The sequence below is a fragment of the Trachurus trachurus genome (assembly GCF_905171665.1).
Source record: "Trachurus trachurus genome assembly, chromosome: 20".
NCBI lineage: Eukaryota > Metazoa > Chordata > Actinopteri > Carangiformes > Carangidae > Trachurus > Trachurus trachurus.
In genome coordinates, this window is record NC_139911.1 from 18220157 (window position 1) to 18728981 (window position 508825).

A 508825-nucleotide genomic window follows, 5' to 3' on the forward strand; every position below is an offset into this window, starting at 1 on the left:
CATCAGCAAAGCCTTGCCAGAGGAGAGGACGAAGCCTGCTCTGCTGGCTCAGATAGCCTCTGAATAAGCATGAGAGGGTTTCACACTGCTGAAAAGTTGAAGAACAATTGCAAAAAGACAGACCGATTATCTCCTAAATGTCATGTTTCCCTGAATGAGTCACAGCGGTGACTCTTTCTCTCCATGATGGCTACTGATAACAGCATGCAAAATCTCAGCCTCGGAGCACATTTGCATTCTAATAAGCCACCAATTGGCTATTCTGCTTTTTCTTTTTTCTTCAAACTTTTTCAGACAGAAAACAAATTGCATCTCAGCCGAGACAGAGAGGTGATAATCTGAGCATTCAGAACAAGTCGTTCGTTCTGAGGAGCTGACATTTTATTTCATACTTCACTGGTGGCTTACAGCTGTATAGAAACCTCTGCACTCTGCAAGGCTCAACGTGAACTGTATCCCACATGGCCAGGAATGAACTATATGGTGTTACTTAACGGCGACTTGCCAAAAAGAGTAATAGAAAGAAAATAGAGACATCATTACAATGCATGGTTAAGTCGCCGCATGATTTTAGCATACTGCAGTAGACAGCTGTGTTCAGTAAAGTGATGTGCCCTCAGCAGGAAGTCCCACAGGTGGAGATAACAACTGCTGGGAACCATCAGGTGTAACAGGTTGAGGAAGCTAAAAGGTTGCAGAGAGCGCTGGTGATGCCTTTAGATGTTTTGAGGTGGGTTAGAAAGATCATCAGCGTCCTGCAAAGTAAACACCCTGATGTGTTCGCTTAATTATGAATTATATACAAGCATGGTATGCTAATACTGAAAGTCCTCTAAATGGCTGAGGAAAGGTCAAAATCTGAGTCACAAAACTCATTAACAAACAAGAATTTTTCCCTCCGCAAATTAATGTGACATATGCACACTTTGTTTTTACATTGTTTTATATATACATATTGTTTTTATTCCGTGCCAGCTGAAAGGTCAGAAAGATCAATGAGAACTATATGTACAGCAGTGAACTGTGTGAGCAGTGTGACCAACTGTGGTGAAAATTAAACCCAGCAGACTTCTCTGCAGGTACAAAATGTGCAGAAAAATATATGTCAACCTTTAAGATGTGCATTTTAGTCCAGTAAATTGACACCGTGATGTACATATAACCTTTACTTGATGGTGGAGCCTTTAAAAATAAGTTTTTGCCAGTGTTAGCATTTAGATCTGTTTCCTAAAAATTTCTTTTCAAGAGTTTCAGACAAAGTTGCTTTTACAAGACCATCTTAATGCATCCACTGAGCAGCATTGTGTCTTCAGGGCAGACTGAACACTACAGTTACTCTGTATCTGAAAGTGGCAAGACAATCCAACTAGGCCAGGGCTAGCTGGTTAGAATGCTAACTATAGTACACAAAAAGAAGTTGTAGAACATGATGGCCACTTTCCACTGCTTAAATAGAGATACTTTTCTTTCTATCATAGATATGTAGCACTGGTAAAACTTATAAATGTCTCAGTCCTGAGGGATCAAGTCACACACATGACTCAGTGTAAACATAGGTGTTTCTTCGAAGATTAAATTGCACCTTTTCTCAAGACTGTGAGGGTGTGTTATTACTCATAGCTCCATCACAGAATATTCGGGTGGCACAATAAAGTTTAGCAAAGGTCCAAAATGTTTCCTTTCTTCTGTCTACTATTGTTTTTCCTGCCTGCCTTTCATCTAAATGGATACTGACAGTTGAAAACTTAGGGCAGTGGGGATGCTGGGAAATGAATATTGCACACATATGAACAGGCAAATGTTTGCTAAAATAAGGCAAAGTAACAAGCTCCTGCACACTAGCAACTCTAACTAATTTAAATAAAAACCTGACATGCCTGACAAAAGATTAATGGGAGTGAAAGATAGCTTTTTTCATAAATTTACAATGGAAGTCAACAATATGAAGCTGCATTTCTTCAAGCCATTTAAATAAGAAACTGACCATAGTAGAAAAAATACTGTTGTGTGAACAAATATATAGGCTTAGAATGACCCATGCTGATGTAAACCACAGCCTCAGCCAATGAAACCCCAATATTGGACTTTTGAGAGTAACAGCACCTCAACTATAATCTCTTTGCCACATCCACTGTTTCTCCTAACTCCAGCCAAGCAGTTGAAATGAACTCAAGTGCTGCAAGAGGGTTTGTTTTTGTCCCTCTGATGGGGGCAGCAGATAATTAAAAAACACTCACCGGGAATTAGAAACATGTTTTGTCATCCAGGCATGATAACTTGTTGTTATTATTAATATACTAAATGTAACATTTTCCAGTAATTGACAACTAATTGCAGGAGTGATTGAGTGCACCCTCCAACAGTTTCACAACACCCCCTGGGTTTGGACCAGAGCTTTCTAGATCCATACACGGTGATGCTCCAATACATTTTGGAAATACATTTTGGAAATGCATTTTGGAACAATAACAAAACCTGTGTAAGCAAGTTCAGACAGACAATGTGAGTGGTGCTACATCACCTCCTAAAGATGTCTTCCCAGCACCTTTCTAACTAGCCGCCTTGTGCTTACCTGTTCTCTGTGCTGCAGCTGTTTTACTGCTGCTGAATTGTTGCCCTGTATGCATTTTCCTCTGCTCTCCCACCACCACCACCAACCCCCAGCACCCATCTGCAGACTGTGTTCTCCCCGGGCCTTGTGAGTAATTTGCATGGATCGCTCCCTGTGCTCTCGTTTGTTGCCCAGCGTGTTTTATGAGGAGTGATGAGTTGCGGAGTGTTGATGCCAAAATTAACCTCAATCAGTCAGTCAGCTATCAACATTGTGTTCTAAAAAGGTGATGATTACATGGTCTCTTTTGTTGTCATTTAATGTCTCCTCTGGACAACAATTTATACACTGGGGCTAACAACACAGGTAACACTTTACAATAACCATTGTTTATAAATGGTAAATAGACCATTTATAAATGGTTAATAGACCATTTATAAATGGTAAACAGATCGTTTACTAATGTATAATCATCATTTATAAACAGCATGTAGACCAATTATAAATGGTAAATAGATTAGTTATTAATGTTTAACCATAATTTATAATTGGCAAATAGGTAGTTTATTTATGTAAGTTAATAGTTAATTTACCATTAACAAGCAATTAAATTATGATTAATAATGTTTATTAATTATTAATGGACTATTTATTAAATGTTTATATAAGGTTTAAATGTTGGTTGTAAAACATCTATAAAGATTAAAATGTGTATCAGTGGCACTTTGTAAATGGGTAATATTTGGTTTATAAACCATCTAGAAACATTACTTAGATGGTTATTGTAAAGTTGCAACATATGTTTGTAATACTTTGTAAACGATTAACAATTGGTTTATAAACCACCTATAAACATTACTTAGATGGTTATTGTAAAGTGGCGACTTATGTTCATAATTATTTAAATGATTAATACGTTGTTTGTACTGGAAATCATCAAGTGACATTTATTTGACTTCTTTTAATGGTGATCTATAACAGAGTGATTATTTTTTGCAAAAGAATAGGGTCTGATCATCGTATTGAACACATTTATGAACAGAGTCAATAACATGCAACACTGTACCACAGGCGAAAATGGTGGGATTACAACACAACAATGACAACGTAATTTTAAATTTGATGATTACATTTGAATTGATGATACAATATTCAGGCACACTGCACTTTAAAATTAAAGGGACAACGAGGAGTTTTGGAAAAGCGAAGCGTTTTCACACTACATTTATGAGCCTCCGCGCGCACCGTGAAATTCTTTGACCGGCGCAAGACAGACTCATGTTTTCATTCATCAAGAATTAAAGTCAGAGGTTCGAAGACGATCAGATACCGTCGTAGTTCCGACCATAAACGGCGATTCGGCTGCGTTATTCTCATGACTCGCCGCAAAACCGAAAGTAAAGAAACGCTGGTCGCCTCGACCAGCATTTCCACCACCACTAATAATAACAAAATAACCATAGAGACAAAACCATATATTTATCGAAAATGGGCCCATTAACAAGTGTGGGTAGCGTAGATTCATCCACATTAACGTGAGACTTTTTTATAACCAAATAGAAACTCCTCATTGTTCCTTTAAAGGGATAGTTCACCCAAAATTCAAATTTCACTAATTATCTACTCCCCCTCATGTGGACTAAGGGCTGGGAGAAGTTTCAGAGTCCTCTGTGCCTTCTCTGAGTAACAGCGGGGCTCCATGCAACACTGCATGTCCATATGACGGTTGAGAACGGAGATCATTTTTCTTCGTCCAAAAAGACACATCAAAAAACATCCAAATACCTCCATAGTGCTCGTCTGTAATGTCCCTCTTGTTCTTCTTCCCTTCCGTGCAAATCTCGTGCGATTTGCACAGACCCAGGCAGAGCACTGAACTGAGATACTGGGAGCTTCCGCTACAAACAAGCTTAAAATATAGACTTATTTAATTTTTTTCAGAACAATTTCTCATGTTGGGGCTTCAATACAAGAGGGACATTACAGACGAGCAGTATGGAGGTATTTGGATGTTTTTTGGTATGTCTTTTTGGAAGAAGAAAAGTTAGCCCTGTTCGCTACTGTCATATGGACATGCAGTGCTGCATGGAGCCCCGCTGTAACTCCGAGAAGGCACAGAGGACTCTGAAACTTCTCCCAGCCCTTAGTCCACATGAGGGGGAGTAGATAAAGAGTGAAATTTGAATTTTGGGTGAACTATCCCTTTAATTTTAAAGTGCAGTGTGCCTGAATATTGTATCATCATTCAAATGTAATCATCAAATTTAAAATTACGTTGTCATTGTTGTGTTGTAATCCCACCATTTTCGCCTGTGCTACAGTGTTGCATGTTATTGACTCTGTTCATAAATGTGTTCAATACGATGATCAGACCCTATTCTTTTGCAAAAAATAATCACTCTGTTATAGATCACCATTAAAAGAAGTCAAATAAATGTTACTTGATGATTTCCAGTACAAACAACGTATTAATCATTTAAATAATTATGAACATAAGTCGCCACTTTACAATAACCATCTAAGTAATGTTTATAGGTGGTTTATAAACCAATTGTTAATCGTTTACAAAGTATTACAAACATATGTTGCAACTTTACAATAACCATCTAAGTAATGTTTCTAGATGGTTTATAAACCAAATATTACCCATTTACAAAGTGCCACTGATACACATTTTAATCTTTATAGATGTTTAACAACCAACATTTAAACCTTATATAAACATTTAATAAATAGTCCATTAATAATTAATAAACATTATTAATCATAATTTAATTGCTTGTTAATGGTAAATTAACTATTAACTTACATAAATAAACTACCTATTTGCCAATTATAAATTATGGTTAAACATTAATAACTAATCTATTTACCATTTATAATTGGTCTACATGCTGTTTATGAATGATGATTATACATTAGTAAACAATCTGTTTACCATTTATAAATGGTCTATTAACCATTTATAAATGGTCTATTTACCATTTATAAACAATGGTTATTGTAAAGTGTTACCACAACACATTCTCCTAACTCTGATTAACAGCCAAAAGGCTCCAGCTGCTGACAGGACACGTGGGACTTCCCGCACTGCTGCATTATAACAGCTCTTACTTTTAAATGATTCGTCTATGTGAGGAATGATCGAGTAAAAGTGAGATTTTGAGAATTTCTCTACAATCTATTTTTCTGTTAATTTAACAAATGCAATGCTTTTTAGCATAGGCATGACAGAGTAATTACTGCACAATGGCAGAGTAATTACTGCACAAAATGATTATTGATAAGTCATTTCTCAGGCTCACAGGATGAGGTGAGTGTGTAAATCTACTGATGAACTTCCTGATGATTTTTTTTCTGTTCAAGTGTATATGCAAACTGGTGGGCTCCTATACACACTATTCATTGTGGGATCTTGCAAAAAAGAAAAAAAATGCTTTCCATACATCATATTAGTTGAACAATGGTTTGTAATTGCAATAGCAAATTATTGTGTGATCACTCGAGCTGTCTCCTGAGCCGCTGTGAGGCAATTAATTATAAATTCATGTTTGTTATAGTGATTCCAGACAAAAATAGGACGAGCGTGTTCATAAATATTTAATTAAGCAACCAGGAAATTGTGGTGACAGTAATTACTGATGGACAGCAAAGTACTGTATCAGTGTCTATGAGCCAGCTACTAAAACCTTTTCTGTGCACCATCTGGTAGTAACAGTGCAGAGAGTGAGGGCAGTTTGAAAAAAAAAAAAAAGATACGAGGGGTGAATAGAAAAAAAAAATATGTGGAAGGAAAAAGGTTGTGTTTTACTACTTTACTGTAGTCATAATTAACTTTTACTGTTGCACATTAAAATGTCATATACATCACTCATTAATTATTAACCCAAAATTCTGTATATCCTATATTTATGTTTCAGTTGAAGTAAGGGGGTGAAAGTGGATGATGATGATTGAAATCATGTAATTAAAATACAACTTTGGAATAAGATATTTCATTAATTAAAGTCTGAAATGTTGCCATCTCCTTAAATTACGATATTTGTACTAGTTTTTATTAGTGGTTAATAGTAGTGCCAGCAAAATGTCTTAGAAGATGAGAATAAAACAAATCAAAGCCAGTGCTTATTCCACATACCAGTGACTCCTCTCCCTTGTCAAAACTTCACACTTACATTACCCACAATGCAACTTGCAGCCTTTAGTTGCTTCAGAGCTTCAAGTGTATAGCAGCTTCTAGTAGAAGTAATAAGTGGCCTATAGATCACTTCTTTCTAATCCCACACCCTCCAGATTTTTTTCATTTTCAAACTTGAGTCAACCAGCACATGTTGACTCAAGTGACATCACTTGAGGCAGTTTGATCTGATTTTATACAGCCCCCTTTATGCAACAAAAAAGGCCCTATACATGCCCCGTAAAAATGACAAGGAATATCAGTTGGATTCCCCTTTAACAACCTGTTCATGAAGCACAGTCCAGACTCCTGTTGTCAAAGTTCTGTGTTTTCACACCCAACACCAGAAGCTACAGCAGCCAGCAAGAAAGAAAAAAAAATGCAGGACAGCATAACAACAAGGATCAGCTCCTGTAAACCTGCAGAGAATAAAAACTCATTTTTTCATATGAAGCCTAGACTCAAGTACCCACCTGCCAATATTTTGTTGTACGACTGGTAGGAGGAGGGCGAGTAACCTGCTGTCCTTAAGTCTCTGAATCTTACAGAGCACGTTGCCCTGCAGCTGACACTGCAAGAACACTTTTATTTTTATTTTTTTTCACAGTTTACAGCGGGGTTCATTACCTATCAGAGCACCACACAATGCAACTTGGCACAATCTGCAGATCCATGTGGCGAATAGGGAGCTTCTCTAAAAAAAAAAAAAGTTATCTTTAACATGCAAAAACTGTGTAGTGTAAAATACAGCCACACAACATTTGGTTAAACTCTGAAATGCAGCTTATGCACTGTGGAATGGATTATTTTTAGAGTGCCTTCCTCTGCTACAAACTGGATTATGTAAGATTGGATATGCTTTTTTCACCTGTTTGTCACATTATTTAGATTAGCATTACTCACAAATATAAATATATATATTTATATGTAGACTTTCACACAGGTTGAACTGATTTTCACTCATAATGGTGCATGCAAAGGGTGTGTCATCGTCACTCCGGGTGTTAAAAAAAAAAATCTGCCCAATGCTTGAATACATTATTTCAATGACTAAAGTCTGCACAAACAGTGTACATAATACACAATTGTGCCATGTCTTTGTCTAAGAATAGACCTGAATTCAAAAAATGAGGCCATACTGAACCATCCTGTACTCTTCCCTCTTAAAAAATACTTAAATTACTATGGGCTGGTGTATGGTTCATTGTTCATTGGTTCAAGTTTCACAAATGTATGGCCATAGGTGAAAACTAACACTACATGGCCAACGTATGCGGGCATGCAGAAATAAAACCTTTTGATTTTAGAACATAACATTCATAAGCCAAGGCCAGTTATTGTAGCTGTAGTATAATAGTCTGCAAAGCCGTACTACATAACATTTGAGTCCTTGCTGCAGGGATTTGCTCCCATTCAGCCACATGTACATTAGTGAGGGTGGTCACTGATTTTGGGTGATAAGTCCTTAGGGCAAAGCTGTCTTCCCAACAAAAGTGAGAGCATTAGTCGTTTTAGCGAATATCCCAAAATAGCATTTACATTCAAGGGATAAAGCCCTCTAGTGGCCTGATAAATTATGGCTCTTTCTTTGGGAGCAAAAGGGGAAATGAGTGAGAGATTTTTTAGATAAAGTTACAAAGGGATGGGAACGATGTGGATTTCAGTGGTTTCTTTTAAAGATGACCATGTGACTTATTACCCAACTTTAGCCAAGTGGGTGTTATTGTAACTGAAGCTTTGAATGTCCACTGAGTTTAAAAAAGCAGAAATTGTAACCCAAGATCTTTCCAATTCAAGTAATTTTTGTTATTAAACCAAATGAAATTACCAGAGCAGAATAAGATAGGAAAAAAATAAAATAAATGTAATGTGTTTGGGGAGGCACAGACAAAAATGTCATACGTTGATGTGCCAGATCTGTACATTTCTGTGGAGTGATGACACTGTATTGTCATTTCATTTAGAAAGGATTTACTGAGCTTGACTCAGAATCTGCTTTCCACATCGTTGGACTGGATTGAGGTCAGGGTTCTGGTCAAGGCACCAAAGTGACGAAATAACCATTATAAACTGAAGATTTTCCAGAACTGGGAAGAAGAACCACAGCCCGAACCAAGATTTCTTGTTACCCTCCTTCAAATCCCATTTGTAAACACCTAATTTGCAAAGGCAAATATGTTGTTGTAGAAAACCGGATTATGTGTCCTATTTACGTAATGAGGATATGTTAATTTACTTATCTGGCAAGCACATATTCCCTCTTATTCTACTATATTTTAAGACCGAGGTCATTTTAATCCTATCTTGTTCAATCCACCAACCAACAGAGGAATGTGTCTCTTGATTACTAAAATCTGTCAGTAAATGACTAACAACCAAATGAGTAACTGAATTGGCCGACCTCTTCACTGCCAAAGAGACATATTCTTACTGTCCAATATCTAAAGTCTCTTCTGTTCTGCAAAGTGTCCCTTTGCTGCAACTGTCAGACTTGAGTAAAAGCAACTCTCAGGCTTTTTAGTTTGTCGAGACAAATAGCCACTTTTCTGCCTTTTCATCCCCGCCTTTTAATTCTTTGCCTTCCTCTAGCAATTTGTCATATATAATGATCACAGGGTCACTGCTGTAACTTGGTACACATTCCAGGTATCTGCTCATTCAGCTGTAGCCCTATCTGTCAGTTCCAGAGGATAAGAGTGCACACCAAATGTGTTTAAATGTAAAAAGATAATGTACCGTCTGTATGGATAATCTGATAACATTCTGGTCTGTGAACAGAATGATATTTTCATCCGACAAAGCTTCTCTCTCTCTCTCTGGTTGCTTTCCTCTTGCGAGGTTCTCTGAAGCATGCACAAAACAGAGGATAAATAAATAATAAAAAAGCAGAAAAATCAATGAGCCACATCTAGACAGACACAAGCTATTTTCACCCAGATTGTTATTCTCTGTTGGTATTTACAAAACTTCCAAAGACCACAGTAGGTCTAGACTATGAGCCCAATTATGGTTAGCCTGTTAAACCCTTTGCCATTGATTTCTTTTCAGGCTCTATGTGCCAGGCCTGATGTGGGTGTGCTGAGCTGGAATCAGTTCCCCCGAAAGACTCTGAAATGGAAAGGCTTGTTTCAGCCTCTCTGCACCAAATTAGATTGCGTCCTTGTGTCAAGGGGAGTTGTTTGTTTTTGTCGAGTTTCTCTTTGGCGAAAGGTCAAATGAGCAGGCCTAAGAGTGTCCCGTGCAGCCTTTTGTCACACATTATTTATGGGTATTCCACAACAGATGAGCACAGCTAAGGTTCGCACTATACAGTTTATGTAAGGATACAAGGCTGCTACCCTCTCTGCCAAATGGCATTTTGGGATGGGGTCAAAGCAGGAGGAAATCCACTAGACTGGAAGACTATGAGGAACAAATACACAAGGAGATGAAGTTTGTGTGATCTTAAGTACACAACTAAAGCAAAAATACAATATTGGCAAAAGACTGTTTGGCACAACAGATGCTGACTGGATGTTTTTTGTTTTTTTTCCCCTTTCCGCAGCTGCAAGGGTGGTGGAATAAATCAGTGTCAAAAGCAGAGCTAATGTGAAACACGTGATGGTCAGTGACAGTATGAGTGATGACTGCATTATTGAGCTATAAACTGCAGTCCCAATTTGACAATAGTAATGGTATGCTTCCTGGACAGATTTTTGTCAGGCGTGAAAGGAAGCTATATGTCAAACTGTGCTCCATCCAGAGGACGTGATGCTGAAACAGACAAAAAAAAAGATGAAGAAAAGAAGAAGAAACCACTTTTTTTCATTTCCCAGTTTGATATCTATCAATAGTGAATAATAACAAAGACATTCATACTAAAATAAGATGGAAAGGAAGACATTTTATTGAAATAGGCGTTGGTGTTGTGTAAATTCCACACATTAACTTTGGCATATTCAGTTAGAATACATGGTTACAATTTCAAATTAAAGTAGGCTAATGTGTTATTGAAAGTACTGTAAATAGTCCCTATACCTAAACAAATTGCAGTCTTTGGAGGAAGTTTGTTAATGAAAACTTTTTGTATATAAATAGAAATTACATTACATTAACAGAATTAATTCACCATGAAGCTGCAAATGCAAACACACCCATTCATAAAACTATATTTAACGAATTTGTGACAGTACATAAATTTGTTGGGAAATATAAAACTGCCTGGTTTTCATTTCATTTTAATCAACATAATGAAGAAAAGTTAATCAAATGATACATAAACTTGCAAAACATTTTCTCTTAGAGTTACATTCAATGGAAATGTCTGTTTGTTTTCCTACATTATAAAAACATGATTATGCAAGTTTTAGCCACTGCAAGCACTTTATTAAAAAGGTTGACACTTGATGGGATGGATTCACTTTTACCTATTTTATAACTTAATTCAAAATAAATATGACCTCAGGCAGGATGCTAGATCTCAGTCTCCGGTGTATTGTGCTTTTTCTGGCCCATATTAACCTCCCTAATACTTTGGGGAAATGAGAAGACAGGGAGGTTTTCAACTGAAACATGAAATTAACCAGATGATGATTTTCCAACAACTTGTGTTCACATGATCACTGCACATACAGTAATGATCTTGAAGATATTCTGTTCACATAGTCATAGTCAGTAATATGTGCAAGAGCCAAATCCAGCTTTCCCATTACAAATCCGACAGAAGCAAATGTTCAACAGGGTGAGAGCAGTGTTAAGTCTTTAAAAAATATTATTACTTTCCTGCTGTGGTTTCTAATGAAGAATCAGTTTTATTATTCCTGCAGTTATTGAACTGAAAAGAAACCACCTGGGTTACCCAGCAGGATGTCAAATCTCCTCTGAACCATTGTGTGTCATGTGGCAAACTTGGACATGGAAAGGTGTCATTGTGACAATGTGTTTTCATGCAGATAAATTCAAAGATTGAGACTTTTTTCTGAACCATTTTATTCAATTTTAATATTTCATTAGGGTAATTTATCCTCATAATAATGACCATGACTGATTATGAGTGGAATAAAATGCAGTAAAAATGAATAAAATGTTCCACTGCAGCTGCTCATTTGCAGCAGCTATGAGTCAAAGGTCTGTGAAAAATGAGTGGTAAATCGCGAAACGGAAATCACCATTTCCTCCATCTGCCTCTTACACTGAATTAAAAAGGCCGGGTGGTGGTCTTTCATCCTGGAGAAGCAGGTCGAGAGGAGCCCACAAGATGACTCCCTGGGTTTCTTTGCCTTTGAACCGTAGCCACAGCAAGCATCCTGCGGTATCTTTGGAACAGCCAGGGGAGTCGATAACAGAAGCAGCCAGGGATCACGAGGGTGTTGAGAGATTGAGAAATAAACCATATTGGGTTGCATGTTAGGATGGCGATAAATGACATAAATCCTGCGTGCCAGTCAACATGCGATAACAGGTTATGGTGGGAAATAAAAAAAAATGAATAAAAGAAGAAAAAAAAAAGGAAGTGGGAAAGGCCCCGAGAATAAAGATAATTATTTTTGATAAGGTGGAAATGGGAAAAGGGTAAGTTGATAAGCGCAGGCAGGGTGACTGAACACTGTTGACACTGCATAGCCAAAGACGTTCGTGCCAGCCTGCAGAGAAAAGGTTGAACCTCAGAGGGAATCCAGCTCTTTATAACCAGCTGTAAGTAGCCTAGTATTCGTATTGTGTGGCTCTTGGATAATTCTGCATCATTTTGAAAAGAATCATTCATTTCCCCATTAATATTTTATGAGTGATCATTTGGCAAAGCAGTTCGCGTTGACTATTGAAGAGAAAGAAGATTAAATCTGAAGCACTGAAAAAAACAACTACAAAAGGTCATTCTCAAAGTGGCCTGCATGGTACAAATAATACTGCTGTGACCCTGTAATCTTTATTTATATCCAAAACAGTTGAGGGCTGGATAGAAAAAAGAGAGGTACAGCCTGTAGAGGTCCAAAGAAAGTAGAGTACAAGCTGAGCCAGGAGAAGTGTGTTTTCTAAAAGAGGGTTGAGGGTCTCAATGCAGAAGCAGCTAAAATGTTCATTTTTACCCAAAGAGTAGTTCAACATTTTGGAAATGCTATTGACTTACACTAGCAAACTGCACCCATGCCACATTTACTTTACAAAGCACATAGAGCAATTGATAAGCTGTAGCCTAGTTTTATGACACTACTTATTATGATACTCATAGGCTAGGCAAGGCAAGGCAATTTTATTTGTATAGCCCATTTTTACAAACAGTTTGTCTCAAAGGGCTTCACATAGTATCATATCAACATCCTCTACCCTTAGACCCTCACATCGACTGAGGGAACAACTACTACAACTTATCAATTCAACATTTGTGCACAAAATATAGCCAACAAACTAGTATGCTAATTAATAAGATAAATCTTAATAGCTAAGTTGTTTGATATTGAGAGAGACTAGCTGTTTCACCCAGTGCTCAGTTATAGCTTCCAGGTTATAGTTCCATACTAAAAACATTCACTTCCACTCCCCGCAAATTTCCAACCTTAATGGAAATTTGTAAATGTTGCTATTGCTACATAAAGTAGCTAGCTTTAGCATCAACAGCCTGGAAGAAACAATGCAAGTTTAGCATCAAACCTAATACAAAGAGCCATTTCCACCTTCAATACATGTCTATGTGGTGTATTTTCTTCCATCACCCAAACCCACTTGCGACATGGCACCATATTGTCAGCAATCAAATAACTTTTCTGAGACAATCTAAAATATTTAAATCATGACAAGATAAAACTAAATCCTCTTGTTTGCAATATGATATTAGGTCAATCCTAATTCCATTAATGAATGACGAACATCTTTACACAAAGATACACTTTTAACAAATTAAAAAAAGTTAAATAACAACCACACTTAGGCCTACTTTTAAACTAAGACAGCAAGGCTAAGTTATATCACAAAAATTATATGCAGCTATAAACTTCAATGGGAACCTGATGTTTGTGACTACACATTTTAAATAAATGATAGCCCGCCTTCACTCTCTGCACATACACAATCATTTATTCCTGTATTTTTCTCCCTCCCTGTACCTATCTAACACTTTCTGCACTGTGAGATAAAGTGAAAATTATTGAAAAACAAGCTCTCAGGCACTCTTTTTCATCCAGACATACACCAAATGCTGAGAGCAGACTTCCTTACCACAGCAGTTTTGAACGCCCACATTTTTTAAGCACCCAAAAAACAAAAAGAAAAAGAAAATTCCTCAGTGACCAGACAACAGAAAGACAATGCTAACAGAGTGGTTAAAAACAATGCTTCAAATGTACGATTTAAAACAAAGTCATGTTCCTGTTGTCTGCAAAAGCTAGGGGAAAAAATTCATGGGTCTTGGATGTCATCCTTGCAATGAGTCAGTGGCGAAAAAGAAATGATCACACTCATTAGACGACAGTTGAAAAAGGTCTTAATGTTTCTTAAACATGATTAAATAACTCATTTTCATTCAGTGTCTGTAGTGAAAGAAAGAGTGAGTGGCTCCGATTTCCCTCACTTCCTCATGTCAACCTGCCGTACCTCACCAACCCGAGACCCAGCGTGATGCGTTAAAGTCAACCGGTGGGCTTCATCAATCATGACGCAGCTGTAATCAGAACGGCAGAATTATGAAAAATGGAGCCTGTCATAACAACGTGCCGCGGTGTGCAGGATGTTGCTGAGCGTCAGTCTGAGAGACCACTTCCACTTTATCAGAGTCGTTCCTCTCCTCAGATTTTAAGGGACCCAATACAAGATTAAATTACTGGTTAAAATGCAAATTTGTCAGTGCAGTGCAAACCCCAGTCTTGAATGAACTCCATGTGAGTGACAGAATTAGATCTGGAAAAGGATGGAGTGTAGTAAACAACTTTACCTCAAGCCTGGCCTTGTTGAGACCACAACAATAAATCACTGATGTCCTTTTTTTGCCTCTGTTTTCCCTCACAGCATCTGTAAACTGCTTCTAGTCAGTCTGCTGAGCTAAGCTTATTTGTGTGTTAAATCCCGGCCCTCCCAATGAAATTAGCATGGAATAATCTCATAAATGTAATGACTTTTTTTCCAAACCTACTGTACAGAAGACATTCAGGAATGGGCGATTAAGCTTAAAGAAAAACATTGCCTTGATTAATTAATTTAACGTGGTGCTGTCTCCCTGCATGAGACTCGGGTTTATGAGTGCAGTTCAAGATTCGAGTGGATGTTTTTGCAAAGAAAAAAGAAAAATAAAAGCCATGCATGTCACATACACATTTTTGCTGGACAGTTATTTCTAATCAATACAAATATTTTCAAAAGTGTGATCTCACGTCCTGTTTCCTTTCATAGGAATTGAGTTGGCACTCTCCAGTTACAGGCAAACTGATGCTTGTAAACAAGAAGTAACATGGATGCACAAAAAACGTGCATACTGGAAGTAGATTCGATTTTTTTTTTGGCTGCAGGAGTGAAAACAAATCTTCCATCTGTATCTGTAACTAAAGCTTCAGTCTTTTGGCATGATTTGACTTCAGGCCGTTGGCTTTGGCCAGAATGTGTCTGAGTAGCAGCAGACGCTCTGACATGACTGGTTTGTTGCATTTCTCCTGATATAGCTAAGCATTTCCAGTCTTGTGATCACATGTCAGAGAACCTGACGTGGTCATTTGTTGGCCAAATGAACCAATCTGACCTCTTTAACCCAAACTTCAGCTCTAAATCCCCTCTTTATCACCAGCACATAATAGCTTTTTACACTGATTAACATCAGATGTCTGCTTCCTCTGTCACTTTATTGATACCACGCTCTAACACCAAACAGAAGTGTGATAAATGTGTGTCCAACAAAATGTAGACTGACATAAAACTTAGTTAAAAATGTCTGTTTTTTTCTGTCTCAAATCACTCTGATTGAAGATTTCAGGTCAACTCTTTTCATGGGAAGTGATTTGATACAGTGTGATGTTTACACGCGCCGACACTTTTAATCAATAGAGAAGTGACAAAAACGTCATGTGTGGAGAAACGTGTACACGTCCCCACACATTTACGTCAACACAGACTGCAAGTACAGAAAGAACACAGCCAGAGTGTGATCAGGTTGAAATGTTTACATGGAGATGATGAAAAGGTTCAGACACTGTTTACGTGGAGTTTTCTTTTTTTTTTTTGGCTTTTCAAATAATCCAAATATTCCACATAAACACATTATGTCTTTTAAGGCATGGGAAATCTAAATTGATAGGTTGGTCTGGGCAGGACAGTGTGACAGGCTACAGACATATGAAAAGGCATTGACAGTGAAGACTTCAGATGAACCATTCAAACATGCATCATATGGGTCACAAAATTCGAAAACCATACACATTTAGAGGCCAAACCCTTCATTAGTTTCATCTTATTGAAATCTACAGTCTATCCTTCTATTCATACTGTATTATATCTACAAAAAACATTGAGACACCCACACAGGGGTTTGTATTTGCACTGATTAGATGTGCTCAGGCTGAAAATAGGCTTGTATATGAGTTTTGTACATACTTAAGTGTATTTTTGTGTTTAAGCCTTCACAAGGATGTTTCTTTGTATGTGCACATCAGAGGGATCTGTGCTAATGCCACCGTGGGTAATTTCAGTATCCAAAGGTGCAGTCACATTAACACTGGTCTGTGCAAACATTTGCTCTGTCTCCCATTAATTTCATCTCAGTTACCAAAGATGAAATCAAGAATAGTCTCCCTGCCATTTTGCTTACACAGTTCTGTTTGCTTTGCTCAATATCCACTTTTTTTTTTTTTTTTTACTCATGTCAAATCCACAGCATCACATCCTCTCGTGAGGCAAATGCTGCATTCACAGAGCGTCGGGCAGAACAGGAAAAATCATTTTCCGACTTGGGAGAATTCCCACATGATTCCAAGGTGATTAGCAGCAGTCACAGAAGATAAAGGCTAAATTATCTTCTTCATAGCTACTTCTGCTGTGTAGCGGTTCATTGCCATGTGAAACCAGATATGAAGAAACAGTGTACTGTAGCGCCTATGAAATTAACTGACTTCATTGTGTTAGTGTTAATAAACTATTCCATAATGATGTAACTGCCGGTGGTGGCGCATTTGCAGACATCATTCGAGCACTTTGTTGACATGTCAGTGGTTTGACACACTAATGTGACTCATCACCATTATAAATTGATGCAAATTAATCGTTTCCACTGGTACTTACTTGTTTTCAGGATATTACCATGCGCCTAGTAAATTCTATGTCTGACACTGACAAAAGCTTTTACCTCTCCCAAACCACCTCAGCTGTTATTACAAGACTAGCTGACTCACTTGACTACTGCATTTCCCCTCTGGACTTACCATAGCTGTTTACACTCACATGAAGACCCTTCAGTAACCTTCTACAAACCTGCTCCATATAGGCCTACTCAGTCTCACCTGAAACCAGCTCTTGTGCAGTACTCTGGTGCTACATGCTGAACTGTAACCTGTATAGCATGTAGAGATTTGTTCATGTAGCACAGTCATGGCAGATTCACATGTGTTAGCCTGTAGATATCACTCCATATTCTAAAGGCTTGGACACTTAAGCTGGGGACACACTACACAATTTTCACAGTCGTTGCCGATTTAGAAAAGACTTGGAGCACACTAACCGACTGGCTTCAGCAGATTTTTATGACAACTGGGGATCACACACTTAACGACCTTGCCAGATGAGGGAGCACAGACTACACGATTTGACAAACCAACTGAAGCCAACTGAATGCACCAAACTCTCGCAAAAAACTCTTGCGGGAGTGACAGTGTGTAGTGATTTCCACAGATGCGGTTAGTTAAGTTAACTTTTTTAGTGGAAGTGATTCCCCCGCAACCATGTCAACACATTTTAAATAGTCGATGAACGACAGACTGCTCAATGCTGCTGCTGTTGTTTGCAATCTGACGGGTCGGTAACCTTTATCCAGAATTGGCTCAAAAAAATCAAACATGTTTGAATTGCTGTCACTGAAGTCGGGCGGTGTCTGTTCTCCTAACTGTGCGTTTACACCAAAAGCTTCCAAAGCATCAAAACGCTGGAAGTCAATTCATTTTCAATGAGAGCCCGGCGACACTGAGCGGGATAGAATAGAGAGGTCCTTTAGCTGCCTTTTTTTTCTTTTTTTTGTCCTACGGCTCACCAATGACCAGCGCCATCGAGCTTTGACGTCAGTCACGTGACGAGCGACCAAAGCGGCTGAAAAAATCTGCCGTTTTGGAGGCTTTCTTGTCTGAAGCGCACCCTCGAGCGGTTTTGACGATTTGGAAGCTTTTGGCGTGAACTACTCGCCGATTTGAATCAGCACCCCATCACAGATTTTCTGCGCCAACTCGCCATGCCGACTGTCCCCAATTAGTGCCAAATGGTGCAGACTAGATCGTGTAGTGTGTCCCCAGCTTTAGGAGAGCATGCTGCTGCAGTTTGTTTTAAATAGCACAACTTTTAGTTCCAGTTTGAGTTCATAACTCGTTTGCTTCTCCAGGTTATTTTTCATTTCTGCTGCTGTCATGATACTGTAAATATTGAAGCTGATGTCAAACCACACACAGAAGATCAGCAAGTCAGGTAAAAACAACTGATTAATTAATTCACCAGCTTTATGTTGCTTCAAGCTTATATTTATTTAACATTCTGGGTGGATATTGATGCATATTATTCCACTTCCACTCAATACTGGCGTATGTTAATGCGCCCTGTGCTCCTGTACTGTACTGTAGTATGAAAGTGGTGCAATGCACTCAATATACTCAGAGCTCCTTGGGTAAAAAAAAAGAAAAGAAAGAAAAATCTATTGAATATTGCTCCAGTATTAGAGCCTGTCTTCTCTTTGCAAATGCGATTTCATTAAGTCTACTTATAAGCTAATTATAAAAAAAGGGGGTGAGGAATATGTCAATCAACCACACCCACACAGACCTCAGTATAGCTCTAATTAGGCCAGAAGTGGAAACACCTTTGAGTGGATCACTGACATCATTCACACCTGGGAGCTGGCCCAGACCGACCACAGCTTCCTTCTGCTTAAGCAGTTGGAGATCAGTGCATTTTATACCACATTTCCCCCTAACAACTTCCCACCACTTAAAAATAAAAGCAACAACCTGTCGTTTCTTTAAGATCTTTTCTCTAGAGAAATTTTAGGCATCTGTAGACCAGAGTGGCAGTTAAAAAAAAAAAAAAAACTCATGCTGATCCAATCTCAGGTGCAATTTTCATAGATCTGCTGTGTCCATTTTTCTTTTCTTAATAGAAAGGCAAGAGAGCGCAAAAGAGAGTACACTATGTTTCGGTGAAATATAGTGTTTTCATGCCTGAAGTCTTATCCTGAGCTCTTTACTCTCATGTCCCCAGCAGCTTTTTTCTTTTTAAAGCCGGTAGGTGATAAGTGTTGAACAATGATTTACCCCAGCAGTACCATTTAGCCAAACATGAATGTTTTGCTGTTGGTCGTCTGTATCTTTCCTCATGTGATGAAAGGAGAACCTCGTTTTATATTATCAGTGTTTCCACATCCATCTGCATTTTGAACACACGGTTGGATATTTTAATGTGCAAACATCTCTATTGTGGGGTGTGAATAAGCTAAGGTGTGTGTGAAGAGGTTGCCCCAAATTCCCATTAATGTTCACCAGTGTTTTCTGGACTCCCATTGATCTGGATTGCTGTTAGATAACAGACGGTCATTTGAAGTTTTTCGCAGAGATGAAAGCAAGAGAGAGGGGCTAAAGATTTTGAAAAGAAAAAAAAAATCACCGTTTTTATTTAGGTCTGAATCCAAAAGTTAGTCAGCGGCGCTTCAAAGGATTCTCTATCCCCTTTTTTCATAGCTATTTCTCACAGTAAAACATGCTTTGCCGAAATCAGTGGAGATTAGAGTGGCTTTCACAGAGTCAACTTCAAAGTGAGCATGGAGAGTAGGGGTAAACTTATAATAATGGCGATACATTTATGAAATGGTATTAGTTTACATGTTGTACAGCAGAAAGTATATTTATGACTGATTAAATCCTGTACTCTGGTTTTTGTATCAACACCCTCCAACCTATTTTGTGTCCTGTGGCTCTTAAGAGTTAGAACTTCACACCATAGAGGCATCATGACTCCTGCTGAGAACAGCGTGTCGGTTTCAAGAGTTTCAAGACCAGGATCGAGTGAGTTCAAGAGCAGCTGGTATCAAGTCAACAGGAAAACAGAGGAAATCAAAATGTAATTAAGGAGAATCATATTGTTCAAGGTTACAGTCTGTCAGCAGCTGTCTGTTTGTTGTCTTTTTATTTTATCTTATTTATTTATTTTTGCCTCACCATTTTCCAATTCACTCCACAGTTTTATAATTAGGCTACTTCACTTTTCAAAAGTCAAAACTTTAGCTTGAAATCAACCACTGCCAAATATGCTACAAACAAAGAGACAAGTTTTAGAAGATGACGTGTTGTGAAGGAATACTTTCCTGGTGAGGGATTTTTTTATTTTTTTTTACTCCCCCGTGGGTGTCAACTGATTGACAGTAAGCAGAGTGGAACAAAATGTGTTCACTGTACGAAAAACACTCGACTTAAGGGCACAATTAAAAGACAATAAAAAAGAAACAGCGACAAAACCAAATAAAGACTTTTATGGCGATTATGATGGATTATTTAACTCGAGCAGCTTTCAAGTCTGCAGTAATCAGACTGTGGGGACAAAAAAGTGAGTGAGTGACCCTGATATCTTTCATGGCGCTCACAGTTTGCAAACAACCCAAATGTTCAGTTTAATCTTTTCTGTTCCTTATCACACACCTGTGGTGATGTAACAAATCAATGTGGAGGATTTGACTGATCCAATACAGAGTTTTGGGGACAAGGACCGTTTAACAGCTTAAATTCAATTCAAAACAGACCTGAACATTGTTTCATATCTTTCTTGATAAAAGAAACAAAAAGAAAGCAAAGTTGAAAATGGTTTGAGATTTGACTCCAGCGATGGTTGGCAACACACACACACACACACATGGTGACATTTTGTTAATCACTGGTGCCTCATGTTCAATACTTTACTGATCCCTGCCATGACTTTTAGCTTCTATTGATGAATCTCTCTTTATTTGTTTGACACTGAAGTCAATGTGAAACATGGGTGAGAACTTCCAAAGGGTTCCCAGAAGGAGTGTTTGTAAGTTTTGTGTATTTTTTTTTGCCAGGAGCTGGTGGTAGTGATTGTCTCTTGACAAGAGTTTCATTCTGTGTTTACGAGACAAGAGGTGATAATGTGTCCTCTGAGCAGCAAGTGTCCTCAGGGCAGATTGGAGGCTATACTATGAGTCGCTATCAGAAAGTGACAAGACATGCTGAGGCTGCTGGTTAGTATGCTAACTTCAGTAGAAGAGCGTGATGGAAACAAGAGCTGACGTTGGTGTTGCTCTCCATTACTGCAGACAGCTCTTTGTGGGTGAAGGAGTCCAGTACGGTGCTGATCTCACAGCATTTCTTCTAGTAGGTAAACAGCTGTTGATGCTATCACTAGCTGTGTAGTGTTAGCAACACTTAAATAGTGTTCAAACTGTTTGGCACATATACTAATTAACTTTCCTGCTGAGAGTTACACCCAAAGATTGACACCAGTCCTGTGTCTCCATAGAGCAATTATAAGACACTAAAAGCAGAGGAGAAAAGCCAGCAGATGTTTTTAGCTTTCTGCACTATCACCGATTAAAGGTCCTTTAAGTAGTTTGTCTATAGCCTATGTATATGACAGACATGTTGTGTGAAAGTTTGATGCTGAACTCACAGCACTTCCTCTTTACCAGAAAGATAACAGCTGTTAAAGGGATAGTTCACCCAAAATTCAAATTTCACTAATATTTTCACTCACAGCCACCTGGGTTTTTGGTTTTTTTCTGTCCTCAGCTTGTCTACGTTTTGTTATTTTTAGTTTGGTCTGAAGGTGTCTGGTCCTGTGTTTGATTTTATTTACTTTATTCTTGGGTTTAGTTTTGGTCAGGCAGTTTAGTTTAGGGAGAGTGTCGAGTGTGGCGGCTGTTGCAGGCTGTGATTCTCTTTTGTTAGGTTGGTTAGGAACTGTTACAGCCTTTTCGGTTAACTCATTTTCTTCTTAGATAAACTTCCTTTTATTTTCTTCTTTAAAAAAAAATTACAGTCCATTTATGCTTTGTGCATTTAAATATAACAAAGTTCACTTCATTATTTGAACCATAGGCCAAAGCAGGATTTGGGTTTATCGAAGTAACTTAAGGGTTAACGCTGGGTTTTCCGTAATACATACTACTATTTCTTACCGGGATAACATCTCGAAGAGAGAAGTTTTCATCAGCGTGACTGACAAATCTGTCACCTTGAACCGTACTGTATGTGTCATCATATACACACCACAACATTACGTGAGCAACAGGCCAATTTAGAGGAATACACAAATGCGATTACTGTCAGAGCCATCGCATAATGATGGAGCAGTGATTTTATATAATATTAACTTTATGAACTGAGGCATTTACACAGTCAGTAACCTCATTCTCTGCAGCACTTTCTGCTTTGCTGCAGCGACTGTGTAGCTTTTTGCCTTGATTTGATTTCAGCTCTTCATATTTCTGTAGAATTATTGTTTGTGAAATATGCTGCTTTGCTGCTGCTGTCAGACGTGTCCATGTTTGCGATTGGTCAGATGCTGCAAACCCCACCCAGTTTATGTGCACGCGCTCATACCTAAACTGGGAAACCCTGGGTTAACTTATACTGAGTTGATAACCACTGTCCTCTGACCATTTAGCCTGATTGTGATTGTTAACACTAGCACCGCCGTTGCACACTATATACCTATAACCGCCATGAGTCGTTCATTGGACGAACTGTAATAAAGCGTTAATTAGTGCTGTATAGGTGTTACATTTGTCGTAGTCTTTAAAGCAGAAGTGAGTGATATATTTGTGTTAATATAAGTCTTAAATAGTTATATCTTCCGACAGCTGGTACGGTATTTTTTGAAAACGGGTCCCAGAGTGGGAAAATTTGAAAACGCCGCCCCAGCGTTTTCGTCTGGACGGCCAATACGGCTTTTTTCTGAAACGATGATGTCATGCCCCCCGCCGCTCTACCTGTAACCTGAGACACACACACACCACTGCAGCCGCAGCTGCATCTCGGCCGACTACCGTCAGGTCGCTCAGACGCTGCAGCTGAATCGCGCCTGTTTAATCATCACTGATCATCATATTTACTCTGACACGACTCCCTGTCAACATTTAATCCCATGTTTGAGTTTGAATACAGCGGGGAACTTCTTCTATTGAATTACAGCGGGGACTTTCCGTCTTCTTCTCTGTCTTAAGTGTTTATGTGTGGCAGGCAGCGCTACAGCGCCACACACGCTCCACACACACGCCTGCAGTATGTAGGTACTACAGCGTTTTGGGTCGTTTTCAGGTGATGCGTGTGGACGCAGATATTTCTGAAAACGATGCCGTGTTTACGGAGATTTTTTTCAAAACGATTAAGAAAAAGATCGGATTCGGTGAAGCCGCGTATTCGTCTGGACGGGGCTTAACAGCTACTCTGGGCCATGAAGTAGGCTACACCCCGCAGGGGGGGGGGGGGGGGGCTTCAGAGAAAATAAAGTGAGCAGAGCTTGAGTTGAACTTGTTTTAGCGTTTTATTTTTACACTTTCCCAACACACCTGAAAATCATAATTTGACTGTTAACTGTACATGTAAGTATGTTGAATTTAAAAGTAGTTGTTCCATGAATATATAATGAAGTCTGTGTTGGGACCTGTTTACTGGAATTGACATGTTAGCATACACAGTCTCTCAGACAGACCCTGCCTATAGGAACACATCTTGATCTTTGTACGACATGCATGACATCAGTGAGGTCGCAAACTATGTCCATGATTTTTTTTTTTTCAGTCCAAGTCAGTGCATTTCAGCCCCTGGTGTCATTAGCATATCTCAGATGCTGATGCTTCTTATTTACCACTAATACCTTATGTCATCTTGTGTTTAATCTGTTGTTCCCCTGCATTTACATACTGTCACACCGAATCTCTGTCAGCCTGCCCTATCTGCTCGCAGTGTCGATTAACTGATTAACATCAATTGGGCGCTTTCAGTGGATGGGAGGCAGCTGGGCTTTGACTTGATCAAAGAGAGAAAGATGTTTTGCCTCATCAGCTGTGATGAGGAGAAGCTGTAGGTGCAAAAAAAAAAAAAAAATCCTGCTCCAGCCATCTCCTGGTCTAAGAGGAGGCTGGGAGAGCGGCCAGGGAAAGTGGCAGCATCACGGGGCACCAGCTGGACACACACACACACACACACACACACACACACACACACACACACACACACACACACACACACACACACACACACACACACACACACACACACACACACACACACACACACAAGTAACGGGTGTGATTTCACCTGGACATTTAGCACAGGCATTTAATCAGCCAAGGCTGGCTCATTCTGGCATCCTACTCATTAGGAACCTGTACTTCCACCATTCTGGCAGTGGGGGTCCGAGAAGCTGCAGGGATGCAAACATGTGGCTTGATAAGTCCAATTTATTCTCAACATGTATTGAAATGGTGTGATAGGTCATCTTTGGAGATGTTATCTAGACTTACCTTAACTCTCACTATTACCATTGACCCAATTTGTCCCAAATCTGACAAGTTGCCCCAAATTGGTCTTCAGTTTAAATATAGTCTCTGGTTTGAAATCCCCCCCCCCAAAAAAGTAGCCCACACACATAGAGGCGGTGTGGGCAGCAGCTCAGTGCTATACCCATTCTGTCCAAGAGCTTTCCAGTGAGTAAAACAGTGATCAAACCTCCGTCATGAACCACCAGCACAGCCGGGAGCCTGAATGTGTTGAAGTGACCCATAAATGAATAAATAAATAAAAAAGCTTTTTATTTTTAGCAACCTTGCGTTCAGGCGTGAAACAAGAGCGTGTGCATTCAGTGTTGTCTCATACTCTGGCCAGCCATTAGAAATTATGGATACAGGGACAAATTTTTCCAAATTGGGCACTTCATCCAGACCCACTTCACCACCCACCCATCCACCCTTAGCTCTAAAGCCAACATGGTCAATTTCAAATAAGCTCTTGGTCATTAGCCTTGTAGTGACACAGATGGAGTCTCTAACAACCATTTCCAGCAGTAGAGGCTGATATCACAGGAACAGCCTGATCATTTTCTTGCTGACTTTAGGCCTTACACTTGGCTAATTGCAAGCATTAGTAATAGCAGCTTGTTTCAAAATGGAAGCTTTATAAGGGCAGTGCATCATTGCTTTTTCTTTTAATCAAAGCAGTGTACCATTACTTAAAGGTTACAATTTATTTGTTAGTAGGCTATGCAGCATGACGTGGCCAAATTCAGCTTCACCTTTCACCGTCTTCTCCTTTCATTTAATCTCTCTCTCTCTCTCTCTCTCTCTCTCTCTCTCTCTCTCTCTCTCTCTCTCTCTCTCTCTCTCTCTCTCTCTCTCTCTCTCTCTCTCTCTCTCTCTCTCTCTCTCTCTCTCTCTCTCTCTCCCTCCCTCTCTCTTTCCACTCTTTTTTTTAGCTGCTGTTTGTTGGTGACTTGGCATTTTGACCTGCCGAGTCAGCTCAATGCACAAGCATCTCCAACGCACCATTTTATCAAATATTTATAAGTAAAGACATATAAATGGTCTTGTCAGTGATGGGTGTAAATTGATTTACTTGATTCAATCTGAGGGTCAACCACAGACCTTTGCATGACTGTTGCATGGACCTGTGCCCTAGGGCTGGTCTGGGGTCGTCTCTTTCCTTTGACCCCTCATGATGGGTCAGGCTGCCTTCACTGTAAAACTATGAATATTGTCATCCAGAAAGAGAGAGGGTGTAGAGGCCCTGTCAGAATGTCACCCCTGTGTATATTTACACAGTGAAATTGCCTGCTCAAGCAGAAGCTCAGATCGATATGAATCCAAAGTGAAGTCAAAATATTCAAATCCCTAATGCTTTTTCAGATGAATCCAAAATAATAATAGGTAATGGGAAAATCTGAAGTGTGACAAAGCTAATCAACCTTATCAAAAAGCCCATCTCCTCCAGTCACTCAGTTAATTTAGAATTAAAAAGTTAGAGTTGAATGGATGTTAAACATTTAGATATCATGTTGGCGATATAGGAAGAAAAGAAAACGATTTATTCATTACAGATACTCCGTCACGGACTTGTACAAAACTCTGTGACAAATTCTAGACTGAGTGTGGACACAATATTTTTCATTTCCCACAAAAGAGACAGCCCCAGAACAGAAAAGGACATGTGTACTTGTGGGTCTGTGAACACCTCTTTGGCCGTTGAACAAAATTCAGAACAAAGCAGAAATCTAATCTACAGCTCTTGGGCTCCTGCAAACCTCCACACAGACAGCCAAACGGCACCAGGGATGAGTCTGAAAATTCATTCCGTCCTTTTTCGGCGGTGCGACTGTGATTCCTTTTGTGTGCCTGCATACATTAGGCTACAACATCCATCTCCACTGGCACTACTTGTGTGGCACAGGGGAACACCAGCTGTGTCCCCCCATCTGCTGTAGAGATAGGCCCCAGCGTTTAGACCCCCCCACAACAGAAAAAAAAAAAACTAGGAGGCAAAACAACAGCAGGCTAAGAGGCAGGGATTACAGCTTGTGCGTGTCTGGTTTGTCTTTCTGAAGGTTGTGTGCAGGTCTTTTTGGTTTGTCTACATGTGTACATGCGTGTGTTTGTGCCCATGTCTATTTCTTTCTTTCACTTCATTATGAGTTTGGATGCAGTTGCCGGGGGCATCTTTTATAGTGCGCTGGCTCACACTCCATCTGTAGCCGTTGGTAACGTGCAGCTGCAATACACTTTGATCGCAGACGTTTTAATGAACAGCATACAAGCAGCCCGGAGGCCGCTGCACCGTGCACATGTTTGTTCTGCACGTCACAACTCTGAAACGTTATCTACACCCGTTTTGATATCACTTCGCAACAAATTAAGCCAAAACTCACAACGCCATGACCCACGGTACGCACGGCAAAGAGAAATGATAATAACTTTTGACAAATGAGGAGCCCGTGATGGCGAGGAGACTAAATGTTACTGCACAGATTCTGAGGAATAACTATCGTGCGTGAGCTGTCAGAGCGCAGCCTTTCAACTCAGAACTGAAGACAGCAACAACACACATACACAAAAAGCTCTAGGTTTCACCACCGGCCATGAGAGATGTGCAAGGTGTTACTAAATAATGAATAATTCAAGTGAAATCATTTAAACTCGCTTCTCCCGTTTTTTATGGACGTATACTGTATTTACTTGGCACATAACAGTTCTGCCTTTGTTGTGGAAACGCAGCCATATTCCGTCTGATTGCATTTAAATCAACAGGGCATGTAAAATTTAAATTTCTTCAAAGAGACTCTGGGAAATATTTTTCAAAGGCTTTGAACTTTGACAGCTGACACGGAAGAATAACAGAAGGAAATGCATAACATTTATGACTATGTATGAGATGCATAAACTAGCAAGAACACGAATTACAATACTGTGAGATTGAGTTTAAAGGAAGCAGATAGGCTCGGTGCAGCTGCTGTCATCGTCACACCGTCGTCATCAGGGGGCAGAGCGTTCATAAATATTATTGGCCATGAAATAATCCCATACATCCCCTCTCATCAGGACAAATTTCCATTGAGGCAAACTGATTTCTGTATAATCATTTAAAGAATAAATTGTAGACGACATATCTGATGTTTGTCAAACTACAATCCTGTGTGTTGATTGGCAGCCTTATCTCCGGTGTGTATGTGTGAGCTGATTAAACAGACCATGTATTTTACATGTCCTGCCTCCTATATCTGCGCAGCGCAGCAGAGCGAGCTCCCAGGCATTTCCATGCAGGCCTTGAATATCAAAAGTCAAACATGCACGTGCATCTATTTGATACATTATGAAGGGCAAACCAGGTGGGATGGTTGAGAGCTCACTTGAACTCAATTTCATAGAAGGAAAAAAAAGAACAAAGGGGGTAAAAAAAAAAAGAAAGAAAAGTAGGGGTCTACATGTGGCCCGAGCGTGTTAGTATTCAGGGAGCTTTGTCCAGCTTGGCTTTAGATGATGGAAGAGTGTAGATGAATATCAAACCTGACTAATCTCTTCCCCTCTAAAAGCACCAAGCTCCCATTATCAGTCTCTGGGAGATTAGACTAAACCAAATACAACACTGTAGATATGTTTGTGTGTATCACAGCACTCTGCTGTTTTTTTTTAATTATTCCAGTGTGTTAATTAATCAGTGCAAACACTTCAAAACTTTTGTTAGCGCTTCTTGAAAGCCTCCCCTAGCTTTTTGTTTACTCAATGTAGACTCAACGGATAGAATGGGGTCACTTGACATTTCAACATAGCATCAAAGTCCAAGTCTGATCCAGAGCCCACCGCTGAAAGCCAGAGGCTAAACCCTCAGAAGTGAGTTTTACAGCAGCAGGTTACATCTTCAAAGATGTATTTATGATGTCAGGGATGTGCAGTCACCCCTAAACAATATATGTTAAGACACAAATCCTATTTTTCTTTTCAGTGTGCCAAGTATTCCAATGGCAAGTTTCCCGCCGTCTGTCACAATGGACTCATTGCACTGCAGGATTTCACCAGCAGGATTTTTTTTCCGCTGATTTGTGTGAATACAGATTTCTTCAGTGACATACTGAAACAACAGCGTCCTGACAGGAACAGCTCCAACTAAGCGTCAAGTTTGTACACGAGCAGCTATAGCAACAAATAGGATTCAGCAACCGCAGCTCCGACAAGGCGTTGACAGCATGCCAGTGGTTCACAGGATGGCGTTTTTCGACAAATACTAATGTTTGTCATTGCTTTAACCGACGAGGTGTTAAAATCTTACTATGCAGCGGTTGCAGTCAGACGTGATGAGCAGCTCCTGCTAACAGCCGTGTAAACACGCCCGCTCCTGGAGCTGGGTTGTTTTCAGTGGTGTTTCTGCTTCATGGAACTCACGGTCGATGCAGACTGGTACATGCAGAGACTGTGTGACAGGCTTTCTGGGCAGCACAGTGCTGATTTCTCTGTCGATATGAATCGTGCTGAAGTAGTTACAGTTTTAATGGACTACAGAATCGCACCAGGCGTCTGCATAATTAGTGGCAATGTTTTTTTTTTTATCTTCTTCTTTTCATCAGCTCCCAGAATAGCCCAGTGGAGAAGGCTAATGAAAAGAAAAATATCACTGTCCTTATTTTGCTTGTTAATTCAACAAGGTAACATCCTCTCACATGAAAAATGTGATTTTTCATCGTTATTCATATTTTTCTCCCCCTCCTGAATTATGAAATATAGATGATACAGATATTTTCCTTTCATAATTAATTGAAAGGTTAAAAACACCTTTTCAAAGTATTTCTGACTTGTAAGCAAAAGTCTAAAATGGCCCTTTAAATAATAAACTATGTTTTGCTTTAAAATCAGGATCAATTCTGTGTATATGCCAATTTTTCACTTTGCAGATGCTGCATTCCCAACCTTCCAGGATCCAGCTTCCTAGCATAGACTAATTGAAATTAGCAGAATCCATTAATTAGCATGTAATTCCATGTTTACACAGTCCTTCCACTGTGGCCCTCTAAGCGTCAGACATCAGAGCATATACAAGCCCTTGCCATGACCAATTAAAGTGACTGTGGCTTTTGGAAAAAAAAAAAAAACAACTCCAGCATGGTAAGCACATATATGGGGTTAATTGGGCTGACCCCATGTTTTCCCTTCCTTCCTCAAGAATCACTGATGCTATGTGTGAGTCAGTCACCAGGGCGATGCTATAGGGGGAAATACTTGATTTTGGCTAAAGCCCTTAATCAGCGCCACTGACGGATGTATAATAGCAAATGTTTTCATTGTTGCCACTGAGCAGACAGCTCATTAATTCTCAGATTGGCTGTAAGTGCTACGACTCATGTAGTTAGGAAATCATCTATATGGAAGATGTATAGGTTGTTAACAGTGAAGTAAACACGTTGCGTATGTGCATAAGGCTTACTTTGCAGAAAATCTGTTAAATGCGCATGAGGGATTAAAATGCAGATTACGTGCTGTGTCCGCAAGAAGGCCCCCCACACACATACACACACACTTCAAAAACAAGTAACAGTGGGAGTGCAGAAGATATATACTGTATATTTTTGACCTTTCAACTTTAAGAGAGGGTTTGTTACTGTTTCAATTTTCTCATTTATTATGTATGAGAAACCCTAACCTTTGATATTTTTTGTATTTTCACAACTGCCTTTTTTAAACGTTTCGGCACCAGCTGTCCCACTTAGTGAAAATTTCTCATTTAATATCACTTACCCAAATAATGCAATGGCTATTCATAACAAGTTGGGTATATCTACTGCAGTTGTTATGTCTTTTTATTTTGGTAGGTAAAGGGAAGAGAGACAGGAAATACAAGAGAGAGTGGGGCCCAAACATTCAGTAAGAGGTCCGGGAGTCGTACCTGGTATAGCTGCTAAGTATTCACTAGGCACCCTGACTATTCAGCCATTAAAATGTCCCTCAGCCAAATCCCCGCCTAGGAAACATGCTGTCAGTCATAACAGTTGTATGTAACATGCAGCATCCTGTCATGGTTGAGGAATCTTTGCTTCAAATGATTTCATCTCAGTGCATCAACCTTTTAAAACAGTTTACATGACTGAAGTGTGTTCAGGGAACGCTGATGCTGTGTTTTAAAGTGAGTCACATCCACATCAATTACAGTATATTTTTTAATAGTCACGACACTGACAATGTATCCTTCTGAGTGATGAAGTTTTGGCTTTGAAGTCCCAGTTTAACCTTTTTAGATGAAGCACCACTGAGTAAATTAAGTCAAGTTTCACTTTCTTTCTCTCGTATTTACTTACTTTTCTCAGCTAGGTTTGGCTGCATTTGTGCTAGACGCAGCAATCTCAGCCCATAAACCTTTATAATCAAGGATCTTTTATTAACATTGCCATGAGCAATAACAGAAGATATTTGACTATATATTTTTATGAGCCGAGTGTGCAGTCACTAACACATTCTTTTTTCTGATTGCATTTTAATCATTTAAGCAGTTACGGTAGGAGCACCTTTTGTGCACTGTATAGAAACATTCTGTGTTTTATTTTATTTTATTTTTTCTCTTTTTCATTTCTATGTTGGATGTAGAGACAAACAAGAACAAGCATGTGTACATAAGATTCTCCTCTTCTGCTCTGTATGTGCTTCAGGCAGCACGAATGGGAAATGAGACAGGCAGAGCTTCAGACAAAATATTACATTCAATGTTGGAAGTTTGGCTGTTTTTTTAATAAGTGTTTTTTGTGTTTAAGTAAACACTTCCACATGAGTCAAATAAAAACAAGATTGGAGTTGATTGACCTATGATTACGATCGGTAATCACCAGTTAATTAGAAGCCATTATAATCTTATCAGTCTACATTTGGGATGTAAATTGAAGAGGAGGACATTTTTGGTCTCGGGCTCATTCTCATTCAAATAGTTATATCAATAAAAATACCCATGCAGACTGAGGCATATTGTGCCCACCTGTCAATTGCACCTTTCAGAAACCTGCTGGACCATCATGCAGCTGTGGAATGGGAGGGCATATTAAAAAGGTCATATTATTTGAAATTCAAGGCACTTTGAATGAAATAAGAACCCATTTATTCTCACTCTGCCAGGTTCATGACAGTAAAAAAAAAAAAAAAAGAGAGAGAGAGAGAGAGACTGAATGAGAGAAAAAAACGTTAATAATCATCTATAATTTTGTAGGAAGAAGAATCAATTATAGCATAATATTATAGCATGAAATATATTCCGACGCACCACTATGAATAACAAAATGAGGAGCGCGGCGCGAGTGGTTGGGTGCCCACAGTTGAGTGGTGTTTTAACACTAAGTGGTTACCCAGCACTGTAGATGTGTCATCACGGAGAACAAACATCATTAAACTTATTATTACAATTATTCATCGCAGTAGCTTTTGCAGAAGCCCCTGATGGCACATTAACAACAGTCTACTGAGAGACACATCACTCTTCAGTGGCCCTAAAGAGGGGGATGAAAAGCATTCTCATTGACTCGCCCTCCTCCCCCAAAGCCCATTAATGGTAATCATTATTTTCCCTTTGTTCATTATGATCCACACTCCTCCATTAACAAGGATTCTAATATCCTCCTCCATTGTGACGAGACGAAAGTTCTGTGTATCCTTAAAGTGCCTCCTTCACCATGTTACCTCGACACTCGCAGCAGGAGGCAGCCACGATAAGTGACAAATGAACACTCACTTTGGATATCACCCCATATCTCTGTTGTCATTATCTCTTTTTATACCGTCTCAAAAACCACTTTCCCTCTCGCTTCAGATCCTAGTCAATCACGTCGCTCGAAAATGCCGGCGGGGCACACAGTTGCGCAACTATAACACAGCAAGCTACTTATTTTTTCCGCCTCTCTGTGGCTCGCTTTCTCCTCTAATGAAGGTGGGTTATTAAAATGAAGGGTTTTCACGGTGGGTGATAAATGTCACTCAGATTGTGTTCAACTTGTTGGTGTTCTTTTTTCCCATCTTTTTCATTTTAAAATTATATTATTTAACTAATTTTTCAAGATGCAGATTTGAAAAGATACAATCATTGATTTTTTTTTCTTTTTAAATATATATTTTCAAGGGCTATCTCGCCCTCGAAACGGAGATTTTTCAGGGGCACACTACGGACCGAGGGCTATGGCAAGTTTCCCAGAATGCATCTTGCGGCAACCGGCAGCTGTTTTATTTCTCACTGTAGCGCTGTTATTACGTCATTTTGTTAAGTTTTAATGCGAGAAAGTAGCTGTTTAGATCCTCAATGTGCAGTCGGTTTATCCAAATGACGGCTGTTTAGACGTTTGCTCCGATGTTTTTCGGAGAAGTGAAGCTCCACGTTGGAGCCTCCACCTGTAGAGCAGATCAACGGCTCATCACGGAGACACCACCCCGTCCGGAGAGCTTGTCAGCCGGCCAACCTCCCGACCTCATCCCGGTAGAAAAGACGACCGCTAATTAACTTACCCGCAGGTTTTTAAAGGTTTACCGCAGCGTAGTTACATTCTTTTTAGGAGATAAATGCTGGTCTCATTGATGAAATGTAACAATTGTCGCATTAATTTGTTTGAATTAAAAGTGAAGCTTCATGTGTTTTGGACACAGGAGCAGCACTGCCTGGGGAATCTGTAGCCTATACAGAAATCACCACATTTACATCAATAAATAAATGTTTTACAATGAACCGATCAGTCTTCATTAAATTTTATTTTATTAAGTTAACGTGGTTTTGAATAGAGGATAGTGGCAAAAGCTTGTCACGTCTGCTTATGTGAAAGCCAGCAGAGACTACTGATGACGTATGTGATTGTTGAAGTGTCCCAATTCGTAGGGGTTGACTTTCAATCCTACTCCTTGTAGCTCCGTTTCAAGGGCAAGGGTTAAGGGCTAGGGGTAGGGATGAAAAATAGAATTGGAATTGGGCCTAAAACCAACACCTCATTGCTTATATTCTTTCCTTAACATATCTCTTTGGACTGGATGACATTGTTCATGAATTATCTGCAATGCAAACTTCCTCCATAACCTGAACCTATATTCAGAAAATGTATACTGTCAAATTAAAGTGAGATATGTTATCCATCCATTATTGTTCAGCTTTAAAGGATTCAAAGCTGGAGTTTTGACATTGCTGCATGGTGTTAGCATTTGAGATGGTTTACTTGCTAAAGTTGCTACAGTAGCTCAGCATCAAACTGCCTGAGTTCACTCACCACCAGATGTTCTAGTGATGGAAAGTTGTCTTTTTCCTTGATTCTACTTCTCGTATTGCAGAGGTGGGTAGTAACGCGCTACATTTACTCTGTTACATTTACTTGAGTAACTTTTTGGATAAATTGTATTTCTAAGAGTAGTTTCAATGCAGCATACTTGTTACTTTTACTTGAGTACATTTCTTCAGAAGAAGCGGTACTTTTACTCCGTTACATTGAGCTTCATTCCGGTCACTACTCGCTACTTTTTCTTATTGATCCAATGTGCGATCTGTTTGTTTATGTTTTAATCATAGAGGTTTTAATGGAGATACTTCCGAGCCTCTGTCACATGACTGCGTTTCACCAATCAGATGTAGCCACTCGCGACGTTTGCCTTCTTTTAACCAATCAGACAGAGCCAGGCAGTCACATCACTGCACACAAAATCTCCGCGGTAAACAGGGTGGCCACTCCGCCTCAAATTTGAGAAACTGCGGCTAGTAAATGATTAGGATGACGTCAGCCCTGGTATGTCGTGGATAATAGTGGATATGTCCGTGAAGGTTCTCAGTAATCCAGGTCGTCTTATTCTTCTTCCTCCCCAGGAAGTTTAAACCCCATACACACCTGGAGACATGTGACTCCTAGTCACATGACCACCCCTCCAGGTTCGGGGGTGTGGTCATGTGACTTTGGTTTCACTAGAAACCAATCATAGGACCCCCCACACACACACACACACACACACACACACACACACACACAGTCACAGATAGACACACATCAGACACCACACCCACACAAAGAGCTTATGGACAGTTCATAGACCTTTCATAGATAGGCCTATGTAAATTATTGTGGCTGAATTTTGTCTTCATTTATGTTACTTTGTAAAAAATGTCATTTATGCTTTTGTCTTAGTTGTTAAATGTTGTTCTTTGGCAATATCTGGATTTTTTCCATTGCTATTATATTTCTGTGTATTTGATTAGGCCTACATTTACGCGCTGATCATTAAACGAACAAATCAGAGGTTACTCAGCAGTTACTCAGTACTTGAGTAGCTTTTTCACCAAGTACTTTCTACTCTTACTCAAGTAAATGTTTGAATGGCTACTTTTTACTTTTACTTGAGAAACATTATTCATAAGTAACTATACTCTTACTTGAGTACAATTTTTGGCTACTCTACCCACCTCTGTCGTATTGTAACAGTGTTGGCTCTTGTTGAGACCATTGATGCTAACACTAGCATGTAGCAACGGTGAAACTCAGATAGCTACTTTAAGCCAGCTCAAGGGAAAATAAACCAAATTTTACGTAATTTTAAAATGTGTGTCCAAAGTTTATTTAAAGGGGACATATTATGGAAATATCACCCTTTGAAGGCTCTTTAACACTGTATTTTGGTGTTTGGTTTGCCTGTTGAGCTGTTCCTATGGTTGTTTTTTAATTTGCATGTACACTACCACCCCTACCTGTGAGTAGCCTACTGTACCTGTCTGGGCAGAGGGGGCGGGGCAGGTGAGCAGTGGTTAATTTGCATTTAAAGGGACAGGCACTGAAACCTGCCATTCTGAACAGGGCTGTTTTGAGCAGATTAAAAGAGTGATGGAATGTTCGATCGTTGGGGTATTTTGACCGAAGCATGTCACAGACACGTCTTTAAGACAGAATTCGTGGAAAGGGGGCATAATATGTCTCCTTTAAAGGAAAGGAAAGTCATGAGCATGCTCAGGTATAACAAGATGATCCAGACCACCACATGACCAGTGTTGTTTAGTAGCTAATGCAAAAGAGGCTTTTGATTTGTTTAACATGTCCCATTTATAGCATTCATTGTGTAATTGGACTTGTTGGTAGTTGTCTTTAGCAGGGTCACACACCCTCGATTACTCCCGTGATGTTGCTTGTTGTCTCTGAGCTCTCTCACCTGATGCCAAGTGTTTGCCAGTCAAAAACAGCATTGGAGGCAAAAAAACAAACTAAGTGGCGAGGATAGAAGATGCCAATCTCCCCTTTAGCGCATCACTGCCTTCTAGTTGACCATGAAACCCAATCTGGACGCTGATGAAGCGCCTGTCAATGCCACGGGCCCGACAAAGACGTGTCTTAGCCTCTTTATAAATCACACACACACAAACACACACACCCTTCTCGCTGCTATGGAGTGAACCTGGTGCTTTTACCTCTGGGTGAACCTCTGGCAAAAAGCAATTTGTCAATGGCTCATCTGCATTCAAACCATATCAGGTGTGAAGACTGACAACTCCATCAGCTTATTCTCCAGCAGTCTGCAGAGTCCACCGCGGATACACGGGGTCGATTGGAAGCTAAGTCTCCTTGTTTTCATGCAACAGCACGGCTATTGGGGGGTGGGACAGCAGTTTAACCAGGGAGGCTTACAGCACATTGTTGTCTCACAGGCTGTGTGTGTGTGTTGCACATTCACTGCTGTGAGTATTCATTATTGCACAGCTCTGTAATTGACCCACTGCACCTACTGCTAATGCTCAACGTGACACCTTCCCACCCGGTTTCTCACTGGCAGCATCAGCCGCCATCCTCCATTATTTATTATTTCCTCTGAGTGTGTACTTGACACAAGTGCACGTTCAAAGCAGCAGCATTTAGATCACGTTGTGTCTCTGATAGCACAAACACATGTGAACCTTTTTTTATTTCTGTTGGCAGTGTGATGAGAGTATTTTATAATGAATTCACACTAAGTGCCCAGTTACCATTCAACTCACCATTTGTTACTGATAGTGTTAAATTACAAACAGTGCCAGTCCAAAGCTACTGATCACAATGAAATGAGAATACAAAAAGGAACAAAATCTCAAAATAAAAATTTTGTATTTTCTCATGTCTGAACACTTCCTCATGTTGTTCGAGTCCTTGAACATTTTTTGCTGTTTGATTTTCTGTTAAAGCAACTTTATTAACACAAATTCGCACTGAACAACATGGGTAAGCACCACCACACTACAGCTTATTTGTGGTTAGAGAAGCTACTGGGCCTCAAATGACCATTCTCAGCAAGTGGCAATATCTGAGCCTGAAAAATGAAGCCAACAAGGAAAACTGCACTTCATGGAGTGGTCCCTCGAGTCCAGCTTGAGCATGTTAAAATGCCCAACAATACAGCACGAATAAACATGTTTACAGCCTGCTACAAAAACAGTTTTGGTCTCTACTGCTATTCTTTTCTTTTCTTTTTTTAATGAAACCCGCCTGTTTAGATTGGCTTACATTTCTGCATAATTGAGGGGGTGGCAGATTTGAGTGACAGTATGCCATAAACCAGCAAGCACCGAAGTTTCAGCTCCACATGCACCAATCCTCTTTACCCATGTTTGGATTAGCTGCAAGTCCCAGGAGTCAGGTACTGGTAAGATGGAAACAGCAAAGCAGTTTTAGCTTCAGGACTGCTTTTCGGAAACTTATGGGTTATGTCACAGAAGCTATGTCCATCTTTATATACAGACTATAACTTGTATAAATTTGCATTTTGGGTGCCAGAAGGCAAGACAAACAAATATGTTAAAAAGCCTTCAAAAAGTGATATTTCCATAATAATATTATGTCCCCTTTAGAAAAACTATACATGTTGTTTGGTCAAAGATGTTGCACAGTGTGGGTGTCATAAAGAACAAGTAAAAGTATGGCTTGCATGAGTGAACACTCGTCCTTTTTGCATTTCCGTCAGGTAAAAGTCCCTGTAAACCTTTCTACTACTTTTCTGGTACCACCCAGGCCGAGGTTCCAAAACAGGTAAAGAGGTAATAAAAGGTGATGTGAAAACACTATAGACCACTGATTGGTTGAGAAAGAAGAACTGTGTCATCATTGCACAGCCTGCATGAATATCCTGCATAGCTAAACGCTGTTTTAATTCCTGCTGTATGCCTGTTAATGTGTCACTTTATTACGTTTTCATATTTTTTAATGCAAGAAAGTAACCGTTTAGATCCCCAACACGCGGTCAGTTTATCCAAATTGCTCCGATGTTTTTGGCGATGTGAAGAGCAGCCTATGGGACAAGCGGGTCATCTCAGAGGGGAGCAGTCGCTGTCTGGAGATGATTGGCTGGTCAGCTTCCGTTGATCTGATGACCTTTCGTGCAGCTCTTTGGAGATAATTCCTTTTGGAAGATAAATATTGGTCTCATAGGTGAAATCTAACAATTAGTTTGTCTAAATGTAAAAGCCTGGAAACGATTGTTGTAAATGTCCCACATTTACAAAAGAATGAACTCCATACTTAGCAGGCTGCGTTCAAAAGCACTGCCAGTCATTCACCCTGCTTCACTGCAATCACTGTGTGGGATTTTGATGAATGAAATGCCCTTTTATTAATAACAACATGTAGCCTACTGTAATGACTGCTTTGGTCACTGTGATCAAGGGACCCTGTGAAAATCACAGGACCTAGATTTACAAATATGTCTGTCTAATGAAAATCTAAAAGATCAAGTAACGCTAACTTCTCAACGGTGAAATGAGCCTCTCCTTACAGTGGCATTCTGTGCCAGAGAGGTAAAACCCACAGCAAATGTCAGAGCAGACGCTTTGCAGGTTGCCAAGCTGTTGCAGGCACTTCATTATGTTTGGGGGATAACATCTCATTCTGCATTAGAACCTGAGGTCAGAGCAGGAAACAAGCAAGGCCCTAAACAAAACAAAACGCACCAAAAAAATCCCATTACAGAAAGGTGTATAAATCAATTCTGCGTGCACACAACAGGCCCATTACGTAACAGAGCTCTGTGCAGTGGCGATATGTGCTGAAATGGATAGTGACTGTCATAAACAAAAACCTCCAGAGGAAACATGACATCCATCACAGGCCCCGGTATGCAGTCTGAGATGCAAAACTCTCAACGTCTCCACATCCCCGTTGCAGGAAAAGACTAAAAAAAGAAAAGCTTCCCCAAAGAGGAACTTGTAAAGACCGTTGCCGGTGCTGCGACGAGAGGAAAACAGGGGACCCATTAGGGGCTTAGGAAAAAGAGAATCACGTCTGTTTCTGAAGAGGGACAAGACTCCCAGGAACTGTGACACAAACACTATTCGGGAAATCACTGTCGCAGCGGGGCTTTGCTCAAACGGTGTGAGAGAAATCAGTTGTGACTGGAGGACGGCGGCTGAATGAAAACACAATAACTGACACGGAGGCTGCAAATATCTGAGATGACCGTGATCTTAATGAGGAGGGATGCAGTGTGTGAGCAAACACACTCGAATGCTGCTGAGTGACGCCCACTGTCTCTCCACTGTGACGCTTGTCAAGTACAACTAATGTTTCACCGTAGCCAGTGTGTTTGTTAAAGAACTGACATTGTCACATTGTCTCCTCTGTTTTCAGCTGTAATCACCATGAAAGTCAGACTGTATACATACTGTAGATCTGAAAACACATATCCATTTTTCATATATATCTGTTTTATTGTATTCCATTCCTTTATCTTGAGTATGTTCTATTATCACGAATCACGATTATATTACTGATATATTATATTATCTATATAGATGCACAAAGTATTTGGCCCCATGAAAGATTATACATGAAATACATTGCAGTTTGTGGTTTAACATGTATCATTATCAAATTACTGTAAGATGTGCGCATTCTGTATACCAGTGGTTCCCAACCTTTTTTGGCATTTGACATCACAAATTTCTGGTGACGCCTGTCAATCAAAATATTTTTATATGTTGCATTTTATTTGAACTCGATTTATGTTTGAGAAAGTGAATATTGTTGTTCAAGATTGTGTGTGGTAAATCATTATTTTAAAAAGTATCATAATTAGTTTTTTTTTAAATTGTCCGAATTTTTTCTTATCAATTACTAGACATTTCAGGCGACCCCATTTGAATTCCAGGCGACCCCATGTGGGGTCCCGACCCCAAGGTTGAAAAACACTGCTGTATACTGTATGAATATACTGTCGGCCTACATGACCATCCACCTCAAGTATATAAAGCAACCTATTACATTACCTATCTATTAGCACCTTTACACATTTGTATCCTTATGTAACTTATTGACACTGAATGTTTTTCTTCATTGTTGCTTTAGACATACGCTTCTATTTACTCATTATAATTCTTTTTTACCCGTCTTCAGTGAGTCTTCTCATCCTTGTTGGTAGTTGTACATGTATTTCTGTTGATCTTCCCGAAAATGAAGTTAAAGCACTGACATAACCTAAAATTAGAGACTGCCTGTCTGATTCTGGAAACATCAGTTTCACACAAGGGATAACATTTTCACATACACCTTTTTGGGGATTACATAATGATAGACATGGTTTCACACGTGTTAAATAAACATTCTCCCACACATAGTTCGATGTAAGTTATTTAATGCAAGTTGATGTGATAATATTTTGAAATGGCTCCAAGCTTATATGAACTGCTGAACACATTAAAGACTAACTCCAGTGATATTGCTATGGTAACCTCCGTGCACTGTTTTTTAACTGGATTATGTATGTTTGAACCAATGTGATGGGCATCTGCCACTCAATTTTAAAACAAGCCCTTCTCTCAACCGTGATGTATGCACATGGAATACACATGGGAAGAACTTGTCACGTTTGTTATGACAGGGAATATATATATATATATATATATATATATATATATATATATATATATATATATATATATATATATATATATATATATATATATATATATATATATATATATATATATATATATAGCATGTCATAGTGTCATATTGCTGCCATTTAGAGACAGCTCTGTTTTTTAACTTATGAGGCGATACTAGGACCAGTCAGTCAAAGAAGTCACATTAGCAGCATATTATGGAATGTGAAGCCCTGCAGTGTGGCTGGAGAGACTAACAACATAACATATTGACAGTACACAGTGTTGTGAAGCATGCATGGTTATGCTGACATCACTGCCACATACTATATTACCAAGTTCTATAAATGTTGCAGCGTGTCACACCACTGCAGTGGAGGTGTGATACGGCTCGTGTGCTCACATTGAGGTAAACACAAATTAAAGGTTCTATGTTTAGCATTTTGTGTGTCATGAAACAAAGAGGATGCTGCCGCTTTTCCTGCCCAGCCTTGTTTCTCCTGCTGCTTCTGTGAGTCTTTCCCTCTGAAGAGCACAGAGACAAATAAGAGCTGAGCAGCCAGCCTGTTTTGACAGAATAAGCTAAAGTAAAAGTGAAGTTGTGCAGTTAAGAGGGGTGGGACTGCAGTAAAGTTCGGCAATGTTGAAGTAAAAATGATCTGTGAAGAAATCTCCTTGTTTAAACCACAGAGCAACATGGAACCTGACAATTATTCAATATATTTCATATTTCCCGTTACTGCAAGACAGCTTAATGAAGGTTTTACACAATTGACTTCCCAATTCAGCAAATTTGAAGGCCAATCACATCACAGCGCTGCAACAAGGCCTGTCCCAATCCGGCCCTCCTTTTCCTATTCTAGGAGGACAAACCACACTTATCCTTGGTGCCATCCCGTATCCCAAGATTCTTTGCTCAGTTGTTATTTGCCATGTAGCATCCTAGCTATCCGAACATTGAGGCGGCTTAGCCATGTCGCCACGTTCTGCAGCCGGCTTGGAGGCGTGGCCGCCCGCTGAGCAGGGTGAGGAGATGAGGAGCTATTGGAAGTGTAAAAAAAGCAAAAAGCAACCACTTTCAAATGTTCAGTGTTAGGATGTTGACTGCATTTGGACCCAATCAGGAAATGCTCAGAAGGCTAGACCGTCACCAATGTGACGAGGCCATCGGAGGTCCCTTGAAACCATTACCTCCTTAGACCGTGTAGGCTGGGCCCTCAAAAAGATCCAGCCCCTGAATTGGGACACAGCTGCTGTTTGCTTGCTTTAAGGGTTAATTTGGCAGTCTAAAAAAATGTTCCAAGTGCATCATCAAACTTCATTCATTTAATTGCAAAGAGCTGTCTGCAGTGGTGGAGAGCAACACCAATGTTAACTCTTCTTTCTATTACATCTTTTCCCCTACTTAAAGGACTGACTGATGACTGGACGATCTGAATTTCCCTCCTAGGGATTAATAAAGTATTTTCTATTCTATTCTCTAAAGTTAGCATGCTAACCAGCTAGCCCTAGCCCACCCTGTCATTTTCCGATAGCAACCCACAGTAGCCTCCAATTGGCCATAAAAACATAGGCTACAGGTGGCTTAGATAGCATATCAGAAATAGCCTCTTTATGTTTTTATCAAATCCAACCATATATCTGGTGTTTTTTGTTTTTTTTTTACTGCAAAAGGTGTTTGGTCCTGTTACTGTTGATGCAAAATGAATTTTCTGCAGATTTTCCTAAAATGAGTAACAATAAACCTGTCAGTTCAATAAAAATACTGTATGTCGTTTCACATTTCCATTAGGCAAATAATGAAAATGGAGAAAAATGTATATTACTGTACATCTACCATCCAAAATATAACATTGTCAAAGTTGTAACCTAAGAAATAAAACTTTGTGTATTTGCAACTCACTATTACATTGTGAAAGAGAAGTTGAAGAGCCATGACTATCTTACTGTGTCCACAGACACCACTGGAGTCTAACCCAGCACGCCGCTGCTCTTCATTTAAAGCTCTAAATGTCATGTGTGGTGAAGGAAGGATGCGTGCATTGCAATCTTGCACTTAGCAAGCGATCTGTCTGCGAACGCCCAGTCTCACCCTGTCTCCCCTTCTTTTTTTTCCCTTTCACCTTTTCTGCCGTACACTTCTCTCATCCTTTTTTCCTCCATCTCGCCTTCGCTCCCCTCTTCCCGTTCCCATCTCCTCTCACGTTTCCTTCGCCTATCATTTTCTGTGTCTCACCTTTTCTGTTCCTGTGTCAACCCCCTCCCTACCTCCCCACTCGTGTGCGCGCGCACACACACACACACACACACACACACACACACACACACACACACACACACACACAGAATCAAGCGTCTGAGTCTCATCTCATTTGCTCCCCTCTCAGGCTTCCTGACACACAGCATCCACAGAGAAGCTGAGGAGAGAGCAGGGGCGAGCAGAAACTGATGAAACTCACACCTTGACGTGAGCACACCTCTCCTTTCTTGGCAGTCAGCTAACATCTGGGCTCATGAATCACTGAATTATTACAGTGTGTGGGAATGTATGTGACTCCCTTTGACTATGTATCTTTGAGCATTGATGCATGCGTTTCTCTCTGCCTCTGTCTCAGTCTCTTATTAATCATTCTGAAATACTGTAGCTATAATGTGGTGGGGTATTTTTGAGAGCTTAGAGCATGCAGAATATATAGTATACATTACAGGTCCCATCCTTGTGTTGCAACAGCATTCACAGCTGAATAAGTTAAGCAACAAACCTTGCACTGATGAATAAGAATGAGGCAAGTGAAGATAAATAAGGTATGGTTTGTGGTACTTGTTCATTCTTAAAGCTGCGTTAATTGATTTTTTTTTTTTTTTTAAGTTTTTTTGTTTTGCTTCTTGAATGCAGAAAAACTTCAGAAAGTTAGAAACAAAGAAAAACTCAACTAAAGCTTCACTGAATGTATTGTAATTGAATGAACATGCATGTCTCTAAAAAAAACAAAAACAACAACAGACAAATACATGAACTCAATATGGGTGTCCTCCAAAAAAAAAAAAAAAGCACACGCACACACCGTAAAGCTCCAAATCTGCCGCAACCTTTACACTCGCACCCTGTCCTATATTCAGTTATGAAAGAGGTCTGACCTTCCACTGCTCATTCCTATCACGTTCTACCTGGCAGATCCTCTCAAGCTCTGTCAGATTGGATGGGAAGCGAGTGTGAACTGCCATCTTCAGGACTCTCCACAGATGTTTTTATGGGGTTTAAGTCTGGGCTTTGGCGGGGGCCAGTCAAGGACGGTCGGGGACTTGATCCAAAGCCACTCCGGCGTTTTTCTTGGCTTTGTGCTTCAGGTTATTGTGCTGAAAATAAAGGTGAACCGTCACCTCAGCCTCAGGTCATATGCACTCTGAAGAGCTTTCCTTCAGGGGCCTTTCTCTGTATTTGCCCCCTATTCATCCACCCTTCAGTTCTGACCAGTTTCCTCATCTGTGCTGCTGAGAAGCCTCCTTCCATTTGCACAATGCAGCCACAACCATTCACTGGAGGCTATGGTGGATCTGGCTAATACCCGTGGACTCCTGCTGGTATACCAAATCTCTTCTATTTCACAATTTTTGAGGCCACTGTGCTCCTGGGGACACTCGGAGCTTTAGAAATGATTTTATACACTTTCCCACATCCATGGCTGGCCGAAATTTTATTCCAGAGGTCATCAGAGAGCTCCTCTGACTTTGTGGCTTGGTTTTTGTCCTGTGTGAACACTGCACGACCTTTCTAAACTATGTCACGTTCGCCGCAAGTGCAATCACATCCCAAGGATAATTAAAGCAAACAGAATGTGCATGAGCACAGAAATCAAACATATGAGATCTGCAAAAGAATGTGTTATCAACTCAGGTTATCAACTATAGATCATATAAAGTGTTGAAAAAGTGAGAGGCTGTGAATATTTTATGATGCCACTGTAACTCTGGGTTTAATACAAACAACAACCCTGTTCCTGTGACATATTTTATCCTTGAAAAACAGCTCTAAGCTAAATTTTATATTCAGGATTTTCAAAAAGCATTGTGCCATTGTTTCTTTACCTCCAGGAAAAGAGCCGAACTCGTCCTCCGCCACTGACAGACGGCTGCTCCGTCGCCATTCATTACAAATCAAGGCATTTACTTGAGTAAGGTGACTGATCCCTTTTTACACAGACGCGCACGTAGGTATTGATTTTTCTGAATGTCCCGTAGCTGAATCAATGTACCAACAGTCTGTAATCTACGCCTATGTGGCTATAAACTCATAATATACCATCACCCGAGGCAGTTTTCATTAACAACGCCTGAAAGCCAAAGAAATCTTACCCCATTCAAATGACTTTTGAAGCATGACTGTTGTCCTTGAATACTAATGGGCGTTTTTTTTTTTTTTTTCCTGAACGTACAAACGGAAGAGGGGGTGAAATCAGTAAGTTGCTCACTCCTCAGAGGATCTCCTCGGGGCACAATATGTCTTAGTCCTGTCAGCCCGTGACCTTTGTGTATCCCTTCCTGATTTCTGAGTTTGTAGAGCTGCGCTGTGTGTCACACGCCGCCGAAAAAGGGCAATAGTCTCCATGCTAAGGAGACACCATGACAGCGCGGATCACACGGGGATCGGCAGTGTATTTTTATTGCATATGAAGGGCTGGAAGGCATGATTTAGAATGAACATGCCCTTGTATGTTTCATGAAATTCTGTCATGCTGGAGATTTTTTATTTTTTTTTTATTTTTTCTCACATGCTCTGCTCAACTAACCCTGCTGTTTGACGAACAGTTGGGGCAAAGCTTTGCAAAGATGCGTGTTAACCTCTGCCATTTACGAAACTGTATGTCAGACTCCATAACTGGGTGGCTGTGCCTGTGACTGGTTTATTAAGGTGCATTAATCTCTCTCTCCCTGGCACATTCACAGTGGAGGTCAAATATCATGATCCTGACCTTGGTCAACTGGCCTCATCAATCACAATCTGATGAGACAGAAATAACGTCACACAGAGAGCTCTCTGGCCGATCTACATATCAATCACCGTGTGTACAAGGCTGGAGTGACCCCCCCTGATAACTGATGTCATTGATCACGCTCGGCGTAACACACGCTGGGATTTAGCTCCAATGTAACTGCAAACAGCTGCTGTAATTGTGCAGAAGAACGCAGGTTGTCGACGTCTTGGAGAGCTGCTTGAGGATGGTGTCGAGGAATTTTTTTTTTTTTTGCAAGTAGGTGTGAAGAAAATGTCACATGAATATGAAGACAACAGGATGAATTCAGCCGGAGCCCGGAAAACAATGATCACGGCCCCAGACTTGTCAGGACCCGGAGAAGTTGTGCTTGCTTTTTTTCCAGCAGGCTTTCTCTATGAAATCAATAGTTTCATGGCCATTGGAGTGTAACTTCCCTCCTCTCCCTGCTCTTTCTTCTTGGTGGGATTGAGATCGCTATTGTATGAAATGGTGCACTCTCTTGTGACTATGCCTGACATTCATGGTGTTTTTTTTTTCTTCTTCTTCCTCCGTCTCCTTTTCTTTCTTTTTCTTTTTTTTTCTCAGAATGCTGTTTTGTTCTTTTCCCATCTGGCTTCATTTCATCATTCATTTAGCCAGGACTGGCTCATATCCACTGAAGCAAAGGCATGTCACACATTTGCAGACCTGCGCCCAGAGGATGATATGATAGAAATGATCAGTTGCAGCATTTCCACACATCTGACAGTCCTTCATTCTGTCCCTGTCATGTCCTCAGGCACATAAAGCAAACATAAAGTAGAGTACTTCCACACAGGAGCACATATCCCTGTGTTGTGTGCATATCTGCATGTGCAAATTACAAACACTGACACATGCGTGCATGCCTTGAGGATATCTACATTCACACGCGGCGCTGGAGCACATTCGGTATCAGGATATGTGCTTGTGGTTCGCACTCTCGTATCCACCAACAAAAGCACATGCACATAGGTGGCAAGCCTTTAAATGTAAGTTATTTCCTCCAGTGTGTGATATCAGCTAATGCCCTGCAGCCAGGAGACAAGTGGGGGTCTAAAAAACTAATATTTGTATGGATAGTTATCTTTATAAGGTCTTCTGGCTTTATGAAGTTGTAAACCTTGGACTTCATTGAGCGAGGACAGTATGGGAGTTAAGATAAGGGGAAAGGGCTCAGCTGGAGTTATAGTGTTTTACTATTTATCCAAAGCACAAATGGCAAGAAGAAAAGGCTGAGATTGTATCCATCTCTACTGTGGACTCTTCAGAAGAGGACGTTATAATATTTAAGCTGCTGTGCATCAATTTGCTGCTTTATAGTTCATGTCTGTAATGTTTTATTAAGATTGAAGCTGAGCATATTCTTAAACCCACAATTTGAAAAGAGATTATATTCTATTCATGAAATGTGGTTCAGAAAGTTTCCTCTATCAAGAAATCTGCTTTGACATGTCATATCTGTCTGGCATCATCGAATCAGTAAATAATATATTTGTCACGGTCTGCTTCCCAGCTCCGGTCGCCGGTTCTCGCTCGATTCCTCTCACGCCACGCTCTGCCCCTCGTTTCCACCCAGATGTGCTTTTCTACATCTGTCCACCAGATGTCCCTGCACTGTTTTCTCCCCATCTACAATTCCACTCACTTGTTACGCAAACACCTGAGCCTCTCCTCCCTTTGCACACCTGATCCCACTTCCACCAACAGCCAAACTTTTATTTGTGCTGCGTTCAATACAGAGTGTGTTCCGAAAAATGTGCAAGTTTCTTTTATTTGATGCGATATCCTTTTATGTCGTATTGTTTTTTTTTTGTTTTTTAATTGAGCATCAGTGATACAGTGTTTCCTTTGAGAAATGCTCACAAGTATGTTTTATTGGTATGTTAAAATGATGGAAACAATCCTTTAAAATATATTTTTTACAGTGTAATATTTTACTTGATCTTCTATGCATAAACTAAATCAACTGAGAAACATCTTCACACTTCATTTTTTGTCTTTACAACACAAACAGGTTATTGCAGCTGTTTCTTTGAAGTTGAGCGGGACAGAAAATGTCCACAGTGTGAGTTGTGTCTTTACTAATCTGTTACAGCTGTATAACATCTATAATCACAGCCAATAGCAAAACGACTTGTTAAAATTAATTGACATTTTTGCAGCAGTATTGTCTCTGCCATTAATGCCATGAGATTCAGAGCAAAAGATCCAACCTGTTCATGCGTTCAAATAATCAGCTCTGACTTGGCTCGTAGTTCCTGATTTTCCAGACGTGCCACGAATGCACCATTAAAACCCTTTGCCCTTGTCACCAGCTCAGTGCCATTTCATCTGCTTGTGTTCCTTGGTATTTCGCTGAGAACCAGCACTTGTTACCTGTTGCCTGAACCTGCCTGCTTACCTGTCAGCACACAGCCTGCCTGTATACACATCCACCTGTAAGCCTTGTTTCTATTAATAGCGATACCTCACAGCGTCACCTTCCTTTTGAGTCTGTGTCTGGGTCCTCTGTGACAATATTTATGTTTGGTCTGGTTGGTAACATTTTCAATGTGAGTGCTCATCTCCAAGGTGAAACAAGTTCACAGCACAGATGCTGAAATCTCTCATGTTGTACTTTGAATGTGAATACATTTTCACAAGTAAACAAACATTTGCATGATGAGATGTTGTTTTCCTGCTTAAGTAAGGTCTGAAAGTCATAGACTGCACACAAAAAGTAATTATTTGAAATGTAAAACAGATGATGATATAAGAAAAAGGCCTGATGGTAGTTTGAGTACTGAGTTGTTGTTTTTTTCTCTCTCTTTCTTTGCAATTAACTCGATTTTGCATAGCCTTAAACCTTTCTGGGTGCGTCTGAGTATGAAAAAATTGATTTTGAACGGTTGCACAAAGTTGTACCAAATGAACCCCAGATTGCCTTCAACTTAAAAACAAAGAAGACAAAAAAAAACATCAAGGTAACTTCAGTCCTTGTGAACATGTGTGTAAATTTCCAGCTACACTAAATTACCAAGTCTGTGGAGCAGTCTGTCTTTTCCAGTGGCGTTTTATCCAAGGTTAATGAGGACAATATTCTTCTACATCTGATTTCTTTCTCCCCCTCTGCTGCAACAGACTGTAAGAAAGAAGGGGCTTCTGAAGGTGCAGAACGATAATGGGATAATTTATTTCATCTGCAGGGAGGATGATGAGGATGATGATGATGATAACGAGCGTTGCTTTCATCAAGAAGTCCTACAGCTGCTCTCTGTGACCCCCCCTCCTCCTCCTTACATTCATCTCTCAATCTGACTGAATAAATGTGCCAGTTGTGTCACATCTGTGTGTCTGTTAAGTCATTACCAATGTCATGCAATATAACCAAACCGCAGTGAGGTGGGAACTTTGACACAGAGGCCATGATGTATGTTAATATGTGTGCATGGATTATAGATGTATGTTACATAAATGATAGTTGGAATGATAGTTTGAAATTAATTAGAAATCAAGAAAACATATATGCATGTAGAACTGTTATATGTGTTGCTTTAATAAACATATAAAAATATATTATAAACATAGGATAATAACAGAAAAATAATAATTATATCTCCATATGTGTAGTATGTCATATATTGCATATCATGTAAGGTACTTTTCTCACACAGTCTTTCCAAAATATACAATCCGTTTTTTGAGTATCACAAAGGCTCAGGAGCAAAATTGGAAATTGCATTTTCGCAATTTGAGTTATTAAGTCTATTAAATATTAAAAGCTTTTAGGAACTTTTTCAGCCTCCACAGGCTCCAAATGAGAAATCCTTCCCTGGAATTAATGAGGTACTATCTTGGAACATAGTACCCAGTTCTCATAATACTTCTAAGGACCGACAATAAACAAATGTGGAAAGCAGACTCAGTGGAGGAGGTTATGGGGGAGGGAGGAGAGACTGAACCCAGTAAAAACAGCATTATTGAAGGAGATAAAAATCCAAGCCAAAAAGGCACCAATGCACTGGAAATGGTTTGATTGAGAAGTAATCACTGGGAAGTGTGTACAATCACATTACTGCTGCAGTGCATCTGCTTTTTACCAAGCATGAGGAAAAACAGAAAACATGGCAATGATTGCCACTTGAGCTGTGTTTTTCTTGATGGCAACACTATCCCAGCAGATTGATCTGGTGCATCCACTGCATCTTAATGTCCTGACTTACTAACTGCACCGCAACTTTATCTGAAATGTATTAAGCTCAATTTACCATGGGAGCTGCTATAAGGTCACTGCTGTTTACTATTATGAAATCTCGCAGATTGTATAAATTTGCAGCTAATAACGCTCGCTGAGGTGCTTTTCTAATAGATGCAGAGTCTGTTTATGTCTTGTTGGCTGTTTGAATAAAGTCCTGTTAACATTTAGAGTGTTCTGTTAATAATTATGCAGATAGAACATTTTATTGTCTGCCTTCTTGTATGACATTTGCAGCAAATGAAAACATGATACAGATGAATAGATTCCGTTTTCTGGAAGTGTAAAAACAGTACGGCTCAGTCAGTTTTCTCTCCTACTCTCCTGCCTGCATACTGGATAACTGTGAATCTTACTAAAGACAAGCTTCCCACCAATATATATGCATGCAGCTGTGGTGGAAATGACAGTCATCTGCGACAGAGATGTCACTGTGCCCCATGCTGCATGGAGTGGGGAGTATGAAGCTGCCTGCATCTGGTATGAAATGTCAGCAACTGGTCGATGCGCCCCCCCGCTGCAGATCTGTCCCTGTTGTCTGTCACCACTTCTTTTCAGGGCTTTAACAAATTTGTTTCATGACCTCTTTCAAAAATAAATAGACGTGTTGTAACCGTAACAAAAGGAAAAGCTTCTGAACAGATGCTTTGTTTTACCAAACTGATTGTTTTTTTCCAGACTGCATGTTTATATCTATATCTGCTTGTACTAACAACAGGAACCGTTGATGAACTTATTTGTTAGGGAACCCATAGCCCAATTATGCCTGAGTCAGCCTGAGTTTGGCCCTTACACTTTCACATCTGGGCAGAGTCTGGCTATTATCCTCCTGACAGCTGGAAGATTTTCTGAGTGTGTGCATCTGATTTCTTCCAGATGTGGAAACAGCATCTTAAAATGATGCTGTTTGTGGTCCAGAATTGGAAATAGGACTGTACTGGGCCAAAAGAAAACACGATTCTGGTTTTTCCATCTATAAACATTTACAATGTGCAATTCCTGTTGAATAAAGTTTTGTTTAAAAACAAAAGAAAACTTTAAAACGATAATTTTGCACTTTCACAGTCTGACATACACAAAACACTGTTTATATCATCACAGTAAAGGCTCTTATATATCGTTACATGACCTGTGGTTGCTTTAGGTTAACAAACCATTTTAACTGGCTCTGAATTAGCATTAACAGTAGCAATTACAACTTTAACTTCCCCGCGAATTGCTAATGCTACTCACACAAACTACTACTGCTAATTACTAATGATCACTAATGCCAATTGCTGGCTCCTCCAGCACACACACATCCCGACTCTGAATGTTACATGCACTCATATGCCATCTGCAACCAAAACAAATGTTAATTATGGGACTTAAATAGTATATATTGGCAACAACATGCGCTTCACAGCTCTTCAACCTATGAATTGGTGTTATATGAAGCAGTCTTCACACTATACACTGTGGAGTTAATTAAAGGGCCACGGATTGCAGGTCTGAACCTGATTTGCACATGTAAAATGCGCCTGATGTCGTCAAACCCTTAGACAGTTTCCTGTATCAGTGGGTTTCACAACTTCCTCATCAAAAAACAAACAAAAAAAACTGTAGGCTACCCATTATAATATACACATCTGCCAAACACTAAAATAACATTTCTAAAAAGACAGATCACAAGACAATTACCTTGGTTTCTGCCACTCTCTATCTCAGCAACAAATTCTTATCAGTTAACGGATTGAATTGGAATTAAAGTGAATTAAAAGTTAAAACTTAGATAAAGTTGTTTTTCTTTGCTTCATGACAAATTATTATAAAGGGCAAAAGAGAATATCATTATGCTGATATGATCTTGTACTGGGTTCATCAGCTGGCAGATTACAAGCTGTATTGTACTGTGTGTTGTAACGTTATCTATTATGTTGTTGTACTGTTTTGACATGGACCAGAGCCATGGAGAGAAATGGATGACTTTCTATGGCTTTGACATGGACAAGCAATCATGACCACGCCCACTTGGTGGAGACAGGAAGTGTGCACCATTTCACACCACCGATGATGCTTGTAATTCATCATCTAGCGTCTTAGGTGGGGACGTAGGAGGAGTTTGGTGACAAAGTCAGTCTGCTGCGGTACGGAGCAGTCTGCCTTACAAGGGCAGCGGCGAGCTGATAATAGCCGTGGCCCATTTGAGCGTCTGCCTCCTTCAAAGTCAGACATTCAACACAACTACATCACAGCAGGTCACCGAGGCCGTCGAATGGCCGTCGCCATTACAGCGGAGCTCCTAAATACTGACTTATTTTCGCAGAGCCGAGAAGTGGCTGAAATGAGTTTGTAATATTATTGAGATATGTCTTTGCTTTAGTAATAACTTGGGTGAAAAGCCCACACTACGACCCACAGCGTAATGATTAGAATAAATGTTCCATCTAAAAAACTGTTCTGTAAATTCTTTGAAATCATCCACCCTCCAGCAAACAAACATTATTTTGTTAGGAGTGCGTTTCTCCCACTCATAAATACTGATTTAAGTATATTTGTCATAATGGAGAATATTATAGGATGGGCTTATGAAGTGATTTGTTCAACATGGCACTGCAGCAAACATAAATCACCACTCATCACTCATTAACACTGACAGATCATTGTTGCAGCGGGTGTACAAACGTGTCCCTCTGTGCCCTGGGATGAAAGATGAGCCTTTGGCTTTGAACTTGAACTGTACTTGCCCCTTTTTTCATGGTCTCCTCAGATCCTCATTTGAGAATACAGAAAAACTGCAAAGTCTTTTATCGGATTTAATTTGATGGATTTGAGGTGTGTTATGAGCAAGTCTGAAGGGTGTGTGTGACCTTGTTCGCGTCGGTCGTACATCAGCTCAATCTCTCACGCCGGGGTGTTATGTGTGTGGTAAAGATTATCGATTTGTGAAATCATTCACGGCGTGCGTTATTGGTATGTTGTGCTGCACATGAGGTACATGGACATATGAGGGACTCGGCTCTCCATCACTGTGCTGATCCATGTGGAGACAGTATAAGCCTGTGTGAGTTTATGTTCAAGCAGTCAAGTTGTTTGGACTTGTCTCTAACAGTAAACATTTAGTCTTGTCATAGCAGGTAAAGCCCTAAAGAATAATTGCATTCATGATAACTGCAATCCATACAGGTTCAGTACACCAGGGCCTTGAATGGTCTGGAGTCATAATATCTGCTTTAAGAGTTCATGTTGGTGTTTTAAGCTGTGTTTTGTCCTTAATCAAATCAGCTCAACAGTAGCTGTCTTTTTAATAACACTTTAATAACAGACTTCAAAACGTGGGTTAAAACACAGAAACAGCTTCTTCTTTTTTTTCCCTGCGCCTGAAAAATTTTAGAAATTGAAATAATGTTGTCTCCAATTGATGTCAAACACAATCTTTGGGGTGAATTGACTCCACACAGGTTGGCTACTGAGTAAGTAATTACAAAAGACAACAATTCAAGTTTTGTTTAACACATAAATGATCTATCTGGTCTTTAAAGCTGCATTGATCTTTTTTTCATCTTTCTTTTTTTTTTTTTTTTTTACCTTTTTTTAATAAGCGGTATTTGGAAAGCACAACAAGCTAGAACACACAATAATACATGAATACAAATTTCCTGGTGAAGAAGCATTGTTAATTAAAAACAACATGACAATGGCAACAATAATCTGATAGTCACTGAAATGCTGGGAAATGGTAAATGGACTTGCACTTATATAGCACTTTTCTAGTCTCTAGGGCCACTCAAAACGCTTTACACTTGCAAATTCCTTCACACCACATTCAAAAAGAAGTGTACAGCCACTGATCTCTATTGCATACAGCATTATACACAAGTGCGAATCACACATTCTCTTTCATACAACCTGATACATTACAAGTTGTGCAGATTCATGACCCTGGATTCATGACCCTGGATTCATATTGCACTTAATTTTAGCTTAGTTGGCTCATGAACTGATATACAAAAGAATTTTGAATTAATTTCATTTGAAAGAAGGAACTCTGTAGAGATTGTTTGAGGGCAAAAGTTGATATTCTCTATATGTGAAGAGTCAGAGGAAATATTTCTGGACAACCTGATCATACTCTTATTATGGGCTTCCTGAAAAGACTGTGCCACAGGTACTCCAATAAGCAGATATCAATGCACTCAGCCAAGCTATGCTGCAGAAGAGCATGACGCTCTGAATCCCTGATGTGAAAAACAAGTAATCAATTTCGCTACTAGCGCCAAAAGATTTCAGTCTCTGAAGAAAATAAATACGCTGTTTTATCTTTTTGCAAAGGAATTCCATGTGAGGGGCCCATGTAAGGTTTTCATCTATCATAACCCCCAAATATTTATAGGATTGGACTTGATTGATTTCTGCATTATGAATCTTCACTGGACATAAAATGAAATTGAATTCAATGTTGGTTGAATTCATAAATATGAATGCATTCTAATAATTATAAGATGTCAATAAGCAGGTGTCTTCTTTTGAACTCCTCATCTGAAAGCAGATCCCTGGTCTGGAGTCCAGTTGATCAAGAAACCTGTACCTCCCCCATCCTTGTATTTTTGCTAAGGTTAGAGCTAATCTTTCAGTCCAGCAACAAACACCAGTGACCTTCCCTGCATGCGTGAAAGGAATGCCAAGGTGCATTAATCATTCCAGCACATAGACAAAATGTCAATTGCGAGATGCAGAGTGATCAGAGGCAGACAGGGGGGTGGTCTCTGGGAAGGTGGCTCTCTCTGAAGAAAATCATCTGACAACGGGAATATTCCTTGATCAGTCCAGCTCCCTATCAGCCTCACCAGGTGATCTCAGCTTCTTTAATCTATCTAATGGATTCGGTGAGGCTTTCTTTTTATCAGATATACTATGTTTTATCCTGACACACTCTTGTTCCCCAAAGAGAAAAAGAGGGAGGAAAAAAAAACATTCTGACATAGCCAGTAGGTAGGTGAATGGCTGGATGGCTGGTTACAGAGATTGTCAGGTCAGAGAAAGGTTACAGGCTGCATCTCCATGAAAACTATAAAGAAGAGAGGATTCCTATGAATAGCTGTCTTGCTGCTCCTTAAAACTTGACCCTTGTTTTCCTGTGACACTTAATAAATCATAAATCATATCTTGTTTCACTGGATGTGGCTACAAGAAGGGATATGTTGCTAAATTATGGAAAGAGAGAACAGAGACCTTCCTTTTCGTTCTTTTCCACCAATTTTTATAACATTACTGTATACTTGTATCAGCTCTCACATTCACACTTTTGTGGAGGGTTTCCTGGAGCTGTAATTTGGACCAACTCTGGAGATCCAGGTACTTTCAGGAAGTTGTAACAAGGCCATCAATCATGGCCAAGCTAGCAAATTTGTTGTTGCATCACAACAAGGACTGCGACACCAAAAACAAATCAATAATCATCATATACCGCAGTAAAAGCAATGAAACATGCACAGAGGTGCAACTGCTCGGGGCCCCAGGCTATTAGACGCAACCCAACGGCTGACAAACTTTACTTTGCTGTAATGTCTCAAAATGTTGCTCTCTACCCCTTAAATAGAAATGGTACACTTATTCACAGCTCGTTCACATCTTAGTCCAGTTGGTGATTGATCAACTCAAGGTGGAGCTGCTCTGTCCTGCCCACATCAGCCACATCTCACAGCTTTGTCACTCAGAGAGGGACAGGAAATAAGGTCTGTCCAAAAGATCCTTAATGAAAAGAGGCAAAGGGTTTTACCAAGTCACCATAAAAGTGCCCACACTCAGTAGTATAGTAGTATTATTATTACATGTTTTGGAACCCTGGCCTTATTGTGGATTATCTACAATGTCTAAGTTAGTTTAGTTATTTAATTAGATTTAAATTAAATTCTCTTTTTTAATTTTCTTTTTAGAATTGAACTGATGTGAACACCTGGAACAAACATTTGGTCCCAAACGGTTGAGGCAGATGGCTGCCCACACTGAGTCTGGTTTCTGCTCAAGGTTTCTGCTTCTTAAAAATAAGTTTTTCTTCATCACTTTTGTCATTGTGTGCTTGCATTTGGTGGCTGTTGGGTCTCTGGTAAATACTATCATGAAGAAATCCCGCTATCCCATGGCATTTTACACCATAGGATAGTGGTATATAAATAAAACGGACTTGACTTGACTTAGTCCCAGATTTTTTCTATAAAAAAAAACGCTAATGAACACTGATTTGAGGAAACCCCATAGCAATTTGTTTGCATGGGGCCTGACTGGACTCTAGAGTCGCCCTTGAATATTATGTACGTTTGTGGCTAAATAATCACATCCAGGCCCTAAGGAACACAGGCGATGAGTGAAGCTTGTACCAAAGCCTCACAGGCCTTAAAAAGTTGTCGCTCCTCGTTAAGCTTCCGTAATGAAAATGCTTCATTTAAAATCTATTGTTACAAAAGTCCAATTTTGTTCCCCTCTGAGCCGTCCAAAGAGTGATCTTCCACCCCAAGAGAAAGACTGCGATTTCTGCCACTACACACTAATTTATTTTGACAGAGTAATATTGAGAAAGAATCGTCCAAACTGGTTACTAATGCATCACAGCTGCAGGATAGGAAGCCTCCTCTCAAGTTGTTCACTGTTGCCATTAAGCTTTGTGTAAATTACCATCTCAGCATGTAATTGTTTAACCAAGATTGATGTCTAAATATACCTGGCAGCGCCACAGAACACTCTTCCAAATGCAGCCTCTCTCACTCATCTTTGTCAGGACTTGTTTTCTTTTTTTTTCTCCACCTAAAAAAAAAAAAAAAAAACCCGAAAAACAAAGCTTTAAACCTAGCATCTGGCTACAGACAGTTTGGCAGTTTTTCTGTGAGGTGGTAAGTGGTGACTTTAATGAAGATGCATCACGCCTGTTTCAGATTTATCTCCTATCGTATGGCCCAGCAGATGCTAATGTAGTGTACAACCTCCACGCGCAGAAGCCTCTCATTTCTACACACCGCTGCATCCTCATCAGGGCTAATACACCGTAGATCCAAGCAGCAGGTCTAGCAGCCTTTCCCAGCCCTCACTGGGAGTTCACTGTATACATAGCATTTCAACCAAGGAAGAGTTTGTATGAGCATTCTGTCTTATTTGGCAGAGATTCAATAGCATATGATCGTTTTTTTGTTTGTTTGTTTGTTTTTCAGGGATTAGAGTGTGTCAATCACCTTTTTTACAACAGTAAAGTCATACTGTAGCAGGGAAGTTCCCTAGGAGCATACTGCACACTACTGTATGTAGATGTTGGGTGCACTGGTGTCTATGAAGACGTCTCAGCAGGGATACAGTAGATGAAGACATTATAGCTGATCTTTTCACCTTCCACTTTGTTTTCATTGAGAAACCGGCATTATCCATTCTTTCCTAGAGCTATCTCTATGTATCTGTTTCCTTTTACCTACATGAGAAATTCTGTTGTCATTTCTGTGAACCCTTATTTGTGCAAACATGAGAAGATCATACAGTGATATGCAGCAATAACAATGAAGCGCACAGGTGTTGGAAGAAAACTGGAGAGGCGTGTTATAAAAACCCGCTGTGTGCTCCGGCGTATGTGACAATGACACATTCTAAACAAGTGCACACGAGCATGGAAGCGAAGAAAACGCCAATCAGTGATAAATAAGTCTTATATGAAGCAGTAAATGACAGTTGAAAGTGATTACAGAGAAAATGGATTGCCAGCAGTCTGAACACTGGGATGCAACATAATGGGTTTTTCTTTTTTTGTTGTTGTTGTTGTTAGCTGTGTTGCATGTTGATCTGTTGAGAGGTTGAGAAAACACATCTCTTCCTGTGCATTTATTCCTGCATTGTTTTTGCACAATACATAAAGTAGCCTATTGTTGTAATGATATCCACTGAAGCTGCAAGCAGTACAGATTAATCAACCATGTCTTCCTATCATTTAGAATTACTTTGAACTTGATCTTATTTTCACACATTATTGAATTAATTAATCAATTAATTATGCCATCATTTTCATTTTCTATCTATCTATCTATCTATCTATCTATCTATCTATCTATCTATCTATCTATCTATCAAAACTCTGCATTAGTTCACCAGGAAAGCAGCGTTATTGCATCAGTACTAATGCTCAGATATAATCAGACATATACCACATTAGCATCTGCATCTGCATCTGCCATCAGCTCCACTATGCTGTTACTCACTGGCAACAAAAACACCTGTAATTTCAGTCATTTACAGTCGTGGAGTCTGGCCAGTGTCCACACTCCTTTCAGTCCTGTGCTCCTTTCATTTATATGTCATACAAATAAGATTGAAATACAAGTAAATGCATGTCAACATGATAATAGGTGAAAATGGGACTTCTCAGCATGATTCAGAAGCTTGTGAATAGGTATACAGCCTGCGCATACAAATACAACTGCAGCCACAAAACACTGAAAAGAAAACATATAGCACCAGCCCCAGCATGGATTGAATAGATGGTAAATTGTGAACAGGACAGCAGAGGGGCCAGTTGTGAAGACCTTTCACTTTCCTTTCACAGTATATTTTAGTAGCAACTGCTGCTTTTAGTTCTTATTGAGTTTTTACCAGCTCCTGAGAAAAATGTCTACAGCTCTTTAGTTACTAATTGTTCAACTCACCACTTGATGCTGTGCAGTGGGTTAATTAGGGCATATTCAATAATAAAAAAACAAGGTTAATAAGAACAAAGCACAGTCGTGGGCTTAAAATCTTAACGATGAGCTGAAAGACACTAGAACATCCTACAGAGCAGAGAAGCCATTGAATTTCATCTTTCAGGGAGGATATTTAACCATTGTTTATAAAAAAAAATATTGATTAGTGCAGCTTTGGGCTGAATGCTTTTCTCCGAGCTACATCTCTTCACGACTTTATACATTCAGCCAGTTTTGTGGTGACGCAAATGCATCAGTTATAGTTGTCTGCTCCACAGTGTTGAAGTGTTTCGCATTTGAATTTCCCCTTTGGTAAACTCCCACAGCCCCACAGTACAACTTGCTTGAGCTGCATCTGAGAGGAGCGAGCAGCATCACTCCTTGTAGGATAACATGCATTAAGCACATGGCCTGTGTTCAGCTCATTTCTGAGTCAGTCAGCGACGCACAGATATTCCAACAAGTCCACAAGAGCCTGATTGTATCCCACGCCTGATTTCAGTGCTAATTCAAGCCTCACACCCAGTGTCATTTGGCAGTAATGCAAAGGTAAAGCAGTCGCCGTCTCAAAGGGATCTTTCACTCCTCACTTCCATATGCTCTGCTTTGAGCCAATTTATATTTAGTGTTCTCTTTAACCTCTGTGTTATCTGGAATTCACAGGCATGAAGGACAGAGGATGAAACGAAATGTTTATTGAGTTGTAAATATTGTAAATGGAATCATGATGTTGCGCCCCCTCCTTGTGAGGCGTTTCCAATTATGGAAGGGTAATAAGACTCCTTTGTCAGGTCAAATCCAGCACGTCTAGCTGTGTGATTGCTCCAGTGCTCGGTTAAAGACTGGTGTAAGGGCTGCGCTCAGGAGATGTGGTGCACGTTCTGGGAGGGACCGGTCCGGCTATCTGCTCTCCTGAGCGTGCAGATGAAGTCATTCCTGTTGAGAAAATATGCTTGTTACAGTCAAAACAGGTCGTTAAGTCTTTATTAGAGGTATCCTTGCAATGCCCTCGTTTGTCTCGCTGGTCATTATAGATTAATTCAGCCCCAGTGCAACAGCTTTCCATCCTGTTAAATATGGTTAATATTTATGGAGATATTGTGTTTTCGCACACACTCCAGCAAGTTTACAACGGCGACAGAATGCAACCGTGAATACCGGAGATCACACAGTGACATGGGTTTAATTATTGATGGAAAAGATATGCATAGGAGCGTGTGATGGTGTGAAGGTGCTCACATGTTGAGTGGCTGCTCGGCAGGTGTGTTTGAGGCAGTGTTTGTGCAACAGAAGCAGATATTTATGAGCTCCTGTTAGAGTTGTGAGGTTACTGGTGCAGATTTGTTAAAACAAAACGGTTGAATTAACGGATACAAGCACAACACTTCATAAACGTGTCACTTTTCATGTCAAGGTAGTTAGTGAATGCAGCTTCTGAACTTTTGATACTGTCAGATTTTCACCTCACTTTAATTAACTTGTCTGACCAAAACTGTGTGTTTTTGGGACACTTGATGATACGTCCTTGATATTTTTTAGCAAATTGAATAGAAAGATAAACAACATTATGCAAGGCATTATAAGAGGAAGAAAACGGAATCATATTTGGAACAATCATTTGCAATCTTTCTGAACTTTCAGTTCAAATTATTTTTGAGCCACCACAACAGAGATGTTAAGAGAAAAACTGCCATAAAAACAGTAACAGCTGTGCAGTGTGTTTTAAATCAACTCTTGTAGTAAAACCAACACTTGTTTTTGGTTACCCCTAAATGTTTATGTCACCCAAATTTAAAAACAGCCTTAAAATATTAACAGTATCATCACAGAAAGGTATTGTGACACCAAAAAAACTGGTTTGAAAACCTGAAAAGATTAAAAGTGTGATTAAATATTTAACTTTAAACAAAATCAAAGTGACAAAAAAACAAGAGTTAAATAAATGGTTAAACCAAGCTAATGGTGTTGTGAGGAAGAAGCCTATTTGGGTTACTTTATCTCATAGCACTATAGCTGACAGTGGCAGTGCATTGAGCTAAATGGTAATAGTAAATGGCCTCGAACTGCAAACACCCTGCGGGTGAAAGTGGGGCGGCTGGTGGGAATCACAACACTGTGTTTCGGTCACGCATGTCTTATCAATAATACAGTACAACGTAATGGGGATGATAACTTCTTTCTCTCACAATGTTGTTAATATTGTATCCTATAGGATTACATTTTTTATTTATATTATGGAAAATGAATGAATCCATGTAAAAAGCAAAACAGTTTGCAGCTGGAATTTACAGCTGGGTGAAATGCTGCGAGGACTCCAATCAGAGATGTTCAGTACACGGAAAGTACCTATACTACCCCTCGACCAGGGCTGTTTTTGGGGTAACTATTTTACCCCAGAACCAAAATTTAGCTCCTGGTTCCTCTGGTTGAAACATGCATAGTTCCTTGAAAGGTTCCTGTTTCCTGTGGAAAGTTCCTGCGGTGGAAACACAGCTTTATTCCAATGGTGACTGTGCTAATAGGAAGCATACAATATTTACCATGAATGTCATCTTAGTTTTAAGCATGATGGTATGCTAACATTTGCTAATTAGCACTAAAGTGCAGTCCAGATGTAGCATTCAAGTCCTGGTTTATATCATAAAGCACACAGTTGATGTTCTGTGCTGAAACTCTGGAGTTCAACTCAGAAGTGCACAGTAGATGACACACCTGCCACAGGTGAGTGATTTGAAGCCTGCTGAAAGAAAGAGAAAACATGTTTATGTGCACAGCAGTATGTAATGGGAACCTAATAACAACACTGACTGGCCAAGGGCCACCTGTCAGTTCTGAAGCTTGAGAGAGACATTGGGTACGAGTGTCAGACAATGGCTGGATTCTTCAGTGTCAACACCATAAGTTGGAGTCTGGAAGTGGCTAGAGAGGGTTGGCGACACTTGGTAATGATATGATACATGACATCTGCATGTAATGATGTTCAGACTGGTGGTTATAGGACAGTATATGTAACAATTTGTTCTGCTCTGATAAAGTGCAACCCCAGAGCAACAGCTTAGATTGAATGCAAATTTTCATTTTGTTTACAATGTAGACATTTAGCTGCATGGTCGACTTAGCAGTGAGTGAGCACACACTGTACGAGTTCACTGTCTTTCTCTGAGACACTTTGACAGGAAACATGGTTGTTTATGCATGTTGTGGCTGTTGTGGCTGAACTTGTGGCTCTCTGCTTTTGAAACAACATCTTGATGTGCTCAGCCACCCTGCCACCAAGTACCACCAACTACTTCTAAAAAAAAAAAAAAAGGAAAAAAATACAAAAATATAACCCTTGCTTTCATCAGGGAAATATTTTAGCGTCAAAGTAAATCAACGCAATGAGGGTAATGTTATTCACTGGGTTGCTGATAATGAAATGTGATTTGAATGAGATTCATAAGATAAGAGTCTGGTTAATACATGGATGTGGCTTCACTGTCCTAGTTGCAACTGATTTGCAGCTGATTTTAAGTCCTGGAGCAGTACTGTCCCAAACAGCTAAAAACACTTTATAGTGCACCGACGGTAAGAGCACAGAAGTCTGGCTGTGTAGAGCCAGCAGTGAGGGGAGGGTCGTGTTTTTCAGATATGACTCATTATCATTATTATTATTATTTTTAAATTAATTTTTGTGTTATTTTCGAAAAATAATTTTAATTAATCTTTTGTTCCAGTCGTCATTGTTATGTGAAAATGCAGCTTTATTTCCTTTTCGCCGGCCCTTGTTTCCCAATCTAAGCATGATTTTTTTTTATGTGTGTTTGTGTGTCTATTAAAACATTCATTTCAGCCAAGTTAATTAGTTAAGCTACTGGACAGGTCGTAGAATTAACGGCACAAAAATCAGTTCAGCAGTAATTGAAAATCAGAAACTGTTACTTTGTTTGTTATTGAAGTTGCCTGTTAAATAGCAACTTCAGTGCGTTTTAAATTAGGCTCTGTGTAGGTGTGAATGCAAATTCTGTTTTGACCAGAATGCTGTGAGATTGGTCAGAGTACTCTGCTGGCATTTTGATTGGCTGTCATCTAGGAGTGAATGCAATCCATATGTGGCCTCAGTTCATAGAATTATATCTAAGGCCAGGAAGTTGAAAGGTCACCAAATTCTTTCCCACTTTATATGGCAGCTTAACGTGACAAGTTAGACAGAATAAAGGCACTTATTAACAGAATAAATATTATTAAACCTGTATATATTCATTCATTTATTCATTCAGAAGCCACCAGCTGCTTTTCCGTTTAAAGCCGTGGGGAAGGGCCAATCCCAGCCAAGTGGAGTACGCCCTCAGCGGTCAATAAGTCTATCACTGGGCTGACACACAACCATTAACACCCGCATTCACACCAGTGGGCCAATATAAACAGTCGCCAATTAACCTAACCTTGGGTTGTGGGAGGAATCCAGAGTGTCTGGAGGGAACCACAGACTGTAAACAGAGATGGACGTAGCCTCCATGACATCATCATCCATAGGTTTCGTTTTGGGAAAAGGGGAGGGGCACGTGTGGAGCTGAGGCTTTGTGCATGTATACGTTCACCCACCTGTCACTCAAAGCTGCATGCCTTGAATGAGACCAAACTTTTAGCCTTAATAGAATTTAAACAGGTGAGTAATTCACCCCTATACAGTTGTTATGGAGGGAGGAAATTAGTCTGTACTCCTAATTCAGTTAAGATTCAGCATTTGATGAAATTAGCTGTTAATGTGATACAGTTTATCCAAGTTTATATTTAAATACTCAAACTCTGGAGCCAGTGTGGTTGTAGCTGTGTCATATTACAGAGTGTTGTTTTTCAGAACAAACATCGCAGCTGTACATGAACTCCTGTGGCCCACAGTTTACTCACTACAGTTATTTCTGCGTGAATGTTTTTGTTCTCTCCCCGACTGTAAATATACTTTTTTCATCTGAAGGAAAAGACCCGGCAGGCATTCACAACACTAAACTCATCCAGAGCAAAAAAGGTCCCAGACAGAATGAGATCATGAGCAGAGGAGACACTGACTTCTATTTTTGTCAGGGAAAATCAGACATTTTAACACTCCCTGCCTCATAGTATATAATATGGTGTGTGTGTGTATGTGTGTGTGTCTGCGTGGGGAGGGAGGGGGTCAGAAGACACTGAGCTGTACTTAGTGAAAGATGTATGAGCATGGCTCGACAGACAAGAGCCTCGGGGAGAGAAATGTAAAGTGGGAGGAAAATCATTAGCTTTGTTTGCATGTTCTCTCTCAATTACGTGTCTCACAAGTCTGGCAGAGCGGGCGAAAAAAGAAAAGATCTGCCGCTTGGATAACAATTTATCACTGGCTTTTGTATCTCAGGCGCATGCGACTTCAAAAAGCATCCTCAGCTATTGCCTCCTGAATTACAGCTCTCTGCTCAGCCCCTCTCTGCCCGGGCCCAATCACAAAGCCACATTTCATGGCGACGGGGGGATGTGGGCACCTCCGCATTGTGACAAAACTATTGCTCATTCCACCTCTCAATATTTATCATGGTACAATTCCCCCCACCACCACCACACCACCACCACACCACCAGCAGCAGCACCGCCTCGCTCTCGAGGGCATGATTTATGACACGCTCGCCCTCAGCCTCATCACAACGACGACACGTTCATCACAGGGACTTTTCACAGGCATCGGTTTTGTTTAATCCACGAGCGAGAGAGCAGAGGAGAGAGGAAGAGGAGGAAGTGGTGGCAGACAGACAGGGAGAGAGAGAGAGAGGTGGAGATGGATGGAAAAGGAGGGAAACTGACTGGAGAGAGTGAGGCGGACGAAACAGGAAAGAGAGAAGGAACCCGGCATCCACTTATCTATACATCAAAGAGGTGACACTGCCTTGCAAATTTGCTAAAGCTCATTTGTAATGTTTTCCGCTTGTCACTGGCCTTAATGCGCACAGCTCATGGGAGTCGCAGCCTGCCACATGATCAATGGGAAGAGAGGGAAGTTACATCTCACCATTAAACGCTTTTGACTTGCAATATGCAAAGCGCGGCCGCTGTGAGTGATGCTTTTTTTTTTTACTTTTTCTTTTTTTTTTGGTGCCGGCTGGGGGGAAGTTGTCAGATAGATTATAAATTGCACTTTTGGTGCACAAGCGAAGGCACGCTCCCCTGCATGTAAAAGGCAAAGGCTTTTGTTGAGCACTCTTTCAAAGTCACCCTCGGCCCATACTGGAGCCTGTGAAGCAGCCTGTGCTGTGGGGGCCGCCGCCGGGACTCAGGCCAGCTATAAATGGGAGAGGAATCAGAGCTTGTTATCTGTCCGCTTTGCTTCACACGCGCTTTAATGATTTCCCAGTGATTATGAAGTTTCTTTTTGGGGTCGACAGGTGCCTCCTTTAAATCATCGCCTAATTGGCCAAAGCTAGTCATTTATGGATTAGGAATAAAGACACAGCTTTGTGCTTCCAGGAGCCGTGAAGTACTTCCTCCATCAAACTTTTTCGCTGTCTTTGTCGCTGTGTTCTCTTTGCCTCCTCCTGGGGACAACCAAATCAAGTCAAACACAGTTAACATGCCATTCATCATCATTATTATACTCTTATTGAATCTTTCAGGGAATTCCCTTGAAAGACAGTCCATACTGGTGCATTATTAAAAACAGCTCAATCCACAAGGTAATTAAAGTCTATCAAAGCGTAATCATCAATTATAGATATGTCATAATCTATTTTTGGGTTTCACTAAACACCTTGAGTGTCTGAAGAAAATATTTCCAGCTAGAGTTGGATTTGACAGCCGGCTGAATATAGCAGCCGCTGGTGAAGAGAAAGGGTCTTAAATTGCAGTGTGTGGGGGTTTGGGGATCATTTTGAAATAATCTGATTATCTCGAAGGGGGCTGTCAAGGCAGGAAAGAAGACCAGCTCTCATTAAAGGTGCATTTAGAAGTGGTGGGATTCCAACATGTGTCCTCCTCCTCTTCCACAAGTTTGTTTATAAGTAGGAAAAAAAATCATCTATTTGGATGAACCCGAGGCGGGAAGCAGGTTCCAGTCATCAGTCTGTGGGAGAAAATTGCAAACTGGCACTCTGCTTCACCATTAGCGGTGCATTAAGAGCACCTGTCAGCTCTGGGGGGCTAATTCACTCATCCAAATTATAACCTGCTACTAAAAAAAAAAAGAAAAAAAAAAGCACAAACCTTTCTGCTGATCTGTGCTTCAGCTCTGACTTGTGCTGCTGGATTAGCAGAGGTAGAAGTCACATAAACATAACCACACAAGTTGACTCCATTACAGATGAAATATACTCATTGTTTGTTATAAAACTTTCGATTTGAATCCACTAATCCGAAAGCGGCAAAGACCCCCCCAGAGGAAATTTTTGCTCAATTTGCCCTGATATTTCCTCCTGTCACAAACATTTCACTGAATATATCCATTCAATTTCCTCGAGCCTGTGAAATCCATTTACTTAGGAGCGACTGCCTCACCCCTTCCCAAGCACCAGAATGGCAATAATGATTTAAATGACCCCACAAATAAATGGAGATCTCTCTGCTGTATATCAATTCTGCTGCTTAAGAGGAAGTGGGGAGGATTTTAAAGCAGACCTGGTTGGTGCGGTGGCGGTTTTTCCAAATGCTTGCGGTAGCCTAGACCAGGCTCCCCCAGGAGAACCCTGTGAAATACTTGGTTAAGCTGTTTATTGATCTTGGAGGAAAGGTATTCCCAGTCTTGTGCTCCTTCCTGTGCAGGCGAGCCTTTTAGAGGAAGACCTCTTTGCACAGATAGTCACTACTGATACACATCACATATCCATCCACCCACACAGTCAACAGCAGATGCAAGGCGGAAAGCACCCACACGTACACACTTCTCACAGGCGATGAAGGACATGCGGACGTTCAATGCAGCCCCATAGAGTCACACACTTTTCACCGTTACAGTGCCGAACATAGAGATGTATCTCTGGCTGTTTCAACGCCTGATAACCTATTTAATGTCCGGAGCATTCAAGCAGTCCTGTGCAGTGACTTTTCAGCTTTACTCAGTGTCAGATCAGCCGTTGTACAGCGGGAAATGTCAGAAAGATAAATGCATAAATCCATTCTGGGACATTTTCTAACAGAATGGTCACACTTTGTAGATGCATGTAAAGCAGTCATTTCTGTGAGATATCTTCATACCAAGATATTATTGTTATGCTGTCTGATTATTAAATTCCTCCTGCGCAGTCGGATCTGGAGGAGTCTCAAGATGGAAAGAGCATGAAACCGCATGTACTAAAAATGCAAACAGATGATGTGCTCTGGACAGATGGTTACTGTATTTATATCAATCTAAATATCGCTATTAGTCTGTTAAGAGTGTAATTAAAACACTGAAATATTATAAAATTAATGCCATTTAAAAATGTGTGTAAATACAGGCGTGTAACTTGGATACATATTGTTTTTGCACCTTTTTTTGTCTTTTATTGCTCCCTCTTTGATTGAAGTTTATACTGACTATACTGACTGCACCATGTTGCCTGCAGGTTTATCGCTCAGTCTGCAAGTGCAAGTTCCACCTCTTTGTAGCCTGACAGGCGAAAACCAGGGTAAATATATCTACGTATCACTCCCTGCGGCTTGCAAAGCCTAATTAATGCGAATGCGTTCTAATACTTAAAAGCGACCCAGAGGAGCATCCACGTTTTTTTTTATCAACATCTCTCTTCCCTCCTCTGGATTTTGGCAGTTTGACAGTCCAAAGTTGGCATTACAGAAAAATATTTGTGATCTAGAAGTTAGGAGGGAATTGGGCCCCAAAATCAAACTCAAGTCAGAGGCCTGCTTCTCAAAAGGGCAAAGAGCTTTCCAGATTTCTCTGGGAAACCGAGTTTGTTTACATCTGGACTGAAAGAGCCGCCTCCAGTGGTGGAAAGCAACTCTCTTGGTTTGCTTGTTCCCTGTTTTCTTCCATTTAAATGGTCAGACTGTCTTGTTACTTTCTGATACCAAGTCACTGAAGAGTACAGGCTGCCCTGAAGAAGTTGCGCTACTCTTCTAAACACAACAATGGCTGAAGCTCTCCTCAAGTTATAGGTAAACAGCTGTTGATGCTAACTTTATAGCAAAAGTTACAAGCTCCTTTTACCAGCCTCCAGTTTTTAAAGACAGTTTGAGGGATAAAAAATGTTTTATTTCTACTTTTTTAAATTTCTATCACAAGAGTTTGATTTGATTAATTTGGGTACATGATTAAAGTATGAGCACATTTATCACAAAAATGAAATTTCATAAACATAGTAGTTTGCCTAACATCCCTACTACAGATTTTCACAACTTTGCTTGTTAACCATGAGATTTAATTTAAGAAACCGACAAGTTTTGCAGAGTTTGATGAATTGCGGGTGTGTTCAGACTAAACTTGCTTGGGCAATGTAACACACAAAGCAGACACGTTATCGCTCATGCGGTCGCCACACAGTGTGCTGCCATCCAGACAGATTGGACAGTTTATGCAGCTCCCAGGAGCAGAAACAGTATTTTCAGCTGCAAGCCTTGGCTGAATAATCATTGGGTTATTACTCCATACAGAGGCTACTGTTGTCTTATCTCGCCATGTAACCATTAATTAATTGATGATAATCAGTAAAGAGAATTAGAGTAGCCTTCCGTGTGACTTAATTAATTACCTAAGCCTGGGCATAAGGGGAAACACCCAGGAAGCACTCAGAGATTTACCAATATAAATGTTTGTCCTCAGCTGGAGAGCTACCATTAAAACTGTGGCAGGGATGAAATTCTCTGTTCGAGGAAGTTGAGAAACCGAAGATGAGAAATAATGAGTTGGTACATGGATGGAAGCAATAACCATCATTTCCCATTAGTGCCTCCTGTAGCCTAATGCATGTAAAGCCACACAGAGAACATGTATGAAAGTCGGAAGTCACACCAGCTGAAGTAAGTGATTGTTGTAATTACGACACAGATGGGACACGTTGGTGCTGATCTACAGATTAGAGAGAAAATGTCTCTTTCCTCCTATGAAGAGCATGATATCAGCTGGTCATCTCACCCTGTCGATTTTATTTACTTAATTGTTTTTTTAAAATATATTTCAGCTGAGTATTACATGGCAATACTTCTGCTTTGGAAAGATCGATACTGTGTCGAACCATCTGCTTCGAGCATAACATCTAAATACAATATTCAAACTGGGCCACTCCGCTCGGGCTCGACTGTGCAGCCTCCTGCCCCTGACAGCAGCAGCAGCTGTCAAGACTGCAAAGAAAAGGAAATACAGTCCGAGTGAAGCGCTGGAGTGGCGGGCCACTACCCGCCCATCACCGCGTCATTTCGATAAATGAGCTCCAACTGTGCTCCAGTGTTTGGCACCATAAAACTTTTAGGTCTTAAATTATGTATTAATTACGGGCAGTGTTAATAGTGTATTTGTCAAGGTCAAAGCTAACCGATTAACAGAAAAAGAATCAGTTTTTTGCAACCCCTGGCCAGATGTTGAAAATGCAGCCTAGAAATATACCTTAATGAAATTGACCTATTAAGACGCACAATGGGTGAAGGCATTTCATGATCTACTGCATAGTTGTAGTGCGATTAGGCTGTGGCACCTCAAAGACTCCTTTAAAGCAGAAGTAAGCGATCCGGTCGTTTTGGCTAACTTCCTGTCAGCGGATGGCGTTGGCAGTCCCCACCCTCGTCCCTACGTCACCACATTCACGCGCATTGTCCTCAGTCTATGCAACCATATGTCTATGCACGCAACTGCCTCCTTAGCGTGCACACACAGAGAGGACCGCCCCTTTATGCCGTTCTCTCTCCTCATTGGATAAAGGTTGTAGGATACAAGGAAAGTTTTCTCCTCGGCTTACAGCAGAGCAGAGTGACTGACAGAACCGTGTTTCGGACCAAACACTCTATAGGTGATAAGTGATTGCTGTAACTATTTAAGACTTATATTAACACAAACATTCTGCTTACTTCTGCTTTAATGTGTGGCCGACAAAATCATTCTTCTGTTCCTGGGCAATGAAGGGCCCACTGGGTGGATCCCTCATGGACCCTCTTATAAAAAGATTCTTTGCACACTGGGAATGAAAGCAAACATCTCCATTCCATTACATTGATAAATGCATCAGATTGCAGCTCAGTTGAACAGCAACAAGCTGTGTGACTGTTTAAAAAACATCAGGGCTGTAAAACCTCAAGTAAGATCCATCAAAGTAAATATTGATTAAAAAAGAGAGGAGAAAAAAAAAACCAAGCTCTACCTATATGCTTTATCTCAAGCTTCTAGTCACATCTGCACAACACATTCAAATTAGTTTTCATTGTCTCCTCCATTGTGGTTCTTACACCACTGAGACTGCAGATTTACACCTATAAGTTCAACCATCTGCCGTGTTTTGTAAAAAACATCAGTTTTCAGTTGAGGCCAGCGGCTTTATGTTTATTGATAAGTTAGTTAGACTTAGTTTCATTTATTTAAATAAGGGGGAAAAAACTGTTTTGAAATTGCAGCCATCAAACCTATAGAAACGGTATTTGTAGTTTTCGACAAGAAAATCTCATCACAGGTGTTTCCAAACCTGTGAGCCACAATCACATGACCTACCTGAGTGAAGGAGGTTGTTATCACATGGCCTATGAATGGAGCCACAGCTGAAATGCTCCCTATGCTGACGAAGGGCTCGATATGTAGCTAAAAGCTTTGGTCCTATTTCCCTGTGGTGAATTTGTGAGGTTGACATCCTGGACTAAGCTGATACAAGCTTCTACCAAACCTTGTTTTTATTTTCAGTATTTACAGCCTGATTTGCCATCTGCTACAAAATGCCCCCATCCCACCCAACCGCCACCATCAGCCCCCAAATCCAGCACCCCATCACCCAAAGCCTCCTATATCTCTCCTTCTATCTGTCTCAGCTCTCTTTCTTTCCTCAGCCTTCTATTAGTGTCATCACGCTCTATTGAGCTGCACTTGTCATACTGATACCAAACTAATCAAGACTAATGAATTCATTTAACTGATGATAATAATGTTATTAAAATGCAAATTGTTAATTTCTTCTAATTGCTCTACATCACATGTAATCAATCACAACTTCTATCGTCACCACAAATCTTTTTTTCCTCCCCCCTTTGCCCTCACCGTTTCTAAAAAGATTTCCATTTCCGCCTTTTTTATAAAGAGTCGGGCTGTGTTGGTTAGTTCTGTCATGGTCTGGTTAGAGACGTGATTGTGTGTCATATCATTTATTCTTAATCTCCTTGTTTGTCTCTGCTCCGGTGATTGTGAATCGGCTGGTGACTGTAGACTTGTAATTGGAAAATGCATGACTGATTTGCTAAGATGGAGAAAACGTGGAGGATAGTATTTTTTTATCAGCATTCAGTGTTCTTTTCTGGCTCCGCACTGCAATGCAACATGGGAGATAAGTGAGAGGTAACATACCAGCTCCATCCTGGTTACCGGAGTTCATGTAGAAATTAATAAACCACTTCGTAGGAATTATCACGGTGGCTTATTGAGCTCAACTTCATTAATCACATTAATCAGTGCTTTTCTCTGAGCTGCTCTGAAGGTACAAAAAAACTTTAGAGTGTGGGGTTTTTACATAGAAATTGTCATCTGTTATGTTCGTGCTGTTGCCAAACAAGTTCATACAATGCCCATTAAGCCTACCAATACCAGGTAAGCCTCTCTGGGTGTCACAGTTTAATATCTTGTGTCTGGTGCATTAGTGGGAATATTTATATAGTATGTATATAAGTAAGTATGGAGGAGCCTATGGTGGAAAAACCTCAGAAGTATCTGAGAAATGTTTTTGATCCTGCAGAAAAAAACAAAAAACCAAACCCAGTGTTCAGAGGAAGGATTAAAGTCTGAGAGAGAAAGTGACTAACAGCGAGGACAAACGTGGATTATCACTGGTGTCGCTTTTTCTCTTTGGAGGATGTGGAAAGAGGAGAAGGGACTGAGAGGGCAGACACACATTCACAGTGTTTGTGTTATTACTCTCACTGCCAGAGGAGGGCGACAAAAGTGCAAGGAGGCAAGTTTATACAACCCAAAATCACAAGTGTTGTCTCACCCTTTACAGCCAAATAGCCAAAATCAATACACTGTGAAAAAGTTCAAATATGTTCAACTTTTACAACAAGTGCTGTACAGTTTTAATTTTAACTTCTAAATGACTTCTAACATTTAAATCAATAAATCCATGTTTACCTTACAGCTAACTTCAGTGAGACATTTGGGCAAGTGTAGTATAACCTGACGCAGTGTAATGGTTTTGTTGGCAGACTGCATTAATAGTGTGTTTAAATCCTGTGTCAGCTAATATGAGCCGTCATAAGCTAGAAAGACTGTGGCAGCTAAAGAAAAGGCGGAATAAAGGTTACATTATCTCCTTCCAAATGTATTATGTTTTAATGCAAATGCACAGTATTATCAACAAAATACAGTAAGATTTCAGATTTAATTGAGTTACATTATATAGTTATGTGTTTAAAAGTTGTATAGTTCGTAAAACTTTAAATATATTATGTGAAATATAGTGGAATAGCAAGTAGCAGTGCACTAAACGTACTCAGCTGCTTGCACATTAAATATAGAAGTCTTACAAAGTTACAAGGCAACTGCAGGATCAAGGGTAATAACATTACAATTTTTGAAGCCTAAAGGAATGCTAAGGACAGAATACACTGGCAAGAATTTGCATCTAATGTGGAAAAATTTGCTCAGCAACTATGAGTTACACGTCCTCATCATTTTCACCATTGTGTGATACATACAAGCGCCTTCAGCTACACGGGCCTCACTCATCTGAATTCAACGGCATCTGAAAATGATTTTCTCCCCTCATCACTGTTCAATCTCTTGTTTGCTTGAGCTCTGTGTGTGTGTGTGTGTGTGTGTGTGTGTGTGTGTGTGTGTGTGTGTGTGTGTGTGTGTGTGTGTGTGTGTGTGTGTGTGTGTGTGTGTGTGTGTGTGTGTGTGTGTGTGTGTGTGTGTGTGTGTGTGTGTGTGTGTGTGTGTGTGTGTGTGTTGTAAATGCACAGTATGTCAGTGCCAGGGCCAAAGAAAAATAGCCACAACCAAAAAATCAATCAACAGACACAATATGGTGTGCATTTAATCCCAAGGGTTTATGACCTTCACCGCGTAGAATATCAATTTATCTCAAAATTATTTCCAACACTCGATCTTCCAGTGTTTTATTACAGCACATTGTCAGTACCTGAAAATTCCTTTGATTCCACCTCAAGTGCAGATCAATCCGGGTCTTATAAGGTTAGACTCAAATTAATCTAAAATCCTATATTGTGAATTGACACTGTTTTATCACAAAGGTGAACAGTGGGAAGAATCAATGCTTTTTTATTTTTTTATTCTTCTTCTATCTTAAAAAAAAAACCCAAATGCATTTGAATCACAGTGTTTTGAAGTGAAGCAGATTCTAACTAGGCCGGTCCCCGACCTCCCGAATCACAGCACAACATCTCTAGATAGGTCTGGAGCTGTGATCACTAACAGCAGCTCGGAGAAACAACCAATCAATCACAGCTGTATAGGAGGGATTAAGCACTGGGATAATCTTTAAGTGTCGGAGCCAGAACAATAGCTGCAATACATTTAGAGATAGCAACAGGAAAATTGCCTGCTGAAAATGTGGATGCGACAACGAGGGCAGGTAAACAAGTTGATGTGAGCAAACTTGCAGAAATAACGGCTCTTGAATGAGAACATCTTTCAATTGGTTTCAGCAAAGCAAAAGAAAATCAACTCTCCTTCCAAAGAGAATTAGCTCTAAGTGTCGTATTTTTATTTTGGAGTAACGCTTATCTGCTAATTACTGACAAAGTGTGTGCTTAAGTTTCTTTTCCAGAGATAATTTATGTGCTAATAGTGTTATCAGTTCTTCTGTGATAGAAGCTGAACTCCACTAAGTTGACGTAGCTCTTTAAGGGAGGAAATTACATCCTGAGAAAACAATACTGTTTGTAAATTTGCCACTGATTAGCCGTTAAACTTTTCTATTTCTATCTTCCACTTGATGCCTTTTGACAGGAACTATTACAGCTAAGTACCCGGAGGATTAAAATGCTTTCTTATTTTAATTCAAATGGGAAACATCGCCCTTGGGTCGGGATCATTTTACTAGCTTTCAATTATTTCCCACCATGTTTCAACATTTTTGAATGAGCACATCTTTTGAATGAGGTCAAATTGTAGAGAGCGAGTTTCTAAAACGTGTTAGAAAATAAAAATAAGAAAGAACCTGTCAGTAAACTCTATAATCCAGAGGTATTTTCACTCTCCTAGGAGACTAATAAGACTCCAGCTACAGTGAGACTGAGACAGAGTGAGGATTTCTCTTCTATTGTTTTGTGTCTTTAACCTGAAGCTGTAGCAGGAGATGATCCTCTGTCTATGTCATGATTCCTGCCACGGTCCTGTCATTGTGAAAGGTTAGTGTTCGGCCTTTGACTCACACAACCATGGATCAAATGAATTGTGCAGTGGCTTTGGAAAGGTTGTGGCCTAGGCGGCGGCTGAGTAGTTGGAGCTTCCCTCTGTGAGGATAAATTTATATGTGTTCATGTTTGTGCGTGCGTGTATGTGTCTGTTTCTGAAGAGTTCAGCACAAAGCTGAATGCAGAGAGAACGAATGACTGTATGTCCTTGTGTGGACATTACAAAGTTTTCACTCAGGCTCTGTAGTTTTAATCACTGAATGATTACAAAATATGAATGTAACTTTGTTTTGTGTTTCAAACATAAAAATGAAAAATATAGTCTATGAAACAAACTGCCAGACTTTTATTCTATGATCAGACAAATCCAAACTATGGTGATTTATATCCTTGTGAATCAGCTGAACAATAAAGTTTGCACTCTGTCGTTCAGCTCTGTCTGTCTTTTTTGTTCCTCCCATCGGGCAAAACTTATATCACCTGGTACCTGACACATATTTTTGTAGCATGAAAACATTAATTTGACAGAGAGAAATGTCACTACTGTATGTGTCATGGTTGTGCGAGATGGGACATTGTGAACAATTCTGCCATTTTTAAACAGTCAAGTCACTGTGGCCTGTTCCATCTCTGTTAGGTAATGTATTACACCTATCATGGTATAGCAACCCAGAAAACTACAGTCAATTAAGAAGACATTTCTTTTTTTGGTATTCCTGTGATACGGTCCATTGTCCAGGTCTATGTCTCATTACACATCATGACAGCTTTGTATGTCGCTATAGCAACAACACCACATTGAGGGCATGTTATCTGCAGTGGGAAAAGAAGTCAAGTAAAATTGAGGTGAGGTGGCACCATGTTGACCATGTTGACCAGGAAAAGTGGTATCGGTTGCTAGTTGAAACTAATCTGTAGTCAAGTACTTTGCTCAAGCTAAGTCTACTTATTGTGTTTTTCAACCTTGGGGTCGGGACTCCACGTGGGGTCGCCTGGAATTCAAATGGGGTCGCCTGAAATGTCTAGTAGGCCTAATTGCTTAAAAATATTTTTTTAACTAATCATTATTCTTTTTAAAATTATGATTAAAAACACCGCACACAATCTTAAACAACTATATTCGATACTTCCACTTTCTCAAATATGAATCGAGTTCAAATAAAATACAGCATGTAAAAATATCTGAGCATCTTGATTAACGGCCGTGATAACGTGATCGCCAGAAAATCGTGATGTCAAAATGGGGTCATGAGCGAAAAAAGGTTGAGAACCACTGATTTATTGTGTTTACTCAGCAGGGATTTGCACACCAAATTATAACAGGCCATTCCACAAAGCCTTATTCTTATATTAGATATTTCAGCTAAGTCGCAGGTGTAGCATTATTTTCAATTATGTTATTTTAATATCAGCTTGAATAACCTGTTGTCATTGAATAAGGATGTAAGTAGGTGTGAGTGGGGGTTGTATGCCATTAAAAATTATATACACTGTGTCTCAAATTATGAAATGCTTTTATGCAATAGTATTATCCTAAATGACTACATACACTGTTTAATGTGGGTTAGCTTAGCATACACAGAATTGAAATTGGACACTCATTGTGCATGTTGAGTTTTAATTTTGCAACCCTAGTTTAGAACTAGGTAGTAATAAAATAAACCGAAAATTAAAAGCCAATACGACTTAATCTGGGCCTTTTATTGTGAAAACCAGGAGGGGGGTGCTATTTAAATTAATGCTAATATTGAAGAGACTGTGCATGCATGTGTGAGCCTAAAGTGTACACATGACATATGTGTGCACACGTGGCATCACACGTCTGTCACACACCAGACTCACATTGGCAGACTGCATTCATGTGTCGATCAATCAACCAGCTGCAGATCATAATGATCACAGAGGGAACAGTAGGACAAAGACAACCGTTAATTTCTCTAACTATAGAAGCTCCCAATTAGTGTCTCCCTGCGTGTCAGTCAAAATAATTATCAATCAATGAACCGCAATTATGGCTAAACACGATTAAATTGTCATTATTCCAGACAATCAAATCTGTCTTGCATAGGACAAACACTGAGGGATGTGTCAGCTCCCTTTTTTAAAAAGATTTTTAAAAGTCACAGGTAAACATGGCTTTATTTTGAAGGGTTGTAAGCCAAAGGGGGTTGGGAACTATGCTATATGCAGCACTGTACCACCATGTAACATCTCTCTTCAGCCCTCTCCACACCAGCTCTGCCTCGAAACCATGCCTTATTACAGAATCCCCACTTGGTCTCCTCTAACAATCTCATTCTCTGCAGGAGCAGCAGTGTGGCTGTAGCTATTTCAATCACTGCTTTACATGAAATGATGAATTCCAACATTACTTACACTCCCATTACTTTACCTTACATTAGACACACATACCATCTGAAACCCTGCAGCTCGCACGCAGTGTCACACCATCATGATAGATGTTTCCTCTAGACTCCATATTGACACCTTGTGCTCTCCGAGTGGGTGGCAATGATTTTGCTTGATAATAAGTCGCCTGACTGCATGAGTCCATTTTTTCCCCCCGGAGGCATATATTCCACAGTCGAGCTGCTGGGAGATGATAAGACCACGGCGAGATAGCGGCTTTCGGTACGGCGTGTTGTAGCATCTATAAGAGGGCATTCGTTACCGTGATTATTGGTTTGACAGCAATGCTGAGAGGTGAGAGGGACAGTCAGGTTTTGTCAGGAGCCAAGTCCTGTTATCACAGGTTCTTTGCTGGCTAAGCTTAATGATGGTGCGTCATCTGTACACACCACCACACGGCAAAGTTGTTCAAATACTATTAAAACTTGAAAAGAAAGAAAAAGAAAGACTCTGACTTTTTTTCCAATACTGTGATGATGAAGCCTGGTAAATATCTAAGGGTGTATTCAGACCTGGCTCGTTTGGAGCAGTTTAACCCCAAAGATCGGTTCATTTGGGCATCACAGCAATCACACTTGGATTCGGGATGAAACAAGCGGGCCAAGATTGACAAAGAGGGTTGTATCGGCTCGCTTCCACTCAAACCCTGGAGCAGTTTGTTTGCAGTGAGAAAAAAACAAACTAGCCAACCACGCTGCTGATGTTCCATTGTTTTTGTTTTTCCTGGGTGAAGATTTCTGACCAATGAGAGGTCATTTGGTTCACGCATGGCACATGTGTTTACAACTTTGGACCGCTTGGGACTGTTACCTTGTGAACACAAACTACTCAAAGGGAAAAATGTGACAATGGTATCGTTTTAGCCTGTGAATCGGAATAAAGCGAACAAGCCACATGCCTGAATGCAACCCTAGATTTAGCCATCGACCAACTGTGTTTGCAAGTGGCAAGTTAGTCCTTGGTGGCAAAACTGCTGCAGCTGCTTTGTTTGAATCCCCGTGGTGTTTGTGTCCCATTTCTTTTCTGGTGTAGGCTATAACCTTGTGAATGTGATGCACCAGATTCATATTACACTAAAAAGTCAAAAAGCAAAGAAGAAGCTGGAAAGATATTTGGACTGTTTTTGTTTTGTTTTTTACAGCAGGTTTAGGTGAATCATTTAGGAAAAAGATTAATTTAATAAAAACAAAACAAATGTATTATATTATAGTGAAATATGACACTGACATTGGCATTGTGAAAGAATATAAAAATTGCAATATTTTGATATTTTCTTTTTCTTTGTAGGCTATAGTTTTAATTTCAATGTAAATACAGATTATAAGAAAACCATTGGGTCAACAGCATTAAAAAAAACCTCTTTGATTTGAGGAGGTTGACCTGTCCCAGCCACTGCTGAGACCACTGCATGAACAACAACAGTAGAAAACTTTGATCTACCTTTTGCATCAGTGGATCAATAGTCATAAATATCTATCAGGTTATCAGTATCTATTCTCTGGGTACCATGAATGTGTGCTATCGTTGCATTCACTCATGATCTTTCTCTAACCTTAACTAAGTGCTGTGAGTGCCCAAACATAACATAAAAATGTAATCATGCAAATAAGTGCATATTGTAGCTATTGCAAGATCTGAATTGCACAACTGGTAGAAAAGGGAAAACATGAAATCACAAAGTTAATAAAAAATTAAATGTTGCTTTTAAAGGATTTCCTGAGGGGTCTCTTGACTTTTATACAAAAACCTTGAAATGCATGAGGACTGACTGAGAAGTTTTCCTTTAAGTAATAAAGCTGAAAAAACAAGTGAGAACAAGAACAACTAGAGAATGCATTTCCTAAAGGAAATACGGGTGAATGCTGAAAGCTGGAAGCTGAATGAGCTGAATAAATTGTTGAAACTATGCTGAATTAAGTTAAGAAACTGCTGAAGAAATCCTGAAGAGATGAAACAATATATGAAGAGTATGAAATGGTTTGAAATTACTTGAATTGTTGAAGATCAGTATGAAGAAATTGAAAGTCTGAAGTCTACTCAATATACTACAGTATTTAAAACTGACAGTTTGAAAACATTTTTGAACCATTACTAATGTAGATTAAACAATATGTAAAGAGTAAAAGTAGAAGATGAAAGCTGGAGGATGTATGAAATGGGTGGTAATTACTTGAATTAGTGAAAAATAGTATGAATGAATTGAAAGGTTAAAGTGCACTCAGATTTATTTAAAATAGTTTGAAAACATTTTTTGAACCATTACTAATATAGATGAAACAATATCTGAAGTGTAAAAGTAGAATATAGAAGTAGTTACAATCCGTTAAAGGGCAGAATAACTAAAAATAACTACAACATATCTGAAGGGTAAAAGTAAAACATGTTAATAAAAAGTTTGAGGAAAATGTAGAAATCCTGCATATTTATAGTTTAACAGTTGAATGGTTGAAATCTGAAATAGGTGAGAAAATATTAAAAAGTTAAACTTATAAGAAGGATGTCGAATTTGTATGAAATGTTTGGAAAATTACTCAAATTTTTTGAAGATTGGTGTGAAAAAATTAACATTTTAATCTACTCAAATGAATAAATATATTAACAGCTTGAAAGCATTTCTTGAACAAATATAAATAAAGATGAAGCAATACCTGAAGAGTAGCCTATAACTTGTAAGCAAGAGGCTGAATGATATGGAATGAAAAAACGCAAACAACAACAAAAAGGGAGAGAGAATGAACAAGAGATGAACAAGTACCAGCATCAAAACAACATATTCTGCCATAAAAACCCTCACATCAAAAAAGTGGTGAAAACAGCAGTTTCTATACATGTTGTTTAGATATATAAGACAGCAGTTTACTGCTTGGAATATTGAGTAACAACTTGTAGTATGGTACAGTGCAGTCAAGGGGAGTTGATGAAAGCAGTGTCTGGCATGAATGAAAGGCTCAATCCTAAACAGGGAAAGCAGACCAGATTGATGGGGATAGAAAATAGTGCTGTGAAAAGGAGGTGAGACAGCCAGCAGCTGGTACAGAGGCTTGGAACTCTGCATTCAAAGAAATTTGAGCAAAACACAAAAAGAGAGTTAAACATGGTCCAGCAGAAAAAGACTAGGATAATAATTGTGCATGAATGGAGAGGAGTGGAGAGTGGAGGAGAGGAGTCAGTGTAACAACACACCAAAATTAAACACACACACAGACACACACACTCACACATAGGCTATACAGTATATTCCTAATTGATTCAGAAAATTCAAAAGAAAAGAGAAAAACAGAGACGCTATGATGCAATGTGTCCTTTATGCACAGGTGCTTCTGATTTCATCCCCGTTACGAACCAGTGCAAACATGGCTGAAGTTTCTCCCCTGAATTGTTTAAGATGAGTGAGGAAAAAAGTGTGAAAATATATATAAATGAAAAATGTGAAACTCCTGAAGTGGTCTAAAAATGGTCTGAATTGTTGGAATTAAGGAGAAAAAGTTCAAATCCTTCAAAGTAAAATGTAAGGGTTAAAGAGGTGGAAAAGTCTAAAGTCAGGACATGAAGCTCAAAATCCTGAAATCTCCATTATGAGAACAAACTGAAATATGTGCAGGACAAATATTAGAGATGTTTAAAAATTCTCCTCAAAGATATGAAATCATTGAAAAGCTGATTATGAGCTGTAAACTGGTGTGACTTGTGTGTGTCTCTGTGTTTGTTGTTGTGTGTCTGTGTGATCTAATTTAGAACACCAGGGGTAGCTACCATGTTGTCATGGTTAGTGAAGAATAGTATGAATGAATTGAAAAGCTTGAGTCTACTCAAATAAGTTTAAAACTGACAGCTTACAACGGTTACACTCCTTTAAAGGGAAGAATAAGTTAGAATAACTACATCATATCTGAAGGCTAAAAGTAGAGCATGTAACAGTAGAAGGGTTGAAATCTGAAATATGTGAGAAAAGATTAAAAAGTATAACTTATAAGAAGGACGTTGAATTTGTATGAAATGTTTGGAAAATTGCTTGAATTTTTGAAGATTGGTGTGAAAAAATTAACATTTCAGTCTACTCAAATGAATAAATATAGTATTAACAGCTTGAAAGCATTTGTTGAACAAATATAAATAAAGATGAAGCAATACCTGAAGAGTATAACTTGTAAGCAGGAGGCTGAATGATATGGAATGGATGCATTTGTTGTTATTTAAAACAGGTAGAATTTTTTTTTTGAACCATTACTAATATAGATGAAACAATATCTGAAGTGTAAAAGTAGAATAATATAGAAGTAGTTACAATCTGTTAAAGGGCAGAATAACTACAACATATCTGAAGGGTAAAAGTTAAACATGTTAATAAAAAGTTTGAGGAAAATGTAGAAATCCTGCTTCTTTATAGTTTAACAGTTGAATGGTTGAAATCTGAAATAGGTGAGAAAAAAATTAAAAAGAAGAACTTATAAGAAGGATGTTGGAAAATTGCTTGAATTTTTGAAGATTGGTGTGGAAAAAATAGGTCTACTCAAATGAATAAATATATTAAGAGCTTGAAAGTATTTGTTGAACAAATATGTATAAAACTGAAGCAATACCTGAAGTGTATAACTTGTAAGCAAGAGACTGAATGATAGGGAATGGATGCAAATCCCAGAATTGTTTAAGTGTAAAAAATAGTGTGAAAATATAAATTTATAAATGAAAAATATGAAACTCCTTACATGGTTGAGAAATGGCCTGAATTGTTGGAATTAATGAGGAAAAAGTCAAAGTCCTTCAAAGTAAAATGTAAGGATTGAAGGTGGAAAAGTCTAAAGTCAGGACATGAAGAAGCTCCAAATCCTGAAATATCCATTTTGAGAACTGGGGTATATATAGAAATGGGGTAGAAACAAGGAAACAAGGAATGAAGTAAAAAGAAAGAGAAAGGGAGTAGAAAGAAAGAAAGAGACTGAATGATGTGGAATGGATGCAAATGCCAGAATTGTTTAAGACACGTGTAAAAAAAGAGTGTGAAGATATACATTCATAAATGAAAAATGTGAAAGTCCTTAAATGGTTGAGAAATGGTCTGAATTGTTGGAATTAATGAGAAAAAGTTCAAGTCCTTCAAAGTAAAGGGTTAAAGAGGAAAGTCAGGACATGAAGAAGCTCCAAATCCTGAAATCTCCATTACAAGAATAAACTGAAATGTATGTAAGAGAAATACATTATTAGAGATGTTTAAAAATTCCCCTCAAAGATATAAACTCATTTAGAGGCTGATTATGAGCTGTAAGCCAGTGTGTCTCTGTGTTTGTGTGTCTCTCTGTCTGCACCACACAGAGCAGAACAGTGAGATTTGAGCTCTGTGCAGCTCCGAACAACAGCCTCTGAAAAGAGAACCGTACCTCTTACCAGAATGTGGTCATGACTATCGGGGCAAGGAGACCTTCCTGAGCGAGCCAATGTGCATTAAATGTTTGTAGGGCAAAAACTTTTCTCACCGTCGCAAGAAATATAAGGAGGTCATTTCTGCTTTTCTCAGAAAATCTGCTCCTACTTTACAATGGGAGTCAATGAGAGGAAGAGAGGGAACTGGCTGCACTTAGAGGCTCCCAGTTTAAATTCTGTTAGTCTCTCTGCGTTTTCGAGCACACTGTCAGACACAGGACAAGTTTGTCTACCAAATTGGGGGAAATTATGTGTCTAGAGTGAAATTTGTGGCCGTGCCGACAGGATAGAGAGCAAAGTGTCAGAGGATTTTTTGAACCTCTGTCACTCTAGCTGATGTCATCACCACTCTAGCTCTGAACATTCCGTGCCATTGACTCCCATGTTAAATTTGAATTTTGTCAAAAAATGATCATGAACAGTTGAAGCGTACTGATCAATAATGGTAGGAGATATGAAAAAGTTGAATCAAACGTGAATACTTGAAAGTTTTGTGAACGTTTTAAAAGTGGAATGAAGTCTGTAGGTGAAAGTATGTTGAAACGAATGAAGTTCAAAGAAGGAGAAGATTTGAACAGTTTGAAGACCGTTTCAATGTATTCCTATGGGAAAAAAAATTTCAATAAAGTTTGAATATTTTGAAAAGTATGAATGATATGAAAAAGTTGAATACATCCCATGATCTCCTGAAGAAGCCGCACGTTTTGATATATGAATTGTTTGAATAGTAGAAAGTATGAAGAAGTAGTTAAGGGCCAAAAAAGGGAAGAAGTAAGAATAATAATAATAATTTTAATAATAAAGATTTGAATAACAATAGTGTGAATGCTTCCAGCATTCACCCTAATTACTGAATAGCTCCCCAGTTGGGGTTGGCATGGCAACAACAAAGCACAGCTCTCTGTGCTCTTTACAGGAATTATCAACACAGCTGGGATCCCTCCTTCAAGTACCAATCTGATACTTGAAGGAAAGAAGGATTGCGGTGTTATGCTTTTCTGAAGTGGGGACGGGCAATAAATAAACACATAAATAAATAAATAAAAATTGATTGATAATCTTTTATTTATACTTCACCTTCAAATCCAGAGTAACAAAGTGCTGTAGAAGGAAATACCAGTGTAAAAACCATAAAATCACAATCAATAAAAGACTAATAACAAGAGGCGGAAAAAACAAAACAATAAAAACACAATCCATAAAAATTAAAAATTACATTAAAGGTAGAAAGACACTAAAGCCATAAAAACTAGACTCTTTAATGCTCACAAAAAAGGTAGATTGTAAAAACTTCTTAGAACTGGCGACTGATTCTACAATTTTAATAACTAAAGAAGACTGTTACAGAGGGTGGGAGCTTGGTCATCTTTAATTTTTAGTTTTGATTTAGGGATTTCCTTGGTCAGTAGACTGGAAAGAGCTCACTACGTTGTGGTGCAATAACTCAGATATATTCTGGTGTGAAGTCTGGCGGCTCCATTTTGGACCAGCTGGAGCCAAGACACAGTTAAAATTAATGAACTAAAATAATGAGGGCAAGAGGAAATAAAAACATGGATAACTTTCTGCAGATCTTGTAAAGATGAAACACTTTTAACATTAGCAATGTTTATTTACTTTATATGTGGGCCAGATACGACACCATGGTCTTTTAGAGGGAGGACCAAATCCTTACAGAGATCTGCAAAGACCTAGAAGACAGCACCTGGACCACCACCAGGATCAGACGGTCTAGGTGTAGCTACAGAGTCACACTTTGTGGGACAAAGCATTGTTCAAGGCCACAATGTCTCCACTTTTCAACCAGGTTTCAGTAATAAGCAGGAAGTCTAGTCTTATTATACACCGCCATTAATGCTGTTTGTATGGGGGTGGGTTGCTGTGATTGTAAATGTGCAAGGTGAAGGTTAAATCCATTCACTGTAATTTTAATTCACTATAATTTAAAGAAAGACTCTGGGTAATAATGCAGTTACACATAAATAAATGCACACAGCCTCATAAATGCATACAATGTTGCTCCTGCTGTTCAAGAATGACCATTAAAAGGAAAGCAAACCAATAATCAACCTGCATTCAGAATCCTGTTTGTGTTATTCGCAGGTGCTAATATGAAAATTAATGCCTTGTTGATTAAATTCCCATGAAGTGTCAACTAACACGGCCAACCACCACCATCAACAGTGCTTAAGTGAATGGAGGTGGAAAAAAGAGCAAAACCTTTCTGTGCTTGCAATATAATTACAGCCACTTGCATATTTCTGTCTGTCATTTAAAAATGAGTGTCTGGGAGCAGGATAATGGGAATAATCCCACTGCCCATTTTCAAATTAAATTTTGGTGTTCATGGTGAGAGGAGCGTGTGTGCTCATCTCTTGGAAGCAAATCCTCCGTTTGAATAACTTCCCTCAAGGCTTGATGGATGTGATACAGATATTAGATTTCCATCACTTCAAACCCGAAGTTTCTGCTACTGGGTGACTAAATAATTGAAGACTTCTTCCATAAAAACGCAATATATCTGCTTGAGAAAAACGTTGCTTCCTCAAATTTATCCGTCAATATTTCAAAAGTGGGGATAAGTCCTTCCCCAGCAGCATAACCGGTCTGTAAGCAGAGGCTGTAAAATGTCTCGTTTTTCCACCAGCAATTATTTTCTGAAAGTATGTCTCCATAGGTTTCCAAATTTATACGTTAGCTATAAATTTTAAAATGCTATATCAAATACATATATAATGTATTTCTTAATTTATTACATTTTCAGATTTCTCATGTTTATGTATTTAATAAATATTTCTAGAACATGTGCTACAACTGGTAGCAGCAGAGTCTGCTAGCTCTGAGTTTTTACTCAACCTTTGCTTTATTTTTTTGTACGTTTTTGTCATATTTGGTCAACTACTGATAGATACTTCTGTGGGGAGAGTTGTTTGTTCAGGAGAGGAGCTCTTTCATTGAAATGGAGCAAGTCTGGAAGATGTCACCCTATTCCAGCTGAGATGAAGAGGTGTTTTTGTGGTTGCCATTCTGGTGCAAACGTGAAGGCTTGAGGTGGAGATGAACTGTAGATCCTTTCTGTCGTCAGTCATCATGGGAAATGTCAACTCTCTGCCCAACAAGAGTGATGAGCTGGAGATAGTGAAGACTCAGCAAGTGGATATTTTTTCTTATAGCAATACTTGTGTACATCCTTCCCAATGGCTACTGCTGAAGTTCAATGTAAAGTTTTGTAAGTTTTGTAAAGTCTTCGCTGGGATACAGACTAAAAATCCTGGGACACATATCAGCAGATTTAAATCATGTTTCCCTGATGGACTCACTGGAGATGGGGTGGAGAGATGTGCACTGAATATGATCCATTCTCAACAACTGGGATCATTCACTTCATAACACCAAAAAATGGCAAAGATGGACGGCTCCTCTCTCTTCACTGCAGGACAGAGAGATATAGAACATCCTTTTGTACCTACAGCCATTAGGTATTTTTATTCTTCTGCAAATGGTAGATGAGCTGCCAGACAAATGAATTCCCCTTTGGGGATTAATAAAGTAATTTGTATTGTATCATAATGCAATTTCTCATGTCACACATTAGTTAAAATATAAAACAATTTAAAAAGAATGTTACATTTATTATGAAATGTGACAAAAAAGAGAGAGTTTTCAATATATTATTTATTCAGCTTTTACAAAGAAGGCAGGTGCAAATTAATAGCATGTGATAAAGCAACTTCACCAAAAGATTGATTTAGTAGTTGCTCTGGTGTTTGTTTTGTTATGATATGTAATGTATTATCTTAACAAATTTCTTTTACATCAACCTTAAATTTGAAATGATAAATCTGCTGTTGAGGATCGTGTCATTTGATGTTTTATGGAACAGTGGTGATTTTGGGGAAGGATTTTCACATTTTGTCCTTGCAGCCAGATGTCTTTAAAGGTCAGACCTAATGGATAGAAATGATCTCATGGAGAGAGAGATGTCGGATGCGGACCTTTCTCTGAGGTCAGGTCGGAACATTTGAAGAGATGTATATAAAATGTCAAATAGTTTGTGTCCATACAAATGAGTTTCGTGAGTATTCTTTTTTTAAACCTTTTTTTTAAGTTTATTTGGGGGGTGAGGGCTTTTACGCCTTTAATTGATAGGATGGTCAGAGAGAGACAGGAAATAGGGGGAATGACACACAGCATACGGTTGCCGGGGGGTTTGAACCAGGGACAGCTGTGGGGAGGACTGTAGCCTAATATGGGGCGTCTGTTCAGCTCAGTGAGCTTTACGACGCCATGTGAGCATTAGTTTATCTCAAAAACTCAACAGCAATGTTGGTCTAAGAAACAAACAACCACATCATTAATTATCGTTTTACTATTCACATTAGGAAGGTGAATGAAGCAAATCTCTGCAGAAATTGCTCCACGTGTGACTGGATGACCCTCGCTCAAGTTGTTTTTCTTTATCCTATTGTCTGCTGAGGAGTAATTAGCAGAGCTGTTCATTAATTACACATGTGAGTCCATAGCCACACTTCTTGGTGCTGCCTGGGCAGGTGACTGTATCTGTCAAATGAATCCAATATTGCCGACTTGCGCAACGTCTGTGATTTGTTCAATCAAGACGTCACAGGCAATTTGTCCCGACCCCCGGCCACCTCCAAGTTCTTCACGGAAAAGAAAATTAGAGTATCCGTCAGCCATACCTAAGGGTCCTGCCTTTGGGAGATGTAGCATCCTCCCCTTCTGTTGACAGACCTGGCGCCTGCCTCACTTGTCACTGTAATTAGTTTTGTTTCGCTACCATTGTTCTCAGCAGCCCCGCTTTATTGCTGCATAGCTGTGGGCAGCCAGCGCTCATTCCACAGTGCTGTATTAAAGTAGGCTGGGTTTACATGGCCGGACATGAAGAAAAAAAAAAACACATTCTCCCCAAGCATTGATTTCCCCTGCTCTCAACAGTCTATAATAAGCATACATACGTCTTGTGTCCGGCTCCTCGCTTATTTGTGTCTGTCTCTGCAAAACAACAATTACAGGCCAGTGCTCCATTGATGAATCACGGCTGGTTTTAATTAATCAGCTGGATAATGCTGCATGTGGGCACAGTGCAAATGAACAAGGTCACGAGGGGGCTCGGCCCATCACGGATGGGAGAGCAAATCTCAGAGATTGATCAACAGCAGGAGAGTTAGTTTGTCAGCCCACACACACACACTTCTCTGTGGAGGTGTTTATCTGGTGTGTACAGGGACGTTTTTGGTTCATGGGACCAAAACCAGGATCAGTATACCGTTCCTAGTTGAGAGAATCATCCACGTCGAAAGAATATCATGATATCATCTGCATACTGACATACCGCCGAGTAATAGTACATTATGGGTTATTGACTCGCCCATTAGCTTTGTAGCATACCTGTGCTTCTTTAGTCCCCACATGGGAAACACTGCGGCTAATTTTCTTGACAAATTCAAACTCAGGTTCATTACAAACCAAACAGACTCACCTCTCAGTAGAATGGCAAAAGGTTTATTGGCATCATTAAGGTGTGTTTTAGACCACAGTTGCGTGTGAAGGCAGCGCAAGGAAGGAAGCAAATGAATATTGGAGAACAAATTGTTGCAAAGGCTGGAAATGTTAGCACTCAAGCAAAGAGTCAAGGGTTTATGATTCTAGCTCAGTAGGGTTCATTATGTCTATGATTGCAATAATTATGTTAGTGTGACAGTTGAGATTCCTGTCACTATGCCTCCAATTGATCATGTGCCCTGGCTACTTGGCCAAGGGGATGTCCCTTTGGGTGACTGGCAAGCGCGCATGACTCTTACCAGGGAGGTGTGGGTTCAATCCCCGCCCGGGCCCTCTTCACCTTGCCACATTCGCAAGAGGAAAAGAAGGGAGATAATGGAAATAAATAAATATTTTAGGTGCTGTGTCTTGTTGGGATAATCTCCAGGCACATGGTTGGCAAATAGCTTGCTAGCTAGATTTAGCAAAAATTGACAACAAATACACTGCACTGGGGGAATTCATGCAACAATAGGTACATTATGCACACTTAAACTACTCCATTTACATGAAATTGATAAACAGTTAATATCATAATATAGAATTACACTTTACAACCAAATATTACACCTTAATCTGCTTCTTTTCACATGTTAAATCATGAACTATGCTGCTGTAAGAGGCTGTGGTCATCTGGAAACCTAGAGATAAGAGCTGACTTTTGTAAAAGGTCCACTCCATCCCAGAGGTGTAAGATGGGGTTGAGGTCAGCATATCTTTTTGGACTTGGCTATGTCCACAGGGGCCTTGTCATGTTGAAATGGTCAGGGGTCAAACAAAACAGATTTCACTTAATTTGAACAAAGGGACCAACCAGTACAGCAGTTAATAAACTGAATATTAGGTATAGAGGTAAATTCTTCATGAATTATACAAAAGGTACATCTTCTTAGTCTGTTTCCAATCACCCCAGCTAGTTTTGATGTTAACTCATTGGCTGCCAGCCATTTTCAGAGCAGAGAGCCCCATACTGCCAGCCATTTTAGAGCATTTTGAACGATCTTATAAGACCCACAGAATATTGTGTTCTATGACTATATAAACACCGAAACTACCAAGAGAAAAGTAGACTCTCTTTGTTCAATAGGAAAAAAAAAGTTTGTTTCTACCTTTTTCCGTTCTTTTGTAAACAGCAGTAGAACATAGGCTGGTTTCGCCAAAAACAGCAGTTTTTGACCAAAACACTGAGAAAACGAGCTTTTTGTGGAAAGAAACATGTCAAGCAGAACAGTGACTTTGACGTTGATATTTTTTGCTTTAGTGACACCTCACACATCTGAACAGTGTTTTCCGTCTATAAAACAACAAAAACAACACTGAGAAAGGACTTTTGATGGCAAAATAATAATTTATTTACAAATATCAGTAAAAATGCATTAACTTTTTTGTACGTTTGTAGCTGTCACATGACCTCTGCCCCATGGTCGACCACTGCTCGATCCACCACCTGTAAATTATAGAAATATATAGAATTACCATAAAAATACATCTCTTATAGATGTAGTCAAGTGTGATGTGGAGTTTTTTTTTTTTTTTTTTAACCTTTCCGATCAAAGCGATCCGCCCTTCTCTAAGCAGTAAAAGTTAGCTCGCTAGCAAGTTAGTTTATTTTATTATTTTTACCATTGATGTATTATATTATTACCTTCATGTCTTTCTGGAGCGTGGGGACGAGTCTCTGCTGCTCCTGGTTGATCCGGATGGAATCGCTCGGGTCACGTCCACCGAGCCGTCAGTTGAGCTGGGCTCTGGTCTGTGGTGACACCAAGGGGGTAGATCGGACTACACGCAGGCGTAGCTCACAGTCGGCCATATGAGGACGGGCAACTTGCTCTGACTCTGGCTGCAGTTACAGTGCAGTAGTTAGGTGATCCAGTCATCTTCACTAAAAAAACGATTAATAACTCTGTGAAAAATAAATCAGTATGTAGCTAAATACTTTAACTATTTGCATAATGTCACTATAATGTTACTTTTACAAAAAAAAATACATTATTAAAATTATCCGTGATTCTAAATATGCTGCATCATAACTGCATAAACGTTCATAAAAATCAAACCGTTTCGAAATCGGACAAAAACTGAGCAAGTTATGGTCATTATAGCAGAACATGCACCATAGGCTTAATGCTCTGAGGGAGAGAGTTGCCCGTCCCAAGATGGCCGCCGTACTGGCTACGCTTTGTCATTGGGAAACAGCTGCGGGTGAGTCATCTAGTTCTTATATATATCTATGGGTGACACCGTCAGCTGCTGCTCTCACCGGCCGCTCGGCCCGGCTTGATCGCCGGTGTCCAGCGTCGGTGTCGGTCGTCGGTGTCTTTTTCAATGATCTCCGTCATTTTCTCACGATCGCGACCCTCTTCCTCTCCGAACTACCGCGACACACACGGTACATAATGTGCCGACGTGCGGAACACATAGGCTCCGTGCATAAGTTTCTTTAGCATATCTCTTGTCATCTCGCTTCTTCTTCTCATACCGTAATACATGCTGATCTCTCATCCAAAGAGGGCACTGCTGCCCCCTACAGGCCGCTACACATCTTTACACTAGTTTACAAGCCTGATATTGATGGACAAGCTCCGCCAGACCTTCCTCCAGCCCTTCCCGTTGAAAAACGCAATTGACGTCTATCGACGTCAATGGCAGTGAACGGTTGTAATTAGATTGACGTCTATAGACGTCAATGGCAGCCAATGAGTTAAGAGCACACCAGAAATAGTCTCTGTAGTGTCTCACCCACCTAAAACTTACATTTTCAAAGTTCAAGTGTTCATTGAATCGTTCTCTCTTTTTTTTTAAACAAAAAAAAACAACACTTTAAAAAAAAAATACTTTCAACACAGAAACAGCTTGTGAGCCACTTCAATCTACAGCTTTTAGTTTGCTCTCAGTCCGGTCGCCTCCTCTCACACAAAGGTATCACATCCTCAGACTACAATAACAGCAGTAATGAACTGACTGGTAAGTGGCAGCTGCGCTCTGACCGCTCCTCTGGCCTAAACTGATTCACAGCAACCCATAATGGCTTTTACTCCCAAGGCCCCTGCGTTACCAATACCACACACATGTTGTGGGTTCATTTATAACCGAGGACAGCCTTTTAGTAATCAGATAGTGGTTCGATAAACGCTGAACTGCTGACTCCCTTGAGGAAGGCTTCTGAAGGGCGATTTACCACCTCAGTGCTGATGTGATGTCTATCCTCTGTTGGCTCTGTGTCTGTATATGGAGGGGCGTGGGGGGGGGTTCTTTGCCTCCTTCTTTATATATGTGTGTGTGTGCGTGCAGTCCTTTGAGAGGGGATAGGCAGTGTGTGACAGCAGAATAAACTGATAGGCCTAGCATCCCCTTTGGCTCCTCTGGATAAAGAAAAAATAAATAAATAAGAAAAACTGCAGGAGACAAGCAACTGATGATGCAGCCGGCTCCTCTGTCCTATGACAACACAATTTACACCTTTGAAAAGACACAGCGACGTACAATAGCATCTTTGACATTTTTATATAAATAAACATTTCCCCCTCTTAACTGCCAAAGGATATAACACAATAGCGATTAAACCTCTACTCGTTTCATGAAAGCTTTTCCATTTGCCGCATCCTAAACACTCGGCATCTGGTCTATAGGCCTTTGGTGGGAATAATCCTCCTGACGCACAGGAAATGCTGTATTTTTCTCCCCCAGATACAGGAGGGCGCTTTTTTTTTTATTAAACTCTTAAGAAAAGTGAGTGGAAGAAAAGAAGTTAGCATTAGCAGTGAAGGAATATCTACCAAAAAAATTAATTCAATTGATGATCACACAGTAACACACAAAAATCCAAGTCTATAGGTGTCACTTTTTTTTTTTTTTTTTTGAAATATCCTGTCTTGTTTGGGAAGCAGGCCGTGCAATACCTTCCCAACTACACAAACATGCTGCACCATTTATTCATAAACATGAACTCATTATACAAACCTCATATAACAACATTATTTCAGCACTGCTCAAGTGAAAAGGAATAATTTAACCTTGGTGTGCAGCACACTACTTGGTGGTAAAAAGGTTCCTCTTCCCTTCTTTTTGATCCCTTGTATAAATACAGGCATGTTTTCAGTTTCTGCAAGGTTTAGCTCTTTTTGAACAATGTGCAGGGCCAGAAGCAGGCAGCGAGAGGAGGCTACATGTTATTATTTCTATTTTTCTTCTTCCCCCTGTTCTGTTCTCTGAAGATTATGGACATATGATGACAGCAGCACAAACATAATGCAGAAAATAGAAAAAGCAGTTTAGCACCAGACACAGGCTTGACAGGGATATTGTATGAAATACTGTCCTCTACCATACAAACAATGCAAGGGACATTTATACCTCCTCCATTAGTGACACAATGCGGAGTCAGTTAGAAATGCAGCAGGCATGACACAATGTAGTATGTAACATTTGTACAATATGTCTTGGTACAATAAATACAAATGTAGCTGTGTGTTATTGGACACTTTGTCAAGGTGGGGATTGCAAAAAACAAGACTTGTGGGCCATTCAAAGGTCATTGTGCTTGAAGGAGTACATCAGCACAACTTCACTTATTTTAGTGTTTCATGCTCTGCTGTCATGTGGAGAGTGGGCTCAGATTATTTTCACCCCACACAGTCTGAAAGGCATTTTTCTCAGGTAAAAGTTCTGCATTCAAGTGTTAAAGATTCACCTGCAAAACAGTGAGAAACGCTGTTTACACATCATCACTCAGCCTTAGACAGTGGCTCTTGAGAGAACTTTACAAGAAGGATACAGTTTTTTGGGAGTTTGACCCATACACTATAGGAGCAGATAGTCAGGATATCACAGCCTCTGTGTCTTGTGTGGAAGATTATTTTATGAAAGTGCTGCATGAAACCGTAAATTGCAGAGGCACCACTTCAATCAAACTAACCACAAACTGTAGCTGTCAAATCATCACGGTGGAGTTGGAGTTGAAAATATGAATAAGTTAAATAGACTGTAAGTACCGTCGTGTCCACAATTGGATGTTTGTTTGTTTGTCAGTTTGATAACAGAAAAAATGTTCAACTGATTTCCAACAGATTTGCTAGAGTGGTGAGTCATGGGCCAGAGAGGAATCAAATTATTTAGTATGAAGTTTGATTTGTTTTCCTCCTGCTGTTTCCTTTGGATGGCAGAAATGACAGGAAACTGTAGCCATGAACACATCGTCCTCACAGATGATATTTATAGGCATTTTGGTGCCAAAAAAATATATCACTGTGCACTTTAAAATAGTTAATGCACATTAAATGTGACTATAAGTGATGCTACAATGTAACTGGTGTGTGACTGGAGGCTTTGTTGGGGGTCCTTCTTCCACTCGGATGCTTCTGTTGTCTGCCGTCACTGTGGTAATCCACTCCACAAGGTGTGACAATAGCTTCAAAACAACTTCTGTTTACTTGACACTTTTGTCACAAGTGGGTGAGAGTGTGGGTCCACACACCTGCCAGCATCCAACCTGCTGGTGGGCGGGGGCTACATGGTTAAACCAGCACCTGACATTCATGCTTCTCTGCTGCCATGTTGGCTTGTTCTCCGGTTCAAGCCACATTCAGGTTACAGCCAGAAGCTGGGATCTTTTTCTTTTTTCTGTTTTTTTTAACCTGTGGTGATGGTTGGTTTGATCTACAGTAAGTGATGGGCTGTGGGAGCGGCAAGGTGCTGCCCGAGGCATCCAAGAGGAGCTACGTAAGCGTGGTGCAATCACTTGTGGCCTTCAGCAAAGCACATGATGATGATGATGAGCCAAAGAAACCCCAGGAGAAGAGAAGGGGCCCGTGGTTTTCCACCAGTGTCAAGAATGGACAGCCGCCACCAAAGAGCCAGCAGCCGATACTCAGTGATGGACGACGACAGGACAGAGTGGCCAAGTATAAAGACAAGTTTGATCCAAGAGTGACAGCAAGGTAAAATTTTATTGTTAAGATTTAACTTATATACACAAGGTTTAAGTTGAAAACAGTATGGATTGTTTCAAATGACAATACTTGTCCAGAATTTTACAAAGCTATTTAGCCTGCTATAGTAAACTCTTCTCTGGAAGGGTTGTCAGGGAAGTACGGTGGAAACATCTCGAGTCTCTTTTTATTTTATTGTGAACACACACACACACACACAATAGCATTCACCTAAGTTAGTTAGCCTGCCTGCTACAGCTACACTACTCATGTTTTTTTGACTAGGTTTTTGACTAGGTTGTAAACCTGTAATGTAAACACAAACACAAAATCCAGAATTAACTAATAATATTATACAAATAATATTCATTTAACATTATTTCTTGTTCACAGTTCTAACAATCATTACTCACCGACAAGGCGTACTGGTCCTGACGATAACTCAAATGAGAAAGAAAAAAGAGACAAGGCAACTGCGCCCTGCGGCAAACCACACATGCTCCTCACACACAGTCTGGAGATTATGAAAAAAACGTAACATGTATCACTCGTAATAATATAGCAACAGTAACAGCTGCTGGAACGTTCTACAATACTTGAAAATATACATTCATAATATAGGTTTTTTCTGCAGTTAAAAGCCCCATATTGTGTCCAAGGCTTTTCTATTGTTTTCTGAGTGATTGGATAAAAATATGGCAAATTTCAGGTAGATACAACAAGTGGTGACATTACAAAGTTACAGAAGTTCTGATGGCTGGGAGTATTTCTCTGTGAGCTGAGTGAATATTAATGATTTCTTTATACAATATGGGACCAACGTCATGTAAATATTTGACTTTTTTCTGGTACCACATCAATGTGATTTTTTTTGTTTGTTTTTTATCATAAAAAAATGGAAATACATTCTGGTTTGATTCTACTTGATGTTGGTGGAGAGACCTGGTTTTGTCAAGTTTATGTAAAGAAAAAAAGAAAGAAAGAACAGAGAAAGAAAGAAATGATGAACTGTTAACACCTGATGTTATTTCAGCTTCTGTGAGCAGCTGCTTTTTAACAGCCATTCGAAAATAGATCATTTGCAACACAATGCGAGGTGATATGACTTATTAAGAGCCTTACTCATGGGAGCCTTCTTAATGTCAGCAGCTTTCTCATTCATGTCAGCCAACCACCAACCACCTTTATGCAGTGCACTTTATTAGCACTAAGAGCAGACATTCTTTTGAGGGGCCTTGTCAGGTGAAAACTCACAATTACACCGAGGATCACGTCTCCCTCCACATCTGATTAGTCACAGCTCATGTGAGGTGTTGCAATATTCATGTGTACATCAGAATCATTGTGTATATGGATTTGCCTGGCCGACTCTGCTGCAGGAGCCCAAACAGCATACAGATAACCTCCAATACATCGTGGCTGGGGCTGCAGACAGAGACAAGAGTGCTTTACAACAGTGTATCATGGGATAGTTATGCCATAATGAGTCATCTTTCCCCTTCTGCCCTGTCAGATACGACATCAAGGCTCTGATCGGTCGTGGCAGCTTCAGCCGCGTCGTGCGCGTGGAGCACAGGGCGACTCGCCAGCCCTTCGCCATAAAAATGATGGAGGTAGAGGCCCCAGAGGGCCGTGAGGTGTGTGCGTCAGAGCTGGCGGTGCTGCGGCGGGTGAGCCATGCTAATGTGATTCAGCTGATCGAGGTGTTTCAGTTTCCGCAGCGGGTTTACATGGTGCTGGAACTGGCGACAGGTGGGGAGCTGTTGGACCGTGTCGTCAGCAGGGGCCACTTCACAGAGCGGGACGCCACCCAGGCCTTACGGATGGCACTGGCCGGAGTGGGATACCTGCACAATCTAGGCATCGCCCACAGGGATTTAAAGCCTGAGAACCTGCTGTACTACCACCCCGGAGCAGACTCCAGGCTGCTGGTGACTGATTTTGGATTGGCCACTTTTGCTGGTACAGGAGTTTCAGACACGGACATGGACAGCAGGGGAGATGGAACCTCTTGGACACTGAGGACCACCTGTGGAACACCTGAGTACATGGCACCTGAGGTGTTGCTGAGAAAACCCTACACCTGTGCGGTGGACATGTGGGCCCTGGGGGTGATCACTTACATCGTGCTGAGCGGATCTATGCCCTTTGAGGACGACAGTCGCACACGGCTCTACAGATCTATAGTGAGAGGAAAGTACAACTTCCATGGAGACGTAAGTTTACTGGGCTTTGCATGCATATTGGAGTTTAACTGTGTATATAGTGAATATTTATGGTAGCAAAGGGAAGCTCTAGACCATGTTATTAGAATCGCTTACACAATATATGCACCGATTCAGCACCTCAGGATTAATATGGAGTGCCAGCATTAGTGGACTCTATACATTCTACTGTATGTACCAAGGCTGACACTAACTAAGTGTGTAGAGATCATGGTGATGTATGGGCACGTACGCATTCAGCCAGTGAAACAACTCAATGGCAATGCAGGGCAAATGTATTTATAAAGCACCCTTCATACACAAAGACAAGACAAAGTGCTTTACAATGAGAATGAGAACAATACATTTACAATTAGAAACCAATAGAAGCAGCAAACAGAGTAAGTGCTAATTAAAAGCGATGCTGAACAGTTATGTTTTGAGCTTGGGCTTTGAAGTAATAGCAGCATAGACTGTAAAGGAGGTTTCACAGTGTTGGGTTTTAAATGTAGGCACCAAGGCTGAGCCAGCCGGCCTGAGAGGTCTGAAGGATTTGTAGTGGGTCAGGAGGTCTGAAGTATCTTGGGGCTACACCATTGAGTGGTTTGTGGACAAGTAATAGAATTTCAAAGTTGATCCTCTTGAGAAACTTGAGAAGCCAGTGTAGTGATCTGAGGACAATGGACGGAGCCAGGGAACCATGGAATTTTCAGGTGCAGGTTTGCTAACTTGGAAAAATTTAAAGGTCCCACATCGTGTAAAGGTAGATTTCCATGTCTTATTTGATTTATGAGCTGTCAGGACTTCTGTAATTATGTGATGCCGAACAGAATTTGGTTTCACCGAGTGTTTACTAGAAATTTACTATAGTTTTACTGAATCACTTTGAAGACACTCAGCCAATCAGAAAGAGAGGCTCAGATTCCCTCATCTGATTGGCTCAGCAACCTTAAGTGAGAGAAGTAGACTACACGTCTTATGGATCCACATGTCATAAAACATACTGTAATACTATATCATTCTATATTATAGGATAATAGAAGAGAAGAAAATTTCACTTACATTTTAATTTGAAATCATATCAGTTTCATACTAATGTTTTTTTTTTCAGTGGCTAGTGCTTGAATCCACACTAAACAAAAATGTAAACTATGGGATCTTTAGATTTATAAAGGCCAGTTTTTACCTACATTAATTTTTCTCATTTTTCTCTTTTTTATAATTTTCTTCGTCTGATCTGGAATCTGTCACAAGCATTCAGGGTCGTCCTTGTGTTTATTGAGTTGACGATCACAAAAAGTCAAAATATGTCTGTGTGTAAAACCCTGAACTCCAGCTCCTGCAGCAGACGTGCGTTATGTTCTCCGATAGAAAGGTGGAAGTTGTCATTCTCTTAATGCCCACAGATGCTGGTGCATAATGCAGACTTGACCTCTGCTTCTTTGACAGTCTCCGCTCGTCACAACTCCCACCGCTGTGCCGTCTGTCATGCAGCCTGAGTGGAAACTTTCTGTCTTACGTGCTGGATGCTAACCAGAAGCTAGGGAGCAACGCCTGAAAAGTTGGCTGTAGCTATCTGGCCTGGCTGACAGTTAACCCAGTGAATGAAACAGTTTTAAGTGGAACTCCTGTCTTCCATTTCCATTTTGACATCCCTCCCACCCACCTCCCACAGTGCAGTCTGAGTCAATTGTGTACCGTGTGCAGTGCATGCTTAGGAATTATCACATCCGCTCACATATGGCTGCTGCGTCTCCTCGCTGCACAGGAGTGATTCACACCTTAATCATTATTAAAACTACCAGGAATAGCTCCATTATTCTCCCCCTGCTGAGTATAAATAGAATTCAACAAGGTAACAAGGTTGATTTTTTTTTTTATTCCTTACTCTAACATTGTAGAGCACATGAAGGGATATGCAAAAAGTTTGTTTTGGTGTGTCGAGTTTCCGCTTGGCTTGGCTCTTTGAGAATGCTCCGAAATGGGAGGAAAGAGGTCCTTGCGTGTTTTTTTCCCCCCCTGTCACACGTCTGAAGTGGATATTTTTAACAGCCTATTCTGTGGAGCTCAGTGGCGAGTTTGGGCTTGTTCTTTCACGCTGATTACACCCAAGGCTGGATTATTCACTGGGCTTTAAGCCTGGCCCATTTCTCAGGGATGCAGTTTGACATTTTAGTCTGGCATACAAGAGGCTCCCTTACATAGGCCCTGGACTATTATCCCTGTGTTTACCGCTGCACTGACCACCAACCCAACAATAGTGCAAAAATCCTTCTAGACTTTATGCAAGGGCTTATTTAACGTTTTTTTTTTTTCACGGTGGCTTTCGACACAGCCCATATGTAGGCCACACGCTGGTGGAGAAAAATCCTCGGGAATAAACACACAGTCTTGCATCCCAGCGAGATACAGTAAAGACATCAATCTGTAAATTCACATGACAATATGAAGACATCATACATGGCTGAGTAGCGGTCCAGAGGCTTGATGGATTGGCCATCAATCACATTTGTGCGATGACAAGACACTTATTCTCTGTCATGTGCAAGTATCCACCCCCTCCAGTAGACTGACAGCCCTGTTATACACGTACACACAAACACACACACACACATAGACACTGTGGTGGTGGTAATAATGCTGTAATGTGTGACAAAGGCTCACAAGTATCCACAAAGTATTCTCGGCCACCACAAGGGTTCTTCATGGCATTCAGGAGGGTGCTTCTCTGCGGGACCAGAACACTTTCAACAGCCCGAGCAATTCCCTCAACATATTAAACTCAACTTGAAGAGTTTCATTTGAAATGAGCTGTCCAGCAATTGGAACAGAGTGACACGGGAGCGCGTACACAATGCCTTTTACACCGAATGGTAATAACGCTGCCACTGCGTCCTCTGTGATTTAAAGCAGCAGATCCACCGATCGTTATTACTGCAAAGGTAAAAAAAAAAAAAATCTCAAGAAGCAGGTTTGGCAGCAGAAACTGAGGAGGGAGGGATGTATTTTTTACTGAAGATGTCACCAGCGGCTCGACTGGATGTCAATAGAATACAGCAGAATATAGATGATGATAGTTACATGGGTGTAATCGGGGCCAAGACAGCCACAAAAATGGTTCTGAAATGGATACTGAAATGGACAATAGGAAAGTAATTCATTATTAATAATGACCATCTATATTCATATTGAATTTTCTCAATATAGCTTCATTATCTAGTGTTGCTGATCCTTGTAAGGTTCTGACTCTCTTCGGTTTTGACTACGCAGTCAGCCAACAGAAAAACACACATCCACGTTGATTTGAAATGGAGAAGTTATTATATCTAACAAGGTGCCATCACCCTGTTCAATATGTCACACAACCAGACTACAGCCTGCACAATTGCTCTCATCAGAGCCTGTGTACAGACCGTATTGATCTGTAACTGACGCTCCAAACGCATCCTGTCTTTTTTTTTTTTTTTTTAGCTGTTATTGTTTTTTTGGGCCCCAATTTGCAGGATTGGTTTTGTTAAATGGGAGGCAAATGTGTCTGCCGCTGGAATCGAACCCACAGTGCCAACCACTGAGCCACAGTATCACCATAACAAACGCAAGCAGTTTGACGTCATAAATGTGGTTTATTCTAGTTCAGCATAACAAGCACCTATGATGAGACTAATAGGTAAACAGAGGTGATAATGGTGAAATATGAATATCATATTATATATACTTTTTCTCAGCTTTCAGATTCTCATTTGGCAGACTTAATAAATTGCTTTTCCTATTCATAAATAAGGCTCTGCATGTCCCTTATATACCTATGAAGAGTTATGTAATTCGTCATTAACAGCAGACTGCAGGATTTTGCCACTGGAAGAAATGGAAATAAGCAAAATGTGATGAAAAAAGGGGGATTAACTTCAGGTGCTATCATTCCTCCAGATGGACGTGTAAAGATGTTTCTCTTGCTCTCATACACGATGCAAATGAATTCACATGGGCTGCAATTACCAACATTCCTCTAAAAGTATCAGTAACCTTTTGTGTTTATTGGAACTCAATGGGGACATGTGTATGTAAATGTGTGTGTGGATGAGGGTGGGCTTGGTGTTTCCAAAGTAAAATGGAGGTGAGACTCACTCAAGAATGCAAACAGCCACCAGCACCTGCCCACGAGCTGGGTCCCTCTGTGGCTCCTGCTTCCTCTGCCCCTCCCCTACTACTACTAACCCTTGCAACACACACACACACACAGGTGCAACAGTCCTTGGCCTGAAGACCTGTAGTGCAGACTCACACTGATGCGTTTACTCACCAGTGGGAGGGAAGAAGGGGAGTCGGTGGGAAAGGGGAAGGGAGGGGGGTTGAGTGGGGAGTCAGGGATGGATGGCAAGGTGGAGGAGGTCGGTGAGGAGCGAAAAAGGAGGGAGGGAGGGAGGGAGGGAGGGAGGGGGGAAGAACGGGTGTAGCCTTGGGGAATTTTCGCACCTTATCACTCAATCCGTTCGCTGCATGTAGGACGGAGCGTGTCCCTCGCACGGAATCAGGACATCTCATCTGATGTGTGTGAGTGTATAAGTGGATTTCAGCATAGGTGTGTGTGTAAGTGTGCGTGTGTGTGTGTGTGAGAGAGCTCCAGTCATGGCAGTCTTTTGTATGTAAAGCACAAATCCTTGCATTAGTTCAGGCCAGACAGCAGCCTGCTTACCTCCTCTGCATTCTGCTGCTGTGTTAGTGAAGCCGCTCTTTCCCTGACCCAACCCCAAAACATCTGCATCTTTCAGCAGCAGCAGCAGCAGCAGCAGCAGCAGCAGGAGGAGTAGGAGTAGGAGCAGCAGCAGAGCACCCTGGGTAACGGTTAGTCCAGTGTGCCCCCTAGTGAGCAGCAGGTGAAACACAAACCCAGCCTCCACATGGCCACAGTGTATTGTACATGACAGTCCAATCTCTCCCGCATCCGGGTATCGATATTGTGATTACTGTGACTTTCACCAGAATCAGCGACAGCCCCGTCCCCATCCAACCCCCACCCTCCCCGTCCTGCCCCCACCCCTCTCATTTAGACTCATTATGATGGGGCATGTTTAAACTTTAAGCTTTCACGCTGCCAGGTGAATCAGATCAGGAGTGAACAGCGAGGCGCGGAGCAGTTCATTACTCAGACGTGGGGTTATCCTCGTGATCGCATTAATCCAACCTTCTAGCGTTTTCCTCATTTGCTGCAATTAGGGCTTTGTCAGGTAAAGATGTAGCGCGCCGCAAACAGAGTCGGCGGAGCTTCTCATTCACTCTAACAAGATGTTGCTCAATAAGCCAAGCCCTGTAGGTTTCTCCACTGCTTATGCCACACCACTTGTCTCCCACTCCCTCCTCTTCCTCCTCCCCTCCGAGCTCCAACTCCTCTCTCTTCACCCTCCCTCCCTTTTTTCCCCTCTTTGGCTTGCTCTCTGCTCAACAGTGATGTATAACACCGGCATCTTCCAAACCCAATAAAGCCTTTGTGTATTTTGACGCGAGGAAGATAAACTTCCTGCTGGTGGCTCGATTCCAGGTTGACAACACAGTTACGTCTCTTCTACTTTAGAAGTTGAAACCATGGAGGGAGGGAACTTTTACCACCTCTCAGAAGATGTTTTTCTGCACCCTTGCCTCACAGGGAAGAAAAAGCTCCTCCATCCTTCCTATGTAGCCCGTGTGTGCCACATGTTCCCATCATTTCAAGATGAAGGACAAAAAAGGAAAACGCTATAGCCACGGCTGCTGCTGCTTCTGCTGTCACCGCCGAGAGTGTATGGAAATAAGAAGCCTCGCAGAATCACCAGCACCACCAGTGGCGGATGAAGAGGAAAGTCAGACTTGTTAGTCGTGGGAGCTCAATCAAACACTCCCTCTCCTTCCCAGGGAAACCGAGTGTCACTCTGCCTGCCTCTCAGGTGTGAAATAACACAATGAGAAGAAAGTTTGAGTGAGAAGCATTTTTTATGGCTCGTTCGGCACTCTCCCACCACCACAACCACCCACCACCCCTCTACTCCTTCCCCGCGCCGAGCCCGCGCGCCGCACACTCCTCTCCAGTCAGTGCACTGTGAGAATAAGAGAGTCCCTGCTTCTTTTGAATTCCTCTCACCGGCAACAGTCTCGCGATTGTCAATTTCATGCTTGATTAATTGTCATTACTCGTCGAGAGACAAAAAAAAAAAGAAAAGGAGGGTAGAGGGGGGTAGAGACCGAAATGCATTTCAGGATTAAAATGGAGAGCGAGACCTCCCTAAAGAGTGAGATGTAGTCGGCGCGAGGTTGAGCGGAGAATGAGAGAATTTTGCACACTCAGATTTTACTGTATTTAGCTTTTTGTTCCCGGCAGCCAGACCTGGCGTGTGGAGTATATACGGAGTATCTGAGCTAATTGTCGAGCGGCTGCCGCAACACCTTTGTGCATCTTAAGACAATAACGCGAGATAGAAGCGATTAAGGAGGCCGACTCTGAATTATGTGCATCATTACCTGGCTTCATTCAAACAATCCCCAGGTAATCACGGCGGAGAGAGTGAAAACATGTTTGCGTTTTGACACTGATGATAACAGTTGTTGGGCTGGGCCGTCCTTTTAACCTGATGTTTGATCCAGCATCAGTATCAGTAATACTTCGCTTGAAAATAAGATGGAAGCACAAAGGTCGCTAATTTCCTGAGGCGGCCTTCTGCGCTGTTGTCTCCGTGACAAAGAAGCCAAAAGCCGCGATGAATAATTTAACGATACTGAATTATGATAAGAATTCAGACATCTTCTCTCTCGCTGCAAAAAGATGGCATGGCAAATTTCAAAGCATCCTTGAATGTCAGCTCGGGTCACGACGACTTAGGGAATAATTTTGCTATTTTGAATTGACAAAGAGCAAAACATCCCAATGAGGCTCATCTGTGGTGCTTTTATTGTGAAGCTAATGCCAGCTAAGAATAAACACGCGCCCAAATCCCACACATACAGCCCGGGCTGTCCTACCTCCCAGGCTTCGCATTCATTCAGCCAAGACTGCTGCTTCCCTTCCCTTTGCCCAGTGACATTTAGCTTTCCTTTGTGTTTAGTTCTGCTTGTTAGGCCTGCAGAGCACAGGGATCATAGTTTTATTGCTGTGTAAGAATGAAATCTTGCATCCCACTTTGAAGAGGCTTCGAGTCTTTGCAGGCGGCTCGTTTTGATAGTACACCTAGCTGGAACTTTTAAAGGAATGTGGGTTTTCACAGTGTGTGTGTGAATGAACTGACATCTTCTGGTGTGAGAGTTTTTACATTCACACTGATGGCATCACTCTGCTCTGCTTCTTCCACTCACACAGCCTTGGCCCTCAGTGTCCAACCTGGCAAAGGACTTCATCCAGCGCCTGCTGGCGTCGGATTCGGCCGCCCGCCTGACCGCCGACCAAGCCATCCGTCACTCCTGGGTGGTCACCATGGCAGCCGGCTCTTCCGTCAAGAACCTCCATCGATCCATTTCCCAGAACCTGCGTCAGAGGGCGTCGTGCAGCTCCTCCCGGTGCGCGAGCAGTACCGCGTGCTCCGGTGACGGCAGCAGCGCGGGCCGTGGGAAGATAATAATGTCATTGGAAAAAAAATAAAAACTGGAGCGGCATCAGGGCAGAGCATCTGGACTGATTCAGCCTCAGAGAGCCATACAACATCCAGCCAGAAGGCTCCAGGAGCATCAGCGCCATCCAGCTGAAGCATCCGATTTGTGGGAAGTATAATGAAGGGATGGGACCAGCTGCCCCAGCTCAGAGTGTGTGGCTTCACAAACCTCACAGCTTCAAACATGGAGCCAAAAAGCCTGGGACAGGTGTTTTGACAAAAAATAAAAAAAAGTTTCCTCTCCTCCCTGGACTTCAGTCAGCCTTCTCTAATAACCCAGACACCCCTCAAGGCGAGGTTCCACCTTCCATTAGTTTCTGGTGGACGAGTTAAGCTGCTAGTGAATATCCTTCAGTTTCGTGATCCAGGCTCGCACTCAGACAGCACTGTCCACCTCCACAAGGTCTTTAGCCTCTGGTTATTCATACAGCTCAGACTAATGGGTTCAGGGTCTCATCTAGATCATTATGAGTCACCACATTACCTGCCTGTGAAGATGTTCATTCCAAAAACTGAGAAATTCATCATTTGAGGAATGGGAGCTAATCTTAGCAAGGATGATATGAAAGTAGAAGAAAAACCCGCTCCGTCTTCTTTCATCTTTTCCCCCCTCTTTCTTTTAAAATAGAGTCTGCACCCCCATCACCAAACAGCAGGAAGATTTAGTTTCTTAGGAAGCAAGTACGTCCCAGTCTTTCCTTTTGTTGTCACTCCTCCCACATGGCAGCACCCACAGTCCTGAGCAACCACTGACTGCACAATCCAGATATTTGGTGACAGGCCTCCATCAAGTTAAAATGAGGTTCTGGGTATAAACAGCTCTTTGCTCTCCCCCAAACATTATGTAAGCTGTAAACAACAGCTTTTTTCAAAATAACCCTTTTTGCTCCGGTGAGAAGTTTTGAATTAAAACTGTAGCCTAGTGTGCAACACAAAGGGAGGAAAGGTATTGGGGGAGGGGCAAGTAGGATGCAAAACATCATTACCAGCGAAGTTCAGTCTGGTTAAGTAACATCACTCGTGATGTGTTGTGGGTTTTTCCCATTTTTTTGTTTTAATCATTTATGATTTATGCTTTTGGCTTCAGATGATGACTCATATTGCAGCTGGATCCACACAGGGATGTGCTGTATGGTATCTGGATTTAGGGTAGATGTGAACAAAAGCACGAGGAGAGAGAGAGAGAGGACAAGAACTGTAACACATCATAGAAAAAAGAACTCATGATGTTGTTTTTTTCCTTCAGCTCTTTAGGAACAGTTTTAATTCACTGATGTTTTGTGCAATCAAGAACGTAATAAGAGAGGAGAGGTATGAATGAGATGAAATGCATTACATTACATTCTTTTATTCCTATTTATGTGTTGTGTAGAATTGGTTATAGTGATTTGTAGCAGGAAAGCCAAAAACAAACACATCAAACAGAGGGAGTCAGACATTAAAGTCAGTTACCTACTGGTGTTGGTGGTAAATAAAGGGAAACCCACTGTGGATGCCAGACTGTGAGCTGTGTGAGAGACAGTCAGTCAACCTGGTGTCTCACCTGGTAGAGTGTGTGCGCCATTTCGGGGCTTCGAATCTGGCATGTGGCCCTCTGTCTGTGCGTCATTCTACCTCTCCAGCTTTCCAAAATAACTTTTAAAAAAGTCGGTCTCTTCTGTGCGAGTGGTCATTTCACAAGTAAATATAGCCAAAATCACAGCTCGGACTTCTTCATTCTTTTATGCGTTTGAGGATTTTGTCAGATGACATCGCAGTTCTAAAAACAGGACTGGACCACAAGAGGTCCAGACCTTGTTTGCAACTGCCACAGGACTTCATGTGACTTTGCATTTGCTATAATCCGTGTTTGCATTGTGTACTTTATTTGTGCATTGTGATATAAACTTTAATAAAGAATATGAATATATCATAGTTACTGTAATTGGTATGTGATGAAAGTTCATGAATGACCTTGGAATTAAAAATATTGTAATACAAGTCCTCTTACTCACTGTTTCAACCACTTCTCATGGGCTCCATCTCGATTGGGAATTACCGGTATGTTGCATTTGTTTCAGCTTTTGCCGTTTAGGTTTGTTTTGTTTTTCCTTATGGAGTGTGCTCATCCATTGATGAAGTGTGGCTGAAAGCTGGTACAATAGTTATTGTTAATTAGCTCTTGAAATCCAGACACTGCAGAGTTGACTTCCTTCCATGTTTAGTGCATTACTAAATAGCAAATGTGGATGATGTCAATGGGAGGAGGCTCATGCATTATTCCTCCAGCAGAGAGCATGGGAGAGTTGTTAATGGCTTTCAATTGCCGCCCGGACTCAGTGACCTGAGATCTACGTCCCTTTGGGAAGAAGACGGGAACTTTTGGTGTATTTTGGACCTAATGTGTCAGGAAGTAGAAAAACACGGTGGGCAACAAGGAAATCTGCTTAAATTGCTGCAGTGCCTGGTTTTTCTTTATGCTTTGGTGAGTTTTCTACATTTGTTTTAAAATGAGCCACAGGCCTTGTGAGGAAAAAGTTTTTTTTGTTTTTTTTTCTCTCCATGAATTGTTTGCACACTGTTACGCAATTGGGTGCGAATCTGCTGTTATCAAATGATGTTTGACTGCAGGGTCGTGGAAGAGCAAAGAAAAAGTGATTTGATCCGCATTTTTATTTGAACCTCCGTCTGCAAACAGAATTCCACTCATAGGCTGGAGAAAAAAAAAATTGAATTGAATTAAATCAAATTGAAGCCATAATGGAAAAGGGGTCTTTTCTGTCTCTCTTCCCCTAACTATTACAATTCCACTCCCCGTGCCATTATCTCTCAAAAGGGAATAACAAACCAGCTGTCGCCTCGGTGTATTGTCCATCTCGTTTCCGCACACTGACTAATTCCATTGTCTTCTGCATTTACAGTGGGTTTGGAGTGGGCAGTGAAAGCTGCTTGATCTCAAGGAAATTCATTGCATATTTACTCCTAGTCTTTAACCGAGTGCTGCAGATAATCCTCTTATTTTAGTCCATGACGCTATGTGATCATTCGGCAGTTTATTTTCCACACAGCCCTGGGAGCCGGCTCCTCTGTGGGATGAAGTGCAATCCCACCAGTTGGATGCAAATAAATCTGCCATTACCTGTGGATCAGCTCTCATATTGTTTATTTGACAACTCTACCAAGCGCTGCAGGACGCTATACGTCTGCTGGTGCTCTAGGGGGGGGAAACTCCCAAGCCTCCTCCTAGGTAAGGTGGATTATGGGTAAGAAACTTGCCCTAGAAACTCATTTAGCTTGTGTGCACTCGGGTCAATATCTTTCCGTCCAGGCTTTAGTCTCATCCAGTGGTCAGCACGGCCAAACAATTGAGAAAAAAGCACAGCATAACAAAGATTGCCTGTGATAGCGGTTGATCTCTGACACCGGTCCTGTGCTATATATGAGGATGGTTATGACAGAAAGTGTCTTTTACTCTTTCTTCAGCGTTTCTCAGCAGAAAACCAAAGACTTATTCTCTTTATCTTTGGCCTTACTTGAGAAGATCATTTTGCCTGAGACATAAGCTGGCAGATCCACTTGTGGCTGCTAGAAGAAAGAGGATAACAGGAGGAGAGAGTGTGATGATGGTGGTGGGGGTGTTGTTGGAGGATGTATACAGGAACCAATGGATCCCGCCCCCACAGGGAAGACACCCCCTTTTGTCCCACTCATGTTTACTTCCACACCGTCGAATCATCCAACGTAAGTGCCTCTTCTTTCTATTGTATCAACCTAACACCTACCAAATCAAATATTGGGGTCTTTTGTGAGCTGCTTGGTGTGGAGGTTATTTCCCTTAAACAGCAATTACAACTCCACTCCACCTTAATGATTTGAGTGCAAAGAATACTCCACATTTTCAGTCGGTAAATTGCTTTCTTTCTTTCTGTTTTCCAGATGAGCCCGCTATTTGCTGCTGTCCTGTTATTGTGCTGCAGATACGACGCCACGGGAACACAAGGTGGGTCAATACTTTTCTCATTGAGGATGCAATAAAAGTAAACTGTCTCATTATTCTTCCTACTCAGAAATTCTCATTTAGATCGTAGCCTCGATCCCAACAGTTGTTTGCTACTCAGATTTTTTGCTCTTGTCATCTCCTAAGGCCCTGCTTTGAATGCAGTGTAGATACAGACATGATGGGACAGCTGGTGGACGCTTGAGTCTCACAGTGTCAGGTCGACAAAACCGAGCCAGGTTGGAATCAAATTAGAATTTAAAGAAACAGTTGGCATTTTAGAAAGTATAGTGTAGTACTTATGTTCTTCACAAGCCCCAGATTTGTCAATTTTAATGCAAATGCATACAGACTTCTACACACTCACTGATCCTTATAATTAAATGAATAGTTTAATTATAGTTATAGTTATAGTTTTGGCTTTCTTACCAAGAGTTTGGAGAGAACATCAATACCAGTTGGATGTCTATTGAATGTATTAAAAACAAGGCATCTTGCAGTTAATTATTTCAGCTTTGCATGAGTTTTGCAAACAAGGAGAAACTATTTGCCTGCCTCTTGTCCATAGATCAGAAATGTTTCCACATCTGCTAACTGTCATTTTCACAAAGGTTGATTTACATCTACAAACTTTGGCATTACTTTTGCTTTAAATGTGTGTGTGGCAAATTCTGCGAACTTGGAAAATGGCTAGCTGTTTCCCTCTGTTTACAGAATCTGTGTCAAACTAAGCTGAGCCAATAAGATACTGGCTGTAGCTGCTTGTTTTGTGTACTACACTGAGAATTGTATCAAGTTCCTTATTCAATTCATGGTATGAGCACAAATCTCACCGATGTACCGATGGAATATGTTAAAATCACCCTAGTTCGTTCAAGGCCATAATATTTTTTTTATTGGCCTTTTCAATTAGCAGTGTGTGTGAAATAAAAGTGTAGAATATTTTATTAGCCATAGCCAATAACACTACATTGATGAAGCTAAAATACAATAATCTAAAACCTACCTCAGGCTATCAACTTTAACGTCACCACCACCAAACTCCCAACTTGTAGTTTGATAGCTCTTATCTCTTCTACAAAGTTAGTGAATGAAGTATTTAACATCCCCTGCAACTCCAGCAAACCTCATAGTCTTAATTGTTGCAATGGCCACTGGGCAACAATGGATTTACTGATATATTTTATTTCACAGAATAAAGCATGAAAATATTGTGTTTTTTCGACCTTATTTCAGTCATCTAACTTTATATTAAAAAACGCCATAAACTTCAGGATGAGGGAACTACAGTACAAGTATTAAAATGCTGACTCATTTCTAGGTTTAAGACTCATTCCTGCAGCAGAGTTTAGTACCTTTAATGGAGTCGTTGCATGCAAATACTGCCAGCCTTTCTTGGTAGCTAAGTAACATTAAGTTAATGAGTTCACCTCAAGTGGTGAAAGTGTTTTCGAGTGTTTCCGCTCCGTGGCTGTGTGGGCTGGTCACTGAACAGTTACAGGTTGAATCCAGAAAACAGCCAGCGAGTGAGTCAGACAGTAGCTGTTGTGCTCTGCCATTAGGCTGAACTCCACCACCTTCTACTTCATCACAAGTTCCAGTTAAAATATGTATATGGCAGGAATTTGCAGGTGATTATGAGAAATGAGTTTGTAACGTTATGCAGCCTGAAAATGGATCGAAAGTGGTTTTACTTGGTTAAAATCGGCGTATGCTGCTGTGAATTCAGTGTTACAGCTGAGAACTGGTGTGTCCAGTGCTGCTGGTTGCCTGGATGCTGTATGATGCAGATGGCATGCTGTCTTCAAATGGAATTTGTGATGCTGCATTTTCTTGAAATAGAAAGTCAAGTGCAACATGCATGTGGTTTTCAAGTGGCAGCTGTGAAAACGCTGTTGCTAAGTGACAGGCAGCTAAAAAGGACAATTATGATTGATGATTGTTGTGTTTTGCATTTCATTCTCATGTGAAAGGAACAAAAAATGAGAGGAAAAGAAAAGCCAATGGTAACTAAAGTAACCATCCAACTGTAAATATAAGGTGTAAAGAAAACTTGTGAAATGTGAAATGGTGCATTCACTTTACCCTTTTTTTGTCCATTTCTGTTCCATCTACAGACCATTCAGATCACGAATGCCAAAGTCAGGGGGTCGGGAACTGTGGAGAGTGTCTGGCAGCGGGGCCACACTGTGCTTGGTGTACTGAGGAGGTGAGTGGCCATGGAAACGCTCTCTGCCTTCTTCTTCTAAAGGGACTATACTGTTAAAGCAACCTTGTGTACTGTTTAGGACCATGAAGAAGGTTTTCAAGTTCCTTTATCAGAGCAGGAATGCAAGGTTATTAAGCATTTGTGATCGTATTCATGTTTAATAATTTTAACCTTTTTGGTACTAATAGAATGAGATCTAAGGCTGGGAAAATAAGTATTTAGCAGCTACTTTGTTCACCGCAGTTGACCTCATTATCAAGGCCACAGACTCCTTGGCAATTAAGCTGATTTTGCTCCTGATTCAGATTTTTAAATTGATTAGTTTTTGTGTCTGTAATTGGCTGGATCCTGGTGCAATGCACTGCGTTACGTATAAAAACCACTGGGGGTCCCTACCATGCACACATATTGCGTTGTCCCAACATAAATACCATTAAAGCCAGTGTTAAAACGGGCCATCATACAGAGGGTGGTGAATGTGTGTGTCATTTTTAATTACTTTTATTTGCATATTGAAAGATGCAGCCGTGTTGCGAGCAAAGAGAACAAATACACACAACCTGCTTTTCATTATCACATTCACACCCCCTCTACATCACTGTCATACACGGCATCAATGCTATTTCTTTATGCAAATGACTGTTTTGCACTACAGCAGCATTGTGCACAGTGTCATTTAGCATTAACTGTCGTAGTAGGTTTCATTTCTAATCTTTTTTTTTTTTAGGGAGATTGTTTATATAAGGGGTGAATTCAGCTTATATAAGAGGGTGAACTCAACCTAAACCTGTGTCAAGAGTTTTCTAGAAGTGGGCCAGCACATGTGGGAACGCTGTGACACAGCCAGGGCACTGCTGAAGAGGGGCTGTCCTTTTGATCGCCTGGAGGACCCCAGAGGGGCCACCGTCCTTCTAAAGAACCAAAAGATCACCTTCCATCCAAAAGAACAAAGACACCACCAACAGCAGCAGCACAGTCAGCTCACCCAACTCCAGCCTCAGACTGTTCATCTGCACCTAAGGCCAGGTAGGAGTCACACCAGCAGTGCCAGTAAGGAAATAAGTGTATGCCAAAAGTCAGATACTATTGTTTACTGAGGTTTAGTTTTTTTCAACAAGAGATCTACCTTCCTATTCATCAAGCTCACAGAGGTTAGGGGAAACTCAAGAACAAATAAACTAGTAATAAGATTCTTGCGAAACAATGGACAACTAATTACAGTAGCCTACATCATATGGAGAACTTTCCAGTACAGCTTTTCAACAGGATATAGAGCCTCAGGATTGCCAATGTCTTGTTACTTCAATTGTAATGTAATTTCCTGCTGATGTCAGTCAGGTGGAGGACACTGTTCTTCCATTTAAAATTATTGCCTAAATTCAGATTTTTGGCTCTGGCACAGGAAGTAAACAGAGGCAGTGTGCGTTCTAGGACATGTGGTGCTACTGGAAGGTTAAACAGTATAAAGGGTACACATAAACAAGGTGTCATTTGCTGTTACTGATAGGCATTTTAGCTTGAATATAATATGGATTACATCACTGTCAAAACATAATGTTACCTTAAAGGGATAGTTCAACATTTTGACAAATTGGCCCATTTCCATAATCCATAGCAGTAGGTTCGTTACCTCTAATTGTCAGTGCGAGCTATTTTTAGAATGGCGGAGCAGAGCCGCGAGCTGCTCAGAACTATGCTGTGGAGGCTCTTGGAATTTCTTGGTTTCCCTCATCAAACTCATCAAATACACAATCCAACAACTCCAAAATGCTCTCGTGGACAAGTTGTGACCTGCACATTCACCACGCTATGAGATAATAACGGAACGTTGTGAGACAGAGTTGTTTTCGAGGTAAATCCATGCAAAACCGCTGATGCGCGTTCTGTCGAGGGCAGTTTGTCAGTAAGCAGTCTCTGCATTTGCCTCGAAAACAACTCTGTCTCGTAACATTCCATTATTATCTCATAGCGTGGTGAATGTGCAGGTCCACCAGAGCGTTTTGGAGTTGTTGGATTGTGTATTTGATGAGTTTGATGAGGGAAACCAAGAAATCCCATTAGCCTCCGTAGCGTAGCTCTGAGCAGCTCAAGGCTCTGCTCCACTGTTCTAAAAAATAGCTTGCACCAACAATTAAAGGTAACAAACCTACTGTTATGACTATAGGGATTGTGGTAATGGGCCAATTTGCCAAAATGTTGAACTATCCCTTTAAGACATGAATGTAGCTTAAGATGCATAGCAGGACATGCCAAAGTCATCAATCTAAAAAAGCAAACAAATATTTGTTTTTTTCCCCCATTTTTATATAGAAAAGTGATATTTCGTTACTTTTATCACAATGGTTAGATACTGTTTCAAAGGCTTCTCCAGGCTTTAGTGTTATGCCTGTGCTGTTTCATATCCCATGTGTAGGTGAACCTCAGAGCTTTGAGGTGAAGTTCAAACGTGTGGAGGACTACCCCATAGATCTGTACTACCTGATGGATCTGTCCTTTACCATGGAGGACGACCTGCCCAGTGTCAAGAAGCTGGGAGCCGACCTCATAGAGGAGATGAAGAATATCACCAGTGATTTCAGAATGGGTCTGTATGGCTCCCCTTTTTCTTGTCCTTCTTACCTGAGTTGTAGGCCACCGAAATAATTCTAAACTTTTCATACCATACTCCCTTTTTTGTGGAATACCCTTGTGTCACATTCACACAGTCATACTCCTGGGAGCTGCCCGGTACACTCATAATCTTACCACTGAGCAGCACCACTGGAGCGATTGGGGATTAAGTGCTTTGCTCAAGGACAACTGCTAGCTGCTGAAAGAAGGGAGAGCATTAGTTATTCACTTTGCACCCCTCAGTCACAAAATCACTTCTCAAAAACTTTACAGTACTTCTTCTTACCTCCACCCTCCCAAATGTATCCTCGCTTCAAAAGGTTTTGGTGCATTCGTGGACAAGACGGTGATGCCGTACATCAGCACCGCAGAGGGAATGCTCAGGAACCCATGTAAGAGGACCCGGCCTTGTGCCCCCCCTTTCACCTACCACCACGTCCTGAGCCTGACCGCCAATGGGAGCCTCTTCACGGAGCTCGTGGGGAGGCAGCGGATCTCTGGTAACCTGGATTTACCAGAGGGGGGGCTGGAAGCCCTCGTCCAAGCCGCCGTATGTGAGGTAATGCAAGAGAACACAGCAGGGAGCAGGACTGCAACACAGAGATTGTTGATTTTGTTTGAGTGGGCGATGTGTGGAGGAAGTGGAGAGAATGTAGACAATAGATGAGAAGGGTATTTTAGAATTCAAAGCTTCCTTTGGGAAACTGCACCAGTCAGTTTTGGGTGTATTTTAAACTCATTATGAGTGAAAATTTTGTCTTTAATAATTTCATAATGACAAATTTTAGATTTAAGCCCTAAAGAGCATGAAGGCAAAGTATTAGGCTACTCATCCGCAAGTCATTTGATTACACACAAAGGCAGAAAGGTAATTCTTTGTAAAAGCCTGTCAGAAACACTTACGTCTGTCACGGTACTGTATTTACTGCAAATTGGCAGCTCATTGAATGTTTGATGTCCTCCACTTACAGAAGGAGATCGGCTGGAGGAATGTGACCCGCTTGCTGGTGTTTTCCACTGATGCTGGCTTCCACTTTGCTGGAGATGGCAAATTGGGGGGCATTGTTCTCCCCAATGATGGAAAGTGTCACCTGCATAAAAATGTGTACACCCGAGGAAATGTACAGGTTTGGCACTGAGCTCAGATAGTCTCATATAGCACCATTTCAAGACTTTATCTTTTTTATGGTGGTAAACTCTTACAGCCCAACAGAACTTTTTTTTTTTCATTATTTTCTAGGGCTGGGTATTGGTTACATTTTGGCAAGACTACTTTGAGGAATACAAAACTAGAAAACAAAAAGTTGTGTCCAAACACAGACACCTTTACAAAAACTTAGACTAAATTTGCTAAAAATATACAAGGTTAGGCACAAGGTCCAATTCACAGTCCTATTTAGCTCAGTGTTTGGCCTTTAAGTTATCTCATATTAAAGAGACCCCAAGGAGTTTGCTTTTGGTTATAAAAGAGTCTCATATTTATGTGGATGAATCTACATTACCCACTTGTTAATGGGTCCATTTTCGATAAATATATTGTTTTGTCTTTATAGTTATTTTACATATTATTATTTAGTGGTCGACTCGCCCAGCATTTCCTATTTTCGGTTTCCCGGACGCTGCCCGGCGGGTCATGGGAATAACACCGCTGGATCACAAGTTGGCATAATTTATGGTCGGAAGTTCGATGGTATCTGATCGTCTTTGAACCTCCGACTTTCGTTCTTGATTAATGAAAACATTCTTGGCAAATGCTTTCGCTTTCGTCCATCTTGCACTGGTCCAAGAATTTCACCGTGCGCGCGGAGGCTCATGGGAAATGTAGTGTGAAAACACTTTGCTTTCCGAAAGTCCTCGTAGTCCCTTTAAAGGAGCTACTAGTGATTTTTCCTATTGCAACATAACCAGTGTTATTATTAACAGCTGTTTGTTTACCAGTGCACGCAAGAGCTTCAGCCATTGTTGTATTTACAATTTCTTGTATTTATGATACGGCATAGAAGAAGAGAAGAGTTAGAACAAAAAGCAAAACAAGGAGAAAAAGCAAAACAAGGAGGTTTCCATTGCTGGAGGCAACTCTTGATAAGTAAGGGAATATTGTCAGTTTCATACGGAACTCACAATATTTCTGGTAAGAAAAGAGCTGTTAATGCTAACTAAAGCAGTAGCAAAAATAGAAATAGCTGCTTTTGCCGATAATATAAGAGAACATCCAGCAGAAAAGAGACCCTGATATTTTTCTTGGTTAATAGAGACCAAACCAGGGTTAAGCAGACTAAATATCAGACCTCCATTTACTCTGTTATGTGAACAGAAATGTGATTTTAATGGGATAATTGCTCCTTGTCTGCGGTTTAAACAAGAGCTGCTTTGATAACACACCGTACTTTAAAAAAATGTTTCTGGTTAATCTCCCCGCGTAGAATAAACCGAAGCTTTGTGATTTCTCATTCTTACATTCGCAAACCGAACCTTTAGCTCAGCAGAACACACACACAGCTGGGTGTGCGTTTGCTCTGTTCGTAGCATTTTCTGACCAGCTGTGGCCCCGAGGAGTGCGCAGTGTTTATCCTATGGACCAGATATTGCAGCACGTGCCAAATTGATTCCCCGTCTGCAATCCTAGCAGTGAAATAGAGGTGCGTACTGCAGCAGACAGAAGTCAAAGACAGTGATTTAAAGGTCAGCATCAACAGCACAGTGCCCTGGGTAAAGAAGATGCTGACAGGCGCACCCTGATGGGAAACAGCTGCAGTGTTTGTGGAGTAATCCAAACCAAAGCTTTCATCTCTTAATCTCACTGTGTTTGTGTTGGGATGGCTATAGGTGGCTCTGTGTGAGGGAGTCACTTATGTGCGTGCCTGTTTATTTGCTCATGTGCGAGTATGTCTTTGTCCCTGTGTGTGTGACATCCATATAGCTCTTTTATTATAGGTTCACTAGAGTTATGTGTCTTGACCTCATTGCAGTTGAGGCAGTTGACAGGTAGAGTGAATATAGATACATTATTAATCTATTTCAGTCTGAATAAATGGCCACCCAAGACTGAGGATGTGAAAATGAATGTGCATGATGCGGGTGTCGCTCCTCCCTGAATGGTACTTATTTATCTATTTGGAGGAAATGGAAAGTATGTCAGGGAGAGTGAATGAAATAAGCAATTGAAAGAGTTGTTAGATGGGAGGGAAAGGGGGAGGACAGCAATAGAGGGAAGAGGGAGAGCGTGCTTAACTAGTGATTACACATATATATTCTGCCCTGTGTTATGCATTGCATTTTGTATCTGCCCTGTCAGGACTATCCTTCGGTGATGCACGTCGCCGAAATATTGAGACAGAAGAACATCCAGATCATCTTCGCCGTCACTGAAAATGTCACACACTTGTACGAGGTACACCAGAGGCAATCTCTGTTTATTTATCATCCCCCCCCACCCCCCCTTTCCATTCCTTAAATGCATTCTTTTTGTTTTTTGTATACTTGTCCAGTGGTGACACAGTTGTGAACCCATTTATTTTCAATGTACTGTATAAAATTGGTTTCCTTTTGAACTCATGTTGTGGGGCTTTTGCAAAGAAATTTACAAAATACACATGCAATGAAATGTTATTTTCCATCTGAGGATACAGCTGACTTGTGCTTTTATAAATACCATGACCAAAATGAACCACTTAATACTTTTATTTTTATAGAAATGCTAATTTATTCACTATAACTGTTTAGCATTGTAGTTTTGGGCAAACATATTACTCGAGCTGAAGTAAATACTGGATTTTTAGTGGCGAATTAATCTGCTTTAGGTATTGACAGCAAAATAAACTGCAGTGCCCAGGAGCACAGTAATGAAGGAAATGTGTCATCGGTGCAACAGATGTATTTTTAATAGCTGATATTTGTTCGGGCCATTTTAACCATTTATTGGATTCATTGACTTGCATTGATAATCCTATGGAGGTGAGTCAAAAAAAACTATTCTAGTTTTGTTTTTTCTCTCCATGTCATATTCACCCACTTTCACATGGACTGCCTTCATCCAGCAGAGGGAGTGATTTCTGACTGTGACCAATTCAAGCAGCTGTGCTTTGATAAAACACCATGTTCAGTGCAGTAAGATAATGGCTGCTGGGGAGAGGAGCTGACAGACTGTCAGTGTGCACACACTGTATTAAACTATATCAAGCATTTTTTCTTTCTTTCTTTGCTCTAGGGCTTAAAAAGCATCCTCCCAAAGTGTGCGGTCGGAACGCTTTCCAACAACTCCCACAACATCCTGCAGATAATTGTCGACGCGTATAATGTAAGCAATCCAGAAACCCCCTTCCTACAAAGGTCATTAGCCTTATGCATGCAGCCTGCTGACACGTTCTCATGTTTAAGAGGTTAACTGCTCTATTGACTGCAGGCGCTGACCTCTGAGGTTGTTATGGAGAACAGCAAGCTGCCTCTGGGCTATCACATCTCCTATACCTCACACTGTAAGGACCACAGGCCGAGGAGGGGCGAGCGAGGGAGGAGGTGCTCCGACATCTCCATAGGTGACGAGGTGCGTAGCCGAGTGGCTGGCTCTCTGTGTGGTAAATTGTTTGAGTGCTGCTGCTAGCATGTGGCCACTGGCAGTTGGAGCAGTGCAAATGCTAATTATGATTACCCAGGCCCGTTGACAGGGGGGGGCAACCGGGTATGCTGTCCCCGGGCCTCAGGACCATAGGGGCCCCAATTTATTTTACTTTACATTCACATATATGGGGGGGGGGGGGGGGGGGGGGGGGGGGGCTATGATGGTGTCTTGTCCCTGGGCCCCAGCAAGTCTGTTGACAGCCCTGTGATTACCTCATTAGTGGGGGCATTGTAATGGTGCTCAAGGAATTCTCACCTCCCCCTCTAGGTGAGCTTCAATGTAAGCATTACAGCACCTCAGTGTGCGACTTCTTCACAAAGCCCATCCCGTGTTATTATCAAGCCCCAAGGCTACAATGAAGAGGTTGAGGTCCTGCTGAGCCCCATATGCGAGTGCTCGTGTCAAAAGGACGTGGTCCCACACAGTCCTTCATGTAGCCATGGCAACGGCACTCTGGAGTGCGGCGCATGCAGGTAGGTGAAGTAGCTTAATGGCACCAATTTTGATAACAAGCCTAATTCCAAGTCACTCAGGGCAGAATCAAGCAACGGATATTTGTTTCTCTGTTACAGATGTAAAGAGGGGAGAGTTGGAACATTTTGCGAATGCGATCGGGCAGAGTCGGGCGCGGTGGTTGACCCGCACCTCTGCCGCCGTGATAATGCGTCGGAAGTGTGCAGCGGACACGGCGACTGCGTTTGCGGCAAGTGTGTGTGTCATAAGAGCAGCAAAAAGCCCAGCCACTATTATTACGGGCAGCTCTGTGAATGCAGTGATTTCAGCTGTGATCACTACCGAGGACTACAGTGTGGAGGTATGGGCGACACAAATGCAAACACCTTTCAATCATACATATACCAACAGGTGATCGTATCTCACTTCTTTTTATCATGTTTTCCCACGTCAGGGCACGGCCAGTGTATGTGCGGGGTGTGTAGCTGTCTCCCAGCATTCAGCGGTCAGGCCTGTGAGTGCCCTCTCAGCTTGGAGTCTTGTCTGTCTCAGGATGGACAGATCTGTGCAGGCAGAGGGGACTGTCACTGTGGCACCTGCATTTGCCATGACAACCGCTTCCAAGGTCCAACTTGTGAGATTTGCCCCTCCTGCCCCGGTCTCTGCACCCTACACAGGTGCAATGACTTTCCCAGTTCAGTTCAATGTGAAAAATGCAAACACTCATGTCATCACCTTCCTCATTAAAGGAGACATATGATGCCCCCTTTCCACAAATTAAAAAGGTGTCTTAAAGACATATCTGTGACATGCTTTGGTCAAAATACCCCAAGGATCAAATATCACAGCTCTCTTATCATTCTCTCAAAACAGCCCTGTTCAGTACAGCTGGTTTCAGTGCCTGTCCCTTTAAATGCAAATGAACCACTGCTTGCCCCGCCCCATCCCAGGTAGGGGTGGTATTATGCAAATTTGAATCCTAGTTACTGGAAGATAACTGAGGGAACAGCTGGATTTCAGCCTAGGGAGCCTGCACATTACAGATTTGTTTGTCAATTCTCACATTTTGGGAGCTGGAAGGCAAGCCGTGATATTTCCATAATATGTCCCCTTTAAATCCAGCTCAGCTTTGTTTAGGCTGCACTAATGATTCTTTTCCGCAGAGCATGCGTCTTGTGCCGGGCCTTCTCACTGGGCCTGACTCCAAAGGAGTGCGAGATGAGCTGTTCCCACCTGAACCTCACTCTGGTAGGTCAGGCTGGTGTCTTAGCAACAGTAGCCCACTCTTCAGGCCTTCACAAGTGCATGGAAGTAGACACGGAGGGTTGCAGAGTGCACTTCCTGCTGAGCACCGGACAAAAAGAAGACACAGTCCACGCTCATGTAGCTCTCAAACGAGGTAGGCAGAGCAGAATATATATTTTCTTTCCTGCACCACTACATCATCTGCAACGAAACAATTCAATATCTTATGACGGGTACAGCAGCTCTAGGGATTTTTTCTTTTATGTAAAAAATTGATCTTCTGTATGTCCTAATAATGAATCACTAAGTGTGGCTTCAGTAGAGAAACTTGTCTTGGTTTAGATCAGTACCCTTTTTGCATACGGTCCCTGCTGCACCCACACAAACTTACAAAGTACTTTATCATGTGCAGTATTTTAATATTACTTTAAGTCGTGCACTGTTTCTTTTCTTTTACAAAAAAGTTGCTGTAGCTTGCACTGAAATATTGTTAAAATCAATCTTAACAGCCTGTTAATGATAAAGAGCCATGTCTCTGTCTCTCAAGATTGCCCATCAGGTCCAAACGTGATCCTGATTACTGCAGTGTTATCAGCCTCTGTTGTGGTACTGGGTGTGGCTTTGTTGCTGCTATGGAAACTACTCACCAGCATCCATGACCGCAGGGAGTTTGCCCGCTTCCAGAAAGAGCTGGAGCAGACACACTGGAGCAGGGTGAGCCCTGCCCAAACACATCCTTCTGTCACTGCCTGTCAGTCAGACACTGTACAGGAAAACGCAGGACATTTTGACAACTAAAACAAAAAGCTTCTGTAGACGTGGGACAGAGAGGGCGGGGGAAAAGAAGCAGATTCTACATGTTTTACGACAAGATTAGAATAGAAAATGAAAAAAAAAACCACCCCTGGTCACTAATGCCTTCAATTTACTAGCAGTAATGTGACACAAAATGAGTATCATACCTATCTAATAACACATTTTCACTCTGTTGCAGATGGACAACCCCATCTACAAGAGTGCCACTACAACAGTCGTCAACCCGAAATATAAAGAACAGTGATAGCAGCCACGGAAAGAAATCTACTTTTCAATCGGGATCCCTGTTGTGCAGCACAATGAAACAACATTCTTCATCTGAACTGTTGTCAGCAGTTGGTCCAGCGTGTTTGGCAGAGGGAGGGGAAGGAAGGGAGGGAGGGAGGGAGGGGGACGTTGAAACGGATGTTGATGTCTGACTTGCTTCCTTTGATCTCAATATGCAACCCCTGGACTGCCAGTCTCCAAGCCTTCCCTGTATGCACTGCACGCACTCAAAAAAATCAAACAGCACCCCCCAACCACCACCACCACCAACATAAACTGCTTCTCATACAAGATTAGTTGTCTGATAATATTCTCGCATTATTAAAATCCACAAGAGCTAATTACATATTCTGTAATGCAAATGCAAAAGGAAAATCTGCCATATATACTGACGGTCGGCTCAGCAGTGTCACTTGGGTCTCAGAAGGTATAAGAGGCAGTGAGGTGAGTGTTCTGCATCGATCTTTACACGGGTCTCCACTGCCCTCTAGATGAGAGGCGAAGAAAGTGACACCCTGCTGGAAATGATGAGGCAGATTACCCATTCATGTACAATCCACCCAAGCCATAAAGATGCTATTTTTGACGTCAACATTAAACCTGGACTTTTGCATATTTTTGTCCTCCCTCAGACACCTGTGAATTCATCAAACTGAGCCCTGCAGGGTGTGATATAGTGGAGTATACTGTGGAAGTTTGAAGAAAAAAAAAAAAGCAGCTATAGATGCCAGCCACTTTGCCAGTGCACCAGGCTGAATCGTGTTAGCGCAGAGAAACAATGGAATGTTCAAAGCTAAATGGATATTAGGGTTTCTCCGCTGCCTACAGATGGCTGCTGATGACCTTGCTGCGAGAGAAGCAAAGTGATATTAATCATAGGAATGCCTCCTCCACCCCCAGAGTCATTGGTTCAGGCATGCATGCAACTTTAACACAGCCAGTGTTGTGGTGGGAGATGGTGGGAGGGGGGCTGGTATAGGTAGTGGTAGTGGTGGAGGAGCATCAGAGGAAAATGACTCCATATGCTTCCACTATGCAGCATTCTCTTTCATCTGTGGTGTGAGCGTAGAAGGAAAAAAAAAAAAAGGGGGGTGTGCAAAAAAAAAAAATCACAGCGTCAGATGAGGCAGCAGCCCTGCCCTGCGACAAGACTCGTGTGAAGGGGCACGATGACCAGCCCTGGAGACAGTTGCATAACAAATACTGCAATCATCTTTGGAAAAACACTGTAGCTGTTCCATCTCTTCACTTGTTGTGAGTGGCTAAAATAAAGCAGTAACATTTTTCCAATGGCTGCCTGAGCAGGTATTTACACACAAGTGTGTTACTTTTGGATGCATAATTTGAATATGATAAATATAATAACTATTATTATTATTATTATTATTATTATTATTATTATTATTATTATTATTATTATTATTGGCGTTTTATTGTTATTGCTACCATTGTTATTATTAATCTTATTATTATTATGGTTCTTGGGTGGGCGGGGGGAACCAGTGAGCTCATCCTCCCCAAGCTCTCCACAGGTGATTGGTGGCATTCACCCTCCAATCACAATCCGCCTGCAAAGTGGCTTGGTGGTCAGTTTGGATCTTTTTTTTTTTTTTTTTGTCGAAGTAACCTTAGCGAACTATTCAAGTTTCTCGTCAGCGACAGGATATCACTTTCTCTACCCCAGCCATTGTTTCCGGCGACCTGTCGCAGAGAGTTCACCCGCTCTTTGAATAATTTGCCCAAAAGATAAAATTGAAAACGTTTTTTTCCCCCTTCCTCTGAGGCGTCCTAAAGGGAGCTAACCAGCGTTAGCATAGCGCTAGCATGACAACCAGAAGAAGAACTGCCATCCTCCTCCTCCTCCTCCCCAGTGGCTTCGCTAGCAGCAGGTAAGTTGCAACTCCAGCTCAGGCGAGTTTTTTCCGGTTTGTTGTCTCTGTGGGAATCGAAAGTGACGGGTTTTAAAGGCGGACAAGTTAGTTCCGAGTTGAAATGAAACTGTTGGCAGTGTGTCTGCCTGCTGGTAAATGGCGCAGGGTCAGGGTAACTGGGCTAAGCTAACGTTAGCAGCCTGTCAGCTAGCCTCCGTGTCGCTGCTCCTCGCCTCAGACAGCTGTGTGTGATCTTTGAGCTCCAGCTCATTACAGCCCCCTTTAAAAAGAAAGGAAAAAAAGCTGCTACAATGTAATCGGTTTGGTATCGATGCGTGCTTGTCGTCCACATTTGCTAAAGATGATTTCTGACTGTCTTTCTCTGCCGTGTCCTGCTCTATTTACCCCCCTCTGCTCTACCATATATGGGTTTACTTTGCACTAATGTGTAGTGTACTCCTAGATGTTGTAGTAACAAAACTTGTTCAGTCTGATTTAACAGTCCAAAGGCAATCGCGCCCAATATGAATCATTCTGTCATGTGAATAAAAAAAAGAGCCAATGTGAACTTGTGATTGCTACCGTGGGTGTGTGTGTTGTAGATAATTGTCAAATCTTGTTCCAGATTTACTCCCTGAAGATCCCTCATATTTCACTTTATGAGTGTAATTAATGTCCAATAGAGAAGAAAATACAGACAGCAACAAGATATGCTGAGATATGGCTAATCTCTGGGGGCGATAAATCACATTAACCATGTATTATGAACAGATGAATGATGTTTGCTTTATATTACCCTGTCTTTCTTGCCACTCTGTGTCTCACAGGCCTCCATTATGGGCTGCAGATGTGCACCCGGTGCTCCCAAATGGATGATGATTATCATGTCAGCCCACCACATCTGGATCATCTACTCATTCCCACAGGAATCTTCTCCTGCTACTACAGGTTATTTGCATTTCTTATTCTACTTCCATACGATGTTAAAATATGAATTATTTATGTATTGAGGTTCTGTAATGGATATCCACCTACTCATCCTACAAATGCCTGAGTGAGCACCCATTCCTTCTTTATTCCAACATTGCGGAATTGATCATTATTGGTATTCAGATCAGTATATGATTTTAAAACTTCTTATTACAATGCCAAACTTTGCAGAGGAATCTTAAGACTGACTGTTCAGACAGATTTATTTGGTTCTCTTATTCTTGATGCCCTGTTCATGAATAGTGTTTACAAACCAAGATTGTTGGTAGAGCCTTAGAGGCAAAGAGTATGATGAGAAACATCATACTCTGACATGATAAGGAGGAAGTTTGTCTTAAGTAAGATTTTATATAGTTTCTATATTGATTCCTGCTAGATACATTTTCCATCCAAAGCAGTGGGAATGAACCTGTCATAGTACATACCTTACAGCTTAATGGGGCCCAGTGTTGATGGTAAGGCCTCCTCATGTATCATACTTAAAGACTACAAGCATCAATGGTAGATGCTCTTTTTTCAGGCTATTGTTGTTTTTTAATCAAACATATGTAAGTAAAATGTCCAGCAGTGCATGGCTCCAATTTTAAGGATGGGCTCACTTAATGTTTAATAAAGTGTCATCTGATTATCTGTGCCCTCAGCTATTCAGAAATTATCCTTTATTTGTTATTTGAATTAACTGTCCATCGCAACAGTTGTAGCCCTGTGATTTAAAAAAAATATCGTTGTAAGTTGTCGAACATCATCAATGGGGAAAGGCAAAATGTGTCTTGTCTAGACAGTTGGTCAATCCTCAATAACATTGTAGTAAATAAGCAATGTGCAGACGGACCCCTCAGGATTTTCTTTTTGCTCATTAACGAAGCGTTTGGGCAACAGCAGAAGAAGACTGTGTGGAGTTCAACATCTGACAGTTAATGATCAAGAAGATGAGGCTACACTGGGATGAAGAGACGATCAATCACAACAAGTGACGGTGGACAAATTAAACAATGCTGTTTGTTACAGTGTATCTTTATTTCTATTGGCAAGGTACAATCCATGGATCTATACTACTATACTACTACTTGTTTATTCTGGGGCGATTATAAACAATTATTCTAACACATAGTGTACCAGTTATTGTTAGTGGTATTGGTATGTTTTTTTTCTCACGAACAAAAAATAATAATAATGTAAAAAAAAAAAAAGGAGCATAATTAATTTTTCGAACTGAATGGCTTTATTCTAGTCAGTTTCAGCATTTCAGATAATATCTTTTATCACATTTTTTAAATCAGTTTCTTTATTGTAGGTCTCAAGGAATAACTAAAGGCTCAAATTTTACTTCCTCATATCACTTATAAAAAAGAAATTCATATATATTCAGTATTTATTTATATATATTTACTATGCAAACATTTTATTGTTATGTGATAAGTTCTATATACTAAAACTGTTTGTCTTGTAAAGAAAAAGAAATAACAGCACAGAGGCTGGAGTGTATCCCATTTTCTCCACTTGTGTTTGTGACTGTTTTATGACTGGAACATGCACATACAGGTACATCAGAAATAGTTAAGTAGCAATTGCAGAAGTAGTGTGTTGATGTTTGTACCACAGGGTGGCGATATTTGCAAAACAATAGGACCTAATTGGGAGAGCGTGTCTCTCTCTCTCTCTCTCTTTTTTGGTTGCACATTAATTTTTTAATAGAGGACAAAAGTTTGATATTTCGTGTGACCTTGCAAGGTCAAAACAATCCCCGACACCCTGCCTGTGAGTAGGCTACTGATCGCGTTTCATCCAGACATATCTGGCTACTAAGTGCTGTAGTGCTGCGGCAGACAGACATCCACTTTTATTTATTTTTTATCCATTTATTTATTTATTACACGGAGAATAAATGTGTTTTCGTACGTCATCATCCGCCTGGCGTATTACAGGATAAGAACATCCCGAGCCTGGGAAGTTTACGTCCCTTCATCAGCATCCAGCATCTCGCCCCCACCATCAGTACACACCACCCCGCCTCCTCCTCCTCCCCCCGTACCCCAAGGGTCTCGCGAGCGCGCACGCGTGCGAAACTGCGTGGGAATGGCTGTTTGTGTGATCGAGGGGGTTGGGCCGCTCGGAGCGAGCTGAGAGCTGCATGAGTTTGTAATGTCCGCCATGTTGGCAATGGCGTATTGAACCGGGGAGGAACAGCGGAGCCTACGAGGAAAAGAGACCGACAGAGAGCGACCGAGACCCGGGCCTGCCCGGCTCTGTTCGCGCTGCTACGGACCCAAGCCTGCCCTCAATCGACCGGCTGACTCCCAGAGACCGTCACAGATTCATCCATGAGAACTCGAGGCAGACCTGCTGTTATTCCTAGCAGACCGTGTAGATTTATGCTGCATCTTTTAATATAAAAAATGAGTAAATTGTCGTTTCGGGCACGGGCGCTGGATGCTAGTAAGCCTCTACCCGTCTTCCGCTGCGAGGATTTGCCTGACCTGCACGAATATGCCTCAATCAACCGGGCAGTGCCGCAGATGCCGACTGGGATGGAAAAAGAGGAGGAATCGGTATGTTTTTTATTGCTGGCCGACTGGTGTTGGATCACTTTGGAAGTGTTTTCGTATCGAGGGGCGCCACTATGTTGCCTGCGCAAGCTTGTGCAAAATGGCCGCCATATCTGCTTTTTAGTGCACACGACGGCTCTCGACGAATACGAAAAATAACGACCCCGTTTCACCACATGTGCCATTATTAGGTCTTTACGCTTCGATATTTTATTCGCGAGCCGTGTTGTGTCCATCCGTTTCACTTGAAATCGCGCCCGAAAGCACAAAGGAGTCACGTGACTTTTATCTGTTCCACCATTTTGTTGACTTTCTCTCTGGTGAAGGCGAGCGGGGATAGGCCTCGGACGTGGTGCACTTCCCGCGAACGACTGCCAGGGGGAGACAATGAGCCCCCTCCGCCGCCGCCTCCTCCTCCTCCCCCCTCTCTTTCAGCCGGGTTTGACAGCGAGGTTGTTGCGTGTTGACAGCTCCGGCTCTGCCATGTGTGCTGCACTTGGCGTCTCCTGTTTGGCGGAGCAGGGGGAAGAATACCGTGCAGATCCAGCCCTGTGTTTAATCAAAGCATTTTTCTGCATGGTTCCACAGGGACGTAGGTTTATAATGTGTTTTTGACATGCATGGTATGGCGACACTAGCGTTGTGTCACAGGCGGCTTCATTCACGTTTTTGTGTAAGATGTCTGGTTTGGATTCCCAATTGCTGTTTCCGTATTATGTGTTTTTATGTATCTATGTAAAGTTATAGGGGATACGAAACTTTATTAACAATGTCTCTGCAGGCAGTACACATTGTGACGGCAGAGTGTGTTTCTTAAAGTGTGTGACTCCAAGAAACAGGCACAGTTTAGTGAATATAGTTTGTAATGTTAAAACTCTAATGTGAGCTGTGAACATATAAATCTTTAACCATTCATTTTGAATGCTGAAATGTAAAGATGTTAAGTTGAAGTACTTATCTGTCAACTTTTTTTTGGACAAGTGTGGCTTCCAAATATCGATCTTAGCTTGTTGGTTGTTTGTATGCAGATCCATTTAATTTATTTAGGCATTAGTTGATGTTGCCGCTCACATTGGAATTGCTTCTAAATATGGAAATGATTTGCTTTGTGCTTGAACCACGGGGTGACAGGTTGGGTAAAGATTATATTGCATTTGAAATCTCACTGTCACTGTGTTCAGTTGACGCTCATTCATACAGTAAAATAGACTGTCTCATTGACAGTTTGTACCTCAGCTGCTTCAATGGCCGCCGATAGCTGATTGTTATTGCTAGTTGTTTATTATGTATTCATGGCCAGTGTAATATCTGGTATTTACTACCTCCGCTGCTGAATTGCTCTCCGTCACTTTATCAGGAGGAGAGCCCCCCCCCTCTCCCCCTTTGTGCCACCGAGTTGCCTCAGCAGACACAAACATAGGGGAAGCACAGACAAGGGCCCGCAACGTCAGCAGAAATCCTAACCCCCACCCCTGCCAGCCTCCCCCCCCCCTACGTACTGTACACATGCACACAACGGCATTACATAACAGAGTGACAGAAGAGATAAAGAGGACAGTTTTACTACAAGGCTGTGCATGGCTTAGCTCCCTGACCCACATCCTGTCCGGCAACAATGGAGCGTCGCTGCGCTGAGAATTATGTTGATTAAAGAAGCGAGTACGCACGCTCTGCATCTGCGAGGCTCTAGTATTGATCGCATTAACATTCATACATAAGGATGCTTTTCCTTTTTTAGTTTTAATTTTTTTTAACCCACCATTTCTTCTGGCGCTGCATAAGGGTTGGCATTAGGAAGAATACATCTGGTGTGGGCAATTATGTGAATGTGTGGCTGGTGGAACCTCTTTTTGGCTGTTTTAAATCATAGAATAAGTGCCTTTGTGCGTATGCCTTATCAGCATTCATGGTGTGAAGCCCAACCGAAAGAAATAACCTCTAAAAGCGTAATTTGTATGCCGCCATCAGTTGCAGAGGAAATGGAAATGTGCTGCTTCAATCATTAATAATCTGTTGTACACAGCATAAAACAATTCACCTGCTTTGCTTCACTGTAGCCAACTTAAAGACTAGTTCCATATCAAAGTTTATGTAGAATAACTACACAGTGAATAGTAGGAACACTTTATCCAACAGGCTAATCAGGGAATCTGCGATAATTGCATTTGCAGAGTTATGACGGTTTATGATGTTTGATGACGATGGATTGGAATGTTGGAAGCGCACAAGAAGATATAAACTCAATTTCTCAGAAGTCTGTGGATACATGTGCAGGAAAAATGAGATCCAGTAGAGATCAGAAAGAGCGAACAGGTAAAGTGAGAGTATTTCTGACAGGCCCAGATTCTTCCAAACGCATACAAACAACTTTTGAGGTGGAAATGGTGTTCAAACGTTATACCAGTTAAAGCACCCTGAATTATACAAGCAGCTCAGTGCCCACAGTGAAGAGAACTTCCCACAGTGAACGCATGAGGTTTGAATTAAAGGAACACACCCTCATTACAGCTTCACAGCTCGTGGACCAACAGCGGTGCTGCGTGTTTATGCTGTTTGGATGATGTCATTTTTAAAAAGTTTTTTGTGTTTATTAGGAGCCCGTTTCAATCTCCTCTGAATTATTGATGTTGCAGTAAAATTAAATCACATCTTCCCTCTGAGTTTGTTGGATGTGAAGGAATGCAGCGCCAGCTCGCGGTGTTTGCTCCGGCTGCTCGTTAGTGTGATTGCGTGCACTGCAGTGATTTGTGGCTTGTTTATTTTTTTTGTTAAGACGCCGTGTGCGTATGCCTCGACGCCGTGTGCGTGTGCAGACCGCCATCCTCCAGACTTCCTCTGGCCGGCATGAGCTGAAAACACCTGCCGAAGGCCGCACGTTGGTCGCCATGGCAACCTTTATTGGAGTCATCTATTTTTTCTCAGGAACATTTAATGGAAGGGACGTGTGTTGCTGTGAAAAATAGATTTTCATTAGCCTCTCCTTTATCTGCATCTGCGGCCACACAGCTGAAGGCAGCACTGCTTCTGTGCAGTCTACACAGTCCCAGAGCGTTTAATGGAGAACGGGCAACTGAATGGGAGGTTCGATATCTGTGATTTGGGCAGAAGTCGTTAAGAACTACTTTAATCAGAGGGCTTTAGCATGTGTGCACACTGTGTATCCATCAAATATCCTTCAACCTTTGGCTCTATTTTTTTTTTTTTTGGTCAGAAAGAACTCCGCACAGATAAATTAAAAAAAGAATCAGGCCTTTCCAAATGAATGTTTTTTAAGTCAATATAAATTCAGATTAAAACAGGTTGTGGCCGTAGGTACTAGAGAAACCCAGTTCACTCGTTCCCATGTGCCATTCACAAAACCCTTTATCCCCCAGTTCCTCCACAGAGGAAATCCCAGGCTGTGAATGGTAGTTGCGAGGATCACAGCTGCGAAAGACGAGGATATCTTAAGGTCAGAGGCAGCTCAGGGAGGCCTGCCGCAATCTGCTACGCCGATATCCTGGCCGAAAGTGAGCAAAGGCATGTCTGGCCCGGGCTTCAGGTTTAATTGGTTCCTTATGCACCGCTCCGTCTGCGGGGGGGGGGGTTCCTTAACTCTCTGCACACAGGGTTCGTCGGCGTGTCAGACAGTGGGTCACAGAGGGGGCTTTGACTCGACTCCGACCGAGTCGGCTAACCGCCGGTTCACCGGGTTTACACGAGGTCACGTCATACCGGAGCAGCGCTTCCTTGATGAAGCAGGAGTCTGTCCTTGTGTTTGTCATCATCACTGTTGTAGCTGCTCAGCACCCAACCGTGACAGGTGGCTGCTGCCGGCTGCCGAGTAATGGTGCATACAGCATTTAAGGATGTTTGGAGGAAGCGGAGAAAGCACTGGTCGGTGTATGGCTCGCTCTGGTTTCCAGACAGAAATGGAAGTTAGGTAAACTGGAAAGAGAGAGAGTGACTGGTTGTTTGAAGACTGTGCAGTGATAATGAGAGGCAGAGTGGTCAATATTTCGGTCTATACATGCCATTAGAACACAATAAGAAAGTCTCTACCATCATAAAGACATTTTATTTAACTGCTTTCCCCCCTGTCTGCTAGTAATCATCGGTCAAAGCTGGAAGTTCACTCAAAATAAAACTCATTTCCCTGTGTTCTCAGCTGTCAAAACTGCTATTAAACAGAGAAGTGAGGGAATTCAAAGTATGCTTGTGTTGCAACATTTTTATATATAATTTGCAAAGTCTCAGAGGATGAAGAAACACAGCCGTTGCAAGTTTCACGCCAACATTTCAGGCTGTTTTCACACCTAAAGTTTATGTGCTCTGGCCAGATTCAGTTGACGAGTTGGTAAACTTGTATCATTTTCCTGCTGGTTAAGTTTGCTTTCCACACAGAAAAAGTCAAGTCAACCAAAAACGCATCATTACAAACCACACGAGAACATTCACTCCGGCCGGAGCAGCCGACTACACACAGACTGTTAGGGGAAGCTCATATCTGAGTTCACCTGCTCGCTGCAGTTGGATCGGGTTCAGAAATCTTTTCACACCAAAGAGTTTTGTCGGAGCCCTATGGAGACCACCTCTGTGAACGGGTCTCGGTGCAATTGTTTTGGGTCCACACCTGAGCGCCATTACTGTTTTCACACCTGCTCCAACGAATCATAACAAGGTGGGAAATAAACCAGGGTTCAGTTGATCAGACATTAAAAAAAAAAAAAAGTGCAGGTCTAACAGCAACCTTCATGCAAGCCGAGCTGGGGGTAGTTAAATGTACGATCGCAGGAAAATGAGCGGCTGATTTTCAGGCGGTCGGGGTATTTGTGGGCAGCAAACCACACTGTGCAAAAATGTTTGACAAGTTTGGCCAGGCAGCCTGCACACACTGCAACAATCGTAGCCAAGTAACAGCACTCTTTTTCTTTCTTTTTTTTGTGATTTGCATGTACGCACTCGCCAAAATCAGTTGTGTCTGGAGCAACGAGCCAATTTAAATTGCTAACGAGTGATGTGTGAATACGTGGCATTTTATTACATGTGTATGTTTACATATCAAATATTTCTTAGAGGCATTAACCGAAGCAGTGTTGCGTTTCATGAGGCCGGTGAATCCTCCTAGATGAATGCCGCCGCTTCGCCCCCAAAGATCCCTGGAAGACGGGTTCATCGCGGCCCAGCTGAGACAATACGCCGCCCTCTTTGTGTGTGTTTGGTTGTAGAGAAAGTACAACACTAGGCTTGTTGATGAGCTTACCAGGGGCAGATGGTTCAGCTCTGGACACATGCTGCGTCCTTTCATGCCAGCTCACAGCACCGATACGGTTCTCCTGTTACTGCACGCAGAGCTCCTCATGGCTTTGGATTATACTTAAGGCCCTGGCCACTTAAAAACTCCCACACGAATGCCTGACGTGTCTAAGAAATTTGAATATTTTTCCGGCGGTGAGAAATTAGTCGTGTACGGATACGGTTTCGGCGATCGGTGCGTTCTGCCAGCCACGGTCGATATGTCATTGAACGCTGACCCGTGTCTCAAAAATCCACCCAAGAAACAGTTGTTGTTGGAATAATGTGTAAAATGAGTAGGAGCGCTGTTAGAGTACTTCTTAGGGAAAGATTGGTCTCAGTCAGTTTGACTGGATTGGCCATCTGTTGCATCAACCACTGAGAATAGGCCTGTAAAGATTGTGCAGCAGCGCAGATTGAGCATACAGGCTCCGGCGTCTTTGCAGACGGCCTTGCTGGGCCTGAGAGCAGCTCTGTGCTTACATTCTCACCAGTCAGCCAATACTGAAGATGTTTATGAAGGCCTATCAGTCATGTGGTACTTAGACAAGCAAGTATGCGTCATAGGAAAAGAGATGAATATAAAAAATATAGCATTTTTGAGGTGACTGCTTCGCATTACATAATGAGAAAACATTCTGTGCCGGCAGAGTTCAAGAGTCAAACTGTCTGGCTCATTTGCCAACGTCTTCGCTGCCGCTGCCAAGTCAGCGAAGGTTTCACCAGCAGATCTATTGCAGGAGAAACTTGCAGGTATTTCATCTTATGATCCCACGTTTCTGAAAACTTTTAAGGACAGGATTTTTCTCTCCAATTAGCTTCCTGGAGCGGAAAGATACTGCAAATGAAAACAATGAGTCACCATTGTGATAGTGGGGTTACCTGTGCATGGGCAGAAAAAAACACAGTCTTTGCCAAGAAAGTGCATGCTTTGAAGTGCAAGCTTCGCCGACTGAAGCTCATCTCTCTGTGCTCGCTGTGGATTGACACGTCACTACACTTGACAGTACTCCGTTTAATACCACCGAATCCTATACCTTCCCTCAACTTGATGACTCATTCCTCTGAGATACAGCACCCACCGAGAACTGCGGTGGTGTATATATAGATATAACATACCATGACAAATAGCATGTTCTTCCAAGGCTACACAAACGATTAGAGATGAGGTTGAAAAACAAGCTCTAAAAAAAAAACAGGAAACACTGGAAGATAATCAGTAAAAGGAATTAAAAAGAATTTAGGATGATCTATGACTGGCAGCCATATCCTGTTTTGAAATGATGTGTTTTTAACTGATGTGTCTTGCATTGATTTTAATTGGCTGGTTTAAATTCTCCCTTATATGGTTGTGGATTATGACTGAGAATGTAAAAAAAAAAAAAAAAAGGTAGTGCGTTTACATTTTGAGTTTGTTTTGTTTTGTATATGTTTCTTATAAAGCTTCTGCAACATTCTATGCAGACAAAATAAGCCTGGATTGTAATCTCTCCTAATATTAGATGCCATTGTCCTGCAATTGTGGCGAGGCTTGTGCGGACTGACCTCAGGATCCTGCTCTACAAACCTCATTCAGTAACCCATAAGCACGGTTAAGTCCTGTACTCTAATGCGGGTTATCTGCGCTATCTGTTTGGTTTGTGACTGGGAGTCGTCTCTGACAGAGGCTGGCTTCCTGTCTATGTGGGAAAATAATGAACAGCTCATTAAACCCATAAAGAAAAGAGCAGTAGTTTTCCACCAGCTCAATTAGTTCTGCTCGTCTTTATTCGTCCGCTATACACACCAGCGTTCCTCGTTGTCGGCGCGTGTCCGTGTAATAAAGTGATAGTTTTTACGTCTGCCGGTGTGTGCTGATATTCACTTTGTTTGCCCGTCTCTTTGGGAGTGGAAAAAAAAAAAGATGAGTAAGAACTAAGTCAAGAAAGGAATTTCTGGAGAAAGTCTGCACAAAATCCCTCAAACTGCACACCGACTGTTCTTTTCTTTTTTAACAGCTGCTTTCTTTTGTTTCTTCTCTCCTCCAGGAGCACCATCTCCAGCGGGCCATCTCGGCGCAGCAGGTGTACGGCGAGAAGCGGGACAACATGGTTATTCCCGTCCCCGAGGCAGAGTGCAACATCACGCACTACGAGTCCCTCTACCCCGGGGAGTTCAAGATGCCAAAGCAGCTTATTCACATACAGCGTGAGTAGCGGGGCGGCTCGCAAAACGGGATTATCCTCTTAGCTGCGTTAGTGGTCGGCGCGCACGTGGGGATGTTGTTGCTGTTTGGATGCGCCGGGCGTGTCTGATAGGTTCAGCAGGGTTTAGGCTGCTGATTGAGAGATTTGTGTGTGTAAGTTTGTGGAGCAGTTCACTCCATTTGTGGGTATCGGCTCATTAAAAGTGGCTGCTAAGTAAGCTAATACTACTTTTAAGAGGAAGTGTCCTTGATATTTTTTAAAACTAGAAATCGCTGAGCTTTGCAGGGTCACATGTGAAAGGGACATTTGTCTGTCTCTCATGAGACATTGTGCAATATTGTGGTTGATGTCCACAGAGGCTCTCTGTGACATCACAGACGTCCCATCCGAAGTAGCTGAGCAGTCCTCACATAAATACAAGCTAGGTCACTGGAGGAGAAAGACAATATAGTTGTACTGGCTGTTTACACTGTGAAAACTGAATCTGCGTCATTGAAATTAAAAAAGAAGTGCCATGTGTGCCTTCTAGTATTATCTTAAAATTTCACACTTCCCTCTTTGCAAATATTTTACACACACCCAAATACACTGTTGCCAGCATCAGGTCAGCTGAGTGGTGAAAGCAGTTACAGTCTGCTAAGTGTGTGGTGTGTGTGTTGTGTGACCACTGCAGTGTTTTCCACAGAATTAGATTGTCTTATTGCTGGTAGCTGTCTAACTGAATTACAACATGATTATATATTTAACCTTATATAAGTTGATGCTGTATATAAGGTGCTATAAGTGTTATAATTAGATAATTGAATATGATACAGCTCACCTCCTGCATCGATTCCTGGCCGGCTGCTGTTCTCCTCCTCTTCTTCTTCTTCCTCTCCTCCATCTTTCTCTTCATTAGCTGCAGCTATCCCTTCCTGACCCTCCTCTTGCTGCTTGAGCTGCCACAGCTGCAGCGGCTCAAGCCGGGAAATATTCAAAACAAATTAATTGGACGGCTAAACGCGCTGGTCGGACCGCTCAGCTTTCCCACAAGTTTGCATTTTGTCAACTTTCAGTTTTGCCGTTTGCACCTCCTCTGGACGGGGGGCAGGGAGAAACCAGTGTAATGCCACAAGTAAATGAGTGTATTGGAAATGATGGGAAATAAGCTCCTCCATCTGAGAAGAATGGCATTCAAGAAACCCACAGGTTGCAATAGAAAAAGTATTACTGCTGCATAGGGATGTATATGGTTAGGATTTTATCGATACTGATACTCCTTATCGGTGCCTATATTTATTGGCACTCTTATCGATACTACAACATGTAATTTATTGTAAAAAATAAAGATTTTAAAGTATTTTTTTTATGTTACCACAAGGGGAGTAACCTGCCTTTTAAATCATTAGCAAGTCAACAGTGAACATGTGCTGTGTGAGGTAGTATGTCAAACAAATTAGCAGGCAGCACACCATCCATACAGCCTTAAAGGCTTCAACAGAACAGAAGCTATGTGTTAGTTAGGACTAGGCTACCTGCAGTGAGAGGGATTAAGTGGCTGTACATCTACTGTCATCATGATAAAATAGGATCTCCTTCTTTGGTTCTTGATGAATGTTTAGCTTTTTTACTCTTAAAGTTTTCTTGCTCTGACTCACAGTTAACGTCAGCTCAGGTGATCTGCAGGTTGTTGTTTCACTTCACTGCTCTGTGTGTACAGCGCTGATGCATACACACAGTAACTGTAACGCTGCATCTACAGGAGCCTAGTAGTCCATGTTCTTCACGCCATAGATGAGCCAACATATGAGACGTGTTACCACAGAATAACAGCACAAGCAGCTCCGTGTTTCCACAGTCTGACTTTTCTCCTCCTCTTTCTTACCGTTGTATCATCCACACTGCTCCTCACAGCAGCAGACATGAAGCTGCTGGAGCCTCCTCTGTCTCCTCACTGTCCTGCTGCTCTACTGGACACTCAACCCTCCGCCTCTGACACAAATGAAAGTACTTTGCTCGATTTCCGGTCCGAGCCTTCAAACACATGGCGACCCGAGACAGGCGAATGGACCGGGCCGGACTCATCTCATGAACCACTCCACCCGTTCACCGTCACTTTAGAATGCCACTTCTAGTTGCTCCACTTCCACTCATTTCCCCCCTCTTTTCCAACTTTCACTTTTCACTTCTTCCTTTCAGCTTTAGCTTCTGCAGCTCAAACAAACTATACACACTCAGGACAGGAGGCAGTGTGTCAGAGGGCAGACTGTGTGTGGCAGTATCATAATTACATCCAAAAAGTACCGATAACAGTATCGTTTCTCCAGAATCTTAGCAATATCCTGGTACCAACCCAATTAGGAACCAGGACCAAAAAATAATGGTCCTCGGTATCCAACCCTAATGCTGCATTAGAACACAATTATTTTGGCGTGTGCTGCAGTTTGCTGATGCACTGTTTGAGATCACTGCAGCAGATCTACTTTTCTATTGTCTAACAGTGTAAATATGGGGCAGTGAGAGGCACTGCCACATACCATCCCAACTACTTGAGGTTTTGGCAGGTTAATGTGTTGATTATAGCATCACTCTGACAGCGTCCGTGCAGTAAACCTAGTTTTTTTTGGTTCCCCCTCATCCAGGGTCACAGTAGCTGATGGATTATAACAGACAGCCACTTTCCTCATTTTAGCAGACTAATATGTTATTGTCTGGAGAATCCCCAGGCCATTTCTGGAGCTTGTGGCCAGACTGACTGGTAGGGCAAAAAAAAAAGAGTCGCAGGCAATATTTATGAGCAAGTGGCTGGTGACGTTCCCAGCCTGGGTGCTGGTGTTTGTCCTCCAGCGCTGCTTTATTGAGTTGGTGAAGGCACAGAACCAAACACAAGCACAGCGCTTTGTCATGATAAAATGGTGTGTTTATTTTTGGGCCAGCATTTGGCAGCAGTTGTCTGAAGTTAAAGACTTGAACATTTTATACCCTGTGGCTAATGTTTATTGACTCTGCTTGAAATGCGCTGCTGCCAAACACAAATGACTCTGCATTATGAAACCATGACACGGCATTATCTCTCCTAATGACATATTTTCACCTTGTCCGACATCTGCCTTAGAATTCACATAAAATAAGTTTGTCTGGCGGAAAGTAAACTTGAAGATGAAAAACATGTTGATGATTTGATACTAAATCGTTGTGTTCTTGCACTTTGCAACCAGATCTAATGGTGTTTACAGAAGAGAGCTTTTGTTTAGGGTCTGTCTCTCTTCTAACCAACTCTTCTCCATCTCACAGCTTTCAGTTTGGATACGGAGCAGCCAGACTACGACCTAGATTCCGAGGATGAAACGTTTGTGAATAAGCTGAGGAAGAAGATGGAAATCACCGCCCTGCAGTTTGAAGAAATGATAGACCGGCTGGAGAAAGGCAGCGGGCAGCAGGTATTTGTCTACCTGTGTGTGTGGGAAATGACTAGTTGTCACGGTATTTGCACAAACACATTACTGTCTGCGCCTTAACACAGGCAGTGAATAAGCCCACAAAGGCAGATCGTGCTTGACTGCACCAAGTAAAGCCGCTCACTCTGTTTTTAGTTATTCAAGAGGGGGTCATTGCCTTAGTCCTTGGGTTCTGAAATAGTTACCAACACGATCTGCATTTCCAAGTGTGCTTCGATCTCTTATACAAGAAGGAAGATGCTCAAATTACAACTGACAACTAAAATGCTTTGTTTTAACAAGACCAGCTTGTTTGCACCTAGTTTCATTCTGTTATGATGTTATTATACGTATGAAAACGTGAATATCTGGACTGACTTGGTCGCTCCTCTGCAGCTCGTGAGTCTGCAGGAAGCCAAACTGCTGCTGAAAGAGGACGACGAGCTGATCAAGGAGGTGTTCGACTACTGGAGCCGCAAGAGGAAAACCTGCAAGGGCGGCTGCCTCATCCCCAACGTCAAGCAGGAGAAGAGGGACGGCTCGAGCACCAGCGACCCCTACGTGGCCTTCCGTCGGCGAACGGAGAAGATGCAGACCAGAAAGGTAGGAGGCCACCGCCCTGAAGAATGAGTCAGACGATGAGACGAACGGAAGAAGTCGTGTCATTGTAGCTGTTTGGGCAAATTATGGTGTCTCTGTCTACTAGTTGGAGACGTGGCCTTTATCCGAAAGGGCAGAGGTGTTTCTTTTTTTAACCAGTGGCTGCGGAGTTACTTGGCAAAGAGCACTACCTCTGATCTCTGATGTACTTGAGGGTGGGAGCAGATAAAAACTCATTTATAGTCGAGTATCACGCAGCAGGGATCTCATATAGCTGTGATGCTGTTCTTCAGACAGCCTTCTGTTATGGATGTAGCTGTAATGTGCGGGTAGACCCTGTTAACCTAAAAGAAGAGGTTTCAGGAGCTAAATATCTGGATTAAGTTTCAGTATAAGTGGAAACAGTTGTTGCCAGTGTTCCTCTTGAGTCACCAACGCTCCGTTTTCAGAACCGAAAGAATGACGAGGCGTCGTACGAGAAGATGCTGAAGCTGCGCAGGGACCTGAGCCGAGCCGTCACCATCCTGGAGATGATCAAGAGGCGGGAGAAGAGCAAGAGGGAACTGTTGCATCTCACGCTGGAGATCGTGGAGAAGAGGTAAGACGAGACCAGCCTGTGGTTGTCTGCACGGCATCATGCACCTTGTTAGAGCAACTAGCTGCTATCAGGGGGATTTTTTTCCCTCTTCTTCAGGATTTAAAACGCAGCCGTACAAGGAAACGCTTCATTTGTCTGATTGGACGACAGATGTTCATGAACAGATTTATTTGGATAATATCCTGTTTTGCAGCTGTGCCCTGGTTCTGTCTCTCCAGGAGTCATTGGTGAACACTTTCTGATGAGGTTTAAAAAAAACAAACCACTACATGTTTACCCCCCTCAAGTTGAGACGGTCACGATGTCAGGCCTTTACCACACATGGTGCATCTTGGACAGCTTATGTGGTTAACCTTGGTGTTTGATAAGGGTTTTGTTTACTTGTCAAGTTGAAAATCCCAAGCAGAGGTCATTAGGACACTTGTCTGCAGGATGGATGGTATCAAACAGTCAACCAAGTATTCTCCTGTAGAGTCAGGCTCCGCTGCTCGTGTTAATTGAGGCCACAGTTATGTGCAATTTTTTGCATGCATTATCAATTTTAACTTCACCCTGTTTATTCAGAAGCGTCAGGAGCAAATTAGCTCATTGACTCCTTTGTGGCTGTAGCAGTTCCCCCCCCCCCCCCCCCCCCCCACTCTGTCAGGCAGTACATTGGACTATATGTTTCTTATTTTGTGTATTAAATTTATTTATTTATTTTTATCTCCCGAGCTCCGCTCTGAATTGAGGGTTTTTTTTTTTTTCCTCCCTCAGCAGAGCCTTTGCGATCCATCTAAACATGACAAGCGAATGGAATGAATTTCCTCTGAAAGTAGCTGTCAGTGTGAGCTTAAATTGGACCCTTCTCCTTGAAGTGCTTTTGATTTATAGTGACATTTCAATTTCCTCTTGTTATCCCGGCCCTGGTTTCTGCCGGCGCATCACCGCCAGTGTTCACTCCCCGATCGGACCACTCCACGCTCACTAGATGGCTTCTCCAGCCCACTACATAAGATTACGCCAGCGTAGAGTGACCCAGGTGTACTGTGTGGGGGAGTGTGTGTGTGTAGTCTCACAGGAGTGTGTTTTGGGCTGTATGGTGTTGGCGTTCGGGGCATTAATGATCTACCATGTTGTTGGTACAGATTGTAGTATTATAGGTTTCTGTATACTTCATCCTTTTCTGTGAATGTTGATAATGTAGGCAAGGCAAAGCATCTTTATTTATATAGCGCATTTCATACCAAGGCAACTCAATGTGCTTTGCATCAAGACAAAACATTTAAAAAGAACAGCATAAAAACATTTAATGTGGACATTTGCCTCTGTTTTCCACTCACTAACTCCTCACCACTCATCTGTGTGCCCGTCAGGAACGTGATGCCAGACTTTGGCAGCGAGGTGATGGCAGAGGCTCTGGCGCAGCGGGCTCTGGTGAAGCCCGTCTACACCATCCCCATCATTCCCCTGTCCAGCAGCAACCAGTACAGACACCAGGACCACTTGGACATGAAGGACTACAAGAAGGTGAGGCCATATGCGTATTCACACACACACACGTACACAACACAATGGCTTCCCCGCTAACAACGTCAGGAGCGGGCGCGGAAAATGATTTCCGGCCCTATTCAGTGCGACGAAGAGCGTGGGCGTCGGAACAGAACATCCACAGGAGAAGAACGGGGGAATGTTATCGACTTTGCGTTTGTCCTTCACCAAGTCAGCTCACACACCGCTGATGAATGAAACGCAGAGCCGCACACTCAACACTCACTCAAATGAGATCTTGGCATTTTCATTGTTGAAAGGTGGACTGTTTTTAAATGGCAACTAGGTATGACTTATTGAAAATCATTGACATGCTGAAAGAATATTACTGCATTTTTTTAATGGAAAAATGAATTTGAAAACATTCTCTCAAGGCAAAACTTTTTTTCCTATAAAATGGAATGGCTATATTAAAGGAAATGATACAGTAATGCCTACACACATTGTTTCAGTGTTCCCTGTAATCAGAGTTGTGTCATCGGAGGGTGCGGGTACTTTATGTGCTGAAACCTTTGATATAAAGCTGAGCTTATAGAAGTAGTTCATTATTTTGAACTCTGCGTCACCTCTTCCCATTATAACTTCATTAGCTCCAGTGTCCAACAGCCCTACTCCTCCTCTGCAGGGAGGTGACTGCCCCCCGCCCCCTGCTCTTCCTCTACCAGCTGGTTGACTTTTCCCTTTTGTTTACAGACACCCAATTTTTGGTTTAACTCTGCCCCGCCCCCCCCCCCCCCTCCCCTCATCACTCTAAACCTCATTTCTTCCGTTGATTTGACACAGCGGTTCTTCACCGTGGAGTCCCTGCCTCTCTGTTTGCTTTGTCCCCCACGTCCAAGCGCTGAATAGGAACTGACTAATCCTAGTGTGGTTGGAGTCTGTTCAGACAGGGAGGGGTCGTCCCACTGGAGAAGTTGGGGGGTGAAGGAGGAGGGGGGGCAGCCATCTGGCCAGGCAGCGGCATCTGGCACGTGCTGCCATCTGCATATCAATGCCTCTTTTTACTCACTGTTGTTTCTGCACACGCTCTCAGTGCACAGAGCACCAACACCAGGCCACAGCCACCAGGGTTTTTCTTTGCACTCTGTCGAAATGCCTTCTCACTCACGCCGCCTCTTTCCCTCCCGTCCTCACAGCCGGAGAAGACGGAGGCCGTACGAACCAAAAGGAAATACGAAAAGAAACCCAAGATCCCTCCTCTGTCAGCAACTCAACATTCGGGGCCCTCGGTGTTCAATCCCAAGGACCTCAACCAGTACGACTTCCCCAGTTCAGACGAAGAACCGTTCTCACAGGTAACACCGTTCTGCTCCAGATGTTAGGGAACGATTCCTCTTCTGTTATGATGCGGATTTAATACAATTGTCACGCATACTAATATTAGAAATTGGGGCTTAGAGCATGAAAGCTAAAAGTGGTACACTAATGGTATCATGTTTCTAAAAGAACATGGTCTCCCGTCCTGAGCTCTTCGTTTACCCAAGTTGTTTGTATTGTGCAGATCCATTCAGGTTCCTCAGAGGCAGAAGAGGAGAATGACCCAGATGGCTGCTACGCGTTCAGGAGGAAGGCCGGCTGTCAGTACTACGCTGTGAGTGCCCTCCTGTGACTCTCCCTGCTTCTATTTATAGTGCTCACAGCAGGTTGACCAGTCTGGCTCCCCCGGCTGCACAGCCCCCCACACACTGCTGGATACAACGATGTCTTTTCTTTTATTTGATCTTAATTTAACATCTAATGCTCTCTCTCTCCCCCTCCCTCTCCTGTTCTCTCTCTCCTCCTCCTCATCGTCCTTCAGTCTCGTCCAGACCAGAGTGGCAACTGGCCCTGGGTAAGCCCGTCAGAGGGCGGGCTCGGCGACACACGCTTCCGCTACTGTCTGACCTCGCTCAACATGCCACGGCGCTGCATAGGTTTGGCGCGGCGCCGCACGGGCAGAGGGGGCAGGTGAGTTTTCTTTTTTCTTTTTTTGGTTTCCTCACCACAGTAATTCACACGCCATGAATTACTTCCAGGTCACATCAATAACATTTGCAATGAAAAGAATAAGTAGTGTGACATGTTCAACATATCCTCCAGGTGCTTTTTTGCTTTAATTATATGAATGTTTTACCAAAATCTGCTAATTCAGTGGAGAAAAGTCTGAAAATGTAGAAATGTGAAATGAAATGTGTGTAGGAATGAAGCCAACACCAATACTGAGCGGGGGAACTCAGCCAAGTGTTGGCTGTGGCTGCCGAGGTTGTTTACCATACCAGCTCTTTGGCAGGTTACCAGCGATCACTTGGCGGGCACATTCTATTATAAATATCAAGCTGGCCAGTAAAATGATGAACACGACGGTCCACATTTTGGGATTCACCTGCCACTGCCTGTAGTCGAATCAGAAAAAACCCGAGCTTTAGACAGAAGCAGCTTTGTCTGATATCTCCTCAGGCAGCACACGGACGATCGAATAATAACACAGCATCAGACGGAGCTCGCCAGCAGCTAGCGCGGCGCTAGGAGGGAGGAGGAGGCTGCTCTGGCTCGGGCAGCATCTTTCACAGACGCACACGAGATTAGCGACGTTCCTTTTCTGTCCACAGCCGACCTTATCGCCCGTCCCCGAGGGAGACGGGAGGCTGGGTTTATCTTATGAATTAAAATGCCTCTTCCAACGTGATGTGTGCGTATGATAGCGACACCGGATCGTGTGAGAAAACCTGGGAGCTTAGCGTGTTTGTTTAGCTACACTAGCAGCGCCTGTAGGGACTGCAATGTGTGGGTCGTGTGATTTGTTGTTCTTTCCAACACTTGGCTCCAGAGTTAAATGTCTCAACAAGGATTTCTTATGAAATTCAATACAGACACACACAAGTGTTATCCTCGAGTCGAGACGGCCACCGTGGTTCCCTGACATTTCAGCCAGCGCCACACAATTTCTAGTCGCATGTCTAAAAATGCCACCGTACAGTTGTGATGTAAGTAACAGCCTGGCCTTTTCCACTGGCAGCAGCCTCAGGCCAAACTAAAAAAAAAAGTTGCCCCACTAATGTTAAGGCTGTGGAATAACAAAAAAAAAACAGCAATGTCATCTCTCCTCTCAGCCTCATGTGGTCGTGTGGTGAACTTATGTCCCATTATATAAGTGTTCTGCTCTGCTCTCATGATAGAACTGCATGTTTTTGCCCTGTTTCCTGCGCTATATTTGGTACCGGCCCATTGGACATTATAATTACATGTATGCAAGAATTAGACACACTTGTGCAACAGTGCAGTCATAACCAAAGGATGTAGATGTTGTAATGCGCTGATAATTGCTCCAGTGTGTTTTGTGATTTCATCAGGCCTCAGACAACATGTGGAATCACTGTGGTTGTTCTTGGTTTGCGTTGCAGGGCCTTGTTGGACAGAGCGCACACGGATCTCGACAACATCTGTCAGAGCCTGGACTCGGACCCGGAGCCCGAACCGCTCGCCTCGCCACTTCCAAGCTCTCCGCTCCGCAACTGTAACGCCAGTACCTCAGAAACCAATACCTCGGACCCGACCAGCTCCTCCCACCTCCCCGCCTCGTCATCGCCCCTGTCGTCGTCGTCATCGCCAACACCTATGGACCTCAGCCGGATTCTTTTGAACATTAAATCTTGCCGCTGGAGGCACTTCAGACCACGGACGCTATCCCATCACCCCTTGGGTGGCGGGGACTTGTCTCGCAGAGGATTTAGGGATTGTAACCGGACAGCGTCAGGACTAACCCGGACCCTGTCCGGAGGATCCAGCGCCCAGAACCGCACCGGCTCGGCCCCCACCCCTGTCCACGGTGAGTCAGTGGTTTCCTCCTCCACGCTGCTCCGTGTTTTCCTTTGCATCCTTGGCACCGTGCATGTAAGAATTTGTTCGGCTAAATATTTTCATTGGTCTGAACTCAGTGGAACGGGTCGTTTTATTGCCTTATTGCATCGTATGTAAAATATTCTTGGCATCACAACGAGCTCATTTAATACAGCTTTGATAAACTGTCGTTCCACAAGGTTAGTGTTTCTGGCTGTAATTTCTGGGAGTAAATTTAGCAAAGCCCAGTGGTCCTTTGTGTGCTCTCTGCTGTAATTAAAGAAGGTGCTGAATTCAGCCTGAGAATGGAAACTGTTTTTCCTCCAGCTCATTTTGAAAGTGTTGTTATCAGGTGTCAACACTCGTCTTCTAGGAACTGGAGACTTTTCGTGAGAACTCTTCAGGCTCCCTGCGCTGCTCTTGAATCTGTTGCTGTCATTAATTTACTGTATGACCAGGTTAGATCAGTTTTAATGGCAACTCAAACTTAACACACATCTTTTTCACTTTTTGCTGTTTTGACATACTGGATTTTATATTGTCTGTTTAATGTTGGTAGTCTGCAACCTGTTGTTGCTCATTGCAACACTCACTTCCCTAGTGTATAAATACTGTGTAGCATTATAGAAATAGAAATGTAGTAAAGATTTATGCGAAAGACGATTGAGAGTCTTTATAGAAGGATGTGTAAGTAGATTTGAAGGTTTTTGGCTCAGTAGTTAATTTAAGTCTAAGATATAAATGTCACATTCCAATTAATACATGAATCAACTGATTTGCATTATTTTCTGTTCAGAGACTGACACATAGAACATAATGGATAAATCATTGCAGCCTGAAGTTGAAGGCAGAGGTCCTGACAGGAAGGGCAGTTTGCACTGACCATTAGAAGCTCCCCTCATCAGACTCCAGCTCTGTATCTCTCATTAGAAAGAGGCCTAAGCACAAAAAGACAAATTGGGAGAATTGCCTTTTTTCGGTGTGCATGGGGAGCGGATGTAATTGAAAATTTTTCCATGCATAAAATTATGTGAGGTGCTGTTGTTTTAATGATTTTGTGCATGTGCAGGTGGGGGCAAAAAGAAAGTTTGGCTTTGAAAGGCGGCTCAGCTGTGTTTAGTCGCGGCTTGCTGCTGCTCTTGTGTAACACTTTTTGATGAGCTGCCTCCAAGGTAGATGGCTCCGCTGCAGCCCGGGGCTCCCGTACCGCCGCTAAATCACATGAACTTTCTGCTTTCAGACCCTCGTTCCGTATTATAATAAATTAATTCCCGCTCCCCTCTGGCGTGGGGGAGTCAATTAGCAATGGTGCTGTATAAATAGATTGATGAGATGTGCCGGGGCGAGTCTGGGCCGGTGGCTGGAGAGCAGAGAGGGCTGGTGAAGGAAGGAGGCATTACATGGGATAGAAGTTTGGGTGTAAACTTCATCATGTGTTGATACTAAAGCAAGTTTACAATGAAACTGCCTCTGGTAACTAACTGCTGTGTCAAGACTGTGATGGTAAACACTGACAATTCAAGACTGGCACCACTTAAAGAGTGGCTACAGAAATGTGGCCAGCTGAAGATATGTGATTTGAAAAGAGTGTGTGTGGAATGGAAAAGTTATTTGTGCAGGCCTGTGATTGATGGCTTTTATTAGGAAAAATGATAAATATTTTCCGCTCTGGGGTTTTTGTCAGTAATTAAAGTGAAATGAGGCTGAAATGGAAAATAATATGTATAGTATACCCACTGCATGGAGGCGTAGCTTTGTTTTGACGCTTTTATTTAATATGAACACATTATCTATACAAGGACTTTGGCTTTTAAACTAAGTTGATGAAGTTATGATGAAAAAACAAACAAAAAACAGTGTAGAATGATGATACAGCAATATGTCTGTGCAGAAGTGCGAGTGCCAGCGCTCTGCACGTGGCAGCTTTTAAAATCCTGCTCAACCGACACAGTTTAACTACAGCTACAACAGTGAGGTTCGATACCCAGCTACAGCCCCTGACATCCCACGGTCCAGATGTGAACATTTTTGCTCCAGGTGTTTGGTTATTTGGCGATGAACTCTGTGAGCACTCAGTTGTGACATGGGCAGAAATCTTGCAACAGTGCATGAACTGAAAAGCTGCGACAGCGAGTAAATGATTGTGGTTAAAATGAACAGTTTAACTTTGAGCTGACTGTTAACTGCTGGCTGGAAGCTTCAGGTTCACAGTAGAGCTGCACACTTCATCAAAACATAATTAATTGAAATCGCAATAGGGACAAGTGCAATATCCAGATTGCAGATGCAGCAAATGTTCTATTAAATACATCAGTGTCGTTGTGTATTGTTGTGCACCATAAGAGCTGCAGTGTAACAAAGATACCCCCTGCCTACAAATCAGTCTCTAGATGTAAATGAACCCAACACAAATTACACCACAAATTTGAATTGAAGTTAAGATTTTTGCATATTGTGTGGCCCCAGTTCATCTGAGGTGAGCTCGGTGCTCCAGAGCCAGAGCACCACCTGTGGCTCTGCTGTGATTCTATTCATCTCACAGTATTTGATTACAAATGACTTATTTATCTTTACAAATGACTTATTTATCTAATTAATGTGTTGAAGTCTTAAATATTGGCAAATTGCTGATTATGTTTGCACGCTTCTTAGACAGAGCCAGAGGGTGAAAGAAAACTCATTTGTGTTGTTTTTGCAAAATGACTGGTGAAACTTGTGTGTCTCTTAAGGCAGTGGTTCTCAAACTTTTTTACATCAAGTACCCCTAAATTGACACATTAGACCACCGACCCCCATTGGATAAAATTTTGAAGCAAACACCAGAAATAAACAAATCTTAGTTTTGAGACTGAAGAACGTTACTTTTCAATTTACGTTCAAATTAGGGCCATGTGTAAAAAAAAATTTAAATTGTAGAGAAAAAAGGGGTACAATATCTCCAAAAATGTTTAAACATTTCTAGAAAAAAGTGGTAAAATATCAAGAAAAAGTTAGGGACCCCCTTGAATCCTCTCAAGGACCCCTGGGGGTCCCTGGACCCCACTTTGAGAACCATTGTCTTAAGGTATATGGTTCAACATTATCGTTTGGCCTGGTCAAATCAGAATATGACACATGCAGAGTACAATACTATCATATCCACAACTGAACATCATGAAAATATCAAGTGTGAGATAAACACAGTGTCCTGTCCCAGCCTCAGTGTGTTGAAGCTCAGGCCACAGGTTCAACACCTACCTTTGTGCTACTCTAAGTGAAAGCTGTACAGTCAGGCCTCAGGAGAATAATCTGCTGTGTGTGTGTGTGTGGCTGTGTGTTTGATAAACATTCAAACTGGACTTTCATTTGCTGTACTTCAAACTGTGCAGCAGCACGCCCACACCTCCTACCAGACCATAGTGCTGTTGTTTCTCTCTGGGACACTGGCTTTGTGAGGACGGACAGTGACTTGTTATTTCCAATGAAAGCCTTCTGGATGATATTGATGGTGAATGCCGTTTGCTTCAGTTGCTTTAGCTTTTAAAGGACTGATGCTCCTCAAGGTTGCACATCATTGCGTAAAGAGGACATGGACACACAACCTTTATTTTGGTGTGAAAGGAAGGATGTGAATGGATATAGTCGGCTCCGGTACAGGACAGATTCTGGTCCGGGCCTTTAGAAACCAACCCCGTCAGAGCAGACTTGCTGAGTCGGTTGTTATGTCTCAAAAATATGGACACGCGTCCAACTTTCCCAGATCCTGCCACTGAACCGGTGCGTCTCGTCCTTCCTGTCCACAGTGTTCACAGCGGAGCAGTACCAGCAACACCAGGAGCAGCTGGCCCTCATGCAGAAGCAGCAGCTGGAGCAGAGCCAACAGCAGCAACAAGCCAACAACCCCGCAACAACCACCACCACCACCAACACACAGGTCAGTACGGACGCACGCGCAGCTACCAAAGCCTTTCGCACAACAAAGCAGACGAGTATGAGACGAGGAGAAAAAGGTCAGAATCAGATCTGTGTCCACTTCACCCACATCTGCTGAACCCACGTGGTCGTTGTCTCTGCCCGTCCCAGTCCCAGTTAGAGGCAAATGAGCCAGAGTTCTCCCAATATGGAAATAATTTTACAGTTGAAGGTCAGTTCAGCCGTCCTCAGGAAACAGGGAGACATCCTCATTCCCACGAGCAGTATTAATGCCACTGGCTCGGTTCCTGTTTGCCAGGAGAAATGCTGAGCTCAGCAGTTAGATTACAACCTAACAGAGCGATCCAGCCTTTGGCGCTGACCCACATGGTTCTCTCTCTGTCTCTCTCTCTGTCTCTGTCAAACAGGCGATCGTGTCCAAGACGTTGGACCAGGCCAGCGCCCAGTTCGCTGCCTCGGCCCTCGTCACCACGGACCAGCTGCTGGCCTTCAAGTCCAAAGAGGAGCTGGTGAGCGGAGTCAACGGGGTCATGGCAAGTGCAGGTGAGCATCCGTTGTGTTACTGACCTATTTTATTCAATTAAACCTCTTCTGGATACTTTTGCCTGTTAAAACATTGAAGAATCCTCCAAACGTATAAATCTAAGAAATAAAATACCAGCTCACAGCTGAGTCTGGGGCCAACATGTTGCTTCTTTTAGGAAACACAAGCCAGAACGGTTGGGAAATGACAGAGGGGAAAGCTTGTTTTATGTTTGAGTGAAGCATTACTCTTAATGAACATCCATCTATTGAGCCAGTCACAGCCAACACACACAGGCCTCAAGACAAACAACCTCACACTCTCATATTCATCACTCCAGGCTGTCAGCTATTAACCTAGTGCACATGTGTTTGGACTGTGTAGGAGGAAGAAGGAGCAAGGAGAGAACCTACAGGCACTGGGAGAACACACAGATAGGGCTTTCACACCGGCAGGGCTCCGTGCTGGTTCCGGTTCCCCAACCCAATTTTGAACCGGCCGGCGCGTTCAGACCCAAAAAACTAACAGGTTTGGAACCTGAACAGTTGGTTCTCAAGGAAACCAGAAAGTAGTTGGTTCTTCCCTGCGAACTGTAACATCATCAGTGGGCGTAGGCTGCGAGGAGGAGCAGGAGGAGGAGGAGGCAGCGACTGACAGCCTGGAGAGAAATAATTTGCCGTGGTCTGCTTTAGGCAGCGATTTGGGCAAATACAGGATTTTGAGAAAAGCTAGAATGCAACACAACAAAGAACAAGTTGTATGAATTTCCCTTCAGGGAGTTATAAAGTACTTCTTATCTTTGAACTCGGGGAAGAGATGGTCAAGGCTGGATTCACTCAATGCCAGACCAAATAATGAGTAAACTTCAAAAACTGAAGGAGGATTACAGAGGCAAAAGCAAAAATGTTGCCACTGTTGTGATAACTTCCTCCTGAGTAACGCAGAGTAACATACGCCCACTTTGGCTGTGCGTCACCAGAAAGCACCGTGGCTCTGAGACTCAGGAACGGAGCTGGAATTGGAACCATGTCCGTCAAAACACACAGAAAGGACCCAGGCACCACCACCACGCTGCCCCAACACGTCTGAAGCGGCTGCAGACCCACAACCAGCAGCCACTTCACTCTGCCCCCTTGTGTATAAACCAGGGTGGAAAAAACACTGAAAACACTTAACAATATAAAAGAGTCCATTAAAGCAGCATCAGCCTCAGCAGTTACCACAGAGTTGCATCAACATCTAAATGTCAACAAAAACTGAACTTTGTGAGTGTGGCAGAGAGAGCGGCTTATTGCAGCACTGTTGTATTAGATTGCATTAGCGTGACTGCGTTCAGACGGTCGCCGCTTTTGTCTGAGAGCTCTCCTCCGCCCCAACAGGTGTTTTCAAAGGCCTGCACCTCTCCAGCACAACTGCAGCCCTTCACCAGACCAACCAGTCGACACACACTACCACCTCCGCGGCCCCCACCTTCCTCCAGCCCTCCTCCAACTCGGTGGTGCCCACGCCCGCCAACGCCGTCCCCACCTCCCTCCCCTCGGCGCCCGGCGCCCACGCGGCAGCAGCGCTGGGGCTCCTGGGATGCAGCGCCGCCAACGCCACCCCCGCCACCACTCAGGTCCTCATCGGGAACAACATCTGTCTGAGCGTGCCGTCGGCCGGCAGCCTGGCCGGACGCCACATCCCCCGGACCCTCGGCAACGTGCCACCCTCTGCCTTAAAGCTGTCCGCCACCACCAACCTGCAGATGCCCAAAGTCTCCGGCGCATCACCCATGGACATGGGCTCAAGGTGAGACTCCACATCCATTAGCTTAGTATTAAAGGGATAGTTCAACATTTTGGCAAATTCACCTATTGTCATAATCCCTATAGCCAAAGGAGTAGGTTCATTACCTTTGATAATCGGTGCATGTTGTTTTGAGATCGGCGGGACAGAGACGCAAGCTGCTCAGTAAACACAATGGAGGTGAATGGTGCAGGTCCCCTGTCCCTCATCACACTCATCAGATACACAATCCAACAACTCCAAAACACTCTGGTGGACAAGTTGTGACTTGCACATTCACCACGCTATGAAATAATTATGTAACGACACATGAAGCAGATACTCAGAATTACTTGCACTTTTGAAATCATTCCGCCCAGCAGCTGTGTCTGGAATGTAGTTCTGGCTATGCATTTGCCTTGAAAATAACTCTGTCTCATAATTATACATGATTATCTCATAGCGTGGTGAATGTGCAGGTCACAACTTTTTGTGACGTTTTGGAGTTGTTGGATCGTGTATTTGATGCGTTTGATGAGGGACAGGGTCCTGTACCATTCACCTCCATTGTGTTCACTGAGCAGCTTGTGTCTCTTCCCCATGGATCTCAAAACAACATACACCGATAATTAAAGGTACTGAACCTGTTCCTATGACTATAGGAATTATGGCAATAGGCGAATTTGCCAAAATGTCGAACTATCCCTTTAAGGCTCCTGTGAGACTCAATATATAACATGTTATAGTTCAGAGTTTCCAGTCGTCATCCTCTAAGATTTCTCAGGTGAAACACGACTAAAGAACAGACATTTGTTTGTTCTTTACACTGATGTGGAATTTACAGACATTTAACCACAGGTGTTAATTAGCTGACGTCTGAACTGAGGCTGCACATACTTGAAGCCTCCACAGGTGTGGGCGTTCAGACAGGAGTTTGATTCCTTATGACGGTGTCTTTGACAACACCTCTGTGATTCAGACATGACAGAAATGCACATTAACTGAGGAAAAACAAGAATATACATCTTCATGCCCAGAAGAAAAGAGTTTCAGTATTTAGTATGCGTTCCTCACTATTGTTGCAGCAGTCTGAGATTATGTTTTATGTAAAAATGTGTTTGCACGGTCAACAGCAAAGCCTTTGCATTAATAATAAAAAATCCCAGCTCCAAGTATTCAGCTGGACCTGGCACAAACACATCCAAATACTGCCAACACAGCGTCTGCCAGAGATAATGCAAAACCGAGAATCCACATAAATCAGCCGGAAAGAAAAAACCGAAATAGCGGTGACGTCGGGAGCTCCTCTGTCAGCCCGAGATCTGGGACAACCAAAGATTTAATTTCAACAAAAAAAAAACAAGCGGGCCACACAAGAGATAAAACGTGAAAGGTAACGCAAAGCCTTAATCTCTCCCATTTCCTGCAGGGATAATCACGACGAAGACAAGCCAGCACTGAACAGTATAGCAGACAACACAGTGGCCATGGAGGTGACGTAGTAGCGGAGCAGCGAGGGGTCCGCTCTTCTAGGTGCTGTGCATCGTAGCATCGGGAATGCAAAAGGGACGGCAGGACTCTGACGCAGACTGACAGGACGACGAGAGGCCGCAGCCGCTCGCTTGCAATTCTCATCTCTCATACTTTTTAACCCTTTTCTTTTTTTGTTGTTTTTGTTTTGTTTCTTTTGTTACCGTTAAAAAAGTAAAAAGATTGACATCTGTAAATTATGAAATATGGCAAAATTAGTATCTGTACAGTAACTACATATTTGTAATATCCCCCTTGTATATATTACTTGAATACAGAACTGTCCATTTGTGATGTTTTGCACTTGGGAGTCAAACTTAAAGGAAAAAAAAAGTAAAGCCAAGTAACTTGTGGCGAGTGTGAGAGATGTGGGAGTTGTATAGAGAAGAGTTTTATCACATCATGTGCATGGTGCGGAGCCTGCTGTTTTTATCTATTTATTGTGCTGTGTTTACAGTTTTTTTTGTTTTTTGGTTTGTTTTGTTTTTTTATTTGTACACTGTACCTTTGTTGGTTCATGTGCTGTAGTAAATGTTAGGTAGCTACGGACTCCTGGGTATTTTTGTATATTGTGAACACAAAGCAGGTCCCCCTCCACACACCCCCGCCCCCCCCATCACATTTATTTTGGGTCCCTGTGCTTCTCTCTGTCGACGGTGTGAAAATCAATGGTGACATACATACAGACCAGGGAGGCCAGGAGGAGGAGGAGGATGAAGAGGAGGAGGTGGTGGTGTGGTGGCGGGTGACTGCGCCTCCCCTGAAGAGAGGGGACTCCTCTCTCTTCCTGGGAGCGTCCATCAGCATTGTCCCAAACACAAGTAACAAAACAGGGATGAAGTCTCTTCCCAGAAGCCCCTGCAGCTTCTGATTAAAGCACTATTTTTTTGTGACATTCTTTTTTTCTTTTTCTTTTTTTTTTAGTTCATGGTTTTGATAAATATCCTGATGCTGCTTTTGTATTTTGTTTTCAAAGGGGTTGTCCTTCATTTTCATGCAAGCGGAGTCCCCCTTTATATTTGTTTTTATCCCACAAACATTTTTGTAAAACAAAAACTGAGTTATTTTTGTATAATTTTTTTTCTTCTTGTGGTAAACTTGATTGTAAGCTTTTCGTTTATTGAAAGACTTCATTCTTTTGTTAATTTGTTACTTGTTCATGCATAGGTGATAATAAGGGAGGTGAATGGGCAGTAATCGCTGTACGTGTTTCATCATTCCAGTTTTTAATAACAAAAAAAAATGCTAACGAGGGGACGGAGGGGTCGTGAGAAAAAACAACCGTTTTTCTCCCCTCGCTTCTCCTTTTTTTTTCTTTGTTCTTTTTTTTTTTCTTTGAAAAAAGAATCTCCAGACGGCTGCAAGGCCAAAAACCACAAGTATTGGGTGCCTTCCTTTGGGGAATTTAATGTTCTCTCTTCTGTGAAGAGTTAGGCACAAAGGCAGCATTACTTAGTAGTGCTTCTCGTCTTTGTCAGAATCTGAATGCCCAGTCCAATGGCAGGATATATCCTTGAGGTTTACTTGTCCCACCTGGAGGCTGAAAAGACTAAAAAAAAATGTGACAGATCTCTCACTAAAATAAGACAATAAAGCCCAGGGCATTAAATGTGAATTGTTTGGACTCTGCTGTCTTCTTATATGCATGTATGTATGTAGGTGTGAGTGTGTGTGCATCTGTCAGTGTGTCCTCAAATCTGAGAGGTTGAGGTCGGTATGATACATATATATATATATATATATATATATATATATATATATATATATATATATATATATATATATATATATATATAATTTAATACGAGAAAGAAAAACATGCAACAAACCTTTCATGTGTTTGATTATAGAGAAACTGAGCCAAAAAAACAACTTCTGTGACTTTGTGATGTCACAACATTCCAGTCTCCGCCTTCAGCCAGGCCCCAAGCTCATATCTGAAAACACTTTTATCTTTTAATGGAAAACAAAACACAGTAAAAGAGCAAACTATGAAACCTTTTTAAATTCTCATGAGCAAACAGCATGAGTCACTCTGGTGTCTGAGTACTGACCATTACAATATAACATTTCAGCTTTAATAAAATGTCACTATTGAAGCTCTGGTCGTTGAGGAGCTGCTGTTAATTGTGTTCCTCTCCTCTGCTAACACGATTCAGCTCAAAATGTTCAACTCGATGCCTAAAAAGTTGAATGTGATGTGTTCATTAGTGAGCTGTAGAGCTGCTGCTACCTTTGGCTAACTGACTTTGTGCTAAGCTGCTGCCTCCAGCTACATATTTAGCAAACACATGAGAATGTTGTTGGGCTCGTCTAATTCTTGGCAAGGAGGCACAGCAGAGTGGGGGGAAAAAAACAACAACAAACTCTTGCCTTCCAGCACCTCTAAAGCTCACTAATAAACATGTTGTGTCTCATTTGTTTAATCCATAACAAAAACCAGAGTAAGAGAAGACAGTTTGTGGTTTTAGTGGGGATGGAGGGGCGACTAATTCTTGGAAGGATGCAGCTACTTCCTGGAATTTTGTCATCATTGTGAGGCAGCCAGGCAAACTCCACAGCCAAGACATAAGTACTTATTATGAACTATAGCATGTTATATTATACTAAATTATACGAATCCCTAGAAAGCAGCGGTTAGAGCTAAGTGAGTTTCCTTCATTATAGCCTGTAATGAGGCCCGAGTGCGGTGCAGGGCAGGTGGACTCACACACTCTGCAGTTTGTTTCTGCATCAGAAAATAAAAACAACTCAGATTCCCTCCCCTGTAGCAACCCGGCTGCGTACGCATCACTTTCTCGTCAGCAGCCAAATCACTCCCTTAGTTTTTTTTTTTTTTCAATTTAGCCGTGCTGGAGCTCCGCCAGCGGTGTTCACACTGCAGATTATTTATGCTGCGGAGGAGAGATCAGTCAGCAGCGAGACAACTGGCCCACCTCACAGTCTGCAGGGTGGGCGTCACCTCTTGCCACACGCTTTCTGATTACTACACTGAGCCAGACCTGGAATAAAAAGTTGTTTTTCTCATCAGCTTCTCCAGTTTTTCAGCTCAGCTTTGTAGCTGAAATAAATCACTGAATGTCTTCTGGGGAGGAGATAGCAGCAACTGTGGCTCATATCTTGGAATTTTTCCCATTAAATTCACTATACATTTATTTTTTCCCCCCCTGAAAATGACTTATGTGTATATGCAAGCGTGGACTATAGCTTCTTTCCCTTAGTGTGGAACAGGAGCTAAGTGTGTGTGAGTCCAATAGGCCTAATTCATCTCCTCAGGCCACAGACCAACAGATTATTATTATTTTTTAACTTATCGTTATGTATAAGTCTTTCAGTTTCTGCTCACAAACACAAACGCATGGTGCATTCAGGTCCAAGTAGGGAGATCGGGAAAAGTGCGTGTCTGGCAGTGGTGATAAACACGGTGCAGCTGTTGGCCACCACTGGATCAGATGTCCTTCCATCAGCGGTGGCGATTGGACCGACAAGAGAGGCGGTTCCTGTTAACACGACTCACACTCCTCTCTGCGGTCTCAGACAACAGGTGCGAGGCCGGAGGCAGCGGTTTAGCCGGCGGTGACTGACAGCCTGGTTCTGTGGAAAGTGACTCCGCTTTTCAAGTAATGAAGAGCAGGAAACAGCGACCACGCTTCAATTACAAGTCAGAACAAGGACTGCAGAGTTTCCAGTTGGTGGTCGAACGAACAGGGGCGTGCTGAGCTGGTGACTTTGCTCCCTCCCCCCACCACCACCACCACCACTACTCTTGTCTGTGCAGACTTTGAACTGTGTGGCTGAAGCGCTCAGAGCCTCTGCAACAAAAAAAAAAAAAAGGAAATGAGTCACACAGGGCTGCGGACAGCGAGGTGTGAAAGCAGCACAAGCACAAGTGTTACCTTTCTACCAGCACTTTAGAGGAACGAGAGGCTGAAGAGCTGCTCGCTGAGGCTCTTCACACCGACCATGATGGTAATATTAATGTAATTAGCGCTGACTTCATGGTCGCTGCATGAGCCTCTGCACAGATGCTGCGAAAGCCAGTGTCTTCTTTCAGATTTCAGGAGAGACAGGCATAGTCCAACTTTTTGGTAAATTTGCCAATTGCTGTAATCCCTATAGGAGTATAATTCTTTAATTATCAACAACTCCAAAACGCTCATGCACATTGGCCATGCTATGAAGTAATCATGTATAATTATGGAACATTACGACACATGAAGCAAATACGCAGAACTACTTGCACTTTTTAAATCACTCCGTGTTTGGAATGTAGTTCCGGCTATGCATTTGCCTCCAAAACAACTCTGTCTCGTAATGTTACATTATTATTTCATAGCGTGGTGAATGTGCAGGTCACAACTTGTCCATGAGAAAAATGTAAAAAATGTTGAACTATCCCTTTAAGACAAATGTAGAGATATTGAAAGGCATGTGAAATTGAAAAAAATCTGATCTCAAAGTAAAGACAAAAAGATCTAAAATTCTTAAAGCGAGGAAATAAGATTTGCAACTCCAAAATGATAAGACCCGAATCTGAAAAAAATATCAGGATATCTATGAAGGTGAAAAATTAATTCGAACAAAATTCCTGTCAAAAAACTTTTTTGTCAAAAGCTTTTTTTTTTCAGTTGAATTCATTGGTATTTTCAAAGGTCAATATCAAAACTTGAACTTTCCGTTTCAAATTTTAGTTTTCAGTTACAAAACTATGGAGCCTTTCCAACTTCAAACTAAATAAGAGGTAGCTTTATTTCAAAGTTTTATTGGTCATATGATGAGGTGTAATGTAGATTAGTCAAAGCAGTGTAATGATGGCTGTACCCAGGCACAACAAACTGAGAAGACAATACAGCAAGACAATATAATTTGATATTATTCCACATTTGATATAATCAATTCTTGCTCAGACCAAGCATGTCTGATATAAGATGTTTCACTTTTAGTCTTCACTTGAGAGAGGGGCCTGGCGCTGTGCAGAAAAACAAGTCTGATAACGGAGTACGTTTAAACAAAAGCAGGATTTAAGAGACTTGTCACAGTGCTTTGCTGTGGAACACACACACATGCTCAGACACACACACACACACACACACACACACTACATGCATCCACAGCCTTTGCCGCAATCTCTATTTCATGCCAGCGGCACAAAGGTCCACAATCAGCGCAGCGTTCAGCCTGCCTCAGAGTCAATAAAGTCTTGTCTGAATTGGTTCTCATATCAAACGGCAGAGGCGGTATGCTAATATTATCCCTCAGACAGACTCCTTGTTCCAGTGTTTGACTCGGGCTTAGTATTTTTTCGCCGTGCCAGAAACGAGCTGCCACTTTGATGACACATTAAAATATTCTGACATGAGAGCAGAGAAATCCAACTCCCCGCTGAGAGCTGCCACTCGCAGTAAAGACAAATGCATTGTTGAAGGTGACTGTGGGGAATGTTAATGAGAGACGTGCTCTTTTAGCTCTCCTCCATTATGCATCTGCAGGACTTCGCTTTGAAGGTCTGATAACAATGGAAAACTTTATTGATCGGGTCAGAGAAGGAGAGAAAAGTGGAGGGAAAGCCTCAAATAGAAGCTCCACACAGTACTGATGTTTCCTTTGTCATGCAGTAACTTTTACATCAGAAAATCGCGAGTGGTGGTGTAAAAGGTGCACTCATGGTCTTTTTAAATCAATGTCCAAGTGCTGATTAGAAAACTGCCTTGTTATGTTTGTCACAGTCAGAGAAACATTAGAGTTTTTGGTCTGGTAGGTTCAATATTTTACATCTCTGTGAAGTGTTGATCCCGAAGAGAATAATTGGGCTTTTAAAAGCCCCCCCGAAAACATCTAAGTGTAGTTTCCATCTCCTCTCTTGAGCTGAAGCAAGAACAGGTTGGAGAGCCAATCAGCAGAGAGCATCAGACTCTCTCCTGATTGGCTGATCCAATAATTGTATGACAGAATTCAGGTAAACACTCAAAAAAAAAACAAATACTGCAAAGTTTGGATGGTGGATCCAAGTGGGCAGTGGCAGCTGCTTTGTTGTGACATCACAAAGTTACAAAAATCCTAATGGCTCATTTTAAAGAGGATTTATGCAGGATTTTTAGTTTTACCATGCTACATTTTTCAGCTTTGGAATAATTGTGATGGTTAAATAAATGACTGATAAATGTAACTTGTTACAGGGAGAATGGAGGCTCTCTGCCTTACACCTAACATCTCTTGGCTTGGCTTCACCGAGACACAAAAGCACATAACCCATAATCTCATGACACATAAGACTACACAAATATACACATCATAACGCGCATATGATATATAACGTTAGTTGAAACGAATGGCTTCGTTGAAAACAAATGCGCATGGCCAGGAGGAGGGTTAGCAAAATAGCGGAAAAGCGACTGGACTTGCATAGTTCCCCTTTAAGGCTCAGTGTCTGCGTGAATACAGACTGTGCGCATTCCTCTGTGGACTGAGGCTTTCATAGCTTCACAGTATTAATACAGAAACAAGACTGCTTTATAATCAAAAAAAGACATGGAAATCTCACTCTATACAATATGACACCTTTAATACTGCAATACAAAAACAAGTGCTCTGAATTAATTTAACATTATAATAAAAGATGATGCAAGCACTTAGCACTTGCACTTAGTTAAGAAACATTTGCTGCTCCAGCTGAATAGAATGACAGAATAAAAAAAAGATGTTGTGTCACAGACTCTCAAATCTACTTAGAGCTATTTAATATTTCATAGAATTTGCTGTACGTCAAGTTTCAGGTAAGATAAAGTCTCACACGTCCATATTCAGGTTCATGTCCTCCCTCCTGTCACTCATAGACCCCTGGCTGTGTGATTTTAGGGGTTCCAGGTGGATTTAGAGAGCTTTGCTGCCAAAGTATTGAAAATTGAGGACCCGACTCTCACCACGCTGCAACTATTGCTACAGCTACAAGCCATTCAATCGGAATATGACATGAAATAACCCAGAATACAATGGTGCACACAGCCATAATGCTGCTACTGCTGCTGCTGCCAAAAAACATCCTCCAACTCACTTTGCCAACTTCACACTCTTCCTCTTCTGAGCCTTTTTTTTTTATTTAGCTGTGTGCGCTTTCATAATCCAGAGCAGAGCACAGGGGTGACATGACATGAGCTGAGTGACATGTCTTTGCTTGCATCCTGTTTGTATTGTAGCTCTGTGATTCAGCTGGCAATCTCACCTGCCCCAGGAGACTTCATGAGACCGGCACAGTGTGTCTGGCAGTGAACCCGCGGTGTTGTCAAATGACACCCCCCTTTAGCTCATTCAACATGTGGCCCTCCACCTGAGTCCTCCCATCCGCTCCTCCATTAACCCGTCCTCTCTCTCCTTCCAGCTTGACCCCCCCTCTCTGCTCCATCCGCCACCTCACTGTGCTTCAGAGTAAACAGGGTAATAGTGATCCTCAGAATAAACATTAAAAAAGCATTTTCATTTCCACCTCATCATTTTCATCCTTTTTTTTTTGCCTTGTTCTAAAAATGTGAAATTGAAGTTGTTACATTTTGAACAATTTTGTTGTTGCTTTTTAACTACCATTTTAAATTTAGCTGACAGACCGGTTTGACTCTCTCATTTTGCCTCTATTACACTACAGTGTAGCTTACAGGAGCCTGTTTATTCTATATGATCAGTGCCACTGGCTGATGACCGGATTGATCAGCTTTAAACTGAGAATGAACGGACTCATGAAAGCAGTCACCTTTATGTTCACCCTTGACTAAGTGCTACCAAATGATCTGCCTCTGCGCTTGGTGTGTAATGATGATGATGATGATGATACTGTCATTAGCCTCAGGCTTTGTCCTTTGAAAATGAGTTCCTGATTGGCTCCTGTTGATGCAGGGACAGACTTTGAAGAGTGGACACATGTTGCTCAGGAAAAAACTAAGCTCAGGACAATGATAGATGTTTATGTGCCAGGGAGCGTCAGAGCCCCGTTGTTTACCACCTGTCTGTTCACCAACCTGCCAACCGCCATCTAACAGGTTAGTAGATAATACAATTGAGGTAGGCTATGTTTTTCAGGTGAGGAGAAATGGGAACCCTTTTTTTTGTATCATCTCCTCATTGAAAGGTAACTAGAGCACATGGTCAAAGGTGAAACTACCTGAATTGAACTGTTGGTGCTGCAGCAGAAAATACACAGGCAAAAATATGATGAAGATGAAATGATCTCCAAAAGGCATAGGCTAATATAATAATAAAATATAATATATAATTTATATAATACAATTATAAAATATAAAGTTTCAGATGACACATTCCCATTACATTAAAAAAAAAAAAAAAGTAATACTCTGATAAATATCAGTTGTATTTATTTAGTTTTTTCCTCTCCTGGTAATAATATGACAAATTGCCATAAACTGAATAATATTCAGTTGTCCCGTAGCCTAATGGTTAAAATCATTTAAATAGGTTGAGATATAAGATATTAACAATGTATAAATACCTTTAATTAAAATATGTACATTTAAAAATTATATTTCATGGTTTTAAAATAAAAAAAAACAATAAATAAAAAAACAAAAAAAAAAGTAATTCCGATTACGGGTGTGAGTTCATGACCTTAGTGTTTACACTTCCGGTAGACCTGTGTGTGAGGAAAGAAGGAGCAGAGACTGGACTGTGTGTGTCGTCTCTGTGCTGTGTTTTATTCCTGACGGACTGAACTGTTGTCGGATGTCATGCTACGGGTGTGTGAGTTAAACTCTCCAGCGCAGTTGAGTGTTTTTTGTGTTTTATTGGAGACGAAGAAAGTTCAGTCAGCCGAGTTAGCTAGTCGGAGCTAGCTAGTGCTAGGCTAACTGCACAGTCGTCGTCACCGTCGGGAGGAGACGTGGAGGACGTTAGCAGCACGGACGAGGATTGCCGGGTCGTCGCGGAGGAGTGTCGCCGACGAGGGAGCTGCAGCGACGGTGGAGTGGTTCGGCATCTGCAGCCTGGTCCCGCTGGTTTCTCCAACACACAGAGGTAGGATACCCGCAGTCCTTCCCATCATGAGCTCCAACCATAGACTGTAAAAAGAAGGCTCCAACTAAAGCGCGCCAACGAAACAAAGTAAGAGTGCACCCAGGTTGAACAATTAAGACTAATCGGTAACATATTTACCCGGGTCTTTCTTTTCTCTCTCCTTTCAAAACAAAAGGTTTGAATGTTTGTTTTCTTTTTTGCATATGTGCCATACATTTCCAAAACCTTGAGTCAACATAATTCACAGGTCAACTGCAGTGAAGTTAGTTTGAAGTTGGATATTTGACAGACATTCGCTCACTCACTCGCTTCTCAATATATTAAAAATCCATATAAAATATTAGATGTGTTCAAATGCAATAAAAACAGGTGTGTCTCATAGAGGAGGCTTAGCTCTACCATCCTGTGTCGATTTTGAGCCAACAGGTCACATGACCTAGGAGTTATTGAGCTCTAATGCTCATATTTACAGTATAAAATACATTAAAAATTCATATAAAAATATTAAATGTGTTTAAATCAAGGGGGCAGTTGTCGGTCTGAGAAGTGAAGCTCACTTCCGCATTCAAAAAGCTGCAATCCCCTCGGCTGTCGCTGGGGGCTGGCTCCAGAAGGGAGCAACTCCAATCGAGCCCCATGTTAAAATAGCCGATTTTACAGCTTAAAAAAACATATTTACAGCCTGGTACATTTTATTTTTTTGGTCTCAATCGATAGTTTCTACCCCCGCACACACTCTGAGGGGGGTGAATTTTTTTTAAACTCTACCGTTTTACTATTATTAGGGTTAAAGTTCTGGCCAATCAGGGCGCAGAACCGTTGAGTGACAGGTCCGGCGACCGCTGCTACGAGGCCAGTGGGCGGGCTCTCGGCCGGCCAACGGCCGCACCGCTCCAAATATGGCAAGTAGAATCCAACATGGCGCGGTTCTAACCCCCGTAGTAGCGGCACAAAACAGACTCCTCCAAACCAATGGGTGACGTCACGGACGCTACGTCCATTCTTTTTACAGTCTATGGTTTAAATACAATAAAAACAGGTGTGTCTCATAGAGGAGGCTTAGCCCTACCATCCTGTGTTGATTCTGAGTCAACAGGTCACATGACCTAGGAGTTACTGTACGTTCACACCAAAAGCTTCCAAAGCGTCTAAGACGCCGGAAGTCAATTCATTTTCAATGAGCGCCCGGCGACACTGAGCTTCCAAAGCGTCAACAGGCGTTGCCGCGCTTCCAAAGCGTCCAAAGCTTCCAGAGCGTCCAAAGCGTCAACAGACTAGAAGTTGAGCCCTGGTCAACTTTATGGTAATTAGCTATGACGCGGCTAAGCGGCAACCGGCGACAACCTGTCAGAATAGAGATGTCCGTCGGCTGCCGTTTTTTTTTCCTTTTTTTGTATTTCGGCTCCCCAATGACCAGCGCGATTGAAGTTTGACGCCAGTCACGTGACGAGCGGCCAAAGCGGCTGATAATATTTGCCGTTTCTGTTTTGGAAGCTCAGACGCCGACCCTCGAGCGTTTTTGACGCTTTGGAAGCTTTTGGTGTGAACGCACAGTTATTGAGCTATAATGCTCATATTTACTGTATAAAATATATAAAATATTCATATAAAATATTAAATGTGTTTAAATACAATAAAAACAGGTGTGTCTCATAGAGGAGGCTTAGCCCTACCATCCTGTGTTGATTTTGAGTCAACAGGTCACATGACCTAGGAGTTATTGAGCTATAATGCTCATATTTACAGTATAAAATACATTAAAAATTCATATAAAATATTAAATGTGTTTAAATACAATAAAAACAGGTGTGTGTCATAGAGGAGGCTTAGCTCTACCATCCTGTGTTGATTTTGAGCCAACAGGTCACATGACCTGGGAGTTATTGAGCTATTAATGCTCATATTTACTGTATAAAATATATAAAATATTCATAAAAAATAGTAAATGTGTTTAAATGCAATAAAAACAGGTGTGTGTCATAGAGGAGGCTTAGCTCTACCACCCTGTGCTGATTTTGAGCCAACAGGTCACATGACCTGAGAGTTATTGAGCTCTAATGCTCATATTTACAGTATAAAATAAATCAAAAATCCATATAAAATAGTAAATGTGTTTAAATGCAATAAAAACGGGTGTGTCTCATAGAGGAGGCTTAGCTCTACCATCCTGTGTTGATTTTGAGCCAACAGGTTACATGACCTGAGAGTTATTGAGCTCTAATGCTCATATTTACTGTATAAAATACATTAAAAATTCATATAAAATATTAAATGTGTTTAAATACAATAAAAACAGGTGTGTCTCATAGAGGAGGCTTAGCCCTACCATCCTGTGTTGATTCTGAGTCAACAGGTCACATGACCTAGGAGTTATTGAGCTATAATGCTCATATTTACTGTATAAAATATATAAAATATTCATATAAAATATTAAATGTGTTTAAATACAATAAAAACAGGTGTGTCTCATAGAGGAGGCTTAGCCCTACCATCCTGTGTTGATTTTGAGTCAACAGGTCACATGACCTAGGAGTTATTGAGCTATAATGCTCATATTTACAGTATAAAATACATTAAAAATTCATATAAAATATTAAATGTGTTTAAATACAATAAAAACAGGTATGTGTCATAGAGGAGGCTTAGCTCTACCATCCTGTGTTGATTTTGAGCCAACAGGTCACATGACCTGGGAGTTATTGAGCTATTAATGCTCATATTTACTGTATAAAATATATAAAATATTCATAAAAAATAGTAAATGTGTTTAAATGCAATAAAAACAGGTGTGTGTCATAGAGGAGGCTTAGCTCTACCACCCTGTGCTGATTTTGAGCCAACAGGTCACATGACCTGAGAGTTATTGAGCTCTAATGCTCATATTTACAGTATAAAATAAATCAAAAATCCATATAAAATAGTAAATGTGTTTAAATGCAATAAAAACGGGTGTGTCTCATAGAGGAGGCTTAGCTCTACCATCCTGTGTTGATTTTGAGCCAACAGGTCCCATGACCTGGGAGTTATTGAACTCTAATGCTCATATTTACAGTATAAAATAAATAAAAAATCCATATAAAATATTACATTCGTTTAAATGCAATAAAAACAGGTGTGTGTCATGGAGGAGACTTAGCTCTGCACCCTGTGTTGATTTTGAGCCAACAGGTCACATGACCTGGGAGTTATTGAGCTCTAATGCTCATATTTAGCCTACTGTATAAAATATATTAAAAATTCATATAAAATAGTAAATGTGTTTAAATGCAATAAAAACGGGTGTGTGTCATAGAGGAGACTTAGATCTTCTGTTCTGTGTTGATTTTGAGCCAACAGGTCACATGACCTGGGAGTTATTGAGCTCTAATGCTCATATTTAGCCTACTGTATAAAATATATAAAAAATTAATGTGACCTGTTGGCTCAAAATCAACACAGAATGGCAGATGTGAGCCTCCTCTATGACACACACCTTTTTTTATTGCATTTAAACACATTTACTATTTTATATTAATATTTTATATATTTTATACAGTAAATATGAGCATTAATAGCTCAATAACTCCCAAGTCATGTGACCTGTTGGCTCAAAATCAGCACAGGGTGGTAGAGCTAAGCCTCCTCTATGACACACATCTGTTTTTATTGCATTTAAACACATTTACTATTTTATATGAATATTTTATATATTTTATACAGTAAATATGAGCATTAATAGCTCAATAACTCCCAAGTCATGTGACCTGTTGGCTCAAAATCAGCACAGGGTGGTAGAGCTAAGCCTCCTCTATGACACACATCTGTTTTTATTGCATTTAAACACATTTACTATTTTATATGAATATTTTATATATTTTATACAGTAAATATGAGCATTAATAGCTCAATAACTCCCAGGTCATGTGACCTGTTGGCTCAAAATCAACACAGGATGGTAGGGCTAAGCCTCCTCTATGAGACACACCTGTTTTTATTGTATTTAAACACATTTAATATTTTATATGAATTTTTAATGTATTTTATACTGTAAATATGAGCATTAGAGCTCAATAACTCTCAGGTCATGTGACCTGTTGGCTCAAAATCAACACAGGATGGTAGGGCTAAGCCTCCTCTATGAGACATACCTGTTTTTATTGTATTTAAACACATTTAATATTTTATATGAATTTTTAATGTATTTTATACTGTAAATATGAGCATTAGAGCTCAATAACTCTCAGGTCATGTAACCTGTTGGCTCAAAATCAACACAGGATGGTAGGGCTAAGCCTCCTCTATGACACACACCTGTTTTTATTGCATTTAAACACATTAAATATTTTATATGAATTTTTAATGTATTTTATACTGTAAATATGAGCATTATAGCTCAATAACTCCTAGGTCATGTGACCTGTTGGCTCAAAATCAACACAGGATGGTAGGGCTAAGCCTCCTCTATGACACACACCTGTTTTTTTTTTTGCATTTAAACAAATGTAATATTTTATATGGATTTTTGATTTATTTTATACAGTAAATATGAGCATTATAGCTCAATAACTCCCAGGTCATGTGACCTGTTGACTCAGAATCAACACAGGATGGTAGGGCTAAGCCTCCTCTATGAGACACACCTGTTTTTTTATTGCATTTAAACGAATGTAATATTTTATATGAATTTTTAATGTATTTTATACTGTAAATATGAGCATTAGAGCTCAATAACTCTCAGGTCATGTGACCTGTTGGCTCAAAATCAACACAGGATGGTAGGGTTAAGCCTCCTCTATGAGACACACCTGTTTTTATTGTATTTAAACACATTTAATATTTTATATGAATATTTTATATATTTTATACAGTAAATATGAGCATTATAGCTCAATAACTCCTAGGTCATGTGACCTGTTGACTCAGAATCAACACAGGATGGTAGGGCTAAGCCTCCTCTATGAGACATACCTGTTTTTATTGTATTTAAACACATTTAATATTTTATATGAATATTTTATATATTTTATACAGTAAATATGAGCATTAGAGCTCAATAACTCTCAGGTCATGTAACCTGTTGGCTCAAAATCAACACAGGATGGTAGGGCTAAGCCTCCTCTATGACACACACCTGTTTTTATTGCATTTAAACACATTAAATATTTTATATGAATTTTTAATGTATTTTATACTGTAAATATGAGCATTATAGCTCAATAACTCCTAGGTCATGTGACCTGTTGGCTCAAAATCGACACAGGATGGTAGAGCTAAGCCTCCTCTATGAGACACACCTGTTTTTATTGCATTTGAACACATCTAATATTTTATATGGATTTTTAATATATTGAGAAGCGAGTGAGTGAGCGAATGTCTGTCAAATATCCAACTTCAAACTAACTTCACTGCAGTACAGGTCAGAGTTTTTCCCGCCAGTCTCTAAATGAGTATCATACAGTGAGTGAGAATCAAACATTACACAGTTATTATTGTAGAGATGTTTCTTAAACTTGTGAAATACAGAAGAAAGGTTAAAGCTTAATCTTATACAGTTTAAGGTGGGTTTCCTAGCCAATGGTGAAGGGGTAACATATTTTTATTTTCATCTTTTTCATGTTCAAAATGATAGAAAAGGCAAAGGGCCTGCAGCAAAGGTTTGGGCACCCTGCATAGTTAGTAGCCTACCTAGGACGTGGCTAGGCAGTGCCTCACCTAGGCTGTCAGGAATAATTAAATTATTTAGTTAATCTAAGGTTTAATATGTATTATTTTTATTTCAGATAACTTTACCACGGGTTTAAATGTGTCAGCATTTGGTGATTTTCATAGTCTAATAAACGCGACTCAACTGAGTTTACCTCTTACCTATGTGGCTGTTTGCGCATGCGCAGTTTGTTCCCCCCATAGACTTAGGCTACATGTACGCCAAGGGAGGCAGAGCCTACGCTGCCTCCTACTAAATGTGTGGTCTCAGCGTCTCAGCTGGGGTCAGTAAAATGTTTTTCTAACAGGCTGACAGTGACAATCACGTGAAACTGAGGCGAACTCATTCATGGTTGTCTCTGATTATACTGATTACTCGTTAAGCGGCGCGTATCCGCGTGCAGTCGGTGCGACGGCGACGCTGTTTTTTCCCCCGTGCATGTCATGGATGTATTATATTAACGGTGCATGTCCGTGGAGCTGTGCACCGGACATGCCCCGTTTCAGAGGTGAAGGAAGCCTTGAAGACGTCGCCTCCGCGATGTAGAATGTGTTCAATTAAAGTGAAACTAACACATTATATAGGGCTATATACCATTACACACTGAATGAAACATCCCATGTCTTTATATATTCAGTTTATTTTAATAGTAATAATTATGACATTCAGTGAAGACCTAAAAATCAGTATCTCCAAAATGGAAATATTGCAAAGGAATTTTTTTTTTTTAAGCATTTTTAATATAGAAATGTTGGCCTTCTGAAAACTATGTCCATCTATATGCACTCAATACTTAGTTGGGGTTGAACTACTGGAAATTGACTTTTCCGTGATATTGTAATGTACTTATTTGTTAATGGTGAGCCCCTGTACCTACTTTCTCTTTCTCTCTCTCTCCCTGTCTTTCTTACACACGCACGATGCACACACACACAGCCCAGGTTGTCTGTCATATCTGTTGTAAACCTTGTAATAATACGTTGTTGAGTACAGTTAACATTATTGTTGCTTCGGTTTGAGTGTGGATTAATTGTTAACGGTTTGTTGTGTAATGTTAGCGGTGGTCCAATGTCGCGATCCTGTTATTGATGAGTTGCGTTTTAATAACATCTGATCTGTGTTACTATAACGTTAGATGGCGTGGATTGTGATGAGAAGGTGTTGCAATGCACACATGTTAAGACTTATCTGTGCAAACCATTGTGCAGCCCCCCCCCCCGTCGTCCCGTCATCGTCTGTGATCGCCTGCCTCCCCTCTCCTAGAGGTCACTGCTAGTAGCCCCCCCCCCTTTGGAAACTATCACAGCGTGTAAATAGTAAATAGCTTGTCTGATACCTTTGTCAAAGTAGCTCAAGTCTCCTGGGTTTCCCATTCTTTTGTTTCCCTTTGTCACTCTAAAATTGTAGACAACACAATTAATACACTGATACTGCTTAAAATCTTGGAAAAGAGTTTTTCATGTTTAACTTTGTTCCTTTTGGAGATCATTTCATCTTCCACTTGCTTGACTGTTCACATTAACAGACATTTTGACCAGGAGTACCCAAATCTTTGCATGCTACTGTGTGAAGGGGGTGAAGTCCCTGCTGTAGGGTTGTCTTTGCAGGACAACAATGGCACACGGCAGATTAACAAATTAACACTTCCCAGCACGTGCATGTCTCGCACCACCACACTCGAGAGCCTTGTTGGCTTATAGCTAAGTGCTAAGCCCCACCCTGAGACAAACCACAATCAAATTACACCAATTAAGGTGCATTTCTGCCCCCCACAACTACAGAAGTGGTTTGCACATCAAACACATAGGGACAGAAACAATCCATCAGTGCAACATCACAAATAACACACAGTTGCACCATACCAAAGTTACATTAATTCCAACACAAAAATCTCTTACCACACCTGTGCAGGTAGCTGCTGTCTCCATAAGGCAGCGTTCTGCAGCTGCTCTGTTTCAAGGAGCAAAAAAACATGATTTTGGCAACGCTGGTGTGAATGAATTTGTAGTGTGTTTCCAATGTGGTACATGAAGCCACCACAGCGACAGAGGGGGTTTATGCATTTGACCATTATTGATTCTCAGACCGTGTGTCTTCTTCTTCACCATGCGCTGCCCGTGATCAGTGACGAGGCCTTTGTCGCAGTATTATTTGCTGCATGTGCGTTTAATGAGATGCAAAATCCCCAACATCCCTCCGACCAAACAAAGAGCACATTTAACCAGATTTTTTTGAGGAAAAATCAGTGAGGGAAAATGCAAATGAAGGAGCGTTTCCGTCCAGTAGCCCACAGTCATGCGAATAATAGAACATCCAGTCGGGCGCCATTAAATTGCTGCAGAAGAAGAGGACTCAGTGAGATGACATAATTAAAATAGCGCCAATTAAATCTGAAGCCACGCAACACAACGTGAGATGGAAACATGACATTTATCTCTCTTTGGTTAATTTAAATGTGACTGTCCACACATCATTTTTGTCTGCTGCTATTTTTTTTTTTTTTTTTTGTCTCCCCAGGGGTGTGTCTGTGCACAATCTGCATGTAAACAGGTGGATGGAGACCCGCCTGTTGGTATAAAAAACAAAACAAACCAAAAAAAACCATTTGGAGTTCATGAAACAGATTCTATATTTGCCCTCAGTACCCCGCCTGATCTGTGGTGTGGGCTGCGCCGTGGGCTCCGGCTGTGAAGCCGTTTCAAGAGCGGTCAGCCTGTTTGCACATCTCAGCACGAAGTGGGTGAGTAAAAAAAAAAAAAAAAAAAACGTTTTCCCATAACTGAGGTGAAAGATGGCCCCAAAAATACAATACGATGACACAGGCTGTAGCAAAAAAAAAAAAAAAAGAGCGAGAGAGAGAAACAGATCTATCCTTTAATACCACTGGGCAGGGCCTCTGACCTTCCTGAGAACAACAATGGAGCGGTGCGATGGGGGTCACATTCAGCCTGTGATGAAGGAAGTGTGGCATCATCGATCTGGCAGCAACAGCCCCCCCCCCCTCCCCCTCCTCCTCCTTTCACTTCCCCGCCGCTCTGCCCACTCATCACTGAGTGTTTTGTACCACAGTGAAGTGTAAGCCCCCTCCCCTCTTCTTTTCTCCCTCCCCCCCTCCTCCTCCTCTTCAACACACACACTCTGGAGTTTCCAGAAAGGACAATCTGTACACGTCAGACAAGGCGAGGAGTGAAGTGACCTTTCAATCATTCCTCCAGGGACGGAAAGAGGGGGCGGGGCTTCCCTCCTGACAGAAGATTGGAAAAACGTCTGCCCGGATTTTTTTGTTGCTAGGCAGCGAGGCCCTGCAATGACAGCGTGTCAACAATGAGAAGAGAATGAGAAATAGATTGCGCCTGGTCGCTGGAGATGAGAGGGCATTTGATTCACATTCACATGAGCCGGGCTCAAGGCTCAAGCTCTTTCTGTGTATCGCTGCTTGAGCTCAGGGAAAAAAAACCTGTAGAATACAAATTACTTTAGTGTGAGTCATCTGAAGTGTACAAATACAATCAGCAGATACAATGAAGTTTGTGCTAGCTGATGGAGGACAGGAGGATCTGGACTGTACGTACATCCTGGATGGCTGATGATGAATCAATAATTAACAGTGCAAATGTGGTTTGAAAAGGTTTTTCAAATTTTGACAATAAATGTATCTATACACCATAGTGAAACTTTCCTGTATTTTTCCCAAAATCCTGTGGCAATAAGACCCTTAAAAAAACATTTTTTTCTCAATCACTGTCTTACTATGAGCAATGGGCTTTTACACAAACTTCATATTATCTGCCAAAGCTTGAACAATTTTGTTTCATGTGACAGATTTCTCTATTTGAGCTCCTCTCTCCAGTTTGAAGTGGGCGGGGCTCAGCTGGAAAGAGGTGATGAAAGGGTGATGAAAAAAAAACACTTGTCAGTGTTGGTGTCAATCAAATGTGATCAATACTGAATGCTATTCAGACAAAAAAATAAATGAAAGGTTTGAAACCAAGTTGATGGGGATGATTGATGAATTATTAGAAGGCTTCACTGTTAGATCACAACCACAGGATGGCAGCTCTGTCTGTGGGGTGGCTAATATTTGGCCAGTTTACACTATACGACCATATCCCACCCCTGCTGGGGCGACCACCTAAGTTAAAACAACTAATTAGCTGCCATTTTAAAACAAGTATTGGACTGCTTTAAATATACAACCATCTATAGGGTTTCAGATGTATACTAGGCTATGTATTATCAATTTTTAAAGGGATACTTCACCCACAATTGATAATTCACCAATTTTCTACTCACCATCATACCAAGGAAGGGTTTGGAGAACTTTCAGAGTCATCAAAATGCTTTTGGAGTTCCAGGGGGGGTCCGGCTGGCATTGGATTTTCATATAATGGCGGCGGATAGTGCTCACTATTGAATAGTCCAAAGCACACACTGTGAAACATCTAAATACGTCCATACTGCTCGTCCGTACTGACCCAAGTGTCCTGAAGCCACGACATGAAAAAGTTGTTTCGAAAAAATTAATTTGATCTCTGTTTTTAGCCTTGTTGTAGCAGTAGCTCCCTGTGGCTCTGTTGATGTTTGTGCGCATGCGTGAGATTTGCTGCGAGATGTTCGTTCGTCGTTGTAAATCATTGGATGTATGATGTAAACACGGAAGAACATCTTGCAGCAAATCCCACGCATGCGCACAAACTAAAATGGAAAATGGATGTTTCATAGTGTGTGTTTTGGACGATTTAAAAGTGAGCTCGATCCGCCGCCATTATATGAAAATCTGTTGCCAGCCGGACCCCCCCTGGAACTCCAAAAGAGTTTTGATGACTCAGAAAGTTCTCCAAACCCTTCCTTGGTATGATGGAAATTGTTGAATTGTCGATTTTGGGTGAAGTATCCCTTTAACTCTGTGTATCGTATTGTGCCACAGACCTTCCGGAGGTGTATCATTTCAAGCAGCAGGTATTTCATGTCATTATGCATTATAGAATAGATTCTTAGAAAACATTAAAAATGTAAGACTCATCATTTAATATTGCATCATTTGCTCATAACCAGGTATGATATGAATGATGAATAGTTTATTGAACCTGGACTTTGTCTATTTTCACTGATTCAGTGAAGGTCAGAAATGGAATATAAATCACAGCTGGATTAATACCACACTAGGGCTAATCTTAATGACAGGCAGAAATTCACATTACACTGTATAAAATGGATGTCATATTGATCCGTGCCTTTCAGAAAAATAAGGGCTTTCATTTGCTCATTGAATACTGAGGTCTATGTGGGTTTTGTGTTTGATGTCGTCCATCTGTGGTGAGACACCAAGGCAAAGAAAATCGAGCTCTGCTGATGGTCTAAATGGGAGTTTGATCACTTCTTAATAGTTCGTCGCCTCTTTCAGAGTCCATTACCCTTGAGAGAGACTCATCTGCAGAGCAGGTGTCGACCGCATTGACGGCGACAGCACACAATGCAATGGCATTAGAGTCTGTTTATGTGACGCTAAATTTCTTGTCTGCACATAATTTTCCATGTGTACTCGCACGCAAAGATATGACTCAGGATCTTAAAGATTTTTGGCTGTCTTTCCTTTGTTGTGTCTCATCTTCCCTGCAAATAGCCAAGCTGCAGCAGGCACAGAAATGTGACAGGCTGGATAAGCTATACAGTTGGCACTCAAGCACTGAGTCGCACATAGGTGGCAAACCTCAAGATCTGAAATATCAACACAGTCCAAGAACTGAAATTAAATCTAACATGGCAATGAGGCTTTTTGATGCTTGTTCTGTGCCATATGCAAATGAGCAAATCTAAATTAATATGTGTTTAGATATATATAGACTCCATAGGTCGAGAGGAAAAAGAGACAAAAATAACGAGGCGCTGTGGGGAAATTGACTGGAAAGAGGAAAAGGAATCACTCTCACACCTGTTTGTGGCGATGGTGGGGGTGAAACAGTGTGAGATGGAGTGAACGTTTGGGGGTGAGGGGGTGGACGAATGTGGAGAGACACTCAAAAGGAGCCACAAGTGGCCCACTGTTCCCCGGCAGCAGCACCTGCCTCGCCGCCTCCCTCCTCTTTATTACTCGGCAACAGAACTCCTCTTAAGGCCGGCACACGGGGAATTCAAAGGGAGGGTAGGGGGGATGGTTGTTTGTGTGTGTGTGTAGATCTATAGGAGCGTGCTTGTGTGAGCGTTACGTCACAAAGAAGGTCTTTTACTGTCCACATAGACGGATTCTGCCAGGTACTTCCTTCTACTCCCCATTCATCCTGCAGTGGATCTGAACTGGGGTCTGTGCAAAACCTCATTCATAAAATACCTGTTTTTTATCATTAACTATAAATGGTTGAAAATGATTGAGCAAGCATACTGTGATGCTTTCTTAATTTAAATGACCATTTACAAAACCCTGCCATCTTCATACCGAATATCTTATCTAATAGATATGACAATATTTTATTTTTAACCATAGTAACTATGGTAAATTTGCTTTTTTACATTTTTTTGCAAGAAACACATCTCCAGTGATACCTGAACCTAACGCTGCTGCATACTCTATCCTAACCTCTGCAAACCCCTTGTCTTTAAAAGCTCAGACTGTCGTTGTCCCCATTCATGCCACCATAGTCCACTGATTGGTCCGGTATTCAGCTGCCAGCCTCGGTCGATTCTTGACAGATGTTTTCCAGACTTATATTCAATAACAAAAACCAACCTTGTGAGATTTGCGCCCGCCTCCGCAAGGTCAGAATGAAACACTTCTGCCTGTGCCTCTGCCTCCGTTTAAATCAGCGGTGATAAAACCTTAGATTTGTTATTGACTTCCCCATTGTCCCTTGAAAATCAATGCGAGGAGGCAAGAAAGAGAATTTTCTTTTTTCTTTTTTTGAAAAGCAATTTACCACAAGGGCGAACCCTGCCAGTCAGTGGTCAGTCAATGACAAGCTGAGTCTTAATGCCACCTGTTGAGGATAATTATACCAGAGATAATTGGCTTGTTGATTTGGGTGCATTAGTGCAACTTCTGCTCAAGAATACATAATTATTAACTACATTCTCTGTGATTTCATCTTAACTGCAGGTAGGCTACAAAGAAAATTGTCTTTTGACGAGAAATATGTTGAGTGTTCCGATGTGTTTCAAAGCAGACCTGGTACCAACATGTACAGGATCAACACGGCATTGTCTGTCTGTTCAAGGTTTTAAGGTTTTAGAGAGAGTGTTATGTTTGCGTTTGTCCTCATGCTTTAAACATTTTTCTTTTGAAATCAAAGGAGGTATGTGTAAGTTTTGTCACTGCCACATAACTAGCATTGGCTTACAGGATAAACATTGCAAGTTCAGCATCGAACGTCATTCCTTTATTTGCTAAAAGTGTAGCAGTGGAAAACAACGCCAATGTTGAGTCTTGCTTCTAATATTTCCTTTATTCTACCTATACTGGCATGCTAACCAGCTAGCCTTCCAGTCCGTCCTATCACTTTGCAAAAGTCTCACTGTAGGCCACCTACCCTCCAATCTACCATAAAAACCAAAGTGCTGGTGGTCTATTATAACCCAGGAAGAAAGATGTAGTCCTTTTTAAAGGGAATGCTGTTTAAAAGCATGAATGTGTACTGTAAGATAGCATACACATTCTGATGGAAAACAAACAAAAAACTACCTTGGCACTGCAATTGCAAAATGCTTCTTCTATATGAATGATCAGTTGGTTAGGATGCTGCAACATTAGCCTCATGCTGTGTTCGAAACAACTCAGAACTCAGGATTTTCCGTCCTCCTACTTGAAAAAGTGCATTTGAACGCCACCTCATGATTAAGCTCCCACCCGGGAAAAGTGAGAAAAAGAAATCTACCCCAACTTCTCTGAGAATCGTCACAACAATCTGAACCTGCACAGATCCACACTGTCAATGTTAAAACATATATTAAAATACATTAAAACGCTTTTTTAATGGTTTTTGTGCCCTTTGTAATGTTTTCATGCCTCATGTCCGCCATGTTTTTAGTTATTCTTGCATGGTGCTTCTCGAACGCTTTGAAGACGGAAAAACTGGTAAATTCTGAGTTGTCTCGAACGCATCTTCAGTCTGTTAGCGGCGCGCTATACCATTATGTAGCCATCATGTGCATATTTAAAGCTCTTGTTTTAGAACCTGTCAGCTGGCACACAGCTAACATTAGCCTAATTAATTCATGAGGAGAAATACCCTGATTTTGTCTACACCCTGTGAAATTGTATCACAAATTTTAACGTCTGCTGTGAAAACACAGTGATGAAGCAAAAATTTTTGGATTGGGTTTCGACTGCAGGAAGCTCTTTGTTCATGTTTCACGACCCAGTTTCTAAAAGCGCCACATGATTTATAGAATGTACATCTATTTGTGGAGATGGAAAGTTCTCTTTGCCCACTTGCGCCCACATCATTTGGCACTGGAGCCTAAACAACATGCATGTTTCATCGCCTGCAACCATGACAGCACCCACTCTTTGTATTTTTTATGGCTTTGTCAGGGAACAGGAACGAACAGCAGATTTGCATACAGCGATAAAGAAAGTTATACAAAACTAATATAATCTTCTGATGTGTTTTAAAATCTGAATAATTGATTTGATTTGGTAATAGATTATTATGCTGCCTGTCAAGAACTTTGAATGAACTCATAAAAATTCAAAGTCCTCTCTTAAATAATTTTAACTACAGCTGCAATAGATAAGATTAATGTTTCTATCTTTGAAAAATGTTGCTTGGAAAATCATACAGTGACGGTAATATTTGACTGGTTCGCTGCTCTTTTTTAACATGCATAAATAACACTTTACTGCATTGATTCTTTAATAGGCTGCCCATGTCAGTGAGTAGCTATATAGCTTATTGAGTTTTCAGGGGATCATCCAAGGTGAGCTTATACATTACATGGTTGTGTGTCTCAGTACAAACGGATGGAGCGCATGCCTCACAAATACACGCACACGTTCACACACACACGCCTCCTCAGTTAATGGGAAGGAGGACTCAGCCAGCTGGTGTAGCTCACACACACACACACACACCTAATCCCACGTTCAATTTGTCACCCCTCCAAATCCTATTCATCCAACTTCCTATTCACTGCTGTAGAGCCTCTCCAGTGGAGTCTCCATCAGCCTCTCATCTTTGTTCTACATCTCAATAGTTTCAGCCTCACAGTCAGTGTGACATATGATAGGCCCACAGCTGAGCACATTTCCTGTCCTGCAAAAAAAAAAAAAAAGTAATTCACTAAATCGAAAGTTGAGATTTAAAAAAATTCTCAAAGTAGTTTTAAAAAATGATTTTGGAATGTTTTATATGCCTATGAGTTTGACTGAAAATATTGTCACACATTAAGACTAAAACAATGTTTGCCTCATATTTTTAAAGGAATAGTTTGATATTTTGGGAAATACACAAATTCCCAATGACCAAGGCGGAAAAGTATTGTATTTTTGTGGATTACCTGCTCCACTGCTGGCTCTATGGAGATCATGTTGCCATACATTTGAAGAAACATAAAAAAAAAAAAAAAATCAGTAATAATAGAAAAGATGATGCAAACCCACTTGTGGAGGAGTTTGAATCCCGTGCCCTAATCCTGACACAGTTTTAGATTTGCACAATCATAGGTTTTAAGTTGAAAAGCTCACAGTGACCTCGAAGCAAGATTACTGATTTTCCAATTAGCTATAACAAAGGGCTTCACATTAACAGTAACTACTTTCTGTCCTAAAACTACGCTGTGGAGTTTCTGTTCACTAGTGGTGCTATAGCCTAATAGTTGCTATGGGCAAGTTCCCCTATTGTTGCACTAAAACAAATGAAAAGAATACGCAGGCAGACTTAATGTTCAATTTAAATCATAAGTATGTTTGATGAGGAAGGAAATGCACTCAACACTGGTCTGGCTTTGAGTGTGTTTTGGTATGTAACACTAGATGTAAATGAAACTCTTTTTAACTCCACTTGGCACCATTAACCCTTGCCTTCTCTACTAGCTGTCAATTATAGCGCCACCCCCTGAAGTTAAACTTGACCAATGAGATTGTTTTTGCAGAGGCAGCAGCTCTGTCTCTTACAACTGCAGTCTGTTCCAATCAGAGCACTGTCTTCACAAACGACTTAACACTAATCTTGGGCCACCTTATGCCCAATGCACTAAGACAGCCTCAGCATAAAGGCTAATCGTATGCTGGCACAAACTGCAGCCAGGACTGACCAATAGCAGGCCTGCAAAGAGATTGAGAATGAACTGTGGTGACCTCTTAATATCACACCAGGTTAAACAATACATGCACTTTACTGGGCATCCGTGCAGGCCTGGGCTTGAAACAACATGATGGGAATGCACACACACACACACTCACTGAGCATTCATAAGGAACACTCGTCCAACACAGGTGCGATCCGTCAGGTTCTTTGTGAATGAATCTAAAATTACACTTGTAGCTTGAATTTACTGATTTAGAAAATAAAATAAATTAGAATTTATCAATAGTTATTTCCCAGTTTTAGATGCAAACCCACAGTTATCAACAACTCTATGAGAATGGTTATTAATCACACATTCCCCTCCCTCTGTGTTCATCTTCATTCACCAAGCATCAACCTATGCTACCACAGATTTACAGCTCCACCATGTGGAGAAAGCTGGCATTGCACTCCAAATGCTTCATGATGGTAAACTGTAAGACCTGTGTGTCATCCCATTGGACATTATTTGTTCTTTGTGTCAAATGAAATTTGCTGATTGACTGTAATTTTCAACTATTAATCATACTCTGCACTTTAATATCCATGCAGTTGATTAAAGTTGTTGCAACATCAACACAAGAAATGAAATGCCAAAACAAACTAAATTGATTGCGCAAGGGTTGTTTTCAGAGAGCATGACGGAAACAGTCATAGTAAGTAAGGTGACTGTCATATGAGTTACACAGTAAGATCTAAAGTGCAGCTGCAAAATTCCTGCATATCTATATTAGATATAGCTATGCACCTGTTGGCCTGTTCTTATTGGCGTTGTTTTGACTGTATTGATTTGCTATTTGTTAATATTGGTTAATATTGGTGTTGCTAACCTTGCTCACAACATTATAAAGAGCTGTTAAATCGTGGATACACAATACCACAAAGATTATACAAAACATCTACCAATAGACACAAATCTCTTTTACAGTATTCTGTGGCTCTTGCTTCATGGCCCATTGTCTCAAAATCCATGACATGGATGGACCAGGACGACTTGGCACAGAGAAACATTACCCTTAAAGGGATAGTTCAACATTTTGGCAAATTGGCCCATGTCATAATCCCTATAGAGTAGGTTCGTTACCTTTAATAGTCAGTGCAAGCTATTTTTAGAACGGCAGAGCAGAGCCGCGAGCTGCTCAGAGCTACGCTACGGAGGCTAATGGGATTTCTTGGTTCCCCTCATCAAACTCATCAAATACACAATCCAACAATTCCAAAACGCTCTGGTGGACAAGTTGTGACCTGCATATTCCCCACGCTATGAGATAATAACGGAACGTTACGAGACAGAGTTGTTTTCGATTCAAATGCAGAAACTGCTTGATGAAAAACTGCCCCTGACCGGAACGTGCATCAGCGGTTTTGCATGAATTTACCTGTAAAATTTACCTAAATCTATTTACCTCTCTCGTAATGTTCCTTTATTATCTCATAGCGTGGTGAATGTGCAGGTCACAACTTGTCCACGAGAGCGTTTTGGAGTTGTTGGATTGTGTATGTGATGAGGAAAACCAAGAAATCCCATGAGCCTTCGTAGCGCAGCTCTGAGCAGCTGGTGGCTCTGCTCCGCCACTCTAAAAATAGCTTGCACCGACAATTAAAGGTAACAAACCTACTGCTATGACTATAGGGATTATATGGCAATGGGCCAATTTGCCAAAATGTTGAACTTTCCCTTTAAAAGTGAGGGCACATTTTCATGTTTCTTATTAAGACATTAGTCAAACAGAAAAAAAGAGACTTGAAAGGACAACAAAGGGACATCATGACCAGAAGGAGTTGCAAAGCAGCCAATAAGAGACACTGGACAATAAAGATGGCTGCTTAAATCTGTGGCTCTCATTCTTTTGTACAAGGGTGGCAGGCCTTTACATGGCTGTCTCCTCCTAGGAGTGTGTTTACCCCACTTCCAATGGGGACTCGTGTTGATCTTCCAGCCACAGTGCTTTGACGGACAATGCACTGTAACTAATCTGACAGCTGAAGTTTCATAGCCACAGTCATAAGGCCCGGCTGCTGTCTCCACCCCGAGTGTGTTCAGTTTGCTCCACAGCTGTGCAACCGCACGCACGGTGGGGGCAGGAGTTTGCAGCCAGCAGAGGGAGGTGCAGTTTCACATTTAGAAACACTGACGATTTGTCCCATGGAGTTCTCTCGTACTCTATCACTGCTCACGAGCTGGAGCCGGTTCACATTCAAATTTGTATGTTGGTATTTTGTGAATTGAACATAACCAGGACAAGTTCCTTCCTGGCCCCGGCTACACACACAAAAAGCAAAAACACACAAAAGTCCTAAATAAAAACATCTGCAACAGGACAGATGTTTTCCTTTCATAACATCTCTGATTCCCTCCTTAATCTAATTTTGTCCATCAGCCTTGCTGTTTGACATGGAGCCTTCGATAGTCCCCCCAGCATTTTCATTTTCAGATGAGATTCACACTTTCTTGTTCATTAACTTTCAATTTATCCCAGGTTTCTTCATTTCCACGCTCTGACTAATCATCCTCTCTCATCTTACTTTTCTTTTTACTTGTTTGTCCTACTTTTTTAATGCTTGTGCTCTTCTCTTATTCCTTTTTTAACCTCCCCCTCTTGGCCCTCATCACCCTAACTTCTTCTCCCCTCACTTTGGACTCCTCTTCTCCCCTCCCTCCCTCCATTTTTCATGAGATAATGAATCTGACTCATCCATGCAAGTGCTCTCCATCAACCTCTCAGTTTCTCCATATCTCTCCCCCCTTTCCGCCCCTTTTATCCCTGTCTGTGCTTGTTATCTTCCAAACGCTATTGGAGCCTTTCCCCCTCTCTCCTCACCTTCCTCTCATTCTCTCCAGGCTGTGACCCATGCTCAAATCTCCCGTGTTATTTTCCCTCGCCGTGCATCAGTGAGTGTTAACACTGAGCAGAGGGGAAATTTATTAGCACATGTGCAGGACATGGGAAGAGCGGATATTGTGCAAATCATCAAGATGTTTGGTCTCACAGCCATGTGGACAGAAGCAGTCCAGTGGTTACCAGGAAATCGCAACATTTACAGATGGCTCATGTCTGACACTGTAAGAAATCTGAACAACACCCATTCCTGTGTGAAGCCAAAATATTCCACAACATTGCTAAATTCACACCTCACACTGAACTAAGTGTACTGTATACCCCCCCCAGCCACTTGGGTTAGGGCTGAATTGGCACCTTTTGTCCTGGAATGTGGCTCCCTCTAGTGGCACAACAGTGACACTTCAAAGTCTGATGATTGTGCTGTATGTTTTATACTGCACCGCTGCTCCTCTGTCTGGAATTCGGAGGCAACTGAAAGTGTTGAAGTGTGTCAAATAATGCATTTGAACAGAAACGCTTGCTCTGGTTTGTGTATTCAAACAAAATAAATCATTTTTAGACACATATTGAAATTATTCAACATAATCGCACATTTGACACAAGCTTGTGTTGTGCTGGAACTGCAAATTCTGGTGTGAACTCTAGACAAATGTGTATTTGTGTGTTTTTTTAACAACGCCCTTTCCCTTGTTTAGCTTTCTAAAATCACTTTATTTAGTATCTGTGCTCATTTATACCATACTCAGCCTCTTATCACATTATGCCCTTTTTTTTTCTTTTTACAGTACTCTTGCTTCTTCTCTATCTGGAATTGTTTTAAACCAGTGCATTGAATGTTACAGTAAATGTTCGCAGAACTCTCAATGCCACCCAAGATTATGGCGACCCTCTCCCCTCCCCTCCCTCTCTGCCAGCAAAGCTCTTTTGTCTGGTTTCATTCAACCTGCCTGCTTCAATTGGGCTTTCTTGCTGTTGCAACAAAGACACAGACACTTACAGTAAGAGTACACAAATGCACTCTTATTTTATTAGTTTTGTTGATTTTAGTTATTTTGGTAGTGTTTTTTTTAGGAGAAATAAGAAATATTATCTATTACTCAAAATTAAAAAACAGAAAAAAGAAGTCAAACAACACCCAGTCTCTGAAAAACTGTTGAATTGCTGTCTTCTGGTGCCAGTTTGTTTGAACAGAGAAAGAACTGGGTGTAACCATAACTTTGTGTCATGCATCGCTCTGTGAGGTCCTCCCTGTCCCTCCCTGCCGATGTGTGACAAGTGTGACAGTGAATTCTGGGTCTTTTTCCTCCGTAATGTTCATCATCTTCATCCTCATCTTGTGCGTCTCACTCAGCACATTCCTAACCAGATGATCTCCATGCTCACAGCTGCTATTAAAACCGCTGAGAAGCTGTCGGCTCCTGCGCTGCTACTGAAACCCGCGCAAAGAGCCGACTCAGCATGACAGTGTAGGCTCTGGATTAATAAGTGGATTCAGATGGACTTCGATAAAAGCTGCCGCGCTTTTGCCCCCCGGGACCAGAATTTGCACCACCTCGTCTTGTACAGCTTTTGCGGTTTCTTCGTTTTTCAGCTAGTGGCCTAGTTTTAGTGATGGCAGCGTTGATCACTTGGTCTGGCTTCAATTTAGTCCACAAGTGAAATATACCAATAATCACACAGCCGCACTAAAAAGACATTAACTGTCCCCAGAGGAAGAATTTTAATGAGTCTGGTGATCTCCTGACCCACAAGGAAGAAATCTGTGGTTTTGCAGGAATCGCTATGAAATCTGATACAGGTATTGGTCTTATGTTATCAATAACTATTGTGGCCTAATGCAAACATAATGTCATATTCATATGTCAAGACATATTTTCTATTCTATTCAATCCTAACTTTGATTGATCCCCCGTCTTTTCATCTAGTGCCACCATAATGTCAAGCAACAGTTCACCCAGCACCACGACCATGTGTGACCCCTTTAAACAACAAAAACATGACATCACTTTTGATTGCAAAATGAATGCTGTGTGGAAAAAGTGAGTAGGAAACGCATGTTGCAGAAATCTCTGCATTCCTGTGTCACTGTGGTTTTGATAAACTGTGTCTGTGAGAATTCATTAAAAAGACCGTTTCTTTTTTAAAAAACGCCGTTATCGTCCTCTCGTGCACAGAAGGTTCTGCCCATGCGTAAAACCTTCAACATGTTCTCATGAAGTTATGGTTGATTAACTCTTTCATCTTTAATCGACCTAAAAAAGATTTGAACTCTGATTTGTTCTGACCTCAGATCAGGGACAAACCCTTCTGATGATAGCGTGCTGGTCACCATCCTGTAAACTCATTAACTTTCTTTTTTCTCCGTGGACCAAAATTAAAAAACATTTTCACATGGGCAGACCCCCAAATTGTTGCTTCATTTCACACCCGGCCGGGGGATAAACACTGAGTCAACTGGGTGGGGAAGACAAAGTACACATGCAAGCCAGCGACAAAGTCAGTCGGTGCAAACACACACACACACACACACACACACGTACAATTTTATACACAGACAATAAGCTATGACCAAAGTCTCATAATCCCAAAGATCTCCTTCTGGCAGGTCAACGCTCTGGACATGTGATGAGTAATTTCCTCCATCGCACACACTCTTAACACACACTCACCTCTCTGGGGTCAAAGTATATTTGTGGTCATTAGAGGCATAGCAACTGGAAAGCCCCTATACCAAAAACTGAGGATTTCCTGTAAGTGGCTCTGCTTCACTCTGGCAACAAACCCTATGAGAAAGTGAGATAAAACATATAACGCTTTTTTTCCACACTGTGAGTCCAACATGGAGTTGGCTGTTATCTCCCACTGACCTTATCTGACACATAATTAGCCGTCAGGCCTTTTTTTTTCATGCTTGGTGGATGTCAATTGCTTTGATGCTCCACCCTAACGAAATAGCATTAGTGTGATGTTGATGGTGAACAGTGCTGGAAGTTATAAGACACCCCCCCCCCACCGCCACATTTTGTTTAAATGAGCCTAATGTAAGTTTAGCAATTGCTAGGCTACATAGCTCATTAGCATAAAAAGCAGATTGACCAGTCTACATTTTGAGTTCAGCAAACTCAATTCCTTTAATCATCCAGAGACGTATATTCATTTCTCTCACTTTTTTTCTTGTACGTAAGTTAGCATGCTAACCAGCTAGCTTGTCACTTTCCGATACCGAGTCACTGAAGCGTCCAGGCTGCTCTGAAGAGGCAGCACAGCTCAGACGGTGTATTATAACCTCTTGTCATGTCAAAGGAATTACGGCAATGCAAAAACAACTCTGCATAACTGTAAAGATAAGATATTACATTAGGGAAAAACTCTTTTTTTTTATCAGGATTGTCCTTAAAATATTAATAGATGGATATAAAATGTGCAGGGCAGTGCTCCCCTGGGGGTTCAACATTGTGCAGCAGGGTAGATGCTTTGTGTATTTCTATTCATTCCCCTAGTCAATTGTCTATAAAATATCAGTAAACTCAAGATTATTTAAACTATTAACTAATAAAAAATAATCACAGTTATTATGGTTTTGGCATTCATCCCAACCCTTGTAACTTCTTGAGTTTGTTTTTGACTAATAAGACATTTATGGTTCTCTGGAACATTTGTCTGCCAGCCTACAGTAAAATACAGGGCCCTTAAGAGAATACTCCAAGAGGTGCTTGGGTTCAATTCAAGTTTACTAAATGCCCCCTGCTCCATGCCAGTAAACATCACACTCTGATAAAGCTGAACCTCCGGCCAGCACTCAACTGCTCCTGAATATAATGCACATCGACCCAAACCCCATGAAAAAGAAACACTCACTAACGTAATGACACCACGCTATACATTTCACCTTAATCGCCACTTGCTTCTATTCATTCACTGCCTGACTCGCATCAAGTGCATTTGTTATTTGCGTTGCCATGGCGGCGCTCCACAGGAAGCAGCCTTTTCATTGTACAGTTCAAGGGAGGATTGAATCACTCGATTTAAATTCCATTGTTCTGACATTTTTTGCCCCCTGCAGAACCATCCTGGGTTCTCAAGATTACTGAGCAGGAAATGTTTTTTTAAAAAGTGGTGAATCATGTGTGAAAAGCCCCCTACCAGTGCCGGAAATTTCCCTTTTTTTCTCTTCTATTTTTCAGACGCAGATGTGTTGAAATTACCATTTTTGGTTGCGAAGTCGCTGTTTTGAATTTTCTGTTATATAGCCACACGATGCGATAAATAACCCAACTCAAACCAGAGGCTGTTTGGAAATCATTGCTGGAGCACAGGATGATATGTAATAAAAAACTTCACATCAGAGTTTTTTGTTTTTCCTCAGAGAAGGGGCAAGGATGGGGAGGCTGGGGTGGGATGAAAGAGAGACAGGAAGAAAGAACATGAAGAACAGAACAGTTTGTTTGATGCAACTTTCTTTAATTAAGCTCAGGCTGCACACTGAAATAGTTCAGTCTTGTGATGTTCACGGTTTGCATCATCCCCTTTTCAAATGGTGCAATTATGGAACTGCACCTCACGTTTACTATTACAAAAAGCTGAAAATACTTTAACCTTCACCATTGCTTTAATTGCGATTAAGCAATGCACTGGAAAGAGCCTCGTTTATTTCAGCATGTCTGTGCACCAAAGACGTCAGGACACTGAAATACTTAATTAATTGTTAATTGGGTAATTTTATGGTGCATTACTCATTCATTCATTACTCAAATCCATATTATGTTGGATTGCTGCAAACACAATCCTCACCATATGGTCACATCTTTCATTTTGACTTTTTATCTTTTTCTTTTTTACTTAAATAATATTGTCAGAGCAGCAGGAGCACAGGTGTGTTAACTGCACAGGTGACACAGGTGCCTGGACTGTTCTTTGTATTGCGTCCTGTTTGCTCTTCAGTGGAGGTGGTTCACTCTTTCATTTCACCTTTGTTCCTCAGTGTGTTGAGTGAGTGGTCTAAGCCGCAGTAAGTCTCTTCCTCTTGCAGCCCGAGCTTGCAGCCTCTGTGACTTTCATGTTTGTTAACATGCTTTATCATTTTAAATCATATACTACGTCTGGTAGAGAGGAAGATTTCGGCACAATTCAAAAATCAGTTATTCTTGTGTTTTTATTACACCGCTCATCCCACCAATCCTTCCCGAGACACACACGGAATGACAATGTTGTTGTGTTTATTCTTTTCTTCACCACCTGTGGTGTCAATGTTCTCTCTGGATCTTGTGGGTGATTTCACAATAGTCCAGGCTTTAAGTGCATCCATCAGTAAATCTCTTACACAATGTTTGTGTTTCATGCCTGGGGTCTGGACAGCTCTAAGACATTTTGTATAAAAGCAAATCCCTAATGATTATTACAAGTAATTTATTTTAGCAATAAATTATTGGCTAACACTTTGACGCCTATCTATATAACGCATTATAACCTTAAAGGGACAACGAGGAGTTTCTATTCGGTTATAAAAAAGTCTCACGTTAATGTGGATGAATCTCCGCTACCCACACTTGTTAATGGGCCCATTTTCGATAAATATATCGTTCTGTCTCTATCGTTATTTTGTTATTATTAGTGGTGGCGGAGATGCTGGTCGAGCCGACCAGCGTTTTTTACTTTCGGTTTCGCAACGAGTCATGAGAATAACGCCGCTGAATCGCCGTTTATGGTCGGAACTACGACGGTATGTGAACCTCTTTGAACCTCTGACTTTAATTCTTGATGAATGAAAACATGAGTCCGTCTTGCGCCGTCAAAAGAATTTTACGGTGCGCGCGGAGGCTTATAAATGTAGTGTGAAAACGCTTCGCTTTTCCAAAACTCCTCGTTATCCCTTTAAGTTATAATGAGTTATAATGCAGATATAATACTGTATAACTATCATTATAAACACTCATAAATTATCAAAATGCTTTATAACAATAAGCATAACACATCATAGAGCGTTTCATAATGGCTTATAAGGTCAAGTATTATAATAGAGTTATAATGCTCTATTATGTGTTATGCTTATTGTTATAAAGCCTTATGATGATTTATGAGTGTTTATAATGATAATTATTATCATATTATTATATTATAAGCAAATTATAACACATTATAATTATTTATAATGCATTATCGATGTGAGCATGTCAGCAAGTTACTAACAATTATAATGTATAATACCTGACCTTATAAGTCATGATAAAATGCTTTATCATGTGTTCTAATTATTGTTATAAAGCATTATGATCATTTATGAGTGTTTATAACTACAGTGTTATAACTGCATTATAACTCATTATAAGTATAGAGATAGGCGTCAAATAAAGTGTTACCAATTCTTGGTCTGCAGGAGTTGCTATGAACAGACTGACTATTCATTTCCCTTTATGTCTGTGTTTGTGAAAGAATAATGAGAAAAGCATGAAAATAATCTAAAAGGTAAAATTGTCCTCATACACCTGTCCTGACTCTGAGAATATGAAGTACACACTGAGCAGCAGAAATCCACAGGAACGGCTTTAATCCTGCGTATGGTCTTCACTCTTATACAAAACAGTCATGTGATGTGCTTCGGGGCCGGTATGTGCACGGCCTACAAACTGCTGAACCTCCAGGCAGCTGAGGCCGTCAGGAAGGTCAGTGTACTGTGGGGTGAACACAGGGGGAGACGGAGGACGGCCCTGTGGAAAGTTTACAATAAACAGAAAGCAGAATTCTAACTCCTCCAAATTCAAGTGTACAATAGTGATATTTCTCCACAACTGGAGGATCTCTTTGTTCAAGTGTATGCACGGTACAGCTGCTTTTCCTCTCAAAAATAAACATTTATAACACACATGTCAAAAAGATGAGGGTTTCACAACAACACATTTTACAGAGTTAAACAACTGCACAGATAAGTAGTATAGTATTTTCAATTATCGCCCATTTTCCTTTTATCATCATTCTAATGTGTTTTATTGATTACAATCCATATACATATATGATATCAGAACATCATCAGTGATGTTGATAGGTTTTCAATGTAGTGAGTCCCCGGGACCCGCAGGTGGTGATTTGAGTGGGTCCCTGGGAAATTCCATGGATCCCATATAGGGTTGTCACAATACCATCAATATCAATACCAGTAAATTTCCACGATTCTCAATACTTATTTCTATACCACAATTTAATTTAAAAAAAACAAACAAAACAGAACCCATGTTCTTCTAAATTCATTAGGCTACTAAAAAAACTGTTTCATATCAGACTTTCTTGTATTTGAGCTCTACTGAGCTTCAACAACTTCTCAGGCGGAAACATGAAGTGAGAACAGAGTTAAAAAGGTAAATATGAGGAGAAAGGCACATGGCATAATGTAGCGAGCTCGACTGTAGCTGAACCGAGACCACGCGTGTGGTCTAAAATGTAACCTTTGCCATGGGAAAAATTAGGTACGTGAGTTTAGTGCGTCCTTTCAAATTTTAATGTGTCAGGAACGCAGGATGCGTACCTAGCAACATCACTGCATCATGTTGTATAAATTGCTGAAGTCTTTTGCATTATATTTGTAGCTAGTATATTTCATGCTGTCAGTGTGTGCTAATGGACCTAATCTAGAAGAACGTTGAAAACATCAGTCCTTGGACAGAGGACGAAACAAAATGCCTCATTAATCTGTGGGGAGATGGCTCATGGCTCCATTGTTGTTCTTGTCGCTGTTGCAATTATCTGACGTAACACAATACACGCACTGGATGACGCCACCGCTCCGACGTCGTTGCTACAGCAACCTGTCAGATTGGTCAATAATGTGGCCCAGTCTGAACAGAGCCAAATCTGATTTGGACACTTGCTAAAAAACACTGTGGACAGTCAGCTCCAAAAGTCTGATTTGAGAAGAAATCTGATTTGAATCAGATTCGCCTGCAGTCTGAACGCGGCCAAAGAGACTCTGAGAAGTTTGCTTTTGGTTATAAAAGAGTCTCATATTAATCAGGATGAATCTACATTACCCACACTTGTTAATGGGTCAATTTTCGATATCGTTTTGTCTTTATAGTTATTTTGATGTTATTATTTAGTGGTCGACTCGCCCAGCATGTCCTAGTTCGGTTTCCCGGACGCTGCCCGGCGGGTCACGGGAATAACACAGCCAGATCGCTAGTTGGCATCATTTTTGGTCGGAACTACGACGGTTGATCGTCTTCGAACCTCCAACTTTTGTTCTTGATTAAAGCAGAAGTAAGTGGTCCGGTCGTTTTCGCTAATGCTGCGTTCCAGGCACGCTTTTGAAATCGTAAATTACAGCTTCAAGTCACAACTTACGACTTTGTAGCGTTTCAGGCAACCCACTCGTGTTTTTCCGACCTGTTTCACCGGTGAAAGTCACTATAACGGCCACTCGTAACTTCCAACCGGTGAACTCGTACCAGATCGAACTGGTACCACTTCACGGTCGGAAAAATACGAGTTTCCTTGAACGCACCATAACAGTCCTCGTCGCTACGTCACCACATTCACGGCGTTCCTTGGCTGCACACAGCCCTGCATGCCGTTCTCTCTCCTCATTGGATAAAAACTGTAGGATACGATAAATGTTTTCTCTTCGGCTCAGAGCAGAGCAGAGGGACTGAGAGACCCGTGTTTCAGTCCAAACACTCTATGTAAGTGATTGCTGTCGGAAGATATAACTATTTAAGACTTATATTAAAGCAGATATCAGCTTCACGGCCGTTTCGGCTAATGCTGCGTTCAAGGCAGGCTTTTGAAACCGTAAGTTACAGCTTCAAGTCACAACTACGACTTGGTAGCGTTCCAGGTAACCCGTAGCTCGTGTTTTTACCATCCTGTTGTCTGTGAAAGTTCCCTATAACGGCCACTCGTAACTTCCGACCCGTGAACTCGTACCAGATCGAACTGGTATGACTTCACAGGAAGGAAAAACACAAAGTACGAGTTTCTTTGAACGCACCATGAGTTAGCAGCCCCCGCCCTTGTCAGGCATCAATTGGTCCTCGTGCTACGTCACCACATTCACGCGCATCCCTTGGCTGCACACACAGCCCTTCATGCCGTTCTCTCTCCTCATTGGATAACACTTGTATCCCACAAGGAAAATTTTCTCCTCGGGTTACAGCAGAGCAGAGTGACGGAGAGACTCGTGTTTAGGCTGAAATACTTCATGTAAGTGATTGCTGACGGAAAATAGGACTATTTAGGACTTATATTAACAAAAACATTCCACTGATATCTGCTTTAACACAAATATATCACTTACTTCTGCTTTAATGAAAACATTCTTGGCAAATGCTTTCACTTTTGTCCGTCTTGCGCCGGTCCAAGAATTTCACCATGCGCATGGAGGCTCATGGGAAATGTAGTGTGAAAACACTTCGCTTTCCGAAACTCTTCGTAGTCTCTTGTCAAGCATTAAACTTACTTACTGTTGTCTCCAAAACCAAAAAGCTTTTTTTTTAAATTTATTTTGCATCTATGCTACTATTTCTTTTGTTGTACCTGAAGTTAGTGTGCCAACCAGCCTACAGCCTTGGTCACTGTAGTGTCCAATCTAACCTGAAGACGTAGCGCTGCTCAGAGGACGTACTACAGTACAAACTCTGGAACGCCTGGAAAGACTGGGAAGTAAACAGCTGTTAGTGCTAATATTGGCAAGTAGCAATAGCGCTTAAACAGTATTTTTCCTGACTTAGCATGTGCTGCTGGGTCAGTCTACCAAGAGATGTCACACATTAATTTATTCATTTGGTGTTGGAGTGGGGTTTCATTGTCAGAAGGGCCTAAGTGACATTTCAGAGGCCTCCCCTGCTCCCAAGGAGCAACATTTCAAGGAAACACTAGTATATCAGGATATTGGCCTGAAGGGAGGGGAGGATGTTCCTCTGCCTGGCCTCTCTCTGTAGATCTTGGCGTTTTAAATGGGAGGCTTGTCCTCTCCAGCGTTTGTGCAGAACAGGCCTCTGGAAGGAAACAGCCATCAGGGACCAGCTTCCACACATGCAGTGTTGGGTTGCTGCTGTATTTCAAATATCAGCTCCCTCTCAGTGGCCCATGATGTTTACTGGAGATTAGAAGTGCAGGGAGAGCTTATAGTTGACTGGAAATGACGCATCACCTCCACGTCCTTACAAATACACCTTTGTTTTGTGTAGAAAATCAGGCCGCATCCGGTGTAAAATGTATTGAGCAGGAACTTTGATGGATACAGGACTCATTATCTTTGTCCTGTTTAAATTTCCTGCCTATTTTTTCACAAACTTGCAAACAAAACATGATGTATTTTTGAGGCACCTTGAAATCAGGCATTTTGCAAAATTACACATATATCTGGTGGTAATAACTGGAAAAAAAGAGCTCAACAAACTCTATAACAATCTTCCAATGTGTCTTTTAGCAAAGCATTGAATCCATTATTCTGTTTCAACAGACCATTCCCATGAAATGCGATTTGCATGACGAGATGTGAGAAGCTCGAGGACCAATTTTTGAGATGGAGAGGAGCTAACAGAGTTGTGAGTCCCTCTGGAAACACCATATTTAAGGCAGAGAATGAAAAAAACATCATTCAAAAGGTGGAAACAGTTAAAGTGGATTTGTTGCACAAGTGATTTACAAATTCGAGTTTGAAATGTTGCAGAGTTTACGTTTAAATCCACCTCATTAACTGGGCGCTTAGTCTGTCAAACACTGGAATTCCAGGTGATCGAGAAGCACCAAGTGGGCGACTCCCCTGCCGATGTCATCAAGCGCCGGAGAGGACGTCCGTTGACGTCTGATGGAGCTGGAGCACCCACGCGTCCCTGTAACCGGAGAACACCCAAGCCATGAGTGAGCCCCCGCAGGCCTTGACACAGTTGATTTAAATTTACAATGTGAATAGAGGCTGTGACTCTGTGTGTGTGTGTGTATTCGAGTTTCAATCCCTTTGGATCACAGTTAGTTGAAATGACAGCTCTGCTCTCGTTGTGTGGGTGCTTATTAAGCATTGATCTCATTCACATATGGACATACTGTATATGTATAAACTGGAAAGGTGAATCTGATAGGGAAAACACATGTGAGGACTGAGGAGGAGACAGAGAGACTAGGGCCCTTTGCCTCTACAGTACAAAAGGTTGTGTAGCTGTGTCTCAACCCACAGAGGAACCATATTTTCTTACGGAAGTTACAGCCAAATATATCCACACGGGGAAACGAGAGGAATTTTTAATACTCTGATGTCTGCGCATTTAGTGAATTAGCATAAACACTTACCTAACTCAGTAAACTGAATAAGAAGTGAGGTGGAAAAGCACAGATTTTTTTTTTTTTTTGCAAAGTAAAACACAGAGTGATGCAGCACATTTCAACTTAAAATATTCCTCATCTCACAGTGTTGTCAATGTTTCAGTGACTCACTTTTGTTTTCTGCAAAATGTGAATGTGAAGCAGTGTTGCATCTGTCAGCTGCCATGCCTCATTCACCTCACAGCTAGACATGTTTTGTTTTCCCTCAACTCCTTCACTGTTACCTTGGAGATAACTCGGCCATGCTGTTTGCTATATAGGGATCTAATATGGAGGTACCTCCACATAAACATACAGGCAAAAATACGCAATCTCATGGACACACTTCAGGCATGGTAATCCCCGTGGGAAAGGAAGAAGGGGTTTGTGCAGAGTTTTTTTTTTTTGGAAGATAGGGGGAGCATTCATTACCTGAAAGCGATATCCCCTTAACCGGAGTAGAGCGGCCACAAGGGTCATAATACTTCACAAAGTCTTCTGGGGATAGTACATCATTGTGTCCCAAATGAGGATTGTGATTATCATAAAAATAAAACAAGTCTGTTGGGATTTCTCCTCCAGATTGTGCTGAACACTTTGTTTTATGCATTTTATTTTAAACTGCAAAACATTAACAAAGATGAAAACAATTAGAGGAACAATCAAACGCAGTAACGTCAAGATAAGATAAGCGACGGGATAAGATAGGAAGCCAAAGTTTACCCCTCAGACCCGAAATTTTATCAACTGCCTGGCTGGCACACGGCCAGGGGCTTCATTAAGGCTTTCCTTGGAAAAATCAGCCAGCTCTGGGAGATGTTTCTCTTGATAGATTCCTTCCCTTAAAGGCCTGTGCTCCTCGCATGCTTTAAACTTGATTCATTTGAAGTGGAAGCTTATGTAAGCACGCTCCAAGCTTGGCAACAAGCGCAGCGAGGTGAACCGGGCAGCCTTCCCCCGGTGACTCACAGACAGCATGACCCTGACGATATCAAGTCATGGAGAAGACAGAGAGATACAGACTGAAAAAGTGACAGTTATGGGAAAGTTTCAAAGGTGCTTCAATTATCCATTTATGGTAATTAGGTTGGACAATGTCCTTTTGAAAAAGAGTCAATCCAAGGAAGCAGGTTCAGCTGATATGAAGACCAGCAGGATGTGGATGGCTCCAACGCTCCAGAGACGCAGCATTTCCTGGCGTTTTCCTGCTCTGTCAGTAGTAAAACAGCCACAAATGGGCTTCCTGATTCCATTCATTAAAGTTCATAGTGGTTTTAATTGTAGCCCTCCCTCCCCCAACTCCAGTGGTCCTAGTGGACCAAGGTCATTGGAGGAGAAAGACAGTTTGCTGCAGGCTGCAGAGTTTTCAATGGGAGATACAGTTTGTTAAGAAAAAGAAGAAAAGCTGCCTTTCATTCCAAGTTGGCTGAAATGTATTCCCATAGCTGTGAACCAAAGATAAACATGGTAGATGTCTGCAAAAAAACATAAGCAACTGAAAGTGCCGAAAGTTATTTTCCCTTGCAAATTTGGAGACAAGGTCTTGCAATACTGAAAGTCAATATCAGTGTTCAGTTTTATGAATATGTTAAATGTATAATGGCATGTTATTTGTCCACTGCTCTCCTCTGAGCTGCATAAAAGACACCTTAGGGCTGATAAATAATTCAAATATTAAAACTTACGACTTGGAAATCAAGATTTTTTTTTTTCCTTAAACCTATTTAAATGCCTTTTTCTATGCAAGACAAAGGAAGTTGTTGTTGCACCAGCTTCTGTCTTTCAGTGAAGATTTATCGTATTTGTCTTTAAAAATAGTTGCCTCACTCTATGAAGCATGATGGTGGCATTTAACTCTTTGACTGCCAGCCATTCTCACAGCAGCTTCCTCCAGCTTGCCAGGCATTTTCCAGCTTTTTGACTGATTTCCGTAGACCCACCATATATTATGTACTGTTACTACATACACATTCAACCCATCAAAGGAAAGATGAGGGTCTCTACTTTCCAGCTGTTTGTTTCTATCTTGTTCCAGTCTTGTGAAATTGGCGGTTGAATATAGGTTACTTTAGCCCAAAATGCCATTTTGGCACCAAAATCTTGAGAAAAAGAGGTTTTTGTGTCGGCTGTCATATTCAGGTGAACCAGTACAATTGGCTCCTTTATATTTTGCTTTAGTGACGCCTCAACATCTGTACAGTTGTTCTCTTGTAAACAACAACTAAATCAACACTGACAAATGACTTTTGATGACAAAAGACAAAACATTTAGCTACTGACACACACTACTGCAGCCTCTTTTCTTTCTTTTCTTTGAGTTACAACTTTTTCTTTCCTTTTTTTTAGTGTGTGCGTATGTGACGTGTGCGTGTGCATGTACATGTGTGTGTGTGTGTGTGTGTGTGTGTGTGTGTGTGTGTGTGTGTGTGCGCGTGCGGATCAGTTCGACAGGTTTTTGTAGCCGAAACACGGCGCATTAGATCAGATCCAGCTTCCTCTGGTCAGCAGGCAGCGGTCTCACTCACTGTCTCTGTCTCACACACACATCTACACACACATCAACAAACACAGCCTACAGCTCTGGCTGACGTGCCCCCTGAACTCAGCCACAGACAGTCTGCGCTCACAACAGACACTCCCACCATCTTTAGCTCTCCTCGTCACGTTCGCCGGCGCCGTCCGCTCCTCATCCACACTAGATCGCGGGATTTTCAAGCTGCTATCTGAGTGATTTCTCGCAAAATCTGGCGACTTTCCAAACGCTCTTGACGACTAACGACGAGCGATCAACAGGGTTATTGTTACTAACGTTTGTGCTTTGTATCACGGAGCTGCACGGAGCTTCGACGAGCTGCCGAGCCGCCATGAGCCCCGCCGCCGCCCCCTAAGCTCTCACCGGCGGCCAGAGTGTCACGGAGCGGCACCGCTGCAGTCAGACACCCGCTCCGCTCCGTGAGGGGGGAAAAACACGATATATTTTTTATATCTCTCAATCCAAATGTGTTTTTCTGCACTTTATTTTGATGATACAAGTCTGATCTTCACAGAAGAGTAGGGCAAGACATTCAACATTGCGTTGCCATTAAAAAAACGCTAAGACGAGTTATCTCGTCTTTGGCAGACTACGCTTGGATTCGCTAAGACGAGATAACTCGTCTTTGGCAGTGAAAGAGTTAACTAATTTTGCTAAAGCAGGGATATAAAAGATACATATGGTTTTTGTAGACAGATGGGTTGGTTTTGCTGGATGTGTTTATGTTCCAAGACCAGATTTTTGTAATTTTATCCATTAGTCCTCGCGTGAATTTAAAATGAGGCTTCTGCAACACAACCTGAGTGGTTCCATAAGTGATGGTGACCGCATGCAGTAAGATTCAAATAAAAAATACACAACTTAAATATGAAGTGACATTTGCAAATAGGAAAAAGGGAAATCAAGTAGTGTCAGGCCAGTGCTGCTGCTGCTGCTGCCCCCTTAAATGGTATCAGACGATTGTAACACATTTGGGAAAACAGACTTTTCTGAATTGAGAAAAAAAACATCCCTCTGATTTGAGACAGGAAGATGGTAGTTTTTATCTTTTTTCCTGAGTTCTGTAATGGTGTTTGCCTGCCTTTAATGGACCTCACTTAGGAGCTGCTTGGAGAGTAAACAGGAACAAACAAAGTCAACAGCAGAAAGGCTTAGTCATACTAGCAGCTACACACACACACACACACACACACACACACACACACACACACACACACACACACACACACACACACACACACACACACACACACTGAGACACACTCACATAGCCAACAAATACTTTTCCAAGCCTGCAGGTCTACTTTTATGTTGTAGTACAACAACAGCAACACACACATTTTTTATATAGCCTAAGCCTACAGTCTATGAGAGAAAAAAATGAGGGATTGTTTCACCACATGCTTTATGGCACCTCAGATCCTCTGTTAAAAAGTTACACTTGAACACACCTCAGTTTATAACCAATGACAGAGCAGCAGCATTGACATCTGCTCTGTGGCTCACAGAGAGATAAAGCATACCAGACCATTTTCCCCCAGAAAGATTCAATCATTTTATTTGCCACATAACTGCATTTATTGCCATCTTTCCCTTTTTTTTTTCTTCATTTAAACCGTTAAAATAAGTGAGATCATGATGCCTCTCTGTTGCTCTGGGTGATGAACGTCAGCGAGTCCGCGCGCACCAGCTTTGAGCCAGGTGAAGCTCATTTGCGCTGATTAGACTATCAATCAATCACGTGTTGACAGTGTGGTCGCGCTGCTGCCTGCAACACCGCACGCGCCACTAACGCCAGGACGTTTTCTTTATGGAATAATTTTTGGAAAGTTAGTAAAGTTATGCAAATTAAATAAGCGGAGGGGGTAGTTGCTTTGGAAAGTAATTAGCGAGCAGCAGTGAAGGATGGAGAAAAACCTCCAGAAGAAACAAGTGCAGTCGGACATCAACGCCATGATGGATACGGACCACTCCTCCTTCGTAACGAACAGGAGAAAGGCCTCCGTCTGCAAGTAACGTGAGTCAAACATATTTCCCTCGCTGTCTGTGTCCCTGAGTTTCTTGGCTCCTGTGTGTGTGTGTGTGTGTGTGTGTGTGTGTGTGTGTGTGTGTGTGTGTGTGTGTGTGTGTGTGTGTGTGTGTGTGTGTGTGTGTGTGTGTGTGTGTGTGTGTGTGTGTGTGTGTGTGTGCGTGTGCGTGTGTGTGCGTGTGTGTGTTTTATGGCAGTTTTATGACCTGCGCCATTGCTGTATATTTCTGCTGTTGACATCCAGGATGTTGTATATTGGCTGGAATTTACAGTGCTTTATATGCCTGCAGCAGAGGCTGGACATTGCTGTGATAATGTTTATGTTTACTCGGACACAGTAAATTCGGAGTTTGTAAGTTACCAGCTTTGTGGTATGGTATACTGTATTGGAGTTGTTTTGGGATTTGCTTTGTGGGCCATGCAGGCAGTACTTTGTTTAGATACCAGGAAGGGACTATTAGTCCAGGCAAAATAGCGTTTTACGACAGACTAATTGTCACAGAAGGTTTTTCACCATACATCATTTCTATGAGGTGTCTAGAACAACATACTAAAAGTCCTAAGAAATCCTAGTTGGGGAAATATGTTTAATTCGCATCATTATTTACTGTATAAAGTCTATGGTGCCGACAACAATACACCCCAATGGGGCTATTTTTTCCCTTTACTCCTATCACAATGAAACTTTACACAATGAAAGTATCCATGAAATGTAACATTTTTTGTATTACAAGTTTCTTTGAAAATGAATTTGAATATGCAAATGAGCAATACACTAATGGAATATGCCCAAAATACACCCGAATAGGCTTATTTTCTTCCTTTACTCCTACCACAATCACACTTCACACAATAAAAGTATACATGAAAAGTAACATTTCTGTATTTCAAGTTTCTTGGAAAATTAATTTTAAATATGTAAATGAGCTCAACACTAATTGACTTATGGTCAAGAAGCCATAAAGCCACAAGCAGCAACAGGGGCCAAATAACTAACACATTCATGTCCATTCAATAAGTTAACCTATGCACTGAGTGCTGTCACTTGCCACACTTGACTTATGCATACACACATGTCACTTGCCACACTTAAAAGACCTATATTGACCTTAAGAATTAATTGCACAGTCTTGTCTCCAGTTGCTTTCTAAATTCTTTTTTTTATTATTAGCGAACAAGCCTTACCTAACGACTTTCCTCCCAGTTCGCAGAGAACATCAGAAGAAAGTCAGAATTCATCAAAGTCGTTTCAACGACTGTGTGTGATGTTATATTATATATGACATTTATGATGTTATATATATGTTCAACAACATATGAGCGGGACTAAGAACTAAGTTATTTGGCCCCTGTTTTTGCTGCTTGCAGCTTTATGGCTTCTTGACCATAAGTCAATTAGTGTTGAGCTCATTTACATATTTAAAATTAATTTTCCAAGAAACTTGAAATACAGAAATGTTACTTTTCATGTATACTTTTATTGTGTGAAGGGTGATTGTGGTAGGAGTAAAGGAAGAAAATAAGCCTATTTGGGTGTATTTTGGGCATATTCCATTAGTGTATTGCTCATTTGCATATTCAAATTCATTTTCCAAGAAACTTGTAATACAAAAAATGTTACTTTTAATGTCTACTTTCATTGTGCAAAGTTTCATTGTGGTAGGAGTAAAGGAAAAAAAGGAAGCCTATTCGGGTGTATTTTGGGCATAATTGATTAGTGTAAGGCTCATTTGCATATTCAAATTAATTTTCAAAGAAACTTGTAATACAAAAAATGTTACATTTCATGGATACTTTCATCATGTAAAGTTTCATTGTGATAGGAGTAAAGGAAAAAAATAGCCCCATTGGGGTGTATTGTTGTCGGCACCATAGACTTTATACAGTAAATAATGATGCAAATTAAACATATTTCCCCAACTAGGATTTCTTAGGACTTTTAGTATGTTGTTCTGGACACCTCATAGAAATGATGTATGGTGAAAAACCTTCTGTGACAATTAGTTCTATTTTTGGGTCCAAAATGAGCTAAATTGCCTGGACTATATGGTGGGTGTGGAAGTCACATTTTCATGTGACTTGATATGAATATGAATGTGTATTTTTGGCAGCCTCCTAACTCAGCACAGGTCAGTGTACCAAAGTACCAGCACACAGCACATTTACATTTATCTACCTCCTCTAATCCCAACTCGGCCCTCAGCTCCATCAAGCACTCTCTTTTTTTTCCTGCACATATGCAAAGACCAATTCTGCCAATTGCATGCAAATGGTAGGCAATGAAGTAGGCTATTTTCTATTCAAGACTGGCATCATGTAAGGTTTCAGTGTTGGTTGTCCTAAGACAGATGATGAGATTCTATATCTATAAGAAAGAATGAAAAAAGTCTACTTGTTGTATCATTAGAAAATTAATATACACCAATCAGCAATTCAAATAGATTTTGTCCTTTTTCATTTTAAGCAAAATACCTGCACATTCCAGTTTTTGAAAAGTGAGGATTACTTGCCTCTTTGCTTCATCATTGTTTTTTGAATACCCTTTGGGATTTGGACTGTTTGTTAGAGCAACTATTAACTATGCCTACTGTGGCACGGTGGTCCTCAAGGAGGAAATTGGCTATCGATTTGCTGCTTCTTTGAGTTTTTTCCTGCATTATGTTACCACTAAAATGACCATTTAGGATAAGGCGTAATGTAATTGACTCCCATGTGTCTGTATAGCATGAATTTTGTATAAGAATAGTATACAAAGGAGAGGTCATTTTACCAAGTTTTCCAGAGCTGGATTAAGGTTTCAGGTCAAAGTTTAGGGGCTAAATATTGAATGTATATAACATCAAGGCACACACAAGCAGGATAATAAAAGGGCCCTCTACATATGCTTTTTCAGTGTGTCCAAGTCAAATGGAAGGGCCACCTGTGTGGTTCCACTCAGTTCCTATCAGCTGCAGCGCCTGGTTTTCCAGCTGCTGTTTCCTTTCGGAGGTGGACTGGAAAATCCTGCAGCAAAAACAGGGAGTCAGACTGGCAGATAACAAAGCAGTCACCAGAGCACAGCTTCCTATTAGTCCAGATTACTCTCCTTTTAATAGAATGAGCCTCAACCCAAAATTAACATCTGTGATTTATGTAACAGGAGCATACTGTAAAGAAAGAGTGTTGTAATTTCATTTACAGTAGGCTACTGTAATTTAATTTACTATATTTCTACTGTGATATTTATTTAGAATACCATTACTGTAATTCCATTTACAGTATTTTGCTGCAATTTGATTTACAGTATTACTATTATATTCCTATTTTCATTTGCACATTAGCTTATTTTTTCAGTAGTAGTTTAGCTTCATTCATTTTAAACATAATTCACATTTCTTACATGCAAAACAGCAAAAACAATAGCAGAACACCATTGTAATCCATTGTTTATTTGACCCTGAAAAATCAGTTACACAGGAAGATACACTGTATGTCCTTAAAATTTCCATGAACATGTTCTACCTATTAACCAACATTAAATATTCCATTAAATCCAACACATTAAACCAACACTAAGGAACTTTTCAACCTTCATAAAATATTTTCATAACTTTTGTGATGATACACCGACTTACAACAAGTTGAATGGCACCTCTGTCGTGGTCTGAGGGGGTCTGTATCTCTTTCTCTGGCACTAAGCAGCTTTGAGGAGCATGGTAGGAACCCTGCTCTCACTTAAGTTTCACTTTCACTTTTGCGAGTCACAACAAGGAGGGAACAGGCAAAACGGCACTTTAGCAATGGATTATGTTTGTGTTTTCACTTTGAAATGATCCACTGGAAACAGAAACTTAGTTTTGATGTCTTCTGTTCATTTTAATGCAGGATATTTACAGGGCTTCACGCTAGTGTTCATGGGAAATGGAGTCTTCCTTCAGGCAAAACACTACCGCTTTGGTCCACAGGCGCCGCCAAACTCAACCAAAACTGAAAGTTCTTTAGTACTGCTTTAACTGTACAAAAACCATACTATAAATACTCAACATACAACATCATGTCTGAATCCATATTATGATGTAACAATAAAATGGTCCTCTCTTCTCCCTCTTCTGTCTTCTCCTCTCCTCTCCCTTCCACTCCTCCTCCCCCCCCTCCGCCCCACACCCCCTTTCAGATAGAATATTGAAATATGCATATGCCAAGCTACAACACATTGCAAACAAAAGACAGTAAGGTGTCAGAAGAGAACTCAACAACTGTCCTGAAACGTAACAAGATTTTAGTGTAAAAGATGAATTAATTGTTTAGGTAGTGGATACGTTTTAGGTCTTTTAACGTGACAAACTGGAGGTCACAGTCTGTTACACCAATACTTCTCAAATGGGTCGTCAGGTTGTCACGGTCCTCCTGCTGGATTGTTATAGGGCCTTTCTGATGACATCCTCCACTGATTCCATATCTTTACCTGAGACAGAATGATGTAAAGGCTCAAGGTTAACATCACATCTCTGGTACAGAGACAGTGGATACAGATATATCTGCCAGGGTGTTATGTCTCCTGTTGAAAACAGTAACTTGACAACCAATGAAGAGAAAGACACAGGACTAGAGGAAAAAAAAAGATGTGGATTTATTCACAAAGAATGAGGATCAAACAAATAAACAAAGGATTCTATTAAGTGGATGAGGGAAGGAGGCTGTGGGGGTTGTGCCAAAGAAACTAAAAAGAACAAAACTGGGCCTGACTACCTCTAACTGTGTGAGGGAAACCAACCCATAACCTAGTGACTCTAACATAAAGAAACTACATGTGTGAGATAATGTACAGGGCACCCCGGTCTTACCATGGCCAAGTAAACATTTGCTGATGTTGTCAATATTAGTCCAATTTTGCCAAAGCTGTATACCATCGTTACTGTCCTCGCTATCAGAGGTCCATAGTTGGAATTATAGAGGACAGTAACGATGGGTACAGCTTTGGATTAAGGCTTGTGGCTAACACGGAGCTAATGCTAACACGGACACACACACCATGGATCTTTTATTCATTAGATTCACATGACGTCACTGTGTTTCTGCGCCGCCATATTTGTGTCCGAATCAGGGCAATCTGGGCACAGATCACAGCGTCACGTTACCAGAACAAGTGGAGTAGTAGGAGGAAATCAGCAAGAGACCGAAAATTGACGTTATTTGAAAGATGCCAGGATTATATTGTGCTGTTGACTGTGATAGCAGTCGCCAAAGAAACCCCGGACTGCAGTTTTATTCTATCCCAAAAGACGTAAAATATAGGCGGAATAAACTGCAGGCAGTCTATCAGTGGCAGCATGGGCTGTGACAAGTCTCACAAAAAGAAGGGATTCATTTTTTTTTTTTAAATAATATGGATGTATTGAATTCTGCATTTTGATTACTTTCTTATTAATTACTCACTGATTCTGCATTTAGGGTCTTTTATTTCTGTATAACAGACTGTTGCTAAGTAAAACGGGCCGTTGCTAGGGACACCGCTCTGATCAGCGGAGCAGGGCAGAAGAACTATCAAGGATTTTTACCTTGTGTTTCATTTTTACCAGCTTCAGACTAATTGTGATGTTAGAAAAATGACTTGTAGCTTGTTAGAGGGAGAGTGGAGGCTCTCTGCCTCCCTCACCGCTGCTGGAAACCAAACCTGCGGACAGAGCGGACGGGCCAGCGCAGTGTCACAGCTGTGACCAGCTGTGACCAGCTGTGTCTGTGCCACCGCGAGTCTGTGACACAAACGTGTCCCGTAACCTTAATCTCTTATGACAGACAGGACTACATAAATGCGCACATCGTAACATGATAATTCATCGATTGATTATCAAAAGCCCATTGAAAACAACTACACACGAGTCGACCGAGAGGAGGGTGAGGAGCAAACAGCGGAGAAGTGACCAGACTAAGGACTTTGATCAACATTACGTCTCAAATTAATTAATTACGGTAATTCATAAACTGTGTAATAAGTGGGATAATATAGAGTTAGTCTGTTGTTATAAACCCAGACAGGATGTATGAAACCCTGTCATTTTGTCAAGAAACTGTCATTTCCATCCTGTGGTTTGCATGCTGTCATATGAGGAGACCTGTCAAATCGGACACAAATATGGCGGCGGTCCCTTCGACGTGACGTCACTGCAACCCATGAATAAGATAATGTAATACATCATGACACACACACGCCTTCGCGTTTTGGAACCTTTATTCATGTGTGTGTATGTCTGTGTCTTTGTCTGTGTGTGGCCGTATTAGCGTTAGCGCCGTGTTAGCATTAGCTCCGTGTTAGCGTTAGCTCCGTGTTAGCAGGGCTTAGCAAACACCGCTCTCTACCTTCAGCAGTAAACACAAGCACGTGTAGGGAGGGGGTGGAGGAGGTGGTGGCGGCGAGTTTTTTTTTTTACGACAGTGACATGTGCCTCCCAGAACTGTGGGGGAGCCCCGGAGAGGGAAAAAAAGAGAAACCAACGAAGGAGTGAGCTATTTCCGGTCGACTTGCATAGTTCTGCTTTAAAATGTCTGTAATAAAACTTGTTACACAACAGTTTTTTTCTCGTGGAGTTTCTCAAAAGTAATGTCACAAATTATAAACTATACAGTGAGATCAGTAGTAAAATGAGGACAGTGAGAAAATCTGCAGCAAAAAAAATACTGTTTATTTTGAATCTATTGCAATTGTATTCAGAATACAACAATATGGCTTGAAACACAATTTGTGTGCTTTCTTATAAATCTAAATGTAAACATTGCACACAACAAAAATGGGAAAGTGCTTTTTCCTATCAAATTATTAAATTAGTCCACATAGTGGTTTTTATTCTTATTGTGCAGTCCACAGTATTATACAGTAATTATATACAACTGTATTCCCTGAAATACAAAACTATAAATATAACAAATAACTTACAAATACGTGCACATATAAATAAATTATCAATCATATGCACATATGAGCAGAAATAACTTAGAACAAACAATGTTTAAAAAAAAAGCCTGCATATTAAACAAAAAACTGCAGGAATGATGCCTGTGCTTGTGAATGTATTGAATCGCAGTGTAGGCATGTGTGTCTGTGTACGACTACTGCTTATCAGGAATTTTGTCGACAAGTTTCTCAAATAAGCTTAAGAACCTGTCTGTTTTTGCCTCTCTCTACTCGTGCCGTTGCTGTTCCTTTGCAGACTCCTGCTTTAGGAAGTCCAGCACAGGATTTCTTCTCTTTTTTGGGGGGGATTGAAGTGGACCTGATGCCCGCTTTGAAGAAGCTCCACTTGGTGGTGGGTCGGAGGCACTTCCAGTTGATGCTGCAGTGTTTGAGGCATTTGAAGTGGCAGGGCTTGGGGCTGTTGATGTGCTGGCCTCTTCTAAAGTGTCATACACACACATCACCATCATACCATAAATTACCTCTGTCCTTTCATCCTGAGTTCCGGGAGAGGACACTGGTGACAACGGAGGGTCGGTTATGCTCTGAAAAGAAAATGACAGTTCAGGTACAGGAGTGTCTTATCACATCACAGCCCAGGACCTCTAGGTCCACTGACTGGGGGCCGAGTAACACGTAAGGCTTCTGTCGGTCACTGTCTATCTCTCACTGTCAAAGTTCCCAGCTGCTGCCTAGCCACTGGTCAGTGTTTAGTTTAGTTTATTAGTTTAATAAATGACAGTGTGCAATTACATTAATCATTTGCAGAAAAAATGAAGAGATGGTTCACACCAGATTTAGCTCACAGCTAATTTCCATCTGTAGTCCCAGGGATTAAAAGGGCGAAAGAGCACAAGATAACTATAGGAAGAAGGACTGGGGAATGAGGTTGTGCTTTCCTGCTAAACTTACCATCAGGATTTGGGTTGGATCTTGACAAGACGCCACCAGAACTGGAGGCATAACTGATGGTCTGGCCCCCAAAACAGCGTGCATATCCTCATAGAAAACCCAGGTAGCTGCAGTGACCTCCCCACTGTCGGTCCCTGACCCCGTCTTTGGTGTTTTGAGGTCCTACATAAGACACAGACACACACAGAGGATAAATACTTTACATGGAAAGCTTTTTGCTGAGCATCATCTCTTCAGCAGATAACATTGCCATTGCTTACCTTATTTTTTTTTAAAGGTTTTCCCATTTCTTTGAGACCTGAGACGTGGTCACTTTCCCTTCCAGATCCAGTTCTTTGATGAGTTTCCTGTAACAGAAAACAGTGATGAATATGTTAACTATGGTTAAGGACCCCATCACAGATACTTGGCAAGTAGATAGCTAACGTTGGATCACTCACTCCCATTGTGTTTTCGCAGCATATTTTTTCTTTGTGTAGTTGACCTCATTGTTCGTCTGGTACCTGATTAGGTACCGGACTTGATCCGGAGTCCCTGGTATGAAATGTGTGATTACTGCAAGGTAAATAAACGCCATTTGCTTGCTAACGTTACCATAGCGCTGTGCTAACGTTAACGACCGGTGGGACTTTGGGAGCAACTTTGGGGGGTTCTGCTAGCTAACGTTAGCTAGATAACGTTCGTAACGGTCGGTACGAAGTATAGATAACCTTACTTGCTGCTTTGTTATCATACCAATGTGAAATATCCGACAAATTTGCAGGAAATATGAAACCTAACGAGTAATGTTAATAACAGGGCATGGCAATGTTACCTAACGTTAGCCGACTCTACCGTAAACAGCAATTGTTGTGGTCACATATTGCATTATCTTACGTTAAACTGTTCAACATACACACAGACACTGTTATTACAACCCTTTTTTAAAAAATCCATGCGAGATTACGTACATTTGTGATTTTTTTTCTCCGGGTCCTCTCGGTCTCCGGGGGCCGCCATTGTTGTTTGCTGTGGTATGCAAATGGTGACGCAAAGCATTCTGGGAAATTTTCTCTGGCCCTCCCTCGGCGAGTCAGCATCTGAAATCCCTCGCTCTGAAGGGCTAGATTCATACCCCCTCCCCCTCGTTATGTCCACTACCCCTACATGCAAAGAGCAATTGGGACACCACTACCCTCGCGGGAACGCGCGCAATTTAGGGATAGGGTTAAAAAGTAGGGCTAGGGGGTGTATTGGGACAGGCCCATAGTGTATGGTCCAACTCATGTAGGGGGTCATGTTTGAGCTTAACCACATATCTGTAGTGGCAGAGTAAAATGTGATGACTTCGATTTCCTTTAAAAAAAAAAGCTCTGTAAAGCTCTGGAATTACCGTTAGTGACATATTTTCTTCCAGGCAATTCATATTGTCGGTCAAACGTTTGCAGCATTTCTCAAAATGCTGGCTTTTCAACTGTATTAAAGGGCAGCATTCCTTTTGTGATGTAGCGAACTACGATTTCTGTGAGTGCACACCATTTTGCGCTTTTCCGTTTGTATTTACTTTGTCAACCAAACGCCTCAGTGAGTGTTGACTGTCGTGACGAAGACTCTGCATCTCGAAAACTCGGTCAGGTGATTATGTTTTAGGTGGGCATGCAAGTTTGTTGTGTTGCCTTTCTTTGTTGCCACCACTTTCGAACATCAGGGCTGACGAGGTGAAACACAGGACAGGTGCGCAAGGAGAGTGTGGAGGGCAAACCAAGGAGAGTGAACACTAGAACAAAACGCACAAGAACTGAACTACAAAATACAGTAAAACAGGAACTGAAGAAAACAAGAGTCCAAAACAACAGAAAACCGAGCCACTGAGTGGCGACAGGCTCAGAGCCATGACACATACTGGCTCGTCCGTGTTGATGGGCTCACCTTGCTCATTCGGTTTGAAGCTGAAATATTCCCACACCGGGACTGTGGCATTTGGCTTTGCAGACGTCTTTGCCTCGCTCTTCACGAGGCTCACTTGCTGCACTCTGTGTGTGTATGCCAGTGGCCCCGCCTCCCCCCACAGAGACAAAAGAGACTGGATGACTGACAAGAGGGTTCACTCTGTTCATTCTGCTATGGAACAAATGCGCCCAGTAGGGGTGTAAGAAAATATCGATACGGCACAATATCGTGATATTTTGAACGGCGATACTGTATCGATACAAGGACGCCAAGTATCGATATTTTATTATATAAATTGAGATGAAAAAAAAGGTGAATTTATTTTTTTTGGTACTAAAGTAGTAGTTGCTTGTTCAGCCCAGTAGATGGCGTTGTTGGAGGCATCAGAGGAAGAGATCAGGAAAGCCCCATCATTGTTTAAATCAAACATAATGCACACGTTTTATAAAGTGTAGAATGTGCCACAGTGCGACCGACACCGACTGATACTCGTCCGTAGCAAAGCAAACCCCAGTGCAGTGTGCTGGATGAGCTCGGCTTTCTACGCCGTGGAGGACCAGGAGAGACCGGGGCTGCACCTGGTGCAACCCCACTGAGGCGTCACCTCAGGCGGCTTGTCAGATCACCTAGACGGGGCAAGCCAGGCTGCGTCTGTGCCGAGCTACATGCTAATCCACACACGCTAACAGCGCCTGCACTCATGCCACCAAGCGTCCCCTCCCTCGTCAACAACACGGATTACTGCAGACTGTTCACAGCTTCTCAGCGTAGCGGAGGAGCCGCTGTGTTCACGTTGTCACGGAAACCAGGTAGAACCGGAGCACCGCGAGCGCTGCAGCCCAGCTGGAGGAGCTAATGCTACAGAGCTGACCATAGACCTGTGTAGAGCCGACAGGCTCCGCTAGCCGCTAAGCTAACGGGAGCTGGTGTTGTTGTGGTGCGAGATGCCGCGGTAGGTTCCGCTCACTGCTCAGCACACGTGGAAATCCACAGCTGTTTGTTGTGTTTGTGTGACGGACGAGTGTCTCTCACTGCCAGTGTCTGTGTGTGAGTGCAGTCTGTGTGACTGCAGCCTTTATTGCCAGACAGGACGTGGAAGCGCAGGAGTGTAAATATACAGCAGGTTATGTCAGTCTCAGATAATAAGGTTATTTCATTTTCAATTTAACATTTTTATTTAAATGTAAAACTACATATTTTATTTTATTTTTACTTGTAGGAGTGCAGCAATCTACATGTTTGTATTTAGTTAATTTGAACTAGTATGAAATACAAACAATTTGTCATATGCATATATTTGCCCATTTTGCATCAATACAAAAGATTGAAGTGAGGTAAACAGACTGAGAAGTTTGTCTTATTAGAAAACACAGATGTTAACAAAGTTTTCATTTGGTGATGAATTACTACTATCATTTAATGTAAATATAGGCCTACAACTCGGATTTTAAGATGCATAATACATTCTTAGTTTTTCAGCGAACTATGTAATATCACAATATATCGCACAATTTGGATATCGCAATATATCGTATCGTGACCCAAGTATCGTGATACGTATCGTATCGTGAGGTCCTTGCCAATACACACCCCTAGCGCCCAGGTGCTGAGACCGATGTACAGAGTGAACCCTCTTGTCCTCCAGGCCTAGTCCCAGCCATGGTGGAGGTCCTGGATCACAGACATGGAAGTGCTTCAATCTATTAAACAGAGAGTCAAATTTAATGCTCAGAACATCCCTTACCTGAGGGTTCGCAGCTAGCTTTAACCCTCTGGAGTCAAGGGTAAAATCGGCCGTTTTTGACTACTTTTGATTTTACCTTTATATTTCACCTTAAAAACTGTTTACCTTGCCTTGTGTGGTGTCATTGTTTTCAGCACAACCTCACCTGTGTGGATTTACAGTTATTTTTCCATTTTGATATACTATACTAACACAGTGGACCTAAAATCACACAGAAAACATAAAATCCGAGTAGAAAAAAGTTATATTTTTATTTGTGAAAACCACAAATATGTTTAACCAACCACTTTTATAACTTATAATGCAAATATAAATTGTGAAATTCAAAACCTTTGTACAATTTTAGCACAGAACAGACAAATTTACCACTATTTACATTAAAATGCAGGCAATGCCTTAGGCGTTTTTTGTACAACTATTTACAAAACAATGTCATAACTCCCAAATGACACACAAATTATTTGTGCACTCAAAGAAACAGTTCCTGTCCACCACAAGACAGAGGGGCACATCACAGGCCTGACACTTCCAGGGTGTGTCACTCCTCCTGTTGTCCACCTGAAGGCAGCGCTTACACTTCAGTCTGCCTTTGGTGGCTTTTTGGCCAGCATCTGTGGCTGTGGTGATGGGCACAGGAATGTGATCACCCCTCCTGCTCTGGGGAACACCTGCTTTGTCCATGCCACAAAGCTGAGACACCAGCTCCACCATGAAGTCTTTGTGTGTCATGGGCTGCACCTGCTTGGCATTGCTCATCTCACGGTGCAAGATGAAGGCATTTGTTGTTGCAATGTCCAGGAAGTGCAGCAACACGGTCCGGTACCAGCGAGCAGTTTTTCTGTGGGTGGAGTAGTACTGGATGAGTTGGTCTGACAGGTCGACCCCACCCATGCTCTTGTTGTAGGCCATGATTGGAGTGGGACAGGGGATGTCTCTCACAGCCCAGCGTCCATCTCCATCCTTCACTCTTCTCTGCACTGTCTCACCTGAAAATGCAGGATGGATGGTGGAGCACACAGACACCTCCCGTGTATCCATCCACTTCACAAAAACCAGTGGCCCCTCTCTGATCCATCTCACTGATCCTCTTCTGCATTTTTTGGAGAGAGCATTTTCCCTCCCTCTGGGGCATCTTCTTCTGTTCTCCCTGTAGGTGCCACATGCTCCGAACTTCATGCTGGCCAGGTCCATGAACAGTTTGGGGCTGGTGTAGAAATTGTCCATGTAGATATGGTACCCAGTGCCGAGACAGGATGGCTGAATGAGGTCCATGACTACATCATAAGACAGCCCATGTTCACTTGCAGTTACAGCCTTCCCTGTGTAAATGCTGAACCTGATGGTGTAGCCACTGCTTGACTCAGCCAATACAAAAAGTTTCATCCCCCATTTAGTTGGCTTGTCTTTCATGTATTGTGTCATGCCGGTCTTTGCCTTAGTTGCCACCATCCTTTCATCCACTGACAGCTCCCTCCTCGGTTGGTAATAAGACTGGCAGGCAAGGAGGATGTCATCATACAGAGGCCTGACTCTGAACAGCTTGTCATGGCCTGGTGTTCCCTTCTTCCTGTCGTTCTCTGCATCCTCCTCAGGATCACTGAGGTGGAGGTTCCAGAATATGGACCTGAACCTGTCTCTGGTCATCACTTTGGCTGGGAGTGGCACCGACAAAATGTGATTCTGTCTCCAGTAGTCCTGGAGACTCGGCAGCGACACCAATGACATATAGATCAGGAGACCAAAAAACTCATACAGGTCCTCCTTCTCTATGTCATATGTATTTTTTCCCTGACTCTTTATTTTTTGCAGCATTTTTGTTGGTGTTGCTGCAGATGGTATTGACTGTGTCAGTGGCAAAAAACAAAAGAAAAAGGTATTTTGGACTGTGGGGGGAAAGTGTCTCTACCTGGACTCCTGGTGGTCTGTGAGGCTGGAACCTGCTTACTGCTGGGGCAGCGTCAGCATCCTCCTCCGTCTTCCAGGGCTCAGAGCTGCTGCGTGGCTCTGCTGCGTGGCTCTGCTGCAGGCAGCGGGGACCGGCCCTGGTGGGCGTGACGCGCCGTCCCGTCCTCTGGGCGGATCTCCGACTCCGTACACACGTCGGAGGCTCCTCTTTCTTTCTCTCCTCCTCCAAAACAAACGAGGTATCATCCACTTCGTCGTCAAAGTCCGCACTCTCCGGCTCAGAGTCAGACTCGGGCTCCGCGGCGTCTCCCTCCGCTCCGTCCAGCTCGAAGAAGAGCTCCGCCGCCCGCTCCACATTCATCAGCCGCCTCATTGTTTTGTCACAAAAAACAAAAAAACGACTGCACTAATCACTAAACACACGACACTACACACTACACTAAACCACTACACACTAACTATGCACTCAAAATACGCTAAATGTCACAAATCACTCCAATCTCAAAACTCACTATCACTATCTCTGTCTCTATCTATCGCCGCCGTAACTCCCACAACTTTCCCTTTTTCCCCAGCAACTAAATGCCGGGCTTTGCCATGCTATTTTTTGATTGATCGATGTGGTGCATTTTTCCACCAATAGGAGAGAGGTTGTCATGGTTTTTTTTTTTTTTTTGGCAAGCTGCCAGCACTTTCGTCACACTTAATAGCTCACTTTTCCGGTCTCAAAATGCACCGAACGTGACGAAAATATTCAGGAAAAAGTATGGCGTAAATAATATATAATAAATCTGGTTTTATTTGGCCTATCAACACAATTTAAAAACGGATATATAGTTTGTGGTCAGCACTTTCGACACAAGTTGAGACACAGCTGGGACAAGGCTGCGTCTTGCTGCTACGTCGTCATTAATCTGTCACGTGATAAAGACGCGGGGGCGCGTCCAGGGACTCCAGAGGGTTAACCCAGTTCTCGTAGCTTTGCTTTGTGCGGGGGGGTGGCCTAATTTGGTTGGCACATTTTGGAAAGTCTGTCTATGTCACAGTACTGGCAGAAATATTTACTTTTACTGAAGTTCTCAGTGAAGCCACCAATCACCAATCTTCCTCAAGATCTTTTAAATATGTCACAATAGAGCCAAAGACGTTCTCTTGCCCAAAATACAGCAGATCACATCCATACAAAGCATGACGAGCTGTTGGGTAGAGAGATTTTTGAGGTGAAAAGACGGAGCTGAAGGTGTATCGTCTTGAAATTTCTGACCAAGTCGCAGACTTTACTTTCACTTTCGTCAGCTTACTACGACGTGTACGAGCTGCGATTGGCTGCTCCTCCTGCTTCCTCTACCTGACTGGTGGAGAATCTTCGGTCGCGGTGGATTTCAGCAAATATGTGACTTGATCCATCAAAATGAGTCACAGTGACCCAAATTTCAAAGTTGAGATTTTGGTAGCAGTGGAAAGATTAGAAAATAAGCTTTAAAATGATACCCTAGTCAAAGTCATATGTTTGATGGTTTTTGGGATGTGGCCATTTGAATTACGATCTTTCACTCTCTTATTCCGTTCTAAAATCTGAGAAAATTGCAGTTAAAGTTTTTGCCAGTGACTCTGGCATCTGTTCCTGTACCACGTGATTACATGCACCCTATACGGTCCCTTGTTGTCATAGATGCACCATTCAATGACCCTCGGAAAGCAGGGAATCTCACAATTCAGATGCTTTTTACAGCTCGTCTCTATCATAAACGGTTCAGAAGTTGTCATGTTTTGTTGATGTTTTGTAAAACATGCGCAAGCGTTGTGTCGTTGCTCCGTTCGGTTTAGCATTGATGCTACGTTCAGTTTAGCATCGAGGCTACGCTCTGTTAGCGTCGATGCTACTCGGTTTAGCATCTGTTTCTGTACCCGTCCCTTCTCATCATAGAGGCACCATTCAATGACTCAGATGCAGTTTACAGCTCGTCTCTATCATGAACGGTTCAGAAGATATTTCATGTTTTGCACCGATGCAACGCTCATTTTCAGAGGGTTTAAAGGTGTACAGAAATGGCCGTTTGTCCTGTTTTGTTCCCGCCGAGTTGTCACGAGCTGCAACACAAGTTTACCCGAGTCAGGAAAACAAATTTGATTGGTCGTTATCGAGCGGGCGGGATATTCAAAGCTTGGGGCGAGCCCGAGCTCCGTGTGTGTGTGCGTGTCTCAGACGTTTGAATGGCGGATTACGGATCCAATATCAGTGGCTGGTGAATCGTGTACAGGCTGACGTATAATCCGTCCGCCTGCATTATCCAATGCGAAAAAAAAATACACATTTTCATCCCTGATTTACTAAAAAATAGAATTTTGCACAAAGTTTGGCCTACATCGTCTGATAGATGAGTTATTACTAGGGGTGTAACGGTACACAAAAGTCACGGTTCGGTATGTACCTCGGTTCAGGGGTCACGGTTCGGTACGGTTTCGGTACAACAGACACTAATTGAATGTAAAATTAAAATCTGTCTTGTGTTATAAAAGTAGAAAAAAAATAGAATATAAAATAAAACAAGTGCATTAGGAGTGTTATCATGCAATTCATTAATTCTAGAGGAGAAAAAACTTGCACTTGACAACTGGCAACTATTAGCCTATTTTTAAAAAAACAAGAAACTAACATCAATGTTGGTATACAGTTAATTTAGACTAGATGCCAGTTGCTTTGGTGATGTTTCTGGTCCTGTCTGTGTTCATGTCAAGAGGCTTAAAAGCAGCGGGATAAGTTGTTGCACAGAAGTTGTCTGTTTCCTCGCACCAGTGATTGACATGTGGGAGGGAGGGTGGGAGGGGAGGCGGGTGAACATGCGCTACGTGTTTGATGCGTTTCTAGCGACGCAGCGCGCATCCGTGAAATATCGCCGACGGACTTTTTCCGGTGGACCAGTCGCGAGCCGCCGTCGCCGCCGCCGTTGTGTTTCATTGAGAAGCCACGGTGAGATAAATGCAGCAGACAGCTCTCCTCCTCTAACTTCACTCTCTCATCACCTCTCTTCTTCGTCTGTTATGACGGTTGTGGCAGCTTCGAGGCTCATTATCGCCACCTAGATTGGAGGACTCGACTTTTTTTTTTTTTTTTTAAATATTCATTCAGACGTTTTCGTCGTGTGACTGTGTGCACCGAACCGTGACCCCCGTACCGTGACGGCACGGGACGAATACATATACCGTTACACCCCTAGTTATTACACTAATTTTATGACCCAGAGTGGGCTTAAATTCAATTTTCTTTTCTGTACACCTTTAAGTTGCAAGTCAACTTTAATCATAATTTACGTGCCTTTTCTCAATTATCTTGACTGTGAAACTTTGGGAGATTGTTTTTGAATGTCATTGCTTTGAAATTAGGGTAACATTTTTTTGGGATTTTCTATGGGTTTTCCACGTTATCAGCTGATTATCTAAAAATAGAACGTTGGGACTTCTGACTCATTTTGATAGAATGGGTCACATATGATTACAGGCTGTAGGTGGAGCCAGAGGAGTTGGATTTTGTCCTAAATTACCAATTTAATGTCAGAATATAGTGACAGTTCCAGCAAATATGACTGAATAATTGTTACCAACTGAAGTTTTAAGTTAGAAACAACTGATTTATGACGGTGTGCTTTTTCTGAGTTGGCAGTGAATGTGCCTTAACGGTCGTGAAGCCTGTCAATCATCTCAGCTGACTGTAAGCTACGGTTGACAGAGAGCAAGAGGAGGACAGGCTATTGTCTTTCTTCCCAGATGAGGAGTGAGAATTTCTTTCGGTGTATCTAATAGTTTGCTATGTTGGTTTGCTACAAAGTATGTGTTGAGTGAATGAATTAAAGCAGATATCAGTGGAATGTTTTTGTTAATATAAGTCCTAAATAGTCCTATTTTCCGTCAGCAATCACTTACATGAAGTATTTCAGCCTAAACACGAGTCTCTCCGTCACTCTGCTCTGCTGTAACCCGAGGAGAAAATTTTCCTTGTGGGATACAAGTGTTATCCAATGAGGAGAGAGAACGGCATGAAGGGCTGTGTGTGCAGCCAAGGGATGCGCGTGAATGTGGTGACGTAGCACGAGGACCAATTGATGCCTGACAAGGGCGGGGGCTGCTAACTCATGGTGTGTTCAAAGAAACTCGTACTTTGTGTTTTTCCTTCCTGTGAAGTCATACCAGTTCGATCTGGTACGAGTTCACGGGTCGGAAGTTACGAGTGGCCGTTATAGGGAACTTTCACAGACAACAGGATGGTAAAAACACGAGCTACGGGTTACCTGGAACGCTACCAAGTCGTAGTTGTGACTTGAAGCTGTAACTTACGGTTTCAAAAGCCTGCCTTGAACGCAGCATTAGCCGAAACGGCCGTGAAGCTGATATCTGCTTTAAGGGCCAAATAAACAGACTTTGGACCCGTATCATGTTATTTAGCTAGCTAATAAACTTAATTTAAGTTGTCTTGGCAGATGTTAACAGTTCATCTCATATGTTAATGAAAAATGTACAGTAGTACATAGTATACTGACATTTTTTTTCTTGAAAAGAAAACTCCAGTCCAATCAGTTTTTGCGGGCAGAAGAATACAATAGTGACCGTTTATTTCCCCACAATCCTTTGCACTTTTCAGTAATATACTGTAACTGACCACGGTAAAATACTGTCCAAATTACTTATTAAATGGTTACAGTGTATGAACAACACTATTAGATACGGGACTCATTTATAGATTTTTTTTTCCGATGGAGAAAAGTGATGACCTTCAGTTTTAGTGTTCAAAGAGTTTAAAAATAGGACCATTATAAAAAAAGGTGCTATTTCTGATGTCAACGATTTCCCACCATGAAATTTCCAGCTACATCATTGGTCTGGACCTGCCAGAAACTGTCTGAAGGCCAGTTAGTAGCTTTGACTCACTATTTGAGGTCCGCCGATCTGCTGAGAAGACGACAGCTTTGTTTTACACTGAGCCAAACAGAAGTGACAGTGTTTTGACACTTGCAGTTCATGTCATTATTATTACTGCCGTTGCCAGTCCATCAGTTACCATCGTCTTTGCACATTTCCATTCATATTAGATAAAAGGCCCATAAAAGTGTCAGGATTTCCATCTACTACAAGTGAAACACAACAAACCTATTCCAGGCCTTAAGAATCCCCATTTTGAATTTTTTTTTTTTTAAATTCAGTTGGCACATATTATTCTCAGTGATGAGCGTTGATGGATTTTTTTGCGCTTTCAATCCTTGGATCTGACAGTACTGTCTAGACGCTGTGATTCAGTTTCAGTGTCATTCTTCTGGGACAGGAGAAAAAAAGGGAGCCTAAAGTCTCTTCTGCTCTGTTACCAATTATACTCTCCTTTTAATCCATTCACATGCACAGAAATGTTGAAGGAAAGTGGGACAGAGAACAAAAACCGGACTTAAATACACTCTGGAACTTATTTCTTGTTTAAAAGCACATAGCTGACGCAGTGTTTGTCATGAACAAGAAGGAACACCGTTCCATAGCTTTTTGGGTTTGCTGTCAAGGTGGCAGATTGGTCACCTCACAGTCGCACCAAGCTTCACAATGGCTGATTCAGGCTCAGCGGGAGTCTCGCACATCACATTTTGTCTTGCAAAGTGCCCTTGCAGAAGCAATCAGGCATGGTCTTGTGTCAAGATTAAATGGAAACAATGGATTAGGCAGAGGATGATCCATCATTTTCTATATCAAGACATGGCTGTGGTGCATGTAAACATGGTGGAGTGGGGCTGTTGTGCTGCTTAAAGAATAGAACGTTATGTTTTTTTTGATGCATGATTCATACCTGTTTAGAGCTGACTGATGATGTGGTACTAAGCAGATGTATCATGGTAATTTACTGTCATGTCAATATACTGATTTCAGGCCACACCCAGACTAATACTAGCACACCTCAAAACACGTCACATGACCTTTCATGTACACTGGGCATGTGCATGCCAGTGAAAACAGGAAGCAGATTGTCTACCCTACAGTTGGCTAGCTGACCAGTGAGACCTGAGCAGGGATTTCCACACAACAGTGAAACAATGAGTCAGCAGTGTTTTAAAGAGCCTTCAGTTCAGGAGCTCAAAACCTCAGTATCACAGACATCTGGATTGTTGTTCAGACTGTCATTTGGAACTGTGTCTGTCTGTTATACAATGTCAGTTACCCTTAAAGGCAACACAAAGTTGTAGTTATTGCTACTTAGTTGATAGATGGTGAGTACAACAAAGTAATACTTGGTTGGAGCCCTGTGGTTTTAAGAGTACTTCGGAAATGTATTGTGGTACTTCCAAAATGTTTGGGAAATCATCAGAGACAGACCAAACGAAGTGATCAAAGTCCAAAGCCCTGTATCCATCATTTCCTACTCTGCAGCTCAATAGTGGCTTTTGTTAGATCCTCCCTGCTGCTCACTGCCACGTGTTTCAAACTCCATTTCCCCAGTTTATAACAAACCCTCCTGATAAATCTTTAGCCTCCACGCCCAGGCCAAGATACATCCTAATGATGCCATCAGTGTTCTTTTTCACAGCAACTCTCCTCCACAACTTTCCTAATTGCCAGTTTAACCTCTTCAACTCCCGGGGGACGCCGGCGTCCCCAAGCCCCGCCCCTTCTGCAGTCTCAGCTTGACCAGGCTTACTACAACACTAAACATGGCATTTTTGGTATCTGTGGCTTCATTATGTTTTTATTTGTTTGTTTTTTCAAATTTAGCATTGTCTTTATTTCATTTCTCATTTATTTTGTGCAAGAATACCCTGGTGAAAAAAAAGTGTACTTTATTGTATTTCAAGTATATTCGTATTTTGAATAGTATATTGAAAATGTAATTATACAAATTGTACTTTATATAAATATATAAAAATTACACTAACATCACACTTTCACGCTAACACTTTTAACACACTTGAAAATAATTATACTATATTACACTTTATAGAAATATATTAAACTAAAATATACTTAAAGTGAAATTTATGTGTAATTTCTAAAGTGTACTTATTTGAAATTTGTTTTCACACATACTTTTGATATATTTTAAAATGTATGCTAAAATTGTCATTGTAAAATACAATGATAACATATTTTGAAAGTATACATTTTAATATCAACACTGTAATATTAAGTTTGAGTGTATTTTAAGTTACATTTGAGTTTAATTATAAAGTGAAGTTATTTATGCTTGTAGCCTACTTCAGGACATTTTGGAAAGTGGTATTAGCCTATGCACCTAAACCCGTTTATTAAATTTTGTGCTGTGTGTTTGGCAAAAAAAAAAAAGATAGGCTACAACCTTACACGCATGAAATCACATGAAACAATACACTTAATTAACACTTAACAATCATCCACAAGAGCGTTGTAGAGTTGTTGGATTGTGTGTTTGATAGTCTCCGTAGCGGTAGCTGAGCAGCTCATGTCTCTGCCCCGCCGATCTAAAAACAGCTTGTAGGTTACCGTCAATTACAGTAAAAGTAACGAACCCTATCCCTAAGACTAGGGATTAACGGGCAAATCTGCCAAAATGTTGAAATATCCCTTTAAGCACATTGTTTTAATGTTATAATGTCTGTTGTAACCAAGGTTAAAAGTCTGTATTAAAAATTAGTTGATTGCATATTAAAACAGCTGAATTCATATTTAAAAAGTTAATTAATAAATACTAAGTTATGTTAATAATTAAAAACAGATACTTACCTATAAAAAGAAATTGAACAGTGATAAAATATTTTTTTATACGTTTATTTTGAAAGAGATTGGCTGGAGATGAGCTGTCAGCCAATCGGGAAGAAGCTCCCGCCCCTTGACCCCTTGAGAACAAGGTTCACTTCCTCCGGAGCCGTTGTCAGGAGAGCGAGCAGCCCCGCATCGAGCACGACACTTAGCTTGTGAAGAGGAGACACTAGTAAAAGTTGATAAAAGTGATTAAAAACTACGAGATAACTCCGGTGACGCCCTGGACCTGTGAGAGTGAAGCTAGAGGGACCCGACATCTCCACCAAGAAGAAAACGCATCGGTGAGAAATCGTTTTTTCCATGCTAAATGCTAACCGCCAGTGCTAATCAGTGCTAATACCAGAGACCTTACCCACTCGTGTGAATCACTAGCGTTAAAGCTAGCACTAGCTTCATTTTGAAGGTGCAATATGAGACGTTTTGAGAATTTGTTGCACACTGAACTGTAAAATCTGATGATTTAGCACAGTATCTGCGTTTTTAGCACGCCGAGTCACTATTTTATGCTAAGACATGGCAGAAGGTGCACACTGTACGTCTTCTTACTGGTATTAATGTTATATTTGCATGCTTATTACTATGTGAAGACGTTATTTTTATATTATTGATGTGGAGAAGTTATTTTAATAACTTAATCTCTGATATTTTGAGAATGTTGCTATGATATTATTGGGTGTGGTGTCATATTACAATGTTTATTCAGTTAGAAATATTCTCTGTGAATTGAGTGGATTTAACATGATTTATATATTGTATTTCATGATTGAGAGTTGAGAGAATTAAGAGAATGTTCTGACATTACTCATCATAGGTCAGGTTTTCCTGTTGGATCCTTTGAACCTTGGACCTACCCGGATGTTGGAGCCTGGATCGAGACGTTTGATGGCGAACCACAGCCTGGAGGACAACTAGAGATATGGTGCCCGCAAAGAATCAAAAACCTGGATCCTTTCATCACTTCATTACACACACACACACACACATATCCAACACATTCAACCATGCGGTAGGATAGATCCTCTTCACTTCCTCAGTGGACTGAACATTTCATACTGGGAGTGACTGAAAAAAGAGGTGACTTGAACTTTCAAACATAGCTGCAATTTTTTTTTTATTTTTTATGTTCCTACTTACCTGGGTAAGAATTGTGTTACACTGTGTATGTACATGTGTTTTGCTTATCCTTCTTTAAAGGACAATTCCAGGCAAATTCAACTTGAGGGTGTATGTTCTTATCATTTTAAGTCTAAAAGAAGGAATGTGAAGATTTTCAGTTTAACGTCTCCTGTTTTGCGGTAGCTGCGTCTGTCCCCGCATCGCCACGGCAGCAATGAATGGGAGTGGATGCAAGTTCCGCTGGTTAGGCTGTTTACATCCCTCAAAGCCGCAATTTTTTTCCACAGACAGCGTCAGATGGTTACTCAAACATGCACTGAGAAGTTTCTTTACTTCAAGCAAGCCGACATGCTTGTAAAACTAGATTTAAATTCAAAGTCTCACGCGAGACCCTGTTGCCGTGCTCGGTGCATTCAGGGGTAGTCAGAAAGCTACCGTTTGTGTCATAAACACAGGAATATCGACTCTTGACTTGCTTCAAGTAAAAAACACGTATCGGCGCATGTTTGAGTCGCCACCTGACGCTGTCTGTTGAAAAAAATGTACACTTCAAGCAAGTAAAGAGTCGATATTCCTGTGTTTATGACACAAAAGGTAGCTCCTACTGCACCTGAATGCACCGAGCACGGCAGCAGGGTCTCGCACAAGACTTTGAATTAGATCTAGTTTTACAAGCATGTCGGCTTGCTTGAAGTAAATAAACTTCTCGGTACATGTTTGAGTCGCCATCTGACGCTGTCTGTGGAAAAAAATGCGGCTTTGAGGGATGTAAACAGGCTAACCAGCGGAACTTGCATCCACTCCCATTCATTGCTGCCGTAGCGATGCGGGGACAGACCAAGCTACCGCAAAACAGGAGCAATTAAACTGAAAATCTTCACATTCCTTCTTTTAGACCCAAAATGATAGGAACATACACCCCCAAGTTGAATTCACCTGGAATTGTCCTTAAAGGTTTATTTGTAATGTTTAGGTCTGCTGCCTGAAATAAACCTATTTCTATTTCCTATTTCCTATGTACGAAAGAAGCAATATTTGAAAATGTGTTATTAAAGTTTTCCTTTGAAAATGTTTAAAAGCCATATGTAAATGTTTATACATTTAGAGATAGTACAAGTTTCTGTATTATTTGCAATGTATTATTATAATTTGGATGTGGTTTAAATACATTAAAGTATGTTTTTTTACCTGGAAGTAGTAAGTCTTTCAGCCTTTAGTATACTTGTAACACATTTGCATGAAGGTAGAAAGTAGTATACCAAAAGTATAATTAAGTATATATTTTAATACACTAACATCTAATTTTTAATGTACTTATAATACAAACAAAGTACACTTTAATTTAACTAATTAGGCATATATTAGTACATGAAATGTCATGTACTTAAAGTGCACTAAATATACTTTAAGTTGTTCCACTTTAGTACACAAAAGTACACTAAATACACTTTAAGTTGAGCTTTTCTACAACTTAATTACAATTTAAATATACTTAACACAAAATTAGTTGTTCCAATTTAGCACTCTTCAAGTTAACTAATCTTAAACACACTTGAAATATAATGATGATTAGTGCGGCTTGAAGTACACACAAGTATGCTAAATTTTAGTACACTTAGTACATTAATTTTTCACCAGGGTACACAAAATATCAGTCCAAAAGTATAACCGTCGTTATAAATCTTTTTCTTTTTTTTTCTCCTCGTTTCAACCGCTGTTCAACCGAGGGAGACGGTCTCGCGGTTTTATTTTGAAGTTACAGGAAGACGGATGTTGATGTTACCAGCTTCCGGAAAGGTCAATGGACAATATAAATAAAGATTTAACTTATTTCATCATAAATGTGTACACGATGGAGAAGAGGAAGAATTGTAAATGTAAGTGTGCGCAAATCCGCGGTGTTGTTGAACGTCATGTCAAAGCACGGAGCAAATCGTCACGATCGTCACAGTGTGTGTGTGTGTGCGTGTGTGCGTGTGTGTGCGTGTGTGTGTGCGCGCGTGAGTGTGTGTACCTGCTGTAACGGCTGCTCGCGGTCGCGGTGTGTAGCCGAACGTCACGGTGTCACAACCATAGACTGTATGGGCAAAACACGGAGCAACCGCGCCGCCCCCCTCCCCCCTCCCGCGTGTGCGTGTGTGTGTGTGGAGGGGGAGAGGGGAGGGGGGGGTTATGACAATCAAATCAATCATGAATCATTCATTGATTTGAGTGATTTGATTCTCAATAAGTTAGGCTACTTGACTTGGATTCAGATATTACAGCCTATTTTCCCCATTTTGACTCTCATGTCCGCCTGGATCTTATCATGAAAAAAACACTGCAGAATGGTCATACTTTGTGCTATCTTCTTCAAATTTGAACCAGGTGTTCATTGATAGTGTGCTTACAGATTCATACTTTCATTTACCTTCATGGATAAAGTCACAAAGGCTGTTTTTTATTTTTTAATAATTTATTCATTTTTAGGCGGACAAAAAATCTTAATTTTTTGCACACTTACTAGACCACTGCTCTGTTCCAGTAATACCTGAAGTGTTTCTGACACTTTCATAAGAAACTCTACAGTGTCCCCTTCCTGGCAAGCCCTCATTTATGGATATAGTCAAAGTGGTTCAGAAGCTACAGCTATAATAATTTGAGCATGGAATTTTATGCGTTTTTGCTTCAAAATAGGGTGGGAGTGGAAGAGGTTAATTCTTTCTTCTCTTTGCCTCATCAATATTCAACATCAAAGCAGGGTAAAACACACACGCACGCACGCACGCACGCACGCACGCACGCACACACACACACACACACACACACACACACACACTAAACTCTAGTTTTCATCTGCCGGAAAAGTGTTCCTTCCCCCCTGCCACCCAGCTGAGGTCTGGTTTACATCTGTGTGCCACTACCTCTGCAGGCCTTACACAAAGGTGTGTGTATGTGCAGAGTCCCTGCTGTTCTCAGCAGTGGGGAGTGTGTTTGTTCATGGTAGCAGCTTCCTAAAATCTTTAACACCCCCCCACTGAGGAGACCTAAGCCACTTAGATTTTTTTGATATGGAGCGTGCACACAGCAGCTCAGACAGACGAGGCTTTCTCAGCATCCAGAGGTGCATTTCTTCTAAATAAGAATCCATAGTTTTACTCATGGCGAGATGCTTTTCATAGCAGTAATATTATTAAACACAGTGACGTTCATAGATAGCAACGGGGGCTTCCTTCACTTCAGTCTAGAGGAATGCACAGCTCAAGGTTTTCAGCTGACAGTTGGCACCAGTGACGTCCCTACATATGACTGCAAGTGCAGGAATTTATTGTTCCTGTAAAGCTTGCATACTTATGTGACTGGAGTCTGTGTGTGTGTCGGCATTCGTGTGCAAAAGCAAGAGATAGAAGAGAGTGGTTAATCATAACTTTGAGGGGTGGCCAAGAGTGAGTTTGTACTGTTCTGTGTTAAATGCAAGTGTGTCAATGATCGGGAGGCTCTGGGTTTTTTGTGATATGTCTTGAGCAACAAATTTACAGAGAGCTTCTACTTTTTGTTTGACTTATTGACTGGGAAAATCTCATCTATTTTTATAAGTTTTTGTGAGATCATTAAGGAGCAATGTTTTTTCTCCACCCCTGAAGACTGACTGTGTGAAAAGAAGTGCAGGGAAATACAGTAGATAACATAAACCAGGGAATAGAAAAATGTTATTTAGTATTTGAAGGAAAGAGTGTCTCAGAGCAAACAAAGGAGAAGGTGAAGATTCACAGAGGGAAGATACCTCATTACATCTTGAAGTAATGAGGTGTCACACTACAGATGTAGAAGGGGCGTGACTCCATGATCAACACCAGCTACTGCTTTTGGATCTTGCTTTGGATTAATCACTGGCAAATACCTTTATGGTTCAGATGTATGCTTTGGCTTAATCTCAAAGTCTCTTCACAACCTTCCAAACTGTAAACGACTGCAGTGCACTATACCTTTCATTGTAGGGCCTGGAAAATGCTGTGTCTTGATAGATTTTACTTTCTGTTGATCAGATTTAGTGCTCCAATGCACTGATAAGCTTGTGTTTATGTCGTTGTTGACATCTTTGGCACTCGGCTTTAAAAAACCCAGATGGATTTGAGAAGTACTTCAGTCTGTTAATGCTCCTTGTAAATCGTGCATACTTTATGAAGAAAACAAGGCAATGAATCTTTAAGCTGCACAGAGTGGGTAAAGGTCTCCAAGGAATGGATTTGGTGTCCCCGTCTTTAAATATTAAATAATAGTAAGCGCTTGCCTGCAGATGGTAGGATCCCTGCAGGAATGGATCATACACCGAGGAGGTAAAGCTTTATGAGTAATCCTGTCACTAAAGAAGCAAATGAAGCTAGGCCTCATGGTGGATGACCTGTAAATGACTGTGAAATACAAGGTCATGGGAACAGAAACACACACGATCTATGTCACTGTAGTCTAGTTTTAAGTATCTCTTTGTCTGTACTAACTTCTGACCATTTTAATTGTTGTACCTTCTAAACAGTTCGAGCTTGAAACTCAAATGTGCAGAATCTTAATGGGCATCCTGCTATTACCATTTGTATATAAAAAAAAACTCTGTATAGCAGTCATATGTCCACCGGCCATCTGGGTTATTTGTGCTACCATGTGGCTCTTAATGGCCCATTTAACATTGGTAGGTTACTTCTCTGTAAACCTTAAAAAAAAAGAAAAACCCTGGTTTCTCCCTGGTAGATTTTATGGCATCCTGACCATGTTTCAGTACTGCCACTCTGCCACATTCGGTCCAGTTTTCACCAAATTTGGGAAGGAACATAGTGGACTTAGCCTGGAAATAACTTGCTCACAATGTGACTCACACCTCTACAACTAATACTGCAACTTGAATGCACCAGCGCAACTGCAGCCAAAGTTGGAGTTCTTCTGGAGGTCTGACCTCCAGGCCTGTACAATCATAGGTTACTTGTAGCTTCATATATCTGATATTACCCAGCAGATATTGATGAACTATCAGGATCAAATATTTGTTTTAATCTGTTCTGTGGATCTTGAAATGCTATGTGAAATTTGAGGTGTCAGCCATTGTGGTTCACTATCGTCCAATATTTCCTTTTGATAGTAGAAAAATTACAATGTTTTTTTTTTCTACTGTAATCTTTATCTTCTGGGGAGGCTTCAGTGATGCTGTGAGTCCTTTGAAGGTGGAGGATTATTGGTTTTTAAAAGATGAATACGCTGTACTTTGTCAGTGTCTTAAGGTCAATTCCCATGCATTGGACAGTAGCATCTGCAACATTCCCTGCAGAGAATCTTCTGGATGTCCTTAACTTATTTCCGGTCTGAGAAGCATAATAATCAGCAGCAGTTTTATGGCCTTATATACACGTGATTATATGGACAGGACGTGTTAAACATCTGTCTCAATATGGCGATAACTCTGACTGATGATATAATTCCAGACTAATGTGGATAAATAGCTTGTACTTACAATAGCAGACCCCCTCCTCTCCCCCATCTTTCCTTTCACACACACACAAAGCAGGATGTGGACAGTGACACATCTACTGAGGTATTAACTTGTAGTCTCTGGTGCAAGAGATAAGATGGGATACAGGAGATTAATGACTCTGTTATTGTTAAAGCACTGGAAAGTCTGGGTCACACCGGGAACAATTACTCTACTGTACTGAATAACCATCTGTATTTCTGACTCAACTAATTCCCTCCTTCAAATTGAATTAATTAAGCTTTAAATCTCTTTCCACTTGAAGAGGATTATATAATCAAAGTCACATTTTATATAATGAACACAAGACTGTTTTTGAAAGGTGAAACTGGATTCGTACTCTGTTCATTTCGGTGCGGTTAAATTGACCAAAATCAAAAACTTGCTGAGCAATTTCACCACTTAAAAGTATAACTTGGAGGGAAAAACAAGATTTCCACTGAAAACTTCAAGGTCTGTAGGTGGAAACGAATTATTTAATGAGGAGCAAAGTGGCTTGCACACCGGTTAACATCTGCTCTATGGTGTTACGCACAAGGAAAAAAGAAGAAAAAAAATTAAACCTTCAGGAACACACTGATTGTTTTTTGAGTCTGTGTGAACTGCTGTCCACTAACTGGGCCCATGTGTGTCCCGTGTCAAACAACAGCAGCCACAGGCATGTCGTTTGATCAGCACAGAAAGAAAAGCATCAGGGGTTCCTGTGGAAAGAAACGTGTTAGTCCAGCTTCAGACCTGGCAACCCAGGGCCTCCTCTTTTTGTTGCAATCTGACAAATGATCCCCAGAAGTTTGGAACTTAATTTCCCCAAAAAACAGAAGCATCTGCCAGCACGGAGGCGTATGTCCTCTCATCCTCCGAGAAAACATCTCGGCTGAATCCAGATCCTAGCAACGCAGAGGTTCAGTGGAAATAGATTTACATAATGCCTGGCAAAAGCACAATGTCTGGCAAAATGGTAGTGCGGATTGATTGTGATTGTGTTTGGAAACTATACTCCACGTTGAATCCTAAACCTGGCAACACAGGACACAAGGGGTTTGGTGCAGAAAGCCCACTCTAACATTGAACTTCTCTGCAAAAGGGCTTAATCTGAGTCTGCGAGCCAGAGGAAAACTCTTGATGGAGACTGATGATCTGCAGTTTGACTTGGAGGTTTATATAATCTCTCTGCTCTGAATCCTCAGAGGTCTGAGTGGTCTGATGCTGCCTTCAAATTCAACCTGAGAGTGGCAGATAAGTTAAACCACTGGGGTTTATTGTTTATAGAATGGATAGGTTGACAAGAGGCAGGCAAATGGCTGCCAAAAATTGTATCACTCACTACATTTTGGAAGTTAATTAGTACAAATGAGGAAGAAGTGAGTGAAAGAAGTCCTCAAATAAGTAAATAAATAATTTGTAACCTTTTGATTTTTAAATTCCCGCCCTCATGAAGCCAAATGATTACATTTCATTGCCTTTGACAATTGACATGAAAACACCCTCAGACTGTCATAAATTCTCACCAGAACTTGCGTACAGAGTTTGTTCTTCCCCTTGAAACAAATTGAAGTAGACAAACAGCTACTGAAGCTCAGAGTGACGTCCACTGGGGCGCTAATTATTTCCATGTCCTGCCTGTATGAGTCTCTCTTTACGTATGCGACATATGCCTGTGTGTGTGATGACGAGGCTGTCAGTGATGTATTCACCAGGGAAAAGAAGAGGTCACCCAGCCGCAGTGAAAGCACAGTGAGAGGAGAGGACACTGAAAACAGTGATGTGTGTGTGTTGTCTCTGGGAAATGACGAGACGTTTGCGTGTCTATATGCATCTAAAATGTCTGGATCACCTCGGGGTGTTAATCCTGTTAGCAAATGGCCACTAAAAGCAAACATGCTACCCACTGTGGAGACCTGCAGGGAGCTTAAAAACACAAGTACAGACTTACATATACAACCCAGCATGAGAGAAGGGAGGTAAAAGTAAAACTTTCTTAAAATCCAACATAAAACTTGACTTTCCTTTGTCTATGGATCTGAATGAACGTGAAGCATCAAGACTCATGCTGTGAAATATGATTTTTTTGCCAGTAGTTTGATTCTCAGAGCTACTTTCCTGCCATGAAATCTTTGAGCAGAAGTCTGGGTTTTAAAATGTTCTTTATTTTCTTAATACAGCCCCTTGAGCTTATAAATGGTGGATTCATTGCTACTCTTTGTTAATATGTTCCAACTAATCTCACCTCCTACAGAGTCCACGTGGGTGGGAATGAGAGCAAGGTTTCTCTCCTTTTCATGGTTTTTTACTGCAGGGACCTTCTCATGAGGCCAAACTGGTCATCCATCAAAACTCTCAGCCTGATTAGTTGATGTTGAATTATGCAAGTTTAAGATTTTCCAAACTTTCAAAGCTCAAGTGAGGGGAAAAATGGATTTATATAATATAAATTATCTCTAAGTGTATGTATCCCCTCAGCCTGTGCTGGTGACTTGTCCAGGGTGTATCCCACCTGTAAGGAAAGGATGAACCAGTGTATTTATTGGATGGATTGTAGTAGGTGTTAACACATTTAGTGTACAACCCTATGGATTATTGACTCTCCATTCAGTTTCCTCATGTTTTCATGTTTTCTTCTGACTCATGAAGGGTCTTTTGTGTGTTTGTATTAAAATTTCAGTGTAGTCTTGGTAGTAGGTTTTGGTTGCCAGAGAAACACATTGCAACATCTATCTTTGGGTCTTTGACATCTGATTAGTCAGAACATTCGTGTTTGTTGATGTGAGTTTATAAGGGGAGGAAGTATTTCATGTCTTGAAATGCATTCAGTTGTGTTTGTGTTTTGTTGCAGCCCTGGTTTGCAGTCTTGTCGATGCCTTTTTCATTGCTGCATGTTCCACAGTGATGAGGACTAGTATGGAGTTCATTAAAACTTGTAACAGTTCAGTGTACTCGAATGTTGTTGTGAGCTCTCAGCGCTGTGGGCTGTGCTGCAGGAACACACTAAAGGCAGTTAGAAGTTTCAGTTTGGTAAAATAGCACGATATTGTCTCTTTCAGTGACATCAAGGCTCTAGTGCTGGTTTTGCTGCAGACATTTAAACTATTAATTGTTCTGCCTTTTGTCGGTTTATGACAGTTTGACGTTGAAGCGATGTCACATGTGCTGAGTCTCAGTGCACGTTGGTACACACTGTTTCAGCCCAGCTGTCTGTGAAACAAATCTTTTCATCCTGCAGTAATGCATCCAAGAGAGGTTTTCTTTGTAGGAAAAACTGTTCTACTCACTTGTCAGACTCAGATGTGGAGACTTGTTGAAGGTGATTTTTTTTTTGCAGTATAATCCTCTGTTATTTTACCAGCATATTATGATTTGTACCTGGGGGTACATGTACATCTAATTTAAATCATATCAAATCTCAGAACTCCTGTCTGAGCAGAACATTACAAGCTCTTTACAACGCTAATGAATGGAGTCAGCTGCACTGATGAAAACCTCGACCCAGTTGTGACCTACATTAAGAAAGAAGCCGTTGTCTGATGTTGCTGCAATCAGACGTTGAGCTTTGATTGGCTGCCAGAGTTAAAACACCTCACCTGCCTGTTTCCAGGAGACAGAAGACAGTCGGCCTGCAGACCACATCAGGGAGGAGCCCCTTGTTGAAAGCTGAGTGTGTGCAGAGCGTTTCATCATGCTCTTACCTCACAGCCTCAACATCAACATACCACCATTATGTACTCAGCCATGTCCTTGAAGGGGACAAGGAGATAATAGAGTACAGTGTGGTGGTGACAGTTAGCAGAGCTGTGGTCAAGGACTGTGAGGTTAGGAATCATGAAGCCCTCAGTCCGGGTGTTAACAAGAGGAGGCCTCTTTGTTTCTGGTTTTGCTGGTGTCGTCATTAGGTGAGCAGGTGTGTGTTAGCTGTAAGCTTTGTGCACGCTTTAGTGGGATGAATCTTTGATGTGTGACCACTGTCCAGTTAGTTTTCCTCAACAGTGCTGTAGTTTCTCAGCTTGATGTTTTTCCGGTGTCTCCAGAAAACTACATCTTTCTTTTGTTTTTTTATTCATCTCATATGGATGATCACACACTTCCAGACAATTTGTCTCAATAATGATTCCACAGAAATTCTGAAATATTGTCAGGCAAGTCCCATCTGACCTGCAAAAGCTTTCTGACAGCGGTTCAGAGGATTTGTCAGATGGCAGCTCGCCTATTGATTAGGCAGAGAATTGTTTAGCATCCACCCTTGTTTAACTGCTTCCACTGTTTTTCTTGCCAAGCCTTAAGTGTACGACTGCATATAACGCCGATCCAGCTGTGAAAACCAACCACAGACGGAGATCCGGTGACGATATCTGGGACAGACTTTGTGAATGACCTCAGTTGGCACTGCTGTTGATCATCAGTCCTTGCTGCATCCACAAGGGTCTCTATAGTTTGCAAAAATTAAACTCGAAGACCTCAGTCTTCAGTGTTGGACTATCTTCCATGAAATATGTAACAGAAAATGAATATTCTGTAAGATTGCCTAAGAAAGGGAAAGGAAAGAGCCATTTAAATTGTCTTTCCTCGTCAGAATCCAGCATCAACATCTTCGACGTGTTCCATGAGGTAGTGGGTGTTGGTTGGTACTGGTCTGAGCTAAAGCAGTCCCTTACATCATGTGGAAAGATCCCAGAAATATGCCAGTGAACTGATAGGTGCCCAGGAATGAAGTAGTTGGTTGATGCAGATCCTTGACCATTTCTGAATCCAAACCTAGTCTCCAGGCTTGGCTTTCCTGCCCCTGCTCTTGTTTCATCTGGGCCTTTTTCTGATCCTATATACTCTACTGCAGGACTGGAGCTTTAGCGCCTTTACAAATAACATGGGTACATTTTGATTTTGTGGTTTTCTGGTTGCAGGGTGATTAAGTTTAGGGAAGCAAAACTACTTGGTTAAAGGTTAAGACATAACATGTGAGCCACAGTTTGTGTGTTTTTTTGTTTTTTCTTCACCAAGTCATGCATGACCTCTACAGACATCATCTTGGAGAAGTCTGATCTGAGTTCATCCTCCAGCTGATCAATTTCTTGTGCAACTGTTCTGTGGAGGAAGTGCAGCATGGACAAGAAACTGACTTTCTCTACAACTTTTATTTGAAAGACTAAATTGATAGAAAGTTTTCGGAAAAAGAAACCGATCAGTTGCACTCATTGATGTCAGCAGTAAATTCTGCAGTCGTTTTATTGGGATTTAATTTCAAGTATTCCTAAACTTATTAGTGCTAGGCAGTATCACCCTGTAATCTCAGAATCAAACTTTGCAGAAAAAAAATATTTTCGACATTTTTACTCAAATGGAAAGATCTTAATTTTGTGCATAATGAACATATAAGGATATTTTTATAGGACATTTATTGTTAGTCACAAATTCTATGAGCAATATCCAGTTCCATTAAGATCTCAATCTAATCTAAATGGTAATTACATTGTAAATGTTAAACCTGTATTGATCCTATGAGCTTGAGCTTTTATCTCTTGCCTGACCCTGCTCTGCCCCTTCTCCTGCCTCATTCAACAATCCACATTCACTGCCAGATTCATTTCACACACCACTGCATGGTGTTGAAGTATAGCTCTGAATTGAACACAAACACAACTATGTCCAATGCTTTCTGCAGCACCAGAAAAGAACATACACAGCTCAGTGACAAAGCAGACCGTAGGATTTTTTTTCTTTTCTTCCCCCATCTGGAAAAATGACTTTTGATCGATGCTCAAATATGTGATCCACCCACCACTGAGACGTCTGCTGTCCGAGGTTTGAATGGAAATCCTGGACGGACTGATGGAGATAATTCATGGTCCGAAGTCTGCTTTTGTCAAGGTAACAAACATGAGGGGGAAGAAGCTGTTGATGTGACGTCCTGGATAGATGTTAATACCAGACATTTGGTCAAAACCCCGCCCGGCAGTCGGGTACAAAGTTCCTCACCTCAAAAGCATTTTGCCCTTAAATCTGTGTTGAAATATTTGCCAACCTGGAACCATAAGCAGCAAAAACAACTGGTTGCCACAACTGCCTGTCTGTCTTTTCCTCAGCATTTGCCAGTTGTGTGTACAAGGACGTCTTTTCTTTCAAGGTAACTTGCTATCTCAGCTCTATAGGTTATTGATTCATCATGTCTCCTCCTCAGTTACGTGTACTTGTCTGTATGTCACAGGATATTTAGATGCTAAGAGGAATTAGTTTGAAGTTTTCTCTGGAATTTTCTCTGCAAAATCATTCAAACACAAGTTTACAGCTCATTTCTCTCAATACATCAGTTGTTGTTATTGTTAGACTCTCATCTTTCTACACTATGAAAATGGGGAATTTTTTGGGTGTGAGAACATGCACTGTAATTTAGAGTAAACTCCTCTGATTGCAGTGTGTACATGTTCATAAGTAACACACACCCTAGCAACCCAAACTCGTTAATGAGCATGTTTACATGCGTTGATGTAGAAATAAACCCACAGCAAAGGGTGAGGTAGAGATTTGTTGCATTTGTAAATGATCATGTAGAGAAAACCTTGCAGACTATAAATTTATAGCTCAATGCAAAGAGACTTGGTTTTCAACAAACTTCTTGACCCCATTTCTCACACCAGTAGACCCAGGAAGGCGATGATGTACAAAAATGTTTGAACAGTCTTAGCTTTATGAAGGAAAAAAAAAAAGGATATGTTGAAGTTTCTTGGCAGATGGACGACAGTATAGTGTGTTCTCCTGTCCAGGGAGTGAAACATGGCAGAGGTGGACTCATGGCTTCAGGCCGACCACATCTCTGTGTTTACCAGCCGTGTTTTCTTTAACATCAGTGGAATGAGCGGACGCTGGGGGGAACTTTAGATGTCAGCAACACCTGTACATACACATGAGTTTGTGTGTGTATACATGTGCATTGAACTGGTATTCCCTGTAGGGCTTTATAGAGCATTTTTACTATCATAATTAGTGTTTCTCTGTGTGGAGAGTGTTCATGTGGTGAGGAGCACCACCAACCGTGAATTTGCTCTCTTACTGTTTGAGCAGGAACTAGTTATTTTACATAGGATCAGGTTTTGTGTTTAGATAGCATTTATCAAGCAGAGTGAGCATTAGCAGTAGCAGCAGGATTTACTTGTGCTGCTTTGAGAAATTAGCCTCTGGATAGCTAGCTCGCCAAAACATACAGTCACACTCACCCTGCGCAGAAACTTTCAAATGGAAGGGTGGATGTTAGAAAACATTAAACACCTAACATTATTTACCTCAACTAATGACCTACAGCTTAGACAGGAGTAATGCTATCTCCTTTAATATTTCAAATTACATATTAACATGCATCTTTATTCTATCATGTTTTCTAACATCTGTTATTGCATTCCTATTTACCAGTTTGTAGTTCGGGCAAAGCTACTGTATATTCAGTCATTCCAGCTGGATGCTCCATATCCTGAGGCATTAGAACTCGTGCATCACGTCTATATTCTTATCACGTAACAAAGAACAGAACCAGCCTCCCAAAAACACTTGGTCTACTCTCTAGGACCCTTTTCAAGACCCTCAACTTTTCATTTTTAATTTTTGAAGTAAAACTGTGTAACTTCTTTAGTGAAGAGAATTGGTGAGGATCAGAAAAGGGGCACACCTGGAATGTATCTAATCCTTTGCTACTCATTGAAACCAGCTGCTGCTCACCATGTTAATCACCTACATCTGAATCTGATCTGACATATCACCCAAAAACAAAAAGTATACATCTCTGTTTGAAAACGTTTCTCCCATATATGATCACAGTCAGATGGTTTTGTTTTACCCTTGTTCTAATCTTATGTGTGTGTACTGTAGCTACATGTGTAAAAGACAAAGTTTTCAGTTGCGTTATCCTCAAACACCATAACACCCCTGTTACCTAACTTAAAACACACACACAGGTAGCACGGGTGAATAAAAGGACAGTGTCTTCCTCTTTAGTAGGATCTGTGCACAGAAAATGACATTTTCAGGGATGAGGTGGATGTTCTTTGGATGAACCAGGCATCCGATGTGGAAAATGTCTGGAAAGTTAAACGAGGCTTAAATGCCAGGCAGTATCCATAAAAAAATGAAGACCCAAATGAGCCATCAGTAGAATTCAAATGCATCAGGTAAAACAAATCACAAACTGATCTCATATACAGTATAAATAAAATGTAAACACGTGTCACTGTTAAATTCTTCCACCCACCAAAATAAAACACCCATGTTTAGGATATTCCTGCCTTATTTTCCCTCTCGGCTGCAGCCATGTGCAGGATGAATGAACAATATCTGGCTGCTGTTACCGAGTCCTCCCTGACTGACGCTTCCATTACGCTCAGACTGCTTATATTTGGCCTTTAAATTCCAAAGAAAATGCTAACGCAGTATGACGGCTTAACATCATAATTACCATGAAGAGAGCAGTCCAGTCTCTGCGAAACATGCGATCGATTCTATCATCGCCCCAGATTAACTACAGGGAGTCAAGGACAGCCAGTTCAGAGGTCAGACTTTTGGGCTTTTACAGTAAAAACAAAAGGAAAGCATTGAAATTTTTCAGTTGAAGCCAGGAGCACCTGTAAGGATGACTACACCTGGAGACAATAATTACATCCACACTGAAGCAGTAAATCCGAAGATAAATGGGATTTAAAATGCAACTTGACAACACTGACTTTTCTCCCTGCTTGGCACACACTCTGATCCGGCAGCTCAACCACCTGTAAGCCCAACCAGGCTTCTATAAAGGAAACAAGAATGGAAAAAGGAGACATTTAAGTGGAGCTAATATACATTTTAGGCCAATTCTTTCTTTAATAAATCATTTTAAAGTGGAACTTTGGCTGCAGTCTTGTTTTGCTTTTTGATTCCATAACCTTTTCATAATTAAGTTGTTAACATAGTTTCATTATGTGACAACTTCCACCCCACCATCCCCCGAAGGCATATGCTGTTTTTGTGCAACTCAATCAGAGCATTTTAATTGAGATGTAAACAAACTGTGACAAGTGTCTCGTTTGTTTGAGTTGGACTGACGCACTCCATGTCAGAAGAAAAAACGACATAATACCACTTTGGACATCATCCCGTTGGTGCGGATACAGAGTTTTGCATGATGGTCTGTGGAAACTGTGATGCTTGACCTTTATAAAAAATCAGATTTATATGAGAGAAACTTGAAAGGCCTGACTGCCGATCTAAAAATATTTTGGGTACAAGGTTTTCACCAATTCTTTAATGCCAGATTTGGTGTTAATGTGCAGCCCATTTTATTCATGGGTGCCTTTTGTAGCCTGGATCTAACCGTTTCCCTCTTGATGCATAATGAATGAATGTGTGGGCCTGTTTTGCCTCGGTGTGTAGGGTATTTTGGCTCTAAACCCTTTTGAGGCTCATCTTTCACTTTTATAAAAAGCAGCTTGACCTTGTAGCTCACGGTCCTGCCAATCATTCTCAGACCCAACACAGGAGCTCTTACTTGTTTTCAGTAGAGGGGCTGTTCCCTTTGTTAACACTGTGTTTGGATTTCGCCTTAAAAAACACCAGAAGCACTTGTTATTTTCCCCATTGACCTGGGACACACACGCACGCACGCACGCACGCACGCACGCACGCACAGCCATCACACCCTCCTCAGAGATGGAGTGTGACCTCGTGGCCCACAACACGCCCCCACCATTGTGAAGAAGCTTCATAGTGCTGCAGACCCCTTCTCCCAATCCCAAGGGCTGGGAGTCCATGTCAGTTATAAGGAGTGGGTGAGATGAGATGAGCAGGAGTGAAAGACAAATGAAAGGAAGGAGATGGACAAGGAGCTAAAAGGACAAATCTTGTATTCACATTTTGAGACATCAGAATGTGATGGATTTAAGATTTAATAAGAAGTGGATGTTTTTTTTTTGTTTTTTTTCGAACAAGATAGTCTGTATGTTCTGAGTTGAGTAAAACCTGACCAAACTTTGAAAAAGATTGCCCATTTTGAGTCATTGCCCCCAAAGGTTCCACCTGCACATTCCTTCTCAATAGGTTTATATTCTCTTGCAAAACTTAAACTCCAGTTTGCCTGCACATTGCATGTGTTTCCAGCTTCCAACCTACACCTAGTTGCACTATGGACCTAAGAAAAGCTTATCTCTCCCCCTCTGTCATCGACCTATATTGACACAGGCAGCAGGGGATGGCCGATGATGAAAACCAAACGGGGGAGCTCTCTGCTTTGCGAAGGCCCAAGGTGCTTCATTACCTCAGGTCACGTCCCTTCACTGCTGACCCCAGAGATCGTTTCCCCTCTGCCTACAGGAAGACGTCTCCATCCCCTGTGCAAATCCAAACAAATGACAAATGTGGGGCTTCTGTAGCTGGACTCTGTGAGTGACAGGAAGTGTTTTGACCAATCCCACACAGTCACATCTTATAAACCTGGGAAGAGCTGATAGAAAGAGAGATTCCAGGAACATTAAGACAAAACTAAATGTATATTTGAGGCTGATTTAAAATCTCCCAACACCTAAAAAAAACTGAAGATTGACTACATATAAACTCCCACTGCCTCTGTATTCATTCTGCTCACACAGCATGTATCACTGCTGTCAGAGCGTTAATAGACACCTACTGTGGGTCAGAGGTGCTGCAAGGAATCCTGGCTCCCGTGATAAGAAATATTTAAAATATGACTCGTAAAAACACACTGTTTATCTAGAGTAAGGTCAACGTTTTGGGGCCAGTCTCCTCTCAGCCTATTGAAGCCCCTGGTTTCTTGTGTTTTAACTCTACACCACTTAGCCTCTGTGTGCTGTCATCAGATCTGCTCTCTAAGTCTGTAAATCCAGGATCGCATCAAAGTGTGATCTTTAGTTTGCTGTTCCCCCAAGTAGTTTTTATTTCTACTGTGAATACTGAATTAAGCTCTCAGTGGCTTTGTCTTAACTCAATCTGATTGTGTTTCAGCAGCAGTGCAGTCTATCACAACCACAAACGGCTTCACATCATTGGAAATTCCCTAAAAGAATCTGTGTGTTTCAGACTCGAAGCTCAGCACCACGAACAGATGTGTTTTTCTTTTTGTTCGCTGGTGCGTTGTGATGTCAGCTGGGGCAGCTCACCCTGCTTTCTCACAGCCGTCAGCTAAAGAGCGATGACGATCCCGTATCTCACTGACTCATACCAGCCAGATCTCAGCCTGGACCCCTTTTTAATCTGCAGCCACCCACAGGCTGAAATCCCTGCCCCCCCCCCCCCCCCCCCCCCCCCCCCCCCGTCTCACTGTTTTCTTTGCATAGAAACGCCGGCCTTGTTGCTCTTTGTCTCCTTGTCTCTCTCATCACAAAGAAGCCAGCCTTTTCACTGTGTTTACCTCCAAATACACACACTACTATGGAGATGTTAGAACACTCACCTAAATGTGTGGGTGTCGAGGGGGTGTGCAGGAATCTTGGCAACCACAAAATGTATTTTCCTGCTGGAGATTTTTGCCAAACACAAACATCCATTAAGAATATGAGCTTCCCCCTCAATGTTACAACATGATGATTCTTCACTTTTCGTCTCAGTTGTCATGTTGAAACTTCTAGTTTTTATACAACTAATTTTCACAGGCAGATATTTGACTGCTGTCTGTTTTTGAATTTACTGTCTTTGCTGCAGATTGCAGTGTGCAGCCCATGTTTCAGGTGTGGTTTGGTTCAGACTACTACAACTCTTTAGTTGAGTGTTGGAGAACATTGTGGATGTTGACATCATTTCTGGCCTGATGCTGCAGCAAATATGACTCAACAAAGCAATTGTGCTAAAGTATGAGTGACTCCTAATATGAAAAAAATAGAAAAAGCACGCACATCCCTAAATCTAAATGCTGGGTGCCAGACAAGACAAATAAATGATAAGAAAAAGAAAAGTCTGCACACCAACAAAAGCTCCAGAGCAATAATTTATTATCACCCTAATGACTCCTAATATGCAAATGTATTTGTTGAAAGCTTTTCAGTGTTGGGCAAGCTACTTGGAAAATGTAGTGAGCTAAGCTACAAGTTACTCTACATGAAATGAAGCTTCACTACACTGAAGCTACCCACCAGAGAAATGTAGCAAGCTACGCTACAATAAAATGACAAAAGTAGCTTAGCTACATCAAAGCTATTTTTATTTATTTATTTTTTTTTACATCAAACCAATTTAATTCCAAGTAGGGGTGCACCGAATGGCTTTTTTTTTTGGCCGAAGCCGAATACCGAATAAAATCAAAACGCTTGGCCGAATAATACCGAATACCGAAAGTGGTTTTAAAGTTGTTGTTGTTTTTTAATAGGGCCTATTGGATAAATAAAATATTTTTTTAGACTTAATTTTCAAAGAAAGTAAATGTTGATTGACTATTCTGACAGTTTTTGAATATTCCAGTTGCCGTTGCTCATCAAAAAAGCACAAGAAGTTAAATAAAGTTTTTCATTTATATCGGCCCATTGTGAGTGCTGAAAGATCTATGCAAGTTGGCCTACATTCCAAAAAAACCCAAGTGTCTTTTCAAACAGTGGTTCCTAACCTTTCTTGGTCAGATTTTTTTTTAATTCATCAATTAGGCTACTAGACATTTCAGGCGACCTCATTTGAATTTCAGGCGACCCCACGTGGGGTCCCGACCCCAAGGTTGGGAAACATTGTTTTAAAAGACGTCACATGCTGGGCGGCATACTGTCAGAGAATAGACTGGCTCTGATGCTGTTCAGGTTGTTTGGTTTTTAAATGATTCATTAAAAGGCGCGTTTCTACAGGAACGGTCCCCTCACTCAGTCCTCTCAGTGGCCGACCGTGTCTCCGCTGCAGACAGGACGCACCGGGCTCTTGGAGCGACGTGCAACGGTGCGCGCGGTCGCTGTGCAGCGATAAAGTTGTCCAGCTACGGCTCTGATTCACGAACTTACTGTAACTAGCTATCCCTCCTCCTCTGTCACCTGCTGCGTGCTGCTCCGCTGCAGCAGATGGGCTTCAGCAGAGACGTACATGACGTCACATGGAAGCGGTGCATTTAAGGTCTAGAAATGCCTGGGGAAATGTAGCTTCTGTGGACGCTACCGCGCTACTGATCAATTAAACAGCTTAACTACTGAAAAGCTCTTTGATGTAGAAAACAGCGACGCTACGACCACGCTACTGAGAAATGTAGTTAAGTTACTAACGCCGCTACTTGTAACGTCGCTACTGCCCAACACTGAAGCTTTTTGGAGTTGTTGGATTATGAGTTTGATGAGCGAAACCAAGAAATTCCATTAGCCTCCGCAGCGTAGCTCTGAGCAGCTCGCAGGTCGGCTCCATCGTTCTAAAAATAACTTGTACTGACAACCTGTAACAAACCTACTGCTAAGGATTATGGTAATGGGCCAATTTGCCAAAATGTTGAACTATCCCTTTAAAGTAATATTGTAAAAAAAAAAAATTAAAAGGCACCTAATGTTGGAGCCATAATTAATGTAAATCACTACTGAACTCCAGCCCATCTTTTAAGGGGAGGAGCCTGTGACGTTGATCACCTGGTTTATTTGACTTTCAGCAGACAGGATGCAAAGAAAAAAGGCCTTTTGAGGTGAGATAGACATGTTCTTTTGAAGCTGATTATCAAATGGGATTCTGGTTGCATTTCAGAAAGTTTCCTGAGAGAACTTAATGAATTTAAACCTGTGTAGTGAAGCTCAAGCTGTTTAATTATCCCATAATCCTATAGATTATTAGAACAGGGAGCCACATCTCCATCACTGTCAGAAGTGATGGCACGTGTTCTTGACCAACTTACAACTTTAACATTGTGAAGAGGAATGCCGCCCGACAACACCACTGGTCAGGCCTTACGAGGTCAGTGAAGGGAGCGCAGCTTATCGCCGACGCCGCCTCTCTAACAGCAACACTCTCAGGTCATGATGGCTGTTATCTGTCTGAGCTGTCAGAGACAAGGTCTGAGCACATCTTTATCTGTCCTCCCCCTACCTCACTGGCTCCTGCAGCTAGACCGCTGGGTTATTTGTGAGTGTGTGTGCGACTGCATGTTTGTTCAAGGCAGATTCCATTTGGCACCCTTGCACAATGCTCTTAAGTCCAGACATTGTGGCAGATGATTCAGTGATGGTATAATCACCAGCAGAGGTGTGCAGCGTCACCATAGCTCATTTTTTTGAGTGTGGGTAAGAAAATATTACCCATCTACTTAGAAATGCATTATCACTTATTTTAAATCAAATGAAATGCTTTTATGTTAATCACCAAAGTTGTGCGTCATCTGGACCAAATGTCACAGAGTAGCTGAACACCGATGTAGATTACATCTTTTTAAAGATGTAGTTCTGGTTATTGCATCAGTTTCACATTTCCTAAGATCCAACCTTCAATTGATGGTTATGCTTTTTTGTAACAAATACAAGTGTCTGGGAGAGCCTTGGAAAAACAAGTCCACTAGAAATTGGCTTTGATGGTTGAGTTTTATTCACAATAATATGGACTTTTGACACTGTTATCTAGAAATTTGATGTTTAATTTGTATTTTACCAACAAAATATTTATGTTTTTAAAATGGTTTGTGTACTAGATAATGCTTACAGTGTGGATAAGTGGAGTTTGATTTGAATAGGTCGAACGTTTTCCACTACAAAATGATAAAACACATTCCCCCAATGCCAGATTTGCTTTTAGCTGTTTGCATATTTCCTTTGATCCAAGATAATTTATTTTTCTTACTGCACTTAAGAAGAGAGATTTGGACTTGATGCCGCAGCTCCTGAGGCATCTCCCCTCGTAGATCAAGGCCACACTTGCTTTAAAGGACGGCGGGGGGAAAGTGAGAGAAACCACACGAGCGAGGAGGAGCAGCAGGAACAGGGGGAGGAGGACTTAACCGGAGTGTGTTAATTTGTATCTGGGGTTGTGATGTCTGAGGGGAGGGCTGGATCAGAAAGCGGTGGTCCACAGAGAGACGCAAGGAGTCGAGTTTCAGCTTTGCGAGGGCCCCTTGAGTCCTGACGCACTGAAGCTGCCTTTGTTTGACTGGGAACCAGAGAGAGAGAGAGAGAGAGAGAGCAAGGGAGAGGAGGAGGTGGAGAGTTAGAGGGTTTTAGTTTGGAGTAAGTGAGAGAGAGAGAGGCAGAGTGGGGTCCATCTCTCTACTGCTCTATCACTCTCATTCATGACCAGGGCAAATTTACAGTGGATCTAAGCTCACCAAACCCTGAAGATGTCTTCACGGTAAATGAAAGCCACATTGTTTTTCTGTGAAGAAGTTGTTCCAAGTTAACTTTTTAGTCACTCTTCTCTCACTCTTGTTATTTTTTTTGTGCAGCTTTCCTCCCTGGCTCTTTGGATTACTTCTCCTAGTCCTCCGGTTCTGTAGCCGTCACTGCTCTGCCTATCAGCTGCTGGACGGTATGTGCACTCTCTGTCTGTTGATTGCATGCTGCAGGGGGAAATGTCTTTTTTCTTTTTTTCTTCTGCTGCTTGTGAACTTTCTGCTGGCTCATTGACTTTTCATCTGCTGAATATGAATGATGAAACTGTTGCAGTCTGGTCCTGGACTGTTACACTGAGGCGCAGCATGATAGTGCTGTAGGATGCTACAACTTTACAACAAGACCTGTGTGGGTGTATTGGGACAGGTTATATGATTGTGCTGTATAATTTGAAACATTTTGGACTTCCATGATGTCATAGTCATAAAGCAATGATATTATAGCCAGAAATGAACTTTTCATGCCTTTCTGAATATTCTCTAAGTAGCACTTTAGATATTATAGTAAAAATGTCCTTGTTTAATCGCAAATCATCTGTTTTCTCACATGTGGATGATAACTAAAGTGTCTATATGGCAAAGATCCTGGGAAAGTCTTGAAGACTTTTTGATAACAGGCATATTTGCATTAGACACCCCCATTTGATAAGATCATCCCATGGGATACTTAATGTTGGACTGGATCCAGAGTCATTGTATATAAGACTGTTTATACTGGCGATAGTGTGGCAACTGTGTGGGGAGTGAAACATGGAGCTCCTCAAACTCTTTTGGAAACTTTGCAAAACTCCTAGGAGCCGCTGCTTGTAGATTAGTGTCACACCATCCAGATACCTGTTGGCTCCCGTGCTGTCGTACCATGGTTTCAATTATATCTTGACTGAGATGTTTTTCAGAGCCCCTGTGTTGTGTGCTGCTGCTGCTGCCTGTGCAGACTGTTTTCACAGCTTAACCGTAGATGATTTTCCATGATTAACGTATCAATCAGGACACTTCAACATGGTCCCAATTAGTGCACAAGGAGCTGCAGATTTTCTTTTCCATTGCAATTGGAAGCAGACAAAACCTCACATGGTGCAGGCTGACAGACAGGCCCTGCAGTCAGTAGCAGTGTCTGATTAAGGTTGCGAAGATGATGTCATGCTCCAGATTTTTTTTTTTTATAATGTGCGTGCCGGAAGGTCAGACATGAAGGTCATTGTCTCACAGCTTCCTTTTATTAGTTTTCCTCCTGGCCTTCAGACAGACAGGCCAATGTACCATCACTGCTTTCGTCAGTGTGCTGGAATCCACATTGGCATTTGAAGCAGCTTGTCTGTGTGTGTGTGTGTGTGTGTATGTATTTGTGTGTGGATATCTTGACCTGTGATCACCACTAGGACCTCCATGTCACAAAAGCTGCATTGTCTGAGCCCAGTCAAATAATTAGCTGATGTGGGCCCGTGTTGTTTGATTGCCCTTCATTTTGAATCGAACACCACTTTGCAATAATTATCATATGATGACATATGACCTTGCAGATGTGAGTTTTGATTCAAAAGAAGTCAGAGAAGTGGATGTTTGCAACCCTGGTGAACTTGACAGTGGGTGTGTGTGTGGGGAGCTGGGCGGAGCCGTCCAGCTAAAGAAAAGTTTTTGAAGTGTGATTTCATGGTCCACTTTGCTCTGCTGTAGATCCTGCAGAGGCTGCATGAACAAGTGGCTCCTCTCCCCGGCTGTTTGTGCTTTTGCCATATTCATAATCGTCTGCCATGATTCACTTTTTCGAGAGGGGGGAAAAACAGTGTGTGCACATGCTGGCTGGCCTGCCAGAGAGAGAGAGAGAGAGAGAGAGCACCAGGGACAAATATTTCCAGGCTGCATGCTGTAAATATCCTTGAAAACAGAGCTGTCTCCGTAGCAACGTTCACACTAAGGAAACTTATTACATGACCTTTATTTCATATTATTGTGCAGACAAATGAGAAGTTGTGTGTTCTGCTCCTCTCACCACTGTCTGTTACAAGTGTTTTGATGTTTTTAGAAACTCCATGGACTCGTACATTAGCATTGGCTCACAGGAAAATGTAATTCCAGTCAGATTTGGATCATAGAAGCAGAAACATATTAACTGTTAGTGAATGAATGGATGAGTTAACAGCTGTATAAGAACATAGATTTTATCAGGTTCCTCAGATTAATTAAATGAGTGAATGAATGCCTGGATGTATGAATGCACAGATCTGAGTCAATGAATCAATCAAAATCGATGGAGCATATGAGTGAATGACAACATGAGTGGCTGCATATGGAACACAGTGATGTATGGATGGGGCTCAGTAGAAAGACTGGTGAATGAATGACTGAATGAAGGAATCAACAGATGAAATGATTCCTGGCATAAAAATTGAATAGATACTGTACATGAGACTGGCAAACAACTTCATGCAGACAAAGACTAATGAACAAATTAACGAGGCAATTAGTCGTTGTTATGTAAGCTGATGAACTTGTAAATTAACTAGTGAATGAATGAATTGATGCATTTCTGTCATTTAAACACAGAACTGCATAACCAAGTTAACAACCAGTAAAATGTCTTTGTTCCTCATTGTCAAGCTTCCAGATATCAGCTGGAGTCGTGCGTTTCATCCTACAGACGGATCATAAAGTGGCAGCTTCAGGGAACGGACTGCTTTAGATCTTTACTAATGAGCAACACATCAACAAACACAGTGCACATTATGACATCTTCAGCCTGCGGTTATTATGAGAATCAGCATTTGCACTTAATGACTATTACACTGACACGCTCCAGTGTGCATGCACATATACACACTTGCACACATTTGCCGTTGCCTATGTGCCACACCCACAAGAACACACACACACACAAATGTTGTTGTCCATCTGATGTCCACATGGTAATTATTAAAAGAAAATGTTTGTAATTATCTGAGTGGAATTAGAGGAATGCTTCAGACACAGTTGACTATTAGAGATAATGAATAAAATGATTTGGCTGGTGACGTGACTCTTGGCAAATGTGGTTGAGTGATGATGAGTACAGTGTGGGTGATGATGTATAAGACGCCAACAAGGGTGATGATGAGAGTGACGAGGTCGTGCGAGTCCCCACAGATCAGTTAAATGTGTGAGGGGTGTTGGTGAAAACGTGAGATACTGTATTACAAACAGGGCGGACCATGATGTAGACTCATACATGACACACATACTTAACTTTGACGAGATGGCGCTTACATCATACCCAGTGAATAGACTTAAACTTCATTTAAAGTGATATTATCTCTTGGATTATGGCTGCGAAATGAGGTGTTATTAGACAGTTTACAGATGCTGATATCTGAGCATGAAGAAAGTTTCTCTCCTGTGTCTGAACTAAAGCTGGAGAGAAAACTGAGACGTTAGAAAAACAGAGGGAAAGTGTTTGACACATGCAGGGAGAGCCAGAAGCTCAGTAGTAGTTCATTAACTGAATTCTAAGAAATAGCAGCAGTAACACCTGCAGACTGCCTCTTGATAATAGGATTGTCAACACAATTAAGATGACATTGAGTTTAAGGAAGTAATGTGTAAATTCTTCCATGTCCATTTGGTTCTGATTGTAATGAGATGTGGTCTGACTTGAGTTTGATGTAGGTCATCTGGACCGCTGCCCCGCACAGAGGTAACACGTCAGGTTTTGATTAGATTTGCAATTTCAGCTCAGGCACAGTGAGGTCCTCGGTCTTGTCCAACAATGATTTCATGATGAGGTTTTTTTTCTGAAGTAAGACAAAACGCACACACTCTGGAGACTTTTAAAGTCTCTGACATTTTCCTATAAATGAATGTCCACTTAGTTTCCATTCACTACATGACATAACACACAAGTGAGTCCACTGATGTGCACCTTATTCATTTACTTTTTTCACTTTTTTCTTTTGCTTGAAATGCGTAATGTGAGGCAGGTCTTTCCTGCCTTAAATCCGCATTAATAAGCCCTGAGCACCAGAGCTGTCACCAAATAAAAACCAACCCAAGAACATCATGATGACTGCCACTAGGGGTGGGGAAAAAAATCGATATTGCAATATATTGTTGTGCTCTCTGTCGCAATAAATAATCGATACACTGACGGCAAATATCGATATTTTGTTACAACACACATTATGGATTTACCCCGTTGTCACCGTCAGTAGCCTACTTTTTTTTTTCACCGTCAGTACTTAATCTCTCCTGTCCTCTTTGTGGGGGCGCTAATCCCGTAAATGAGGGAAAAGTAGGCGTGAGTAGCGGCCGGTGAAGAAGACAACAGCAGAACAACAGAACAACAACAGAAGAAGAAGACCCACCCGCAAGTTTCCACCAGAGTTTCCACTCTAAAGTGTGGACCCACTTTGGCTGTTACGAAACAGATGACAGGAGAACACTGGATAAAGAATATAATCTGCAAGAACTGTTTTGCGAAGGTAAAATATACAGCAACCACACAGACAGGCGTGTGTCTCTCTGTGTGTGTGAGTTACTACGGTTACCGCAACGCTCCCGTCCCCCTGCAGCTTGATTTACATAATCCGGTCTGAGACAGGAGTCGTCCCACTGCGTCTGCACGTCACACCGACCATCGTGCATTTGTAGAAGGACGTTGTAGTTGCTGTTGTTGCGGTTGTGCGCGACGTAGAGCTGCCGCTTCCACTAGCGAGTTTTTTTTTTTTTTTTTTTTTCCCCAATCGCCCGTTCATTTAGCCTGGTGAGGGGTGGGGTGGGGGGGGCCGGGGGGCGCTGTCTTATAATGTTACAGAAAACCTGCATGTTTTTTCTCCTCATGTCCTACACTAGAGAACTTGTTCTTCTTATCACCAAAGAGGCTGTTCTCTCTCTCTGACAGCTGGTTTTAAATACCATGAATGGAAAATTACATAAAACAAGTTGCTACTGACTTTTCAGTATCATAAAGCACTGTCTTGGTTTACATAAGACATGTTATTAATGTTCATGCACTTTAATGTCTCCAGCTGTACAGTGTTTATTCATTTGTACATTGTACGAAGTTTTGGAATTTTATGTTTTTTTTTTCATTCACATATCGTGATATATCGTTGATGAAATTTCTTGCAATATATCGAATATCGCAGATATCGTGTATCGTGATATTATCATTATCGTGGGCCAAATATCGCCACAGTATCGAATCGTGAGTTACCCATATCGTCCCACCCCTAACTGCCACTGCATGTTACACAAGGGGCCAGATGTTTCTTTGACTACGCGCATGTGTATTTACACTCTGCATCTATCCAGGCTGTGTGAGTTTGCACAGGGCAAAGATTTAATTCTCTGCTACGTGACAGTATGAGGTAATTGAATAAATAGTGTTTACATCTGGGATGATGTGCATAACAGACACATACAAGTAATTATCTGCTGGATGCAAAACCATAAAAATCAATCTTATAGTGATTTGTTTCTTTTTGCATTTTATCATCTACACTGTGATCAGTTTCAGTGTTTGGCTCAGGCACAAGTGAGTAAGACCCATGAGGCCTGCTGGGCTGATCACGTAGTGCTTACATTACATCAAGGAAATAAAATAAAAACCCACAATTGTATCTTAAACTAACATATCAACCCATTGTTTCTCTGTCCAAACAGCAAAATCACCAAATGCATGTCCCTGAAGTACAGTATGCAGCTGCAAACATCTGGGTTAGGGTCAGTTCAGGAGAGAAGATCTAGGTCATTCTGTGTGCATGGTAAAGCAGCTGCTGCTTATCTTAGCTGGTTAGTTTAACTTAGCTGCCTCCAGTCCAATTGTCTAGTGTGAAAATTTCCCAAAGTATCAAAGCAGTTCTTTTCAGTGCAAAGCTGCATCTCTACTCCACGTGATTCCTAGAACTTTCCATTCTTAGTCTTTGAAATTTAAGATGGATTTTATTCTAATAATTTCACTGTTACATCATATTTATTAGTTTGTTTGTTCCCAGAACGGTGACACAAGCCTTTATTGTGGTGGTTTGTTACTTTCATGTGTCAGCAGGATCAAACTGATTCAAGATGCGCTGCAGGTCGTGTGTGTTGCACATGCCTCTGCAGCCCGGATTGTTCCCGTTTACTTCCACCAAGTGCCAAATTTGTTCCAGTATAACATCTTTTATTATCTCCATCTGGCTCCTAATTAATTTCTCTCACACGTAATCAATGCAGTTTGTTGTTTTTGTGACTTTGCTGATCAGTCTTCTAGTAGGTAATTTTTTGCCACGTGACCTTGTAACTGTTTGAGTAGTTATTATAAACTCTCAAACATGTGAAAAGGAAACAATAGACAATGTAAAATCAGTAAAAGGATCACTGTCGGATATTTAAAGTGGTCGTTGTGCTGACATAACATTTCAAGAGAAGCTGCTCCACAGTCTCTGAGCCTGCCTGGTTGCATCTGCAAATAATCTAAAGCAAACCCATAACTAAAAACATGTGCATTATCCTGGAGCGTAAACAGGAACGGCTAAATTTGTCCTGGACAAAACAAGCCACTACACGGTGGACACGGTTGGATGCAGACAGATGAGATTGATGGCTCTCTTCAAAGCATGAAAACTAAAGGACAAACACAGGATGTGTTAAGTATGGGAAGGATTTTGCGTGGGAGAGTTAAGGTGTGACTGCAAATGTCACTTTGACCTTTGTCTTGTACAGCTTTTTATAAATCTTTGTTGTCTGTTTGTTTTGTCTGTTTAAAAGAGCTTTGAAAACAGATTAGAATATGAATTCTGTTTCATGCTAAATCGTAAAATCCGTCCTTTAGGAGTGGTTTTAGTGGGAAACTCTGATGTATTGTTAATAAATTAGAATTCCTAACTTATCTTTGTTTCACCTCTTATCTCAACACCCGTCGTCTCACTGCAATCAAAGCTTTAACCATCAAAGAGCCTTTCAACCAAACACTGCAGCCCTGAACACTTTGTTTGATGTGGTCAACTGTTTTCTTTCCTTGGGCCTTGTTTTAATGACGCAAATCAAATGAAACATTTTCCAACAACTTTCAGTCCAAAGCATGACTCATCTGTCAATACGTCTGTTTTTTATCTATATCCTTAAGTTTACCTTTCACATATGGAAGCATTGTGATATAATGGGCTCCTTGGCATTGACACCACAAAGCTCTTACCTATGAACTTTGGTGGTCACGTGATAATGTAGTTGCAAAACCAAAACTTTCTTCTTTCTTGTGAATCAATGGTACACCTGTGCCTTAAAGGCCCCATGGCATGAAAAATGTGATTTTGGTTATTTTTTCATGCTTGGGGAGGTCTCTGGGCCACGTATATACTGCCCCATGCATCAAACTGGTCATAAACGGAGAAACACACACCGCCCATTTGTAGGAACATTCTCTTTAAGACGAGCAGATAGCACTTCCTCCTTTCTGTGATGTCACACACAAGGTAACTCCGCCCACCGTGACCAGTTGTTTTTTTTCAATTTGTATGAATGCAGCTTAGGTTTCAGTTACTTGCCTGTGATTGGCCCGACCACATGCCACTCTAAAACAGTCAGTCAATCAGAGGAGAGGTTCTCATTCTCTCTTCTGATTGGCCAAATGACCTGTGCCTGTTAGAACTCCAGAAAGAGGCAACAGAAAGGGGCAGTAGAAACCATATTAAGCAGATCACAGGTACTCAAAACCAATGATACATTTTGTTAGGGATATCAGCAGGTAAATAAACCCAGAGAAAAGTGCACAGCATGGGGCCTTTAATGGGATAGTTCAACATTTTGGCAAATTGGCCCATTGCCATAAGTAGCGTAGCTCTGAGAAGCTCGTGGCTCTGCTCCGCCGTTCTAAAAATAGCTTGCAACAACAATTAAAGGTAACAAACCTACTGCTATGACTAGCCTCTGTCTTTATACGTAACCATGTTGAACATCCCATTTATTGGCTGAGCTCCCTTGCAGTTCAGCTCTGTAGTGTAGAATGTTGTTATAGGGGCTGCTAATGGAGTGTTTAGCCAGCACAGTTTAGAGGAGCAGGTCTTAGACTAGAAAGTTGTAGAGAGCTGGAACGAAGTAGCTGCGGGAAGTGAATGAGAGACACTTTCTGTGACCTCAACATCCATTAATATCCCGTCCTTCACCCAGGCTCCCAACAGAGTTGTTCAGTGGCCCCTACTGTAGATGTGACACATGAAGAATAGAAAATCTCTCTGTAGCTGGGATTTGGACTGTTACAGCACATAAACATTAGTTAGAGCTGTAAAGGGCATGGCTGTGGGGAGAATTTAATTGAATAAAATATAGCCCAAGTCGTCCTGCTCCTGTAGAGTCCATACATATAGGCTGGTGTCAGAGAGGGAGAGTTGAGCAGCATCAGTTTATGATAATGTAAAGTGCTATGAATCAGCGTGTTTGTTTTTCTGGGAGCGGCTGAACTTCCTGGCTTTTTTTTCTTTTTCTGCAAAACATGGAATCTCTAACAGCCTGGAAAGTGTCAGTCAGAGCGGAAAGATAGAGCAGAAACAAGCAGGTGTCTGTTCAGCTGTGTGGAGAGCGCAGAGAGGGAGCGAGGGGGCATGTCCTGTTATACAGCAACGAAGCATCAGAGTTTCTGATGAGGTCATGGAGTGCAGAGTGTGTGTGTGTGAGTGTGTGGCTCCCAAACATGCTGGCATGTATGAAAATAGGATTTCAGCGTCCCTAATTCATCCTAATCCTTGTTAAATTAGAATTCTGTTATTACATTAAAAAAGTAATTGTTTTCCCAAGATGCATTAGTTAGTTAGTGCAGTGAGTTTTACTTGCATCTGTGTTTGTGGAGGAGGCGGGCTCTTCTAATGACAGACCTGTCATCAGTGAGAACAGATTTATGGAGGCTTCCTTTTTCCCCTTTTCCCTCCATTGCACTCTGCTCCGTGTTGGTGTGGGTCAGGATGTTGGTGATGAATATGAGGTGCTCTGCTCCCTGCTCTGCTAATTGCTTCAGCAGTGACACTTAATTTGAACCCAGCTAACCATTATTGGATGTTTTGCTAATCAAATGCAGGCAGACACGAGAGTTGCAGCTTCCCTTTCATGTGCATGACCCTCTCCAGTCCTCTTTCTCTATGCACCATGTGGCCAAAAGTGTGTAGACAGCCAGAGTTTAGTTGCCCCACTGCTCTGGGGAGGTTTGAACTGGCTGCAGGGATTAGCTTCCATCCAGCTGTAAGGAGATCAATGAGTGTGGTACTGATGGGAGATGGAGACAGGCAAGGTGACAGTTGATTCCAAAGTTGTTAGATGGGCTTTGGACGGGGCTTGGTAGATAGATAGATAGATAGATAGATAGATAGATAGATAGATAGATAGATAGATAGATAGAAATACTAAAAAGAAAAGGGGGGGGGGGGACACAAGTAAAATTAGAATACAAGATATGCAGGACTTGTTGCAGGATATTCAGGATTTTCCACAATGACTGTTCAAAATATGCTTGTGGACAAGTGTGTGCACATATTATGCAAGAACCTGCAACTGATACAGGTAATTCTCCTAAATGTGGCTCCTGAGTAAATAGAAAGTGTCTATTTTAATAAAACTGGGTCAAAATAACATCTGTTCTCACATGAGGCAGTCTTCCTCAGGGTTACCTGAGGTCACAGTCCAGGCAGCGTCACTGGTATGTTGTCCTAACCTTGAACCTGTTCCTGCCTCTACATTGTCTCTTGTCAAGCTGACAGATGACTGCTGGTCATCAGCAAACCAGAAGAACAAGAAAAGACACTTCAAAGACAGGCTGAGTTTTTTGGGACTTCCCTTCACTGACACTTGACCTTGTGCCTTTTTTGTCCTATTTGCGTAATTGGGACACCATTTTCTTGGCCTGCTTGATTGTTATTGGACTAACCAGGTAGTTATACTTATGATGAAGTCATTATGATTGTAGAAGGTTTTTTTGGGGGGTGGGCACAAGAAAGCAGGAGATCGATGAGCAGAGAGCTGGAATGAGGAACAATCGACACGTTCCCTAAAGGGCTCTGATTGTTTCCCAGCGGGAGGTGGGATTAGTGGAGGTGTTGAGGTGTGTGTGTGTGTGTGTGGATCGTGTGTGCTCGCGTGCTCAGCTGGTCCACAGCTGCGTTGTTTCTGGGCACACTGTCGACTCACTTCCTGAAAAATCCCAACACAAATCTAATTCATGGTTTGGTTTCAATTTACTTTATTGTTCCTCCGCCACTGACGAGTAAACATCAACATCATCATCATCAATAAACATCTGCCTCCCTCTGTTTCTTCTTAACTTTCTTTCTTGTCCTTCATCCATCTCCCTCCTCATCGTATTGTCTCTCCTTTCCCTGTGAAGACATTCTTTCGCTTTCTTCACTTCTCACCGCCCGTTGTTTTGCTGTGAAATGAATTAAGGTATGAGAGAGTCAGGTGTTGTCTTTGTTGTTTTCCTAATATTTGTTGATGCAGTAGACTCTTGTAAGTGTAAGTGTTCACAGCATTTGTCCCGTAGCTGCTGCTGTGAACTTGGAGCCACTGCTGTGGTGTTGTATGAAAATGTTGTGGCTTGGTAAAGCTGGATTCATGAGGGCTGCTAACACAACTTTGAGCCTGTGTGGTCACAGAAACCAAGTCAAACATCTAGCGACTGGTTTCTTTACTTCCTGCCGCTCTGCTCGCAGCTTGTCACAGATTAGATTTGTTTCAGATGGCTCTGTGGAAAGGGGAATGTGTTTTTCTGGTAACCAACCAACTAAACAAAAAAACAAAAAAACAAAGATTAAAATGGTTAAAACAGATCCTGACTTTCCTACAGGAATAATTATCCATCCACAATATCCTCATGTTGATGAGTGGAGGTGTTTCTGGTGTGTTTCCTGCCTCTGTATCCTCTCACCTTGACCCTTAAAATGACCAAAAGATGTGATTTGAATTATTTCCGTCTTTATGGGTGGTCTTGCAGAGATAAAAAAAACAAAACAACAGATGCTCTCTGTCATAACAGAGAGATAAGGCATTATGAATATGCCTTCTTATTGCAAACAGAGTCATATGAAGTGAGAAACTTGAAAAAGTTGTACATAATGATATTTGGAACCTGCTCAGTTTAAAACAAGAAGCAGGTTTGTTTACGGGTTTGTGTGGAGCAAAACAGTGCAGCAGTAATCAGCCATGTTGATTACACTCGCATCGATTTATTTAACCTCGAACTTCAGTGTGGATTATTCCCACAGACTTTCTGCTGCTTAATGTTGAGTCGAGCAATACATCTGGGGGGAGATCGTTACCCGGGCTTTGTTCTGGCAAACGCCTGTTGATTGAGTTTCTCTTCTTAAAACTTTTCCATGTGACAGACTGGAGATTGTTAGAAAAGATACATGAATGACAGCGTTTTTCCAGAAAATTCAATTGACCTCTGTTAACCCGTAAAAAAAAACATTAACCACATCAAGGCCTTTGTTAAAGCTACAGTTGCAAAATCTATTTTGGGTTCCTACTGGTTTGACTAGAACCTTCAAATATTATTCTAAGTGAGCCAAGATAGCACAGAGATCTTCTCCTTCTCATCAGACCGGGGTTGAACAATGCTGTCATCAGTCCATCCCTCATGCAACATCCAACATCCCAGTCTGGTGCTCAGGCCGCCGAAAGCTTTCAGCAATCTCCTTTGACCAGAGCAAAGAGAAAAACAGATCAGATTTCCCAAAAGCTTTCGAACCTGAGAGCAAATTCAACACCTATGTAGCCTCTGCAAACAGTCCTGATGCTTTCATTAGACTTGAACCGAAGCCTCTGGTTGTTATGTTTAATTGTTTGAGCTTTTGAAACAAAAGTATTAAGACCACTTTATTGGAATCAGGATAATGGTTATCTAGTTTTGTCCACACAGACATAGTTTTTGTGTTTTGTGTGGCTCTGTAGCTACTGAATTTTTCAACAGCTTCTTCTACCAAAGTGTGCTGAGCAAAACAGAAAAACACTTTTGGTCTCCAGCCTCCCACTGACTGTAGAGCAAAGGTCGTTCCTTAGTTTTACAAAAAAAAAGAAGCCATTTCCTTTCTGTTTCAGAGGCTCCTTTCGAAATCAGTCAGCAAGCCCCAAGTCATGGCAGCATTGTCAGGCTGTGGAATTTAGGCACAAAAGTGGGAAAGAGCAGCAAAGAAGAGTTTCTGTCTTGATTGGAGCTGTTTTCATTAGATTGAAAAGACACAATCAGCTGAATTCCTCTGTATTTATCTGGTCATGCTCATCAACAGTATCATCAACATCAACAGCCACCTCCTCCGTGGTTCAGTGGTGCCTTACCCATATAGACACCGAATGAAGCCTGGCGCTGAAGGCAGTGGTTTTAATGGAAAATCGTGGTGGTTAGAGACATGTATCTGGCAAACAGGACCTGGAATTAACTGCAGTGAAACAGTGACTTGGTAAATCTTGTCTGTGGTTCATCTGCCAAATATTATTGGCCTCTCTGGTAGAGTTTTTCTGTTGGGTTGTATTTTTTGTAATGCATTAAAGTTGAACAGAGTGCATCTTGGCATCATTGTCTGAGGCATCTTCCATTGATATGGAGTCATGTCGACATGAACTTTTAGAATGAATTGATTCAATGGTGTTGTTGAAACTTTTTTTTTTTTTAAAGATAATGTGGTCATGTTCTGGACTAGATCAAGACACAAACACAATTTTCCTAAGTCCCTGCTCCTTAAATCACCTCCCTGCTCTCAATAAAGAACCTTGTCTTTTTCCATTTGAACAGTGCGCTGCGCAGCCCCTCGTCAGCAAACTTTAACAGCTGAGTCAAACCTGGCAACGTGGCCAAGGGTGGAATAGAACCAGTTTAATGCGATGTTGTGGTTACCTGCGGAGAATTTCTGCCCATTTAGCGAGCAACCCTCTGGATCCCGTCCCACTGGCAGCAGATACCAAACATGAACTCTGGCCCAATTTCCTCTCGGCAAACAACACCAACTGGGAAATCAGTTTGCTCCTGATGCCTTATTGAGCATAGCTGGACCGCGGGCGCTGGTGATGAGATCTTGCAGATTCTGGCAGAAGTTTTATCTTTTGTTTTGATATTGAAACAGCAGGGAGAGACTTGTAAGCTGATATGTTTCTGAATCACCTAGACAGCAGCTGAAAAATATATTGAGTTGAATGTAAAAACTTGTTTGGTGCAGGTAAGATGACTTATACAGTACATCTGGATCGTGAACTCTACAAGGCTATTATAGTTTTGCGTCATATTGGCCACTTGGCAGTGTCACAACATATATTTTAGCAATAAACTCTGTAACAGTTTCCTTTCATTCACGTGTTCCCTCCCTTCACTGCTGAAGACATGTCTTTGATGGCACGGTTTTTTCACCCCTGTCCCGTCCTCACTGTTTTTTCAGACAAGATGAAGTCTGCTGAGCGGCTTCAAGGCCTCTCTATGAAGTTTCCAACAGATGATGCAATGTACGTGTAATGGTCTGGAACAAGAAGAGTGCGACAGGCAGTATCATCATCATCATCATCATTATTATTATTACTGCAGCCTTGGCTGGTCTCGTAACCTCGGAGCTCTGAAGTGAAGGGCAGAGTGGTGTTCGTCAGGGTTTTGACTGAGGTCTTTAAGTTTATGAAGGGGAAGGATTGTGGTTTCAGAGACATGTTTCTCCCATGTTCATTCATTCAGTTTTAGACCACCACTACTTTTAAAAAAGTTGTCTGGAAAATACATGCTCTCAAAGGATATTATGGACTCAATTAAAGTGCAATCTCACCTTCTGTGTGGCTTACTTTCCCTGATGTTGTCAGCAGTTTGAAATGTATTGCAGAAAGTAAACTTCAGTCCAGTTTGGTTTGTCCAGTCTCCAAGGATGTTAAAGTGATAGCTGAAAATTTAAACATGAATTTTTCTATGCTGTGCACCCGAGTTTGAACCACAGAGCCAAACAGTGTTCAAATACCATATCATTGGTTTTTAGAGCAATATCCAAGTGAGATTCTACTGACATTCATAGAACCATTACAGAAACAAAATAGCTCCAATCCCACTGCAGAGAATCAGAGTCCAGTTTTGATTTTATGTTAACATTATTATTATTTTTTTTTATCTCTTACATCTATAAAGATGGAATGGGCTCTTTGCATAACTCCAATACTTCCTGAACTTAGTGCTGCTCCTTCATTTCCTATCTTACATTATTGGACAACCTGATTAATCCAGGTGTGTCTAATCCAGGTGTGTCTGAGTAGTCACAATGGTCAATCAGGTTGTCCAATAATGTAAGACAGGAAACAAAGGAGCAGCATTAAGTCCAGGAAGTAGTGGAGCTGTGCAAAGAGCCCATTGGTAAGTTAAATCAAAAGTAAATCTTACTTAATGCTGAATTGAACCTGAACTTTAACAGACACATGTTCCCTGCAGTTTCATAGCAGCCTCATCATGTTGGGTCAGACTCTGTAGACATGACTGTCCCTCTGGCAGAGGAAAACATGCAAATACATTAACATGTTTAGATCAAAACATCCCAGAAAAATTGGTGTAATCCGGTTTTCCCTGCATTTGTTAACAATTTGTCTGCGTTGTCAGTACAAGACACTGGAACCAATTTCCTCAGAAATCATATTTATATACACTAAGTCTGGTAAACTGTTTAATGTGGGGTGGGGGGGGGGGGGGGGGGGGGGGTTAGAAACAATTTGAAGTGGAGCATAAATGCACCTGTGATTGTTCAGAGGAACAGCTAACAGCTAACGAGCCAAACGAAGGCCACATCTTCATCTCATTAATATCTCTGAAGGATGTGATGCCAGTGTTTGAGGAAACCAACTCCAGGTCAGATGTTGGGGATGAAAGAGGCTGTCGGGGTGCCAGCAGGTACTTGTCAAGGATTTTTATGGAGGCTAACAGCTATGTGCAACCTCCTCTGTTAGCGGGAGACTGTTAGCAAGGAGAGAGGTCAGCTGCTAAATCTGGAAAGCTTTACACCTAAGCAGTAACTCACACTTTTTTTGTTTCTCCTGCTGTCATTTAGGGAAACTGATAGTCGATGCCGTATTTGGTTCACCGAGGTCCTTTCGCCTCTTTTTTTTTTTTACGAGGACCCTGTCTTTGCAGCGCTCCAGTTTGGCAGTGATCGGTCATGCATGGGCCTTTGTCGGAACGGTTGCCAAGTCTGAATATAGTGAAAGGTTATGTTTCTGGCAGAGTCTCTAGGGATTTGGAGCTGGGATGTTTTATATAGAGCTGCTGGATCATTGTCTCTGCTGTGCCAGAGAATTTAAGGTTGTCACACATTTCAAGTCTGAATGTCCGGCATGGTTTCCTTCATTGCGATTTGACAGTGTCCATTTGTCCAGTGAAGCTGTAGCAAGCTGCTGTCTACAGTATATTGATTTTTTCCCCCCAATCTAGTTGTGGGCAAAGTCAAAGCTGGACTGAATGTATTTTAGTTTGGAGTCAAGTCTAACAAGTTGTTTGAGTTTTTTGGTCGATGGATTGTATAACGCTGACTTCAGTTTTGAGTGTAAGCAAATGGTCCGTGTCTGTTGCAGAGTGATTTTCCTTTTGTAGGTAAGTTGGAGGTATCTGACATGTGACCCTGCAGGTAGTATTGATCAGTGAAGTTTCCCAGTCTGTCTGTTTGTGTGTTTATATAATCCACCAGGTCCAGGTGTGAGGGAGAGAGTGTGTAGTATTGGGTAATGATTGTCCATGAACTTGCTCTTTTGCTGCGTTGCGTGTTTGTTGTTGACAGAACTCTGCAGTATGCGGTAGCAGGTTGCTACGATGGATCTCGCGTCCGTGTGCAGTTTTCACAATCGTTGCGTCACCCACTCCCTCCCTCATCTAATCACTCACTCTCACACACACGTTTTCACACACACACATACTGTAGATCTTCATAGCAGCTGGAATAAGAAACAGTTGCCTCTGGATTGTGTAACCTCAACAATGGCTCCGTAATGAGACTGCTCATTCTGCCGAGCACTGATACTCTTCATTATTGGAGAGAGGGGACAGAGTAAAGAATTTATGGCATCATTTCCAGTGTTTTTCTTTTTTCTCTTCCAAAGCAGCATGTCTCTTGGTTATAAAACTATTATTAGAGTTTCCACTCAGGAGCAGTGCTGTATATGGACATTTGATTCAATAAACACAGATATTCACAGAGTAGAATAGCAATTTAGAGATTAGACAGTTGACCATTAAATGAAAATGTCAATCTGTACAGCCCATTTATGAGAATATGCAGCTTTATTATATCAAATATAAATAAATTTCCTTATTTTCTGGCATTTAAATGACAAACTACAAACTGAAGTGCCTTGTACTGGAGCTTCACATTCAGTGCGTTGTTTTAACACAGATCTGCTTCTTATTAAGTCACCTCAGACTGACTGACTGCAGCACTTATTATTATTGGTGCTCCTTTAAGCATCACTCAGTTTGTCATTGTCTCTTTGCTGCACTTCACTCGACTTAACTGACAGCACTCACTGGCTTCCATCCATGTCTGCCACTCACTATATAAAATGTATATTCAGCAGGACGGAGGAGAAGCCCTTAGAGCCAGTAACAACAAAATAACTTTGAAACTTTTAGAAGAGAGTTTAAACAAAAGGAGTAAAACTGTTTAAGTCAAGTGAGGATCCCATAGCTGGGGTTTTCCATCTGTAGGGCCAACACTCATGGCATTACTTCAAAACCTGTCATCAAGCTAAACACAAAACAAGCTTTCATTGACATGTTGCAGCTATGGAGACGCGCAATTCAAAGATGTTCTCTGTGGAGTAATATACATACAACTGAGAATATGGCAAATGAAAACATGCTGGAAGCTCCGGGCCCTGACTGTAAAAACAGAAGTGATGTGTCCACGGTGCAGAGCAGCAGATGGAGCAGAGACAGGCTCGGGAGCTCCTGAGGAGCCGGAGCGTTACAGTGCACATAACAGCACTGTGGGGATTTTGGTCATGAAGCTGAGAAACGAACACTCGGCCGCTTGTCTGTGTTATTTTCACGTGTTTGCTTTAAATTGAAATCAGAATTTGTGATTTTCTTCACACTGAGTCGGGGCCAGAGGCTCAGAGGAACATGTGGTACTGTAGAAGCAACAATACTGCTAGTCATCCCCTCAATACCTGATGATAAAAAGCATTTTACAGGGTGAATAAGAGCTGGCACACTGAACAGCCATCTCTCTCTCATCTTATCATTTACTTTATATATTTCTTTTTCAATCTAGAGTAAATGCTTTCTCTTCCTCCCTCTCTTATTTTCACTTTTTATCTTCTTGCATGTCGACGTCAGGCCAAGTTCAACACACTGTGTACTATCTAAATCCTGCAGATTAAACCAAATCACATACTTTTCTTAGTTGTGCCCTGACGACCAGAATTGAACATTAACTCCCCCGACAGGAAAAATCTGACCGCTCTCTAAACAACGTATGAAACAAATGCTTTTCTACCTCCAAAGGAGTTCTCCTAAAAAGGATTTGCTTTTGTTGTGGCTACACCACTTCAAGCACTTTGGAGACAAGAGGAATTTTGAGTTAAAATAACAAGCCAATGAGCTTGACCTGGTTCCGACCTGACAAATGATGCTAACAGCTGCTGAGTGTTCTCGCTTGTTGTAGGACACCGGGGTCAAGGATCGGGGTCGTTTCCTCTGTGTTGTGAACCTGGACTGTGCTTTGACCCAATTTAGCTACTGATTGACTAATGAATTTGGAGACAGTTGGGGCGCAAGGTGAATTGTCTGATTTGATAAAAGCGTTGACATTCTGGCTATGTATCTGGTGATAAGAAGTAAATGTGGTGGAGATGACAGAGAGAGCTCCACTAAGCTCCAGTTTAACAACGTTTTGCCCTTGGTGACCTCAAGGTCTTTTACTGGAAAAACGTACCTGTGTTTGCTACAGCTCACCAGAAGTATGCTCCAGTATAAGCCGTATTAATGAGGATGTCCCAGGCAATGACTCAGTGGCTCTTTGACTTGTCTGGGTCCTGGCCAGCAGCTGCAAAGTATGAATAATTTCCAAAACAAAACCAGCAGAGAACCAGTAAGTGGAAGCTCAGATCGTGTTAATTCCAGAGATGTCGCATAAAGATGAAGCCCAGTGCAGGCGTCAAGAACTTGTGCATCGAGCTCTTCCACACTGAACGAAGAAAGTCATTTGTCACGCTGAGAGAACAAAAGGCTCTTTCCCAAATTATTGGCAAGAATTAAGAAGCACACTGTCTTCATACTGCTCTCTTCTGTCCCCGTCTATATGACTAACTTTTATGGGGACCACTTTTGGAAAGGAACACCAGTACGGTCTGTGATGTATCATAATTCAAACGTTGGAATGAGCACATTCCACTCAGGTCATCCAGTACAGTTTCATCTCCTCAGACAGCGACAGCCAAGCAGCCACACTCATGTCAGTGAATGGATGGAGCTACAAATGGACTGGCCCGGCGCCCGCCTCTGACGCTGCAGAGAGCTGCTCGCACTGCAGAGTTAAAGCAGATGGTAGTACTCAGCCTGCCCTACGCTCCTCCATCAGCCCTCCGCTGGAACACTTTGGATAAGCTACATGAGTATCTCCTATGTGATGAACACAGACATGCCAAACCTTTGCCTGACTGCAGAGCTTTGGCATCCGTCACTGGAAAACAAGGAAAGGGGATCTTAGGAGATTTCTTTTATGGCTGGAGGAGCTGATACAGATGAAAATGAAAAGGTCACAGGGCGATGTTTAGTTGCAGATGTTGGCCCTTCAGTCGCACCTTTGTTCATCTGTATTTTTTCTTAATCCTTCGCTTGTGCCTTCTTTCATGAGCCCATCTCTTTCTTTCTTTCTTTCTTTCTTACACAGTCAGCAGTTTTTGACTCCTTTGATTCTTGGTCTCTCTCCTCTAACGGGAGCCATGACAACCCAACGCTGTGATAAAAGCTACCAGCTGCCCCAGCTGTTTCCTTGATAAAGTGGGAAAGAAGCTTTGCACCTTCCTCTCTGTTAGTAGGTGATTGATCGCTTCTTTCTCCTCCACATTATCACCTCTCCTCGCTCCCATTCCCTTCTTCCTCTTCTTGCTCATTCATCAAATCAACTCCAGCCAAGTCAGAGGCTTTGGCACTTTGCACTCTGCGTTGAGGGGTTGGACGTCGTGGCGGCAAGTTGCCAAAAACAGGCATGTATTTATTATTTTTTTTCTGAGCTATCTCATTCCTCTGGCACTTTGGTCAGAGTGCAGTTTCTACAGCTGGTTAAACACAGCGTGGGGTAAGTCGAAACAACGTGCCGTTTACACGGAGCCCCCATGACATCTGACCCCTGAGGATGTCCGCTTTTACCACCAGCCTCTCGCTGCTTTAATTAACTCACAGGCCGAGTAAGGAGAACTTCCAAAAGGTTTTAAACACTAAGGAAACACATTATAAATGATCAGATCCAACTATGAGAGGTAATAAAATTTGAACTTAAGAGTCCAGAAAACATTTTGTAGTCAAGCCTTCCTTTAATGTGGTGCTTACTTGCTCTGTCAGCTTTTATCTGCCCGTCTGAGGCTCTGAGGTCCTTCATTGTCCTTTTGTGTTTTTCATCTCCCAAAGAATCACTCAAAGTACCAACCACAATCAGCCCAGGCTCAAGACCATCTGTTGTATTTGGTCCTCCTGTGTCATTTATAATATTGTGTTAGGTTTTCATTTCTCCAAGAATTTCATAGTTTGCATGAAATCTCATTCCAGCTATTGAGCATATCTTGTGTATTTGAGGTTCTCTTGAATAAGTAAATTCTCAATGTGGCACGATAACATTAGATCTCCCACATTATTTTTGGCTTGTCCAATCAGAAAAATACTGTATGTCTTTTAACTCGACTCGGTTGCACTTGAAACAGGATGAAGACCAACGTTGCTACAGATGTTTGTGTTTAGCCGTGTACCTGAGCTTTCTTTTTCCAGCGGCGTTTGAAACTCTCCCTTTTTTTTAACGTATGCACCTGAAAGCTGCACGTAACTCCGATATTCTGCTGAAAAGTGACCCGAGGGGCTTAAGTGAAAAATTAAGAAGAAAATACGGCAAATATTCCACTTTACAAAGGTGATCCTGTTCTCTCGCCGCTACTGCCAAGTCGGTGCCCCATATTGAGATGGAAGATAAGAACTCTGAAGGAGCAGGGGAGCTGGCGACAGTGTGTGTGTATGCGAGCGTAGAAGTGTGTTTGTGTGTGTTTCTGGTTAGAGAGACTGGAGGAATACTTGGCTCCGCTGACGTTAACTGACTCAACTATTCGGCCTTTGGCACTGAGCAGCCTTGGACCTGGCCAGCTTGTACGGATACGGAGAAAAAAGACCCTTATCAGTGACCCCAGTCCTGTCCAGTGTCGGCTTATATGGGCACACTCCAGACCTCTGAATGGCCGGTCCAGACTCACACCAAAACAGCTTTAAATCTGCAGAGATGGTTTGAATTCCTATATTACTGAGCCTAATAGATTCCTGAAATTGGAGTTTTACCTCTGTTATTGCAAATGGTATGCGTGAGTAGAAAGAAACATTTCTTTTAGAGTGTAACATGACATGGGATGAATATGAAAAGCATAGCCGCTGGGATATAAATTAAGTTATTCATAACATGAAATGCCCAGTCTGCACCAAAGAGGAAATTCTAAGTCTGTTCCTGCTTAGAAATAAGATTTTTTTTTTTTTAAGTTAAACATCATGGACATAAATCATGACACTGCAAGCTTTTTCTGTCCTGACCTGAAATGACCCCCTCCTCTCCTCCTGGATGCTACAATTACACTGTTGTCATTAGGAAGTCATTATCCGCTCCTGTTCCATGGTCTACTGGAGTCGCACTGGGACCCCTTACCCCCCTGTCAAACCTACAGCAGTGCTACCACTAAAAAACTAGTTTCCTGGCAGACGTCTGTTTTTTCCAAGACAGTTTAAGCCCTGGGTGACCGTGGAAGATGTTTTTGATGTCACAATAACAGACAAACGGCTAATATTTTAGAGCCTGTATTGCACTTAAAAGTTATTTAGATCCATGATAGGAAATGCAACCAAATGCCATTTTGACAGAACGTCACACAAAGTGTTTGCATTTTGCACGACTGCAGCGGAAGAGAAAGTGGATCAAAGAACAGATTCACACCACCAGTTTGCGTGCTTCCTTGAGAGCTTTCCACTGTGTATACATTACCATACATTAAGTGGACGGTCGTCTGTGGGACCACCGGCCGAGAGGTAGCTGAGCAGCTTCACTGACCCTGCTCCCCAAGATGAATATTGGATGAAACACAAGAATGTGTTCCGCTTACCGCTCAGCCCCCTTTACCCCAGCCCAGACCTCACTTTACCTGTCACACATAAGGCTCCCGTTGTGTGTGTGTGTGCATGTGTGTAGTGCAGTGTGAGAGGGCTATAGAGAGAGAGAGAGAGAGCTTTTTAAAGCTACATTAAGAAAAGGTTTCCAACTAGTAAGACACTCATTGTTGCAGCTTCAATCTTGCATGTCCTCCTGTTGGCTGAATTAAGGAAGTATAAATAAAATAAAATCTCTGGTGTAGGGTTTGGCCACAGGCTGACGGTCTTTTGAGCACGTAAACACTCGAGCCTTGAGAGGAAAATACGGAGCACTCTATCCATAATGATGGATATTCCTCTAAATCCATCCCATCAACCATCAGGAAGAAGACGGGCGACTAATGAATCCTTAATCCTTTGGCTTTGGCTGAACAGTGGGAGTTACTGTCACAATGCTGCATTTACACTGCTATAACTGCTAGAATAACTTCCATGACAACAGCCATCGAAGACACTGTAGTCATTCATTGTAGTCATTTGGTTCACTGGAATCTAGCCTAATACTTACTCACATAGTGCTTGAGCAGCAGTTAATGAGAAAACATGAAGGAAACATGAGCCTGTCTGTGTTGATTATGAAGTCCATCCATTCAGCTTAACTGAGTCTAGTCTTGCAAGTTCAGAGTTTCCCAGAGGTCATGGGCTGTCCCTGGGGGATCCCAAGGTGTCTCTAGGTCTGAGGCTGACCTATATAATCCCTCCAGTGTGTTTTGGGTCTACCCTGTGAGACGTGTTCAGTTTACCTCTGGTAGGAGCTTCTGTGATCAATTCAATTGGCCTTGAATCACTTAAACCTTTACTCTTTATCATAGGTGGCAGTCTGGAACATGCTTGAACTGGCGTTTTCCATAAACCCCAACTACAGTTCAACACCTGTATCGCTAGTAGGCTTGCACCTGATACAGTCACATGTGAAAAAGAGCTCAAGTTACTTAAACTCTGTTGCTTTTGGCATCTACTCACAATTCAAGGTCACGGTGCAATAGAGTCAAAGACCACAGGACAACTTCATCAGCAAAAAGCAGATATAAAACTGCAGTCGCCACATCGGACATCAATAAGCTGCTCCTGTGGAAATCAAAAACGGATACAAATAAATCAGTGATAAAACCCCACAGTGGATGCTATAATAAAACCCATCTCCTGACATCTGGGAGTGTTGCTTGGTGGTTTCAGTGCTGCAGCTGGCATCAATAAGGATGAGACAGTGTGCACTACCTCATTTTATTGCGGCGGGCACATCGAGTCATTTCTTGGAGCACAAACTGGAGTCAAACTGGAGCTTTGCGCTTGTTCAACAACAGCACAAAGAGGTGTGCCTGTTTGGGCCACTGTTGCAGTGTGGCGTTTCCACTTAATTTCAAAAGCAGCGTCTGACAAATTGTGGCATGTGAAACCCATTGGTAAGAGTCTTTTTAAAGCGCATGACTGTTTGGATTGTTTTTTATTCCAGTAAGAAATAAAATATTTTGGTGTTTCTATGTGAAATCTATTGGGATAAACTTCAGACCAACAAAATATGTCCAAAATTGTATCATTAATACTCAAAGATTTTTTTGTTTGTTTTTAGTCTGTAAATGTTTTTAAAATAATGTTCTGAATAAACTAACCAGAGATTTGTGTTACTCGGGTCTGCGACTAAAGCCACTTAGCATTAGCTCTCCATCCAGCTTATCATTTCCTCCCTGCGGGATGGTCGTATTATTTATACTGGTTTGGCTACTGTGGAATTTCCCCAAAAACATTTAATGTTTGGAATTTGCTTCCCTTTACCCGACAAAGCTAATTGCATTTTCTTTTATATATTTATTTTTTTTCCACCCAGGGAACTAATAGCTCATGCCTGAATAATCAGACACCGAGCACAATGCTGAAGTAGCTCTTTTTCTTCCACGGAGACCGGAGCTCTCTACAGGGGTTAACTGGGGACATTAGCAGAGTTTTGGTTGAGTCAGTCTTGGCACTGAGACTTTGTAGAGCACTGCTGCTGAGCCAAGAGCATAATGTGTCATGGATGGGAAAACTGATTGGTTATGAAATCCTGGAGATAGAATTTGGATGTGACTGGTGGTGATGTAGCTGGTAACGGCAAATTAATGCCGACACTAGGGATGCAAACAATTAATCGACTATCGATTAATTGTCGATAAGAATTTAATCGATTAAATTAAATTACTTGCAATTAATCGTTCCTTTTCAATGGGAGTTTTACTGTGAAATGTAAACAAGCAAAGCCGACATAATGTAGCGGATCTCTGTGTAAACGTGTGCAGCGCACTGCAGCACACAAGGGAGAGAGGGAGAGGAGGTGAAAAGAGACACTGTTACCTGTTGTAGCTATACGGGACTCAGGCTGTACCATCGCTAACACAGAGACGACCAGTGAGTAACGAGTCAAAAAGCCGCCGACACGGAGCTGCCTGAGGAGTTGTAATGCAGCCTGAACGCAGCTCAAACCGACCCGGTGCCTCAGCACGGCGACCAAGCTTTGATAAACACACCGGATCCGCGCTGGTTTACAGTATCCTTCCGTAGTTTAGCCGGTCGCTACCGGAGCTTAATTAAAAAAAAAAGCGCTCGTTGCGGTGCCGCGGAGAACAGCGCGTGTGTCCACGCTGTGTTGGTTTATGTAACTTGAGGGGACAAATGAACCACATGTTTATTGTCATGCATTGCTGACCTGGGCATTGTTTCTCATTAAATTAGAAAAACCTTTCCTATCATTCCCCTTTTCCGTGCATGGTTGAAGGAAATTTGGCTCGCATCCACACTCCCACTCCCTCCTGCGCCGAAATGTCACCTTAAGTCACATAAACCTGTACGGGTGTGTGGACACAACCACCTACTGTATATTGTTGTCAGCGCCTCATCACCGCTGGTGTTAAAAGGCTCCGTTCTTTCTGCAGTCAGGTTAAAGCGCACATCCGCCGTGTTGGTAAGCAAATAGTCCCTCTGTATCAACGGAGGAAACCGTGCTTGGCCAACTTGGGTTCGAGGTGGTGTGAGTGCGGGCCAGCGGGGGACAGGGGAGGGGGGGGGGGGGGGGGGGGGGGGCATTCGGGCTTCAGCACGGTACAACTGGCCCTATAGTGAGTGCGTCCTTATCTGTGGCGGCTGCAGCGCCACACGGGCTTTGCCTTTCAGCAATCAAGCGCTGTTTTTGTCAAAGTTAAAAACAATAACAGCAACAGCTGTCGGCAGCTGAGATCGCTGTGCCGTCACCATAGAAACGCAAGACGCATTACGGCTCATTCGCAAAATACCTTTCAATGGAAACACCCGCAAATGGCAATTGCACTTTTTCGAAGTTTCAGAAATAGCCTATCGCTTTTATTTTTCGAAAATCTGTAATGGAAATGCAGCGGTGTCTCTCATCTCATCTCATTATGATAGGACTTCAACCTCAGAGCTCTCTGTCCCAATAACGTGCTACTTAAACATTTTCATTGTGCTGTGCTCTTAAAATAAATTAACAAATACTAGTCTAAGTCCATAAGGAATGTTGATCTTAAATTTTCCCCTTAAATTTAGGTTCTCAGGAAAATCGCCGCTTATCAATTAATCGATCATCGATCGATAAGGTCTATCAACTATCGATTAATGAATTACTCGATAATTTGCATCCCTAGCCGACACGATTTTCTTTTCTTCTGGAGTCGGTAACGAATGCACGTTGCTGCGGTTGGTGTTCCCAACAGCTGCATCAGGCGTACTTTGTTTACATAACTCACCATCCAGAATGAATGTGGAGCACACCTCCCCAGCATCAACACTGATAAATGTGGTATACAATGAGGAAAACGGGCCGTTGTGGAAAACAAGTCTGTCATTTACAATGTTCCCAAATGATATGACCTCACGCGTTTGAGTAGGAAATAACCCAAACAGCCTTTCACAGCCTTTCCGGCGGAGACTAATTGTCAAATGGAGAGTGTTGATAGCTTAAAAAAATGAAGTTGTATTTATCCAAATATGAATTACAATACCTGCGGAGATATGTTTGGGTCTGTTCCAGCAGCGAGGATGGCAGGCTTTGAAACAGCTTATTCAGATTCCTGTAAACCATCTGGTTCATCTCACTAGCACTTTAAATTTAAATAGCTATAAAAGCTGTTTCCATTTTATGAGATAATCAGCCGCGCTGTGTTTGTGCTGGTGTCCTGTTGTAGGCCCATTAATACATGAACTCATGTTGGCTTTATCGTGAAAATGTCCTCCTTTGAGAATTTCTGGAGCCAACAGGACTGAAACAAACATATACGTATGTTTACCTTTTTAAGATATGATATGAGAAATGGGTCTCTTTAGGTTTGGTTCAGGTCACTAGGAGGGTGCTGAGATTTCAGGGTTTAACAAACAGACAACAAGCTCCATTTATATTCCTGCTGTACATTGAAGCTGCAGTACCGTCCCACTTTGGAAACCCCACATATTTACTCCAGGTATTTATTTGGATTTCCCAGCATATGAAGGACTCCGTTGTAACTGTGCTTCCTCAGGACTACGCTACGGTGGCCCTGAGAGCTCAAAGCACTGCAAATTAAGAGAGTGTATGCAAATGAACTAATACACTGCAAAGTCAATCCTACAACACAACAGAAATGTCTCCAGTGTGGACACATGAATATGGGTGGGGGCACCATGAAGGCGTCAATCCTAACTGCAGAAAACCATGTTTGAAGCCAAATCATGGCCCTATAACTATGTGCCAAAGCTCTCTCTCTCCGTCTCCCTCTCTTTTCATGTCTCTCTCTCTCGCTCTTGGCATCAGATTTAAGGGGAATAACTAGAAAGGGAAAGAAGTGACGAAAATACACAATGCTTTTAAGCTAAAAAGTCACAACAGGACATCAGACAACAGTTTCATCTTTCACCTTTTTAGTATCCCCTGCCACTGCTTTTGTTTTTGTGAGAAGTTTCAGTACCTGTGTTGAGAAATTCAGTTTTTTGAATTTGTGGTTTGCATTTGCATGTGCTTAGTGCTTTTAGCTCTCAGGGCCACCGTACAATGAAGGTGTATCTGCAGTTTATTTACAGATAATTTTTTGATTTAGGCTTCAAGTGTTCACACATCAAAATAAAAAATAAAAGCATGTAGGCTAGTCATGCAGATAGTTCTGGTTTTATTTACAATCATTTTAAGACATCAATACTGTCATCATGTTTCATGGAGACTTTATTTGGGGAAAAATGTGTTCCAGTGGAAATTGTGCAGTGAGTTATGGTAATTTTTCTTGCTTTTTGAAAACTAATCACAAACAAATTTCTATCGACTTCTGTTAAACTGTGTGTGGAGGCAGAACAACAAATGAGAACCATAGCTATCTGGATGGCATAATACCACCAAAAAGATGTGAGGAATTTTTTATTTTTTATTTTGGTGGACCCACCCTTGAAACAGTAGAAGATATTTTCCCAATACAAATCATCTTCAGCACGTCTTCATAGCGTTTGTTTCCACGTGTGGCTCATATGGTTCAGCTGCTGCTGTAAGGTGCTTGCAACACCATGTAATCAGTTTTCCCCACTGGGAGAAATAAATGGATGCAGAATCAACCACAAACTGTCTGTTTTGGATAAAACCTGTCTGAAAAAGCTGTATCAAATTGAGCGGAGCTGGTAGCTTGCTGACTTGGGGACATTCTTTGTGTGTTGGGTTGTTTCTGTGCATATGATCCACACAGGGTACTTATTTTGATCTGCGCATGACTATCACATTCCCAACATACAGGAAACCTAACATACGCAGGTGCTACCTCATTCCTCAGATGCATGAATCTCATATATCTACTTGAACATGACAGATGTTTCCCATGATGAAATTACCACTTGTCTTTCTCATATTCTGTGTTGACTGGTTCACTAACGTTCCTCCTTCCCTGTATGACGCAAATGCATTCAGAAAATAAACATAACGCAATAAACATAAACTGTATATAGGGTAAGCCATTGATTTACAAGCTGCTACTACTCTGTCTTTCTAGGCTTTATTGATAAAGAAAACTGTCAAGAAAGACATTTTTTCTGGAACACATCAGGATGTATTTCCATATAGCACAGACAAGCTTAAAGGGATACTTCACCCAAAATCAATAATTCACCAAACTTCTACTCACCATCATGCCAAGATAGGGTTTGGAGAACTTTCGGACTTCTTAAAACGCTTTTGGAGTTGCAGGGGGGGGGGGGGGGGGGGGGGGGGGGGGGGGGGGGGGGGGGGGGTCCCGCTGGCAACAGATTTTCATATAATGGCGGTGGATAGAGGTTACTTTTGAATCGTCCAAAACGCACACTATAAAACATCCAAATACTGTACCTCCATACTGCTGGTCCGTACTGACCCAAGTGTCCTGAAGCCGTGACATGAAAAAGTTGTCCAGAAAAAAATAATTTGATAACTGTTTTTAGCCTTGTTGTAGTAGTAGTGAACTCTCAAGTGAACTCTATCCGCCGCCATTATATGAAAATCTGTTGCCGGCCGGACCCCCCTGGAACTCCAAAAGCGTTTTGATAACTCCGAAAAGTTCTCAGAGCCCTTCCTTGGCATGACAGTGAGTAGAAAATTGGAATGAATTGAATTATTGATTTTGGGTGAAGTATCCCTTTAATCTCTTCCATCAGATATTCACACCATTGGGGGAAAAAGTGCCTTTTGTTTCTGACATCATCCTCGACATGATCCATTCATGTCTGAGCTAAGTGAGCTAAGCGCTAGGAGTCTTTGATCACGGTCTACACGCTCTCCTCCTCTTAATGACTGCGCTGACTTGGCACTTGAGCGGAGACGCTAACAGAGCAGCTTTGTGCTAAACGGGAGGCCCGTAGCCTCACCTGGTCGCACACACGCACGGGTCAAACACACGCGCTGTGTGGTCTTCGCAATTTACCCAGAACTTCCTGCTCTTCACAACAACACGCGGCTGACATCACATCTCCCCCTGTCAATCAAGCGCCGCGGCGGGCTCTTGTTTTGTCTACCTGAGTGAATGACATGAGGCGCTTTAGAAACAGTTAATCTGCAGAAGTGTGGAACAGAATAGAGAGGAAATCCCCGTTTATTTGAAACCCTGTGCCATCACACAGATGTGAGGAACACATCTGGTTGTCAGTAAGCCTCCTCAAGCTTAAACAGGTGTTAAATGACTCTTTGGTCCATTAAAAACCCAGGTCTGTACAAGTACCGCTGCATGTTTTGGCCTATTAACTACAAAGCAAGTGTGTTCAACAATAATCATTTTCCTCATTACACAAGTATTTGATTCCCAAGTTTCTAATCAGACATTTGATATAATCTTATTCATGATTTATTGCCTTCACATTTGTCTCTAAAGCATTCTATGCAGGTGTAATCTTAACCCTGGTGCATTCACTGGTATCCAGTCATTTATTATTTCAAAATCTACTGGCAAGAAGTAACTTTTTGATGAAGCCGTATTGTTTATTTGTCTGGTTTTACTTTATTCCCAGCATAGCTCATTATTGCAATCTCTTTTTTCCCCCAAAGCTTATCATGATTATCTGAGGTTTTTGCTGTGATTTCTGGCAGATGTGTCCTTGTAGAAGTTCCCAGTACAAGTCTGCGGAGTTAATTGTTTTTTACGGGAACAGACAAGGGGTTAAAAATGATTAGCCGATGAGAGAAACTCTGGGAAAGACAGCAGCTTGTTTGTAAAACGCGGTGTGACCACAGCCACAGAGATTTAGCATCTCTAAATACTTGACTAGAGTTTACGAGCCATTTGTTCTGGATTGCGCTGCTGAAACGAGGCAGTATGTGTGTGTGTGTTTGTGGAGGCGCACTCGTATGGTGGTGGAGTAAACATGTTTTTTATCTGACAATCTGTGCTGATGTGGCGTTATTGGTGGTGGAGGTCTGATCAGATTCCAGAGTTGGAGCCTCTCGTCATATGTGGCAGCTCATTACAAACTGCTGTGCACTGACAGACAGCTGGGTTTCTCTGGCCAGAGCCATTCAGAGTCGTCCAAAGCCTGGGCCATAATAACGTGGTGATGATAGATACTCTTTCCCCCTTTTTCTGATCAGGCTTTAACATCTGCAAATCTGAGCCAAGCACACGAGTTTTGAAACCCAGGGCGGACTATAGTTTTGTTATACACTGTGAGGTGAACACCCACCAGACCTACAAATGAGAAGCTGATTGTGGACTGTAATGATAATGTGAAACACAAAATAATGGGAAACCCCTGCATTTTCTACTAGGAGCAGTTTATCTAGGCCTGTGCTCTGTCCAGGATCTGAGCACCAGAACAAACCTGTTTTGTTCTGCTCTTATTGAGAGTTATGAGTGTGTTTATGCATAAGAATGTGAACTTGTTTGTGTGTGTGTGTGTCTCTGGTGAACACACAGTTTTGTTGCAAAAGGATATGCCAGTAGATGTCTGTGCTGATGTGATATTAAATGAAGCATTTTGTCCACTTGTGCATTTAGTGTTCTGGTGAAACTCAAGTGCAGTTAAACTTTAAAAAGTCCTTGCTCAGCCAGTTGAACAGATTTCCTCTTACAGCATTTCCATATTTTGTGCTAGATCTAAGAAGTTGGTCAAGAGAACCATTCAGCTCTGTATGGCACTGTGCTCTTAACTGATGCTGAATTGCCTGTTTGATTAATGTGTAAGTTACAAACTAAGTTATTTCCCACCCTTTGAAATCCCATAGTCACAGTTCTTCAGAAAACAAAGAGCCGGTCTTTATCGGGGTCTGGATTTTGCCGTAACAGTGTGTCACCCCGGGACTTTTCTCAGTAAGAGACGCACGCTGCCAAAACACACTGACCCTTTTAAGAAACGGCTCTGTGGAGACAGCAGTGTTTGGATTGTCTGTTGCACATTTGGAAAGGCAGCAAACACTAGATACCCTGTAAACACACACACATGCAAACACACCCTCATACACCTACCGTGCTATCAACACGTTTACTTACTTTTCCTAGTTTATTATCATGAAAGGGACAATTTGTTAATATCCTTAACCAATTAAAATGTGCTATACTGTAACTGCATGTCTGCTCCTGTCCTCACTGCGGTCAGATCCTCTTGTTCCCATGAACAACGTTTACCTTCCTCAGTGAGTCACCTGGCAGTGTCCTGTACTTCATTCATACATATTGAGGATATTAGTGTGAACATTGACTGTGTCTCCTCCTCTGCTCTGCTCTCTGCTCTGTGCTCCGGTGCAGGTGGTGCTCCGACTCAGCCAAGTCTGATTAGTCTGAAGTCACACCCTAACTTGGAATTGCTCACAGCTGACATTGTCCTCCACTGGGATGTCTCACCGCTCTTCTTCCTCTCTCACTGACAGCATCATTAAGCTCCACAGCCTGAACTTGATCAGCTGTTTGTTGCGAATAAGCCGATGGGATGATGCACGGTCACAGGAGAAACATCGACCCTGCGAAGCGTCAGTTTCCGTGACGAGAGCTCGAGCGAGTTCAGAGAGTGTATCTTCTTTTTTAGTTTCCATGGCGATCTGCCCAGCTGTTAAGGCTGCTGACCTACTAGGGGGGGGAACATCTGCAGTGATGTCACATTTGGGCAGAGGCGACGAGGAGCGACAGGCCGACCTGTGGGAATGTTGGCAGGCGCCGCTGGCAGAGCTTCACCACTGACAACACACAAGATGGAGAGCAGCGTCTGCGTCTCGTTGTGAAGCCGCCAACAAAACGGGTCACCTCGTTCTGACTCCAGGGTTCTCCAGAATCAGAAATGAGTCAGTGCCTTGGAAAATATTAAAGCTTGTTTTAGCTCTGATTTCACTGTGTCAGGCAGGGACAGAAGCAGCTGTAAACACAGCCCAGCCTTGTTGTACAGTACTCAGCCACCAGTGTTGTTGGGCATGTTACTTTTAAAAAGTAATTTGTTATAGTTACTAGTTACTTTCCCCAAAGGGTAACTGAGTTAGTAACTGAATTACTACATTATAAAAGTAACTAATTGTGGCGTCATTTAGCTCAGTTGAGCAGGCACCCCATATGCAGAGGCTATAGTCCTTGCTGCAGCATTCCCCCCTCTCTCTGCCTCCCAGTTTCCTCTCTGTCTCGACTACACTATCAATTAAAGGCAAACCCCCCCCCCCAAAATATACTTAAAAGTAACTAATTACCAGGAAAAGTAACTATTGCAATTTTTTTTTTTAAATAAAATTATCAAGTATGTCATATTAATTGGACTTCGACTTTCATATTACTTGGACTCGCCCCCCTAACCCTCTAACCATAACCCTAACCTCCCGTTTATCTGGAACTAACCAACTCACTCAGTATTCCTCCGCACAAGCCCAGGTCCGCAACGTAGCGTAGTGAATTGGTTAGTACCAGATAAACAGCTTTTTTTTGACTAGTTGATGGACTGGAAAAAGAAATGTGTATATAACATACAACAGTTAAGGAACGGCACATTTTATTGTCAGAAACAGTAACAGTGTTATAACAGTAACTCTTTTGATTACTCATTACTGTACTGAAACAAGTAGCGCTGTTATTTTCTAACGCTGTTATTTCCCTCACTGTGGGCTAAGGTGGAGGCCACACAGCAGAGTGGGGTAGATTGCACCCCATTGTTATTTTTTAATTGCCCAAGTCTGCAGGGCTTTCAATCCTATTAGTGCAAAGGGGGGAGAAGTGTGCCCCTCTTCCTGTGTGGGTGGGGGGCGTGGCGGCTCACAGTATACTAACTAACACACACACACACTGCCCTTGTGGAAGTGTTAATGTTGGCACTCTCCTACTTCATCTCTGTCTCTTTTCTCCTCTGTCTTCGTCTGCGTCGCCTCACTCACTCACACACTCAGGCCACGCGGTGCAGCCTAATTTACAGGAGCTGCCGCTGCGCAGCACGTGTGTGTTGGACTTAGCCTAATGTTTCCCAGATGCCCAGCATCTATACCCCGCTGCCCATATGCACCCAAAGAACAGACGATTGTTCCAGGGGTTCCTCCCACTAAGGAGAACCAGGTGTGGCGGTGGGGACTGTGTGTGAGCATGTGTTTGACAGAGAGAGAGAGAGAGAGAGAGAGAGAGGAGGAGAAAGGAGAAGTGGTAGGTGGGCATTCACAAAGTGCTTGCGTGTCTGTTGGAGAGAGAATAAGAGTCTGGCTTGCTCGAGAGTGTGTGTGTTCATTTATGTGCATATGTGACTGACAGACAGGAAGAGAGCAGGCAAATGTGCATCCAGCCGTGCGTACAATGATGGTTAAGTATGCAGAATATGATGACATGGGCTGGGGCATTAGACAGTCGGAAGCCCCCTCTCTCAGCCTCTTGGCAAACTTTATGGGGTGTATCTGACATGTTGTCAAACTGTAAAACGTCTCCAAGCTGGTTGGAGCAGATTCAGCGCTGATCTGGGAGAACTGATGGAGAATATGTGTGAAGGAGATCTAGAACGCCTGAACTCCATGGATGAAAAGTGAACATGTTGAGGATGGTTTAGGGTTAAATGTTCTGTAGATTTAATCATCTGTAGAGCTCCATCTTTTCTTCCCCATAACATGACTTGTAGAGGATAATTGCCACTCTGCATTGTGGAATGCTTTAATATCTCAGTGGTCTGACCTGAGGTTGGATCTTCCCACTGGGGAGGCTGAGGCTGGAGTTCAGCACCGGCCCCCCTGCTCCGTGTGGACTGTCTGTCCTGTCACCTTCAAGTACCCATCAAACACACAGCACACAGCACACTGCACATGGCAGCTGCATCATTATGTTGTCTGCACCCAGGTACCAACAGGACTCTTGTCTGTGCATGAAGCTGGAGCCAAGTTTAACCCCTTACTGTATACCTCATGTTGCTTCTGTTCTTTTTAGCTCGATTTAATTTATAGAAAGATAATGCACCTTGGGTTGGGGTTCTGTCTCTCTACTTATGTGGTTCCCATGTCTTATGTTTGTTTTTTTGTTATTTTTGCAGAGCGTGGTTCTCTGGGAGCCTTGGACCTGACAGAGTTGATCGGCGTGCCCCTCCCCCCCTCCGTCTCCTTCGTCACAGGTTTTGAGGGTTACCCCGCTTACAGTTTTGGGCCGGATGCCAACGTGGGCCGCCTCACAAAGTCCTTCATCCCCGACCCGTTCTACAACGACTTCGCCGTCACCGTCATCGCTAAACCCACCACACGGCGTGGCGGCGTCCTGTTTGCCATCACAGATGCTTATCAGAAAGTATGACAGTCATTGTGTTTAACTCCACTTATCTGTCATTCTCTGTTTATTTTCTGCCTCTATTAACATCAATGTGTGTCTTTAAGATTGTACATTTAGGTATAGCGTTGTCAGAGGTGGAGGATGGCTCCCAGAGAGTGGTACTGTACTACACTGACCCAGGTACAACTGGTGGGACCCAGGAAGCAGCTTCCTTCAAAATGGGAGACCTGACAGGAAGATGGGCGAGGTTCACCATGACTGTGCAGGGGGCAGAGGTGGGTGTGGTGACAATTAGGATTTCTTTCTTTCTTTCTTTTAAACACTTTGTTTTATATGTTAATTGGAAAATTACAAATAATCATATTCTCTGTTTTACAAATAACTATAATAAACAGTCCCGACAATAGACAGAGACAGTTCAAACCCCAAATCAACGTGACAAACTAGTCATAGACAACAGAGGCAAAAAAATAACATGGACAACGACAACAACAATAAAAAAAACAACAACAACAAGTGCACCTAATACTTCTTATTACAGATTTGTTCAAGGGCAGGTGTAATCATTCAGAGTTCCAGTTCCAGACCAGGTAAATTGTTCACATGAGTTATTAGGGAGAGTCCCAGGTTTTGTGGAATTTGTTGATGGAACCGTTGAGGGTACATCACAATCAGGATTTCTTTTTGAAATCATCTGGATTTGACTGGAATTTATAACAAAAAAAGTCTTTTTATCCCAGATAAACATTGTAAAAGTTTCTGAGGGTGGAAAAAAAAACACTTTCCAAGAAAAAACAACTGGGTTTTTGTGACTTTGGTCTCCACACCAAATCGGACGAGTAATATTGTTCTCTATAGCAACAATGGATATGTAAGTCTTTTTAAAAACAGATCAATATACAAAAAAGTCAAAATACCTTCCTATAATCGCTCTCCACTGTACTGCGCTGTCCACAGCAAACACTACTGAGGTGTGAATAGTACACTCTTGTGACTATTTTCTGCTGGAGATTTATTGCTCCTGTATTTACAACAGCAGGTCGATGTGTGTGGGACTCACTCAAAATAAACATAAAAGTCATCATAATGAGAGAACATGTCACTCAGTGGAATGGATGCGGCTCATTCATGTGTTTTTAAATAGTTTGTGGCCAACAGTGGAGTTCAGTGGCACAGAGGAAAAAAGCTGTGATGGCTTCTGGCTGCACAGCCAATAATACGTGTCGACTGTTGAATTTGTTGGCTTCACTTGAGTCTTGCATCTTTTCCACATGGTTATTTAATACGTGACAATGTTGTAAAATGACACTTCGCTGGGAGCTCAGTTAATGTGATTGATTACTGTGTTGTGTCAGATGAAGATGTTTTAAGCTTAAACTGTGTGTGTCTCTGCCCTGGTCCCTCAGGTGCGTCTCTACATGGACTGTGAGGAGTACCACCGAGTGGCCTTCATCAGGAGTCCTCAGCCTCTGACCTTTGAGGCCAGCTCTGGGATCTTTGTGGGAAACGCTGGGGGTACGGGCCTGCCCAGGTTTGTGGTGAGTTGGAGTATTTGTTTATCTAAGTGCAAGAGCCACCCATGAAGTATTTAACACCACGATTCCCTCCTGTGTCCCTTGCACTGCGTCTCCATCCCTAGAGTCAGATGTGCTGGATCAGTGAAAGGAGAATGAATGTGGCCTCGGCTGCTCGCTGCAGAGATAAACGTGGCATTGGGGCGGTTCTCCTATTTTATATTTGAGACATGAACACAATCGTCCTTGTTGGCAGCTTTATGACCGCCACAGGAGACGAGGAATGAATGACCACATGTGTTTATGAGCACTGCCTCATCCTGTGGGACCTCATAAATGACAAAATGTGTGTGATTTACATTTTTTGGAAGATGGCCGATAGGCTCATCTTGAATAACTTATGCTGTATGCGCGGTCGCCAGTTCATCAATTAAAAGGATTACAATGAAACAATAGCGGGGATGCTATTGTGGAAGTTCTAGTTCAATGCATGTGCTGTTAAAAATATCCCTGAATGGTTATAATGAGAGGTGTGTGATTGAGAAGTGCTGAGGAATCAGATCCAGGAGAAGAAGTAGTAACACATGCGATGCTGTGTTCTTCTCTCTGGGCTCTTGTAAAAGAAAATGAACCAGTAAATGCTCCAGTGCTTTCCTCCCAATCATCTGTGATTTTCTGTTTTGTAATTGCAGTGAAAGGCAATGCTGCTCCCAATGCAGCTGGGATGGAGGGATGATGAGAAGAAAATAGTCCAGTGTAAAGGGAATATCATTCAATTGTAGCCAAGCTATTGTCTGTGCTTTCAGTGTTATCAAGATGTTAGATCTGAAATTATTACATGTTATTAAGAAGAGTTTATTATAGAATAAATGATTCCATGACCGATGGCTAAATAAGAAAAATACCATGACCCTGTCATCTTAAAAACAAAGACCAGGTCTCCTCTCTGCTGCATCGCAACCTTTTGTCCTCTTTCCTTCCTTCTGATTTGTGAGTTCGTGTGACGGAAAACTACAACATGTCTCATTTCCCGAACACTGGAAAGAAATTCTTATCGCCAGGCAGCTTTTCTCTCATTAACATTTTATTAGTGAAATCTGAAGAGAGTTTCAAAGAAGCGTCGCGAGCCAGGCACACAGAGCGCTTGCTTATTCAGGAGTTCTTGGTCTCAGAGGGGAGTCGGTTTTGTTCTGGAATAACCTATCAAAAAAGTTATCTACTCCCTGCTGTGGTTTAAAACCTGCTCCAACACAGGTATTTACATCACAAAGAAAGCCAAGCCAAAAAATAAAAAAAAACCTCACTGTACAACTGTTTAGATGATGAATGTCATGGAGATTTTAAAGCATCTTCATCCTGTTGAGCTAAAGTGGCCACTCACCATCTTTTTGACTGGCTCCAGACAGCGACTTCATTCATAGCAGTGGACTTCTACTGACTTTGTGGGGAAGCAGGGTCACTGATCTGATAATAGAGACACAGGAAGAACCAGGAAGTTGTTTTTCCTCTTAACATTACAATTCAATTTAGTGTCATATGAATTAAGATAAAATTGTTATTCTTTCCAGTGACTCTTTGTTTCTGACATTTGGCCAAAGCATCATGGGAACAGAATATTTGCTGTCATATCTTTGCTAAAAATATCAGTTTGTATGAAATGAAACGTCTACAGAGTATTAACACTGTGTTTAAGGAATAATAGGCTTTAGATAGAGACATGGTAATAACCGTAGCCTTTATTTTTAACTCCTGTATGCTGGTTACATCTCTGTATTGAACTCAGGAAGAAGAAGAAGGAAGTCAAATTATTATTGAATGAAAAGCAGAGGTTGGCGCCTTCATTCAGTTTTGAGGGACTGCTGACATATTCCAAGTTTATCAGTGGTATAAACTTTTAACTTGAATAAATTTGGTCTCGATTTCATTGGATGAATTCACTTAAAATCAGTATGCGTTAAAACATTAATTGTTATATTTTGTTGACTTTTAAATTCTCCCAGACAAAGGGGCAGTTTTAGTGTTAAAAGTTCTTTGTGAATTACGACTTGATTAAAAGTCAGGATTAAGTTGGGACTAGCCTACTTTTTGTATTTCTAATATTAGAATATGAGAAATGAAGTTGAGGTGAAAAGAAAAATGATGCTCTGGCTCTGTGTCCATTGTTTTAATATTAAGTAGCCTATTTTAGTTACACATCATGCAAACCCCAACCTTAGATAAACAGTTGAAAATGGATGGATGCACCATGCAAACATTATACAAAACTCTAGAAATAGTGTTATTAGAACTTCTGCAACGCCCCTGCTTTGCTTCTAGTCATGGATGTATTTATCGGCGCCATAAATCAGTACAGCACAGTACAGTCATGATTGCTGAAGAGTTGTAAACCTCCAGTGAAGCCATCATCATCTCCCCTCCCACTATCCGCACCATTGATTTCACTACTCCACTGTCTACTCCACTCCCTCAGACAAAGAGGACCAGTAGTGACTGTTGGCTTCCAGCTGTTCACTGTTTGAACAGGCAGCTCTGACAGGGATCCTCCATCCCCACCCAGGGAGAGCAGCAGCAGCCATTCAGCAGCAGCAGCTCTCTGCAGCAGGACACACACACACACACACACACCCTTTCTCTCACGTAAAAGCAAATATGCAAAAATATCTTCTGCCACACTGACTTCACTGATTCACTCATATTTTTGTTTTCCTTAGTTTCATGCTCCATGTTGGGCGTTGGAAAATGTGGCTGGCACCATCACTACATCAGAGAGTACAATCCGTTTTATGAGTCTTCTCATTCTCCCTGAGCAACTGACTGTTTTTCTTACTCATAATGTTCAAAAATACACTCTCTTAGCCAAGTACGCTCTTAATTAAATTACTGTCCCAAGTGTGTGTGTGCTGAAAATTTCTCAAGCATGGTTTGCTAAGATAAAAAACTACTTTTTTTGTCAGAAGGGTGGGTTTATTTCCCACCAAGTAGAAACAGCTTTTCAAAAAAATGCAGTGTTTGAATAACAATTTTGTCTCAATCTCAATGTGTTTTCCTGGTTTTAGCATAAAATATAATGAATACAGTGCATTGTCCACAATAACTACATAATCTTATATCCGTTCATAGTCCAGGTCTTGTGTTATAATTAGCTAGTGACACCTTGTGGCAGAAAGAGGCTAGGTAAATATATACGTAACACACGATTATGTCACAACCTGTTGAGGTTATATTTTGAATCAGTCAAATGCATCTTGACCCAGGACACAGTGCTGATGGCATCCGTTGTTCACACACACATACACACATCTGGCCTGTAGCAGTCAGAGTGACCTGCACCCTGTTGCTTTGGCAACAACACTTTCCTCAACATGGTGCCTGCCAGTAAGTGCAGACACAGAGCAGGACCATGCAAGTACTTCACCTTTCTCTTAGCCATCCCTGACACATGAACACTCCTGAATACCAGACTGTGGACAATACCCACAGTGTGAAATACACCCAGGCAGTCTTCATTCATATCAAAGCTGTGACACAGCAGCATATACAGGCTGGTATATTTATAACCCAAGTGAGGACCTGGTTAGATATTTGCCTGTGGCTCCTGATCTTCGACATTTCCAGTTAGGGTTTAAGAAAACATCAGTTAATGTTGTGCTGTTCTGAATAGAGAGACGGTGACTCAAGCACGTACCAAACATTCTCACAGTCGAAGCAGCATATAACCTTGTATTTGACTTCCAATGGCAACAGTTGTCTGTGTAAAGTATTTCAGAATGTGCCACAAAAGTTGACTCACAGATTTTTCAAATTTTCTCAATCATTATTATTTTGTTAAACCACATATGGCGCCTCTGTTCATTACAGTAGCACATGCTTTACGATCATTAGGAACAAAGAGTCAATTATTATTTCAAAAACACACCCACCTCAATATCACTGAGCTCAGATCAGTCGGGCTGAACCCCAAAGCCAGCAGATGCCCAGTGAACAGGCCGCGCCCTCTCACGTCCAGAGCTGAGCGGCTGCAGTACGCCCTCTGAGTTTTATCATCCCTGTTAAACATGTCTCACAAATGAGGCGGCCATTCTAAATCCTCACATCTGGCACCTTAAGACTTCCTGATTTGTGAAAGATGGTCATATGAACATTTGAGCCAAACGTCTTGTAGAAAGAGCAGCTACCTTTTCCTTTTAGTTCAAATATTCCATGAGGACATTGTTTTGACTCCAATTTAGTCATAACAACAGAAAATAGGTCCTTAGCTTTGTTTGGGCCGTAGCTAGACGCTGTGTTGATTCCTCACTTTGTGTGTACAGGTTTTTAGCTCAAGTGTGATTACATTGCCTAGTGGAAGCAGCTACTCGAGCTTTTATCTCCGAGTTACTCCAAACACTGTAGAAGATTGGCTATACTTCTGTGTCCACTCATGTGTGTCCATGTTTTTGGAGTTTCAGATAGACTTGAGCAAGTTTGAATTCAGTCAACCGTGTTATAGACATAGCCCTTTGAGTGGGACATTTATGGTTGTATGTTCAAAAGCTCACACACACCCACACACCCACACACAAACAGCCTGGCACTGACAAAATCCACTCGTCGACTTCAAGTGTTTACATTCCTACGATTACAAAGTTTTAAAATGACCTTCCAAATCATTCATCCAGGTTTCTGTGGCTCAACTTGAGAGGGAATCCACATACTAAAGTTGTTTAAAGGAAGGGGAGAAGGTTGTGTGGTGCATTTTCCTTGTTTGTTTCAGATGTGTTGTTTACTGCACAAACAGATGTCTCTGATTTTGTTGCCATCCCAGTTCATATCCAGCCACTCTCTCTCTTAATCTATTCTTTTCCTCCCTCTCTCAGTCTCACTCCCTCACCTTCATTGAATTTCACAGGCCGTGCTTCATTCTATTAAAAACAGGTGCTCGTCCTCTGGCCTAAAGTCAATATCAATAAACTTGGCTGAAATTGCCTTTGTGAGTTTTTACTGAGCTAATAAGAGAGCAGGCCCACTCACTCACTCCCGCGCATATTCGCACACCATACGCACACTTTTCCCTATCACCTAAACTTCCACCCCTTTAAAAAAAAAAATTGCTATAAAACAGTTGCGTACGTCAGTTATTTCCACTCTCACTTTGCGATAACCCGACGCCCTGAACAGAAGGTCAGAAATCAATCAGATAACGTTTTATCGCCGGGCGACCTCCAGCATCCCCTCGTGAATCTCGGCCAGTTGAAGCACTGATGTCTCTGCAGTCGGTGTAATCGCTGGTAAACGGTTGCAGTGTTAAAGTGTCACAGTCTTAACACCTACACAAGTCCATTGCTGATCCACATAGCAGCTGTTACTCTCCTCAAAGGAGGGCCAATGTGTTTGAATCAGGGTGTCAGTTGCCAAGTATGAAGTCAAACATCTGTATCTGCAAGGGTGGAGGAGGTGGAATGGTGTGTATGATTGACAGATATGTATGGATAAACATTTACAAATAAAACCTCATAATGACTTGACTTCTAAAATGCAAAACCTGAAATCTGTATATTAAAATTATTATTATTAAAATTAATATTCCAGTTGTTTTTTAGGTTTTCTGTGGAAATAATTTATGGAGCCCAGATGGTTTCAACAGCCATGACACACCTGTTTCTTTGTGATGTGTGTAGTGAGATATAATGCATGGGATAATGAGGAGAGGAGGAATAGATAAACTGTTTGTGCAGACAGACTGAGGCACTGTGTTTGTATGTGTGGGAAATGTACGGAAAGCTTCTATAAAACTTAATGACACAGATTGAGCTAAATTACCACGCAGCCTAACACACTCTCTTCTCTTCCTCCACTCCCCTCTATCTATCTATCTCTCTCTCTCTCTCTCTCTAGGGCTCCATCCAGCAGCTGGTGCTGAAGTCAGATCCCACGGCCCCAGATGACCAGTGTGAGGAGGACGATCCTTATGTTAGTGAGCATGGAAACACAACACAGACACACACATAGTTCAGCCCTTACTAGTTCTGACAGAGCACACCACTTCACCACTTCTGCAGTTTATACCTGGCATCATTGCTCCCTCTAGTGGTGATAATAGTGCACTACCATACACATTGCCAAGCCTTTCTTCATAGCTTTGAATATTTGGTTTCCTTGTTACCAGTTATTAGTTAGACGAACTCCTAATGTTTTCATCCATTTTACTAGTTGAACATTGCAGTGCTCTTGTGCATAAAACTAGTGTTTAGAATGTGAAATATAAATAGCATTTAGTCACATTTAGATTTGCCAGATGTGAAATTAGTGGAAATTCTGAGTAAAGGCTCAATAGGAGATTTCTGCTCCTTTCATCAGTCCATTTAGAAATTATTATTGGATGTACACTTTAAAAGTGCATTTCTCAAAATAAACCATGTGTACAAACCAACAATTGTACACAAAGTAATGAATCACTGCATGTGTTGTTTCAAGTGTTTTTGTTCTATTTCATAACTCTGACAAATGGACCCCTATAATCAAAGCACTGTGGTGTCATTATGGTTGGAAATAGAAAAGTAGATTACTTTTTTTTAAGGACAATCATTTTGAGTGAATTAAGTCGTGCTCTCAGGGCTAATTGGTTGTTTTTGCTTCACATATATTTTGTTCTCATGTATTCATCAAATCTGATTTCAGTGGCTGAGTAATTACAAACAGTGGGAATGCTAGTATTTAATGTATTTCTGGCATGGTTTCTGATCCATTTGTCTCTTTCCACAGCTTGAGGTCAGATGTCCTTTGTCTGTTAAGCAGCTTTTAATCATTTCTGTCCATGTTTATCTTCTCACTCTTTTTTTCCCCCTGCACTCGTCTCTCCCCAGGCCTCTGGATACGGGAGTGGTGATGATGCTTATGAGGACATTGCAGAAAGAGAAGAAGTGAAGAAGGTTGTGGAGGAGAGAGAGTATACCATGGTGTGTACTGTACAGACACACACACAGATACACACTGGTACACACCACACCATCCCCCTGTCCTTCTTATTTAGTTGGTCTGGACTTGGACCAAAGAAAACAGCCCTTATCCTTTTAGGCCTGGTGGAGACTGGAACATGGCGATATGTGCAGCTCTCTGCCAGCATCACTCTGCTCCCAAATGAAGAGGGAAAAATACGACAGTGTGGAGAGACAGGGGTGAAAAGACTTCTATGTTATTTGACTTAGGGATAAATATAGTAACTTAGACAACTTCAATCACAAGAAAGTGGTTGATGGCAGTGTGTTGCTTTCAACATCAAACACCAGCTTCTCTTTTAACGGATTGCTTTTTTCTCTGATTCAAAGAAAAGAGATTAAAAATAACCTTCAGTGGATGATCCTGCTTAACTGTAGGAGGTTCTCAGTCTTTTGCTTTCCTAGATGGTGGCAGAAGACAGATTCCTTATCTTTAAGAACTGATGTTTCTCTTTATAATATGTTTAAAAAAGATGGAGCTCAGATTTTAGCTCGACAAACACCAACGTCAAAACAGATTTAATGATGGAGAAACAACCAACCTTAATCAAGAAACCAAGAGTCTAAATTGTAGTAAACAGGAAAATGAGAAAATTAGATTCATACCAACAGTATGGCAGGGTAGAGACTTCAGACTACAATACCATCTAAATGAGCCAGGCTCTCTACATCTTGGCTGCAATATGAAGGGAGTCATTCACTGGCAGGAGTTGTCTTTCCCCCAGACAAATTTGCCACTTCCTGCCATTAAATGCCTTTTTGCTTATATGGTCTCTCACACATGCTCACCTGACACAGTTTTCACCTCGTCATTCATAAACTAGAGGAAACAAGGGAGCACAAAATATAAAACACAACCACAACTGTGCCCAGATGTCTGAAACAGCAGCTTATTTTCAGTAGTGGTAGTCAGGTTGTTTTTCTTCCATTCTTTTCAGCTCCATCCTGTAATTTTTGTTCTTTAGGAAAACAGAATCCTAACAGGATGATGTGAGTCTCCGTGGGCAGTAGATTTTAGTGCTCATCGACAGGCTGTCACGCCACTGTAGGCCCAAGTGAAATACTTTTACTCTGACTTGACTGATGCCTCCCAGAGTACCTCACTAACCTTCATCTTTATGTCACTGAGGTTTGAAATAACGGAATCACGAGGTGTTTTCCAGATGCGTAACAGCTCTTATCCAGCCAGTTCTGAGTGATAAATGTTTCCCTCATCCCTCATCAGGACAGTCAGATGACAGATTAAAATACTTCTGAGGACAGTAAAGATTTATTTCTTTTTTTATCATCAGTTGTTCCATGGCTCATTCATAAACAGGACAGCAGCTTTTTTCTGGGGCACCAGGTCAAGGCGCTCTGTCATCACTGTGTTGTGTGTAAAAATAATGCAGAGTTAATGTTGAAGTACTGCAGCGCTGTGAGCCAGCCTGGTGAAATGTGCTGAATGTTTCAGCCTCACACTGTAGTTGGATCTGGTCTGGGGGAAAACATTTCTGACCATCTGTAGCAAATACTCGCCCTTCGCTTGTTTGCGTTTGTTTTACATCATACACTGAGCAACAGTTTAGTTGGATTAAAACAAAAGTTTAAGTCATATAGTTTCATAGTTTTAAGAATTACACCCCCCACCTAATGTTTTCCAGCCCCTCCCAGAGCTGGACCCCACTTACAGCAGCCCGGTCCGAGCTCCGCCCACTGAGATGTCAACAAACTATGATGATGATGGTGAAGATGACGTGGAGGAGACTTCAGGACAGGAGGAGGAGGAGATGACCACAGTTAGACCACCAATGGAAGGTAGCCTGCCTCTGTCAGTGATGGAAACCTGTTTTCACTGAGCCTTCAGATGCAGAGTAATCATTCTACACATGGAAACAATCTCCAACTAGCTGTGTGTCCTGATGGAGCAATGATGTTGCAGTAGATATCCACGGTCTTATATTTCTCAGTTTAGCCAGCAGATGGTGCTGCTTCATTTCCTCACCTCTCTGTTTCTGCCCTAAATTAAAAACAAGTAAAACTAAACTATACATGATGCAATAATAGTTGTGACATTTAAAAAACCCTGTGTCTCTGTGTCACAGTACAATCATACCAGATGACCACCCCAGCCTCCATACTGGACACTGTAAGTACTGACTCTCTTCGTTAAATGAAGCAGGTTTTGTGACGGATGCTGTTGATTAGCTCATTATACTGCAGTGTCCTGATGAAATTAAAACTCTGCTCTCGTACAGCTTGATGATTTGATTTATTACAGGAAATGAGTGAAAAAATGAATCTGTCACTGAATCTATGTGATGATTAGTCCCTCCAGGTGTCTCCGGGGCAGAAAGGGGAGCGAGGGGACCCAGGTCCAGCCGGTCCCCCAGGGCCCCCTGGTTCTCCGGGACAGGCCTCTGGAGACGGGGTTGGGGGGGAGCCGGGACCACGGGGACCACAAGGGCCAGAGGGACCTACAGGCCCACCTGGATCACGTGGGGAAGATGGACAGCCTGTGAGTTATAAATGCATAATTTCCCTTCATTCAAATGTCCTATTTTTTAAGGTAGTGTTCTATATTTTCCTGAGTTTCCAGAGTTTTGTCTGTTGTTTATGTTAGCTCTTTAGGTCAAAAGATAGAATTAAAGAATGGTTTTCTGCTTTTGTCTTTTCTCCAGGGAACCAAAGGTGACCCTGGTTTGCCGGTAAGTGAAGTTGTTCGTCTTGTAGATTTATAGGTTTCCTCTTACAAGAGTCTTTTTTTTAGTGTCTGGGGAAAACTGATCCAGGCATGTACCCATTCTGTGTTACATGACCTGACATCTGATATTCCACTGTCTCTGTTGTATTGAGCACAGCTGTGATTGTCTTTTTTCCCAGGGAGCTACTGGGATTCCAGGATTCCCAGGACTGCAGGGCGAGCCTGGTCCTAAGGGAGAAAAGGTTGGCAATTCACATTACATTAATAGCATAATATGTGACGCTGAATATCGTTAGAATGGAAATATTATTTTCAATCTTACCCCTACATATGGCCATCGTCACACTATGACTATTTAACTGAGTCAAAGAATGAATTGGTAATTATGATTACGGTACTTAAAATCCCCCAAAACCCATAAATATCCCATGGTTCTTTGTCAGGGTGACACTGGTGTTGGATTACCTGGCCCTCCAGGGCCTCCTGGACCTGCAGGTCGAACTAGCAAATCTTCCATGTTCCTGGTAAGTCTTTAGATTTTTTATCTTGTGTAGTGGTCATTGATGGCAGTCAACAATAAGTCGGACTGGGGCGGTGCGTGGCGCAGTGGTTAAAGCGGCCGCCCCATGTAGAGGCTACAGTCCTCAACACAGGCGTCCCCGGTTCGAATCCCGCATCGGGCAGACCTTTCCTGCATGTCATTCCCCCTCTCTCTGCCTCCCCCTTTCCTGTCTATCTGACCGTGTGCTATCCAATAAAGGCAAAAAGGCCCAAAAATATACTTAAAAAAAAAAAAAACAGTAAGTCGGACTAAAGATTTAAGACCAGTGGTTTTGGAGCTTTGGCCTAAAATAAGTTAAAGCGGTAGTGCATAACTTTTACATGCCTGTAAATGTTTGATACATACTGTAAATGCATACATTACTGCTCACCACATGTAGAGCTAATGACTGTGTGGCCCTTCGGTGGAGTCCACGCTAAACCAAGATGCAGGTTTGCTTCACCACAGGAAGTGAATGTCTCATTTGCTTTCTGTGGCGAAGCATCAATCTCATAGACTGGAATTGAACCGGTTTATTAGCTGTTATTTGCATATGTGTGTGACCGCAGCTTCAGCCGCAACCACATGCAGCACCAGCAGGTGATTATGCTTCACCTGTCGCTGCCAGCATTGGTGTGTGTGTGCGACTGCAGGCTATTCTGCCAGACACAATGTGGAAGCACCGGCAGTGTTTTTGTAATGAAGCAGAATTCCTCTAGGGGTCGACAGAAGTTACGCCTGAAGATTCAGTAGATGGGCTTCATGCTGAAATCCCCAATGTCATTTTTTGTTGTACCTTAATTCTGTCAGTAATTTCATTAATCACACATTCATGGTCTAATTACTCTGCTGTTGATCTGGATTTGTTAGGGTGCCTCTGTTCAGATGTCGCTAGATGCTCAGTCATCTTTGCTTGAGTTTGAAATCAAAGGAAGTAAGAGCTTCAGACGGTCTTTGATCTGTTGGATTTCATTCACAGTGGAGGAGATGAATCCCAAATATCTGAAGCCTCTTAGGTTTATTTGGCAAATTTGATGTATTTCATGTTTGCTGCAATGTTGAGTGGCACTGGCATCAGTCCTTTTCATTGTGTTGACTCACTGTCATTTCTATGCACCAGTGATATATCGAAATGAGACTTTAAAAATGAACTTGGTCCCAAGTGAAGAATTCATCATATAAAATGACTAATGCCCGGCCTGATGATTAATGTCTGTAGATGTAATAGATGAAGCTTTGAAGAAAATGACGCCTGAATAAAATATGAAGAATTTACACATTGTGACACATAATGTCAAACTGACTGGTTGTGTCTTCTATCCATCAGGAGGGGTCAGGATTTGAAGACTTTGACAGTGATGCAGAAATTTTGAGGGTGAGTGACTTTCTGTCGTCTTCAGTCTTGTCCCAATTGATCTTTATTATTTATATGTAGACTTATTGCAGTTAGTTCTCATTTCTATAAAACTGTGTATGATATTGATTTCTGCTTAAGATGCTTTGTCACATTAAGTGGAAAAATATTACAAAGGCAAATTGTTTTGTACCATCAGGGGCCTCCAGGGCCTCCTGGCCCCCCAGGTCAACCAGGGCCCCCAGTTGAAGGCATGCTCCCCGGACTACCTGGGACCCCTGGGAAAGATGGGAAGGATGGAGAGCAGGGTGAACCCGGACTCCCCGTAAGATCAGCTTTTCTCCCTCCCTGTCTTTTCTCTCAGTTTTCATTTAGAGCACAAACAAAGAGCTTTGAGATATCATGGACAGTAATTAAAAATGAAATTAGACAAAGGAGTACTGATTCCTTTCTGAGAGAAGAGAGGAAGGATTTGTTGAAAGTGCTCTGAAAGCTTTCTGACTGACTCCTCTCTAGTCTTCAGAACACATGCACTGCTGACCTAGCTTCTGTTTCCAGGTGATTGAGGAGTGGTTTAGTGGCTCTGGTTCTGGACTTGGTTCTGGTTCAGGGTCCAGTCAGGTATTAACATTTGGCCCCATCAGGTCTATGGGGCTGAAAAGACAGTATTTCCCCCGACTTCACAAGATGGCCTGAGCTGTAGCATCCGTTGGGAGGAAATGTGTCTTTTTGTCTTTACAATATTAGAGGCTTTTACTAACGGTGTGAATGGACTCACAGGTCTGCATTATTTACTGCGCCACTGTTTGGTTTAGGTGTGTGCAATCCTATGGATGGTAGCTGCAACTAAACAACCCATGCTAATTAAGTCATAGATGTACAGTATTGTCTCCCTCCTAAATTCAGAAATCTAAGCACAGTCTCGTCTCTTCCAGGGAGTGGATGGAAAAGATGGCGACACAGGGCCTGCTGGGGAGAAGGGAGAGAGGGTGAGTAGTAATCATTACAGAATATATTACCAATGGACAAAGACATAAAAAGTACAAAACTGTAAATCTGAAGTTCTGTTGTTGCACAGTGCAGCAGAAAAGTCTGAGCTACTGCCTCCTGTGTGAATGCACAGCACCCCAGCCTTCATCTGGCTCCTGCTTGTGTGATTTCCACCACCGCTGTGTTTTGTATCATCTGATTTCCCTTGAGCAGGGCTCTCAGTGCTCCGTTCGCAAAAACAATTACAAACAAACTAAATAACCACCCAACACAAACAGCCAAGCTGTTAATGAGGTGACCCTGCGGACTAATAAAGCTAAGGGCCTCGAGTGTAAACAAGTCTGTGCTGCAGGAGCCGCTCTGCCTTTCTGTGAGACTGTGTTCGTTCTCTTGTCACTGCTGTAGTTAATGTTATTTGATTATCTTTTATTTGTTAACAGGGAGAGCCTGGTGGTAGCGGGCAGCCAGGACCAAAGGTACGGACTGTCGTGAATCATCATCACTGACGTTAGCTGTAATTCACACTGGCACTGGGACCCAATGTGGTATTAGTACATATGCATCTTAAGCAATGGATCAACATTTTGAATTTTTCACGTGTCCCAGGGAGATCAGGGCCCTGCAGGGTTCCCAGGCCTTCCAGGGTCAGAGGGTCCAGAAGGGCAGCCTGGTCCCAGGGGTCCACCCGGCCTTCCTGGTCCCCCCGGACCCTCTGGAAGAAGCTTCAGCTTGGACTTTGAGGTAAAGTCAAAACTATTTCATATTTGGGCTTTGATAATTCAAACGTGAACCTTGCACTGATGAACATCTCACATCATATAGAATCAATAAAGAATCACTGCTTTTGACCATTGGCTTTGACTTGCAGTCTGAACTTCATAAATGTCTTCTTCCTTTTTTTGCAGGATTTGGAAGGATCTGCCATGCAGAGCGGTTTTGGTGCTGCGCTCTCCAGAGGCCCACAGGTACAGCTGCAATGGGAGTGTCACAGTCACACTATTCTGCACCATATTATTATTATTTTTTCCATGGTATCGTTCATCATATCACTCTCAGTTAGTCTTGATGCACCAGACATTCAATTACAGTACTGTTTTCCACAGGGTCCTCCAGGACCTCCTGGAGTTCCAGGAGTCAAGGTAAGACGTGTGTGTATGTGCGTATGCTTCAAGTTGGATCTCACAGTAGTAATGGTTTGGTTTTAGGGTAAAGAATGGCATTAGTTAGTTTAAATGTAAACATAAATTCTTCTGTGTCTCGTAGGGTAAAGATGGTTTAGACGGCTCTGTGGGAGTGCCAGGACAAAAGGTGAGTATAGTTGGTTCAACTGTCCCTCTGTTGGACATTTCGAGATGTCTTTCTTTTTGAAAGTTGGTTTCCTTTTGATCAAAGTAAACAGCTGTTGAGTGAAAGACTACATGAATCCATAGGATGTGAACTCAACTCAACATGAGTCTCATGATGAAGAGTTGACTTTGCCTTTGGACAGAGATGTCCACAGACAATAGAAACAAAACAGTAAACATAGAGACAGACAAGACAAGAAATAAACTCTAAGTTCTTAATTCTTGTTCATAAACATGAATCTTGGAGATGCATTTTCCCCTGAACATTTACGCTGCACCAGGGATTTTCTGGAGAGTGATCGATATTGCTTTATTGTATCTGCAGGGGGAGCGAGGTGCTGCTGGAGCACCAGGACTTCCGGGACAGGACGGGCTAAAAGGGGAAGAGGTCAGAGAATGGATCAGCTGTTTAACATATCAATGGATTAATGATTTGATTACAATTAGCTTTACACTAGCTCAGAGTAGACAATTACTGACGGCTCTTCTGTGTGTTTTCCATAGTAAATAACTGATTATCGTTTTTTAAGAGCTACATTTCCTTTTAACTGCTGCTTATAATGGATTCCTCCTGGAATCTGTAAAATGTCTTGTCATTTTTAAACAAAATACATCATAGAGGGGATCAAGGTATAAACATGTGGAAAACACAAAAACAACACTGACAGAAACATACTGGGCTGCACTGTGACAATTTTCTTTTATCCTGTGTCATCTACAGGGACCAAAGGGGGACAGAGGTGATCCAGGACAGAAGGTAAAACCTTTCAGGGCAGGATATGTGAGAGGGTCAGACTTACAAGTGCACACTTCTGACATTTACAGAATTCCTTTTTGCTATTCAATGAAATGCTTTTCCAGGGCGAGAGGGGACGGGACGGACTCAGTTTTCCTGGGCCTCCGGGACCAGCTGGACCACCAGGACCTGTTATCAACCTCCAGGATGTAAGGGACATAGCAGTGTTGGCAGGACTGATACCGTACTGTCTTGTTGAGGGATGTGATCATGGTTGTTTCTCTTCCTGTCTCCTCTTTAGCTCCTACTTAATGATACAGACGGTGCCTTCAACTTCTCAGGGATTTTTGAAGCTCAGGGAGTTTCTGTGAGTATCAGGCAAAAAAGGAAACATCTGTTGGAGATCAAACGGTCTCGATGTCATAACAACAAAAGCTGCTTGTTTAGAATAGCTGCTGTTGGTTTCTATTGATGGAGCATGATACTCCTGCTGATGCTGCTGTCTGGTATCCTAAATAATCCTTGAACTGTGAAAAATAAAGTAGAGAGGATTTAAACTTGTTGACTATTGTGACACATTCAAACTTTTAGATGTGGGGTTATCTTGATGTTTACATTTCCTCAATGTTTGCAGGGACCACAGGGTCCAAAGGGAGATATTGGGTTGCCAGGTATCCAGGGACCTCCAGGACTGAAGGTAAGTGGGGCATGTGTACATCTGTACGACATCAAAAGAAGTAAAAAGGTTAAACAAACATGAGTTGTGGACTTAGTTGTCTGTGTTGTCAGAGTTTATACAAGTTTATACTTCTGCCTGTTGCTATTTATTTTGCCTCTGTCTCCATATGAGATGTTTGTTTATTGTGTTTCTGTATGCAGGGTGAGAGGGGCGAACCAGGATTTGTGGTTGCAGCAGATGGAGCGATGCTGTCAGGTCCAGTTGGGCCTAAAGGGGACAAGGTTAGATCTCTGATAGTTCTCCTTTTCCAGATCCAGATTTCCTTGCTGTCTTCTTTTGCATGCACTTACAAGGAGAATTAAATGTACACATGTACTTCAGGATTTGTCAATATAAACAGCGACCAACCATTTTGCAAACCACAGTGTAACCGTACATGACTGTTTTATTATTGTGTGTGTGCATGTGTAGGGAGCAAGTGGTTTTCCTGGACCTCGTGGAATTCCAGTAAGTACTGGCAAGAAGATCAAACAAAGTTTTACATCACAATAACCTTCAATTGTCTCTGCTGTTATGGATGACAGTTACAGTCACTTTGTTTTGTGTAGGGACCTACAGGGCCACCAGGACCAAAAGGAGAATATGGCTTCCCTGGAAGACCTGTAAGCTCCATGAACTCACCACACACGGCCAATATGTCAGACATTATCACCTCCTTATCTTTAATATTGATTGTTAGATTCAGTACCCATTCACATAACAATTGCTTGTCCTCTGTTGTGCAGATGCACCTGCTCTTTGATTAAGACTTACATCAAATTAAATCACACAATAAGGGTCAAGAAACTACCCCAAAAAGTCCCTGTAGGAATCATTAAAGTGAAATAGAATCTATACTATAGTTGTTGTGTAAGGTCTCTTTGTCTGTGTGTAGGGTCGTCCAGGCCTGATGGGACTAAAAGGAGAAAGAGGCGACCCTGCTGGGATGCCGGTGAGTGCTGCAGTAGGGTGGAAAAAAAATGTGTCAACACACTGACAGTGATAGTGGAAATGATAGTGTATCCTTAAAAGCTTGCGTTTTCTTATGATCCATTTTTCTTGTCTTGGAAGGGAGCCCCCGGTCCTCCTGGGCCACCGGGCCGCCCAGGAATATTCAACTGCCCCAAAGGAGTGAGCGCACGCACACACGCACGCACACACGCACACACACACGCACACACACAAAAAACTCACAGTTCTGACTCAGTATTTTCCAACCATCACCTGTTTTATATGCTGACTGTCTTGTCTCCTCTCCTGGTTCCTAAAGACAGTGTTCCCCATCCCTCTGAGACCCCACTGTAAAATGGCAGTAAGTTTCCATCCATGTGACCGTGTTGATATTGTAGCATGTGTTAACAAAATCTAATATCACAGCCTGTGTTGGAGAACTTGTTTTCTATTTCTATTCATAAAACCTCACTGATTTGATACAAGACATTAATTCACTATCTTTGTCTGTGATCTGCCTTCATCATCGATAAGCTAAGATAATATAAATTCATATTGGAGTAGAGGAGTGTTTAATTTTCTCCTACACAAGCTGTATGAAAGTCATTGTCCAGATGGATCTGTTGTCTACAGGCCCAGAGAGACTAAGATGAATGTGTTTTCTTATTAACCCTCATTTTTATACATAAACTCATTTTAATTTATGTATCAGCAACTCCCTTTCACCCTGTTTTTATTTGCACATCTCTCTCTTCCTCATGCGTGCAGATAAAGTGCATGTTTGTATGTGTAACATTTTATCACTCAGCACTATTCCTGCATGCTGCATGTCCAGTCTGGGAAGGTGAAGGCCAAGTGCCAAATATTCAAGAAGGTATCGTTTGTATCAGTCATTTGCATGTAGATTGTAACATAAGAGATATGATGATGATGGAATAACCAATAATAGAATGTATCCTGATATATCAGTGTGATTTCCAAATCATGATGATTTCAGTCATCACTGACTGCTGTTGATGTTTGCTCCATGATTTCAGCTCAATCCCAATGGGACCATTGCAGTTGGTAGGTTTGATTCTTTATGTTTAATATACTGTACTCTTAACAAACATTTCTGACTTAAAGGGACAACGAGGAGTTTTGGAAAAGCGAAGCGTTTTCACACTACATTTATGAGCCTCCGCGCGCACCGTAAAATTATTTTGACCGGCGCAAGACAGACTCATGTTTTCATTCATCAAGAATTAAAGTCAGAGGTTCAAAGAGGTTCACATACCGTCGTAGTTCCGACCATAAACGGCGATTCAGCTGCGTTATTCTCATGACTCGTTGCGAAACCGAAAGTAAAATACGCTGGTCGGCTCGACCAGCATCTCCGCCACCACTAATAATAACAAAATAACGATAGAGACAGAACAATATATTTATCGAAAATGGGCCCATTAACAAGTGTGGGTAGCGGAGATTCATCCACATTAACGTGAGACTTTTTTATAAACTCCTCGTTGTCCCTTTAAGAATATAGTATATAAGTACAGAAAAGTGCCTTGAAACACTTACAATATAAGCAGATTTCTTTTACAATAAAGTCCCTCAATCAGCCTTTGATTCATGGCTTTTTGTCTCCAAGGTAACTGCCAGACGGGACTAAAAGGAGAGAAAGGAGAGAGAGGCGTTTCTGGGATACCAGCACCACCGAGTGAGTCGGCACTTCACAATCTGTCAAATCAAATTAAATCAAAGGATAACAGCACTCCCAGTGTCAATGAAAATAAAACCATAAAATCGATCTCCAAAGGGAAAAATATTCTTTAATAAAAAGAAAAACAGAGCCAAAAACTCTATAAAGTTCTGAAGTTTTCTTTAGGGCTCTTGTGTATTACTTTCCCAGTGTGTGCTTGTAGTGAACGACTACTCCACTGTGCAGCGATGAAACATTTTAGATTATTTTTTAGCTTTTAATTCAAAGTTGATTTGTAATTAACTCCTTCCTTTGTTTCTCATTTCTAGATACACTTCCTCCCAATGGAGGCTGGGTACGTTTAAAACTGAGTCTTTGTTTTGTTTTGGGAACATGCTACTTGAATGTGCAATGAGATTTAAAGAGTGTATGTGTCTGTCTGTCTTTATCTGTGTATTGAATCACAGGGGGCAAGTGGTGACAAGGGTATCAAGGGGCAGAAGGGAGACCAGGGGGAGGCTGGTATGCCAGGGCTACCAGGTATCCCAGGGAGACAAGGACTGGTGGTGAGTCACAGTTTCATCAATTCACAACCAAATCGTCTGACAAGGAATTGTCCAATACCATCAGTAACTCGTTCCTGATGTGTTTCAGGGACCCAAAGGAGAGGCGGTGCTCGGTCCTCCAGGCCGCCCTGGGGTTCCAGGCTCACCTGGTATCCCAGGCTATGGGAGACCTGGTCCTGTTGGGCCTGCTGGGCCACCCGGGCCTCCGGGACCCCCTGGACCATCCTCAAGATTCGGCTCAGGTGGAAATCATCAGTCAAACATGCATCTTACTTTGACAGCAGAATGTAGTACACCATTCTTGTATCTGATGAGCTTGTATGAAAAGTGCTGACATTTTTGTAATAGCAGCTCTCACCATTGCCGGACCACCTGGACCTCAGGGACCACCTGGACCTCCTGGATCGTCTGGCAGCGGAGCATCTGTAAGTTAATTTGTGTAGTGGATGTTTTTTTACAAGAATTGACAAATACCTTCAGAAACCAAGTAACCAGACCTCTGTGTATTTATCAGATGAAGACATTCTCGACCCGGGAGAGCATGATGCAGCACACGGCCAGGGACGCTGAAGGAACTATGGCTTACGTCACGGCAACAGGAAGTCTTTTCCTGAAGGTTCCCCAGGGATGGAAAGAAATACAGGTACAGACTTTGACAAGACTTCGTGCATTCAGGTTAATCCCCCATTAAATCACCCTGATACGTAACACTAGAAATGTCAGACTATTAAAGATTTTGGATCTTTATACCTTGTGTAACCTTCCAGCTAGAAAAATGAAGCTGCAACATTCAGGAGGTAGAAACTTGAGCCACAGCCTCCTGCTGTCTTTAAGAGGCATGCATATAGCTCAAGGCTGGAATGAAGCAGCAAATAAAAAGGTGTAACCGCAGTTTAATTGGTTTTCTATTTCTTACTTGGAAGTTGTCACGGTCAGCGAGGCATTAAGTGAGTTTCATGATTTGTCTTTGAAACCTGTCACAATCCAGTTCTAATTTAAAAATCCACTAGACAGTGGAGAAACATGTCTTTTTGGAAAAAGATTCATCTTAATTCGATTTTTGTGACTTGTTCACTCATCGTGAATCATCGCACCAGCATGGCCGCTGGTTACTGCAAGGCCAAACTCTGTACTTTACAAGACAATCAATGATTCATCAGCCGATGTAATTAATGTATAATTTATTTTCAAAATACAATGTCTCATTTTTGATGTATAATGTAACAGGCTGGTTGGTGTGAACACAAACTCAAACAACAACACATGGAATCTTTTTGACTGCCATTATTTTTCTGTTTTGTCCTCACAGCTGGGCAGTCTGATCTACCTCTCCAATAACATCATACCACAGGACGAGGTGCTTATTGATTATTTTAATGAGTTTTTAGTCAGCGAAGAAACTTTGCTCTTGTGTTATATTGTATGTGCCGTATTCATCCATTAAACATCTCCTCTCAACTATTCATTTAGCCTCGAGTCGCATATCAGATAAGAGGAGACACGATGGAAAGAATAACATCGGCGAAAGAGAGGGTGAGTTTAAATCCCATTATTTTAAAGGCAAATAAATACTGCATTATTTACAACCATTTTAAATTAGATATTATGTAGTAGGCTATGCTTCATGTTAATTTAAAAGAACAGCTAATAAAATCCATAGGTTTTCATTGCATGTTTCTCATATGTGAAATGTGCTCAGACTTTTTCATGGTTATGGTTATGAAAGTAAGTAAGTTAGTCATTATTAAAGGCTGTGGTTAAAAAGGACTCGTCAGTGACTAACTGGGACCCGTCCCCGCTCCCTCTCCCTCCAGCTCAACCTGGTGGCCTTGAACCAGCCCCACTCAGGGAACATGATGGGTCTGGACATGGCCGACCGGCTGTGTTACGAGCAGGCTAAGGCCATGGGCTTACCTGCAAACTATCGCGCATTCATTTCATCCAACAGGCAAGACCTGGTCCACGTGGTCTACCCTGGTTTCCGTGATAATCTGCCAGTTACCAACCTCAGGGTGAGTCTGCTCCCCCGCTGTTTGCTGCTGTTGTATCAGACGTGTTCTCTCCACTTACAGAGGGTTTCTGTTTGTATCTCACCATGATGTCTCGTCTTTCAGGGAGACATTATATTTAGGAACTGGCGTGCGATTTTCAATGGCAACGGAGGTCCAATCAATGCCAGGATACCCATCTACTCCTTTGATGGCCGGGATGTTTTAGCCGACCCCTTCTGGTCAGTAGTCTTGGTTGACCGCCTGCTTCTTTGTTTGCTCTCTTGTGTCGGCCATGTTTAAACCTTTCTGCCCTTCATTTGTCAGGCCTAAGAAGAGCATCTGGCACGGGTCCAGCAACAGGGGTGTCCGAGTGGTGGACAAACACTGCGAGACATGGCGAGCGTCCCACATGTCCGTCATGGGCCAGTCATCCAGCCTGACCTCAGGTCTGCTCCTGGGCCAGCAAACACGAAGCTGTTCCAACGAGCACATCGTCCTTTGCATTGAGACCCACAAAAACCCTTAACGCCCCGAACCCCACACCCCAGACCACTCCACCAAAGATCTCGTCCCAGCCACTGTAAATGTTAAACACAAGATGAAAAGATTTTTCTTCAAAAAGAACGTCACTTTCAGCACATCGTTGGTGCTATGTGTAGCATTTTGGGGGTTTGAATTCAGAGGATGTTAATATTTATTTTAACCCTCCCTGCGTTCATTCTGAGGGGTGAGAGGATTGTTTTTAGAGGCAGTAACAAACAGAGATGTATCGATAATGATGATATATTCCCATTAATTCCAACATTGTGGCACATAATGTAAAATAGAAAACAGAGCCTGATGGATCCTGCCAGTCTTTTTAGCAACAGTTGTATTAACTCATGGAAATATAACAGTCCTCTCAAGTGATTAAATTATATTTTTAAATGATGTGTTAAAATGACACACTAGCACCTTTAACCCTTAAAAAACCTTCCAAAAAAAGTGAACTCACAAGTGACAGTCATGTCACTTAACAAAAATCAAAGTAACACATAGCTTCCTGGGTGTGTTGAGGACAAGACGTCTCTCTTTTGTGACTGTCTTTTCATTCTTAAAAAAACTGTAAGTCGAGGCTGAGGACACACGTGGCTACAGGAACCTGCACCTTTCCTGACCCGTGGCAGTTTTTACAAACCATACTTTTCTAAAGACTTTTGTGATGGAAGCGTAAAAAGGCTACTCTCATTGTTCTGTTTACAGGTTGTCATGGAAGTTTTTCTTTTTATAAATCGTTATGAATTTCAGGAGATGTTTACTCAAAGGCCAGAACCTTCCCTCGTCCAACAGCAGGACAACCTGACAACCAGTGTTGCCACCAAAGTAATTTTTTAATGCACTGTACTTTTAAAAATATTTTTCAGTTCAACATTTTCATCCTTGAATGTGTTGTTTGTGTTGTAGCTTTTCATACACCTTGGTGATCTCACTCCTTAGCAGCTCTTTCTCTTAATAGGCTATTTAATTTAAAATTCCATGATTTATTTATACCGTCACAGCACATAACATGAAATCAAATGATTAAATTTAAGAATGTAATTTATCGTTCGTTGTTTGTAAAATGACTGTTTCTTCTCACTTTTTGCCTTTGTTTGTTTTTGTACAGTTTTTCTTTTGTTTTTGTTTTTTTAAGTTGATTTCTGGACAATACGGACAAGTCAAAGCAAAATTCCATGTAGTGTAGGCAAATCTATTAAAACAAGCTAAATATTTTCATGCCAAAAAATACTCAATTAGAAAATTCCATGGGCAAAAGTGAGAGCACATGTTTTTGTATAAATATTGATACATTGTTGAATAAAGGTTTTTCTTTTCATAACCTGTTTTTCTTTCATTCTCAGTGCAGTACAGAAAATGACCTTATCTAATACTGTCCAACTGAGATCCAGCTGGCCAACTTTTTATTGAACTGTTCTGAAAAGAGAGAAGCTGTTTTATTTATTTTGTAGCCTACCCTTAATTATTTGTCATCCAGAACATCAAGACGTTTCAATTTACTTCATGTTGCCGCATCACTAATTAGCTACAAATTAGATTTTAAATTAGAAGGATGATTCACTCTAAATTAAGATCTTTGGGAAAAACAAACAAATACAACAAATTGTTTTTTAAAGTTTGACATACAATCTATTCAAACTATTATATTTATATATATATATTTATTTATATATATATATATTTTTTATTATATATATATATATATATACAGCGGGGAAAATAAGTATTGAACGCGTCAACATTTTTCTCAGAAAATATATTTCTAATAGAGCTATTGACATGAAATTTTCACCAGATGTTGGCATCAACCCAAGTAATGCACACATACAAAGAAATCCGAACATTAATGTCCATAAATTAAGTTATGTGTAATAAAGTGAAATGACACAGGGAATAAGTATTGAACACATGAAGAAAAGGAGGGGCAAAACGGTATGGAAAGACAAGAAAACAGCTGGAGTTTGTCAGTATTTAGAATGTAATCCTGTCTCCTATCAGTGCAAAGTAATATCTGCTGGTTTAGTCCTGATTGATGCCTTTTAAAAAGGTTTCTCACCACCAAGGTGTCAGACAATAAGAATTGCATGATGGGCAATGGCAAAGGGCTGTCTAAGAGCTGTCTAAAGACCTACACAACCTTACTATTGCAAAACAGGAGTCAAAACAATAATCAGAAGGGTTCCCTAACAGTCCAGGACACTGGTGGAGAGCTTCAGACAGACCTGGGATCAGCAGGTACAGTTGTTTCAGAGAAAACAATAAGTAATGCACTCAACTGCCATGGCTTGCATGGTGTGTGTGCATGGAGGCCATGATGGTTGAGTGCATTACTTATTGTTTTCTCTGAAACAACTGTACCTGCTGATCCCAGGTCTTTCTGAAGCTCTCCACCAGTGTCCTGGACTGTTAGGGAACCCTTCTGATTATTGTTTTGACTCTTCTGTCTGAAATCTTTGGCTGCGTAGGTCTTTAGACAGCTCTTAGACAGCTCTTTGCCATTGCCCACCATGCAATTCTTATTGTCTGACACCTTGGTGGTGAGAAACCTTTTTAAAAGGCATCAATCAGGACTAAACCAGCAGATATTACTTTGCACTGATAGGAGACAGGATTACATTCTAAATACTGACAAACTCCAGCTGTTTTCTTGTCTTTCCATACCGTTTTGCCCCTCCTTTTCTTCATGTGTTCAATACTTATTCCCTGTGTCATTTCACTTTATTACACATAACTTAATTTATGGACATTAAAGTTCGGATTTCTTTGTATGTGTGCATTACTTGGGTTGATGCCAACATCTGGTGAAAATTTCATGTCAATAGCTCTATTAGAAATATATTTTCTGAGAAAAATGTTGACGCGTTCAATACTTATTTTCCCCGCTGTATATATATATATATATATATATATATATATATATATATATATATATATATATATATATATATATATATATAAATAAAATATATAAATAAAATATATATATATAAATATAAATTAATTAATTAATTTTATCTTCGTGTCATGCCACCACTGTGGCCCATCCCCTATGAGATTACAAGACGCATTTAATAACAAATACAAAAAAAACATTTAGCCTAATATGTCCTATACCTTTTTCCACATCAGTCATACTAACGTCATGGGTCATAGTCGTGTAGGTTCTTTTAAAAAATCCTCAACCCATTTAAATGAAGTGAAAGAAAATAAATATCCCCATATGTCGATAAGAATTCATGATAAAGTCAAAATTAAAATGTTGAAATTATAAAATTGTTCTTGATGTTTATCTAATAATTATGAAGTTAGCCTCCAATAATTTTGACTTGGATTTATGTTTGTGTAAGTCTATTTAAGTAGCCTAAAAGGTGGTAAACGAGGTCAGTTTAAGGTCGGACCTTTATTCTGAAAAGGGCATACCGGAAGTGTCGCTGACAGTTTATAAACAGCGGCTGCATGGAGTCGGCCAGAGGAGAAACTGTGTGTTTTGTGCTGATCAGGATGATTGTGGCGCTGCTCTTCGTTTCCCTGCTGTGTTTACCCTTTAACTCCTCGGCCAGGAGAAACGACAGACCCATCATCGGTGAGTAAATATTCTCATGTTAACGTTACGTAACAAAGTGAAACTAACGGTTTGAAGGCTACACATGATGAGCGCAAACTACCTGTTATAAACTGTTCAAGTTTGTCCAGTAGCAGCGTAGCAGCTGTTGAACAGAAACGTGTATTTACAAGTGGCTAAACAGTTTTTTTCTTCTGACAGGTGTCCTGGCTCAAGAAATCTCCTCACCAAAACCAAACCAAACGTCTTACATCGCTGCTTCTTATGTCAAGTTCCTGGAGGCAGCAGGAGCCAGAGTGGTCCCTGTCATGTGAGTCTGTGTCGCTCTTATCTCCACTTTGTAAAGTCCAAACTACCAGGGCCTCACAAGATAAGAGCTGTGACCACATGAGACTGACATGTCTTGAGCCCTGACTTGTGCTGTGTTGTTTCTACAGGATAAACCAGTCACCAGAGGACTACAAGGCACTGTTCAACTCCATTAATGGGTAAATGTGTCACAGCACTGAGCCAAGTTAGTTCATCCAGAGCCTGTGTGCTGGGATTGGGGGAAACAAATTACAAATTGAACAACAGAGCTCCAGACTGCCCTAAATGGGAGCATTGCTCCTAAAATTTGAGACAGTGCAAGTACATTTTTCATCTTTTTGCACATGTGCAACCAGTACATTTGATATGTTTTTTTAAACACTGGTGAAACATGGAAGGGGTGACTCTGGAGAAGAATCTGGAATCTGTCATTAGAGGTGGCAATGCGTGTGAGGATCATGAATGAAAAGGAAATGTGAATATTTGCTTTGCAAGTGGATTCATGGTGTGCGCCCCAAAATTTTTTGCTTGCACTCCTGAAACAACTTCTCACTTTCACTTTTTTGAAAGTGAGAATTAAGCTAAAACAACAAACGTTAATGCCATGAATAGTGATGCAGTTTTTTCTGCAATAAATCTTTACCAAGTTGTTTTAGTCTTTTCAAAAAATGAGATTTCTCAGGCATACATCATTCTTGCAGCACACCACAGAGGTCTGCAGTGTTTATGACAGATGCAGCAGCAGCAGCAAACAGCCCCGTCTGGCACCGTCTCATCCACTCTGTGTCCAGAGAGGAGTCCAGAGGCTCCCATAGGAAAGCTGCTCGCTGTTCTCTTGTAACCCCCCCCCCCCAAAAAAAAAAAAAAAAAAAAAAAAACATCAGATCTGAGTCCATATGTTACTACAATAGCAGGTACTGTAACTACATAATCCCTAAATTATATATCAATTAGCAATTGTTTATATGTAACCACACTTACTTATAACAAACCTTAATGTTTTTCAAGTGCATTTAGGCAACGTGGACATTTACAGAGGTACACAACCTGTGGCCACGGTTTTTAAATATTTACACTAGTAAATTTCAACTGCTAACACATGTCATGTTACCATGTTACATGTTCTGATGGGTGCTTTAAATCCTTGAAAATACAAAACATTTAATGTTGTGTTTTCAAGGTTTGAATTTTGGATAAAGTGCTTGTAAATGCTTGAAATCTGTATTTATATAACTGGCACTAGGACTGAATAAAGAGAGAGCTACTGACTCATTAGATGGAGAGCAGACAACACATGCTGGGAGGTATACCGTTTCTAATTTTAGTCGTTGATAGCCTGAACCAGAGACGTTCTAATATGCCTAGAAGGACTTTGCCTGAACCAGCCTTTCTCAAAGTGGGTGCTGCGGCACACTGGTGCTGTCTGACTGCGTCAAGGGTGCCGTGAAAAAAATACCTCTTCTGACATTTCATATAATACATTCTCTTTATATATGCAAAGGGGCCGTGTCCACCGTCTACTTCCCATTCAGATCCTATGGAGCTCGGAAAAAGGCGCTCAGAGTTGAAATATATAGTTTATATATCAGCTGCGGAATGGCTTTCAGGACGAACAGGAGATCTCCCGGTCGGCCGCCCAGCCAATATGCTCCAGCTAACCAGCGAACAGGTTGCCCTGCGCGGTTATGCGGTCTTTATGACCAGCCTTAGTGAGGCTAATGTTAGTCAATCATGTTCTCATGATAATCTTCAAGGTTTCCTTGAATTATTATTGTTATCAGTCTAACCATTATTTATACCACTTCTTGTCTTTTTACATCTCACTCATGGTTGCGATAGTGACGCAGACTCTCATCAATCCAGACTACTAAATTATTTTTGTTTAGCCTCCTGTCTTTATCTAATTCTTTTTGTTCAGATATAACTGAACTTTCATGACCAAACATATAAAATAACCAGCAATGTTTGTTCGTTCTTAAATTGTAGAATGGCGCAAAGCCTCATGGGAAATGGGAAACGCGCTAGAGAAAAGTCACTGAGAAAGTTATCATTAAACTAGCGGCTACGGCTAAAAATAGAACGACTCACGGAAGCTAAACAGCAAAGCTTATCAGTCCTGCCCGTGTGTCACGTTATTTATAAGTTATATTAATTTAACAACAACACAGTCCGTGCTAAGTGGGCCGGTACGTCGGTACCTGGTCGGTACGCGGTACCGTTAGGCTACTTCTGGTTTTTACCACTTGAGAGTCGGAACCTATGGGCACCGAAGTATGTTGGTGAGTAGGACAAGACCCGAAACCGTGGCGTGTGCAGCGCGCTGCCAGTAAAATCCATTCGCAGAGCAGAGTAGGGAGGGGGAAATATAGCCTACCTGACTGGATGTAATGTTATGGTCAGCAGCGAATGCTTGAGTGGCACTAATTGCAGCTCTTTCACCCCATTCAGCATTTCTGTAGCCTACTTTTAATACAAATCCATGATCTAACTGGTGCAAAATGTAGCTACCCATATTTCTTATTTTTCTTATTCTAACCCTGCCCCACTCCACCCCTGATAGTATGTCAAGCGGCGCTGGCGGCTCGTTTCGGCAGTGTTCAGAGAGAGACCGCTCCGTGGACGTTGGTCACGGGCACTCAGAGCAGTAGGGTCGGTGTCCACCGGACGCTATGAAAAAAATGCGTCGTTCCAGGCTCACGTCTCACATTGACGGTGAGTCACAGCCTCCTCTCTCCTCTTCCACCGGTGGAAATTATCTGATTGTTCGCAACGGAGTCAGAACGGAGCGGAGACCGCTGCGCGCATGTAGACCTTTCTCTCTTCTCACATTGCGGATTATTGTGTGCGTGTGTGTGTGTGCATATGTAGGCTACAGAGGCACCTATGCATAAATACTGTAATACTGTCCCGTCTAAATAAACAGGACATTTACATTTAGGCTATGCAGTGTCATTTTGAATTATATTTTACACAGGGGTGCCATGAGATTTTATGCACTTTTGAAAGGTGCCCTGACTGAAAAAAGTTTGAGAAACGCTGGCCTAAACTATCTCTTTTAATAAGTGAAATAATCATTTTGAGTAGCCTATGTATGGACATGTCATTGTGCTGTAAATGGAGCTTGTAAGTGCATGAAGGTCTATGAACCCTGCACATGCGTCATGTAATGTGGAATGAGTTGAACTCGACAAACATCTAACAACTCACTGACCTCAAACACATCGGAGTTGAATCAAATTGATTGAATGCTTCAATATCACTTTACAAGGTTCACTACTATTTAGTTTACCCCCTGTGTGTATTAAAAAAAGCAAACAAACATTTTTTGTAACCTCCCTTCCTGTGTGTGCCTGTGAGCAGGATCCTTTATCCAGGGGGAGGAGTCAGCATCACCTCATCTGGCTACCAACGGGCTGCCAAAATCTTTTATGACCTTGCCATTGAGGTGTGTGCTCAAAGTTGTAGTGACTTACAGTATTTTTGGATGTTGGTGCTGGATTTGATAAAGTACAGTAAATTCTGTATGTGATGTTTCAGGCCAACGGCAGAGGCGACTACTTCCCTGTGTGGGGCACCTGTCTTGGATTTGAGCAGCTGACTGTTCTGACAAGTGGAGAGAAATTACTGACGCGTACCAACACAACTGGTGTGGCGCTGCCTCTTGTCTTCAACAATGGTATGAATTTGTCTTAACAGATGTACAATACTTAGAATTACTCATCATTATTAGAAGTGTTATCAAGCATATCTTTTTCTTAGTTACAATAAATGTTGGTTGGTTATTCATTTAAACATTGTGGAGACTGATCAGTGTCAGGGTTGTCACATATCTATAGAACAGATATGGATCAAAGGGATAGTTCAGCATTGACAAATTGGCCATCCTAATCTTAGGAGTAGGTTTGTTACCTTTAATTGTCGGTGCAAGTAATTTTTACAACGGCGGAGCAGAGCCACGAGCTGCTCAGAGCTACGCTACGGAGGCTAATGGAATTAGCTAATGGAATGTCTTGGTTTCCCTCATCAAATATGTTACGAGACAGTTGTTTTCGGGGTTAATTCATGCAAAACCGCTGATGCGCGTTCCGGTCGGGAGCAGTTTTACAACAAGCAGTCTCTGCATTTGACTCAAAAACAACTCTGTCTCGTAACGTTCCGTTATTATCTCATAGCGTGGTGAATGCAGGTCACAACTTGTCCACGAGAGTGTTTTGAAGTTGTTGGATTGTGTATTTGATGAGTTTAGGAGTTGAGGGAAACCAAGAAATCCCATTAGCCTCCGTAGCGTACTGTAGCTCTGAGCACCTCGCGGCTCTTTTCCGCCGTTCTAAAAATAGCTTACACTGACAACTGAAGGTACCAAACCTACTCCTAAGACTATAGGGATTATGACAATGGGCCCGTTTGCCAAATGATGAACTATCCCTTTAACATTTTTACATTTGTTTATTTTGTTGTAAATCATCATTCTATTAATGACCTGTGTGTAGAGACCAACGACAGCCGGGTGTTCAAGGGCTTCCCACCTGAACTCATGAAAGATCTGGAATCTGAGCCGCTGACAGAAAACTCTCACAAGTGGAGCGTGACCACATCGGTGAGTCCTTCATTACTATTATAACGAGAAGAGGCTTCAGGCGCCAGAGTTATCAACAGCAGGTTGTAAAGGGCACGGAGGAAAAGCCACAGCATGTCAAGTGCAAATGTACAACAGAGCAAAAAGATTTATTTTTCTGACAACACAGAAAGGATGAAGAGAAGTGAATTCAGGATGCGGTTTAATTGGGTGCATTGCAGCTGACCTCTCTGTTTCTGTCAGACTTTCAACACAAATGAGGAACTGAAGAAGTTTTACAAAATTATCTCCACGAATACGGATGGAAACATTGAGTTTGTGTCAACAATGGAAGGTAATTATAACCCGGCAAGTTTGACAGCAAAATGCAGCAGACTGAAGCAGAACTGTTTAAATCACTGTGTTGTATTTGTTTGCCTCTCCGCAGCGTATGATTACCCAATTTATGGGACGCAGTGGCATCCGGAAAAAAACGCATTTGAATGGACGAAGCCTTATATTCCACACTCTCCATCAGCAGTCAAGATCACCTTCTACATGGCCGAATTCATTGTCAATGAAGGTACGAATGGCACAGCAGTGTTTTTTCAGCTCTTAAACTGAATAGCCAGTAGCTGCATGATGGAGTGTTTGTGATGTGTAAATAAATCTGACTTTATTTTCTCCCCCCGCAGCCAGGAAGAACTTTCACAGCTTTGAGTCCATAGAGGCAGAGCGCGACGCACTGATATACAACTACAATCCTGTTTACACCGGCCGACAAAGTTCCTTCGAGCAGAAATATTATTTCTGATGTGTGTTTGCGAAGTGCTTTTCCATATTCAGCTGCTGATTGGCTGTCTTTATCGTGTCACTCGTGAATGTTTACAGGTAATTTGAGCTTGTTTGATTTCGCATTAGCTGCTCTCCACATTTGTTGAATCTGCAACTAAACAATCTGCAAAAACTAGACTGGGGGAGGGGAAGTTTTAAACATGCAACGTGAATCCTGATGGATTTTTTTTTTTACAAAGAAAAAAGTCATACTTTGATGCTGTAGCTGAGTGTTAAATGCTACTACAGACAGTACACAGATATACTTTAAGGTATGTGTTGAATTTCTGAACATATTGGTAATGATTTTTTTTAAAGCAGCACAAATCACTATCATGTTTTAGCAGTATTTCTGTAAATGTGAGAGACGGTCACTGGCCCCTTGGTTCCATTCACCTTCATGGAGCATTTCATCAGTTTCACAATCTCTGTTTTGAGACCTGTACATTCAACCCTCATTAATTATTAACCTCGTTTTCTGCTACAACAGGAAGCAGCTGGTTTTAGCAAAAACATTCTAAGAAAAACTCCACAACCAAATGGTAAATACTGTGGTTAAAGAGTAGCTGGTGAACGTTGTTGAGCCGCTAGCAGCTAAAGAATAACAGTATCTCTCAGGGAAATACAAAACAGAGGGGAAGAAACTTGATGTAGGACTTAGGATTCAACTGGTGGACAGAAATGTGACTCCAAATGAATGCTAATGTTGCTCTGTGCCTTTGTAATAATGTATTTGTTTGCTCCATGCTAACAGTGAAAATGTGTTCGGCATGCAGGGTGGTCTGCTGCCCCCAAGTGACTAGAGAAAAGAAAAATATCAGTAATAAAAACAGATGAGTCAGGAACGTTGAAGGCTGATAAAATATCTATTTTTTTATTCTAACATTTACCTTCATGCCACAATCTGCCATTAATTTCCTTCAATGCTTTGGATAACAAAGTTGAGCGTCTTGAAAAAGTCCTCAACCACTGGCAAGAAAGTCCGATGTTGCCATTGGCATTTACAAAGTCCACTTTCAACTCAATTCAAGGACAGCAACAGGAGAACAGAAATGAATAGTCAAATGTAACTTCCAAAATGCTTTATGCACAAATAACACTCAGGTAATATTGTTTCTTTTTTCTTTTCTTTTTTTTTTTAGAATAAAATGATATTTGAATAACATTTACACATCAAGCTGACGAGACTGGGTTCTCAATCACAATACTACTGGAAATGTAATTTATGCAATCCAGTAAGGAACATTCAAGATGTCAAAATTACCATGTGGAACTGATCAGGGGTAGTGCTGCAAATAACCTCTTAACATGCACTGAAACGTAACACAAGTGGCCATTCAAATAAAAAAATAGGATGATGAAAAACTAAACTTGTGCCTCAGGAAGTGATAATTTTGGATTATGTAGCTATATGTATGATTTGGATTCTGAAGCCAACACAATGTTTTCCCTTATATACAAATGCATAATTTCTCAGTGTATAACACTACTCCTAATGGCTTCCTGCCTTCAACCTTGTAACAATGTATTCACTGATTTAAGCCAAGAGTGAGACAGCACTTTCAATGACAAACACTGCAATTTCTGCACTGGTTACAAATTTTCTTCACCTACCGTTCTTAAACATCTTAAAGCGATGGTGCATGCAGATTCTGTACATTTTAGCTAGATGTAAAGGTGCCATTGGGCCTATTTCCAGTCAATGGTATTTTATTTTTCTACGTCGAAATCCCTTTACAGATTCTGAATCAAGTGCTAGTTGTCGATGCTAGCTCTTTTAATCTAGTGGGGAAATATGCTTATTCACCTCTTAGTTGAGTGTTGAAACATTGATGCCTTCTGTCAAATATTAAATTACAGCCAGAAGACCATTAGTTTAGCTCTGTTTAGCATAAAGACAGGAGAATAGCTAACCAGCTAGCCTGGTTCTGTCACAAACAGGAAATCTAGTCTACTAGAACCTCTGACTGGCTAACGCTGCAGGCCAAAAGATAGTCCAGGTCTTAACATACATAAAACCAGAACTTGTAGTTTTTACACTTTGGTGTTTGTACAGAAAAAACAAGAAATAACATGCTAATAGTAAGCATCAGAGGAGCTGGTAGACAGATTTCCCCACATTTGTGTCGGTCTTTGTGCTACTGTACGCAAGTTGGCGTGAATAAGTATATTTCCCAAAATATCAAACTATTCCTATAAAATTACATTATAATTCCTAACTGCAGTCCCACAGGATGTTTTCTTTCAAAGTAAGGCACAGTGACCAAAACAAGTTAATGCTTCAACATTTTTTTAAAACCAGTGCATCACAATAAAACTGTCTAAAATGAACAACAAAAAACAAAAAATGGCGGCTTTTTTTCCTCTTCTTCTTTCTCTTCTTCCTCCTTTGCCAGTTGGAGAATTGGAGAAGATGAGTTTACGTGATGAAAACCAGCATCCGGGCAAATGAATGAATACCAAAGGAAAACATATCTGTAATAGCTGAGTGAATGTTTGTGTGCTATTTTACATACTGTAAGAACAACGGACACAACCACAGTCCAACATGAAAAGTTCTTCACAACTTTAAAAATAGTAACATTTCTTGTATCCACACAATTCCAGACACCGCTTAGAAACACAGCGCTTTTCATCAGGTGTCTGATTTTTCATCGATATACAAGCCCGCGGGTTATGTGCTATAGGGTGTTCCTTCTCCTCACAGCTTGAAAGTCTGCGTGAGAGCTGATGCTTTCTCTCCACTGCTTTTTGAGGGGCTGGTCCATCCTGCTGTGAGAGGAGACTGCTTCCTGTCAGATCAATCAGTATATTCCAAAACACCACGTCAGGTCATCAGTCTTTGTCGGCTCTCTGGCTCTCTCCCTTTTGGATTTTGAACTAAGGGCATGAGATGAGGAGGAAGGTGGAGGGTGGATGTTAGAGGAGTCGATCCGTCGTCTGCTGGGGGAGGGGGGAGCAGTCTCAGGTTCAGCATGCGGACACGGGGTGGTGGGGGGAGTCCAAATGCAAAACCGAAACTAATGGAAAGAGCAGTTGAGAAGTTGCATATTGTGGACTGAAGGAGATGAGCGTATGGGCGGGGGGGCGCAGGAGGAGCCCTACGAGGCCGAGCTAACCCTCGTCTTCACTCTCTTCTTCCAGAGCCTCCTCGAACACTCTCTCTGGTAGCCTGAAGCATTCCTCGAAGAAGTTCACCAGGGACTGACTGACGTGCTCCCGTGTTGTTTCGCTGTGAATGAAGTGGCCTTCATCTGGGTAGATCTGAGACACCAAGAAGAAGTTGAGAACATGAGACATAATATTACATTACTGCGCAAATGGTTCGATTTTGTTAACAGGGTAGAGAGTTGGAGAAATCCTCTCACTGCACAACACATTTCTATCATTTTTTCATTGCTATTTCAGGAAATGAGGAGAGAAAAAGGGTCTGAATGACATGGTCAGCTGTGCCAGCAGGTTAATGTGAGGTTTTATTGGTCACATTATGATTATCGCACAGTTGTGTCTGAAGAAATTGGACATGAAATGTGTTCCATGGCTGGAGAAAAGCAATTTATGTCTTTTTATGCAAGAAACCGTACAGTGACTGGGTCTCTAGTCACAAACTTCTTCAGCTCATTGGGTTGCCCTATTTTCACCCATTGCTATACAGTACTGTATGTGTTCTTTTACTGTATGGGAAACAGGAAATGAGCAGAGTTCTGGTATCCACTGAGACTTGATTTATTTAACATCTATGTTCTTTGTTTTGTTTAGGAGCTAAGAATTACTGGAGAAACCAATCTGCAGTGCACAATCAAGAGTAAACCAGGTTATATGCTAAATAACAAAAAGTGGAATAAGTACAATGAATATAGCTAGACAGAAACTAGTAGCCTATACAGCTTGTATTTTATGCGATGATATGAAAATTTCACAAAGTGGGTATCAAAACAAAAATAGGTCAAATGTTTACATAGCTTTTAATGGCAGTAGAACGCAAGAGCATAAAGTTGCAAAATTGATAATTTGATTGTTTTTGAGAAATCAGTCTATAGTTATATGATTGAAAAAAAAAGCCCATTGCAAGTTACAGAGCTCAAGGTTCTGGCTTGTTTCTGTCCAAAAGGGATTCAATTAAAATGAGTAATAGACAAAAAAGAAAAAGCACCGTTTTATCATTGATCATTTTCTTACCATCAGCTAATTAATTGGGCTTTAATTTCTAGAGTGTGATCTTAACACAGACACAGTGAGATCCAGAGGTCTAGGATTACTCTCCCATTGAAGTGGATGGAAAACTTGAGTTACCGTGTTTACTTATGTTTAACCCAGTTGTCATTAATGGATCCATCAGTGACGACTGTGGAAGCCGAGTTAGTGCATGTGAGCGCACTAACCTGTCTGTCGGTCAGTAATGAGCTCTGATGAACACTGAGCTTCAGTACATTGTATCCTAATTGGATTAGTCCTGGAGTTAACGCAGGATGCCCAAGAAGGTCTCATAAGCTCATTATGTGGAATGAAGGCATTGTGAGGAGCTAATCCTCTGCCTGCTGAGGGATCCCCACTGGGACCACAGAGCTCCCGAAAGGTTGGAGAAGAACCGAACGGAGAAAGAAGGAAAGAAAAGAAAAGTGGAGAAACTGGACCCTGCTCATCTGCAGCTACGTGTCCAACCACGTACCTGTAAGGTGTAGTTGGCTTTTTCATTGATGAGCTGTGCGATGAATTTCGCCGTATGCTGGAAATGAACTTTTTCTGTGGAGACGGAAGCCAAAACGTCAGATTAGTGTTTTAAAAAATATATTTTTCTGTCTGTTTCTACGACTCTTGACTCACCGTCAGCTGTCGGATGGATTATAAGAAGCTTCTTGTCAGTCAACTGAGATGCTCTGTGCGCTAGGTTTGCCATCTGAGGTGTAAAGACAGACACAAATTAGATCAAATGGATATTAAACTAATTATCTCCGTTAGCAGAAGAATTGGAGACACATCTTACTGTGTATGCCCTTGGATCAGGTTTAGGCAGACCCAGATATCTCTCTGAAAATGCAGAGGCTGGAGACAAGAAGAGGATTTTGATTAATACTTTCCTCTGGCATCAAAATCAAGCCTTCATATCAATAACAAGATTGATGTATCACATCTATCTCATCTCTGAAGAGTCAAGTGCACATTTCCAGGTTTTTTTTCCCCCCTCTCCACATTCAAATGTATTCAGCCATCTACATATTCTTTAGTCTCGAAGCTGCTGTGGAACAACTTCATTTGCAATTCCAAGCTCATACAATGTCATGGCATGTCTCCCACCCCCTCTGGCAAAAAAAGCGAGAGAAATCAAATAGATGGGAAATTCGTCAAACCGCGAAAAAGTCAGCTCCTCCTTAATTTGCAGTTTCCTGACTCGGTGCACCTTCAGCTACAAGAACACTGTTCCTCCTCCTCCTCCTCCTCCCTTCTTCCCTCCCTCTCTCTGTCACTCTCCTCATACACACAACTCTGCATTTCACACATTTTACTCCTTTGGTATCTGCAGTGAGGCTGGTGTAGATAACTTTGTCTGGCACTGTTATGATTGGGTTCCAGATGTATCAGCAGCATCACACTTTCCTCACGCTCACATACATGCGCATGTGGAGCACAGACACCGGCTGCATGGGTAAAGGTGCTAGGTTCTGAATGCTCTCCGACAGAGACTGCAACCCCTTTGAATGTTAACGCACGGGTGAAAAATCCCACTGCAAACAAACAGCTTACCGTATAATTCAAAGTCAGTGATGGGTGACAGGACGGCTCCACATTTTACAGGAGACGCTGCACCGCTGACCAGCAGGCTGGTCACATAGCCGCCATAAACCTGAGACACACACACACACAAAAATAGTCAAATCTCAGGTGTGGCAAGCTGACATAATAATCCAACCTGTACGTTAAAAAAGGGAAATGTACATGTATGATTTCTCTCACCTGTCCAAAAGCACCAACTCTGGTTTTGTCAATGTAGGGTTCTTTCAACAAAGAACTGCAACAGAAACAACGGTCATGGTCAGGAGGAGCATTAGATGTTGTGCTCACTCATGCAAGATGTTTTCATATGAGTAACTTTTCATTACACCCAGTTCAACTTAAAGGGATAGTTCAACATTTTGGCAAATTGACCCATTGCCATAATCCCTATGGTTTCAGGACGGAGTTGTTTTCGAGGTAAATTCATGCAAAACTGCTGATGCGAGTTCCAGTCGGGTGAAGTTTTTCGGCAAGCAGTCTCTGCATTTGCCTTGAAAACAACTCAAAACGTCTCGTAATGTTCCGTTATTATCTCATAGCGTGGTGAATGTGCAGGTCACAACGAGAGCGTTTTGGAGTTGTTGGATTGCGTATTTGATGAGTTTGAAGAGGAAATTCCATGAGCCTCCGTAGTGTAGCTCTGAGCAGCTCGCGGCTCTGCTCCGCCATTCTAAAAATAGCTTGCACCGACAATTAAAGGTAACAAACCTACTCTTAAGAATAGGTATTATGGCAATGGGCCAATTTGCCAAAATGTTGAACTATCCCTTGAATGCTTTAATATCACTATTAAAATTGCACAGTTAACAGGGATAAAGAAACCAACGGACAGATAAGACAGTGATATTGTTATTATGATTGTACTATTTTTTAAGTAATTAAATCCACGTTATGAATTCTCGCTGATCAATTAATTATTGTATGAATAAACATGGTGAAAGAGATTGAATTGGAGGTAATGAGTGGGAGAATTTGCATAGCATGGTCTGATTTGTTTAATAGGAACTCAAAACTAATTCAAATTAATTTGCAAACAGGGTCAGGTCATCCTGACTGAGATATTCTGCTGTGGCTTTATGTAAACACAGTTATGGTTTCATTAGCTGTGGCAGACAAAGGCAAATTTGCATCCAAAAGAAGTTTGATTGTAATTTCAGCAAGTTACACAGTTTCGAAAAACTGAAAATGAGAGATGGGTGTTGGAAGCATCACTTCTAACAGATGTTTTGTGTTTAGGTTTTCTAGGTAAAAGGATGTTAATCTCCTGCTCCACATACCTGAGCGCTTCCTTCTGGTCCAGCTCCTCATACACGCCCACTTTCTTCTGGATGCGGTGCAGCAGGTTGGTTCCCTGGAAGCCGCTGCCCCGTCCGTCACAGCGCAAAACGATGGCGCCGAAACTGCTCACCAGCGCCGTGGCCCAGTCCATGTGGAACCGCTCTGACACCGTCTGACCACCAGGTGTCCCGTCGCTGCACAAGGAGAACCACAGGGTTCATACTGTACAAGCAATGCAAAGCCAGAGTAGTTTCAAATACCCTAACTTTTTTTTTAAATTTAACTTATGACTCTGTGTCTAAGATTCTGTGGAAACATTAATTTATCCTGCCCTGTGACCTCTGGGACAGTTTAGGACGTGTACCATGTAGCTTGCGTCTCTGTGAGCTGGCAGTATTCTGCAGGATTCACAGGATAAAACTTTAATTTGGAAAGTTTACTTCATTCCAAAGCTAATGTGGCAGAATGTTCACGGATTCTTATCTGTGAACAAACAGGGAAAGCTTAGATGTAAGCTGCAGAGTAAAAGAAGGGGGAGGAATGCTAATGAAAGAGTGGAGGTGGAGGTGGAGAGGAGGGTACGTTTCCTCATTTGCAGTGTAATTATTACCCAGCTAGAGTAGAGGACAAAGCAGCGCATCTTCCTGTTAGATTAATAAGCCTGATTAAAAGTCTGTCCAGGAAATCTCCACTGATGAGGACGAGCATGTCCTCATATAAACTCAACGAGGGATTCGGCGCATACAAACTTTTTCCTGTGTGTGTGTGTTTGTGTGTGAAAATGCACTCATACATACACAAGCAGGAGCAGTGGGTAGTGTGACGTGTCCACGAAGCCTGCAGGTTTGATGATCTGCATCGACAAAGCTGTAAAACACACACACAACAAAATTGTGTATACCATGCTGTCGTTTTTACAAGCTGTTAAATTGTTTTACTACAAAATTGTTTTTGCTGCAACAAAGATTTGAGTTGCTGAAGGTAATAAACTGTGACATCAACCAGGTTTTGGAGGAGTCTCACCTAAGTTGCTACAGTAGTGGCAGCCAAACTGATGATATGATGATTAAAACATCACAGAGGAAGTAAAAAAAAAAAAGTATATGCACCCAGGAGGAGCTGGTTTTCTGCATCAACCAGTCATAAACTGAGATCTGATCTTTATTGAAGGTCATTAAACATTCATAGTGCTGGTGGAAAAGTGAACCCTTTGATTTAATGTCTTGATTCTCTATTAGCAGCAATAACCCCAGGAGGTTTGGACCATTCTTTCTTATAAGGCTGTGTGTATTGTATTGTGTTGTATTCTATCAACAACAACAAGATCGTTCAGAATGATGTTCGCTCAGTATTGTAACTTAGTCTATACTCTGATAATATCCAAGACAAATTTATACATTATTTAAGAATATGTGGACACGTACTGAAATCTTCCACGTTGATCTCTCTGTACTCCACTGTGGGCATCTGCATGGAGTCCAGGGTCAATCTCAGGTTCTCGTTGCTCTCTAGTTTATGAACTTCTGCGATACCTGTACACAGAACACAATAAAGCAGCAATCAGTTAATGCCTTGCCAACAGGAAGGGGATTTAAGGTGGAAACAACTCAAAGACCAATGTCCAAATATACAGTATTTGGACACATTAAATCAAAGCTAAAAGTCTTTTATGCTCTTGTTTTTCATTTTCATTTCATAGTATACATCTGGCTAACTTATTGCACCTGGTTACCACAGCTGCTAAAGTCACAGGAGGATGCAGCAAACATTGTGTGCTATGGAATTAGTCGGTTGTAGCTAAAATGGTCAAAAGCCAAAACTGTAACCAAAACTGCAGCCAAGTTCTGACAAACTGATAAAAGCTGTTCGGCTCCTGGAGGAAAATTTCAATTAAAACTTTGTGAAAGGACAGACGAGAGGAGCCAGCTCTGCCTGGAGCTTCTCTGTATGCAAGTGGGATGTGACCTTGTCTCTTGCCCCAACGTGGTGTAAGACTCTTGGTAACATATGAAGCGCTAACAATTTTATCTCACCTGTCATAGCCTCATATGCTTTTAAAATATGAGAGGCACGAACCCTTCTTATTGGCTGCGCCAGTGGTCTGGAGCAGCTGTGGAGATTAAAATATCCTTCACCACTATTTGGTTCCAAGTTCTGTGCTCCCAAAGATAAATCTTCATGACTCTCATGATCGTTCAACTCCTTTTTGACTATAACGTCCTGATTGTGCTGCGTTGATGACACCCTACATGCAAGATGAATGACGGTCATGTTAAAGGGATAGTTCAACATTTTGGCAAATTCGCCTATTGCCATAATCCCTATAATCATAGCAGTAGGTTCATTACCTCTTATTGTCGGTGCATGTTGTTTTGAGATCGGCGGGGCAGAGACGTGAGCTGCTCAGCGAACACAATGGAGGTGAATGGTACAGGTCCCCTGTCCCTCAAAACTCATCAAATACACAATCCAACAACTCCAAAACGCTCTCGTTTACAAGTCGTGATCTGCACATTCGCCACGCTATGAAATAATAATGTAACAAGACAGAGTTGTTTTGGAGGCAAATACAGCCGGGACTACATTCCAGACACGGCTGCTGGGTGGAGCGCAAGAAGTTCTGAGTATTTGCTTCATGTGTCGTAATATTACATAATTATGCATTATTACATAGCGTGGTGAATGTGCAGGTCACAACTTCTCCACGAGAGCACATTGGAGTTGTTGGATTGTGTATTTGATGAGTTTGATGAGGGACAGGGGACCTGTACCATTAACCTCCATTGTGTTCACCGAGCAGCCCGAGTCTCTGCCCCACGGATCTCAAAACAACATGCACCGATAATTTAAGGTCATGAACCTACTCCTATGACTACAAGGATTATGGCGATAGGCGTATTTGCCAAAAATGTTGAGCTATCCCTTTAACTGCCGTAGCATTTTGAGCTGTCGGCATAGAGACGCCTCTGAATAAAAGATACTCACCAGTTTTGGAGGTGAAAATTTGCAAAACCTTGTTGCTTCTGTGCCATTTATGAGCTGAATACATCAAATAATGCACCGTAATGACATTTCACTGCAGCATCTACAGACCCATCTTTAACATAGTCAGGGGCGGGGACATCATGTTGGTAAGCCATGACACTGAGTGGCGTGCACACGGACTGTGGTAATCAAATTACTCTCTGCTGATATTGCCATCGGGCAGGTCATAATTTAATGAGGACAACCATTGTGCAGAGTAATGTGATTACTTCCATCACGCTGGACTTGGCTTGTAGACAAACACTGACTCAGTGCACACAGGTGGTCTTTCTGCACTGCGATGGAAAGACCTCTGTCCCTATTAGGACAAGGTCACTTCAGAGTAGCTATTATGCTAATAAATACAAGGTCAGGTGTAATGACTTTAGAATAATTCACAGTCTTGTAAATGCTAATCTGTGCTGTAGCTGGTTGAAATACTCACTCTCTCTGTCTTGTGTCTCACTTTCAGCGTCTCTCTGAGTCTTGTAAATGGATACAAACGGGATGTCTGGGCCTGAGGACAAAATCAGAGGTTAAAAAGTGGGCTAGCAAACTTACAGATTCATATTTTCATATTCATACACATATCAGCCAATGGTTTTATACAAAAGACACCAGAAAATGGGAATTATTCTGCTTCATTTGAATGCATGTCTTTTATTCCCTTAAGGAACTACAGTACAACTGTCTTTTACATAGAGGTGCTCTATATTTAGATTCTCTTTAGGCCGGAGTAAATGTATCATGAAATGCACACTGATGGCCTCCAGTCACTGTACATATTGGGAAAAACGGGGTAAAAACCAGAGAAACATCCCAGATCTTTTGTCTGTTATAGACAAAGAGGCAATTCTTCTTATTCGATTTATGTAATGCAATAGCTGAAATAGCTCGTCCTTATCTAGGCCGCAAACAGAGGTAAAGTCCCTCTAGATAATCCCTAAAACCTCAGACAGGAGGGAGGAGGAGGGACAGCCAATGTAGTGACTGATGCACTTAGCAAATTGGGAGCAGGGCGCAGGAACACTGCAGTTGCGTCTGGTGGGAAGAAGGCCGGCCACTCGCTCCCTCCCTCCTTCACTCCTTCCCTCCTCTCTCTCCTTGTGGTAATGATATCATAACCTCATCATATAAATTATTGTAGGCAGGCAGCAGGAGAAGAGCTGGATTAGAAATGTATGAGGTGCAGGACCGTCGACTAGCACTGATTTCTGAGGTCAGCAGAGAGGGTTTTTAACGACGTTACGGTCTTTCACTGTTGGAATTCAGTGACGATCACTTAGAGAGGTTCACAGGTGATTGACACAAAAGTGTCAGATCAGTGATTAAATATTGAAGCTGCGAGACTGAAATCACAGAAACATGAATCTTTTGACACTACATCCTTTGTTTTTGTGGCAGCACGAAGACAGTGCCATGACACCTTGATATTTTTCTGATCTTAAAAAGCACTTTGTCTGTTCTTGTGGTTTCCTCATGCCCAGTGCTGCACATTTGGATCAAAGGTGGAAGAAGAAGTGCAGCAAAATCAAAGTTGGCTTTTTGTTCTATTTTGCAGAGTGAATGAAGGAACTAAATACAAGCACTCAACATTATGAGCTATTCTCTTAATATGTACAAAATCCTCTTCAGATTTAAACGCCACAATATTGTATTAGGTGAGATGTGCATGTGTTGTTTGATCATAAATCAGGTCTGGGTTCTGTATTAATAGTGTTAAAATATCAAAAGGCTCAGTCAACAGAGAAATAAAAATTCTAGTATCAAAAACTGAACCTGAAAAGGAACCATTTCTCTAACTATGTGGTCGGGCACTCAAGCCCCGCCTACCTGGAGAAGATGTAAAACTACAATTCAATGGTTTTTGGTTCTAAAACGACAATTCAAACAAATTCAAATAAAACACAGGAAAAGTATTAAATATGGGAACTCTAATATTTTATTAAATATGACATATTGTTATAGAATTAATTGGCTCCATCGGGACAAACTACACCATTAAAATACTGCTTGCAGCTTATACATTGATAAAAATGATTAATAATAATGTAATGTAATAACAATGACTTGAGCTGTTTTACATAATCGGTTCTTACTTTTGATCATTTTAGTAGATTTTGTTCCTGATATTTGAATGTGGTTGAGTTACCATACTCTACTTTACGGCAGGTACTTCTATACTTCCTCTACAACTGCAGGAATTTAATGCAACAATATGTAGAGCTGATTTTCACCTCTCATCTGAAGGAAGGAGGATGGATAAGTGACCTTCAGCCTCTTTTTGAAAAACTGTGAGTGCTGTAATGTTAGAAACTGCTTTGCACATCAAACTGATCAACTGTAAGTTCAGGTTATTTTCCTGCTTTAGAAGAAAGAAAATACTTCAAGAGGTAAGAGGTGAGTACTGTGACTGGCTGAGAGGGTAATAATACACCTGAATTGTATATCTCAGTGCAGCTGAAAGGACAAAGCACACTGTGCCATTACGCCCTCACAGGAACTCAAGGGAACAAGAGGTACCTTGGCATTTGAGCAGGAAATAGCTCATGTTGTGGCTGAAGGAGCCGCTGATGTAGCCGCAGCTGTTGGACAAGGCGCAGGAAAGGCAGCGACGGTTGAAGGAACCAAACGTGTCGGCACTGCAGAAACAAAGAGGACAGTTCACTTTCAGCTGAACTGAAGTCAACAGTTGGTGTAGATGCCAGAGAGCAGACATTACCTGTACAGATGCCTTCGCTTTGGACCATCCTCAGTGCTCAGGAAGTATCTGCAATAATACGAAGATGGAAAAAGAAAATAACAGTAAGAGCAGAAGATTTGAGTTTTTGAGTTTATCAGAGCTGTATTCACCACTCAGGTTGGAGAGTGGAGGGAAAGCACCTGGAACATACAAACGCTGCCCCATCTACTTACTAGAATAGATGTTTTATAAATGAATGATGGAGGGAGAAAAGGGGGGATGTATCCAAAGAGAGGAGAAGTAGGCCAAATCTCACCCCCCCTCGGGGGAGATGGTTTTTGGGTGGGTGAGTTCAAGCTTGAAGTGAACACTGGCAACAAAAGAGTAACTGTGTTTCTACTGTATATATGTTGTGTGTGAATGCAGGAGTGCACAGTACATGTGAGATCATGTTAGTCAGACTCACAGTTGCCTTGTGGCCTTGATTGTGGGTGTGAAAATGATGTGAGAGTGATGGGAGTGAGTCACACTCCTCACGGGCCTAACAGACACAGAGGGTGTTTTTTATTTTACACCCAGCACACTTAGATCAGTTTATTGTGTAGAAATGCATGAGGTGGTAGAGGCCCGACGCAATCAGCGTTAGGTTTGGCTTCCCCTTCTCAAAATGCAGAATCAAACTCCAAACTAGTCATAGATCATAATCAATACACAGCTTGGCAATAAACAGGATCATTTCACTGCTGGACGGCAGCAATCAATCTCCTTCACTCCGCTCTTCTCTGCGGTGCTCAAATGTTTAAAACGCAGGGATTCAGCACCACGGAGAGAGAGACGGAGTAACCCTGCATATAAATGTGGGCTTGCTCTGTCTCTGTCCGTGGTGCTGAAAAAATCCAGTCCCACTGAGTGCCACAGGGGTGATGTATTTTTGTTACCATCGCCCTAGTTACCCCTGTTCCCTCGACAAAAATGCAAATGAGCACGGCAGACAAGGATAGTTTTCTTCAGGATGTTTTTGGTTTTCTTATTGCATTGTTTTGGAAGTGTCCAAAGATGTTTAATAGTACTTAAGGGATAGTTCAACATTTTGGCAAATTGGCCCATTGCCCATTGCCGGGTTTGTTACCTTTATTTGTTGGTGTAAGCTATTTTTAGAACGGCAGAGCAGAGCCGCGAGCTGCTCAGAGCTACGCTACGGAGGCTAATGGGATTTCTTGGTTTCCCTCATCAAACTCATCAAATACACAATCCAACAACTCCAAAATGCTCTCGTGGACAAGTTGTGACCTGCACATTCACCACGCTATGAGATAATAATGGAACATTATGAGACAGTTGTTTTCAAGGTAAATTCATTCAAAACCGCTGATGCGCGTTACCATCAGGAGTAGTTTTTCAGCAAGCAGTCTCTGCATTTGTCTCAAAAACAACTTTGTCTCATAATGTTCCGTTATTATCTCATAGTGCGGTGAATGTGCAGGTCACAACTTGTCCACAAGAGCATTTTGGAGTTGTTGTATTGTGTGTATTTGATGAGTTTGATGAGGGAAACCAAGAAATCCCATTAGCCTCCATAGCGTAGCAGCTCGCGGCTCTGCTCCGCCGTTCTAAAAATAGCTTGCACCAACAATTAAAGGTAATGAACCTACTGCTAAAACTATAGGGATTATGGCAATTGGCCAGATTTCTATCCCTTTAAAACATAATTTTAACTATCAGCCTGTACTGCTAATGCTGGAATCTTTTCCTCATGTGTCACTTTATGGTTCTTTGTTGTAACAGACACAGCTGACATGTTTTCCCTGTTGAAGTTACTGAGAGTACTGTAGAAACATGTTTATTTCTGATGCCCCTGTAGGCGAAAGCTGACAGAATGACAGGCTGAGAATACTGACTAAACCTTCACTAAATGAGCTTGTGCTGCATTCATGTTTCTTTGTTTCCTAGATATGACTGAGGCAGGATTGTTACAAGCTGCTGTTTGTAGCTGTGAGTGTGCTTGGTGTGTTGCTGGTAGTTTGTGGGTGCTCACATCAGCTGGCTGTCCTCATTGTAGGCCAGGACTTCGGTGACGTCCCAGTCTCCCGAGGTGATGGACTGCAGCGTGTCTGTGCTGGTGTTGGGCTTTAGGGTGTGTAGAGAGGCAAAGGAGCAAAAAGCAGAACTTTAGTAATAGAGACAAAACAAGTTATGATCAAGTCAAACCCAGGCTAGAGCTAAATAAGAAGCCAATCTAAATCTTACTAATCCTAAAATCTGACTCTACATAAACCATCTTTTACCTGGGAGATGGACATGGAGATGTGGAAGAACTTGCCCCTGCCTCCTTGAGGAATGGCTCGGGTGAAGAACAGCTTGAGTCCATCTTTGGAAAACAGAGGCCTCTCATTCTGAATACACAGACAATTGCTCAAATCAATGACTCAATTAAGCATGAAGCTATAGAAACTGATTATAAATGCAACAATTAGACAAATATTAAAGGGGACATATTGTGGAAATATCACTTTTTGAAGGCTCTTTGTGGAAAGGGGGCATAACATGTCTCCTTTAAGCAAAACTGAGCTATAATGTGACATGAACTGCTGGGAAAACTGATTTTAATTTGATAACCATTAGTCAGGTTAGTTACATTTAAGCAAAAATTAACAGTAATCAATAATATTCAACATAGTAAACATGAAGCCAATCTGTTGTCAACAGTCTCACCTGTCTGTGCAGCCACCCTTCACTTTCATCCTCATGTTTCTGTAAAAACAAAAACAGTGTAAGAGGTTTCAGTTGCTCTATGAAAACCAGCCTTTGACACATGCAGCACGCACACACACACACACACTGGACATTGTTACCTTGGTGCAGACTCCTGTTGTGGCCTCACACAGGGTGAGTATAGAGATATTCTGGGCTCTGTTGAGCCAGTTGATGGCCAGTTTGGTGGTGGTGGCCCATTTCACCATGGTCACATAGTATTCACTAACAAACACAGACAGTTTGAAGTTGAGTCAGCCATGTGGACATGTGACCACTCACCGTGACGGAAAATATGAGGAAAATAAGACAATGACCGGCAAAAGCGCCAAAATGTTTCCATTCACTAATTGCAGATTATGATAGAATTTTAAAAGGAGATGAAACATTTATGATCTCTTGCAAATTGGAATTGAGATATTAGAGCAGCAGCACACAGTATAATGAGCCACAGCGAAAAAGGAATAAAAAATGGGGTATAAATACGACCGGAGCGAATGGGGGCATTAAACTTAATGGAACTAAACACGGAACCAACTAAAATAAAATGTATCACTGCAGAAAATGAATCTGTGCAGGAACAGAACACACTGTTAGAGATAATTTTAACTATATGACTTTATGAAATATGCAAACTTATCTACCATCATAAAATGAATATATACTGACAATTACACATAAAAGAACGTACGAAATGAATGAACGGAATGAATAAAATAGCGCATCATTTGACTGAGTAGAGAGACTGATTGGAGGGCGGTCTGCTCGTCTCACCCTATCCTGGGATCATCAGGTCTTCTCATCTCGATGGTGTGAAGAGGCCCGTTCAGGTTCACCACATGCAGAGTGATGACTGGGTTCTCCTCACCGGCCTGAACAGGATGAGAGAATCATGGGAAAATTAGCATGAACTATTAATATACAAAAACAAAAACTACAATTTCTGGATATACACAGCTCATTTTTGCAATCAAAACCAATGACATTATTTATTTCTATGTGTACCTTAGGGTAGTGGTACTCTTTCCCCACTGGGTAAGGTGTTCCTGTGAACATGGGCAGCTCCATCCTGGGCACCAGGGTGTCGTTGATGGTGGCATATGCCAACCTCGCGCCATCTGGAGACCACCAATGGGCGATGTGGGACTGGAAAATTTCCTCTGGACAAATCAGAATAAAATTACCATCAGTCATAATGACAGTGAGTAAAAACTCAAGCAGCAGAGACATAAGTTAATTACATGGCCTCAGGCCAGCACACTCAGACAGCCGTTACTTGTCAGAAACGAACAGGTGTTCTGGGAGAATGTCTTTTGAAATGTATAAAGTGCCGTGTCATTAGTAAGGCTCTTTGTATCACACTGCTCTTTGTTCACAGAAGGTCATTAAATTGTTAATTCATAAATGCCATCTCCTGTTGGCCACCACGCGGGATTTATGCATGTGAAGTTGTTTAATTTTGATTAAATATCAGTCAAATGTTAAGTAGCCTGAACGGCACAAAGTGAGAAAGCTCATTGTTCCAGAGGCAAAACTCCAGCACCCTGAAAATAACACAACTAGAATAACTGTCTGTCTCCATCAAGCAGCCATGTTTCAGGGAATATGGTCACAATCTGCTCCTCTTGAGTTACAGCACTGAATGAAGGACAGAACGTTTGGATGTTACAAAGAAGGTGACCTCTGACTTGCTGCATGTACACCGTTATCACTTCAACATTTCATATGATGAGACATCTGTGTCTTATTAAGTGCATGAATTTGTGAGACACAGCCACAACCACGTTTTCATGAGGTCACAGTGACCTTCACAGATCATCTCTGAATGATCCATGATGATGAAATGTTTCTACTAGATGGCGAGGTCGCTGTGACCTCCAACTTTGAAATTTCTGAGCCTAATCTGAAGGAAATTCCCTCACGGCTTTACTAAGATATCACATAGCACAAGAATAGGACAAAATGTTTGTGTGTATGGACAGACGACCCAAACACAGAATGTCTCTGGCCCGGGCTGTTGCAAACAAAAGTCTCTAAAAACAGGTCAAAGCATCAAAAAATAAAAAAAAGTTATCCTCTCTGCCCTCTCAGCAAATACATCCTGCTAAGTCTTGATTGACCTGTTTGCTGTTTGTGAACTCCCATTCACACACACACATACAGTACACACACACACAAACAGTAGCAAAATGCTGAGGTCATAAATCACAGCAGCTTTTAATCTCAGTACAGCCCATCGACCAAAATAGAGCTCAGCTACATTTCCTCGAAATCACCCAGAAAGCAATTTCTCATTACAGTTACAAGTACGCAGCTCACTTTACCACACAACCTTAGTTTTTGGAGGGTTGTTGTTACCTCTGTGAGTGTGTGTAATGTGTGTGTGTGTGTGTGTGTGTGTGTGTGTGTGTGTGTGTGGGCCAGTTTCACTTCAATACATCTCAGATTTGACCAAGTTCTTTTGAGACTCAGGATGTGTGCGTGTGGATAGGTGGGGGAAATTATGTAGCAGTCACACAAACACACTCAGGTTCAAAGAGAACATTGAGGACAAGAGCGGTCTAGGTTCTTCATCTCTGCTCCACACACCACACACACAAATACACAAAAAATACAAAAACACCTCTGTCAAAACACAGTGACTTATTAAGAAATTATGCAAATGTGCGCTGGCTGAGGGAACTTCCTGACAACGTAACACATGACCGTGACAATTCTACTTCATTATTAAGTCTGCGGCGACGACGCAGACGGCATGGAAACGGCCCAGCTTATTGTTACTGCTTGCCACCAGCTACATTTATATCAACTTTTGCAATTAAAATTTCATTAATGCTGTTTATCTGTGGGACTGGGTGCTGGCTTTGGGGGAATGAACAGACATCAACTACCAATTAGCATTTTCATTAAGCGTGCACGCTTGGTGGAATCACTTGATATGCAGCATCATTTGACAATCACCCGCAGTACAGACCCTCGTGTGCATTTGTTCTCTAATGAAGTTCTGCAAAAAAAAAAAGAAGTTGCTTGTGTGGTATCTGGCCACTGCTGGACACTGTTAAACTAATTATAACTCCACACATCTCTATGTTAGTGTGAAATGAGAAGAAATAGAGCTAATGGCAGCACTTAGTCTTTACTCTGGTGGGCCGCCTGGTGTGTCCACCTGCACCCTGCTGGCACGGCTCAGCGGGGAATGATTGGATCTCAAAGTCTGAAGATGAACCGAGTGGCAACAGCACAGCATTAGCAAAGATGAAAAAAGAAGAAGAAATAAAATAATAATTAAAGCGATTTCCCGCATGGCCAGCTCCAGCACTGCCTGCTAACTCCAGCAAGCGGCAGCTTAAAAAGCTTTCCATGTGGAGTGGAACCGCCGGGCTGTCGGATCCGCTTGGCTGGGGACGCCCAGTCACCTTGGCTGGTCAAGGAGAAAGTAGTTAAGTTTCCAGAGACGTCCTGACACTTGCATGGCAACAACAGAAAAGTGAGGAGACAAAAAGGAGGAGAGAAAGTAAAAGAGAAAGAAGCACTTTTGATGAGCTAACTCTCAGTTTCTCTTCTCTTAAGTAATGAGATCGTGTCTCCTTTTGTGACGATTACCAAGGTGAGCTGTCAGAGCCTCATCTCCCCTCTCCATGTTCGCCATCCTGCTGTGAATACCTACATAATTCACTGAGCAGAGTGTATTATTAATGCATGAGATACCATGAGTCAAGTGGCCGGCGAGAAATAATGAGTGCAAGGTGACAGGTTCAGGCAGACTGAGCTGGAGAGACGAAGAAAAGAATATCAAACTTCTTGGCATTTAGAGGATTCTTTTTTTATTTTAGTGGGAAAACATCTACTTGAAGTGCATCTGGAATCAGTGAGGTGATCAAGTGGACTGTTTCTTTAGGAAATAAGGAGCACATGATGCCAACAGAGGGCAGCAGTGTCACATGCTAAATCCATGAAGCAGAGCAGCAGTGAGGTGCAGAGAGAGATGCACCTTTTGTTCTAATTCTTTGTGTCTGATAGAGATTTGAGGCCAAAACCCACTTGTACTCTTCAGAGACTCTAGTCCATCTCAGCAGCCAGATGTAACACAAGCATTTAACCTGCCAATCACACAAGAACCACTACAAGACGTGTCGAATATAAATGAATATCCTGCCCAAGGTGAGGCCAGATGCTATAAAGTACAGAACTTGACAGCGGAGACACGCCCTCCTCCTTGGTTTGTTAGACGACGTGACAGCGTAGCTTTACACACACAGCTGCTACTATAAATACAGAACAGTTACCACTGCGCTGACTGAGGTGACAGTGCTTGTGATAACTGAGCCGGAGCAGAGAAGCACATGATGGAGTGAGGTGAGATTTCGCAGCGCAGCTCCACAGCTTCGTTGACAGTTTGTGCTTCAGTCTAAAAAAAAAAAAGAAAACTTTGGAAGACGATGCAGGGGTGAAACGCTACTAACAATGAGTTGTTCTTGCATATAACACAAAACTTTATGGGAGGAGTAAGCCACCGTGTATGTTTGCCCTACAGGAATAAATCTAAATGCATGCGAAGCAGCAACTTAAAGAGACACTCCAAAGATCTGACACATAAAGGTCAGTGAACTTATCATCAAGATCAAAAACATTCTCTGCTGCTGCTTTGAAGGGAAAATTGTAACAGTTTTAAGTAAATGACCCCGATGATGTCACCATGACCTCAGCAAGGGTAGAACAGTTTTAAAGTGAACGTACTTAGTAGAAGTGTGAGGTTTGAAAGAAATTATCATTTAACCAAATGTCATGACACTGTGACACTGCTCAAATGTGTTCTGGGAAACGTAGTGTAATGATGTGGTGGAGAGATGCGCACTGAAGATGGTAGAGGCCATAGATTGAGTCGGCAACCAAAGGAACGCCCATAAAAGCATCACTTCCGGTAAGAGCCGTGGGGGAAAACAAACCAATCTCCCCATCCGCTATAATGGGAAAGTGCGGCGTTTTAAACCTTTGTCTAATGCTTGTCCGCTGTCATGTCTTAGTTTGAATCACTTGTATCTGCTGACAAAGAGATATTAAAAAATACTGTGCGATTGGGGTCGATTGTTGCCCATACATTTTAAAATACTGGGTCAATGATCCGCGCTTTCCCATTATAGCAGACGGGAAGAATGGTTTGTTTTCCCCCACGATTCTTACCGGAAGTGACATTTCTATGGGCGTTCCCTTGGTTGCCGACTCAGTCTATTCTGAACAACGTGGATCATCCACTTCATAACACATTGGTGGACCAAATAACTGCAGTGGTGGATGGCTCCTCTCTCTTCGCTGCAGGATAGGGAGATATAGAAGATCCTTTGTACCAACAGTCATCAGACTTTTTAATTCTTCTGCAAATGGTAGATGAGCTGCCAGACAAATGGATTTTTCCTTTGGGGATTGATAAAGCCATTTGTATGGTATCGTTCGTAAATGTAAATGTAGTATCCAACATTTTTGCAGCTTCATCCACACGTGAAAAAGTCAGGAAATCTTGCTCTGTTGCTGCTCCCCTGTTCACCACTCTTGTTGTGTGATCACCACAAACCTTTATGGGAATGGAAAATTTAACACTACATCTCCCATAAATCACCTGTGATACCAAGCATAAACATACATTTCTTATATTTCTTCAAGCATTTTGGCTCCATGATTTTTAAAAGGTAAAACTCCCATAGATGTTATGTGCAATATTAATTTTAACTGCAGCTTTGTTAAATTGTAGACCCACAACATGATTTCCAACCAACTCCAAATCACTATTCCACAAAGAAATCCAATCCAGTTTACCTTGGAAAAAAAAAGGTTCTACAAAACTAGTTGAAACTGACTCATAACAGTTTCAGCTCGTATTCTCACCAAACTAAAACCCCAATTTTTTTTTTATATATTCCCTTTTGTAATATTTCCTTTTCAAGTGCACGAGTGTTGATTATGTGGTTACTCTTTGCCCTGCGGGCTCTGACACAAACAGAGCGATAAACAGAAACGAGCCTTCGAACAAGCCTCTCGATGCAGACAGTCATCTAGCCAAACATCTATGGGGGCAAACATGACTCAAATCAAAGCCACGTCGGGTTTTTTATCTCAGCGCACCAGAGCCCAATAAACAGCTGTTTCCTCGGGCTGCGTCACACTGCAGGATGTGTCAGTATCAGTGCAGCCTCGATAATCAGACAGCCGACAGATGACGGAACACTTGAGACTCTCCTGAGGCGTTTTGGACTATTACACACAGCCGGCGGGGCTCTTGGCTGCATCTCCTCTTTTTTAATTGAGCCTTTTTTGATTTTTTTTTCTTTTTTTTCCCTCTCTTGCATGCACACTGCAAACAAACAAACAAAAACACAGACATTCACGGATTAAGGCAGCAATGCAAGCCAGAGGATATTCAAGCCGGGGAGATTATTTGCCAACCTTTCACCCCTTAGCATCAAATCTGCGGCACGGGCAACAGGCAGAGCTTAAGACCTCATTTCTCCTCGGCGGCAGTCTGAGCCTCAGCTTGACCTTGGCCAGAGCAGAGTCTGAGTCATTAGCATGGATAATCTTCTGCCTTGCAGTCTCACTGATGAATGTAAATATTATACAACCTGGCACAGCCTCCAGACTCCCCCATGCAGATGCTAACATCACCACTGCACCAATGCCAAATGTATTTAGTTTTCTTTTTTTTTTCTTCCAGGAAGATTTTCTTTTAAACCATTTATTGATAATAAAAATGAATGATGGACTTTTAGTGAATTTTGGTGTATTTAGTGCAACATTTGCAATATTGAATATTACACTCAAATTCTTTGGTTGAATATTTCATTCCAGACCTAGGGGCATTAACTCTCCTGGTATCAACATTTCCACAAGAGGTAAGAACCTGGCTGTAGGGACCTGCTGCCCTGAGGTCCAACAGGTTCAGGGTTAGGAGGATCTGGCTTCACCAAGCTCCAACCTCCATGGCTGAAAAACTGAAGCCAACACTGAAGTTCCACAATCTGTAGTTCCTTGCACACCCATTTGAGGCTATACTGTAACTCAAACGGTGATTCAATCGTCTCCCAAGTCAAAATGTCCAACTTAGCAGAAATAAACCTGTTTACAGCCCGGTACAAAAAAAATCTATACAACGACAGCTACTGTAATCACTTCCTTTGTCTATGGTGAATTCTTACTTAAAGGGGAACTATGCAAGTCCAGTCCCTTATTCTCTGTTTTGGTAAGGCTCCTCGCCAGACGCCAGGTGGAAGGCAGAGAGCCTCCGTTATCACTCCTAACAAGTCACAAGTTGACTATCACAACTATCACAATTAGTCTGGAGCTTTTTAATCAAGGTAAAAATGTAGCATAGCCAGAAACCTGCTTGGTTCCTCTTTAAATCATCTGTTTACATTTTATCAAGGCTTTAAGTTCTGCATTATTGAAGGCGTAGCCACTCTGAGTGACATGTGGTTGAGCGTATCGTTGCCATAAACTGGCATGACCCAAAATCTCAGCTCCACACATGTGCCAAGATGGCGACAGTGGAGCAGCCCACTCTGAAACCTACTGTACAGGTGACATCACTGAGGCTACGTCCAGTCGTCCATCTTAATGTCTCTGTCTTTGCTCTTTTAGCCGTGGATTCACGCCCAGGGACCCAGTCTTTATAATAGGATTTCAAGTAGCACTAAATTAGTTCTAGCCAGATATGTAAATATACTTAGTTCATTAGCAAACTAACACAGAACACAAGAGCAAATAACCAGAGCTCATTTGAGCCAATTATGTTTAGATTTTGGATCTTGAATTAACTGAATTATTATTATGTAACAGGCTTTCATTTCTTATTTATCTTGAGACGACAAATTAACATTTCTCCTTATCTCAAGGAGGAATTTCAACCTCACATTACACTATCTAATTCATGTAGCTTACATGCGGGAATAAACACATACAATTCTGTTGTTCTATGATTCACTTTTATCTCAACATTATGAGGCTGACTCTGTGTTTTATCTCTTGGTGAAAGATTTATCCTGTCAATAAATGATGAGTGTAAATTACCAGCCCTTCAGCAGCCCATAAATATGAGTCAGGGGGGTCAGACGCCGCAATATCGCACTGATTAATGTTTAAATGGCTGCGGATGGATATTGCTGTTGAAGGATGGACGTGGTTTCAAATGTCAGCCCGGCTAATGCAGAGATAAGAGGAGTCGCGGGTTGACAGCATTGAATAAAAACAAGGAGAGCGGCGCAGAGGGAGGCAGCCGCGCAGCTCCTGTCCTGGTGCACCGGTGACCTCAGATAACCTGCGTGTCACAGCTTCTAAATCCTGAGAAGGCTCCTGGGTGACAGCCGCTCACATCATCAAATAGATTTCTATTGTTTTATAGTGTTACTGGAGGATTAACAGCTTTCTCTATATCATAGGCAGTGTGTCTTTCTCCTATCTCCTCATCTGTGATTCTGCTGCTCCCCATCTCCCTCTCACTCTGTTATTAAAACACTATTCCACCGGAGCAGAGAGTGCACCCAGCGCGGCGGATATAAATTCATTAGTTGAATTCTAACACCTCTCTTTTTCTTTTTTTTCTTTTTTACACCGTGAGGCACACAGGTGAGCTTTGATCAGCGGCGCCGACGCTCGGAGAGCACCATGACATCTGTATCAGAGTGTATACAACACACGCTGCCGCCGAATTAATGCAAATCAACCGATGTAGAACATTCACTCATTTTCGCGGGGCCGTGTAAAGCAGAAGCTGGCAGACTTTCCATTTTTAATTTACCTGCATGAAATCAAGAGCTTCACGCCAACAATACTAATGTGGGTGCAGACGCAGGGGAGGCTGTCTGTTTCATGTCATTAGTCCCTAATGCATGTGTTCCTGCAGAGTGTTCTGATTAAAGTGATGGAAGAGAGGGAGGACGCATTATTTATATTAGTCACCATCATTTTAGTGTCTCCTGGGTCAGTGGTTGACTCATTAGAGAGTCAGTTCATCATGATCAAGTGACAATGACTTAAGACCAGTAGATGCTACTACGACTTCTGATGTGGACCATGATACGAAGTTTCATGGTCCTGATTATGAATCTGACCTTTCTTACAAGGTCAGAAAGTTCCATTTCTGACCTTGTAAACATTAGTAAGCAAAACACTCTCACCTAAAAGTCAAGTAAGTAGCTGCTGTGGAGCTGTGGAGCTGTGGAGCATAACTCATGGTTGAGCAGGCTTTGCACAGTTGCAATGAAACTGTAGATGTTCAGAAGAAAAATTTAATTCTGAATACTAAAGCACCTTCCAGAAACAATGTCCTGGTAAATCAGGAACCGGTTGAAGCTCCAGCTGAACTGAATAAAAACTCAATTCAATACGTTTTAACCTGTTATTTTCTAATCACAAACTGAGTAGAGCAGGGTCATTATTTGTGGCTGCACTTGGACGGTTATAGGAATCACGACAGCAGGTGCTGTGCTGAACTTTAAACCCAGACACTCTGACCTCCAAGGGAAGCTTCCAGTGGGATTCTGGCATTTATTTGAGGTGATATTTGAATCAGCAATATTTTTATACAGAAGAATAGCTGAAAGCTCATTTTGTGCATCTCAGGGGCGTCAGAAAATATCAGAGTAGAAAAGAGGATAATAGGTTAGAAAGTTATTACTCCTATTATTTGCATTAAAATGCAGTCTGAAGCATCTAACAGCTTTTCGTTGCTCTTCATTATGCACAAAACAAAACTCAATTAGTATGTATTTGGTGAGAAAACTGTTGGATAATCCAGAGTGTGCTATCTTTGCAAAAAATACATTAAGGTTTAGGGTGAGTATGGTATTCAAAGTGCAATTCATCCAATGACGTAACAAACTAAAACCACATCAGAATTACAAAGATCTGACCCTTAATTGCTAAAGCTGCAACGCCTTTTTGTTCTACCTTACCTTCATAGAGCCAATCACTGAGCCCGTTGAAGATGACGCCCTCTTTCCCAGTGGACACCAGGCGGATGGAGCGGCTCTCCACTGTCGAGCGATAATAGATGTTGTTCTCAAAAATGAAGATCTAAAAGATGCAGAAGAGAGACAGGAAATACTCAGATGCAGATTGTGATTTGATGTGTTACAAACTATATAAAACCTGCAGAAAGAGCGTATTTGCAAGCAGCTCCTGCCCTTTTTAAGTGACCTTGTGCAAGACACTGAATCCCTTTCAGCTGTACAGACGCTGATCTGTTGCTGACCCCAGCTGTCAGTCTTCCTACAGGGAATTGCCCCACAATGAATAAGCGGTTACAATACTATTATTATTATCAGCATGAACACAATGAAAACCTGAGGACACTCTAACATTCATACTGACACTTTATCTCCCAAGTTGGAGACCTGAGCGAGGCAGAAGTCATGCTATCACAGCCTAGATCAACCTTGAGGTCGGAATGGTCGAAACACACATTAGCATGGCGCTTTTTCATCTGTCACCCAAAGGAGATCCGTGCACACCTTTTATGTTTGAGGGAAACCAAAGTTTTCACACAAGTACAAAGGGCGGAAAAAAGAGAAGTCTTTTCAATTCAATTCCTGATAAGACCGTAAACCCTGGGACCTGATTTTGACTTTGACGCTCTCCTCCGCAGGCCTGCGGGGCTTTCCAGATAACTGAAGGTCAACTCTTTCATTACAGAGAATAATAGATCATCAGCACCCACGGTGAGCGTGCTGGGGTGGGATGGCTCTTGGGGCTGGAATTTTAAAATGTTACAGCCTTAATGCCATGCTGAAATCAATCTCAGGCTATTACAGAAAAGGGCTCACTCGGTATCTCAAGGATTATGGAATCTCTTGGCCTCGAGTTGGGAATCATGGTATCAGTTTGTGTGTGATTCTCCCCCCCCCAAAAAAGTAGAAGTAGTACAGCTGAGAAGTGCAGCAGGAAATCCAACAATGTACATAAAGTAAGTGTCTGAGAGCAACTTGTTATTCTTTCAACAGCGTTAATAGCCTTAACAGATGAACTGCTACAGTACTCTACTGTATGAAATTAAAGTTATTTAGTATTTTGAATTTTTCATCATAGAGGATGTGGCATTTCGTAGACACAGTAAAGACCCAGCCAGCTAAAAGTTTCTCCACTGAGCTTTGCATCCCTTTAAAAGTAAAACTGAATCTGTCACAATTAGTTTCTTGTAAGGAGACGCGGGCTGCGGGCCCATGTGGTTTGGTGTCACTTTGGTGCAGAAGGAGTCCCTGTATAGAAGCTAATCTAGGCCACAGCACAGAGAGAAGACCTGGCCCCGTTCTCCGAAGAAAGGTAGAGCTCTGCCACTGATCTGGGATCCACATTTATCCTCAGAGAGAATGTTTGGAGTGGATTATACAAACTGCAAAAGAGTTTGTTACTCTAGTTTGGTTTGTCTGTCGGTAAAACTGCCAAAACACTATTGTAAGTGAAAACTGCACCTGAATCATGAGGAAATGATGGGCTTTGTTAGGAATGAATAATCTGAGCAAACTAGACTAAAACAACAATGAAACACCAGACTCTATATTATTCATGCACTCAAAAGACAACACTCGTATAAGCCTGACAAAAAAAAAAGGATATTGGTTTGTGAATGGAGAAAAAAAATGTCCACAACTAATATCCATTTAGTTTAAAGGGATAGTTCAACTTTTTGGCGAATTGGCCCATTGCCATAATTCCTATAGTTTTAGGAGTAGGTTCGGTCGTTACCTTTACTTGTCGATGCAAGCTATTTTTAGAACGGCGGAGCTGAGCTGATACACAATCCAACAACTCTCTGCATTTGCCTCGAAAACAACTCTGTCTCCCAATGTCCTGTTATTATCTCATAGCGTGGTGAATGTGCAGGTCACAACTTGTCCACCAGAGCGTTTTGGAGTTGTTAGATTGTGTATTTGATGAGTTTGATGAGGGAAACCAAGAAATCCCATGAGCCTACATACAGTATATAGCGTAGCTCTGAGCAGCTTGCGGCTCTGCTCCACCGTTCTAAAAATAGCTTGCACCGACAAACCTACTCCTAAAACTACAGGGATTATGGCAATGGGCCAATTTGCCAAAATGTTGAACTATCCCTTTAAGTCCCAAAACTGTGCTAAGTCAGTGAGTATGGTAAAAGTTATATCTCAGCTAACTTAGTCATTGTGAGCTTGTTAGCATATGTGCCATGGATGGATCCATGCTCTCAATGGAGCTGCTGGCTAAGGCTGGAAAAAGATGCATAATAGGTGGTGTCTGCTCCAATGTTTTTGAAGCTTAAGGATAACTTTACATAAGGGCAAAATATAAGCCTCGAATGATGCTACAAAGCTAAATTCCCAAAGAACCCAAAGAATATACAGTACATTGCACTCCTACGGAAGTGATGTGAGCATAGTCTACATTACAGCCTCTCTCTCTCTCTCTCTCTCTCTCTCTCTCTCTCTCTCTCTCTCTCTCTCTCTCTCTCTCTCTCTCTCTCTCTCTCTCTCTCTCTCTCTCTCTCTCTCTCTCTCTCTCTCTCTCTCTCTCTCTCTCTCACACACTTCCAAATGTAATTCAAGGGTTAGGCCTCCTGTGAATGAACATTCAAAACCTTAAATGTGTGAATGTGTCAGCCATGTGCTGAAGACTAGCCGCCTACAGGGAGTAGGAGAAAAGAAACTCTACTTCTACTCTCTGTGGCATTAGCTTTCCACAACAACCATGAAAAGAAATTAAAAATAAAAAAACCTCTCTGGGGCAGACAGATGCCTTTGTGAAAATATGATGCCACTTGTGTGCCTAACAAATAGCCCAACATGGCTGGCCAGCTGTGTTTGAGAGTATAAATACGGCCATGTATGTGTGTTTTAATCGAGTGCATAATGGATTTGGAAAGAGGATAACAGGTGGATTGCCTGATGTACTGTATATTAGATGTCTAACTATGACGGCACATGCCTCAGCTTACAGAGCATGTTAGCTTGTTTCAGCTCTCATCAACCTCCACCTCTTTAACAGAGGACATGTGAACCTTCAGGGAAACCAGCTGCTGCTCAGTTTCATGCTAACATAACTCGCCGGCTCCAAGTCAAACCACCTTGCGACTAATGTTGGGAATCTTGAGGCTATATCAATCTAGCGTCTATGTTAATTAATCCAGTGATGAGATACCAGGTAATTAATAGCATTGTGCTGCAGGATGTAATCACTTACAGTCTGTCTGCCCTGCAAACCAACACACTGAAGCTCATTAATGCTCTGACAAGTTTGACGGTGTGATGATGGAGGCGGAGGATGACGGATCTTGGAGGTCTTATGCCTTGTCAGTCTTGTGACTTAACAGTTTTTAATTGTTTTCACTGGGGAATCTTAAGATTATTCCATAATAATAATAATTCATCTCTGATCAGTCTAGACTGAGTTCCTCAGATCTCAAGACTCCTGTAAATGCACCTCCTATCAAGCATAGGAGGTGCATTTACAGGAGTCTTGAGATCTGACTTTGCAGGACAAGCTCTGATGTTTCCTTTGCGACGCTCCCGTAATTCCATCATCCATTGTGCACTGGTCATTTGGTTCATGTAATGGAGCATTCAGGTGATCCTGGTCAGCTCGTAAAGTCAGGAAATGTAACGTGACCGTGTCATATTTATCAGGGGGGTCATCAGTCACTGGGAAATCTATCACATGAAATCACAAGCTCCTCTGTTTTTCTTTTTGTTAACAGTCTGAACATGTTGTAAATAAGTTGGTCTCACAGACAAACCTAAGTTATATGGATATGCAAGTTGTGTGTTTTTTATTGAAGTCAAAGACACAGCTTTGGCTGTAACTTTGGTATGATAGAACATAACTATCTAAACTGATAGAACAAACTGCCTTTGTGAGTTAACAAAGAACACCTGAATGCACCATCGTTCTTTTCTTTGTATGGCTTGACTGTTTCAATAGGAGAGGAGGAGTAGGTTCAGTCTGTCCTCTAAAGCTTCAATAGCTACATACGTCAAAGGATTTGACGTCTGTATAAAGACTAATATTGGTGGTTGCACATAATAATTACGAACACCATGTAATTATAAAGCTTTGCAAATAAATATTTATATACAAATAATGATCAGGTTTCCATTTTTGCTTAAAATGTGTCACAAAGCAACAGGGAATTTGACCAAATTTACAAAGTGCACCGAAGCTGCACATCTTTCATGTTATTTTGCGGCCAACAACTTTACTGTGTTGATTCAACCTCACTGCCCCCATCAATGTCTAAATCAGGAGGCTTGTATTTCCCCAGGAAGTGGTGGTGAGCAAAACAGAGCTAAAAAAAAAAGAGTGAACAATAGATGTAAAATGATCATTTAGAGACAAATATGATTGCATTTGAATGGTTTGCCAGGTCTGCTTAAGGTGCAAAGAGTTGATCTGTCAGTGTTGTGTTCACAGCTGCCTGCAAGTGGCCAAAAAATCAACTAATGCAGATTTAAACAAAGGACACTCTTAGGACGCCTCAGATCCCCTTCATCATTCATTCCAAGCCCTCCCATCAGGCGGCCAATATTAAGTTCCCCTGACCAAGACAAACACCTTGGAAAATAATTAATTCATCAGCCCCTGATATTATAAACCAGGACTGAAGGACATTGCCTTCCAAAACTTTGCATATTAGAACTTCTTTAGAGATATTTACTCCCTTTTTTTTTTATCTTAGATGTTTTTATTTGGTTTATCTGGTTGTGTGAAGTTCAAGTCAAAGACAAGATTCAATTGATTTTTATCTGAGCGTGAAGCATGGAATTCATGTTCAGGAGAAGGACAGGAGACAGTGAATTTGTGGGAAGTGTAGTTCTTACCAGTTGCTGACCCTGGGGTCCCCAGCCTGCGTACTGCAGCTGAGCATTTCGCACCTCTGGAGGGTTCAAGTTCCACGTCTCCCTGGGGTGCACAGACGAAAAGGAAACGGTGTCATCAGACTGTAGACACACAATGAGAGTGTCTGCTCCCAGCACCGGAGCAGCAGAGGAACAAGTGTTGCACGTCTGAGAACAATGGTTTAAGTGTATCCATAAATACTGACGCTCGGTAACAGTGTCACCTCTCCTTATTGGGAAAAGTGCTGCGCAGTGCAGGCTGCAGAATTAGAGGTGCCACTGCCTCTATGTCTTTGTCTGAAGCTGAGGATGAATGAGGTCATCAGCTCAGATGGTGCTCTGGCACGTTACCACTGGGTGGCAGCACGTAAATAGATTTGAGCTGGAGAGCTGCTGACAGTGCTGCCATACTGTGACCTGTTGTGGCAGTAATTTAAATAGGGAAATAACTGAGGTTCCTTCTTATAGCACAGAATGACCACTGGCTACTGATTAGTACCAGTTATTCAATGGTTAATACACCAGATGCTAATCTTTCAGGTTGTGCAGACCTACAGTGCGAGAATGTAATGACGAGCTATAATGAGCTCTCTTGTGTAAACTGAGATTAGACAGGCTACATCTGTAATGTCTTTTATATCCCTTCTTAAAACATTCTTTTATGCATAGTTAAATGTTTCCTCCTCGCTATCCTTGATATATATTCTGTTCTAATAACTTTTTAATCTCCTGTGATTATTTGTCTTTACGGTCTCCTCATTTTTATCTGCCTTTGCCTTTTTTGTTTGCTTTTGTCCTCCATCTGAAAAAGCACTCTAACTTTGCACTCTAAAACACTAACTTTGTTTAGATAAGTCTAGAATATGAAGATAAATTGCCAAGAGTGAAAACCTGTCATGCTGTACTAATGGCTAAAGGCATTTTCACTTTTCAGCGCTGAGAGACAGGAGACACACTTGAAATGAAATGACAGAACAGCCTCGTGATTTGCATTTAGTATTTCACAGCACACTGCAGTACAGGGATGTAAGATCTGCAGGTGTCTGACTGTGGCACTTCTAGCTGCCATCGGAGGTCATGAATGATTATATCCGTTTGATTTCACCAACAACATCAGTGAAGGCTTTGATGCTACCGATGATTTGTGGGAGGCAGGCGTGAGGACAGGTGGGAGGGGAGTTTCTGGTAGAGTGACGGACAGTGATGTCAGCTGAGATATTGAAGCAGGTTGTAAAGTGAGGAGAGCAGCACTGACGCCTACTTACGGAGTCTCCAGGCTGCAGATGATGTAGAAGGCTGTGTAGGAATGCTGGTACACCTGCAGGTGAGTGGAGACAGAGGATTCACATCAGAAAAAGAAATAAAGTGACACCTAAAGTCTTGAGCACTGCCATAAAATCAAACTATAGTTGGCTCCACAACAATAATATTGTTATAGTCGTGCTCATATAGTCTACTTGCCAACAATGAGTACCCGGAAATGTTGAGTACCCCAGCGTTTTATGTTAGAAATAGTATGGGTCCCCAGCATTCAGAAACTGACGGATGCTAACTTATATACTGTATTGGGCATTTAGCATAATTGACATAATTAGCATAATCGCCTATATGGGCAATATTTCAACAACTGCTTGGCTGATCTGGGCAATATTGGAGTGGATTTTGGGGTTATTGATGATGCTGAACCCATTTCTGACATTTTTAAAATTCAAAATGGCTGTCTAAACCGGAGGTGACCAGATTTTGACCGCCAAAGGGCCAATTTTGATGGATTTTAAGCCAAATCTTAAATTTTAGAGGATGCTGGTTGGACATATAACTCATGTATTTAAAATAATTAAAAATGCATTCAACTTATAAACTAGATTGTTATAGCATAATGTTGTTCAGAAGAGGACAGAACACATCATTATTATCATTATGCTAATTATGTCAATTATGCTAATTGCCCAATATATACAGTATAAGTTAGCATCCGACAGTTTCTGAATGCTGGGGACCCCTTTCTAACATAAAACTTTGGGGTACTCAACATTTCCAGGTTCACAATGGGGCCCTATGGGCTGGCAAGTAGACTAATATTTCTGGTCCATGATGGTTTATACATCTTTTATATTATCCAAACTATAAATTTGAAGAACTTCCCTTGAGGAGCGCCTGATGTATCATGACCACAAGGGGGTACAGCATCTTTTGTGAGGCCACAGTGACCTTGACCTTTGACCCTTAACCACCAAAATCTAAATAGTTCATCCTTGAGATCAAGCAAATAAATATATAAAAAAAACACCCTCAAAGAATTATTAAATGATAATATTATAATGACATAGCGTGTCGGTCAGTGGTGGGTGTGGTTACGGGTGAAACAGCCTTGAAGCTTTTAATAAGAGACAGCAGAGAGAGCATTGCTTTTCAGCCTGGTATTGAGTTGTGTATCTGCATTTACTTGAAAAATCAACATTTGTTTTTTTCTAAGTAAGAATGCGGCTCTAATTTTCATTGGCAAACATAACATCAGGGTGTGTAACTGTGCTCTGATCTAGACAAAAAAAAAAACTTGGAAGGATCCCCAGAATGTCAATATCATCTAAGATAAATACCTCTTTTCCCTCCAATCCAGTATCTGCATGTGTCTGTTTTACTCTGTGCGTGCCACAGCAGCGCAGGAACATATAAAGTCACTGCCCATTAGAGAGACATTTACATTCAACAGTGTATGGTTCGCACGTGTGTTAGTATGCAAACGCTATTCATAATGAACAGTGGCGACGCGTGCTGCATGTTGTGGCGCTGAGCTGCAATGTGCATTGGTGCGATCGCGAGCGTGTGTGTGCAAGGAACGAGTGTCATCTATCAAGGTGACGGAGGTTGGGATGGAATAATAAATGCAAACACATGCAGTACAGCGCATTAGACTTCTCCGGCGTGTCGTAATATTTTCCATTCCTCTCGAGCAATAACACAAGGTTATATCTCTGCCAGCATCCTTCACACAGCAACAACGGGCGCAAAGTCCCCACAGTGACTCGGTGGTGAAGCAGAATGAGGTAAACACACAGACATCAGGCAGCAAAATGATTCAATATATTTGATCTACCTATATTAGGAGCTATAATGCTTTGATGCATATCAAGGCGCCGGTTGAGCTGATGTGGTTATGGGACATTTTATGCAGAAATGACAAATTCCCAGCCAGTGCTTCCTGTTTCTACTGTCGATCTCATCTCTCTCCCTGCGAGCCCGCGCAGCGCCGAGGGGTTTGTTTGTCTTTCTGCCTCCCTTGCTACAGTTCCACTCGGCTGTGCCCGGCCCCCGCCGCCATTGCTGACAGGCAGCGGTGTGCGACAGGCCTTCACAGCCCGCCATGATTACTTTCTCTTCCCTCCCCTCCCTCCTTCTTCTTCTCTTCCCTCTGCTTTCGCTTCACTACGACCCTATAATCATCCAACCCCCCCCCCCCTCCTTCGCCCCAACTGGAGGCAGCTGACATATTTGGCTGTCAGTGTGCTAATTCAAAAAACAAGCAAACAGATGAGAAGCTCACCGGTGCAACGTTGTAGGCCAGCAGCACGTGCTTCATGTCAGGAGACACCTCATACTTGCTGGCTTTGTACATTTCCTGTGAAGCAGAGGCAGATGTTAGACAGGGGGTGAAAGACAAAAAAGATGAGACTTCCAACCACGCATGGTATTTCTTTCATTAAACTACTCCTTAAATGACTGCGTTTGACGGATTGCTCGGCTTCTGAGGCAAATGGGAGTTGCATTAATCTTTGCACCAAGGTTTGGTGATTTGATGGCAGGCATAATGTTGTGTGTCGTCACCCGGCGTCTCTATCTCAAACCATACTCCGCACAACCGAGCTCAGAGTGTTAACTATGCAGCTCACATTTCACAGTAACAATGGATCATTTGATTAAGCTTTGTAATAAAAAAGAGCTTTGGGTGCTTTGATTTGCTGACACTATAAGAAAAAGTTTTAATTTAATTCATGGGCAGCCGTGGCCACTTTAGTCCTGTGGATGTGTGAGAGTAAGAGGAGAAACGGTGACAAAAAGACTTACAAACTTCTTGTTATGAACCAGGACGGTCTTTTCATCGGTATCGACGTTGAACTTGACAACGTCGCCATCACGGTCACGGTACAGTAGCTCACTGCCTGTGAGGTGGGAGAGAGACAGAAAGGAAAAGAGACTTTGAGGAAACAAGAAAACACTCTGCAAACACAACACACAAGCAATGATCATACATTACATCTTCGTAAAACAGGAAATAGAAAATCACAGCAGTGAACAATGGCCCGAGGTGTTCTGACTGTGGTGTTTAACATTATGATGTGAAGCTGAACTTTTACCATTTGAATTGTAAAATCATTATTTCACCACGTTGGATTCTTGAGCAATGTCCAAAAAATGTGATTTGTAAGGTCACCGTGACCTTGACCTTTGACCCCAAAATCCAGTCAGTAATTTCCCCATGGAGGGACAAATAAAAGAATAACTTATCTTTCAGCTTAATATTTGTACAATATATATATATATATATATGAAATTCCCTCTTATTGGTCTTGACATATCACATTCAAGCAGAGTTATGAGTCTGAGTGAATGTTTGTCCCCAATCTGAAGAAATCCACTCAAAGCATTACTGAGCTATATTGCGTTCACAAGAAAGCGATGTACAGATCGATGGACAATCCCGTCATTATGTCGCAGGCATGGAGGCATAAATACAGAGGAGTCTCCATGATCCAATCTAATAAAACTCAAGAATTCAGCCTGTGGGTCTGACAAATGACCAGACACACTCACTGCCCTTTTACAGCCAGAACAAAAGAGAGCAGCAATTAAGCTCCTTATCCAGAAACCCTGTAACACTGGACACCCAACCTTTATAAATGTAACTGATGGTGAGAGCAAGAAATCCTTTGAAGCTGCTAAGTAAGTTATGAACCTGACCCCAGAGATCTGATTAGTCATGTCACAAGTGAATCGGTGGATTGTCTGAATTGGCCCTCTGTGAGTTGGGTATGCTCCTGCTCTGCAGACATTACCCTCTGAAAATGTTAAAGCAAATATTCAGCGCTAATGAAGGTATTAGCTGTCCTTAGCATTAATGACATAATTAAATTTTAGGGGATGCTACCGTTTATTAGCTTTTTACTATCAAAGGCATATCAAATTAGGCTTATTACTGTAGATCAGGCTTTTAGCAAAAAAACGTGCAACTTTATCAACAGCAGGGCTCTGACAGTGAACTTGATAACAATTGTGTCTGAAATTTGGTTTAACGGTTAATCAAACTTTATTGGTTGCATTCCAGCGTTGACATCTTCTAAGTGTTTGCTCTGGTATAGCAAATCCCTTCTCAGGTAACAAGCCTTTGCTTCATGCACCGAAATGATTTGCTTCCCAAACAAAGCAGGCCGGTCCACCTGCTAACCTGAGAGTGTATTGGATCTTTATTGGACGCTTAAGTCAGACGCGAGGTTTACTTATTTATCCCTTATACCTTTATTTTTCACTCAGGATCAACTTTGCTTTTACAGGGACACACACACTGGCAGCAGCTGCCCAGTAAACCACAGTAGTCTGACCTGCTGGCCACTCAGCACCTGCATTAAGAGGTTTATTGTACCAATCCTGAACTGTTTAAGTGCAGTAAAACCAGCATATTAAGCCATTTTAACCATGAAGGTGCAGAGAATAAGGGGGTGAGTGAGTTCTATAGTATTCAGCAGCTTGCAAAAAATTATACACAGGTGAATGGAGAAGAGCCATAACCTTACAACTCTACTTGGAGCTACTTTAAGTATTTTTTCTTTCTTTTTATAACATTAAATATGTATGACTCAGGCAACGGTAAAGGTCAGAGTTTGGGGGAAGAAGAAGAACAAAGCTGATGTATTATTTCTGAAGTGTGACGGCTGATCAGCTTCAACATGTCGACGCGGGCCGCTCATTCATGATCGGCGCATGGACGTACATATGTGACATCGCCTAAGCCCTACTTACGTATATCAAATCAGCGAGAACAGCTCAAGGAGAGAGAGATGTGAAATTAGTAAAACTCCCCTAACCTTGGCAGGAAACAGTGTTCATATAAGACTGCAGCTTATGAAGAAAAAAATAATGGAGAATGTTTTTTCTGGGCCTTGAATAATAGAACTTCCCACAATGTCCAGAGCAAGAGAGTGACACTTGTCTAAATGCATCATTCACAAAGAGAACTTTTCAACCTCCAACTGGGATGACGTGAAGTGCTCTATAGTGCCTGACCTGGCTCAAAAAACTTTTATATGTCTGAGCACAAAAGTCTCCAGTGCAAACACAGCGTGCTCACGGCTCCGGAGTAAAGCCCTTGTGGGGAGCCATTATGTGACAGATGTATGGAAGTTCACGTAGCTCCTCATCCATCAGGCTTTTATCAGGGAAGGATACATTCAATACAGCAACTGCCCCCTTTCACCTTCAATCCATCCGTGCTCCTCTTGTCTTATTGCTTTAGTGATCCATAGGCGCACGAGCAACCACGCCATTTGGTGAGGTAATTAGAACCCAGAGATTGTTATGCAGAGTGCTCTCTATCTCCTAGCATATCTAATTGTCCATTAGAGGTGACAGAATTACCATCACAATGGCTTTAATTCAGAACGTGCTTCGGAGAGCAGTTACAGACATTTTTAGATCGGCAAAGCCAGAACGCCCCCTCAACAGCTTTTGTCTCCATGTTCAAAACCATTGGCATACAAAACAAGGGTATAAAATTGACTCCTTCATGGAAATAATGGCGAGTAATGCTTTTCCCACCATGCTCCATCACTGTTCTACAACTCCATCTGGCATCTTAAATAATTTCTTCTTTAACAGGTGAACCAGCTGCAGGTAAAAAGAAGGAGAATATGATGGCGAATGAAAGGTCAAAGATTGACAAGAGCTTCATGCCTTACTCTGTTTTCAAACCTGGACTGTTTTCAACTCAAAAAACCCTGCATCTCTTTAAAGCACCTTTTTTTATCTTTACACTTCACTGAGCTGCTGATCTTCTTCTCCTGAAGCTCCTGATCTTCTTATCCGCACAAGCCAACACACCTCAGATGTCCGTCAGATCTCTCAAATCCTTCCCATCACTGGCCTTTCTATAAGCCCTCCTGCTGAGTTCATCATTTTAGACCTTATCATCCCTCCTTCACATAGCCAACTCTTTGTTTTCAGCTCTTTGACCGAGAGTCATCTATTCTCTCACAGTACCTCAGGCGTTATGTCTTCCCTTCAATCTCTCCCTCTTCTAGGTTTCTCCCCCTTTCTTTCCCCTCCACCTTCATTTGTTGTGCATCGGCCCAGGGCGCTGTTTTCTCCTCTGATCTATACCTTTCCACCACAGTTATGTCTTATTAATACAGCCTCCTGCCTTGGGCATAGCCCTAACACAGCCTCACTCCAGGGAGGCAGAGGGAGAGGGAGAGTCCGGGTAGGGGGGAGAGTGGGAGACAGGGTGGCACACTCAAGTGAGACAGAGGACCACTGCCTTATTTTGACTTTGTCCAATTCATCTCCCGTGGATGTAGAAGCATATTCTTAGAACATATCATTTACCATAGAAAGTGGCACTTTGAGAATAATTGTAGTTTTTTCACACCCAGATCTTATTTTCATGGTTCTGACATCAGTCACAACAACACAGCAGTCACCAGAGAGGCTGCTGGGACCTGGGAACAACAACAGTCAGACCATTAAGGTTTAAAAACAAACAAAACCTAATTTACAAGCTCAATGGACCATGAAAAAAAAATATTGCACAATACTGTAGAGCCTCAAAAGAAACAGAATGTAACGATGTTAACCTTTACTGTTTACTATATGATACATGACGATTAAAGGGTAACACTGTGTAGTGATATGTCCTTCTGGGTGAATGATTATGTATATACTGTATAAAAATAAAACAACGTTGTTTTGAATCTTACAAATCCATTTGGTCTGGACACTAGTGTTCTATGTAAGTTTGAGAAAAAATACATGACCAACTAACTAAATAATCAACATTACATCATTCAATCTACATTGGATGTAAAAAATTAAAGTGTGTTCTCCGAAAATGTCAGAAATGCCATGTGCAAGAAATTCCCAATCCATACATAATTGCATACTTGCAGTAATGATAATTAATAACTCATTTGTTGAGTGCAACACAAGGGTACACTGTAGATTTGATTTCAGAGGACTTGCAAGGTACAATAAAACATAAAAAAAAGAAAAAGAAACCAAATTACACTTAAATCTCTGAATAAGTTGTTTAATTCAAAACAGTGCTTTCAAATATCTTATCATTTCTAATGGAGAATGTTTGCTTAAACTTTACTGCAGAGAGCTCTGTATCAACACCCTTCCTGCCTATAGAACATGCTTCTGGCATACTTTTTAGGCAATAAATGAAATTGAAAATATTGATTCAATTATTATTTCATTGCATCTGCAGTATCTTTTCCAGTCTTGGTAGGCTGTGCAGGTATTCCTTTCAGCGCCATGTGCCCACAAAGCAGAGCAGCTTACGAGGCAGAACTGAGGTGTAGGTTTCACTTATGCTTAAAACAATCCTCTTTGCTTCATGTGCAACATGACAGCTTAAGCAGAAAGACACAGGAGTGCAGAAAGACTACGTATTATGACTTAAAGGAAAATGGACCCCGGTTTCTTGAAGTTATCTCGTCGAGGAAATTCCATGAATACCATCAATAATGAATACACGCAGCAGAGATATAGAGATTTGCTCCAACAACGTTTTTTATGCAACTCATGAGAACAAAGAAGTGAAATATGGCAGGCTCTCTGCACAACCATAATTCTCCTCACACGAAAAAAACAGAAAACAAATATTGCAGTAGCTATGAGCAATTCACACAGACGCATGGAAACATGACACCTTCACATTACATCGCAATATAAATCCCAACAGGTACATACGCAAAGGCACAAAACAGCAAAATGTTTTTTATAGTTTCCGTTTGCATTTCTCACTGAGCTGTAATTGATGAGAGCTAATATTTTTTGCAGCGTTGCTCATTCTCGTCTTTGGAGTCCTAGCCGTTGATACTTTACATGGCTGTATTCACTTCATTCAGGGTCCATTCAGTGTGCTTTAGTATTGAAACTCTCAAGAGCCACGTGAAAGTGCTCAACAGACAAGAAAAAACAGGATGAAGGCAAATTTACTATAAGAACTTATCAAACTATTGACGGACAGAGCAGATTATATGAAAATGACCTCTCACCTGAACCCTAAAAGGAATAGAAACACGTGGGGAGAGAAAGTATTTGTGCCTCACAGAAAAGAATGGAAATACTACATTAATGACCCTAACCTCAAACCCTCACCCCCACATAATACATCAATGTGTGATTACAAAACACACTGGGGCGATTGAAATGGGTAGTTTCTGTAGGCTATATTATTAGCCGCGAGGTGAGCCGAGGTTGCGGTGTTAAGTTCTGGATGAAATGGGATTTTTCTTGTCGGTTCCAGGTCATTTGTCCGTGCCCAAGGCTGCAGATGATGACTGGTCTAAGCGACACAAGCTCTTGGAGGAAGAATTATGGTGTCTGTTGGTGGCTAAATAAAATGAAGTTTCCAATGCAGTGATACAATCTTAAATCTATGCCACCCATTGGCTTAGATGAGCTGTAAAATATAGGTTCATAAAAAATTCAATAGGGCTTTTAATTAAAAATCACCCCCCCTCTTATATTTCTAGTTATTTAGTTGCGCTCGTGTGCTTCTTGAATCAGAATTCCACATAATGGCGTTGTATATTATTCTCCACTGTTGCAAAGCTGCACCGGCAGCATCATGGAATTTGAATTCTATTTCTGACTGGCTTGATAAATGAGCACGCTAACACATGAATGGCACAGCAAACAAATGAACCAAAAAAAAAAAAAAAAACCTGTATGCGTTAACCTGAAAAAATATGAATCCACCTTGGGCTACTGCCAAACTGCTGCCCGGTGGTTTTCACAGTGGAAGTCATTAATGCTTATCAACAATGCCCATCAGTGTTGCCTGCTGGCTTCATTACTCACTGCCTCTTCTGCCTCTCAATTCACCAAGAGGGTGAGGAAACAACTTGAGACAAGTCATATCTGTGCTTTTATACTTGAAATACAATGAAATACAGAAAATGTGTTTTTCTGTTTATTACCGTAAATGGTTTAATTGGATGCAGCATAATATAAAATACTACCTACTAACATCATTACCCTCCACATAAGTGTTACTGTACATCCAAAGAACTGTTTGCTATCAGTTTCAGAAATGAGATGCCCACTCTTATATATATGAGTCAAAGACATTTACGTTCCAACTTCCTATCACTTATTCGGTGGTGATTTTTGACTTTGAGGTGCCCCAGGCAAAAAGGACCATTAAAGAACCCTTCTCTCCAACCTCACCTGTACTCTCGATGTCCCCTAAAAGCCTCAAATGCAGTGTATATTAGATGCTTAAATTTGCACATGTCCCTTGAACATCTCATATGCATCGGATGGGTAGATGGCAGCTAGTACACATCACCAGGGAACTCCGTTTATGAGGGATATGGGGCAATAGCAGTGCCTTAACAGGAGTTTTATAGTATTGCAGTCATTTTAAAATGTGCCTGTATGAGGGGCCATTAGGGGACCCTCGTCATCTTAGGGGCCCTCACATGATGATGTCTCTGCTCTTGCGGTAGATTGAATAGTACCCCATATGGCACAGTATCATCATATTAAAATTCCTTTTTCAATATTAGGCCATAAAGAAAGGTCATAGTTTACATCAACGTCTTTGAAAGCGAACCCATGAATATTGCCACTTGAATAGGTGCAGTGTAATAACACAGGCAGCCTGCAAGTCAGCACCAAAACCCAAGGACACAGCAAAAGGAGCTGCACAAGGTAATGATGCAACGATGGCAAATTGTGCCAGGATTTGCTGAGTAAAAAAAAACAACAACAACAAAAGCACATTGCCCAGTAACAGAAATGCATTAAACAAGCTTTTAAATAAACAAGAACTAAGACCAAATCTTTGGAAGGACTACCACCAACAACTTCAAGTTGAGCGTTTGTGTTGAGGTATTGCCAGTCTGATCAAAAATACATGATAAAATATGATAACACAACTTCATAAAATAACCACCACATCCTTACAAGTATTTTGCCTCTGGCAGAAGTTCGGAAGAGACCCACCAAGTGCTCAAAAACTCACCCACTGTTCATCCAACTCCATATTCAGAGTCCTAAGGGAGTGTTCTCAGGAACCCTTGTGATCTTTTTGCAACCTATAACCTCAATTTGAAATTAATCCTCCGTCACTGTGTCAATGATTGGACTCGGTGCCTCTGAGGTGACGATCATTTCATCAGTGTCTGCCAGCTGTTCATACACTCCTCATAACCTCTGTCGCTGCTTTAATCGCCATCCACATTCCTGACACTCCAACTTTTCTCATTTCCATATGTGTTTTCTTTTTTTCTGTGTGCTTGCAACCCAACCACTGATCTTGAAAAGACCTGCCCTTGCTCATAATAATTAACATCATTAGGGAGGCTGGTGCCTGCAAAATAACAATTACAACAGTAATGACAGTGAGCAACACAGCAGTGTTTGGGCTTTTGTGTTTCCCATTATACAAGCTATCAGATGATTTGCCCCACTGGTCAAATACTTCCATATTTGGGTTATTTGTAATAATTATTTATAATTCCCAAACCAAATCATATAATCTTTGGAGTCAGGATGTCTACAAGTACACAACATCTGCACTTTAATTATTTAAAAATCGCTGTCATGTATTTTTAGAATCTCTGTAATAACATTATGCAGCAGGACTCTTGCTGGGAGGGGAGGCTCACAGCTTTTGTGTTGTATTACGCAAACACAGTTAAGCTATGAATTCTTTGTGATACAGCAACTTAAGTGAATTCATGAGGACTAAGTAAATTTCATGGACTGGATGCGAACGTGATGTATGTATGAATATGTATTATAGGGATGTGGATTACGCCAGCTGGATATTCAGCTGCGGTAGAGACGGTGGCTGTCTAAACATATATAGCGGTTGTGGCTACTGCATCAGCAGTCCTGCCTGAAAACAGAAACTTCCACGTACAGAGCTGTAAAATTGCAAGTGGTGAACAAGGCTCAGGAGGCAGAGCAGGCCGGTCACTAATCAGAAGGTTCCTGGCTCTTCCAGTCTGAATGTATCCTTGGGCAAGATACTGAACCCCAACTGCCTCTGATGGCTGTTAAAAAAGATAACCAGAGCCATCCAAAGGAGGATGTCTGTTACTGTAATTTGTAAAGTAAAGATTCCACCACAAATTACAGCAGTGTATGGTGTGAGTAATTTACAAGTATATCATAAGAAATAAAAGTAGAGCCTTAGATTTGTCAGATCTGGAGTTTTCTTTTGTTTTCAAAATAAGACTTTTCTTTTAATGAGTCCAATATTACATTTGCTTTAAAAATCCCCTTTTGTATATTTATATTTTAACTCTCATTGTATATCTTTATGCTTAATTCTGTTTTATTTCTTTTATCTTTTCCCTGTAAAGCACTCTGAGGTGCAATATAAATAAACTTGTGTTGCCTTCGTAGCTGCTGAAACGAGGACAAAACACAGCTAATTCTAGTGTGTTGGTGTTCACATGTCTGTTTTTTTCTGAATGTGTGAGTGTGCGAGTGGGTGGTGTGCGTCTGTTGTTAATTAACACCATATCTGTCTTCCCTCCTCTCTGTAGGCAGTTACTGACAACACAATTGGTGCTTTTCAAGAAGATTTGCTCTCTACTTGTGGGACTGTGGGACTAAACTACTGTAGCAGGTTGTTAAAGAGTGCTACATGGATGGTCATGCTCCCAATACCACTACAACTACTGCCACCACTGCTGCTGCTGCTGCTGCTGCAGTAGGTTGTGGTAAACCGAGTGATTAGGAAATTACATTCATTTAAATTAAAAGAGTAATATGGGAAAATATTGCAATATAAATATGCTATTAGCCTTGTATACTCAACTTACATGGCACTGTATTATTTAAAAACACAATTTAAACAATATGATAACTTTAATTGGAAAGATTTATACTGCAATTGATTATGCTTGCAATTAACATATGATTTACATGAATTAAGATTAACTATCTAAGTCAACAAATCTGACAGCAGATTGGTGTTAAATTCCCAGCCATAGAGTTCAAAGCTTGCCAGTGAAGTGTGCTGGTAACTATAGGGTTTAGTGAAGAGTCGCTACTCATGCATCTGAGTTTTAAGCTGTGATTCACATGTTAACCCTGCCGCAGCCGGTCGAGGACGTGCAGACAGGATAAAAACCTTGAATTCTCACTGGAGTGATGCTTTCTATTTAGCCCTTGACCTTCACCGCAGAGAGGCTGCTTGAATCCTTCACAATGAGCTTTATAGAATCTAACAATACAAAAGGGGTGTGACCTCTTCTTTATCAAGCAATTGTATAATATTGTATGTAAGTTGAAAGCAGAAGCTGAGGGGGTCAAATATAGGGCAATCTGATTCCTATATCAAGTCCAGAACCTTTGCTGAGAGTTGCTTCTTTGTGAAAGGAAGCAACAAAAAACTGTAATCTAGCAATCATGTATGCATTCTATGTCACTGAAAGATCAGATGAAAGGTACTAATTTTGTCAGAGCTCTGCTGGACAGAAAATGACTGATGCAGCTGTTTTCCTCATTTTTGTTGCTCAAAACTTGGATCAAAGATGACTTGCAGCTCCTCAGATGTTGGCTTGATGTTAGCAGCTAAGGAGCTAAGAGACTGCTGAATTTGTCATGAGACGTACTGAAGTAACCATATAATTCGAAATTCTGCCTCAGCTCTAAAGTTCTGCATCAGACGCCCGCCCCCCCACTCCCTGGGTATTAAAATGCTGAACAACATCAGTACATTGTGACGGCTTGTTTCTGTCAAAAGACGAGCCGTTTTGTGCCACTTCTGCAGGTTGGAAAAGATGACAAAATTTGACTTTACGCCAAGACGTCCTTTCAGATTAAACATCAGTCATGCTTAAATTGTAAAAAACTGGGACATCTCAGAAGGGGATTTACACCTGCTGCTTCATATAATGTTGCCATTTGACAAAAGCTGATTGTCTGTGACATGGAATGAACGCTGCATACTTACAGTGTGTATGGGCTAATTTGATATGTCTCATTGGTAAGATAAAGACCCATTGCCGAACTCCATAAACAAATGACATTCACATCATTACTCATGTTGCATCGCGGGAGCAGAACTATGAAAAGTCAATAAGGGAGTGACACAGCTGGCTAATCTTCTCCTAACTGATTGCTTTACATAAACATTAAAGACGAGAGGCTGTGCATCATTCAGAAACAAGGTAATTCTCTGACGTGGGTGCGAGAGTGTACACACGCTGACAAAACAAACATCACCATGCTTCACTCTTATCTAAAGAAGTCCCTCTCAAAGTCACAGTGATAACACTTTCAGGCAAGTCCCAATTGGACGACCACTTTACAAATGGCTCCCCTCCCTTCACCATATTTAACAAACATCAAGAGGACAGGAGGCATCCTGGAGTGGCAAACAGGAGGGATGCGGCCATTACAATGGCAAGCAGCTGCTCAGAGTGGCTGCGCCGTGTCCCACAGGGCTGGCTTCACCTTGGTGGTGTGAGAATCATGTTGATGTTGTGTCTGTTCGATTCAGACGGAGTGGTAAACAAAAAAAAAACAGGCATAATGTGAGATTTCAGTGGTGTCTGCTAACTGTGCAATTACCAAACCAGGGAGACTTCTAGTGATGGCCACAGAACCTGATCAGAATAGGAGAGTAGGAGAGGGTGTTGCCAAATGCATGAAAATGCTACAGTTAGTACAACTAGACAGCTCCTGCTGAAATAGTAAAAAATAAAATAAAATAAATAAATAAAAGTTCTCAAACATGATTTTGTAGCCTGACCACAACAATCCAAATGATCTAAATTATATAGTTTGTATTAGCAGAATTACATTTGTAAGCTTTGATATCACTGCCATAGATAACAGTAGCATTAAAGGGCTAGTTCAACATTTTGGCAAAACATAAGAGGTTATAATACAACCTCTGAGCATTGCTGATTCTTCAGGGCGGCCTTGATGGTATTGTGACTCAGTATCGGAAAATGACAAGATTGGCCAACTGCTCTGGGGTGAGCTGGTTAGCATACTAACTAGGGCTGACCCAAAAAAATCGAAGCTTCGAAGCTTCGTTCGTTGCCATGGTAATTCGATCATGAAGTCCGTGTTCGATAGTTTTTGTTTCTTTCTTTTTTCCTTTTTGACACAGGTTGTCATCGGCAATTGTTACATTATAACGAGTTGGCTACTAGGCATCCTGGAAACCTGCCTTATTTTGGAGATATGCAGTGTTTGTTTGCCATCACTTTCATTATTTCCGCTACAATTCCCCCCCGGTCAGACGTTACGGTCGCCACGGTCGCCGCCGTCGCGACCCCCCCCCCCCCCCCCCCCCCCCCCCCCCGGCCGCCGACGCTTCGATTATCAAAATATAATAATCGGGTCAGCCCTAATACTAACATCAACAGATGAAACAAAATGATAGAAGTAGAAGCAAAAGTAGTTGTTTACTACACTGGAAAGGTAAACAGCTGTCATGTTGCTCCGTAGCGATAGCAAAACTGAGAAATAGCTCTTCTCTGGGATAATTTCAGGTTTAAACAACTTCAGTTTTTACTCATGTAGTTTGACCATAGATTGTCATAACACATCTCAGAGATCTGGGAGTTTGACAGTACTGTGATTAAAGAGTCAGACAAAACCAACATCTGCAATAAGCTAATATCAGCTTATCAATGATCAATAGCTCTGATAATAAAAGTCTAGTTTTCTTTCTTGTAAAATGACACTGGCTGATCTGGGAGTTTGTTCAAAGTCTGTATCATCTCTGTGCTTGTGTTTCCTGTCTCACCAGACAGCCCAAAATTATTCCTTAAAGTGACGATTCACTGGCTGCACAGAACAGTATATTAGAGAGCACCTAATGATGCATAGTGCAGTATATATTTAAGATACTACTATTGGACAAGACGCAAGGAAGTGTTCTTTTCTTTCTAAGAATAGCCTGATAGGTGACTCTTGAGGGTAAGTCTGTCTCTGAGGAGAAACAGCCAAGGATGAGGTAAAAAAAGTAAACCCTGGGCTAAATTAGGTTTAATTATTTTAAAAAAGCCCCTAAACAGAGAGGCCATTATAGCAAATCCTACAGACAGCCCTGAAAGCCTGCAGGTTGGTGGAGCACTGGGTCTGGCATAAAACAAAGATACACTAACGAAGACAAAATAATCAGCTGATGGATCTCTCCACCTCCTTCTCCCCTTTTCTCTCCCTCCTTGTCAGCTGTATCTAATGATACACTAAAAATACCTCAGGATCAAGGATGGCACAAAAGGGAGGAGATGAAAGTTGAAAGATGAAAGTCTTGTTTCATGGCATCAGCTGCTGTGTATATGGATTATAAAGAAATCCTCTTTGTTACAGTACTACTCCTTTCTTTGTGGATATTGACACTCTTGTGAAAATAAACACAATTCATTTCCACCAGTTAGAACAATATTACACAATTCAACCTCTTCCTGTCAGAAATATGTTGCAAATCGCTCTTTGAGAACATGGAAGCACAGATGTTGGCTTCCAGATGTGTACAGTTACTCACACAGTGTCTGATTCTCGACCGGGCTCATTCAAGCACGCTAGATTTGTTTACAACTTTTGTGTGGGTCACAGCGAGTAATGGCGACGAATCAGCCACACGACAGATGTCTCATCTTTAACCACATATGGGGACTTGCGGTTAAAACAAAACGCTTGAATCAGGCTGACAATTATTCAGCTCATCGTCTCAGATCCAAGACAATGGCATCTTTCTGTCGCTAATATAATAAATATGGGTTTCCAGCTTTCTAATTATAGCCAATCATAGAGGGGGGGCGGCTTTGGCAATTTGAGAATTCAAGACGAGATTTAACAGCTGCGCCGTTTCTCCGAGCCATCTCAGACGCTGTGATTGGAGGAGACAGCTTCGTTGGGCACGAGAGAAGACAAAATCCACTTCATTAATCCTTCAGCTGTACATATTCCTCACATCTCAGAGCTGTGATCATGCTCTTCACTGCCGCGCTGAGACGTGTGAGGCCGGATCAAGTCGCTGTTTTACCTTGATACAAAATAAAGTACATCATTTTATCTCATTGGTTCCCTGCGGTGCCGTCAGTGTTTATACTGTCATAGCCCTGCTGTTTAAAATGAATGAATAAATAAAAAAAACACAAGCGTTTTCAAATTGGTAGAGATGAATTGTAACAATATCAGCATCCACATGCAGTCATTGATCACAGAAAAATGAGGGTTGTGGTTACAGGTAATTGGGTAACTATTGAAGCATATGGATTAAATCGCCAGGAGGAATGTCACACAGCAAGGACACATGCACACGGACACACATACACACACACACACACACACAAGTGCACTGACAACGTACAGATTCAAAGCTTTACAAAGACACAGGAGGGACAGATGGTGTAAAAGAAGACAATGAAAGAACAAACAAGGCTGATCCTTTTAGTAAATGTTAGTTTTGCCGGGTGACTCGCACCGTAACACACGTTTACACTGATTCTTGTCACTTCTCATGACGGTAAAAGCCGAAACATATCATTAGCAACAATAGAAGACAATAACTGAAATCACTCGGCCCGTTTTTGAAGCTGAGCATCAAGTCTGTTATTGGTGTTTGGTCACTATGTATTCCTCATGCAGCTCTCCTCCCTGTTCCTCGAGGTGCTGGGACAGATTGGCTGTGTATAGTTTTGTTGTTTTCATCGCAGCATTTCTTTGCTTTGTTTGTGCTATAGTACACCTGCTCTTTTGCATCTTAAAACACTGGAAAACCTCTGGTGCCACTGCTTGCTTTTTTTCAGGAAAAAAAACAAAACATTATCCTCAGTGCAACTTGTTTTTCTCTGTATTTGGGTGTATTCTCCCTCTGGCCCTGTGGAATGAGAAATGTATTTTCCCAGCTTTAATCCGGTATCCTCATGGTAATTGTTCATTTATCTGTTAATAATTGCCAAATTCATGTCAGAAAGTTATTATCTGAGTATTTTTTTTACACTGAATTTGATGTATTTTCTCTTCCTGTAAATCAATTTCAGATGTTTGCTGACTCATCCTGCACTTGAGGGCGTTCCTAATTTTGTGTCCAATTAAAATGATCTCTTGAATTCTTGTGTCTCTGCCATGAAATATAAATTCTGTCAGTCACTGTCACCACCTCCGAGCTGTAAAGAGTTAGTTCTGCCGACATCGTGGGTGTGTTTGTTCTAACTCTGTGGAGCATCAGCTCCGTCGCGGGGATGAACCTGCATCACTCCCTCTGCTAGCATAACTGCTACCCCGGCTCAAGGCTCAAACATTCTGCACAGGTCTCGGTCCAAAGCTGTTTTCATCGCTTTCTCCCTATTTCACATACACTCATCTTATCGCTGAGGTTAGCAGATGTGTGTGAAGGTGAAGGTGAGAGAAGTCCTCCACAGCAAGAGACAATCCCACAGGTTGTGCTTAACATACATTCAACCCGATTGGCAACCGTAGCCAGCTAGCCTAATGTTTTTTTTACCAGAACACATTAGCATGCAGAACTGCATCGCACTCTGAGAGCTGTTTCAGGACATCTTTAAGCGCTGTCCTTCTAAAATATAGAGAGGCGGGTTCAATAGGAAGGACTTATTTATGAATTTCTTAGCCCAACATGTTGGCTGTTTTCTTCGTCGGACAGAAAAAAGTACTAGACAGATGGAGGCTGAGTCAAACTCCTGAGAAAACACCTCTGATAAAAGAATACTTTAAAACAACCTCACCTTCATGCAGCTTTAACCTTAATTCAATAAATCCTTGGAAACCCTAAAATTCAATGGGATTACTTACTGCTTATCCATTTGGCGTTGGGGTCATGAACTCTAAAGTCTTTTCTGAAGAGGTCCTTCACAGTCACCTTGGCCTTGAGAGCCAGACGGTCGTCCTCCCCTGAAAAGGAACACACAAAAAAACTGAGCAAATCCTTGTGCAACAATTGCAGAAAAATGAAAGCACACATAAGTGCAAAGGTAATGAATTGGCTAGACAACAAGAGAGATGGAGTTCATAGGAAAGGTAAAAAAAACAAAACAAAAAAAAACCCAACAGTAATAATGTCCTTGCTTGTATAAGGTCATAGTCGGACTGGAATTAGTATAAAATGCACCATCCATTCATTTTGAATCAGTGAAGCAGATTTCCAGACAGATAGGCTATAACACACTCTTAAGTATGCCTTCAGAGCAATTACAGTAATGTATTTTTGTAAACATCAAAACATCAAATCACAGCCCAGTTATATCAAAATCTTCTCCCACGACCTTTTTTTTTTTTTTTTTAATATGTTTATTCAAATTTTCAAGAAATAAGACAGAACATACATAACAAAAACAAACAAACAAGCATAACATACATTTGGCTCACATACCAACTCAGATTCAAATTTGTACAGGCGAAAGATTCTGTAGTCATCCCATAAAATAAGTTAAGGACGAAAGATAAGGTATACACTGCCGTGCGTGCATAATACATTCACATGTTCAGAGAGTTACATAGAAATAAACAAAGAAACAAAAAAAAAAACAAATTAAATGGTATGTCCTCTCTCTGCCACGCAGAGCGTTTTCAGTTACGATACGAACCCTCTTGCAAAAATGGTAGAGATATTCAAACCAAGGTATGACAAAAAGGGTTCCCATGTTTTACGAAAAACATCATCTTTGCTGTGCAGTTTATATGTCAGATAGTCTAAAGCAACATATTCGAGTACAACCCTTTGCCATTGAACCTTAGATGGAGCTTTATCAATTATCCAGTTTAAAAGAATACATTTTCTAGCACAAAAAGCAAGTGTCTGATAAAGTTTTCTTTTAAATTTGTCAGCGATGGACAGGTCAGATATACCAAGTAGTAGATGTAAGGGGTTGATATTTCTGTTAATGAATAAAATCTTATTAATTTCCTGCCCAATGACCCACCAAAACTGCTGTACTTTTCTACAGTGCCACAAACAGTGTGTAAGACTACCAATCTCAATTTTACACTTAGGGCACAGTGGAGATGAATTAGGATTGAATTTATGACGTTGAGAGGGAGATATATGGGCCCTATGCAGGAGCTTTAGTTGCATGGCTCTCACTCGGTTGCACACACTCAACTTTTTTGTATTCTTCCACGCATCATTCCAGTCATCATCTGTTATCTTTACATTGAGCTCCTTTTCCCATAGACCTTTCAGAAAATAAGTGTTTGTGGTATTATACCCCTTAAGGATATTATAGAATAAGCTAATGGACCTGCCAGATTTCTGTAAAAAGAGTTGTCTCTCTACATGTGAAATATCTTGACACTCCAGTATTGTGGTATCCTTTGTGACAAAGTTTCTTACTTGTAAAAATCGAAAGAAATCTTGTTGTTGAATGTCGTATTTCCCTTTCAGCTGGTTAAAGGACAGAATGGTAGAACCTTCAAGTAGATTATGTAAGGTGGATATTCCTTTATTTGTCCAGATCCTGAAATTATTGTCCATCGTTCCAGGAGGGAAGTCAGGATTATCGCATATTGGAGTAAAAACAGAAGTGAATCGAGATCTGCCCTCTAACTTTCTAATAGCATGCCATGCCTTAACTGTGGAAATTGTAATCGGATTAGTACAAGCAGACTTCAAAGATGCACTTTTTCTAATAAACAAAAGATTACTCAAAGGGTATTTGGACATTGAACTTTCTACATCTAACCAGAGAGACATGGACTTATGACACATCCAGTCAGCTATAGTACGCAGATGAACACTAAGCTGGAATTTTCTAATGTCTGGGAGATCAACACCTCCTTCCGTGTAAGGCAAACATAATGTAGTCATTTTGAGGCGTGCTTTCTTTTTAGACCATATAAAGGAGCTAAACCAGCTATTTAGTTGTTTGATGGTCCTGTGGAGAAACATGACTGGGATCATTTGTATTGGGTAAAGTAATCTGGGGAGGATGTTCATTTTCAGCAGTGCAACACGGCCTAACCAAGAAATTGGGAGAGTGTTCCATCTCTCAAGGTCCAACCTTATACGCTCAAATATGGGTGGGAAATTTGTTTTATATAATTGATCAAGGGAGGGTGTTATGCGTATTCCTAAATATATAAAACCTTCGGGTGACCACTTAAAGGGGAAGGGAGATGGGTTTTGGGGTATTTGTTTCAGGCTGCCTAGTGGCATTACTTCTGATTTGCTGAAATTTATTTTGTAGCCAGAGAAAGTACTAAACACATTAATGGTTTCAATAAGGGCTGGGGTAGATATCTCAGGTTCAGTCAGAACAATCAAGACATCATCAGCATACAAAGTGATCTTATGTTGTCTCGTTTCAATGGTGAGACCATGTATGTTTTCATTTGTCCTGATTGCCTCAGCAAGAGGCTCAATAGCCAGGGCAAAGAGCAAGGGCGATAGAGGGCATCCTTGCCTTGTACCTCTTAAAATTTGAAAGTTAGAAGAGCATAACCCATTTGTAAGCACTGCGGAGAGGGGATTCGTATAGAGTAACTTTATCCAACTTATAAATTTTTCACCCAGGTCGAATTTATGTAATGTGTAGAACAAGAATGGCATCTCCACGCGGTCAAATGCCTTCTCGGCATCCAGAGAAAGCACCAACCCATTTAAAGACCGCTGTTGAAAAACTTGGATTGTATTCAGTAATCTGCGCATATTGTTGTATGAATTACGACCTTTAATGAATCCAGTCTGGTCATCTTTTATAAGGATAGGGAGTAGGCGTTCCAGTCTTGTTGCTAATATTTTAGAGAGGAGTTTCAAGTCAACGTTCAACAGGGAGATGGGCCTGTATGATGCACAGTCCTCTGGGGCTTTGCCCTTTTTTAAAATTAAAGAGATGTGCGCTTCTCTCAGGGACTGTGGTAGAATGCCTTTCTCGAAAGAGTCGTTAAACATGTTTAAAAGAGGGTCAATCAGTAAATCCTGGAATTCTTTGTAGAATTCACTACCAAATCCATCCGGACCTGGAGCTTTTCCGGATTGTAACCCTTTAATGGCATCGAGGACCTCCTTCTTAGATATAGGAGCTTGGAGGGTTGTTTTCTGGTCAGCAGATAGACTTGGAAAGTTAAGAGAAGAGAAGAAGGCATCCATTTTTTCAGTACTACCAGTTTGCAGTCCAGATTTGTACAAATTTTCATAGAAGGTTTTAAATGTGTTGTTAATGGTTATGGTATCGAAGGCCTGTTTCCCTTGGCTGTCTGTAACTGAGGGAATACTTCGGGAATCAGCTTTTTTCTTTGTCAGATATGACAAATATCTCCCTGCCTTGTCTCCATGTTCATACATTTTTTGTCTAGACAGTCTGATCTTACTCTCTGCATCTTTTGTTAGTAGTGAGTTCAAAGTGCATCTAAGTGCAGAAATCTCTTTAAGCTTCTGTGCCGACATATTTTTAACGTATTCCTTCTCTGCATGTTTCAGCTTGGACTCTAAGATCTTTCTTTGTTCGTCCTGCCTTCGCCTCTTAGTGGACGTATAAGATATAATAAGACCTCTTGAAAAAGCTTTAGATGTTTCCCACAGCAATGAGTGGTCATCGGTGGAAGCTGAATTAACAGATAGAAAAGACTGAAACTCCTCTCTAAAATAAGATATGAATTTATGGTCTGTTAGAATATAAGGATTGAACTTCCAGTGTCTAGTTTGGTTGACTGGGTTTTTTAAGTTATAGTTTATGAACACAGCAGCATGATCAGAAATAACTATATTTCCTATAGAACTATGGATAACTGACTGCAGCATATTTTTTGGAAGGAAGAAGTAGTCTATCCTAGTATAGGATTTGTAAACATTTGAGAAGAAAGTATATTCTCTCTCAGCCACGTGTTGGGCTCTCCATACATCTATATAGTCCAAGTCTTCACAAAGTGCAGAGACAATTTTGGCTTGAGGTGAGAGAGACGGCTTTCCAGGAGGAGATTTGTCCATAATAGGATTTAAATGACAATTAAAATCACCTCCAATGAATGTGTTTCTAACATTAAGATCTATCACTTTAGAGAAAGAAGTAGGCAAGAAGTCGCTTCGGTATCCAGGAGGGTTATAAATATTGATTATAGCAATTTTTTCCCCATAAAGTACGCCTCTCACTATTACATAACAACCTGTTGTGTCCTTTGTACAGTCCAAAAGTTTGAATGGTAAGTTTCTCTTGATTAAGATCGCCACCCCTCTGCTCCTTGAAGTAAAAGATGAAAAATAAACCTGTCCAAAACCCCCTTGTTGTAATTTCAGATGTTCACTGTCATTTAAATGTGTTTCTTGCAACAGTGCTATGTCCACACATTCTCTTTTAAGATAAGTTAGGATCTTTTTCCGTTTGACAGGTGTGTGTAGACCGTTCACATTCCAAGTGCATAGCTTCAAAGCTGACATAGTTACTGACTATAAAATAAAATAATGCCTGAATACATATCGCCTGTAAAGTAATCTGTAACAGAGTGAGCCAAGTGGAACCAGAACATAAAACTATAACAAAAACAAAAACAAAAAACAGTGCGCTTAAGGCACACCCTGGCCAATATTGGCATGAAACGTAAACACTGTCCTTCTCCTAAACTTAGAGGAGCTCGAGTGAAAGGGTTTTCTGGCAACAAAAAAAGATCTATCTGTCCAGGAGGTCGGGATGCATTGCTAACAGTGATCCTGCAAAGTTAACAGCAGAAAAAAAGCAATAGGCTATGTGTCCATTGTCTAACTGCAGCACATTATAAAAGTCCGACTAACCCGCTGCCCCGCGTGAAAAAACTTACAGAGTAATGTTCACACATCTTCACGGAGGGTCTCCCTCAGTGACCGGGCGTATTTCTCCACCGCGGCTGGGTCGTGGAACACCTTCGTGGATCCGCGGCAGGTGACTCTCAGAGACGCAGGGTAGATTTGCCTGTAGTCAGCGCCGAGTGATCTCAGCTGTTTCTTCACTGCATCGTATTCCTTTCTCCTGCGGAGGACGGATGCGGAAAAGTCCTGAAATATCATCACCGTCGCGTCTTCGTATTTCAGCGGTTGATTTTTCCGTCCCATTTCCCACGCCGCATTCATAACACGTTGTTTATCTTGGTAGTTATGGAACCTAACCAGCACCGGCCGTGGTCTCTGGGTGGAGGGGGGCTTTGGGGCTAGTGAGCGGTGTGCTCTCTCCAACTTCACTCGACCCGACTTCGTTTCCATGTGAAGGATTTCAGGGAGCCAGGTCTCGAAGAACTGGGTCGGGTCATCTCCTTCAGCCTCTTCTGGAAGCCCAACGATGCGGATGTTCTTACGTCGTCCCCTGTTCTCCAGGTCGTCAGCTCGCTCGCTTAATTCACACACCATTTTTTCCAGCGCTTTCATTTTCCCCTCGACCGGGTCTGTGGCGTCCTCCAGCGTCGAAATCCTCTGTTCGGCCTCGGTTATGCGCTTGTCGTGCCTGTCGAGCTCCTCCCGATGTATTTTTAAGAGCTCTGACAGTGGGCTTAGCTTTTCGTCGATAACTCTGGAGATGTTGGCTGTGATTTCTTTCACGGCTTCACGAAGTGGCAGTAAGCTAGCACCAGCTCCGGTGTCGGCTACAGTGCTAACGTTAGCTCCAGTGTGGGCACCGCTTGCCTGTTGACTTTGCTCACCAGCATCGTCTGCAGTTTGATTTTTCTTACGTGGCATGCCGTCGGACTGTCTCAGAAAATAACTGTCAATGTTCATGTTAGGCTAGTGAACCATTAAGAGGTTAAATGCTACTTTTGCAGGGTTAAATGTATAAAATCAGCGAATTAGCGCACCAGCTCTCCCGAACGTGACCGTCCCTCACGCCGCCATCTTGAAAAAACCCTCCCACGACCTTTTGAGCACGTCTTGTCCAGACCTTTAGCTTTGCATTTGAAATCAACTTTAACAATTAATTAATGAGTTTCAGTGATATAAGTCTGAGACCACTATCCCACTGACTTCAAGCAAAAGTGCTCTCAGAGTTCAGGCTTACGCTATACATCTTATAAAACTGGGTGTTATAAGGAAAAAAAGCAAAGATCAAAACTGTGTCTCTATTGCTGATACTGTAACATGTTTTCCTGACACATTTTGATCTCTGGCTGAATCTGAACAGCTTTCTCCTGCTTTCTGCAACTGTTCACTTTTCAAAGAAAGAAGGACAGAGATAAAGAACAAAAATATAAACACATAACATAAGGCAAGTAAAATAACAAAGCAAAAGCATCGTCTTTAATTCCCTCAGGCCTTTGATTAAGACTAGTGCGGCTTCTGATCATCAGACCAGACGTGCATATTTAGAGCAGAAGCATCCCGCAATTCATTTCGGCTTAATTTCATCCATCAATGCTCATCATATCATCCCCTGCTCCGTAATATGACTCATTTCACCTCCATATGCATTATGGGAGGATAAAAAGCAAAAAGGTAATACGCAACAAGCTTCTTTGCTTCCAGTCAAAGCAAATCTTGCTTTTGCTCAGTAACATATGAAATGCTTTGAGATGTTCAGGCACATGCGAGTTGTGGGATACAAGCCTTAGGGTTCTCAAGAGCAAAGTGACCTCCATAATTCTTAAATTGAAGTTCTGAAAAACCAGGACTCTACCATGAGGGGGCTGCCTGGCAAAACTGAGCAATCAAGGGAGAAGGGTCTTGGTAAGAAAGGTGACTGAGTATTTGATGGCCTGGCTGTGCTCCAGAGATCCTATCTGGTGATGGAGGAAACTTACAAAAGAACAACTATTGCGGCTTTAAAGCGAGAGTGGTCAGACAGAAACCCTTTGACTTGGAGTTTGCAAACAAGCACCTGAAGGTCTCCTAGACATTGATAAATTAGATCATCTGGTCTGATGAAGCAAGACTGAACTGTGTGACCTCAGTTCCAAAGTCAAGTCTGACAGAAACAAGGCACCTGCTGAATGGTGGTAGCGTCTGCAGCAGGGAGAGGGATACTGGGCAAGGGGAAAGCAGAGAGTACAGAGGTATCCTTAATGAAAACTGGGTCCAGCAGAATAGTGTCTTAGAGAAAACTCTGTTAATGTTCTTTAGTCTCCGAGCCAGAGCCCTGACTTGAACTCAATCAAGCATCTCTGGAGAGTTTGGAAAAATGGCTGACGGAGCTTGTGAGGATCTGCAGAGAAGAATGGCAGAAAATCCCCAAATCTCATTGTGTAAAGCTTATGACATCACACCCAAAAGGACTTTAGGCTTTAATCACTACAAAAGGTGCTGCAAGTGAGTTCTAAGTGGGATAGGCTAAGTGATATGTTAGTGTTTCTTATTTAATATAGTCTTAAAAATATTCAAAAATTCTCATTTGACATCATGGGATATGATCACATATATTCCTTTCTATCATAAAGATAGGGGTATGTTAAAATAATTCATTTAATTTATATAGCGCTTTTCAATAACCCAAAGACGCTTACAAAGACACAAAAGAAACAGGGTAGAGACATACAGGGGGAGACGAGGGAGAGACAGTACACAGTGACACATTGATGAAAGTGAAAAAGTGAAAAAGTGAAAAAGGTGAAGGTTTCAAGGTTTTGAAGAATGCACTGAATGCACTTTCCTGTATTTCAATCTCACCCTTACAGAAAAACCACATGAACTTCACATGTGGTTCACATGTGAAAAATTTTGCACATGGGAATCATGTTATTTGCACATGGGAAACCACATGTTTCATGTTCAAATAACATGATTCCCATGTGCAAAATGTTTCACAACCACATGTGAACCACATGTGAAGTTCATGTGGTTTTTCCGTAAGTGCAGTGTTACTATGCTCCCTAGCAGGAGAACAAAATACAAATGAATGAAGGCTACAAACCATGTGACAAACACTCTGAAATTCTGCAACTGCCACTTTTCTAATGTTGAATGAGATTCTTTTTTTTTTTTTCTTTTTTTTAACAAAACATTACCCTTAGGTGAAAAACCTTTATAATTAATTTCTTTAATATGGAATTAAATTGCCTCATGTGTATGTAAATAGAGTGTTTTGTACTTGTGGTATACTGAGCTCGCACACTTTCACTCTCTTTAAATAAAGGATTACTTAGCTGATGTTCCAGTTTTCTGTATCTCTGGCATCTCTTCAGCAACTGAAATCACTATTACTCATATATTAATGGAGCCAAAATTGTTTTACAAAAGGGTTAAAGCAGAAGTAAGTGATATATTTGTGTTAATATAAGTCTTAAATAGTTAAATCTTCCGACAGCAATCACTTACATAGAGTGTTTGGTCTGAAACACGGGTCTGTCAGTCACTCTGCTCTGCTCTGAGCCGAGGAGAAAACATTTATCGTATCCTACAGTTTTTATCCAATGAGGAGAGAGAACGGCATGCAGGGCTGTGTGTGCAGCCAAGGGATGCCGTGAATGTGGCGACGTTATGGTGCGTTCAAGGAAACTCGTATTTTTCCGACCGTGAAGTCGTACCAGTTCGATCTGGTACGAGTTCACCGGTCGGAAGTTACGAGTGGCCGTTATAGTGACTTTCACCGGTAAAACAGGTCGGAAAAACACGAGTGGGTTGCCTGGAACGCTACAAAGTCGTAAGTTGTGACTTGAAGCTGTAATTTACGATTTCAAAAGCCTGCCTGGAACGCAGCATTAGCGAAAACGACCGGACCACTTACTTCTGCTTTAAAGGTGTACAGAAATGGCCGTTTGTCCTGTTTGTCGCGCCGAGTTGTCAAGAGCTGCAACACGAGTTTACCCGAGTAAGGAAAACGAATTTGATTGGTCGTTATCCAGCGGGCAGGATATTCAAAGCTTGGGGCGAGCCCGAGCTCCGTGTGTGTGTGCGTGTCTCAGACATTTGAATGACGGATGACGGATCCAATATCAGTGGCTGATGAATCGTGTACAGGCTGACGTATAGTCCGTGCGCCTGCATTATCCAATGCGAAAAAAAAAAAAACACTTTCATCCCGGATTTACTCAAAAATAGAATTTTGCACAAAGTTTGGCCTACATCGTCTGAAAGATGAGTTATCACATTAAAGCAGAAGTGAGTGATCCGGTCGTTTTCGCTAATGCTGCGTTCCAGGCAGGCTTTTGAAATCGTAAATTACAGCTTCAAGTCACAACTTACGACTTTGTAGCGTTCCAGGCAACCCACTCGTGTTTTTCCGACCTGTTTTACCGGTAAAAGTCACTATAACGGCCACTCGTAACTTCCGACCGGTGAACTCGTACCAGATCGAACTGGTACCACTTCACGGTCGGAAAAATAAGAGTTTCCTTGAACGCACCATAACAGTCCTCGTCGCTACGTCACCACATTCACGGCGTTCCTTGGCTGCACACACAGCCCTGCATGCCGTTCTCTGTCCTCATTGGATAAAAACTGTAGGATACGATAAATGTTTTCTCTTCGGCTCAGAGCAGAGCAGAGGGACTGAGAGACCCGTGTTTCAGTCCAAACACTCTATGTAAGTGATTGCTGTCGGAAGATATAACTATTTAAGACTTATATTAACACAAATATATCACTCACTTCTGCTTTAATTTTATGATCCAGAGTGGGCTCAAATTCAGTTTTCTTTTCTGTACACCTTTAAGCATAACAAGAATAGAAAAGTAATAAGATAACAGGTAGGAAAATAAAAGAATACAGTAGGCCTAGTGGGCTAATATACAAACAGACATAGAAATAATTGTAAGTTCAGAATTACCTAATAAAATAAATCAGGGAAAGAGGCAAATACTACAGTACATGTTCATATTTTTTTTTCATTACCTTGAGCAACCAGTTGTTTAAATATCCAGAAACACATAGTTGCACAAAGCAAATATGGTTGTTGCAATAAAGGCTTACTTGTACTGTCGGTAACTATGATATCTAAAAGGAGTATAGCCTATCAATTTCAGCCTCTGTGACCTAATTGTTCTTTTTGTTGCATGTGTCCCCACCAATTCAAGTGTTCAAAAACTGAGAAGACCGTTAAAGTGAACAGAGCCTAAAACAAGCCTACAGATTCTCAGATTTGACATCATACGACATGTTATATGACATCACAATATATTGCATGCTAACATACTGTAGGTAGGTACAGTAGATACTGCATGCTAACAGGTATGCTAATATGCAGATTTTTTTGCACAACTACATACATCTTGCATGTTTACATTCTTGGATAAATGCACTTACAGTACTGTAGCATGCTAACATTTGTCATTAGTTTTAAGACGCAGGTATTTCAGTCTGGACCACAGTGAACAACTGACGCTATGTCCACAGGCGGGCTGCTAGTGTGGCTAAAAATGGTTGGTAGTGATGCCAGGTAGATGTGATTGTAGTTAATGTTGCAAAGATGTAGCATATACCTTTGCAAACTCTGGTCTGAGACAGAGTAACAACAAATGAGCCAATCGTTAGCATGATGTTAATAGCACACACAGCCCAGAATTACAGACAAACTAGTGTTATTAATGGGGAGATTTTCTAACTGCTACAGCAGCACAACCGTGAGCTCCAAATGTTTCCTCAGCAAAGCCTATAACTGTAACGGCGCCCGCTAATTTTAATCTGACACACACTTTGATCCCGGTGTTCCAGCTGTCGAAGAAATCATCTTTAAAGAGCAGACGGATGGAGGAAGGGGAGGTTCAGACAGAGCCTGGGAACATTAAATGACACTAAACATCTTCCTCTTGTCATGTCAACATCATCACATTTTCCACAGCACTGGGGGGAAAAAACAGTTTAATGTCAGCTGGTGGATCAATGAGAAATCTCAACAACTGGTTGTAGTTTCAGAAAATAACACTAAAAAGCAATATCCCCTCTTAAATGACAGTCTGCTTTTCAAGAGTTTCTCAAACATTAATAACACCTCATGAGGAATAAGTTCTGTATCTTAGATCCCAAAAGGTTTGACAACTTTTTAACATAACTGATTAATAATCTAAATGGCTGGGACACATTCACACTGTGTTTTTAATTTGCCTATTTTCTGTGGCCACCGGAGAAAAGCATTAATTCTCACATTTGAGAAGAATTATGAATATTTGCCGTTTTTGTTTCATAAAAACAAAACCATTCATCACAGTGGCCAATTAACAGCTCATTGGTCCCAACTAGCAACCAACCAACTCATGACAGTGGAGTGAACACTTATTTTCCATTAGCCTGATTGAAGCAGGGTTGTGTTTATTTGTGTTGCACTTTCGACATCAAAGCAGTTTGATGTGATACATCTAAGACATAAAACGCACACTTGGAGACATAAATGTAACACAAGGCAATATAAAAAGACAAGTAAACAAGGTTGGAAAAAAAATGTAAACGTGTGGATAAATCAGACAAATTACAATGCAAAGGGTAAAACGATAAAGTTGTTATAAATAAAACACTTTTTTGCTCTTATTCTTTATGACTCCTAAGATTGATTGTGCTGGGCTGAACCACTATTTATTTTAATTATGTAAAGTAAAGTAAACCAGTAAAACACTTACTGGTGTTGGGATGAGAGCTTTTTCATCAATGTGGCATTGTTTCTATGCATTATTTTCTTCCATTTCAAACAAGACAGCTGTAAATACACACTGTCTTCTTTGAGTGATGGCGATCATATGTCACCCTGCCTGAGTCAATCTAGTCCCTCAATCATCCTGTACACGTCAATGTCAGAGAATAATAGGTGACTGCATCCAAATAGTAGTCTGTGTTTTTAAACTCCAAGAACATAACAATGATTTGCATCACTCTCCAGGCGTCAGCTGTGCGTGTCTGTGTGTGTGCGCGTGCTGAGTGTGTGGCATATTGTGCCCAACAGATGGACAGACACAGAGTGATCCTCAGTTCTTCCCTGATTTTATCGCGGGGGACAAAAACACCTTTGAAGGCATCTGCTCGGTGCATCACTTGAGTTTTGAGTGTGATTATCAGAGTCACCAGACTGTGTATAGGCTGCGGGGAAACTTAATAGTGCACATAAGTTGCAGCCTCCTATCAGATGGGGAGGTTTAGAGTGGATAAATAGTGAATTTATAATCAGTCATGATTGCCAGATTCATGGATTTAACACAGATGCAGCCACCAGTAGAAGATGAACTCATACATGTGTGGCTTTATGTATATAAAAGTATACTATAGCACAATCTTTCATAGGCAAATCCATTTTCTGCAGTTAAGTATGTCTTTATCTTCCTTTCACAGAGTGCTGCGATCATAGGCAGGAATTTTGAATTAGTCTAAAAAAGAAGGGAACACTCAGAGCCAGCAGGGTCAGCTCACACGAGCTCAGTTTATATGCTAATGTGCCACGACCTCTTTTCAATACAATGCAATGGCAGGGGGAGTTTCAATCCAACACTGAACCTGGCAATTTGAAAGATAATCTGAGGGTCTCAATGTGACTGTGTCAAACACAGTGAGTCTGCAGTGTTGACTACAGAATAAAAGGTAATCTGCCTTTTCATTGTCATAATGTCAATGAGATAATGACCACCTAAAAACAAACCCAAAAAAAAGTATCTCGTAACTTTATCTCTGTCATAGAATACAATAAGATTTTACTGCCCTAATTTCAGTAACCTGGATGAGACCTTAAAGGTACAATATCATTTAAAGTGAGACTCCATGTCTTCCTTGATTATAAAAAAAAATGCTCCAATTTCTATATTAATACTGTGAAAGTATCAAAGTGCTCAGTCCACAGAGAAATCTACACAAGAAACTGAGCCTTAAAAAGAGCCAACATGGCTTCTGAAACTTTGTGATGTCATAACAAGAAGGTTTCTCTCAGAGTTCCTCATGTTTTCCTAAACTGTACTATCACGCCAAGAGTCCAGGCCATATCAACCTTCACATTGTCAGACATTAGGTAACCTCTATTATAAGTGTGTATAAATGGAGCCACTGCTATAATCCATACATAGTGCACACAGAGTCTTCTATATAAACGGGTTCAGAGAAAGGACAGACATTGTTTAAATCTAGTTGTTGTCAAGGATAAGCCAAGCAGGGGGAAAGAAAAGATACACATTAGGGGTGTCACGATTCTCCAAATCCTCGATTCGATTTGATTTTCGATTTTAGGGTCACGATTCGATTCGATTCTCGATTTTTTTTCTATTTCTTACAGCACAGAAGCCTTTGCTATTTTCAGACTAGTCTAGTCTACGATCATTGGTTTTCATCAAATTTTGTACAGTAAATCTTATTTCAAAAGATGGGATACATATAAGTGATGCAATTTCCATAATGTATCACATTAGGCACTAATGGTCACATTTAAATAATTTCTTTACAATACAAAGGTAACATGCCCCCAAAAATCATGATCCAGGGGCCAAAATTGCCCCCAAGGTTTTGAAACAAATATATTTATATCTGTACATTATCATAGTTTTATTTTCATTAATTTACCTTCGTGTCTCATTATTCTCCTGATGTCGGCTTAATGTAATGTAAAGGAGATTGAGCTGATACGGAGAGTCATGTGACAGCGGGGCAGAGCTGCAGCTGCTGTGCTGCCATGGACCTGATGATCAGGTCCTGATCAGACTGGCGGTGGCCCACAGTCAATCAGTCCCGGATCCTCCACCGCCACAGATCCCCCGAAAGCCCCCGCAAATAATACATCGACAAAGTGGCAAGTTGCACCTTTTCGTCGGCTTATTATTTGCGGGTTGTTTTTTTTTTTTTTTTTTTTAATCTTATAACGTCCCTGCAACATGCGGCTCTCAGTGCTGATCGGTGTTGTGCAGTCAGAGCTGTGTCTCCCTCCTGTTTCCCAGGTAGGAGGGGGACAGTAGCCCACCAGGGCTGGGTGATAAAACGCTATAAATTGTGAAATAACTTTTCTTTGATAGAAATATGAGACGTGGTCGATAGTTTTAATTCATCCATGTTTTGGCAAATAGCCAATGATATTGAGAGTTGCGCCGTGCCGTACCAATCATGTGGCTGGAATAGAGCCGGTCAACATGTGCATTTGTTTGGGTTGCTTCAGACGTGCACATCAGCTGACACCGCCGGTAAAAAAAAAAAAAAAAAGAGAGAGAGAGAGAGAGAGAGAGAGAGAGAGAGAGAGAGAGAGAGAGAGGGAGAGAGAATGAGTGTTGTCTCGAAATAAAAAGTAGCCTATAAAAAATAAAAAATCGAAATCGTGACACCCCTAATACACATAGGCGAGAACATGACAATACAGTCATACAATTTTGGTGACCAATAACATCTTCAGATATGAATATTTTGGATAAAGTTTAACCTTACATTGAAATAAATGTGGGATTATGTACCCATATTAAAACAATATATTTTCAGAGCATGGTGTATCAGCAGTCTGATTCACATGCTGACTGTGAACTGCTCATCATTTTCTTCTTGGTGCCAAGCTTACAATATAAGACATCTGGACTCCTGGTCTTTGTGTTTTCTCCAGCTCACCCAAGAATTTCAATCACACAAAGCAGTCCCTGCTTTCGGCCATGCCCCAAGGCCACATGGAGCCACCATTCAGCCGGTGCATGATTCAGTGTTTTACCTGAAATCTGCTAGGTTTTTATCCTGCCATTCAGAAAACAGTCAGCCAATCAGAGGAGAGGCTCTGACCCACTCTTCTGATTGGCTCACTAACCTGTTGTCACCAGAGTGGAGAAGAGAGGAGAAGTAAAACTACATTGAGATGGTTTTTTGCTGCTTGCACAAATACAGTTTATACTTTTATGGATAACAATACGTCACATGAAATATACGAAAAGCATAATAGATTTTTTTAAGTAGCTGACATAAATCCTACAGAGGCCCAAGAGTGAAAGAGTGAAGTAGTTACCTTGATTGAGTTTTGGGTTTGAAGTGACCTACAGGGAGTTTGAAATTAAAAATACAATGGATAGGCCTATTTTATGAGCTGATTTTAGACTCTTGAACATATTTAACTTTTATAACATAAATGGGAAATAAGGCATTAAACAAAAAAGGCTTTATTTCTCCCCCAGACTTTTATTGCTGACAGTGTGCAGAAGACCTTGACCCAAACGGCCATTAGAAACTCATGGTAGGAGGCAGTATTTATTAAAAAAAAAGATCATAACCAAACAATAAACCGAGTGGACGATGGTGCATTTGGGGGATATTGGACTTAATATGTTCAAAATTCACTCTAAAGACCTGTCCATGGGTACGGAAATGAGAATAGGTGGGATGCCGTAGGGTCCAATCAACAGACAAAATTACATATTTTCATCTTTAATATCCCAAGTATGGCCCAAATTAGAATATGAATCTAAACTGGGTTACTAGAGAGTAAATATTCTCATAGATGTTCAACACAGTGTTGATTGCCGCTGGAGTTGCCAAGTTTTTCCAGTTGCCCACAAGGGCGATGTAACCCAGTAGCTCAAGCGCTGCTTTCATGGAGTAATCTCTGTGAGTGTTTGCATTTAGCTGCGCCAAATGACTGTAGTGTGCTTTTCTCCCACAGTCTCAGTTAGCTGTCACCTTGTCAGTCAGCCTGTCATCCCTCAGTCTGACGAATCCACAGTTGCCAATAGTGAACATCTGACCCAGTTGTATTGATTTACCGAACAGTGCAACCTCTTAATAACACGGAGCTATCAGTTACAGCAGATGCAGATTTGTCAGAGAGGGAAACGGAGATCCTGTATATGTGTATGTGTGTGTGTGTGTGTGTGTGTGTGTGTGTGTGTGTGTGTGTGTGTGTGTGTGTGTGTGTGTGTGTGTGTGTGTGTGTGTGTGTGTGTGTGTGTGTGTGTGTGTGTGTGAGTGTGTGTGTGTGTGAGAGAGAGAGAGAACAAAGTGTTTGTCAGGAGCAGTTAGAAAGTGGTTGGCCTGTCTGGCAGGGGAACATCCATCAACCAACTCTCCTAACTGAGTGGAAACAACACGCTATCTCATAACTCCTCACATGAGCTGTGCTGCTACAGCAAGCAGCTCAGAGTGGGTGTGTGTGTGTGTGTGGGGGGGGGGGGGGGTGTTTTTGTTCCCAAAATGTTTGTCCTTGAAGCGTACAGTAAAATAAGTTATTCTGAATGACTGCTTGAGTTAGCATTTGAATGGGAAAATCCTCCCTACAGCAAAGCACTGTTACAAAACATTAGTGGTGTACCTTTCACTCCTGGGCTCATTTATACTGCAAAATAATCCACTTTTGTTTGTAATTAAGCCCTGAAAGTCTTATTTTCTTAAGTATAAAGATATGATTGTTGTTGTTTTGCTTTGTTGTTTTTTTCATGTTGTAAGAGCTAAAATATTCTTAAAACAAGCATATTTTATTTTGAAATAGAAAGCTTCCATCTTTCTATATTTAGAACTACATCACAGGCACAACTGTCTTGATAAAATAGTGTAAATTCATCTTGTATGAACAAGTGAGTGGAGTGATTTACAATAGCTACCGTAGAGGTTTTGATAATTCTGCACTTTTTTAGGTATACAAAAATAAATCAGTGGTAAGAATAAAGTTGTGATATCAATGCTGGAGAAATGCCACACTCACTATAATTTCATTCTTCTTCAGAGTCAGAGAGAGTAACTTCTCCACAGACAGCAGGCTGAATAGAAAGCATTAGTGCAGTTCAGAAGAGAAAGCCACAGCCTGCATCTGAGGAGATCGTCATCAGCAGGGTGTGAAATACATTGCCATTTTCAGTGGTTATCTATGATTTGAATAGCCGACTATGGTGAACCACAGTATGTCAGACTGACTATTGTTCCGTTCATGGGAGCATACGTTTTTTTTTTTTTTCTCAGAAGAACTCAATAGCCACACATTGTCAGATGTTGTCATAGGAACCCATCTGGCTCCTATGACAACATCTGACCTCACACACATGAACAGTGACAGAAACAGTGGTGTACGGTAAAGAAGAAAATGTCAGCAGAAGTCAAATTCATCTCTTTGGAAACTAACAGATGCATCTAATTCTAGACCACAAAAAATAATTATGAGTTATGAAAGCTGCATTCTTGTACTTTGTGTATTTTGTTTTAGACAGGGCCAGGTAAACTGTTTTCCATGTTTTAGGCTAGGCTACACCAGAGCAATTATATCAATCGCTCTGGGCTACACTAACTGGTAGCTTCACATTTCATCTACATAAGGTAATAACAAATAAATATCTTGTAACATGAGGCAGTATTTTTTATCAACTCTCAAAAATAATGAGATTAGGTGTGTTTGCTTGAGATTTCCCTTCACTACAGCTAAGGGGCCAAGCCCAAACTGTACAATGTAAGTACACAAAGAATAAGTGTTGAAGGAAATGCTGGAGTACATTCCAATAATTAGCCAATTCCAGGCTTTTTTATTTTTCTCTCAATAAATTCTAATTAAAACATTCAGAACTTTAAAACTGCAATGTTTTTAAGGAATTTGTTGTATTTTTTGTTAGGCAAACATTAAAATACACAATGTCACAAGAGTATTTCAGGGTGAACTTTTCTATTAAATCGGAGTACAAAAAATAATATTTGGCTTGAATTCAGGGATTCAATTAACAGTCCATCCCAAATACGAAAACCCCAAGACAGAGTAGAGTGAACTGTCTTTGCACAAACAAACCACTGTCCTTGAGGAATGATTCAACTGCAGCATCCTGAAGCTCATCTCAGCTGCTCAAGACACCTAATTAATCTGCAGCAACTTCCTGAAGTGGATTTTTATGCAGGCAGTGCATATTTTAATATCCCAAAAGGCCCTAAAATACCACATATCCTCTAAAAACACTGCTCTTTAATGGGCAGTCTGTTGGAGACCTGAGAGTTGCGGCCAGGATCCTGCTTGTCTCGAGCCTCGGTGCGGAACCGTAGTTCTGCTTGAGCACACAGAGCTGACGCAGGGAGGGGATAGATTAGTGCGAGGTACAAGCTGGAGACACCACCTGCCCGGTCTACACTTTCCGCCTGACTCCCGCTGGCCCGCCTTGTTTGGAAGTGGCACATTAAACAGCTCAAGCTCATCCAAGTCCATAACAAACGCCCCGGGAACAGGAACAGGTCACAGCCGGGAGGTGACAAGGCGTTTTAGGCCTTGCTGCTTTGACACCTGCTACTGTACTAAAGGTCTTTGCCTGTGGTATTTTTGCTCTGACACCTGTCTACATCTCTCAGGATTACAGTGAAGAACACAACCATCAATTCCTGTTTCTGCTTTCTCACCATGCCCAGATATCTTAGGTAGCATTACATCCAATCACGTGTGTCAGGAAATCATAAACAAGGGTGCAGTGATTGGCTTTGTCACTGAATTACAGTGGACACACACTGCCAGTTGTATTGACTGATCTGGCTCTGGCAGCGCATAAAAACCACACCAAGGACTTTTAAACAGATGACCTATTGATTAACCCCTTCATGTAATTCTGTAAATAAACAGAAAGCCTGAAGGTCACCGTGAGATGAAAACTCAGATGCTTTTAAACGAACAGAGGGAACTGCACGAGACCACAATGTGTGAACAAAGGAGAGAAGCACTAAGTGAGGCAGACAGATGGGGACTGCGTTTATGAAGCAAGCAATGTCGCGCAAGCTGACTTCAATGAGGTTTACTGACCTTCACTAAATGTGGCCGTTACAGCAAGAGTGCCCATGTGGAAGTTAACTGTGACATTACTATGGGTGACACTGCAAATATCGCACGAGAGCGTAGACCACACAGAAGGAGAGGCACACACACACAGACAAACCACCCACCCAACCAACACACATTATTCTTTGCATTGTTCGTGGTGAGATTGATAATGAAAGCTAATGGGCATGTCGGTGCATAATAATAGCCGTGTAAACAGAGCAGTGTGTGATGTGCGATGTTGTGGCCCCTCCCCTCTCCCACCCTCCTGCCGATCGTGCGCCGCGTACCTGGTGTCAACAGGATGACGGAGGTGACGATCAGCGAGCAAATGACCAGAATGACAAGAAGGGCGATCGCTATTCCCTTCCAGTTCCTCTGCGGAGGGTTACTGCCCACCAGCTCCTACGGAGAGACAGAGAGGAGGAGAGAAAAGGCATGGTCAGAAACAGTAAAAAGACTATCGTGGGAGGGAATCAGAGCATAATTTGTGAAGAAAAAATGAGGTCAAAAAGACAGAAAAATTGAATAGAACAATATGTGGGATGTGATAAAGAAGAAAAAAAAAGAAATCACAGGAAGTATAAATGGCAAACTCATGAGAAGAAAAAGATGGGGGGTGTCAGTCAAGGACAAACGTGAGTCAGAGTCGCAGCCTCTCGGCTCTCAAGGAGACATGCCAGCAGCAGCAGCAGGAGAAGGAGGGGGAGAATACTTAATGAGCCGAGCATAGGCGGCCATCATCCGCAAACGAATGTGACAGATAAAAATGGAGCCCGCGACACGTTGGTGAATTGCACACTTGACAACGAAGCAGGGAGAAGCTGCGAGGTTGGGAGAACTAGTCTGAGTTATAGGAGTTAAGAGCAACCTTGAAGCTTTTTTTGTGTCCAACAACAACAAATAAAGTTATTGCATTTGCAGTTAAGGTGTGTTTTCAAGAATTAGTATGGCTCCAGACAAAGTAATTACTGCAAGATATAGCTAAGAGGAGAACAATAGGAAAACAGCTTCATGCCCACATCAAATAACAGAATATAGCTTGGCTACATCTGACACATGATGTGCAGCAGGTGGTAGGTTCAGCCCAAAAAAGTAAATAAAGAAAAATAAATAAATGAGCACACGGTTTCCCCACAGTGTTATTGTAACAAGCCCAGTCAGCAGCTACAGATGACTGGGTGTCCCTAAAACTTCCAGTTTTTCCTTAATTTACAGCTATTTGACAGCAGTACAATTCTTCGTAAATCTTCATTTTTATTGAAATTATATACAACAATAAAGTTTAATTTTTTCAGCAGTTTCACAAACAAATTATTCAACAAAGTGAATTGCAACTAGAAAGCTAACTAACGCTAGCCTGCACACCATTAAAGGGATAGTTCACCCTAGAATGATATTTCGCTCATTATCTACTCACCCTCATGTTGACTAAGGGCTGGAAGAAGTTTCGGAGCCCACCGTCCCTTCTCTGAGTTACAGGGGGTCTTAGCGTAGCAGTGCATTTCAATGCCATGGTAGCAAAGGGACACCAGAGCTCTTCGTAAAAAAAACACACACAAAAAAACATCCAAATACCTCCATGAGGTTGTTGTCCGGTCTTCCGCTGCCAGCGCGCATGCGCAAGAGCACATGAGAGCACTGAGACCGACTCGAGTCTCAGTGCGAACATTGCGCATGCGCGCTGGCAGCGGAAGACCGGACAACAACACTGGGAGCTAATGCTACAAACATGCTTGGAATGTGGACTTATTTAATTTTTTTCGGGACAATTCCGCAATTTGGGGCTTCAGCATAAGACGGACATTACATACGAGCATCATGGAGGTATTTGGATGTTTTTTTGTGTGTGTTTTTTTTTACGAAGAGCTCTGGTGTCCCTTTGCTACCATGGCATTGAAATGCACTGCTACGCTAAGACCCCCTGTAACTCAGAGAAGGGACGGTGGGCTCCGAAACTTCTTCCAGCCCTTAGTCAACATGAGGGTGAGTAGATAATGAGCGAAATATCATTCTAGGGTGAACTATCCCTTTAAGCCCTTAACACAAGTCATTAGTTAGCAAACAACTGTTAGCGAACTATTTATGCTTTAAAAATCTTGCTAACCTAGATTAGTACTCATGAGTTGTTTTTCTAGTCACCTGACAAGTGTTAGACCAGTTCACTCATCTTTCAGCTCTTCAGCTGCTTTAGCCTCATGGTCCATGAAGTCCTGGGGAAAATATTCTGGACTTTAGCTCTCAAACGTGAAACTCTTTGCTAGCTATTGCTAATTTGTTTACATGTCAATTTAGCTGACACTTTTCTGTCTACTAATCAAGTCGTTTTTAGGAGCACCTGTGCACCTGCATGCAATTATCCAATCAGCCAATCACGTGGCAGCAGTGGAATGTATTAAAAACATGCAGGTTCAGAGCCTCATACAGGCTATATTCTGTCCGCACTTTGGTGACTGCACTGAGTAACAGATAGCTAAACACTTGGTGTGGCGTTAAAAAGGTGAAAAGATGACCCAGACGTGGAAGTAAAATGAAGCTTTACTGTTTGTCTTGTCAGTTGCTTTACAAGCCCAACACTCTTTCTTGTGAAACTGAAATTATAGCTAGATACAGAAAAAGGGTAAATTGCACTGTTAACGTGCTATAGAGCTACGTGCTACATACAATGAAATAAGATTGTTATCATTAGTTAAAATATATGAAATAAGCAATCAATATGCACAAACTATGAAGTATATATAATATCAAACTCACAAACAAAGCTTCTCCAGGGCTCAATGGCGGTGGATAAACCCAATTAAAGGTGATGCTGCTCTGGAGCACATTTCTATTCATAACATTATCCAAGATGGCCGATCTGACCTGTGCCCTGAATTACAAAATAAAAGAGCACTTTTCAAAATAAAGCTAGGAGCTGCTGAGCCACACCTACTATAACAGGAGCAAATGAGATCTTGACTGTGGCGTAAGACTGGATCCAGTATTTCTGAAACAGCTGATCTCCAGGGACTTAGAACAGAGTGAAAAACAAAACTTAAATAAAAACCTCCAGGGAGCAGCAGCTCTGCAGGTAGAACACCTTGTTGCTGACCACATGCTTTCGTAATTGCCACAATTCTTCTAATAGACCAGAGCGGCATCTGAGAATGACTGATGCATTCTGGGTAATTTAGGGGCAGCGCCCGGCATCCCTCCATTGAAAAGTTCAGCCTAACTGGCTTGATAAACTAACTAACAAAAAAGTTGGCTATTAACAGGCTATTTACAGACAACACTTAGCCAAAACCTCCCCGGTGATTCCCCAAATACGTGTAGATGTCTGGGTCAGACATTTCTGGCCACTTTGTGGGGTCATTGATCACTGTGGGAGGCTAAATGAGCATACCGGTAGATTCATTCATTGTAATTTTTCAAGATAGCGTGAACGGTGGGTTTCAAAGAGGGTGTCAAAATAATTATGAGACATAGTGCTACAAAAGAAACAAAAAATAAAACATTAAGATTGATTGTTAGTTAGTCTACGCTCCATCAAAACACAAAAAGCCACTGAGTGCAATGTAAAAATGCCGGTAGCTGCCCCTAAATTACCCAGAATGCATCGGCCATTCTCATTTGCATAAAAAAGCTGCTCTGGTCTATGACGACACACCATGTAGCAAAGCAAATGGAATCTCAAACTGCTTCCATAAACATGACAGTGCATGGGTTCACAATATAGGCCTATCCTTTCCTCCCCGGTATAGGCTACCTAGATCTGAATCCAACTGAACACCTTTGGGATTTAGCGTAATGGGAGATTCACAGAATGAATGGGCAGCTATCTGCAGAAGTGATGCAAAACAACCATTTCAATATGGACCAGAATCTGTAATAAATGTTTCCAACATACTGTGGAATCCATGCTACGAAGAACTGAGGCCCTGAGAGGGAGGCTCTGCTCAAGACTCATATAGTGTTATAAATTGCTCGATGAGTGTAGACACCTGTATTGGATCTCACAACTCTTATATAGTCTGTGTCAGTCTAAGCACAATGGTGACACTATTGAGGAACCCAGTGGGGAAAAAAAGGTGTGTGGCTCAATAAACTGGCTGTCTTTGAGGACAAAGCATCCCTGAATGTTTCCCACCTCAGCTCTCACTGTTCTGGCTTGCACATGGATAAACCAGTGCCAACACCACAATCAAGAGGGACACTGCAGAAAGGGTCCAAAGCCCAAACTGTTAGAGGAGGATTAATAAGTTCTTAATTAGTTTATGGAGGATAAAAAGGAGCGAGGCAGAGCATGTGCTTCGGGGACCTGTGGCTGGGGCGTTAATGAATACATGCTAAGGCTTTAATGAAGCTGAATGGCTGAGCTATGAAGCAAACCTTTCTGTGACCTCGCTTCCACCTTAATTGAAAAGAGCCCAAGACATCATTAGCCCCCAGATAAGAGTAATCAGGGCTATTTACTAGACTGTCCATTACCCACATTCATTAAAACAGGAACCAGTTAGTTAGCTGTATGTTCATATTGTCGAGCTGCGACAACAACGAGGAAGAACACGACTCATTCACGTGTTGTTTTTAATGTCCTTTCAATTTGTGGGCTCAGGAGTGCATAATGATTTACCAGATTTCTAATAACTGGATGCTAAAATGCTCCATGGGAGCCTCAGTTGACCTCTCCCTTTAATGTATGACTCTGACTTCTTATTAAAACACCAGATATTTTCCAAACAGTTGCTCAATATACATTCAATTAGGAGAGTTTTGAGACCACCCAAGCTGAAAGCTGGAAGTGATAATTGCTAAATCACCAAACATTTTCATTGCAGAAAACTAAATGGGCATTTACTTCCAGGGCCATGCAACCAGAAAAAAAAGAAAAAAGAAAACTCCAACTTTACTTCTGTTTATCATCTATTTGAAATAAGATCCAGACAATAAACCAGAAATACTTAAAGTGACTACGAGGACTTCCAAAAAGCTGGAGTGTTTTCACACTACATTTCCCATGAGCCTCTGCATGCATGGTGAAATTCTTGGACTGGCGCAAGACGGACGAAAGCGAAAGCATTTGCCAAGAATGTTTTCATCAATCATTAATATGAGACTCTTTTATAACCAAAAGCAAACTTCTTGGGGTATCTTTAATGTCCACTTGTAAAGACAGCCACTAACACACTGTACAATACAGTACAACCTTGGACAAAATAGACTGAGGCTGAATGACCAAAAACAAACATAACTGTTGATTACAATTCAGCCAGACTATAACTTTCTTACAGGTGCAAAATCAAATGGAGGAGCTGAGGCTGTCATATAACAGGTCAAAAATGAACATATCTACAACAGATCAATGGAGAGATCCACTGATCAACGTGGGTGATGAACTGACAGTCTGCAATGTGATTTGTTTTCTCCATTTCTGGGGTGAGGCATCACTATTTTCTTTTCTTTCTTTTTTTTAAATGAGTTTTTTATGAGAGTGGCATGAGAACGACGACTGATTGTTGTTGGTGATGCACTGTGAGCTTCACAGTATGGAGGATGATGCCAAAAATTGGAGAAAAAGTGCTCTATAGAGAGCGGCGATGCTCAATCTGTGTAAAGCGCAATAAAAAGAGAAGACAGACATCCTCATGCAGCGCTGAGCAATGACTGTTTATGATGTCTTCTATGCAAATGGCCTTGCATTGTAGATAACGCAATCTGAAGCTGGGCATGATTCCATCACACCGTCTTAAATTCAACAATCATATCCGTGTATATGTGTGTGTGTGTATGTGTGCATTTTCAGAAACACAGGCTGTACAGCAACCTAAACTAAAGACAACCTGCTTCAACATAACACACTGTGCACAAAAGCGATTTTGGTAACAGTTAAGGTCTTGTCTTAAACGTCCATGCAATTTTGTTCCATTATCTGTTATACAAGAATCGACGCAGGCGCTCAGTGAGGCATCAAATCATGTAGTGTAACTCAGACCAACAACTCATTTCCAGGTGGAAAATTTATCTTCGAATTCACTCAACCTTTTCTGAGCGCCGCCGGGGGTGGTGGTGGTGGTGGTGGGGGGGTACTTTTTAGCAAAAATTAGTGACCTTTCTACTTTTCCAGACAACAGATACAAGACAAGTGCGTGCTCTGGGCTCTCACCTGTCTGTCTGGAGGAAATAGGTAGTAGGAAAGTTCGGCGGACTGTCCAATCATAGTAAACACTCAACCTCTGCGAGAGCGAGCCCACAGACAGACACAACAAATAGTGGACAGGAGCTGGAGCTGAAATTGCTTCTCTTATTTCCTCTCCACATTCTGCTGCAGTAATATCCGGTACGCTGAAAGCTCCATCGCGCCGTCACAATGACTAAAGATTCAATGTCAAAGATCATTTCCATATAGATCAACATCTCTGTGGGAACATATTGACACTTGGAAACTCTCCAAAGACATTAAAAAAAAAATCTGAGCAGAACTCTTGAGAAGGATCCATACCTTCCTTCCTGCATGGGGGTTTAGCATGAACATGAACACACTGGCCATTTTAACCAAGGACAGAAACCACCACCAGGGATTCATGTGGCTTCTTTGCTGTTGCTTGGATAGAATGATCACTTATCCAGCCTGGGTAAAGAGTGCAGCTACAGGCTGAAAACCTTGCATAACCTTCCCAATCGTGCTTCTGTGATCTGTAATTACAACAATGATTGGACTAATTAGCTGGACCTCATGCACTGAAGTAGATGACAGGGTGATTACGAGGGACAATGGCGGAAGAGAGACGAGGTGTGAAACAAAATATGAGGAGGCAGACATCAGAGTTTTGCGGGAACAGTAAATAAATAACACAAAAGGCCGGAGAGAGAGAGAGAGAATTCACTGACAGAGCAGCTTGAAGCGTAACCAAAACATGACAGAAAGAGAAAAAAAAAGAAAAAGAGAACGGGACAGTGTGGATGGAGCCAGGCCCGAATAAATCCAATAAAAAACAAGATCCCGGTGTTTTCCAGCTCTTAGTTGCTGTCATGTTTAAATCTGCAGAGCAAGCAGACGCATCATCAGTGTTGACTCGGCCCTGAGAGTGTAAATCTTGACACTGTGCCAATGTTTCCCCTCAAAGTACACAAGTACAAAAGTCACAAAGAGCACGAGAACTCCTCGATCGACAGAGCGCCGGGGCTGTTCCTCCTTTGGTGTTGCACCCTGGTGTTGAAAGCAGAGCTCAGAGGCAGCAGGTCTGACAAGGTTGAGAATCCATGAGTTATTATTGATGTTGAAGTTCTGTCCACATTTCAGCAGCAGCAGAGCAGGAAGGTTTAAAAAAAAAAAAATCCTGCACCTCTTCTTCAACTCAGATTCATACAAACACTTGTCTGTTCTGGTCGCCACTCATTACTGATTAATTACAGCCATGTCCTTCTCACTGACATGTTAAAAAATACAGCCACCTGCATCTAAACAATGATTTAAAAAAAAAAAGTCTTCACATCTCTTCATATCATAACACCAGGATAAAAGAAAAAATATCCTCCCTCAAGCGTTTCAACCACACACACACACCAGTATCAGTGTGTGTAGTATTTTTCCCAGCTGTTTTTACACGTGCTACTGCTGATTAACCTACGACTACGTTATAAAAAAAACCCAGAAAATAATTATGGCTTTCCCTGAAGATGAAAACATGGACTAAAAGTTTACAGATTCAATTATTTTTTTCTGAAAATATTGGACAATAATTAAGAATATATACTGTATATGTGTACTTTCTGGTTCCCATGCTTCTTGTCTGTAAGTGTAGCAAATTTCAGGTTGAGTAGGACAAATATCCAACTGTAGAGCTGCATGAATTTTAAAACCCATCTAAAATGTATCAGAACCTCTTTGGATAAATCTTAGGTGCTGAGAGGATGCTTTACAATCATTTACATCCTCTTCTTTCACTTTAAGTTGGAGGTATATTTACCTCCATTTTACGTAACCAGAGTGACTCAGCGCTGAGCCCCGAGTGCTGCTAAAACGCATTTGACCTACACTCAGTACTGTGCCTGAAAGCATCAGTACACCCAAACAGACTGTAGCTGCTGCTCTGTTAATGCACTGCTTGAGCAATGAGCCACGTGTAGACATATGCAACAGTGATGTCATGTTGCACTGTTGCATCACGCCACAGAGTACACCCCCAACAACCCTGCAGCTCCACAGGAGGTAACCATCAACACAACTTAGAGGAGTGTTAAATTACTCCTCTAGATCCTGCTCCTGATCTGGATATGTTACCGTTCAGAAACCCCGCTGCTTTCCTCACACATGCGGCTTCTACTATATCAACTCCTAATTCTCACAGCTCATTCTACACAGCATTCAGAGCGTGAAGGGTGGAACAGCCGTGCAGCCTTCTGATATGATATTTTGTGTGTTTACGTGGGATTGTGCACCGCAAATTACCTTTAACTTGCACTGTTTCTAAATTAACTGACATGAAGGCAAAACAAAAGGAAAATAAATTGAAGTCGGAGGGGAACGGAGAGATTATGAAAAGGAAAAGGCCATGAACAAGGCAGTATAACGTGAGTAACTGCTCCATTAATGCGAGCGTTATGGGATGCTAAACCCGAGATGAAGGCTTGGCCCATCTCCCTTTGGCGCTTTAATAGCTCAAACCATGACGTCTTGTGCGCATGTGTGGGTTCCATGTATTCTCCCACTGGATGTAATGATAGTGCCTCGAGGCTACAGCATTAGCGATGGTACAGGTCATTAATTCAGATCTTCAATGAATACACTAAAGCTATACAGCATGCAGGGTGTCTGTTATCTAAGGGTCTCTGTGTGTGTGTGGGTCTGTGTGTGTGTGTGCTTTCTGCACTTTCACGCATATTTTCATCTGTTTAATTATGCAACACAGAAAGTTAATAGTGTTGCCAAAAATACCTCATTGTCATTAGGCATGCATCTTAATGCAATGATGATGCAATGCTATTAAAGATGTAAGGGGAAAGAGGACCTATAGAAAGGATGCAAAGAGGGAATGCTAATAACAGACTGCAGTGAAATCATTTTAGCAACACAGTAGAACGAGTCAAACCGCATTTAACTTTCATATAATGTGCTTTTAATTCATGCATTTACAGAGAGGGACCCAGGGAAGCAGCAGGAGGTGCAGAGGGCTCATTCGCTGACACTTAGCAGACACAAGTAGGCTTCTAAGTGGATCAAACCTCTAACCTCGGGGGTCGGACACCGTCCGTACAACAACAGGTGCAAATCATCATCAAACACATCGAAGCGACGTCTCTCAGAGCGAAAAAAAAAAAAAAAAAAAGGTGTGATGCTTTCTGATGAAGCGAGTCGCAGCAGGAGCTGACGGCAGCCGCCGCTGGGACACGTTCATCATTAAGCATTTAAGTCACCACTTTTATCCTTAAAGACTTCAAACGAGGGAGAAGCCAGAGGCTGAACGCTGTGACGTGAGGTTTGAGAGAGAGAATAACAATGTAAAAACACTTGGGTTATTTAAAAGTGTTTGTTTTTCTCTTGTTTTCTGCCTCAGAATCAGGTGTAGCCCATAGGAAAAATGTGTTGCTCATCTGTTGTTCAATCTCGTCTCTTGAGATACATTTGAGCTTCTCATATTCGTATCATTCTGTGATCATTTGTTTCTGAATTATTTCTCCTAAGGGTCCCTTAGGAGCAAGAGATAAGCTAAGAAGAGACAAGACACCAGTAAGACAAAGGAGGTTGAATTGAGAAAACAATTTGAGCAATACTTGAGAATTGGGATAAACAGATGAGATCTCATAATTGTATACCCCTGTTCTCAATTATGTCTTGGTTATTTGAATGAGAATTGACGAGAATAACATGAGATGAATCTGAGACTTTTATGAGACAAATCTGAGAAGTATGAGCCTTAAAAGAGATCTTATCATTGTCTGTCCTATGTCTCTTCCATGTCTTAATTATTTCTCTTAAATGTCTTTCTGAAGCTATATATGAGAATGATATCTGAGCTATATTTGAGAAATACGAGAACAAATTGAGAATGTAATTTAAAGATGAATAAACTTTAGTAATTAGAAATAACTGTAAAAACAATTCTTAATATTGAAAAGTTGAAAACTTTATTTGTGTGACACCATTACTACGTACAACACTTCCAGATTGTAAAAAAAAAACTAAGCAAAAACACACTGACCAGCACTGCTGTGGTACGTGGAACAACAATGTACGGTGGCCTGGAGGTGCAAACCAACATTACAAAATCTGAAACACTTTTACAAAGCTTGAGACAAATTTACAATTTAGAAAACATTTTTACATATCATAAAACAAAATTACATTACCATAACACCGGCTGGCTGCTTCTGTTATCACCTCTGGTTCAACCCCGGAGTTGGTGCATTCCCTTTCCAGTTGATGTTATTTGTAAATTTGTTTTGGGACTTGCACATTTATCTGTGTTTGTAAAAATGTTTAGTTTCTTGTTAATTTGTTTTCTGAAATGTAAATTTGTTTCAGGATATGTAAAAATGTTTTCTAAAATGTAAATTTGTCTCAAGCTTTGTAAAAGTGTTTCAGATTTTGTTATGTTGATTTGCACCTCCAGGCCACCGTAAAAGGACCTGAGAACCTACTACTACTACTACTACTACTAACAACTCGCATACTACCAGACCTCAAAATGAACTTGGCATTTACTGGTCCATGAAAATGAATGAGAAAAATAAAAATAAAAAAATAAAAAAAAAGGGTGAGAGAGAAAGCAGTCCACATAGGGCAGGCTATACCAGTGGCCTACTCTTTGGAGCCTGCTCTGGCCCTACATTTGTTCACAAAGGCTTTCTTGAGCTTGGCCTCCTCAATTGGTTCCCAGTCCGGTAGAGTTGCACATCTCGGGTCATAAGCTGTAAGACAAGAGCATAAAATCTGTCGTGAGTAATTTGACGAAAAGACTTACCACATAGACCATACACAACTGCACTTCAGGTTAAAAGGAAATAACACCGTGAGATGTCCATTTCAGTTCAGAGAATTGCAAATCAGCAAGTAAGATTTTGGGGCCAATCATAAATATAAATGTAAACAACAGTGTTATCCTTAAAAGTGCTGTAAGTGATACTGGATAACACTTAATTTCTGATATTAAACTTCTATTCTGATAGTTCAGTCAGACAACTCTGAAATAAGAACAAATCATTTATAAGCATGCATTGCAAGCTGAAGCACAGCATAGGTATCCTTGAGCATGGCTGCAGCAGGTTTAGTGTCAGGCTCTGACTCAGAAATGTGTTCCCTGAATGATCTGCTTTGCCAGACATTACAGGGAATGAAGCAGAATGAAGCATAGAGACAGAGCCCACAGGTGGATGCTGGGGAGGTGGTGGGTTTGCAAAACCTCATGTGCGGCAGCAGTGAGATGTATGCAGAAGCAGCAGCAGCAGGAGCAGAGTGTATGCAGAAAATAGCAACGGCAGCAGCAGCATAGCCAGGGATGAGCAGGTAAACTGGGGGGTTTAAATAGCCCGCCCTATTTGGATGAGGAGGGCATGTGACTGATCAGCTGATCAGGATGGGCGCAGCTTGAGTCGTCTGCCTGAACTAGTTCGCAGACTTTGCATCATTAATCATTGCTACACTGTCCTAATTGGATATAATCATTATTCCCACTATCCTGGCCTAAAAACACAGAGCCTTTTTTGAAAAAACTTACTTAGGATTCAAAAAGTGCATGGAACAGACGCATGCATGCGTGATTCATGGCAGCAAGGCGGAATGATGAGACGAACATGCTTCTCCCAGGAAACAGCTCCTGCTGGCCTGATGATGAAGATGGGCTGTCACGATGTCACTCTCCAATTAAGTCGCAAAGAGTCTGAAGCTCTCTGACCTGGCCTCGATCTGAAAGGGAGAAATAGTACAAACAATACAGGAGTGAGAAAATACCAAGCTACTCAGCTTTAATGGCAGGCAAGTTCATTTTTGAACATAATTAAAACATGCCTAGATAACCTTGCACATGCTACAACACCACAAGAAAAAAAAATTAGAGAGTATCTTGTTCGTGTGGTGTGTCATGTCTTTCTACATGGCCTGAAGAATGCCTATGTGAGGCCAAACATGTAGGCATGTTTTAATATGTCCTAAGACTAAGTAGCCCACCATTAACTAGTGTGTCCCCTACAAAGGCTTTACTTGGGTGGCCCGCCCAAGAAGACCCACCTACGGAGCAAATAGATTTGCTGCTGCTAGGGGGCAGCTAGATTTATAGGCTACTAGTTCAGATTAATTTGATCACCTTTAGCCGATTTATGCACTTTACCTTATCATTAAAATATCACAATAATAATTCATATAATGAATTGCTGTGCTGTTAAATTATGTTCATACTATAATTTAATTGCCTTTGTTGCTTTTAATTATTAAGTGTTATTATTAGATTAATTTAAATAGGTGAATGTAAACGATTCTGACCATTAAGCAAAAATAATGACAAAAATAATAGCAAATAATCTTCATCAGGGCCCATGAGTCATTCACATACTATTTGGATAACAAAGTTATCTTACTGCTGTTTTTTTGGTTTTGAACTTCACCAAATCTGATAGGATAATGATTAAAAGTTTTGAACATGTGGGCCCAGGCGATTATGTAATAATTATGACAAACCTACCCATAGGGTGGTGGTCCAGCTGTGTTGCATGTCCCCCGTCAGGTGATGGATTCAGCGATGGAATTTTCTCGCCATGCTTAGAGACTGGGCTCTCATCTATTATAATGGTGTCAGACCCAGACGTTGAGTCTGATGGCTCATCACCTTTTAACATTATTTTTTGTGGAGTTGGGTGGCCTTTTGGCAGCAGCTTAGCCAGATCCTGCAAGAGAGAGAGAGAGAGAATGAAAAAATCAAATCGTGACCCTAATTTTTTAAAATCAAAAGTCAAATCAAATCATGGGTTTCAAGAATTGCCACACCCTAGAATTTCACAGTCAAAGAAACTGAATAAATAAATGAACATCTGGTAACATGTAATCAATATTTCAATTAGAGATTTCACAAGTGTAACTTACTCAGTGGCTCTCAAACTGTTTTAATTTCAAGGACCCCCAGTTTGATATGCAATGTAGAACCTAATTAGAAAATATTTTTTGCCAGAGACCCCCATAAAAGATTTAATAGTGGGCATTTATTTAAAATAGCTAGATCTGCAAGTTCTCAGTAGGTTTGTGAACTTGTAGATCGGCTATTTCTCAGACTAGGACTAACTTACAGTAATTCACACCCGCGAAATCACACAAAAGAGAAAAAAAAAAGTAATAAACACACATCGACACTTCTGCTAGCGCTAACGAGCTACTAAGGAGCAACTCTAACAGCACTAGTAGCGCGGACACTACTAGGAGAGGACGCCAGAGCCGTGACACAGCATCTACAGCCGATCCGCCGGCTCGTTAACGGGTCGTTAGCGGCGGCCGCACTAACGATTCCCATCCAGACAGCTGTTAGCAACCGTTAGCCGCAGCAGAGCAGCTAGAGTGCCTAGCAACCGTTAGCGGCAGGCAGCAGCCGGTGCTGATTGGTCGGGGAGCTAGTGGCCGGTGACGAAAGCGGCCACCAAACCGTCATCTGCCTCCATCTCAGCCAATTGATAGCTTTCACTGACGTCACGTCCCAGGGCCCTGGCGGTCAAAAGCAACATTCCAAAGTGGCCCCGCAATGGACTTTCTATGGACAAACAACCGAGTAATGACTTAAATCATCTGCCAGCAGCCGAGAAAGAAAGATATAAAAACAACTTTGAAGTTTTGGGCACTTGTGACCCATATTCAACACCAGCTGCTGTATAGGAGCTGTTTAAAATGACCAGTTCCCTGCCGAAGCTCGAGTTGGGCGATGTTTACATTTACCTGGTGGAGAAACCATCATCCTCCACCGCTTGCAACCAATATTTCCGGTGTTATGGTTCAACTGGTGTCTGATTAAAAGCCCCATTTTGTAGTTTTTTGATCTTAAAATAATGTTTCTGGACTCATTGAAGTGGTAGAAATGTACCTGTAACTTTCCTGTGTGGGAACACCGTCCTGGTACCGCAGCTCCGCTGAGCTCCACAGTCTGAGCTCCAGCCCACTGAGCCCAGGCTCCCTGCTCCTCTCACCCACAAACCAGAGCCCTTAGCTGGGCTGCACGGTGACCAGCTCCCCCCCCCTTCCGCCCGGAGCTTTGCACCGGGGGGGAGGACGGCAACGATGACGGCGGTCCGATAGCAGCGGGACCGGCGGCGGCGGCGGCGATGGTAACCCGGCGGGACCGCCCGCCACCGGACACCGGCAACAGCACCGCCCGCGGCGGCAGCGACACGGTAATGGGGGTCGGGACCGACCGCGGCGCGGCGAGGACGATGACCGGTGTTGTTTAGCGTATTTTCAGAGTGTTTTCCATTAGTTCGTAACTTAAACATGACAGGCTTTGTCATACTGTGCAGTGTTGTGCAGAGTGAGAGAAGTGTGGCGCTGATGTCTGTAGATTGCCTGAACAGGTTCACTCACAGACGCATATTGGCTGCACTAACATGTGAACTGCGGCTTTATTTGTGAATTTGTGACAAATCTGCGGACGGAAGTGCAGCACAGCTGTTGTTCGGTACGGTAACCAGTTAAATCAGACACCAGTTGGGCCATAACACCGGTATTTTTGAAGCAGCAGGGAGCAGTGTGTGTTTTTCTGCCTTGTCCTAATCCGCGGACAGCGGGGAAGTGGATTGTTTTGACCGCCAGGGGGGCGTTCCATACGGGCCGTGACGTCACATGAAAGCTATCAATAGAAAAATTCGATTGTGGTTTGAAATAAATATGATAAAAAAAAAAAAGAAAAAAAAAAAGCCGTGTTTCAACCTTGGAGCTTGGAGTTAACGTTAGCCGTTAGCTTATCTGCCATTGTATCTTACTGCAGCTAGCTTAGCTAACCATTACCACCGTTACAGTTCGGAGTTTCTTTGTCAATTACTTGTTGGACAGAAGCCTAATTACCCAATCCCCACCTTTCAGCGGACCGCTCCGTCGCCACAACTGTTAATTTTTCACCTCATGAGAATGTCAAAAATAATTTCATTCTTACCTCTTTGAGTCTCGGCGTGGCTGGGGAAAAACGTTGTGCAGCAGCAGCAGCAGCAGCAGCAGCGCGACCAACAGACACTCCTCTCTGTCCCACCTGTGCCCCCCCTCCCCCGTAGTTAACGGTCACGTCTGTAATGTTCCCGCCGTGCAACGGTTCAGCTGCTGCTTCTTCCTCTTTTTGTTTTTCGGCGGTTGTGCAGTGCACTACCGCCCCCTTCTGGTCTGGAGGATAGAGATAAACTGAGACATGATTGAGGTATAATATTAAATAATGTCTCATGTTGAGACTAATTTGAGAGCTTGCACTACTCTCATTTTTCTTTTTGCTGAAACACTAGAAAAGAGACAACTGTAAGAGAATCTGAGAACTCAAATAGTGAGCAGTGAGAGACAGAATTCTCACTGAGACATAACTGAGGTCAAATTGAGACATATTTGAAAGCGGCACAGCATGTCTCATTTTTCTCTTAGTTGAGATCAGGAAAAGAGACAGCTGTGAGAGAATTTAGAGAACTTGCACAGTGCTCACTGTGAGACTTAATTCTCAGGAGAGACATTTGAGAAGAATGAGAAAACCACTTTTGTCTTGATTAGTGCTCATTTATATCTAGGAGATGTAAATGTGACATAAAGGAGATCTCATCTTCGATTTTGCTTTGCTATGGGAGATTACTCTAAACCAGTGGTTCTCAAACTTTTTACACCGAGTACCACCCCAGAAAATACTTGCCTCTCCAAGTACCACCAAGTCGGAGGGGAGGGGGGGGGGCAGTGGTGTGTATCCTAACATTAGAAAGCTGTCTTAAAGATCATATTCATACATGTATATTCATATGTAAGAAATGACTCATATTTCACCCAAAAACCTGCTCTTTCATCTTATACAAGTTACTTAATTTAAACTTAAACGGTATCAATACTAGTCAAAATTTAGGCTTGAAAAAAATATATTAGTTTCTGACCTAAAAATTTTTTTTTTTGAGCTGTAAAACCTACACACTGACACAGCCATGTAAATTCACATGCAATGTCAGGGAGGGAGTGGATATTGAGCACATTTACACACTGTTATCCCTTATTGTTGAAAGTGATGCTGTTACAACCATCCCCAGTCTTCCCTAATAATAATAATAATTAGCCTACTAATTACTAATTATAATGGCGGTATACAATGATACGTCGTTTCATTTTTCAGCTCATACACGTTTGTTTTCACTCGGGTCCAAAAGCCACAGCACTGACAGAGCGTCATGTTTCCATGACGACTGGCCGGAAAAGATTAGCAGTACATCATGTTTATTTGACCCCCGATCGTAAAAATAAAACTCTGAGAAGTAACACTAAACTTTAACATCAAAGACGCACGTACGCAGTGCACAAGTACGCAGGTTATTTGAAGCGCTGCTCAACGAGCCGCTCCAGTTGGACTGTAGCCGAGCTAACGGAGCTAACAGAGCTAACGGAGCTAACAGAGCTACGGAGCTAACAGAGCTAACGGAGCTAGCGGAGCTAACGGAGCTAACAGAGCTACGGAGCTACGGAGCTAACAGGTAAACAGATACACGTGTGGTCGGAGCGGTGCCTGGACTTGTTTGCTGATAATGATGTCGGCATTTTCGGCAGGTTTTTGCTTGTATTTATACAGTCTCTATTCTATGGTATCATCACAACATCCTGCTAATGCATTTTTGGTCATGTTCGGCCGAAAATATGCGGTTGCCTGATTTTTTGATGCATCTGAAATTTATTTCATTTTATTTCTTTTTACAGTCTATGTGTTTAATTCGGTGAGTCTTTTGCGTACCACCTAGAGGGAGCCCACGTACCACTAGTGGTACGCGTACCACAGTTTGAGAATCACTGCTCTAAACAAAGACACACACACACACACATGTTGTAAAACAATAGGCTACATAACTTTGCTTGAGCATTTTGTTGATGCTTTTTTGTTTTGCAAAGCCATTTCATGAATATTCATGTTGTTTGATTGTGATAACTATAGTTTTAATTACTGCAGTGAATTCCCTCTCACACCACACTACCTGTCTCCATGTGAATACAGACCAAAAGCTGTTATTACAGCCCATTCTAACAGTGCTGAGATGTGATTCTAATCCTCAAATAGAGGGATTTGGAATCACTGCTTCTTTCATCCTCCTCAAATGGACTTCATTTCTGCAAAAATATGAGCAGATTAATCTCCAAATCCAAATCCTCCCCTATTGTTTAAGTGGTTTAAAGCAGCAATGGATTCTGTTTATTTTTTCATCTTCTTCTTGTCAACGCCTTTTTCACAATCAGACTTTTAATCTTTGGGAGAAATAAAGGATTCCACATCAAATGGCCGTCCCACAGGTCAGAGAACACCAACGCCACGCGATTGCATCCGAGCCCATTTGAACAATCTTGTTCTTGTCATACGAGGCGCGGCGGTAACTGCTGTACATAAACAAGCTGTCTTGTTTGTTACTCGCGGCAGGAGAACTAATTTTCAGACGGTCAACGTGTGTGTTAGTGTGTGTGTGTGTTGTTCTCGAGCTCCTTCCGCCTCGTTTGTTTGATTTGCGAGTGAATCTCTTCCAGTCCATTAGAGAGATGCTAGGAGGGCACCACCGCCAGCTGACCTCTCTCTGCAGAGTTTGCACTAAATCACATCTCTGTAGAATAACACAGAATACCCGCTGCTGGTGCCAGATGAGTCGGCGTGTGTGTATGTGTGGAACCCAGCCGCTGTAACAAGCTGGAAGTAAACCTGTGGGAACGTTTCTTATGATGCACAATGCACACGTTGACGTGATTTGCATGTGATGAAAAGTTCCTCTGGATCCTGAATCTGACTCACAGCAACTCGACAAAAAACCCCAGAGCTCACCGCCAGCCCCACAACTAATAATGCATGTACTTGGCATATGAATCCAACCGCAGCCATAGACAAAATGTCCATTTACGTGCAAGTGCACATTCTGTAGAGGCAATTAAACATCTACTCTATATTATTTCCCTTGTCACTATGGAAACAGAGCAGGAATGATTAGGTTTTCATATGCGAGGGTCCCCTATAGCTACAGCTCTTCTGGAGGGTGAACAGCCGTCATGACATGGCTAAACAAGTGATGAGGCACAGACACATGACAGGAGAGTAAAGTATTTCCTGCTTGCCTCTCATGTATAATGCATGACAGCAAATATTTCCTTTTTTTGTCTATTTGTCACTCTCAACACACATGTCTTCTTAAGGAAATGAGAACAATTCAGAAGTCTGAGTTTCTCCTCATTTCATCACTTTTCCTGTGGCAGTGTGTCTGTGTGCGTGTGTTGACGAGTCTCTCAAGGGAGGTGAAAATGTATCCGGAAAATGTTACTGTGGCTCATCTGAATCAAACATTTACCTTCATCTGTGTATTTCATCAGTTGCCAGTGCCACAAATACACACCAGTGATAAATGACTTCCAGTGGAGGAAAGGATCTGCTTAGACTGTCTGAATATAACAGATGAAGGCGCCGTGTGGTCATTCCTCCGAGTGTTACGTCTCCGCTGCCTTAATGAACAGATGTCTATTCAGATGCTTAAACACATTAAAGGAGACAAATTATGCCCCCTTTCCACAAATTAAAATAGTTGGTCAAAATACCCCAAGGATCAAACATCACAGCTCTTTTCATACACAATCCAACAACTCCAAAACGCTCATTCACCACGCTATGAGATAACAACGGAACGTTACGAGACATAGTTGTTTTCGAGGTAAATTCATGCAAAACTGCTGATGTGCGTTCCGTCGGGGGCAGTTTTTCAGCAAGCAGTCTCTGCATTTGCCTCAACAGCAACTCTGTCTCGTAACGTTCCGTTATTATCTTAGCATGGTCAATGTGCAGGTCGAAACTTTTCCGCGAGAGTGTTTTAGAGTTGTTGGATTGTGTATTTGATGAGTTTGATGAGGGAAACCAAGAAATCCCATTAGCCTCCATGTGTAGCTCTGAGCAGCTCACGGCTATTCTAAAAATAGCTTGCACTGACAATTAAAGGTAACAAACCTACTCCTAAAACTATAGGGATTATGGCAATGGGCCAATTTGCCAAAATGTTGAACTATCCCTTTAACGTTCCTGCATGTCATCAGCTGAGTATCTGATCCATCTGAAGAACAAGTACCCTTGTGATGTGCTGACCCGGCTGGTGAGCCCCAGACCTCTGTCAGTGACAAACTCTGAAATAAACTGTGGAGCTCAAATCAATAGTATCACATTCAGTCTCTGCAGACTTTAGAAATCTTAAGTTAAATGAGTGTAAAATCAACTGCAGGGAACTGTTTGCACAAGTCAGAGTTAATGTAATACTTAGAGGAAAACACTCAGATCAGCTTGCTGGGCTTCTCTCTGCAAGTCATATATTCATTTATTCTTGCTGACACAGACTAAACACACTATTTAATGTTCTGTAATTCTTATGTCAACTTCAGCAAAGTTGTAGAAGGAGTGTGCTGCTATAGAGAGAAAATGTACAAAACAAAACAATTAGTAATGAAAAAGAAAAGCTCACATTCAACATGTTTTGATGCAGAACTTTCACTGGAGTATTTTACAGCGGATAACACAAGAAGTGTGAGTCTTTATCGGGAGCTTCTCACCTTGAAATTACCCAGCATCCTCAGGTAAATACCGGCAACAAGTCCTCATACCAAGGCAACAGAACAACAGAGTGCTTTCCAAAACCCATATTGTCCATCACAAGAGTGACTCATGTGGGCATTTTCTGTCAAGGGCATTAGAGATGGGATGTGAACCATGGTCAAACTCTTCTGTTCTGTTCTTCTTTGAAATCTCTGGTGTGGAAGAGGAATGTGGAAAAAAAAGTGAAATATTTGATCAATACTGCAATTCAAAACTTTCAGTCTAGCCTATTAGCACAGTGGTTTATTTTGCGTTGTGATTTATTTGAACAAATCAAGGTTAAATTTGTCAGAACACCATTCTTTCTGAAAGCCCCATTGATTATTGTTCAGGTCCAACCCATGTACATCCAACCAAGCACCTGGGCCCGTATTCCTAAAGATTCTAAGAATCCTCTCAGAGAGCTCCTAACTTAACCTAAAAATTCCTAGCAAGGAGTCTTAGCTTAGGAATGATTCCACAACACTCTCAGAGAACTCTGAGCAAGGAGTGGACAGAAACTCCTATCTTAGTGAGGAGGTGTGGTTGACCCCCGTTGCTAGGTATGAGTCATCATTTCAAACGCTGTGATTGGTTGATCCTAAAAGTTAGATAAAGAGCACCCGCCCCATGTGTTGAGGCTATACAGTAGTCCTCGCAGGTGGCCCCGGTTCGAATCCCTTGTGGAGCAGTCCTATCCTGCATGTCTTTCTGCCTCCCATTTCCTGTCTCTCTCTCAACTGTTCCGTCAATTAAAGGCCAAAATGCCCAAAAAATATACTTTAAAAAAAAGCTAGATAAAAAAATATACTTTTGGTGATAATGGGCAAAGGATGGACCCTCAAATCGATAAATGTAACCATAAAATCCAATCTTATGAAGACTGTGTAATTGTAAAAATTATTTCACATAAAAGAAAATATCTGTTAAATGAATAGTAAGCTATACTTTAAAATTATCCTACAAAATGTGTGAAAACTTGCACAGTATTCACATAGTGAAACTTAGATTTATTTGCTTATATTAATTACCATGCTGGTAATTTCTGCACTTTCAACTTTCCAACTCAATTTGGTATTAACAAGGGTAAAATGGCTCAGCTTTAATCAGTGTCTGTGATTGCTGACCGGCCTATAAGAAGCAGTGTTGGTTGGCTTTGAAATCTACCACAAACCAGTGAACAGCTATGGAGAAGAAAAGAACAAGGAAATCCAACTGGACAGAGGAACAGGAAGAATCTGTAGCGTTTCATTAATTCACTGTCATCCGGTGTTTGGAGAATATCTCTCCTGCCTCTTCTGTCCACCATTTTGTCCTCTGCTTAGGGAACTCCTAAGCCACTTAAAAGTCCTCTTCCCTACTCTTAACAGATCCCACCTTATGAGCTCTCTTAAGAGCTAGGATTCTTTAGGAATAGCTTTTATCTTTACTAGGATCTACTCTTAACTTTTAGGAGAAATTCTAAGAAAACATCATGATTCTAAGATTTTTCTTAGAATTTGGCCACTAGGAGCAACTCTTTGCACTAAGAATCTTTAGGAATACGGCCCCTCGTCTTCTTTGAGGTGTTGCAGAATTACAAAAAAAAAAAGGCTTTGTGTCAGGAGAGGGGAAGGTCACAGCTTGTGCCACCACATGAAGCAACATTCTTTCTTGTGAGGACAGTTGGAGAATTTTTACCCAAATAACAAGCACCAAGGTAACTGAGTCTTTTTTTTTTTTTTTTTTAAGATGCATATTGCATTTTGCACAAAATCTCTCCAGCTGCAAACTAACTAAGAAAGTCATCTGAGCCAGTGTAGGGGAGGGAGGGTTGCAGGGAATACAGAAAACTAAAGAGGGAGAAGGGGTGGGGGAGTAGAGAGAAAGTGGAGTGGGAAGATTTCGCTGCAGAGCGCTGCACGTCCCCTCGGCCCACACTCGAGACTGATTGGTATTCACTGTGGCCGGGCGGCAGTGCCAGCGCGCGCCGCATCTCTCAGGAACATTAAGAATTGAAAAGTATCTTTCCTATTGTTCTTATCTATCAGCCTTCATTCCATAACGCGCACTTGCCGTGCCACTCCAGCAAAATAAATTGCCGTCATGGAAACAATATGAAGCGGCGGACGCGCTTCGCTTTCTGGAAATGAAATGCCCCACAACCCACTGCTTCCAAGTGCAGGGGTCTAATAAAAAGAGGCTGCTGCTCCTGTTGATGTTTACCCAGGCTAATGTATTCTGGCCTGCTGTGTTTTTTTTTTCCTTTTTCCTTTTTTTATCACTGTCTTCAACTAAAATATGAACATTCAGACAGAAAGAATGGACTGCAAGCTACTTATCTTTGGAATAATATCTGGTTGAAGTGCTCTTATGATGAAAAATGCTTGATATTAAAGAGCTGTCTTAACAATTTCGGAAAGCATTTTTAAAAATCACCTGGTTTAGCCTCCATGCAGCAACAGAAGAAAAAAGAAAAACAACAAAAAAGAAAAACAGCTGCTTGGAGAAGCTACTTCACTTGAAAACACAGTCACTGTTGCTGTGTGAGTCAGAAAAAGGCAAGAGATTGATGGAGACTTTAATGTATTATGAACACCACAGTGACTGCCCATTGGATGTTCAGCGACTTCTCCATAAAGACCCGGCAGAACGCCCCCCCTCCCTCCAAGCCTCAACCTCACTCTCCTTCACAAAAAGAAAAGAAAAGAAGAAAAAAATATCAAATTTCATTCAGAATAATATATCAAAATCTGTTATGAATCCCGTCGGGTATGGTGGCGTGTACATAGGGCATTTCCATCCATCAGTCTACTTTTGTTTGTGCAGGCCCTCTTGATGCGTTTCCATGGCAATGCTGTCAAAAGGTGCAAAAAAATAATAATAATTCACTGCTTACCCTCTATCTGGCCACCTGTTGCTACTGCTGCCGACCAATTGTTCATGAAAATGGGAGCGCGTGCTTTGCATGTCACAGCGGCCACTGAGCCATTTAACAGCTTTCTAAGTACTGTATTTATATAATGACTGGTAGTTTCTGTGTTCATAAGGTGCAATTCAATCTTTACCCTATACTGTAGCTTATATCACTCATTCAAGACAGGTGTGACTGATATGAACTAGTATGGTTTTTCTATCACGAGCTATCACTGTATTCTGCAATCAATGCAACACAAATGTGTAGCATAGTAAGCGGGATGACTAAACTCTGCCCTTTGCACTGAGTTCATTCGTCACTGTGTATCTGAGTCCGTCTCAGATGTACATTCATTCCTGTGTGTATGTTACTGTTCCATCCCCAATTGCCTAGTAACAGCATGTGGCATTATAAAGGCCCAGGAAGCTATTAGCTGTCAACAAATAATAGCAATACAAGGCCAGGTCAGGTCTGTAACAGAATCAAACAAATGTCAGCCGAGCCTTGCGAGATGACTCCACTGTCATAGAGTTTCTAATGTGTAGTCTGAAAGTGCATTAGTCTGAGAGCATGTGTGTCCTTTTTGGGCCCATTTCAGGTCATAGCAGACTGGTAAAAAGGCTCCTCATTCACGGATCATTAGAGCTCAGCTCACCAACATGACGTGTGATTACTGTCAGGATCAGTATTGCTTGAAAATTCAGCAGCAACAAACTCAAACAGATAGTCCCTGGATAATCCATGTTTGCACTGGAACTTTTCTTTTTTTTCTAACAAAGAAATAGTCCCTATATAAACTGGTGGCAGCATGCTGTTTGGATGAGGTAAAGAAACAAAGACTTGGATTAAACATAATATGGCTAACGCTGTCATTAAATTGAGATTTTTCATTTTCTTCCATCGCTGTGGACACAACTGTCAAAATTCCATTGATCTCTTTTTCATTTGCAATAACTTGCTTCGATTTTCTATTACTGCAGTAGGCTAATTCATCTGTCCATGGAGTCCATTGGTTTAACGGCGGTCTTCTCTTATGGATAAATCCCACTGGTGCTTGTAACAAGTTACCAGTTCATAAGAGATGTGCTCAAGGTGAGCTCCTATAAGCTCAGCACTAGTACAAAAACCATGCATTAACACCAGTATGTCTCCATATGAATATGAGTGGTGTGACCTATTGAAATGTCACCGAGTGTTATGAATGGGTGTTATGCACTTTTCAAGCACTAAACTGGTCATATATCCAGGTATTATGGAGTCTCACTGAGCTCAGGGAGATTACTCATTACTTGGGTGGATGGATGGATAGATAGATACTTTATTAATCCCAAGGGAAATCTAGATTTGAAAAGCAATAAATTAAAGAATGAATGAATTAGAAAATAATTAATACAAATTAGCAAATGAATTTATAAATTAATGAATTCACTGCATCAGCAATTTAATCCAGCTCTGATACGTTTTATCTATTTTTATTCATTCTGGGACTTTGAAAGTGAATGGCTTAATGGATTTTCTTTTGGTGAAGATGCTGCAATGCTTTTCATTTTCTCTGTTGGATTTAATGTGGAACCAAGGAAGAATCGTCTTCATCTCAATGAAAACTAATGGGGATCCAAAATAAACAATAAACAATATGGCTGTAAGCCAGAGAAGTAAATAGTGAGCAGATAAAGTGATTTTTTTAATTTTAATACACTAAGCAACAAGACATCACCTTATGCTGCTGGATGGATGGATTGTTGCCAAAACTAATTTTTGTTGTATTGTTTCACCAGTGCAATAACAATAAAGAATCTTGAAATCTAAAAAAATATATACAAATACATGAATATAAAACAGTGAGAAGTGGACAGTGGAGGAAAGCAGTAAAAGAAATGGGATCTGTCTCTGCCTCTGTGCCTGTGGAGGTTTTATAGCTGCTGCTTCCCTCAGTCTCAGGATACATGCTGTTTGAAAGTAGACATCTCATTGAGTTTTCCGGGCATGAACCTGACCAACTGAGGGGAGGGACGAGGAGGAGGGGGTGGGTTGGCACTGAGAGCATAACTACCACCACACTTAGTGCTGCCACAAGGCGACAAGGTGCGCAGTGTAACTTTAAATCTGCAAATCTTTTTTTCCTGCCACACACAAAATTCTCCTAAAGCTGTTTTTTCCCCTCTCCCTGATAAGCCTCCTTTGATCCTCCTGGAACACTGTACAAATAATGAAAAGGCTGTGTTTTACTGGAAAGATATCCCTGTTGCCAGTGTGAACACTCCCCCCCGTAGACTTGAAAGGTCGCTGTACAAAGTCTGTAGTTAGCCTCTTCACAGAGCACAGAGTGTATAGTCAGTTTGGATTCACAGCAGTTAGAAAGGACTGCAGTAATGGTATGTTTTCACAAATGGAAAAAAAAAAAAACTGGAGGAGAAAAGGTTCACAGAACCTTCTTGAACCGCTCCTGCAGCAAAAAAAAAAAAAAAAAAAAAATCAAACCCTGTCCATCTGTTTGCTCTGTGTGTTCCAGTTGCCAAAATATTTCTAAATACGCCGCCGTCTCAATCCTCACGCATCGTCCCGCTGAGCTCCCAGACAGTGAGCCCGCTGCACTCCTGGAAACAGAACGTGCCACAGCTGTGGAGACGTCTGATGGTGAAAATAAACAGAAACAAACTTAATTTAATCTGGCGACATTAATGAGCTGGCTTTTGTCTGGTGTTTCGTCTGCTGTTGTCTAGAGCTCATCATGTAACCTACAGTGTTGGGGCTTGTTACTCAAAACGAAGTAAGTAATATATTACACATTAAAGAGAAGAGAAAGTAATTAGTGACATTACTTGTTTTTTACATTTTTTTTTACTTACTCTGTGAAATTGCCTGATGCATAAGACGGAAGGAGCGCATACTAAGAAGGAGTGATCTTATGGCTCTTTATTAACATTAAGCCAACAAGCCATTGCTTGAACAACCAACAATCGGATGAGTTGTTTTCGAGGTAGATTCATGCAAAACCGCTACTCCGGTTGGGGGGCAGTTTTTCAGCAAGCAGTGTCTGAATTTGCCTCAAAAACAACCCTGTCTTGTAACGTTCCGTTAATAGCGTGGTGAATGTGCAGGTCACAACTTGTCCAACAGAGCATTTTAGAGTTGTTGGATTGTGTATTTGATGAGTTTGATGAGGGAAACCAAGAAATTCCATGAGCCTCCGTAGCGTAGCTTTGAGCAGCTCACGACTCTGCTCCACCGTTCTAAAAATAGCTTGCACCGACAATTAAAGCTAACAAACCTACTGCTATGACTATAGCGGTTATGGCAATGAGCCAAATTGCCAAAATGTTGAACTATCTCTTTAAGTAATGTTTGAATCTCCAACCGTCAAAAGTGGCTTTACGCAGTGGGGGGTCTTCAGGCAAGGCGCATGCAGCAGCGTGTTCTGCTTGTGTAGTTGACGCTGCCATTTTTATCCCATCTCCCCTTGCGGGTGGCGACTAACCAATCGGTGATGGTGAATGATACCTCGTGCTAAACCCCCCCAGCCCATGTACTCTTGCACTCCTCTGTTGTGTAATGACAACAAAAAAGTAATGTGATTACTTTGTAAAGCGTTGCACCCAACACTGGTAACAACTGATATATGAATGGAAGCTTGGCTCAGTCACGTACAGTATAACCCAAATGAAAGTCAACAGGTACCACTTGAAAAGTTTTTCTTGTTTTTTTTGTTGTTGTTGTTTTTTTTCATGAACATCATCATCAGGACTGTGTAGGCTGGTTTGTTCACTTTATCCAAAGTGGTCTGTCAGTACGACCGAACGACCCGTCACCTGTGACCACATTTCAGAGTCGACTGACAACATACATTTCCCAGATACTAACTTTTCGCTGTCTAAAACCTCAGACCTGTTGCAAAAAGGTTATGGACAGTGAATTACAATTGACCTCCTCGCCCTCCAGCACTACAGCGAGGACGGAGAGAGACGAGGCACTTAACCCCTGGCAGCCTCTGCTCGCTGCACTTCAGGCTCAGCGTGTATAGAGCTGTTACTGGCTGGCTCCGCTGACTGAAATGAGTGCAAACTGCCAATCTTCTGTGGTTAAATGGCATAAAGAGCAAGGGGGTGACTCGGTATCGGAAAGTGACAAGACAGTCCCCCAGGGCTGGGGCTAGCTGTAAAGCATGCTCACGTTAGTAAGTGTGGCTACTGTCTCCATGGCTACCATCAACAAAGTACGTCAGATCACATTTGATCACGCAAGATTTCTGGCGTGGGGGATGAGATTCAAGTGTGTCATAAGACAAATCTTTATGTGTGTGGTGTGCTGTATTTGGAATATCGGAGCACGCCACACACAATACGATCAAAACTGTTCAATCAAAGATTTTTCATCTTCATGTGTGGGGTCTCTCACAGATATAATATCTGTTGAGATTTAGAAAACCTTTATGTGTGTACCAGGCTTTAAGAAATAGGAAAAGATTCCAAAAACAGGTCTTGCTCCCATTTCACTGAATCAGATTCTCTGAGTTTCAGTTATTCATTGTTAAATTACATGTTTCAGCTTGACAGTGATCTGCAAGTACAACCTTTGCTGCTTTTCTCTAAGCATAGAATTAAATATGCATTGGAAAAAAGTGTGAAGGACAAGGAGCATAAAACATGAAATCAGAATGCAACATTCTGATTTAGGTGTGTGGACTTATTGAGCATATTGAAAATGTAGTGAAATAGTACAGCGATATCCATCCGTTGTGTGCTCACCATCCTACAGTACAGTCTATCATCCTGCTGATGATAATTGCAAGCAGTGGTGAGAATCATACAGTTTCAACAGCCCAGCCACTCCCATCACTACGACTTCACGCTCCTCCGTGGAGTCTCTTCACACTGTCTTTCCAGATACAAAGCTTGACATTTCAATTCGAGCCTGGCACTTCAGTTGCCGAGCAGACAATTACCGGCGAGGAGAATGCACTAAAAATAAGTATAATTCTCAAACAACAACCACCAATGAAGCGGTCGGTGATCCTGAACGAATGCTCAGGTGCGCCGAAATAGGCGCCCGTGATGGAGGAGGAGACAGAGGTTGGGGGGCGGCAGCGGCGGCGGTCGGCTCTGACGGACATGCTTAGTGGGCCACAGCTAATGAGCCCTGATGCAGTGGCTCGAGGACTGTCAGTGGAGCAGTGGACGTGACCGGATGCAGGCGGATGACAGTGCGAGTCACACGTGCACACAGACAAACGCCTGGAGCTCAGCTTCATTTTGATTTTGCTCCTTCCCTTGTGGAAACTCTATTTGAAAAGAATCATAATTAGTATAATCAGTTACATGTATTTCAAGGCTGAATCTACACTATCACACATGAGCTATTGTTAAGCCCCCACACCTACATCGCTTTAATGGTGTGAGGCAGCATTTTTTTTTATTTGATATCATGAGGGAATCGTGTGGAAAGAGACCAAGGCACAATTGATTTTTCAATAAAGAAAAACATGCATTCTCTCCCCTCCCCTCTTTCTTCCTCTCCCTCCCTCCCTCCTCCCTCTTCTTTCTACCTCACTGCTGCCTACACCTGAAAATAGCCCAGAGAAAGTGCTCTCCTCTCTGACAAGCAGAGAGCAGTTTGCTCTCCTGTCAGTGGAAAGAAAGGTCGATGGTGTGTCTGCCGAGCGAGAGTGTCGGAGAGGAGAGAAATGTGTGCATTAGCCTCCACGGGTGCATCAAATCTGAACGGAGCGATAGAACCGGTGGTCAATCTCTTTATAATGAGGATAATGTGGCCATCAATAAGTAACAGAAAGCTCACACGTCTACCAGCTCTTAAGCTTTACATAATACTGTTCTCACCATGCCCACTAATTCAGGGTCGTTCGAATTCACACTGCGAGGAAAAAGTTAAATATTTCGGGAAATATTCAGAGTTAGATGATCGATACCACTGAAATCTGTCTGTTAGATATTGAATTTGAGATGGGAGGCAATTAGATTAGATTTTTTTTGTTTATTTTATTCCAGTTTTTCCCCCTAACCACTTTTATTCTATGTGCTATGATTGTATTAATTCTGCTTGCTTGCTTTTGCTTGTGCTCTGTAAATGGACTTTCATTTGGTATGAAATGTGCAACACAAACACATTCACCTGGCACAGCGGTAGCACTTAAAGCAGCGGCAGGTACTGTTACTGGGGTTTGCAACTAATGGCTGGTTGATCATTATTCTGGACTATAAAATGTCAGGAAATGTGTGAGCAACAATCCAGACTCTAAACCTTTACAGTTTAATATGACATAAAACTCTTCATATCTTCATATTTGAGTGGATGAAAATCAATGGATTACAATAAAATTGGTCCAGGTTATTTTTCGGTCCATCATTATTGCAGCTCTGTCAGTATCAAGTTTACCCACCAGCCCAGTACTTCTATAGATAGTAAGGACTTTGGAATTGAAGTAATGGCTATGGTGCTCATATACAGTAGCCTACATTCCAATGTGTTGCTGTAGAGGTAATAAATCTAAGATCACTAAGCAACAATGAACTTAAATAATAGCTATTTTATTTCTTCTGGACACCAAGGTTGCTCTGTAAATTGCTACAATATGTCTTTCAAAATATTCTGAGCTCTTGATATTTGCTTTAGATGACAATTTAATATCAGATGAGGAGTTTGTGTAAAGTGGTCTGTTACTTCAGCACCATGGACAGCGTCATGGCTTCATCAATACACAGCAGTTAAGTTGTGGGATGGAGAGAGAGAGAGAGGAGGAAAGGCGATCAAACGGTAGTTTGTACTGACATGTCGATGAATAAACCCCCCCAAAAAAGTCAAAATATCTCAATCTTTAGCAAATATTCAGAATGTGGTATGATTGAGTATAAATAAAACTGCAATGTCAAATGTGACAAAAATGCCACACATACCACAGCAAACTGGTCTTTATCTCACAGTAAAACGTCAGGCTCCAACATTTCAATGTCATCCCATCAACGTTGCAGCCATCTCTTCAACGCTCACTGCTACAACGCTGGTAGCTTAGCAACCTCACTATGACATCAGCAGCCGTACAGGTTACTGCTCCCAATGGGCTCTATGCACAGCTCCAGCACTTCCTGAATTTAAGGCAGGTCCTTCATTTCCTGTCTTACATTATTGGACACACTGATTGACCATTGTGACTACTCAGACACACCTGGATTAATCAGTGTGTCCAATAATGTAAGACAGGAAATGAAGGACCTGCCTTAAATTCAGGAAGTGCTGGAGCTGTGCATAGAGCCCATTGTTGTTCAACCAGCTTTAACCTAAAAAACCTCTGCTTTCTATACATGTCAGTGTTAATCAGTTTCAGACAGCAATGCTTGTTAGTTTCCCCTCAATTCCAATTTTCATGCTAACCCACCTGCATACAGCTCCAACTATGTACTTGATGCACTGACAAAAGAAAGTGAATACGCTTACCTAACTCCAGAAGGAAAACCAATGCACTAAATTGGTTGAACAACACCTTCAAAGTAATCACATTGTATTTCTTCATGAGAAGCAAACTCACGCTGCATCAAGTCTTATGGTACCATACCCTGTAGCTACAATGTCCAACTTTACAGACATAGATACCTGAATATAGTCCTTCTTGAACCTCAACAATCGCTAGAATAATCGATAATTCAAGATTAAAAATTTGTATTGTCCATTCCACCACATGTGGTAGCCACAAAAAGATTACTACCTACTTTATTTGCACACACAACTTTTCGACCGGTTGGTCCTCTTCAGGTGCTATTAGGAACAAAGGAAGATACCAGGAAGATGTACCAGACATACAGATGAATCGAAAAAGTCGTTTCTCACTGTCCCACAGTGACAGAATAAAATACAATACACAAGACAGGACATTACCGAACGCTAAAGTAAAAGTAAACAATAAAGTACACAACAGATAAGTAAGAACGTAAAAAATAAAATACAATATGTAAAAGAGTAGCAGCCTATGTTGGGTGGTGAATAAAGGGCAAATAGAGCATGGCTTTTTTGTGCAAAACAGTCAAACTAAAGGTCAAGGTTTGGTGTCCAGTTTTGGAACGGGGGGGGGGGGAGTGAGGAGAGAGTTCAGCTTCCTGACAGCCTGGTGTATGATGAAGCTGTTGGAGAGTCTGGTGGAACCTTCTCCCTGAGGGCAGGAGGCTGAACAGACTGTGTGCCACCCACAATCCTGGTTGCATTATGGGTGAGGCGGGTGATGTTTTTCTTCTTTTTTTAACTTGATCTGTGTATGTATTGTAACTAAATCTGTATATTGTTATACTTTTCATGTTGAACTTTTTTTAAGAGGACCCCAGGAAAACTATAGGCTGTCGTTTGTGCATGGGCTAATGGGTATCCTCAATAAAGAATGAGCGTGGCAAGTTCAGAAAGTACTCTTATCAATAGGCTATTGACAGGACTCAAAATAAACTTCTATGTTAGACTACTACTTCTTACCCTTGCACAGACTGAAGAGGTAAATACTATAATCTAACCTCAAGAATGTGTTGGAAGAAATCAAAGTCATCGGGTTGTGTGACTCTCCTCCTCCTACTCGCCTCCTGGGAGCATATTTGGCGAGGTGGGTCAGGTTTTTGCACATGGCGTTCAATCACATTGAAGCCAGTGGGGATTGCACTCATGCGTATTGCTCATGTCAATAAGCACAGAAGGAGAAAGAAAAAATGGTTAACAAGGTTTTTGCTCATGCGGAATTCCTCTCGCACCAAAGTCAATAGTCTATGTCAATTATGAGAGGGTAAAGCTATCGATGCTGCTTTGTCAATTTGTCATCTGATTATGCCTGACTCCGAGCGCCGTTCAAACTTACAGCAGGAAAATCATAATTAAAACGAGGTGTGTAGATTTGAATTAGAGCTAAAAAACATGGATTTGCAGACAACTTCATTTCGTTGATTATATTTTGCACAAGCCTCCGCTGTCAGGTAAAATTAATCCTGAAATCTTTTCTAATTGCATCGCCTTTGTTCTAACAGTAAACAACCCCCCCCTCGCAATCTTGATTCAAGGCTTTTATTCAGCAGAAGCAGCTTAATTGGCAACTGTGCAAACTGGCAGGATGGGACAATCTGAATCGATCCATATTTACGTTCATTTTCATCTGTTCATTAAGTCAGTACCAGTTATAAAGCAAATAACAAGGAGATGAAAATGTTATTGCAAGCTGCCGGCTATGATTGAGTCTTTTTGCAGACAGTTATGAAGGAATGAAGCGTTGGACGGCTCCCATTAAACAAACAACACTTCTTTTTAGTGAAATGACAACTTATGAACTTTTAAATCCACAAAGGACAGCTGGATACTAATGTTTCCATGTACACAAGATGACATCTCTCTCATTCATTAGTTGGGGAACATATAGTAGCTGAGATCAGGTGAAGGCGGGGACACAAACAACCATTCACACCTACGGGTCAGGTGATTGGCCAGTTGCGATGCACGACCTCAACATTGGAGGCCGGATCCTGATACAAAGAGGTGCTTTAAACTAAATAATACATTTTGGTTTCGCTGGACGCCGCTCGCCATGTAATGATCTTATAGCCATGTGGCACATCCTTGGAGTAAGTACAGCACTCTTTCTTATTTAGTCCAGTACAAATTTGGTTTGGTCATGACCTTGAATGAAAAGGCTTGCTCTAAACTCTAATAGCTTGTTCAACCAGCCAGCCCACAAACCATTCTCTCAAAATCAATGTTGCCCCTGCAATAGGAGAGAGGAGCGATGGGAGGTGGGATGGGAGGTGGGAGGGTGGGGTGGGGGGAGTACATTACATCCAGCTGCTCAGAATCACACACATACACACACTGTGATATGCTCAGGCAGCCGAGGAGATGTATCTTGCCCACTCTCCGGGTCCGTGCAGACAATACACTTCATGTTACCATCAGGATGTTGTGTCTATTCAGAAAACACTGGCGGGGGAAAATTGTGTGTATTAAAGTGGGAGACTCCTGAAAATGGCCCTAAGAGTGCTAATTTAGTTCCAGGTACATTATTGATGGTGTTTTGAGTTTGAAGGCATTCATTCATACACTGTGGGTTTTGGGGAAAAGGAAAAAAAAAAAAAACTTCCATTGTGCATCATTTAAGAGCCCATCATCCACTTCCAACATCAATTTCTCATTTGAACTTGGCAGGGAACTTTTTATGACAACAAGAATTTTAACTTTCCACATGTTTTAACCACTCAAACGGCTTAAATATTCCTACTGAAGAATGAGGGGTTGTAAGCTCTTTATGTGAACTAAGACAAGGAAGGCCACATGACTCCCTGGGTCTGTCTGCTATCAATGGGACCACTCCAGAAGAGACCTGAGTCATTTATGCATTTTTTAAAGGGGGATAAAAAAAGAAAAGAAAAAAAAAGAGAAGACCAGTGCAGTAAAATTTGGTAACTTAATCTCAAAGACGCACTCAGGGAATGAGGTTGCCTTGAAATCTGATCTTCTCCTGGATGGCTGGCGGCCGGTGACCAAATATAGGCCCGGTGCTCCGGTCGTAATTGGGAGCTTTATTGATTTCCGGGCCTGTTGTCACGCCTGAGGTGACCTTTTGTTTGAGAATAATTGCTCTATTAGAGGGTTTATTCAGGCACCTGCTGGGTATCTCAGACACTATTATTGTCCAATAAGAATCCCCAGGCAGCAGTGACCCTGTTCTGATATGTGGGGTGGACGGAGAGGAGACTGACTTTCTGCACTGCAGGGGCTTATCATCAAATGAGAACATAGGGCTAGCCTGGGACATTCCTGGGTTAAGGTGAGCTCTAATACTGCCGGGGGAAGCTTGATAGAGTTGTAACATATATAGCCTCTATTGAGTGACTTCATTTCAGAAGAGGTTTGATGGAAAAGTGTTCCCATAAAATATCACAGGATAAAATGTTTATCCATGTAACATGCATGTGAGAAATAACTGAAATTGTTGTTATTAAGTGTCGATGTATTCCACATTGGAAATTATAGGGTACAGTTGTAAAAAAAGAAAAAGAAAAGACAACTTCATATTCTCTCTACACCAACAACAAAATGCCTGCTTGGTTCTCAACAACTCTGAATATAAAAGAAGTTTATTTGCGGTTCCGTCCTTCTCTCCACCGCTTCTTGGAATAAGTGGGAGCCCCATTAAAATGCAGCGCTGGGTCTCTGTGTGGGTTCATCCCAAGTGTGATTGGGAAGGAGTCAACGGAGAGTTCTAAAGGTTTACCGAGGAAAACTTCTCAAGCTGTGGTGGAGCATTCGGGTGGATTTTGTTGAAGCTCCCTGCCCTCTAGGGTATACTGAATGTATATCTGTTGTGTTTACAGGATGCTGAAGGCACTGTGACTGTGCAAGAGTGTGCATGAGGCTGTGTAGATAATACAGCATGTGGGCTTAGGAGTTAAAATAACAGGATGGTGTGATTACTTGAGAAAGTGAACAGCGGTAAACCTGTAAGTACCAACCTTGTGATTTGGGAGAGTGCAGTGGAAAACCTAGGATGGATGATGGGGGTATAAATACGAGTGTGATTTCTGGATGTTGAGTTTCTTTGCAAATATACTTATTCAAATCCAAAAGCAACAGATTTCACTCTAGTCTGTTAACAACCTCTGCCAGCCACGACACCTCTTCACCTCCAGAGTTTTGAGGGAACAGCAAGCCAACAGAAGTCAATAATGATTTTAAAAAACTGTTTCTCTTAATGTAATTACTCTTGATTTCTATGCTTAGCTTATGCAAAAGGCCAAATGTCAAGAAATTTGAAAAATACAGAAACTAACTGCTTTAAAAAAAAACATGTTTTTGTCAAACTTGTACCAATATGAAGAATAAATGAGGTCTTAAAGACATGAAGTCATATGCTAAAATTAGAGACTTTCCTATAAAAAGATGAGCCCAGGGGTCATTGTGTGCAAGCAGCTTTTTACGACGCACAGTTACATTTAATTATTAGCTGTCCTCCAGCAGCCACGGTATATTACATGATGATGGGAGAAGAGAAGGGAATCCAATGACGTAGCATAAACAGATAGTTTGCATTACAGGAGAAGGAAAAAGACGCTGACATGGGAGACCATTGCTTCCTGCCTGAAGCCAATGGTCACCCTTGTCCTCGATAATCTTAACTTTGTTAATCGCTGTAACCATGACGACACAGACCCAGTACACCCCATAATATCAAGGATCCAGAATGCCTGTATTGGGGCCACTATTTCATGTGATGTTCCCGCATGGGTCGTATCAGAGAGTAAGGACAAACAACTTGTATAATTGGAAATGCCTTAAGTCCTGTGTGCATTTAATCTAAATGTATTTACATCAATTTTATTGGAATTACATCTCAATGAAATAGGGATATGTGCAGTAGAATGGGATTTCAGAATGCAGTTCAGCGTTGGAGCAATAGTCAATAAAAGGCATCAATAGGCTCCTAATTTGTGTAGGTGAGCGAGTGTAGGTGTGTGAAAAAGCCGGTTCACAACATCCACAACATCATTATTCATCTCTGCCTCAAAGCATGAAGACATAAGGCGACGCACACAGTTTCATAAAAAAGAGGGATGAAAGCTCCGGTATTTGACTATCATGTTGGAATCAAACTTGGGACCTGGTTGTCACAGATAGCTTTGAAGTGTGCGCTAGCGAGCCTAGGGAAAAAGAAATAAACAAACAAACCAAAAAAAATAAAATGATGAAGACGAGGGTGAGTGTTTGTCACTTTGGCCTATAGGTGTGATGCTTTTCCTTTGGTTTTGCGTTGCGAAAGCGTCGCGCCTCCGTACTCCCCGTGGCAGCTAAACAGAGCGATATCACCGCATCTTGGCATAAACAGTTATGACTCATGCTCAGCTGTTTGTTGTCATGCTATCACTCCTGCTCACAACCCCTCTTCAGCTACAGAAGCATTTTTCACACACTAACTCGTCATTACCTTGCTCTGGCCACACTTCAAACATATAAACACCTCTTCAACCCCGCACCACCACAATAAACATGAATTATAAAACACATGTTCTTAAGCTCCATTGAAATATCGTAGGCACGGCCACTTTGTTCATCCAGTCAGTGCCAACATGGAGGAAAGCTCCCGTTCAATGGTCTTAATGCACTAATGCTCTCTGATGCATTCTGCTGCCACAAAGAAGGCTTTGGTGTACACGTGCTCGGTGTGATGAAATTGATTTTGAACATGTTCTTTGTCTCCTCGTGGCAAAAACACATCAGAGAAGCTCTGAGATGCTGTTCACTTACTGAAGCCAAGTGCTGTCTCTCGCATGAGTGTGTCTGACAATCCAACCACACAATAACAACTCCTTATTCCGTTGCCTAAAATATGACATAAAATCTTAGTAAAGAATCTAACCACAGCCAGCGGAAGCCTTTCAGGAACAATATTCCCATCACATTCAAACAAATGATTTTGTTTAACCACATTACATTAATAGCGGGCCTTACATTAAAGAGATAGTTCAACATTTTGGCAAATTGGTCCATTGCCATAATCCCTATAGTCTTAGTAGTAGGTTCGTTACCCTTAATTGTCGGTGCAAGCTATTTTTAGAACGGCGGAGCAGAGCCGCGAGCTGCTCAGATGGGATTTCTTGGTTTCCCTCATCAAACTCATTAAATACACAACCCAACAACTCCAAAACACTGTCGTGGATAAGTTGTGACCTGCACATTCACCACGCTATGAGATAATAACGGAACGTTAAGAGACAGAGTTGTTTTCGAGGCAAATACAGAGACAGCTTGCTAAAAAACTGCCCCCGACAGGAACGCCCATCAGCGGTTTTGCATGAATTTACCTCGGAAACAACGTTTCACAGCAGGTCACAGGTCACAACTTGTCCGATTGTGTATTTGATGAGTTTGATGAGGAAAACCAAGAAATCCCATGAGCCTCCGTAGCGTAGCTCTGAGTAGCTCACTGCTCTAAAAATAGCTTGCACTGACAATTAAGGATAACAAACCTACTCCTAAAACTATAGAGATTATGGCAGTGGGCCAATTTGCCAAAATGTTGAACTATCCTTTTAACCCTAACATGATCATTATAACCTTATTTTGGTGCAAATTTTACCTTCAAGAGTAATTTTGGTCCTCACTTTCACCCCCTTAGGACCAATAAGCACCTCTAAATTTCCGGCCGTGTTTCACTCCTGACCATCCATCCATCCTTCCATCCATCCATCCATCCATCCATCCATCCATCCATCCATCCATACTTCTTATCCATACAGAGTTGTAGAGGAGGCTGGAGCGAATCCCAGCTGACACTTAGTGAGGGTCTGTGTCAGTTTCAATCAGAAAAGTCAGTTTTTTTTCTTTTTTAAGTGGACTGACTGACACCATCAGTGCAGTGAAATAGGTGGTTAAAACATTGGAAGTCAGGGAAAAATGATTTTTATTGCCTTCATGGTAAACTAAAATATATATGTGGGTGGGACATTGTGGGTTTGACAGCTGGTCTGTCAGTCCACCGCTGATTCAATCTGACATCTGAATAACTACTGGACTGTATTGTCATAAAATTTTATGCATTTATATCTGGTAAAGGATGATGATGATCTGTATGACTTTTTACTATAGATGCAAACATGATGTTGATTTTTTTTTATGTGAAATTTCTTCTCTATCTAATGGATGGCAACCTGTTCCTCACAGAAGGAATTGTTATTGCAATGGTGATCCCTGACTTTTCCTTTTGGGCCAAAATTTAAATTTGTCATTGGTATTGGCTGATGGATAGAAGACTGTCTGCGTCCACATCGGAGCTGATCCAGATATGGAATTATAACAATGCTGTTTCTAGGCCGTGGAACCAGGTTGGACGAGAAGAAAACAAGAATGGTCTCTACATGGGCCAGATATCACATCCAAATTCATTGTAATCCTCAAGAATATTGAGTTCCCTCCATTTGGGAAAAGGATAATCACTTCTCTGGTATTTTAAGAGGAACACAATTGGAACAGAGGTGAACACCAATTAAGCTAACCTTGATAAGTGCTCAATCCATCCAATCAGAATTAACCGACTCGTCCTTAACAAAGCTGTAGTAGGGCTGTGCTAATCAATAGGTCTCCATTTAAGTTTCAATTGATGACCACTGTGTGTTTTTACCAATTCTGTTGAGTTCCCTGTTAGTAAAACATTCCCGACTTGTTTAAGTTGTTCTTCAAACTCAATCTGTTAAAGCTTTTTCATGTGCACTGTCACAATGTAACATCAAACAATACAATCCTTAAAAGTAAGTAAAATGTAAAATGTGTTGAAGTGAGTGCTGAGTAGATCTGAGGGGCCAGCGATTTCAACAAAAAATATGTTCTCTCTCTCCTCTGTAATTCCAGTATAACAATCACTTTTAATATTGATATCTTATCGCCCGAAGCAACTAAAGGGTCAATGACAACTGATAATAAATGTGTGATAAAAACTCGGTGAATAGCTTTCTAAGCTTCACTCAGACCTAAAGATTACCCTGGAGTACAGCTTTTTTTTCCCCCTCTGTGAAAAGATAGCAAATGACTGAGTGGGGGAGAACCTGTATTTCACTGATATAAGCAGGGGTAGAGCATATAATTCAGTGGCAATTGACAGCACCCTGAGGATCACTGAAATGAGATAATAAACTCAAGAGTGCAAACGCAGGGACTGTGTGGACTTCTAATCTCCGAAATGGTAAAGAAGAACGATTTGATCATGCTGTGTAACTGCCTCTTAGAAGCGTTCAGTACTTCTCCTCAGCTGCATAACACAAATGAACGATACATTTTGTCAGGGCAATTACCTAAGTATGCTATATGTTTCTTTAGTATACTATTCAGGCTCAAAGAGGCAACACAAGAACATGCAATTTACTAGTCTACATGCATATGCCATCAGGAAAGGATGGAATATGGCTGAACGGATTATGAGAATTTTTTAAAAACGTGTGGTGGGACTGACTTTCTGTCGTAATTAGCGCTGTGCATTGAATGGCAATTCCCAGCGAAGTGCCAATGGACTGCATTTTCATATCAGCAGAACAATAGCCAAATCAAAAGCCCCAATCAAGCTTCCTGTGGCGTTTGATGTTCGAACAAAGTCGGACGCTCATTTGCCGGAACGCTCTGAAATTAGGGCTGCATGCTCATTTGCCAGAATGAGATGCGCATTAGCTGAGCATTTGATTCAATTTCAGTCACTAGTTAACAAAGGAAAAAATACATAAACAAGACAGTGACACAATTATTAACCAATATTATTCCTGCACTCTCTTTTTTTCTCTTTTCATCTGTGTGTGTTGTTTTTATTTTTATTTTTTATTTTTTGTTGCACGCAGCAGCACACTGAGCCACAGCATCTCCATAGAAACTAGGCTGCCGCTGGGCATTTGGAGTGTGCCCAGCAAATGTCATGATAAAAGTCAGTATTTCAGGCATGGGCACTAAACACTACTGAGGAGACACGTAATGGCTGCCAATATTTTGAGCGTGGAAAATCAGCAGGGGGTTGACATTGTCGCCTCTGACCAACTCCCTTCCATCCAGACATTTTTTTTTTCATAGCTGGAGGAAGCAGAATGCCAGCGGATAGGCAGGCAGGCAGGCAGTGCAGGACAGAGCTGACAACATGACTGTCAGAGCGATGACAGGGACGCGTGCTTTTCAAGTGGAGGAAGATGATATTGCGGCGAGCTGCCTACTTTCACGCTCCCATCACCGTAATGTGATGAGCTGTCACATTAAAATCCTCGAGTTGGTCAATTTGGAGCGCCATCAGTATCCCCTGGTGAGAATTATAGCAGCCATAACAGTAACACTAAAGGTTTGAGGCGATAAATGTCAGTAGGAACACTGGTTGGAAGACCAGGGCCAGCCTTTGAAAAGCAAGCCTCATTCCTCTAGGCCGGTGCCAGGCTGGGCAGCCAGATGCCAGGATTTGGGTACAAGCTTTTAGCCCCCTGCAGGTTTCTGAGTGTCTCTATGTGGTGCCTCATTGGGCAATCTATGTCGCTGTATAGGAAGCGAGGAGGAATTTGTCATTTGGATCTATTTTCAGAGAAAAGAACTTGCAACTCTGGGGTATGGAGGTTTTAGCAACCTTTTCCAGATGTTAAGGACACAGTGAAACCAGAGGTTAAATAAGACAAAGCTAATAACATCACAAGCTCACTGCAGCTGAGTGTATCAGTTGGAGCTGTCACACTTCCCCGACACTGGCACAAACAACCCCTGGCAGCATGTCCAATGAAGCTGGAGCACCAGCTTCTTCCTAATTCGCATCCGAGCCTACAGGCAATTACCTGCTTATCGTTCGTGACTAGCACTCGCTCCTCTGAACGTTTGTCACAGACGCGGAGGTGGCGTCGAGACGACAGCAGGACCCGAGGGGGGCCAATGGTGAACCTGGCAACGCTCAACGTTTCAATTAGAGGCTCGGCGGAACATGGCGGCTCCCGATCGCCTTCCTGCTCCACAGCTCTGGGCCTCTAATTACAGAGGGTCGATAACGCCAGAAAACACGGCTCAAACGGACTGAGGCGAGGCGCAGATAAACACGCAAACGAAGACAAGAATACAAATACACATTAAGTTACATGCTGATCCACAAATTGTATACACACACACACACACACACTCACACAGATATGGGCTGATACACCGTTGACAGCCTGAAGCATGATTAATCTGACTTTTCTCCCTGCATATAAAATCCTACCTGCAACCATAGAAACTGGAAATTTCTGGTTCAACCAACCTATTGCAGGTTATCTACAAAAATATGTACAGTGACGTAAATTATTCGTAACGCATTTATCTTATTTACCTTGTGCATTTCACTTGCCTACAAGGGAGAGAGAGGAAACAGAGCCTTGGTTTAAAATTCTTAGTGAGTTGCTGCGTATGGAAGTATGACCACTCAGCTTCATATAGAAAAGAGTTGAATAATGTATAATGGGCTCCATATGCATATTCTGTGCTGACTCCCATGGCTTAGAGACACAATTAGAATACAACAAAAGCCTAAAAATGTATTTTTCAACACCTGGAAGAAAAAAAAAATGCTGACCTTTCCCTAAATGAGGCAGTTTTACACAGGGTTTGGTATTTTCGTGAACACACATACACACACATGCAGGCACACACACCTGATGTCTACACTAACTATTAGCAAGACAGAGGATTGTCATGACATTTAGTTTGACCGTTGCTCCAAACACTGAATATTTATTGCTGTATTAGAGCCCCCCCCCCCTCTCTCTCCCTCCCCCGCATTCAGAGCCATTTCGGCAAAGAACATTTAAATCACGACAACAATCATGATGAATCGCTGTTGTGGCTGCCTGGCAATCTCGTCTCTAATCTCCACTTCAGACCCCAACATCACGGCTCAATTTTTCATAATTGCCCTTAAGATGAACTATGGCACAAACATTAGGGGCATCCAATTCTCCTCCAAATCCATCTTTCATTCTCTCTTATCAGTCAAGGGCACTCAGCAAACAGGAGGAATTGGCCTATTATCTATTTGCATTCCAAAAGTGAATCACCTCATCTCTCTTTGCTTTTCCAAACCTATTTTAGCTGCTGTGCTTATCTCGCTCATTAAGTAGTGGCCATGTTGAAAAAGGTAAAACATAGCAAGAAGGGAAAAAGGCACCGTGTATTTGATAAGAGTTGATGACCTAACAACATGTTAGCTGCCGATTAACCAAAGCAGAAATGTCTGTGCAAGCAAACAAAAAAGAAAAGAACAAATCTGACTGACACATGAATACTTTTAGCCTTTTACCTGCAATTGTGGACGCAGGTGGTGGCCCAGTCCTTCTAGAAAATGTAGTATTTTAGAGACAACTCACTGGGCTAGATGATAAACTACAGTGGTTGGCAGCAGGGCTCTGAATTAACTTTTTTTGATTGGTAAGTTTCTGAATTTACCAGCCATTCAGAACGCCCACTAGCCTTTTTTTCCCCTTGAAATAAACCAGATTATGAGTGTCAGTCCCAACCATCGCCACATATTCCTCCACATATTCCAGTTCCTCTTTTCTTTTGTTCCACTTGGCTCGTCTATTCATCACAGTACTCCTCGTCTACCCAGGCAAACGCAGCGCGCCACAGCATAAAGTAAGTCCACAACCAATGAGTGCATGATGCGTCATAGCATTACAATATTTATTGTAATGTAACAATTGCCGATGAGAACCGGTGTCAAAAAGGAAAAAAGGAAGAAAAAAACAAACAATCGATCACGGACTTCATGATCGATTACCATGGCAACGAACGCAGCTTCGAAGCTTCGAAGCTTCGATTTTTTTGGGTCAGCCCTAAAGATTAGAAAAGCTAAACACAGTATAGGTCTTTGGCTATTTGAGCTAGCTTGCTTGTTAGTGTGGGACTATTATAAGTTTATACTCCTACGGTGGAGGTTAAATAAAAAATGGATGGTTCAAAACAGCTAATGACCTACATTAGCGTCTTCCATTTTGGACTCCGAAGCTCGTAGAAATGTCAAGACCATTAGCAACTGCACAAATCTGTGTTATTTGCCATAATTTGCTCTGTTAAAAACATTAGAATGGATTTATTTTACTTTTTTTTTTTTTTTCCATTTAGCTGACCTGGCCATACCATTTGCTGTACTGCAGAGCAAATGAGCTGTTGCTTAACTGTCTTGTTTTGGGACTAATGGTTAAACAACAGGTGACCTTATCTGGCTTTAGCTTCTGCTAAATACATCACCTGTGAAATCGCAGTAAGAAATAAAAATAAAAAAAGGACATATTAAGAAAATGAATGAAGATGACAGAGTGACACATCTGTGGTAATTGAAACAGATTGATTAGCAAAAAAAGGAGACTGTGGGGCACTAACACGTCGTTACTGCAGCGATTCTGCAGACAAGTTGATGCAGGAAGACAAAAGCCAAAGCAGGTGCTGTGCAGATGATTCCTCTGCCCCACTGCGTTTTGTGTGCAAGTTGCTTCTTTAATTAACATCTGTTTAAGCACTTATCACTCGAGCTATTCATCAGAGGGCCACTGAGGCAGCAGCCCTGCCACAGCGAGGTGAAGGAAACAAAACATGGCTAATTAAAACCACACTTGTTTTCTGTGTGCAAATAAACAAAAAAAGAAATGTGACTGAAAGGGAAAAATGTTCAGGTCAAGCATCGCCATTTCTACAATCTTTAAACCTAAATGAGCCCGCTCCCATACAGTATGTTTTTTTTTTCCTGCCGTCGATATTTTGGTTTGACTTTCAAGCAAGCAACTTCACATTTTATGAATGAATTTATCAGCTCATAACTAGAGAGGTACCGTTTCAAATAAACAACTTTCTTTTATCAATATTTGACCAGAACACATCCTGAGGAATCTTAGTTGAGGTACGACACTGAGAACGTTCAGGTTACTAAGTGGATATCATAGCAGAAGAAATGTAAGTCCATGAATAAATAGATGCTGTAACTCTGCTAGGTAGTCTTGCACATTTTTTCTCTCACAAATATAGAGGAACAAATTCTATACTGTGGTACCTGTCACTATTAACTCCACTGTTGTCTTGGTGAGGAAGACCATATGCTGCCTGCAGCAACCTGCAGTTACCTCCCATCAAGCAGTCTAAGGCAAAGAGGAAACGACTGCAGCTACAAGAAATAGAAAATGTGGTTTGGAAATAACAAAAAAAAAAAAAGCTACAATAGGAGAAAGACCTGCTATCCTACCTATGCCAATGATTCACCTCCTTCTTTCACCCTGGGGTGTCTGTGCTCTTTAGGAACACCCACAGGCAGCTCTGCTCAGCTGTTTTCCCAAGCTGCCTTCAGGGTCTGATCTCTTACCAGCACCACCTTCTCCTCCCAGAGTCCTTTACAGCTCTGCCAGTATGGATCGCTACATATTAAACTTTCAAAGGGCGGTCCTCGCCTTTCAGTTCAGCTCTCGCAGCATATGGGTCTCAGGGTTTCCCCAAGTTTGCCGGTCACGCAGGATGTGACCGAGCAGTAAAAAGCCCCCATGATGGGGCTGAATAGTGGAAGCGTCTCTGTTGGAGTCTACCCCATTAAATCTTGGGTGCTTTCATCCTGCATTCAAGTTGCACTGGACTCCCTGAGATGTAAGAGGTATCTGCAAAAACTCAATTTGTCATGTAATGTGATAAGCCTACACTGCTCACTTCACACCAATGTTTAACAGGCAGCTGGTTTATGAAGTTAAGAATACCAAAGACAAAAGAAGCCAAAAGTCTTAAAGCACATTTCCCTCCCTGGAAACAGGACTTTCTTGTTCCTGTTTTCATTTCTCATCTCTTTTGGAGAAGTCTCTATATCAAGAAGCTGAATTTAATTTCAGCGAGTACTTTGTGCTCAAGCTGCAGGTTTCCCATGATAGTACTCTCTGTTACCGCACTGTCTTTGTAATTATCAAAGTTAACTGTACTTTGACAACAACAAAAAAGAGCTACTTTAGCTAATGGATCTTTGCCTGTGTAAATGCATTAGCGCCCCTTCCCCGACTTTACCGCTCACACCTTCAGAACCTCCGCCCTGTTGCAGTAATGAGGGTTAGTGGTGTGACTCTCTCAGCGGACTGCCACTAGCTGATTACTGGAGAGCTGTTGCTGCTGTTGCTATCTCTGGTGAGCTGCCCTCTATCTCCGTCCTCTGTCCCCGGACCACAAGCCCTGCTAGCAGACCATCAATCAAGAGGCCACAACAGGACCTCACGTAATCACAGAGGCTGAGTATGCTTCTGTGTGTGTAGACGCAGGCGTACACACAGATGCAATATGTGCGCAAGCGTGCTTGTCTATGTCGCGTTGCCGATTTTACAACCTAATACGCTTGAAGCAATTTTTCACTTTGCTGGAGCTTCACGCCTCAGGAAAATCCACTGACAGCCACCATTTGCTATTTACTGGTGTTTCAGCATCACTAGGTCTTTAATCTTATCAGTCATTTCCAAAACAGAATTGGTTTCTGCAGGTGTTAAGAATCATTTCTGCAACATGATTCAGTTGCGATTCCCAAACCCCCCCCCCCAAAAAAAAACTCATGTACTGTAGCCAACACCATAGGCTAATGAGCCTCAGCCAAAATTGTATCAGAAAATGTAAAGATGTAAAATTAGGGTTTCAACAAAAAGATTAGTAGTTAGAACATTAATCATTATACCATTGATCATGCAAAAAAAAAAAAAAAGAACGAATGGCCACACATTCTCATTCCAAAGGTTTGTTGTATAATTATAAATTAAATACCTTTAACTTTAACACAGTTTGAATAATGGATTAGGTGGAAAAAATAATTAATATTGATTACCACAGCCCCATTTCAGCCTGTAAATTGGCAGAAAAAGAGCCCATGGTGTTTAAATTGCCTGTTTAATACAACCAACAGTCTAAAACCCAAATAATTCATTAACAATGATAAACAACAGATAAAGAGCAGCAGATTCTCCCATTTGAAAATCTGGGAGCAGCAAAGTTTTCCTTTTTTTTTTTTTTTTTTTAAATCTTTCTTATCATATCACCACAATCTCCTCAAAGCATCAGCTGCTTTTGTTGACGCCTGTGCCGGTGGCCACTGCATGTGCGGAATATGCAAGGTGGATACTGGCGAACAGACCTTTGCCTGCCTCTGAGGGTGTGACTGACAGACTGCAGCTAAATCACAGCGGGGGAAGATTGTCTGCTTGGCGGGATAAAGCCAAGTGTCCCGCTCACCTTCTCTGTCATCTTTAGTCAAGTGCAGCAGCACAAGTGGAGCCTGGCTTGTGCTGAAAGACTGACTCCAAACAACACATGATGGTATGACCACATAAAGCTGTAGTGTTATAGAATGTGTTGCACAATTCATACTGTACATGTGAATGCAAAGATTCAAGGTTTTTTAAGAGCAAAATCTCTATAAAACATGATGGTGAAAAGGTTGTTTTGTTATATAATTCTAATTGAATACAACTCTTTTTGAATGGCTATAGGAATTAGAAAGAAATAGTGCCATTGTCAAACATTTCAAAAGTTACAAGTATTTTTCTTCATATCTATAAACTTTCAAAGACTCCAGATGCCTTTGTTACAACCACACTCATCCCTCTATTCCATTGTTGTTCAACTGTACTGTAGGAGGATGAGGTGCAGCCTATTATTTGTCATCCCTGGCATTAACAAAACAAAACAGAGGAGAGGGAGTGTGATTTTTTATTTTATTTTCCCACAACATGAAACAGCTACTCCAAAATAAACGCCATTGTTTCCCTGTATTACTGAACATTACTGTGTGGGGCACTTGTACCCCTGTGGAGGCGGGTCAACAAGATGCTCCATCATCACTGACTGACGGAGACAGAGCAGAGCCACCCTGCACGCAACAGTGTTTCCAGCCCCCCTTAAAAAAACTGGAAGCAGGCAGGAGGTTTAAACGCCTTTAGACTACAAAATGCGCGTGATATGATGATTTGAACGCGATTGAAACTGTTGATGTGCACTTCACATCCAGTCGCACTTCTGCAGGCCGGCCTCCCCACATGATGCACGACCGGATTTAAGTTCGGTGGGCTAAATGAGTTGACGTGCGTGACATGCTGCAAGGTGACGCCGACTGGCTGGAATGGGGGAAAAACAGTAACACAAACTGGTCGTTGCCTCGTGTGCGTAAAGTCGGTGGATGGTGATGACTGCATTGCTTAATAATAACGATGATGATGATGATGGTGTTGAATGATGATGATCGCAGCCGGGTGTGATGAAGATCACAGCTCCCCCTCCTCCAGGTCGTGATGAACTGACAGCTACAGTCACCACTTCCATTTGACTCTGGGTGCAAATGAGATTTTATGTGGGTTTTTTTTCTATTTTATTCTCCCTCTTCCTCCAAAAAACCCCAAAACACCAACGCTCCATTACCAGCTGTTTGAAAAGTCACCGCAGCGCCGCATGGCAATTACAAGTCAGTGTTGGCCAAAGCAAAAGCAAAGGCGACAGAGGTTAATGCTGATGGTAATGCGCGAGGGCATGGTGAGTGAGAGTCGGTACCTGGTCTTGCTGCTGAGACGCTTTCGACGGCGCATTGCCTTCCTTCGCAGTGGTCATGATTCCCTGAAGCTGGGAGAAACTGTTGTTTCCCCGGCAGAAGGAGGAAAGAAAAAAAAATGCAAATACTGACAGACACACCGGTGCAGCAGCAGCAACAGCAGCGGGAACGGCAGCAGCAGCTGAGAACCGGTGGAAGAGAAAAAAAGAAAGAGAGAGAGGGAGAGAGAGAGGAGGTCTATTCACGGCGTCTACGGGCTGCGTTAGTGGCGGTAAAGGTGTGAAATAACAAGTGGTGGAGGGACGCGCTGCTCGGGAGGAGAAAAAGGCGAAAGATTTTCAGTGGAGGCGAAAGAGGAGGAGGAGGAGACAGCAGAGAGCGAGAAAGGGGAGAGAGAGAGGGAGAAGGCGCGCATCTCTTCTTTCAACGCTCGATGCGGGACTGCGTGAAGCGTTAAATATTCCACAGGCGCGTGCTGGGCTTTTAGTTTAGTTTAGTTTAGTTTATTATGGAACTCAATTATTCCTGTGGTTCTACGTTACAATATAAAATGAAATATGCTCAATCTGAAAACACATAAATATAGAAATATTACAAACATTTAAATTCTCCTATAGCAACATCAACTACAAATAGCACATCAAGCTAAACTGGGAGGAAAAGAAGAAGAAAAAAAATAAATGAGGCAGATATATAGAGACCCATAACATACTGTGTAGACCCATAAGTCATCCATAGTTAAGCTGTGTTGCAGAATGACATAGGCTACAGTATCAATTAAAAATGCACACAAATTTAGTGCTGAAACTTAAATAATGAATTCCCTACTGTATATAAGATGATAAAATATTCACTTCAAAGCCCAAAGTCATTCTAACTGTTCCAATCACAGGCAGCATTTTCACAGTTTATTCTTATATAGCACAATATTATAATTTCATTCAATCAAATCCCAGTGCTGAAGCTGCTGGCAAACTGGTAGAGTAGAAATTAAAGCAGCAAATGTTGGGTTCCTGCAGCATTAGGAAACAAAATTTTCTTGCAATAACTTTCTTGCTGTACTAAGAAAGAAAACACCAATGCCCAGCCGCACTGACACATTAGCAGCAGTGCTGAAACATTAAAGTGGCTTGATTCTACTGTAACAGGATTAAATGCTACAAGGGGCTGGAGATGTAATAACACTCAGAGTCAGCGGAGAGAATGTTCGAAATGATGTTTAAGACCCGAGCAGTTGTAAAAAGTTACGATCCAGGGGACGAGGTAGTTGCAATAAAAGTGTAGCTTGCACTAAAGTTAAGTCAATCTTAGATTTCAACTAAATCCTGGAGGCCGGAAACATAATGAGCAGAGTCAGGTTGCTGCAGCAGCAGAATTGAGAGTTACCTCTCATGTTGTCGTGCATTTCACGATAAGAAAGCAAATTTCTTTTCATGGGCCTTGTTCAATTAGGCTACTTGTTGTACAATCCCTGTTAAACACAGCGAGGAAATGACTTGCTTTGATTTGCTCTGAGATGTACTTAATGTTAATTAATACCTTGGTCTCCAGTTTGACTCTTTATATTGCAGGTTCGTAGTCGAATGTGCTGCACTGTTAATTAAAATCAGGCGGCAGCTGGGTGAAGTCAATTACCGTGGAGTCCCAAATGAACGTCTGCAGCGTGGCTTCATGTGACCGGCGGAGCGCAACGGGCAGAAAGAGGGCAGGTGCTTCAGAAAGATCGCCTCAAAGCGCAAAAAGAAAAAAAACAAAACACCTTTGGATATGCTTGGATGAGATGTTATAGTGTCATTTTGTGCCAGTGTTGTTTTGTAATTGACCTTTGACTCATCCTGCTCTTTGGGTGCAGTTTTTGTTTTTTTTGTTTTTGGCAGTGTCTATACATTTGCATGAACAACAGTCCCTAGAGAAAGGTGTCTGTAAATAAGCAGATGAAGGGAGCGTTGCCATTTCAAGCTTTTGAGAAAAGTTGAAGTGGAATGCTTACGTTTCTGAAGTGTACTTGCTCCACATCTAGAGTGCATGGCCATTCTATTCCCTGAGTTGGGAAGTTGATGTTGGGTTGTTGACTTGGGTTGGGTTAAGGTGCTCAAAGTTGAAAGGAGAGACAACAAAAGTGCTACAAGGACCTGTCCTGACGTCATAGAACGTTACAGCATCATGGGTAACACTTTATTTGACGCCTATCTTTAGAATGCATTATAATCATACTTATGAGTTATAATGCAGTTATAGCACTGTGTAACTATAGTTATAAACACTTAGCCTGACAAGCCAGACTATATCATTAAAATGTATAGTCTGGCAACGACCGGTAGACCTACGACAAATCAGAGCAAAGAGCAGGATGACGTTAACCTGACAAGCCAATTAAAATGTATGTCGTCATCGCGTTAAGCCCACCCAACGACTCTCTTAACAGATAAAGCGCTGTGATTGGTGAATACAAACAGTGTTCGAGACTAAAATAGTTCCTATGGCTCGTTTCTAGACCCGCCTACGGAGCAAATATATTTGTTGCCGCTAGGGTGCATCTAGATTTCTAGGCTAATAAACACTCATAAATGATCATAATGCTTTATAACAATAATCATAACACACTATGAAGCATTTTATCATGACTTATAAGGTCAGGTATTATAATACGTTATAATTGTTAGCAACTCGCTGACAATGCCCACATCGATAATGCATTATAAATATAGTTATAATGTGTTATAATTGGCTTATAAACGTGTATAACTATCATTGTAAACACTCAAATTATCATAAGGCTTTATAACAATAAGCATAACACATAGAGCATTTTATAATGGCTTATAAGGTCAAGAATTAGAGTTATAATGCTCTATAATGTGTTATGCTTACTGTTATAAAGCCTTGTGATAATTTATGAATGTATGGTTATAATGTGTTATAGAAATAGGCATCAAATAATGTGTTACCCAAAAGTTTATACCATCAGCAAAACATTTACTTTTCATGGCCAAAATTTATCAAGCCATTTGCCAAAATGTTCTGATTCCAACACCAGAGTAGAAATCTACAGTGATTCTAGCCTCTCTATGAGTGCAGGAGTAGGCTAATCCTGACCACCCAACAGATGGTAAGATGTTTCACAAAAACAAAATAAAGATGCCAACCTCATGATGGTGGTGGTGGTGGTGGTGGTGGTGGTGGTGGTAGAGGAAACAAGAGTTAAACACCATAATCAAGATGTCTCACTCCATGTTAAAGATGTATAGTGGACCAATCAATAGTTTGTGAGTCACTGACAGACAACAGCAGTTCTCTAACTATGCATGTACAGTAAACCCCATTGAAAAGGACCTTGTATTTCAAAAGGTATTGTATTGACAATAGAACTGCAAACACAAAGCCAGGGTGACTTTGCATAAGGTAACGTTGTCAAAGAAATTTGCTTCTTCACTTCTTTACAATATTATGAATATTTGAAGAAATACGTCAATTTTGTTTCTCCACAAACAGCCACCTGAGCTGACCGTTGTTATTCTGAAAAAGAACAAAAGCCCACCCGGCATTCAGAGCTCCGTGCAGCCACTTGTGGCTCAAAACTACATTAGCAGCCCTCTCTCCAACAAACTCGGCCTGTATTTACCATCAAGGCGATGATTTATGAAACCGAAGCGACTCCTCAACATCCAATCAATCAGCCCCCCGACTAATGACGGCCACTCTGGGCCAAAGCCCTATTGGCTGATGACGGATGCTATGTGGTCGGACCGCTGTGCAGCCGAGAACACAATAACCACCTTATTGTGGCTGCGTTACCGAGTGAGTGTACAAACCTCATGACTCTGATGTTGATGAATGGACACGAGACGGCAGTGATGAATGCTCCTGGGGGCACCTCTGTTTAAATACGCGTTCTGGGAAAGTCAGGAATTAAGTGAGTGACAGTGCCGACCTGCCTGAGCTCTATTGGAGCCATCCAACTTGACTTCCGCCTCATCGCTTCGCTGCCGCTGCCAAGCTAGCAGCCAACCTGATGGATTGGAAGCGCTTTGCCTAATTAAAACATCAACCCAATCAATAAATGACACATCTTAAAATACCATACACTGCCACATTATTTTGGCATTGATTATAGCTCTGTAATTAGTGGAAACACAATCACGGCCACTGGGTGATTATTATGTAGATAAAAATAATTATTGTTAAAGAGGCATCTCTAATTAATCCTGTAGAGTCTGAGTCTGGTATTTATATTTAGTTTGCTGAAATCCATCCGAGGGGTGTGCTGCTGAGTGACTCAGAGAGGTCTCTGGTGCATGTGCAAGCTTGTGCAAAAATAGCCTCCATATGCTAAAAAGTATAGAGGAAAATGGATAAGAATCACAAAGCCAACCAAGTGGAAGCTTGGAAAAATGAGCTGATACTCCTCTGATGACACAAACTGAGAGAGGATGAGGTGGAAAAGGAAAGAGCTGCTGGTCTGAAAAGACACTAGGAAAAAAAGGGGGAAAAAAGAAAATAGCTGCACAGATTGACTCCAATTTCTGTTTCCCTTGCTCAATTCTATTTTAGAAGCACAAACCAAAGCAAAGACGGTGGTAGGCTTCTAGTTTAAGTCAAGCAAACAGTTGTTTCCTTGACTGCTCTGGCTGTACTAGCTTTTTTTTAATTGAGATATTTGGACAACTAAAGCGTTAAATCCCCGCTAACACCACTGGGTACGGTGGGGATCATGCACATTACATGGAAATCTGGTGTTTTTGAAGGAGTCTCTGGTTGAAACACTCAGAACTTTAAAATTGACACCCAGGCAGGGCAGAAGAGTGCAGATTTATTCTGAGGCAACATTTAAAAAGCTCAATTAACATATAACTTTAAAATATGATTCCTTAAAGGGATAGATTACCAAAAAATGAAATTCAGTCATTAATTAATTGACTCAACCTCATGCTGATGAATACTCCGAAGTAGTTTTTTTCTTTCTTCAAAGTGCATCTGGAGACCTGGAGGCCATTCAAAACTTTATACAGTAATAGGGCCGACACAAAAACATCCATAAAACTACACAAAAACCTTATAATATTCCTCCAAACTCCTCATCCGCAGCAATCCAGGTGTCTTGAAGGGATATAGTCCAGAGTTTACTCCAAACAAAGTAATTTAGGACATTTTTACAGCCTAAACAGTCCTGTATTGAATTTGCCTGGTGCACGCTCTCTCGACGTGACCGGACTTGCCTAAATGACGTTGTTTTGAGTAAACTCTGGACTATATCCCTTCAGGACACTTAGATTGCAGCGGACCAGGAGTATGGAGGAATATTACAGTGTTTTTGTGTAGTTTTATGGACGTTTTTGTGTCGGGCCCTATTGACTCTCATAGAGTTTTGAACGCCCCTCCCGGGTCTCCAGATGCACTTTGAGGAAAACGAAAACTACTCCGGAGTATTCGTCAGCATGAGGGTGAGTCAACAATGACTGAATTTTATTTTTGGTGAACTACTCCTTTAATCCTACTACAGTACATTGTGCTTTTGTGTTTTGTTTCGCACCCACACAAAATACAGTCCCTGTTTGATTTCAAGTACATGCACGCTCACATCCACATCCATAAAACGTGTCCCTACACACCCATTTGTGGAGGAAATGGAATCTAAACAACAATATTTTCTGAGTTACAGCCAACTCCACTCTCCTAGAACATATTCTGTCATTGCATATGGCCAAAGCCATCTATCAGTGTTACATTAATTCAAAAAATCAAACCGTACAATGTAGCAAGCCCCCAGTGCATGGAATAGCCAGGGGAACGGGTGTAATGGGATGTTTCAAAAACAAAAGTTGTGCAGTGCTGTAAAACCCCGTGACTTGTTTTGATTAAATACGTGGAGGTGGTATTCGTTTCCTTGTGGGCTGCGGTGTTATTTCTTGGGACGTAAATTTTGATTCAGCCAAAGCCTTTATTGGATATGATGGAGGAAGCTCGCTCACAAAATAAGACCAACGTCGCCCCAGATAGAGGTCGAGGATGGATAAGTGATTACTGTGGCTCTGACACAGAGCAGGACCAAAAGGTCTGAGATTCACACTCAGAGACTCCGCTTCCCAGCAGGTGCTGCGTCGTACGACCGTGCGCCTCAATTTTTCCGCTCTTATTTGTCTCACACATGATGGCCAGCATCAGGATATTGGAGGAAAAAAAAAGTAATTGTTTTTCCATCTCTTTCCCTGCTTCCCCACCCCCCGGCTCCTTCTCCCTATACGAATACGCCTTGTGTGCGGCCCTTCAATAAACACAGCTAGGACCCATCATCCTGACAGAGAGGCTGTGCATTAGGATGCAGTTTCTTCTCCTGTGACAGTATACAGCACTTTATGCCAGGTGTGACTCCTCAGCCCTCGCACCACTCAGCCCTGAAATGTCAACAAAAGCCAGGTTCCATAACCACACCGGCGTCTCCAGCACCAAGGCTGATGAGCACGGCTGTGCTGGTGATTTTTCAGCCTTCCTTACTTGAACACTGGTTGTGTACAGTATGACCTCCCTGCTAGTGGAGAGTAAGGCTGAGGCTCAAAGATTGCAGCAGAAGATCACCTTCTAATAGTTCCATCTTGGCTTTTGAGGATGTATTTTTCTTTGATGCATCTGCGGTTCCTCTTTTCATTTATAACCACAGCTTCACATAAAACAAAAGGAAACAGCCTGGAGTGTGAATTCCCTTTGTGATTTTATTAAGTTTTACTCCCTGTGCTCTCATCAGAATGCTGTTTTTTTCCCTCCAGCTAATAAATGCAAATGACATATTCTTAACAGGAGTTGCATGGACATCATCTTGTTTTTTTTGGAGGGCTCTGTCGTTATGACAACAACAATTGCTTCACGCACTAAATTGGGTGTGTTCAGGATTTGCTTTAAGCCAGTTCTCCGTGTTTTGCATCTCATAATATGCTTCAAAAAATCTGATCTGACGATGGATAGCACTTTTTGAAATAATCCCCCGACCCATTTCAAAATCAAAAATCAAGCTGAAAATATCATTAATGGGCAGCGTATAGCCAAAGCCAGAAGAGAAAGTTGTTTAAAAAAAAAAATCAAAGCAATCAAAGTCACTATGTTGCTATATGCCCTTTGTAGAGGCGACAAGTGGCTGATTCAGCAGGCTATCAGTCCGTCCAAGGACTAGCACTTCCTGGAATAATAGCACTCCTCCAAACAGCACCTTCAAACACATTTAGAGCATCCGCTAAAAGGGTGGCTACTATAACACATCTCAGCAACAGGTTAAAAAAAGGGACACCTCCCCGTACTGATCCAGACAGCATCAAAAGCCTTGCTGTGCTGAGATAGATTTCAGCACCACTTAATGGACAGCTCCCACAGTGCATTTCACTGCAGCATCCTGGACTCCTTTCACCAAGAAAGAGGGAACCTGGTGAGAAAAAAACATCAGCACAATGGGCTTTTTCCCCTTTTTGCATAAGATGATGAGTAGTGAAGCCTAAAAAATGATCTTAAATAGGCATCACATGTCATTAGGCTCCTGTAATTATTCTAAATTGATGTGGCTGGAGAGCGTCCTTTCTGAACTTTCTTGCTAATAACCCATAATTTTTTCCCCTAACAGTTTTGCAGCACCAGGCTGACAGTCTTTCTAAAGGCTTCCGAGGGGGCTTTCATGTGAGCAGCAAAAATCAAACTGATTTTTTCCCCCTATTTATTATTTTTCATTTTTTGTTGGCTAATGCTGACACATAAAAGACCAAAAACAACAAGAAAGCTATATGTTGTGAAGATTACAGGGAGGCTTTTCATCAACAAAGGTGTCATACACTCCGAATATGAAGGTCCAATATTTTACATCCCTCCGGGCTTTCATTTTAATTATCTTAAGATTTATTAGTGGTTTTAAGAACGGAAACCATCTGAATGTAGCTTTACATTTCATGTCTCGGTCTTCTCTCTGGACAAGTTAGAGAGCCAATCAGGAGAGAGGCTGCAAGCATCAAATAAAGATTGAATAAAAACATAGCAGGTAAACATCCATCCATCCATTGGCTATACAGTACTGCACTACAGTAGTACTGTGCAAGTACAGGCTGGAGCCTATGCCAGCTGATGTAATCCATTGGCAGGGTTAACCCTGGACAGGTTGCCAGTCTACAACAGGTCTAATGTATAGAGACAAACAACCTCTCTCTCACACACACACACATACACACACACATATGGGATGTCATTAATCAACCTATTACACGTGTCTTTGGACTGTGGGAGGAAGCTAGAGAACCCAGGGACAATCCAAGTGGGCACAGGGAGAAGAGGCAAATCTAGGCCCAGGGATCGAACCCAGAACCTTAGTGTGAGGCACCACCATGCTGCACAAAACACTCAGAGAAGTATGAAACAGTAAAACATAGCCTACTGTATATCTGATCTACAGTATAATCAGAAAAGAGATATGGAATTTGCTCTTCAAAAATATTTAGAGTCTGTGTCATTGAGTGTTTTATTTCATTTTTCTATTTTTTTTTATTAAATTCAAAGAACAGCTGAGACTGCTGAAATACACCAGTGGTGCACAATTATGGGCGCACAGCTCCTGTCCGACTTCCCATTTCTCCGACCATACATTTCTATATTTCTGCACCCATTACTCCGACTTCCTATTTCTCTGACAGAATATCCCCTAGTATTTAATTACAACTTCCTCAGAGATATAATACTTTTTGATCTTGTTCACACATAAATCTTGGTTTGATTCTTTCAGTTACGCCATCATCATTGTTAATATGATGATACTAATAGTACATGAACTTTTGTGACCTAAACCTAGCACAGATCCAACAGCACAGGTCTTATCTGTCTATATCTGTCTCTAAACATCTATGTATGGTCAGGATGATGTGTTTTGTATTAGATGTGCATGTTTATATGTTAATGTAGTGATCTTTGTACTGCAACACTGTACTTCACTGGAGCACTTCAATACATTTTCTTAGTTTCTTCCAACCTTTGCAAAGTGCCTTTTCTATATGTTCTGCCCATACATGTGTTTGGGATAGCAGAGAAATAACAGTGATGAGCAACATCTTGAATATGCCCTGTAATTTTCATCGAGTCAAGAGGGGACTGCTTGTTCTCAGTGATGCAGTAATTGAGCAGACACATGAAAGCAAAGAAGAGAAAAGAAGAGAAAAGAAAGGACAACATGACCCTCCTGAACAAACCTGATGTTCTGAATCAGATATTAATGGTTAGATAATGTTTTTCTTTTCTGTCTGCAAAAAAAGGAAAGAAAAAACTTAGTTTCTCAGTTAATTTCAAATCTGCAGTTTGAATCTAAGATACATTTGATTGTGTAATAGTGTCTATAACATTCTGTCATGAGATTCACTGTAATAGTCGTTCTCAACCTGTGGATCAGGATATAGGCTACTCAAAGGGTTGCCAGGGTGATCTAAGGGGTCATATGATGATCAAGTGGATAAGGGAGCAGGAAAAAAAAGCTTTTATCTTTTGAACCATTATGGTTTCTTTTTACATCTGCTTTTGAATTAGATGATTAGACTAAAAACTAAAAGATGAAACTAAAATAAAAACACAAAGGTTGGGGAGCTACACACTTTCCTTGCATCACAACATCAATGTTGAAAGAAAAAAAGAATCCAGAGAAGGTGTAAACAGAAAATCCAGAACCTGGTTCTTAATTATATTTATGCAACTGGTCCAGCATTATGGCACTGTTCCCCCATTAAGGCTTATTCAATAAACAGCAAGCCACCACACTGAGCGCTTCAGCAGTTTTTGTTCTTCTGCCTGAATGAGAAATAGAACTGCGAGTCCAAATGGAGTCGACACCTTCTTTATTTCACAAGGGCATTAAGATACTCTAATCCCCATTTTCTCCAAAATGACTCATGGGCTTAATGGTTTAGAGTCACCCATGTTAAACCACAATCATGTTCTGGCTCCTTATGGCCTTAAAATACAGCGTGTGAAGCTCTGGCTCAAGAAAAGATGAATACATATACATTTTTCTATGAGGAGTCATCTGTATTATCCACAGCTACACTGGCTGAGCTGCAGCTGCTGGGTGTGTTGCTCTCCGAGTCCCTCCACCATGATAAATCACAAGTTGTGGGGAACATTTGTCACAGTGGGCCACATGTCCTTTCATCGCACCAGGTCTCTCTCTCCCTTCCTCCCTTCCTCGCTCGCTTACTCTCACTCTCCCGTTTGCCTCTCATTCCTTCAACCTCCATGGTAGTTTCATTCCTCAGAAAGGCTTTGTTGTGAATTTGTCACTACTAGAGAGCCTCTGTGCTGTGTTAGCTGTGCCCTTGGGTTTCTAATAGCGCCACCGGTGTGCGGCGGTGCTGAGATAGAAGCGGTGCTCGGTGGGGGCGCTCTCTAACCCTGCCAGGTGAAGAATAGGTGGTTATGGTGCAGAGTTAGCGACGGGTAGTACATTGGTGCCGCGGGGGAAATTTTGAATACAGGGACTTTACGGCCATACACCACATTAAAGTAGCATTTGACGTATGCATAGTGTATGCCAGGGCTGTAGAGAGACTAATGAAAAGTCTACCACAATGAGTCGGCGAGGGAAACACTGTAATTGGATCTTCTTTCACAGGCGCTGATACCCATATTCTAGTTGACACATCCCTCCGAGTAGCACGACTAACAAAAGCCGCCTCAGACTGTGATATACCGTATGTGTCCCGTTATTTCACTTCAAAATAATGCAACAAAACATCATCCAGGAAGGAGGTGAGGGTCTGAAAGTAAAGTCGGTAAAACTGATTTCTGCCTGCATCTCCAAAGGCGAGGGTCAGCGCAGATATATGCGCTTGAAATCTAAAAGTCAATGACTTCTGTCTGGAGCTTTGGCGTCGGGGCAAATCAGCCTAGATCACAAGCTGATTTAAGAGGTAATTATAGAAGTGAAAGTATTCCAGATATGTGGCTTATACCTGAGGAGTATTCTTTTGTATGAGGATGAGGTGAGGATGATTTGAAATATTAAAGGTGAGATTGCTAGCAGGGGGATACTTCCTCGAAGCAGGCAATAAAATAACTCATTAAAACTTCTCGTCTCCTAAGACAGAAGATAAGCAACTGGGTAAGGAGGGCGGATTCTGACAAAGACAAACCAAATAACCTTGGTGACGGAGATTCGTTATCGAAAATCGCCTCTTTTATCGAGCTTTTCTGACTCAATGTCAAAGCCCTCTGCGTTACAGTGATGACGCGGGTTTTAATAACAATGACTTTTGGCTGAATGGAGTTAGTTATAAAGTGCAGATGCTAAAAATGTGTGCGCATGGGCATAGTCAGAATGAAATATAATGTGCAGCCTTTTGTGCTGTTTGAGCTGAACTGAAAAGCTCTCTTCCATGAAGGCTGTGGAAACAGGAAATGACACAGACACAGCTGATCAGTTTAAAATGGTGCTTCTGAAATTAATAATCTATTCACAATACACCCTGGACAAGTCACCAGTCTATCACAAAAACATGATAACAACTTATAGTTGAAATCTGACTGATAACAACAGGAAAAAAAAGTGACCTTACCATTCAAAACCTCATCCATTCATCTTTTAGTGACTGCTAAGAAATTCCCTAAAGGCTTTACTAAGATGTTCTATTCACAAGGGCAAAACATGTTTTGTGAAGTCACAGTGACTTTTGACCTTTGCTCAACAAATTCCAGTAAATTTGTCCTTGAGTTAAAGTTGGCGCTGTTGAGATACAGCATTCACAAGAAAGGGGCAAACAATCACAAAACACGATGCTTCCGGTCACAGTTGTTGCTGGCACAGAACTATAAAAAACACTGAGATGCAGTGGGTTGTGGTTCCACACTGCCAGTAAAATACGAAAAAACCATCACCTCACCACAGGTGCTGTTTCAGAAGAGGAGAGGGAGGAGGAGGAGGAGGTGTTTTCAAACTCAAAGCACGAAAACAGTAACCCAAGGATTTCCAGCATCTCATTATGTGAGGGTTTTTTTTTTTCACTGAAAATTTTGTCTCTAGACCTCTGTGAACTTGACAAAACAAAGGTTTGTCTATGTGGGATTCAGCAGCAAACTGACATGTTCATTGCAAAGGAAACAAAGCCTGATGGAAAATAGCAAGTGCATCATTTTGATCCAGAAAATAAAACCAAAAAATCTTGTTGGATCCAAAAAGGCTGGTCATTGCATTGAGAAAGAAAAACATGTTATGTGACTGCAGATTTACTGCATATCTGGGACTTTACTGTCATGTGTCTGATTATGTTTCACCACATTTATGGACTACAGTGTTGCAATTGTCATGTTTATGTCCTTTCACTCACTTCAACAGAGAGCAATGGCCGTGTCGGTGTTGAGCAGGAGGTTTGTGAAGAAAATGTCTCTGCTAAATGCGTGTTATTTGAGAAGGATAAGATATCTGAGCTCTTCTCCTTGTTTTCACTATCGACAATTACCACAGGCATCGAAACCTGCATGAGAGCAAGCACACAAAATTGGATCACAGTTCCAACGTGAACAGGCTTCATTTTTGAGGAGAGGCACATCAGCTGCAGAGGCTCTGGAGTAAAGGTCATATATTGTAAAAAAGGAGACCTCCATGTCTATGTGATTATGAAGCAGGTGTTGGTTCAATACTGATACTGGGAAGGTATCACAGCAGTAAGACCACACAGAGATGCACACAGCACATACTGAGAAGCTGTCCATCAAAACAAGCTGTCAGGACTTCTGTCAGATTGTGATGTCACAACGACTTTCAGCCAACACCATAAACCCTGACCCTATGGGAATTGTGTTGAAAATGTGTTTGACCACTAAGGAAACTGACAACAAAGCATACATGTATCTAAAGTGTTAATATTATTTGACATCCAACACATTTCAGGGTGTACAAAACTCATGATACCTATTAAACAGTAATGGCATGTATGTGACAGTGACATAAAAGTAAATTGCTTTTTTACTCGCGGCAAAAAAAAAAAAAAAAAAGAATGACAGGAAATGGCCTCTCAGATGGTGTGGAAATGACAGCTAATATCATCGGTTTCTTTTTCACATGAACAGAAACAAAAGTTAAGTGTCAAACAGTCTGAACATAACATTTAATGGAGGCTTTACAGCCAAACTTATGACTGAGCCCCCCCCCCATTCAGCCGGAAGCTGGATAAGATCTGTGTGAAGGCACGATTCTTCTGATGGTTAATTGCTGTTTAGTTGCCCAGTATAATTGAACATAATGACCTGCTTTGTTTACAGCAGGAGAGAACACAGGCGAGGCAGTAAAGGAGAGAGTAACACTGACTGTCAGCAGCCAACTCTTTGTCCGTCTCTCCTTCTCTGGCAGTACTCATCCGACTATCAAGCAACAGGGCCAGCTGCTAGATAGCCTGGGGTGGATAACATGACCTTCTGCTGTCCCACAGTAAGGGACACAAGCTGCAGAAGAATTTCCGACTGGCCAGGGGAAAACCAAACCCGACTAATTTACTTGAGACGGATACGTGAGCAAATGCATTCTGCGACGAATATCAGGCCTTGCAGGCAGGGCTCTGCGCACAGAAGGGCCAGGATGTTAAGGACAGGAACAAAGACTGACATCAGGTGGCAGAAGAAGAAGAAAAAAAATTAAAGAGCGATAACAAAAGACAGAAAGCTTACCATGGCTTATTATCAGGGACTTCTACAGAGAGAAAATACAGTGAATTCATGGGCAGAGTTTTCAATTATAGGCAAAGGTGTTTAATGGTCTTAGAAGGGCTCCATAAAAATAAAAAAGGAGAGGACAAAGAGAAGAGAGACAGAGAGAGGAAGAGAAGAACAAAGTACTATAAAGAAGACAAGGTCAAAAACACAACACGGCCTAAAGTATGTAGACAGACGAACAATAACAGCTATAATTATTCTGCTGATATAAAAGTCCCTTGTGTCCTGCAAAGTATTTCCAGGGGGTTCACTGTCAGGAGAGGCAAACCAGACAAATGCCTGGGCCCTGTGAGTGGAAAAGGGGCCCCTAATGGCCCCATATATCGGCACATTTTGCAATGACTACAAAACCACCATAAAGACACAGTGTACAGTGCACTGCTGCAGGATTCTGGAACCTGGCTGCAGGGGTTTGCTCCCATTTAGCCACAAAAAGCATCAGTGAGGTCCGACACTGATGGCGGATGATAAGACCTGGCTCGGAGTCCGTGTTTCAGTTCACAGCAAAAAGGTTTTAAATGGGGTTGAGGTCAGGGCTGTGTGCAGAGCAGCCAAGCTCCCTGACAACAACACCAGGAGTATGATTTCCTTACGGACCTGGCTTTGTACACGGGGGCAGTGTCAGGTTAAAACTGTGACAGGCCTTCCCTCCAGCCCGCTGTCACAGAGTTGGAAAGCAGACTATTATCTAGAATATTACCGTATGCTGCGGCGTGAAGATTGGTTAAAGTAAAAACTTAATGGAAAACTCATGAAGCATATAGCTTGCTCAGAGAGATCAGAATCCTGAACGTATAAGAGAAGACGCACCAGATTGTCGGCTGTGTTGTTTTTCCATTGTTAACCGTGTGAGTCCCCTCTCACTGCAGGGATACAACACAGAGCTCAAAGCAGCTCTTTGTGCAACAGGAAACAGGTCTACTGAGCAACTTAGTCACAAAGTCAGAGGGAGTAGAAAAGAAAAAAGCAGCATCCACTTTTTAAATATATCTTTTTTTAATACTATCATCTTTTGTTGGTTGTCATGGTTATAGTAACAAAATACAATCTTAAGCCTTGGTAAGGTTTAGGCACTGAAACTGTTCAGTGAGATTTGGGAAAAGAATGTGATTCTTGGTTAAAGGGGACATATTATGGAAATATCATTTTTTGAAGGCTCTTTAACATATATTTGGGTGTTTGTCTTGCCTTCCAGACCCCCAAAATGTGAGAATTGACAAAAAAAAATCTGTAATTTTCAGGCTCCCTAAGTTGAAATCCATGTGGTTTTACGAGCTGTTCCCTCAGTTGTCTTCCGGTGATGTAACTCGGTTTTGAATTTGCATAACCCCACCCCTACCTGAGACCGGTAGGAGGGGTGGGGCGGGGCAAGCAGTGGTTCATTTGCATTTAAAGGGACAGGCACTGAAACCAGCTGTTCTGAACAGGGCTGTTTTGAGAGTATGAAGTTGTGATGTTTGATCCTTGGGGGGTTTTGACCAAAGCCTGCCACAGACATTTCTTTAAGACACCTGGGAACTATTTTAATTTGTGGAAAAGGGGCAGAATATGTCTCCTTTAAAATAAGTGAATCATTGTCGTTGTGGTTACGCTATAAACTGCTGGTTTCACATCGTGTTTGAACACTGACCTCATCTGTCTATTCCTGTGTGTTGTTGACTATAACCTTGTCCTTATAGTCTTTGACGCTAGTCACCGTCACCTAGCAAAACAACGTAACAATGTGTCAATATAACCTGCTGCACAAAGGACCTACAAGTTTTTTTTTTTTTTTACAGGTTGGTCTCATATAACCTCAGTGAAAAGGTTCATTGTCATATTAATATTTGCTCCCACCCTTGACCAGATACCTTCTCAATGCTATTCTAGTGTGAAGGGAAAAACAGACTGAATTGATTTAACTAACACATACAGTAGTGCTGTAGCCTCATATTAGATTTTACCCCAAACAGAAAGCAATCCCTCATGTTGGATCTCTTTCTAGCCAGTATTGACAGGAGGAAAGATTACAGTGACCACGAAGCGTTTAGACTCCACGGTGGATTGGTGTGCTTTTCTGTTGTTGCAGATGATCAACAGCAACACTTGCAATGTGTCAGATTTTTTAAAATATAAATATGGATAAAAAACGGGAAGAAAAATATCTAACACCAGCGATAAACAATTACTTAAAATATAGATACATATTTCTCTGCCAGTTCTCACTGTGTGTGTGTGTGTGTGTCTCGGCTGTTGACAGAGTGACACAGTGCAGTTCACACATCACAGTCTGGCAGGTCTGATCTTTCAGAGGGGGTGAGAGGAGGGCGGCGGTGGTGGATCATGGCCATACATCAGAAACTAGTATTTGAAACTAAAATGACAACTTCAGCTGCATGTCGACGGCCCTGCCCACCAGCCCCCTGAGAATGACAGCCTGGAAATAAGAATGCACAGCATGTGTCAGCAGGCAAGGTGTGTCTCTGTGGGGATGGGGGGTAGTGGTGGGGGACCGGTGAGCTCAGACTGTCAAATCAAAGGGAAATCAAAACAGCAGCATGGTCGGCTGATCAAAGTGTCAATGAAGACCTCCGAGACTCAGCCGCTTCCTGCTGAGCAGATATACAAACTGTTGGAGTGAAGACGCGGGCGTCTGGGGAGGACAGGCAGACCTTCAGATACTGTAAATGTTTTCCATCGACATTACGGAATAATGGGTGGTGTGGGGGATGGGGAAGATTATTCTCTTCTGGTGCTTTATTTCTCACATGAAGGGTTCAGATTTGATACTGCCGCTGTGCTTTCATTAAATCAGACGTGTGCTCCATCTTGCCTCCGCTTCCCTCTCTACAGGAAAATGATTTGGTCTCCAAACAATGAGTGGAATATAAACTTCTGTGAGTATACAGGTTTAGCGTCAGTGACTGCGATGGAATTAACGTTCAAATAAATCCTGATTTAATGCCTCACTTGATACCCCATCTTGTAAATCCAAAAGGGGGAGCAGCAAGGGGGAGATGAGCAGAATTTATGCCACAAGCTAAAAAGAAGCACCTGGTCTAATCAAGTTAAATATGCATGGATGGTTCACTATATGGGCCAACTGGGCTCAGGCCCCTGGTCCAGAGCCTCCGTGTGGAGGGAGAGTTAATTCTTCATGTTGGAAAACCAATCGAACGACAACAAAGAGACGCAAAACAACCACAGAGAGACACAAAATGACTTCAAACAAGAGCATGCCCACCATAAAGAGACTGAAAAGGCCACAAAAGGTCACAAACAACTCTAAAGAAACTCAAAGCAACACCAAACAGAGGTACAATGATTAAAAGAAAACAGACACGTGAAACAACCACAAAAGACTTAAAGGTCCAGTGTGTCATATTTGGCAAGGTTTATTGGCAAAATCTGAATATACTGCACTACCCATGAATATATTTGTATAAGTGTAAAATCGCTATAAAATAAAATTTGTTTGGTTTTCGTAGCCTTATAATTATTATTTATATGTACAGTACATATAGCAAGGGTCTTGTTTCAGAGAGTGTCGCCATCTTGCGCCACCATGTTTGTCGACGGGAGGGGTCGACAAAGTGACCTAGAATCTGAACGCTAGATGTAATGGTTTCCCCCCATTTTACACACTGGACCTTTAAGATTATTATAACAACTAAAAACAGCTGCAGAAATGATCCAAAAGTATTATGCTAAATGACCACAAACAGATGCAAAGAGACAAAAGTCTTGGTGTCTTACAGGAGAGGTTGAGGGACTTTAACACTTTTTCTGTGCCCAGAAAATACTGGAATTTTTCAACCATTTACACCACAAAAACTAGGATATTTCCATTGTTCTGACATACAAGCTAGATCCACTCCTTTCCCTGAGCCTGGCTGGAAGGACTTGTTCCTTGATTGCTCCTGACAATGACAACTTATCACTGATGTAATTGCGAAAATGCCATTAGGCAGCTGTGATAGGGTAATCATGAAAAAAAAAAAAATCTTCTTTGTGGATTGGAAATGAAGCCAAGTGTAACTTTGAGAAGGAATAATCAGCCAGATTCGCAGGTTGATTCAGTGACAACGGCGAGAGAGGAAGTCCATCTCCCACCCCCTCTCTATCCCTTTCCATCAGCTGGATGCAAAACTACAGTGGTAGAGCAATAATTAGCTGCTCCCTCGGCGCCAAAGACAGAGTGCATAATGGTGTTGTTGGGAGGCATCAGGCCAATTGTACATATTACACCCTTGATGCTCAGGCTGCAGCTGTGCTGGAGGATCAGATAGGAAATAGATTCCTAGAGCAAACAGAGGTAGTGGATTAGCCCGCAGATGACAACTGATGCTTTGTGTACACAGTTCTCAGTACAGAGAGGAGGTAAAATACACCCTCGTTACTGTCGATGCAGACTGTATGAATTCAGGCCATGAGCAAAAGAGCAAGGGAGAAGGAAGTAAAGAGAAATTCCAAAATCTCTCCATCACATATAACCACCCCAAAAGTGGAATAATCTACAAAACTGTCTGAAACTGGATCATCTTATTTCCTTAGATAGTTTTAAAAACGTATTATCGAATGTTTTTCAACCTGTATGTAATTGTGAATCATGACCTTGTATACTGTATAATTGTGTTTTTGTAATCAGGGCGTCATTGAAAAAGAGAGCTCGCTCTCAATTGACCTTCCCTGAATAAATAAAGGAGAAATGAAATGAAAAAAAACCTTAATTCCTGTTGAGACCGTGTGGTGGAGAACATCAAATCTGTGCAATTTGTCTCATCTTTCCATTCAGTAGCAGCAGCACTCAACAATGAGCTGCCACATCCTGTTATCATGCGGGGGTGTGGGGTGGGGTGGAGGGGGTGTTGGGGATTGGCAGCACTCTCTCTCCACCACCTCCCCCTAGTTTGATTCGGTCCGTCTGAGGTCACCGTCTTATCACCTCTCAGCAGTTTCATCAACAGGCCTTTTGCAGCTGTCGGCCCCTCGCTAATTCTACTGTTATCTGCTGCAGCACAGTCAGAGGCCGGGAACCTAACACCTGCACACACGCACACAGTCACGTGCACAGGAGGTTAAAATGCTAGAGCAGGACGACTGGTCGATGATGGAGGTCACTATCTATTTGCTATTATTATCCCACTTCGATCTGGCATGATCGTCACTTACACCCATATTTCCCCACTCACCTGACATACAGAAACTGTGTAACATGACTTTGAGGGGATTTTCAGAGTTTCCACCTTATTTCTATGCTCCAAATATTATTTCACCAGGCAATGTGGGAGATTATTTTTGGATTATTCTGTTAAGTGATATTATGTATGGGTTATTGAAGTTTTTAATGGTATATTGTGTTTATTTTTTATATGTTGTCATTATTTTGAGTCTGATGTAGAGGGTTTATATCCTGCATAAGATGTATTTTCATTACATTTCATTAAATAAAGTACTCCATACTGCTAGACAGCAGCAATGACTTACTATTTGGAGCGACTCATTTGCTGTCATGACTCATCTAATGTAGTCTTTTAATACCATATTTTATTTGTGTGTGTGCGCGTGTGTGTGTGTGTGTGTGTCTATGTGTGTGTTTGTTTGCGCTGTAAAGTTTGGTATTTGTGAGTCTATGGGGAATGACTCACTTCTTTGTGTTTATGACTTGTAAAAGGAGCCTTATAGAAAGTAATTAATAAATGATGAGGAGTTTAGGACCAAATGGTTCATTGAGTAGTCAGCATTTACTTGATATTGCCAAATAGTGAGCCTGGATCAGTGGATGAGAACTGTCTTATAAACTGCTTACAATTGTTTATGATTTATAAAGTGCCACCAACAGAATTGATAAATGTGTTATAAAGCATTTATAAATTGGTTATGGTACAGATTTTTCTGACAAACTGACAGCTGTGTGAAAGATATGGAGGAGTTATGAAGTTATGGTGTGACAGCAGGTGATAAGTTTCTGTGAATGTTTTGACTGCACCATAACTCTGCAAGCTACAGACTTTAACTAAGCCATGTTTCAAGCCTGCAGGGGACAGATGAGAAAGAAATATATTTTTCTCAGTGGAATATTTAATTAGTTGAATAAAAAAGGCATTTTAAAGCAAAAAAAGCAACAACAAAACACTTAACACACAAGTTTCAGTCGGAGGCTGATGCACGCACAAGCACCTCTCAGGGTGAGCCCAAATTAGTCCAAACAAACCCCTGCAGAGCTTCGATCTGTGCCAAACACCCACTCCACTCAGGAGGACGCTGACATTTGATGACAGAGCTCTGACATGAACACGGGGGAGTCGGAGGAGTTTGATTTTAAACCCACAGCTATCTACGGGAAATACTTTGAGGTTTTGTACAAATCTGAGCGGGCAGGTTGTGTTGTTTACCGAGCTCTGCTGAAGTCCCTCTCATAATATTGTTCCCATCGAGCCACTGTGCAGTCATTGTAAACTAGACATGTCGGATTGGCGCTCCCTGTCCCGCAGCGTGTTCTCTGACTTTCTCGAGCTTGTCTAATTTTCATTCAACAGAGGCCGGGGAACAGACAAATGTGCCATTAAGATTGCAAAAAGAAAAAGGCCTTGTCATCTAAACCATTATGGCATAAATATTTGATTACAACATAAAAGGTCTCTCTTGTAAGTTAGCTTGGCCATGCATACAAAGAGGAGATTTAAGTCCTCGTGTGGCAGCACACCACAGTGGGTCAAACAATTTTAGATTAGCATAAAACCAATGTGTTCTTTGGCGTTCATTAAATATTAACCATGCTGTTGCTAAATCTTATAATCTACACTGATTACTGCGGTGTAGATCCTTGAAATCTGCGCTAGAGCACAACGCCTAATGAGAGCAGAACAACAGAATTGGAAAGTATTCATCAGTTTCTGAAGTCCACATCTTGCGCTGCTCTCGCTCTGTGTGTGTGTGTATGTGTGTTATGAATAACAATAAACCAGAATACACACTCCCAAGAACATCTTGCATCCGAGAAGTGAAGAAAATTAAACTTTTTTGAAATGAACCATGCAAGCGTCAACACATAGTGATCAAAGGCGGTTATTAGCAGACAGAGGGAGAATGAAACTCACACTCATCATTATCACGGCGTGTTCACAAAGGATCTCATTAGCGCTTTGACAAAAAGAAGGAAAAAAAATACACCAGTCTTGAGAACCTCAAAGGAGCTTTCCTTTTTTTTCATTGTATCGTAATTTCCAGGTTTGCCCCATCATTCCTATTGGTCATCATCACATTCGACACACCAGCATGACTTCTTAAACTTTGGGACACAACTGAAAATGAAGGTGAGCACTGCAGTTCTCTTGAAACTGTCCATTGATAACACCCGGTTTAACTTTCACTAATAATAAACTACACTTAAATTTATACATTCTAGTGGGCCGAAGAACGGCTCTTAGCCATGGTATAATGAGCGTACACCATGGCCTGTCGTCACATATTGCTTTTATACAACGGTTACAATATGAAAGAGGAATAAGCAATCAATTTCATGTAGTTTTTATTCAACCAGAAATACATATTATCCAATAAAATAGTCTGTGAAATTTTTTTTCCCACCTCTCCGGCCGTTAGCTCTGCATGTTGTCTTTTCCTCAGCTTTTTTTTTCAGGTGAAAGTCAGGTGCTCAATCCACTCTACCATTGTTAACACTCCCCGTATGTGAAAGGTAACCTCAAACGTGTGAATTCAACTACTTTAGTCTATTTGTTAACGTCATAAAAACACTGACTATCCTTTGCTGCAACAGTACGTTGTCATGGATTAATGACAACAAATTTCCATTAATACTAGTCAGAGCGATTGACTATGCTATGCTGTGATAAGGCTTTACTGTAGAATAGTAGATGCGATATACGCTCAATATCACAGTTAACAAACAATGTGATCACCGGATTTCACCTTTCTGTTTCATAATCTATAAATAACCAATATTTTATATGGAATAATGTCCTTTTAGAGTTATTACTAAATCACTTTTTAAATATAATACACTTTTCAGATTCAATGTGTGTTGCACTTACCAAGGATATTGTTTCAAATGCCCCTTGCAAGTAAACATCTATAAATCAGCTTAGACATTGTCCTCCCATAAGAAAAGGACCCAGCAGGTGGTGAGAGCAATCAGCTTATAAAGTCATAACGACTTGTGTTCTACTGGAGAGTGACACTGAGCACTCCTGGAGTGAGTATCTCCAGCAAATAGCATATGGCAGCATATACGTATATAGTGACAAGTGTTTCTAACATTAACAAAGTACCTAGGGCCATAAGAATCCCACAGCTATACAAACAGACAATCATACTGGGGTGGAGCAGATGTTCTTATCACCTGCATTTTAAAACAAACACACAAAGCTGCCACTTTTTTGTAGCAAATAAATCCAGACAGGCTCCACAGCCTGGGAGACTTTTTGCCTGCTCTGCTTAAAGGTTGAAGAAGTTGCCCTCTAATAAATTTCTCCGCAGTGACCAGAGTCTCCAGCTCATGAATAATAAAGGGGATGCACTGATCCTATTCTTCACCCAGACATCCACCTCATCTAGCATTTGACATGGCAATATCACTCTGAGCAAGAGCACACCGGCAGAACCAGTGCGCTTCAGACCCACAAACTGCACAACGGAGTCACAAGTTATAGTCTTCATTATGGTGTCACTTACAAGGCTAAGTGAATGTAAATTATTTTTTCTCTTAAGAAGTGAATCTACTTCACTGGCAGACTCATAAAAGCATGGATGTAGAGACTTAATAATGAAATAAATATACCAAAATCATTTCATGAATAGTCTTTGGTGGCTTTTATTTAGTGCAGTTCTCTGTTGCCATTTATTTTTCTTTAATTATCTACTGTCAATTCAGCATTCAACACTCCAGTGTTTTCCATTCCATCTGCTAAAAGAGCATAACTGATTATTTTCTTTCTTTTCTTGGTGCAGTTTTAATACGCAAAAAGAAAAAGCTACAAACTACACATGATTGGAATGATTTAGTGAATGAGTATAGATTTTCTTGGGGGTAGTTACACTCAGCAGCAGGTGTGTGGTAAGACATGACTCATGTGGCTGCATGGAAATTAGAGCTTTGGAAATACAGTACAGTATGTGACTCCCTGGTGTTTTGGTTGAAACAGTCAATGTAAAGGTCTATTTTTAGAAATTGGCTTATATTTGTTATTGCACAATATCTATTTACTGTATTTCACACTTGCTCATCTCACAACAACAATATGTACTGTAGAATCGCTTCTATAAATAGAGAACAGTAAAATCTCACAGTTCCCAAGTCCATTTTAAAAAACAGACTCATAGTCAAAATTCTTACAAGCAGAGGAATGCGGATACCAACAGTGCACCCAAAGGTGAAATCCTAATAGGTCTGTCTCCTCATTTTAGCTCCATCAATATCCACTGACTCTGTCGTATGGCTTGTGTTTCTTTATCTGACCGTATCCTCAGAGTGAGGTTGAATATACAGTGTGTATAAATATTGTATGAGCCTATAAAGCACCTTTTCTAAGTTGGTCATAAATTACCTGTACACAATTATAAAGGTAGATAGCTGCTGAGTTATGGCCCTGTAGTTCATAACAAGAGAGAGGACGGCACTGTATAACCCTTTAGAATGGATGGAGGATGCTGCGCAGCAACAATACTTGATGAGGAGTGTGTTGTATTGCAGTGCCGTAGATGAAATAGACACCAGATATAATGCAATATTTTGAGGAGCTGGAGAAAGTGATGTTTTGTTTTTCAGTTTTTTTCCCTCTCAATGAACAACTTAAACAGGAACTGGAGTGATTTGGTGTTGCGTTTCCATAAAGCTGGGACTGGGAGACCTGCCAGCAACATGCAACACAGGCCAAGATATCTGTCTTTTAGTGGGGATCAAATTCAGATCAGAAGGCATTAAGCACACTGTTTTTGTTGTACTCTATGATCCGTTAACTGTTCATCATGTGTGAAATCTTTGACGTGCTCCATTAAATAACTAATCAGTTTTGCAGTTAAACAGCTGCTAATTTTCTGCTGATTGACAAGTCAATTAATATATACTAATTGTTGCGGCAGCGTTGTTGTTTTTTTTTATTTCAAGTTAGTTTTGTGACATTGCAATGATACACACAGCTTCTGTTTGAACAACCATACTGGTTCTACCCGTTTGGAGAAAAAGGGAAAGAAACCAAAGACAAACCGCAATGGGATTTGCCACAGATTCCCTCCAATCAGACACACAATACCTTCCTGTCAGCTCCACGGCTCCAAGAAAAGATGGAGAGAGTTATAGAGAAAGAAAGCAAAAAGAGGGGAGGGAGAGGGTGCTGGGGAGGAATTGATAAATGAGGAAAAATGTATTGTTCCTGTTTCATGAGCTCATGAAAAAAGACAAGACAAGGTACAAGGCAAACTGCTTGGCATTCTGCTACACTCATATTACTGAGAGCACCCATGCATAAAATACATACATCTGGGGGGAAGAAATAGTGAAAAACAAGTTGGAATTGCAAAATAGTAAATCTCATGTAGTGATAGAAACCGCCCTTTTGAATGCCTCAAAGAAATAAGGCTGTGTTCTATATGGACTCTTTCAGAAACTCACCTCTCACCTCGAAAAAAATAAAAGTGTCAGAAGTAAGAAGTTTGTCAGACCAGAATACTCCCACACCTCCTCCACAACCCTGATGTTTTGACATGATAATAAAATTAACAACCAGTCCTGAGACCACTCTGTGACCTTTAGGGGTCACTCCAGCTGTGGATCTCAGATTAGGGTTATGTTTTATTCAACAAACTGAAATAGAGCTCACAAAGGGAAATAATCAGCAATTAAGCACATAATGATGTGATATCTCCCTCTCACTGTCTTACACGCCCACCCACACACACACAACATCCCCATACTCCCTAACACTTGCACCCTGAGTGGGCTCTGAGATAAGAAAGCTGCCAGACTCCTGCCGTGAATTCCTGAAGAGACGTAACCCCGGAATTCTTCCTCCTGAGTTAACATGAAGTGGCTGCTCAGTAATCCAGTTAAACATACTTTACATACTAATATTCAAATCACTTCAACGTCCGTGTGTGAAAAAGCCCAGGCGTTCAGACCACCTGCCTGAGCCTGAACTGCTGCCAACCCATCAGGTAGGATGAGCAGAGCTATGGTGCACTGCTTACCCACTACAGCCGCTGTCCATGGTGCTGAAACTGGAAAGCAGGTCCCCAGCCTTGTGAAATTGTCAAGTAATAAAAGCAGCAAACCAATAAGTTGTTTTCTAACTTCTGTCAATCTACTAACAGTAATCAAAATCATCCCATATATCCTCCCTGATGTGCTGAAAACTGTTGTTCAATCTGGTTTGCTTAAAATCCTAGAATTAACCCTGATTGCCTATACTAGTGGGGTGACCTATGCAAGGCTCTTGCAATTTGAGAACATAAGTCTGGTGGTCCACCTAAATCATAACCCTAGACCTGCCAGTTGATTAAAAAACAAAACAGCTACCATGAGTTCCTGACTGTTTGACAGAAAAAAATCTCTGACTACAAACAAGCAGAGTTTGCGCTCTCGACCTAATATCAAGAATTATCATCAGTCTTTACCTCTGCTCCATCAAGTTGCTTTTTTTAAGCTGAGAAGCACTGCTACCTGGCACTCATCGCTAGGCAACTGCTGCATCCCATGGAAAGTCTATGTGCTGGGAGTAAGTCAACAATTAAATTGTAGATCCAACTAAAATGGCTTCAACTCTGAAATGACAGTGAAGCACCCTGCTGTTCTCTAGTAGAACCACCTGCTTTAACTCACTATCGCTAAACCTTCATTCATCTGTTTGATTCTTACCTTGACTGTCGTGTTTACATATTCAGTGGTGTATTTAATCAAAGCAAATATAGAAATCCCTGAATCCAGTTTACCACTTGTGATTATAAGACTGATTCATTTAGTTCATCAATTTTTCATCAAATGAAGCAGTCGCCACTTGGATCAACTACTGGCTGCATAGACTGGGAGTAAAAGAATAGCTCCAAAAGCACAGCTCACTACTTTCTCTCATCTATGGGTCTATGTGAAATATATCTTGTTTTTGTTTCAGTTCAAGATAAAGGGGGTGGTTTCATCAGACTGGCAATCTTTTCTGAGAAACAGCCCAAATATTCCAACCCCACATCTATGATTTTAGTGTCCCACACTCACAGTACAAAGAGAAACAGTCACTGTCCCTGAAGCTGAGCTGGCTACTGTCCTGTAAATGGCGGAAAAAGCTGTACGCTCAACTGAGCATATTCTCAACTTTTTATCACCGTGCCAAAACTAATTTCCCTTACACTCTCATTCCACACCCAGTTAGGATATGTTGTGCATCATTCAGCAAGTTCAGTCTGGACTTTGTGAACTCTGGAGCCGTGTTTTTACTCCAACAGCTCACTTCATCAGGGTGGGTATAGGAATAATGCCAGCTGAACTCTTGCTTGCACAAAATAACTGCACCAAGGAAGTCTCAAATAAATTCAGGTCTTGTTTCTCTTCCAGGATAACTATTCCTCAGGGTGATAACACAATCAAAAATCTAATTGAATGAGGAACAAGCCCCCAAAACAAAATGAATATTGACTTCTGATTGGCAGCAATGACTTGACTTGAAGGACTAGCAGAGCAAAATATACCAAGGTCAAAGTAAGATATTATGCAACCGTCTTTGGAGCCTTCTAACACAATAACATCCCAAGTTTAATGATGAGCAACATGCTTTTGGATAGTTCAACATTTTGGCAAATTGGCCCATTGGAGTTGTTTTAGAGGTAAATTCATGCACAACCGCTGATGCGCGTTCCCGTCGGGGGCAGTTTTTCGTCAAGCAGTCTCTGCATTTGCCTCGAAAACAAAAACCTGCAGCCACAGTCAGCGGCCCTTTGTAGAATGAGTTGCCCATCCCTGTTCTAAAGTGATGACTGAAACAAAACATAGGACATCCAACAATGGCTGAGAAAGTAAGTGTTGCTATACTGTAAGTGTGGTTTTCAGGTGTTCCTCAACAAGTATCCAGCTCTTGATTGACACAGATTGGCTGCTGTGAGGACTGAGCTTGTGACCTTTCTCTTATGGGACAGTGCATCTAATCACACAGCCACCCTGCTGCCATACTAGGACAGCTTCTCGCGTAGTGAGCTGACATCACCAAGGCTACGGAAATGATGATAGAAGATGGACACATTGGACAGAGTGAGCATTTCTGCTTGAGTTTCCTCTGGTAACTCAAGAGAACCACTCCAAACTGCACCCTCAAACAAAATTGCTTTTGACCGGTTTGACGTAATGATGGGGGAAAAAAGCTGGCTTCAAACACTAACTTCAGTAAATGAGGAAAATAAAAGTTGCCTGAACCTGGCAGTTGCCTTTGCAACTTTGAATATAAGTGGAGGTAACAGCAGGTTGTCCATAGGATATGTAAGCAAAATTGCCTTTGACTGCTAACAGGGGAATCGAGGGGGGAGGGAGGGAAAACAACAACTGCTTCAGGGGGTGAAATACAAGAGACTCCACTGACCCTGAAAATGGTTGTATTCCACTCCCCTGACTTTATGATCTGCTAAAGGAGACAAAGAGAATCACTGGATCAGCAAGATGCATGTCCTGCCTGCATTCATATCAGAAACATTGGAATTACAAAGACCTTGGGAGATGATACTCGATCTGACAACAGAGGAAGAGGACTCTGCTAATCGCTGACTAATACAGCCTCTGGTTCTGAAGACGATCACAGCGGGAGGTTAATGTGTATGATAAGGATAAGGATGCTGCTGTTGACTGACTGAGATGGGTGGAGAAGCTGTGGTTTCAAAGAGGGGGTTCTTTTCCCCACTGACTTAGTCATCTTTATTACAAACAAGTATTGTCATATTATTAAGTCATTTTCCAGTCAAGATATTAGAACGGCTTTTAATTAACTGTTGACTGTGTATTGATGGGAACAGCAACATGATGGATTGGACTTACTTAGTCAAGCAGCATAGAGAAAAAATAAAGAGAAAATGATGCACTAACAGTACATCATGTTCTCTTTATTTTTTCTTACAGTATATACTGTTTGTATTGTGCATGTGGCTTCAATGCAACATTTCCAAGTATTTTACGATTATGCTGCGGTTATCATGGACAATCATTATGCTGCAGCTATACAGTACTGTACTGTACAGCTGGAAATGTTTTAAGCCACATGTACAATACAAACAGTATATACTGTAAGAAATGAGTGATGAAACATGAACAACCTAAATAAAATGTGGTGATAAACATCATAATTATCACAATTACAGTATTTGTGGTGAAAATAAAAATAAATTGATACGTAAAATTGTGCGAAGGAAAAATGAGACATAAAATACAAAATATTAGTTATTTTATTTTCCTGTTTTTCCTTTCTGCTCATTTTCTAGTTAAAATCACCCTGCACGCACTGTATCTTTGGATGTAATCAAATTGTGTCAATATTTTGATATCTTTCAATCAAGACCATAAATACATTCAATAATACAAGCTAAGCTACGATGCTATCAACAGCACATGTGATCTTCTATTACTCTACACCACAAAAAATGTGCTGGTCAACAAGTATATATATATATTTTTTTTTTTCTTCCTTACATAGAGAAGGGGAACCCCTTTGCTGATTAGGTTACTCTTACTCTGGGCACCCCAGACCCCTTAAAATTGATGTATTATAAAGATGTATTAATTGAAGTAGGGAACTTTCTGTGTATATATTTCCCTCTTCTTTTTTCCTCTTTGGGGGAATAGATATGAGGTGTGTTTTGTTTTTGTTTTTGTTTACTTGAGTTATTTCTCTTTTGGATTCTTATTATTTTGCATATGTTTGCTTAATTTCATTTAAAAAATGGTCGACATGTGTCTATATATTATTTCACACTGCACTTACTGACCATGTCGTCAACTAATTGCTAGACCTGGTGTTGTCTTATTCACCCACGCCCATGGGTGGATCCTGTGTATCTACTTAATGAACACCTGTAAGCATTTGTCTTGATTGACCTGACGAAGAGCGCACCGCTCGAAACGTTGTCATTTTTAGTCCTCTAATAAATTTTTGTACTTTGGGGAGCTTATACAGTGTTGCGAGTCCTTTTCTGTTTTTGATTATCGTTTCCTTGGACTCAGCACCTGGCTGCATTTCTGGATGTGCGCGAGCCTTTTTTTGTTCATCTGGTCAACAAGTAGCCAACGTAAAGCGGGAGTAGGAACACTTGCAAAGGAAGAGACATTACACTTGGAATACTGTCATTCAGTCATTTGAGATTCAAAGATTTATTTGTTTAGATAAAAAGAATTGTTGTAGACTAAGATTTCATCATTCATCAGCAGGTTGTAAAAGTCTATGTGTCCCCAAAAGTGAAATAACCTTCTTCATAATATATAGAAATTGTAGTAATGCTATTTTTAGCTTTCTAAAATGCTAAAGAGGTCTGAGCTGTAGAACTGGATCAGTTGCCTGAGCAGACCTGTCCTGATTGACACTCACCAGAGTGGAGCCAAGTGGGGTGGAGCACTACATAGTGAAGATCAAATAGTGGGGAGTAAAGGTCGACAGTATGAGCTGGGGAGAGTTTAGCCTGCGCACACATGATGAGTGATAGAGATTAAAGTGAAGGGAAAACTCCTGGGTATTGGAAGACGGCAAGATTGATGTAGGCTGGAAGAAAAGAAAACAAAGAAAGAGAGACGACGGGGATCAAGACACGCTCCTGATTTAACTCCAGGTTTCATTCTGAGGAGCCGCCCGGCCGAGTCGCCTAAACCACATACATCTGTATTCACCGCCCGGCGCCGAAGTAGAGAGAGTCTGTCTTTACCCTTTTAAAGCCATTGTCCCACGGGAATGCAATATTGACTGGCTCCAGCGGGTGCTCCAAACACCTTCTGTAGCATTTTGGTCCTTACTTCAGACGGCATCGAGTTTCATTAGGTTCTCACCTCTCCTGGGATAACCTTTAAAGAAGTGGACAAACTTTGGGACTGCCCTCTCCTCCAGCCAAGCTTGATCTGAGGGATGCTTTTCGTTTTCAGGGGACAGCTTTTCCAAGGGGAGCTGGATGTTGTTCTTTTACAGGTTCATTAGACTTATTTGCTAGGAGTGATAAGGACAAGGTCTTTATCATGGAGATTGGCAAACTCTCTTCACAACAGTAAAGCACTTCAGGGATATTTAAAGAACGTGTACTCCAGTGATCTTTCTTTGAAAACAGTGTTCCTTTGACTTTTATATGGTGCCAAAGAAATGAAGAAAGCACACCACTTAACTTTTACATAGCATATATAATGTAATTCACACACACAGCCACACACGCACACACACACACATCTTTGTAATGCTATCTTTGAGAGGACACTCATTGACATAATGTATTCCCTTGCCCTAACCTTAACCATCCAAAACAAATGCCAAACCTTAACCATTACTCTTAACCTAATTTAAACCTAATTATAACCTAAAGTCTTAACCCTCAAACAGCTGTTGGAAAAAGTGAGGACCGGCCAAAATGTCCTCACAACGTAGTAAGTACAAGAACACACACCACACACACACACACACACAGGATGGCAGAAGCTCATTTCTGTCACTTAAAGTCAGACTCACCCTCCAGAACCTCTTGGCCGTCTCCACCCTGGAGGGTTTCCTGTGAAGGCCCAGCGGTGGCCCCATCGTATGATCGAACATCATCTTGAAGGCAGCTTGGTAGCCTCTTACCGCCCGCTCCCGCTTCCCAATTGCTGTTGCCGGGGACGCTACAGCTGCTCCTCCAAAGAGCCACTGTCTGCCCTGACAGCCCACTAAGCCTTACCCATTTATGAAGCAGCTGCCACACCCAGAGCCATTACACTGTGTACTTCCCAGCAACTGCATGCAAAAAAAAAAAAAGAGAGAAGCAACAACAACCGGCAGTCCCTCTGTCTCCAAACCACGCTGCACGGTCCGCACATTAACGGGCCCCTAATGGAGGCCGGAGACACTCACAGCCAAGATTAGCTTTCACTCTCAAGCTTAGAGGCGAACCAGCGCCAGGAGAGTCCTCAGAAACAGCAACTTATTTCAATTGCATGATGCTCATCCTTATCAGCGTTACACTACGATTAGAGGGCTTAAACTAATGAGAGAGAGGAGGTTCGGAGATACAGTTGCAGCAGGAACGTGGAGGGGTGATGGAGGGCGAATGGGGGGGTGGGGGCGTAATTCAACACCTCCTGTATGAGATGCCACTGAGGGAACAATCAGTGCTAAACTGTTTATTCAGCCATTAGAGCCTCAGCATGGTGGGGCACACCGACAGGTAAGTGGCTGATTTGAGATCATAAGACAGCGGTAGGGAGCGTAGGCGTGTGCACGATGTCATCACGGAGAATCAGCGGCTGAGATAGAGTCTTTTCTTTTCTGTCTTGTCTGTGGGATTTGTATTCTGTTCACCCCCTGCTGTCACTATTAAAAAAAAAAGTATACAGAATAGTAAAATAGAATAGAATAGAAAAGAATAGAATAGGATAAACTTTACTGTGCCCAGGGGAAATTTATCATGGACTCAAGTGCATGGTAGTGAGAGTGAAACCAGATTCTTAAAAACATATAATTACACGCAAAGACCATTGTTATCTGTCACATATACAATCATTCTACAACAGGATGTTGATAATTCAAAACATTATTCCCTGTATCACTTCCAACAATAAATGGAATCAACATAAAAGCAATAATTTCGCTATTAAATCTTGTTTTATTTCAGTCCAGATGCGGCAGACATGATTAATCTCAGCAGAAACCTAATAATAACAATTTCAGCCTTGTCAGGGACTAATCTCTCGACAATGGCGGAGCCAATAAAATATGACTAATATTCTTTTGATGTCCACTGCAATCATCATTAAATCGCCCACATGAGGCTCTTCACATTTTTCTATGAGCTGGGGCCAGACTTGATGGAACTGGATCCCTGCATATGCTGCATGTCACAGAGACTGCGCGTGGCGTGCGCACAATTGCAATATTTGGCCACCTGGGACCTGCACGATCATATTTAATAATAAAAACCCCACACATTCATTTGGGCAGCCTGATTTGTATTGGCTGTCCACATGTGTACGCGTGTGTAAAAACCTTGCCGGCCAATTTCGGAGAGCCTAGACATTACTAATGTATTGCAACCTTGTCGATGTGTTCACACTGTGTGGAGTTTTATTTGAATTTTGAATATTTTATTAAGGAATGTTCTTGCCCAGAGGCCACACTTTATGCATAAATGTGTGTTCTGTTGTTAGAAGGTTTTGTATAATTATTGCAAAGTCATTACTGTATCGTGTCTATAATTCAAAAGACAGTCACAGTCAAGAAGTACGGGAAAAAAAGCCTTTTTTTTGCTTACGCCAGCAACAAAGTCTCTTCAAACTAACAATAAAATGTGTTCTTTACAGATTAACAGTGTTCATTTTGGGGTAGAACAAAAAGGACTAAACAAAACATGCAAACCACTGCAAATAAACTCTGCCTGTAACTGACAGTAAGCTTCGGCTAAACTGACTCATTCCAAAGCTTCACACACACGTCTGCTTACGAATCAAGCTGCAGCAGCTAGGATTAGCTTGTACACTGTAGCTGAATCCCACAGGGATACATGCGTGGTATATAGGGTAAATAATATTAAAATTAAAATTGCTGACTGAGATTTGCATCCCTCTGGATAGAAAGTAAACAAGACCAGCTGTTGCATCTTCAATGAAGCCTTAAAGGAGAATTCCGGTCATTTTCTAAATAACGCTCTACAGCTCTTGGTCCCTGAGTGCTATACTGTAGGAAAAACCCAGGAAGATTATGTGCAACCCGGACCTAGCTCTCCTATATTCTGGTTTGAATAAACACGCACAACCATCAAATTTAAAATGTTCCTCCACCTCTTCAACATTGGATCCGGACATATTCTCCTTCTTCTACTTTCTGCACCGATGCAGACTGAGCATGCACTCGACAGTCGTCTAGTAAGGTCTCCATTGGAAGCCAGCCTGAACGAGCTATGTGACAAAAACACACATGTAGCACTGCTCTCTAACAGTGTTTATGCACATTCAGTGTTGTGTGATAAGGCACTGGTGGATGTTGCAAAGCATGTGTAGTGATATTTTGAGCATAGTAGAGGCCAAAGTCTTGGTTTTAAAGTTCTGCCCCCATTACTTCCTATGGCAGCAAAGAATTCTCCTTTAAGTGAGGCTTTGTGAGTTTGCTAATTAGCTACAATGAGTTAGGTCATATCAGAGCCAGGGAGGCCATGGCAATGAAGTCACATGTTATACTGGAGGAAAAATGATGGCTAATGGCTTATAGCTTTTCAGTATAAGTGGAAATTACACAACCATGAACACTTGGCTAACTGCACTCAAGGTTTCAACTGACTGAAGCTGATCTACTGATTAGTACAGTGTGTGCTGTCATTTTGCTTGTGCATAGAAATATGGAAGTTTTGAAAACTGCAGTTCCAACAAAAAGTGATTATGACTGCAAATTAAAATACTACTACAACAATAAAATATGCTAATAAAATACTTACAATACTACAACACATAGATAGCCCAGTACACAACAGCATGTTAGACTTTTGTGCTGGTGCTCCTGACAGCTCGATTGATCCCATCTATGGCATCTAAGCTAACATGAGCACATGCAACTTTGAAAACACATCAAAAATGAACAGCTTTGTCTTTCTTCTTCTTTTTTTCTCAGTCTTTGAAAGTCTGCTCTTTTTTCTCAAAACCGAAAACCAAAGTGCACCCTCAGCACCTTGTTACGCCAGACTCTGACAAATATCCTTCTCTGTCTTCTCTACTTTGACACACAGGATAATACAGTATTTATCTGCAGTGTCCATAATTCAGGCTTTGTCCATGCCACTGTCGCAGCTCCATCCAAGGTCTTCACTGGTCAGCGCAGGGCTGACAAACAAGTGACAGATAAACCGTGCAGGATACATTCGGCGGCTGCTATATGGCTGACAGCGCCTGAAATGGATTACTAATGGATCAGATGGAGCACAAAAAGACAAACTGCTGCAGGGGGGAGGGAGTGCTCGGGAGGCTGCTACCTGTCTGCTTGACAAGAGAAGGAGGGCAGAAATAAAGACGGGGGGCTTAGGGAGAGAGAGGAAAGAGGGCAAAGGGAGCGGGAGGGCAGAATGACAGACAGGGAAGAGGAGGAGAAAATGAATAGGAACTCGTGAGAAAGTGACACTTTTCCAAGACTCAGAGGCACTTTGAAGGAACGGTCCAGTGAGCGCTCAGCCCGGTGTACCTTGGGAAGAGAAAATCCGACGGGATGGATAGGGAGGAGTCGGGCTGCATTTTCCTCCTTTCCTGATAGACAAGACACGCAGCGGATGCACTGATGCTTCTGAGATATTACCACCACGGCAAGCGCAGACACTGCAATGCTTCAGAAAGTGTCATTAAAGTCTTGTCTGCACTTTATTTCCTGTCAGATCAGAATTGAGGAGGGAGCCACATCCTCAAGGCCAAACACCAATACAATGCGTCTTCGAATTGTGAGTGTGTGAATGTATTTGTACGTCTATATACACACACATACTGAACAGTACACACACACACGCCTCTGTGTCCCGTGTGTTTCACACTGTGTTGCTTTGTAGATTGTGCTGACACAAGCCAAATACCCCTCACATCAGTGTCAGTATCTATGGGTCTAACTCCTGTGGACCAAAAAGTGCGTAAAGCTCATTTACAAATCCTCATCCCCTGGTGCCACTGGTATCATGCAGGCAAGCTGCTATAACTGGTTAATAACTGTCTCATTTGCAGGCTTCAGATCATCCACAGCAAAGGCTTTAACTGCAGTATCAGACAGCTAATTTGACCTTTTCTGTGCATTACTCCTGAAAGCACAGCAGAACAACACCCCACCAGCTCTCTCTCATCTCACTGATTTGCCTCAAGGCCAAAATTATCATCTATTATTGCTTGGACACTGGTCTGCATTCATGTTTTTCATATCAGGTCCCCATCTTATTATTTTCAGTTCCACTATTACATCCAGAATGACATATCTTTTAAATTAGTTTGACTATTTATCCAGATACAGCTACATTTTCATTTTGTGCCACTTTGAAATATGCCAGACTCTCAGCTGCTTTCCAAACACCACACAGTCCGTGAAGATACTGTATATCTGTATATGCGCCATCTTCTGAATCTTGCAGTCCTTTCAGAAAAAATGTACTCATTCACAGTACTGTCTGCCAGCCCATCAAATTATTTTCTATTTCTATTGTTCAAATAAAGTTCTTTTTTTTCTTTCTCCAGGCAGCTCCAGTCTAAGCACATACATTTACAGCCACAGAAAAGCAATATTCTTGGTTGAAAATAAAAACGAACAATTCCCCCCACCCATCCTCCTCCCATTCCCTTCGGTTCATATCTGAGAGTAATTCTTCACACGCGTGCAGGGAGGTGCATTTATCGTGAGCCCCAGTCACGGCCTCACAATGTCCTGTAATGGCTGTATGGATTTAAAACAAATAAAAAGAGCTGAGGTCATTTGTTACGGGTTGTCACTCGCTGCTCTCTTTATGCCATGTCTATGGTACAGACATGGATGGAGTGCAAACAGGTGCGGGTTACAGCGAGGAACAGATGTTCTATATGTGAAAACTATGTGTGAGAATCAGAGAACTTGTCGTGAGGTGGTTATATTAATAACCAGTGAAATTCCAAACAGAAAAAAATGTTGGGCCATGTATGATCTTGATCTATGGCTCTGTTAAATGTGAAAACAGCACATCATTGTTTTGCCGTGTGTGTATGTATCTGTGTGAAAAAGATCCTCAGACTTGCAGCGTTTGATAAACTGCTTTCTACTTTCACAGGCCAGACGTGCTCTGCTGGGAACTTAAAGGTAAAGTCCACTCCAAAAGATTGACTCTGTTTCTAAAACATATGTCACAAGTGGCACAGATTATACATATTCACAGTTTATTAGACCAAATTATTTCAACAACATTTACGTTAATCTGAGGTCTATTCCAGTACAGTCAGTTTCTACATTTACTGACAGTGTAAGCCAACAGCAACAAGTGAGAACTTGCAAACCATCCAAGCAGCTCATAACTCAACACACTTCCCTCTTGCTGTGTGCTTTGCTGCGGCTGCAGAGATTGGGCTTGGATTTGATCGTCTGTTAAATCTTTCAAGATCTACCTTTGATGAAAATCAAAGAGATGATACAGTACAACCTGTTCGAAAGATAAAAAATAACAGATATATAGGATAACTTAAAGACAGCTATATGTTACATAACAAAGAGTAGGATAGGTAGAGTTAGGGTATGTATGACTAGTGGGTTGACAAGAAATACATCTTAAAGGGACAGTATGGGACTTTATTGGCTTTTTATTGACAAAAATCAAATATCGCTTTCATAAATACGTATTTCACTTTAGTGGAATCGCGCCCGCATACAAACGAGCGCTTTCTCGTACCTTAGAATGAGATGTTACAAGTCGTTACAAACATACAGGGGGGGGTTCATCGAACCTTCTCTGCCATGTTGAATCGCCATGTTTTACGTTCAGTGTCACCGTGGCTGTAAGTAACCTCAAACTCGGGCCGCCGGAGCTTCTCGGCTCGGGGAGAAAGTTTTCCAGACAGCGCCTGTTAAAACTGTCACCACCGTGTAGCTAGTGTGAGGAAGGACGGAGGCACTGGTGTTGCCTTCAGGTGCAGTCAGACACCTGAATGACGCCGTGAGTGACGCCGTCGGCAAACCAACTGGATGTTATTTTACTCGACGAGAGAAAGCCGGTAAAACGTGGGTCAGGTAAACAATACGACATCACCATGACAACATATTGTCACGCCTGTATTGTTTTGCCTCGTGCTGGCGGACCGTTTGTTTACATAGAGGCTTGTTTATCCTGATACATGCAGCGTGTGTTGTTTTTCTGACTTCTGCCTGAGTTTACGTAAACGCAACAGCAAGAATACGTGCCGACATGCAACCGCACCGCTAGATGGGGGTAAATCTCACATACTGTCCCTTTAAGGTTTGAGTGAATTAAGACATTGACAGCACATCACAGGGATCGTTTGTCAAATTGTTTATGCATCGTCAAAATGTACTATTCCTTTAGAGCACATATGCTGCCTTAGCTTGTGTAATTTACATGATTTATTATAACATGATTTATTGTCCTCTTGGCTGGCTACATCTTTAAATATGACACTTGTGAAATGTGGAAAAGGGCTGATCACTTGAATTTGTTGCTCCCCTAGTCTGAATGAAGCTTCATACTGGTCTGGCTTACAACTATTTGATTGACTGCACTCTCTAAGCAGAAGGCAGGCATTTTTTATTGAAATAGCTCTAAAATCGCATTGCACACTTGCTACTCAACTCAAAAGAACAGATACGTGAACCTTTTCCAGGACTTAGCAGCTGAAGAGTGGGTGGTGACCAAAAACAGAGCTAAAAGAAGAGTTATTATGTTGACCAACAGCAAAAGATTGGTCCTGGATGTAGAATAAAGCAACATATTATGGTTCAACGAATAATAAATATGTTGTACTCAAAATGGTTTGTCATTGTTATATTATATACTTGCTCAAAGTGGAAAAAAAGCAAAATAAAGTGCCTGTGATGTCGTGACCCAAAACTCCACACCCTACAAATTCCTGCACTTAATATTGCTGTTACATGTGCTGCACAATCCTTCAGGAAAATCTATGTAATGGTGCTCTTTGGCTTAACTGCAACACTACAGTTAAATTTCAAACCTTGAGCAAAGTAAGACCTTCAGGGCAACGTCTGGGCGTCTGTGAACTGAAACGTAGCAGCCAAATCTCACCTCACCTTAAACACAGACGTTCTGGTCAATGCGGCTCATCTCGGCCGAGATACAAAGACGCGTAGCCCGGACTACACAGCCATGACCCGATCTCGCGTCGGGGACGAGAGGCAAGGTTGCTGATGTAATGCTACGCTCCAGCGGACCGACATCATTCAGCAGGACACAAGGTCAAAAAGGCGTGCAATGAGGAGAAAAAAAAAAGATTGAAGGAAAAAGGAAGAGGAGGCAGTGATGTTCGGGTTCTATTCAGAGCTCTAAACAGGTCAGTGGAAAGGAAAGGAAGGGTCTGTGGAGAGCTCTGGAAACAACCGCAACTAACAATTCAAAGGGTAAGTACTGACTGGGCCACACAGGATCTTTACAGTCAGCAACATACCCAATTTGTTAATGAACAATACAGTATATCAAAGCAGAGTGTACTGTATGTATCATTAACAAGAGATGCTGCTGTATATGACTGGAAGTCTGCATATTTATTTCTGAGATACAGTGGTACCTCTTACTGTACCTTAGCTTGAGGGTCTTGCCTCCAGGGTGTTGGCCTTTATTTAAGTTGCCATTAGCCATATTATGTACTCAAAAACACATCAGCAGGAGCAGATGAGTGTATTCCAGTTGGTGATGTGTAATGGATTAAAATGTGTGTCTGTCACACAACAAAAGACAAGTAGAAGGTGGCGGAAAATAGATGTAAAATTAGCAGATGCAGACTGGGGGAGGGGTACGAAGAGGATGGAAAGGACTATCCTTGTTCATCAGTGAATGAGTAGGAGAGAAAGATGAAGAGAGAGTATCGACTAATCATTTTAAGGCTGGAGAAGTAAAATTTCCACTAGAAAGAGAGTAGGCTTCAGCTCTAAAGATTGTTAACATCCAGAATTTCCACTCTCTCCAGACTAAGCACTCGGTGCCCTTCCACAGTGACACTGAAAACCCTTTTCCTGTCAGTGCACGATGATCTTAACGTTTTGTTTCTCCTGACACCCCGCATTAATAATCCACAATCACACACCTCTCTATCACAGAAGAGAAACAAGACTGGCATGTTCAACTCGGAGGGAAAACTGACAATCAGGAGTCCTACCTGCCATTTTCTATTCCTAATGCACCCCCTGAGATTTCAGTGTGAAGTGGGATGGTGGGGGGGAAGGAGGATGGGTGCGGTGGGTGTCTGGCAGAATGGATCCACCTCAAAATAGCAAAGTTTGGGAGACAACAGAGGAATATTCCAATATTCCTCATCCTCTGCTTGTTTCCAGTTACGGGTGATTGCGTGCTGTATCCATTAACCGTAAGGAAACTCTGCCCACTACAGTTGTGCTTGCAGAATAACAATCAGTTTGCTTAATATGCTCAATTGAAAACACACTGGCTATTAGCGACATCATTATCTGATAAATAACAATCAAGGCATTTAAGCTGTCACTAGCCACCATTAAAGCCAAGCTATTAACCTGCCTGTTCATCACCGTTTTGTCACCTGCATCTCCACAGACCCGAGGCAGAGTGGCGAGCTATAATAAGCAGCTGTGATTGAGTTGTGTTGCAGAAAGATGAGGGGATGGCGTCTGAATACAGGTTCGCTTGATGATAACCTTAGCTATTTAGCAATCAAAAGTTAGTCTAGAAAAAGCTTCTTTAAAGGTGTTCAGAAATGGCCGTTTGTCCTGTTTGTCCCGCCTCCTTCCACAAGTTTCCACGAGTTTACGCACAGGTTTACACGAGTAAAGAAAACAAATTTGATTGGGTGTTATCGAGCGGGCGGGACACAGCATTTCAAAGGAATTCGATTGGATGTTGTCCAGCTCGGTGTGTGTATGTGTGTGCAAGTGTGTTAGGGTTACTGTTAGCTAGTAAACTCGCTATGTTATAGCTTGCTAACTTAGCTAGCTGGGCTAAGTGATGGACTCGCTGTCAAAACTTCCTGTTTTTTCTCAGACATTTGATTGACGGATGACGGATCCTGATATCATTGGCTGATGAATCGTGAGCGACGAGACACATAATTCGCGCACCTGTATTATGCAATGCGAGAAAACAACTACCCACTTTCACCCCGGATTTACTCAAAAATAGAATTTTGCACAAGGTTTGGCCTACATCGTCTGATAGATGAGTGATTACACTAATTTTAAGATTCATAGTGGGATCAATTTCAATTTTGTTTTCTGAACACCTTTAAAGGAACTCAACCAACCTGCACTTTTGTTAACAAAAGTCGTTTGTTGGATCACGCGGGTGTTATTTAATCATAGATGGTTCCTCGATGAAAAGTATTGAAACATGAGCATCAGATGACTGCGGTTTTACCACCAAAGTTTACACAAAATGCAAATCATCCTGTGACTACAAATGATGCACAATGCAAATTTCCTCCACTGCTGGTATGCTTCTTTGCCAACTGTCATTTCGACTTGATACGTGTTGAATGGGGTGTTGTTTGTTCACACGCACAGCTGATAATAGCTCCGGGACAGGTGCTGAAATCTATCTTTAAGTGCTAAATGGATCCTAATGCATTTGGACTCGCTATGCTCTCACACGCTGAGGTTTGTGTTGCTGCATTTCAGCCTATTGATGCCACTGAGAGTTGAATGTTGCATCTCTGCTCCCGTGAAGACTGATCTGTGTGTTTTCTGAGAAGTAAAAAGGGATGAGTGGCGAAAATGGAGATTTTGAGGATGCTAATTGCTAGCTATGATTTTGAAACACAAACACACGCACACAATTAATGCACAAAGACATACCATGAGTAAACTGCAGTAGTCTAGATTGCCTCTGCAATAGACAAAAACCTTAAACCTTACTCCTCCTTCAACTGACCCAGTGATCACAGGATGAGGTGTTACAGTTCCCTCCATTCAGTTTTACCCATCAGGCCTCTGCTGTGATCCTCCAGTCTGTGCAGGCTGGGTCACATCCCCTCTTTATTGTCTCAGAGACACACTATTCATCTTTTATTATATAATACACTATTCAATTATCCACCTCTGGTTTTGATCAAGCGTCTTTCTCTGTTGGCCTCTTTTGCCTTAAAGGCAAATGCTTTATCTTGTCTGTGGCTGTCCCTTCCTCCCTCCGTCCCTCTGTCTCTGCGCTTTCCTTTCATCATCCCTCATCCCCTGTATCATTGATTTAACCTCACTTTGTATGCCTGGCCTTCAGTCCCAACAGACCCCGCTTCCAGAACGATGTGTTTCCAGCCCTTTCCGCCGCAGAAGTGATACAGCTCACTCTGAGACAGCAACAGGACAGCCTCTAGTGGTGTAGCAGGGGCACTTCATGTGATGCTTTTTACCTCTCCAGCCTCAAATGTAGCTGACATGATGTAGCTAGTCGTCTGATGTTAAAAATGTAAGATGATAAATCTTATAAGCAACTGAACAGTTAACAAGCGTATATTAAATATTCTGTCAAAGAAAACCATAAAAAGTCAATGTTCTGGTCCCCCTGTGCTCAATAAGCTTGACAGGTCAGCTTTGATTCACTGCAATATGTTGCAACGTAGAGGATTCTGTGTTAAATCACATGAAACAGACTCCTATATGAATTTTTAAAGTTAAAGAAAAACACATCAATACACACAAGAACCACATCTGAAGACCAAACCGAACCTGCAGAGGTACAAACGCCTGGCCAAATTTAGACCCCAGAGCAAACGAAAAACTTTGCAAACTCATAAAAGAACCCAACTTGATTCCTCTGGGAGGGTTTTTAGCAAAAAAGTTCATCAAACAGTCAAGAGTTTGACCTCATGCAGTCACAGTTTCATGTAAATCACATGCTGTCTGTTTTCAGTGGGAATGCTCGGGGGGTTATCCGCCTCTCCGCTGTTTCCTTCCTAATCTTAGAAGTACTGCGTCCAGTCATAAATAATGACTAAATCAGCACTCTAGTTTTCTGACCCATAAAAGTGAAGCGCAGTGCAGCTCTTAAGGCCTGCACATGTGTTTGTGTATGTGTGCATTTTGTATACAGCTATATGCATATGTCAGAGAGATGGATAAGGGCGGAGAGGAAACTCTGCTTAAAACCCAGCAGAGGAGCATTTTGGTGACTGCGTCCTCCTCCTCCTCCTTCTCCTCCTTTTTCCGTTGCCTGCCTCTCGTCACGCTGAAAATACCTCGTGAAGAGGCCGGATATGAATTCATTTTATGCTGAGATGACGTTATTAATGCCCACCATCTGTTATCGTCAGCTAGCTGCCAGACGAGCATCGGCGGCAACACAAAGAGGCGACGCAGCACCGGTTAGAGAGTTGCAGACGTCAACAGTGAGACACACTCTGTATTGACTAATCTGCCCTTTTTTTTACCCCTCTAAAGTTATCTATAGCGTCTCCATCGCAGTTAACCGGGGAATTTGTTTCTCCATTTCTGCAAAACACAGATTCTGAGAGAAGTGACAAAAAGCAGGAGAGAGACAGAGGAGAGCTGTGTGCAGCAGAGATGTTGTTTTTCGCTCAACAACTTCTTATTCCGTTTATTTTCGAAGCTGTTAAGGACAAATCTGATGCAGATTGTCATTATTTCGCAAATCCCTCCAGTGAGTGGTGTGGGATTATGCGATGCTGTGAACTCTCCCTCTGGACATGTTCAATCACTGTTATACACAGAATGGAAAAGGAGGCAGGGGGAATACAAGGAAAATTTGGCATATTTTTGATTGTGTGGGGAACCAAGTCTGTACTTTACTATGCATCATACATACACGCATACAATTCTATACAGAGCTACTGTGACACGAACCCATTAAAACTACCTTCTGCCTGTGTTCCAACTAATCCCATGACCTCCTTCTGCTTGACATGATTGACCTATGCACAAGAATGCCAATTTAGCCACGAACCCCCTCTTAATGTGTACCTGATTTGGTTAGCAAAAGCTTTGCGATGATAAATAAACCATACTGCAGTTTTACACCCCAGTGGCTGCATAATTCATCGCTAGGGAAAAATGGTGCACATGCGAAGGCGTCATGTTTGATCAACATGGAGTGTTTTGTGGGTGCGTTGATGAAGGAGAAATTAGCTAAAGGAGGAAACTGAGCCGGAGGTCACAGAGGTCTCGTCACATAGGATTTAGAGAATGACAGTGATCAAGTGAAGGCAGGGTGGTGTTATTATTGACTGGAGACAATAGGAAACAATTACATTTGTTGTTTTCTGATTGGACAGGACTGCGTATTCATTATTCCCCTGGTTCTTGTTCAGCCCTCTTTTTTATTTGTGATTGTAAGGAAATACTGCAGGATTGTGAAAATAAAAACACCACACACACACTCATTCATTTTACACACACATGGGTCTCCAGACGCCACCCTGAATCGAGTGTGTATAGACAGATGTCTCTATACTTCAAGTGCCATTATTCACTCACTATTTACTAATCAACACAGAATGAGTAGAGACCTGGCAAATGCTCCATCTGTAATCAGGTAGAATTAAATAAGCAGCAGTTAATTATTCTACACTAATTAAGACTAGTTCACTGGGAGCAGAAGACAGACAGTGGCAACGCATGTATTCACCTGGACTCCCTTTGTTCAGTACTCCGGGGAACATTGCTGCATACTACATGTAGCTATGTGAAAGAGAAGATTCTTTATCCACTTTCTGGTAAAACAAGAACCTGATTTCCATGGGTTTCTGGTTCTTGACTCTGGTTCTTGACTGTTGCCTGAATATCTTACAGAGACAGAGGTAGAACATTAAAGAAACTTTTATGTAATAAAGGTAAATTAACAAAAGGTGCAACTTCACGCAGCAATTATCAAATTGAAATGTGTTGAATGTGGCCAGCTAACAGTCTACAGCCGTCTGTGACCTAACATGGTAATGTTAGCATGATACTGCAATATGGCAAATAATCGTTAAAGGGATAGTTCAACATTCAATAGGGATTATGGCAATGGGCCAATTTGCCAAAATGTTGAACTATCCCTTTTACTTTGCAGCTATATTTCTCGAACCAAAGTATTGAATGCATTATTTCTGTTGATGGTGCAAGATAAGAATTCAAGGATCACTAAAGTTCACTCTGAGGGGACATGATTATAACAAATGTTATGCCAATTGTTCAAATATTTGTTAAGACACTTCACTGAAAACACAGAGGAGAGATGTCAATCTAACCTGAATCTAACCAAGGTAGCATGTTTACATTACATGTGCTACTGCTTAATGGAAAATACATTACTTGAAGTGGATTAAATGGATCATCCAACAATGAGTACCGGTCTGAGCACTTACTAAACTACTACACCATGCTGTTGACAGTGGTATATCATGACATTAAACAATTATAGAAAAACATGCATCATTTACCATAATGTTTACTCACACAGCAGGCTATCCTATTATACTGTTACAATATGCTCATAGCCAATAGTGCACAAGAACCAATGTAAACCGAAGCGATTCGATGAGACAGAAAATAATGAGCCAGTCTGTGTCGCAGGGTGCTTAAAGTTAATGAAAAAACAAATGGGCTGTTGGAGAAAAGAAGACAGAACTAAACACAGCATTGGACTTTTTAAACAAAATCAAGTGAAAGAGAATATTACTCACATATGAGTCTACAGACACTAAACTGCAGTTTTAGTTCATCTAAAATGTTCGAGTTGATCAGAATAAAAAGGCATTAAAAGTTCTGTTTGTGAAAATTGAAGCAGACAAATTAGGTCAAAATAAGATGTAGGAATACTAACTGTAGCGGCGCACACATACTGCTGACTGTGGTGTTAGAAAAAAGACAGTAATCTCTCGACGCCAGTGAAAGCTGTTCTGTTTCTGTGTTAGTGATAGCACTGTGAGAACAGAGATATCTTCTGAGTGTAATAAATATATAAAGAAATAAAAGAAAAAAAACATTTAGATTATAAGCATAGGGCTGTCTATTATGAGAAACTGTGAATTTTATCTGCCCGGTGAGGGAAACAAAATTATTCCCATGACTTATTCAGAGGCCTATCATAGCCTAAAATAACCCCTTTACCTGCTGACACAGTGAAAACGAAGAGTATAGAAGCGTATTTGACAACACACTGTGTATTTACAGCTTCCCTCTCACTGTTATTCATCATTATTATTTGTGTTGTCATAAAACCCGGATCTGATATCGGCCAGCTTATTAAAAGGGCATTTCAGGGCTTGGCTGTCTCATAATCCATACCCAGAAAAATATCCCCTTTTTGTCTCTGCGTGCATTCATGTGTGCGTGTTTGACAGAGAGATAAAGCCAAAAAAAAGGAGAAACACTGTGTGTGTGTGTTAATGTGCTGCTGCGGATTTATCCTCTTCCCCCGCCCTCCTCATCCTTCTTAATGCAAAGTGCAGGCGCAAAGCCATTAGACCGCAGAATAAGTGAGATGAGTTGGGTGAGTGTAAGAAAAAACGTACAGATGTGGGAATACAGTATGCAGCCCAAAGCGCACACACACACAACACACACTAAAAACACACTCACCTCTCTGTGAGTTAAAGGGTTTTTGAATCTTAGCCAGATATCTCCTGAGTCTCATTACGTTTGTGCTGATCCTACTAGACAGAGACAGATAAAACAGAGATGTTTACTGTTGTAATGGCGTCTGTGGAGAAAAACAGAATCACACCGTGGGGACTGAACTTTGATGGCGAAAGTAAGGATCCATTTCTGCTTTTTGGGTCTGTCTTCTCGCCACCGAAGAGGATGTCTAATTAATGAGGCTGAAATGTGAGACTGGATGTACTTTTCCCTTTAAAATAAAGCTGCCGGCAAGAGCACAGGCTCAAGTGGGAACCAAAAGGCTTTACATAATATCACGAGTAATATCTTGATGAATTCAGACTGGACCAAAGGAAGGTGAAAAGCTAAATATTGTCAGACATTAGACTTGTCAGATCTCCGCTGGACTGTGAAAGTCACCAGACAAGACACCCGCAACACCTTCAACAGCCACAAATGAAACCCTGTTCTCATAGTGGATGCAGATAACATGGGGTTGAAGAATGAAAAAAAAAAAAAATGTTTGATTAGATTGTAATGAGTTGTTTCACCAGCTGGGAATCATCATCAGAGAGGATTTCAGACTAAGATCACTATCAGATGTATTGACAGAGACGGATTTAGCCCACAATGGAGAATAAGTCAAGCTCATGCCAAACAAAAGCGATAATGAGTTGTTTTAAATGCATTGTCTATTTGAGGGGGGCTAATTCCTCTATCTGGAGTCCTCATATGCAAAACAAACACTGATCACTGACCTATTATATGATTGGAAGTTTAAACTAAGCATTCTGATGTTGTAATAATATAGTTCAGTGACTCCAATGATGCTAATCTGTTGCCAGAGCATCACGTTTCCCTCCATCAGAAGGAAATATTGTACTTTTTTTTTTTTTAAACTGGAAGATACTCCTCCTTTAAAAGCTATGATAGGAAAACATAATGCTTTATTAGAGAGCAGACAAGGGCTCTTTGTTACATATCAGACATCTGGGAGTTGTTAGCAGCAGCACCAAAGGTTGATCTCCTCTCTAAGCTCCTTAGATGGTTTAATTTAGGTGACTGTTCGAGGCCAAAAGAGTTCAAATGATGCAATACACCACATTAGAGCAAAAAACTAGAGGAAGCTTCAGAAACATGCATATAAATGTATCTAGCTTTTTCATCCCTAAAATGTATCTTGCGACCTAAGGTATATAGTACTGTACTGTAGAAATCTATCAACACCTCAACCAGCAACAACATTAAAGTTCTTGATGCATCAGCATTGACGTAGTGTTAAAAATACCATACATAGTACATCACTCACAGGTACAATCAAGCTCAGAGCCTGTTCAAGTACATTTTGCTGATGATACATCTGCACTTTCACTTACCGAGATTTTCTGACTATAAAAGCAGGTCTAGGTCTTATATTATTACTGTCAAAGTGCTCAGTCCACAGAGGAATGTGCACAGCCTACTATTCAGAAACTCAGCCTTAAAACCAGCCGTCAAGACTTCTGTAACTTTGTGATGTTACAACAGAACAGTCCACCAACTTCTCCAAAACACTCTCATGGACAAGTTGTGACCTGCACATTCACCACGCTATGAGATAATAACAGAACGTTATGAGACAGAGGTAAATGCAGAAACTGCTTGCCGTAAAACTGCCCCCGACGGAAACACGCATCAGCGGTTTTGCATGAATTTACCTAAAAAAATAAATAAAAAAACACGTCATGTAACGTTCCGTTATTATCTCATAGTGTGGTGAATGTGCAGGTCACAACTTGTCCACGAGAGCGTTTTGGAGAAGTTGGATTGTGTATTTGATGAGTTTGATGAGGGAAACCAAGAAATCCCATGAGCCTGCGTGGCTCTGAGCAGCTCGCGGTTCTGCTCCGCCGTTCTAAAAATAGCTTGCACCGACAATTAAAGCAGAAGTGAGTGATATATTTGTGTTAATATAAGTCTTAAATAGTTATATCTTCCGACAGCAATCACTTACATAGAGTGTTTGGACTGAAACACGGGTCTCTCAGTCCCTCTGCTCTGCTCTGAGCCGAAGAGAAAACATTTATCGTATCCTACAGTTTTTATCCAATGAGGAGAGAGAACGGCATGCAGGGCTGTGTGTGCAGCCAAGGAACGCCGTGAATGTGGTGATGTAGCGACGAGGACTGTTATGGTGCGTTCAAGGAAACTCGTATTTTTCCGACCGTGAAGTGGTACCAGTTCGATCTGGTACGAGTTCACCGGTCGGAAGTTACGAGTGGCCGTTATAGTGACTTTCACCGGTAAAACAGGTCGGAAAAACACGAGTGGGTTGCCTGGAACGCTACAAAGTCGTAAGTTGTGACTTGAAGCTGTAATTTACGATTTCAAAAGCCTGCCTGGAACGCAGCATTAGCGAAAACGACCGGATCACTCACTTCTGCTTTAAAGGTAACAAATCTACTCCTAAGACTATAAGGATTATGGGAATGGGTCAATATGCCAAAATGTTGAACTATCCCTTTAAAACCACAACCCTTCTTATGGATAAACACTTCAAATAAAACATTGGAAAAGAGTCAAATATGGGACCTTTAAGTCAGGTTTTAAACAAATGGCTTGGAGACTTATTCCATCACTGCCCACTCTTGGCATGTGGACTATAGGCTGTGTGCTTAGAGAGTCACCCGGCCACTCAGTCGATACCTGGCACAGCGAAGGCATCCATCAATATCCATGCGTCCTTCAGTCGGACAGTAAACCTTAACATGCTCCCTCACTTTATTGGGTCCTGGATTCATATTTAAGCTAGTATAAATTGCAAATATGATTATCATCTTGGAAGGAAAACCACATAGCAGAGCAAAAAGGCAAGTGGGTGCTAAGGACAGGGAGATAAGATGAGGAAACATTAGGAAGAAAATGAGGGTGTTGAGACTGTGGGTCTTACAATTAAAGTGTTAACATGACACTTTTATCAAGGAAGACTTACAGTACAATGAGCACAATGCGTGTAATGAACCCAATATCTCATGCATTACAAGCAAGCAGTAATCCAGTAATGCCACAATATGATGAAGTCAATTAAGGCTTTTTACTGCAAAATAAAATAAAATGATGCCACTGTTAGAAAATGATAAAGCTTGAAACCTTTCTGATGTTGCCGTTTGTTGCTAAAAATAGTCACAGTGTGACAGAGAAGTGCTGTGTCAGGAAGGAGAAAAGGGTGGATAAACTTTTGAAGTGGCAGAACAGGGCTGTGCACTGCCCCGTAGGAAGGCTGAGTCAGTGGATGAGCTCTTCATCCCAGTGGGCTCTAGTTCTCATCCACACAGTGTGATGTAAATGTCACCTCCGCCAGACTCAGTCATTAAAGCCACACAGTTGGATGTATGCCAAAGCCTGGATTGACATTAAAAAAAGAAGGCTAGTCAGGACCAGTATAACAGCTATATAAATACAGCATGTACTCTCTATATAATTAAACAGGTAGAGCATGAGAAATGTTGATAATGATAAGTCTACCGATGAATCAACAGAACTAATTGTCTCTCACACATTATTGCCCTGTGGTAATCACTGCACGGGCCTAACACTCCAAACTCCTTATATCTGACAAAGCTCTTGCATGCACTATCCCCCGTCATGCTCTCAGGTTGATGAATAGGGACTATACATCACTGTTTGTATTGATTTCAGATCATGTTGGAGTTCTCTGCACCAACAAACACAAAGACAGCACCATGGGTCAATAAATCAACCTCATGTTGTATTCATGTACACCTCAACCAGTGTTTTACCTCCTGCACCTTATCAATGTACGACGCAGGAGGGAGCAACACAATCTGGCAGGCAATGCCTAAGATGCAGATATTTGGATGGAGAGCTCATGTTATGTTTGATAGATGTTATTGGTGTAAAAAAAATGGATTGTGAGGTTTTCTGGAAGTTCATGCTGATTTCTTTAAGTAGTAACTGCTGGATAATTTTGAAATTTAAAAAATACATTTTGAACATCATCCTTGCCTGATGTAAGACCAGTTCTGAAATGCTGCAAATAAATGTTCCTTTTTCAAGTGAAGACAGTGTGCGTGGTGAGTTTTTAACAAAAAGTGTGCTGAACATATCCTGTCATTCTGACAATGATAGGAGAACCAATCAAGTCCCAGTTTCCCCTCGTGTCAACTTGCTGCTTTGTAACTGAGATTAAAGGAGACAAAAGATCAAAACAACTAAGTTGCCTTGAAGACTTTCAAATGGAACTAGTTAAAGTGGATTTACATCTGTTTGTAAATTGTGTAATGCTGAGTCATTAACTTGCAATGTTAATGAAACTACAAAATGTTGGTGTCAGCTCAAATATGTAAGTGAAAAGCCTGGATGCAGCCGATTGTGTGTCTCATAAAAACTTATATCCTAATTAGGGCCACGGGCAATCGCACCGGGCACTGATCCCTACAGCTATGAAATAGCTGCAGGGACCAGTGCCCGGGCGAAGCCCGGGCACTACTGTTATTGTGTGGATTTTTTCTTATTAGTGTGACTGCTGAAGCAGTCACACTATTGTTCTTCTGTTTGGCCATTTTCTTCCGCCTTTTTACGGTCTTCTTCTAGTCCTTCATACTTTGTGCTATTTCAACAATTCATATATCAAAACGTGCAGCTTTTTTTGAACTTTATTGGCATTACTTTTCTCTTTTTAACTATTTATACTTTTTCAAATATTTAACTTTTTAGATGTTGACAGTGTGCAGATCATTAACAGACAACAGTCTTCTTGACAACTCCACTGTAGTGTAGGGGTTATGGTGGCCGCTTCCCAACCCTAAGGTCACTGGTTCGAATCCAAGGGAAGAACTCTTGTTATGTTATGTTGAATTCTGCTCTCCTCCCCCGCCTTCAATTGGTCACAGGTGTTTGTTATCTCCTTGATTACTCATACCAGTTTGCAGCACATCATCACATTAGAATGAATGACAACAGTCTTGAAAGCAGTGTGCTCTCTGTAGCCGAGTGGCAGAGTAAAGGTTTAGTGATCATATGGTCATGGGTTCGATTCCTACCTCAGTCATTTCACATCATTGCTTGACTTTTGATTCCAATTATTCAGCTGTCATTGGACAGTCTTTGATTCCTCATAGTATAAAGCTCATTGTAACTCAGGTTCTCTGTGGCCATATGGTTAGTGTGTTAGGTGTTGTGCTATTTCAACAATTCATATATCAAAACGTGCAGCTTTTTTTTTTTAACTTTATCGGCATTACTTTTCTCTTTTTAACTATTTATACTTTTTAAAATATTTAACTTTTTCTGCCACGATTCCTTACTTTTTTCTTTAAGCAGAAGCCAGTGATCCTCTTATCAAAGGTTTTCTTTACCCTTCACATACTGTCTCTGTCTGTAGCCTAGTGGTTAGCTTGCTAGTCTGGAGACCTGAAGGTTGCTGGTTCAAATCTTGCCTCAACAACAATTATAGTGAATTATTTTCCCAGTTGTCCTCTGTTGACTTCTGATAACTTGCTTCATGTTGAAACTGCTGCTCTCAGCCTGAAATTCACAGAAATTTTCATTCTAAGTCATTCAAGCTTGACTCTCAAGCTTTCTTGGTGTTAACTGTGTGTGCACCGTGGCCTAGAGGCAGAGTGGAAGTCTAATGACCATGAGGTTGTGGGTTTGATTCCAACCTTGGTAAAAAATTTGCATGGTGATCACTGCTTGCACTATTTGCTAATTCTGCAACAGCGTTCAGTTGCTATCAGCAGTCACACCATTTCCATTCTTGGAAATGCTTTTTCTAGTTATTTTTCCACTTCCGGCCAACTTTCGGTTCGCTACTAGTCCTGCAACTCGAAGAGTTGCAGGCCAAATTATATATCAAAACGTGCGGCTTGATTGGGATCGGTGTGCTATTACTTTTCTCAACAGTATACGAATTTTTCGCGACGTAAGTCGCGAAAAACCGTGCAAAATTTTTGCATTGAAATGAATGGGACGGGCGGGAAAAAAAGAGCGAAAAAGACCAATCATTGGAGTTTAACAAACGTCTACTGCTCAGGCATACTTTCACCTAGAGACTCCATTTAAACTTTAAACAGTAGACACAAGTCTTGTGTATTGGCGTATTACTCCACGTTTTGATAGGTCATATAGTTTTTGATCAATCCCTGTTCAATGACCATGATCATTTTTGGAGAAATTATAAGATTATAATGGGTGTGTATTGGACGGAATGTTCGTGTCAGAGTGCGTGACATCATCGGTTAGAGTGGGAGAGATGCCAGAAAAACTCCAGATTTTTTCTCTTTCCAAACTCGGCCCGGCCACAATTTACACTCTACACACATAATTTTTTCAGAATTTGTAAGACAAACTTGTCCTGTCACTCATCATCAGCTCAAAATATCAGAGAGACTTACAGAATTTAAACTCGAAGCCTCTAAGTGCGGCCACGTCTGTCTCTGCTCCTCATTGACTCCAATACAAATATTTTCTGAGAGAAGCAGAACGGCCTGATGTTTTAAAACTGCCAGCGTCGCCAAAATATTTACTGTAGAAACACCAAATCGTACCAAAAATTTCAGTAAGTCCTTAGAGCAACGTTGATCTGTGTTTTGTTCTGCTGGGAGTTACCGTTTTGTCATGCTAAGCCTAAATGTGAGACCGGTGCAGAGGCAGAAAATGGCTCTTTTTCTCCACGTTTCTGTCTGTCTCAGCCTGCGGGGGCCCCTATCGCCGTGGTAACCACCTGGAGTTGCTGTGGTAACCAGGCCAGAGCTCGTTAACTTCATGAACAATCCACCTGGCGCTCGTTTAAATGTTTATAAACACAGACACAGCTAAATCAGACTGACACAGGATGCAGCTCATAGTCACACACACACACAGAGACTCTAGAACCAGCTTACAGTTACACACACACACACACACACACACACACACACACACACACACACACACACACACACACACACACACACACACACACACACACACACACACACAGTTAACCTAATGTGGTTACAGCTCCTCCATATCAGTGCTTATAGAAAGATGATCATGTGTCTGTCTGATCAGCTCTGTCTTGATCTTAAGATCGTGGGTTTGATTCCCATGTTGACAGAGATGGCACAACCCGCAGTAGCTCCCGTGGCCCATTCAAAATTTCCCGAGAGGAAATTTTCTAGTTCATATATATAATCATATCATTCATCAGTAACAAATACATATAGGCCTATATTTTGTATGACAACGAAAAACTAAATAAAAATGTCTGATTTTGAAAAGATCTGTTTTTGTATAGTTATTTTATATAATTCTCAATAGCAGAAAGTTCAAGCTGCAATCCATCAATTCTAGAAAACCCTGGAGTCTATAGGTTGTAATGTATATTAAAAACATTTGGGCTGCCTGTTATTTTGACAACTAAAAGAGGTTTGCTTTCTGCAATGTGAAATCTTTAAACCTCAGACACTAAACCATCTTATCCCAAGGAACTGCACAGGCAGTATATGTAACAACTTTCAGCAAACAAGGGGAAAGCAGCAATGCAAATGTGTCATGTGAGGAAGTGACAAACAAATGCAGCCTCACAATAAAAAAAAAAGGCTTGGGACCTGCTGTCTTGTTTTCAGAACCATGGACAGCGACTAGAGCGAGAAAAGTCAGTCTGTGCTTCAGCACCTCGGACAGCGACCATGACGGGCGAAGAGGCAGTCGACGCTTCAGCACCATGGACAGCGAATACAGAGGGTAAACAGACAGTCAGTGGTTCAGCACCATGGACAGCGCCACGGCTCTGCTCGTCCTACCTGATGGTTTTGGCAGCGGTTCAGGCTCGGGCGGGAGCTCAGAACGGCCAAACAGGGATTAGAATACCGCCATTATTAAAGAGCCAAGGTGACCCCGTTGAAATGTATGAAAATCCCTCCACAAATAAATCATCTGGGGGAGAACAAAATGCAGTCTCTGAGTCATGGCTACTTCTGCATTTTCACAGCACAACATCTGCCCTGTATGAACATGTAACATAATGACAAAAAACAGAAGCTTGTGGAAAAGGTCAGGGAATGAGGGCGTTTGCCATAAATTAATTCCACCCACAGTGAAAATCTACTTTCAAGGACGGTTTAAACAGATGCATGTTAGGTGTAAAAGTAGGACCCGATGCGCATCCAACAACAGCACCAATAGTGTCAAAGATTCTGACGTGTCATTTGTGAGATGTATTAAGTGACCCGACAGCGCCACTGAGCGTGTATCGCTCTCCAAGAAACGTTACTGACGCGTCATTTATTGACAGACAAGTCAGCCAATTGAGGCAATGACGCACAACTTTGACAACTTTCCCCTCTAAACAGTGGGGAGTTGTAATTAACAGCAAAGAGACACTAAGTACACTCAACCTTTTCCTGGGCTCTACAATCAATACAGCTCATCATTTAAAAGTCGATGCCATGTGTATAAGAGCGCATTTGTCTAATCGAGAAACAACGGCAGTGATTGACGTGTTAAGTTTCTTACATCCTCGTCCTCGCCGCGCTGCCGACGGTACTGATGCTGAGGCTGGGGTCGCTGGTTCTCCACCGCCCTCTCCCCCTCCACACCTTGCCCGAGGAGATGGCTCGCCTCTGGAGGGTTAGGGAAGGATTTGTTTGTGTTGATCTTGCCGGTGAATCTTTGATACAGCGACGCCATTTCGACTATTCGTCAAAAAAAGAGAGATAGAGAATAACTTGGAGAGTCTGTGTTGTCAATCAATAAATGCAAAAGAAAGTCCGAGTTAGAGAAGGTCAATGAATAATGGCTGAGGTAATTCGATTAGAAGATGCTCTGGTTCAGTTAAAAAAAAAAAAAAAAAATCAGTCCAAGCTGTTCAGGATTCACATCACGTACTTTCTCTGGTCTCACCGATGCGGCAGCGACGCAGTTTCCAACACTTTCCCCAACTTGATGCGAAACTGACAGCAAAGCGAAGCAGACTGGGTCACAGGAGACTGAAGGAAACACTCATGATCCGGACCCGAAAGACACCGGGATCGTGCCTCCGCGATATCCCGTCTCCCTCCTTTCCCTCCCTCGTGGCAGAAAAGAAAGTGACCGCTGATAACCGCTCAGGGACTGGAAGGTCTGAGCGTTACACAGCCCCGCTGATGTACCAAACAACCGCCAACGACCCAGCGCCACATTAACAGATCAGATATCAGAAGATTTGCGGTCGAAACTTATCATGACTTTGCAGATAGTGAGCTTCAAGTACCTCTATTTAGTTTTTTTTTTTTTTTTTTTTTTTTTTAATCTTTGCCTCCATTTCAGTTGGAGAGGTGTCGTGCGGAGAGCAAGAGTGCCCCCGTGTGGAGGAAAACGCAGGGAAAAGTTGACAGGCCTGGCACATTTACAAGAAGACAGGTTTTGTTAGACCATAAAATAAGAACATTAATCCGTCTGACATCGCTCAAGGAGATTTCACAGAGACTTATTCTTTTTTCTTCAAAGTTTCAGTGGCAGAAGTGACAAGTTGTACTCATTTGTTTCCCATTTAAATGTTATTACTTGGTTTCTTCCATTAATTCCACCAATACATCAACTCACTGGTGACACTTTACAATCAGGGCAATGTGTGTGATACAAACCGCTGGGTGAATGAATTAAGTTGTGTGCTGAAGGTGCAAATAAATACATGAACAAGTGAATATCGAGCTGCAACTAACAATAATGTTTTTCTCAATGCTTGTTTTGTTTTGTCTTTAATATTCCCCAAAGTCCAAGGAGACACGTTCAATTTGTGTGTTTTAAACAACAATGAAGTGCCTAGGTTTACTATATTTACCAAATCCTGATCTGTTTTCCTTGCAAGATGACAGTATTATTCCCATCCAGTGATGAGGCTATTGATCAAAAAAGCTGATTAATCTCTAAATGAGGAAATGAGTCATGAGGAACTGCATTTATGAAGATTCAAACAAGGATCTGAGCCCAGATCCAACATCTAGCTTGATTTGTGATCACAGCACAGGAAGAGTCATTTCATACAGCAGATCCAAAATCTGTAATTTGATTTGTTCCTGTACAGCCTCACAGGACACAGAACAACGCCCTCTGTGGACCCAACAAGCTGAGCATGCTGAGATTTTTAAACCTCGCTGTGACAGATAGGCGGAAGATCTAATCCACTCATCACAGCCCACGTAATGCATAAATTGCAAGAGCAGGCACAACTTCTCTGGGAAAAACTCAAAGCCTCATGAAATGCAAACATCTTCCCTCCTTTACCTTCACCAACAGGAAAACAACTCACATCTGCTCAGATTTACTTTTCAATTAAGACCACTTCCTAAAAGAAGTCTGCAGGGTGTGTTTGTAATCTAAATAGATTAGAAACACACCCTGCACTGCATGACTTGATTACTCAGCTGCAAACCCACATATATAGATAGTACACTCCCCTGATCTGCTCTGGCTCTGCAAAAAAATAAAAAATTACCATTGATTTCCAAGAAATGTTTCATAAAAGGATAGAAAAAAATGCTTCCATGTGTTTCTGCACATCAAATCCATCTCAGACTCTGGCACAGGACCCAGAAATGCAATTCAATTTTCAGGCACTGTAGTGATGTGATTAGGTAGAAAAAAAAGAGGAGGCTGGGTAGCAAGATTTGTCAAACTGCAGGAAATCCTGAGGGTACTGATGCAGTACATTTCAAGGTGGACTGAATATGTGGAACATCTTCAAACTGGTTATTAATAATGTGGAAAAAGTGAGCAGGAAGGCACTTACTGGACCTGCAGTAAGGTCTTATTAGATCATCCCATCATATCGACAACATAGGAAGCATTAAATATGATTATTTCTTGGGCCAATGAGGAGTTAAACCTAGCTGTGTAGGGGGAGGGTCAGATCAGACGAGATCCTGCACTTGGGCACCAGAGGGCAGAGCTGTCCCCAGCCAGAGTCTCCTCTGTGTGGGGAAGGACTGTCTGATATAAACTCAGTGGAACATTACAAACTTCTAAGAAACAAAAGAAAAATAAGCTAAATACGTCAGTTTTCCCTAAACAAAGAGGATTTAGATATGCTCCAGGTGCATTTTATTCAATTAAGGACAATTCTCATTGAGTCATGTTATCATGCATGAACGCAGCTCTCCCTGTGGGTGCTTCCTGGAAACCAGTGACAGGGAATTGTTCCAATATTCTGCTCAATTTCCTCTCTTGTGCCCCAATGGGTTTTCATACATAAAAAAGCCATTTAAGGTAAAAACCAAACAGCAGCAAACACAGCAACGCCAAGTCATACTGTATCAATCACACATATTTGTGGATATTAAATGCTCCAAAACAGAATAAACACTGGCATCTAGTGGATGAATGTAGCTTAATTCATCTATGTTTGTTTCTGAATAAACAGCTCAATGTTCTGCTAAATGTAAAAAAAAAAATCATAAATCTATGTTGCAACTTCTTGCTGAAGTTATTAGCAGGGCTGATGAGTTCACACACACATGCCAGTGTGTCCCCTCCTTTCAGCCAGCCAGCATGATTTATGATGGATAGTTTCCCATTTCATGCTACTGTGCAGGAGCTGTACTTATCAAGCCACATCCCCTCCCTGGACTGGAACTACTCTGGAGGGCTGCACTCACTAAATCCTTTCCTCCATCATAAAAATGAAGGTGGTGTACAAGCAGCTGCCACAGTACGAGGTGGCAGCGGGAGTTGTTGGGTCACTGTCCACAGTTATTTCCAAATGCTGTGTCATCGCCAGTGGATTTTTAAGATGGAGAGCTGGCGGGCAGAAATTAATGTGGCCAGAGGGAGGTGGTCAATCATCCTGACAAGCTTCAAGTAACATGAATTAAACAACAGGATCAATATCTCTGATGCTGGATGGTGGAATAAAAATGATTCAGACTCAAAAAGAGCATGATTTAATGGGCAGTTTCACATAATTACAGGAAAAAATGCATTTTTTCTAATACAGTTTCCTCCCCTATTTCCTCTTTTTGTGGCTTTATGAAAAACGAATATTACTCCTCTCTATCAGACACTGTCAATAAATCTGCTTGTTATGACTCTTTGAGGCTGGATGATGTTTATGCAGTGAAATATTCAAACACAAGAATCTGTGTTTTTAATAGATACAGTACTCCATCAAGCAGACATGCACATATTTTCCCAAGGCAACTTTAATTTACTTGCCGTTTGTATAAATGTTATAACGTCACTTGGATTTAATGGTCCAATATTGTATAAAATGAGATGTAGTCTTTTGTTTATCATAAAGCAGGTCTCGGTTCAGTAGAAATACTATGAAAGTATCAAAGCCCTCAGTCCACAGAGAAATGCACACAGCCTGCATTCAGAAACTGAGCCTTAAAATAAGGAGCCAGGACTTCTGTGACTTTGTGATGTCACAATAAATTAGTCAACAGGGGAAAGGCTATGAGCCTCTGATCTGATTTTCTGACCAACCTGTTGGAGCACTATAGAAAGAAATCTGAGAGAGATGTCAAACTACCTTGAGATGTTTGTTGCTTATTCTTAAAGCCACACATACATCTTCTTATTGATCACGATTTCAAATAAAACACAGGAAAAGTGTTAAATATGAGACCTTTAATATCAAGTTCTGTGGGTCAGAACATTGGGCCTCATTCACCAATATCTTCTTAAGAACCTTCTTAGATTCTTTCTTAAGTTATTCTTAAGAAGTTCCTTAAGAAAACCCTACGTCAGATTCATCAACGTGTTCGTAAGCCTCAGAATTGTTCGCAGCTGTGTTCTTATGCCAACTCCTCGTAAATTGAGGGCGTGTGCCAGGTGAGTCTAATTAACATAGGATTAGCATAGGTAACAGCCCCATCAATGCCCGTAAAAGGGCATGAGACTGCAGGGCCGTGTGCAAACAGCACCCACAGGCACTGAGCAGAGAAGGTGAAGTGAGAAAGAAAGTTGAAATGTGCAAATTGAAATCTGGGAGGGAGCACCAGACTCCAAACGTAAAAAGAACTTAAGTAGTGAAGTGGCGCTACTGCGGCAGGAATGAAACAAAGAAACAAACAAAAGGCTTATATTTAGTTTATATTTTTATATTTATATTTAGTAGAGTCAGCAGTGGATGCAGCTCTTCGGTTGTTATTAGAAAAAAAAAATCATATCGGCAGCTGTATGCTCCCCCCCTCCCCCCCAAAAAGAGAAAAAAACAACAACTGATATGAATTAAAGCAGAAGTGAGTGATATATTTGTGTTAATATAAGTCTTAAATAGTTATATCTTCCGACAGCAATCACTTACATAGAGTGTTTGGACCGAAACACGGGTCTGTCAGTCCCTCTGCTCTGCTCTGAGCCGAGGAGAAAACATTTATCGTATCCTACAGTTTTTATCCAATGAGGAGAGAGAACGGCATGCAGGGCTGTGTGTGCAGCCAAGGAACGCCGTGAATGTGGTGACGTAGCGACGAGGACTGTTATGGTGCGTTCAAGGAAACTCGTATTTTTCCGACCGTGAAGTGGTACCAGTTCGATCTGGTACGAGTTCACCGGTCGGAAGTTACGAGTGGCCGTTATAGTGACTTTCACCGGTAAAACAGGTCGGAAAAACACGAGTGGGTTGCCTGGAACGCTACAAAGTCGTAAGTTGTGACTTGAAGCTGTAATTTACGATTTCAAAAGCCTGCCTGGAACGCAGCATTAGCGAAAACGACCGGATCACTCACTTCTGCTTTAAGTGTCTATAATGTTTTTTAAGAGACTGCAATGATTTGTCAATTATTATTATTAATATATATGATTATTAAAAACATCATAAAAGATAAGAAAATAATTCTTATTCAAATCATATAATATCATGCAACTGCAGAACAAAAGAAAACGCTATAATCGGTTATGTTTGCAGAAGTCTCAGCACCTAAAAGTGCTTAAGTATACTCCTGACTGTTCGTAGATTTTGTTCTTAGTTAAGAACAAATTTTGGATAAGAAAACATTCATGAATGCCACAATCTTCGTAAAAACTTTGTTAGTAGGACATAAGAACAAATTTGTTCTTAAGAATGGTTCGTGAATGAGGCCCATTGTTTGGATGTGCAGCATGAGGATATGAGGGGTTGCACCTTTGAAAGATTGTCGTTAAAAACATTTATTGGTTCTCTTCATGTTTGCTGATCAGTTTTACGTGTGACAGTGCACATGTTTGATCTCTGAGCTGTAGCATGAGTGCTAGCCAAAGCCGGGGAGCTAGCTGTAGAAACACAGACCCTCATCATCTAAAATGGATGAAATGAGAAAATTCAAGCCCACGTTATGAAGAGGTGTTTCAGCAAATTGCTCCAGCCCCTTACTTGAAATCACCATTTTACAGACATTCCAGAGTTTCCTGTGGGTTGAGAATTTGAGGAGGTGGGCAGCGCGACGTGTGACTGATGTACGTACATGCAGAGACCCATGCAGTTCAGAGGGGGGAGAGTGTAACACAGGTTATTTGATGTACAGATGTTTCCTAAAGCTGGGAACACACCTGCTATGTGTTAGCATGGTGGCTGACATTGCTTGAAAGCTGCCGAGAATCACACAGATGTGTTCAAACTGACTTTGCTGCATCGCTGCCGCAGCTCCATCTCCCTACATAGAGTTTTCAGGTTACTGGACTGTAGGATTTAATTTCGTTGTTAATTAATTTCTGATGAATTTTGACAAGAAAAGGTCACTAAAATGCTACTGTCTGTACACACAGCTGAATAAGAGAGTATTTATTCATATTTTTTCACGTCTGTAACAAACTCAGATTCAGCCTTTCCTTCGACAACTACAGTGGAAGCTGAATTCCTGGTGGGACACATGTTGGGCGCGTGAAGAATAGGCGAGATTCTCTACTAGATCACACCAGTGTGTCACTAACCTGTTAACATGCACATGGAAATAAAATCAAGACGTTCCGCAGCCACCACGCTCTCGCCACACATCCAATGTATTCCTGGCCTCAATGCCTCACCTGCAGGTTATTGCCAGTCAGTCAGTTACTTTAGCTCACAGTATATCCACAAATTTGTTATTTGAAAAGCGTAAAAAAACACACACTGTGACGAAATTTGGGTTGATTGAAAGGACCTTGGCAGCCACCCAAATAGAGCCTATGTATGACTATCATTGTTGTCGTCTTTCGTCTTGAAATCAAACCACGCTTTCCTCTCTGCAGTGACTCCTTGTTGCTAGTAGAATCATGGGATTGATGTTATAGCTTTGCTTTGCAATAACAACTGCGAGAGTAAAACATATTGGTATTCATGACTGGTTTTGAAAAGCTAGCAAGCATATGACTGTTCAGCCCTCGACTTCCAATCCTACTGAAAACAATATCTCAAAACCTGTAAAGTCAACCAAAACAAGCTGAAATAGTAATTTGGGTGAACTGACCCTGTAACTTGATTTTCTTTTCTTTCTTTAAAAAAGGAGGTGAGAAAAAACTTCAAACAAGAAAAGATTACATCAAAACATGGTAGAATAACTAATCCATCCGATAAACTTGAAAGAAGTGTGGGAGGACTACATGTGAGGTATAAAGCGCAAAGTTTGACCTTGTCAGAGAAAAAGAAAATCCCCTTCTTGAAGCCGTGATGGGAGCAGGCGTTCACAGCAGGAGCAACGGTTCAGGTGAGGAAAGAGAGAGCGAGAGGGAAGAGGGAAGAGGGAGCGCAAGAACTCATGAATTTATACTGTGGTGTCACATTTCTCCGTTGCAGTCCATTTCTCACTGAGAATACTGTCATAAACCTCCACCTTCAATCCCCAGCTTCACAGAGGGAGGATCAATCTGGCTATTACCCAGGATATTCGGGTCTGTTGGACCTCTACTTTATGACAAGAGAAGCCAATTTGCAACTGCAATCATTTTACACACCCTTACATCTGTCCCTAAGTATGGCCAAGATGTTGCCGCGGTGGCTCAGACTGTGGCAGGTTATACAGTACGGTCCCTCTGACTGATTTAAAGGCCTCTTCCTGGGAAGGTGCATCCTCTGGGTTAGGACCAGGCTAAATTCCAGCTTAGATTAAAGGCCCTGTGTTTACTCTATGTGTACGTGGATGTGTGTGTGTGTGTGTGTGTGTTTGTGGCCCGTTGGCTTGAGGCTTGTTTTGAATGACAGGGGGAGATTGAAGGTGCTGGAGCCTGACGCTGTTGGACTTAAAATTAAATGGCCAAATTAATAGGTGCTGTCACTTGCTGCTGTGAAACCACCTACTCGCCTCAACACCAATCCGACAGCAGCAACTTTTTTTTTTCTCTTGCTTGATAGACGCCTCCATCTGCCCAATACCATGGCACCGATCCCTCACCATGTGTTAAAAGTATAACGAAGCAGAAACAAATCTCGGAAAATGACAAACAGCATGATGGAGGGGAAAGAAAGTTTTGACAAATCATATTTTGCTCATTCTGCAGTTTTATGATGTGTCTATATCAACTGTGGAATTCTCTGGCAAAGTGACATGAAGCGTGGCAAATGGAGTCCCAATCCTATTTGAAATGGGCAAGATAAAGTCCCCGGGAAATTTAGAGGGACAGAGCGAGCAGGGAGGAGGGCTGAAGGGGAGAAATAGAAACGAGCCGGCAGCAGAGAGCGGGCGTGAGCCGTAACGGCGGGTGAAACATCGAGCACATATAAAGTGTAAGAGGCACAAAGGTAATTTGCAGATGCAAGGCTGGGAGGAGGATGGGCAAAAAAGAAAAAAAAATGCATTTCAGTTATCTCATGCTTCTGTGTTGACTTGGATCCCATTTCCCAGACAGGGCCAGCAGAATAATTTCACATATGGGGGAAGATGGTGGTCCAAGTAGAAAAAGTCTGTTTGCTGAGGGTTGATTTGTCATTCTGGCGGCTCAGCAATAACCCAACAAATCCAGAAGCAGTGACTGAAAAAAACATGTGAGGAGGTCTAAGTTGAAAAGCTACTAGCTTCTGCGGGTGGTTGATACAGCTACAGTTTGCTCTCTGGGTGTTGGATTTATCCCCGCTTTTATCCCTGCTTTTGTTTTCCCTTAAGAGACTCAAAGACTATTACAATCATCTTCGTAATAGTATCATATATATTCAGTATCGGCTTGTTGCAGCTCCTCAATGAAGCAATATAATATTTGTGCTGCCTGAAATATTCAAACCCAGTACACATTCCTTTTAGCAGCTCTGTGGATGCTCTAAATCCACACTAATGTACAATCATAGTCCACAACATGAAATAATATCACTTTAAATGTGTCCAGTACTTTGATTTATGACCAAATGCCAACAAAAACAATGGTACTGACAGCCTTAACTGCTGAACTAAGATTTTGCTTGAAACATCTGTGTGTTAGCATGGATTGTTATGAAATGTTGTAAATGGATGGATGTTTATGTTTAAATAATCCTGAATCCTGTAGTAAAGAAAATAAGTTAATGTACTCATAGTCCAAATTTAGCCTGACATTATAGTATTGTTTAAAACTTCCACTGATATTTAAAGGTCCCATGGTGTATAAAGAGTTGTTGTTTTTTTCATTATCATATTCATATAGTAGGTTCAATATTAATACATTGAAAGTATCAAAGCCTCAGTCGACAGAGAAATAAACCCAGCCTGTATTCAGAAACTGATCATGAAAATGACCTGTCTGGATTTCTGTAACTTTGTGATGTCACAATAAAGCTGTCACTACATTCAGCCATGCCCCAAGACTCACTTTTGGTTTCTTGGGTCTTCTTGGTTTGTTTATCTGCTTTGTTCTTATTCAATCACTGACTGATCTGTTGTTACTAGAGCTCCAGGGGAAGACACTTTTGGTCCTGAAGACCACAAACATATCCTCTTATGGATATCAATATCTTTATCAAATCACCCAGGCCTTTAAATTTACATTTTGTGGTTTTGCTTATTACAGTTTTAATCCTGTGCCTGTCCAGGAAGATTTGAGCCTATCAGGTAAGCATAAAAAAAGGAAGAATTCAGGCGCCTGGCTGCAGCTTATTACTCTATCGTTTTTCCTTGTTGTTTTGCTGCAAGCACTGTCGGCTGCAGCACCAACACACAAACACCCTGAGCCCTCTGTTTATTTGTGCCTCCAGATGTCTTCAAATTATAACTGTGAGAGGTTTACAGAAGGTAAGACCAAGGTGGGAAAAGAGGGAAAAAAAGCTGCAAGTAAGAACTGAGAGGACAGGGTATGAATTAATGGTGTGAAGACAAAAGTAACGACTAAGAAAATGAAAAGAGAGAGCTGGAAGAAGAATGAAAAGATCAGATAAATCTGCCGCAAACTGCTGGCATTTTAACTTGCCTCGCACGTACAGTAAACACACACACATGTTGAGTTTCTGAATGTGAAAAAGCTTTGTTATTACCACAACAACCTGCTGTCCTTATATCTGATGGCTTTTTAATTTGTTTTACTACAGGATTTAAGTCACAATCTTGACTCAAGGCCAAGTGAACTGGCTAGAACGCGTTAGCTAGGGCTTCAATTAGCAAACACACAAAAATCAATACATCAATTCCACATTAGTCATTTCGGTACTCACTTTTTTTCTTCCTTTTATAAATATTCTGTCTTGGGAAGCAAAAGGGGTTGGGTAAATGACTGAAAAAAAATTGAAAACTGTGGATTTAAAGTAATTATTGATTTATTTGAGGAGAAGTAGGACTTAAATGCCATAGAGGAGCGACGCCGGAGACAAATGTCCGCAGAGAAAATCACTTATTCATATTTTAGCCTTTGCTGTGTGTTGTAGTCGATCATCTGTCATTTCAAAAAGAATCAATACTAAATCTAGCTTTTTTTTTTTTTTTGTAACGTTTCTCCATTTTTACAGAACCAATCTGCTACATAGCACACAAATATTTCCCCGTGCTGGAGTGAAACCTGAGCAGAATTTGTACAAACTGTTCTTCCAACAACATTTATACCATTCATATACGTTCCTACAATCGCCTTCCTCCTCCCGTTCCCTGCTCTGTGAGAAAAGCATTTCTATGGTTTGAAGTGAGGAATTTCCACCAGGGATAACAGCTCATGAGCTGGAAACCATTTTAATGTAACAGACCGATTGGAATTAGACACATTAGCTGGGAAATGAGACATCTTAACTCAGAGTAGTGATGTGTGCTGTCTGCCCGGGGATGTATGAGGGAGACTGGGGGAGCTTTGTATTAAAAATCTGACACATCTAAACCTTCAGACAGGCCTGGCTGCTGCTGCTGCTGCTGCTGCTGCTGCTGCTGCTGCTGCTGCTGCTACTGCTACTGGGCTGTAAATCATCTGATCTGAACGTATCAAAGGGCTGACCCCGGGCTCCAGGACACGCGGGAGGGAAGAGAGCACTGGATCCAGTACATCACTGTTAAAGTGCACTGGTTGATGAAACATTGCGCAATGAGACCGGGGGATTGGAACTGAAAGAGGACAGAGCTGATTGGGAGGGTCGATGTTTTAAGACGTAAGGGTGCATCATGCTAAAGTAAAAAAAAGAAAAACAACGATATTCCTATAATCAATGAACCAGGAAGACAGATCAAACTACTCCACCATCTTTGACCAGCGTAATCTACAAGTGCCAAGTAGAAAAATGACTTCCCCTCTTCAAAACTATCTCTAGCTGAGATACCCACCTTCACATTGACAAAGAGCCCTCTTGTGATCATTTGCAGCAGTCTTGCAAAACCCAGCCAGTATAAAAAATCTCATTATATCAAGCACAAGGTTAGAATCATCATCAGATTCACCACATTTACAGAGCCTGGATGATCCACCTCTGGTCAATAACATAAGCAGAACAAAATAATGATCATACTTCCATGATTTCCGAATGAGTAACCTTGTTTATTTCTGCAATGTTCTTGAACTTCATAGAAACTTTTCTAAACAAGTGTGCATGTTTGCAAGTTTGTGTCCAAGTCCTGTGTTGATTCGAAGGGGAAATGCGAAGCCTGCAGTGTAAAGCCTCTCCCTAACAGTGTAACAGTGTCAGCGTTGACAGGTGTAACAGGATGAGTCATGACAGGACAAAAAAATGGGGTTGTACACAACCTTGGGTGCATAACAGTACAACAAACACCACCTTTAACATTACGTATCTTGTTAAACCCACATGCCTTTTGTTAGCAGCCTCTAAGAATCTCAGAATGACCTTTGTTAGATTTTCTTTCTTGTGGAAGAAAAATATACAAAACTAGTGTTATTTTCTTTGGAGTAGTGGATTTTCTTTCCACCAGACATCCTCCTCTGGCTAATTGAAGACTACACTTCCCTTCCCACATACATAACATGATCAGAGCATGTGTGATGTTGAGTGCATTTTAAAAGCAGCAGTAAAACGTGACCTTACCAGCGTCTAAAAATGCAAATGTGCGTGCTGCGTATGTTAATGTGATTTGATTTCATTTTACATGTTGTTCAAACTCTGCATCGCATTAATTGCACTGAGCAACAACACACTGTACTGTTACTGTAGGTGCCGGGTTCAATTTCCGTCACGGAGCCTCTTTGGCAAAACACTGAAACTTCACTGCAAAACTTTCTGTCATACATCCTCCGAGTAATATGACGCTTATGCTATTCCCAAAACAAGCCATGGCAGCCAAGGCCAATTGACAAGTGTGTTGCGGCGGCCCACATTTCAACCCCCACCTCCCTCCTCCAACAAGCAAACACAAGCACTAAAAAAGAGTCACTTCTGGCTACAGCCACAGTCTGTCAGAGCCGCTGATGTGACAAAACTTTGAGGGGCTCGCGAAGGTTCAAATGAAGGGAGGGAGGGAGGGAGGTGGGTGGGGGGTGAGCAAATAAAAAGGATGAAAAAGATGAGTGGAGAGAGGCTGACTTAACGAGACAGGTGGAGAGTCTGATTTAACTTCCACCTTCGTGCGGGAGCCTTGAGAGATGGTGAGTGAGTTATGAAGCAGAGCCCCCCCTCCCCTATATCCCCGAGGGGGCAGCGCTAACCCATCACCACAACAGTCCCTCCTGTCATTGTGTGAGGACGGCATAACTCTCCTAACACTCCTGTGGCCGGACCCAGGCTGGCAGGACAGACACACACTTAGACACACGCACGTCATAATTGAGATTTCTCTCGTCACCAACAACGATGCAAACGTTCCTCTTCAAGTAAAACCAACAAACCTGGCAACAAACAGTTCAATTAACACGTAATAAAAAAACAGCGAGGGCAGAAGTGTTTAGAGTGAATTAGCTGCATGCAAACCACATGGGCCTAATAGAGCTAATAAAGATGAAACATGGTGTCACAAATACAAGGCTGCAGCCACAGCACACACACAGATCCGGCTCAACAGTTCTTTAGTATGCACACTACAGTATGAGTGCAGCTTCTCGCTTACCATTTTGGAGGTGGTGGTATCGATCTGCTGGGTGGCAATTAGCATTGACATGACTGAAGTGACAGCAAAAAGCTCCTCTAACACACTCTCCCTCTTCTCCTTCTTCTTCTCCTCTCCTGTTTCTCAAGACAGAAAAAGTCCTCTGGACAAGTGCCGAATGAGTGGGAGGCTTCACCTCAGAGTGGGAGGATTAGTGGAGCCCTCTTCCTCGAGCCGGAGGACCCCCTTCCTTCGTTCCCCTCCCCTCCTCTCCTCTCTTCTCCTCCCTCTCCCTCTCCTTCTCCTGCTGTCAGATGACTGGCACAATCCAAGCACACTTCCACGTTAGCCAATCAATCACGCAACGACAAGGATTCGGTCTGATGCACGGTGATCCATTCGCCAGGAAGGGCTCTTGGGAAATGTGTGCTCCCTGACTTCACTCGTTCTGGCGGTCTCCCCCATCAGCTACTGCCCCCCCCCAACTCCCCCCAACCCCCCTACCCCCCATCCCCACCCCGGTTTCCTCCACGCCGCTCTGCCTATCCCTCTTTGACTTTTTCGCAGCTCTCGATCTTCCTCACTGACTCTTCTCCCTCATAGGGTTTATCAGTCTGTGTCTCTCCAGGACAAGTCGTCTTCTCCAACTCTCACTTGTAGGAGCTGCAGACAGTGTGTGTTTGGCTATTCGCTCTCTCCCCAGATTCATTCTCAGTCTTGTCCCTACCTTTCTCTCCCTCCCCGTCAAGCTCTTCCCCACAAGAGGCTGGGTGTGCTTTTTTCTCTCTCTCTCTGTCTTTTTTTTTCTTTTTTTGGGTGGGTTCAGCACCTGAACTAAACTAAAAAGGTTTCAACGTAATCTGTTGGGCTGGCCATACGAGAGTCATCTGCCAGCAAGCACAGCCAAACAGAGTTTCTTTACATCTCCATCACAGCTTTACTGAGGCAAAGGTGTGTGTATGTGTGTGTGTATATGTGTGTGTGTGTGTGTGTGTGTGTGTGTGTGTGTGTGTGTGTGTGTGTGTCTGTGTCTGCTTAGAGTTGGCAGGTGGGCAAAGAGACAGAGAGACAGAGGAAGGAAGGGAGGGAGGGAGGGTGACGGAGAGCAGGAGAACAGACGGGAAACAAAAATGTCTCTGCTGATAAAATACAGCAGCAACAGAGACATGCAACAGAAAGCATTGAATGTTATGATGCTTTTGGATATCGAACGTTTCTATGATATAACTTACACTATTGTGTCAAAGTCTTCAGCTGAATGAGGCGTCTGCTGCTGTCTACCAATCTGCACTTCAATTTAATCAGCCCCTGTGATGGACTGTAATAAAGCCGTGCTGATACATCCGTGCCCCGACTCGCACCTCGTAAATTACCCCCCACCTCTCTGGAAGATTGGTCCTGGGCACGGTGCAGGTCCAATCTAAATTTATGTAGCGTTTATGGCTACAGTGCAGAAAGCCAAAGTACCAAAAATGGAACGAGCGGTTGCGTGCTAGCGCGGCGGGGCTAGCCAGGCCAGCAGCTACTAAATGAAGAGGCAGTGGAGAACTACAAGAGTATCAGCACGGAGGTGGGATTGAGTGGTTTGGCTCAGGGCGGCACAAAATTGTGTGATAAGAACGTTGTGGAAGTTTCCCATCAGGTTTCATTTTCTTGGTCAATATTGGTCCAACTCTGCAAACTTCTGAGGGTGATTTCACTTTGTCCATGAAAGAGCAGGGACAACAACCTGGCCACAGCTGATGAGCAGGATTGAGAGGTTGATGTAAAAACACAAGTGGCCTCTCTTTGCTTTTGGAGCAACAGAGACTAAGCAGGTCATGAAGCATTATATGTTGGGCATGAAATAATTTCAGTGCGAATTTTATCAATCTATTTCAACTAAAAGAAATTACAAGCTTTAACTTTGTTTTGTTTTTAAGCTCAGTCTCTAAATAAACAGCCAATCATGAGCATTGTTAGATTTTGATCTAAGCATACTGCGTGCTTATTGGTTCACCAATACTGAAAATATTTACTAATTTACTTCTATGATATTGGAATTGGCCATTGTGTGACAGTGACCCTTGATAGTATGAAACCAATGCAGTCAATACTGAGTTCTAGCAGTGGTATTCAAATTTTAACGTTGACATGATGGCATACCATAACTAAACCAACTACTCAGAAAATGCATGGTATTGAATGAGAATGTGAATTTGAATTTGATTTAAGATCAGTTTGAGTGATGGTTGAAATGGTGTTTGAAAGCCCCTTTTTCAACAACATTTGCATCTTCTCAAACCAGGACATTCAAAGTTAAGTGTGCCAAATTGTGAAAGCAGATCACCTTTTTTATGTTGCACACAACATCACTTTTATGTATCCCGCCAACCACTCATTAATATTTTTAAGCATTTCGTTAAATGCTAAAAATGCCCTTCAAAATACAACAGTCTTTCTTTCTTATTACCATTTTTGTTGCTAAGCAATGATCTCTAAGACACAGGTATGTAAACATGAAACAGACAGAAGGCCTACAATGGATTTGATGATGCCACATTAAATTTGCAGCTCTGCAGAAATACTGCTCACATGTTAATGACACTCAACAGCTCATATTTTCACCATGAAAGTCTTGGAGTGGAACTGGGATAGGAAGAACTTGCTGGAGGGCTTTTAATATGAAACTATTTAAGGAACTGGGAGAGGTGTAAAGTTTGTATTCACATCAAAGGCAGGAACAGGAATCTAACTGCAGGGACAGATTGTAAAACATGGGGGCATCTTATTAAAATATGATCCAACAGACATTAAAGAGGAAAAAATTGGATAGAAAGCATCCAATAAAAGTTTGGTTTTCTATTCAGCTGAGGCAAATAAAGCCGCGGGACTTTATAGTAAATGCATTAATGTCATTCAAGTATGAAACCTACTTTAACTCCAGCAATATCTGGGAGACGTATCAGGAAATCATGTTGTAAAAACTCAGCAGGTCCATCTGGCCCATCTAGAGACCTGGCTCAGGTGCCAACCGAGCATTTTTCACCTTGACGTAAGATGTTTCACTCGGCTTCACACAGCCGGTCACTGCTGCAGAGAGGCGTTCTTGCATCCAATGTAGAGTACAGTCTTGGATTGAAATTGCCTGTATTTCATGGTTTACAGACTCAACAGACCATGTGATTAGCTGCATTCCAATCTCAAATTCATTTCCTGGTTGGATTACATGTTTATGTTGATGAATAAACATGAAAAATTGATTGATTAATACACAGGATTAGCAACAGTGTATGTTATTAGTTCAGTATTACAGGTCGATTTTAGTGCCCATGCAACTTAATGTGACAAATTAACAGGAAATGTAATTAAAATATTAAACATAAAAGGTAAAAGGCAATTGAGGGAAAAATGTCCAGGTTGCGGAGAGTCCATGGTTGACGTGGTATCGAACACAAGGCTGATATTGCGTCTGGGTTGTTAACTAATACCTGGATAAGGACACGCTTCTCCGCCCCAACCCTTTAAACCCATTTATTCCATTATTGAGCACTGACTTTTCAATTCCCCCAGATCACAAGAAAGGAGCGAAGAGACAAAATGAAAAAAGTCCCTGAGGTCTGAGGAAGGACTGGAGGCAATTCCAACATATTGTCTACCACCAGGATGAGGCTGGATGGAGCCGGAGACGAGCAGGTGAGACAGTTGTGCTCAGAGAGAAATCACTGGAAACAGAAATCCTTATCAGATTTTTAGACAGTGAAACAATGCTAAAAATCTGAGAGGGGGAAAAAAACAAAAAAACAAACCTGGGCTGCTGTGAATTATTTTAAAAAGGGGGAAAAATGCTCAAGTGGCAAATTGACTATGAGCATCATTTGGTGCAAAACAGGAAGCGAAACATACTGCTCCAAGTCATCCTGATGAAAAATGACCATGCCGTGAAACAAATCCATTTCAGAATAGCTCTCCATTTTTTTGATTAGCAAGCAGTTCAGCATTTTGCTAATTTAATCTGGCCTCTGAATGGAATTTGTATTACAGTCATAGTTAATAACTTGACATTCAGCGTATGACTCTGTGCTATTTAGATAAGTGATGGGCTTTCTTTGAACACCCACATGCTTCTATGCCAAATTGCCCCATTGCTCATAATAAAACCTGTGTCTGAAAGACTCGGTGGTGTTATATTTTATTGGAATTGTTATTAATAGGACTATCAGAATGTAAAGCTAGCACCATATGTAGAGATACCATACAGTAGAGCAAAAAAAAAAAAAAAAAAAAAAAAGAGAGACTCATCTTTAGGGAGGGTTTGAGATGAAGGAAGTCTGAAATGGCATTCGTGCCACGGCTTGTGAATAAAAGATGAAAGTTTTGACTTGGCTCCAAGTTCCTTCTCTCTTGTGGCTCATCTCAATTACTATAGTGGCGGTTTAGAGGGGAACAGAGTCGGTAAGTACACTCTAAAGCGGAGACGATGTGGAACCCTCGAGGAAATCTCTCATTTTTAATACATGGAGGACAGTGACTGACACTTCAGAAAAGAGACAAAAGCCCCCAAACACTGGAACATCACAATATGGTGATGCTCAATTGATATTTTCCACTGCACTGAGTGTTTAAAAAAAAAACAACTCAAAACACTTCAGTCAATCATGGCTGCAGAGCGAAACGCGTCACAGAAGATAAAGCTTTGTTCACTTCCGCTCTCATGTTTAAAGAGAAACGGGTCCGTCCTTCATTCTTGGTTGGTTTTGGTGCATATTTGAACGCATGAATGTGACTGTTACATCCTTTTTAAGTTGTTTTCTATGTGTTCTCACACAAGGTTGTGGGTTTTTCAGTGCCTGCGTTTGCTCGGAATTTGCATCCTTTAAATGAAAATGTAAAAAAATAAAAAAAAACACTAAGAAATTATTCAACCACAGAGTTGGAAAATTGGATTTTTTAAATTCCATTGTAATTGTTAATTTAAAATGTGAACTAAAGACTCATAAATCCCGGGAACATAATGTAAGAGCAGAGGGAACATTTGACATTTTCTACAGGGTTTACCTGCATTTTTCATCCCACAGGTTTTGAATAACGTGGGATTTTAATTCCAACCAATACTGATATTCCAAATCTTAAATGAACCAGAACATCCTAACAAGTCCAATATGTGCTATAGATACATTCACAAATTAATTTTCAGGTAATGAAGTATGCTTAGAATGTAAAAAATGCAATAAGGATTATGTAATTGTAAGGATTGTGCTTCAGATTCACTTCCACCAACACACACTGTGCAAACAAGTGGGCACAACATCCAGTTAATATGCAAAACAAGGTCAAGGAAAAAGAGCCATTTATGACGTCTGAGCAGGTCCAATTTTCTAAAAATGATTTCACAGAAAATTCGGAAGCAATCACACTCAAAACACATTTACTATTCTCAATCTTAACTGGCTTAAATTCCTCCATAGTAATCAGCTCTGACAATTTCAGACCCTTCTGATTATTCCAGGATGACGGAGGGAAAATAATTCAAGAGCTTCTGTTCCAACTCTGGGGAAGAACATCTGCACAGTGTGATGAGAGCACGGGCCTTATTGATTCTGGTTTTCACACAAGTGTGTACAGAGATAAGAAGGAACCACCCACAGGATTTTCAGCGTGAAGGTTGGCAGAGGCAGACATATGGTGAATAGTTTTTTATAAAGTATCCAACTTCTTTAGGCAGAGGTCAGGTGGATTCATAAAAAGCAGCAATCACAATCATAATAATTTTTATACTCCAGCAAAGCACAGTTTTAATATTGATTTCTCACAGGAAAGAGACCATCTTCACCAATCAACCACAGTTTATCAGGAAATCTCCAGTAGTAGATTTAGCTGCTTTGAAGCAACAGAAAAAAGCTCAGGAGTGACAAAGTATTCATTAAGTCTGTGGAGAGAAATTCACTTTGCTCAATGCTACATTCAGCTTAACAATCTGTCTTGGCCTGAATTGATAGGGGACAATGCTCCTTTTGACTAATTGCCTTTAAAGCTGACTCCTGCCTGACGCGAAAGGGCAAAGTAATTCAGTGACACCAACAAACAACCCGACCACTCACTCCACTGAGAGGGTGTTTTAACCAAAATGCTGAGACATTAATCCAAGGCACCTCCTCCATTAGCCTCAGCTTGTCAGAAGTGAAATTGGAGTGAGAAAAGCCCACTTCACTGGCATATAGTTAATTTCATGCCATGCTGAAGAGAGACAGGGATGGGCAGAGAGTAAATGCTTTAGGTCGAGGACTTTACAGCACTCATAAATACTCATCTATTAGTTTTGGAGTTTAATTCCTCCCTCCACTCTCTGTGGAGTTGGGTTTGAGCAGAAGGGACGAGTCCAAGGTCAGACCCACTTGTCTGTCCGACCACTCATCTGAATGCCGGGCCAATTCGGCAGCATGTGATTGATGACAACCTCAGCCAATCAGGAAGCACAGGCGAGGTGAGGCCAATATGGTGACAGATGGAGAAGCATGTGCTCTGGGTTTAATAATGTAAAGGCTTGTCATACGGCGACTCAAGGTAAATGACAGCAGGACCAGTAGGGGGAAATGTAATTTCCCACAGCGGTGTCAGACACTGCCTGCTGATGTGGTTTCCTGCATCTGTTCTTCTTCAGTATCAGATCTGCTGCAAGCTGGACACAAACATGGACGTCATCCAAATTCTAAGAGGATTAAAACACAAGAGCAAAGTTTGAAAAAAGTAAAAGTAAAATTAAGTTTGTTCAGAGTTACAAGACTTCGGTGGGAGTTGAGGTCTTATTCTAAAAGTAGAAGCTCTGACATTATCCATGAAATAGTTGACACTAGTTTACAGTCATTCCACTTGTTTTTTGGATTGCTTTTATCACATTGCTGACTTTATTTCCTCACTCTGTCTTTCTTGTATTATCATCTCTTACTTAATCCATCAATGTATTCGCACAAGGGCAACTAACACTAAAGTATGAGATAAATCTTTAGCAAAAACTAGCAAATCGGTTCTTATTTTAACTCCTCCTATAGCAAACTGCACTCCTCCTCTTGCTATTGATATGAATAGCTATTTACTTAGAAGTCTTACTGAGAGCTTCAGCCACTGTTACAAGAGAAGAAGTTACAATACATCTGAGCAGCAATACATCTTCAGGGCAGTCTGGATGCTAGAGTACCTACAGTGACTCAGAATCGGAAAATGACCAAGCCTAGCTGGTAGCATGCTAACCTAAGTAATAATAATGGCTTGGATTTATATAGCACTTATCATAGCACCCAAAACGCTTTACAGAACCTATTATTCATTCTTACCACATTCACACCGGTGGTGGTAAGCTACATCTGTAGCCACAGCTGCCCTGGGGCAAACTGACAGAAGCACGGCTACGAATGCGCAGCAAATGGCCCCTCGGACCACCACCAAACATTCATACACATTCATATGCATTCACACGAGGCAAGGTGGGTAAGGTGTCCTGCCCAAGGACACAACAACAGTGACTGGGATGGAGTGGGATTCGAACCACCAAACCCCTGTCCCACTGTCGCCCCAGTACAAAAGAAAGTGATAGAATTAGAGCCAAAAGAACCACTGTAGACTGATACTGTTAGGTAAACAGCTGTCAATGCTAATGTTTGGCTAATAGGAAAACTAATTCAAGCTGATTCCAATTTGAAACTAACATAAAATAACAATATTTTATTGAACCTACACTAAAAGTGTTAGGCAGTGAGAGAGCTCTATCTTGATGGCCTTTTGTACTGATTTTAAGCACACGGACATGAAGTAGGCTCGGTGCATGAAAGAGGGAGACTGCTACTGAATAATACATCAAATATCATGTATTCTCAACACTATGAAATCTTGAACACATGCCTTGCTTTGAATAAAAAAAGTGACACAATATCTTTGCAGATCAGTCCAATCAAATGATGACAACATGATGTAAACTACAAAACTGGTGCCATATGACAACCTGAGAATTTTAAAACCCCTCTTGTGAGGATTCAGGTTCATTTCGCTGATTAAACCATTTCAAGTATATGAGACCGGTCACCATGTTGCTGCTTGTAGATATAATTTAATTTAGCTTCTGCTGCCCTGTGACCGTGACCTTTATACCATAATCCCTCAGAACCTTTTCAAGGCTATCTTCTGACCAGCAGCAGCACAATAGCGATCAATCCTAAAGAGTGCTCCAAATGCTCGCGGACAGGATTTGGAACAGAGATGATGTTCCTTTTATAAAAGTCAGGATAGATTTCTTTTATTTCCTTTAAGTGTTCCAATTTTCCCAGACACCAGTCGCACCTACTTGTACCTGAGCTGCTGTTTTCACGCTTGCATCAGACAGGTGACCACTCATTGTGTTCAGATTGGTGGGCGAGCAAAGGTGAGGGATAAGAGAACGGGAGCATTACCTGCTGGGGAGGCAGACAAATCACCTGTGACAAGCACTTACTTGAAATGCATCTTGCAAGTTTCTGCAACAAGCTGCTGCTGCAGGTGGAATTTCTATTATTACTCTTCAGAGCAATTTCCTTCCAATTTCTGAGTTGTGCAATCTCGTAAGACAGAAGTGTTGCTCTTTAAATCTGTTGGGCTGTCACCACAATCTGATTTGTTCTGCTGATGACTCGATTCAGTTTTGGCCCACTCTCTTAGGAAAAACTTTGCTCCTACATGAAAAAAAAGTGTCAGAACCACTAGCAGCTGTTTTCTTGTAGGTTTTTTTGGTGAGCTTTCCCTTTAAAAAATGTTATCACTTCTGTACTTTTAAACCGATGGGGTCTGTTTCACAAAATTGGCTGCAAGTTAAACAATGTCGAAGCTTGCAGGCTGAGCCTTTGCGAACACAGAAAGAGTTGACACGGCATATCTAATGTGGCTCCGCGCTGCGGGTTCGAGCCTGAGAACCGCTGGGGCGAAAGGATAAAGAGATCCTGGGTGAGGGGCGGCGGCAGCGGAACCTCTGAGATCTCAACCACTGCACCACTGACAGGTACAAGTGGGAGAACAGAATGGGTGTTGGGAGGGGGTGAGGTGGGGTGAGATGGCTTGGAGGTGCTGCCAGTCAACCATCCCCTTGTTTCCTTGTAGACAGGTCCAGGTGCCCCCTCCCCTACAAATACTGATTGCATTCTCTACACCTTTCCCTGGAGATTAGAAGTAGGGTGGGAGAGGGTACACAAACGGGGATACGCTATGGTGGACAAAGCAATAGCACATCCCTCTATCTCCTCCTCCTCCTCCTCCTCCTCCTCTGTGTGCACAGTGCCATAAGCACCATGGGGATATTGAGACAGACATATCCCTCCTAGATGAAAGGGGCATTGCAGTCACACAGGCCCCCAAAGGTAAACGTGGTCTGGGTTAGCAAGCAGCTCCACGTTTATTGTGGAGCAGGAGAGAGAGAGACTCGAAGGTACCACAACATCACCGAAAGCAATAAAGGGCAACTGCTCTGTTCACACTTCTGACAAGCTATTTGTGGCTCTTCCAGGCCATAAAGACCGTATGCTTATTTGCTATTGTTTGAAGGCCTAACAAAGTTTGTCCCTGTAGAGGTTACTGTGGTTTCCCTCCCTCTATTTCCTTTCACTGCGCCGCAGCAGCAAAGCATTTCATTTGCAGATATGAAGCCCTGACGGCGCTCCCGCCTTATCATTCATTATGTGTGCAAGCGATTATGCATGAGATAAAGCTGACAGTTTGAAATCTCTCTCCTCACTCCCTGGAGCTTTGCATGACAGCGCTTAGGTTTTCAGTGTTTTGCTCAGGCTAATATCACGCGCTACACGTAAGCCGCAATAAACAAGGCAAACATTTGCAAAAATCCTATATAAAAGATTCTTTATCCTGCATTTATTAAACATTCAACCCGCAGCTTTCCCTGGCTTTTGATAAGAACTAAATAAACATGCCGCAGAAATTTCACTCCAGAGTTTTGATATGATCCCTCACTCCAGGTGTCACTCCATCGCAGACATAAATATGCACAATACGTGAAGACATGCAGCTCCTTCTTAATGATAACTGAGAGCTGCATACAGTAACACTCCACCACGGCACGAACACAGGGTGGCTGAATTCATTTGAAATCCTTTTCTGTGTAAAACACACATGTAAAATGTCAATGACAAATTCGCCTCAATGCTGTTATCTCGGTCTGGATTCCACAGAGCAGACATAGTAAACCCACAGTCATTTTAGTTGGAACTCCACAGAAATGTTGATGTATTTCCCCTTGGATAGTAAAGCTTTCTCTACTGCAAGAAAAAATTCCTTTTCAGAGAACACACTTTGCCCAATTTAGCGATGAAGCCACACGGCCCCAGAATCCGCTGTTTCGCAGACTGTGAATTTCAATGACTGTCTTTGTTACAGTAAAATCTACATGGAAACAAGAGTTAATGCGGCTGTTGTGTTTCAGTCAAAATTGGCCAGTAGCTGCCCTGTGCTCTAAAGTGAGTATTTAATTGTAAAAACATTATTTCTCACATTAACAGATGTTTTGGTTGCAATAAAACACATGAAATACGTTTTAATTAACAACTGCTGCTAGTTTTATTTCTTGGCAATTAACATAGAAATTATGTTTTTTCTCCATTTTTACAGTACATTGAGGGTGGATTTAAGAAAACGGAAACACAAAATTAATTCAAACATGATTAAAAAAAGAGAATTTTGACAAGTACATCTGTTAAACACGTAGCTCTTTAGCACAAAATCCCAGTAAACACTGGCAGGAATACTCCATTTGCATATCCTAATTAAAACAAAATACATCTACAGTCAGTCCATTATGCTCAAACAACTTTTCATTGAGTTTCTGTTCACTGAGGTAAACATTTTTTTTTTAAGGAAAAGTCAGCAATATTCAGAGAAGTTGTTGTGTTGCACAATGTAGAGTTTCCTGTAATTACAGAGCAGCTGTCTGGCCTGGGACCCAAACGCCCACACATCCGTCTTTTGGGATCTGACATGAACATGCTCCACAGAAGAAGTGATTTATATGTGCAAACACCCGTCAAATTTCATTTGAATCACTGACTTTCTTAATGGCATTCATTGTTGTTCAACAGAGACTTGGGCTGCACAAACTGGCTGCATAATTAGCTACTCTAACAATAACAGTAATCCTGGAAATTCTGCAAAATATTGTGATCGTGATTCTGAGACTATTATACCACAGTGTTATGAGTTCTTCTTAACCTCTGCTTATCTGTGAAGAGCCAGCTGTGCACAAAGGCTCCTTCTCCACAGAGCCCAATTGCAGAGGGCTAACTGTTTAGCTTAAAACAGCCTTTCTTACAGTTGAATATATTTAGCCTGGGATACAGCCACCCACACATCCATCTTTTGGGATCTGACAGAGATGTTACCAAACTCATATTCAATTGTTGAGCTTCTCATTCCAAAACTATCAGCATTAATCTGCTGCTATAATTGTCTCCACTCTCCTGGTTTCTGTATTTCCAGAAGATTTTGGAGCCTGGCTGACTGAATTTTCTCCAGTTAAACCACATAAGTAGTGAGGTCCAGCATTGATGCTGGATGATAGGATCTGGCTTGCTGTCCAGTTCATCAGTGGACCTGGTTAAGTGCATGAGGATGTTAAACGATGTCCTCCAAACTGGTGACAAAAAGTACCCCACAAAATATCACTGCTGTGGAATTATTCTTTTTTTGCCCCTTTCATTAGAAAGCTGCAGGCAAAAAATACATGCAAATACATGTATGTGGACAATGTCCATATACTTTTGGCAACATAGTGTATACAGCATGTCCAGTCCAGAGTGAGCGTTACACATTAATTAACTGCACTACACTCTCATGCAGAACTCTAAGCCCCATTTTGCAAAGTGGTGTTCAGTGAGGGAGCAAAGAGAAGATCCAGCTGTTTACAAAGAAGAACTTGACTGCAGGGAGCAGAGGAGAGAGAGAGAGAAACAATGTGGTCAAGATGAGGACAAGCATGAGAGAGAGACAAAGAGAGAGAGAGAGAGACAGAGAGAGGGATAGAGAGGGAGTGAGACTTGGCATTGACTCATATTATTGCAGCCAGAGTGCCAGCTGAGAAATATGGCTGCCGTCCCTGGCACTGGTCACTTCGACTTTGACTCAGAAGTTGTGTTTCCATTAAAGTATTGCAACACTTCAAGACAAAACACTGACAAATACATACACATGTACATTTTCAAAGGGGTACCGGAATGCAAATAACTCATTTTGACATGTTACTGCTGCTTCACACTTTTTTTCCCCTAATGAACGAGTTTATCTCTTTTGCTTCATGTGCACCCTGAGGTGTTTTTATCAGCCACTGTGGTGATAAAGAAGGGGGTGATATGAAACAAAGGCCACTGCCTGGACTGGATATATTGTGGTGATGTAAGCCCCTGACACCCAAACTCTTTTCAGTCTTTACTTTTTGGGGTTTGTGCTGGAGCAGAGACAAGCTGTAAAAATGATTAGTCATTATGGGGTCCGTCAAAAAATGATGAAATGAATGATAATTGATTATTCATTGACAGTAGGCTATTTATCATAAGTAAAACTTCTTGGTAATATTAATTCCGTTCCAGCAATCACACAGCCAAGCAGCTGCAGAATGTCGTTAGCGGCTGCTCCTTTCCTTTATACATTACTGTATTTACCTGATGTTACAAAAACACCTACAAATGCAATGTGTGAAAGCCTGGTTAACTGTCATCACAACAACTTGAAAGAAGACAGCTACCGCTCGCTGATATTTTTCCAAGTTGCTGCCTCTGATGTTACTGACGTAACATGACTAAAAACATCAGCTAATCAGAATCTGCCATGTTAGGAAGCTAGGAACATTAGCTTCTACTTGGAAAGTGCTTACCCTTGCTGCCTACAGTAGCTGAAACTTTCTGAATGGAATACAAAACTAAACTGTAATCAGTGTTTCTAATTGTATGGTGTTATTAAGGGAAAGACAGCGTATCAGCTCTGTGGACTTGTTGAAACACGATCTTGCCAAGAAATGGAACTAAAGGAGCTACTTTGCAAATTTGTGACATAGCTAGCATTAACAGCTGTTTAGTCTGGAGGAAAAATTTGCATATTGACATAAACATGTATCTATTTATTTATACCTTTAACCACCAAATCATTTTTTCCCCTAATGAAGTTAGCACACTAATCAGTTAGCTCTGAACCATCTGGTCACCCACTCTTATCACTCCAGTGCCTGAAGACATGGCACTGCTCAGAGGGTGTATTACAACCTCTTGTCTTTTAAACCCAACAATGGCTAAAGCTCATGTCAAACCACAATCTCAGCACCCGCTCCAAGCAAGAAACCACATGACAGCAGAGAAATCTTACAAACAGCCCCCTAAAGCTGAGAAACTACAATAAGTGTGTGCAACAATAGTTTCATCCTTTCTTGGAAAATGGAAAACTCGATAAAAAGTTTTTTTTTTTAGATTCAATAATAAATTGATTACTCTAAAAAGCCAACTACATAATAATCAATAATGAAAATAACCAGTAGTGGCAGCAGTGGTATCAAGGGTGATTCCAGCATTAAAAGCTTTTTTCTTTCCCATGCTCATTGTCAACACCAAGGCTGTATTCCCCTTATCTATGCATTTTCAACTTCTACCCCTAATTATTTTCATGTAAACTTTTTGAGAGGCAATTATCTCCTTTCTCTCCACCTCTCTCTCGCACACCCTCACACACACTATTTAAATTCCAGAGGCAAGCTTTGATCACCAGTACATTAGCTTTACATTAGAAACAGTCATTAGGGGGACATCATCCCCACGACCAATTTGCCTTTGGAAAATACTAGCGCTTGAGTGTGCCGCAGCCCAGAGAGGACCAATGAGCCACACCAAACTTGATTAGGCCTCATAGTAATGTATTATTCCTCCTGGCCAAGGCTTTGTAGATGAACGACTTGTCTTTATATTAAAACACGCTATCTAGGAAGGGCTAGAAACTGGAGTGGACTCTTTCAAAAAATCTCTTTGAGGAGGTCCCGTCTATGAGTAATGAGTTCCCCATGTTCAGTCGAGGCTGTTGAGATACTTCCAAGGAAAACGTTTCAGGTTTGATTTTCAAAGACGCACTCCTGAGGCTGATTTGGCTTTTTTTTTTATGGCAGCACATTACACTGTCACGGGTAAAACTTTAAACATCTTTAGACTCCACTGCTTGGAAATATTGAAAAATGAAACAATTCTTTTATTGAACATGTTTCTGTGACAGAGCAAATCCTTTTTTTTTTTTTTAATCCATCATAAAAATGTCCTCTCAAGGTTTCAGAATAAAAGGATGAGCTGTCGGGACCGGATATCCAAAGAAAAAGCAAACCTCCTTGAGCGCGAATCCTTCATCAACATGCACTGTCCCATGTAGCCGAGAAGAGCTCATTTTCAGACCATAAAGCCTCTACATCACCACCATAAACGGCCATCAAATCTACCTCGGACAGCTTTATGAGAGCGTAACGGCTGCCATTTTGGTGCTCGGGGTAAGTTTCAGGGAGCAGATGGGAGTGAACTTTAAACTCAGCAGGGAGCGAGCAGCAACGTCCAGCTGACAGTGGGCCCAGCCTGCCTGATGTTTGATTAAGAGGCACGTTGACCTTTCCGAGGCTCCAGGGGGCGCTGAGATACGCTCTCACCTGTCAGCCCACGAGTCAGAGCCTCCTCATTATGGCCCAAATCTATCAGTCTGTTCAGCTGCTTTTTCTCTCTTGTTCACCATGAAAAATTAAATGCCAGGCGTCTATACAGGAGTGGTACACATCAAGGAAGACGTCACCAAAAGGAGAGTGTCCAGGGGTAACTGTGGAGGTGTGTTTATGTTGTCAAGAGCGGAGGAAAATAAAAGAGGTCATGCAGGGTGTTATGTGTACAAGCATGCAGAGAACTAATACTACTAACAGCCTCTCAAAGCTGCTAATGTTATTCAGCTCCTGAAGCTGAATGCCTGTCTGTAAAACACACATCAGATACCCACAAGCCCCGGCTACTCTCACACCATCTGTGAGAAGCACAAAGGAATCTTCTGAGTGCAGTGCTGCTGATACCTTTACCAAAGATTATAATTGATGGGTGGGAAGAAGCTGAGGCAAGTCAATACTGTGTGATGAATTGCACCTGTACAGTGGCACTGGGTGTGCACCTCTACTGTTCATGACAAATTGGCCATGTCAGATTCTAGGTATTTCCCTTACAATCAATACATACTGACAAAAATCAGTGCTGAGGCCGGGTCTAGTTTATAATCACAGAGAAAAACACTAGCAGTGACACGAACAACAGTCACTGAGCCACTTTTTTTCCACAGCGAATTCAAATCAGTACTTTATAGTGTGATCAAAAACAATCCAGGAAATGCACTTGTTGATTTAAAATGTATTTATTCATTAAAAAAAGAAAAAGAAAAAAAAACTCCTCAAAGATAAAACAGCAGGATATAAATGCAAATACTGTATAACTTTAAAGTATTGTTACTGTGAACAACACATATTAACAAACCTTAAAAGTTTATAATCTGATTCTGCAGTTCTATCTTGGTGCCTTTCAACTCATTCTTTTTGTTATCCAGCTGCAGCTTTAATGTTTTAGGTCGGTGCCGTGGCTCTAATAGCAAAGTTTTTGGTTGCAATTAGCCTTTAAAAACCGAATGCCTGTAGCCTGTCCTGGGCATTCTTATGGAAGTGTAGTGCCACATTAGAGTGCCCTTGCTAATAATATCCCATTATTTATACCGCTTGTCATGTTGCCTTCAAGTGGATGATATATTAATGCACCTTTAAAATCTGGGTCAATGGGATGACGTTTTCTCAGACACTGGACAACAAAGACTATTCTTCTCCATGTACTGCAATGCATTGTCACCATTATTCCATTATTTACGAGAAATGATTCAGTAATAAAATCTGTGGACGATTTAAAATGTAACGCTGGTGCACACGTGTACCAAGCAGCCTGGGAGATCATGTAAAATAAAGTCAACATTTATTTCAGTTTGCTTAAAGTGACTTGTTTTCCACAACAAAGCCAAAAATGGTTTCAAAATAAGGTGTTGGAGCTTTTACGAAACATGCTGCTTCAAGCTGATTGTTGTCATTAGTGCATAAACACTGGCATCCTACCAAGCGCTAATACAGCAAGTATAAATCTTCTATACATATATGTATTAAAAGCCCTGTGTGTGTGAATAAATATGTACTTTACAGACACACCAGGTTGCTGCTATAGGACCATAGTGTATTCCTGAGGTGGAAACCTGCCAGGGAGCATCTGCACAATCAGTGGGAACCGGGAAATGCACCTGGGATGCTACTGTAATCTATTAATTCAGCTTCACTGAGCTGCCTGTATGAGAAACTACAGTACAGTACAATGTGTATGGAAAAATGTAGGGTGCTGCTCACTGCCGTGTTCGTAATATACAGTCAGACACTACTAGCTGAGCTGAAAGGTAATATTTCAGCTGTTGTAGTAAGCTGTGTATGAACTGGGTTGGAGAACACTGCAAAAATTCAAATTAATGTTTACCACTTGCTCATACTACAAGCAGCAAAGTGGTACATTGATCACTGTTTCTCATTACAAACAGTTATCAGTTAAAACTTATGGTGTTAAACTAACTCACAAATTCACACCTATCTTTTCTATTTCTTTTTCTTTTTACCTGCTGCATGGTTTTAAATTTAACAATCCCTGTAAATCAGACTTACTTGACTCACTGTTGTTCTATGTACCAAAGTTTTGATAAACTCAACTCTGCAAAGTTATAGACCCTGGCAGCACGGCAGTGTCATAATAATTCTTGAGAGAAATGAGCATTTCACCTTATCTCGACTCTGTGCTTTCTTGCTTTTTAAATTATGGCTATCAGATGCAAACTGTTTGTCTGCTCATACCCATCAAATGTTCCACTATTTTTGAAGCCTTCTGTTGTTGCTGTTTTGGTATCCTGCTCCTCCTCTTAATGAACCACATCACTCGGAAGATGGCAGAATCTTTTTTAATGTATTTTTCATATCTGAGAGAAGAAATCAAACTCAAGTTCTCAAGAGTTTGAAAAATAAAACTTCCTTAACTCATTGGGTGCCATTGACGTCTATGGACGTCAATCAAAATCCAACGCTTGAGTGCCATTGACGTCCATAGACGTCAAATGCAGTTTTCTGCGGCTGGTAAATGGGGACGCTCTCGCGCACACTGTGAGTGATTTTGGGGCTTCTGGGATGTGTAGAACGAAGAAGACTGTAGATCAGAGCAAGAAGTGAAGAAGAAGGAGAAGACGAGCGCGATCGGTACGGAGATAAAAAAGTCGGAAAAAGTTTCTATTTCTAGAGAAAACGACGGGCAGAGCCTGGAACAAGTGTAACGTGGAGCTGGAGGAAAGCTTAGCCACGGATGCTATTAGCATAGCTCCAGCATGAAGTGATCAGAGGAGGCAGGAAAGGTAAACTCATCTAGATGATCAGCACCAAAATGCCGAAGCGAAAGCGGAGGCGGATCGCGGAGTCAGTGACCGACGTGACGACGAACCGAGAGATCAGCGCGGTGAGTCGCTGCCGCGGCCGCGTCCAGCACAGAGGCTGAAGACGCCACGACGTCTCCCTCCCTCCTTCAGAGACGAGGGGAAGCAGCAGGAGGAGAAGGAGGAGAGGAGAGGGGAGAGGGGAGGGGGGAGGAGAGGGAGGGGAGGGGAGGGGGGGGGGGCGTAGGAGAGGCTGAGGGGGCAGCAACCGCTCGTACTTGTTGTATTTTAGTTGTTGTTGTTGTTGTTGTTTTTTTGTTTTTTTTGTTTTTTTTGTTTTTTTTGGGGGGGGGGGTCAATGAAAAAACATGTGAAATGAAACTTTCAAATGTCTTACATATTTTTGAAGCCAAAATTAAAACGGATGAATCACTATTTTTCTTGAGAGACTCTCTTTCACAAAAATGCATTTTTCTCAGCTTTCTAGAAAAAAAGTGGTCTTTTTGGTGCAACCAGGCTCTATTCAACTTAAGATATATCAAGAATAGAACAAGGTACAAACAAATGGTTTTTTCCCTAGTTAAATAGAGAGTCTCCTCTTTCCTTTGAGCTGTTTGGTGTTTTCAGAGTCATAGTACAAAATATTCTCTGGGTCTTGACATATTACTCAAAATGCCCCAGAACGCTGGCACATGGCACTGACCATTTTATAAAAGGGCTGGCACTCAATGAGTTAATATATGCACGGCATGATTGTGCCCTTACTGTTAGAAGAATGGTAGGCCGTGAGGCTTTCAAGACGGCTCCAATTAATTCAGATGAATCCCTAACATCCATATCATAATTAATAATACATAAGCTACACAAGGCATGGATGCACAAAAGTTAATTTAGCAATGCAGAACGTTCTCCCAATGCACCGTGAGGTAATATTCTTCTAATGTTTGGGGAATACACAACATTCCCCCCTACAACAGGTGCTTTTTCATTTTCTGTCTGGCTAGCTTTAATGATCTCATTAGACAACCACTCTAACCAGGGAACTGCCCATGGCACCTCTTCCACACAACAGGGAGTACAAAAGCAAAGCTGAACACCGAGGCCGGACATCTGTCTGATGTCACAGCTGTGACAAAAGCTGCTTACGAGATGGACAAGACTCTGGGAGAGTACTAGGAAAAAAAGGCTAATTGAATTTGCCGTTTACGGCCGTGCACAAACCCCTCCCTCGCTGAGCAGAGACTGGAGAGGAGAGCTAAGAAGCCTGTTAGAGTGAGTTGTACATCATTACCCAGAATTCTTGCCGGCAGTTTCCCCAACTTCCTCTGCCAGGACTCAAATGGCACAGATTAATCATAGGACGCCTGATGGCAAACAGCGGAGAGAAAATGGTCCTATAGGCGGAACATAAAGCTTCTAAAGCAGACTCTCCTACAGCAGAAAGGAACATAACACAACTTCAACTTCAGAGGAAAGCTTTGAATCTTTTCTAACTGGTAATTGCACAGTAAGAGTTTCAATATCTGCCATATATTTCCATCCAAAGTGGACAGATTCAACTTTATCATCATTATGAATTCCATATAAAGAGCAAAAGAAAAAAAAAGGATTCTCAAGCTGAAATGTTCTTAGCTACATTTTACAGTGGCTTATTTTAGAAATACGAATGTCATATATTCCACTACAAGCCAAACAGTAAGAAATTATCAAAATAACAAATATCTTTTCTTTTTTTTTGTCTTATTTGTTAAAATATGTTGTTTCTACTTTTATCTTCAGGTTTTGGGTTGATGGTGAGAAAAGATGCCTCCATTGCATTCTAAGTATTTCAACATTTTACTGACATCAATTATCAGTTGTATAAATAACCCAAAGTGGCAGCCCAAAATGACGTATGGGGGAAAAGAAAGGGAACATTAACACGATTGAATGTTAGCTGAAGGGTAATGTTGAATGGATATCAGTCAGTCCTGATATCCAGGACTGGAGCGAAACGTGCTTCACAATCACACACAATCATACTGCTGTCACTGAGTTTATAAATCTGAGTTAATTTTAATTAAAAAATAATTATAATTATTATTTATTTTGATCAGAAAGTATATAAAATAGTTCCTGACATGTTTTTCATAATGTTGATGCAATACATTTTAACTGAGAAAATAATCAACTTGTTAATCAATAAGTTACATAATCAGTGGTTGTTAAATTTAATTTTCCATGCATCTTTTCCATTGTGTGTTGCACTGGCAACACACAATGGAAATTGATTTCAAACATGCCAGCCTAAGAAACCACCAGGCAGCATTTCACTTTTGTAACTGGTGCGACGACCTTCCTCTGAGTTTGTCTTTGCAGGATCACCCATGGGTGGAGCTGGCAGAGGCCCTCAGTCAACTGTTTGTCATCTGCTGCTGATGGGCCCCAGATTATAGAAGGAGCAGATCTGGCAAGTATCTCTCCCTTTCTCTCTGTCCCTCTCTCTACATGGCTGGCACCAACACTGCTTGAACACATGCCTCACTCACAAACATGCATCACACCGCTGACTTCCTGATTCACACTTTTTATAATTAATAAACTAGATGCAGAGGATCGGTAACTGAGACTTCCTCTATTCTAACTTCTGAATTTTGCAATTTGAAATTTGCTCGTGCCACTTTCCAGCAGCTATTAAACTGGGTTGTTCCTAGGTTTGACTGGTGTGCTGTGTATTTGGATTCGTTATGGTGTATAGTGATACTTGGCCAAAGCATCTGAAGCTTGTCCAGGTCTCATTTGATCGTCTGGTCTGGGCAAACCTTCCTGGGAACCTGGCAAAGTCTGAGTTTGCTAAGGCCACATTGACATAGTTGTGTAGGGTGGTTGGGCAAGGTCGGGTACCTCGAATAAGAGCCAAAGTGGAGGTGATTGATGAGTTTCTCCTTACTACTTCAAAGATTTCTAGGAGTGGAGATGGTGTCTGAGGTAGTTGCTCCTTTGACTGATCTGTGGAGCCAAGAGGTCAAGCTCTGATGGCCAGACTGTTGTCCAAAAAGCTTTTGAGGACGTTAAAGCTCTTCTTTCCTATGCCCCAGCACGTTCAGCTCTCTGCATTGGGGAACCAGCAGTTTAAAGTTGAAGGCAGAAACCTGTGCACTGGTGCTGTACCGTTATAGCAAGATGCAGCTGATATTGACAGAGTTTAATTCTTACCAATTAAACCACGGAACACCCACGTAGATTTGGGCATTGAACCTAAACCAGCATGACGAGGTGGTTCTTGTTCGTACAACCTCGCCATCGAGCTACACGGCACCTTAAAGGTTCTAAAAATGCTACGGCTGACTACACTGTCAAGAGTTGACTTTTCATTCAATGTGTTAAGTAGTTCTCTTTCTCAGTTCCCAGTGCCTCCCTCTCCTATCTTGCTTTGTGGGAGTGGGAGTGAGCAAAAACAGTGGTGCAATCACAGACTGAGTTACCTTAATACACTGCAAAGACATTTAATTCAGTTAGCAATGTCAATATTGAAAATAACCTATGAATACTAAGCGTATGCTGGTGGAACTACATTATCTGTTGGTCACTGTCCTAAAAGGACTTCTCTATGAAATGTATTCAGGTGCAAATACAATTTACCATAAAACTGAAATCATGAAGTACAAATATCTCAATGTTGTGTTTATTATTATTCCGTCACTCTGTTTGCCTGTGGCTTGCAGACACCACTGTAAACTTGCCAGTTCAGCTACCTTTTGCTGTTGGTGAGAAAGATGTTTATTTGCCCAGCCTGACAGAATGTGGCTAATCTTGTCAAAATTTTGGCCGAAATGTTTTCCAAAGCTTAGCTTGTAATAGGTTTCCAAACTCTCTCATCATGTTGGACTGTGTGGTCCAATTTGAAAGTCAAAAACTTGGCATTGGACCTTTTCCCCCCTCTCCATCTGCCCCCCTGTCTGGTAGACTCACTTGTTTAGCCTCTCCATCATTCACTTAAACACTCCCTGGGCTTACCTTCTTCACACTCGATTACTGCATTAAAAGACAGAACATTTCAGCATTTCTCCTCCAGCCTATCTGCGGTATGTATCTACATCTAAGCACACACACATACACACAATGGTAAACATGGTAGTGATGTAGTGATTTCAGATAGATTGAGCCGTCGAGTTGTCCGCTTGCTCACACAGTGCACACAGTCGGCCTGTGAAATGCAATTACTCTCAGTGCCATGAGTAAGTGGTGGAAACTGGCTTATCATGTCAGAGTCCTAACAAGTGTTACTGAGGGAAATCATCATTAATGCCGAGCACAAAGGCGGACGAAACGGGCCTTCATGAGACAGACTCAAAGGCTATAGGCTTTTGTTTTCATAATCTTGAAACCATTCTTCTCACTGTAGGTTGAGTTGCAGAAGGAGAAACAGAGGAGGTAATGACTATGATATATACCATGCTCTCTCTCTCTCCATCTGACAACACAGATCAACTTTTGGCTTCATACGACAGACTGCTGAATTAGTCTCGAATCACAATACAGTCCATTAATTATATGAAGTCTGCTTGTCCAGAACCCTGTCAGAACATTTCCACAACTCAAAGACACCATAACACTGTAAATGCAGTAAAACATTACCTAAGATCCTGGTATTGAGTTGCATCGCATTTTTGCCCAATCCGCATCTCAACAGTGTTCAAGCTAAAGGAACCACACTGGTGCTTTCTGGATGTTTTACCCCATTAACTACAAATTGCATATACAGTTATTGCCGTCCACATTGGAAAGTACACCATATGCTTTTAGATTAATTTTCTTCCTTGCAGGCAGTTTCCATTAATTTCAGTGCACTTTATGAAAATCAACTTGCAGGAACTTCAAACTTGCTTGAGATGGGTAATCCATCACAGTGAGTGTTTCCTCACCTTTATGTTTTTGTCAAGGTTATCTTGTAATGGCTGTGAGAAGATACTGTTTGGAAAACACGCTTGGCAGACAGCAGCAATGTTTATTAATACGACAAATGAACAAATATAATTTTTGCTCTTCACAACATCCTTTTTTATTCCCAGTGTTCTGGCTTGTATTTTACCTACCATACTTTTTCATCTAACAAATCCTGTGTATAAAACATAACATTTAAACACATAAACTGTGAGCAATACATTTAAAAAATGCCAGATGTATCAAGTATGATATGAATGATTTATTTTTTATTTTTTTTTAATTTTGCCAGAAGGTCAAATAAAGAGTCCACTTTCAAAAAAATGATGATGAATCTTACAAACCTGATTGTTGCTTTAGTGAGACACGCAAGTCAAATTTCATATTCACATACTGTATGCATTACTACTAAATCACATTAAATGACTTTGGGTCATACCCTCCTCAGGATAAACCACATTAACTTTGGAGTCATCATCCAAGACTAACATTCCTATAAAATGTAACCATGTAACTACATTGCCACTTAAGATAATCAAATCACTTTCACAAGCTGTAGGTGTATTTGTTGCTCCACAAAACCAGGTCTCATAGATCATGTCTGTAAAGTCCAGACATAGTGCTACATTTATCCACTCAGATGAATAAATGTGTACATGCAGCTGAATTTCAATGATTTCAATCATATTATCTCTTGATATTCCTTTTGAATCAAGTAGTTACATCCATCAATATACATTCCAAGACCATAAGAAGTCAGCTAGTATTGTGATGATAAATGATTCAGTGGTACTTTATGACAAGTGGCCAGTGTTGATGTATGATGTACATATACATTGTACTCTAAGGGCACACTGAGCTATTACAGCCACAGGTTTAGTCCTTTAGAGTACTTCAACTCCACAAACTCTTTTTCACAACTCTATATTACATAAATCAATAAGATAGAGACCCTCTATCCTGGATTCACCTCATCACTGTACTTCATGAATAGACTACAGTATGTGTCAGTCATAAACTGGGACTCTCAGTTTTCACTATGATGAATAACTATGCATAAAAGAGAAAGAAGAAAGAAATCAACACGGCTATTTGAACAAGCCCAATTACTGCATCTCCCCATAAAAGACGAACATCAGCAGCAATCAGACATTAACTAGCACGGACTCTTGATCTCAAGATGCAAACAGTGGGGGGAAGAACGGGGTGGGCTGTGTGAAATATTCAGCTACTGTACTGTATACTCATTATTTCACAGAGGCACTCAGCATGGTGTAGGCTGGCTAAGTGGTGATTGATTGCTCAAGGGCGGGGGAGAAGGTGCAACAGACACGAGACGACACATACTGTATGCGAAAGGAGTAAATGTTAATATTTCAGGGAGTTTATGTAGGACATTTCCATACATTACATAAAAAAATCACAGTGCAATGTCATTGTAGAAAGTTTAAGAAATAAAATTATCTCCTTGGTTGGGGATGAAACAAGAACAGCAACATCAGTTAAGTACAGGATTTTGGGTTTCTACTCATATGTGTTTGATTGCCAGCAACAATTATTTTGAACAGATAGCTTTTGAATGGCCGAATTTTTCAGCCAAAACAATACAATTATTCATTGTTCTCTCTGGCGTGTTACTACTGGCAGGGTGTAAAAGCAATGGAAACAAACCATGTCAGGCAAACCCAAACTAACAAAAGGATTTATTCAAGCCAGGATGAAACACTTGGACTGTAGTACTGCCTTTAATTGAATAAAATATGCCCCCCCCAAAAAAAACTTAACTGAATTAATGAGCTGTGGAAATGAAAAGATACTTCATTGCGTTATGTAGCTGTGGTCAAAGAACTTCTGCTATAGCAGTAGACAGTTTCCATCCTCTCATTTCTAGTACAAATTGACAATAGTACCATTTGTATCAATAAGCGCAAAACGAAACTGTCTTTTCTTTTCTGTGTGCTCATTGTAAACTGAATATCTTTTGTTTTTTGACTGGATAAAACTTGACATCTTAAAAGATGACCTTTTACGGCTTGTCATAAGCTTTTTTTCAGAATTTTGTGACATTTAATAGACAATGAATTAAAAAGAGAATCAACAGATCAATAGCCACAAAGCACAAATTCAGTATTAACACAGGTTAAACTGAATAGCTTGCACTGAAGGGACTAGATATTCATACAAATATCTCTGGGAGATTGTGGTCAATTTTGTCAGTTCCTCAGAGGTGCTTTCAATTATGTAAACAGACAAGGATAACAACAGCAGTGGCATCAAGTTTTTATTCATAAATCTGTATTGGCAAGTTGATTAGAAGACAAATCCAAATCTTAACAAAAAACGTTTGACATAAAGTAATTTGCTTGTTGTCCATCTGTTTGTTGAATATGAATTCAGAGCCAACTGCCCATTAGCTTAGCTTAGCATAATGAGTGGAAAAAGGAGGGTAATGGCTCACCTAGCTCTTTCCAATTGTAAGAGCCTTATATTAATTGGAGATGCAAGTGTGCTGTTAATCTTCTCATAACTCACTGCAAGACAGATACGTTATGATAAGAGTAAAAACTAATGAATGCTTGAGATAGTTTTCTAGAGAAGAGATATTTTACAAATTAATAATGAAACTGTTTTGTTATTGCTTTTCTTGCTGTGAAAACTAAATGCTGTTCACTTTTAACAAAGCCCAAGCTGCCTTGTGGGTCACAGTCAAAGCATGATTGAGTGTTTTTCTTTTTGTTGTTGTTGTGAACCAACAGAGGGCCTGACATGAAATTTAAACATTTCACCGTCAGACAAAGAGATCTTTAAACCACTGGTATTGATCTGCCACACCATCAACGCTCAATTACAGTTATTTGTGCTTTCTTTAACCCTTCTCTGCAACTCAGAGCCATGAACGTGAACAAACAGATAATTCATAGAAAAAAGAGTTTGTTTTACAAGACAAGATGGCTTCACACGAGTCAAAATAACACCCATCTAAATACCCTTGTCATGAGCTTTCAGCTCCTCTGCTGCAGGAGCTGATAACTGTAGCCATCTGCCAGCCTCGCTTGATTGCTTGACAAACAAATGTAGCCAAAGGGGAAACACTCAGTATGATGGATTCCAGTGTGCCTAATGAAATGCTGCTGTTGTGTGCTGAAAAAACTGTGGCCTGCATAAAGGTCAGCATGAATCAAGTCCCTAAGTCCCAGACTCTCACATTTCTGATTTTGGAAGAGAAAAAGCTGACCCCAATCAAGAGTATAAATATCCCACAAGAATGCAAAGACACATTGAAGGGCTGGCACACAGGGACCGTACGAAGACAAGAGCACTCACTTTGCAACCTCAGTGTGTGACACCATGACTTACAGAAGTGTAAAAAGTTATCTTATCAAGAAAAATAAAACCAACATTTCTTGGTTTTCACTTATTTGTCAACTGGCAACTGGTAATAGTGAATGTTTGACGATGAAATAAATAATTTAGCAGCTGTTTGCAGCATTTCTATCCATCTCCAGGCTGTTCATGTCTTTACTATTATGTCAAACAGCTTACTCTAGAATCCTCCTATGGTTTTTGAAAGGCACAGAGTGCAGTAAT

At 41.5% G+C, this 508825-nt stretch overlaps 5 protein-coding genes and 1 pseudogene across 15 annotated transcripts; 5 read left to right on the forward strand and 1 right to left on the reverse strand.

The window, feature by feature from the left end:
- The first annotated feature begins 92730 nt into the window (after positions 1 to 92730).
- Positions 92731 to 102898, forward strand: LOC311003519 (serine/threonine-protein kinase H1-like; annotated as a pseudogene). Its single transcript has 3 exons — positions 92731 to 92999; positions 94504 to 95206; positions 102516 to 102898. The product of its transcript is annotated as a serine/threonine-protein kinase H1-like (transcript).
- Positions 102899 to 105207: 2309 nt separating this feature from the next.
- LOC311003743 (integrin beta-1-like) lies at positions 105208 to 120255 on the forward strand. Of its 4 annotated transcripts, XM_083995566.1 has the most exons (17): positions 105208 to 105268; positions 106467 to 106524; positions 106720 to 106783; positions 108898 to 108989; positions 109787 to 110015; positions 111403 to 111573; positions 111920 to 112158; positions 112571 to 112726; positions 114895 to 114990; positions 115807 to 115896; positions 116002 to 116142; positions 116485 to 116690; positions 116790 to 117031; positions 117125 to 117347; positions 117834 to 118069; positions 118463 to 118629; positions 118910 to 120255. In XM_083995566.1, exons 1-17 carry the CDS (start codon positions 105261 to 105263, stop codon positions 118973 to 118975), a joined length of 2484 nt encoding a protein of 827 aa, XP_083851692.1. In that variant the 5' UTR covers positions 105208 to 105260; the 3' UTR covers positions 118976 to 120255. The 4 variants fall into 4 exon arrangements, with proteins under 4 accessions (XP_083851692.1, XP_083851694.1, XP_083851693.1 ...); XM_083995568.1 differs by lacking the exon at positions 105208 to 105268 and having other exon boundaries at positions 106513 to 106524; positions 109717 to 110015; XM_083995567.1 differs by lacking the exons at positions 105208 to 105268; positions 106467 to 106524 and adding an exon at positions 106570 to 106608.
- A 360-nt stretch (positions 120256 to 120615) lies between these two features.
- LOC311003793 (enhancer of polycomb homolog 1-like) lies at positions 120616 to 151174 on the forward strand. Of its 3 annotated transcripts, XM_083995656.1 has the most exons (16): positions 120616 to 120887; positions 121697 to 121817; positions 131707 to 131866; positions 135139 to 135284; positions 135678 to 135884; positions 136331 to 136479; positions 137835 to 137988; positions 139146 to 139304; positions 139511 to 139600; positions 139808 to 139956; positions 141390 to 141814; positions 145608 to 145738; positions 146145 to 146280; positions 146645 to 146788; positions 147640 to 148051; positions 149457 to 151174. In XM_083995656.1, the coding sequence occupies exons 3-16, from the start codon at positions 131767 to 131769 to the stop codon at positions 149527 to 149529; spliced, it is 2475 nt and encodes an 824-aa protein (XP_083851782.1). In that variant the 5' UTR covers positions 120616 to 120887; positions 121697 to 121817; positions 131707 to 131766; the 3' UTR covers positions 149530 to 151174. The 3 variants fall into 3 exon arrangements, with proteins under 3 accessions (XP_083851782.1, XP_083851780.1, XP_083851781.1); XM_083995654.1 differs by lacking the exons at positions 120616 to 120887; positions 121697 to 121817 and adding an exon at positions 123959 to 124408; XM_083995655.1 differs by lacking the exons at positions 120616 to 120887; positions 121697 to 121817; positions 146645 to 146788 and adding an exon at positions 123960 to 124408.
- A 41818-nt stretch (positions 151175 to 192992) lies between these two features.
- Positions 192993 to 293656, forward strand: LOC311003591 (uncharacterized protein). Of its 5 annotated transcripts, none has more exons than XM_083995358.1 (45): positions 236073 to 236261; positions 236356 to 236438; positions 269546 to 269793; positions 269880 to 270050; positions 271182 to 271313; positions 277164 to 277238; positions 278132 to 278224; positions 279907 to 280060; positions 280348 to 280391; positions 280572 to 280760; positions 280924 to 280950; positions 281126 to 281188; positions 281390 to 281470; positions 282815 to 282862; positions 283041 to 283166; positions 283777 to 283830; positions 284272 to 284307; positions 284438 to 284572; positions 284737 to 284796; positions 284935 to 284970; positions 285095 to 285139; positions 285503 to 285565; positions 285899 to 285934; positions 286039 to 286122; positions 286215 to 286280; positions 286548 to 286610; positions 286793 to 286873; positions 287064 to 287099; positions 287201 to 287254; positions 287527 to 287583; positions 287703 to 287762; positions 287902 to 287943; positions 288391 to 288456; positions 288620 to 288647; positions 289213 to 289281; positions 289593 to 289618; positions 289731 to 289829; positions 289918 to 290071; positions 290178 to 290254; positions 290344 to 290472; positions 291139 to 291186; positions 291300 to 291362; positions 291644 to 291841; positions 291944 to 292059; positions 292145 to 293656. In XM_083995358.1, the coding sequence occupies exons 1-45, from the start codon at positions 236251 to 236253 to the stop codon at positions 292344 to 292346; spliced, it is 3828 nt and encodes a 1275-aa protein (XP_083851484.1). In that variant the 5' UTR covers positions 236073 to 236250; the 3' UTR covers positions 292347 to 293656. The 5 variants fall into 5 exon arrangements, with proteins under 5 accessions (XP_083851487.1, XP_083851484.1, XP_083851485.1 ...); XM_083995359.1 differs by having other exon boundaries at positions 290181 to 290254; XM_083995361.1 differs by lacking the exons at positions 236073 to 236261; positions 236356 to 236438 and adding an exon at positions 192993 to 193214.
- A 2128-nt stretch (positions 293657 to 295784) lies between these two features.
- ggh (gamma-glutamyl hydrolase (conjugase, folylpolygammaglutamyl hydrolase)) lies at positions 295785 to 302469 on the forward strand. Its single transcript, XM_083995595.1, has 9 exons — positions 295785 to 295940; positions 296121 to 296229; positions 296357 to 296407; positions 299589 to 299673; positions 299766 to 299904; positions 300719 to 300825; positions 301048 to 301138; positions 301232 to 301366; positions 301479 to 302469. The coding sequence occupies exons 1-9, from the start codon at positions 295814 to 295816 to the stop codon at positions 301595 to 301597; spliced, it is 963 nt and encodes a 320-aa protein (XP_083851721.1). The 5' UTR covers positions 295785 to 295813; the 3' UTR covers positions 301598 to 302469.
- Positions 302470 to 304730: 2261 nt separating this feature from the next.
- Positions 304731 to 470177, reverse strand: dpp6a (dipeptidyl-peptidase 6a; the record flags this gene model as incomplete). Its single annotated transcript, XM_083995365.1, has 26 exons — positions 304731 to 304881; positions 306287 to 306360; positions 306442 to 306514; positions 306602 to 306660; positions 307360 to 307459; positions 307570 to 307624; positions 308667 to 308861; positions 309465 to 309534; positions 310092 to 310199; positions 312137 to 312208; positions 314215 to 314333; positions 314414 to 314461; positions 316410 to 316501; positions 316660 to 316767; positions 317087 to 317125; positions 317227 to 317350; positions 317900 to 317997; positions 318131 to 318285; positions 327067 to 327187; positions 331957 to 332038; positions 333240 to 333292; positions 335519 to 335593; positions 336040 to 336134; positions 350998 to 351096; positions 370007 to 370121; positions 470004 to 470177. 26 exons carry the CDS (start codon positions 470175 to 470177, stop codon positions 304732 to 304734), a joined length of 2553 nt encoding a protein of 850 aa, XP_083851491.1. The 3' UTR covers position 304731.
- Between the last annotated feature and the right edge of the window lie 38648 nt (positions 470178 to 508825).

What these genes read in the sequence shown, in the direction of transcription:
- LOC311003591 (XM_083995358.1), top strand. An exon ending in GAGGTGATCCAGGACAGAAG is followed by an intron (nt 285,935 to 286,038) that starts GTAAAACCTTTC and finishes ATGCTTTTCCAG; the next exon opens with GGCGAGAGGGGACGGGACGG. An exon ending in ATCCTCAAGATTCGGCTCAG is followed by an intron (nt 290,072 to 290,177) that starts GTGGAAATCATC and finishes TTTTTGTAATAG; the next exon opens with CAGCTCTCACCATTGCCGGA.
- ggh (XM_083995595.1), top strand. Translation starts at nt 295,814, where the DNA reads ATGGAGTCGGCCAGAGGAGAAACTGTGTGTTTTGTGCTGATCAGGATG. An exon ending in TTTATGACCTTGCCATTGAG is followed by an intron (nt 299,674 to 299,765) that starts GTGTGTGCTCAA and finishes GTGATGTTTCAG; the next exon opens with GCCAACGGCAGAGGCGACTA. An exon ending in CGAATTCATTGTCAATGAAG is followed by an intron (nt 301,367 to 301,478) that starts GTACGAATGGCA and finishes CTCCCCCCGCAG; the next exon opens with CCAGGAAGAACTTTCACAGC.
- LOC311003793 (XM_083995654.1), top strand. Translation starts at nt 124,256, where the DNA reads ATGAGTAAATTGTCGTTTCGGGCACGGGCGCTGGATGCTAGTAAGCCT. An exon ending in AGAAAGGCAGCGGGCAGCAG is followed by an intron (nt 135,285 to 135,677) that starts GTATTTGTCTAC and finishes GCTCCTCTGCAG; the next exon opens with CTCGTGAGTCTGCAGGAAGC. An exon ending in CAGACCCAAAAAACTAACAG is followed by an intron (nt 146,789 to 147,639) that starts GTTTGGAACCTG and finishes CCGCCCCAACAG; the next exon opens with GTGTTTTCAAAGGCCTGCAC.
- LOC311003743 (XM_083995566.1), top strand. An exon ending in CACCAGTGATTTCAGAATGG is followed by an intron (nt 111,574 to 111,919) that starts GTCTGTATGGCT and finishes TCGCTTCAAAAG; the next exon opens with GTTTTGGTGCATTCGTGGAC. An exon ending in TAATTGTCGACGCGTATAAT is followed by an intron (nt 115,897 to 116,001) that starts GTAAGCAATCCA and finishes TATTGACTGCAG; the next exon opens with GCGCTGACCTCTGAGGTTGT.